This window comes from Lissotriton vulgaris, chromosome 5 (genome assembly GCF_964263255.1).
Source record: "Lissotriton vulgaris chromosome 5, aLisVul1.2, whole genome shotgun sequence".
NCBI classification, from domain to species: Eukaryota; Metazoa; Chordata; class Amphibia; order Caudata; family Salamandridae; genus Lissotriton; species Lissotriton vulgaris.
This window is the reverse complement of record NC_141693.1, coordinates 1,201,600,392-1,202,177,107: the sequence shown is the minus strand read 5'-3', so window position 1 is coordinate 1,202,177,107 and position 576,716 is coordinate 1,201,600,392. Positions and strand designations below refer to the sequence as shown.

The following is a 576,716-nucleotide window of genomic DNA, read 5'->3' as shown; positions in this document are numbered from 1 at the left end:
TTCCTTGAGACAAATGGATCCCTCGACCCGTCGCAGTACAGTTTCCGAACAAACCACAGGACCGAGACCGCCTTCATCGCAGCAACCGACGACATCAGGTCCATGCTCGACAACGGGAAACAACCGCCCTCATCCTCCTGGACCTCTCAGCAGCCTTCGACACAGTATCCCACTGCACCCTGATACAGTGCCTCAACAACACGGGAATCCAAGGAACGGCCCTGGAGTGGATCATCTCGTTCCTCGCCGGAAGGACCCAGAGAGTCCGCCTCCCACCGTTCCGATCTGCGGCCACCGAAGTCATCTGCGGCGTCCCGCAAGGATCCTCGCTCAGCCCCACCCTCTTTAACGTGTACATGAGCCCCTCGCCGCCATTGCACGCAAACACAACCTCAACATCATCACCTACGCCGACGACACCCAGCTGATCCTCTCCCTCACCAACGACCCCGCCACCGCCAGAGCCAGCCTCCACGAAGGAATGGAAGAAGTCGCAGAATGGATGAAGCTCAGCCGTCTGAAACTGAACTCGGACAAAACGGAAGTCCTAATCCTGGGACCATCCCCCTCTGCCTGGGATGACTCCTGGTGGCCCCCTGCACTGGGCACCGCATCCAAGCCTACGGATCACGCACGCAACCCGGGTTTCATCCTGGACCTCTCCCTCACGATGACAAAACAAGTCAAGACCGTCTCGTCATCCTGTTTCAACACCCTGCGCATGCTACGAAAGATCTTCCGGTGGATCTCCACTGACACCAGGAAGATGGTCACCCAGGCCCTCGTCACCAGCCGTCTGGACTACGGGAACGCCCTCTACGCTGGAACCACAGCCAAACTTCAGGGAAGAGTTCAGCGCATACAGAACGCCTCTGCAAGACTCATCCTGGACATCCCCCGTCACAGCCACATCTCTGTCCATCTGAGAGACCTGCACTGGCTCCCCGTCAGCAAGAGAATCACGTTCCGACTCCTCACCCACGCACACAAGGCTCTCCACGATGTGGGCCCGAAATACCTCAACAACCGCCTCACATTCTACACACCCACCCGCCAGCTTCGCTCCGCCGGCCTCGCCCTAGCCACTGTCCCGCGAATCCGCAGAACCATGGCCGGAGAAAGATCCTTCTCCTATCTGGCGGCCTAGACTTGGAACTCTTTCCCCACCCACCTACAGCTGACCCAGGACCATCTCTCCTTCAGGAAACAACTCAAGACCTGGCTGTTTGAGCAGTAGCGACCCCTCCCCCCCACCCCCAGCGCCTTGAGACCCTAACGGGTGAGTAGCGCGCTTCTTTACAAATTCTCCTGATTGATTGATTGAGTCTTTTAAAATAAGACACACGCAAAGGCCAATGGGGTAACACAATACAAAATACACACGCACGAGCGTTTTACAGTCAAAAGTGGCTCTGAAAACCCCATTTTCGATTACAAAATGCCTCGCACTGTGCAAACACTGCTACACAGTGCAACGCTAGGCGCGAGACCTAAAAAGGCAGCTTTTTACCGTGTATATTTTCGGTAGTTAAATTATTTCACAGTCCGCATTCAAACTGTGCAAATGTGGAGGCAATGTTGTTTTGAAGCTAAAACTGCAAATGCAAATGGGTCGGTGCTTTCTCTTAGTAAGGTGATCATTTGATTTTTTTGCCGGCATTTTACAAAGTCTCCCGGGTCTGGAGTCCTCGCTAAATTTATGAACCATTTAAAGATCACGGGAAATGCCTAATTGGCTGCGCGCACCTAGTACGGATGTGGGCAGAGGACACTGTGCACATTTTGAAAGCAGTGAACCTAAACACTGACTACATGTATAGCCACGAGTTTGTCTCTAACTCTTTGTTCTAGCTCAGTCCTTCTTTTTTTGATTTTTTATGACAGGGTTGAAGGCTTGAAAATGTGCAATAGAATGTTAGCAGAGATCCTATTAACAGCTTGGGCATGGTTCTGACTTCAGATTTATGCGTATGCATTAGTGCTGCAGTAGGTGCAGTGAGACCAAGACACAGGACAAAGGGGCCTGTCAAACAGTGGTAATTTGCATTTCAAGCATCAGCACAATGGATAGAGACGCATTAAATTGCTGCACTCCCTGTAACGTCTCATTAACAGATCCCTTTAGTGCTTAATTTGTAACACATTAATGCTAGGGCTTTTATTAAGTTGCAGGTTAACATAACATAGTTTATTTATGGTTAGCTTGCTTAACATTTAGCTTAGAAACTGTAGGAATGAGCAGGAGGTGTGCTTTAAAGGCTGAAACATAGCTATTTATTGAATAAATTAATATTGAATACTAGCTTTTTTACAGCTGTGTTTACTGTACTTAATTTGTTTTCTAGTGTTGCCGGGGATCTTATTAAATTGTTCCCTGTAATGTTAGCATAGATCCTATTAACAGCATGGGCATGGTTCACACTTTAGATTTAGGCGTATGCATTAGTGGTGCAGCAGGTGCAGTGACATCAAGACAGGGGGTCCTTCAAACAGCGCATATGTGCATTTTAAGCATCAGCACAACGCTGCAGTTTGCTACCTGTACTTGCATAGCAGTATTTCATGCACGTTTGTTGTGCTGCCACCGTTATCACCGTTATCGTGGCTACTGCCACCCAGCTTCAGTGTCCGCAACTGCTGTCTATCTTTATTTATTTTTAAAATAATGAATGCTGCAAAGTTGTCGAGGCTCCTATTAAAATGTGCACCTGAATGTTAGCATAGATCCTATTAACAGCATGGGCATGGTTCATACTTCATATTAAGACGTATGCATTAGTGGTGCAGCAGGTGTAGTGGCATCAGGACACAGAGATTAAATTTAGGCGTATGCATCAGTGTGCAGCAGGCGCAGAATGCGCAATGACACCAAGACATAGAGGACAGAGGGGCCAGTTAAGAGTGTTGTTCAACGCAAGTGGAGGACAATGGTGCCTATTTTAAAACACTGCTCATGTGTATAGTCTTGAGTCTTTTTGTAACGCTTTGTTTTAGCATAGTGCTTGTTTCTTTCTATTTGTTATGACGGGGTTGAAGCGTTAAAAATGTGCATTAGAATGTTAGCAGAGATCCTGTTAAAAGTATGGGCATGGTTCAGACTTCAGTGACACCAAGACACAGAGGACAGAGGGGCCGGCCAAACAGTGGTTAACTGCATTTTAAGCACCAGCACAACGGATTGAGACAAATTAAATTGCTGCACTCGCTGAAACGTCTCATTAACAAATCTTTTCCAAGTACTAAATTTGTAACACATCTGATACACTGATACACATCAGTGTGTGACATGTGTCACACACTGAAATCATTGATACACTGTTTTTTAAAATTGATTCTGAAAACTCACTGCGCTACATTTTGCCGTGATACCGGCTCGACTCACTTCCTGGTAGACACGCCATCTGAGCACCAATCAGAGAAGAGGGGGAGGAGCTGAGGCTGACTACAGCTACTAATGCCGGTAGCAGCGCGGGAGTGCAGCGGACGTGCCAGGCACGCGCCAATGGCAAGCCCGTCTGCGCCTGTCCATAGCCGACCGGAGCTAGGATAACCAGGAATGGGATAAGGGAAAAAAGATCCTCCTTTCCCGAATTTTGTCATCCTACACACCCTATAAAATTCACTGAACTCTAGGCTATAAACAAGGAAAATGCCCTATCGATTATCTATCTAAACACCTGCTCCATGATTAAACTCCAACTAGATATACACAAACTGTTGGTGACCGAGAAACCAGATATCTTACTGCTAACAGAATCCTGGCTAACACAGGATTCTCCCCTGATATCCTAGCAGCGCTACCTAGTGACTTCTACATCCTCCAAGCATACCACCCTAAGGAAAAATTTTGGGGTGTGTGGTAGCTATAATTCACCAAGATTTGAAATTCACAGCACTTACTTCCCTCAACTTACCACATGAAGACAACCTGGTGATTAAACTAGAATCTGACCTTGCCACTTTGGTCTGCGTTCTACTCTTTAGACCACCACAGAGCATGTCACAGTCTCTGAGTGAACAGATGACACATCTCATAAAAAATCATGTAAAAGTACTGCTGATTGGTGATTTCAATTACTGGGCCTACGACTCAGCAGGTGGACCTCACTCAGCCGAATTAACAAACTTACTGTCAGGCTTAACCTCAGTCAGCATATCACCACTGCCACACACATTAAAGGGCACACACTAGGCCAGGCATGGTCTACCAACCTGATTATGACTAATCCAGATGTCACTCCCTGTATATGGCCCGATCACTATCTCATCAAATTCTCCATAAACAATCTCACCAGACCTAAAACACCACTACCTGATCCTGGATCATTTAGGAGCTGGAACACTATTGACAAAAGCCAATTCTTAGAGACATTAACCAATACAACTCCCATTATGCAATCCTCCATCGATCAGAGTGAGAAAAACCTATCGGACTGGCTTCTGATAGCCAGCAATAAACTTGACCCACTTAAGAAAGTACACTGAGCACGTTGCCATGAAGCCCAGAGATGATTTTCCTCTGACTTAAAGAAAGTAAAACTTACTCTGCATCAAGCTGAAAGGAAGTGGAGAAGTAAATACGTGCTTGATGACGAAAGCACCTATCGAGCAGAATTTAGATCTTACAAAAAAACTATACTGGCTACAAAGGCCAAATATTTTTCATCTAAAATCATCACTTCCACAAATCGATCAAAAGACATCTTCTCAATAATTAACGAACTATCCTACCCTGACAGAGTAACATTAAATCCCACACCTTTGCAAGCCCTATGCGACTTCTTGAACAACTTCTTCATTGACAAAATCAAAACCATTAAAGCAAGTATCCCCATATGCTCGAGTCCTGCATGTCGAACAAAACCCAGGAACTCATGCAGATTAGAACAGATTCCAGTGATAAATCAAGAAACTTGGCCAAACTACTTGAATGCCATGTACCCAAAAGCCTATCTGCCTTTCCAGGGCAGTCCGATTATCTGGATGCACATCAAGCAGGTTTCTGCCCAGCTCACTCTTCAGAGTCAGTGATACTGTCAGTATTAGGTACCCTGCGAGAGAAGGCAGATAGAGGCTACTCGCAAGCCCTGGTGCTGCAGGATCTCTCCACTGCGTTTGACACTGTCGACCATAACATCCTGGTCGACCGTATCAAGGATGCCGGAATCCAAGCAATAGCCCTCGAATGGATCAGCTCCTTCTTAACAAACTGATCTCAGGCGGTCCGCCTTGGTCATTTCACGACCCCCCAAGATTAAAACTACATGTGGTCTTCCCCAGGGATCCTCACTTTCCCCTCATCTATTCAATCTATACCTTCTCCCTCTGATTCACGCCCTGAAAGAAAGGAAAGTTCAAACTTTCAACTACGCGGACGACTTCCAACAAGTGTTCCCTATCAATAACTCCCCTACCACCGTTCACGAGTTCCATATGACGATGCTGTTCATCTGTGACTGGATGAACAGCAACCATCTGAAGTTTAACCCAGACAAAATGGAAGGGATTCTTATGGGAGGCTCACTGAAGCCCTGGAGCTCCAGTTTCTGGCTTAAAGAGCTGGGAAAGCCTCCCACAACTTCCACCTCTGCCAAAACCATGGGAGTCATAATTAATAATTATCTTACCATGAAAACTCAAATAGGATCCATAATTTCAACATGCTTTTTTCAACTAAGAAAACAAAAACAGCAGGTTACTTTCACAGGAAGCAAAAATACAGGCAGTGCTTGCTATGGTGATATCCCACATTGATTTTGCCAACTCACTGTACTTTGGCATCCCGGCTTACCTCATCCATCATCTCCAACTGGTACAGAACCAGGCGCCCAGATTGATTCGTCAGGAAAACAGGTGCCAACATTTCTCTCCTCTTCTAAAGAAGCTACACCTGCTCCCTATAACCCAGAGATGCACCTTCAATGTGGGATGCATAATCTTTAAATGTCTGAATGGCAGAAACCCTAAATTCATCAACAGCTTGATCGACAGGTACACTCCGACCCACAACCTGCGATCTGCCCATATGCACCTCCTAACTATACCTGCCTATAAACTGAAATGCTTTGGTGGAACAAGGTTCTCCACACTAGGTCCCAGATATTCGAACTTCCTACCGCTGGAGATCAGATCCTGCACAGACCTCATGTCCTTTCGTAAACTCATTAAAACATGGGTATTTAGACAGGCATACGAGTAACATCTCAGTCCAACACCGTCAGAGTAGCACCAAGAAACCAATCTGGTGTATGTGTGCTCTACAATGTAAGTATAACATAACATAACATCTAATGCTAGGGTTTTTATTAAGTTGCAGGTTTACATAGCATACTTTATTTATGGTTAGCTTGCTTAACATTTAGCCCGAAAACTGTAGGAATCCGCATGAGTCTTGCTTTAAAGGCTAAAATACATCTATTTATTAAATCAATTAAAATGGAATACTTGCTTTCTTACGGTTGCGTGTACTGTACTTAATTTGTATCTTTAGTGTCGCCGGGGCTCTTATTAAATTGTTCCTGGTAATGTTAGCAGAGATCCTATTAACAGCATAGGCATGGTAATTCTGTGAAGAATGTCAGTGTTCCTCTGTTCTGTTTCCTCTCTGTGCCCCCAGGCAGGAGCCATCTCAGTGTTAAGCCACCCCTCTACTGCCACCAAGGCAGCTGCACCAATTCCCCTTTTTATAAATATTCTTTGACATTCTATCTTCACTTCCATGCTGCATTCACATAGATGCCGAAGTCATTCACCACTTCCTACTCAAACTACTTATTCCTCTCTACCTTGATTTCTAGCTATTCTATATAGCTCTCACCCCTATCTATCCACTACACAATTACTCTCCACACAATTGCACAACTAACATTTCCAATACAACCCTCATAGTTCCACTCCACACACATCCACTACAGTCCAGCCCAAACTCATAAATAAAAAAGACATTTTCATTTACAATGTCAATAGCTTTAACTCTCGCAAATGCGAGACCTAATACATTACAAATGCTTGTTCATTGGTGATAGTGGGTGGAAAAAGTATGTAGCATTGTCATGGCTGCCCTGTAGTAGATGGGCTGCCTGGTCATGGCTTTGCAACAGTGAAAGAAGCTGAGACTGTGCCCTTGGAAAGCAAACTTTCCTGCACCTATAAATGAGGATGGGGATCCACAGATTTACTGATGAAGGGGCACCACAGATTTTCTGCCTGGTTCCCGGGTTACCGAATCTAAATGATGCTCATAGGAGACTCTTGATTTTACACCAAAAGTGGTTGTTTTTTTTCATTCAAAGTAGCCTTCTCCGAGATCCACCTCAGTGAGGAGGACAGAGTCTCCCTATTTTTAAATTATCCTCTTTACTGTTCCAAATTTTGGCATGAAGAATTGCGAAGTTGTTCAAGGTTGAGATTCTGAAAAGAATACAGTGGGAGAGATGTAGATGAGAGTGAGAGTAAGATGGTCGCCTCTCACATCACATCCGCTGGTGGTGTAGCAGGTTGATGATTGTCTATTTTTCGGTCCTTGGGAGAGGACCAGGTGGACTATCATTTCCCATGTGAAACCATCATCTTATTATTCACTAAACTCAGGCCACGGAGGTTAGGCCTGTCCCCACAATGAAGGCACGCTTGTTGCCCCTTCCCAGGTCACTCCAGGATCTTCAATAGTCTGGGGCAGGTCTAGGCATCTATGCCATCCTACATTATTGTGACACTAGGGTCAAAATAAAAGTGAGGATACCTGATACACATGCAGTTTTTAGGTCTCTGCTTTTTTTTTAATAGTTTATTTCTCATTGCAGCGCTGCCCTCTACCTCCTTTGAATTTTTGAAGTAACTTAATTGCAGATGTGTGAAGGCTGTTTTAGTGTGTTCTGCATGACACTGAGCAATCGAGGTATTGAAAAAATCGGGTAGGTTGAATAAATGTGCTTGCCGTTAGACACCATGCTGTCTTATCTGTGGTGACTGAATGGTACAACAAGAAAACCAGCCAGGACTGTAACTCGGACAATTAATAGACGATATTCTATTGTATACTTTGGTTGCGAGTCTCGCACATAAACCTCTGCCAGAAATGCACAACAGTGTGAAATTTTTGCGTAACACACCGAGCTGATGCTTCTGTATGGGCTGATATTAGTGTCTGACATTCCTTTGCCAACAACATGCATACCTAGCTGTTGGATTTGGGGATCTCTAGTTGGCACAGGTAGGTACTTGTGACAAATAGGGACCCTTGCCTCTAGTCAGGGTAAGGGGTTACACTCCTAAATTAATCCCTGCTCACCCCCTTGGTGGCTTGGCACGAGCAGACAGGCTTATCTCAGAGGCAGTGTGTAAAGCATTTGTGAACACATACAGTAATCAAGTGACAACACTACAGAAGAACACCACACAAGTTGTATATTAAAAAATAGTTTTCTTTATATAGATTTAACACAAGACCACAAACGACAAAAATCCACAATACTGTACTTTACTGTAGCTTTAGCTTAGTTCTCTTTAGTTCTTAAAATGCAACACTTTGAGTCAATGTACCCTAAGATGCGACACGCAGGGCAACAAAAGTGTTGCAAGATGGAAATGCGGGAAAGATCCGGTGCAAAGAAATAAAGACGCCAAGTTCTTCCTGATGTGGCACGCTTCTCGGATGTTGCGAGAAGTCTTGGCTCGATGCGACAACTGCAGCAGCGACACCCTTGTTCAGTGATGCAATGGCAGCAGCTCCGACGGCGGCACGCTTCTCCGTGGATGTGAGGCGCTTCTTGTGATGCGGTGCAATGCGACAGCTACAGCGGCGACATCCTTACTCAGTGATGCGACGGCAGCGACTGCGATGGCAACACGCTTCTTCCTCGTTGCGAGACACTTCAGCTACATTGGCGACATCCACGATGCGATGGATGTCGCCTACTACGGCAACATGCTTCTTTCGGGTTGCGGGACGTTTCTTGATATGCAGTGCAATGCGTCAGCTACAGAGGCGACATCCACAATGCGACGGCAGTGGCTGCAATGGCAACACACTTCTCCCCCTTAGTTGCGCTTCAAGGTCCTTGCGACACGCAGTACCTCAGAAGGACCAAAACAGCAGCTGGTACTTCCAAAGAACTCTGGGGAGCAGGGGGTTGAAGTCTGTTGTCCCTGAGACTCCAGCAGGAGGCAAGCTCTTCTCTCGAGGCCTTGGAGACCCTTCACAAGTTGAAATAAAGCACTCAAAGTGCCTTTCTCCTTTCTTTGGCATTCAGGCAACCACTGCCCGCCAATCCCTCAAGCAGCACTTCAGCTTAGGGACAGTCTCTCCTCAGTTTCTTCGGGTTCCTCTCCTCAGCAAAGGTTTCTTCTTCTTGTCCAAAAGTTATCTAAATTCATGGGATCAGGGTCCCAGTACTTATACCCTAAAATCATTTGTCCTCTGAGGGCAGAGGGGCCTTTGCCCAGTTCAAGCCAGTTCTGGAGCACTCTGTTGACATGACTCCTCTCCTTTCTCAGTGCAGGGCAGAGACATCAGACGCCCCACTGGAGGTGGAGCCAGCATTGTGCAGGGAAGGCGCAGCCCTATTCGGGTCCCAGGTGCAACTCCTCCCTCCCATCTAGATGCATATCTCTCTATTCACCACTGGGCTGACTCACCCTGTCACCTGGAATCCCCCAGCTCTGTCACTCAAACTCCAGACAAGGAATACACAACCTAGCAGAGGCAGGCTTGTATAGTTAGACAAGAAAATATCCACTTTCTAAAAGTGGTATTTTCAAATACAGAATGTTAAAACCAACTTCACTAAAATATGTATTTAATCATTCTGAGTTCGGGCATACTAAACTCGAATTTCTACCATGTTCCCTGAGTCATTTAGGATTATAAAATGTAATAATCTAACTGCCCATTCTGGCCTTTAGAGAGCAGGTATTCTTGCAATAGTGAAAAACGAAAATGACTGTATTTCACTATTAAGACATGCCACACACACCAGGGCATGCCCTACCTTATACTTACAATGCACCCTGCCCTTGGGCCTACCATAGGAGTGTCTGATATGAAGAAAAGGGAAGGTTCAGGGATTAGCAAGTGAGTGCACTTGCCCAGTCTGCATGGCAGTAACAGACAAACCAGCCAATCATGGACTCACTGTAAATGTAAATGTACAGGAATTTATATAGTGCAAATCACCGAGCGGTTTCTAAGCGCTTGCTTAGGGAACCCGTCCTGGTATTCCCCTGTGAGATAACCCTGGCAGGGTATCCGCAAGGTGAAAGCCAGGCATCCCGCCGCGAGGGGTCGTTGTGGAGATTAAGCAAGCTATTGCCCAGAGTCGCAGAGTGTGAACCCGTGAATCGAGTAGGCATCGGAGCGAGAATTGTCGAGTCCATGGACATTTTAGGACTCAAGACCCCGCCGAGCCGGGAATTGAACCCTGGTCCCGGGCTGACCTCTGCTTCCAGGTCTGCCTCCTCTAACCAGTGAGCCACACTTCTCCACCTCACTAATCCATAAATCAATTTACAATAGGGAGAGCATATGCACTTTAGCACTGATCAGCAGTAGTAAAGTGCCCCGAGTCATAAAACAGCCAACAACAGGTCAGAAAAAATACAGGAGGAAGGCAAAAAGTTCAGGAATGACCCAGCCAAGTCCAACACTAGCATAGTTCTTTTTGGTATTTTGAGGACAAAAGGCTGGCTTGTTAAAGCATTTACTTGCACACCCAGATGGCCTTCAAAGGTCTCCCTGGAGAAGGGAAATGGACAGTTATGTTAACAATGCTTTCGGTTACGGCTTTGTGCAGAAATGTGGACAGGACAGATATGTCTTAGCAACACTTCGGCATACGTAATGAAAGCACTTAACATATTTTTCCTATATGTCGTCATTTGGGGGAACGCAGATTATGTTTTGTTCTGCCCATCCCCCTACTTTTAACATCAGCTTTAAAATTTCAAGTTTACCCAATATCATACCATTGTTATTTACTTTGCGCTCTAGATGCATACTTTTTTATAAGTTATGTTTAATGTACTGCATATGTCAGGTTTCCACTTCTTTTTTTGTATTGTTTTTTAAGGAGATTGTAGAGTTTTGCCCAAAGGAAAACCTTTTGCTTTCAAACAGCTTCCCACACTCATTTATGCTTTTTTTGCAGTGCTTGATGCACATTTCTTGTGCCCCCACCCTCATCACCCCTACTGCCACCCACCCTCGGTATCCCCGACTGCTACCCGCCCCTCCTCCTTGTTAATTCATGCTTCCTGCTTTAACCATTGCTTGTGTAACTTTCATTTTCTGTGCGCCGTGCGCGCTTTCAGTTTTCAGGTACAAGCAAGTAACGCTTGAATGTGGATGGATTTTTTGTTTACAGTGACTTTTTTGTTTACAGTGACTTTTCCTGCCTGCAAATTATTCCACGAAGATGCCACTGTGTTGAAAAAATCAGCAATTCTGCTCGCGGGCGGATTTTTCGGCAATTTTGCGAGTTTCGCGGATCGCGAAATTGCTGAAAATCCGCAAAATCCGCGAGCGGAACGGATTTTTCACCCACACTTAGCCAGAATCTGGGGAAAATAGGTTCGAGTCACTGAAGGGGCACTCACCATCCTGTGATTCTGGACAAATCACTTAGTCTCTCCGTGTTGAACAAAATGACGGTGTCCGCCTTTTTATAAATAAAACTGGTGCTCATCTATAGCTCTTTAATTCCTTAAGGGGGAGATTTTGTGCGGTAAAAAAAACGGTGCTCCCTGTTTTCATTATTACTTTTGAGATATTGTGGGGTTCTTTTTGCGGTAAGCATCTACACATACTCCATCTGGAACATTTCTAAATAAAAGCTTATTTGGACGACAATACCATGCCAAAAGCTGCACAGAGCTTCATGGAGTAGAAACTGCTGTGTAATACAGAGTCGCTCCCTTCCTTCTGTTTTTGTAGGTGACGTTAAGGGAGCCAGTTTGCGCTGTGGAATATGCTCCCGAAAAGCATGTTTAATGTTGGAAAGGACCAGCTGAATTGTGCTTAATATTGTATTACTAGTGGGTCCTAGACCCGGACGGACCTGCTGAACTTAGCCCAGGTTGGTTGCAGAGATTCTGGGTTTGGAATTCCGTTACTGATGCCTTCCCCATGATCTAGCAAATGGTACAATCTCAGGTTGACAAGGGGCTACTGAAAAATCGAAGTCTACTTGTTAAATGGCTACGATTGGCGCATGGTGCCTTCTCCTGATGCCTTTAGGATGCAGCGTTACATAAGTGCATTTGCTAATTGCCTCACAGTGTCAAACAACAGTAGAGGGGTGTGCTATGCTCCAAGTGGTCGAATGTGTTTTTTTAATGCCGTTTTATACAGCGCATACTCGACCCACAGGTATGAGAGCGCGTTACACGAGCACCCGTTTCATTACAGACTCATTTTAATTTTTTAGGCATGGGAGATTTGCCCTAAATCACAGGATACTTGCCTCCCGCCATTAGGCTACATACGAACGCTGGTCTCTTCATTCCTATTGCTCCCTCTTTCCTCTTACACTCCTAGGCCAGCCCAGTATGTCTCCCCTCCCAGGTCCCGACCTCCTCACTGGTTTCTCCTTCCCTCCTCCAGCCCACAGCACTGTAGATGAACTTTGACCCTTTCCCTCGTCATGCTTGAATTCCTGTCCTCCCTTTGCTGCTTCTTCTTTTTTCTTTGTGTACATTTACATTTGCTCGGGGTAACACCCCACTCACTGTTTAGGTCGAGTTAATATAACTCGAAACCTATTACTACTGAACGAAAATCTCTGAAACCAGCCGGATTTCGGGCAATGCATGTTGTGCACTCAACTATGAAGCTTCCCCAGGTGCGCGCTTGGCCTCGCACACCAGCATTTGTCTTCAAAGGCTTGAAAGCTGGAAGGCAATCTGCTTCCCCGCCCCCCTGGTGTTTATGGCTTTTCTCGCTCGCTAATGCGTTTTTTTCCCCTCCCACCCTTCCTTTGATGTCCGCGCATGGCCTCTGGCTGTCACCTCTTTGCCCTTCACAGCCCCTCTCTGTCGTGGAATCTCAAATTTGGGGACTACATGTTCAAAACAAGCCTGTTCATGTTGACACTTGCAATTAGAATCCTTTCTTTCTTTCCTTTCATCCTTTCTTTTCTTTCCTTCCTTTCCTTGCTTCCTTTCCATCCTTCCTTGCCTTCCTTTTCTTTATTCCATTCCTTCCTTCCTTTCCTCCCTCTCTTTCATTCCTTTCTTTCTTTCCTTCCTCCCTTCTTCCTTCTTTCTTTTGTTCTTTCTTTCTTTCTTCCCTTCCCTTCCACATTATCACTCAGCACCAACACAGCATCACTCAGCACCACTCAGCACCACCACAGCACCACTCAGCACCACCACAGCATCACCACAGCATCACTCAGCGCCACCCCAGAATAACTCAGCTCCACTCCAGCATCAGTCAGCACCACCACATCATCACTCAGCGCTACCCCATCATCACTCAGCACTACCCCAGCATCACTCAGCGCTACCCCAGCATCACTCAGCACCACCACAGCACCACTCAGAACTACCAGAGCACCACACAGCAGCACCACAGCATCACTCAGAGCCACCCCAGCTTCACTCAGCACTACCACAGCACCACTCAGCACCACCACAGAACCACTCTGCACCACCACAGCATCACTCAGCGCCACCCCAGCTTCACTCAGCACCACCACAGCACCACTCAGCACCACCAGAGCACCACTCAGCGCCACAACAGCACCACTACACCATCACTCAGCGCTACCCCAGCATCACTCAGCGCTACCCCAGCATCACTCAGCACCACCACAGCACCACTCAGCACCACCACAGCACCACACAGCACCACCACAGCATCACTCAGCACTACCACAACACCACTCAGCACCACCACAGCACCACTCTGCACGACCACAGCATCACTCAGCGCCACCCCAGCATCACTCAGCACCACTCAGAACCACTACAGCACCACTCAGTGCCACCACAGCACCACTAAGCACCACCACAGCACCACTACAGCATCACTCAGCGCTACCCCAGCATCACTCAGCGCTACCCCAGCATCACTCAGCGCTACCCCAGCATCACTCAGCACCACCACAGCACCACTCAGCCCCACCACAGCACCACACAGCACCACCACAGCATCACTCAGCACCACCACAGCACCACTCAGCACCACCACAGCACCACTCTTCACGACCACAGCATCACTCAGCGCCACCCCAGCATCACTCAGCACCACTCAGAACCACCACAGCACCACTCAGTGCCACCACAGCACCACTAAGCACCACCACAGCATCACTCAGCACCACCCAAGCATCACTAAGCACCACCACAGCACCACTCAGCACCACCACAGCACCACTCAGCACCACCACAGCATCCCTCAGTGCCACCCCAGCATTACTCAGCACTACCACAGCACCACTCAGCACCACCACAGCATCCCTCAGTGCCACCCCAGCATTACTCAGCACTACCACAGCACCACTCAGCGCCACCACAGCACCACTAAGGACCACCACAGCATCCCGCAGCCCCACCCCAGCATCACTCAGCACCACCACAGCACCACTCAGCACTACCACAGCACCACTCAGCACCACCACAGCATCACTCAGTGCCACCCCAACATTACTCAGCACCACCACAGCACCACTCAGCACCACCACAGCACCACTCAGCATCACCACAGCACCACTCAGCACCAACACAGCACCACTCAGCACCACCACATTATGACTCAGCACCACCACAGTACCAGTCAGCACCACCACAACACCACTCAGCGCCACCACAGCATCACTCAGCACCACCACTGCACCACTCAGCACCAACACAGCACCACTCAGCACCACCACATTATCACTCAGCACCACCACATTTTCACTCAGCACCACCACATTATCACTCAGCACCACCACAGCACCACTCAGCACCACCACAGCACCACTCAGAACCACCACCACAGCATCACTCAGCACCACCACAGCACCACTCAGCAGCACCACAGCACCACTCAAGCACCACCACAGCATCACTCAGCACCACCACAGCACCACTCAGCGCCACCCCAGCATCACTCAGCACCACTCAGCATCACCACATCATCACTCAGCGCTACCCCAGCATCACTCAGCACCACCACATTATCACTCAGCACCACCACATTATCACTCAGTGCCACCACAGCACCACTCAGCACCAACACAGCACCACTCAGCACCAGCACATTATCACTAAGCACCACCACATTATCACTCAGCAGCACCACAGCATCACTCAGCACCACCACAGCACCACTCAGCACCACCACAGCATCACTCAGCACCACCACAGCACCACTCAGCACTACCACAGCATCACTCAGCACCACCACAGCACCACTTAGCGCAACCCCAGCATCCCTCAGCACCACTCAGCACTAACACAGCACCACTCAGCACCACCACATTATCACTCAGCACCACCACATTATCACTCAGCACCACCACACCACCATTCAGCACCAGAGCATCACTCAGCACCGTCAAAGCACCACTCAGCACTACCACAGCACCACCACAGCATCACTCAGAACCACCACCGCACCACTCAGCATCACCACAGCACCACTCAGCACCAACACAGCATCACTCAGCGCCACCCCAGCATCACTCAGCAACACCACAGCACCACTCAGCACCAACACAGCACCACTCAGCACTACCACAGCACCACTCAGCACCAACACAGCACCACTCAGCACCACCACATTATCACTAAGCACCACCACATTATCACTCAGCAGCACCACAGCATCACTCAGCACCACCACAGCACCACTCAGCACCACCACAGCATCACTCAGCACCACCACAGCACCACTCAGCACTACCACAGCATCACTCAGCACCACCACAGCACCACTTAGCGCAACTCCAGCATCCCTCAGCACCACTCAGCACTAACACAGCACCACTCAGCACCACCACATTATCACTCAGCACCACCACATTATCACTCAGCACCACCACACCACCATTCAGCACCAGAGCATCACTCAGCACCGTCAAAGCACCACTCAGCACTACCACAGCACCACTCAGCATCACCACAGCATCACTCAGAACCACCACCGCACCACTCAGCATCACCACAGCACCACTCAGCACCAACACAGCATCACTCAGCGCCACCCCAGCATCACTCAGCAACACCACAGCACCACTCAGCACCAACACAGCACCACTCAGCACTACCACAGCACCACTCAGCACTACCACAGCATCACTCAGCACCACCACATTATCACTCAGCACCACCACAGCAACACTCAGCACCACCACAGCATCACTCAGCACCACCACAGCACCACTCAGCACCACCACAGCATCACTCAGCACCACCACAGCACCACTCAGCACCACTACAGCACCACTCAGCGCCACCACAGCACCACTCAGCATCACAACAGCACCACTCAGCACCACCACAGCATCACTCAGCACTACCACAGCACCACTCAGCACCACCACAGCACCACTCAGCGCCACCCCAGCATCACTCAGCGCCACCCCAGCATCACTCAGCGCCATCCCAGCATCACTCAGCACCACCCCAGCACCACTCAGCACCACCACAGCACCACTCAGCACCAGCACATTATCACTCAGCACCACCACATTATCACTGAACACCACCACAGCAACACTCAGCACCACAACAGCATCACTCAGCACCACCACAGCACCACTCAGCACTACCACAGCACCACTCAGCACCCCCACAGCACCACTCAGCACCCCACAGCATCACTCAGCACCACCACAGCTTAACTCAGCGCAACCCCAGGTTATAGGTGTCACATTTGCGAAAGTTATATCTATTGGCATTGTAAATGACAATGCTATTAATTTAACTATTTTCAAAACCAACACATAAATAACAAAATTGTCATTCACAAGACCAATAGCTCAAACTTTCCTTATGCGAGACCTATTGCATTGCAAATGCTTGTTTTTTTTTCAGTTATGTAGCGCAAACTTGACCGGCAGGTATAACAGTGCTTTACATTTTTTTTTTTAAATAGTGAGAACTAGACCCGAGACATCAGGTATCAGAGGGCTTTACACGACGAGCACCAGTTACTTTACATGAGGACACATTATTTTTTTTTTGTTAAGCATATGAGCACCCGTTGCATTACAGACACATTTGTTTCAGTTTCCAGGCACTCCCCTTGGGGCCCATATGCAGTAACTGGTTGCTGATTCACAGCTTTAGTATTTGAGACGCCATGTAGCGCCTATCCCCAAGACCTCAGTGTAGTGGCTACTTTCAGGGCATTTTATGAAAATCTCCAATCCATTACCAAGAAGGAATCGTCTTGCTAAATGGGTAGGATTGGCGCATGGTGCCTACTCCTGACACCTTTAGGATGCAGTGCTACATAAGTGCATTTGCTAATTGCAGTGCAGTGTCGAACAACAGTGTCTGGTGAGGAGGGGTGTGTTATGCCCCAAGTAGTACAATGCGCGTTTTGCTTGCAGTTTTATATAGGGCAAACTCGACCCACAGGTACGAGAGCACTTTACATGAGCACCCGTTGCCTTACAGACACACATTCATTTGGGTTTCCAGGCCCTCTCTAGAAGCAGTACCAGGTTGCTGACACACAGTTGTAGTATTTGAGACGACATGTAGTGCCTACCCTAAAGACCTCAGCGTAGGGGCTACCAGGCAAGCAACGCACATTGGCTTAACCGCGGATCCCCCTCTCATGTGTGTCAGCCCGGGCTGAGACAGCTTCCCGGGCACACACACACAGACAGTTTTTGAGCTGTCAGCCGCTCCCAAGTACTTCAAAGGTCTTTAAAAGACCATTCACTTGTTAACGAGCGTAATGACAACATGACATGCTTCAGTGCACAAATTAAATAAAGGCAGGATTTCGTTCTGTACACAGGGCATTTGAGAGCCTTGTTGTGACTCCTACTTAGCCCAAAACCAATGAGCTCGTTCTTGAAGAAAATGCTCAAGTCATATGTGTGGGTCACCTGTCAGTGCCATTTCCAATGTCTTCCTCTCACATGTAGCTGACTCCTTAGTTCGCTAAAGCAGTCTTGAAGATAAATAAAATAAATCTAGGACAGATTTCTAATAAGAACAAATCTTTCTGAGTTGCCCACTATAGTGGTTTGTTTTAGTGGTCTTGCACACACTAAAACTGCTTTTGGAGGCATAAAAAGGTACTACAAAATAATGAAAAACTTGTAACAATACTTTTCTTAATATGTTTTGGTTTTAAGAAGAAATTTAAATACCACATTTCTCACTGTCCACATAGGCAGGTTGTTATCTAGTGCGATGTTTAATATGTAAGTTTAGGAAAGCTGCCTTTTCTCCTTAGTCACCCCAGATTTTTAACCTTTTTATCAACTCTATTTTTGCAGCTTAATGCCTTTGCACAGTAGCACTGATCAGTGCCACTATCTATCTACCATGCCACATAATTCTTCTACACAATACACTAAACAACACACAATTCCACACCATGCAAAAGAGCGAACAATTCCAATACAACACTGTAAGAAATGGGGGTTACCCAAATCTCCAAGGGGGTAGCATGGCATCAAGCGGGCAGGCCAAACTTCGAGGACATGTGAAGCATTCACGCAGTACCCACAGTCAACACACCAGGCACACCACAAAAGAGGCAGGACACCAGTTTGAGTTGGAAAAAGATACGTCGTTTAGTAGGGTTTCCAACCTGCAAGGCAAAAGAATGCAAAACAGTAGTGTCACACAAGACGCCCAATGGCGCCAGAGCCAAGTGAATAAAGGGGGGGAAATTATGTACATAGGAAGTAGTCCATGCTGAAAGAGAAAAAGGATGGAATCAAAATGTCATTAGATCTGGAGCCCAATCTGGCGGGGCCAACTCAGACTCTCATCCTACAGGGAAGGCTGTAAATGCAAAAGTTCTACATTAGCATAGTTAACCATCATGCACATTAACACCAACCCAACCCCTGTTAGGGAAAGAAAACATTAGGGCATCACGGCATAACATGGACAGGAACACCTGCAATAAATCAGCCTGTCTGGCCCATCAATCTGGTACATAAACAAGGGCCTGGAATAACATCAGGCCAACCCATTGAACAACCTAGGCGGAACATACATTGCCCAGCATAGATATCAGGTAGGGGCCCTACTTCTGGACCAGGAGCACCTGTACGAAAACAGCAAGGCTTCCTCTACCATACACCCTGGAGAATCAACATCAGGGTGTACACAACAGCCCACCTTTATTAAGGAGAACAGGCAGATAGCAATCACCTAACCACTAGGCCCGTATTACCTTTAACCTAATGGGGCCAGCCTCTGGGCCTAAGATCCTCAACCTAGGGCAAACCCTCCTCGGGGCCTACATATATAGGTGGGACACTTCAGGGAAAATTAGGCAACAGGCAAAAAGGTGCATTTCAATGAACCCCTCGCTGGGCTAGGCATGTCAAACCTTTTCCTGGGGCCCACGACAACATTCTACCCCTCTCCCTGAGACTGTTAGGGTGCACAGGGGCTTCTGTAGGCAGTTCAGGTATCCCGGGACTCTGCAGCAACAGTCACCAGCAGCCTTTACTTGGCTTCTGGGCACTTAGGCTCCACCTAGTCAACAGAGGCAGGGGAGGGGCGAACACCGACCTTGTGTTCCGTTACCCTCTCCACCCCCACACTGTATATTGTTGCCCACACTCACCGGGCTGTCCAGGACCTCCTTTGCGGTGGGGGCAGGCACCGGCAATGTGCCTCGATGCCCCTGCTGTACAGTGCTCTCAATTGCAGGGCTTCCCTGACCAACCGGGAGCCCTGCGGGACCTGCAGCACCTTCTCGTGACTTCCGCCTCTCCCAGGCCCCTCTGATCTTGTGGGGACCCGGGCTGCAAGGCAGAGGGGGCAGGCACCGACAATGTGCCTCGAGGCCCCCTGGCGTAGCACACGCAAAGGGAACTTTTCTCCCCTCTGGGGGAGTCACCCGACTCCTCCTCCTCACCGGAGGTCTGGGCGGCTCAATCGGGGCTCCTCAGGTCCTCACGGGAGCCTCGCAGCTGCTCTCCTCCGGGCGCCTCAGGTCGGGAGGTGGGGCTGGCACCGACAGTGTGCCCCGGCCCCGCCTACCTCACCGGACCCTCTCCCTCGGGGCACAGACCGGCGGGGTGGCCTCCCGCTCCGGTCGCTTCACTCGGGGCTCCCTCGTTGGCACGGGGGCCCTGCAACGAAACTTCACCCGGGTCCCCCTCCTACCTCACGGGGACCCGGGGCTTCGAATCCCCTTCTCCTGGCCTTCCCGGCCGTCAGCCAATCCCTGCGCGGCCTTCGAAGGTCACGGCCGCGCAGGCCAATCAGTGCGCGGCGGGGGTGGGCCGATGACGCGGCTGGGCCCCCGTCATGTGATGGGGGAACCTGACGGCCTCAGGGCCTAGCGCGGCCCTCCCTGCACTTCGGCGGCCCTCTCCTGGCACCGGGGGCCGCCGCGACGCTTTCCACAGCGGTGGGGGTCCCTTGGCGGCGCCGTGACGATGGCAACAATAAGGGGTAGGCTCCCTTTAAATTACTCCTTAGGATAGCGGCAAAAGCGCGCTTCCACAAATGGCGCTATTTACAAGCTACCACAGTCTCCTCAGGAAATAGCGAAAATGGCGCTATTTCCAAGCTGCCACAGTCTCTTCAGGAAATAGCAAAAATGGCGCTATTTACAAGCTACCACAGTCTCCTTTCTCAGTCCTCTTAGTCCTCGGGGCCAACAGCACTTCGGGGGCCACACCAATCACAGGGCACAGTCCCTTCGGGGCACCATCCTCCCCAGGCAGCTCCACAGGCAGTAACAGTCGTTGGACTCCCAGCGCTTAGGGGGACAATACTGCAGTTTACGCCAGTCAGCTGTCCACAGTCTTTCATCATAGGCACCTCACCGCCCAGTGCTTCCACTTCCTTGGGGGCATCAACCTCCCCAAAACAGCGCTATCGCAGCACAGCACCTGGCAGCACACCTCACAGAGAGGGGTGAACAGTCCCACAGTCCTCCTCAGGGGCACACTCCTCACCTCCTGGGCGCTTCTTCACGCAGTGCTGGCGTGGTACCCGGTCCAAACAGCGCCAGTGACCTGGGTAGGGGCCCTTCCTTGTCAGGGGCCCATGGGGACAGTAGAGGGGGGGGTTTATAGGGGTGCAGGGCCCAGCTCACAGGCCCATGTGGCGGTAGCACCTCACAGCAGGTCCCCTCTCTTCCTTGTCCCAGCGCTGACTGACTCTCTGGTGACACTTCTCCCTATTTATACCCTCCTCCCAGGCAGTGCCAGGACCTTCTAGAATGTTGGCACATCTAGCCTAAACTGGTTCTAGGGGAGGGGGTGAGCACCCTGGGTGCCAGGCTTTCCCTCCAAAAGCTAGGGGTAGCTGGGTAATATTAACTAGACCGCCAACCTACGCAGTCAGGTGGCACTATCCAGGGCCATGGCATCCATTTTAAAATCACAGTACATTTTAGTCAGGTACATTTTCAAAATGGGGGATTTTACAAGTGCTCACATTATTACATGTAGTTACATTTTCAACAAGGTGTCTCACACCACTCATGGCCTATACAGGTTTAATCCCATGGGGGAGACATCCTAGATAAGGGGGTCAAAAGCGAAAAATTTTGGGGGGAAAAGGCCAAGTCCAACACGACTCCCCCCCAGCCAAAAGCCAGGGTAGACCGATCAATGCCTTGATGGGCTTCCCTGCTTGGGGCGGAAAAAGGGGGACGCAGGCCTGCAACTACAGGAGCACCTGCAGTCTCTCCTCCACTCTGGAACCCAATGGTTCTCTTTCGCAACCCTCCCTTCACCAACAGAACCACCCCACTGGTGTTCCCTAGTGGGATGTTTCTCCTTCCTAGAGTGGGAGGCTCTAGCCTCAGGCTTGGAATTCTCTTGAACCACTCTCCTCTCTCCAAATTTCCACTGGTCCACCCACCTGGGGTCTACACCCTCAGGCTGACCAGCCCTTAGGGGCGAGGCTCCCCTCCCCCTACTTCTCCTCCTTGGGTTCCTCCATCTCCTACGCCTGGGGACACCCTCACACAACCACTCTCTCCCCAACCTGGAGTCGAAACCCACAGGCTGAACCGGTGACAGGGGCGAGTCCTCCCTCTCCCTGCACCCCCTCCCAGAATTCTGCACCCTCCTACCCGGAGAAGTACCCCTGGGAGTCACTTCCGGGGGGACTCTGGTTACAGATGTCCCTCCCACCAGGGCAGGCAACTCCTGTCCCTGACCACCCAACCCGGGATCTGCGCCCTGTGGCTGAGCTGGTGACAGAGAAGAGACCTTCCTCCCTCTGCACCCCCTCCCAGAGTTCAGCACCCTCCCACTGGAAGTGGTACCCCTGGGAGTCAATTTGGTAGGGACCTGCCTTACAGGAACCCCACCCTCCAGGCCAGGCAACTCCTGAACCTGGAACCCCAGTCCAAGATCTAGACCCTGTGACTGGTCAGACCCCCGAACCACTGGAGCTCTGATTATCGATGCTCCAGGTTCTCCTGACATAAGGGGATCCCTCCCTCTGGATGACACATCGGGGCAGCCTAGCCTCCCACGCTGGGGTTCTCTTAAAGAACACTCCAGGCCTGGTGGCCGCAGCTGGGGCACCTTGGGACACCTCCCCGTCTCACTCCCTTCAGGATCACTCCCCTCTGCCTTCCCAGACACTCTGGCACTTACCCAGAGGTCTGCCTCCCGTGCAAGTTCCCTGGGGTCTGAGAACCCGCACTGCAACAGGTGGTGACGCAGTCTTGGGAAACAACTCCTCAGCATGTGCTCCCGGATAACGGCATGGCACAGCCCTTCCCAATCCTCCACTGCTCTCCTCACCACCCAATCCTCCAGTACAGTCCAACACTCCTCCTCAAACTCTCCCCAGGACTGATGGGACAGCTTTCCCCTGCCCCTCAACACTAACCCGTCCTCCTCCTCCGGGGAATCAGGCACAGTCTCCTGGGCTTCGGGAGTGGGACTCCTTGCACTGGACCTACACTCGCTGCCACCACTGGATCCCACCCACCTCGGTGAATCCAGACTCCTAAAACCACTCTCAGGGGACAAACTACCCACCTGAGCTGATCTCTCCCTGGCGAAGGCCCTCTCCGCCTCCGCCATCCTCTCCAGCGCTAGGACTTTTTCAGTCTCTAGTCGCTGCTCTTCTACCCTCAGCTGCGCTAAGCCCTCGGCATGCCTGAGCTTTGCCAGCGCCAGCTGATACTCCCTCTCTTCTCTCCTATCTACCCACTCTTCTGGGGACAGGGAAAGGGATGGGGCAGTGCCCCCAGGACTGGACCCAGTGCGAGACTCCCTATCTTCGGTGTCCTCCACAGCTACTGGCATCTCCGCCCTCTCAAATTCTTCCTCCTCCTCATCGGAATAACTACCTCCCAGGGTTCTGGATGGGGAGCCCTCTCTCTGGTCTCTAACCCACTGACCCTTTAAAGCCTCGGGGGGGTAGTCAGATAAGTCCCCACCAATCTCCAAGGGCTCTCCCCTCTTGAGGGCCTCATAGAGAAACAGGTTCCTCCTAATGTTCCCTACTGGGGGTATCCCTCTCTCCAGGAGGAAGTCTATCACCTCCTGTTCGGTGTACTCCATCAGTTCCGCTTCCTGGTAAATCAACCCCATCGTGGCGAGGTACACCCGGGACACACCCTCCCAGTGGAACAAGGGGACAATTCAGAATACTCTTTAGGAGGAAGCAATAAAAAAACACAATAATCCCCACAACAAGGCTCAGATTACATCCAAAGCTCTATTTGCAGTGTAACCCGTGGCCGCTGTGGTACTGCGCAAACACAAGTCCTATCCCACCGCTTGCCACCAATGTAAGAAATGGGGGTTACCCAAATCTCCAAGGGGGTAGCATGGCATCAAGCGGGCAGGCCAAACTTCGAGGACATGTGAAGCATTCACGCAGTACCCACAGTCAACACACCAGGCACACCACAAAAGAGGCAGGACACCAGTTTGAGTTGGAAAAAGATACGTCGTTTAGTAGGGTTTCCAACCTGCAAGGCAAAAGAATGCAAAACAGTAGTGTCACACAAGACGCCCAATGGCGCCAGTGCCAAGTGAATAAAGGGGGGGAAATTATGTACATAGGAAGTAGTTGTAATGGCTGCCTTTTTGCTAGCTCTTTGGAGAAGGAGAATGATGGAGAGTGACTCCAGCCTATCACCCCCATAGCATAGGGATTAGGCCGATAGACAGGGACCCTTTCTTATATATATATTAGGGCATTTTCGTACCATTTTCCTTAAAGTAAGGCTTATGAATTTAAGTTAGGGGATAGATATATAAGTATTAGTTATGATTTGCTCATTTACTAACATGCTGGGCTATTATCTATGGAGCTATGCATATTGTGGGCTCCGTAGGCCTTAAACGAGACAGACTCCATTTTGCTTTCTGCCCGGTAGCTCGAGAAGGCTTTCTAGGTGAAGTGTAATGTTTTAGTTTCAAGCTGTTGTTCGCTTGGAGAGAACCGGTTCAGGCTGACCCTTATCGAAGGAATGTATTTTTCTCCACTCCGAAGACACAACTTCAGGCCGGCCGGCTGGGAAAGTGTCCTTGGTACGGGGAGGTACAAGAATTTGGTGGGCGGCAGGTTACTGGCCGTGAATTTCCATGAAGGAACGGGCTTTGATATTAGCGAAGGTGTTAGTCAGTTTGTCAGTTAGTCCGTAGGCGGCATCTAGCCGTTAGCATCTCTGCCATTATTCATCTCATGGTGGACAAGTCGCCATCTTTGAAGTCGGAGAAAGATTTAAGACCGAAACTCTCTGAGAAAGACTGAACGAGAAGCAGCGCGGAGCGCACTGACAGAGAGAGAGAGAGAGACGGTAGCTAATAATCAGCAAGGTTCCGGTGTCCTGAAGGGAAGCAGACGAGGTTGAGCCTAGCGGTGCAGACGTGTACTTGTGACGGCTGGGGTGTGACTGCAAGGCGAGCCAGGATACAGAGACGAGAAGGGAACCTAGATGACTGCCGAGTCCAGACTTCCCACTAATAAGGTGACCTCTGTCTAAACTTTAATAGAATGTGCACTCTAATCTTCACCTTTTCTTTGCAGAATGTCTGTTGCATAGTAATGTGATCGGTGTCTATTGTTAATAAATATCCTAATTCTTATAGAATTATTGTGTACCTGGTGTTCATGTTCAATCCTAGTAAACTGCATTCCTAGATGAGAGTTGTTTATGTGAACGGATGAGAAATCCCGATCAGGTAAATGGTGATCAAATAAAGAGGGAGTGAGTGGACCTGTGATGTCAAGAGCAGGGAGTACACTATACGATTTGGAACTATATTCAAAGTTATTATTATTATAGTTTTACCCCGGGTAGGTAACTGAGACTTGGTCCCGATAACTGTTCATAGGAATGTGGTCGTCGTTGATATACGGCGTTAGTGAGAACACTGGGGAGGACTACCAGTGCCGATACCCACAGGATTGTGGCTTGAATAAGTGAGGGTGCTAGGGGGTCGAACTAGCGTGTAGATCGACAGGATTGTTGGTCGTTTGGAAACGGGAGCATTGGGTTCTGCAGGCCCATGTGTAGTCGCACCGGATTGTGCGCAATATCTGCCCTAGGGTAGACCGGTCTGGGTCGGGGTGGCCGCGAGACCAACTGATGTGAATAAGATATTGTAGAAAATTCCTATATATGTATATTATCATTCCCCATCCTTAGGTGCGACCTGTATATATATCTGTAAATCTATCCATTGTGAATACGATCTGAGGAGGGAAGGTGAGTACGTTTTGGCTGGGTCATAGGGGCCCCTGGGGGCTGATCCCATCTAAACAGAAAATCCAGCCATAACATCTGGCGTCACGAACTGTTTACGAAGCCTGTGTGCATTGTGTTGTTTTAATCTTGTTGGTTTGCGCTCGGCTTGTACGTATAAAATTTTGTTTATAATTGTGTATATAATTTTTTGTGTGTCATTATGTTTGCGAAAAAATCATCGTCGGTTTTCAAATTACCGATTCAGATTCCCGGCTGGGAATGTACCCCTTACGAGGCCTTGGCCCGTGAGTGGGCTGATTCTACTGGTTTGAGTGAAAATTGGTCTTCATGCTTGGAGCAGGCGGAGCCTGCCGATGTGGTATCGTGCTTGCAGAAAGCGCCAGTAGTGAAGGGTGATGAACTTCCTATTTTAGGACGCAGAGGGTGGATTGTTCTTAATGCGTACAGAATATTGCATGAGAAGTTTGTTCAGCTACAGAAGCGGTTTAAAGATATGGAAGGACAGTGTGTTGAATTACAAAATGCACATACTCTGTTGCGTTGTCAAAATAAATTGCTTGCCGACAAACTTGAGACATATCAGACCATTGCTGAAAGAGCTGCGGTCCGTATTGCACGATATAAGTATAAACATCGTCGTGGTCGTGTATCTACACGCAAAGTGCGTATGGTTGTAGCGAAAGCTGGAATGGATTGGAACCCCGATGAGTGGGACGGTAATATCTGGGATTCTCATACTTCTGACTCCTCGGCAGAGGAGGGTGACAAGCGCGAGTCTTCTAGCTCCGGACGTGATTGGTAATCTGCTTCGTGTACTGATATGGGTCCCGACACCGACCGTGCTCGTTCTTCCCGTTCGGATGACGTGGCCTGCACTGATTGTACTACTAAATCTAAGCTGCGGGCTTCCTCGGAAGCTCTTCCTGCAGTTTCTGCTCACCCGATTTTTCGACGAAAGTTACAACAGGCCCCTGGTAATCCGGGTGGTATTGCTCTTGATTGTATTGAAGACTTTACTCAACAGGAGGTTAGTGACATTTTGCAACGATTTCGCCAACGGCCTGGTGAGGCCTTGCTTACCTGGATGGTGCGTCTTTATGAACTTGGCGCTGCCGGTATTATGCTCGATGCTGTTGATTGCTTACGATTTTGCTCTTTGAGTTCTGATTCTACGATTCAGGATCATTTTCGGAATTATAATGGTGCTGGTCAAATTTCTTTGCTCCAGCTTGCGTCCGACGGCTGTAATCATAAATATCCAACAGAATCTGATTGGCCTACTGATGAGAAACCGTGGTACACTCTGCGCGATGCGTCGCAACGTTTAAAAGAGGAGGTCATGAAAACGGCTATCTTTCTTAGTACTGCTGATAAACTTTTGGATGGTCTTTTGACATCTTCTGTGCGTAATCGCATTATACGTTCTTCTCCTGTTGCTTACAAGCAGGTCATGATGACATTATTGATTAACCAAACTGGCAACCCTTTGTCTGTTGTGCTTGAATCTGTTCGTCAGCTTGGTGAGCTGGGTGAATGGTTTAAACCTGAAAGACAATCTCGGCCTGAGGGTCGTACTGGTGGTGACTACAAGTTCTCTAGACGTGACATGTTCCTTGCTCTCATTGCTGATGGTGTCAAAAAGGAAGACATTGATGGTGAACCTAATAATCGCTTATGGGACATGTTTCGTAAGCGTGGTCTGGATCGAAAGGAGGGTGCCCGTCGTGTGCGAAAGAATGAGTATGATCGTGGTTCGGATGACAGTGGTGATGAGAGACGACGTGTGAATTCTGATCGCCGTGATGATCGGCGCTATGAACGTGATGGATCCCCTCGTCGTAATGATGGAAGGGGGAGAGAGGATGATCGTGAAAGAGGAAGTGATGATCGTGTTTCCAACAGACGACGAGATGCAAGGAGTTATTCCCCTGACGTACGAAAGAGGGAGGATCGTAACAGACTCTCTGACCGTAATTCACATCTTTTTGAGCCTGACACTAATCCGTTTCGTACTGGACACGGATATGAACAAGACATTCTAATACCAAAGAAAACCGAGAGTATTTACCCTGATTTGTCTTGGTTGACAGAGCGCAGGAAAAATGACTAGGAAATAGGTCAAGCTCCGGTACGCAAGTGGGCCCACAGAGATTACAGACCCTATGTAGATATTGAGATTTTTTGGAAACATCGTAATATCCAAAGGGCCCGAGCGTTAGTTGATACTGGGGCGGAGGCCACTTTAATTCATGGTAAATCGAGAAAGTTTCATGGACAGTCCTTTACGATTACTGGTCTGGGTGGTAAAGAAACACCCGCGGTTCAGACTGCACTCGAAATTAAAATTGGTAGAATCCCTCGTAGAGAATACTCTGTGTTGGTTGTGCCACTTTTGGAATACATTATTGGAATTGACATTTTGAAAGGTATGACTTTGCATTTGGATGATGGATACTATCAATTTGGTACACGACAGTACATTTCGACCAGACCCGTACGGGTTGGCCGTTTACGCATGCCACCTATTAAAATACCTTTAGCAACGAAAGTGATTTCTCAAAAGCAATATCGCATCCCAGGTGGTCATGAAGAAATTACCGCTACGATTCAGGATTTGGTTGACGCAGGAGTCGTTACTCCGGTCACATCTGCTTGGAATAATCCCGTTTGGCCCGTGCGCAAAAGTGATAATTCTTGGCGCATGACTGTTGATTATCGAGAATTGAATAAAAATACACCTAAATTGACTGTGTCAGTGCCTGACATCGTCACACTGATTGAGAGAATTCAAAAGCATCCGGGAACGTGGTATGCTTCCATTGATATTGCTAATGCATTCTTTTCAATTCCGATTGCCCCCGAATGTCAAGAACAATTCAGTTTCACATGGAATGGACGTCAAATGACGTTCCGGAGTCTTCCTCAAGGCTATGTACATAGTCCTACGATCTGTCACCGGCTGGTGGCGGAACATTTGTCTGAAGTGCCCACGAATCCACAAGTTCAGGTTTGTCATTATATTGACGACATTTTGATTCAAGGTGAAACGCAAGACCAGGTGCAGTCCCATTTAAATCAAATCATTGACTGTTTGCGAGCAAAAGGCTGGGAAATCAATCCTGACAAATTACAAACCCCATCCCAAGCTGTGAAATTTTTGGGAATTAATTGGCATGAGGGTCACAGAGAGGTGATTCCACAGGTTAAACGAAAAATACTTGATTTTGCTGTTCCCAGAAACAGGAAAGAAGCTCAATGCTTTATTGGTTTGTTTGGATTTTGGCGTCAGCATATTCCCCATTTGAGTCAAATTTTAGCTCCACTGTATCGAGTCACTCGTAAGAAGAATGCGTTTGAATGGGGTGAACCTCAACAGACTGCTTTTAATTCGGCTAAAGAAGCTATTCAGTATGCTCTGGATTTGTGGCCTGTGAGTGAAGGTGATGTGGATTTGAATGTGTCTGTGGAAGGCCTGTATGCCAATTGGAGCTTGTGGCAAAAGCAGGGCAGACATAAAGTGCCATTGGGTTTTTGGACTAAAAAGTTACCTGAGGCTGGTGAGCGGTACTCACCTTTTGAGAAACAGTTGCTTGCTTGTTATTGGGCTCTGGTGGATACCGAGCAATTGACCTTAGGCCATGCTGTGATTTTAAGGCCCGAAATTCCCATTATGCAGTGGGTTTTGAGTTCACCTAAATCCCATCGAATTGGACATGCTCAGGAGGCTAGTGTGATTAAATGGAAATGGTACATTCAGGACAGGGCACGTGTGGGTCCGAAAGGTGTGGCGGTTTTACATGAGCGAGTGGCGCAGGCGCCCTCCAATGAGATTGAAAGTGAGTGTTCGGTTCCCGTAGTGCAGGAGTCTCCCGTGAAGTGGGGTAAATCATTTGATGATCTGTCCGCGGAGGATAGAAAACATGTGTGGTTTACGGACGGTTCTGCGAAATTCATTGGTGACAAAAGACATTGGAAAGCTGTCTCTTATAACCCGATCACACAGAAATTATTGAGCACAACTGGAGACGGTAAGAGTAGTCAATATGCAGAACTCTATGCAGTTTACCAAGTTTTGAAGCAGGAACTACCTGGTACATGTCATATTTTCACTGATTCCTGGTCCACTGCAAATGGACTAGCGGTGTGGTTGCCAACTTGGCATTCTCATAATTGGGAATTACATTCGAAGGAACTGTGGGGCAAGGAGCTGTGGCAAGAAATTTGGGAATTGCTCCCGCAGAGTACTGTAACAATCTTTCACGTGGATGCTCATACTCCAATTGACTCCCTTGACAAATTTTTCCATAATATTGCAGATGAGCAGTCTAAAATCTCTGAGGCAGTGGCTGACATGCAGGATTCTGATTTGGCGGGATTGGCGAAGTGGGCCCATCAGAAAGCAGGACATTTTGGAGAGAAAGCCACTAGCAGGTGGGCTGCCGATAGAGGGATTCATATCCCTTTTTCTTTAATAAAAGATGTCATTCTACATTGTCCCATTTGTCAGCATTCTAGGAAAAAAGAGGTGCCTCAGATTGTTCGAGGTCACTTACATCGAGGTAAATTGCCCGCCCAAATTTGGCAGATTGATTACATTGGTCCGCTCCCTATGAGCAGAAATTGTCAATATATTTGCACAGTGGTTGATACTTATAGTGGCCTTTTGGTCGCTTTCCCTTGCAAAAACGCTACCCAAGTGAATACAATTAAAACCCTGGAGCTAATTATTCTGTACTATGGTGTCCCATTCCAGATTCAATCAGATAACGCATCCCACTTTCGTGGAAGATTGGTACAAGAATTCTGTTCGGAAAATAATATCGATTGGGTGTTTCATATTCCATATTACCCACAAGCTTCAGGATTGAATGGCTTGTTGAAAGAACAGTTGCGCAAGTTGACTGATGACCGTTACAGCCAGTGGAGAGATGTCCTACTTCAAGCTTTGTTAATTTTAAATAATCGTCCTTTGTTGCATGCTGAATCTCCTTTAATGCGTTTGTTTCCTCCACATGTTGATGCGAAACCGAATTCTATATCAAATACTGTTATGTATTGGGAAATTACCCCCGGTGCTCTGGCTCCATGTAGAGCTACCCCTGGTTCTGCAGGCCTCGACCTGCATGCTTTAAATGATGCTAAATTCCCAGGAAAGGATCGAATCATTGTTGAAACTGGCATTGGTGTCTGTATACCTGCCGGTAGCTTTGGATTAATTGCCCCTAGATCTGGCCTGGCCCTGAAAGGTGTACAAGTGCTCGGAGGAGTAATTGACAGTGATTATCAGGGAGAGATTAAGGTTCTCCTGCTTAATAGCAGTGAGACGGATTTGTTCATCAAAAAGTCTGACCGTGTTGCTCAGTTACTGATTATGCCTGTCTTCAGTGGTGAGATCAAAAAAGGCTCTGCCCCAACGTTGCTAACTGTGCGAGGACAAAAAGGCTTCGGATCGTCTGATCTTCCTGGAGCTAAGATATGGGTGCAATCACCTAAAAATCCTCCTGAACAGGCTGATATTATTGCGACCGGTCATGACAACACCGTTTTGGTGATGAAGCCAGGGAAAGATGGCTGGGAAGCTGTCCCAGCTGATAAATGTTACTTACGAGAATGATTAAGGCCTGTGTTTGTATTCTTTCAGATCATTCTTTGGATTGCTGCTGCAGGATGTGTCGGCGCTGGACTCCTTTTGGCTTACTACGCCGGGAGAGGAGAGGATCCACCGACGCCGGTTGATGGGATAATAAGAGCCCCGCGGTCCGCGTGGGTACAGTCATCGAACTTTTGGATTACACTCGCAAGGCGGGTGACGAACTCTCCGCATTTCTGCCTTACCCCCATGAAGTCTGTCACTGATATTTTAGCGACCTGTTTGGTTGCTGTCCCTGCATCCACCGAAACTCTTCGCCATATTTTTAATATATCTAATGCCCGACCTGATGTTATTCTGGGTGACTTCGCGGCACATGAATTTTGTCCCTCATGTACTACTCTTCCAGACCTCGATGTCCCTATTCATTCCCGAATCACTACTTTTAATATTACCCCTGGAGACCTTTGCTTCATCATGACTTGTGACCCTAAAGCTATTACTGAGTGCTTGAGGCTGAAGCTCCAAGCCGCTACTTCCTTTTCAGCTCATCAACGTTTGTTATGTTCAAAGAGACTTCCGAATTCATGTTTTTCAGTTAAAAATAATATGACATGTAAACGATTATTAGTAGCCACTAGCCATTATCGTTCAATGCTATTGCCAGCTGGATGGCTCTTTTCCTGTGGGAATTCATCTTGGCCCTATATCCCTGCGAATATTTCTGGTGGCCCATGTGCCATCACTAGATTGAGTTTGTTAATGTTTTCCTCACATCCTACTTCACATTCCCGTATTGTACGTGATTCAATGTCATTGCATGAAGATTGTGATTCCTCTGTTCATCTCTATTCTAGATCAGAGTACCTTGGTTTAGCTTTTTCTATTATTGGAGTGCCTGCATTGGCCGTTTATAATGCCAAAACAATCGGCAAAATGGCCTGCTGGATGGTTAAGTCCATTAACCAAACGTCTACTGTTTTATCTGATCTCTTATTAGACGCCCAAGGTGAACGTCGAGCTATTTTGCAGAATAGGGCCGCTATTGATTATCTCTTGTTGAAACATGGACATGAATGTTCTGATTTTGAAGGTCTATGCTGTTTTAATTTGTCTGACCATTCTAAAGCTATCCAATCCCATATTGACAAACTCCATGACTTGACTGCAGAAATTAGACATCATATAGATCAGGGTTTCTTTGACTGGCTTTTTAATAGGCTCCCTGACATGCATTCCTTACGACAGATTTTAGGGGGGATTATTGTCGCTATTTGTGTCCTAATAGCTATTTGTTGCTTGATTCAGTGCATCCCTTCCCTGCTGCAATTCTTTAGGCTTAGTAAGGGTCGTAGATCAGTTAGTTTTGTTTCATATTATTCTTCTACCGATGTTAGTTCCATTTAGTTTGTGGTTAATAGACTGGAGTCAAGGGGTGTAATGTAATGGCTGCCTTTTTGCTAGCTCTTTGGAGAAGGAGAATGATGGAGAGTGACTCCAGCCTATCACCCCCATAGCATAGGGATTAGGCCGATAGACAGGGACCCTTTCTTATATATATATTAGGGCATTTTCGTACCATTTTCCTTAAAGTAAGGCTTATGAATTTAAGTTAGGGGATAGATATATAAGTATTAGTTATGATTTGCTCATTTACTAACATGCTGGGCTATTATCTATGGAGCTATGCATATTGTGGGCTCCGTAGGCCTTAAACGAGACAGACTCCATTTTGCTTTCTGCCCGGTAGCTCGAAAAGGCTTTCTAGGTGAAGTGTAATGTTTTAGTTTCAAGCTGTTGTTCGCTTGGAGAGAACCGGTTCAGGCTGACCCTTATCGAAGGAATGTATTTTTCTCCACTCCGAAGACACAACTTCAGGCCGGCCGGCTGGGAAAGTGTCCTTGGTACGGGGAGGTACAAGAATTTGGTGGGCGGCAGGTTACTGGCCGTGAATTTCCATGAAGGAACGGGCTTTGATATTAGCGAAGGTGTTAGTCAGTTTGTCAGTTAGTCCGTAGGCGGCATCTAGCCGTTAGCATCTCTGCCATTATTCATCTCATGGTGGACAAGTCGCCATCTTTGAAGTCGGAGAAAGATTTAAGACCGAAACTCTCTGAGAAAGACTGAACGAGAAGCAGCGCGGAGCGCACTGACAGAGAGAGAGAGAGAGACGGTAGCTAATAATCAGCAAGGTTCCGGTGTCCTGAAGGGAAGCAGACGAGGTTGAGCCTAGCGGTGCAGACGTGTACTTGTGACGGCTGGGGTGTGACTGCAAGGCGAGCCAGGATACAGAGACGAGAAGGGAACCTAGATGACTGCCGAGTCCAGACTTCCCACTAATAAGGTGACCTCTGTCTAAACTTTAATAGAATGTGCACTCTAATCTTTACCTTTTCTTTGCAGAATGTCTGTTGCATAGTAATGTGATCGGTGTCTATTGTTAATAAATATCCTAATTCTTATAGAATTATTGTGTACCTGGTGTTCATGTTCAATCCTAGTAAACTGCATTCCTAGATGAGAGTTGTTTATGTGAACGGATGAGAAATCCCGATCAGGTAAATGGTGATCAAATAAAGAGGGAGTGAGTGGACCTGTGATGTCAAGAGCAGGGAGTACACTATACGATTTGGAACTATATTCAAAGTTATTATTATTATAGTTTTACCCCGGGTAGGTAACTGAGACTTGGTCCCGATAACTGTTCATAGGAATGTGGTCGTCGTTGATATACGGCGTTAGTGAGAACACTGGGGAGGACTACCAGTGCCGATACCCACAGGATTGTGGCTTGAATAAGTGAGGGCGCTAGGGGGTCAAACTAGCGTGTAGATCGACAGGATTGTTGGTCGTTTGGAAACGGGAGCATTGGGTTCTGCAGGCCCATGTGTAGTCGCACCGGATTGTGCGCAATATCTGCCCTAGGGTAGACCGGTCTGGGTCGGGGTGGCCGCGAGACCAACTGATGTGAATAAGATATTGTAGAAAATTCCTATATATGTATATTATCATTCCCCATCCTTAGGTGCGACCTGTATATATATCTGTAAATCTATCCATTGTGAATACGATCTGAGGAGGGAAGGTGAGTACGTTTTGGCGGGGTCATAGGGGCCCCTGGGGGCTGATCCCATCTAAACAGAAAATCCAGCCATAACAGTAGTCCATGCTGAAAGAGAAAAAGGATGGAATCAAAATGTCATTAGATCTGGAGCCCAATCTGGCGGGGCCAACTCAGACTCTCATCCTACAGGGAAGGCTGTAAATGCAAAAGTTCTACATTAGCATAGTTAACCATCATGCACATTAACACCAACCCAACCCCTGTTAGGGAAAGAAAACATTAGGGCATCACGGCATAACATGGACAGGAACACCTGCAATAAATCAGCCTGTCTGGCCCATCAATCTGGTACATAAACAAGGGCCTGGAATAACATCAGGCCAACCCATTGAACAACCTAGGCGGAACATACATCGCCCAGCATAGATATCAGGTAGGGGCCCCTTACTTCTGGACCAGGAGCACCTGTACGAAAACAGCAAGGCTTCCTCTACCATAAACCCTGGAGAATCAACATCAGGGTGTACACAACAGCCCACCTTTATTAAGGAGAACAGGCAGATAGCAATCACCTAACCACTAGGCCCGTATTACCTTTAACCTAATGGGGCCAGCCTCTGGGCCTAAGATCCTCAACCTAGGGGAAACCCTCCTCGGGGCCTACATATATAGGTGGGACACTTCAGGGAAAATTAGGCAACAGGCAAAAAGGTGCATTTCAATGAACCCCTCGCTGGGCTAGGCATGTCAAACCTTTTCCTGGGGCCCACGACAACATTCTACCTCCCTCCCTGCGACTGTTAGGGTGCACAGGGGCTTCTGTAGGCAGTTCAGGTATCCCGGGACTCTGCAGCAACAGTCACCAGCAGCCTTTACTTGGCTTCTGGGCACTTAGGCTCCACCTAGTCAACAGAGGCAGGGGAGGGGCGAACACCGACCTTGTGTTCCGTTACCCTCTCCACCCCCACACTGTATATTGTTACCCACACTCACCGGGCTGTCCAGGACCTCCTTTGCGGTGGGGGCAGGCACCGACAATGTGCCTCGAGGCCCCCTGGCGTAGCACACGCAAAGGGAACTTTTCTCCCCTCTGGGGGAGTCACCCGACTCCTCCTCCTCACCGGAGGTCTGGGCGGCTCAATCGGGGCTCCTCAGGTCCTCACGGGAGCCTCGCAGCTGCTCTCCTCCGGGCGCCTCAGGTCGGGAGGTGGGGCTGGCACCGACAGTGTGCCCCGGCCCCGCCTACCTCACCGGACCCTCTCCCTCGGGGCACAGACCGGCGGGGTGGCTTCCCGCTCCGGTCGCTTCACTCGGGGCTCCCTCGTTGGCACGGGGGCCCTGCAACGAAACTTCACCCGGGTCCCCCTCCTACCTCACGGGGACCCGGGGCTTCGAATCCCCTTCTCCTGGCCTTCCCGGCCGTCAGCCAATCCCTGCGCGGCCTCTGAAGGTCACGGCCGCGCAGGCCAATCAGTGCGCGGCGGGGGCGGGCCGATGACGCGGCCGGGCCCCCGTCATGTGATGGGGGAACATGACGGCCTCAGGGCCTAGCGCGGCCCTCCCTGCACTTCAGCGGCCCTCTCCTGGCACCGGGGGCCGCCGCGACGCTGTCCACAGCGGTGGGGGTCCCTTGGCGGCGCCGTGACGATGGCAACAATAAGGGGTAGGCTCCCTTTAAATTACTCCTTACGATAGCGGCAAAAGCGCGCTTCCACAAATGGCGCTATTTACAAGCTACCACAGTCTCCTCAGGAAATAGCAAAAATGGCGCTATTTCCAAGCTGCCACAGTCTCTTCAGGAAATAGCGAAAATGGCGCTATTTACAAGCTACCACAGTCTCCTTTCTCAGTCCTCTCAGTCCTCGGGGCCAACAGCACTTCGGGGGCCACACCAATCACAGGGCACAGTCCCTTGGGGGCACCATGCTCCCCAGGCAGCTCCACAGGCAGTAACAGTCGTTGGACTCCCAGCGCTTAGGGGGGCAATACTGCAGTTTACGCCAGTCAGCTGTCCACAGTCTTTCATCATAGGCACCTCACCGCCCAGTGCTTCCACTTCCTTGGGGGCATCAACCTCCCCAAAACAGCGCTATCGCAGCACAGCACCTGGCAGCACACCTCACAGAGAGGGGTGAACAGTCCCACAGTCCTCCTCAGGGGCACACTCCTCACCTCCTGGGCGCTTCTTCACGCAGTGCTGGCGTGGTACCCGGTCCAAACAGCGCCAGTGACCTGGGTAGGGGCCCTTCCTTGTCAGGGGCCCATGGGGACAGTAGAGGGGGGGTTTATAGGGGTGCAGGGCCCAGCTCACAGGCCCATGTAGCGGTAGCACCTCACAGCAGGTCCCCTCTCTTCCTTGTCCCACCGCTGACTGACTCTCTGGTGACACTTCTCCCTATTTATACCCTCCTCCCAGGCAGTGTCAGGACCTTCTAGAATGTTGGCACATCTAGCCTAAACTGGTTCTAGGGGAGGGGGTGAGCACCCTGGGTGCCAGGCTTTCCCTCCAAAAGCTAGGGGTAGCTGGGTAATATTAACTAGACCGCCAACCTACGCAGTCAGGTGGCACTATCCAGGGCCATGGCATCCATTTTAAAATCACAGTACATTTTAGTCAGGTACATTTTCAAAATGGGGGATTTTACAAGTGCTCACATTATTACATGTAGTTACATTTTCAACAAGGTGTCTCACACCACTCATGGCCTATACAGGTTTAATCCCATGGGGGAGACATCCTAGATAAGGGGGTCAAAAGCGAAAAATTTTGGGGGGAAAAGGCCAAGTCCAACAAACACACACAAATCCACTACCCACCACATGCGTCCACTACACTACAAAACACGAGTAAAAAAAATGATAATTTACACCAATAACTCTTAACTCACAAATGCGAGACCTATTGCATTGCAAATGCTTGTTAAATTGAGAAACCTTTCTAAGAGTACCATTACAAACTGTGCCAGGCACAGTACCGGGAAAGTCATGTCACTTTCTCTATCGATAACCGTTTCAACATTTCAGAATTGTACACATACTTCGTTGCAATATTGAGGAAAGTCAGTACAGTGGCATAGTTGTACATTATTTATTTTCTATCAATCAATTAATCATTGATTGATTGATAGTTGCACATTATTTATTTCCTACAAAGGTAAATTATTTTCCTCATTGAGAAACTACCTTCTTTTCACCCACAGAAATGTTTGAGGGTCATCAGTTTCTCTTCCAATGGACAACGACTTACTTTTGTCCTTGATTGGTGTAAATCTTTTACCGTTTCTTGGTTTAAAAGTGTCAGAGGGGGTTTATTAACGTTCAAAACTCAGTTTTACTAAAAGTTGGACTGCTCATCACGGAATTGAAATTTGGAGCGCAAGGTTACTTGTTGCCTGTTACCTAAAGCATTGCATTATGGCAAGAAGACAAGCCACCAGTGTCCAGCATGACATTTTTATGTTTTTGGGCCACTTTTCAGTAAGGATTTCCATTTGAGGATAAGAGCACAAGCTTAGGCCGCATACGATATGTGATTACACATAGATCACATCATGTGTAGATATCTCACACGATAAACGGTACTCTCCTTGAAAGCCTTTGAATTCACTTGACACAAACATTTGACACAAAGCTATCTCAGGCAATTTAAATGATCTGGCTTTGTGCCAGATCCTATGAGGGTTGCCTAGTTTCACCTCCGTTGCGCCTTCTTTGAATGGCATAGAGGGAGCATTGGCCCTTAGTGGAACAAATGGCATGACTGCCAACTTTTAGTGCAACATTGATTTTGAGCACAAAAGTTGGTTAACATAGTAAATTGTGCTACCCAGGAATAGCAGATATGGGTCTATATAGGCATTTAAAAGCAGACAAGAGAAAGTTGATTTGTAAAGCGAATAAAGGGATCAAAATGCAGGGAAGCATATTATGCATTTTTATAATACCAATAGTTGAATGTTAAAATTATGATTAAAGGGGCATGTTGGGTGAGAAAGGGATACACAGCTCTATTCCCATATTTAAATACATGCAAATAGTTATAGTTTCTAAACTGAAATGAACAATTATTTGTTTAAAATGAAGTCTATTGTGCAGACCTCCTTCAGAAAGTTCAAGTGCTTCCTAAAATCAAATTACTCATGCTTTCAAGAATTTGGTAACAACTACTGACCTAAATATTTCATGAGACTCTGTGCTACATCCAGAAGTAACAGCTGGGAACCATGCCATTGATTTATTTATAAACATTTGCATGTCTAAGCTATCTGAAGCTAATTTCTAAGCAGTACCCATCTACACGGATTCAGCGCTGTGGCAAAGAGTGATAACATACATCACACAAAGTATGGCGGTCGTGATAATCAAAACAGTATCAAATATATTTATTTTGTGAATTTCAAAGAAAAGCACTTATATCAGTAGCGTATTTCTAAACATAAATTGCTGAATGGGTCAGCATTGCATTTTTGCGAAAAAAGCCATGATTCAGATGCACTTTCGGCAAAAATGACTGGTGCTTTCGGATTTTAACCCCTCCCACGCTGCTGACGGGTGGGCTGTGCTGATTTCGCACCTGCGCGGCGCGTTCAATTGAGCGGGCGGGGCCGTGACAGAACCGTTCCGTCACAAGCACAGCTAACCCGAGGGGCGTGACGGAGCGATTCCGTCACCAGCGTGTGAGCGCCGGGCGGCCCTCCCGCCCTTTAGCACTGTGGCGGAATAGCCGCCGCTGTGAAAGGGTTAAGAGCTAGGACTAACAGAATTGGAAGAGGTTCATTTAGAGAAACACGATGTGTATTACCCTGACACAATATCTGCCAAGCTGTTCTTAGTGAGAATGCTGGGGGCTTTCACTGTTCATCCCCCACAAGGAAACTTGATTTTCACTTTAGTCTACAAACCATCTGGTCATGATAATCAAACAGTGCGAATAGTCTAATTTTCAAAATAGGCTAGATATTTGCACTGCAGTGCAACCAGCCTATGTCTTTGCAGGGCGAGGAATGCTCAAAGAATTGTAAACAATTGGCTCGCGACTCCTAGTGAAAAGTTACCAATGCTGGGAGAGAGGCCAGTAGGAGTCCACAGCAACTAGGACAATTAGCAACATCAAGTACTCCAACGTGCACATTGGCTGAGCAGAACAGGTTCCCTTATACGAATGAATATCTCAGCCAGTGCTTAGTTTGTAAAAAATGAAATGACGTGCCCAGAGTATTTCTCAGGAGTCTGCTGCAGCTGGCACCACCCACAGCACCTTCCACTGCTGCCAAATGCCAGGAACAGCTGTACCGATGTGCTAGTTTTAACCGTTTTTAGGAAGTATATTAAATTGTTAAATGGTCCACTGATTTCTACTGAAACAGTAGACACAAAATGCCACCATGTTGTGGGTAAATGCATGCCAATATGTTGTGATGTATGACAAGTAGCCGGGGAGTATCTTTGAGGATTCTTTATTAGTCTTAGTTGCAGGATGGTATTCAAGTACAGAAGCCCACCAGAAGCAGCCTACCTGCTGCTTAGCCCATCTTCATCTGTCACACCTCACCACACAGGCACCTAAACTGAAGGAATCAAATTTTACAAGGCCGGACTATACTTACCAATAGCCCATATATAATCTAAAAGAATAATGAGGCAGTCAGCAATGAAGAAGGTCGAATCGTTTATTCAATCAAATACATGCCTGGCAGGGGAGCCTCGGTCTGCACGACCCATGGAGGTGCGCAGAGGAGACTGACTACGTACAAGTGATACAAAGCATATATACGTTTTCACACATTCAAGTTAACACCCTACAAGGAAAAATACAAGTTGTCAATGAGCCAGCAGGAAAACCCATATAAGGCACTATTGATTGCTGGTTGCTAGGCCGGAGCTATTCCGGGGGCAGGTCGGTGAGGTGCCCTCTTGTCTATCTGGAGCCCGGGGAGTACAGGAACGAGCTCTGCTAGAATGCACGCATCCCACAAGAGGGGCAGGTGTGACCTTGGGTTTCCCTGAGCTACACACTAAAGATCAGAGAAGGAGGCTAAGCCTGACAACATTGTTTCGTACCAAGAACTAACTCACGTGACTTCTGGGAAGCAGTACATGAACACGGGGAAAAGAAACAAGATGGCTAAATAGGCCTGCATGAATCAATTGTAAAGCATACATATATTACGTGATACTATATGGTTATTCATATGCATATACAGTTATATGGTACATAGTGAGCCAATCATGGGTACATATAATTTTATATCCCAACAAAACATTCCAATTATCTCCATCACACCAACATTCCACTCAGAACATTCACACTGGCTGAGCAGCTAGGAGCTCAGGTAACATAGGAGATGCATTAATACATATGCAGGATATATCACAATGTTTAGAAATAAGTACTGGCTCCAAGCACCGGCAACTGCCAGCACAAATTAAACACTGACAGCTAGGAAAACTTAATTGAGGAAAAGGGGCGATGAAATATAAATCCATACTTCATAGATCCCAAGACACAACAATTCCCATTCAGTAAGCAAGAGTCTAGGCACATAACACCCCCAAAGTAGTTCTCCTATAAAACAACTGAAGCAAACATGTCTTTAATTTAGGACATGCCTGTATTGTAGTCTGAGAAAGAACTGTTTGGCATACTCCTTAGCCAGAACATATTTTCCAAACTTTTACATGTCCTAGGTCATTTCCTCTTCCTTCACCCGCTTGGTATCTTCCTTCCCTCCTCTCCACAATTGGTCTTACCTTTTGGAATGTTCACATATCCTATCAGCTTCGTGACAGTTGTGTCATGGCCATCTCTCAAATAATATTTGTAAAACAAGAGGGATTAGGGGCACAATAGACATTTAACATCTGCTTGAAACAGTCACAACCTATTCTTTAGTGTTTTTGGTAAATCCATCCAAAGACAAGTGCAATAAAGGATGCCTGATTATGGGCCCTCTACGCCAGAATCAACCAAAAACTCCTCCGCAAACTCCAGAGCATCCAGAACACCGCAGCCAGATTCCTCCTCGACATCTCACAACATGATCACATCACTCAACACCTCCAAGGCTTCCACTAGCTCCCAGTCGAAAGAAAAATAACCTTCCAGCTGCTCACACATGCCTACAAAGCTCTCCATAACACCGGACCCCAATACCTTAATGAAGGAATCTTCTTCCACGCCCCCAAGAGAAACCTCCGCTCTGCCGACCTCGCCCTAGCCATGATCCCCCGCATCCACAGGACCAGAGCAGGTGGCAGATGCTTTTCCTACCTGGTGGCCAAGTCCTAGAAGGAACTCCCCCTCCGCATCCGACGAAGCTTGGCACTGCACCAATTCAGAAAAGACCTCACAACCTGGCTCTTCGAATGACCTACGGAGCTGCCTCCTGGTAAGGCTGAGTCAAACTGTAATTCCTAAGCCGGCAATGCTGGGTCTGAAGATAAAAGATCACACAATACCAATCTGCTTCCTTCTGCCTGGGACCTCAGATTGCTGTGGCACATTAGCTAGGTGGGCTGTTTCAAAGCCCCCAAGGAAGCAGGGCTGCAAGTCAAAATATCACATACAAAAATATACTCTTCAATAATACAGACTGAAAGGTATCTGCATGCTCAGTATTATCAAGGTAAGCATACACAGGAGATGGTTGGTAAAATAGAATTTCTATCCCACTTACCTTGATAATACTGGGCAAGTTGATGCCGTTGTAGGATGATATATACATTTCGATTGTATAGAACAGAAACAAGACTTGCTGGGAGGACCATTAAAAGAAATGGACACATTTCTAAGGAGTGAAAAAAGGAATTCTCAATTTCCATTCCAAATGGCGGATTTTATATGAAGATCTCAAGTTTACATGAAGACTGTTCACCAGTTGTGCTCCTGAAATGTCTGATCGCTTACATCCTAGTGTCAGTTTGTTTGTATATAGGTTCTGCGGTGGTGACACACATGGCACGTGTGTTCATATGTTGGCGCATGGACATCAGCCACACAGAGAATAATGCACAAAGCATCGGATTGGATCTTAAAAGGGGCAAAGGTTGGAAGGGTTCTTTCGGAGTGGTTATGATGTTCTAAGCAAGCCGGCTATATTATCACCCTCGTTACCCATTTTCACCTTCTGCGCTCTGTCTAGGTGTTAGTTCAGCAAGTCCAAAAGCGACATTGAAATGGCAAGACGTTAACAAGTACTAAATTCTTGCCTGAATTTAGAAAGAAATAATCTTTTTAGCGCCGTAACATGATTGGAGAATTAGCCGTACTACATGTCAGGACATTTTATAGATCTGTAGTGAATAAGAGCCCTGTGTCAGATCTCCCCTTTAAATTGACCCACGCTTCCCAAGCAGGGAACAGTTTTACAAAGAATATAACGATGTTCAGGGAGGCAGGGTCAAAGCGTGATGCAGAACAGCAGGTTTCAAAGATGCTCAGGCGCACTGCTTCAGTGCACATTGGCTCAAATCAAATCTTTTCCTATTAAATGCGCCCCATGACCATGCGGACTCTGTCTTCAGGGTTCAGCCGCCTGAGTCTCTACCAGGAGCACATACGACGCTAAAACTTCCTGAGTGCTACTGTACACTCCAGAGCACTGCTACCTGTGTTCAGCCTGCCCCAGGAACCCCTGCAAGATCCTCGGCCTGTCTCGGGAAGTCCAAGTCTGTTTTATCACTTGCTCTCTTCTGGCAAGAGTCCAACATTTCTTGAGACTTCATCTGAGAAAACTCTATGGGGCATATTACCAAGGTGGGCAATATGTGATTATCGCCACTTTAGCAACCGTTTTGGGCCGCTAAGCGGCGATAATCCTATTGCCCTATTAGCAAGCTGTTGCTAACAGCAGGTAGCGACAGCTTGTAGGTGATAGCGAGCGGTTTGGGGCCCGCTTTGCATGTCAGCGATATTTATCGCTACTGACATGCAAAGTGGGCGTACCCAACCTGTTAGCGAATGCCGCTAACGCCTATTAGCATGGCAGGCGTAGCGATGGAAATATTCGCGCTAAGCGTGAATATCTCCAAATACTAACGCCTGCTCAGACCAGTTCTTAGCTATTATGTCCAATGGGAGGTGGATATAATGGCTAAGACCCTGTTAGCGATAATGCGTGAATATCGCTGTATTCTCAGCGATATTCACGGATTTCACCGCTATCGCCGGAAATATTATCGCTTTTGAGATAAACGTTGCTAATAGCACGTTATCTCAGCGATAATATCCGGCGATGCGCAGCGATAAAAAAATTGCCACTAAGCCTACTTAGCGATAAATATCGCTAGTTGTTGGTAATATGCCCCTATGTCCTTTGGGAAAATTTCGTTTTTTCAAAGCCACTACTCCGCTGATTTACAAAAACAAATCCAAAATGTTTTTCTGTTTTAGAATTGACTGAAATGTAACATATATTAAGGGGCTGGATTTAATAACATAAAAACAAGCATTGGTCTGACTTTTAAATGAAAGTGTATGGTCAAACACTGATGAGGTTAGGCACCCCATACCTTGCCACTCAAACTTACGCTCATGCATCTATTCATCCACCCACTGACTCATTCTTGTATTCGCCCACTTACAGAATCACTCAAAGCAGAATACAAACTCACCAACTTGTGCAAAATAACTTAAAAGAATGAAGGTAGAAAAAAAATCACCTAAACACGCAAGTATATGCTTGCAATAACGGATAAAATAAACATAGCAGTGAATTGCCATCTTGCAATTGTAATGTAGATAGTGTATCATTGTTTAACGTTCTAGCAGTGCTTAATATGAGCCTGTGGTTTCAGGTGCTGGCACCGGCACTTAATTGTCAACAGAGACACATAATAGTCAACACCGGCACCAATGGCAGCCTACCACATTGCAACGCTGTCTCTCTAATTAAGAGATAAGCACACCCACAGTTATTCATCAATTCAAAATATGCTAAACATGACAATGCAATTACTTCTTTAGATTTTAAGCACTGCGTGCCAATAATGCAACCACCATGTTTTGAATTAACTTGGTCATATAGGAATGGCAAAACAATGACGATGCACTATGGCGTATACTATTCGTAATGGTCACCTGGTTGAGAGGCAGTGGCCTAGCAAGATGTGACGCACTGCAGAATAAATTAGTAGCAAGCAGTCAGTTAATACTATCTGGGGAATTGAAGTTTGCTCTAAAAATTGAAACTAGCAAGAAGGGAAGAAAAGAAATGAAAGGTGACCGATGAAAGGAGAAAATGGAAAACTAAAAGACTAACTAACCAGTCACATCAATGAAGTGCACTCATTTTCCATCAGTAGCGCGCGTGTAAACGGAAAAATGCCATCACTAACAGGGCAAAAGAGTCAAAGACTGAAGATGTTGCATGTTTTACACTTTTCAGTAGGAACTGTTCTTTTGGACAACATTAATGTTGGGATGGTGCCAGACTGGTTTTTAAGCACAACCTCAGGATATGTTGGCCTATAGTCCCTCTACCTCACATTGCCACCATATGCACCTAGTAAGATAACAAGTGGTTTGGCAACCTTTGAACATGACAACTCTGAACACCAAGGAATTGTGGTATCAGATCTAGAACCCTTTCGCTTATGCTCCTTCAGAGAAATATTCAAGAAGTGCACAGAGGGCCATTTTCAGTATTTATTGAACTGTCACGATTCTTGTATAAAATATAGGCCCTGCAATGATTAATAGACCAAAGTAGACTAATCTGATTAGCAATATAAGAATGATGAAAAGAATGACTGATTCAACCATCATGCTAAACAGTGTGTATATGCTGGCACATCAGTAGTATGTACAGTGCACTCCAACTTATGCATTCCCTACTTTGGATGCCTAGGGTGGGTATTCTACCAAGAATCCCCTATTGGATGATCTAAATCCCGATTACCTGAAGGCAAGGTATGCAAGTCCCCGTCTTGGTCACAGGTAGGACATCCATCCTTGCATAGGGTTAACAGGAATCAGCTGTGCTGAAACGCTTATGATATCGATGACCTACCAATGACAGCAGAGTGTTTCTCTAATTCGAGTATTGAAATGCATGTGTATTTCTAACAACACTATTCTTTCTTCTGTGTCAAGGTTTCAGCCGAGCTGACTTTGTTTCCTGTCTCTGTGATAGCACCATCGCCTTATGGACGAATAATAAACAACAACATTTGCACAATGAATGTTCAGGCCTTGTACCGAATGTTCAAGGTGTTGTGACAGTGTACTTACAAAGTGAAATTGTAAGCAATATTGATTCAGAGATACTAATCCTGCACTGTCACAGAAGCAAATGCACGTCAAAAGTCAGGGTGTTGAAAAAAAAGGCAACTTTAGAAACAGGTCCATGTAAAATGGCAGTTTTTCTTCCCAGGTCGAACCTAGCCACAAGACAAAGAGGGCCTTCCTTTTGCCCCATGCAGTATGTTGTCATTAGTTTTATTTAATAATAAATTAATAAGGCCTGTTACCTTTGTCGTAACTGTTCATAATATACAGATAACTTTTCCCAATGAACCAATAAGGCCTACAACTTTTACTATCAGCGTGTCACCATAACCATCACAAACCTACTGTATTAAACATAACCTTTCCCACAAGGCAATCATCAGATGTACAATAATACAATTACAAAAATATGGTTGTCAAAACAAAATAAAATCCCTCTTAAGAGGCCCTGTTAAGGATTATCATAGTCAACATCTTCTATCTCTACAGTTTGCTTGAGAAGGTCACCAAGACCAATATGTTACTACTATGACCATCTGTGAGATTCTATGTAGCAAAATGCCAGCCCAAAGGTTTTTGCACTGTGTAATTACAATCCCCTCTAAAAAGCCTGCTGCCTTAAACACATGCTTTTCACAAAGTGTAAGTTAGACCTGCAAGATTAGGCATAATTTTTCATAAAAAAACAGAGAAAGTCTGAGGAATCTGACATACTTTCCCAATGGACCAATAAGCCTTTACTTACCAGTGGCTTGACATCATAACCAACACAGGCATAGTGAAGTGCGCATAAGCTGGAAACCATCATCCATACTGTTATGAAATTAAATCAATTTATAAAATTACAGACGGCAAAACAATATACAACCCCTCTCAAAATAGCATACAAAGGATTTTCTTGAGGCAAATTGTTGCTTGCAAGGTTTGCTATAGGCAAAAACAAACGCTATAACCCCTGCAGACTATGGTAGTCTGTGAGATTTCATGGTAGAAAATGCTTTTTACAACTTGTAACACAGTGTTCTTACAATTAACAGTTAAAGGCCTATTTGCTTTATCAAGAGATTTTTACAATAAATAAGCCAGGTCTACTTCCTTTGTAATAACTTTGGTAATCAACAGTCTAGAACTATGGCATCAGATATAATTTTTCCCAGTGTACTAATCTGGCCTTTATTTTTGGCTTTTTGCTATAATCAACTCAGGTCTACATCTTGATCATAAGTTTCCTACTATGCAACCATCAGGCATGCAGTCATAAAATTATAATGGTATATAAAATACTATCTCTTAACACCTTGCGTGCTCATGATGAGCTCAGCTCATCATGAGGCACGGTGGCGCTGTGCTCATGACAGTCACGGTGCTCACACGCGGGGATAATTCCCCTGCTGTGCTGAACGTTCTGTGGAAACGGGCGTGGTCTTGACGAGCTCAGCTCAACGCAGCGCCACCGTGCAGCGTGACAAGCCAAGCTCGTCACAAGCACCATGGTGTTGCGCTTGGCCCCCCTCCCCCCAGGGCCGCGGGGGAATTAGCCCCACGGCGAAGGGGTTGAGAGGGCCTATCAAGGATTATCACAACGGGGCGTGGCCGAGCCAGTGACCAGGGTGGCTGCACGGCACTTATGCTCCACCAGCGATATGCCCCAACAGGCCATGATACCTTCGCGCGGGAGCCCATGTGGTGGCTTGTGTGCTGCATTAGAGCATTAGACGACGGGCGGCAGTGAACCCCCCGCTCGGCTGTACCAACTTGGTGCAGTGGGGCGGCCCATCAGTGGAGGTGATGCGCAAGGCCTGGCATGCATTGGAGGCCCATGGTGAAAGGGACTGTAGGCGAGCCTGAGCCTGGGAACGCCAGGTCACAGCTGGCCTCGCCACTACTCTGTCCCATGAGATCCTGAAGGTTTGACGGCTAAGCTCCGAGGCCCGCTACATTTGTTACTGTGGCTGTGTCTGGCTATGAGCGGTCGGCCGTACAGTGCAGTCCCAATCCAAGGGCCGGCTGGGCCTGTAGGTTGCCTGCATTGCAGGCGGTGCAGTCCGCCAGAGCTGTGCGGGGACCTGCGGCCATGCATTGAACCCTCATTGATGCCCCCAGTGGTGAGTTGCCCTGGGGCATCGGGGAGTGCCATGGCTCGTGCGACCGGAGCTAGTGGAGAAGTTGTGGATGGCTGGCGCGGTCTCCTCTCCCCACCCCAGGCACTGCTGCCTGCCAATGACTGGACCCGAGCCACAACACTTGAATTCCTAGGCCCTCGGCTGGGGCCCGACTGTGCAGGTGAACTGCCATGCCCTTGAAGTGCTGACATAGGAAGCGACACTGACAGTGATGGTGCGCACTGGACTTTTAGGCAGGCAGCTGTTGGCTTCGGTTGCAGCCTACGACTTGGAGACACTGGTTTCTCTCTTTCGGCCCGGCATGAGCCTCGGCATGGGTCACATGGACCCCAAACTGCAGAAGCTGCCCTTTAAATGGGCTGTGGAGCGCAAGGATGCGGCCACACCTGCCAGGATGGCAGGCGCGGCGGGAGAAATTCCAGAGCTGACGCAGCTGACCACGGTGGGGGCTCTCCAGGCTGAGATCCACATTGGCTTCCGGGCCATGGACATACGCATCGATGCCCTAGCGTGCAGACTGGATGGGGTGAATGAGCGCCTGGACCGAAATCAGACCAGATTTGAGGGGGCGGTAGAGCAAATTTCCAAGTTGTAGGATGGTGCTTCTGTCATGGTTGTGCGCATAGAAAAGCTGGAGTGACTGGTCCAGACTGTGGTGACAAAGAATGAAAACCTGGAGGTCAGGTCATGCTGCAACAACCTCTGTGTAGTCGGAGTTGCGGAATTCACAGCCACAAGAAAGATGGATCAATATGTGGAGACCCTAATGGTGGATCTATTTGGATGGAAGGCCTTCTCATCGGCATTCCTCGTTGGGCGTGCCCATCAGTCCTCGGGACCAAGGCCCCCTCCTGGGGCCCCCAACGAACGCCATTATCACCTACATGCTGAACTTCTGCAACAATGACACAGCGCTTCGTATTGTGCCTGAGCAGGGCATTGTCCAGAACTAAGGCAGTACCATCTCCGTCTAGCCGGACTTCACTCAGTTGTTTCAGGAGGCTCGTCGTAAGTTTGCGGGTGTGAGGGCATCTCTAAGAGAGATGGGCCTTCCGTACGGCATGTTGTACCAGCCTGCCTTCATGTTGACGTTTGGGGTGCAGAGGCCCAGGCGTTTTGTAAATCCTAAACTATGGAACACCGCAGCCCTCCGAACACTCTGCCTGTACGTTCTCCCTGTACATATCACAAATAGCTTAGAGCTATTTCCTGCAGACTGATGTTTTTGTGGTGGCGCTCTGGGACAGCTTTGCTCATTGTGCTCCTGCCCCGGGAAGCTGATGTGTGTATTGGACTTCTGTGGCCACTGTTCTTTGCCACGGTTGTTCCTTTTGACTGATTTGTGCCACCGTGGATGGGTGATCTGCACCCACCAGGTAATCCTGATATGTGCCCCCAGATGTGGTGGCTGACTGCATTGGGCAGGTCACTGTATTGCTATGTATCCTGATTTTCAATGGCTGCAAAAATGTATTATCGGGAGTTGCCGGCGAGGCGTTGCCTCCCTCCATGGTGAGTAGCATTGAGTCTCAATGTTTGTATATGATGTTCATTTTGTTAAGTGTCTGACGGGTCGCCCCTGTGTTCGGGATTTCCCAGGCTGAGTGGGGGAGGGGTTTGGGTATGGGTTGTTTTACGTGTTTCTATGCCCACACTGTGCAGATGACTACACTACCTCATTCTGCCACTCTGCCACATTGACAGTACGTAATGCCCCTGAAAAGTGGCCCATGCACTGTGGACTTGACAAAGAATATCAGAGGCTTCAACGATTCCTGGAAGGGTAAGCAGGTGCTGCAGTATTTAGTGCGCCATGGTATAAAAGTATCTTTCATACAGGAGACCAACCTGCCATTCCTCTCACCAACCTTCTTTGCTACACCCAGGAGTCTATTGCTGCACCTAGCCTGGGCAGGTCACATGCCACGGATCAGGTGGAGGGCGTCAACCCTCCTGTATACAAGAGGCGGCTTCAGTGTGCCAAATGTTCACCTCTATTACTTGCTGGCTCAGTGCTATTACGCCTACCACTGGTATCCCACTGACTGCCGGTTGCCCTATGTCCGTGTTGGCCTGGATCTAGCGAGGGACATACCTCCAAATGCTGTTCTGCCGGTGCGGGTCCTACTCAACTTCAAGGATATACAACCGTTGGCCACAACTTGTTGGGCATGGGGCCGACTGATGCTCCTGCTGGGCTGGGACGACTGTATTCCCCTGCCTGGCTCCCCCCATGACTGAAGCAGTAGTCAAAAGTTTGTTTTTAGGTCGAGCTGGCGTTGGAGCGCGAAGCGCTCCCGCCAGCGCGAGTTCTATAGTCATTGTGCTAACTGGCAAGGGAGATAGAGCTGTGAACGAGCGGCTACTGGCCTGTGCACGAGCCGATTCAGCTCTGTGAACGCCAACGTGCACGCTCACGGCGTCACGCTCCTGCCCTCCGGCGTCTCTTCCGAGGCGCGTTCCAGGCCGACTTGCTTTGCATGTACGTGCTCCAGCGTTTCTGTGTCCAAGGAGGTAGATGGCATGTGGTAAGTGAGGGCCGGGGATTTGTTTGCTTATTTATTGTGGCTTTGCAGCTTCGAAATTACGATTTCAATCTGCAGCTATCTTCCTTGTTTGTTTTTTCACTTCAGCGGGCCTTTGTAATTTTTAAGGCTGAAATTGTGCACGTTTTGATTGTCTACCTTCTCCATTGTCCTTTCTCCACTTGTTGTTTGAGTTACCAAACTGTAAAGCAACTTCTTAAGTGTATTTATTTTGCTGATTTTAAAATTATGGTTAACAAGCAGGAAAATACGGTGACTCAAACCAGAGTGAAACGCTTTTGAAAGTTTTCCTTTTCGTTTAGCCCTACATAATGGTCATCAAGGTGTCTGCAAGAGGTAGTCTGAATTGGTTTTAGTGTATATGAGGCATGCTTAAATGGCTCTGGGGTGTTCTCTACACTGGGTTAATTAGTGTTTATGTGCGTCATCGGGGCATGTGGTACATTAATGTTGTTGCATTAATCCGTCTCCCCATCCTGCTCAAGCGGCCATCAAACTGGCCTTTTTGTTACAGGAAACAGAACGCCTACATGGTAAATAATAATTTTACGGGGCTCTAGGAAAGCCCTTTGATGCTTTCTTTGCCTGAAGTGTTAGTGACGCAGATGTCTCCACAGCCGATGGTGGTGTCATTGTGTCGGAGTTGTATGGTGAATGTTGTCTTTACACCCAAGCACAGACGGAACAGATTTGTGACGGTCTCTGCGCCAGTCCAACTGGCTGTTCAGAGACACAGGCTTGACAAGAGTCAGACTCCGCCCCAGGCTCCCGTTGACAGCAAGAAAGGCTTTCCGGGAAAGGCGCCTTCCGGGACGCGGGCCAAAGGTTAGTCAAAGAACTGCGAGAGGAGGTAACCGATTCGATTAGCTCAACTTTTCCCAGGCACGGAGGCATGGCGACTCGAGGATGAAAGTTCGCCTGGCTACGTATTTTAAATTAAATGTAAGCAGTGAGGTCAGGGCCGATCTGAGCCCCAGCAGCAAACCCAAGAAGTAGCACTAGCACACCTTAGAAAGTTCATGTTTCTGCTGCAAAGATATGTATGTAATTAGCAGGTGAGAACGTCGGCTTCCAAAAGGACCAGCTCGTCATCATTTAGAGCTCCAAAAAAAGAAAGACAGTTGAGTAAGAGCAGCACCTGCTGGTAATGGACCAAGCCCATTTCTAGTTTTTTTTTTCTCCAGAAAAATCCGGCCCCATCGTAGTTTCCAGGGACACTTGAATTATGCGCGAGAGGTGGACCAAATTATGTGACAGAGTTGGCTAAATTATGCTTGAAGAAAATGAAAATTATGCAGCATAGTGCAGCACATTTTCGTGTTTTTATGTTTTTTAACACCTGGTTTGGGCAAACATTTTATCTCATTAATACCAGTTTAAAGACCAAATGTAGTAATATACAATTGAAAGATGGCCAGTCAACCTTTACAAAGGGATTCCGCTGTGCAGCAACACGTGTTGCCATATTTTAATAACTTTTGATCCGATTGAGCTCGAAACACATTTTTTTGTTAAAATCTGAAGATTGTGCAGCTGATGATGGATTAAGTGGGAAATGTGGCAAATCCTCAGAATCACATAATTCCAATGGCCTTGCATAATGCACATGGAAGTATGAAATATAATATTGACTCACATCTGTCAACAAAGCACCCCTCCTACATATAGGCGAGCTAGAGAAGCCCCGAGCCAAGCTTAGTCCAGATAGCTATTTCTGATTTAGTTGTCGGCCTTTTTCTACACCTTGTATTCGATCTTTGCTACCCAAGAACGGAGAGGCTGGACAAATGGTATTAGTTCACGTAGCAAAATCACTTAAATTAACCTAGAAATATGAACAAGCTAAAGTACAGATCACGTGGTCACTATCCCAAGTGCACAGGCATTAGTTAATACTTTTTGGTATAGATAAAAGATGTGTCCTGTTAATTAAACTGTTACATGTAAATCAAGAATGGCATGCAAAAGACACTTAAACACGCTCTCTCGCAGTGTTCACCCCTCCCCCCTGCTGCCTCGCTCCCCCCCTGTACTCACAGTGTTCCCCCTCTCCCCCCGCCGCGTCGCTCCACCCCCCTGTACTTACAGCGCAGGGCGCACACCATGGTCCGGAGCTCCCCCCCCGTCTCTCCCGGGAGCTGCTGGGGGCGGGCGGGCCTGCTCTGCCCCGTTCTCGATCCTGCTGTTCTCCCTCCTCCAAAGGGCCTGGAAGAAGCAGGCTGCCCCCGGTACAGCCCACCCCCGGCTCATGGCTCCTGGGCGCTAGGGCACCAGCCGGCTCTGAGAGAGGGGTGAGGCTGGCACTGGTGAGGCTGCAAGAGGGGGGGGGCAGAGCCTGAGGATGGAGGGGGGACGGCTCAATCCAACACCATGTGTATCCAAGGAGTAGCCTCCCACAGGCCTGTGCCGCTCCCCCTGTGTGTCCAGCCCCACCTACAATAAGTACTGGTACCCCCACTTTATGTGCGTTCGAGCACTGCCCCACAGTACTGGCCTATGCTCCCGCCCTTGTGTGTCCAGCCCCACCTACAATAAGTACCAGCGCCCACACTATATGTGGGTTCGAGAGTACAGCTCCCACAGGGTTGGCCTGTTCCTTCAATGATGTTCAAAGCCCCCTGCCGCAGTACTGGCCTGGACCCCCCAATTCGAGTGTGTTCCAGTTCCACTCTCACAGCACTGACCTGTGCTACATCTGTTGAAAGACTTCCCACACAGTACTTGTCTGTGCGCCATCCCATGGGCTTTCACCCACTCCCACCCACAGTACTGCCTTGTCTGTCCCACAGACCACCCACAAAGTACTGATCTGTTACCCTACTCGATGCGTGTCCGCCTCCTGGCACAGTAGTGACTTACGCCACATATCTGTACTAAGCCCCTCCCACAGTCCTGGCCTGTGCCACCACCCCAGGTGTATCAGCCCCACCCCCACAGCTTTGGCCTGAGCACTCCCCACCTGTGCGCCTGCCCCCTTGTGCTCCATTGGCTGTGGCCTCTTTCTGTCCAAAGACCCCTCTCAGTACTGGCCCGTACGCCCAGCCATATGGGGGATGGGAGTCTCACACCTCTCATGTACATCTGCACTGCTAAACCTCCAAACAATTACCTGGAAACCTGCTCTCTGCCGGGGGGTCCAGCTAATTGTGTGTCCCTCATGTGAAATCGGCTCCTCACTCGGTGACCGTGTGAAAGGAGTACATACCGTGTGTCACACGGTGGCACCGTATGAGTTGGCAGGTCTGCCCATTCCAAACCTCTGTGTAAAAACAATCCCAGGAGAGTAAGCTGTGCTGCACAGCACTGTATTTTCACATAAAGCTTAGACCACTCGTAGGTTACGCATTCGAAATCCCGCGTGCACCCTTGTTTGCATGCGCTTCACTTGCCATTTGAGTCTAGACTTACTAAGGCGTTGCACCGCTGCAAAGTCATGCAAACCCTCGCAAAGTCTGCAAAGGGTGTTTTACTTTCCAGTACAAAGGATTCCTGGGCAAAGGGCAACAAGCATTTGCAATGCAGTAGGTCTCGCATTAATAAAGTTTGAGCTATTGGCATTGTAAATGACAATGCCTTTTATTCATTTGCATTGGTGCGTAAACAAGCACTTTGTACTTATAGCCCATGCTTATGAGAAGCAAGGCTGGTAGTTTCTTTTACTGCCAGCCTTGCTCATCGTAAGCAAGGACTATAAGTTCAAAGTGCGTGTTTATGCACCGATTGCAGGTTTTAAAAACAAATGAATAAAAGGCATTGTCATTTACAATGTTAATAGCTCAAACATTAATAATGCGAGACCTATTGCATTGTAAATGCTTGTTTAATTAGTGTTATGCATCGTTAATGCTGAGACTTGCGGGAAGCAGAGCCCTGTACGACGCGTTTTCAATACGCATCGCATCCGGAAATGTGTTGGTTTGAGCCTCCGTATGACTGCTTCTCCGTGTTTCCTGAGCCTGTTAGGTACTGACATAGACCACGAATTGGACCCGACGATTCACTCGGAATTTGACTGGAATTCGCATCGTACTTGCACGTTAGGAGAAAAAAGCTCCGGATACGATTCGGTTGTCTAGTAAACCTCGGAATAGCATTAGGGAGGCATTCTGTCCTGAATTGGAATCGACCCCTGTGTATTGCAACTTATGTATCGTTTTTATTTTGTATGTTTAACTTATGTATAGTTTTTTAGATAACATTTTTTAAGCAAGTATTTTGAATATATTTGAAATTTGAATTTAATTGATTTTATGTTTATTTTGTGTTAATTTACCACTGTGTGTATAGATGCGAACTGTTACACTGTTATAGGCTTTGGCTCAACACATGATCCTGATAACCTTACCAGGGACTCGTTTGTTTCCAGATATGAACAGCTCTGAAGGTCCTTTACTGTATTTCTTATGCATATAGTCTGCTTAGCCGGTTACTGCATGGGGCTGTTTAATATGAGATTTTCTATATAGCTGTGGTCCTGAGCTGCCTTTGCGAGAGGGAGAGAGAAGTGTGGAGATCTGCTGGGATGAGCATTTTTACTATTATCCTATATCTGAGTGTGATTATGAGATGTAAAGAAGTGAGAAGAGTGTATAGATATTTGGGATCTGAATTGGTGAACTCAGGGCTGGCTTTAGTACTGGTGGCGCACTGTGCGACAATGTTTGTTAGCGCCCCTCCCCCATGATCACCTCATCACGGATTCCCTCACTACCACCCTTTGACAATGCCCCCAAATTCTCCATAACCACTGTCTTTTCGATTCATTTAGTTTTATAGCTCCACTCATACCAGTTTAAGGTGTCAGAACACATACATTGCATGGAGAAAATCATAGGTGTATAAATCAGTGGATAGGGAATGTTACATAAGACAGAGACCTACAAGGTGTAGGAGTAACATGCCATCCATAATGGTAGGCAGTATAGTTTAAGAGTCCTTGGTCTGGAAAAGCACACATTTAGAATTTAAAAATGTAACACCATTGTTAGGGGTTTTCTTTAATAATAAGAATTAATTTCGAACCAAATTAACCCTTTTTGCAATATTAGGATAAGGAAAGAATGGGCAAAGAAAATGTAGCTCTTTGATGACAGTTATTAACTCACTGCTCTTTCTGGGGATTTTTAGCTTTTAAAACTGAAAGTAACACAAGGATCTTTCTGGAAAGTGATAACCTATTGACTTATTTATTGTAAATGCACTTTGAGATCTGAATGTGACACGTTCTTTGCAGCAGGCATATTAACCCTCTGCGCTATGATGAGTCAAAACTTCCACTACCAGACAAAGCTGTGGTCTCTCTCCAGGAAGAACATTACTCAATTAAGATATCTTGAAATTTGTATTAATGCTTGAAAATTGCTGGGACAAGGTGTTTTTAAGACAGCAAACATGGCACCCCCACCCCAAGTCAGCGCCCATTGCGGTGGCACCGATCACACCGCCCTAGAGCTGGCCCTGGGTGAACTGCTCCAAATTATCCAGCAGAGTGTGACAGATCTCTTCAGTTATTCCATGCCTGTTCATTTGGTGATGTCTCTTTTTTGCTTATTTAGCACTGATGATGGACAACCTTCATAGCAGCTTTGTCTTATGTGTTATTTATGAAATTACACTGCTAAATAATGCCCCGGAGAACCATAGGTCATCCCTTCTTAGCTCACTTGCATATTGAAAGCAGTTTGCTGGTTGGGTTATTTCCAATCTGTGGATTGTAAGCTGAAGATTGAGCATGAGGGTGTGACTGTCTTTCTGGGTTCTGTTGCCATGATGTGGAGTGGTGTAGTTATCTTGGAAATAGCCATCTTTTCATCTGTCTTTGTAAGTGTATGGGATCTTAGATGTTTCTAATGCTGGCTGGTAGTGAGTTCTGGAACTTAGCAGCTTGTATGTCAAAAAATGAAGTGCAGGATTTGCTCTCCTGTCAAACGTTCTTTATTTGTGACTCCTGTGAGTTCTGTGGTGAGATTTGTTCTATTTGGCTTTCTTGGTGATGACTTGAGAGGCATTTGCGGTCCCACTGAGGTAGTGCTCTAGTCTAAACCAAGTTTTTCCAAAGAGCAGCGCGTGAGCTACTGTTAGCTCACCAGGTACTTGTAGCTCTCCTGTGTGCAGCCCAGTCTACTAAATTAGCAACTTCGGCTTTGTTTCATTGATATATGTACATCAAATTGAAAAGCATGTTTTCAAGAGGAAAATGTGTGTATTTTCAGAACCCATATCTAGAAAAATGCCTGAATTTCCTCAATATAAATGTAAAGTAACCCTCCGTTCACTGAGGTTTTGGAGTTTTCTGCACTCCCGCTCCACGGAGCTCGCGAAGTGCAGAAAACACCGCTCCACATAGCGGAGCAGAGTTTTTTTCCCCACTCGCGATCACCAATGGTAAGTTGGCGAGCTGCCACTTGGGTAGAATCTCTACCTGAGCGGCAGGAAGATCAGTGTGAACTGCAGTTAGTGTCGCGCTCTGCCACTTGCGAAACTCTGCAGAGCTTTTTTGTCACTCTGCCAAGGCCGAATGTAAAGCTCATATTTGAGTGAAATAATATGTTGAGTTGTAGAAACATTTTACTAATAATATTTTGGTGCCAGGGCATCGCTAATTAAAGGCTGGATTACCCATTTATAGGCTATCTTCGTTGACAATGCATATTTTGTATTATTGCTGACAGACATGCTTGATGAACAGAAGTGATCACTGCTCGGTTTTTACATATGTTGTCCACTAATGCAATCTTGTAGGTATTCCAACAGAACATAGATTATCTTCTCAATATTTCTGTTCTCAATATTTCTGTAACAATATGTTGGCCCCACAAATATTTTGTACTTGATATTCCGATTTTCAACCAATCTTGTGTGGCATGGTCACTATTAAACAAATAATATTAGTGGCTGAGTAGGATTTTCATTGACCTTATGTAGTTCTTTTTACAGTAACTGTTGGAGACCCCTGCTCTGGAACCTTTCTATTAGCATAGATGTGCCTTAGCAATACTGCCCATTGCTGGTTTCAGCAAAGCACATATATGAACATGAACTTACTTCAACAGAGAAATCTGTGTTCAACTATGCAGTACTTGCCTGAGTGGCTGCTTCTCTCAGGGAGTTGGTGGGAAGGCATAGCTTTTTTTGATCTGAGTTGGCTGACTCTCCGTTCGTCTAAGAAAGCCCATTCAACCAGAAATCCCCTGCTTCTTTTGGAACAGTCTGTTTGTCTGAAAAGGCAAATTTCTTGCAGCTACTTCCTATTTCTGGTATTGCAAAATTAGAGACTGTAGAATTGAGGGTGGCCATGGTAAAAGCTGCAGACCAAATATATACAGGTTTCAATGTAGCAACCAAATTGAGGCTTCCTTGGGCTTTAAATTGGCCCCTAATCTATTGTGGCACGATGGCTTTGGCTGCTATGTTGTGAACACACTGAAGACCCCAAGTATGGGTTAAAGAGTTCACTCACCATGGTGTCAAGAGCAAAACACATGGAGCGATAAGGACACTCGAGGCGTATTCGCTGAGAAGCCAACCTGTGGCAGGAACTACTGGCACCTGAAGTGCAACTGATATTACGGATCAGATCACTGAGCGCCACACCTGACTAGTGATAGAGCCACCACAGCAAGGGAGGATTACCAGAATTGTAGAAACAAAGGGAGAACAAGGTTCAGCCGGGACGGAAGTAGAACCGGCGGAGAGAACAGGACTAATATCGTCCATTTGATTGTCTGAAGAAATCGTGTGGGATATTTCCCACGATGAAACATGTGTCGGCTGGGCATTTCCGTATGAAATAAAGGAACAACAGAACACCCAATGACTAAATATTGGAAAAGAATTGATAACAATTGATCATAATGTTGTTTTGTGTTTTACAATAACATGATGAGGTCATAGGATATATATACAGATATTTATCTGGAGAACACCAGCGTGTGCGTAGGACAAGCATTGTAGTTTAATAGTGGGTCGTGCGAACGGTCGAGAGGGAGGGTTCAGATTGTGTATTTCCCTCACCTTTTGCACCGCACAGATTGAGAATAGTGAATTACGCATACTCGAGAGGCAGCAGTTCCAAACCTTTGAGTGTACACCATGGAGTTGTCAGCTTGATGAGATTTTCATCTGTGTTACCGATACAAATTGTATACCATTTAGACATCGAATGGCCCATATACTAAATGGTCTACAGCAGGTCCGCAGTCTCCTCTTTCGATTCCCTTATGAGCTGAGATTTGGAACTCTATAGTTAATGTATATTTGCTTGCCTCATGATGGTGAAAAGTGCAAAACAAAGGAAAGCCATTAAAAATAAAGAAACATGCCTGTGCAAGTTGAAGATGGAAACCATAGCAAATGTTTTACAGAATGCATCATTCTGTAGCTAAGTGAATTGGCATAGCCAGCAGGGGGAATATCCTAGTGAAGTAAGTCGCGATTAAAGAAAATACAGTTGTGGGAAACCCAAAACTCCCTGAGCTCTTGTAAGGCCGGGGACTTAGAGCTGGAGTGGCTAATGGCAAATGTAACTATAAACTTGAGGCTGGTCTTGTGGCTACATTATTAAACACCAAAAATGTTGTTCAAAATCTTTCCATGCCCAACACATGGAGTGTAAACATATTTTGAGGGCAACGGAAACAGTAATGAACTTCATCCAAAAGATTAATTATTCTAGGTTCAAGCTTTTGTATAATGTCCCCCCCTGTAGATGGAAAAGGAAATATTTTCCCTCCCTTGTATAGGCAGCAATAGTGAGCAGACTGAGGGTAACTGGATCGTCAAACCCTGCAGATTCGCCAGCATACTCTTCTGGATCAGTTTCATGATAAACAAGTACACATGTGCGCATACCTGGGCAGAGATGTGGTGAGGCTCCCTGCCGACAGGGGAAGGCCTCTGTGGCTGATGCCCGACTGAAAGAACTGGCCTTGATTGCACTGGCCAACAGCTCAGCTGCTGGCGGCAGAGGTGGGCTGACGTGAGCGAATCTTTCATGGCCCTGAAGATTCGTGTGGCCCTGCGACCGAGCAAATTTGACCCAAGGGATCAGACACAGGGTCATTGGAGGAAAGGTACTGGTCCCCGTAGCTGCCAGGTGGGGCACATGTTGCTTGGTGACTTTGTTCAACTGAGACCTCTCCGCTACATACACCTGGCCCGGTCCAATGCTGGCTTGACCGGGCGACTGCTGGCTACATGGGATCAAGTTGCTGGTCCTCTGGTAGTCCAACATGCTGCAAGCGGAAGGAATGGTCCTACAGTCCCATGACCCCAACAGATGCTAAGCAGATGGAACAGCCAGGAGTTGCGGTGTTGGCCTTGTGTTTTCCGGAGTGATGGGGGGGATTGATTGCCACTGGGAAGCTCTGGTGGGCCCTGGAATCATCCACCCCCAAGGAACAGTGGATCCAATCATGAAGTGTCCAGCGGATGGTGAGTAATGTATCTAGCTGTAGTGTTGGCAATTATTACCGACAGGACATGGCGAACACCCCCTATGCCCTCACTAAGCACAGTGAGCAACCCATAAATATTCAACAAGGGCGGACAACACACTTCTCAAGCCTACTAGTGACAAGTCATCTAAGAGAAGGGTAACGAGGGTTAGAAACATCCACACGCCGGAACTGAAAGTATATCATGGGCTGCAGTTAGCTCTGAAACTTCATACGATAGAGAAACCGCAGGTGGCAAGGCCCATGCTGCTCAATAGAATTGATAAATATGTCAAAGCATCAACAATGAAGCTCAGGGCCGGACTGGCTACCGGGGGTTTTTCGCATGCTGCAGAGCAGGGGATTGATGTCACTGCGGTGGGGGCTAATTTTGTTGAAGGTGACCCGCGTGTGCTTTGAAATAAACAAAGCAAAAGAAATTTCGTTCTGCACGTCCCCATCAATGAAATCAGCCCCCAGCTCAGCAGCATGCCAAAACACCTGGTAGCAGGTACAGCCCTGATGAAGCTAGAGGTGAATATGCTCCTGGTGATGGTGCAGAATCATATATCAGCCCAGAATAAATTCTTCAAAGCATATGTAATGTGCGCCACTATAAAAATGCAGATCGGGTTTGGAAATTGGACTGCTTCAGCCATAAAATGAAAAAGAGAGAGGCAAAGAAGCTGAAAATCGGGTCGCTAGTGTGGAAGACCCTAGACAGTCAATGTCTGCAGATGTAACCTGCTTAAAAGTAGCTCCCCTTGAGCACAAAGTAGAGGAAACGAAGGGAAGATCACAATGAAATAACCGATGCTTCATAGGAATCCCCAATGGAGCGGAAGGCTCTAGCCCAGAGGTCTTCCTGACTACCTGACTGCAATCCTGGTTTCCAGAGGAGGTGCTGTGCATGACGTTTGTGGTTGAAAGGGACCCCAGATCTTGTGCATGCATACAGGGACAACATACTAGGATAGGCCCAGTTTCACACCAATCTAACAATAGATTTGACATTTATTAGCATCTACCAGGACCCTACCACGCATGTACAGCATATGAGAAGATTCTATATACCAGTTAAACAAAAATTAAAAGTGATGCAGCTGACCTACTTGTTAATGTTCCTTGCAAAGTTAAAGGTTTTACATACTGGAGAGACAAACTTCTCCGAAACACTGCAAGCAGTCTGGAAATGGTTAGAAATATGAAAACCAGGGCAAGGGGCTCTGCATACGAGTTCACCTCCAAAGGAGTAGAGAGAGTATAGGAGGAGCCCATGCAGTAGATCGAAGGGCTCAAGACATTGTAGGTTGTGATCCCGGAATGCAAAGTGTGAGTAACAGTCCGACCAGTGACACAGCACCGATGCTGGGGAGAGTAGTAGCAAAAGACACTTGGTGGCTGATATGGACTCTCGGGGTGAACCCTCACTGACTTATGAGCATGGAGTTAAGTGACCTTTCAGCATCCTTTCATGATAGAGCATCTCAAGAACTATTATATGTTGGGCAAGGGGATGCGGTGGGTGCTATTACTGTAATTTCTTTGAAGAACGAACGCATAGTATAGGTTTTGTGTAGCGCACCCGCGTCAGCTATACAAAGATATACTTGAACTGACTTGCAGTGCTCAGAGTACCATTGGAGCCACTTACCTCCCAACATATGGTTAACTGGTTGAGGATGGGTGGCGGATGCTTCAATTTAGCTAGTTTTACATTATGTTTGCAACCCATGTAGCAAAACACGAGCACCCTTCTTGAAATGACAGCACATTCTAAACCCCCATGATGGATACTCAAGATACCTTTGTAATACTCTCTAGGAATGTGAATGGAATGTGGAGTGTCTTATGATGGCTGCAATAATATGTCAAGGGGCAAGGCATTCCTTCTGCACAAGCATTGTACGTTGCAGGTCACCAAACCATGCTGTGATGACCTAGGCAGGTTCATGTTGGTACAGGGGAAATTGGGAGACGCCTACTGGTGCATCAGTTTACACCCCTCCTACTCACACACAATACACACTTAAAACACAAAAGTATTACCACACTCTCCACCAGAACACACATTAGTTGGGAAAGGCTTTAACTCAGTTAGGTTTTCCGGAAATGCTGCGACTGCCCCTCTGACAGAAATTGTTATAATCAGCATCCCTGCAACACAATACAAAATATATGAAGTTGGAAATAAGGCAGGAAAGTAATTGTAGTAGCTGGCCAACGGATGTCAAGTGGCTAGTCCCCAATATTTTTTCTCGCACAGGACATACCCTCACAGACTCTAACTCAATTGCTCAAGATTTTGCAGCCTTCTATGTCTGTCTACATTCTAACCAACCAAAAACTGTAGATGCCTATGATCCCCTAATTGTAGAAGACCTGATAATATCCAGGATCTCTGACACAGATAGGCAGGGAGGAGCCACTGACTGAAGATAAAATTATGACAGCTATTAACTCGCTCCCTACAGCGAAAACCCTACGCCCTAATGGTTACCCTAAAAATCTTTATTAAATATGCTTCACACCGGGTCCCACCACTAGTAGAAATGTATACAGAAGCCCTGGAGACTGTAGAGCTCTCATGATTTGTGCAGAACTATAATATCTGGAATTCTGAAGCCACCGAAACCGCCAGACAAATGTGAGTCAAATAGTCCCATTTCCTTAATTCATCTTGAGTAAAAGATTCTTTGCAAAGGTGTTGGTGAATTGATTGCTGAGGATAATTACAACTGTTATGCACCCGAATTTGGCTTGAGGCCAGGGACGTACCACACATCACTGCCTTTGATGCCTTCAAAATTCAGCAATTGCAAAAGATTGGAGGGTCCTAGTATCACTAGATTTTGATACGATGGCTTTCATGTACCAGCATGCATTGCTCCATTCATTGTTCCCCTCTTTCACAAATGCATATCAATGCTCTACTCTAAGCCATGAGAGAGGGTCAGGGTAAATGGGGAGCGACCCTATGCCTTCACAATTGAAAGGGGTAAACAGCACGAATGCACCTTTTCAACTCTCCTTTTCGCCCTAGATTTGAAACCGTGAGTGGAATGGATCAGGCGGGGTTCCTAACTAAGCAGTTTTACGATAGTCTGAATATGTAAGAGAGGATATACTTATATGCTGACGATGTCCTGATTTATATCAATAACCTAGAAACATCATTAGACCCGGCTGATGATATATGCTGAGGCGTTCGGTTTAAAGTTTAACTGAAACACATACATATACATTCCTCTGAGTGGGACACACAATGATACAAAGGCTACTACCAATTTACTATTGGTACACTAACATTTTAAGTACTTGCGTATGTAATTAACAGGCGACAGGCACCAGGTGTGCGATTTGAACATTACACCCTTACTCTTCTGGCTATCCAGTGAAAAGTCCATGTGGGGTAGTCTCCCTCTAATCATAGTGTGCGGAGGGGTACTGTTTAAAATCATATCCCCACTATGACTGCTTTACACACTGCAATGATTCCCTTCTGACATATCAAAAGCATTTTTTCATTCTGCACAATCAGAAATAATCAAGTTTCTAGAGGCGGGATGCCAACCACTGATTGCGTTTTTTTGTAAATTTGCGGTGATCTTCTCCCTACGACCCAAGCTCAGTTATGGAATGGGTTTAAGGCACACAGAAAAACTGGAACGTTTCCGAATGTAGGATAATGTAGACATCTAAATAATGGGAGATGTGTGGGAGGGAGTTTCTATACGCAAATTTCAACATTTAACAGACGAGATGCATAAAGTGCAATTTTCTGATATCTGCAACTGTGCCACACACTCTATATGCACCAAGGCAGCCCAAAGTCGTTCCCAGACCGCGACCACTTAGAAGTGCAAATCGAAATATTTAGGATTGGTGGGAAAGGGATCTCAAAACTGTACCGCACTTTGGTGGAAATACTCCAGACCCGATGCTGACATTGAGGGAGTACTGGTAATGTGATGTGTGCACACGGGATGGTGCGAATTGGACAGAAGTTAAAATAGTCTCCATATCACTGGCAGTCTCCAGCTGACTGAGGTTGATACAGCTTAGATATCTAGAGAGGGTATATCACAGCCCCATTAAATTAAGGAAATTGAAGCATGGTGAGGATCTACACTGTTTACGATGTAGAACCTGTTGCCTCTCAAAATTGTGGACATTCTTCCACAAGATATGGGAGTGCCCAGTGATACAGAGATACTGGAACAAAATAGACAGCATTGTATCCCTGGTCGGTAGGTGAAAAATTGTGCCACAGCCTAAAATTGTATTGTTGGGATTAATGGACGAATGGGTACGCAAATGACACACCAGACTATTGGCAACAATGAGCTTTATCATCATCTAGAGAGGCATTACATGGTACTGGAGATCAAAAAAGGCCCCATCGGTGGCCGATTAGACTCACAGAATGGAATAATGTGCCAAGGCAGATCAGATTGTATATAAATCAAGAGTCCATAGAAACATTAAAATGTCTGGGTGACTGGATTAGCTACCCGATAAATGTTAACAAATGATACTTATGCAATAACTGTAAACTATAAATGTAATCCAAATAACAACTTCAAGACAATTGCTCGATGTTTTACTTATAATCCTCAGATTTTTTACACATATCATTGTGAATACATTAAGAAAACCAATAAAGAATTTTATAGAAACAATTTGATACAAACAATCCCAAAGCCATCTTGTCTGCACAGACTGACAGACTAAGATCTAATGAGAGAGCAAAATGGTCCCATTGAGCCCCTGCCCGGTCCTTCAAATGTTAGTTTTATGTCAAACATATCCCTTCACCGAGATTACTAAGGAGTGCCTATCACCTATTCTTATATCCCTTACCATCTTTGTGTTTTTTTATTATGCCAATAAGACTACTATAACTCAAGCTATCCTTGCATAAAGGATTAGATCAGCGAGAAAGTTCACCCCGGTCCTATGTTAACATGCATGTTACTATGTATTGGGGTTCATGAAGTGGTCTTAAATTGTTTAACGGTATCTGTAGGGTTGTCCAGACAGCACTAAAGAGGAGTGAAAGTGCCTGCCTCCTGCTACTGTGGCTTAGTATAATTAGTTCACACTGTACTTGACCCTTGTCCTGTCAAATGACCTGGTGGTCAAATATTGAAAGGCACTTTCTTTGCTTAGTAGGTCGGTGAGCACAAATAAAACTTTTTTGAAAGGAGAACCCCTTGCTGGCGAACCACCATGGGAGGATCCTCCGTTATAGTGGAGAAGCATCACCCCACAGCTGGAACCAGCAGGCGCATGTAAAAAAAATTAATAACAAATCAGTTAATAAACCTGCTTTGTCATTTTATCTTACTCCACAGTTTTGAGAGCACAGTTATTGCGCATGTAGGTTTGGCCGGCCATTTTAGAACAGCCAAACCGATATGCACGCTTGGATATCTCCAGTCTATTGCTTGGAGATTTCGGCAGGGCTCAGGCGCACAGACTCCCAGTCTCTGCTGGAGCATGGAACCTGCCCACTCTGCCCAATCCCTACGCTTCTCTCATGCTAGGTAATACTAACTTGGGAGTAGCATCTGGATTGGTGTAGGGGAATCTGGGAGCCTGTGTGAGCATCGTCTGAAGAGGCAGTGAGGCGGCGAATGTCAGGCTGCAAGTAAAAATAAAAGAATCATTCCCACCCCCTCCTTTGCGCTGCCCCACTGATTTCCTGAGCTAGCGGCCACCACTGCCAACCACAGAAATACCTAACATAAAATCCTTCCTGCTTTCCTGTTTCAGTGAGGCACAGCTGAGATTGGCGAGGATCCATTTTCTTCACCTTGTGTGATGAAGTGGCCTAGTCCAAGGAGGTGTGGGATTACCATGGCCTGCACCGAATTAGGTGGGACCTGGCTACTCAAGAACTTCCAGCTTTTGTGCTGCCTCCCTAATTCCATATCATGAGCCAGACACAAAATAACCTGCAGCATCCACATTTACAGACAGAGCACAATGGACTGGTACGAATCAGCATAGCCTGTGCTGCTCCTGTGCCGCTCCACACCTCAGAACAGTTGGAAGTTGTGTTTGGTGTGGTCAAACTGCTGACTAGGGTAGTGACAGCTACAGGAGACAAAATGACAGGCATGCAGTCCAACATGGATACACAACACATTCTGTGCCCTGGGATGGTGCAGCTCCTGACACCTTACAGAACAACTGTGTAGCACCATTAACTTGTCTCCCATATCTGGCTCTGACAGCAGGCCTTCAGTGGACCATCCTAGAACCATTGCCAGAAAAATAATCAACCCTTAACCCACATCCAGGAAACGTTGTACCTTTGCAAATCAGCGACCAAACTCGCTAGCAAGAGAACGACTAAAAGGTTTTGTTAAAATTTGTAACAATTTAAATGGCTTTAAGAAGCATTTTGCCCCACCTGAAACACTAATCCCTATCATGAACAACTTGATATGCCGGATAGACCAGATGTAAGAATTGTATTTCTAGAAAATGTTGTCTGTAGTGGAATATTTGTATGCTCGTGTGTTTTAAATATGGTTTCACTAGGTCCAGTGATTCATAAAGATTTCCTATGGCATTAACAGTTGCTTAGTAGTAGCAAGGTATGACCAGGCATTTGTGACACACTTCTGGTTACAAATGATCCAAGTGGCTTTGCTGTCACTGGTTTTAATAATTTTTGTCATAGGGACCGAAGTCAGTATCAGGCTGTGGCATAGGGAGCAGAACAGTTTGCCAACGTCCTCATCAGTCCTCCAAGACTGCAGAAACATTCATCACTGCTACATGAATGGGGGTAGCCTATCCATTTAAAGAGGTACAGGAGTTTAGCAGACGTTCTTTGGTGTGTCAGAAGAGTTATCCTAAAAAAAGACAATTACTGAACTGAACAGAACAGTTATCCTAAAAAATACAATTCCGGAGCTAAAGGGAGAGAGAGATGCAGGTAGAAGCCCGCAGGTTAGTTCTTATGTATTAAGCTCTGAGAAGCAATCACTCAGTGAGCGGCAGTGGACTGATAGCCTTTATTGAGCAAATCTTTTGACCCTGCTTGTGACACATGCAATCAATTTTGTAACAATGCTGTACTGGGCCAAGCAAGATAGATGATTTTTGTAAATTGTCCCAATGCATTGTGAACCTGAATACATTTTTAGAAATGCACTTAGATTTTTCCTGCTTAAAAGCTGAATGTGGAAAGAGAGACTCACAAATACTAGTAGTACTGCAAACGGAGGGAATTATTTACATTGTGACTGTTTTCAAATACACCTAGGGGCCCATTAGGATGTCGGACCGATTGCCCCCTCCAGGCTGGTGGTAGCCGCCCTCAGCCTGGTGGGGGCAATCCGCCCGACATCCATACTCGTTTTCATATTAGTATGGCGGGGGGGACCTCGGCGGACGGAAAGACCATCCGCCGCTTTTCCGCCCCGATCGCCTTGCGGCCAGGCGGAAAAGGAATAATATGGTGGCGGTGTCTATTAGACACTGCCAGCCATATTATCATGGTTGTTTACAGGTGCCTTTCTGCGGCAGCGATGCCGCCACGGAAAGGCATGCGGTCTTCACTCTGGATGCCTCCTGCGGGCCCCCAGAGTGAAGGAGAGGTGGGGGGTGCACACGGGGACTACCTGTGGTACCCCCCTTCATTTGCATTTACAAAGCCACAGGCACCGCGCGGTGCCTGCCGCTCTGTAAATGCAAATGCTGAAATGCATTTTTAGCATTGTGGCGGGCGGTGCAGAGAGCAATGCCCGCCACAATGCTAAAAATACAGGATGTGCCTGCCACTGTGGCAGGCACATCCTAATGCCCCCCCACAGGACCCCCGCCCTTATGGCGGGCGGTCCCGCATACCGAAAGGATGGCGGGCGGACAAAGTCCGCCCATCATCCTAATGACCCCCCTAGTATCGAAAGCTATACATTAACTAAGAAAGATACTGGAGTATAAAGTGTAAGAGAGACATCTTCCAATTGCAGAAACACATGGATAGCACAGAAGGTTATGGTGAAACTATTCCACATATTTTTTGTAGAATAGAGAGAACAATGGAGGTAACAATGTTTTGCTGCAAATGAAACTGAAAACTAATAGTTTAGACTGTTTTTATTGACTACATTAGACAGACTATTTATCAGTGTTGTATGAATATTTTAGAAATAAACAAAGTAATTGAATACATTAAATGGTGATATATTGATGCTCGTAAATGTGTGGTTACTATTCATATTTATTGCTACAATAATTGTTGTAAGAAATTAGGTTGCTATTTGAGAGGGGTGAGGACCCAATGCAAGTAATAATCACAATCCTTGTCAGGGAGACCCATTAAAGCCACTAAATAACTTGATCTCAACCCGCTGGTAGCTATAGTACATAGCAGATAATTATCAACTGGTGCTACACCTAAAAAGTGGAAAATGTATTTATTTATTTATTTGGGACTTGTAAGGCGCATGGCTGCCTTAGCAACGAGGCGTCCCAGTGCAACCAGAAATGAAAGACAAAAGCAGAGAGACCGCCAAACGCTTAGACATCAGATAATGGGAACAGCCAGGTCTTTATGGATTTGCGAAACATCAAAAGATTGGGAATACCTCTAATGTGCACAGGGAGAGAGTTCCAAGGTTTCGCCGCTAGAATGCCGACCGAACGACCCCCTGCCCTTGCTATCCAAACTCGAGGGCAACGGACAAGCGCACAGTCGGCAAATCTCAAAGCGCGCCTAGGCACATAGGGCATCAGGAGCCAAGATAGCCCAGCAGGGGCTTGGTGCCTCAAGATTTTATAAGAAATGCACAATAAGTTGAACTGAATGCGCTTTTCGATGGGCAACCAATGTAGCTTGGGAAGCACATGCGCCACCGAGCAAGATCTAGGAAGAGCCACTAAAAGACACGCAGCCGCATTCTGAACCCTCTGTAGGCGTTTAATGCTGGCTTTGTTTGGGCCTAAATATAGGGAATTGCCATAATCAAGCCTGGCAAGAATGGAAGCCTGCTCAATAGTCTGACTCACTCTGGGAGGAAAAAAAACAAGCAACAGTCTCAGCCCTTTCAAGAACCCAAAACAGACAGAGGCAACAGCTTTTGTCTGTTTCTCAAATGTTAATCTACTGTCGAGCCAAACCCCAAGGTTTTTAACAGCCTCCTTGGATGACGGGGCGAGTTTGAGATTGTCAGGCCACCACTGCTCAGACCAGAGTTCCTGATCCTTTCCAAACAATAAAATCTCAGATTTGCTGGTGTTTAACTGAAGACAGTTTGCCCTCATCCAATCAGAAATAACAGATGTTAGACCTGTCTGCCCTTTGGGTAGTCCCTCCTAATTATTTATTTATTTTGTCCCCTTTTTGCCCCTCAAACCCTTTTTTACCTTTTTGTGTCTACCGGATTTTTGTGGTGTTGACTAGGGGTTAGATGCTCTTTGGCCCTCATAGTCCTTTCCCTGAGGTCTAGGTGCCTTTCCTGACTAGAAAGTTGGGGATACACAAAATGGTGGACATAAACTGCCATAACTGTTTTCCTCAGAGAGTAGACCCATAGGACAACATAGGGACGCTCTAGAACCTTCCAGCTGTTTCTGGAAGCCTGGGGCTAGCCTATAAATTGGTCAACGCTAGGGCAGCCATTTTAGATGTGAGGAGAACCAGTGAGAGGCCAGCTAGGAGTCTAGACCACCGGTCAAGGAGGACAGTGCACTGAAGGCGGGTTGATGGTCCTTTGGGGCTGCTATCCCCTACTGTTGATACTTCCCCGCGTGTGGATCTGACCCTGCTTGGGTCCTCAATACCTGAAGGCTGCCCCGGGAACCTCAGCAGATAGGAGCTGCAAGACGCCCGATTCCCACCTCTCACCCTACCCCCCAGCGGTGTTAAAAGAACAGCGGGTGCTGCAGGTGGTTACCTCACTTATGCCGAGTGCACATCCCAGCCGTCGACTAGCCAACTGCCCAGAGAAGTGGTGAGGGGGCGCGAGGAAGTCTCCGAGCGGTGGTGTCGCTGGTTCCGCTGCTGCGCAGAAAGAGGAGAGCAGTGTTTCCCCTTCGTGCAGGCTCAGTGGCAGCGTGGTCGAGAGGAGTGTCCTGGAGGGGGAGTGGCCTGAAGCGACCGCCTAGTGGTGAGTGGGGGTGGCGTCGTCAATCTCCCGTGCAGGGCCGGAAGCGCGGCTCTTCACAGAAGCCCTTCGCGAGTGAGCAGTTTGAGGGGAGGCGCTGACAGAGGCGCGGCGGTGTCTCCTTTTCGCGCAGGTCTGGTGGGTGAGTCGGCCGGCGGGAGGAGCGAGCACCAGAAAGTGTGGGCAGAGATCTCCCCTTTCCTCGGGAGACAGCCCCTAGAAGCCTGTGCGTCCGGAAAGGGCAGTGCAGGGTGGAGACTGGATTCTCCGATCAGCGAAGCCCCGACCCGCTTGTTCCCCCAAGAAGAGTGAAGTAAGTGAGGAGGGGGAGGCTGGGCAATCGAGAAGAGCTTTCTGTCACTCAAGCTAGGTTGGGCCAAATCTGAAGAAGAGTCCCCGGAGGAAGAGTAACAATACTGTGAGCTGGCTCCAGCGAGTGGGGAAGGTGTAACTGCTCAGGAGTCATTTACTCTAGACTTGGGCCAAATTGAAGGTGGAAGTATAGAAGAGAACCTAAAGAAAGCATAGACTGTACTATTCTAGATAGGAGGCAAGGAATCTTGATGGAACAATGCCTGTTCCTTTAATTAGTGGGTAAACTTAAGAATCTGCCCTCCTAGAAGAAGAAGCCTTCCTAAAAGCTTAAAGCCAATTCATAGGGGATTCCTGAACTGTGGATTAAATGGAAACTGTGAACTGAATGTAAGGGAGGAGTTTGGGGGTTCATATTGTCTTGCAATTAACCTGCTGGCTATTAAACTTAATTCTTCATCAATATTTACAATACAGCTATTTGCTTCCTACTGAAAAATGTGATGAGTTTATGAAGAATTACCTGCCCTGATAATCTAAGAAGTGCCAGGGAAGAATTATTTTTGCATTGTGTGCCAATGCCTTCATAAATGTTTTTCAGATATATATATATGACAGAGAAACAATCCTGATGTTGATTTAAAGAATTATATGCAACTACAAAACTAATTCAAGAAAGGATAAAGCTTTTCTACTTTTATTAAAAAAAAGGTGTAGTGTCATTTTTGAGTGGATGGATGTTTTGTTACTGAAGGGTGTGACGCAAACTTAGCACCTGTTCCTTGGAGTTAGGCCTTTCCACTTAGTGCCAAGCTACCTTATGTGACTTGGGATTCCCTAGGTCTAACATAATTGGTGTCTAGCGGTGGGATCCGAACTGTGTTTGCGTCTACTCTGAAGTAACAAAGCATACCCTACAGGCCTACACCTGGAGTTTTCTCCTGGCGGACTTCCCAATTTCTACTTTTGCTTTTTCTAAATTCATTCCTGGTGGTGGGTGGAGGTAGCTTCAAATTGCCCCTTGTGAATCTATTCTTTTTGTGTGCTTGTCCCTACATTGCTCTTCATTAAAATGGAATTTGCTCTGGAAGAACTGGAAACGTATTCTGCAGCCCAGCTTAGGGACTTTTGTCAAAAGATGGGAGTGTTTTTTAAGCGTGGTGCCAAGAAGGGGGAACTCCAGACCAGTTTAAGGGCTTGGGTGGCAGCACATGGAGAAGGGAAAGAGGAGGAAGAGGGGACGGACCGGGACACAGTCATAGGGGTAGAGGGATTGTTCCATCCTGAGATGGGAAACCTACTTCCAGGACCGATGACCTACTCAAGGAGGGGTAGTAGTGTCTCCGGAGGAAGCTTGACCGAAGCTGAACTAACAGACAGGAGGGCGAAAAGGCAGCTGAAGTGGGAGTTAGCCAGGTTAGAACAGGAGAGGGAGGAACAGAGGATGGCTCATGAGCTTAAATTAAGAGAGCTAGAACTCAAGGCCCTACAATTAGGACCCTCCACTTCTCCGAATGGTGGCAGCGAAACCAGAAAACCAACCAGGGAATCCAGACCCTACCTACCCAAAGACATAGTTGCCAGCTATAGCCAAGGGGATGACATTGCCAAGTGGCTGGCTGCCTATGAGGTCTCTTTAAGAGCCCATGGGATCCAGGAGAAACACTGGGGGGGGGGTGGTTTATATAAGTATATGCCTCCCACTGGTCGGGACACATTATTGGCCCTAGAACAGGAGGAGCAGTCCCACTACCCCACCATGAAGGTAGCGTTAATCAAAAAGTTTGGGCTGTCCCCGGAAAAGTATTGCCAAAAGTTCAGGGGGAGCCACAAGTTAAGCACCCAAAACTGGGTGGATTTCCTGGACTATGCGAGGAAGGCATTGGAGGGCTGGGTACAGGGCAGCGAGGTGAAGGACTATGAGGGGTTATATGACCTTTTTCTTAAAGAGCATCTACTCTAGAAATGTTTTCCCGAGCTGCGCCAACACCTGGTGGACAGCAAGCTGACCAACCCCGGAAGCTTGCAGAGAGGCAGACATCTGGGCAAGTACCCGAGTGTCCTCAAAGGGGACTGGAGGGGATTCCCAAAGGGCCGGACAGGGCGTCCCTCAGAAGAAGGAGGGGGAGATAAAAAGCGGGAGTTCTCTAAAGGTCCCCAAAACAGTTTTCAGGGAAAGGGAACAGGTTTCACCCCTAAGGCTAACCCGCCCAGAAACCCTCATCCTGGCCAAAGCCAGCAGCCAAGGGTTGTCCACTGCTTTGAGTGTGGTGGTGTCGGACATTATATGGGAGATGTCAAATGCCCAAAGAGACCACCCCCACCCACCGGAGGAAAAGCCCCGGGAGTAGCTAGTGTAGTGCTCGGGGAGGAGTTGCCCTTAGATAAGGGGGGTGAGTGGGCGGGTGTCACCTTAGTGTCCCTGGGAGGTCGGGAGATGGTTCCTAAGATCCAGGTGCCCCCAAATACTACCAAGTATGGGCAATGGATCACCATCAATGGCCAGAGAGGGGAGGCTCTGAGAGATACAGGAGCCAGTATGACTATGGTAAGGAGTCAACTGGTGTCTCCAGAGCAGGTGATTCCCAATGTACTCCACCCTGCCGCGATGGCTGACGGCAGAATGGGCCACTACCCTGTGGCCGAAGTTCTCTTTGAGTGGGAAGGGGTTGCAGGTTCACTTCGAGTTGCCGTAAGCCCTGCCGTGCTAGTCGATTGCCTGCTGGGTAATGACATGGAGCACAATGCTTGGAGAGAGGTGGAATACCGGACCCATTCGGAGATGCTGGGTACACCTGACTGGGCCTTTGTAAGCACAAGGTCTGCGACTGCCCAGAGAGGGAGTTCGCCCGGGTTGGAGCCTGGAACAATGGCCCAGCCCGCTGCCAAAAAGGGACAGACCGGAAGACAGGAGAAGCCTGCTTCGGCTTCCACGCCCCATGTGACAGATCGGCCACCTGCGGTGGTGAGCCAGGAGTCCGTGGAGGGGGAAGTAGTCTCCCTGGAGGACCTACCCATCCCTGCTGAGTGGCATGTGGAGGGAGGGCCTACCAGGGAGGAGTTCTGTAAGGGCCAGAAGGAGTGCCCTACCCTTGAGGGACTGAGGCGACAGGCCGAAGCCCAGGCAGCAGGGAACGTTGCCGGACACTACCACATTTACTGGGAGGGCGGACTCCTCTACAGTGAACCCAAGGTACCTTTACCCGGTTCATCAAGGGCCTTGGTAGTCCCGCAATGATACCGAGCCTTTCTGTTAGAATTGGCTCATGAAATACCCTTGGCAGGACACTTAGGTCAGGACAAGACCTTTGCCCGGCTTGTCCCCCACTTTTACTGGCCTCAGATGAAAGTGGCGTCTGACACTTACTGTCGGACATGTGTATCCTGCCAAGCCAGTGGGAAAATAGGGGTGAAGCTGAAAGATCCCCTGGAACCACTACCTGTGGTTAGCACCCCCTTTGAAAGGGTGGGCATCGACATTGTCGGGCCATTGGATCCACCAACTACAGCTGGTCACAGGTTTATCCTGGTTCTGGTGGATCACGCCACGCGGTACCCAGAGGCAATTCCTCTGAGGACTGTCACTGCACCAGTAGTGGCTAGGGCCCTGATGGGGATCTTCACCCGAGTGGGTTTCCCCAAGGAAGTTGTGTCTGACAGGGGGACCGACTTCATGTCAGCGTATATGCGGGCAATGTGGAAGGAGTGTGGAGTGACCTACCGGTTCACCACACACTATCACCCCCAGTCAAATGGACTGGTAGAAAGGTTCAACAAGACCTTGAAGGGCATGATCAGAAGTCTGCCTGAGAGCCTGCGGAGGAAATGGGATGTCCTCCTACCCTGTTTGTTATTCTCCTACAGGGAAGTGCCACAGAAGGGAGTGGGCTTCAGCCCCTTTGAGCTTCTGTATGGGCACCCTGTACGCGGACCTCTCAGCCTGGTGAAGGATGGATGGGAAAAGTCTCCCAGGAAGCCCCCCCAGGATGTGGTGAGCAACATGCTGGCCTTCAGGAGCCAAATGGCAAAGTTGTGGAAGCAAGCTTCTGACAACTTGGAGGCCAGCCAAGCAGTAATGAAGGAGTGGTATGACCGCAACGCTCAACCGGTGGAGTTGGAGCCTGGCCAGAAAGTGTGGGTGATGGAGCCTGGAGAGCTAAGTGCCCTCCAGGATCGCTGGACAGGCCCCTTTGAGGTGTTAGAGAAGAAGGGTAAGGCCACATACCTGGTGGACCTTAAGACCCCTCGACAGCCCCTACGGGTGCTACATGCTAATCGCCTCAAACCCCACCATGAGAGGCCCACGGTCATCTTAATGATGGTGACTGATGGAGGAGAGGAAGCGGAAAGCGAACCTCTCCCGGACTTGTTTTCGTCTCAGGAAAAGGATGGGTCGGTGGAGGGAGTGATTCTCTCCCCATCCCTAACTCCTGAACAGCGGGAGGACTGCCGCCAGATACTGGAGCAGTACTCTACGTTGTTCTCCCTTGTCCCGGGAAGGACCCACCGGTGTACCCATGATGTGGACACAGGAGACAGCCCACCAGTGAAGTCAAAGACCTACCGGCTGTCAGACAAGGTGAAGGCCAGCATCCACGGTGAGGTTACCAAGATGCTGGAGCGAGGTGTTATTGAACCTTCCAGTAGCCCCTGGTCCAGTCCGGTGGTTCTAGTGCCAAAAGCAGCTCCACCAGGCACCACTCCAGAACTGAGGTTCTGTGTGGATTACCGGGGACTGAACTCAGTTACCAAAACTGATGCTCATCCGATCCCTAGGGCGGATTAATTGATTGACCGGCTGGGAGCTGCCCAATACTTGAGTACCTTTGACCTCACTTCAGGGTACTGGCAGATCTCCCTTACAGATGGAGCAAAAGAAAGGTCAGCTTTCTCCACACCTGAGGGACACTACCAGTTCTGTGTGATGCACTTTGGGCTCAAGAACGCCCCTGCTACTTTTCAGCGGCTGGTGAACCAGGTCCTCTCTGGAATGGAGGGTTTCTCCGCTGCTTACCTGGATGACATTGCCGTCTTCAGCAGCAGTTGGGAGGACCATTTGCAACATTTGCAAGCTGTTCTCCAGGCCCTGAAACAAGCTGGCTTGACAATCAAGGCCAGCAAATGTCAGATTGGGCAGGGGTCGGTTGTGTACCTAGGCCACTTGGTGGGTAGGGGAACAGTGCAGCCCCTCCAGGCAAAGATTGAGGCAATCATGGCCTGGGAACCCCCCAAGACCCAGACTGAGGTCCGAGCTTTCCTGGGCCTCACAGGTTACTACCGTCGCTTTGTGAAGGGGTATGGCACTATTGTAGCGCCCCTCACAGAGCTAACCTCAAAGAAACCACCTCGACGGGTAGTCTGGACAGAGGCTTGTCAGCAAGCCTTTGAGAGATTAAAGCAGGCGATGTGTGCAGCACCGGTCCTGAGGACCCCAGACTTCTCCAAGGAGTTCATTGTCCAGACAGACGCATCAGAGCATGGCATTGGGGCAGTGTTATCGCAACTCAATGAAGAGGGTCTGGATCAGCCTGTAGTCTTCCTATCCAGGAGACTACTTCCCCGGAAACAGAAGTGGAGTGCAATTGAGCTGGAAGCTTTTGCGGTGGTGTGTGCTCTGAAGAAGTTGCGGCCATACCTGTTTGGCTCGCACTTCCTGGTTCAGACTGACCACCGCCCCCTTCGTTGGCTGATGCAAATGAAGGGGGAAAATCCCAAGTTGTTGAGATGGTCCATCTCCCTACAGGGAATGGACTTCCGGGTGGAACATCGGCCTGGAGTGGACCACGCCAATGCAGACGGTCTGTCTAGGTATTTCCGCCTTAGTGATGAGGACTCCCAAGGGGTTGGGTAGCTCTCCCCACTTACAGCTGGGGGGGACGCGTGTTAGACCTGTCTGCCCTTTGGGTAGTCCCTCCTAATTATTTATTTCTTTTGTCCCCTTTTTGCCCCTCAAACCCTTTTTTATCTTTTTGTGTCTACCGGATTTTTGTGGTGTTGACTAGGGGTTAGATGCTCTTTGGCCCTCATAGGCCTTTCCCTGAGGCCTAGGGGCCTTTCCTGACTAGAAAGTTGGGGATACACAAAATGGTGGGCATAAACTGCCATAACTGTTTTCCTCAGAGAGTAGACCCATAGGACAACATAGGGACGCTCTAGAACCTTCCCGCTGGTTCTGGAAGCCTTGGGCTTGCCTATAAATGGGTCAACGCTAGGGCAGGCATTTTAGATGTGAGGAGAACCAGTGAGAGGCCAGCTAGGAGTCTAGACCACCGGTCAAGGAGGACAGTGCACTGAGGGCTGATTGATGGTCCTTTGGGGCTGCTATCCCCTGCTGTTGATACTTCCCCGCGTGTGGATCTGATCCTGCTTGGGTTCTCAATACCTGAAGGCTGCCCCGGGACCCTCAGCGGATAGGAGCTGCAAGACGCCTGATTCCCACCTCTCACCCTACCCCCCAGTGGTGTTAAAAGAACGGCGGGTGCTGCAGGTGGTTACCTCACTTATGCCGAGTGCACATCCCAGCCGTCGACTTGCCAACTGCCCAGAGAAGTGGTGAGGGGGCGCGAGGAAGTCTCCGAGTGGTGGTGTCGCTGGTTCCGCTGCTGCGCGGAAAGAGGAGACTCAGGAGAGCAGTGTTTCCCCTTCGCGCAGGCTCAGTGGCAGCGTGGTCGAGAGGAGTGTCCTGGAGGGGGAGCGGCCTGAAGCGACCGCCTAGTGGTGAGTGGCGGCGGCGGCGTCAATCTCCCGCGCAGGGCCGGAAGCGCGGCTCTTCACAGAAGCCCTTCGCGAGTGAGCAGTTTGAGGGGAGGCGCTGACGGAGGCGCGGCGGTGTCTCCTTTCCGCGCAGGTCTGGTGGGTGAGTCGGCCGGCGGGAGGAGCGAGCACCAGAAATTGTGGGCAGAGATCTCCCCTTTCCTCGGGAGACAGCCCCTAGAAGCCTGTGCGTCCGGAAAGGGCAGTGCAGGGTGGAGACTGGATTCTCCGATCAGTGAAGCCCCAACCCGCTTGTTCCCCCAAGAAAAGTGAAGTAAGTGAGGAGGGGGAGGCTGGGCAATTGACAAGAGCTTTCTGTCACTCAAGCTAGGTTGGGCCAAATCTGAAGAAGAGTCCCCGGAGGAAGAGTAACGGTACTGTGAGCTGGCTCCAGTGAGTGGGGAAGGTGTAGTCGGTCAGGTGTCATTTACTCTAGACTTGGGCCAAATTGAAGGTGGAAGTATAGAAGAGAACCTAAAGAAAGCATAGACTGTGCTATTCTAGATAGGAGGCAAGGAATCTTGATGGAACAATGCCTGTTCCTTTAATGAGTGGGTAAACTTAAGAATCTGCCCTCCTAGAAGAAGAAGCCTTCCTAAAAGCTAAAAGCCAATTCATAGGGGATTCCTGAACTGTGGATTAAACAGAAACTGTGAACTGAATGTAAGGGAGGAGTTTGGGGGTTCATATTGTCTTGCAATTAACCTGCTGGCTATTAACCTGAATTCTTCATCAATATTTACAATACAGCTATTTGCTTCCTACTGAAAAATGTGATGAGTTTATGAAGAATTACCTGCCCTGATAATCTAAGAAGTGCCAGGGAAGGATTATTTTTGTATTGTGTGCCAATGCCTTCATAAATGTTTTTCAGATATATATATGAAACAACCCTGATGTTGATTTAAAGAATTATATGCAACTACAAAACTAATTCAAGAAAGGATAAAGCTTTTCTACTTTTATTTTAAAAAAAAGGTGTAGTGTCATTTTTGAGAGGATGGATGTTTTGTTACTGAAGGGTGTGACGCAAACTTAGCACCTGTTCCTTGGAGTTAGGCCTTTCCACTTAGTGCCAAGCTACCTTATGTGACTTGGGATTCCCTAGGTCTAACAACAGACATATACTCCTTAAACTTCTCCAAGCTGGCACAGCAGTTTTTAGAAAAGGCAATTACCAACTGGGTGTTGATGGCATACGACACAAAGGAAAACCCCCTGCCTTGTGAGATCAGGACAAGTCAGGCAAGCACCCCTCTTCAAAAATCATGCCAACAAAAAAAGCCGCAAAAGAAATTAGCCACAACAGGGGTGCACTATGAACAGGATCAAAATTAATAGTAAGTCACTCCAGCCTAATAATTTCCCCACTGGAAACCTATCTCGGAAAATACTTTTTCTTCCTGAAGGACCCGGCAGCAGCAATTTTTTCTGAAACAGGAAATATAAAGGGAATGCTCAGTCCTCTAGCACCACAAGAAACAATGTCTTCAAAAACGCAAGAGGTGCAACAATTAACACCTTGCGCAACTAAACCAATTACAAAGTCTATGGACAGGGATAACTCCAGTACAAACAGATCAAATAACAATAGATCCAACAGATAGAGAAAATCAAGTGAAAATCCATCTGCCAAAAAGCAATAAAAAAATTACTGTTGAGGCAACAATACATTCCACGAACAATCACATAAACGATTCGGAATTCACCAAGCAATTAGTTACAGATCTGACTACAGAATTTAAGGGGGAAAAAAACAACACATGAGTTAGAGATGGCACTCAAGACCAAAACATTGGATCACCTCCACTCAACTCATAACAGAGATAAACTTGCTGAGCAGAATCAATGCCATGATTTTCCTTTAACCCTCTATGTTACCAAGGGTCTGGATTAAGATGATGTGCAAGCTTCATAGTTGCATACTACATTGATAACGGATAACGCAGAACTCGTAAAAGCCTTGGAGACAAAAACAATAAATCAGACAAACTTGGCAATCGTTCCTGCAAAATCACAAGCAGAAATGACAAATCAATCATACAAATCGAATCAAGTTTTTGCAACAAAATCAATTGACATAGCAAAAAATCAGGACCTTTTCTCAATTATAGAAATACTAAGCCACTCTTCATCCCAAATTCAAATGGATACAAAATATAACTAAATATATATAAGGCAGGATCGGTTTGAGATGCAATTAGGAAAAAGTCCAAGTATATCACTGTTACAGCTGGATAACTCAAAAAATAGGAGGATATGAATCCTATAAATCTAAAAAGTACATGTGAGAGGATGGGCCCCGATACCACGAGAACACTACAAAATCCAGAATCCTCCAGGACTGAGGCTCCACGTAAACGGGGTAGTCACCAATCATTTGGAAAACATGAGGAAATTCCACCCACCTCTCATCTTTCTTCACAGGGCCATAAGGAAGCCAGGGAGGGCGGAGCAAACCCCGGAAACAATAAACCGTCTTCCTTGAAAGACAGGATCCAGCAAGACGAGGGCGCGTTATCCTGCGGAAGTGGAACCCGTGAGGCGGAGCCAAACACGGAAGTGCCTGGCAAACCAGAAGACCAGGAACTCGAGGACGACGTCACAAGTGAAGACGGAGAAGACGACCACTGGACCGAGGATTGGTGGCGCCCACCGGAGGAGGCTGAGGAGCGGCCGCAACCCCGGAGAGTTGCGGCAGGGTCGGTGAGTCACACCGCATCACGGGCAATCGGGGAGGGTGGTGACGAGGGTGGAGGTAGGGTAGAGACTGTTGGGTAGAGGAGAGCGTGTTGTTTGTACATGCCTTTAGTAAATGGGAACCTTGACACACAACCCTCAAAACCCTGCACTTCCCCCCCTTTAATTCAACCCACAAATCCCACTCCTCAGCACCCTTGCCACTCCGTTCATTTATCCAGCAGTGTTTCAACCACCGGGTGTTGGTGACAGTAGCGTAAAACGTCTTAGTCCCTATACCACTGACGACCCCCATTTCTTCTTTCTCCTTGACGAGCCTCCGGGTCTGGACACCATCACGGAGAAGGAGAAGTCCCAAGCCACGGCCCCTGGCCCCGTACTTCGAGACGTCAAGACCCCTACATCAACACCAGAGTAGTCGGAAGAAGAGGGCACCTATTTTCCCACTTTATCCTCCCCTGCTGTACTTCCTGATAATAAACCAACCACTGCCAAACAATACATCAAGCCCCTGCGTCTATATATCCGACCTGTCCTCCCACAGTACATCAATCAAATTGATACAGACAACCTATCCTCCCTACATTTGTCATTACTAAGCATCCTACAAACATCGATTTCTGTATTAAACATGCAGTCAGATAAATTAGATCTTCAGATCAATCTCATGAATATTATGGCAACACATGTTTCCAGCATTAACACCAAAATAGATTTGCTTATTAACAGCTGGTGAAAACCCAAACACCTAAGTGCTCGGATCTACAAGGCAATTGCAAATCCGACCAAATGATAGATAAATTAAGTACTTTGCCGTCCATGTTATCAGATATATTGAAAGAAATAAGGCATAAGGAAGATCATAAACTTTCTCAAACCCAAATTCCAGAACAGATAAAACAGCAGACACATTTAATAGATAACACAATGAAAAAGGAAACACAGAAACAACTGTAAGGACAACAAAATGTGTCTTATTGTGCCAGCACAAATGGAGTTCAAAACAAGCCATCAACAATACATTTAACATCAAATGGCCCACAACCTTTGCCTACAGATACAGACACTTTATTTACCCAAGTGTTAACGAAAAGGCAAAAAAATGTAATAGAAAGGGTTGAACGGACACAAATGGTTTCATGCAAAAAAGATGTAGATGGCAAGCAATTCTATTCAGTGCTCAATGCCGCACAAAAAAAGAAACTTCTTCCAGAAATAAATTTCATAGAAGAAAAACTCACACTACTGGACAGATCATAGGACAGAACACTGTGGACTCCGATCAAAAAGGTAGAAAACTAAGTTAGTAATAACAGCGAAAAAAAGTGGAAGACAAGTCAGAAGGATAAAAATAAACAAACCCTGTCCAAACAAGTTCTATCCGCCAAGATAACAGATGCAAATAAAAAACAAAAAAAAGGGTGATCTGCCAGACATCTTGCAAATGGAGACATCAACTTCAGACGACCATGACGTTGAACACGATATATCAACAAGGAATATAAAAGGCCATGACCTATTTAGACAGCTCTAAAATATAAAGGTGCCATCTGGCAACTTTCCTGAGGAGAACCCTTTGGAAAGGACCATACCTACCAATAGTAGTCCAGTAGAGGCTTCTGCAATTACAACGATTTTCACTCACCATAACAAAAGTAATAAACACAAACAATAACTTCTAGGGCAAACAAAATAATTGTGATCACATGCCCCCTTTTAGAAAGTAATACAGAGAAGGAGCTTCACTGTGCAAGAAACATCGTTCTGCCCCCCCCCCCTGCCTTGATGACAAAAATATAAGAAACATTCCTGCCCATTGTGCAGGTCAAACAAATCACTGTCTGAACACATTTTAACATCAGAAGCAAAGGATACCAGTGACCGGTGGCAAATCACATTAATTCCTCTATATAATTCAAGAGGCAACCAAGATATATTAAATAGGGGAAATATTTTGAGGCTGCTCGTTGGGCTGAACATTTTATTAAGAAGTGAAACTTCCTTTCCTGCCTGCACGCTTTAACCTCCAGCAATAAAGTGTGCCGAATTTGAAACCTGTTTTGGGCCTCTTCTTGTTGGGCGAAAGTTTGGTGGATATGAAGCGGTCACGCCTGGGCCACGGAGAGAGCCCAGCTGCTGTTGCGGTCTGGCTGTGGCGCTTAAATTCGCTACGGCATTCTGAACGGGTGCTAGAGATGGGGGTTATCAAATGTGGTGTGAGGGATGAAGAGAGCAACACTTGCCCACTTGGGAAAAATAACTTTTAATTTTGCTTTGAACACGGCAACTCACAGGAGGTTCTAAGGCACTACAAATACCATGAGGCCACGGTGTGGCCAAGCCCAGTGGGGCGGGATTTGGGACATTATCAAAAGCCTGAAACTGCCGCAGTTCATTTGCAGAGAAAACTGTAGCCCATGAGGAAGTGCTGATATGCACGAAACCCGTCGGGCTGAACATTTTATTAAGAAGTGAAGCTTCTTTTCCTGCCTGCATGCTTTAACCTCCAGCAATAAAGAGTGGCGAATTTGAAACCCGTTTCGGGCCTCTTCATGTTATATATATATATATATATATATATATATATATATATATATTCAAGATTCTCGGTTGCTCCAAAGGGTTGCGGTCGGCCCCGTGGGAAGTGGCGTGAGCGCCGGCAGAGCACGCCGGTAACTTCAATTGCCAACACCTCGTCACACAATGTATCACGCTCTCAGACACTCAGTAAACGCCAGAGATCAGCAAGGTCCAAGGGTGTTTATTGACCCCTTACATATATATATAATTTTTTTCCTGTATTGTGGTAACATTAATCTATGCTCTTAAGAAAGCAGATTTTTTTTATATGATTTCTTTTATATGCACATCTTTGTATTGTGACGGTTTTTATTAACTAATAACAATAAACGTATTCATTCTACATACATTCATTCTACATAGCAGATAGGCTTAACATAGAGGCAATGTGTAAAGTATTTGTGCAATACTTAACAGTAATAAAGTAAAAATGCAAAACAATGAAGATCCCAAAATGAATTAGAAAAACTGAATAAATAGTAATAAACAAAATAACAGAAAAATGACAAAAATCCAATAAGGCAAATAGGAAATATGAGTGGAGGAGTCAAGTGGTCTGTATGGTGTGCTGGCCTAATGAAAGTCTGTTCTGCTACGAGTTTCAGAGGAACTACGCCCTGCAGAAAGGTGGTTCTTTGGCTAGACCTTGGGAGCTGTGCTATGTGAAGTAAGCTACCCAAAGGTGACCACCTCGATCAGGGTAAGCAGGTACACAAATCAACAGGTCAGCAGCCTTCTAGACTTCTGAACTGTAAAGAAAAATAATCTAAGATGCACTTGGAATCTCCATTTCCAACTACGTCTCGTTGTCATATGACAGCTTTGTGATTCAGTAGATCTCCATCACTAGGGCAGAGAAGTCCCTATTATAAAGTATAAGGAAAAGTAAAATAGTATATCACACTTTAAAATGTTACAGTAAAAATATATGAATGTTAAATATTAATGTAAAATAATTGTGTATATTTTTTCACCCTAGAAAAAATGAAAAAATACAGCACTATTAACTGTATTACAAATCAATGAATTAAATTATATTTCTTTAATGCAAAAATATATATCAAAAGGTTTCATTTCAAAAAAACATATCAACCAAAAATGCTTATTTTTATTTGATCTGTGAAATTGTTAAAAGTTCTGTATAGAATTATTTTTAAAGTTCTAATGTTTATTAAAACATTATAATAACATATTATGTCTTTTTAACAACCAATAATTGACATTAAATAGATTTTTTTTATTTTTAAAAGGCAAAATAAGATAATTTATTTCAGTATTATTAGCTATTGAGATTTCTTCTAAATTCCTGCCTCCATTATTGTCTACGGAAGGGTGTTGCAGTTACAGTAGCTGGCCATGTGAGGTGCTGGATTTCCTCCAGGTGTGACCTAAAGCATATTTACGACTCTTTTGGGACCATTTTGGCTGTAGCAACTATTGAGGTGCAGTTTGTGGATAGCAACGGGCTAACTCGTTCGTGGGTGGGTGTTTATTATTCCTTAAATCCCTCCTTACCATTCATGAAACACATGCCTTTATGTAGTAAATATTCCACATTTTCCTTCCATTCCCCTTCACTCCTACATTTGGTATAAAAACTAAAGTGTACAAGTGAGGACAGAGATCTCCACATTTAAAAGATAGGAGAGGCGATGGTTTCCACATACAGGTTTGTGAAAAGCATTTTGTAATATATGAGTGGTACTATTGTAGTACTACTAAACGTTCTACAAGGTGCATTTTGTGGATTGGTCCCTCTATGCTGAAAGTTAGTCAGAGAAGAGGTAAGGGAGAAACACATTCTTAGTCACATGCGCCCTGCCTAATGGGTCATGAGCACCAATGGGTAAATGCTTTGATGAAGCTGGACGATTGTAGAGGGGACTACAAGAGCCCCAGTGGGAATCTAATGAATTCAGTGACGCCATGCCCTCCCTGCTGGTCCTTCTGGGGAAACTGGCTTTACACCATCCTGAAACATCTGGGATATTTACACAACATCTGGGATATTTATACAACATCTGGGATATTTCCACACCAGGAAAACTGGCAGAAAGACCGCAGGAGAGGAGACATTCATCACAACAGCGTGTTTAGCGTTATATAAAACACAGAAATATACGAATTGTTATAAATTGGGGCTAGTATTGCATGATAATGCGCGTCTTTCATCCCGTGCCATAAATGCACTGATCAATGACTTAAGAAGAGATTGATAAATTATTCCAGACAGAAATTGTCACGGTCTGGAACAGAAGGATGCATTCATCTGGGTCACCTCTTGATCCTGCCTGGCAACAGCTGCTTTGAGCTAAGGTAAACAATCTATTCCCTGGGGGGAAGTGAGTCTGCATATGGGGGAATTGTGTGTTTTCATGTAATACGGTGATTAAATTACCCACAATAGCTATGACCCTCTGAGTTGCTCACTATTGTGCAGCTTAAAAGCTTGCTTCATTTTGATTCAATTTCAAGGTATGTTTTCAGTGTAAAAGAGCTCAGCGGAAGTGGCGTCACTATAAGCTATGCCTACCTCCTGTAGGATGCCCCCCTACTCTTTTGGCGGGAAGGAACAGTGACTATATTCATACTGGAGAAGGCTGGGATATCACAGGCGCTAGAGCTTGCCACTCATTGGTGGAGTGGTTTATCTGGAGATTTCCAGACACGCTGACGTCTGTGTGAGGTCAATCTAATAATGTACCAGAAAAACTCACCCAGAGGCCTGGCCTTCTGAAAAGGCAGTAAGTCTAAGCAGAGGCTGTCTTATCCCAGGCCGATGCCTACCAAAGTTCAGTAGGGTTGGAGAAGAGGCAATTATGTCAACCTGCCTTCTATATAAATTCAGAAAGGATTGCAGAGAAGCAATTAAATTGTTGCAAACGAGTCACTCCACTGTGGTGGTGACATTTTTCGTTCACTGCGCAGTTTTTAGTATAAAATATTGTTACCAGTGGCGGCCGCTATTTACTGGGGTTGCAAGACGGGGGAAGGAGGGGAGGGGGGGGTTGTAGCTGAAAAAAAAAGAACACTTACCTACAGGCAAGCAACCCGGCTGGCCGTCGCCTCTCAGTCTACTTGCTGCCGCTGCCGCTGCCACCTCTTGCTCCTGGAAGCAGGAACAGGAAGCACCCAGGATTCTGACTACCCTAGGCAATCACAGCGATGCAATGCAGTGCTGTGATTGGTCGGAGCACTGTGGATCGGCGCTCAGGAATGGGAGCCTACGGCATGTTCTGCACCCGGGCTATAATGCAGCATGGGTGCAGAACATGTAAAGTGCGCATGCCGGTTGGCCCGCCCGAGAGGACCGGTCAAAGTGTCATTGCGCACCTTGGAGTGGGCAAACCACTCCTCCCCTACCCTGCTGTGGCAGTCCAGCCCGCCCTGCCACGCACCAGGAAAGGAAAACTAAAATGGTAATACCGCTAGTTATTATCATTTTAGAACTCTTTATCTACTGCTCACAAAGCAGTGGAGCAACGCTCCTCTGCCTTAGCGGAAGAGTCGCCACTGGTCGTTATGGCTATAGCAAGGCAGCTTGTATGTTAGGAGACCTTCTGAAAGGTTGGCAGAGCTGCAAAGCTTGACTTACAAATGGCTGACTCCAACCCCGCCATACATTCATAGATTTTTGCCTGTTTTGGAAACCTCTTTTCACTATAAAGCGGTTTATCTCTGCGGGACTGGTTACTCTCCCGCTGTACAGTCAGGAAATGTCACCTTTACAAGGAGTTTTTTTTCCACTACGCAGCACTTTTACCACTTAGGTACGTACCACACAGCCCATTTAAAGATACTTTTGCAAAGTTGTATTATACCACACAGGTAAGATAATATATTTTTATGACATTATTGTAATTCACTGGAAAAACAAAAGTTAAATTGACTTTACAGTTAGGTCAGGGAATAATATCTTACTGTAACTTGCGCCCCGCCATGCACTGCTTATGATCTCACATATTACATCACTTATGACATATCCAATGACATAATTGATGACACCACTGATGGCATCTCAAACGGCATCATTGATGACTTCACTAATGACATCACTGATGACATCATTCAATGATTGTGAGAGTTTGCTATAGTCTTAAATGTATTTAGTAATGTAAATATATATAAATATAAATAAATATATATATATATATATATATATATATATATATATATATATATATATATATATATATATATATATATATATATTACCTACTGGCGGTCGCCAGTAGGTATATATAGTTAGTATTTTTTCTCTATGGAACTTTAGAAAATTCTATGTCTAATAACTTTGGCGTTTGTGGACGGAATCGGCTGAAATTTTCAGGAAAATGGCACATTTTGTTTCTGAGCAGCCCTGAAAATTTAGGGGGGTTTCGTCAAGGGGGGGCTGGGAAAAAAGGGGGGTCCCAAAACGCGATTTCCCATTCATTTTTCCATAGGGCATTTGGCCTCACTTTTAGCTCGAACGGCTGAATGGATTTGCACGAAACCTGGCAAAATTGTAGGGACTGTTAGCCCGATGTGCCTTTGCTGGGTCTCAATATATGTGCTCCAGTGGATTTTGAGAAATTAACGTTTAAAAAAACAGATATATCTGTGACAGCGTCCCGGATAGCGCTCCAGATCGCGTACTTTTCGCGTAACGGAGCTTTGCGAAGTGAAGCTGATTGGCTCTCCGGTGTCTGTCAACATTCTAAACAGTCCGGTGCGGCCGCCATCTTGTCTCTCGGTAGGATCGAGAGACAAGAGGAGGAGAAAAACAAAGGGGGAATTTAATGAAAGGGGGCAAGGTAGACTCCTCTTGACCCCCTAGGAATGATGTTGGGGTTATTAAAGGGTCCCGTGGGGCAAATAAAAAAAATTGATTTTTCGCGGTAGAAGCGCTTCTCGGTTCGCGAACCGGGTCGCAAACTGGTAGCGAAACGGGAATTTTGCCATTTTGTGTTACTATTTAATTAAATTACAAGATGGAGGAAAAGCAATGCGAGTATTGGGTATAAGGGGGTATGGGAGACGTATCCTGACCCCCTATGTTTTCTGAGGGTGGTTGAGGAGGCTCATATATGTTGATACTTGTCTTCCAGCGGTTGCGCGTGAGCGTTTTTTTTTTTGCGGCTTGACTTCTGTTCACGTTCGATTCGAAGGAAATCAGGAAGTGTTGACCGCCATTTTGACACTGCGAGTAAATATATTTTTAAAAATAATTGTTATAAATTAATTTGTATTGATAAACATTTTCTGCGCCATCTTGCTTTTTTCCAATGCCACACTTTTGTCGTGCACGGCAGCCATTTTAGATGCCTTGACCAGACCCACTCTCTGCACGCCGCCGATCCTCAGCATGGCTCCCCACCCTCGCAAGCATCTCCCCCACGCACTGGTCACCCCTGCTCTCTCTCTCATGCATGGGCCATAAACCTCCCCCATCTGCGCTGCTCTTCCAAGAGTATCACACCCTGTGCCCGCCCGACACCTCCCTTTCACCCTATTCACTACCACACCCTCTGACACTCCTCTTCCTCTGTGTCTGATTGTCCAGGCCGGTCCCAGGCTATCACCTAGCCCTGTGGATGTAGTTTATGGCCCCAACTGTAAAGAATCACCCCTGTTCAAAGGAGTTACAGTAGATCAAGGCCCCCACCTCATGAGATCCGTCACACCACACGCGTTCCTACTATCTGATAACGATCCTGTATTGTGATTGGGGAGGGGATTCTCACTGTAAGGGTGTGTGGGACCGAGCCTGAAGCGGAAGATTCCAGGGATGCCTTTTTGTACATCAAAGTCTTCACAATTATGTGTCACATTAAAAAAATATAGCACTCCAACAAAGTAGTAGGATTATAACACTTTAATAACTTATAAATATATACAACGCTCCAACAAAGTAAACACGTTAAAAAAAACTTTTTAAACAACTATTTACATGACATTACTTTAACCAGGATAGACAAAGAAATGACACAGTGATGTAAAAGTTTCTGAAAGAAATGCCAAGAACGTCCCATGTGAAAGTGAATTTTATCTGGCAATTTTTTTCTTTTCCTTCTCATGAAAAGAAAGTTAATGCCAGGTTCGTTACCTGCCTCATCTGCAAAAAAAAAACTCTTGAGAGGGAAGGAAAAAAAATATAGCTATGGTAATCATACCATGCATCGGCACATGGAGAGGTGGCACCCTCTTAATTATTCTAAAGCACAACTTCGAGATTTGGTGGATAACCCCCGACCGGCAAAAACATCCACCAATGACTTAGCAATAAGTGAGTCAGAGGCAAGGGAAACGGTCCCAAATCTGCAAAAGAACTTTGGGCAGATAAGGTTGACTTGTGTAGCATGTGGAATATTAATTTCATGCGGAGAGATGAGTATTACTTTAATAAATAGATCATATGAAAATCATCAATGTCCAAAACGTCCTAGAAAGTAATTTTTGTCATTTTTGAGGAAGAGAGATAGCCTACAGTGGTACGGGGTCGTTTTCGTTCGTACTAGGGGGACCAGGTGACATTCCTTCGGGGTGGCTTAGGGGTATTTAAAACAACTTCCCTGATACAGGTAGCATATAAAGTAGAGGCTTAATTCCAGGATCTGTATCGATTGCTTTATGCTGTACAAAAATGAAAAACACATACAACAAACCTGGACCATTCATATTTTCAATGTTTCTGCGTACTATACTTTTTAACCCTTAACTAATTGAGCTGCTTCATTTCACCTGCTTTTTTTTTGTTTTTTTTTTTAATCGGAAACAGTGGCCATTTATTCGAAACTTACCAATCTACGCGTTACAACTACGTTTGCTTTTTCAAAAACCTTTAATAAAAATGTTGGTGCCCAAGTACGGGCCTACAACCCCGTGGGCCGGCCACGGAGCAGGCTGGAACTGTAAATGGGGGGGTATTTATTTGTGGAAAACATAACAGAGTCAGTGGTCGTTGATTTCATAGTAAAAAGTGCGACAAGTGCAACAAAATCATATCGATAATTCATTGTGAGCAAGTACCAAAAGTGTCGACAATTCGAACCTTCAATAATCAATGATGCATTAGAACTTAATATCAATTCATTGTTCGAACGTGTAATCAGTACCCGTCCCATGTCAATTCATTGTTCGAAAGTATAATCAATACCCATCCCGGATCAATTCATTGTCCGAACATATAATCAGTCTTATCCCATATCAATTCATGTGCTAAAAACTGCATACATATCTCATGATATCAAGGCTGAGCAATCGGGGCACAGCAAGGAGTTGAGAGTTTCATTTGTACCCGCGCCATTTTGGGTGAGGTCAGGAAGGTCCAAGTATAGTCAAAATGTCTCCACCAACTCGTGGTTGGACCGGGACCTCTTTCGGCAGTCCAAAAGTTTTCGTTGAAGGGTAGCAGAGGGGACTGGCGACATGAACCATCAGTCAAAGTGGGGTGGGAGGCAACAATCTCTCCTACCGGGTCATACTGGTGTTCCACCGGAATTGATCAAGTTGGTAGTCTTGCAGGATTTTGATCATTTCAAGACTGAGGCCGGTGCCAGCATGAGCGCGTCGACGTCCCTCGGCTACGTCGTGGTCGTTCCGTGGGTGATCATAGCAGTCATTCCTCATCTGGGGTCGGGGGCCCCCGTGGCTCTTATAGAATCTTCAAAGTTGAGGAGAACGTTTCTGGACGCAGGACTCATTTTCTAGCTGAACTCAAAAGCGTCGTTGTACCGCAAAAGTAAACAAGACCCCCGCTGGGTGAGCGGAGCATCATTGCCTCGCAATAGTGGACGAGACCTTTTGTCGGGTCAGTGGAGCGCCGCTGCATCGCAAGAATGGAGGAACCCTTGTCGGGTGAGTGGAGCGTTGGGGGTGCACCTGAGGGGCCCCCACCTGGGGGGGTGGGAGAGGCTCGTTCGCGCCACCTCTCCCTCCCAGCGCACCCCACGCTGACACCTGGCGTTGATATTCGTGATGTCCGGACCAGGCGATAAGAGGGGGGGGTCGGAGGCAGAGGCAAGACATCCCCCCGTGGCCTGCAGGGCGCCGCTTCAGGACCGAACGGGGAGCTCATACCAAGCCGGGGCCAGACCAGGAGATACGAGGGGAGGGGGGGGGTCGGTGGCATGTGCAAGACATCCCCCCCCAGTGTTGTTGCAGCCATTATTGAAGAAAGAAGAAGATCCCGTCGGCCTCGGCTCCTCTCCTGGTGCACCTTACGCGACGACCCTTTTGTTGGGTGAGTGGAGCGTTGGGGGTGCAGCTGAGGGGCCCCCACCTGGGGGGGTGGGAGAGGCTCGTTCGCGCCGCCTCTCCCTCCCAGCGCACCCCAGGCCGACACCTGGCGTTGATATCCGTGATGTCCGGACCAGGCGATAGGAGGGGGGGGGTCAAAGGCAGAGGCAAGACATCCCCCCCGTGGCCTGCAGGGCGCCAGAAGAGATTGGGAGGACCAGTACATTCCGGGCTGACCATCCCACGACTTCTCCGGCTGATGGCGGCTAGTCGGGCCCCGCCCTGCACGTGTCGAGGCCTCGTCTTCCGGATGGGCGTAACCGTGTACCTGTTGTACTTCGGGAGTTTCCGGAATGGGGGTAGGTATCTGCTGATTTGTATCTATTTCATGTTACCGTTATTGGGCGTGGTGGGCGGTGGGACAGACATGCTTGGAGCAGTGGGGGGGTGGCGGAGGTTAGCTACCTCGTGGCTGCCGTAACGTCAAGCTTGGCTATCTCTCACCACTTTCATGTTTCTTATTTCTAGCGAAGTCAAAAACTCATCAGTGGCCTACTGATTTTGTTCGATTTCTTTCCCTTCCTTTTCAAGTGTGTTTCATGCTAAAGTTTCTGTTTAACAGGATACAGTGATTACTTCGTATTTTACATATGTCTTCTTTATTAGGGGTATTCTCCGGTTGAGACAGATGATGTACCTCTAATAAATGGTCCGGGTGGAACTAGTTTCTCAATCAGTGGGGAGTAGATGGGCATGACAGATTACAACGGGGGACAAAAGTCCGCATTACCTATCCTTCACTATCAGAAAACAGAAACAACAATGACAAGTAATAGTAGTGATATCCTGGGCGGGTGATGGAACTGGGATTGTTAATGGAAAAAGATCTACAGAGAAAGCTATTGGTGAATTATACTTCTCCGGAAATTTAAAACTCACAAATGTTTTATTTGTGTAATCGTTTCAGGTCAAACGGATTGTGTAAAAATGTTCAGAATGGAAGAGTCACCAAAAGGCAAAAAGTACACTCATGTATGAAAATCTTACTATTAATGCTTGACTGAGGCCAAGGAGATCAGAGTGCATGAGTCTCATGCTCGATCGATTGAGCTAGCCGGATCGGGCAACAAAAAGTATAAAATAGTTATGTAAATAGTTATTTAATAAAATGTTTTACCCTGTTACTTTGCTGGTGTGTTGTATATATTTATAATATTTGCATAGGGTTTGTCGTTATTTTGGGTGGGGTGGGTGGTGGAGCCGAGCTGTCTTGCAGCCATCATGGTGTGGAGCTCAGTTCATCTCACTAGTTTCGTATTTCTCACGAGGGGTTGTTCTTAATGTTTCTATTTTAGCGAGGTCAAAAAGAGATCCCATTAGTGGCCTACTGATTTTGCTCGATTCCTTTTGTTTTTTTAAACGATTTTTCACTATATGCAAAGACTAAACAGAGTATTGCGACTCTGTGCTTGTTTGTAAATAGAGAATGAACCAAAGAGAACCAATTCTAAAACAGTAAATGCTTGGATAACAATCAATCAAATAGAGAGAGAAGCAGGCACGACGGATTACAACGGGGGCAAAGACCTGCGTTAACTACCCTTCACTATCTGCAAAGAGAGAGTACTCCTAAGAGAAAAGAGGGGGGGGGCAGCGTTCAAAGCACATCAGCGTGCACAAACACAAAAATGTTTTTACCTATCACGTACTTAACATTTGACAGCTTTTGATATTTGCTATTAAAAAACCATTGAAATTCACTGAAAAAACCATAGGTTATAGACCATATATAGTTAGGAATTAGCATTTACAAAACCTTGAAAATTCACTGAAAAAACCATTGGTTATAGACCATATATAGTTAGGAATTAGCATTTACAAAACCTTAATTTACTCGCACAAAACCATAGAAATTCGCATATATAGTTAAATGCAATAACTATATATCGCGCACCCGCAATCCACTGCTGATGATGTCACATATTACATCATTCATGACATGGTCAGTGACATCACTGATGACATCACTGATGACAACTCAAATGACATCACTGATGACAACTCAAATGACATCACTGATGACATCAATGATGACATCTCAAATGACATCACTGATGACATCACTGATGACATCTCATTTGACATTACTGATCACATCACTGATTATATCATTCATGTGATAATACGATGAACATATTTAGACTCTAATATAACCTTAGATACACTCAGAGTAAACAGACACTCACAGACTGTCACTCATCCATGGAGTTACTCACACACCTAGTCAGTCATGCACTGAATCAATCACACCTCCATATCCTCAACTATACAGTTATACACACCTTACTTATTCAAACATATACTAACTCATATTTACTCTCTTATACAATCCCTGATACAAGTTTTCAATGATCCATTCAGCCACTCACACATTCACTGGCTCTTATACACAGTAATTTATATATGTGAACTCTCACATGTATTGTGTTTTACATATGTACTTACTTTGACATGTAGCACTGAGATATCCATTCACTCACCAATACACTCGTACACAGTCAACCACCCATACAGCTGTTTCTACATGCACTTTTGAACCCATACATCTAATGAATCAACTGCTCACACATCTATGCACAGAGTCATACACCTCCCAGCCACCCACACACACTCAGTCTCCCATACAAATACTTGGGCAACCAATCAATAACCCATATAGTTACTCATATAGCTACTGATCAACACATGCAGCAGTTCATAGAACAACAGATATAATGATGCACAAATTAAGACAGTTTAGTCACTAACCCATGCACTCAGTGAGACACATTTAATCACTCTCTCATACAGTCAGTCATGCACCTACTAAATCCTTCATCCAGACACTTATACATCCACTCATTCTTCAATATGTAAGACATATTTTAACTTTACAGAAACATACAGTCACTGGATGATGTCATCAGTGATGTCATCAGTGATGTCACTGACCATGTCATGAATGATGTAATATGTGACATCATCAGCAGTGGATTCGGGTGCGCGATATATAGTTATTGCATTTAACTATATATGCGAATTTCTATGGTTTTGTGCGAGTAAATTAAGGTTTTGTAAATGCTAATTCCTAACTATATATGGTCTATAAACAATGGTTTTTTCAGTGAATTTTCAAGGTTTTGTAAATGCTAATTCCTAACTATATATGGTCTATAACCTATGGTTTTTTCAGTGAATATATATATATATATATTCACAAAAAAACATAGGTTTCACAATCGTTATAGTTAGGAATCAGCATTTAAAAAACCTTTTAAATTGACTGAAAAAAGATAGGTTTCACACCAGTTATAGTTAGCTGAACATTTTACCCACACAAAACCATTGAAATTCCCACGTTATAGTTAGTTTGACTCACTATAACTCGCGCACCCGCAATCCACTGCTGATGATGTCACATATTACATCATTCATGACATGGTCAGTGACATCACTGATGACATCACTGATGACATTATTCATGTGATAATACGATGCATCTCCTCACACTCTAATCTAACCTTTGATACACCCAGTGTTAAATACAAACTACTATTCCTGAAATTAATGACACACCAATAGCAGTAACTAAATACGCATACTCACTGATTCCTAGGTCTACACACACATCCACTCATTCACCCATACAATCACTCATACATACAGACACTCATCAATACAACACTATCATATCCACTCATACACCTATACAGACACTTACATGCTGACACTCATCCACAAAGTTACTCAAACACCTAGTCAGTTATGCAAAGAATCAATCACACTCCCATGTCATTAACTACAACCTTATACACACTAAACCTTACTTATTCAAACATATACTAACACATACTTACTTTCTTTTACAATCACTAATATAAGTACACATTGATCCATACAGTCACTTACGCAATCACAGGCTCTGATGTTTAGTCATTTATATATGCCAACTCTCACATGCACTGTGTTTAATATATGTACTTACATGGACATGTAGCACTGATATATCCATTCACTCAGCAACACACCCATGCACACAGTCAACCGCCCATACAGCTGTTTCTACATTCACTCTTGAACCCATATACCTAGTGAATGAACTGGTCACACATCTATGCACAGAGTCACACACCTCACAGCCACCCACACACATACTCACCCTCACATTCAAATACTTAGACAACCAATCAATAACCCATATAGCCACTTATATAGCTATTGATCAACACATGCAGCAGCTTACACAACAACAGACATACCCATGCACACATTTAGACAGTTTAGTCACTAACCAATGCATTCAGTAAGACACATTTTATCACTCACTCATACAGTCAGTCACGCACCTACTAAGTCCATCATCCAGACACTCATACATACACTCATTCTTCAATATGTTAGACACATTTTAACTTTACAGGAACACACATTCACTGGATGATGTCATCAGTGATGTCATCAGTGATGTCACTGACCATGTCATGAATGATGTAATATGTGACATCATCAGCAGTGGATTGCGGGTGCGCGAGTCATAGTGAGTCCAACTAACTAAAACGTGGGAATTCCAATCGTTTTGTGTGAGTAAAATGTTCAGCTAACTATAACTGGTGTGAAACCTATGTTTTTTTCAGTGAATTTCAAACGTTTTTAAATGCTGATTCCTAACTATAACGATTGTGAAACCTATGGTTTTTTTAGTGAATTTCAAAGGTTTTTTAAAAGCTAATTCCTAACTATAACGATTGTGAAACCTATGGTTTTTTTAGTGAATTTCAAAGGTTTTTTAAAAACGAATTCCTAAATATAACGTTTGTGAAACCTATGGTTTTTTCACTGAATTTCAAAGGTTTTTTAAAAGCGAATTCCTTTCTATATCGAGTTTGTAACCTACGATTTTTTTTTTGTTGCTGTTTTGTGTAAGTATTAATTATTAATAAATTTGTTTTTATAATAAAATGATTTAAATGTTTTTTTGTTTTTTTTATCATTTTTTCCTGGGGCGCTCAGGGTGCGCGCACCGGTAAGCTCTCCGGAGGGCGCACTGAGAGCGCTATTTCTGCGTTCGTTAAAAAAAATATGTATGAAAAGTAAATAATAACGCAAGACAGTTTGGACCATACTTATAAAAGCAATATTTATAATTTACGAAATGAAAATGAATTTACATTTCCGCAAAGCTATCAAAACATCACTCTTGCGCGCCGCGTAAGCGTCCCCGGAAGCGCCTCCGTTCGCGCCGCGTAAGCGCCCCCGGAAGCGCCTACGTTCACGCCGCGTAAGCGCCCCCGGAAGCTCTTCGTGCGTGTTTTTTTTTACAACTAATGAAAACCCCACCCTTTTCCTTCACTTCTTCTTTCACTTTGGTGAGAGCAAGACCTCTTTTTTTCTTTGCTAAGAATTTGTGGAGAGAATGGCTGCCAGACCATCCACCAGCAGTGAGGAGTTAAATGATTTCATCGATGAAGAGCCTCCTCAGCCGAAGGTGAAAGAACATTTTATCTGGAAAAAAATTTCTATACCTGATGGGCATAAAAAAGTAAATGCACCAAAAGTTGAATGCAAAATCTGCCAAACTGTACTTTCCCATGGAGACCCCCGAAAGAAGTACAGTTTTGGTAATTCAACTATGATTCGCCACGTCGAAAGGAGGCACCCCCAGAACTATGCCCGGGAGAGTGTCAGGGCTCTGGCACAAGAGGCTTCCAGGGATGGGACCTCTACTTCAACTGGAGGATCAACAACATCGGTGAGGGGGCGATCTCAAGAGCTGATTCCAAACATTCAGCCTGCTTTTAATAAAGGCGTTCTTAAATGCAGAGACTGTGATCAGCTACTTTGCTATGGGAAACAAAGTGTTCTCCTTATGGTTTGAGCATTGGAGAACCATCGCTGCCGTTCCCAGCCCTAAATTTGTATTTTTTTGTTTTTGCTCCTGTTGAGCAGTTTCTCATTCCCCGTTTTTGTTTCTGTTCTAAAAAAGGAAAAAAGAAGAAAAAAAAAGTTATTTTCAGAACTAACTCCAATTCTCATCAAAGAGCTGTGTTCTTAAAAAAATGAAAAAGAGTAAGTGAAGTGGAGTGCATTGATAAAGGAGAGGAAAATGAGTAAGAAAGCACAGAAAGGGACGAGAGGAGATGGGAAGTTAAGTAGGGGGACTGAAAGAAGGTGAGTGTGGGGAAGGAGAGTGAGGAGAAGGAGAGTATACATGGGGTATGTGGATATGCGAAGAAAATGTAGTAAAGGAACGGGGGTGTGGAAGGGGAAGAAAAGAGCAGTGATATTTTGGAAATAGTGGAGATACAGACTGGATAAAGACAAGTAAGTGTGAGATCAGGTAAGTAAGGCAGTGAAGAAACAGAGAAAGTGAAAGAAAAAATAATAGTAGAAGACTGAAGGCCTCATTTTTGCACCTGCCTCACAGCAGGTGTAACACTGACGCAGGTCCTTTAACATGGGCCTGGCCCCATGTGAAAGGATGCATTGCTGGAGTTGTGTCACTTTTGTGACACACTCCAGCAATGTATCACTTTTGCGCTTACAGATACGTCAGAAATACTGACGTATCTGTAAGTACTTGCGACATAATGTGTCATAAATTAAATATGACGCATGAGTAGAAGACTGAAGGCCTCATTTATGAGGCCATGCTGCACTTTTACGCCACCGGTGCATCACTTTTTGTGACGCACCTGTGCTGTAAAAAATGCACCTTGTTCAGTCATATTTACAAAGTGACGCATCTAGGTGGATACGTCACTTTGTAAACCCCTGCGCCACATTATACCTACGTCAGGTGTAATGTATGCAAAAGGGGCGTATTGGTGCAAGAAAGGGTCATAGAGGTGACGCAGTGAAATCTATGAGATTTCACTGCGTCACTTTTAGGACCCCGTTGTGTCAAAATCTTGCGCCTGTCTCACAGCAGGCGTAAGACTGATGCAGGCCCTTTCACATGGGACTTGCCCCATGTGAAAGGATGCATTGCTGGAGTTGTGTCACTTTTGTGACACACTCCAGCAAAGCATCACTTTTGCGCTTACAGATACGTCAGAAATACTGACGTATCTGTAAGTACTTGCGACATAATGCGTCATATATTCAATATATCACATGAGTAGAAGACTGAAGGCCTCATTTATGAGGCCATGCGTCATTTTTACGCCATCGGTGCGCCACTTTTTGTGACGCACCAGTGCTGTAAAAAATGCACCTTTTTGAGTCATATTTACAAAGTGACGCATCTAGGTAGATGCGTCACTTTGTAAACCCCTGCGCCACATTATACCTATGTCAGCTGTAATGTATACAAAAGGGGTGTATTGACGCAAGAATGGGTTGTAGAGGTGACGCAGTGAAATCTGTGAGATTTCACTGCGTCACTTTTATGAAGCTGTTGCGTCCAAATCTTACGCCTGCTTAACAGCAGCCGTAAGACTGACGCAGGCCCTTTCACATGGGACTGGCCCCATGTGAAAGGATGCATTGCTGGAGTTGCGTCACTTTTGTGACACACTCCAGCAATGCATCACTTTCCTCTAAACACTCAACATTATTTTTTTACTCTATTTTTTTACACTGTTTTTCCCCGTGGTGCACTCAGGGTGCGCGTACCGGAGAGCGTACCGGGGAGCGCCGCCAGCGCTTACCTTGCGAAATTTTTTAGCCCTTTAAGGTCCTTCTAGGCCCCCCTCAGAAAACCTAGGGGGTCAGGGGGTGTCTACTCTGCCCCCTTTTAATTATATCCCCCTTTCTTTTTTCACCTCTTGTGTCTCGATTCTAACGAGACACAAGATGGCGGACTCGCCAGACTGTTTAGAATGTTGACAGACACCCGACAGCCAATCAGCTTTCCGCTCGCGCACACCCGTAGCGCGCCGGGTGCGCTCCCTGGTACACGCACCAGTGAGCGCTCGGAGCGCGCCTATAGATATATATGTGTTTTTGAAGTTAATTTTCATAAAAACCACTGAAGCAATTTTCACCAAACGTAGCAAAGGCACATCTGCGTACCAGTCCCTACAATTTTGCCAAGTTTGGCTTAATTCGGTTCAGCGGTTCGGCTGTAGACTTGTCAGACCGTCCTATGGAAATTAACTTGGAGAAAACACATTTTGGGACCCCCCTTTTTTCTCAGACCCCACTTCACGAATCCCCCCGAAACTTTCAGGGAAGGAGCGGAGCGGAGCGAGACCATTTTAAGGAAAATTACAGGGAGATTCCTCAATCAGCGCCAAAGTTATTCCCAATAGAATGTTCAGAATTTCCTATGGTAGCCAATCCTAACTATAACTACCCACCGACGACCGCCAGTAGGTATTATATATATATATATATATATATATATATATATATATATATATATATATATATATATATATATATATATATATATATATATATCACAGCAAAACAGTTTCAAGAAAGAAACACGCTGCACACTACTCCATAGGTTGAATGTTTGGATTTATTTTCTGTAGGATCCCCACCTACGCGTTTCGGACAACAATCTGTCCCTGGTCACGGTACAAACATTAGTCCATCATTGCTATTTTTTATACCTGTAGTCACCACTTGGCCATTAGGATGCATTGTGGGCACAGTAGTTTTATGGATTAGAGTAATTCCAAATCATGCAAAGTAAATACCGGATCCCTGCATTTTCACGACACAAATAGTGCTCATTTATTTATATTAATTGGTGAACACCATGGCGCTGAGTGCAGTCCTCAGACTATGTATGATGTGGCTAAATATGCTCACATTTTATTGCGCCAATTTCACCTATATTTTTGTTTTTTAAATACAGTAATGGACTGAGTGTCCAAATTGTCAATAAGGGTTAAGTGCCTATGAGTGTTCATTGAGTCGCTACATGCTGTAGATCAACAGTAATTACGATGCATGAATAATTAAAATCATTTTCATTTACTACTTGTCACATACATTGAATTCATGTTACTTGACTTCGTAAGAACAGCAACTGTTTTGTTATTCCAAAATGTCATTTTGTCATATCACAGGAGAATTTGTGGACCACAGCAATTATTAGTCATAAAGTTTTTGTACCAGCATTAAGTCTATAAATGTACATAAAGTTCCTCATCGGCGTTTAGACCCCAAGGGCTTCTTGTTTTGAATCTGATGATTAATTTAGACTCCAGCCTTCTCAAATTAGTTACTTTATCACCACCTCTCTCATTATCGCCAATCAACGCTATTCCTGAGTATTTCATGTCTTTCCAGGTTTTCCCTGGATATGAGTTCAGATGTTTCGCTGTCGCGTAGGTTTGGTCATTGTTCTGGATTGCTCTTGTGTGTTCGAGAATTCTCTTTTTTAAAGGGCAAATTGTCGAGCCGATATACCTTTTGCCGCAGAAACATTGAATTTGATATACAACAAATTGTGAATCACAGGTGATTTTGTTCCTGATGTCAAAAATCCTGCCCCTAGGATCAATGAGTGATTTCATGTTTTGGCCAATCTTACAAGCTTTGCAAGTCATGCATTTGCTAAAACCTAATTGTCTCTTTTCCAACCAGCTTTGAGTTCTTGCTTGTTTGAAATGGCTGTTGACCAGAGTGTCACGGATTGATGGAGCTTTGCGATATGTTACTAGTGGGTTATCGCCGATTAGACTACCTATGTCATTATCTTTCTTTAACACATTCCAGTATTTGCGCAGGACTTTTCTGATGTTGTAGCTTTCTTTGGAGTATGTTAATACTAATCGTGGTTGCTCATCTCCTTCATCACATTCAATTCTACTTGTTTTTGTTATCAGTGTTTCAGCTCTGGTTTTGGCTCTTGCTTTTTGTTCTCCTTTAATGATGTCAGCGTTTTTGTATCCACGCTTGGAGAATCGATCTTTTGTCTCTTTGAATTTGTCCTCCATTTCGGTTTCTTCCGAGCAGTTCCATTTCATTCTTATAAATTCCCCATAAGGGATGCTCTTCTTTAGTGAGGTGGGATGGAAGCTGCTTCCATGTAATACACTATTTGTTGAGGTCGCTTTTCTATATACAGTTGTTTCTAGTCTGTTGTTTTTGACATAGACTTTGGTATCAAGAAATTCTATTTCTTCTTTCTGTATATTTGACGTAAACTGTAGTCCAACTTCATTCTCATTGAGTATTGCAATGTATTCCACCAGTTTCTGTTTAGTTCCCTTCCAAAGGAGGAACAGATCATCTATGAATCTGAGCCATATAACCACGTCCGTGGTATATGGCTCATTCTCCTCTCTCCAAGCTATGTGTTTCTCCCACCATCCCATGGTAAGATTCGCATAGCTTGGAGAGAAAGAAACACCCATGGCACATCCGCAGGTTTGTCTATATACTTTTTTTTTTTTTTTTTTTTTTTTTATACTTTTTTGTCAAAGATGAAAACGTTATTATCTAGGCAGAAAGTCATCATATCAATCACCATGTTGGTATGCTGTAGTTCTGATATTGGTCTCTGACCCAGAAAGTACTTGGTTGCTGTCAGTCCAATGTCCCGCTGAATAGAGGTGTATAGCGAGACAACATCTATTGTTGCTAGCCAATAATCAGGTTGCCAGTTCACTCCCATGATGATTCTAAGGAAGTCCCCAGTGTCTTTAATGTAGGAACTTAAGGTTGGAACAAGGGGTGCCAGAAAATAGTCCACATATGAAGATAGATTTTCGCACAATGAGCCACAGCTTGATATTATTGGGCGGGCGGGTGGTTTCACTAAAGTCTTATGTATTTTCAGAAGAAAATATATCGTGGGCATTATTGGATGTGTAATTGTTAAAAACTTTTTTTCTTCCATGCTTAGGAGGCCATTTTCTTGCCAAGTTTGTATGCATGAATGCAGTTTGTACATCATAGTTGCCGTAGGATTCTTCCGCAAGACTTCATAGTTGTTTACATTGTTTAATTGGCGGTGGGCTTCTTCCACGTAGTCTCTTTTATTCTGTATCACAATATTTCCTCCCTTGTCCGCTGGCTTTATTTCTATCAAGACATTGGACTGGAGATTTTTTAGAGCTGTTCGTTCCTTTTTTGTAACGTTTTCCTTTTTGGTGTTGATAGTGTTATTCATGGTTTCTAGTTCGGCCACAACTAGATCGTGAAAGACATCTATGCGATTGCCTGGATGCAGTACAGGACAAAATTTAGATTTGCTCTTCAAAGTAGTTTTTGGACATATTCCAATTTCGTGACCCATTTGGGAGAGTATTTGAGTATTAGTCAGTTCAGTTGGATCCATTTGGTGCGCTAATTCATAGGCTGTTTGTAAGCTATTTGCATCTGCTACTACCATTACTTCAGACTCAGTGTTGTGAGTGCATTCGCTGGCTGTAGTTGATGATTCAGCACGCTTATTTTTTTAAAAGAATTTTTTAAGTTTCAATTTGCGCACATATTTGTATAGATCAATTCGGGTTTCAACTTGGTCCTGATGTTTGTCTGGACAGAAAGATAATCCTTTGCTCAATAACATCTCCTCCGGTTTCGTTAGGGTGTAGTCTGATAAATTAATTATCAGTTTAGGGTCCGATTTTGGTGTATCCTTTACTTTTTGGCTGTCCTGTTTCGAAGAGGATATCTTTGATTTTTTTCCTCTCCGGGTTTTCCTCCTTGGGTGGGGTTTGTCATTCGTCCCCTTCCACCTCCTCTTGCTAGTGTGTTGCCACGTCCCCTTCCTCTTGGCTTTGGGGTTTGTTGGTCTCTGTGGAGCATTTCTAGCTCCTCTCCAAAAGTAAGTCTTTTTGGCGGCACCCTATTTTGTTCTCCCTCGCTCACTTCAGACTCTGTTTCACTCACAGTGGTGTCATATTGTGTGTTTCTTGATACCGCATTTGGCTGTTTCAGTGCGTCGAAGCGTTTTGCGAAAGTGAATATCGTGCCATTGGCAAAGTCAGCCTCATCACGTTTAAATTTCCGCTGTTTGCGTTCTTGGATTTCGTTGTCATGCCTATCCAGATTTTGCGCCCCGCGTTTTGGGACCCCCCTTTTTTCTCGGCCCCCCCTTGATGAAACCCCCCAAATTTTCAAGGGCTGCTCAGAAATGAAATGTGCCATTTTCCTGAAAATTTCAGCCGATTCCGTCCACAAACGCCAAAGTTATTAGACATAGCATTTTCAAAAGTCCCATAGGAAAAAAATCCTAACTATATATACCTACTGGCGACCGCCAGTAGGTAATATATATATATATATATATATATATATATATATATATATATATATATATAAAACAAATGTTCTATCCCTTTTCTACTGCCAATGAGTGTAAGTTTTTACAGCATCCGTGGCCACAAAATGGGCTTGAGTGTCTGGAGGGGGTGAGGTCACTGTGAAGAGTGAATGTCTTGCATAGTAGAGGCTTGAGTATCTGGAGAGAGTGCGTATCTATGACGAGCTGTGTACAGGACAAAACACTATGCAAGTAAGGGTGTCATAATCTAATGGAGCTAGGGTATCTGGAGGGAGGTATGGGGTGTATGTAGTAAAGTCTCTTTGGGAAAAGCTATGCACATGGGAAAGGCTGTGCACAGTAGGAGTTTGGACACATAGAGGCTGATTCTGATGTTGTTCCGAAAGGCTCCGAATGGGATTAGGTTTTGCGGAATCCGATTTGGAACCCTTGTTTCCGAATGATTCGTACACATTTACCAACAACTAATTACGATGCCTGGAAACCATTCGAGCAGTCCAAATCGGTTCCGAAAGGCATTCGGACAGCAAAAGTCTTTCAGAGCCAATTCGTACAGCTCTATGGACACAGTTTATGAACGTGCGATTATGATGACTGATTTGGACAGCCGTTTTCCCCAACCACCCCTTTTTTCAATGGGAGCCTGTGTTCTCATTCAGAACACAGACCCCCATTGAAGTCAATGCAAGTCCAACCAAACGATGTTAGGTAGTATCTTAATTGGTCTTCCGGACTTGCAGGACTCTATTAGTTCGGAAATGAGCCCGAGATGGATTTGTTCAGAACATTTTCCTAACGACATTGGAATCAGTCCCATAATGGGGTGTGGGTCTCTGGAGGAAGTGGCGTCTTGATTTTGAGGTGTGCACAGGGCAAAGACTGTGTGTACTAGGGGTTTGGGCACCTAATTGGGCCTTGTTGTCTGGAGGGAGTGCAGGTTATCCATAAAGAGCTGTGCATATGGTGATGGCTGTGCATAGTACAGGCTTAGCCAGATAATTGAGTTTGGATGTCTGGAGGATTTGGGCTCTCCGTAAAGAGCTGTTCATAGGGTAAAAGATATAAGTAGTAGCAGGTTGGCCACCAAATGTGGCTTGGGTGTTTTAGGGAAGTGGCCTTGCCATGAAGAGCGCTACTGGTTTGTACAGAAAATTGAATAGCATTAGCATGGATGATAGCAGTGATGTCATTTGAAATGTCATCAGCGTGAAAAATGTAGATTATTAGTTGAAGTGGATGGTAGTCGTCAGTGTTGAAAAAGTGGATTATAATTTGAAATGGATGGTAGTCCTCTTCAAGCAACAATGGTACTGTTCCTGGCTAGATACAGTTAGGTCTCAATAACCTAAACTTGAGCTTGATCCTTGTTAGCTGTCGCACAGACCAGACAGTCTTAACTTAAGCTAATGTGCAAGCCACTTATCAGTATGAAAACAGTCAAATAATAGAAAACACAACACAATAAAAATCCCACTCTAATTTATGAGCATGGAGAGGATTTTAATAAGCAAACAGACACCAAAACAGCAGAAATCGCATGTGGGGAAAGGGAGATATGATTTTTCAAATGTTTTGGGTTAGTGCCAAAAATTGCAAACGGTCAACCACAGGTATCTGGTTGCACTAGACCGGGTGAAAGTCAAAGATAATGATGACCATGAAGGAGCGTGGGTCAGAGACAGGGACCAAGTTTGGTGAAGTGCAAAGCTTAACCCCTTCCCTGTGCCGCAAATTACGCCACGGTGCGGAGGTTAGGGGGTGGGCGTGGCGCTTCAGTGCTCATGACGGCTCCACGCCGTCATGAGTCACGGGTGGCATGTGCTCATGACGGCGTGGTGCCCTCTCTTTAATTCACCCGCACAGGAGGGGAATTAGTGCCGCGTGGGCAGAGCGGCAGCGGCATGACAGATCCAAAACCGTCATGAGCACACGCCTACCATGACTCATGTTGGCATGGAGCTGTCATGAGCATGCAAGGGGTTAACTTGCTGATTACAAAACTTGCGGTGGGGGTGCTTTGGAGGTCGAGGACTATCATACCAATGGTTCGACTGCTGTATTTAGAGTATGGAGGTCGGAGCGCCATGGCACCACCACAACCACCAGGGATCAGCGAACTCTGGCAGTGGCGTGGTGGTCTGGGGAAGCAATATGCATGGGGGTGCTGATGTGGCACCACCATGTGGCAATGCCATGCATATTACACATTTCGCCACCACCAGCCTGTTCTTGGAGGTGAGCGTGCCATGACAAAACTGGCAGTAGGAAAACAAAGGGGGCCCTACAGGGCCCCCTGTTGCACCTGTGCATGCAGTGGGGCACATGTTGTGTCCATACCATGCAAGAATGTGCATTGGCGGTCCTGTGGAGGTGCAGTTTTAAGGCTCACTTATGAGCCTTTAAAATGCACTGCCACTGGACCGCCAACGCTGCCCTCCTGCTAGACCACAAATTACCTCGTAATCTGTCAGGCGGTCGGGTTTGGCGGTGTGGAAGTGAGCGGTGGCGTGGCGGGCCGCTCCCACATCACTAAGAGTTGCATTCCTTTCCTGCCTTTCCCTTTTTCCCTTTCTGCAGCTGCCAAAGTTGCCTAACCTTAGGGAAAAAAGAGTGCAAGCAGTGCGACTTAACAGACTCCGCGACTGGCAGAACTTCGCAGCTGAGTTTTTCCGGCACTTAGCGGAGTTCTGCGTGAGTAAGACTCAGAGAACTCCGCCCAGGCCTAGTGCTGAAGCAGAAGCCATTGAGTTGGTTTTTCACTTAGACGGTGCTGGTGGGGAAGCGGGTACAAAAAAGTCAACAATGGGGCCACTGCTGTAGTCAATTGAAATTGCTGCGAAATTCCCTTGGGTTCCGGCTTTGAGTAAAGATGGTGGCTGCTATGCTGGCCACCAACAAGCCTTAGCAGCTATCAAGAAGGTATTTTGACATCCGGAGATCAGGGAGAAAACGGTAGCCACCTGAAACATGCTTTGGGGTCAGGACATTTCCCACAATGCACTCGACCATCTACAATTGGATGATCCCTCTGAGGGCCCAATGGCCAGTGCTTCATTGGTTCCAGTATGTGTTTTTTACCTGCGGATGACAGGGGAGTTGTGCTACTAGTCCAAAGGAGTCTGAAGAATGTTTTGGCTTTCAAAGGGGTCCCTCTGTCTGGGGGAACAGGTCTTTGGTTTGGGATGGGTTGCAGTTGTGCAGTTCCCAGAAGAATGCCACAGGTGCAGAGCATTGTGCTATGTCTTGTGCAGGCCCTGTTGTCAAAGATACACTTCTCCTCATCATCGTGACAAGCGTGTAGACCTGGCGGGAGATTTAACTCCAAATTTAAACTTTTAAGGATTTTGCCTTTGTATATATCGATCATGATGTATTTTGAGAATCCAATTGATTATTGCTGAGAAACTGAATTTAGCCTTGAGAAAGCCCTGGCGCAATTCGCCAAAGAGGGCGAAACACGTGTCGGCTGTCTTCGTTTAATTTTGCACCAATAACATTTTTTTATACTCTTTCTAAACCTTGGATCGACCTCATTTGTTGAATGAAAATTTGAATCAACTATTAAAGGATTCAACCTTAAGAATAGCACGCACAAAAACCTGGAACACATACTCTACCTTTTAAAAAACTGTTCTTTTCTAAAACTCTAAAAGGTCCAGAGTTTTTGAGTATGTTTCCTCCACAAAAACCTCTGTGAAAACAGATATAGTCCTGGAATCCTTGGACCGTCAATGCTCAGTCGTCCTTTGTTGCAAATTGAATCAGAACTGAGGTTCTGGTGCCAGGGGTCCTCTTAAATCCTAGATGCAGGTGTGTTTGGGGTGTGGGTGTAAGTAGCCAATGGGCTAATCTACCCATTAGGTGAATAAATTAACTAAACAAACTAGATTCCGGGAAGACATAGGTCATCCTCTTTGGTATTCACACCTCCTGTTGGTCACTATCCTGGTGGCCGGAAGAATTAGGAACCCTCCCTACTTCTGCAAGAAAGACTAGAAACTTAGGAGTTGTAATGGATAACAAAATCTCCTTTGGTGACCAGGTTAATGCAGTTATCTTGTCCTCTTTTTACAGTCCTCCCCTACATTCCTGCGGATGCACAAAAAATGGTTTTTAACAGCCCTGGTCCTTTCAAAGATAGACTGTTGTAATGGGTTGTATTTAAACATGCATTAACAACACCTGAATAAACTTCAAACCTTACAAAATGCTGCCGGCCACCTGCTTTCAGGAATCCCCAAATTTAAATTGGTTTCCTTGAGTTATTTATAACTTGCACTGGCTCCCAATCAGGCGAATCAGATTTAAGACTCTGTGTATTGCCTACAAAGCATTACACTATGCTGGTCCTGATGACGTGAAACAGAACTTCAAGTGGTATGAGCCAAGAGAAAATCTATGCTCCTCTGGAACCAAGAAACTTGTAGTCATTAGGTTTAAACATGCTAACTGGGGTGGAAAAAGCTTTGTGACATACACTGCCAAAGCATGGAAACTCCTACCCCCTCACATTAGCATTCTCCGATCCCATTTAGCAGAGCCAGCGCCAAAACATCTCTGGATAATTGAGTGCTTTAAAGGTTATTTTAATTTAACATAACAAAACCATATCCAGGGGGTTCACCACCTTTTCTACACAGAACCCCCTATTCTACCACTTTTTAGAATGGTAGAAACCATCATTAGCTGTACAGACCAGATAGCCCACCCTAGGGGTCTGGCTGGCCTTTTGTGGGTGTACACCTCCTGACTACATTATTTTCCCGCCTGCCCGAGTTTATATATGTGCCTGGGGGCACGGGAGTGCGTTTTCCTCCTTTGGAATGCAGCCTAGTTGCATATCAGAGCTTTGAAGCTCACTGCGTTGATGCGCCACTTCACTAGCCATCCTGTCAGGCAGGGAGGTGTAACTTCCTTCCTAGGCAGGCCTTTCCTTTCTGACTTCTGAGAGTCAAGTTCGCACTATATAAAAAACTGAGGGGGAAAAAAGAGTGTTTGAATCTCCTGGCATGGGGTCATATTCCTGTCTTATCGGCAGCTGCTGCAGACTGGCAGCTAGAGCACAAAAACTGCTGGGTCGACCAGGTGGACAGCCTCTAAGGTAGCCACACGGGTGCAAGTCACATCAACTCTGGCATGAGAATCATGTCAGGGGTGATGAGACAAGTTGTTTTATGCCAAATATTACATATTTCAGGGGGACCATAATGGAGTTTTCAACTTCAGGAGTGCTCGGGTGCCAGCCCATGTTATCCTATAGCCCCCTGTTGACATATAGTAGCCCTTATGGAAAGAGGCTACCATAGGGTCATATGAGTGAACCTATATTTCTAGAAAGATGTCCCTTCGGGTAAGAGGAGCACTCAATTCTTTTATAGACGATATCTTTCTTATTTGGACACAACCACAAGAAACCCTAGAGAAATTGATCACGGAGCTGAATGAGAGGAACCCAAGGATAAAATGTACACATTGCATCAGCCGAGATCAAGTCAACTATTTGGATGTTCTGATTAAAAAAAGGCAGGCTATATTGAGTACAGAAATTTTTACTGAATGAAGGGACAGAAACAGCACTCTGTTATACACAAGTTTTCATCCAAGAAGCCTCATTGAGAATCTCCCCTACTCACAGTTTACCCGCATTAAAAGAATATGTTCAGAGCCAACTGTAGCAGACAAGAAAATCATAGAATTTAAAGAGAGGTTCGAACAAAGAGGCTATCCAGCAGAGATACTACAGAAAAATATACAAAGAGTAAGATCGCTCTTGGACTACGTGGGAGGCTGCTGTAACAGGGGTCGGGACTGCGAGACCCAGGAAGCAGCGCAGGATCACCGGAGCGCACCTGGAGTCTCTTCCCGCCCCTGCTTCGCCCTGATTGGCCCTGATTGGCTGCCTGCCTCGCCCTGCCTCGACCTGATTGGCCCTGATTGGCTGCCTGCCTCGCCCTGCCTCGACCTGATTGGCTGCCTGCCTCGCCCTGCCTCGACCTGATTGGCTGCCTGCCTCGCCCTGCCTCGACCTGATTGGCTGCCTGCCTCGCTAACTGCTCGCGGCCCCCACTTCGCGGGTGCCGCTCGTAGCATTACCTGCATTCTGCACTTTGTGTTCTTTGCTGCCTTGCCTGCTGTCCCTTGAAGCGAGGGAGTAAGATCGCTCTTGGACTACGTGGGAGGCTGCTGTAACAGGGGCCGGGACTGTGAGACCCAGGAAGCAGCGCAGGATCACCGGAGCGCACCTGGAGTCTCTTCCCGCCCCTGCTTCGCCCTGATTGGCTGCCTGCCTCGCCCTGCCTCGACCTGATTGGCTGCCTGCCTCGCTAACTGCTCGCGGCCCCGCTTCGCGGGAGCCGCTCGTAGCATTACCTGCATTCTGCACTTTGTGTTCTTTGCTGCCTTGCCTGCTGTCCCTTGAAGCGAGGGAGTAAGATCGCTCTTGGACTACGTGGGAGGCTGCTGTAACAGGGGCCGGGACTGCGAGACCCAGGATGCAGCGCAGGATCACCGGAGCGCACCTGGAGTCTCTTCCCGCCCCTGCTTCGCCCTGATTGGCTGCCTGCCTCGCCCTGCCTCGACCTGAATTGGCTGCCTGCCTCGCTAACTGCTCGCGGCCCCCGCTTCGCGGGAGCCGCTCGTAGCATTACCTGCATTCTGCACTTTGTGTTCTTTGCTGCCTTGCCTGCTGTCCCTTGAAGCGAGGGAGTAAGATCGCTCTTGGACTACGTGGGAGGCTGCTGTAACAGGGGCCGGGACTGCGAGACCCAGGAAGCAGCGCAGGATCACCGGAGTGCACCTGGAGTCTCTTCCCGCCCCTGCTTCGCCCTGATTGGCTGCCTGCCTCGCCCTGCCTCGACCTGATTGGCTGCCTGCCTCGCTAACTGCTCGCGGCCCCCGCTTCGCGGGAGCCGCTCGTAGCATTACCTGCATTCTGCACTTTGTGTTCTTTGCTGCCTTGCCTGCTGTCCCTTGAAGCGAGGGAGTGAGATCGCTCTTGGACTACGTGGGAGGCTGCTGTAACAGGGGCCGGGACTGCGAGACCCAGGAAGCAGCGCAGGATCACCGGAGCGCACCTGAAGTCTCTTCCCGCCCCCTGCTCCGCCTATAATTATGCTCCCCTGACCCTTAGCGGGACGCGTGCGGGACGCCGGGCTAAGCCCGGGCAAAGGGCGGGCCGTCTGTGGCCGTCCGGGGACGACCGAGGACGGGACGGGCCACCCCACTAACACCTTAACTAGGAGTACAGGTCTATCTGACTACTTGGAATCTAAACTTCCTTATGATGGCATTAAAAAAACTTCGTTCGCGAACAATTTATATGAAGCGCATGGGTACTGACGCAGCTGTCAGAAAATCTGCTGATAAATCAATGAAACCAGGACAAATTTCCTGTACTCCGGCAATAACTAAATACTTCTCCACCCTCTCTGTGAAAAATCACTCATTTCTCCTTACATCAGAAGAAGAAAAAAAGCTAAATCTTTCAATTAATAAATCTGAACATCAGTTACTGTTACACTCTGAACTAAGCAACTATAACCAAGGATCAACAAACACAGAGAATAACCCGGCAAAGATCTCCCTCTCGGAAGAGTATCATAAATCAATCCTAGAGATGTCTCAATTGACACCCATAAAACACCAGGATAACGAACTAGCCTTGGAGGTCTCTGCAAGTAATATTACGAAGATGGAAGAACAAAAATCAGTAACTTCGCTAAGACTAAATCAGCCACTTACCAGTTCCCCAGAAAAATCACCCAAACTGTATATTAATCAAACCAATGTCACTGACCCCCACTTTTTTAATTTAACTCCGGTAGCTACTGTTTCACCCCTGTCAAAAGCACTTTTCTCCCTACAGGACATTTTGGAATCAGTTCTCACCCACCTTGGTCAAATTTTAACTAACTCCGATGACACCCTGGATGTCCAAATAGGTATTCTCAAGTTCTTGGTGGAAGAAAAAAAGAAAAAAGAACTTTCTAATGACACATCTGACAAACCTGTAACGGCCAACCTATTACAATCTGAAGATGGCTGCAAAAAAGGAACAAGGTCTCTAAAAACGCAAGACGCAAGTACACAAACATCAGATGTGATAATAATTGAGATTAAAATTAAGGAAATAAGAAAAAAGAAAAAAACTCCTATAACCTACTCTCTCAAGAAACTGTTCAGAGAAGAAAATGAAAACATCACCGAAAATAACATCAAACACTATCCCATTTTTTCCAACAAAGAAATCGATAAAGGTCCAGGTCTGATAGCTCTCGACAATAAAGTAGATTCAACGAAAGTTATCAAAGCACAGGAATCAAAACAGACGGGAAAGACCATAAATAACAAAGACCTGGAGGAAAAAATGGGAAAGAAAAAGAGAAGAAAACCTCTGAGAAGAATTCAAAAGAAAAAAGGGAATAAACTTAAATTTCAAAAACATTTTTTCACAAACTCAGTGAACTCTTCAGCGACTCAAATAACACCACTGGTGAAACCTCTGAACCCAAAAGCAGAAGAATACTGTCCGACCTCAGTAAAAAGACCAACAGGGCAAAAAACTAAGGATACAAAAGAACTACAAGAATACAAAACATGGCAGTGGGATGGAAATCAATCAAAACATTTAACAATAGAAGAACTTTTTCCCACTGACAATATGCCGCTCAATCGTGGAAGAATAATTAATCTGTTACAAGAAATACCATCCCTGAACTCTCTGACAAGTAAAGAAATTGACCTAGTACGCTTCCCGAAAAAAGAAAATGACAAATTAGTACAAGTGTCATTCTTTTCCCCAGTTCTCCCTGGAATAATTATAAGAGAGAAGGAAATTCTACACAAGAATGGCTATGATGTAATCTCAATACCAGAAATCAAAACCAATTTACAAAATAAAGCGGTAATTAGACAAGCTCATACTAATAATATCCTCAGTTCAGAATGGGGAGAATCTGCATTAAACAATATGAGAAAAGATATACTAAAAATACAAGTAATGCATGGCGAAAGGTCGGTTTGGTCCCGGGACACTAATCCAAATGATAAAGAGAACACCCTAAAATCTTGGGCGTGGTTATCAGAAGCCTTAAACAGTAAAAAAATGGATAAACCACAACAACATCAGGTTTAGCAAAGGTTTGAAGCTTTCGTCATGGAATCTGGCCGGGAAAACCACCAACAAAATGAAAGATGCAACTAAAGATCATCCAGATATTCTTGCCCTGCAGGAAACGTGGTCAACCACTCCCTTCACGCAAAAAGGATATTATGTCTATGAAACCTCAGCAAAAAAATCCAAAAGGGGTCATGCGAAAGGAGGTATGGCAATCCTGCTGAAAGAAGATTATTCTTGGTCACAAGAAATAATTGATACATATTCACATAACCTACAATGTATCAAAGTACAATTTAAATCACAACCATCAGATACCCACAAGAAAACACTACTTTTTAATATTTACGCTCCACCAAGTAAAAAATATGACCCTTTATTTGACCATCTATTAGAGACCATAACTAACATCCTTGAAGATCAACATCATCCGCCATACATTATTATGGGCGACTTAAAGGCTAAAATATCAAACAGTGAAATAAAGAAATGGTCTTTATTATTTAAGGAGGAATCACTGGAAATGTCACTCCCGCAATTTCCAAAAGGAGCAAAGTCGGATAAAAGAGGAAGCTCATTATTATCATTCCTCCCAAGTATAAATGGGATAATATTAAATGGAAACATCAATGGAGATAAGCCAGCTTCATATACCAGGAAGGGAAATGGAGTTCCCTCTATTCTTGATTACTTCATATGTGGGAATGAAGTAAAGGAACAAATTACTCAACTGTCCATTAAATTTAATGAGGAAAGTGATCATGCACTCCTACGTTTAACAACACTCTGGACGGCACAAACTACTTTCCAGAATGAGCCAATATTCTATAAACCCAAAATGGAAGTAAACACAGTCCAGCGTCGGATTTATTGGGGTGCGGAAAATTTGGACTACTTGAATGTACTAATAACACAAACTCAACTGTTAACTGCCATCTACTCTGATGACCCCATAAAGAACTATGAAATTATAATGAATGAACTTAAACACGCCATACAAAGTAAATTAAAACAGGACAGACCAACACAAAGAAAACGTGTCAGCAAGAACAAAAATTGCAATCAGCCAACTATAAAAAAAACTCAACAGGTTGATTCGAGCCCAGTACTTGACTTACTCGTCAGTAAATAAAGTTGAAATAAACAGACTAAAGAATCAAATTCGAAGACAAAGGGCTAAACAGGAAAAATTGAAGCAGGACCGTAATTGGATTGACATCCAACTAGCAGCCAAGCAATGCAATCAACGAAAATATTGGTCTTTGATAGCGAAGATGACAGGAACCAAAAAGAAGTTAGAAGCAATCCCTGTCTCAGAGGAAGACTGGGGAATATTCTTAAGTGATCTATACAAACCCAATCTGAACATAATGGTGGGAAAGGACATTGAACAAGATATGGTAACCAAAGACATTAAACTCACCAAGACCTCGGCATTGTCAATTGCCATGAACATCAAAAAGGCAAGAAGTACGGGTGCATCCGGCCCTGATCAGATTCCTATCAAGGTTTATCAAACTGAACAAAAAGCATGGGGCCAGATGCTCGCGCCATTATTTAATTACATATTTGACTCTGGGAACATTCCAAACTCCTGGAAAGGAAGCATAATAATTCCAATATATAAAAAAGGAAAAAGGAGTACAGCTGGAAACTATAGACAAATAGCTCTAATGGATGCTGGCGGTAAGATCTTTGCTGCAGAAATACTGGACCGGCTGAAATCTTGGGCATTTTCGCTGGGACTAATTCCCATGTTTCAGGCTGGGTTCCGACCGAACCATTCAGTTACGGACAATATAGCTACCCTTCAAACTTTACTAGACAAATACGTAACTGGAAAATCTCAACCAATATATGCAGCGTTTATAGATTACTCCACTGCCTTTGACAGGGTGGATAGACCGACCCTATGGATAAAATTGAGAAAGATGGGTATCCCTGAACCTCTATTACAACTAATTGTGAACCTGCATAGTAATACCTGGTGCCGAGTTCAAATGGGGAGTGATAGGGGCCTGTCAAAGATAATACGAACATCCAATGGCCTAAAGCAAGGGTGTCTTTTGGCCCCGATTCTATTCTCTCTATATCTGAGTGACCTACCATCGCATCTACAACAAGGGCTATGCACTCCACCGAAAATTGCCGCTCAGTGCATACATGCTTTACTGTATGCGGACGATATAGTCATGTTCGATCTAACACCTTTTGGACTTCAAAGTCTTCTAGATATCTTATACAACTACTCTAAAGATCATTTTTTAATTCCAAATATAAGTAAAACTAAAGTAGTTGCATTTTCAAAAAAGAAAAAAGATGTGAAGTACCAATGGAAACTGGGAGGAGAGACGTTGGAACAGACAAAGGAATATACCTATCTTGGTAGAATTTTTTCACATAACATGAGTAACAGCAAACAAATCAACCATTTAAAAAGGAAAAGTGATCTACATGCTGGGGCCATGTCACGCCTGTATACGACCACTGGAAGCAGGCATTTTTCAGCACTAATAAAAATCTATAGAGCTAAGATCCCCCCGGTTCTATCATATGCCTCTGAATATATTCCCCTAAAACAATGGAGTTATATGGACTTAAATGAAGGCAAAATACTAAAAAAGTTACTGAAAGTTTCCAATTCGACACCTGTACAGGCACTAAGATTGGAATGTACGATCACAAGCGCATATGCGACATCAGTAGCAAGCCTCATTAGGTGGGCCCATAACCTTCTACATTCCAAAGAGGGTACCCTACGACATTTGTTAAAAATCGAGACTTTTAGTAAGGACTCCATTAATTCTATATTCTCTAAACACATGGGAGAGGCTTTTCGTTTAGCAAAAATTAGTGCAGAAATGCTGTCATCATGGACACCTGTACAACTCAAACTATTTCTAAAAAACTTTTCTCCCAAATTGAGTTACGAGCTTGATCACTCCCACTGTACTAAACTATCTATGTATAAGACTTATGCTGACTCCCAAGAATATAAGCAAAAACAGCTGTATTTGGAATATACTCTCACCCATGGCGCAAGGCGCACGATCATGATGTTACGTTTGGGTATACTCCCCGTATTAGCTTTTACTTCTTCCTGGAGACAGAACAGTACCTCGCAATGTAACCTGTGTCAGGGGGGTAAACAGAATCTAGAACATCTGTTCTTTATATGTCCAAATATAAATGTTGTCACTGCTAGGTTATCATGCTTGGAGCCCATATATCGGTCTTGCAGGAATGTCAATGCAAAGGATTTTATTTCTGTATGCGTTAAGCCACCAAACGAATATGTTTGTTATAGAATTTTTAAATTTTTGAAAATTTCATTGAAACTGTATTCATTTGTATGTAAAAACAAATGTATTTTCTTTTAAATAATTTTGTGGTCCTCGAAAGAGTACCGAAACAAAATAAATTTTTTTGACTTTTTGACTACAAAGAATTGAAACCAAACAACGTGGAGAACTCTTTGTTAAAACACAGAGGAAGCAATCTAACTCTCCTACATTTGTGTCAAAAATTTCCAATCAGTCCATGCAAATTAAAAAGATCATCAAAAAAATATGGGACTTGTTGGTCAATGAACTGGACTTTAACGGGATATTCATTGAAGAACCGACTTTTGCATATACTAGATTTAAAAACTTGCAATCTACAATGAACCCAATAAAGAAAACAATATATAAAGGGACTACCAGATGTCACAACTGCATACATTGTAATAACATCATAATTGGAACAATTTTAACACACCCAGTGTCAGGAGCACATATCAAATTACGCCATACCTCTAACTGCAATACAGCTAACATCATTTATTGTTTGAAATGCCCGTGTGGGAAAGCTTATATCGGCAAGACAGAAGGGAAATTTAAATTGAGGCTATCAGAACACAAAAGCACAATTAGACTTATCAACATAACATCGAGTATAGCCACACATTGGGCAGAAGCAAAACACACCATTGCACAGTTAAGAGCACAGATAGTGGAAGTTGTCCCCTAATATGAAGGTATTGATAACAGCAGTAAGCTCCTACAGAGGGAGATATTTTGGATTGATTTCTTACTAACATTGCAACCTAAAGGTTTGAATGATAAAATCGAAATGACCTGTTTTTTGTAAGCAATGAGTATACTCTGGGGTTTATCCCACAATACCTTGTATGTATCTGTATATGTATTAATCAATGACCATGAATCAGGAATGCACAGCTTATTACATGAGATAGTGTCTCTGTTCGTAGACATTAGGAAGGTCTTTATGATTCAGACTTGAGACGTTTTACTAATCAGTTGTCCCATTATTAGTGATCAATATGTACTATGAGAGGAGATGTATATTGAATATTAGCAATGGTTACTGTTGTTCACAATAAGTGTAACTCCTGTATATTTATTAACAATATATGCATATTGGTATTGATTGTTATTTCACATCTACGGTCTGTACAAGTGACCTATTGTCAGTTGGTATATTTGATTAAAGGAAATATGCACGACTTTGGCCCTGTCAACGGTAGAAGAGAGGCATGTTAGAAGACAACTGTGTTATGTTTATTAGGTATTTTAGGAGGTAACAGCAATAGGATACATTGATGACATTGGTTCATTCTTCCAAAGTATTATATCATCAGAGCACTGATTAACATCCAATATCAGCATGAATGTATTTTTTCATTAATATATACGGTTGAATACACAACACATTCGGTGTTTACTCTCTCCATTAATATTCTTTTGCATGTTTGAGTTAATAAGACAATGATATGCAGGGGTTTTGAGCATACTGATACACTCTAAGTGCAGCACAGAGTGGATACACAAGGTGCATAACCCACTTTATATTATGGATGAAGCGAGTTTTCCGGTTCGCGTATATCACCCAGTTACAAAGCAATGGTTAGTTTCTTGGCTTAGGAATGAGTATAGGTAATTGTGAAGTCGTGCCCATAGAACCCTTATTTGAGAAAAATTCACAGGTGAACACATGGGTGAAGATCTTTTTCCGCAAATTGTGGCATGCTACTATATAGTATTACAATATATGATTGTCCAGACTAGCGAGTGTAGCCGCAGGAGTATTTGTGAATATACTACACGCCAAAGTGTCTTAAACAATTGCTTATGACAAATGAGAATTGAGGAATATAGCGGTAGTTTGAATCAGATGACACGATCCAATTAGTGAGAGGCACTCACATCATTAAATGACTACATTTCCCAGCGGTCTTCAGTACCTATTACAAGCTAAGAACAACATATACAATTGAATACTAAGCCTGTTTAGCGTATACAGGTCATCATTATAAGAGGAGGAACCATACAAATCTGAGAAGCGGTCATTTTGATTAAGATGTCCACAAATGTTATTTACAGTTAGTCGAGTAATAGTAGAACTACTGTTCCCAGCGTCCCCGCATCATGTGACCACGTACGATTGGCGGGTACATTTTTTAATTTTTTTTTAAATATATCCTTTATTCAGTTCACAGGGTAAAGCAAGCATGAGTCATACAGAGTATTGGTGCATTAGGGCTCAATAAATGAAGAAGTGTGAACATAGATCACGGAGCGAAACACAAAGTACATTGTAATTTTGCACAAATAAATTCAAGGCTGAAGCATTGCTCAATCATGCCGTTCCTGTTACCGCATCGTGTCGGGTAAGTAAGGATAATGAGAAAGTGGAGGAACGGGTGTCGAACTTGGGGTCGTATGGCGTGTGGTGAGACGGATGTTGGATCCTACAGTGGGGGGGGAAGGAGGGGGGAGCTCAGTGGCTGCGTCCCGATTGGCCCGCGTCGATGCCTGCAGGTCTAAAAATGGCAATGCGTGGGGCGGCGGTGATCGTAGCGTGCAGGTGGAGCGGGGGGGAGAGTGAGGGGGGGGAGGAGGAGGGGGAGGGGGAGGGAAGGGCGCGCAGGGGGGCAGCTCTCTTTTCCACTATGTGTCGGGTGCATGGACAGCCTGTCCAGTTTCTGCGGCTTCTGGGGTGGGGCATCTATCTCTGTGATCCCCGCCTGGGGAGGCCTGTCCCTCTGATGGCTCTGGTGTCTGTGGTCCGTTGTGGAAGGATCGTAGCATGTCGTCCCAGAGCGCCCCTATGGGGAATTTACGCAGCCCTGCTGTTTCCTCGTTATGGAGGGATATGCTTTCTACTTTTGCCCAGTTGTCCAGTGAGGCGTTCCAGTGCTCTACTGTGGGCGGTTCCGCCCGCTTCCAGTGCTTAGTGATGAGTTGTTTTGCCGTGATGAGGCCGAGGTCCCAGAAGCGGGAGGGCACCCTGTTATGTTTGGTCCTGTGGAAGAGTCCCAGCAGGCACGCTGTGCTACGCTCCAGCAGCGGTAGCACCGACTGCCAGTACGTTTGGATCTGGGGACACCGCCACAGCACGTGTAGGAGGTCCGCTCCCTCTGTGTTGCATCTTGGGCACTCAGCTGCCGCGCCCGGAAAGTATAAGTTTATCTTGTTCGGGGATAGGTATGCTCGGTGTAGGACATAAAACTGGATCTGTTTGAAGCGTGCGTTACGGGGAATGTTGCGGGGGCCCGCTAGTATCACCGCCCACTCCTTGTCTGTCCATATCCTCCCTCTGTCTGCCGCCCATTTATCTCGTAGAGGCTGTAGGGTGCATTGCGTGTGTGAGAGCAGTGCCTGGGTCAACCAGTGTACCACATGTGTCCCATTAGCCATGACGTGCATGCACTGAATCAGCTGGTGCACGGGTGGCTCGTCAGTGATGTTTCCCCATTGCTGCGTGAGTGCCCTGACTATGGAAGCATGTTGTAGAAACTGTCCTGCAGGCAGTCCCGTGTCGGCGGCTAAAGTCTCGAAGGGGAGCAGGGCGCCATCTGCATACAGGTCTGCCATCGTCTCTATTCCCGAGCGTGTCCACTGCTCCAGTGCCACCTCCGTTACAAACGATGTGGCTTTGGGAGTGCCCAGTAGCAGCAGCGCCGGGGCATATGGGGTAGTGGCTCTAGTGAGTCGCAGGCATCTAGCATAGCATTTCACGGCTACTGCTACGTGTAGTTGCGAGTGTTTCCTAGGGCTCGTCAGTGGGTGAAATAGGGAGTGTATCTGCAGTAGGGAGAGAGTGTCCGTGGCTGTGGCCGTGTCTTCACGGTTCCTGCCCGAGATCCAGGCCACCACCTAATGCATCTGCGCTGCCAAATAGTAGAGCTCTAGGTTTGGGACCGCCAAACCGCCCTCATTGACCGGAATATATAGTTTTGTTAATGCTACTCTCGGTCTGCCCGTATTCCAAATCAGGTCTCTAAGCATGGACTCCAACTCCCTGAAGATGCGGACAGGGACGTATAGAGGAATATTAGCAAAGTAGTACAGGAGCCTGGGAAGTACGATCGTTTTCGTTAAGGTCATCCTACTCGGCACATTGATGGGAAGAGTTTTCCAAAAGGCGATCTGTGTTCTGATGGACGTTATGGCTCGCGTCAGATTGCCATCTAAAATGTCTGGGGGGGTCCTGTAGATGTGGATACCCAGGTATTTGAACGTGGTTTGATACCATGGCAGCCTCTCACCATTGATGCTGAGCTCAGGGTCTGGGGCGTCAGGAGTAAACGAGTATGCCCCCGATTTGGCCCAGTTGACCTTTCGGCCCGACATTAATTCGAACGTGCGCAAGATGTCCGACAGTTCCGGTGATATGTTGTCGAGGTCTCTGACGTACAGAAGCAGATCGTCCGCGTACAATCACACAATGTGTGTGTCATCTGCCAGTGGAATACCCCATTGCGCTCCACAGCTACGTAGCCGCTCGGCCAAAGGCTCGATCGCCAGCGAGAACAGTAGTGGGGAGAGCGGGCAGCCTTGCCTGGTGCCTCGCCTAACTCTGATGGCCTCGGACATCAGTCTTCCCGTGCGTACTCTTACCTCGGGCTTCCCGTACAGCAATCCCACCAGCTCGATGAAGTCGTCTCCCAAGTCAAACTTTCGCAGCACTGCCAGTAGATAAGGCCATTCGACGGAGTCGAACTCCTTTTCTAGGTCCAGCACCAGGCAACCCGATCTTGGCCATGCCCGGACCGCATATTCTTGCATTCGGAATAGCCTCTGTATGTTCTGGGAGGTGCATCTCATCGGGACAAACCCGTTTTGATCCTTGTGCACTAGGGCGGGTACCAGGGCCGTCAGCCTGCGGGCCAGTGTCGATGCCAGGATCTTGTAGTCTGTGTTTAGCAGAGCCAGTGGTCTGTATGAACCGAGGAGCGTCCCGTTCCTGCCCGGTTTGAGGTACTGCTTCGTTCATGGACGCGGGTAAGGATGAGTCATCTAACGCTGCCGAGTATGTTCTGAGCAGTTCAGGGATGAGAATATCTGAGTAGGCTTTGTAATATTCGGCAGGCAGCCCGTCTGGGCCAGGGTTTTGCCATTGGAGAGGGCGAAGATGGCGTCGCGCAGCTCATCCGCCACCAACGGTGATCCAAGATCGTCTTGTTGGTTGTCAGTCGGAGTGGGGAGCATAATCTCCTCAAGGTATGCTTGGATGTCCGGCTGCGGATAGCTCAGTTGCGACCGGAACAGCGCCTCGTAATGTGTCACGAAGGCGACGTGTATGTCCGCCTGGGTATATACCATCATGCCGGCGGTGGGGCTTATGGCAGTCACCAGGGCAGAACGGTCTTCCCGTCATATCAGCCAGGCTAATAGTTTGCCTGGTTTGTCGCTGTAACGGTGTGTGCGTTCCGAGTGTGCAGTGAAGTTGACATGTTTTAGCCTGCCCACTAATCTGTCATGCTCCGCTCTCGCCTCCAGCAGCCCCGCATTATCACCTTCGGATGCCTCCCTTTCCGCTCGTAGCAGATCCGTTTCTAGCCGTTTTAAGTCAGCTTCCAGCTGACGCCTAGTGTGTGCCTGGGTGCCGAGGCACAACCCCCTGAGGACCACCTTGAACACGTCCCACTCTAGCTGGGGCGTGGAAGCTGTGCCATTGTTGTCCTCAAAGTACTGTGCCGATTGCGCTCCTATCGAGGTTCTGAATGCGCCATCTAGCAAGAGGTCAGGTTGTAACCTCCAGGTGGGAATTGGCGGTCTCGGCTGTTCCCAGGCCAGATTCATGAGGTGAGGGTTGTGGTCTGAGTGCGTGCGGCCCATGTATTGTGTGTCCCTGATCGCTGGCAGCAGGTCCCTAGAAACCATGTATCTATCAAGGCGTACATATAAGTCATGTGCCCCTGAGTGAAATGAGTAGGTCCTAGTGGCTGGGTTATGGCTGCGCCATGCGTCCTGTAGGTCCCATTGTGTAGACCAATCTTGGAGGGCTCGCGCCGCGTGGTTCGCTGGGGAATTGGGTAGGGGAGGACGAGAGCGGTCCAGGGTGGGGTCCAGGATGCGGTTATAGTCCCCGCCTAGTATCCACGGGATGCCATGCCAGGGTGCCAGCGTGTTGGACAGATGTGCTAAGAAATCTTGTAGCCCCGTGTTGGGTGCATAAATCGAGGCCAACACTATTGGGTTCCCATCTAACCTGCCTTTAATGGCTGCATACCTCCCCCCGGGGTCCACTATTGTTTCCGACGCGGCCCATGGGGTGCCCGGGCGTATCCATACCAGTGTCCCTCTAGCATAGGAAGAGTGGTGTGTGGCATACAGTTGACCTCTCCATCTACGACGTAGGGTGTTGACCTCTGTCTCACAGAGGTGTGTCTCCTGTAAGAGGGCAATCTGCACATGATGGCGTTTGAGGTACGAATATGTTTGATACCGTCTAGATGGTGTGTGCATCCCTCTCACATTCCAGGTACAAATTTTAATCACAGACATTGCAATTCGTTAACGGCCTCCCCAGTCCATCCCCCCCGCCACACCACCAGCCCACCCACTGTTTGTCAGGAGCACAGTCCGTCGCACACGCCATAGCAATACTGTAAAGGGGGAAGATGGCGATTAACATGGCTAATGAAACATTTAGCCAATTAACAAGGCAAACATGTGAAATACCAAAAGGTCGGAGGGCAAACGTGCTCCCGTCCATGCTCTCAAGGAGAGTAACAAAGTTTAGTTCAGTTCTGGGGGCTGCTATGCAGTGCTCGCAATAGCGACTGATTAAGTGTTTTCAGAGTCATCATATGAGGGTCGCCCCCCTTCCCGGGGGGTGTATGGAAGCCTAGGCCATACATAGTATATGGGGAGATGGGACAAATAAACATTGAACTCCATACATTACGTGTCTTGATCAGTCTGTGGTGGAACAGGCAACCGCAGGAGCCATGGGCTGATTGTTCAGTGGCCGCCGGAGTACCGCCGGGAAAATTCGCAGCACTCGGCAGTCTGAGGGTCCCGGTTAGCTAGTTCTGTTCAGTTCGGGTCCGCGACCTCCTCGCGGGTGGTGTTCTGAGCGTCCATGAGGGGCTTATGGTGGTCGTGTTCCAGGAGCCGATCAGCCAATATAATCCGAGGTTTGAGGGGTGACGGTCCAACCTCCGTCGCAGGAGAGTCCGGTACTCCCTATATAGCTTCATCGTCGCTGGGGGGGTCCCGCCCGCTGCTCTCAGCTGGTTCGCTCAGTGCCGGGGAGCGACTGAGCTCCATTACGAGTCGAAGGGCATCTTGCTTTTCTTGCTGCGCAACGTCTGCAGGGGGAGGTGTCCTATGCGTTCCGCTCGCGCCTGTCTGTGCCCGTTGCCGAGGGCGGCATCGCCTCCTGTTCCCGCCGGATTGGCGTCGCCAGTGCGATCTGTAGGCGTTCTGGGGGCTGAGTCCGTGCCATTATCTAGCCACGTCTCCACCTCGTCTGGGTCTGTTAAAAAAATGTGTTCTTTCACCGGCTATCACTCTCAGTTTTGCTGGGAATAACAAGGAGTATTGTAGGCCTTGTTGACGCAGACGTCTTTTCACTGCTAGGAAAGAGTGTCTCTTCCTCTGCACTTGTATGGTGTAGTCCGGGAAGAATATCACCTTTGTATTATCAATTCTTACTTCGTTGAGTTGCGTGCTTCTTGGAGTATTGAGTCTCTGTCCCTGTAGTTCAGTATGCGGAGAAGCATGGGTCTCGGGTTAGAGCCTGTCGCTAGGGGCTTGGTGGGGACTCTATGGGCGCGCTCCACCACGAAGTGAGGCGAGAGTGAACCCTCTGGCAAGATGGACGTCAGCCAATGTTCCATGTGTTCCTCCGGTTTCTTCCCTTCCCATTTCTCCGGAACACCAACCAGTCGCACGTTATTCCTCCGTGCCCTGCCTTCCGCATCCTCAGCCCTGTCCTCCAGGAACTCCACCCTGTTTAGCAAATCCTGTATGTGTTTGTGCGATTGGCTCGCTTGGGGTTGGAGCTCTTTCACAGTTCCTTCCAGAGACGTAGTGCGGTCTGCAAGCTTTTTGTGATCTGCCCGCAGGTGCGTGAGGTCTATGGCCACGCTGTCGATCTTGGTGGCCAGGGAGGTACGTGTGAGTTGGATAGACTCTTCCAGCCTTTCCATGGCTGCAAGCATGGTGTCGAGCTTTGCTGCTGTCTGGTCCTGGTTGGTGATCTTGCCAGATTTGTCCATCTTGCCCTTGTTTATTGCGGCCCCAGTGCCGGTCCGTGCCCTGGTCCCGTTAGACATCAGTGCTCAAATCAGTGCTCGGTGCCCCTGATGAGGCCCTCAGTGGGGAGGTGGCTGGTGGGTAGGCCGGGTATCAGGTCTGCAGGGGGGCCAGGAACCGGGGCCGGGCACTCCAAAAAAGGAGGGGGGGGCCCTCACAGTCGGCGAGCGGAGCGCGTGCTCAGTCACGTGGCGTCAGACATTGGGGACCGGGTCCGAATAGTCACTTCGGTGGGCCCGTTCCCATGTACCCTCTGTGGTCTGGCCGTTTCCGCTCTTCATCCGCGTGTACCACGGTGCGCCTCTCCTTTCAATGCCACTGGCAGAGGGGGTTCAGTGTGCCCCTCAGGCGCGGCCTTGGTCCGCCCAGTCTGGCCGTCGGTGAGGGTACGGCGGTGGGCCGTTGCAGTCAGGTGGCGGCTTGGCGGGCGCCTCCGATGAGCTCCGTTGTCTCCCGCCCGTGAGGTAGCTGTCCGGTGTCTGTCCTCTTCCGAGGTGCGGGTAGTGTAGCTCGTTACCCCTGGGGCAGTGTTGTGGGCGCTTCGGTATGGATCTTTCCGGCCCGGCCCCGTGTGCCTAGGTGTTGCTGCTTACATGGCGTGTGTCCTGGGTCTTGCCGTTAAGCTGAAAGCTGCACCGCAGTGAAGTGCCAGGGCTTGGTGCTTATTCTGTTTGTGTCTCTTAGGCGCTGCTGGTGGCAAGGGTTTCGCGTGTTGTGCGCCGTGGCCTTTGCGCCATGCGCCCACTGCTGTCCACTGGTGCTTGCCGTTTTGCACGCTCTGACCCCCGCTATTCGCAGGCCCCCAGGCGCCCAGGGCCTGGCTGCTCACCTCTTTGCTTCTCCGTGTGTTCAGGCTATGCAGCGCCTGTCGTGGGGAGGCTGCGTGCAGGTCCAATGGTTGCCGCCAATCTCGGGGTACATCCGCCGATCTCCTCCAATATGAGTGTGAGGTCACAGGTTGTGTCGTTGTAGTCGCCCCTCCGCGTCACCCCCTCACCGCGAGGACTGGACGGCCCCCGCTGCGTGTGCGTGCAGTCTGTGTGCGCTCAGTGTGGGCCGCGTTTTCGGGCCTTCCGCCGTCCTCCGATCCCCAACGTTTCCTGGGCTCGTGCCGGGTTTGGAGTCGGCGCTCGCGGCCGCAGGTGGTCAGCTCCCCTCGGTGCGGTGTGGCAGGTCCGATCGGCGCCAAAGTTGGACAGGTGCTGTATCGAAGCTTGCGGGCCACTCGCCAGTGGTTTTCGGCAGGCTCTACCGAGAATATCTCAGGATAAAAGCGCCGGGAAGGGGAGCTCGGCACGGAGCTCTACCCGCAGGCGTCCATTCGCGTCGCATGCTAAGCCACGCCCCCATTGGCCGGTACATTTATTACCTACGTTATGGTGGAAGCGGCGTTTGCTGATATAGTTGAGAAGGAGAGACACAGTGAAAGGTGGATACACGGTATGTGTGTTTTACATTGTGATATTGATGTCAGGATACTTATGGTCAGCAATGCAAGTAGCTTATTTAAACTCCAGTGTTTTGTTAACTTGTAGATATCGGGATTCTGCGTGCTACAGAGGTTGTTGGTGCACTTGGATAGGAGGACTCGTTTGTGAAAATAGTCACGATTGGTGAGTGCACTGGGGCGCTTTTGTTGAAGGTATTGCTTTTTGAAGGTATGCTGTTTGTAGGTGGAAAATACCGATGTTTGAAATATTTGTTGTTGCAGAGAACTCATCTTACCTTATGCTACATTGTGAAAGATACAGCTGCAGGGTTACCACAGTTTAGCTTCGAGTGGTGAGTGAATTTCATTCAGGTTAAATCGAGCAATTGATCCCTGCTAGTTAATTCAGAATGGTATAGGTTGTGATTGTGTATTTTCTGGACATCTACGCTCTGATAGTGGCATCAGAATTTGATTGGAGTTTGAACACAAGACATATTAGGTATCAGATTTCTTTATTTAACACACTGTAGGGTTTTGGTTATCGCACCACCATTTGACACAAGATACCCCTGATGGTATATAAGGTAACACAAGGGTGGCAAACATCACTTACACTCTAAATGAACATTTAAACAAGAATTTTCTCTGCCTTTTTCTAAGAATTATCAAGTGCATTTATTATACATCAGAGTAATGTTTAATTTTGTTCACAGAACACTGTCCCTGAAGAAGGAACCAATGTGTTCCGAAATGCATTGGGCCAGACTCGACATATTAAACTTTTGGGTGCTGATTGGAGTTTTGCAAGCGCTAAAGAAGTATCACACCCTCTATTCCAAGCACAACAATAAACTCTAAGGGTGCTTCAAAGTTTTAGGAGGAAAACACCCAACTCCTCGCTGCGTAATCAAATGATTAGGCACAATCTGATTTCACAAGGAATGAAGCACGCCACATGTAATAGCCTAAATTCAGCTCAGTCCATATAAAAAGACATCCAGAGAATCTCCCATGCAGATTATCTTCTTTTATTCTTTGAAATTCTGATCCAATCCCAACCAACGCGTTTCGCCGAGGTTATTTAATACCTCTCGGCTTCGTCAGGGCTGGAAACAATACAAAATAATATGCTCTTACCATATTATACATTTCTGTACATATTTTGAGAATAGATAGAGCCCCACATGGCCCAGTAGAAAACCCGTGTACATATTTACACACAAAGGGGTGATTACATGCTTGTTCTCAAAAAATATATCAACTCATTATTTAAAACAACACAAAAAACCAATTCATTAATTTCCAATGTGGAAACAAAAACTGCCAACACCGATTTGGTGAATTCGTTCATGCACAATGCAAGTGGAATAAACATCAAGTGAAATTGCTCCCCCAATTCTTAAAGTCTTTTTAAACACAACTCAAATACTCATGGTTTACCTTATCTTCAATTCAGAACTGCCTAGGAGGAGAAGCAGACCCTTACTCTCAAGTTGTGACAGGAAGACCTGCTTGATTATATTTAGATAGCAAATAATCTTTGTTTCATACCTTGAATTTCTTATTGGGGTGCTTGTACGCATTTATCTCTGCAATCTTTGCACTTTGGTTTAGCGGAGGGAACAGTATCCTTAAATTTGTGGGCTCTAAAAGGAAATATACAGCCATGTGTAAAGACTACTCACTCTACCTCTATTTGTGCTAAGTCTTAGCATTTCCTTGTGTTTAAAACATGTCAAAGCCTCACCTGCGCTTGTATCTATATGCACCAAAACCGAACACCACTCGTCTTGTTTCCAAATATCCAAACCTCCTTATCTGTAAATAAAAACCATCATCATATTCGCCCTGATCTTAGTCTGATCATATTGATTAATTTTAGCTCTCTATCATTGTAATTCTCCATACCTTTTACCTTCTTTCTCCACTGCTGAATATCAATCTGTTCACTCCGCTGCCCTCATTGATCCGCACCCCTCTTCTGTTAAGTCAAAGGCGCGTCGTTACAATTACGAAACCTCAAACACTCACTGTTTTTTATATATCTTAGTTTCTGTAGCGCCCTTACCTTGCTCGTCTCGGCGTCCCGTGTACAGGCAGCGCCATTGCCCTGTCTCACGCCCATTATGTGGCGTCCCTAAACTTAAAGAACGGACTTGCTCGGTAATGGACTGAGCGCCATTTTAGAGTGGGGAAAACTCACTTTACTCACATATTTCATTCTGTTAACGTATTTATACAGGTCCTTCAGTGCTATAAACATCATCCTGACCATATTATTTTAGGAAATATATTCCATATTACGATCCTCTCAATTGGATAAGTAATGTAGTTACTTGAAAATAAACATCTGTAAAATTTACATATTTAGATCGAATATTCTTACAAAACGAGGACATTAATTTTCAAATGGCAATCAAGCAGCATCAATATTAGTACAGTCCCACTCTAGTTTGGATGCACAGTATCTACTATATACTTTTATTAAGATTCTGAGTCATTTAAGATTTCTACTGGGCCATGTGGGGCTCTATCTATTCTCAAAATATGTACAGAAATGTATAATATGGTAAGAGCATATTATTTTGTATTGTTTCCAGCCCTGACGAAGCCGAGAGGTATTAAATAACCTCGGCGAAACGCGTTGGTTGGGATTGGATCAGAATTTCAAAGAATAAAAGAAGATAATCTGCATGGGAGATTCTCTGGATGTCTTTTTATATGGACTGAGCTGAATTTAGGCATGTGGCGTGCTTCATTCCTTGTGAAATCAGAATCGACATATGTTTCAAACTAAAAAATTGATTCATTTGAAAAATGTATTCATTAGAATCGTTTAACAATTTGATTTATTTACATTGAATGTATAATACATTAATATGTGAAGAGAGAACACATTAATGTTATATATGATAAAAAAAAAAAAATGTTCATATAAAAAATAAATTTTTTCAAAAAATCATATTGTTAGGTTTATTGTGGTTATAAATAATTTACATTTGGTTTTTGTATAACAAGATGATTGTGAACTTATGATAAACTGTACTGAACTTTAAGGTTCATAAGGCACAGTGCACACTACATTCAGGGTAACTCCTGTTCTGATACTGTTATTGAACTTATATTTCCACATCTTTAATATAAAGCACCATGCCTCCTGGGCTCAGGAGGCCTACCTCAGGGGTGACTGGCATATATTAAAATTAATGATTTGATCTTGTCTAACATGTTAAGGAGAAAGTTAAGTTTGAGCAGTTTGCACTGTTCCCATAGTCTGCATGGCAGGCCTACCATCATCTGTTTACTTGAGTCACTCAGGGGGGCACAATCAGTGATTCTGGCCATGGTGACCCCTGGGTGCAGTTGGTATCACTGACCAGGGACTCATAAGGGGCTCAAAGTCCTTGCCAATTGGGGTACCAATTCACATTCATCATATTTAAGGAGAGAGCACTGGCACTGGAGCCTGGTTAGCAGTCTTCAGAGCACTTTCAGAGTATTAGTCTAAGCTGCACAGTCTAAATATCGAGTTTGAAATATTGACCTATAAAAATATCGAGTTGGAAATATCTAAGGTACAGAATATCGAGGTCAAGAATATTGTTGGACAGAATATCGACCCTTAGGTAAGTAATATCGATTTTTTTTATATCTATGTAAGTAATATCGAAGTTACTAATATCGATATTTGTATTTTTGTTATGTATTTTATTATGTATGTGTAATATTTTTTTTGTTAAGTATTTTACTTGTTTTAAATTATATGTGTTTTATTTTTATATATTAATAATGCTATTTTTAAGTAAATTTTATGTTTTAGGACCGAAGCGGGTTGTGGGTTTATAGGGGAATAGGGTGGGAAGTAATTTAAATATACTAAATTAATTATTAATTTTTAGGAAATATAAATTAATTTTAATTAATTTTTGTGTTTATTTCTGTAGCGGGTTGTGGGTTTATATGGGTGGGAAGTAATTTAATTTTAATTAATTAATGATTTATTTCTATTTATTGGTATGGATAATTACTTTCTTTTTAATTGATTGTTAATTGGCAATTAATTATTTTAATTGATAATGCATTTTTTTAATTGGTAATTAATGTTTTTAATTGGCAAAGATTATTTTTAATTGGTAATTATTTTTAATTGGTAATTAATGTTTTTAATTGGCAAACATTTTTTTATTGGTAATTATTTATTTAATTGATAATACATTTTGTTAATTGGCAATTACTATACTTGATTGGTAATTAATTTGTATTAATTGAAAAATATTTTTAATTAATTGGTATTCAATGTTTCATAAAAAAGTATTATTTGATATGAAATTAACTTTATTGTATTTTTTAATTGTGAAGTAATTTTAAATAATTCATATTTTTTTGTAATGAAAAACATGTATTGTTCAATAGTTATTATTTGGTGACTAATATTTAATACTTAATATTAATTGGTATTTATTGTTAATTTATTGTTAAGTAATTATTCAATTTTAATTATGTTTTTAATACTTGCTAATGGGTATTTATATATGATGTAGAGTTATAAAAAAGTTACATTATTTATTATTTTAAATACAAAATTATTTATAAGTATGTTATATTTAAATTCGACGCTATTCAATGCTTTCCCTACTGTAGCACCTTCTGGAGTTGGAGTATTCATTTTTACCCCTAAGATATCTAACGCTTTCCCTACTGTTGCACCCTCTGGAGTTGGAATAGTAATTTTTACCACTACGCTATCCAACGCTTTCCCTACTGTTGCACCCTCTGGAGTTGGAATAGTAATTTTTACCCCTACGCTATCCAACGCTTTCCCTACTGTAGCACCCTCTGGAGTTGGAATAGTAATTTTTACCCCTACTCTATCCCACGCTTTCCCTACTGTTGCCCTCTCTGTAGTTGGAATAGTAATTTTAACCCCTACGCTATCCAACGCTTTCCCTACTGTTGCCCCCTCTGGAATTGGAATAGTAATTTTTACCCCTATGCTATCTAACGCTTTCCCTACTGTTGCCCCCTCTGGAGTTGGAATAGTAAATATTTTTAACTATGTTTATTTTGGTTTATAACTATTATTTACTTTATTTTACACTTTTTTTATTTAAAAAATATATATATATATTTTTAGTTACGATATTTTTAACATCTATATTTTGGTTTCGATATTTTTGTACTTACCATGTTTTAGATAGGCTGTCGATATTCTTGTCTACGATATTCCAACGTTGTTTTTTTTTTGTAGGTCGATATTTTTACCGTCGATATTGTGTCGGTGATCCGTTGTCCAAATGGGAGCAAAAAGTAGGGGGACACCTTCCAAAAACTTGTGTTTTACACAGACTTTTTTTTTTTTTAGCTTTTTCTAAAATATTTATTTTATTGATTTTATCAAAACAAGGTAGATACATATCATCTCGTCTTAGGCATTATTCATACTATTTCTCAAATTACAAAATAGAAAAGGAAACTTAAACGAACAACATAGACCAGTCAGGGCGACTCTACACACAATTAGATAATATGCATCATAGAAAGGCTACAGCTGTACAATAGAATCATTAAGCGATCATGGGTATGTCTAGGGCGCCATGTTGACACACATCATAATTTTGGAGCAATGTACATAACTCATCGGTTGACACAAGAGACAAGAACCTCCCCACCCTTTCTCTTTCGGGGGGTACTACTAGATCCACATAGCCAACTAATGTGCAACAGTAAGGGAACAGCTATAAGCATGGCATGGACAGTATAACGACTACGGAGTACAATTGATTTCTGTGTTAGTGTTAACTGCGGGGGAGCTCGCTCTGGCGCACGACCATTGCAAAAAGGGTTCCCATATGTTTTTGGGCCTTGAGGTTATTGGCATGAGTTCCCAATAAGTACCCAGCTGAGTGTGTCCGTAAGTTACATTGGCTAGCCACGCATTAAATTTGGGTGTCCGCCTCCTGCCCCAGGGGATAGCAATCTGTCTTACAACAACAGTAGGGCATGTAATTTACGTTTTTGGGGTACAGTGTCCTGAACTAGGCCTAGGAGACCCAGGAGCGGGGAGGGGGTATCAGTTCTCTTGACTATCTGGTTTACTGCCTCAAAGACGTCCCTCCAGATCTCTGTCAACTTAGGGCAATCCCAGGCCATGTGCAAAAAGGATGCGAGTTCAAAGCCACATCTCCAGCACCTCTCATCTTCTCCTAGGCGCATCCTATGGAGGCTGACAGGGGTTCTATAGAACCTATGTAAAAATTTAAAATGGATGAGGCGCAGTTTATAGTTAGGGGAAAGTTCCAGTAGCTGCCATCAGCAGAAGTCCCACTGTTCTTCTAGTAATGGGGGGTCTAACTCATCATTCCATAACTGCAAAGACTTTGGTTGTATGATCGGGGCTTGATCTTGCTTGGTGGTATAAAGACGAGTCACCAATTTACGTTGGGATGATCGCGCTAAAATGTTTTCTAAAGCATGTAGTGTTGGTGGCGCTTCCGGAAAACCCTCCCAAAGTGCATGGCATGCTGCTTTTAGTTTGTGATAAGCGCATCTCTCTGTGAATGGCACTTCCTGGTCATCCACACCAATGGGTGGGGGCCTGAAGCTACCTTCGGGGTACAGGTCGGCGAAGGTTAGTAACTGTATGCCCCCAATGTCAACCACACCCCCACTGTCTTCTAAACAAGGCAATAGCGGGCTATTTCGCAAAGGTACGGATGGTGCATAAAGTAGTGGGAGGTGAGCACGTTTCTGAAGCTCACGCCATGCCCATCTCAATGTGTCAGCAGTGTCAACATCCGCCCTCGGGCGCGGTGTCTTTTTATAGATCGCCACCTTCAGCGGGGTCGGTGCTACAGCCTCGATCTCAACTGCGACATGTGGCTGGTACGGCGACTGGTATACCCAAAAATGCAGAAATTGGGCCTGAGCACATAGCGCATAAAGTTGCAAATCCGGAGCCCCTAAACCTCCCTGTCTCCACGGCAGAGTCAGAAGAGCCCATGACATTCTGAGCTGGCCCCCCGCCCACACAAGAGATAGTAATTAGGAGCACAGGCACTTGAAAAAGTGCTGCATGAGGGGAATTGGCACATTCGTAAATAGATACAAAAATGTTGGCAAAATGACCATCTTGGCCAGTGCCACCCTCCCTGCGATAGACAAAGGCAGTTTAGACCCGATAACTACCTTACTTTCAAGCCACACCATCGCTCGCCCAAAATTCAAATTCCAGATGTCTTGCAAGCTACGGCAAAGCCAGATTCTTAAGTACTTAACTTCTTCTGCTTCCCACCTCAGCAGGAACGCAGACAACACTTCCGGAGTGCCATCTGTCAGTGGAAAGATGACAGATTTCGCCCAATTCATAGAGATGCCAGATAGGCCCCCGAATTTAATGAATTCGTGGAGCACTGGGTCTAGATTAACTGTGGGATTTAGGATGTATAGGGTCACATCATCAGTGTAAAGGGATATCAAGAGGCTTCTAGTGCTAAAGCCGATCCCTCTGGCAGTATGGTGCTGACGCAGCCTGGCTGCAGGAGGCTCCATGGCGATGGTAAACAAAAGAGGCGACAGCCGGCACACTTGTCTGGTGCCTCGAGTTACATCAAAAGATCTCGGATACCAGGCCGTTCACTCGCACCCGAGCTTGTGGCTTACTATATATCAACTGAATGTGACTAATAAACAGAGGACTGTATCCCATGCGCGCCAGAAACATAAACAGGTACGCCCACTTGAGTGAATTAAACGATTTCGTTGCGTCCAGAAATATGGCTGCCGCTTGGACACTGGGATGAAGGTAGTGTAAGACCGAGAACTGTGTTCTGAGGTTGTGTGACGTGGGGCGCCCGGGTATGAACCCCGACTGGTCTGGGAGTGCTACCATTGGGAGGAGCGGTTGCAGGCGGTTTGCCAGCAGTTTAGCGTAGATTTTGACGTCCACATTGATTAAGGACCGTGGTCGGTAGGAGTCTAATTCCGTTTCCTCTTTGTCAGGCTTTAGTAAAGTTATGATCAGTGCCTCTCGCATTGAAGCTGGAAAGGCTTCTGCCTCCAATGCTTCTTCATAAACCGCCAGCAGCTTAGAGCCAATTCTTCGCCATAAGTTTTGCAAAAGGCAGTTGTCAGACCATCGGGCCCTGGGGCTTTGTTAAGCGGTAAACTTTTTATCACTTGCTTGATATCGTCTGTTGTTATGGGGAGGTCCATGTATCGCCTATGCGTGTCATGGAACCATACAGAATCTAGGAACTCTTGTAGGCCTTCCGGGTGTGTTGACTGAGTGGACGTATATAAGGAATAATAAAAAGGCAGCAAATTCCCTTAAGACTTATGTCTGCCCCGTAATTGTATCTCCAACAGGGTTTTTAATCGCGTGAATGAATGTAGTGGATTTGGATTTGCGAATCATGCCCGCTAGTGTTCGACCTGGCCTATCCCCCTCTCCATACCGTCTAGCCTCAGCATATTTTCCTAGGAATTTAAGTTCCATCTGCGACTCTTCTGCATATTCCAAGAGCTTACCCTTTAGCTCCGACGCAGTGGCTGGAGCGGCATCAGAGCAGAATCGTTGTTCAAGGTCCCTGATCTGGCTTTCAATCGTGGCTATGGTACCCCTGAAGGCCTTTAGGATTCCAGCTTGCCTTGCTATACATTTCCCCCTTATGACCACCTTAAAGGCTTCCCACAAGGTCACTTCCGAAAAAACCAAGCCAGAATTCAGGTCAAAGTATTCTTCAATGTCAGTTCTTATCTCTTCTTTGAATGCTTCGTCTAGTAGGGCATGAGGGGGCAACTTCCAGCTAAAGGCATGTTTTGCAGAGTCTGGGAGTGTTAATGTAAGGAGACATGGGGCATGGTCCGACAGTGAGCGTGCAAGATGAGACACCTCAAGCGTCCAGGAGGCTATATCTGATGACACCAACCAATAATCTAACCTCGACCAGGCTGCATGTTGACTAGATATATATGTTCCCAGGGTGTCTAACTCTCCAAATGTCTACCAAGTCTCCCTCTGATATGAGGTCCTGCAGGGCCAAACTGGCATGTGGATGAAGAGGTCATGGCGCGCCCTGTCTACCCAGACCATCATGTAGCACTGCGTTTAAATCTCCCCCCCATAAGATTGTGTGGCAGTTTGTAGAGGCTATCCTTGACCAGACATCTCAAAAGAAATCAGGGGAATCTACATTCGGACCATAGACAGCCGCCAACACCACAGGCCTGCCCCGCAATCGGCCATGCAGAACTACACACCGTCCTTCGGGATCTGTATACACTGCGTCTTCCTTCCAGTCCAGCCCCCTTAGAGTGAGTATTGCCACTCCCCGTGCATAATTTGAGTAGACCGCAGAGTGTGTACCCGCCCACCTGCTGTGTCTCAATTTCGGTGATGGTTGTGCGTTAAGGTGTGTTTCCTGCAGAAAGCAAATGTCTATATTATGCCTCACCAGATAGGCGTGCATTAGCCTAGCTTTCCTGCCATCGTTGAGTCCTCTGATATTCCAAGTAAGGATATTAAATGTTATCGTGCTTGGACCCATAATAATCGTGTAATAAGTGCATGAGCGCCCAACACCCAAGGATAAGTAGCCTTCCATCTCAACCAAGTGTTGTGTATAGAATGTGCAGACAGGTAACTTCTTACCAAACAGAACTTCCCCTCCAACCCCCACCCACTCCAACCCCCCAATCAGGTTGCATTGAAACCCCCCCAAAACCACTTCAAAAGTGGATGAGAACAAACATAGGGAAAATTCCCGTGAGGGCGCGGTGACGCTGGCATACACCCCCGTGGACACAGGGTGTCTGGGAGTGATGCAAACACGTCTGTGGTTGTGCAACCCAAAACCTTAATGAGTAATATCCCACATCCGGGCAAATGAAGAGAGGGGTCAGCATTCTGCAGTATGACACATGCTAAGGGCAGCTATGTTAGTCCTAGAGCACACCAATTTACAAGTATTTCGGACTGACATAAAAGAAAGTGCACCTATAACATTTATAGCTACTCAAGTACTGAAGTTAGCAATACACATAAGGCACATCAAATTTTATCGCTTAGGCGATCGCTTCCCTGAGCTTCCTCAGTGTCAGCAGTTTTCGATTTTGATTTGGGCCCACACACATGCTTTGAAAATTTAAGGGCAGATTTGGCATCATTAAAGAAATGGGCTTAACCATCATGGGAAACTTTGAGCTTCGCTGGGTACAAAAGAGAGTAGGGAATTTTCGCCTGCATTAAAAGGTGTTTGGCTGGAATAAATTCCGAAGGGTGGGCATAAAATCCGTTTCGCGGGCGAATTTGCGGATTTTCCGTGATTTCGCGATCCCCGAATCTTGCGAAATCGCGGTAAAAATCCACGAATCAGCGGGGACGAACTTTCAGCCAAGCAAGGGTTACAGCAGCAGGTGCAAAAGTTGAACCTAATTTCTTTGTAACCTTTTACAAAAGGGTTACAAACAAATTAACTTCAACTTGGACACCTGCTGCTAATTGCTTCCTGGCGCCTCGTTGCCTACTTGCAACTATTCTCTGACCCTGCTCTGACCCTTGAAGCAGGGTCAGAGAATAGGCAACGAGGCACCTGTCCAAGGAATTAAACCTCATCAGAAAGCACTTACAGATATAAAAAACAGGAAGAAGGAAGAGGATGGCAAATACACCCATTTTGAGTTGTCAGGAGGGGTTAAACTAAAAGAGACCTTTACAGCACAATTTTCATATGCATTTTGCTAAAAATAAAAAGCTGTAAGTTCTGTAGGGGCAACTCAGGAATCTGGCCCTTCAGAGATCCGGCCTCTCTTTCTTTCTCTCGTTCTCTCTCTCCCTCTCTCTTTCTCTATCTATCTATCCATCTATCTATCTATCTATCTATCTATCTATCTATCTATCTATCTATCTATCTATCTATCTATCTATCTATCTATCTATCTATCTATCTATCTATCTATCTATCTATCTATCTATCTATCTATCTATCTATCCATCCATCTATCTATCTATCTATCTATCTATCTATCTATCTATCTATCTATCTATCTATCTATCTATCTCTCCCTCTCCCATAAATGACTGCATGGGTAACTTCGCTATGCAAGCGGCTCGCGAAGACGCAAAAAGCCCCGCAAACACGCAAAAAACCCCGTGAACACGCAAAAAAAACCCGCGAACACGCAAAAAAACTAAAATTCGCGAATTTTGCGGATCGTGAATTCGCAAATCCACAAATTCGCGGATTGCGAATTCGCAAAATTCGCCCATGCTTATAAATTCCCTCCATGCAGTCTCCACCGCCGGGGTGAAGTCTGGGTAAAAGGAGATGTTGTTTCCTTTATGAGTTATCTGTCCCCTCTCCAGTGCCAAGCGCAGAACGAGGTCTCTGTCCTGGTAGTTTAGCAATTACCCCAGGATGGGCCTCGGTGTGCCACCCACCGGTGTGTTCGGGCCGAGCGCCCTGTGTGCCCGTTCAACCACAAACACTGGAGACAGGTGCGGATCAAAGAGTTTGTGCAGTAGGTCCATAATAAACACCTCCATTTTTGATATAGCGGTTGTCTCCGGAATTCCAGTGACTCGCAAGTTATTCCTCCTAGAGCGCGCCTCTAGTCATCGTTCTTTGCCCTTATAACCGTCAACAATTTGTCCATATTTAAGAGCTGCTCCTTCGTTTCCATCCTGAACTCATGGAACTCAGTTTGCCAGTAAATCCTTTGTGCAACTGTAGATACAGTTGAGAAATATACTGGCTATTGTATCTGTGTGCTCAGGGGGTGGTAACAAAACTTACAATTAGAATGGTTTTTAAACTCTTATTAATTTGAGTCCCTGCATCATGGGTCTAGGTATTTCCAAACCAAAGTTATATATTATGAGATGCTGTAATGTTACAAAGAGCATTTCCATGGGAAAGTCAGCCTTGCTCGAGTGACAAACACCTTTGGAAATTTTTCAATGCCAGAACATGTAAAACTTAAGTACACATGTCCATCTTTTTAAATAACATGCACCTTGTCCAATAGGCATTTAGGGCCTATCGTAGGGGTGACTTGTAAGTATTGAAAACAAAGGTTTAGCGTTGTCTTAAGGTTTGTTGTGCCAGGTCAAATTTACATGCTTAGGCTTCAGGGGCAGTTCTGAAAAGCTTTGTACTGTCACTTTTTGTGGTGGTACAATAGGTGCTGCAGACCACTGGTGATATTTAACTTACAGGCCCTGGGTGCAAAGAGGAATTTATAGATAAGTTAAATATGCCAATCATTAATTAGACAGTTTAACACATGTTTAGGTGGTCAAAGAATACCAAACGCATTAGTACAAAAATTGGGGAAGAACATAAAAACATGACTTTCTTTACAACTGGCAATATCATTAATGATGTAACTGAACTTGTCAGATTGCAGGGTGGGGGCTCAAGTTCGCATTATCTCAGTAAACCATAACTAGTGAATTTCAGTGTTTTTTCAGTTTACATTGTTACTTTTCACCTAACTATAATGTCACCATTTTTTTCAGTGAAATGCAAAGGCTTTTTAATGTAAAGTATGACATTATTACCAGACCTTCTTATAATGTAATGTTAACCTTTGTTTTTTTCAGTACATTTATCAGTTAAGTTTTCAGTAAATCTTTTGAACAATAAACAAAATACTATTTCAATACCACACTACAACTCCACTTTTTACCTTTGTTTTTGGCAGTGAATTGCAAAATTTTGTTCAATGTAAATTAAGATAATACTACCACATCTAACTCTACTTAGTAGGGCCTTCTCTATGAAAGGAAAATTGAATTTATTGAAATAAAATCTTAGAAATGTACTGAAAAAATTAAGGGGACTTTATAGTTAGGTCTCATAATAATAAAAAAATAATCTTTAAACACCAACAAAACACTGACATTCACAAGTTATATTTTACTGAGGTAACTAACTTGTAACCCCACCATGTACTGCTTCTAACCTCACATATTGCATCACTTATGACATGTTCCATGGCACCACTGATGACATCAATGATGATCTCAAATGACATCATTTACAACCCCAATGCCCCAGGAGAAAAAGGTGGAGCAGGGGCATGAGTAAATGCCAGCAAATGCCAGCATTTGTAAAGCACACAGCTACCTCCAACGGAGGTGTCCCGGCGCTGTCCGTATACCGCTTAGGAACCCTTCCTGCTTTTTCCCTGTGAAATGTCCACTCCTGGTCACCCCAAGGTAAAGCCAGGCATCCCAGTGCTGCTTGGGGCGTTGTGGAGATTAAGCAAACTATTGCCTAGAGTTGCATAGTGGAACCTATGATTAGAATAGGCACTGAGGCGAGAATTATCAGGTCTGAGGAAATTGAGCCCAAGACTCGCCGAGGCAGGGTAATGAACCCTGGTCCCGGGCCAGACCTCTGCATCAGGGTCTGCCACTCTAACCATTGAGCCACACTTCTCCTCCTCTCTGGGCCAATTCTAGATCCGGGGGACCACATCAACCCTGGCCAATTGTTTTTTAAAAAAGAAATAGGACATGTAGCAATGTACAGTGTTGTTAACAATTATTTCATTTTTGCAGTTATATATATATATATATATATATATATATATATATATATTTTTTTAACCTTTATTAGTAGCACATGTAGTTACAGGTATGGGCCTACAACCATCCCGGCCGGCTGCTAAACATAGCTGGAGTAAAGGCCAGCACTATACGTGATCATAGCAGTTCGAAAACCGGGAAAGAAAATGCCAGTACGAAGCTTGCAATCATACACAACAGTTGAAATCAGGATTCAAGAGGTTAATTTTTCAAATAGGAAATTGAAAAAGTGTCGCACAATCATACTCAGTCCCCCAATAATGCGCAAAACAGGATATCTGCAAACAGTAGTGATATGAAGGAGTCATCGGGGGGCAAGATATATAAAGCAGGAGAAAGGTAAATACAGCCCCATCGGGTAACAAGTCTAACCCCCGCCCCTCAACACCAAACAAATCGCAAAGAGCATGAGTGACGACAACACTGAAAAGAAGGAAAGACTAAAGGGCTATAGAAACAAACATCGATCAAAACCCCATCCCACAACCCCCACCCTGCACACCCGCAGAAGGCCATGGCCTAACCCCCAGCCGCGTGCCTGTCGCCCTAATAGAGACCCGAAATATAGAAAGATAGAGAAAGAAAGCAAGGAAGTAAGCGGAGGAGGGCCCTCATCCTGCCGCCCAACCCCGCCCTTCACCCCTACACAACGGAAATCACAGGATGGAAATAATACTGTACTGGAGAATAACAAACCCTAAGCATAAGCACGATGAAATATCGATCGAACCGATCCACTGCGTCCTCTGCCAATAATATTACCAATTGACCCTCAACACGTCATCCCTGCCCTTGTCTGGCAGTGGCCCCGCCATAAATCCTCTCGGTAATCAATTTAAAGCATAATCGTGAGAATCCAAACAGTATGGGCGAGTCCGGCAGGGGTGCAGCCATGAAAGAGTATAACAATCCAAGTCCATCAAGGTATAAACAGCAAAGATCTGAAAATGTCAACGCCGGTCCCGGGAGCCTCCCGAAGCTCACGAACAGCCACGCCATCAAGGAGAGGAAAGTCACACAGTCCGGCCCCATCCGTACATCAGCCATCCGACTTGGACTCAGGTCGTAGTGGAGGGCACCAGCCGCCATCTTGATCCAGCAGGCCCCGTCCCTCTTCCACACTCAGGGACCAGGCCTCACCACGGGGGCACCACGGGATGCGTCTCCAGGACAAACAAACTGTGGGGCAGGCCCCAGAAAGGAAAGCCACCAAAAGGCTAAAGTCCCGGCCGGGCCCCGGGAGTCGCCGGCCAATATCTGGGGCAGACCTTGGTTATGTCCGGACAACAAAGTTTGGGGCAGGGGGGCCCGAAGTCAAGCGCCCCCTCCGACACAGTGCCACCCTGCCGCTCCTCAAGGTCGCCACAAGCGGACCGGGTCTTCGCCGCCAGAAGCGGTCTTTTACGTCGATGGCACCCACCGGCAGGCCCCTCCTCAACAGCAACGGCCGTTGATGCTCGCATCGCGGCCGGAGGCCCCGCCAAGGCAACGCCCCGGTCTCATCACCGCATAGGCCGCGGAGCAGACGGGGACAGTTCTCAGGATGCGCTGCACATCGGAACTCCGGGAGCAAACGGTAGGTGTTCGTTTTCCTTCTCCTAGCAAAGTATGCCTTCGCGGCTCAGGATAGACTTCAGGATAGACGCGTGGGGCGAAAGGGCTCACGGAGCCGAGCGACTATGCGGCCATTTCGAATGCCTGCTTGGCTCCTCTCCTGCAGTTATATTATTAATGATGCATAGAAAATGTCATGAGAGATGTAATACGGAAGGTAATTAGCAGTGCATGGTGAGGGCACGAGTTATAGTTACTTTAGGGCACAACCTATACTTATTTGAGACAACTATAATTGGTGTATTTTAGTGATTTTGTTAATTTTAAATGGTATGTTTTAACTGACATTTTCACCTAACTATAGCATCCCTTTAATCATTGTTTTTTCAGTATATAGTAGGTAGTTATAGCTAGGATGTATTTTCCATAGGAAGAGTGTTTTTAATTTGCCAATAACTATAACTTTTGCGTTGTTTGATGAATCTTCGCTAAATTTTAAAACTAGTTTGATGCTCACTTCAGCTGCTGTCTTGAAAATTATGGGGTGATCCGTCAACGGGGGCTGAGAAAAAGGGGGGTCCTAAATCGCCTTTTCTTCATGTTAATTTCCATGGGAAACTTTCGACACGGCTACAGCCCGAACTGCTGAATGAAATTACACCAAATTTAGCATAAATGTAGCTCTTGGTACAGAAAGTGACCTTTTTGTTGAATGGTGCAAATCCGATCAGTAGTTGCAGAGAAAATCAGAGAAATTCCCAGTTGTATATATAGGGACACGAAGGATCCGCAAACCCTTCAGATCTCATGACTGAGATCTGATTGGCTGCCAATACTTCAAACCAGGAAGTGTTGGCAGCCATCTTGTGATTCAGTTAAACCGAGTCACAAGAAAAAAGGTTAAAAATAAGAAAATGGGGCAGGGTAGAAACACCCTGATCTTCTGAGCCTCTTGGACATCACAAGGCCAGAAAAGCATTTTTAAAAAAAAGGTTTTTGAATGGAGTCGCATTCGATCCGCGATTCCCGCCCACATTTTTTACAGAAACACAAAGTGTGGTCTCCCATACTTCGTTAAATAAAGGCCTGGTGGGCCAGGTCCCGGGGGCAGTTTATATAGTAATGCAGGGGTGCCCAAGCGCACCCCCAAGCCCCAGAGACCGCAGCCTCCAAGGCAAACATAATGAACAAGATGTGGGGGCCCACACAGAGTCCATAGCTCCGGGACTGCCACCTCCCGGGGCTGCTTATTAAAGAAGTGTGGGAGAGGCCCTTTGGCACCACTGCCTGCTTTTACATTTTCATGTGGGGGAGGGCTCACAAACCCCACCACCTCCCTGGGGACCAAAGTGTATTATAAAGAAATGGGAAGGGGGCCAAGTGGCCACCCTCCTGGGCAGGCCAGATCCCTGGGACCGGGGACCACCCCACCTTCCCCTCGGCAGGCCCCAAGTGAAGGAAGAAAGGGGGCCTTGCGGCCCCATCCTGGAGCCGTATATTGGCCTGGGGACCACCATCCCCCAGGACTAGCTCCAGCAATGTCCCGGGGTGTCCACCCCCCAGACATTGAAGCTTGCTATGGAGCTCCCGCCAAGCCATAGCTTAGCAGTGCTCCGCTTTGAGCAAGCGAGAGCATTTTGCTCTCACTTGCTCAAAGAGGAGCACATTTAGTTTTTTACAAACAGGGAGCCGCATGTCAGCAGCGCCCTCTGCGTAAAATGAAATGCTGGCTCCCGCAGGAGGCGTGGAGTCAGATGGGACCACAGGGGCCTTCAAGCTCCCCCCACGGTCCCCAGCATGTAAAATGTGGGTACCCTGGGTGGGACCAGCGCACCCACACTACAGGCCAGGCCCATGGGAAGGGGTTCCCGGCACCAATATCAGCCCGATATTATAAAAAGGGGCAGGCCCAGGATAATGGCCACCTGGCCCCCTTCCCTTTAAATTTAAAAAATTAAAAAAATTTCACTGACCATGTCATGAGTGATGTAATATGTGACGTCATCAACAGTGCATTGCACGCGCAAGTTATAGTGAGTCCAACTAACTATAACGTGGGAATTTCAATGGTTTTATGCGAGTAAAACTTCCTGCTAACTATAACTGGTGTGAAACCTATGTTTTTTTTAGTAAATTTCATAGGTATTTTAAATGCTAATTCCTAACTATAACTGGTGTGAAACCTATGGTTTTTTAAGTGAATATATATATATTGTCGCTCCAAGGTTATCCACCTTTGAGTAACACACGAGCAGCAGCTTGATATATGTGTAGGTGAGGGCGGGGATCCGCTTGCAGATGCCGCTCCGTAATGGATCTGCCCAACGCGTTTCGAAGCTCCATATGCTTCTCTTCAGGGGCTTTAACGGAAGCGGTGTGCACAACCGCTAACCCACTTCTCCATTTTCCATATGACACACCCGCCAATAGGAGGCTCAAATGAGACTGTGTATTATGGGACGTGTGGTGCGGAAAGCACACAATCAAGTCCTCTATGGACCCCGCAAGTGGGCCCATCCTCGATCCCGTGCACGGCTGCTGTTTAACTTCCGTGACCCCCAAGGATGACGGGGTGGTGCATACTCCGCGGCTCGACGGTCGCGTATAAATTGTCGCTCCAAGGCTGTCCACCTTTGAGTAGCACACAAGCATCAGCTTGATGTATGTGTAGGTGAGGACGGGGATCCGCTTGCAGATGCCGCTCCATAATCGATCTGCCCGACGCATTTCAAAGCTCCATATGCTTTTCTTCAGGGGCTTTAACAAAAGCGGTGTGCGCAACCGCTAACCCACTTCTCCATTTTCCATATGACACACCCACCAATGGGAGGTTCAAATGAGACTGTGTATTACGGGTAGTGTGGTGCGGAAAGCACACAATCAAGTCCTGTATGGACCCCGCAAGTGGGCCCGTCCTCGATCCCGTGTACGGCTGCTGTTTCACTTCGGTGACCCCCAAGGATGACGGGGTGGTGCATACTCCGTGGCTGGACGGCCGCGTATAAATTGACGCTCCAAGGTTGTCCACCTTTGAGTAGCACACGAGCATCAGCTTGATGTATGTGTAGGTGAGGACGGGGATCCGCTTGCAGATGCCGCTCCGTAATCAATCTGCCCGACGCGTTTCGAAGCTCCACATGCTTCTCTTCAGGGTCTTTAACAAAGGCGGTATGCGCAACCGCTAGCCCATTTCCCCCTTTTCCATATGACACACCCACCAGTGGGAGGCTCAAATGAGATAGTGTATTATGGGAAGTGTGGTGCGAAAGCACACAATCAAGTCCTGTATGGACCCCGCAAGTGGCCCTTCCTCGATCCCGTGTACGGCTGCTGTTTCATTTCGGTGACCCCCAAGGATGACGGGGTGGTGCATACTTTGCAGCTGGACGGCCGCGTATAAATTGTCGCTCCAAGGTTGTCCACCTCTGAGTAGCACACGAGCAGCAGCTTGATTTATGTGTAGGTGAGGACCGGGATCCGCTAGCAGATGCCGCTCCGTAATGGATCTGCCCGACGCGTTTCGAAGCTCCATATGCTTCTCTTCAGGGGCTTTAACGGAAGCGGTGTGCGCAACCGCTAACCCACTTCTCCATTTTCCATATGACACACCCACCAATGGGAGGCTCAAATGAGACTGTGTATTCTGGGAAGTGTGGTGCGGAAAGCACACAATCAATTCCTGTATGCACCCCGCAAGTGGGCCGGTCCTCGATCCCGTGTACGGCTGCTGTTTCACTTCCGTGACCCCCAAGGATGACGGGGTGGTACATACTCCGCGGCTGGACGGCCGCATATAAATTGCCGCTCCAAGGTTGTCCACCTTTGAGTAGCACATGAGCAGCAGCTTGATTTATGTGTTGTGAGGACGAGGATCCGCTTGCAGATGCTGCTCCGTAATGGATCTGCCCGACGCGTTTCGAAGCTCCATATGCTTCTCTTCAGGGGCTTTAACGGAAGCGGTGTGCGCAACCGCTAGCCCACTTCTCCATTTTCCATATGACACACCCACCAATGGGTGGCTCAAATGAGACTGTGTATTATGGGAAGTGTGGTGCGGAAAACACACAATCAAGACCTGTATGGACCCTGCAAGTGGGCCCGTCCTCAATCCCGTGTACGGCTGCTGTTTCACTTCCGTGACCCCCAAGGATGACGGGGTGGTGCATACTCCGCGGCTGGACGGCAGCGTATAAATTGTCGCTCCAAGGTTGTCCACCTTTGAGTAGCACAGGAGCAGCAGCTTGATTTATGTATAGGTGAGGACGGAGATCCGCTTACAGATGCCGCTCTGTAATGGATCTGTCCGACGCGTTTCGAAGCTCCATATGCTTCTCTTCAGGGGCTTTAACGGAAGCGGTGTGCGCAACCGCTAACCCACTTCTCCATTTTCCAAATCGTGGGGTACGCGCACAGTACGCGTACCGTACGCGCACAGTACGCGTACCGTATGCGTACGGTGCGCGTACCCCGCAATTTTCTCTCGAATTTTTTATTTTTTTTTTGCCCTTGGGGTCCTTTTTGGGACCCCCTGAGAAGGGCTAGAGGGTTGGGGGGTCTCTACCCTGCCCCCTTTTCATGTTTTCCACTCTTGTTTAGGGCTCTCTTGTGCCTCAGTTCACCTGAAAAACTAGATGGTGGCCAACACTTCCTGGTTTGGACAGTTTGGAATGTTGACAGTCGACTGCCAGCCAATCATAAACTCGCTCGCGCACGTAAGGGTACACGCACGGTGCGCGTACGGTGAGCGCATATAGATATATAATTTGCTCAAATTCAATTTTCTCAACAACTACTGTAGGGATTTTCACCACATATAGAAAATGTACTACTGCATACCTGTCCCTACCATTTTGCCAAATTTGGTGTAATTCCGTTCAGCCGTTCGGGCTGTAGCCGTGTCTAAAGGTCCCATAGAAAATGCCATTTGAAAAATTTCAAATTCAATTTTCTCAAGAACTACTGGAGAGATTTTCACCAAACATAGCAAAGGCACATCTGCATACAAGGCCCTACCATTTTGCCAAGTTTGGTGTAATTCTATTCAGCCGTTCGGGCTGTAGCCGTGTCTAAAGGTCCCTATGGAAATTAAGATGGGGAAAACACGTTTTGGTACCCCCCTTTTTTTTCGGCTCCGCTTGACGAATCCCCCGGAAACTTTCAGGGAAGGAGCGGAGCGGAGTGAAGCAATGTTATGGAAAATTACACGCAGATTCCTCAATCGGCGCCAAAGTTATTCTCAATAGAATGTTGGGGATTTCCTATGGTAACAAGGTCCTAACTATATATACCTACTGGTAATATAAATATATATAGTGCCCTCCAGGAATATTCTGCTGGAGAATGTTTCGCATTACGTGGATCACTTTTTAGCAGACTATGTGAGGGACCTGACATCACATATCAAAGACACCAAGGATTATTTGCAGAAAATTGAGAATATAAATTGGGAAAGGCACTTTTGGTTGGTTTGTCTAGACATCGACAGACTTTATACCAATATTAGGCATATCAACAGACTCAGGGCATGTGCGTACTTTCTGAAGTCTAGAAGCGTATATCTTGGAGCCCATTCGCAGATGCTGTTACAAATGATTGAACTATGTCTTGTGGAAAATGTATTTATATTTAACGGGTGCTGTACAAACAAATCCAGGTTACCTCTATGGGCACCTGCTTTGCTCCCAGCTACGCCAATCATTTGGTAGGCTGGTGGGAGGAGCAAGTGCTCAGGAGTGATACCCTGGAGCACTGGACCACCAGGGTCAATATTTTGCTAAAGTACATTGACCACGTCTTCTTTGTCTGGGAGGGCAATGAGGGAGACCTTCTGGACTTTGTCCAAGCGCTCAACCAGAACACTCTAAACATTAAATTCACTATGCAATACAGTCAGAAGAGTGTTGACTTCCTGGATATTAAGGTCACAGTAAGTGATAATAAACTAGAGACAGAGGTGTTCAGGAAGAAAACTGCTAGCAACTCACTGCTTCATGCTTCCAGTTGCCACCCACCTAGTTTTAGGTGGGCTTTTCCCTTTAGTGAATTTCTTCGTGCTAAAAGGAATTGGAGCACAGAGTAGACTTTTAAAACTAACAAAACAGAAATGTACAAAAGATTCAAAGCTAGGGGGTATCACGCCAATATGCTGAAGAAAGGGGAAGAGAAAGTTGACACTATCATTAGGAAAGATGCACTCTACAAAGCATCTAAAACCTGCCCCAACAAATCTGACTCTACCATCAGACTCATCACCACCTACAACTCCCAATCTCCACAGTTCAGCCAAATAGTCAGGAAAAGATGGGACATACTGTTACAAGATAAAATCTTGAAAACCAAGCTAGGCCCACATCCAGCGATCGCTTACAGAAAAAGGAATTCTATAAAATAATCAAATCGTAAGAAGTCATTTGGAGACTAAGAAACAAACTTGGCTGACAATGAGGGGAGGTTTTCTACAAATGTGGGAAATATAAAGTGTGTAGTCACAATGGAAACATGAGGGAGGTGGTACTACAAAGAACAAACAGAAAGTGGTGCATTCACAAAAGCAATCAGTGCAACACAGAGTATGTGGTTTATGTTATCACTTGTCACCCTGACATGTGGCACATAGGCTCCACCACCTTACCTGTTAAAAAGCGAATACTAGAACATTGGCGAGCCATCACTAATACAGCACAGCTAGACACTTCAACAAACACCATGATAGTGATTGGACGCAAGCCAAATACTTTGCGCTTGATTCGATCCCAAAGAATCCCAGAGGGGGGAACAGAACCTTGGCCCTGCGCAGACCAGAATCCAGATTCATTTTACAAGCCCGTAGTGTCGTCCCTATAGGTATGAATATTGATGAATAAATGCATATACTTCTCTGATTACATTAATCTATGTGCCTCCTGCTACCTTATAGAAACTCCGGTTCCATACTGTTTTTCTAAAGTGTCTTTTAAAGTATTTTTTTAGTTGAACAATTTTGGTTGTCTTTGTGACTTACTCTTTTCTGATCCCTTACTCTTATTCAGCACTGACATTCCCCCAATAATGATAAACTGTTTCAGAAGTGTTTAAAATTGACCAGGGGTATCCACTCTCATGCTTGTAGCAACGGAAGTTCTTTTTGTATACTGTATAACTGCTCCATATTAACTTTTGTTATTTCTGTTTCCCTCCTCTTGGATTGACAATGTTGGAAGAAATGAATGTGTCACCAGCCACTGATAGAAGCTATGGGCACGGAGCTGGGTGTTTGTTTTTACAATCGCACTCTCCTTTACTTATATTTTGAATGATTCAAATTCATGTTTCTTCATTAATTTTCACAACTGTCTGAGAAGGTAACTAATTTTGAGCACTTACAAAGATTATGAGCTATACAATTTGTCTAAACATTATGGGTACTATACCCTTGAACGCACCTATTGATTGAACTCAAATTTGATTGATTGATTCTTGGAATTCCCTGCACTGTACATATTCAAGCACTAATAGTGATTTATTGATGACTCCTGCCCAAATGAATGTGTCTAGCTGTGTTCCAAGGGTAGCAAGCATATATATTTACCTAATTCTTTGGACATGAAGGGTACTGAACCCATTACTCTGCAAATGTTAGGAGCATTTTCTGCCATATTGAACATATCAAGTCGCATCTTTCTTCACAAAAGTAACCTCTGATAAGAGTAAGATACTTTTCTTATGTATGCATATTGAGCATTTCATTTTCAATTTATAAACTAATTTGCAACCTTCGTGCACCTTCGTGGTCTCTGGATGATGGTGTAATCCTGACATGACATGGTCAGTGACCATGTCATGAGTGATGTAATATGTGACGTCATCAGCAGTGCAAGTTATAGTGAGTCCAACTAACTATAACGTGGAATTTCAATGGTTTTATGTCAGTAAAATTTCCAGCTAACTATAACTGGTGTGAAACCTATGGTTTTTTTAGTGAATATATATATATATATATATATATATATATATATATATATATATATATATATATATATATATATATTTATATATATATATATATATATGTGAATATACCAATTGCCCAGAAGCTCAGAGGAGCACACTAGGTTCGCCTCCCCTCCATATAAATATATATATATATATATATATATATATATATTACAACACTTTCTCCCCCTTCAAGGAAACGATGAGCCGCACACGCAACACAGTGCTTTCAAAGCATTTATTCGAGCAATTCTGGGCAATCCTGACGTGTTTCATTCCATCTTGGAACTTCTTCTGAGGTGAGCCCTGGCAAAAAAGAAACTGATTGTGAGTCCCCACAAGTGCAGATCTTTAACCATTCTCGGCCCTCTAGTGGGCATCAACATGATAATATTTAACAGCGCATGATGGTATGTGTGGTTTTCACAATTCAGTCCAAACATTCCGAACCCTCAAGTGGGCTGTCTTTTTCAATTTTAATGTCTCGATGGAGATAGTCTCCAATTCCGTGTTGCTCCGCACTGCGGACCCACTTTCAAGACCCCTTCCTTGAAGGGGGAGAAAGTGTTGTAATGTGTAGCGACTTGGTCCTGCCGCAGAGCTACACACCACCAGTAAGTGCGCCGCCATTACCCAGCCCATGGACCACCTTTGTGACTCGTTTATATATATATATATATATATATATATATATATATATATATATATATATCTGTTTAGACATATCACCCTATTTTAGACTCACCACTTTTTTGTATGTTGCACTGTATTTTCACCACTCTTTACTGACCATCAAAATCAGACTAACAATTGGAAGTACACTGTGGACCGCATCCAGTACTTACGATGACTGTGTGGCATATGGTCTAGATGATCTAAGGACCCGCCAGGTCACAGTGTGGACGACCAAGTGATAGGACTGATCATTTGGTTTGTTTGATGGTTATCCACAAAATACACACGTACTGGATCTGGTTTGATCAGTTTTCCTATTCATCACTAGTTTTCTTCCCTATCTCTTTATACATTGTTACATGGTGACTGTAGCACCAACTTTGCCCTGTTCCCATCATGCACTGGGACAGGAACAGACTAATTTGCATACAGCCAGGTTCCGAAACTAGGATGGTGCAGTGAGCTAAAAAACGGTGTTGGATCTAGCCCTGATCTCTTGACTGGGTGAGAGCTTTCTGCTTAATTCAGAGACTCTGTCCCTCACCACCCCTTGTTGTAAATATGTAGCACCAACTTGGCATAGAGCTGGACCTGCCCGTTTTGCCAGCAATTTGCTTGGCTTATAGACCTCCTAGGATCTTGTGTGTTATTCACTTATTCCATGAATTGCTGCCGGCCAGTAGTATATTGTTTTGTAGGATTTTGTTTTGATATCGTTTCTTATCTGTGACAGGCCTGTGAAACGCTCTGATTCACAGTGCACTGCACTTAAGAGTGTGCGTTCAGTAGTGTGTGAACTTGAGTTTCCCTACTTTCTTTTTCCTTGCAATATTATATAGCGCAAACTCGACAACATGGCATGAGCACAATTTACATTACAGAAGAACACATTCATTTGTGGTAGGCACGGGAGACAAAGCGATTTGCCTGGAATCACAGGATGTTGAGCTGATGCCGAGATTCGAATGTAGCTTCCCAGCTCTAAAATTCGCAATTCTAGAACTTGTGGCGGGAGGTGTGTCTAAAAGTGTATGTCGGTGCTGGCCATCAATGAGAGAGACCTGTGCATTTTTCAAATGGATGGTGAAAAAATATGAGTATGTTGCTGGAGATATGGGCCGCCGTGCCACCAATGTACTTACCGGGGGAGGGTAAACACCCATTATTCCGCAACTTTCTTTCCGCATACCATCACTCCGCATACTTTCATTACGAATGTACCATGACTCCGCAATGCCATTATAACGCATGGCATTACATTTTATATGCTTTTACCACGCATACATTTACAACGAAATTCGTTGTAAATTTATGAAAGGTAAAAGCATGTTTTTTTAAAATGTTTGGATAAGGTTAGTATGTGTATAGGGGTATATGTTTTGGGGTACTGAGGTATATGTTTTGGGGTGTTTGGGTATTTTAAGGGTTCAGATATAGTTTTGGGTTATGGTGTACAGGGGTAGTTTTAGGGTTTAGGGATCGGTATGGGTTTTGGGGTACAGGGGTATTTTCTAGGGTTCAGGGCTAGGTTTGGATTTTGGCGTATAGGGGTATTTTTAGGGTTCAGGGGTATGTTTGGGTTTTGGGGTACAGGGGTATCTATAGGATTCAGGGCTAGGTTTGGGTTTTGGGGTACAGGGGTACAGGGATATTTTAGGGTTCAGGGGTAGGTTTGGGTTTTGGGGTACAGGGTTATTTTTAGGGTTCAGGGCTAGGTTTGGGTTTTGGGGTACAGGGGTATTTTAGGGATCAGGGGTAGGTTTGGGTTTTGAGGTACAGGGGTATTTATAGGATTCAGGGCTAGGTTTGGGTTTTGGGGTACAGGGTATTTTTAAGGGTTTAGGGATCGGTTTGGGTTTTGGGGTACAGAGTATATTTATAGGGTTAAGATGGGTTAGTGTTTAAGGGTGTTGGGGTATTTTAAGGAGTAAGGGTCGGTTATGATTATGGGGTGCAGGGGTATTTAAAGGGAGCAGGGTGGGATTAGCACACAATATGAGACATACTTTCATCCTTTCTCCGTAAGAGAAGAAACTGTTCAACGGATCAAGAAATGGAAAAGAAATTTAAGGATACAAAGGATCGGTTCTCAGAACGTGGATACAAACAAATTGACATTATTCAAGGGGAACAAAAGCAAGATTGAAAACAAGAATAGAAACATTGAGTAATGATATTCAGGATGACAGCACAAAAAACAATGAAAAACCAATGAAAAACAAGCAGGCAAAAGAAGAACAACCACGCATGATTATAACCTACACAAAAGAAAGTTATAAAATTCAAAAAATATTATCTAAGTACTGGCATGTACTCAAGAGAGACCCAGATATAGGAAGTGAAATTGGAATAGGACCACTAATTTCCTATCGAAGAGCGCCAAACCTCTCTGACCATTTGGTACGAAGTCACTTCTCCACAACAAAGAAATCTGCAGATTGGCTTCAAAAACGAAGTCATGGATTCACTAAATGCATGACATGCAAAGCATGTAAGATTGGACAAAATACAACTGTTTTGAAAGATCCCTCAGGCAAGGACTTTGTGATTAAGACAAAAATAACATGTGAAACAACATTTGTAGTCTATATGTTGAAGTTTTATTGCGGCAAAGAATATATAGGCAGTACAAAATGTCAGTTAAAAAAAGAGCATACTAGAACATATCCGGGCGATTCAAAATCTAGACAGTGCATACGCCATGGCCAAACATATAAAAACTCATGCTGGAAAAACTTGGCAAGACATTAAGTACTTAAGCCTTGCAACAATCCCCAAACAAGAACGATGGGGGACAGACTACTCAAACTGAGAAGACTGGAATCTAAATTGATAATCAAGTTTAAAACAAAATTTCCTTTGGGATTGAATGCAGATGAAGAAATGCATGTCCATTTGTAGAAAAGACAATGTAAATCTTATAAAATTGCTTGAAAGCAAGCAATCAACAAAGTTCTCTTGAAAGACTGGTTTACAGCTAAACCCGATCTAAATCCTAGGCACTACACCAGATTTAGAGTTAAATGTAGTTTAAATGCAATTTGCCTGATCCATTTGCAATGTATTGTGATAAGTTATGGCAATGCTTCTGATATAACTGAACAATAGCGCGGGGTTCCCCATTCCAAGATGGCGGTACCGTTTGTGTAAAGGACATGGCGCTGTAAAAATGTTGGTCACCTCTTCTATGTTTGTTGTTATGCATAACTAACCACACCGAGCAGGGTGGTTCACGTGTGAGCAAGACACATTGGTGTCGAAACGCGTAGCGTGTTAACCTGTGAATAAACCTTGGATGCTAAATATGGATTCCTGAGTGCGCATATGCTTTGTTGCCGTGAGGCGATCCTTGGATTATATGATATCGGCTCTCTGTGGTCCGCCGATTTCTTTGCGCCACCTGGCCCGGGAGAAGAATCCCAGCAGGACCCAGTGCTTCTTCTTTGGATTGAAACTGAGGGATTCAGTGCCGGCCCCACGATTACAGTCTGGCAAGGAGTGAACGTGACTTTGCTTGAAAACCGGATAGAAGACAACCGACCCGACCGGCAAGGTAAGCCCTCGATCTCCCACCGGTGGGGGTTAAGGGAAGAGCAGTTGCACGCCGCAACTGTCTGTTCTCTGAAGCCTTAACTGCACGGGATCGAGGCACGGGCTGGGACACGGGCGGTTGTAGCCTCGCAGACTATGTACATTTCAGTTTAAAACCGCAATACACTACGTGGTTTTTCGAGTCTGCCAGCAATATTATTAAATACCTATCCGGTACTCATAAGCGGCCCCAGGAACCACTTATAGAAGTGGGGGAATCCTTAGCATGACAACACCTGAAACGGTTGTATATACCGTTTGAAATTTTCAGGACATACCTACGAGTGCATTAGATCTGTGCACACATTCAACATTACTGCTACAGAACCGCTCTCTGGCCATGAATGAAGAAGGGGAGAGGAGACGTGAGGCAGCCACTCTATTTGCTCGTGCCCCGGGTAAAGGACATACTACCCCCATTCAAACGGAAAAAGTGGACACTAACTCTCTAAACACTAACCTGAGGAGATATGAAAAATTGATGAAACAAGAGAGCTCTCGGTGGTGGGAGGCCACATCTCTACAAGATTATGTAGACAAAGCAATGGTTCCTCGTGGATTACGCATCTACATAACACCGTCACATGAATCACCCAATCCGCAAATGCTGGAAGACTGGGCTAACAATTCCGCAACGAGCAGCAAGAATATGCTCACTATTCTCATCAAATACGCGTGGGAAGAACGCGAGGGCATCCTAAAGGAACTAAAGGACTTGGATGACGAGTTTGCAAAAAGCCCAGAGCAGGAAGCTATAAGCAAATTCAAAGAGGAATTAAAGAGTCGTTTAAAAAAGCACGAAGATGATATAAAGTACCGCAAGCAAAGAAAACTCCATAGAGACTGCGGCGACTATGAGAGTGGACGCATCCTAACTTATAGTCCTAAGTATGATTACCTATATAATCAGGAGGGCGCACAGGCTAAACCAGCAGCAAATAGCGCCCAAAGGGATGAACCACAAACATCAGGTGCCACAGAAGACTCTGATTCTGATATGTCCAGAAGAACAGCAAGCACTTCATCTGAATTTGAAGTTACAGCGAAACCGGCAAATTTTTTTCACGAGTTTCGGGTGCTGAGGACAAGACGGAAAAAAGCAGAGGACGAAACCCCAACTTTCAAGATGAACCCGACCCGGGGAAGACCAAAGGGACGAGGAAGAGGCAGGGGAGGTCAACAAAAAGACGACTCAAGCTCCAGCAAAGGAGAAGGAAATACCAAAAAACCTGTGGGAAACAAACGAGGTGGTTTCAAGAACAGAAAATAATCATGGATGAAAACACGGTAAACAAAACAATCATTAACCTATCTTCACGTAGCCTCACTCTTAACGAGAAACGTACTCTTTGCTTAGGCTTAAGCTTCTGTCCAACTGAGACTTTCGACTATGCCAACACTAGAGTCGATATTTTCAAATTCGTCAGAAAGGTGAAATTAAAGAAATGGCATTTCTTTAAACAAAATAGAAATCCAGACATTTCGGACGATGTTGAGAATATCTTTGAACTCATGAAAGAAAGCGATGTGACCATAGTAGATAACGATGTGATCCCCACAAGTATGGAAATTGAGGATGTGGGTAACCAAGAAAATAGTAGAACAGACAGGGCAGCAAATACCCACTTCAAACCCAAGTCGGTGTTTTTCCCAATAATGCCCCATGACGCGATAGATACATTTCATGAGGTGGTCACGAAAGAACTCATCAAACTGAAACACAAGAATAACGTTTGGAGTTCGAGAGATATGAATCTTACTAGTACACAAAGAAAATTCCTCTTTGAATTGGTGGAGGATAAAAACATTGTACTAAGACCATCTGACAAGGGCGGGAACATTGTTCTTTGGGGGAAAGATATGTATGTGAAAGAGGCCCTGAGACAACTGGACACCAGTAATTTCTATGTAAAATGTACCATGTCTAATTACAGTGATAGTGTATTAGAAACGTGGGAAAAATTGAACGAGTGGCGTTTGGAGGGTCTGTTGTCCTGGCAAGAATATTGCTTTCTAAAAAAAGACTATCCTAAATTGCCCATTTTTTACCTGTTGCCCAAAGTCCACAAAAATGACAAAAACCCTCCGGGAAGACCTATCATTTCATCCATAGGTAGTGTCAACGAAAATCTATCCCAATATGTTGATCATTTCTTAAGGGAATTCGTAGGCACATTACCTACATACATTAAGGATACGACTGACTTCCTGAATAAAATTGATACAGTGCAATGGGTGGAGGGCTCTCTGCTCATCACTATGGATGTCAGTGCCCTGTACACTATCATCGATCATGTACAAGGTATGGAAGCCTGCTTCCACTTTCTAAAAAATCGAGATAGAAGCTTCCTGGACCATACTTGCATGCTGATCGAAATGATGAAGATATGCCTTAGGAACAACATCTTCATGTTTGACCGCGTCATGTACAAACAAGTACGTGGCGCGGCCATGGGTTCAGCATTTGCGCCGAGCTTCGCGAATCTGTTCCTAGGGAAGTGGGAGGAAGAGATCAGGAATGATACTAGCCTTGTTAGCGAACTGGCACAGATAACCACGTGGGTTCGCTACATAGACGACCTCTTTCTCATCTGGCAGGGGACTAAGGAAGAGGCTATCCGCTTCATTGAAAAACTCAACAACAACCCATATAACATTCATCTGACATATAACATCAGCTCAGAAAGTGTAGAATTTCTAGACACAGAAATCAGGGTAGCAGAGGGTAAACTCACTTCCACACTCCATAGAAAGGATACGGCCGGCAACAGTTTGCTCCACGCTCTCAGTGCGCATCCATATCCTTTGAAGTGGAGTATTCCATATGGAGAGCCCCTGAGAGCGAGAAGAAACTGCAGCACCAATGAAGGATACAAAAAGGAGGAAGAGGTAATACTTAAAAGATTCAGAGAGAGAGGATACCCGGAGGGTGTTCTGTCCAAAGCTGTCTCTAAAGTCAAAGGAGTAGACAGGGCTGACACTCTGAAACCAAAAGACAAAGATAAAGACTCCATTAACGAAACTAGGGTCATCACCACCTACAATTGTAAGTCCAATAAGGTCAGAAAAATTCTAGCCGATAATTGGAATATCTTGAAATCAGACAATACAGTGGGTCCCCTCTTGAATGATAGACCTCTTATCACCTATAGAAGGGGTAGAAACCTCCGTGATATCCTGGTAAAAGGCGACATCACAGCTAAAAAACAACATATACAGGGCCTTAAGGGTTTTTACCCTTGTGGCCACTGTAAAGCCTGCAAATCTAGCGTAATGGTGAAAAATATTGAGATTCCAGGCAAAAAGGAAGCCAGACCTATTAAACAGTTTCTAACTTGTAACACCAATTTTGTGGTGTATGTCCTAGAATGCCCATGTAAACTCCGATATGTAGGAAGTACGACGTGCATGGCCAAGAAAAGGGTACAGGAACATCTTAGAGCAATAACACACGCTGATGTTAGATACCCTATTGCGCGCCATTTCCAAGAGTTCCACCAATCCAACAACTCCTTTCTCAGGTATTATGCCATTGAACAGGTCAATATGGGCAGAAGGGGTGGAAACAGGGAACTGGCTCTCAGGAAGGATGAGTCGAAATGGATCATGGAGCTCGAAACGAAATTTCCTGGGGGGCACAACCTCGATGAGGAGCTGGCCACACACCTCCATGAGGGATGAAAATTCCATCTACCCTCTAATTAAATCTAATTTAATCCTACCCCAGCCACAAATACATGAGATGCCAGTTGTATAGAAATAGGTTCTAATAATCAAAGCGGAATGTTTAGATTGATTTATGTGTGACATAACTGAAAATATGTTATAACTCTTGATAATCTTGATTTTATTTAGAGATTTTAACAGCTGTTTTTTGTGTGTTTCCTTTAGGAAAATGAGAATGAGAAGTCATTTCCACCACAGTCACCTCACGGTCCACCTGACCTTTTCCTTTTAACTGGATGAAAGACACCTTCACTTGTATGAAAGTCGGACTTTAATTCACCTAGATGTGCACTCTGTCCCTGCTGGTATGGCCTCGTTTTTGCATTATGATAGAAGGTTATGAGGAGTGAACTAGACGATCTGTATGATGTGAATACAGAGTCCTTAGGCACTAGACCGAATGGATTGCTTGCTTTCAACAAAGTTCTCTTGAAAGACTGGTTTACAGCTAAACCCGATCTAAATCCTAGGCACTACACCAGATTTAGAGTTAAATGTAGTTTAAATGCAATTTGCCTGATCCATTTGCAATGTATTGTGATAAGTTATGGCAATGCTTCTGATATAACTGAACAATAGCGCGGGGTTCCCCATTCCAAGATGGCGGTACCGTTTGTGTAAAGGACATGGCGCTGTAAAAATGTTGGTCACCTCTTCTATGTTTGTTGTTATGCATAACTAACCACACCGAGCAGGGTGGTTCACGTGTGAGCAAGACACATTGGTGTCGAAACGCGTAGCGTGTTAACCTGTGAATAAACCTTGGATGCTAAATATGGATTCCTGAGTGCGCATATGCTTTGTTGCCGTGAGGCGATCCTTGGATTATATGATATCGGCTCTCTTTGGTCCGCCGATTTCTTTGCGCCACCTGGCCCGGGAGAAGAATCCCAGCAGGACCCAGTGCTTCTTCTTTGGATATATATATATATATATATATATATATATATATATATATATATATATATATATATATATATATATATATATATATATATATATATATATATATATATATATATATATATATATATATATATATATCATAACATGTATATATACACACACACATATTTTATAAAAAATTAAATACTCTATGTCGTACTCTCTGATCTGTGTAATTTCCCTATCTTCCGATTTTTAGAATTTTAGTGACATGTTTTTAACCAGGCTAAACCAATATTGCCTCTTTGTTGTAGTAGTAAAAATGGTTAACAATGACGGCCATTGGACATGAATAGAAAAAACGGGTTAAACAGTCTAGTCTATTTTTTAAGAAACTAAGAAGGGACTTATGCACTAGTACACTTTAAATGGACAGTTTAGACCTCAGGACTCTATGGTCCAGTTGAAAGCATCCGCCGAAACGCGTTGACCGTCCTCTTATGTTGCACTAATGGTGTTGTAAATTAAATAAAAATACCTCAACTCTGAAGAAACGTCTGGATTCCGTCTGTGCTGTGGAGAATCTGGGCTGCCGACAGGAGCCTGGCTGAGTTCTTTTCTTGACAACACACACATATATATATATGTATGTATATATATATATATATATATATATATATATATATATATATATATATATATAAATTAACAAATGCCCTTTGCATTTAAGAAAGCACTCGACTTCGCTCCAAGCCTCCGGCATGAGTTGCAGCTCGCCACTTCCAAACTGTCTTTTAATATCGCCGACGCGTTTCAAGGCACAAGGCCCCTTCTTCATGGGCAGCTTTACAAATCACACTGAGGCACACAACAATTGTTTGTCGGTTTTTATCACCCACATGTCCCTGCAGCAATTACCTCCAGTCACATTCATTAACAGCTATTTTAATGCAGCACATTGCTTCAGAAGTAATTCATTCAGCAGCGCGCCGCAACAATTTCATTCCTACTAAGGATTAAAATAGCTGTTAATGAACAAATACGCACTGAATTTACTACAAGGAAATGACATTTACACACGACAACGGGACTACATGCCCCAACAAACACTGCAGCATCACGTGACTGGAGGTAGTTGCTGCAGGGACATGTGGGTGATAAAAACCGACAAACAATTGTTGTGTGCCTCAGTGTGATTTGTAAAGCTGCCCATGAAGAAGGGGCATGGTGCCTTGAAACGCGTCGGCGATATTAAAAGACAATTTGGAAGTGGCGAGCTGTAACTCATGCCGGAGGCTTGGAGCGAAGTCGAGTGCTTTCCTAAATGCAAAGGGCATTTGTTAATTCATTTACAACACGGCTGGTCCTTGCCGTGGAGGAGGCACCATCCCGAAGCAGGGGAGGCTGGGAGAGGAACTGGTCTTCTCCATGCAGCACATCGCTTCAGAAGTAATTCATTCAGCAGCGCGCCGCAACAATTCCATTCCTACTAAGGATTACAATAGCTGTTAATGAACAAATATGCACTGAACTTACTACAAGGAAACAACATTTACACACGACAACGGGACTACATGCCCCAACAAACACTGCAGCATCACGTGACTGGAGGTAGTTGCTGCAGGGACATGTGGGTGATAAAAACCGACAAACAATTGTTGTGTGCCTCAGTGTGATTTGTAAAGCTGCCCATGAAGAAGGGGCCTTGTGCCTTGAAACGCGTCAGCGATATTAAAAGACAATATGGAAGTGGCGAGCTGTAACTCATGCCGGAGGCTTGGAGCGAAGTCGAGTGCTTTCTTAAATGCAAAGGGCATTTGTTAATTCATTTACAACACGGCTGGTCCTTGCCGTGGAGGAGGCACCATCCCGAAGCAGGGGAGGCTGGGAGAGGAACTGGTCTTCTCCATGCAGCACATCGCTTCAGAAGTAATTCATTCAGCAGCGCGCCGCAACAATTCCATTCCTACTAAGGATTACAATAGCTGTTAATGAACAAATACGCACTGAACTTACTACAAGGAAACAACATTTACACACGACAACGGGACTACATGCCCCAACAAACACTGCAGCATCACGTGACTGGAGGTAGTTGCTGCAGGGACATGTGGGTGATAAAAACCGACAAACAATTGTTGTGTGCCTCAGTGTGATTTGTAAAGCTGCCCATGAAGAAGGGGCCTTGTGCCTTGAAACGCGTCGGCGATATTAAAAGACAATTTGGAAGTGGCGAGCTGTAACTCATGCCGGAGGCTTGGAGCGAAGTCGAGTGCTTTCTTAAATGCAAAGGGCATTTGTTAATTCATTTACAACACGGCTGGTCCTTGCCGTGGAGGAGGCACCATCCCGAAGCAGGGGAGGCTGGGAGAGGAACTGGTCTTCTCCATGCAGCACATTGCTTCAGAAGTAATTCATTCAGCAGCGCGCCACAACAATTCCATTCCTACTAAGGATTAAAATAGCTGTTAATGAACAAATACGCACTGAACTTACTACAAGGAAACAACATTTACACACGACATCGGGACTACATGCCCCAACAAACAGGGCAGCATCACGTGACTGGAGGTAGTTGCTGCCGTGACATGTGGGTGATAAAAACCGACAAACAATTGTTGTGTGCCTCAGTGTGATTTGTAAAGCTGCCCATGAAGAAGGGGCCTTGTGCCTTGAAACGCGTCGGCGATATTAAAAGACAATTTGGAAGTGGCGAGCTGTAACTCATGCCGGAGGCTTGGAGCGAAGTCGAGTGCTTTCTTAAATGCAAAGGGCATTTGTTAATCATTTACAACACAGCAGGTCCTTGCCGTGGAGGAGGCACCATCCCAAAGCAAGGGAGGCTGGGAGAGGAACTGGTCTTCTCCATGCAGCACATCGCTTCAGAAGTAATTCATTCAGCAGCGCGCCGCAACAATTCCATTCCTACTAAGGATTAAAATGGTATGCACCTGTTACAACGCATTCGTTACTCCGCACTACCATTACAACGCGACTTTTATAACGCATACCATTACAACGCATTGCGCTGGGGGGCGCTATAGGATAGGGAATAAGTATAATTTACTATCCAACACCTTCCCTAGGGTCCACGGGGACTGGAGTTAGAATAGTAAATTATACTTACCACTATCCAGCACCCCAAAGCGCTATGCGTTGTAATGGTATACGTTGTAATGGTCGCGTTGTAATGGTAGGTAGTTGTAACGGTATGCGGAGTAACGTCATACATCCATTAAAATAGCTGTTAATGAACAAATACGCACTGAACTTACTACAAGGAAACAACATTTACACACGACAATGGGACTACATGCCCCAACAAACACTGCAGCATCACGTGACTGGAGGTAGTTGCTGCAGGGACATGTGGGTGATAAAAACCGACAAACAATTGTTGTGTGCCTCAGGGTGATTTGTAAAGCTGCCCATGAGGAAAGGGCCTTGTGCCTTGAAACACGTCGGCGATATTAAAAGACAATTTGGAAGTGGCGAGCTGTAACTCATGCCGGAGGCTTGGAGCGAAGTCGAGTGCTTTCTTAAATGCAAAGGGCATTTGTTAATTCATATATATATATATATATATATATATATATATATATATATATATATATATATATATATATATATATATATATATATATATATATATATATATATATATATATATATATATATATATATATATATATGTGATCAAGAGCTGGATAGCTTGAAACGCGTCTTTTCGCCCTAAAATAAACACGCTTTGACAAACTTGGATCGACTTGGATCGGTGTGGCTCATTCTTAAGGATATCGTAAGCTTGTTGGTTGATATATATATATATATATATATATATAAATAAAACCAACTCCCGGGGCTGTGTACACGTTGAGAGGGGGGCCGCAAAACACACAAAACAAAATATACAGCATCACCAACTGGCGTGCAACAGGAAACCTCAAGCCCCAGCAGACATTTCAATAGCCCATTGAGGAAGCCCACTAGAGGGTGGAACTTTTGAATAAATTTGAAGGTTTGCGGAACCCGGTTACACGCAATGCCTCAGGCTCAATCCTTTGATAAAAGTCAATGCTGACTGAAACGCGTCAGAAATGCCTGTAAGAACAATAAAATGATTTTCCTCACTGCTGAGAGTGCGGCTCGTTTCCCTTTTCGAGGAGACGGGTGTTGTTATATATATATATATATATATATATATATATATATATATATATATATATATATATGTGTGATCAAGAGTTGGATAGCTTGAAACGTGTCTTTTCGCCCTAAAATAAACACGCTTTGACAAACTTGGATCGACTTGGATCGGTGTGGCTCGTTCTTAAGGATATCGTATATATATATATATAAATAAAACCAACTCCCGGGGCTGTGTACACGTTGAGTGGGGGGCCGCACGGCCCCCCTCTTGGAGCCGTTGATGGCCCTGGGGATCGTCACCCCCCAGGGCTGGCTCCTGCAGTGTCCCGGGGTGCACACCCCCGGGACACTGCTGTTTGCAATGACAGGAAGGGAGCTGTGCGGCTCCCACCCTGTCATTGTAAACTGCTTTGCTTCATTGAAGTGAGAGCAGGAAACCTGCTCTCACTTCAATGAAGCATAGCAGGATTGGTTTTCCATAAGGGGAGCTGCATATCAGCAGCTTCCCTTAAGGAAAAGCAATGCCGGCTCCCGCAGGAGGCGGGGAGCCGGCGGGACCATGAGGGAATTGGGGTCCCCCCATGGTCCCCAACAGATAGTACCTGCCCCGGGCGATGGGGTCCCTGGGGCCAGAAGTGGCCCGGGAGGGGGGCCACACAGACCCCCTCCCCTACAAAAAAAAGGCAGGCCGGCCCCGGGGGATGGGGTCCCAGGGGCCATAATTGGCCTGAGGAGGAGGGCCACGTGGCCCCACTCCAAAAATCACATTAAAAAGCAATGGCCAGGCCCCGGGGGATGGGGTCCCTGGGACCAGAAGTGGCCTGGGAGGGGGGCCACACGGCCCCCCTCCCAAAGAAGAAAGAAATAAAAAATAAAAACGGTGGGCCCCGGGTGATGGGGTCCCTGGGCCCAATAGAGGCCTCAGGAGGGGGGCCACGCAGCCCCCCTCCATAAAAAAATAAAATAATGTGGCCATGCCCCGGAGGATGGGGTCCCTTGGGCTGGATTGGCTACTGTAGGGGGGCCCACTCAGCCCCCTTCCTGTTCCGGTTTTTAAAAAAAAGGGGGTCAGGCCCTGGTGGATGGGATACCCAGGGCCCAAAAAAGGCAAAAAGAAGGGGGAATACACAGCCCCCTTCTAAAAAATAAAGATATACAAAAAAAAGACCAGCATCATGCCAGAAGCCCCGCCCCTTCCCAGCAACACTCTGCGAACACGCCCTGTGGTGCGTTTTAAGCTGGGCAATTAATTCCCCTTCAATACTGGGGGTCCCTGGGGGCCAACTAGCCCACCAGGTACCTCCAGTAAGTGCCACTGCGCTGAGTTGCAGAGAGGTGGTCCAGGCCACACCCCTTTTTACACCTCTCTGCATTACAGCTCTGTGGCGCTTACTGGAGGTACTTGGTGGGCTTGTTGGACCCCAGGGACCCTCAGGATTTAAGGGGACTTAATCCCCCAATTTACAACGCGCCAGGTGGCGTGTTTGCAGAGTGGTGGATAAAGTGGGCATGGCCTTTGTCTACCTCTCACCAATCCCACTGCGTAGGCTAGTTGTCCCCTAAATGAGCCCCAACAGTGAAGGGGACTTCAATCCCCATCCAAGAGCTTGTCAGGGAGCGCGTTTGTAGAGTGGTGGGCAAAGGGAGTGAGGCCTTACCAGTGCTGCTGTGTGGGACTGACTGGAAGTAACAATTTGGGAAGTTGGTCCCCAAGGATGTCCTTGGGGGTCAACTACCCCTTCAGTAAGTCGCACACAGTGGGATTGCTAAGACGTCTTCGGAAGGCCATGGCCCTCTTTCTCTACCACTCTTCAAACGTGCCTGGTGGCAGACTACGGGATGGGGGATGAAGTCCAATTTAATCCTGAGGGAGTTTGTGGGCCAAGAATCCCTCTAGTAAGTCCTACGCTGCAGAATTCATGAGCGTTGGTTGGACGTCCAGCATCCTTTCTCCACCACTCTGCAAACGCGACTACTAGTTAAAGTAGCATATTTCTGCACCTCTGACTTAAAGGTAGTTTTAATCCCCCTGCCCTATTATGTACTAGGCCTTACAGAGGAGGTCATGCTAATCACAGGGGTACCCCAACGCATAGAGTTCCCTAGTGTTTGTAGGTTTGTTCACTGTATTCTAAGTGCCTTTTAGCATAGCACTGGCTCTAGGCCTGGTTAGTCAGGGTCAGTTACCACCAGTACCCGTCTGAAAAAGTTGTGGGCACAGGATGAATTTGCAACAATGCCTCTTTCTGCTCCTCTGTTGGTTCTTTCCGCACATGTCTTGCTTCTTTCTGCACTTTTCTTCATCTTTGTGGACATCTGTTGCTTCTTTCTGCATTTCTTTTGCTTCTTTCTGTGCGTTTTTCTTCCTTTTTCACATGTCCCACCTCTGTAGGCATAGTTAGAAACTAGCATTTAAAAAACCTTTGCAATTCACTTCAAAAACCATGGGTTTCAGGCAAGTTATAGTTAGAAATTAGCATTTAAAAAACCTTTGAAATTCACTGAAAAAAACATAGGTTTCAGGGACGTTATAGTTAGAAATTAGCATTTAAAAAACCTTAGAAATTTACTGAACAAACCATAGGTTTTAGCGAAAGTTATAATTAGTTGAACATTTCACTCGTACAAAACCAGAGAAATTCCCCCGTCATAGTTAGTTCAGTTAACTATAACTCGCATCCCCGTAATGCCCTGCTGATGACGTCACATATTACATCACTCATGACATGGTCAGTGACATCACTGATGACATCATCCATTAACTGTGTGTTTCTGTAAAGTTTAAATATGTTTAATATATATATAGGGAAAGGGGAATTGAAGAATGAGTGGGTGGTGGGTGTATAGGTGTCTGAATGGATGATTTAGTAGGTGCGTGATTGACTCTATAAGTGAGTGATTAAATGTATCTTACTGAATGCATGGGTTAGTGACTAAACCACTACGTTTTCTTTCTTTTTACGTATGTTTTTGGGACTCAGCTGAAGATCTGCAGATCTTTTCGCAAATTTGTTGCGGACACAGATATCCAAATTTGGATTTCCTTTCATTTCTCACAAACTAGTGAATAGATTTACATCAAATAACTGAAAGTGTGATCTGCATAACCAAATCTACCTTTCTGCAAATTCAGTGTAATTCCGTTGAGCGGTACGGGCTGTAATAGTGTTCAAAACTCCTATGGGAATTAACATGGCAAAACCTTTTTGACCCCCCCTTTTTTCTCAGCCCCCACTTGATGGATCACCGCAAATATTTCCATGCACAACTAGAATCACCAGATCAGTTCTTTGGGAGACTTTTGTGAAGATTTGTCAAATGGCGACAAAGATATAGATAAGTCAACATAAGCTTTTCCTAAGGAAATATGGTCCTAACTATAAATATCTACTGGTGACCATATGCAGGATATATAGATATACACACATATATGTATATATATGTTATAGTTAGCTGGAAATTTTACTGACATAAAACCAATGAAATTCCACGTTATAGTTAGTTGGACTCACTATAACTTGCGCGTGCAATGCACTGCTGATGACGTCACATATTACATCACTCATGACATGGTCAGTGACATCACTCATGACATCACTGATGACACCATCCAGTGAATGTGTATCTTACTGAAAAATAAATATTAGTGAATAATGTTTAAATATTTAAATATATATATTAGTGTTTCACTTTGTGTATAAGTGGCTACATGTGTTGGTAAGTAGCTACATGCGTATGTATATGGGTTATTAGATGTTTCTCTTAGTATCAGTATGAGTGTCTATGTGGTTTGGTGGGGGTATTACTTAGCACATAGATGCATGAGTGACTGACTCTCTGTTTGTATGTGTTTTGAAGACAGCATATGTGCAGGAGTGTATGGGTGGATGAGTGTGTATATGTGTTTGTTAGTGAGTGAATGACTGTCTCACTAGTGTCTTTATCAGTAACGACATATGTTTTAATCTAGTATATGTGAATATTGATGTATATAAGTGACTATATGTGAGAGTAAGAGATTGAAAGAGTTCCTGTTTAAATAAGTATGTGTTTCTATAAGTGATTGTTTAAGAGAATAAATATGTGTAATTTTCAATAGAAGTAAGGTGGAAGTGTGTGTATAACTCTATATTCAAATAAATGGATGTTCAATAGTTTATTTCCACGTGTGAGTATGTGTGTGAGTAACTTTTCGATGATTGTCGGTGTGTAACAGGATGTATAGGTGTATCACTTCATATGATGAGTGAGTGGAATTACTGAATTACTTGTTGTAACTGATATGGGTATCTGCATTTTTTTTTATTTCAGTTTCTATTTTTGAATATGTGTTTCAAGGGTTACATTACAGTGATAGGAGGTCTGTCACTATGTCACAAGGATGGTGTCATCAGTGATGTCACTGACCATGTCATGAGTGATGTAATATGTGACGTCATCAGCAGTGCATTGCACGCGCAAGTTATAGTGAGTCCAACTAACTATAACGTGGACTTTCATTGTTTTTATGTCAGTAAAATTTCCAGCTAACTATAACATGTGTCAAACCTATGGTTTTTTCAGTGAATTTCATAGGTTTTTTAAATGCTACTTCCTAACTATAACGTGTGTAAAACCTATGGTTTTTTCTGTGAATTTCATTGGTTTTTAAAATGCTAATTCAGAAAAATGTCGTATATGCAACCTATACTTTTGGCAATAAAGTTCTGGCAATATTTTTTTCGAAAACAAGCCGTTTTCTTCACTGTTGAAGTTGCATAGAGACTCCTTGTAAAGCAATACAGAATTCGAAAGTCTGTACCTTGCCTTTTTTTAAACACATTAAAATTTGTCTGTAAATAAAAATAGCCTTACTAAACTTTTGTGCGCGACCCGGTGTGCGCACTCTCGGCAACAGTTGTCAATAAAATGGATATCGCATTTCCAGGCTTTCGTGCGCGACCGAGTGCTCGCACAGGCTTATATATTTCGTAAAAACCTTGCAATTTGAACTTATTGAATTTCTTCATACACCCCTCAAAGAACTTATAGTACGTCAAAGAGACTGTACCTAGACTTCTTTTTTATTCTTATGAAACTTTTCAGTAAATGGAGCCGAATGTCTTTTTAAACTTTCGTGCGTTACCGGATGTACACACCTTGGTATTTTTTTTAGAAATATAAAACGTTTCATACTTTAACAATTGTGTGCTTAAATCCAGCTCAGAAGATATACAAAATCATGATGGTAGTTGGTTCAACCCGGACCGTTTATTAGAGATAGATCGTCCAACTCCACCGGAAGACACCCCTAATTAAAAGGACATATATATAAAATGCGGACTAGCCGCTGTATCGTGCTAGCAAACTATAACATATAAATCGTTAGAAAAAACAAAAGGAATCGAGCAAAATCAGTAGGCCACTGATGCGATCTTTTTTTGACCTCGCTAAAATAGAAAAATTAGGAACAACCCCTCATGAGAAATATGAAACTAGTGAGAGAAACCGAGCTCGACGCCATGATGGCTGCAAGACAGCTCGGCTCCGCCGCCCACCCCACCCAAAATAACGACAAATATTATAAAGATACACAACACACCAGCAAAGTAACAGGGTAAAACGTTTTATTAAATAACTATTTACATGGCAGCCTACTGCAACATGAAAACAACACTTTCAATTGGTTCTTAATAGTTTCAATGCTGGAATTTACACGCAGCACTCCACCCACTTCCCTCACTATCTTTTCTACTCTCAAGAGACAACAAGGTCCTACATCTTTCGGAAGACTTTGGTGAAATGGCTACCGTATCTCATTCATCTTCCGAATCTGACCAAAATGATCGACTACCTTTAATAAGAAAAAATAAATCTTTCATCTGGCAATTTTTCACTTATCCTGAAGATCAAAAGAAAGTGAATGCACCAAAAGTAACCTGCACGATATGTGACTTGGTTCTCTCAAGAAGAAATCCAGCAAAAAAATATTCCTTTTCCATACATACCATGGTGCGGCATGTCAAACAAGTGCACCCTCTGCAATTTGCAGAGGCAACGACAAGAGCCCTGGCCACGCTATTACCATTAGAGGTGGCCAGCACATCTTCTGATCGACGACCTGTATCTCCATGGAGTGCAGAGATGGACTTCAGATATTTAACTATATATGGTCTATAACCTATGGTTTTTTCAGTGATTTTCTTTGGTTTTTTAATAGCAAATATCAAAAGCTTTTTTGTGGAAAATGACTAAAATTAGGTATACATAAGCGGCGTTCATTTATGTTCACCACAGCCATTTTTAAAAGTAAAGTGAAAGTCGCGAAACAGTGGCCACGCCATCTAGTCCCTTTTAGGCCCCATCATGCACGTAAGTAACAGCCATTTTCTGTGTCATGGCCTCTCTGCCCACTGCCAATAGCCTATGATTGTTCGAAATTGGTTCTCTTTGAGTCATTCTCTGTTCACAAATAAGCATAAAGTCGCAATACTCTATTTAGTTTTTGCAGATAGTGAAGGATAGGTAGTGCACACTTTTGTCCCCTTTGTAACCCGTCATGCCTATCTCTGCCCCGTTTGTTGGTAGTTGGTTCAACCCGGACCGTTTATTAGAGGTAGATCGTCCGACTCCACCGGAGGACCCCCCTAATAAAAAGGACATATATATATAAAATGCGGACTATCCGCTGTATCGTGCTAGCAAACTATAACATATAAATCGTTAGAAAAAACATGAAACTAGAGAGACGAACCGAGCTCGACGCCATGATGGCTGCAAGACAGCTCGGCTCCGCCACCCACCCCGCCCAAAATAACGACAAACACTATGCAAATATTATAAATATATACAACACACCAGCAAAGTAACAGGATAAAACGTTTTATTAAATAACTATTTACATGGCAGCCTACTGCAACATCAAAAAACAACACTTCTAATTGCTTCTTAGTAGTTTCAATTCTGAAATTGAACACCCAGTACATCCAGAGGTCATGTCCGACAAGTTGTGTGGGGGGATGCCTTGCTAATGCCGCCACCCCCACCACCTTCTGTAGGAAGGACTCTGGATATCCTTGGTCCCTGAGAAGCTTCGATGTCCCTGCCTTGCACAAATGTCGTAAGTTCTGGATGTTGAGAGCCATACTTCAGGGTCCGACAAGTTGTGTGGGGGGATGCCTTGCTAATGCCGCCACCCCCACCACCTTCTGTAGGAAGGACTCTGGATATACTTGGTCCCTGAGAGGCTTCGATGTCCCTGCCTTGCACAAATGTCATAAGTTCTGAATGTTGAGTGCCATACTTCAGGGTCCAAGAAACGCGGACTCGGAGGGGGCACTTGGCTCCTGCCCCCTCCCCAAGTCTTGTTCCCCTGGTATGGCCTGAGATCGCCCCCGACATAGGCGGCCGGCTCCTGGGGTCAGGCGGAACTTCTTGCCTTTTGATGCCTCTTCCATTCTGGACCTTGTCCCACAATCCGTTTGACCTGAAGAAACGTCCTGCAGTGCCCTGGTCCGACCATCACATTTACACCGTCTCACCCGCCATCCGGCTGAATTGCACCCACTCTTCCGATACAGCGACAGGCGGCTGCCACGGAGCTCAGGAAATGGCGGTCGGCTCCACAGACTTGGGCCTGGCCTGCAAGGATGGCTCTGGGCAACCCTGGAACTCGGACGCTTGACTGCTAGGGCATGAGCCCCATTCCCAAAAGCGTCCCCTCAGCCTTGAAGATTCTACAAGAGTCACCGAGGCCCCCGACTCCTGCAGACTTCCGGTGGGGAGCGACTGCCATGATTGCTCGCGGAATGGCCACGACGTAGCCACGGGGTGCTCTCATGCTGACGCCAGCTTCAGTCTGAAACATCCAGAAACACTGTAGACTACCAATTCGATCAGTTCCGGTGGAGCCCCAACGACGTATCGCGTTCTTGCATAATCCGTCATATGACGCGCCGCGTTAGCGCACCCGGAAGTGCTCCGGTGCGCGAGGCGCGAAGCGCAGCTTCCCGGAAGCAATGCGGAGCGCGTAACGTAAGCATTTATATTTCAGTTGGTTCTCCCTCACAATATTTTCAATGTCACATAAAAGTCACCCATCACCCACTGCCATCTCTGGCTGTTTCCATGGTAACACCTCATTCTGCACCTGGCTGAAGGCACAGGTCAAAAGTTCATATCTCAACGTTCTACAGCAAAGTAACAACACTGTTTTCCCTCCAGAAACACCTGCCAATCCACAGCTCTGTTACGTGTCTTTTTTTTCACACCCAATAGTACTTTTCGTTTAACATAAACATTAACATGCAACGTACTGTTCAATCTCCACTTCTTACAATCAACCAATCATTTTTATTTTTTAAACCACACCCAGCCTCTTCCTTTTTCTTTATTTAGAATTTCAACTTCTAACTACCATTCCACTTCCAGAACCGATCGGAGGACGACTACAAATCCCTTGAAAATGAAGGTCTGGCTAATAGGACACAGTTATATTCACTGGAGTGAAAAATATGCAGTAAGCAGACGAATTTGCAACCTCAGCTTACCAAATGTACACATAACATGGATTTCCAAAAGAGGATTGAAATGTCACCAATTGATTCCATTGGTGAAAACTTTTATGCATCTCCCAGAACCAGACCTTATAATTGTGCACTGTGGTGGGAACGATCTAGGCACAATCACTGGGGTAGGTCTGGAAATGCTTCTAAAAGACACCTTTCGACAATTGATGACACTTTTTCCTCGATCTGCCTTGGTATATTCCAATATATGCCAAAGACAGAAATGGAATTGGTCCAATCACCATTGTGCACAATTTGAGAAAGCAAGGAGACATGTAAATAAATCTGTTTCTGCGTTCCTCAGAGATTATAGCATGGGTTCTATTTACCACAACAACTTGCGATACCACATGCAAGACGTCTATAGGAGAGACGGTGTTCATTTCACGAATGAGGGAAACAGAATCTTCCTCTGCAACATCAGGCTCTGTATCGGTACTTACTTATAAATGCAGAAAACACTCAATTAACACAATGGCTCTTTTCAGAGCCACCTTATATCTAAGCACTCAAACTTCTGATTTATCTCCATTTTCACACTCTTGTAAAAAGGTGTGCGCGACCGAGTGCTCGCACCACGCAACTTTAAAAAAAAAAATATATATATATTTTCGCCTTTAAGGGCCTTACTGCACACCCTGAGAAAACCTACGCAGCAAAACAATCTCTACCTTCTCCCCTTTCCATGTTCCAACGCTTTGAAATCAACAATATATTTACTCGCAATGACAAAATGGCGGTCAACACTTCCTGATTTCCTTCGAATCGAACGTTAACAGACGTCACGCAGCAAAAGTCCGCTCGCGCGCGCGCAGCCGTTTGGGTGCGCGCACGTGTGCGCGCGTATAGATATATAATTGACTTTAACTTCAATTTCCTCAGCAACTACTGAACGGATTTACACCATTCCAAAAAAAGCGTAATCTGCGAGCCGGACTGTACAGTTTTGCCAAATTTCTTATAAATCCATTCACCCGTTCGACCTGTAGCCGAGTCTAAAGGTCCTATGGAAAATAACATGGAGAAAACACGTTTTGGGACCCCCCTTTTATCTCAGCCCCCACTTGACCAATCCCCCCCAAACTTTTAGGGAAGGAGCGCAGCGGACCGAGCCATCTTCTTTGAGAAATTCGCTAAGATTCTTCAACCAGGGCCAAAGTTATTCCAAATAGAATGTTGAGGATTTCCTATGGAAACTAGGTCCTAACTATAACTACCTACTGGCGACCGCCAGTAGGTAATATATATATATCTATATATATATATATATCATGTCATTTGAGATTTCATCAGTGATGTCACTGACCATGTCATGAATGATGTAATATGTGACATCATTACCAGTGGAGTGCGGGCGCAAGAGTTACAGTTAGTACAACTAGTAATTTCAATGGTTTTGTATGAGTGAAATGTCCAGCTAACTATAACATTCCTAAAACCTATGTTTTTTTCAGGGAATTTCTAAGGTTTTTTAAATGCTAATTCCTAACTATAACCAGCCTGAAACCTATGTTTTTTTCAGTGAATATATATATAATAATATATATATATATATATATATATATATATATATATATATATATACATATATATATATGAATATCAATTCAAAAGGAAAGCCCAATATGGAAGAGCCACACAGCAGGTAATTGAAGCTTTGATTTTTTTAATGGCGGCTTGTCGTATACAGGAAACAAATCTTGCTGCTTGTAATAAAATATCCATTCCATCCGACGCGTTTCATGCTAGTTGCAGCATTTCAGCAGGAACTCGGGATTCTGTGTATAGCTGATGGCTTTCTGTTTAAAACACCTGTTTGGAATTTAAGGTCCGCCTCAGTGGGCGTCGCCAGTCGCCACACCAGTGGTATCACGGTCCTTGTGGTGCTCTTTTCTTTCCTCAGTGGGCCAGGTGTCATCAACAATTCATTTTTGCATTGTATCACCCCAGTGGGCTGCGGCTAAAGTCACTTCCTTGTACCGGCATATTAAAACTTCCAAAAACCGCTCCTGCTCCCAGCGCGGTTCCGCAGTTCATACGTTGCCGCAGGTTTGTGTTTCAACAGCAGGGCTCCTCTGCGACCTAGGCATGGCCGCTAACATCAATTCAAAAGGAAAGCCCAATATGGAAGAGCCACACAGCAGGTAATTGAAGCTTTCATTTCTTTAAAGGCGGTTTGTCGTATACAGGAAACAAATCTTGCTACTTGTAATAAAATATCCATTCCATCCGACGCGTTTCATGCTAGTTGCAGCATTTCATCAGCAGCTACTAGCATGAAACGCGTCGGATGGTCCCAAGGCTACAGCTTGAACGGCTGAACGGAATTACACCAGATTTGGCAAAATGGTAGAGACTGGTATGCAGCAGTGCCTTTTATATGTTTGGTGTAAATCCCTCCAGTAGTTCTTGAGAACATTGAATTTGAAATTTTTTTAATGGAATTTTCTATCGGACCTTTAGACACGGCTACAGCCCGAACGGCTGAACGGAATTACACCAAACATGGCAAAATGGTAGGGACAGGTATGCAGTAGTGCCTTTTCTATATTTGGTGAAAATCCCTCCAGTAGTTGTTGAGAAAATTGATTTGAGCAAATTATATATCTATATGCGCTCAACATTCTATTGGGAATAACTTTGGCGCTGATTGAGGAATCTGTGCGTAATTTTCCAGAATTTTGGCCAGCTCCGCTCCGCTCCTTCTCTGAAAGTTTCGGGGGGATTCGTCAAGCGGGGGTTGATAGGGGGATTCCAAAACATGTTTTCCCCATGTTAATTTCCATAGGGACCTTTAGACACGGCTACAGCCCGAACCGCTGAATGGACCCTCTGGCCCTTCTCAGGGGGTCCCAAAAGGACCCCCAAGGGCAAAAAAAAAATTACATAAAAAAAAATCGTGTGGTACACGCACCCTACGCGTACTGTACGTGTACCGTGCGGGTACCCCGCGATTTAAAAAAAACAAAACATTTTTGCACTTGGTGGTCCTTCTGGGACCCCTGAGAAGAGCTAGGGGGCCAGGGGGTCTCAACCCTGCCCCCTTTTTGCGTTTTCCACTCTTGTTTTGTGCTCTCTTGTGCCTCACTTCTCCTGAGAAACAAGATGGCTGCTCAGGTGGTCCCAGAAGGATAATAACATATATAAACGTTATCCGCTAATAGAATTAGCATTTACAAAACCTTTGAAATTTATTGAAAACAAATATAGGTTTCACGCCTGATATAGTTAAATATTAGCATTTAAATCAGTGATGTAAAATGAGATGTCATCAGTGATGTCATCAGTGATGTCACTGACCATGTCATGAATGATGTAATATGTGACATCATCAGCAGTGGATTGCGGGTGTGCGAAATATAGCTGGTACAACTAACTATATAGGAGCAATTTCAAAGGTTTTTTAAATGGTAATTCATAACTATATAAGGCCTGAAACCTTTGGTTTTTTAAGTGAATATATATATATATATATATATATATATATATATATATATATATATATATATATATATATATATATATATATATATATATATATATATATATATATATATATATATATATATATATATATATATATATATATATACTAACTATATGGGAGCAATTTCAATTGTTTTTTGAATGCTAATTCCTAACTATATAAGGCCTGGTATATATATATATATTCACTGAAAAAACCTAGGTTTCAGGCTGGTTATAGTTAGGAATTAGCATTTAATATATATAATATGATCAAGACAGTGGATACTGTCGAAACGCGTAATGGCGGGCATGCTGAGCAAGATTGAGCTTGAATAAACACACACTTGTTTGGCACCATCTCTGGGTTCCTCTCTTCGTCTGTTCAGGACTGCGCAATATCTGGCAGTGTTGGAGGTTTGGGACGAGTCTTTCTCCTATATATATATATATATATATATATATATATATTACAACGAGTTGGTTCCAAAGCCTCCCGTTTATGGCGCTGCTCAGTGGGTGCGTGGCTTTCTGCGGTTGAACCGAACCTCTTTCTATTCCAACAACGATTTCCGAAGAAAACCAATAAAGCCGCCACTCCAGTCACTCGTAGTTGTGTAGACAAAATTAATTTATTCTTAAATCCATTTCAGCATCTAACACAGCACAACCAACGCGTTTCGGTAGCTCCTTCTACCTTGTTCACGGTTGCTAACCACTGTTTGCTGACTGTTGTTTAAAAAAGGAGGTCCCACCCACAATATTCACATGATTAACCTCATTCCTGTCACCATGATAGGAATTCTGGGATTTGTAGTTAATATTAAACATGAGCCCCACAGTAATTTTCGACATTCATTTCATGTACGATCAATGTGTAGCAAAAATTATAGTTGATTTACTGTTTGATTCACATATTCCCAATGATACATTTGAAAAGTGGGAGATGTTTAAATCAATGTCCGCACAAATCTCATGTCCTTACCGCCCTCCAGTGAGGCCTACGTAACCCTTTGTATCTTTTCCAAGGTTCATCTGTTTTGTTTAGTTAATTTTGATTATGTGGGGTATGGGATAAGTATTTGCGGAGTGAATTGAGAAGTCAGTCAGTTATTATATGTGTATGTAAAGTTCTTCCAACTGGTTCACTCCAAAAGGAGTCATTGTGCGAAAGTTCAAAATATGACACAATCCTTTTTGTCGCAACAGTTTTTCTCGATGGCCACCTCTTTCTGACAAAGACATTGTTTCCAATCCAAAGAATTTGCGAAGTTTCCAGGTGCCATTGTGGTGTGTCTCCATGTGTTTGGCCACCGCGCTTCCTTGTCTTTGTTTACTGTGGCCCGCACATGTTCCAATATGCATTTTTTTAATTCACAAATTGTGCTCCCTATGTAGCGGAGATGTCAAGGACATTCTATCATGTAGATGGTGTAGTGGCTCTTGCATGTTATTAGTTCTTTAATTTTCACACTTTTTTGTTTGCCATTGTTATTTCTTTGGTTGGTTTAGCAATCTCACACACTTTGCAGTTATAACATGTCATGAATCCTGTTGTTTGTAACCACGTAGTTTTTTTCTTTTTAGTGATAAAGTGGCTATGCACTAGTTGATCTTTTAAGTTTTTTGCACGTCTGTATGTTACCACAGGATGTTCCCCCATTTGTTGTCCTATTATAGGGTCTAGTTGTAGAATTCTCCAATTTTTTCTCAATATTTGTGTAATCTTGTTCGATTCCTGACTGTAATCTAGGATTAATCTGATTGGTTCATCTGAATTGTTCAGTTCCTCTTTGGGTTTCAAACACTCCGACCTTTGTTTCTGGTTAGCTGTCTCCCAGCATTTGTCAACCAGTTTTTTACCATATTTCCTTTTTTGGAAACGTTTGATTGTTGCTGCGCTGTGTTTTTCCCAATCCTCTTTCTCACTGCAAATACGTTTTATTCGGAGGAATTCTCCGTATGGGATGCTTGTTATTAAAGCAGGTTGGTAGAAGCTGGTAGCTTCCAAGGTGGCATTTGTTGATGTTGCCTTTCGGTGTAAAGTTGTTTCTACCCGATTCTCCTTCACATACACCTCTATGTCCAGGAAGGTTATTCTGTCTCTGCTTTTCACAAATGTGAATTGTAGGCCTGGAGTGCTTTTGTTTAAGACGTCAAAGTATTGTTGAAATTCTCTTTCAATCCCCTTCCAGACAATGAATAAATCGTCTATAAATCTTTTCCAGGTGACTATGTGTTGGGTGAAGATTGAATTTTCTCTGCTCCATGCCACCTCCTCCTTCCACCAGCCCATCGCTATGCAAGCATAGCTTGGGCTGAAGGAAAAGCCCATAGCAGCTCCATTTCGTTGGCGGTATATTTGATCACCCAAGAGGAAGATGTTGTTAGTCAATACTATGGAGGTCATTTCCATTATCATTTCATTGTGATCTTTGTGATCTTAAGTAACCGGGGCGGAGTTCGCGGAGTGGGGCTTCGCGGAGCTACGCGAAGTGGGCGAGAAACTACGCCCACCTCCGCACTCCGCGTAGCCCCACTCCGCAAACACCACTGGCCGCCAGCCCCGCCACCCGCCTCCCTCCCGCCCTCCCTAAATACTTTGAAATAAAAGAATCAAATAATTTAAAAAGCACTTACCTTGCCGCCGCTGTCCGCCGCGTCCCCGGGGCTCGCTATCTTCCGTCTTCCGTCTTCTATACTAATGCGCATGCGCGGGCGGCCGCGCATGCGCATTTTCTCGTGAAAATGCGCATGCGCGGCCGCCCGCGCATGCGCATTAGTAAAGCGGACGGAAGACGGAAGATAGTGAGCCCCGGGGACGCGGCGGGCAGCGGCGGCAAGGTAAGTGCTTTTTAAATTATTTCATTCCTTTATTTCAAAGTATTTAGGGAGGGCGGGAGGGAGGCGGGTGGCGGCCAGCTACGGTCCGTCTGCGGAGCGTGCGTAGTGCCGCCTGGCTCCGCCAGCTCCGCAAAATGCGGAGTAGGCGGCACTACGCACACTCCGCAGACGGAGCGTAGCTGGCCGCCCACCGTTAATCTTAAGTATATATATATATATATATATATACTTAAGAAACCATAGGTCCCCGGGACTGCGGGTGAGGGGGGCAGTGAGCCCCCCGCATATATTAACTTAGAGCCCCGGAGGGTGGCATTCCCCGAGGCAGTGCATGGGGGATTGGGACCCCCATACTATTTTTTTTAAATGCCCACGGAATGTGGCCTCCCCGAGGAAATCCGCGTATCCTACATGCATCCCACGATTTAAAAATATATATTTTTTTTTTTTTTGCCTTGATGTCCTTGTTCGACCCCCTGAGTAGGCCTGGGGGTCAGTGTCTACCCTGCCCCCTTTTCATGGTTTGCACACATATTTCACAGACTTCTTCACCCTCGCTTTTACCAAGGCGCCAAATGTCTGCCAACTGTTCCTGGTATTGAATGTTTACAACCGCTTGACAGCCAATTAGCATTGAGCGCATGATCGCCCCCACATATATTAACTCAGAGCCCCAGAGGGTGGCGGTCCCCACAGCACTGTGTGGGGGATTGGGACCCCCACACAATTTTTTTTAAATACCCCCGGAATTTGCCCCCCCCCCCGGGGACAAATAATCCCGCAGTGTTATTTTTTCGACTGCGAAATCCACGGATCCTACACACATCTCGCGATTTAAAAAAATATATATATATATATTTTTTTGCCCTAGATGTCCTTGTGCGACCCCCTGAGCAGGCCTATCGGGGAAGGGTGTGTCTACTCTGCCCCCTTTTCGCAGTTTGCACACATATTTCACAAACTTATTCACTCTCGCTTCTACCAATGAACAAAATGGCTGCCAACAGTTCCTGGTTTCGAATGTTTACAACCGCTCGACAGCCAATTAGCATTGAGCGTGTGACCCGGACGGTGCGCTTATGCTACGTGGCCAATCCTCGCACAATCCGCGGATCCACTGCGCCCATAGATATATAAATGACTTTAACCGTATTTTTCTCAGGAACTACTGAACAGATTGACACCATATAAGCAAAAGGCACAAGTCGGACCTGAGGACTACCTCTCTGCCAAATTTGGTGTAATTCCGTTCAGCCGTTCGGGCTGTAGCCAATGGCTAAAGGTCCTATGGGAAATTGCATGGGGAAAACACGTTGTGGGACTCCCCCTTTTTCTCAGCCCCCACTTGACCAATCACCCCCAAACTTTCAGGGAAGAAGATTATATATTCACAGAAAAACCATAGGTTTCAGGCAGGTTATAGTTAGGAATTATCATTTAAAAAATCTTAGAAATTCACTGAAAAAAACCATAGGTTTCACTGGTGTTATAGTTAGCTGGACATTTCACTCATACAAAACCATTGAAATTCCTCTGTTATAGTTAGTTGTACTAACTGTAACTCTCGTGCCCGCAATCCACTGGTGATAATGTCACATATTACATCATTCATGACATGGTCAGTGACATCACTGATGACATCACTGCTGACATCTCAAATGACATCACTGATGACATCATCCAGTAAATGTGGTTTGGTTTGTTATTTAAATATGTAGTATATATACACCAATCTGCATTGAAGAATCAGTGGATATATAAATATCTGGATGGAGGATTTAGTAGCAGTGTGATTGACTGTTTACTTGACTAATTTATAGTGTCTCACTAAATATATTAGATAGTGACTAAACTGTATGGATATCCATATTACTTGGTCAGTTGTTATGCAAACTACTGCACCAGTTGGTTACTAGCTATGTGAAAGACTATATTAGTTATTGTGAATGTGTGTGTGAATCGGTGGGGGATCTGTGACTGCCCAAAGATATGTGAATGGTTAATTTTATTTTATTTTTAAATATTTTTTTGTTATTGCAAGAAGATCATTGTCATCAAATTTACATAATACATCATAAAAGGAAAAGAAAAAAAAGCACTAATTTCCTTTTGAACTTACGACAGAGGACAGCAATATATACTTTCAAAGAATAATTTAACATATGCAAATTCGAACTGGTCTCATCAAATATCTGTAATCCATAATTCAAATATCAAATGAACAAACCCCACATTTTTTCCCTCTCTCTCAGAGCCTTAGGACCTCTTAGTTTTGCTAATGACAGTTCCATAGTAAAAACCTCATTGATCAAAATCCACGACTCCATAACACTTGGAGGCTTCTTAGATATCCATGATCTAGCTATGGCTAACCTAGCACATGCATATATTATAGATATCAAATCTTTGAGATGGAAATGAATATCTTGAATATCTAGTAGAACCAAATGCGCCGAGAGCGGCGGAGTTGCAATTTGCTTACTAATTAAAGCATCAATTATTCCCTTCCAAAATGAAGATAACTCCGGGCATGTGAAGAGCACATGTTCAATGCCAGCTGCTTCCAGATTACATTTCGGGTATTTGGTTCGCTTGTTTGTTTGGTTTCCTGATGACCAGTTAGTGATTCTTTGAGGAGTGTAGTATAGCTGGCTGATGGTTCTATAAAGCTGGAGCCTTAAGTTGGAGGATTGAACTACCTGATTAATTTGTCTAAGTGAAGCTGAGATCTGGTTGGAACGGATAATTATGCCTAATCTATTCGACCATTTGGTTGATATTTTCCCACAGTCATCTATCTTGCCTGAAATTAAATAACTGTAACTTTGACTAATGAGTGACTTTGTTTTATCAGAATACAAACATTTTAAAATATCTGACCAGGCTACTTCTTCAATTTTCATTTTTTGTACTAGAAAATACCGGATCTGAATATATTTGAAGTACATCCCATCACTTATTTTATATAAAAGTTTCAAAGTAGCAAAGCTTAAAAAACCATTTGATCCATAAAGATCCCCAATGTATTAATACCATATCCAGCCCATTGGGTCCCAGCCCCATCCGAGAAAATGTCAGGTAATCCTGGGTTCCCCCATAGTTGTAGTTCAGCATTATAAAAAGGAATCTTGTCCATAGTCATAATTTTATCCCAAATTTTCCTAATATGTCTGGCGGTCTTGAATTTTACTCTTTTAAAGAAATTTGGATCATGCGCTCGGAATAGAAATTGATTGCTCTCGGGTCCCAACATAAATTGGTGAAAGAATAACGAACTTCCATTTTTTAGGAGGCTACGTATACAGCTAAAAAAAAGTCACCAAAAAATATAACTTAAAATCAGGAAAAGTTAATCCCCCCTTTTCGATAGGTAGCTTCAAAAGTTCAATTGACCTACGGGCTTTTTTATAGCCTCATACAAGGCTGCTACAGATATCATCCAGTTTCCTAAAAAAAAGATTATTGAGTTGCAAAGGGATGGATCTGAACAAATATAATATTTTGGGCAAAATTTTCATTTTTATTAAATTAATACGCCCCACCAGACTGAGTGGGATCTTGTGCCAGTTTCTTAAGAAAGTAGTTATATTCTTCAGCATTGGTTCATAGTTCAGTGTTATTACCTTATCCACATCAGCTGTTATCTTAATTCCTTGATATATTGCATTTGGGCATAGGCCCACAATTGGTTCTGACGGTTTGTAATTGGCAATGACCTGGGTTTTATTAACGTTCAATTTATAACCTGACACTTCTCCAAAATTAGTAGCTTCTTTAATTATCTCAGGAATTGCTTTTATTAGATCAGTGGTAAATACCGTTAAATCATCCGCAAAAGCGGTTATTTTTAAGCTTTTCCCTCCATGTTCCACGGGGATGATATGATCTTGTGCTTCCGAAGAATTTAAAAACGGCTCCAGAGAGAGGGCGAAGAGCAGGGGTGACAGAGGGCAGCCTTGCCTTGTTCCCCTCTCTATCGTAAAGTGCGCTGACTCTGTTCTTAAATAGCTAATCTTAGCCGTTGGGTGATCGTACAATGAGCGAACCCATCCAAGATATTGCCCATGAATACCTTGCGTCTTCAACACCGCCCACAAGTACTCCCACCCCACTCAGTCAAATGCTTTTTCCGCATCTAACATAACCATGCCGAGTGGGGTGAGAGTAGTCGAGGCGACATCGAACGCTGTGATGGCTGTATTAATGTGTGTGGTAGTGTCTCTCCCCATCACAAACCCATGTTGTTGCATATTGACAAGTTACGGCATTATAGGTGTCAAGCGATGTGACCAAATTTTTGCGAAAATTGTAGGATCCGCATTAATCAGCGAAATTGGCCGGTATGAGCCACATTCATCAGGAGCTTTATTTTTTTAAAGAAAAAAGACGATCTAAGCTGTTTTCCATGATGTGGGGGCCTTTTCTGATTCCCCAATGGTTTCTATTACTAACTCTAAAAGCGGAAGTAGTTCTTGGGAGCATATTTTATAGAGTTCAATAGGTAGGCAATCCTCTCCGGCTGCCTTTCCCAAGGGTAGGGCTAAAATAGCAGTTTTTATTTCTGCAGCTGTTATTTTAGTATTAAGATGTTTTAAAGCTTCATTATCTCGTTGGGAAGGCATGTATTTATTAAGGTATTGGGAAATTCTATCTTTCGCGGGGGTTAATTCCAGTGTGTAAAGGTTCCGATAATATTTTGCAAATTGATCTAAAATCTGGTCTGATTGATTATAATTGCGTAGATCTGAACCTTTGATTGTTTTAATCGTTGTTCTAGCTTTTTTGTCTGCCACTTTGTATGCTAATACTTTGCCGATTCTATCCCCTCCTTCGTATTGTGCCAATTGATATTTGTGTATTTTGGCACTGTATCTCTCGCTTAGTTTCTTTTTGACTGATGTCTGTAATTTCAGTAAATTCATTCTTATCTCATTCACATTAGCTTTCCCCTGCTTAAGGGCCTCAACTAATTGTTGTTCCGCTAATAATATGTTAGAGGATGTTGCCTTTATATCTCTCTTAGTTTCCGCGTTCTTTCTGAATATATACTGTTGGACGAAGCCCCTTATGCTACATTTACAAGCATCCCACACTATATTAATAATTGAAGAATTAGTGTTCAGTTCAATGAATTCTCCGATATGTTTTTGCAGTTTCGGGACAAATTGAAGATCGGTAAATAAGTATCTGGGAAATGTAAAATGTCGAGCCATTCGCTTCTGATCCGTAATAACAAATTCTAATAATGTAGGATTGTGGTCTGATGTGACTCTCGGGCAAAGTTCTATTTTACATTTGTCCAAAATTCGGTCAGCTGCCCACACCATATCAATTCGGGAACACACTTTATGAAGTGCTAAATAGTACGTGTACCCAGCAGTGCTAGGATGTTTGAAACGCCAGACATCTCTCAAATTATGTAGCCTACCGAGTTCTATAATAGAAGCTCTAACTTTACGCATCCTAGTTGAGGTACCTTGCCTTGCAGAGTCTACCCTATATTCCATCACACAATTAAAATCCCCCATAACCATTAATTCCCCCTCCCAATCCAATAATTCTATATTTAGTTATTCATACAGGTTAGGTTCATCTGTGTTAGGCCCATACACCAGACAAAATACATATTTCTTGTGTCCAATTTGCCCCTGAGCGTTTGCCCACCTCCCCCGAGTATCAGATGCAGTTCTAATAATTTCCATCATGAATTGTTTATGTTTTAAAATAGCTAGCCCCCAAATAGATGCCCTTAGAGTTGAGCAAACAACTAACTCGTAACCCATCTGGGTCAAGAGCTTCTTATCTTGATACCCGATATGGGTTTCTGAAAGTAGTGCCAAGTGTGGTTTATATATGCTCAGTTCTTCCTGTACAAGTCTCCTTTTCTGTTTATTATTGAGACCAGCTACATTCCATATCATACATCTAATCAAAGACATATCTTATCATCACTAATTTAGCTCTCCTCTGTACAAAGCGTTTATTGAAAAAAATATCTTATTTAGTAGTGTACCATTATTTCTTCTTGCAATAAAGTTTATCCCTTTTTGAGCCCACCCCTACTCAAAACCCCCCCTTTTACCTACCCGGAAGCCTCCCTCTATTTTCTGCTGCCGCTGGAGGGGCAGCCATCCAGAGAGGATTCCCCAGGAACCCCAACCCTCCGTATCATACTCATACGCAAAGACCAGTAACCACAAAACGAAAAAAGGAGAAAGAAGACAAGAAAGTGCCCTAATATAATATAGAAAGCCTTATCAAATTAAACTTAATTTCTTAAGTTTCTGAACCCATTTTTGCAAGACATTGCTCAGCTTCTTTTAAATCATTAAAAAAATATGTATGCCCGGTTTTTATGACTTTGAGGCGAGCAGGTTCCTGAAGATAAGCAGTTGCCCCCAAAGACTTAAAGGGGTCAATCAATTTAGTAACCCCCATCTCTTATCCATGGTAACCTTAATCAGGTCAGAATTTACAAAAAAGGTTAGATTATCAATTGTCACAGGATTGTTCGGTCTAGCTTTAATTGAAACTGCTTGTCTTAGCAGATAGTTGCCAAAGTAAATCAGCAAAGGCCTTGGGTATTTATTCTCCTTATTTCTGGAGATCATGGGCAATCTGTATACTCGCTGGATTTGAGAGTCCTAGTCCCAGTAAAATAAGTCCTGGAATGCCCTTTGGAGTAGTTTGACCAAATAGGCCCTCCCATCTGAACCCTCTGAACCTTCGGGTATCCCAAAAAGTCTCAGGTTCTGCCGTCTCTGCCTATTTTCAAGGTCTTCCACTTTGTTCTGTAGGGCCCCGATGTCTTCGTTGTGCTGACCAGTTGAAACCATAGTGGTCGCCAAAGTTTCCTCTACTTCGACAACCCTCTGTTGTAGCTCTTCTATCTCCTTTGTTACGCCGTTCAGTTTATTTGTTACTTCATGCAAACAGCTATGCATTTTACTGTTATCCTCCTTTAACTGTAGAAAGTGTTCTTGAACCTCTTGACGGTGTACCATTAAGGTTCTTAAAATTATATCCAAGGTCGAATCGTTGGTAGAATCGTTGGTAGAAGCAGTGAGAGGGTTAAGGGTTGCAGTGGACACATCAAATACCACTGGTGCCATAGATATAGCCTCACCATGGGGGAAGGTAGGTAAATAATAAGAGCAGGGGGGGTAACAGGAGTGATAGCAATTGAGGACGCCGCCATCGAGTCTAATTCAGGGTCAAATAGCCCCCCGTTATTCAGCGATATATACTGGGGGTTCTGAAAGGTTTGAACATTTTTAGAGTGACCCCCCGTTAAGCTCAGCGGCAGATTCTTAACATCCCTTTTGACTTGAATCCACTTGCGCAGCAGACTCTGGTCTTTGATTTGTTTCCCTCCGGTGAGGGTTGGTATTAATGTTGTGAGTAAAACTGAAGGATTCATATTTTTCCCCCCTTTCTTTGCTTTACTTTTTGCCTTCCCTCTTTTTCTTGAGCCCGAGGATTTACTCCCCTTTGTTTGTAGAGCATTATGTTCTGTATCCTCTTCTGCATCCTCTGCATCTCCTCCCTCCACATACTCCTCATATTCGTCGTTGGAGTTATTCTCTTGTATAATCTCCGGTATCTCACTACAACTATCTATTCTCTCGTCGATCGCAGTCATATCTTGTACCTGTAAAGATTGAGGAGGAGCTACCGTAGCTGCGGGGGATGCTACCTTACTGACAGACTTGACAGTGTCTATTGTAAAAAGTCCCTCTAAGTTAAGTTCATCAGCCAGCACCAGATTCATAACCGTAGAATCTTCCACAAGCGGCACATTTAACTTCTCTTTACTCACATTAGCTGTGTTAGCTGCATTGCTCGCCAGAGAGTTATTAATATCCAGCTCCCCCCCCTGCCTTTACAGTGACGTCGATATTGCTGGCTCCCTGTACACCCGCCCTGTTAACGGCTTTATTGATATTAGAACTATTAGGTTTATCATCAAGCAAGTCTTCGTCAACATCTTTATTTTTGTCTTTATTTTTAGAGATTAACACAATGGATTTATCTTTTAGCATATTTGGGGGAGGGTGAGTTGCTTGCGGCTTACCAACTTGTTTATCCGTAATGCCAGTTTTCTCCAAGACATTCAAGTTGGAGCGCGGTATCCTTGCCACCACTGCTGGGGATATTGGTTTGAATGTAAATGCACCCCCTTCTTCGGCTCCTGCCCCAGCTCCTTCCTTCAGAGGAGTGCCTCTGGTCGTTCTGTTCTGTCTTGGCGCATTCTTAGGCGCCATTGCGCTGCTGCACTTCCTTCTTGCTTCGCGGCAGTGTTCCCTCTCGTGCTCCTAACGTATTTGCCGGAGCCAAAAGCCAAAAGCCTGAAACAGACCAGCCTCAGCCAGTCAATCACTGTCCGTACAGCCGCGTACACACCAAAACAAACGGCGTAACCGGCTAACAACCAATTCACTGCAGCTGCTGTTGTTGTCCTCTTTCCTCCAGCCCTCTGCGTCTCCTCTTCTCCACGCCTTTTCACAAGCCTCGAGCCTCGAGCCTCTAACCGGCTCCTGGCTACAGCACAACCTCCACACTGCAGGTGCATTCCGCTTTAAAATCTTGAGAACACCCACAGCGGTAAATGTAATAGCCACCTCTGTAACTTGAGGCACCTGTGTGTATCTTTGTGTTGCTTTGTGGCATCTTAAGAAATTTCTCCGTAAGATAGCAGGAGGCAGTCAATCACGCCGTCCGTGCTTTTAAACACCAAACAAACGCTTCACGGCTTCGCTTCCCTGCCGCTTCCTGCTGGCGCTTTTCCTGCCGACGTTACCGGCATTACCGGCTCCCAGCCAGCTCTCTGTAGCTGCCGCTGCCTTCCCACTTTCCTCCAATCACACTTTTTCCAAGCCTCAAGTATCAAACCAGCTCCAGCTCCGGCCCCAACGCAACACAGCCTCCAACACCGCAGGTACGTTCCGCTCAAAATCTCAAAAGCACCACGCCGGCAATTGTAACAGGCTGACTTTGTAGGCTGACTTTATAACTTGTAGCGCTTTTGTAGTACTTTGTGGCACCTTCTCCGCAAACCTTTCTCAGCAGAAAACCATCAAGCTGTAGTTACGATTATTGCAGTTACATTCTCGGCATTCAATCGCCAGTAACCTCTAGGTTCAGGAGTTCCTGCGGGAGTGTCCTCTCCGTGGCGTCTTCAATCCGCCATCTTGCTTCCGCCAGTGAATAGTTAATTAAGGTGGTATATGACGTTAAGACTACATGTTATAATATTTTTTGGGGTGAGTGAATATCTTTATGGGTGTGGTGATGTGCAAATATATTTCTTAATGGTACATGTCCAACGAAGTAGAAAAAATGAAAAGCAGTGTATGTGATAGCTGTATATAAATAAGTATACGTAAACACTCATTGATTGCATGAGTGACTATATAGATAACTGTATACTTGTAATAGTGATTTTATAACACACTAAGTATGAGTTACTATCTATATGAATAAATGAAGTGGTGTTTCTATAAGTGTGGAGCTGACTAACTGTAAGTATAAACCATTGTTTGCATAAGTGAGTAGGATGACTGCATACATTAATGGGATGTTTGCTGGTGTATAATGCTGATATAGCTGTATAAGTATATTTGATAGTGTTCTATTGATCATTGACAGCATGTATGAGTGAATCTATAGGAAAGTGATTAGATGTGCGTGTAGCTCTAGGAATCACTAAGTGGGTTTATAGAAAGTTGTATTGCTGTGTCATTGGATTCAAATATGGTACTCTGTGTTTTACAGTGAGTGATGAAAGGTTATACTAGTTTCCCGAATAGATGCCCCTAGAGTTAAGCAAACAACTAACTCGTAACCCATCTGGGTCAGGAGCTTCCTATCTTGATACCCGATATGGGTTTCTGAAAGTAGTACCAAGTGTGGTTTATACATGCTCAGTTCTTCTTGTACAAGTCTCTTCTTCTGTTTACTATTGAGACCAGCTACATTCCATATCATACATCTAATCAAAGACATATCTTATCATCACTAATTTAGCTCTCCTCTGTACAAAAAGTTTATTAAAAAAATATATCTTATTTTTGTTGTAGTGTACCATTATTTCTTCTTGCAATAAAGTTTTCCCCTTTTTAACCCCACCCCTATTCAAAACCCCCCATTTACCTACCCGGAAGCCTCCCTCTATTTTCTGCTGCCGCTGGAGGAGCAGCCATCCAGAGAGGATTCCCCAGGAACCCCAACCCTCCGTATTATACTCATACGCAAAGATCAGTAACCACAAAACGAAAAAAGGAGAAAGAAGACAAGAAAATGCCCTAATAGATTATAGAAAGCCCTATCAAATTAAACTTAATTTCTTAAGTTTTTGAACCCATTTTTGGAAGACATTGCTCAGCTTCTTTTAAATCATTAAAAAAATATGTATGCCCGGTTTTTATGACTTTGAGGCAAGCAGGTGCCTGAAGATAAGCAGTTGCCCCCAAAGACTTAAAGGGATCAATCAATTCACGTAACCCCCATCTCTTATCCATGGTAACCTTACTCAGGTCAGATTTGACAAAAAAGGTTAGATTATCAATTGTCACAGGATTGTTCGGTCTAGATTTATTTGAAACTGCTTGTCTTAGCATATAGTTGCCAAAGTAAATCAGCAAAGGCCTTGGGTATTTACTCTCCTTATTTCGGAAGATCATGGGCAATCTGTGTACTCGCTGGAGTTGAGAGTCCCAGTCCCAGTCAAATAAGTCCGGGAAGGCCCTTTGGAGTAGTTTGACCAAATAGGCCCTCGCATCTGAACCCTCTGAACCTTCTGGTATCCCAAAAAGTTTCAGGTTCTGCCGTCTTTGCCTATTTTCAAGGTCTTCCACTTTGTTCTGTAGGGCCCCGATGTCTTCGTTGTGCTGACCTGTTGAAACCATAGTGGTCGCCAAAGTTTCCTCTACTTCGACAACCGTTTGTTGTAGCTCTTCTATATCCTTTGTTACGCCGTTCAGTTTATTTGTTACTTCATTGAAACAGCTATGTATTTTACTGTTATCCTCTCTTAACTGTAGAAAGTGTTCTTGAACCTCTTGACGGTGTACCATTAAGGTTCTTAAAATTATATCCAAGGTCGAATCGTTGGTAGAATCGTTGGTAGAAGCAGTGAGATGGTTAAGGGGTGCAGTGGACACATCAAATACCACCGGTGCCATAAATATAGCCTCACCATGGGGGGAGGTAGGTAAAGAAGATTTCTTTTTCTGGCGAGGTGTGTTATCAGCAGTAGAAAATACAAGAGCAGGGGGGTAACAGGAGTGATAGCAATTGAGGACGCCGCCATCAAGTCTAATTCAGGGTCAAATAGCCCCCCGTTATTCAGCGTTATATTCTGAGGGTTCTGAAAGGTTTGAAATTTTTTTGCGTAATCCCCCGTTAAGCTCAGCTGCAGATTCTTAACATCCCTTTTGACTTGAATCCACTTGCGCAGCGGACTCTGGTCTTTGATTTGTTTCCCTCCGGTGAGGGTTGGTATTAATGTTGGGAGTAAAACTGAAGGATTCATATTTTTCCCCCCTTTCTTTGCTTTACTTTTTGCCTTCACCCTTTTTCTTGAGCCCGAGGATTTACTCCCCTTCGTTTGTAGAGCATTATGTTCTGTATCCTCCTCTGCATCCTCTGCATCTCCTCCCTCCACATACTCCTCATATTCGTTGTTGGAGTTGTTCTCCTGTATAATCTCAGGTATCTCGCTACACCTATCTATTCTCTTGTCAACCGCAGTCATATCATGTACCTGTAAAGCTTGAGGACGAGCTAGCGTAGCTGCGGGGGATGCTACATTACTGACAGACTTGACAGTGTCTATTGTAAAAAGTCCCTCTAAGTTAATTTCATCAGCCAGCACCAGATTCACAACCGTAGAATCTTCCAAAAGCGGCACATTTAACTTCTCTTTATTCACATTAGCTGCATTGCTCGCCAGAGAGTTATTAATATCCAGCACCCCCCCTGCCTTTACAGTGACGTCGATATTGCTGGCTCCCTGTACACCCGCCTTGTTAATGGCTTTATTAATATTAGAACTATTAAGCTTATCATCAGGCAAGTCTTCGTCAACATCTTTATCTTTGTCTTTATTTTTAGAGATTAACACATTGGATTTATATTTTAGCATATTTGGGGGAGGGTTAGTTGCTTGCGGCTTACCAACTTGTTTCTCCGTAATGCCAGTTTTCTCCAAGACATTCAAGTTGGAGTGCGATATCCTTGCCACCACTGCTGGGGATGTTGGTTTGAATGTCAGTACACCCCCTTCTTCGGCTCCTGCCCCAGCTCCTTCCTTCAAAGGAGTGCCTCTGGTCGTTCTGTTCTGTCTTGGCGCATTCTTAGGCACCATTGCGCTGCTGCACTTCCTTCTTGCTTCGCATCAGTGTTCCCTCTCGTGCTCCTAACGTATTTGCCGGAGCCGGAGCCAAAAGCCAAAAGCCTGAAACAGACCTGCCTCAGCCGGTCAATCACTGTCTTTACACCCGCTTACACACCAAAACAAACGGCTTTACCAGCTAACAACCAATTCACTGCAGCTGCTGTTGTCGTCCTCTTTCCTCCAGCCCTCTGCGTGTCCTCTTCTCCACGCCTTTTCACAAGCCTCGAGCCCCGGGCCTCTAACCGGCTCCTGGCTACAGCACAACCTCCACACTGCAGGTGCGTTCCGCTTTAAAATCTTGAGAACAACCACAGCGGTAAATGTAATAGCCACCTCTGTAACTTGAGGTACCTTTGTGTATCTTTGTGTAGCTTTGTGGCACCTTAAGAAATTTCTCCGCAAGATAGCAGGAGGCAGGCAATCACGCCGTCCGTGCTTTTGAACACCAAACAAAGGCTTCACGGCTTTGCTTCCCTGCCGCTTCCTGCCAGCGCTTTTCCTGCCGACGTTACCGGCATTACCGGCTCCCAGCCAGCTCTCCGTAGCTGCCGCCGCCTTCCCACTTTCCTCCAATCACACCTTTTCCAAGCCTCAAGTCTCAAACCAGCTCCAGCTCTGGCCCCAACGCAACACAACCTCCAACACCGCAGGTATGTTCCCCTCAAAATCTCAAAAGCACCACGGCGGCAATTGTAGCAGGCTGACTTTGTAGGCTGACTTTATAACTTGTAGCGCTTTTGTAGTACTTTGTGGCACCTTCTCTGCAAACCTTTCTCAGCAGAAATCCATCAAGCTGTAGTTACGATTATTGCTATTACATTCTCGGCATTCAATCGCCTGTAACCTCTAGGTTCAGGAGATCCTGCGGGAGCGTCCTCTCCGTGGCGTCTTCAAACCGCCTTCTTGCTTCCGCCAGTGAATAGTTAATTAAGGTGGTGTATGACGTTAAGACTACATGTTATAATAGTTTTTTGGGTGAGTAAATATCTTTATGGGTGTGGTGATGTGCAAATATATTTCTTAATGGTACATGTCCAACAAAGTAGAAAAAATGAAAAGCAGTGTATGTGATAGTTGTTGTATATAAATAAGTATACGTAAAACTCATTGATTGCATGAGTGACTATATAGATAACTGTATACTTGTAATAGTGATTTTATAACACACTAAGTATGAGTTACTATCTATATGAATAATTGAAGTGGTGTTTCTGTAAGTGTGTAGCTGACTAAATGTAAGTATAATCCATTGTTTACATAAGTGAGTAGGATGACTGCATACATTAATAGGATGTGTGCTGGTTTATAATGTTGATATAGGTGTTTAAGTATATTTGATAGTGTTCTATTGATCATTGACAACATGTGTGAGTGAATCTATAGGTAAGTGATTAGATGTGCGTGTAGCTCTAGGTATCACTAAGTGGGTTGTGTTTTACAGTGAGTGATGAAAGGTTTTTCTAGTGTATGATGAGGTGTATCTGATTGTCATGTGGATGATGTCATCAGTGATGTCATTTGAGATGTCAGCAGTGATGTCATCAGTGATGTCACTGATCATGTCATGAATGATGTAATATGTGACATCATCTAAGGTTTTTTAAATGATAATTCCTAACTATAACCTGCCTGAAACCTATGTTTTTTCCAGTGAATTTCAAAAGTTTTTTAAATGACAATTCCTAATTATATAATGTGACCACTTCCCCATATCTTCAACAGGAAACCAAATCTGCAATGCTACTTAAAAAAACAGGCAATAGTTCCACTTACCACTAACAAATCAACATAAACATTTAACTAGTGTAAGGACGTCGACTATGTACTGTGTGAATTACATCCATATTTAAAGTGCAATATGTGATAGAGGTACTAATTAAACACTTCCGACACCCAACCAAATCACAATACCCAGCACCACCACCACTACAACTACCCCTCCTGACCCCTCCCCCTCTACTACCTCAGAGGCAGCGCAAAACAGGACAATGGACCTTCCCAAAATAAGATCCCCTCAACAGCACACTAGCTCAATGTTCAGAGATGAGGCAACCAAGTATGTATAAGGGAAAGAACTCCCACATCAACAATAATGTACACTCCTAAGTCCTCAGACCAGGACTAAAACTATCTAGCCCTAGATCATCTACGTCCTTGGAGCGACATGTCTGTAGTAAACTACCCTGACCATTACAAACTAATAGAGAGCTCTCGACCGGGAGTTAGGGGGGAGGGGCTGGTGGAGGGAGGGAACAGGGGGAGTTTGGTTCAGTTCTGTTACGTGTATTCCCACACTGCTTTAATTCTGATGTGACTCAGGTTGCTAATAAGCTGCGTTGCTGTCACAAATGCTAATGGAGTACGGGTCCCAGGACTATTTACTCATACAGAATTCACTATGTAAACTTTGTTAGAGCCAATTGTATAGTAATGTATGGAAAGAAAAAAGAAAAGACCGTCTCTGATATATTCCATGTATGCAATATAATGTGCGGTGGTCACCAATAAAGTGTGTTTAAAAAAAAAATCAATGATGTACACAACGCCAAGACTACCAGTGAAATGCTATACACAATTCACGATACAAACCAAAAACGTTTCCGTGTGTAGATATACCATTGATACGTGTAGTGTACTGCATAGTGGACGCACCCATATTATCTCAGACACTGTGGAATATTTTGGTCATGTAGATGTGTTCCCCCACCCTTTGAAGCAGAAGCGGAGTGGGCTGGTCCAACGTACGTAACGTCAGCGTAAGACTATAAATAATTAGGCTACGCCTTGGGCGTGGTTCACTTCTGCAAAGAGAAGAGACTCCACCACAGCAAAGGTCCTCACGATGCCACATGGCTGCCACCATGAGCATGTGCCACCTCGATACAGGCCGATTGCGAACTCAGCACCACAGCATCACAGACTTTTGTCTGTATTGACTACTGCCTTCGATCTGCACTGCGGACAGCAGGGTTCACAACTTAAATTCAGCTTTGGATCTACACTACGGACAGCATTAAAGTTAGCCTTGATTTATGTACGGCAGAGACAATTGTACCCTATGTCCTCAGACTTTGTTAAAATAAGTGACAAAATTCTTCATCAATATCTCGGCCTTCAATCTATAGTGCGGACAGCAGGGTTCAGAACTTGAATTCAGCTTTGGATCTACACTACAGGCAACATTGAAGTGAGTCTTGATTTATGTAAGGCAAAGACAATTATACTCTATGCCCTCTGACTTTGTTAAAATAAGTGACAAAAATTCTTCGTCGATATCTGTGCTGACTACTGCCTTCGATCTATAGTGCATTCAGTAGAGTTCACAACTTGATACCAGTTGCGGATTTGCACTATAGACAACATTGAATTCAGTCTTGATTTATTTAAGGCAGAGACAATTGTACTATGTCATCAGATTTTGTTAAAGTATGTCTCCTCGATGTCTGTGTCAAATACTGCCTTCGATCTACACTGCAGACAGCAGGGTTCACACTTGAATTCAGCTTTCCATCTACACTATGGACACCATTCAAGTTAGCCTTGATTTATGTTAAGCAGAGACAATTTTGTTGAAGAATGCCACAAAAAACATTCAGCAATGTCTATACTGAGTACTACCTTCAAATGTACACTGCGATCAACAGAGTTCACCACTTGATACCAGAAGTGCTTAAGCAGTACAGGCAATATTACATTCATTCTAGGTTTATTTAAGGCAGAGACAATTGTACTGTGTCCTCAGATTTTGTTAAAGTATGTGACAAAAAAAGCATTCCTTGATGTCAGTGATGACTACTGCCTTTGATCTACATTGTGAGGGCTCACGATTTAGGTAGAATAGCGATTGTACATGACGCCTTCCAGTAGACAAGAGGCATTATACTACTGCGACCCCCCAAACCACGAACCATAGCAGAGTGCACACACGCTGAGCTCTTTCGGTACCACTAACTCACTGCACCACAAGTCATCTCCCCGTAGCCTTATTAAGACAGAATTCACTAGGCAAAAAACATTGCTCCTACCTGCCCTATGCATTATCGCAGGATACGTACAAGCTCAGTGCCAAAGATAGTACTTACTCAGTGCACCATAAATCATCGCAAAGAAGAGTGAACAGTTTTATGTCACGGTGAGACATACTGTCCCTTTTAAATGTCCCTGAAACATACATATTTTAATAATGTAAATGTAAATGTAAATGTATTGGCATTTATATAGCGCACTACTTACCCGTAGGGACCCAAGGCGCTTCGACTGCTGCGAAACCCTTCCTGGCTTCCCTGAGAGATGGTCCCTTAATGGGTATCTCCAGGGTGAGACCAGGCATCCCCGGCGGTCTGGTGGGGCCGTTAGTGAAGATGAGGCAAGCTAATGCCCAGAGTTGCCGAGTGTGATCGCTGATCAGAGTGGGCACTGAGGCGAGAGAATTATCGAGTCCGCTGACCCTGGTCCAGAAACCTGCCGCGCCGGGAATCGAACCCTGGTCCCGGGCCGTCCTCTGCTCTCGGGTCTGCCGCCTCTAACCAGTGAGCCACACTACTTGTTCTATCTTCCACTTCAATCATGATTACAGATGATGCACTCCACCCTAAGATCCACACTGCGGACAGCAGGGTTTACAACTTCAATACAGCTATACAAGTACACTATAGACAGTAGGGGATTCAGCCTTGATTTACTTAATGCAGAGACAATTATACTGTATGTATTTACATTTTGTTTAAATAAGTGAAAAAAAGCATTCTTCTATAACTGTGCTGACTAGTGGCTTCGCTCTACACTGGGGACAGTAGTATTCAAAACTTGAATTCAGCATTCTATCTATACTGCAGCCAGTAGGGAATTTAGCCTTCATTTATTTAAGGCACAGACAAAAGATACTCCTGTGGCACTGCTAGTATGCGCAAACACCTTTAATCCCAGCATCCTGTGAACTATGTTCAGAAAGAATGTAGAACACAGCGCCAAAAAGTAAGTGGGGTAGCAAAGGTCCAAGGGTTTCAAGGCTTGAACAACACTTGAATAAGTAGTATTGATTGGTGGGTGGAGACACACTCGAAGCTCTGGACCTCTTGGGCTTCAAATAAAGAAACAGTTTTGAAAAGGGGTAAGTGTGTTCTCCACAGAAATTCACATTAGTTTTTCAAGATTAATACCCATTCTTTCCAGATCGTGGTTTGAAGGACAGAGACATTATAATTGCAGTGAGGGTTCTTTATTTTGTTTTTATTCATAGAACAAGGACAGCCGACACGTGTTTCGCCCCCTCTTGGCGATTCGCGCTGGGGCTTTCTCAAGGCTAGTTTGACTTATTGACATAAATGTTTGTAGATCCCATATATTTACAGTGTTCCAAATGCAAAAATATAATTCTTCAAAGGTAAAACATTTTTTCCTAGGCTGATGCCCCTGCTCCTAAAAACCTTCCGGCATGGTGGTTCTTGGGTTGAATCCCTGCGCTGGAAAGAATGGATACTAATCTTGAAAAACGAATGTGAATTTCTGTGGAGAACACACTTACCCCTTTTCAAAACAGCGCCAAAAAGTACCTCCACCACCGGCAATACCAAGTACCTCTGGGGCATCACCTTCAACATCGCCACCAGACATACGTTCCCATTTTGAGAAAGTTAGAATGCACTGCGTGAAATACAATCATTTAATTTGTTATGGGAAGCAATCAGTTGACCTAGTTTGCAGAACAATTGATAACCATCGATGATAGTTTTTTTTTCCCCCTCAAAGTACATGCACTCCAGTATGCAACATTCAATGCTTTGAGTGCAGCCCGTTCAGACCACGTATCATCGCAGGGTGAGCACACGCTAAACACCAGACGTACCACTAACTCAGTACACCATAAATAATCGCCCGAGGCTTTATTAAGGCAAAATTCAGCAGTCAAAAAACATTACCCCCAGTGCGGACTGCCCGGACCGTGCATCATCGCAGGTTACGTACACGCTCAGTCCCAGAGGTCCTACTAACTCAGTGCACCATAATTCATCACCACGTGGCTGTATTCAGGCAGAATTCAACTGACTCTTCATTCATTATTTGCAGAGTGCAGTACCCATCTAAATAAAACGTCTATCAAACCCTATACAATATCCCTTTAGTAGCCTGCCTTTAAAAACTTTTTTTATATCAGTTCTAGGTTTAGTTGAAAAACAAAATTCACGCTGCAAGTGCAAAGGCACACTCAATGGCAGTCTACACTGCTGACAGCACAGGTCACAACTTGAACTATAATGTCCCTGAAACATACACATTTCGACAATGTATTCCATACATGTCTCATCTTTTATTTCAATCGTGATTACAGATTATGCAGTCCAGTAGACAACACGCTGACTACCAGACATACCACTAACTCAAAGCACCAAAAATAATCGCCACGTGGCCTTATTAAGGCAAAATTCAGTAGCCAAAAGACATTGTTAGCAGTGCGATCTGCCTGAATCACATATCATCGCAGGTTCCCCACAAACCGACCCTACCTTAGTGCACCACAACTCATGAACCCTTTATGATAGAATCTTCTGTGAATTATTTTACATGTAGTGCTCCTACCTTTGTACAGCTGAAGTCATAAACCATCTACGATTGAATATCTATGTATGATATCATGATTACTATTCTACTTGTTACTAACTGCAACGTAATAAAATGGAGTTGAGCACACGTGCCCGTGCACACTTCAACTATCTATTTGTGTCTGTGTATTTATTATGGTTGTAAAATGCTGCTCCTGCGCCCTACCACATTATATTATGATATAAATAGCGTATACAACCATCTTACCTCTGACAGTAAGTGTGGGCTATTCCTCCTTTTTTTGTGCATTTTTATATAGCGCAAAATCAACCCAAAACTATATCAGCAATTTACATGAGCACTGTATTTACAAAACATTTTCAGGCAGACGTAGATTATGTCATTACTCTACAATAACAGGATGTGGACACAACTTCGAGCCCCAAACACTGATTTCCAGCACCAAGTTCAACTGTATACCTGAATGACCACATACGTATATATATATTATCTGCCTTTCATGTGCCAAAAACTGCAACTTAAACCTTTAACAGCCCTGCATTACTATAGCTTCAACACTCCACTGAATGTACAACAAACATTCATAATCGCAGAAATGCGTCATGTCCACCATCTATGAATGAATATAGAGTCAGTGATACCCCGTACCTTCCATGTTGGTCATGTTGTGGAACCTTACAGATACGTGGGATATTTGTAAAGCGCACTGCTACTCTAACCTAGTGTCCTGGCGCTGCAGACCGCTGGGGAACCCGTCCTGGTTTTCCCTGTGAGATGGTCCCTTACTGGGTATCTCCAGGGTGAAACCAGGCATCCCTGGCATCTGTGGGGGGCCGTTGTAGAGATGAGGCAAGCTTAATGCCCAGAGTTACCGAGTGTGTTCCCAGGTTAGAGTAGGCACTGAGGCTAGAATTATCAAGTCCGTTGACCCCTGGTCCACGACCCTGCCGCGTCGGGAATTGAACCCTGGTCCCGGGCCGTTCTCTGCTTACAGGTCTGCCGCCTCTAACCAGTGAGCCACACCTCTCCACATCACAATGACACATTTGCATTTAAGACCCGGGTGACATCAGCACTACAAGACGGACACCCAATCACTTGATTTCTCATATAGCTCACGACGGAACCACGCTCATAGCTCCGGAATCATGGTTCAGAGCCTCGCTCAGCACTGGCATACGTCAGACCAGCCCACTCCGCTTACACTTCCAGGAAAAAACAAAAACGCAACATTGCCAAGATTTCCATTGTACTGATTTCTTAGTTCCAGATCTAGTTGTCAAAAAGGCACACACACACTCCCTCATAGCTGGTATACACCCACACCACACCCATCCAGCACATGTGTCACTACACACATGACCATACCAATAAAAAATACGGTGCGCAGGTGCTCTATGCCATTTTAGAGTTGCTCCCATCGCAAGTGCTGTGATGGTCCGTCCCAGTGCTTCGAACACCTCATGTAGGCCCGAACAACTGAATACAAGGGCCCACCACTACGTGCGAGGCCTCTTTGGTCACTGAGTTAGTGGTACCGGAAGGACTGAGGGGCTGAGGAACCTGCGATGATGATAGGAGCACAAGTATGTCGTTACCCATACCGATATCAAGACTCGGCACCATATGTCAGATTTCTTGGTGGCAGAGTGGGAATTCATGATGTAGAAGGTGTCCTGTCCACAAAAAAGGTGAGCAATGAGGCCTAGGTGCGCATCGGAGGGAGTCGATAGGTTGCAGCAGACTGGATACAAAAAAGCGACGCATCGATTTAGGCGTACGCTTTCCTATATACTGTATCTTATTGCATGTATATATATATATTTTTCCAATAGCAGGAAGGTTTTTATAATCGGTCAAACGTCCGGAATATAAACTATACAAATAGTTGTTTTTAAATGCAAAATGGAAGGTGTGTGAAAGGGCGATGTTATTCAACTCCACATTAAGATAGTATCTTTCTTTTAGTATCTTTTATATGTAGAGCTTCAGGGTGCATTATGTCCTGGCACGTGGTGAAAAACACACCGGTGACAGAAAGGTGAGCTCTGAATATTCTTTTTAGTCACTCTCTCACCTTTGATAAAGAAATGACACACAATGTTAACTTCCTTTTTATCTTACACGTTGTGTTTCACAAATTGGCATCATCCCCCCAAAACACCTACAAAGCTCTACGTTCGTGGATTCTGCGATGATGCGTAGCCATCGTAACAACGTCTGAGAAGGCTGCTTCGACACGTGGTGCACCCTCTTTGAATCACGCCAATGGCAAAAGGTGAGCAAATAAGCTTGTTTCCGAAACAACGACAAATCATCGGTGGACGGCGAGAGTGGGTAGTGTGCAGCAGCTTCTCTGCGTAGGAATGTACAATTACCTCCGAGCAGTGAGGTTAGGTTACAACAGTCTGAGAGGCAGATCTACAAGCCCCTTGCACTACTTTTGTGTCACTTTTAACATGGGAAAAGTGGTGCAAGGAGCTTGTAAATCTGCCTCTGACTTCCCTTGAAAAATACTCACCTCCGAACTCTGCCAGTCAATGGGGTGCAACAGTCTAGGTATGCAATATTGAAAACTCACAGCTATGCACACTTTGAAAGAAAAACAGGGCACAGACACCTCCTTACAGTGGAAGTTGATGTAATACTTTATCCTGAGTGTACAAATAAATAAAGCAAAAATATACGTCTGCAGTTGTATGTACTATGCTATTACTAACTCTATATACTATCTTTCAGATCACTAAACTGGAGGGTGCACTATGAACCAGCATGTGCTTGGACACACAACGGAGGCTAAAGGTGAGCTATGAGTATTTTCTCCAGTATTACCTGCTCCATCTATAACTTTCTCTCTCTCACAGTTTTAATGTAGCTTTTTCTCTCTTTCTATCTCTCAATCTCTCTCACATCGTTTCTCTTTCTCTTTTGAAGTTATGGACGCTGCTGTCCACTCTGCCATGTACAACCAAAGCTGAGTTCAAGTTGTGAACTCTGTTGGTCACAGTGTTTACTTAAGGTAAGCAGATATACAATGCCTCCGATTAAATACATTAGAAATAAAAGAGCTTATTTACAAGCCCTTGCGCCACTTTTGCGACACGTTTACCATGGGAAAAGTAACAAAAAAGTGGTGCAGGAGACTTGTAAATAAGCCCTAAAGAATATTGTCCTGCATAATGACTTGATCTCTCACCTAATTCTGTCTCATCTCTGAATAATTTTAAAGACCTGTTGGTCCATACTGTAAATCTGACGCAGTAGGCACTTCTGTACAGACATCTCGTGAACGCGGGCCTATGACAGAGGTGGAATATAACAGGCACACTGCAGACATGCAAATTAAAAATGATTGCCAAGTATTACCTTAACTTGTAATGTTTAACCTCTTTTAGTCACATCGATCTAATTTTGAACACTTATTTTCATTTTTGTATTGCAGAATAACTACCCTACTTCTATTGGAGTCCATATCACATTTTGTTTATTTGTTTTTTTAAAGTTATATTTCTAGTTATTTATTACATTGTTATCTTTAAGTAACGTTTCCAAGTTATTTATTGTTAATAAAAGTTCATTAAAAAAGTATATACATCTCCTTTTTCTGACAACATTTCACTATAATTTAGTGTGATAATAATATAGTTAGAAAACATTTAAACATAGAAATGATATTTATAACTTGAAGTATAATACTGAGGCTAACTCTTTACCAGCTCTTTACCAGAGTCTATAGCTACGACTAATGGCTCCTATGGAAAACTTTTAAAACTCCAGAACAGTAACTGTTTAGATTAGCAACATAGTGTGGTGAACTTCTAACCTCTGTGCTCACTTAAGTGTTCCATGAACTATTACTATGGTAACCGTCAGTATGCCGTTTGGGGGTAGGGTTGAAAGGTACTGGCTGTACAGAAACCGTTAGATTTACCCAGGATCCTCTACATGACAGAAAGGAAAGCAAAGTAAAACAGAACACTGTCTACCAGATTTACAACCCCCTTGCGCCACTTTTGTGCCACTTTTCCCATCTTAAAAGTAATGCAATAGTAACGCAATTAACTTGTAAATCTGCCCCAATGCACATTACGAGCAAAACAAGTACACAACTCATTCCATTCTTTATCAACCACAATTAGACAGTGTTGCATCACGATTCACAATGAACTTCAATAAATACTTTGTGGCTATTTAAATGCAAGACGAGATTGTCGACATTACAAAACTTAGTGGCATATTTACAAAGAAAGAGTTAAAATTGTCATTGCTTTAACGGCTGCAAACTACAACAAAAATGTTGAAAATGGACTTCAAAATCTTTTGTTATCTTACTGGAAGATTTTCCTAAAAATTGCTGTTTCCTATGCAAGAGTGAGAGTCACCCCCTGGGCTATAAAATAAATGGTTGGGGGGGCTCCAAGGCCCCCCCTGCAAAATTAGAAGTATGTGGGCATCAACGACCCCCCTCACGCCCCGGGAACCACCAACCCCCGGGGATTTGTGTATTGTGGGAGGCAGGCTGCGTGGCCCTCCGCAAGCAGCACTCATGAGTCCTGGGGACTGCCACACCCCAGGGCCGGCTCCTGCAGTGTCCCGGGGTGCCTACCCCCTAGGCACTGCAGTTTGCTATGAGAGGGTGGGAGTCTCGCGGCTCCCGCCCTCCCATAGCACAGTTGGTTTGGATTTTGAAAGAGAGAGCAGGAAAGTCTGTTCTCTCTTTCAAAATCCAAACTAGATTGCTTTTCCACATGCATGTTAGCATCTCCCCATGTGGAAAAGCAATGCCGACGGGACCATGAGGGCATTTTGGCTCCCCCCACGGTCCCCAACATTTTTTTTTATAAGACCTGGAGGATGGGGTCCCCAGGAATATTAGAAATTACTGATAGGTGTATTTTTTAACAGTAAAATTAGAAATCGCGCACCCAGGGCGGCGCTCAGTGCGGCCCCCTGTTGTGCACACGCTGGATGCACGACTACTAATCTGTACGGTGCACGACTCCAGCGCCTTTCTTGCACAACTTCTACGCGTTTTGGATCCAGCATTGCTTTTCCATATGGGGAGCTACCAACATGCAGCTCCTCATGTGGAAAAGCAACCTGGTTTAGATTTTGAAAGAGAGACAACAGATTTCCTTGCTATGGGAGGGCCGGATGGGCACCCCGGGACACTGCAGGAGCTGGCCCTCCCACAATACATCAAGCCCCATTGAGTAGTCAGCCCGGGGCTTTGGAGACCCTGCAGCCCCCCCAACCATTTTTTTTGTAGCCCCGGGGGATGACGGGGCCCTAGAGTGCTACAGGAGGGGGACCACACAGTCACCTTCCCACAATACATATTGCCCCGGGGGTGGTGGTTATTGGGGCTTTGGGGACCTTGGACCCCTCCTCCCACAATTATTTTGTAGTCCGGGGGGGGGTGATGATCCCCGGTGCTGGAAGGCCCCTCTGGGCCCCCATAAAATTTAATATTTTTGCCCTTGGTATTTAGCCCCCCCCCCGGGTGCTAAATATAAAATAAAGCTCTGTTTTATTTTATTTCATTTTTTTATGGCAGAGTCCACGCACCCTACACGCACCTGCCGAGTCTTTAAAAAAAAAACTTCTGGGACCCCCTAAGCAGGTCTAGAGGGTAAAAGTATTTCTACCCTGCCCCCTTTCTACGTTTTGCACACATATTCCACTGACTTCTTCAGCCTCGCTTCTACCGAGGCAGAAAACGGCTGCCAACACTTCCTGGTTTTGAATGTTGACAACCACTTGACAGCCAATTAGCATTCAGCGCGTGTTCGGAAGCGTGCGCTTATGGTGCGCTCAGGATGCGCGGATCCAAAGTGGCCATAGATATATAAATGCTCTTAACTGTAATTTTCGCAGTAACTACTAAACAGATTGACACCATTTAAGCTAAAGGCACGAGTCTGAACTGAGGCCTACCTCTTTGCCAAATTTGGCGTAATTCCGTTCAGCAGTTCGGGCTGTAGCTGTGGCTAAAGGTCCTATGGGAAATTGCATGGGGAAAACGTGTTTTGGGACCCCCTTTTTTCTTTGCCCCCGCTTGATGAATCACCGTGAAACTTTCAGGATAGGAGCGGACCAGAGCTGACCGTAATATATATATTATCATTTAAAAAACCTTTGAAATTCACTGAAAAAACCATTGGTTAGGAATTAGCATTTAAAAAACCTCAAAAATTCATTGAAATAAAACACAGGTTTCAGGGGTGTTATAGTTAGTTGGACATTTCACTCGTACCAAAACATTGCAATTCCCCTGTTATAGTTACTTGCACTAATTATAACTCATGCACCCGCAATCCACTGCTGATGATGTCACATATTACATCATTCATGACATGGCCAGTGACATCACTGATGACATCACTGATGAGATCATCCACGTGACAATCTGATACATTTTATCATTCACTAGTATAACTTTTTAACACTCATTACAAAATATGAAGTACCATACTTTAAAGCATTGACACACTAATAAAAGTTTCTAAAAACTCCTAATATGACTAGTCGACAAAGTTAAAAAGTAAAAGATATATGTACTTGAGGGGTTTTGGTGGCATATAATGTCCAATTCACACTTGTATGGATGGATCTGATACAGGGTGGATCTCTGTATAACTAATGGATGATTAGGTATTAGGATGGCATACAAAGCTCCCAACCTTTTTACTTTTTCTTTTAAAAGGTTCCAAATTGGGGACGAATATTAGGCTGTGCAGAAGAGGTTGACGGTGTTGCTCCACTGGTACTTGGGCCTTCTCGTGAAGCAGAAGGAGCCTCTCTCAATATGCTTAACTCTTCCCTTCCAAAGTTGACTGGATTCTTAGTCTGCAAGTCCTTCCGCATATTTGCAGTTCCACACCAGTACTCTTTATTGGGGTCTCCTCTTGAAAGCAGTCTTGCATATCCGGCATGTAACCAACCAAAGCGGAGGGTTAAAAGTTACTCGCTGTACAGAAACCGTTTATTTACCCTGGATCCTCTACATGACAAAACGGGAAGCAAAGTAAAACAAAACACTGTGTACCAGATTTACAACCCCCTTGCACCACTTTCGCATCCAATCCCCCCTATAAAATTACAAGTATGTGGGCCTCAACGACCTCCTCAAGCTCCGGGAATCACCACCCCCGGGAATTTGTGTATTACAGGAGGCAGACTGCGTGACCCTCCGCCTGGTGCCCTAGAGGGTAGGTAAAATGTTAGCAATCAGAGCAAGACAAAAGGTATCGCTTGGGGAGATAAAGGCAATAAAAGACAGTGCAGGAAATGTGGTAACAAGTGTTCAACAAATCAGAGAAGTTTTTAGGAAATTTTATATGAACTTATACCAAGAAAATGATGTAAAAGATCCTGAAAAGATAGTGGCCTATTTGAATGACTGCGAAGGGTCTGAGATGGATGAAACAGAGAGAAAAAGGCTAGATAATCTGTTAGATCAACAGGAGATAGGAAGTGCTCTGAAAAATCTTCCATCTGGCAAAGCAGCTGGGCCGGATAAGATTCCGCTTGAATTTTATAAGGTGTTCTGGGAAGAGTTAGGGAAGGATATGGTATGCATTATGCAACAGGCACAGAGGGGATTATCAGTACCAAACTCTTGGTCCGGGGCAGAAATAGTTGTCATCTTAAAGAAAGGAAAGCCACCTACAGATCCGGGATCGTACAGACCAATTACGCTAATGAACACTGATACAAAGATCTACTCCAAAGCATTGGCAATAAGATTCGCTAGCGTAATAACACCACTAGTTACTATTACTCAGCATGGATGTATACCTGGACGAGGAACTACGCATCATATACGGAAATTAATAACCCTTATTGATAAAATGGAAGTTAGTGGGGAACCATTTTCGGTCTTATTGTTAGATGCCGAGAAAGCATTTGACCGTGTATCCTGGGTGTATTTGTGGAGTGTTTTAGAAAGGGTGGGTTTTGGAAATGGCTTTCTTACGGCAATAAAGACCTTGTATAGAGATCCAGTGGCTACAATAAGAATAAATTCGGGAACAACAGAGCAAGTAAAAATCAATAGGGGTACTAGACAGGGGTGTCCGTGCTCCCCACTACTTTTTGCTATATATCTGGATCCCTTAATACGCAGAATGGAAACGAATGGAAATATACCTCCAGTTGCCACACCCAGGGGGGATTGTAAGATACTTGCTTATGCCGATGACGTGGCTGTTGTAACACCAGTACCCACAGAGGCTGTTAGATATTTGGAAATGGAGGCTAAAAAATTCGGGGAAGTGTCAGGATACACTTTAAATACTGGGAAAACACAGATTATAAAGAATAATAAGGTAGCGTGTCAAGATCCACGAGTGGTACAGACATGAACTTATTTGGGTGTGACGATCACTACAGAGTTAGGAAAGTTAGTAGAATTAAACATAGATCCTATTATAAGAAAGGTGGGGAAAGACCTAGATAGACTCAACAACTTACACCTCACAATAGTTGGTAGAGTAAACATCATAAAGATGTTAATTTTACCAAAGTTCTTATACATCTTCAGGACAATCCCGTTATGGTTTGATAACCTCTGGTTTAAAAAGATCGAAGGAATGATTAACAGATTCATCTGGTCTAAAGGCAAAACTAGGAGAGCAGCAAGATATATGGTACTCCCAAGAGAGAGAGGAGGATGGGCTCTACCGGATCTGAAATCTTACTACTGGGCTGCAGCTTTACAAAATATGATTGGATTGATAGGAGGAGCAGAAGCAGAAGGGGAAGAGGATCTAGGATCATTAGCAATATATGGTTTATTGATGGGGAAGAGGTTAAAAATATATTTTTGAAACATTTTGACACAGCTTACTTTAAAAGGACATGATTCAAGACCATTTTGGGAGCTTATAATAATTGGAAGGCCTTTACTAAGAAATATGGTCTGGGGAAGATTAATAGATACACAAGAGTAAGAGACAATACAGTATTCCCTGAGGATATATTTTCTGATTTAGTATATATGGAGTGGTACCGGAAGGGGATAATAAAAGTGGGGGACTTGATGGGCGCACAGGGGATGAAACAATTTGTGCAATTACAGGAGAAATATGATTTAGCAACAAGGCATTTTTTTAAATATCTCCAAGTAAGAAGCTTTCTGGAAAGCAAAAGGGGGGGCCCGAGAGGTTTTGAGAAAAATCCGATACTTGAGGCGATACATAGTGGAGTAGACTGCACTATTAAAAGGTTCAATGCAGAATTAATCGAATCAAAGCCAGACAATATGGTTAAGTGGGGGGAAAGCTGGTCGGTTAAACTGGATATAGAAGTGGAATGTTTTAACATGTCAGTAGAACTAGGAAACAATATTTTGTGCTCAGCATCATTGCAGGCCCAGCACTACAAAACTATATACCGGTTATAATATACACCAGCAAAACTCGCATGGGGGGCGATTACTGGGATAAACTGTCCTAGGTGTGGAAGTCTACAGGCAGATATAATTCATATTTTTGCAACATGTCCATGTCTATCAATAATATTGAATGAAATACAAATGTTTTTGCAAAGGGCATTGAAATTAACTGTCAACCTAACCCCCACGATTGTGTTATTGGGAGTAGATTCAGGCAATGTGCATGGAGAGGGTAGTTATTTTTGTCGCTATGGCTGTTTTTAGGTTATGTATTGCTTCAGCCTGGCTTGAGCAGTCAGCACCAGTATTTCAGCACTGGTTAGCTAAGGTTCTAAGTATATACAGTTTGGAAAAAGCAATATACTCTAGAAAAGGAAAGAATGGGAGGAAGTTAGGATTAAAAATATGGGAGCCGATAATAAAATGGAAGGAAGATGTATAATGTATATAATGTATATAAGGATGTAATGAATATTGGGGCAGGAGGGAGGGCCCATAAGTGTTTAGCAAGTAACAATGTGATGAATGATTTTTTGATTTTTTGGAAAGAAGAAGTGTAATGTATATATTGTATATGATGTATAGGTTCGTAAAAGTATATTAAGGGCAGGCGGGAGGAGTCACAGGTGTTTTTTAAGAAATAATGTGTTATATGATTTTTTTGGCAATTCTCAAGTACCCCATATGGTTGGATTGAATAATTTCTAAATCTAAGCCCCTCAGGATGTATATGTTTTTTTTTTATGCGCATTATAGCACAAGGTGTTCTTTCTTTTATTGTTTCTTCTTTCTCTTTATGGAAATATGATTGAATTGATATAGTAAACTGTTCCTCACCCCCGGTGCAGGGGGGGAAAATAATGTGTAAAAAGCTGTTAATAAAAAGAATTAAAAAAAAAAAAAAATTATAGAGCGCACTTATACCATGCGGTTTCTTGGTGCTAGTAGGAAGCTGAGATTTCCGGGGAGGGACATAGGATTTAGGATGGGAAGGCTTGGTGAAAGAGATGAGTTTTGAGGATCTTTCGGAACTCGATGTAGGAAGGGGCAGATCTAACAGACATGGGGAGTGCATTCCAAAAAGTGGGGGCAAGTACAGAAAATTTCAAGCCTCCTGACCTGCTTTTCTTAAAGCGCGGTACCGAGAGGAGAAGCTTGGTGGAGGAGCGTAACTCTCTGCTGGGACGATAGACAGTAAGGGCAGAGGAAATAAATGCAGGAGCAGAGCCGGCTAAGGCCTGGAATGTTGTACAGCCCAATTTGAAAAGAGACCGTTCTTTAATGGGTGCCTACCCCCGATATACTGCTGTTTGCTTTGACGGAGCTGGACTCTCACGAATCCCGCCTTCCCATAGCAAACATAGTTTGCATTTTGAAAGACAGAGCAGTGAAATCTGTTCTCACTTTCAAAATCCAAAGCAGATTGCCCTTCCATATACAAATTAGCATCTACCCATGCAAAAAAGCAATACTGGCTCCCGAAGAACGCAAAAGTTCATCACACAATGTTGCTAAAAAAAACAGCAAGTGTGCTTGACTTCTCAATATACTACCTTATCCTACGTAATGTTATTTTCAATCACGTTCTGATAACCAATAAGAATCATGCATTTAAAAAACAGAAACATGCACCCTAGTTTTCTGTATAGAATGTTGTCAAACAACCAATCATTTCTTTTCTGTTTTAATTTCACTTTCCCCCAAACTCCCTTTGTCTATTCTAACATATGCCAAAGGCAGAAATGGAACTACTTCCATCTATTTTGTCCACAGATTGAGAAAGCTAGGAAAAATGTGAATACATCTGTTTCTACTTTTCTCCGACACTATAGAATGGTGTCCATATACCACAACAATCTGCAATTCAATATGCATGGCATCTATAGGAGAGATGCTGTACATTTTACAGATGAAGGGTCTTCCTTATGAACTTTAGACTCTGCATGGGTACTTACTTGTAAGTACTAAAATCTCTCAATAAACACAAGGGCTCTTTTTAGAGCCACCCAAGATCTATACACATAAGCTTGATATATATCTCAAAAATACATGCTTTGTTTTCTTCAGCGGCAAAATACGCGGATCCTACGCGCATCCTGCGACTTTTTTTTTTGTAAAAATAAAATGTCCTTACTTGTTTTTCCCTACAGGTCCTTATGAGACCCCCCGAGCAGGCCTAGGGGTTCAGGGTGTTTCTACCCTGCCCCTGTTCACATTTTGCACACATATTTCACTGACTTCCGCTGCCTCGCTTCTACCGAGGCAAAAAATGGCTGCCAACAGTTCCTGGTTTCGAATGTTTACAACAGCTTGACAGCCAATTAGAATTGAACGCGTGATCGGGGCGGTGCGCTTATACTACGAAGCCAATCCTCGCACAATCCGCAGATCCACCGCGCCCATAGATATATAAATGACTTTAACCGTAATTTTCAAAGAAACTACTGAACAGATTGACACTAACCCTGGGCGTAGTTCGCGGAGTCGGACTCCGCGGAGCTCCGCGAAGACGTAGTTGCACTCCGCGAACTACGCGTAGCTCCGCAAGCATGCGGAGTTGCTTGCTGGGCCCGTTCGCGCGCCGTTTTTCGTCTTCGGGAGCGCGGTGCGCGTGTTCGGGGCATTGCCTGCATGCTCGGGATGGCTAGCGCGCTAAATTACCACAGAGGTTTGTCCCGCCTGCTTGCGTTCCCTTATTTCCTGTTCCGGGTCACAATTAACGTGGTCGCGTTGTGCAAGACATGTTCGGGAACTCATCTTCTCGTTCGCACTACAAAAGTGCGTGATCGCGCTAAATATCGCGCGAACCTACCCATGCGGTCGCGATGGGCGCAGCCATCTTGTGGATCACACACTCTGGCTATGGTTTTGGGCCTACTTTTGCATCCTGTTAAAATCTCTTTAATCCTTGTCTTTTTACCCACTTTTTCTAACTTTCTTTAGTTATTACCTATTTCTCTCTGTGCCTAGGTTTATATTTTTCATTTTATTTCTACTTTTACAACTTTTCTATTGCTTTTTACTTCCTTCTTGTTCTTTTACCTTGCTTCTTCTTTCCCCTACCTTTTTGTCTTGAACTTTTAGTTTTCTTCTACCCTCCACCCAGAACCATGGTCAAGGGCGCCAGCAGCAGCGGCGGCTCAAAGGGCAAGGCGCCAGTGCCCCAAAAAACTAGGCTGCCTTGCGGCAGAATGCGCCCCCAAGGGGTGAGGCCCCGCCAACTTTTTGGGGAGGAGGAGGTGGCTGCCCTTGTTTTTTTTATCCAGCGCCACCTCCCCTTGATGTTGGCAGCAGGTGGCAGGCCCGGCTCCGGCTACCAGCATATTGAGGAGCGTCTCCGGCGGTGGGTGAAGGTGCGCCGGGCAGTCTTCCGCTGCTCCGGTATCCGGCGTACCCACCACCAGCTGACCCACCGTTGGGCAGACATTTTGGACCGGGAGCAGGACCTGTTGGACCTGCTTGGCGTCGAGGTCGTGGGTCTTGGTGAGTGGCTACCCAAAAAAAAAGTGTGTGTACTATATCTCTATAGTAGTATAAGTATTGTTGTTGTATCTTTGTAAATCTTGGCTGAATAAGTAACGCAATGACTGGTGCTCCTAGTTACATTTCCGATGTATTCCGTTATTATATCTACTGTAATTGTATGACACTGGTCTATGCTGCGCTTCTTCATCTTCACTGACTCTTGCGTGTTCAATTTGGCGCTAGCTTTTGCTGTTTATTGGTGTGAGATTTTCTTTATTGTAGAGAACTGAAGTTAGTTAATGCTATTAATAGAGTCTTGTCCTTCCTTTGTCCGTCAGTGAAATAGCCGTTGATGGATAATTGTACGTGTTTGCAATGCATATTGTATCTTTTTTTCACGGCCTTCTCTTCTGCATGAATAATACTCCTCTGGCAATGAATGCAAAAGTTACTTTGTTCTTCTTACCTCAGCCAGGGCCGGATTTAGGCATGTTCAAGCTGTGCAACTGCACAGGGCCACCAAACGCCAGGGGCCACCCCACCAATATATATCCTTAATTTAATAATCCTCAGAGGATGGATACATATTTGCGTGGCGGCCCCTGGCAGGGATTTGGTGCCTCCGGCTCTGTTCCACTTCCAAACACCCTGACTCCCCCCTCTTCACTGGCCTCCGTGCTCCGCCCCGACCTCCTCTTCCGGGCCCCCCACCTACGCTCCCTGGCCAGGAGTCCAGGACCACCATGAGCCTATAGCTGCCCCTGCCTCAGCCCTCCATAGAACTGATGTAGTTTGTTTATTGAGTGGGTAGGGCAGCAGTAGCATTCAGTCAGTAGCAAAACAAAATATGATGCCATGAACGTACAATTTCGTGTTAGTTAGTATGCACAAAGTTAAGCTTGTCTCCTCCTTGCGATCTATGTATTTTGCTGGCAAAAAATGAAAAAGAAATGGCTACTTACATTCTTGAATCTGTGGTGTTGTTCAGGTCTTACTGCCTCTGTGTTACTTAGTAATCTGCAATCAGAATGTTTATGGAACATTTGATTTGTTTTCACCAAGTACACTAGTCAGTGAATCATGCAAGGCAGTAGTCATTTGGTAGACCAATGTTTGTTTCTTTTAATGTTGTAGCAGTGGTTTTTGAAATGCTTGCTGTCTATGTTTCACAGCACTCAATGTTTTCTCTTTCTTTATTATTTCTTACATGAACCACAGAACCCAGGGGCAAGCAGAAGGCTGGGACCGAGTCGGCGGGTGAACGTGATTGTGAACCACAGGCACAGAGCTCCTCTACTGAGGATCCTGCTGCTGTCCCTAGTAAGTCCAACAGTGTTTTCTTTTGGAACAATGATATTTCCCTAACTTTCTAACGGAGCTTTTTTTCCAACCAAATGACATTTCACCTAACTGTTTAGTTAAGGTATCAATCTTTTCAAAAAATCTGTGATCGAATAGCGGAAGGCACAGGGTCCACTCCTGTCTTATGCTTTTTCCTCTATAATGTCTCTTCTTTGGCAATTGACACCAACCAAGTATGCATGCAGATAATGGTCTACTATTTTGTAAGCGTTAGTAAGAAGAATACCACTACTACTCTTGCGGGTATTCTTCTATGCAGTGACATACATAACTATGTATGCACCCCAAAATTGGATGTTGTTGTTGTTGATAGGCAGGTTGGACCTTACTTACTTACAGTCTTACACCTCAGTCACAGAACTCAGAGGAACCCACAATTCAATGAACGACAACCTATATGGGCTCAGTCATTGGTCAATTATTCAATTACCCCTTTCCTGAACCCCAATATGAAGATGCCAAATGCTTTTTTTATTACACAATCCATAACCTAAGTAACCCCCTTTTTCTCACTCTCTCGTGTAAGTCTACAAGACAACAGACACTGAAAATATACTCCCGAGTCAATGTGGTACTTCAAAACCTTTATTTTGTTAGAAGTAACTAAGTAAGTAACATCAATGTTTTTAAGTTGTTCTGTCAAATACGTCAAGGGCAGGGCCACCAGAAGAAATCCAGAGTTAAAAAAGGCTCAATAAAAAGTATCCTACATTTGTACAGCTACCAGTGCACGATAGGGAAATGTGGGAAATGTCCGAGACCCCTCACCATTGAACGTATACTGGTTGCATATGCCTCTTGTTGGTAAGCTCTGCAAATCTTTGCTTCGTAGAAGTAAATCTTCTCATCTGCCGAAAGATAATGACAAAAGTGGTGCACGTTAGACAGTATGAAAACATTACATACATTTATTCAACTTTTTAGCTGTCATGCAAAAAAGAAGGTGTAACCTGAGGCTGTAAGGAAACTGGACTCCACAATCCACATTCAAAAAGTAAATACGGGCCTCTATTTTCCAAACTCTTCAGGTGTATGCTTTGAACTATCATGTGGCCTCAAAGGCGTCTCCTCGTACTGCGCAACAAGCTGTGAGGTAGCATGCGCCAAACTGTAGACATGTCATTGATGTACAAAGTAAACTGGTTAGGTTACATGGTTCAGTCTAACTTTCCAAGGACTAGAGTACCAGTATAGAATAGATGAGATGAGCTTGGGTACCATACCATACCAAATAAATGCTGATATGTGTAGTGTGTTACTTACTCTGCTGTACTAGGCAATGTGGACTACTAGTGATTACGTTGTACTTAACTGTTTTGCAGAACTCCGTTCTTGGTGAACAAGTACAATGGGGGCTGTGCATCCATCTAAAAAGGTGTACTTAATTACTTATTTTTATTTTTGCAGAACCGGTACCATCCACCAGTGCCGACGGGGGCAGCGGCGCTGCAACGCCGTCAGCAGAGGCGATCCCGGAGGGGAATGGAGGACCACCAGAGGCACCTACAGCAGCACCGGCAGCAGCGGGGGAGGAGACAACAACGGTGGGCGATGGTAAGTTACATTCAATAGTGATCCGCATTACTTGGTGGGTGGGGAAAACTTCCTCACTGTACTCTGATATTTATAGTGAACTTGAAGTTCTACTGGACAATATATGACGCCACTGTTCTCATTACCAAGCTTAGCAAAAGCATTACCACCGGCCAGAATTGATAAAATTAGTTATACATGCCTCTTCTATGTGACTACAACTCAGCTGTGAAAGGTTGGTGGCAGACTAAAAAAGTGTTATCCACAACATTACATGACCGCGATGGATTAACATGAGATTGATTTTAACTAAAGTATGATGAAAGTTGCAAGGAAAAAGCTCTAATCATATAATATAGAAGGATACTTTGGAATCAGCAATGCAGGTGTTTGAGAGCAGTTGGATGCGTGGGTTGTTGTGGAAGCATAGAAAGTGGAAAACACAGCTGCCTGCGTGGGTGGGAGACACATCCAATATTGGTGGTTAGTGGATAGTGGATACTAGTGTTGGCAGCGGTGTTTTGGTTAAACACAAAGGCAAGGGAAGGAGGGGACCACTGGATGCATTCTGGGTCGTTGCTGGCGAAACACAAACCACCTAACGTTTGTTGGCGATATAAAGAATGATAGTCTCTAGAGTAGACATTTATTAGTACTAGCTGGCCACTGTTAATTTAATGTTAGTTTGAGACTGTCACTTTTCCCGGAAGCACAGAGTATATGATATAAAAGAACGAGATATGAAAAAGACAGGTGTTCGTATGTGACCGTTCAAGTACACCCATACTATGTTACTAGGGCAGGCATAATGCCGTGCCAAAAAGGCAGACAAATGAAGTATATAAGGCGTAGAATAGAATGTTCAAGATAGATAAAACAACATTTTAGGTACTCAACTTGCTTGCTATTGCTACTGTACTGTGCCGCCCACTATGTGTTGGATCCATTTTGCGTTCTTTATTTGCTGGGATTTTTGATTACAACAATTCTGTCTCTTTCTTTATAGTTACTCCTTCTAAACCAACCAGGAAGGAGCTGGCAGTCCGGGCCCGTCAGCGGAAACTGCAGGCCATCATTGAGGCCTACCGCCGGCTGGTGGCTCAGGCCGAGGAGGAGGAGGAGGAGGCGGCGGCAGCAGCTGCTGCCTCTTCCAATGCCCCGGCCCCCAAGCCTGCAGGAGTACGTCGGCGTGCTCAGGCAGCCGCCCGCCGCCAGATTTTCCCTGCATCGTCCACCCCCCCACAACAACATGGCTGCCAATGTAGGTGCCGCCAGTTCCAGCGCAAAATTCTCCTCCGGGTAGCCAGGCTGGAGGCTCAAAGCAGTCAGACTAAAAAACAGATAGAGGAGCGTGTCAAGATCCTGGTGGATCAACACTTAAAAGCCCGCCGGCTATGAGATGGACCATGTTTGCCCCTTTTTCAATCCTTTTGTTGGTGGGTGGGAATTGGGTGTTGGGTTTTTACTATTTTTTTACATGACATTGAGCGTGGGAATTTGGTTGGGGTTAGGGGAGGCGGGTAGGGGGACAGCTTGGTGTAGGATTTATATATATTTTTGTATCATCTTTAGTTTTATATATATATTACATTATGTTAAAATAAACGAGACAAAGTTATTGTAAAAAGAAAACATTTGAAGTTCATTTGCGTTTCTTGTGGGGTTGGAGGGGGGAGTGTTTCACCAAATAATGTACGTTGTGCAACCTCGCAAGGTTTAATTTGGCCATGCAGGTCGGCGGACAGTACTTTTTAATAATAAAATATATTGCCCACATCTTTAACATGCAAACAGATAGATGCAGTAAACCCTCACCGAGTTATATTGGTAGTATTAGAAGAACGACCAGTCTGTCTTGCGTTATACCTCACTGCAAACTTATCTTACCTGTGATTGCTGATGAGATGATGATGATTTATCATGAAGTGTGGCACTGCAAGGGCTGCATTTGATTTCCAAGACAATGGCGAAGAATCTGTGGTTCAGAATCAGAACTTCTGTGATAGTAGACAGACCCTGCCAGTAGCGACAAAAAGAAAGAGACAGTCATTCGCGTGACAGACAATGTGGGGGTAGTATAAGTAAGTACAGTACATTGCATGGGTGACCCAATATTGCAACTGCTAAACTGAAACAAAACAATGGTTTTGGGGACTGGAAACAAAGTGCAAGAGAAGATAAGAAGTTCAACGTTACTTGTAGTACTCACGGCAACGTCAAACTCTTCTAAATCATAAATGCTTTACACTTTAAACCCAAAAAATAAATTACGCCAATTCATTAGATGCATTCGTTGTTTGATGTTAAATGGTAAATTATTTGGCGTTATACACAGAGCTTGAGTTGGGAAGCCGCAGAAGATCCTGGCCATGCCTTGTTGACATTTCACTATTGTTGCTTTGACCACATCTGCCCCATCAAGCGCGTGATCAAATTGTTGGTGTATATTTAATGTAAGAAACATCACACCTCAATGTAACCACGCAGCCCGGGGGAAGAGGGTTAGGGATTGTTTAATGGATGGGTACGGGGGTTTTGGGAAAGGTTTGAGAAAGAAAAACAGTACGCATGGAGATTGGAGACAACAAAAGCAAAACAATGAAGACGATGATTTATGATGTTGATCAGCTAGCTAATGATTGTAAGCAATGGACGTAAGAAAAGGACACGCTGAATATGATTCTTGGTTTCCCGCAATCCAATTGCTTGATGATGAGGATCTGTGGTAAGGATGAGAGTTGATGCTCATACTATAAAGCAGTGGGTGAACCGTGAAAGATGTCCAGCCTGAAAAAGAAAAGGCAAATACAAAAGAATGTGAATGACCTAAACAAATTGTAATACAGTGAAGATAAAAAAACAATACAAAACAAGAGGAGTAGTCGTATGAGAGGACTTTCAGACTGAGGCGGCTTGGATACAATTTGTATAAGTCTACTAGTTGCATATCATTTTTAATGTAGAAGTACAAAAAAAGACAGGAGCAAGCACACAACAACAGGCCCACGACGACACAGGTTTGGCCGTTATACAAACTGCATTTCCCTAAAAATTTCAGACCCACAGAAAGGTGAATGAAATTGAAAAAGCAACCTAGCATTTACAAAATTAATCAACAAAATCAATGCGTCATTCTCAGTCATCAATCATACCATTATTGTACTCTACCACAGCACTGTGCACAAACATGTAGTAGCCTGGGTCTACTGTGCTGTGACTCTTATTTGTATTTTATTTATTACCTTGTATTCCACTCCAAGAAACATCGTGCATCAATCAGCTCAGATCCAACCGCCGGACAGCAAAGATAAATTAAGTCCTGACTGCATCTGTAGTAGTAGGAACACAAGTGCGTAAATAATTTCTATTATTAGTAAATAACATGGAAGAATTGGCTATCACGTGAGTCTGAACAGAAGTTACTAATATACTTCAACTCCATGCACATTAGCTCAGAGTCAGCCAAAAAATACATCCCATGCAATGCATGGCATTCATTTTTATACCTGTTTTGCTATTCTTCTCTTTCACTGTCAGAAGATTGATCACAGATGCTGCCGAGCCTTTGTAATGCGAGTCATCATCACAACAAGTTGACTTCAGTTGTGGATGCCTGCTCAAGTTTCTTTTGACACAGAAGAGTCGTCTCTGAATGCCTGCAGACAGAGGTGGTAGCCTTAACAGTAAGACTCAGCAAGGCAGTTATTATGAGTTGCAGATTTCAAATGAAATAGAGGATGGCTGTAGTCATGTACGGTTCACTTATTATGGAGGGACTGTTAGAGGCTGCATTATTGTTATTGTACTATACTCCATCTACAACATCAAATGTATGGCTGCCAAGATGGAATTGTATTGACTTGAGTGGGAGTCAAGAAGATGCAGCAAGACTCTGAGGAGTGCAGTCAACATGGAACATAAATGCACAGGCGTGCAACTCCAGGAGGTAACTAAAAAAGATACAGCGAAAATAAAATGCACAGGTGTGCAACTCCAGTAGGTACATTAAAAGAATGAGTGGTGGGGATGGATTTGGTTGAGCTTTTTATTTTAAGATTAGCAGTTATGCACCAGAAAGTCATTTTTAATAAGAAAATAAATAACACAAATAAAAGAAGGGAAAAAGTCACAATTTAACAGCCTATTGGTCAGGGAAGAGGTGCTCGTCCTCAAACTCTGCGGGTCCGGACAGCAGTAGGTCATGTAACCCAGCAGTGATAAATTCTTCGGGCTCGCTTTCTTCATCCTGCTCTGATTCACGTACAGTATAGTCTGGTGGTATGAAGTGTTGATTCATTTTTATCATTGTCAGCCTCTCGACGCTTTTGGGGGAGAGACTGGTCCTTTTCGATGTCACAATGGCACCAGCAGCACTGAAAACCCGCTCAGAGGCGACACTGGCTACAGGACAAGCCAAATACTTTATCGCCAGCCTGCTCAGCACTGGCCACTGTCTCCTTCTTTCATACCAATAGACCAATGGGCTTTGCTCCATGAACACCTCTGTTGTGTCATCCAGATAGGCCTGAACCATCCGCTCAGTGTTCAATGGTGCTCGGCTTTGCTGCTCCTCTTTCCCCTTTGCAACAGCAACAGACTTACCCATTCCCTTCTGTAGAAAAAAAGCAGTTATGCTTTTGGTTGTGTCTGCTGAATCAGATCGTGCAGGTGCTGCTTTTGGTACTGTTGGTGCCTGCTGGGAAGCGGACGCACCGCTCTCATGCTGTGATGAACTTGCCAGAGTTGCCTCAGGAGGATGGCCTGGAGTACTTTGACTGTCCTGGGCTGGCACTGTCAGGCCTTTAAGTAACAGCCGTTCAGTTTCGAAATCATTAGCTTCCACAGCTATGGAACTTTTGTAATTGGCAACATCCCCATCTGAAAAAGGAATGACTGGGCTACTGCTGACAAACAATTTGTACCGTGGATCCAAGATTGTTGCAGTTATGTAATTTGGATCTGACACAATCATTTTAAGCCTTGCATTTACAGATAAGCGGTTGCGTAAGGCCTTGGCCAAGGTACATGCATCAACTTTTTCTTCGTCACCTTCGTATGCTTCACAGACCTCCTTCAGCTGTTGCTCGAGCATGTACAACAATGGGATGGCTTGGCCCATAGTACAGTCCTCCCTGCTAACTGCACGTGTGAACACCTCAAAAGGTTGTAGCATCTCTGTCAAGCATTTAATGATGTCCCACTGCCACATCTCAACGGTCAGGCTTTTAAGATTAACAGTAGGATCCACTAATCTTCTTGACATTACATAAGCATTCAGTGGTATGTACTGCTCAAAGAGACGCTCAAGCATGAAATAAGTCGAGTTCCAACGTGTTGGGACCTCCTGGATCAGTGCTTTGACTGGCAAATTATGCTCCCGCTGAATGACGCGTAGCAGCTTCCGCGCTTTGAAAGAATGGTTAAAATGCGTGCATATTCTTCTGCAGATGGTCAGTATGTTGCTGACTTGTTGTTCATGTTTCAGAAAGTCTTGCACGACTAAGTTAATGCAGTGTGCCAAACAGGGTACCCTGAAATACTGTCCATCTTTCATTGCCCTCACTACATTACTGCCATTGTCGGTGGCAACAAAACCAATCTTAAGGCCTCTTGGTTTCAGCCATTCAAAGACCTTGCTGTTAAAGTCAGACAAAATGTTGTCAGCAGTATGAGTTTTCTCCATACCAAACATGGCTACAGTTGCATGTTTGCGAGTGTCATTGAAAATCCCAGCAACATCAAGAAGGCCTGATGTTAACTTGTCTTTCACACCTGCAAAAGAGATCCAGTGTGCGGTGATGCACATGTAATCTGCTGTGGCTTCGCGACTGCTCCACATGTCGGTTGTCAGGTGGATACAATGGACAACACTCTGTTGTAAGGCTTTCCCAATCAATCCCAGCATGTCGTGGTGTAGTGCTGGAATAGCAACTCTTGCAAAATAGTAGCGACTGGGAACGTCCCATTTTGGGGCGAGTGTTGCCACTAATTGCCGAAATCCCACTGCCTCAACAAATGAAAATGGGAGAAGGTCCAGTGCCAACATTTTTGCAAGTTTCGCATTGTACAAACGTGCTGTTGGGTGGTTCCGCTCGTACTTTCCCTCCTGCCTAAACATGCCAGTAATGGTAAGCTGCTTGGTAATTCTGTCTGTTCTGCTAGACGGACCACCTTTCAACGCAGACTTTTCACTCCTTGCCCTTGGTGTCTCCGGCTGACTCTGGTGCCACTGAGAAGTTGCTGATGCTGAGGATTTGGACTGCACCACTCCAGTGCTGGCGACAGGGCTCATTGGTGTACCACTCCCAGATAGGTCATCGTCTCCCTCTTCTTCCATGAGTGGACCTTGTAGTACTGTATCCTCCCCACCAACACCAGTGCTTACATCTTTTTGTAAGCTTGCAAGGTGGTTCTCCCATACAATTGTGTGTGTTTTTTTCATATGGGTCGTTGGGCCTCCAGTACCATAGTTTGTACCAATCTTACCACGACTAACATTGGTGTGACAAATGGAGCATATAGCAATGTTCTCCTGATGTGGGTGAACCGTAAAAAAATCCCAGACTGGGGAGCTAAACTTTTGTCTCCTGCCATAGGAAGAGGAGGACCCACTTCCAATCCCGGATGAACTGGAGCCTTTTGGTTGCATTTCCCTATGTGACAGTTCAGTACTAGTACTGCCACTACCTCCTTCTGTTGAGGTGGCGCTTGCGCTGGATGTCGCACGCTGCCGGGCCTTCGCTGATGCAAAAATGGGAGCTGGTGTTACTTTGGGCGCTGAGTGTGTAGGAGTTACACGTGCTACCTGCTCATCACTAATCGCAGCCCTTCTAGATAGGGTGAAAATGCTGGTCTCTACATCCTCTGCACCAGGAATAACGCTTGTGATGATGACATTGTCAGTGTCAGACCCGTCTTTATCACCATCAGCATCCTGTTCACCTACATCGAACTCCGGAAGTTCAAGCCTTGACGGATCCTTCCTTTTTCCCAGCCTGGTCTTTTGATGCCTCTTCTTTGAATGCTCAGTTCTTCGTCGTGGATGATACTCCTCATCAAGGTCATCTGAAGGGATGCTATGCGAAGAACTCGATGCACTGCCACTAACCCTCCTTTCCTTTCGTAAATTTAAAGACAGTAGATCACCTCCAGAAGTGGCTTCCTCTTCTTCTTGCTCGGAATGAGGCTCTACTTCCTGAACTGCCCCGACATCGGGAGGAACAACTTCCACTATTGCGTGTGGAGACGGTGGTTGTTGTTCTTGAGGAAGTACTATAGCGTGCTGTGGTTCTTCAACAACTACTACTGTGGGATTTGGTTGTTGTTGTTGAACAACTATTGCGGGCGGTGGTTGTGGTTGCTGAACATCTACTGCTGGCGGCGGTTGGTCAGCACTTTCAGCTTGCATAGATTGTGTGCTACTTTGAGACAGCGATAAGTTAAGTTCAGGCTCAGTATCACTGCTTTGTAACACTATGTCGGCTACCTCTTCGACCCTCATGTGCTTGGCCCTGGGTTGGTGGCTTGCCCCCGCTAATGCCGATGTGCTGGCTCCAGCTTGCACCATGGACACCGCTGCTGCAGGCGTACGTTTTGGGGGCCCAAAAAAGGTTTGGGGGTCCATACCAGCCTTAAGTGACACTTCCTTTTTCTGTACCTTCTTCTCAGCAACTTTCTTGGTGGTGGAGGACCTGGTAACTGCTCTCTTAGGACCCATCTTCTTCTGATGTCAGCAGCACACAGCAGCACTCAGTAGCACAAATTGCAGAGATGTGTGGTCAGATGAGTCACACCCCACACGTGGCGTACAATTGAAGGACGTCCGTCTGGCAGTTGAACGGGCGATGGATGAAAACAGCCAGCACCTCCTCAGTCTTTTTCTGTGCACCTACAAGCAAAGAAGACAGAAAACGTCAGTCAAACAAGCAGTAAGCCAACAACACATGAACAATTGAAAGACACACAGGGCAATGTATAAAACACAAAAAAGAAGACTAATAGTACGAGCACCACAGCTCCCAGCTAGAAATAACCAATAATAAAGTCAAGCAGGCCTATCATATACCAACATGGACAGAAAAAGGAGGTTGCCTGCTACACATGAGTCATGACAGGTTAATGCAAGGAAAAACAAAATACACCATGGCTAAGAGTTTGTAAAACTTCACGGCAAAAACACATACAAGTCATAAAATTATTCCACACACAAAAAAGTTACCTACCCCCCTGCCCAGACAACCAACTTGGAAATGCAATGGCATACACACATGCCGCGTAATGATGGTAATTAAATAGACCAAATAGAAACAGCTACATAAAGCAGCCCCGTTCACTAGTAACTAACTACCACCTCTGGGAGTCTGTCCTACTATCAGATCAGACCAAAAGCAGGGAGGCCAATGATAAATGCACAAAGGAAGTACCTACAAAATGGCCGCCACCACATGGCCTGTCCAGGAAGACAAAGCTACAACCAAAGAAGTAAATAACACAAAAAATGAGGACTTTTTGGTAGCACAGGGGACACATTAAACATTTTCGAGGAACTTTTATGCAACTCGGGACATATTGTTCGCGAGAATGCAAAATCGGCGTGTTCGGCAACGCGAATCGAGTAAAAAGTCGTTATCGCGTTCCCGAGCCAGTACATTGAGCGCGCGAAAAAGACAAAAAAGGTAAGGTCGCGTTCCCACACGGCCCGACGTTACCAAAACTACCCGAGCTGTATTCCTAGGGTTACCTAATGGCAGGGAGTGCCATAATAGCTACACACAAGCAACCAAAAAACTAAAAGTACCACCATTACAAAAAAATGTGAAGCAATCCAAAGCCATACACGGTGTAATTAAAGTTACACCCCAAAAATAGTTGATTAACTTGAATGCACCTATGGCTTTGAGTGGTAGTACCTACAAAAGCCTTGGATGGCTATGGCAAAAGAAGAGGACCAGGGAAGGACACAGAAAATGGCCGCCTCCATAGGGCCAGGAGGACAGGGACACCCAAAGACAACATGGAAAGGGGATGCACCCAAAATGGCCTCCACCACATGGCAAAATCAGTCACAAAGGAAGCATACACAAAATGGCCGCCACCACATAGCCTGCCCGCCAACAACAACATCGCAGAATCATCACAAAGGAAGTACACACAAAATGGCCCTCACCACTACATGAAAAGAAAGAGAGGACAGACAATAAATGCCTATGCCAAAGGGACAATGCTTTGCTTCACAAAATGAACACACCAGACACCACCCCCCAAATTGGTCACCCCAACCATAAACAAGAAATCATTACATAGAGGACAGAAAGGAACTGGGAGTGGCCCATGCTCCAGGAAGACAAAGCTACAACCAAAGAAGTAAATAACACAAAAAATGAGGACTTTTTGGTAGCACAGGGGACACATTAAACATTTTCGAGGAACTTTTATGCAACTCGGGACATATTGTTCGCGAGAATGCAAAATCGGCGTGTTCGGCAACGCGAATCGAGTAAAAAGTCGTTATCGCGTTCCCGAGCCAGTACATTGAGCGCGCGAAAAAGACAAAAAAGGTAAGGTCGCGTTCCCACACGGCCCGACGTTACCAAAACTACCCGAGCTGTATTCCTAGGGTTACCTAATGGCAGGGAGTGCCATAATAGCTACACACAAGCAACCAAAAAACTAAAAGTACCACCATTACAAAAAAATGTGAAGCAATCCAAAGCCATACACGGTGTAATTAAAGTTACACCCCAAAAATAGTTGATTAACTTGAATGCACCTATGGCTTTGAGTGGTAGTACCTACAAAAGCCTTGGATGGCTATGGCAAAAGAAGAGGACCAGGGAAGGACACAGAAAATGGCCGCCTCCATAGGGCCAGGAGGACAGGGACACCCAAAGACAACATGGAAAGGGGATGCACCCAAAATGGCCTCCACCACATGGCAAAATCAGTCACAAAGGAAGCATACACAAAATGGCCGCCACCACATAGCCTGCCCGCCAACAACAACATCGCAGAATCATCACAAAGGAAGTACACACAAAATGGCCCTCACCACTACATGAAAAGAAAGAGAGGACAGACAATAAATGCCTATGCCAAAGGGACAATGCTTTGCTTCACAAAATGAACACACCAGACACCACCCCCCAAATTGGTCACCCCAACCATAAACAAGAAATCATTACATAGAGGACAGAAAGGAACTGGGAGTGGCCCATGCTCCAGGAAGACAAAGCTACAACCAAAGAAGTAAATAACACAAAAAATGAGGACTTTTTGGTAGCACAGGGGACACATTAAACATTTTCGAGGAACTTTTATGCAACTCGGGACATATTGTTCGCGAGAATGCAAAATCGGCGTGTTCGGCAACGCGAATCGAGTAAAAAGTCGTTATCGCGTTCCCGAGCCAGTACATTGAGCGCGCGAAAAAGACAAAAAAGGTAAGGTCGCGTTCCCACACGGCGCGACGTTACCAAAACTACCCGAGCTGTATTCCTAGGGTTACCTAATGGCAGGGAGTGCCATAATAGCTACACACAAGCAACCAAAAAACTAAAAGTACCACCATTACAAAAAAATGTGAAGCAATCCAAAGCCATACACGGTGTAATTAAAGTTACACCCCAAAAATAGTTGATTAACTTGAATGCACCTATGGCTTTGAGTGGTAGTACCTACAAAAGCCTTGGATGGCTATGGCAAAAGAAGAGGACCAGGGAAGGACACAGAAAATGGCCGCCTCCATAGGGCCAGGAGGACAGGGACACCCAAAGACAACATGGAAAGGGGATGCACCCAAAATGGCCTCCACCACATGGCAAAATCAGTCACAAAGGAAGCATACACAAAATGGCCGCCACCACATAGCCTGCCCACCAACAACAACATCGCAGAATCATCACAAAGGAAGTACACACAAAATGGCCCTCACCACTACATGAAAAGAAAGAGAGGACAGACAATAAATGCCTATGCCAAAGGGACAATGCTTTGCTTCACAAAATGAACACACCAGACACCACCCCCCAAATTGGTCACCCCAACCATAAACAAGAAATCATTACATAGAGGACAGAAAGGAACTGGGAGTGGCCCATGCTCCAGGAAGACAAAGCTACAACCAAAGAAGTAAATAACACAAAAAATGAGGACTTTTTGGTAGCACAGGGGACACATTAAACATTTTCGAGGAACTTTTATGCAACTCGGGACATATTGTTCGCGAGAATGCAAAATCGGCGTGTTCGGCAACGCGAATCGAGTAAAAAGTCGTTATCGCGTTCCCGAGCCAGTACATTGAGCGCGCGAAAAAGACAAAAAAGGTAAGGTCGCGTTCCCACACGGCCCGACGTTACCAAAACTACCCGAGCTGTATTCCTAGGGTTACCTAATGGCAGGGAGTGCCATAATAGCTACACACAAGCAACCAAAAAACTAAAAGTACCACCATTACAAAAAAATGTGAAGCAATCCAAAGCCATACACGGTGTAATTAAAGTTACACCCCAAAAATAGTTGATTAACTTGAATGCACCTATGGCTTTGAGTGGTAGTACCTACAAAAGCCTTGGATGGCTATGGCAAAAGAAGAGGACCAGGGAAGGACACAGAAAATGGCCGCCTCCATAGGGCCAGGAGGACAGGGACACCCAAAGACAACATGGAAAGGGGATGCACCCAAAATGGCCTCCACCACATGGCAAAATCAGTCACAAAGGAAGCATACACAAAATGGCCGCCACCACATAGCCTGCCCACCAACAACAACATCGCAGAATCATCACAAAGGAAGTACACACAAAATGGCCCTCACCACTACATGAAAAGAAAGAGAGGACAGACAATAAATGCCTATGCCAAAGGGACAATGCTTTGCTTCACAAAATGAACACACCAGACACCACCCCCCAAATTGGTCACCCCAACCATAAACAAGAAATCATTACATAGAGGACAGAAAGGAACTGGGAGTGGCCCATGCTCCAGGAAGACAAAGCTACAACCAAAGAAGTAAATAACACAAAAAATGAGGACTTTTTGGTAGCACAGGGGACACATTAAACATTTTCGAGGAACTTTTATGCAACTCGGGACATATTGTTCGCGAGAATGCAAAATCGGCGTGTTCGGCAACGCGAATCGAGTAAAAAGTCGTTATCGCGTTCCCGAGCCAGTACATTGAGCGCGCGAAAAAGACAAAAAAGGTAAGGTCGCGTTCCCACACGGCGCGACGTTACCAAAACTACCCGAGCTGTATTCCTAGGGTTACCTAATGGCAGAAATTGACAGACACCCGAAACCTGACATACCCCACACATAAACATAAGATTTTCTAAATCAATCCAGTCCATCCATGATTTCCTAATTAGAGGTACACCAGAAAAACAGTTGATTACCTTTCATGACCCTATGACTAGTACCTCTGGCCTACTGGAAGAGTAGGCCACAAGTTTGGAGGCCTATGGCAAGACCAAAGTGGCTGGGAAACATAAAATGGCCGCCAACAACACATGGCCAGGCCAACCACAGAAAGTTATTACAATGAACTCAAACATGCCTACACACTAACTACATGGAGTACTAGGGTCAGCTATTGGCTTAAAAAAATAAAAAAACTTTTTCATTACACAAACAGAAATTCCACAGCAGACATTGCTATTGCAGAATGATGACCATAATCCAATGCCAGCCATGATGTTTGTTTACAAACTTGAATAAAAATTTAAACACAGAATTATGATTTTACCCATGGGTACCTCTCTATGTAGCCTGGATGAAATTTAAAAAGAAATACAAGTTGGGACCTCATAAAAGTAGGCACCCATCAATAATTTAAATCAAGGAATGAATAATGTAGTTAAAACATTTTAAATCAAACAAACACAAGTCTACAACATCATACTCACTCATACATTACTGAACTTACTTGAAAAAGAGAATTCAAAATCCAAAAGTCCTCAGTAAGATTCAAAAAAAGCAGTAATGCAGCCAACACACACAGAAAGTGATCCTGCCAGCTCAAAATCCAAATGAAAGTGACCACCTCATGGACAAAGCACTGGGAGGAGCCTGGTGGACAGGAACAGGAAGTTGTAAACTCCAGAGCCCTTCCTCCTTAATATTCAAAAATACAGTAGAAACAGAAAGAGGACTCCTTCCCCCCAAAAAATACATCCAAAGGTACAACTTTGAGGGGTTTCTCACTTGTTTGCTAACCAAAATGGTAATTTATTATTAAGGTTTAACTTTTAACATGCTCGCGAGTTATTCTGTGCAAGATTGCAGGTTCTGCGTGTTCGGCAACTCGATCTTACCAACAAACATACTCGCGCGTCCTTATGGCTTTATCGCGCTTCCAATGACGTTATCGCGTTCGCACAGCTGCACGGAAGGGTTTACAAACATGGTGGCCGACGCGACCGGGAAAAAGCGAACGCAGAACCAAGGTAAGCCATTGCCGCGCACGCGATAATGTTATTTAGCGCGCGACAATGTTATTTAGCGCGCGACAACTACGCTCCGCACCGGATAGCGGAGTTATCGGCAGCTACGCGAACTCCGCGGAACGCGGAGTTGCCAAAACTCCGCAAACTCCGCAAACGGAGCGTAGTGCTTCTAAGCGTAAGGCACAAGTCAGAACTGAGGACTGCCTCTCTGCCAAATTTGGTGTAATTCCGTTCAGCTGTCGCGCTGTAGCCGTGGCTAAAGGTCCTACGGGAAATTGCATGGGGAAAACACATTTTGGGACCCCCTTTTTTCTCAGCCCCTGATTCACCAATCACCCCCAAACTTTCAGGGAAGGAGCGGAACTGAGCTGGCCAACAGTTTGAAACATTTCAAGACGATTCATCAATCAACACCAAAGTTATCCCAAATAGAATGTTGCCATTTTCCTATGGATAAAAGGGCCTAACTATAACTACCTACTGGCGGCCGCCAGTAGGTACTACATATATATATATATATATATATATATAGTATATAGTAAAGAGACGCATCGACTTTAAGGCTCTTTGCATTGCTTTCAAAGTGCTTTATGGTGCAGGTCCAAGCTTTTTCCAACTGTATGTTCCAGCTCGTCACTGAGGCCTTCCTTTTCTCACAACCTAGTGATTCCCAGGTTCAGGAAAGCTGGCTGGGGTGGCAGAAGTTTTCTGGTAGGCACCACCAGACTTTGGAACACCTTCTCCTTAGAAATAAAAAGGGAAATCCAACTGCTGTTAAGGGCTTGGAAATTAAGACGACGAGTCTCAACGAGGATGTGTCGGAGCTGCAGAAAGAGGTGCGAGACCTTAAGGCGGCCTGGACTCAATTCGATCGAAAGCTCAATGAATATGAAGGACGGGCGTGCCGCAATAATGCCCGTATCCTGGGAGTGCCGGAGAGGTCGGAGGGATTGACTCCGGACCTCTTTGTCGAGGAACTCGTCCTGCAACATCTCAAGCCTAAGGGCCTCAGTAACTTTTTTACGGTGGAGAGGGCCCATAGAGTTCCCGCTGGTCGCCCGAAGACGGGGGCATCTCCTCGCCCCATAATAGCCCGGGTCCTAAACTTTCGGGACCGAGACGCTATCCTGAAAACGGCAAGATCCACGGGCCCGCTGGCCTACGAGAACACTTCACTGTTGTTTTTCCCGGACTTCACTCAGATGGTGCAGAGACAGCAGCAGAAGTTTATGACCATCAAGCGCATCTGAGGGACCCAGAGATGAAGTACTCGATGATGTTTCCGGCCCGTCTTCGGATTGAACATGATGGGAAAACTTGGTTTTTCGATAATCCTGAGGTTGCCGTGGACTGGCTGGATCGGATTGAGAGCTTGGACTCAAGGGGTCAGGTCCGGACAGATAGTGAAGAACAGTGACTTGTCGCTGTGACTGTACTGCATTAACATTACTGGTGGCGTAGTGGAACTGGTTGGGGTTGTTCTTTATTTCCCCCCTGGACTATTTTTGCTGGGCCCTTTTTTTGTGTTTTGTCGTGCGGGGGGACAGTGGGTGGTTTGGGGTGGTGGGGGCAGGCGGCCTGTTGTAAGGTCCTCCTCCGGTTTCTACTTTTAGATACCTGTAGTTAGTCGGGGTGACAGGCACACTGCAAGTTGGGGATGTGCGTTTGCTACATGCAGGGGTGCAGGGAGGGGGGTTGGGGGACTGGTACTGGGGGGGTTTTGATTGTTGAGTTGTTTGTTTTGTGTGACCAGAGTCCGCTACGGGTGCCTATGGATATTCCATTCTTTTTCGGAGATAGGAAGGAATGGCCTCCGCTAGGTTGGGTTTGGGGTGTTCCGTCCTTAGATGGAACGTGAATGGTTTGGGTGATAAGATCAAGCGCACTATGTGAGTCAACTGATTAGAAGGCACTCGCCCGACGTGGCGCTGCTACAGGAAACTCATCTCATGGGTAAACGTTGTATGGCGCTTCATAGAGGAGGCTACAAACTAGTGGCTCATGGCGGCTTTACTTCTGGCTCTAGAGGAGTGGGGATTTTGGTGAAAAACTCCCTCCCCCTCACTATCCAGTCGACATGGTCTGACAACAGAGGTCGATATGTTGGAATATTGGGGTTATGGGAGGGTAGGACTGTCACGTTTCTGTCTATCTATGTCCCCCCAGCGTTACAGGTGGATACTTTCCATGATTTGGGCCAGGTGTTTCTGACTTTGCCCATCGGGACAATGGTGCTGGGCGGGGACTTCAATGCTGTACTGGATAGTGAACTAGACAGGCACCCCTCCCGTGTGCTTTTGCCTTTCCGTAGATGGATGGCGGATTTTACCGCCGCATCGGGTTTGGTGGATGGATGGCGCCTTCGGCACCCTAGTGATGTGAGCTATACACACGCCTCTGCGGCGCACCACTCACTTTCTAGGATAGACTATATTTTATTACCAGCGTCTCAGGCGGCCTTTATTCAGGAAGTGACTCATTTGGCGTGGGGAGTGTCTGATCATTCACCAATATGGCTTCTTTTGCGGATGGAACAGGGTGATGTGGGTAGGGAGGCACCGAATAATGCGTGGCGTCTGAAAGACCCTGCTGTCAGGAAGGAACTTGTACATGTCACGGATCGTTATTTTCAGGAGAATGAAGGGTCGGTTACATCGAAGTGTTCCCTGTGGGAAGCGTATAAAACTGTTGCATGGGTGGAGGTTCTCTCACTAGTATTTGTATTTGGATTTGGATTTATAGAGCGCCTTATCGCCGAGGGGTCTCGCAGGGCAGAAATAGATAGGGTAGAGGCGGAGCTATTGGTCTTGGAAGCTGCTGGGACTAGTACAGGACCCTGACACGTGACAGAGCAAAGACGCAACATGCTACCACGCAGAGTAGAATATATAAACATGGCGACAAGGCCGGGAAGTTGATAGCATGGTTGGAAAAGGGTGATTGGGGATCTCGGTTGGTACCGGAACTGTATGCCAACATGATCCGAGACATTCCGATGCTGGTTCTGTCTGCCGAACACAGGGAATTTCTGGACTCCGCCCTCACGAACGATGAGGTGGCGATGGCCATCAGGGGGGTTCATTCAGGCAAGGCTTCGGGCCCAAACGGTCTCCCCATTGAACTATTTAAGCTTCACGCCAACCGGTTGGCCCCGCACCTGAAAGATATGTATCTTGAGAGTAGAGACCGTGGCGAGTTGCCTTATGATCAACGCATCGCTAATATTGTGCTCATTTATAAGGATGGTAAGCCGCGTCTGGAGTGTTCATTGTACCGCCCGATCTCCCTGTTAAATGTAGAGCCTAAAGTGTTAGCCAAACTGCTCGCCGCCCAATTAGTGAAGGTCATCACGACGCTGGTGCATCCGGACCAGTCCGGTTTTATGCCTCGTCGGAACACCGCCCTTAATCTCAGACGGCTCCACGGAGTGGTGTCGGGTGCATCTCACATCCATGAACCGGCGGTGTTGTTGTCCCTGGATGCCACAATGGCCTTTGATCGAGTGGAGTGGCCATACCTCTTTGCGGTCCTGGAGAAGCTGGGGTTTGGCTGGTTTGGTTGGGTTCGCCTTCTCTACCCAGCCCCCTTGTCTCGTATGGTCATTAACAATCATAGATCCCGCGACTTTTCACTCGGGAGGGGCACTCGTCAGGGTTGCCCTCTCTCACCGCTCTTGTTCACCCTTGCACTAGAGCCGCTCGCGGCCTGGGTGCGTTCGGACCGCTCGATTAGAGGACTGCGTTGGACATCGGAGTGGGAGGATAAGATCTCGCTGTATGCTGACGACATCCTGTTGTATTTGACCTCCCCTCACAGTTCCCTGGTAGTTTTTATGGACATCCTTGCTATTTTCGGGAGGCATTCCGGCTTCTCTATTAATTGGGCGAAGTCGGTCCTCTTTGTGTTAAGTGGTGAACCACCCAGAGTGCCAGTGAACTGCCCGGTGAAGCTGGAATTGGTCAGTTTTCATTATCTGGGGATCCAGATATCGAAGGACCCCAAGGTACGTTTTAGCCTGAATCTATTACCCCCATTGGCCAGACTGCGAGGTGATGTCTTAAGGTGGAAAGTATTACCGATCTCCTTGTTGGGCCGCGCGGTCCTCTTCAAGATGCCTTTGTGGAGCTCAGAGATGTTGGATACTCTGTGGAAAATGAAAGGGTTTGACCGTTGGGATTCGATTGGAATTACTCAGGTGCGTGATGTGTGGGGTAAGGATAGGGTGTTGACGTTTGAGGAGTTGCAGGCCAAGTACCAGCTGCACGATACGGAAAGGTTTAGATACCTTCAGGTCAGTCATGCTCTACACGCTGTAATCCCCAGTGGAGAGACACCTCTGGTAGCCTCCCCGCTTTATGACAGACTGTTAGATGGTTATCTGTCCACCAAAGCAATATCGTTGACCTATAGAAAACTCATTAACCATACTGAGGATCCCCTGGTGCAGCTCAGGGAACAGTGGGTGGCAGATGGCTTAGTCCTGGATGACGAAGATTGGAGGGAGGCGGTGTCATCCCCTTGAATAGTGGCAGTCCCAATGAGACTTTGTTTGGTCCAGCTCAGGATTCTGTACCGTTCCTACACCACGGGTTCTGGACTGTTGAGAATGGGGTTGGCCGTATCTGGGGATTGTCGGCGAGGGTGTGGAAGGCCTGGTATGTTCCTTCATATCCTGTGAGAGTGTGAAAAGGTCCGTGATTTTCGGACGAGGATACATTTAAAGATGAGTGAAGTATGGGGGGTGCGGATCGAGTTGGAGGCGCGTCGATGTTTGTTAAATGTTTGGGAACCCTCCAACCTCTCGAGCCATGGCACACTCTGGGTCACTCTAGCTTGTGCGATGTTCAAACGCAATATTGCACAACTCTAGGGTGCTTCTCGGGCGCTTTGGGTTGGGAAGTGGATGGAGGACCTTGACTGGTGTATGTTCCGGGAGAGGTCTGTGTATGTGTCGAGGAGGCGACCCCGCAAGTGGGGCAAGATCTGGGGAGTTTGGAAACGCCTACGGGGCTGACATGTGTACACCACCTGATGTAGATCCCGCCAGTGTGGAACCGGAAGACGCCTAAGCCAGTTCTCTATATTCTGTTCATTTGTCTCTGATGGAGGTCTATGTTCTCACTGCTTATATTTGCAGTCACTCAGTGCTCTCTGGTCAGTTTTGAGTTGTGTAATGTCTTTCTTTTTGTTCAATAAAAAGATGTTTAAAAAAAAACTTGCCTGTTCATCTCTAATCCTGTAGGGTAGTTTTTCAACATTCGTCTGCTCCATGAGCCAGCACCTAGACACTTTTGAGTATTTGCCACACTCTATAAATACCGTTTTCATTTTATTTCATTTCATTTCTATACTAACCAAACTTAATCAACACAAAAATTAGAAATTCTAAAGTTACAGTTATACCTAAAATTCATCATTTATGCACTACTTTCACATTATGCTAAATATCACTCGTCCATACACACTGCTTTCAGCACACTAACCACATATTAACAAATATAAACTCCCCACTCTACCATACACTGCTTATACCCTTTGATATTACATCACTTATAAAATCTAAAATCATAGCATTTATAAAAACACTTATGACATCTCGAATCACTTTATTTCTGAACACACGATGCAAGGTATTGTGGCGAGTTATACTTTTTCTTGTGTGGTTAGCAAGCTGAAATCATTGTGTATGGAGGAGCACTAGTTATTCTAATGTGAAGGTGACCCTGATTTCTTCAAGATTCATGATTCATGTCACATGAACATAACCTTGTGACATCACAACTGACATCGCTGAAGTTCCAAAATATCTGCATGATTAAGTTAACAACATAACACAACACAGACAAATGTCAGTTTATGATAACACCTATATTATAGTGCTTACTATCTTTGAATGTTCTTGGCATAATACGTGTCTTGAATTGTAGTGAGCGAGCAAGGCCTCTTCTAAGGGGTTTTTCTCTCCTAGAAAATGTTGAAAAGAAATGGATCTAACAATGCATTTTAAAGCACAATTTTCACATAAAATTGCTAAAATGCAATAGGCTTTGAAAGAGCGTGCATTAATTATTCAACTTCTTTCATGGTCTGCCAAATTATTGAAACCTGATGTTCTCCGGGAGTTTACCCAATTTTTTCAAAATATGCTATGCGTGCCAGTATGTCAACATTTCCTCTATTATGCCAGAGCTTGCATTGTGGCATAGGTGTCACATATTCCAATAGTCCATCCAGTATGCCAGTTCCAAAATGTTGCCATTTATATTGTCAATATACCACTGGTGACTCTTATTTCAATAGTTACCCCTGTGTGCCTGGGTCAGAATTTTGTTATGGTTGCCTCCCTCCTACATGTCAGGTTGTCCTCCTTTATGCCAAGAATTACATCCAATGTGATAGTGCCAGAATTTTTTTATGGGTACCCCATGACAAGGATTTCCTCAGCATGTCAGAATTCTCCACAGGTGCCCCATATGCAATAATTACATCGGGCATGTCAGTTCCAGTATTTTACCATGGATATCCGTTCTACCAAGAATTTCTGCCATTGCTAATATTTTGTCTCAGGTGTCGGTCATTGTCTCAAGTACACCAGTGGCAATATTTTGGTAGCAGGTGTTTTTATAGGACAAAAATTATCTTCAGTATGCCAGGACTAACAACAGGTACACAAACATGACACCACATCCTCACTCACTCACATTCACTCACTCACACTCTCCAACACTCGATTACACTCGTTCGTATTATTTCTCACACATTCTCACTCACTACCTGTCACTGACTCAGTAACTTTCACTCTCACACATATACATGCTCACACAGACACACATACTCACACAAAGACGGACATGCTCACATCCACACACATGCATACACATATGCTCTTTTTCACACAATCTCACTCCCACCTGCAAGCACCTGGAAGCACGCACACAACATTCATTTAAAAGCAGTTTTTTACATACCTCAGCTGGCACCAAAGGTCCTGTTCCAGCTAATTGTGCTTTATTTTTTATCACACTAAAAGAATATTTTGTACTGTTAGTATTTAACAGAACACAAGGAGTGTGCACAGGCCCCTGTGCTTTTGGCACATATTTGTCCACCTCTGAGGGCAGGGGACGAACAGGTAGTGCCATGGGTTGCATGGGGCAAGCTAGGGGTCGAAGCTTTGACCCCTGTTGATCTCTAAATGACGTCCAAGAAGGAGCCATCTGATATTGATAGTCGGTGATGGCGAGGAGCTGGTGAAGAGGAGGTGACGCGTGGTCACTAAACCAATGCTGGACACTGCCAACAGTATGCATGCTCTCACCAGGTACCAACTTCATGTGGATAATACACCTGAAAGGATTTTGCCCAGCCCACATGAAAACCCTTTGGTCTGTCCCAGGTAGGATCCTTCAAAACTGGCCCTGGGCCAATACGGCAAAATTAAAACATGACTTGTCTTCCATAGATCAAAGTTTTGGTTCACCAGAAGAGATGTGTCAGAGGCAGCACCTGAGGAGCTGTCAGGACAGATCTCACTGATGAGTCAGTGAACCTGTCTCCGGCTATTCTGCCCTCACTGAACAATCAAAATAAATTCCATCACTCGGGTTTTGTGATACCGCCTGATGTGCAAACCTGTCCGCTGCAGTCTGGATGTCTACAGCTTCACCAGTGTCCATCCGACTGTGATGATGTAAATGTACCACCAGCCTGGAAACAGTGAGCGAGGACCAGCAGCGTGAGGAGGAAAGCCATCATATCATGAACCAATGACATGACTCCTACACCATCCTGCCTATCGCTGCTCACAAATGCAGAATGACTGCCCTGTGTGTGTAAAAGATGCAAGAATATATGCAATAAAGACAGCCAGACAAGGTCAACACACAATTTTTAAACAAAACTTTCACATGTTAACGCCCATACATTTAATGTAGTATTTAATAAATAAAAGTGATCTGCAATAAATACGCCTATCTCTGTGCCACCAAGGAGGTTAACCCTGGTGTCTCCCATAAAACATGTAAACAAATTCTCAAAAGGATGTAAACAATTTCCCATCTCGGTTGGTCCAGTGAAGAATAGGACATTATTTCTGCAGAATCTCATAGAACACTTGGCCAGTGATGTCCCCGCCATCTCCAGCCACCTGCAGGAGACTGAACAGCAATTCATCACCCTTCGAGGCTGCAGCATTCCTGGGTGGTTGAGCACCAGTCAAGAGGCGGTCTGAGGTTTCTGTTGTGCAGTGTGTTCACTCTTTTGGACTGCTGTGGCAAGCCACCGAGTCAGGTGGCCATGAGTTCATGCCTGCATTTGTGCATGCGTTAAGGCCTTCCGATACGGTTGCCTTGAGGTTTCCTGTAGTCCAATAGCAGGTTCGAGCTTGCTTGCATTTGCCCTCACTCAGTGGTTTGTACAACATTCCTTCTGTGCAGTTCTCCTGTGAGAGCTGAGGAGTTGATGGAGCTCCGTTTTAGGATCTTGTTGACCAAGTCCTTCCAGGTCTTCTTGTACTGGTTCCGCAGCAAGGAATACACAAAGGGATCGGACACTGCCTTGCTGTAGGCCATGCACCTGGAGATGATCCCCCAGTGAGGGTTGATGGGCGTGAGAGATGACAGCTCCACCAGTCTGCAGGGAGAGGAAACAACCAACGTAGATGTTAGGTGCGGTGAAACCAAAGCAGCTATGAAAGAATGTATCAGATTGACCTTTAATTCACAATAGTCAAATAGCTATGGAAAAAAACGACGTAAAACAATAAGTTGGTGACTCAACTGTGCGAACAGACCTTTTCACCCAAAATTCCCTTAAAAACATTTAAAAAAACATTAAGAATGTACATTTAAATCTCAAATAAGACCAACCATTACAGAAACGAAAAAGCCTCATCGCAAAACTATAGCAAAAACCTACTCCATCTACAAATGTCATTATTTCAACCGTCAAAACAAACAGAAATGCCCTTTCGAACATCAACACTATAAAACACCTATGACGTCACCCAACAACCTCTAATGCATATGATGCAAACAGATATCATGAAGAGCCTCACGCCATTATCGCTAGATAACCACGAACGCCCACGGCATGCTGTCTCACAGTCGCTTATTAACTTCACTTGTTGTAATATTCTGATGGAAAATCACGTATGATTCATGACATGGGCATACATGGGCATGCAATCCTATTACCTGTAGATAATCTGCTACCGCGAGTAGTTTGTTTTGCAAGTCATAAAGCAATAAGCATACCTTGGAGACTTTTACTAAGGCCAAAATTACAAAAAAAGTCAACATTTGTAGAAATAAATTCTCTTTTTTGGCTATCAATCACATATGTATACTGCTAGAAGGGGACCCAAAGTTATTAGGCACTAATGGATTAATTGGATTACAGAGGTAATCGGCATCTATTAAACACCAAATCAGTAAATAAGCACTCTGAATACTTGCCTCTTCTTGCTATACTTTGTTTCTCTAGCGAGAAGTAACCTGAAATTAGGCTCCTAGAGGGAAGGGACTGGAACAGAGCTAGGACAGGTGACCATCAGAAACTAACAAGAGAGACTTGGAAATGGTCACTGTTTAAGTATTATACAGGTGGTGGTGTCAAAAACCTGAATCAAGAGATTTACCCTTAAATATCTCATCCCAAACTCTGACCTCTTCTTACATTATTTTTTATTAATTTATAGATTTGTGATTTCATATAGAGTGAACCAGACCCTCAGGGTATAGGAGCACTTTACAGTTAGTAAAATACATTAGGTGTGTACTGCTGAGTGATAGAAACAGGCAAATGAAGCATGCAGATGAAAAGAAAGTAATGCATATATATAAAGGCTTCAGAGTTAATAAAATAACCTACGTGTGTGCAGTTGAAGGACAATAACAGGTCGGTGTGCATTATATACATAAAGTTCAGAGTGTCGTAAATTGACAGCAATGGGTTAGCATTAGCTGAAGCCATCTTGTATTTAGAAGTTATCTTATCCGCTTTGTGAAAGCCATTTTGTATTACTGGCAGCCATTTTGTTTGTCATGTGCTCTGTCCTACCTTTCTGTTAACTGCTCTTGTAGTCTGCCTAAAGACAAACTATATTCAGCATCTTCCACTTCGCACATGCCCAGAAGGGCCTAGCTAGTAGAATGTACCTGCTTCTCTAGTATAACTGTCAGGCTATTTTTGCTACTGTAAGGAGAAGTAACTCTCCTCCCACTTTGTTGAGCAAGTAGATCTTGTATGCCCAACTTAGTCATTTTGCATGCTTACATGAGCCAGGACTGCCCCTTGCATTTATGCTTACTATGTAACTCTAAAGCATATATAAAAGCCCCAGTTTTCTGTACTCCTTAGACTGCCCCATTCAGTTGCTCAGGCTTCTGTGTGGCGTAGTCTCAACTCATTTGAGTTTAATAAACTTGATCTTTTATATTTCAGCTTCTGTGCCAATTTCTTCTTTGTTGGTTTAAAAGGACTAAGTATCAGTGAGACCCCTGAGAAGAATTTTGATTACTTCAAGAGGGTATAAATGATGTAAAGCGGAAAAGGGTTTTGAGGTCTCATTTGAAAACAATATGGAAAGGATTAGTTCTGTTGGTGAGGGAATGGCATTCCAGATTTTAGGCCCGCTTCCAGGAAAGATTTTTTTAGAGTTTTGTATTCTTGGAGGTGGATTTTCTAGGTGGGTATCACTGCTTCAAAGTGGGTGGGATCCTCCTGAGATTTTAATTTCCTTGATAGCTAGTGTGGACATTCTGTATGAATAGCTTTGTAAACCATGCATGCCATACTGAAAATGCATCCTGCCTAATTGGGGAGCCGGTTGAGGTTCCCAAGGATTGGGGTGATGTCAGATTTTCAAGTGCCAGTGATTAGGTAGGCTGTGGGGTTGAGGGCAGCCCTCAAAGATGTAAAGTAAGATTTTGGAATGTCGCTAGAAGGGAGATTCCTTCGTCCAGTCTGGAAAGTACTGGGGCTTAGACCACTGTCTTGAATCCTTTGGGAGGGATGAAGAACTTTATTCCCCTAAGTAGGTTGATTTGGTATTGAGTATTTTTTGCAAGAGTGCTAATGTGGGCCTGAAGGTTCAGATTTTGGTCTAAGGGGAAGACCTAAGATATTGCATTGTCAACTATGATTGGTTTGGATTTAAGTGGGAGTGCTGTATCGAGCCAATCCTTGTCGTGAGTGGAACACATTGGGGAAGAAAGTAGGAGGAACTCACTCTTGATGGGATTACGTTCAGGTGGCGAAACTACTTTTATATTTGGAGAGTTTTTCATGTGCTTACTAGGTTGTTAATGTGCTCTAGGAAGGTTACTTTTATGTACAGTTGTGAGTCATCTGAGTATAGTTGGGATGATTAATTTAGAGTGTTTCAGCAAAGAACAGAGAGGCTCCTTGTGCAAAGTGAAAAGTGTCAGAGAGAGGATTGACCCTTGGAGGATGTCTTGAGTAAGAAGTGAGGTGATTGAGAGAATATTTTCCGGTTGTATTTGCTGTGAAAATATGATAAGATAGAAGTTAAACCCTTTTAGGACAGTGACTGTCTGTCCCATCAATAGTACAAGATAGTTCAACGATTTGTAAGAGGGGGTGAATGGTTGTATCTAAAAAACATAAACTATGTGAAGTATTGTAGATTCTGTGCTGCGTCAGGATCTCAAGCCTGAGTGTAAGTTGTCCACGAGTTTATTTTCCTTGATGTCGAGGTATAGTTGTTTAGCAACACATCTTCCTAGGGTCTTCACTAGAGATGGCTAGCTGGTTATTTGTTAAAAAATATTAAGGCCTTCTGGTTATGCTCCTTTTTTTGTGTTAGTAGAGGGCTAACCCTGCTAAGTTTCATGGGGTCAGGGACTTGACCCAAGAAGGAGTTGACCGTATGTTTCAGGAATGGGGAGATTTAGCTTGTTGATGTCTTTTAAAAATAGAGGCTGGTATTGGGTTCGAGAAGTGAGAGAATGGGTTATGATCTAAGGGGATCTTCTCTGCTTCCACCAACAAGAGCTCCTGGAAGGAAGACCTTGTCCGTGTTTAAGCAGTAAGGCATCCAACAACGTTTGAGATAGACCAGGGGGTAGGAAAAAGTCTAGTTTGTATTTTGTTAGCAGAATTTGCAAATGCACCCTAAAACTTCTTTGTGAATAGAATTGAAGGAGCAAAAGGGGGCTAGGTATGTTGTTTGATGACGGTGAAGAGTTTCTTAGGTCCGTTTTTCACTGAGGTATTTAGATTTTTATAGAAGCCACAATGTTCTTGACTGTAGAATGTGTGATTGAGTACAATCAAATGTATTTCTACTAGAACTGACACTGAAGAAACTATAGTTTTATGCACATTTAAATGACCTACTATTTGAGAATAATCATTAAATTATCATTAGCAGGGAAATGCTAATTTGTCAACAAATGCTTAACCTGGGAGCCTGAAACTATTATTTTGTGACTCATAGTCTATAATGGGCCGCTTATTGTGTCACTGTTGTCTTTTACATGACTCTGACTCATGCTGTGCATGGAATTGATGCTGCGCACTTTGACTTTTGAATAAAGGATGTGGTATTTGACCAATGGATTGCCTCAGTTTGGAGTGAATGGTCAAATCTGTTCCGTTAATTCGGGAGAGCCATCCAGGATGACAAGATCATCCGTTTTGATTGTTAAAAATTTGCCAATTATGTGATGTATTATGTGTAATATTTTTTTCCTTATGTGCACTTTGAATGTGTCATACAGGTTTCTATTTCTCTTTCTGGGTTGAGAATCTAGATGAAAGGGTCTCTACTGCGAACACTTTGAACCACCATCATGGTAGTCTTTGGGGCTGATGACAATGATTGGTTTAAAGTGCCAGAACGCAGAGCCAGATCAAGAAGATTTTTAATCAGAGATTTGATAAGTGGTTTAAATTCTGCATGAGATCACAATGGGATGAAGGGACAGTCAAGCTGGGGTGCATTCTACACGTTTTTACTTAATAAACAAATGTAAGTTGATGCTGGTGAGGACTGCTTCCATCATTTCCTCTGTCACCCTCTCTCCTCGGACACTCCGAGCTCCAAACTCTCTTACTTGCTCTCCTCTGGGGGCCTCAATCACCAGTGCTCCTCTGAGACCATTGGGGACCATCTCTTCTAAGGATCTCTTGGTCACAACCTCTGTGTTACTTCAAAACCTGCTCTCCTCCATGATCCTTTAACATCAAACATCTACTGGCACACACTCTTCTCTGGCACTCTTAAGGAGACAGGACCAGCTCCCCTCAAGAATCCCGAGACACCAACCAACTCTGGAGCTTCTGCTTCTAGCTCTAAACTATTTCCCGTTGTCATGAGCTCTTGTCTGTACTCTCAGTCAACGTATCACTACTATGATCCTCGGACAGCAGTGGTCCACGCACCCCTTGTCTCCAGTTATTCTCCATATAACCATATCACTCTGTAACAAGATCTTCCTTTAAGCCCTCAACCAACAGCCCTTCTCTAAAACCCAAGCCCCAGCTATTCTTCTTTCCTTTGGAACCTTTCATAACCAGATCTCATCTGATTCTAGATTTCAATGGACCATCAATCACCAGCTAACCTTTCCAATTCTTTTGCAGCACCGCAACACTGGACCCACTGGACACGTGGGTCATTCGGACCTTCAAACCCAAGTTATTCCTGGAACCTCAATCCTCAGCTCTACTCTCAGTGCCTCAGTCCCCAACTTCCATCTGACAGCCTTGCATACAACTCTCATTCAGAGATTCCCAATCTTTAGCTCCTTCAAGGCTCTCCAGGACCATTAAGTCCAATCACCCTGTAGTATGTTTTATTACTGTGTCATGTGTCAATGCTTTTCCTTATCGTTCTTTCCTCAGCCCATATTGTGCCTCACTTTTGTCTGTGTTAACGTACATCCATACGCACTGTTAGTCATTTTAGAATGTTGGTCTAATGTTCCATGACTGCTGGAACAGCAGTTGTCAATGCTCTTGTGAAGAGAACAAATCTGTTAAACCCTCACTGCATGTAATGTTTCTACTTTCTACATAAATCTATTGGAGATGATTAGAGGATAGATACCTGGTGATTCACATCTCTCTGAAGGTCGGTGTGTATTTGATGTCAGTCTTACTGAACAGTCTGGTGCTGAACCTTATGTACCTGTGGTCTATGCAGAAGGTGGGTGAGCGCAGCTTTGGTTGCCCTTGCACTGAGGTACTTGGCAGCCTCCACCTCATTTTCCTGACTCCCATATATTTCAATGAATCCATGTGTAATGTAGAAATGTTGTTTCCTCCCTGCTGACACGATGCCCTGCACCTTTGCCTCTCCCCTCATTGGCCTCTCAGGTTGCTCTCTCCTCCTCTAGCCAGCCTTAAGGATGCAACTTCCCATTGCTAAACAGGGGTGTGGTGTACTTGGCTGAATACCGCTGCTGAGGAAGTCAAAGAATTTGTTGTGCTTTAAGGACATGTCTTACATCAGTTAGGACATGATCTCATTTCTTCCCACTATATTTTTTTTCCTTTTTCTCCTGGCTGTCATCATTGAGGAGCACTGCAAGTGCAGCTAGTACAAGATACGTCCACCATAACTTTGAATTGTTCTACTTTCAGAACTTCATTAATAAATAATATGGATTGTGTTGGGTTCATTAGAGAAGACAATAATGGCTGGCATGATGAATGCTATGATGATACCTTGTACCTTCCTTGATATGCCAGGAGCGGCACCTGAAAAACATTTTCAGGCTGTTGATGGAACTGGTTTGAGCCCAGCAAGAAAACAAACATTGTTGTACAGTTGTCTGGATGTAAAAGGAAGAACATTGACGCCATAGCAGCTACTGAAAAGGTGAAGTTGAATTGGATGTCTTTACTAAAGAAAACAATTGAAATCTGATTTTGATACAACTATGAGGGTCATCATGAAATGATGCAATTTTACTTATCGCTGCAAAGGTCCAGGTGAGTATACCAAGGTGGTAACTAGCAACCCTAAGAAAGCTAGTCAGTACTAGCTCCTTCAAGGATATGGGTGAAATGATACATGAGCAAGTTACAATGTGCACAACTTGCTCAAAACCACATCAAAAACCTGAGTTTGGATAAGGTGGTATCCACCATTAAAAGTGTTCGAGATTTTCTAATGTCGTAAAGCTTCACAAAAGGCTGGACGTCAACATGCTGCACTGATCATGACCCGAAAGAATGGTGAATACAAACAGAATGGAAGAGAACAAGAAGGAGCTAAACGAAAACTGCTTGCTACAGACATGGTTCCACCTATCACTAGGGGCCATCCAAGTCATGCCCAGCTTTTGGTACACTATGCAAGGGTTTAGGTGTGCACAGTAAACGAAGAGGATGTCACACAGAGAGTTGACATGCAGTTAGAGAACCTAGTGTAGTTTGTGGCCTTGTAGTAAAAGATGAAGATGTATGTCAATACAAAATCAAAGTAATTGGAAGTGAATTAGCGGTTCTTGTGGACACTGGATTCAAAATCACTGTCAATTCTAAAGAAACATATGAGAGCCTCAAGGATAACAAACATACCTGGTGTCAATGGAGAGCACAAAATCAGACTAGAAGGAATGTTCTGAACCAAATTGTCTTCTGATGAGAAAAAATTGTAACAAAAGTTTACGTTGTGGACTACAGCTTGAGCATTTTGAGATGGGAGAAATAACAAAAATTGAAAATGCTGCTAAATCCCTGTAAACCCTTATAATGTTCAGCAGTCAAGCGATTGATATTACAATGATACTTGAGGAATATAAAGATTTGTTCCACCACAGTCTTGTTTGCTTGAGAAGCTTTAAACTCCAGATCTTCCTGTAGGACAACGTATAAGCAGTTAAGCAGAAAGTAAGAAATGTGCCATTATCAGCACTCACTGAAGTGAAGGAAATATTGGATGAGTAGTGTACTGATAGCCAAAAAGAAGAATGGCAAAATTACGCTCTGCATAGATTTGCTTCAACAACCCCATTGTGTGGTAGATGATTGCCAACCGTTATCACGGATTAATGAAATTGAAATCACCTTAGAATAGTAAAGATCTACACCACTTTGGTTTTCAGTTTGGCTTACAATCAGATTCTCCAACTTGCAAACTCTAAAAATTACAAGGCCTTCATAGCACCAAAAGGGGCACACCAATTTTGTAGTATGCCGATTGGTCTTAGCTCAGCCCCACAGTTTTCCAGTGTGTGATGATTAGAACTTTTCATGGGATGCATGGAGCAAGGGCATTCCAAGATGATGTACTAATTTATAGCAAGATACTAGATGGACAGATTGAAATTTTAAAAAGGGTATTATAAAGAGTTCAAGAAATGTAGTATATCGCAACCCATTCTTAATATCGGCTATATCCAAATCACCTACTACCAGAAATTCTTTGGGAATGTGTGAATTCCATTCAAATTTTTAAAAACAATGTTGAGAAGGAAGAACCAATGAGAAGAATGGTTAAAAATGTTTTGACTGCTCATGGAAGGATGGATGCAAGTTAAGTGTGAAAGAACAGAAAAAAGAGTTAGAAATGGCAACCATCTTTGAATCGTACATTGAGAAATATAAAACCTGTAGTGCATTGCGTCTGTAGTCAGAAGTCAGATTGGTCTTGGGGCAGTAATTAGTCAAAACTCAGTCAAGAAAAATCACACCATTGCCTTTGGTTCTCACAAACTAAGGGGAGCAGAAACAAGACACTTGATCACTGAACAAGAGTCTATGGCTTGCGTTTGAACTGTGGACAAATTCAAAAGCTTCTTGTGAGGCTAGGAGCTTTTAATACATGCAGATAATACACTGCTAATAAGCATTTTGGAGAGTGGAAGTTCATGTAAAGTTTCCCTGATGGTAGCTAATTTGGCTAGTAAGTTGTAAGATTATCCATACAAAACTGAACACATTTCTAGCCAACTCAATGTATTTGCTTATTATTTAACCTATGCATAGTGTGAGAAAGAGATGGATGAAAATGAATGGAGTGACAAAAAGGATTTGGTTGTCAGAGTGTGATGAAGCAATGGGAACTGTTACAGAAATTGGTGGCTGGATGTTTTGGAAAACGTATGATGTGCAAAGAAGAGTCAAATAACTCATTGTGGGAGAATGGTCTTGTTGAAAAGTGCCAGATGGAAGTTTGCAACCCTTTTGGAAAGTGAAGGAGGAGCTTACCATCAAGACAAGATCATTTTGCATGGTAATGTCTTTGTGGCACCTAGTTCTTGAAGGGTTGATTACCATAGCCCTCGAGAGTCATATGGGAATGACTGGAACTAAGAAAAAACTGAGATTTGCCAATATTGTGGCCATTAAAGGACAGGGATGTAAACATTTATGTTAGTAGGTATGCAAAGTTCAATAGTGCCGACAAAACCCTCAAGATAAGTAGGTGCCCTGTGGCGTTAGTTCAGTTACCAGGAGGTCCCCAGACAAAAGTAGGGATAGACTTTATTGGACCAATGAATATCATTGCCAGTCATGCATTTTGCCATTGCACTGTTATACTATTTTAGTAAATTGATAGACATGAAGTTTGAATCTAAACCAACACCAACAAAGTTGGTCAATTTTTCATACAATTTTTCTCCCAGTCACTGGGTCAATGATAATGGAGTCTGGTTTGTCTCCCAACAGATGGTAGGTTTCCTAAAAAACAATGACATTTAGTTCATCAAAGTCTCTCTATACCATCCCTTGAGCAATGGGCAAAAGATCTAATTGACCTTGGTTGTTCTCCCTCATGTGAAAACCCCAGGTCGTAATGGATTCCCATTGCAGGTTTTCAAACAATATGCATCCCAACAGACCCCCCCACACTTCCCAATATGTACGAGGTAGCCTACATGCTTGCGAAGTTTCCCTAGAACCTGAGAGTTACGATAATATCTGTAATACTCAAGCTAGGAGGGCCACCAGAAGAAGGGGGCTGATACTGACCAATGTCATTGATTAACCTAGAGGCTAAGATCTTGGCCAAGGTTACGGCCAACAGGTTCTTGATTGATAATTTGATACAATACATCCAAAACGGTTTCCTATCGGGATGTAGTATGAGACACTGCCTCTGAAAGTTGAGAAATGTACTGGTGCGGTTCATGGATTCAGACTGGCAGCTGCCTTGGTCTCCATTCATTTCAAAAAGGTCTTTGATTCTATACACTTGGCTTGCTTTTCTGCTTCCTCGAGCAGCTGAACTTTTGACCTGTATTTCCCAGCTATTTTGAAATACTAAACAATGCACCCTGGGAGCAAGTTATGGTCAATGGGGCATTGTCTCCACCCTTCAATGTAGAGCAGACCACAAGGCAGGCATGCTTGCTCTCGTCCCTCTTTTTTGTGCTGTCCGTGAAACCACTGGTGGGGTGGATCAATCAAGAAGCACAATTAAAAAGGTTCTATTTGGATACATTATGAGTAGACAGAATATTGTTATATGCAGATGATATCTAAATTTCTATATGCCATCCTTAGATATCTATGCCAAGGCAAATGCAGATACTGCAGGTATATGTGGAGGCCTTGAGCCTGACTGGCAATTGGACTAAATTCATATATGTACCATTGGATGGTGACCACACAGGCACTGGGAAGTCAATTAACTTCCGCTGGGCCTCAGATCATTTTAAATACTTTGGTATGAATATTATGACCGATGTGCATAGGGCATGAGACCTTGATATTACACCTCTGGGGGCCTATCTTAGATCGGAGCCTTAGCCTGGAGTTTATTATCCCTTAACATGGTAAGGCAGGGAGCACCATTTAATATAATATTGCTCCCACTTTTGATTTATACCTTTCAAAAGATCCCTTATGAAATATCACTGTCTTTTTTCAGACAATGCAGTCAGCAATGCTGAGATTTGTTTCTGTGGGAAAACAGGCCTGAATCTCATTTTGGAATTGTCTGTTATCCTCTTATGATGGAGGTATGGTACTTGCCGATAACAAATTAGTTAGATTACTAGGTGAGTCACATTTCCCCAATTAATGATTGTCTGTATTGCGGATCACGTTGACCTTACAGTCACTTCAGAGCTTGAAGGTTTAGAGTGGGATGGCATATTCCACTCATTATAGAGCTCACATTTACAATTAGATCATTCCCCTACCACGAAGATGACAGTAACCTGTTGGCACCATGCACTCAGATGGACCAGATGGAAAAAGGTTTTCCTGCTGAAACTCCCATACGGTATGGTCCCTGGATCAAACATATGTTTAAATTGAAGTGTTACTATTCCTGTACTCTCATATGAATTTTCTAGCTTGGGGATATCTGGGAGGAAGAACATATCTGACCCTTTCTATACTTGGTAAAAAAAAGTAGTGTGCGAGCTGGACCCAGCCCTCTCTGCAGAGCCACCCTCAAACTTTTAACCTTCAGTCCACCTGTTTTCTGAACCAGTTTTTGTTCGGTTTTAGGATTCTGTGCACTTTCCACAGTTAAACAGTGCTAAAGGGCTTGTGATCTCTCCTTTAAACATGGCAAATTTGGCTTAAACCAAATTGAGGTATTTACTCTACATGTAAGTCCCTAGTAAAGTCGTACTACATGTACCCAAGACCTGTAAATTAAATGCTGCTAGTGGACATATAAGTCACCCATAAGGGAAGGCTCTAAACAGCCCATACGTCAGGGTGCAGTATATTTAAAAATGTGGATATGCACTTTTAAGTTTTACAGGTCCTGGTAGTGAAACACTCTTAAAGCTGTTTCTTGCTACAGCCTACCTGTCCTGTAGGATAACATTGGGTTACCTTATTACATTTAATAAGTGCTAACTGTTGATTGGGAACAGGTGGGAAAGTCATCTTTACACTCAATGAATTGTAATATAAAAACCTCTTTAATGGTAAAGTTGGATTTTAGACTACAATTATGAAAATGCTACTTTTAGAAAGTTAGCATTTTCCCTTCCTAAACTTTCTGAGGCCTTCTAGGAGATTCCAGCTGACTGGTCCTGTTAATTGCACCCCCAGCAGAAATGCGTATTGGACCTGGACAATGAACAATAGGACCTGGGTGTAGCTGGGAGAGGGCCATCCTACCACGATGGGAGGGGCAGAACTGTTCCCTGACCCACATACATTCTCAAGGCTACCTCCAGCACACTCACAAAGAACTTGCTACCAATTTATTGGCACCCCAGACCCTTTGGAGCCTGGGAATGCAGGAAGGAAATTCCAGAAACAACCATAGGGGGGTCTAAAGGTTTCCTCCACTTCAAAACTGGCACCAGGTATAAAAATAGGATCCTGAAACCCACTCTTCAGTTCACTCCTGGGCCTGTGGAAGACCATCAGAAGGGCTGCATTGTACTTCAGAGGACTGTCCTGCTGCTAGATGCCTGTCTTGGTTCTCAGAATACTGCCCTGCTGTCTGAGGGCTGCCTTATTTCTCAGAGAACTACTCTGCTGCTACCAGAGGACTGTCCTGCTGCTTGCATTTTTTCTCAGAGGATTACACTGGTGCTTGAGGCCTGCCTTGCTATTTGAAGGAGAGAGGACCATCTACTTGACACCAGGAAGACCTATATGACCGCAAGGGTCAGTTGGCTGACCACCTGTTCTTAGCTACGGGGACATAAAAAACTCCAGAGGCCTCCTTGCAACTACCCAGCTGACCTGCTGCAACTGGGCCTGCCTGGAACTGAAATGGGCCTGGCCTGGACCTGCATCTGGACCTACCTGAGCCTTGCTGGTCTCTGCTGGAATGAGTCTCTGGTCCCCAAAGAGCTGCCTCCCCAGTCCCCGGACCCTTGGCTAGCATCAGTTGAGTTCCTCTTGTGAAATCCTGAAGTTTTAAACTATGCCAGCAGGACTTTTGGAAGGTATTGTTTTCAGCAGAACTGCCCTGGTACTGTATCAGGCCAGCACTCCCTCCCTGTCAGCCTGAACATGTGACTTTGGCCTCATCTAGCTGAACTAGATAACCAGAGCCAGCACTTAGTATTTTGTGTTAGATTCAGATATATCTATTGTTTCAGACAATTCAAAAGATGGAAAGAAGATTTTGTTGCAGTCTGCAAATGGTGACATTTGCAGATTAGGACTTTACCCAGGACGAAACCGCCTCACAGACCGCAACGAAATCTTCTTTCCTTCGTTTGAATTGTCTGAAACAATAGCTATATCTGAATCTAAAACTAAAAAATACTAAGAACATCCATTAACAATTTTGAAAGCCTTGTGGAAGCCCTGGTCGAGATGACCATGTAAGGGCGAAACACGGGTCGGCTGTTGAATGTTTCAAATTGAATCCTGTAACATTTTGAACAAATGATGAAAACTCAAAAAACGTGAATATAAGCAAAACAAAAAATCACCACTTGAAACCTTAAAGCATTCTTTAACTACTAACATTTAACAAGGAGGAGGACACACTCATATACTCCCAACTAGGTTACTTTAACACCTTTAAAAAGTAATACCTACAGTGTGGGACCAGATAGAGAATTTTGATTTCACTCAAATGGACTGCTATTTAGAATCCCCTTTAATAGTAAAGTCGGATTTTAACTACTATTCTGAAAATGTCAGTTTAAGAAAGTTGACATTTCTCTGCTTAAACCAAATGTACCTTTCTACCAGTATCCAGGGTCGCATGACTGTGAATGGCTCTTCTGTGATATTTTGAGTATTCTGTCCAGAAATGATGCTCACCTCCTGAGCAGGATGTCCAGGGTGATTGCACCCAGACTTCCTGAACTTTAAATGGTAGCCTTTGGGTGTTCCCTTCCCTTTCCTGACGTCTAAGATCTTCCAGCCTGGACACTGATAAATGTAGCTCACACCTAATCCTCAGTGGAGTAACGAAACTTGAGTGGGCCCCCTGCAAGTTACGGTAAGGGGTCCCCCTCCATACTCAGGAACTCTCAGGCCAGGGTATTGTGCTGAGGGGGCCCCCTGGAGCTCGGGCCCCCACATTGCATGGGCTGCAGGGGCCTTTGTTACGCTATTGCTAGGCTAGCCTGCCCTTGGTTACCCTAGACAGTTTGGAGCCAACCCTAGAAAAGTGTGATGATCATACAAAGGGGGCATACCCCACCCACAGACTGGCACTGGGGATAAAATTGGCATCTTCAGAATCTCTCATCAGGACACTGTAGAAGATTCAAAGAAGACTGCTATGGCTTCTGAAGAAGGAATATTGGACCTGCTTGCTTCGAACTAAAGCTCCCCAGAAGTGATTCCAAGGGTTAGTTGAGCTACTGGGACACATCAATCTTCCAGATGCCTCCCTGCAACTGCCCATGCCATGGCAGGGCAGTTCTGCTGTTGGAGGTGGGCATAACTCATGTAATTATGTGTGGAGTAATCCTGCATAATTACCCAAAACTCCTGCAAGATTAGGCATAATTACACAAGTAATTCTGCATGTAGTGCTATTCTTGGCGCAAAAATGCCATCCCACGTACGCAATGATACATTTTGGCAAAACAATAATTCTAAATGCAAAAAGAACATGAATAGTGATTGCAAGCAGCAGCTCCCTAAATGTGCTTCTGGGGCTTGGGTATGAATTCCCCCAGCCTACTCCCGGCATTTATCCCTATTTTCTTAGAGCAAAATGCACCCTTGTGTCCAAAATGGAGGCGAGGATGCATTTTGCGCTAAGAAAAAGCACTAAATGCAACAGAAAATGAATAGCAAGTGCTATAGACCCTCGTGCTTATAAAATGTGCTCTTGCTGTTGGATTTTCTCCCCCAAATTATTCTTAATTGAGCAAGCGGGCGTAATTGCTTTACTATTTAGGGGCGGCTCCTCCATTAGGGTGGAGGAGCGTTGCACCCCTGATTTCTTGCAGTGCGAGAAGAAGAAACATGAAATGGTATTTTAAATATAATTTTATGTTTCTGCTTCTCGTGCTACGAGAAAGGAGAATGGTATGCCTGGTTGGGACCGGCAGGTGGGCAGTTCGGGGAGGAGTGGCTTGCCCAATGCTGTGGGCCTTGACTGTTTGGTCAACCCTAGTGTCATGCACACTCTGTATTTTCTCTATATAGGCTGCTGGGCGCCATCTGCACCAATCACAACACTGCCATTGCAGTGTTGTGATTGGCTTAAGGGAGGGAGGATGCCTGCTTCCTGTTCCTGTCGGAGGCATGAGAGCAGGAAAGCAGCAGTAAAACACGGGCGTGGGACCCAGCCAGGAGCGGATGAGGCGTGGAACCCGATAAGGTACGTTTTTAAAAATAATTTTTTTAACGTACACGTGCAACCCCCACCCATGAGTCATGCAAGCCGCTCCTGTTACTATTAGTAATTCCCCACCAAAGAGTAATGCAGAATGACCTAAAATACTCTGATTACTCCGGAGTAATTGAAATTCCACCCATGCCTAGTCCTGATCCCCAAGTGGTGCCCCCCAGCTCTGGTACCCTTAGCTGACAACACAGTATACCCCCTGAACTCAATGGGAAGATACAGAAGTTTTGGTCTAGTCTTGCGTGCAAAGTGACCTCTTTGTGCGAAAAAACGACTACCCATGACAACTGCCAATACGAAGCTCAAGCAGAACCTGATCTTTGTGCCGACAGCGACAGTCTGTGATGACCACCAATGCAACATTTGAGCGAGACCTGATCATCAATGCAAAAGTGATAGGCCACGTCGACTCCCAATGCAAAGCTTCATCGGTGACCGGCTCTTCCCACTACAACAGTGACCTCCTTCCGGCCTCCGCAGATACGAATGGAAGCTCCTCGTGCAGAATTGAAAAGGTAACTCTTCAGTGTGATGAAACTGGTCCCTGTATCCAACCCGCACTTCATTTTGGTCAGCTTGAACTTGTGACTGTACCCCAGTCGAGTGCGACCAGATAACCTCGATTGGCACTTTGATATCTCTATACTGATTGTATTTTTGTCATTTTGGTGTAATTTTATGAATTAATTTTTCAAAATTGGCCTGGTATTTTATTGGATTTCATTAGTGATGTATCTTCACTCTATTACTATTTGAGCACTGCATACATAATTTTGACATTGCCTCTAAGTTAAGCCTGACTTATTTTTGTGCCAAGCTACCAGATTGTTAAACATAGATTTATTTAGTGACTTTGTGGCTCACCCTGACAGGGATTGTATGTATTACTTGAGTGTGGCTCTCACCCCCGCCCCATCACCCTCAACTGATAGCTCAATTTCTTTCAGAACAGCATCACTTTCTTCCAGCCCCTGCCACCTGTGTTCTGCTCCTGAGTCCTAACACACAGACAGGAGCTGCCTCTCACCCAGCAGTTCCTGTACTCAGCTCTGCCAGCCCCATCGGCTGCCCCTGCTTGGCCAGGTCTCTCGTACAGGGGATGTACTTCTGCTGGAAACACCAGGCAGCTTCTCCTTCCATTATTATATCCGTCCTTTCCATATTCTATTCTAAGCATCCTCTTCCACCCTCCTCCTCGCAGGGATGAACCAGATTCAGAGATGGGCATACATTACAGGAACTCTAAGATTAGATCTACCGCCCCTCCCCCTGCTTTCCTCTTTCTCCATATCGCTTCCTCTCCCCTATTCCCCTCCCCTCCTGTTTACTCCTCCGTCCTCTGCGCCTCTCATCAGTATCCATTAGTATCCCTCTGCCTTTCTCCGTGATAGCTCTGCGATCCTCAGCCGTCCCCCTCCCCCTTCCCCAGGGATGCTATGCACAGAAGGCATGAAAAAAAGGATGTGATGGGGCCTGGGGACGGGGGTGGACTGTTAGCTGCAGACAACACAAAACAAACTCTATTATTGGCATGATAACACAGTAAATACACAGAGTAGCGCACTCACATTACTACAGGTGAAAGCAGAAGGCAGAGCCCTGCGCCATGTTTCCCCTGAACAAATTCAATCACTGGCCCCACCCACCCAGCAGACCTAATAAGCTATTGGGCGGTATAGATCTGCAATTCCTTCATATGGCGTCACTACCCAGAGTGGGGCGATACAACTGTGCAGCCCCTTCAACTATAAGTCAAAAAAGCACTCTTGTACTTAGTCACTCGCCAAGTAATGCTTGGAAAGTGGGGAGAACTCTCCTTTTAAACAGACAGCCAGCCATTAATGGTAAAATGAAAACAAGGAACCACACAAACACGGCCTCCGGTGTAGGTTGACCAACTGTCATGGGTGCAAATTCAGGCGGTGAGTGTAAAAATTCAGGGCAAAGGGTCAAAATTCAGGACAAAAATTCCGGACAGGGGGTCCAAATTCAGGACAAATCTTCGGGACAAAAGGTAGGGTTTTCAGACACATCAAAGGAGGTCATGCAATAGTACATAAGTAATCCTATTTATTATCCAAACATATTCATCCATTTGCAAACCTATCCATTGGGTATCCTTCCAGCCATCATTTCACTCATCCATCCCTCCATCCACGCTTTCACTCATCCATCCATCCACCTTTTCACCCTATCCATCCGTACACTAATCCATCCACTATTCCATACAGCCATTTACCCTTTCACCCATCCAGCTATCCTTTCACTTACTCATCCATCCAGTCACTCATCCTTCCACCCATTCACCTTTTCAGTCATCCACCAATCCTTACTTTCTCTCTCCATTGACCCTTTCACTTAGCCATCCTTCCTTCCATCCATCCACCCATCCTTCAACTCATCTGCTCATGAATCCATCCTTTGACCCTATCACTCATCCATCGTTTCACTCCTCCATCCACCCATTCACTCACCGATCATCCTCCCTTTCACTCATCCATCTATCCTTTCGCGCATTATCCATCTATTCACCTTTTCAATCATCCATTCACCAATACATCCCTCCATCCCTTCACTTACTCACTCGCCAACCTTTTCATATTAATTATGAGCTGAGCCTTCATCTGCAGAGTTCCAGACAGAAGAGGCCCATCAAAAATGTCACCCTTTCTGTAGTTCCTAAAGCAAGGGGTGGGGTGGTGGAGGGTTCACTATGCCCCTGCACATAGGCAATCTGAAAAAGTGGAACTCATGAGTCATGCATGATGCACAGTGCTAGGGCGTGAGGCGACTGCGATATGGTATTGTTTCCAGGGCTTGAAGCCGGATGAAAAAAGGGGGGGGGGGCGTCTCTCAAATGGGGGTGTTATTGAGGGCGGGGCTTAAAACACCTAAGCTAAAAATCTGGGTTTAGCTTTAGCATAGTGTGCCACCGGACTGGTAGTTTGCCTCTTCTGTCATTGTATCCAGATAAATACCAAGTAACGTTACACCTACAACAAGCCACAAGCATTGGCTTTGTCAGTGGTTGTTAGATGCATAAATTAAAAATGCAGCAACCATGGCTTTGCTCATTATAATATTGAAACTGCACTTTTCCAAAATGATGAGACTGAAAGAACTCTAGCCCGGGCCCCTGCTTTTCAACTTGTTTCACCAGCTTCTTTGAATAAACTAGATTCTGTAGCAGCATTTGCGTGTTTGCACATCCCTTTCATCTAACAAAATGCGCTGCCCTAGACCAAGGCAGGAGAAGGCCCACCGCATGCAGTAACACTGCAGACTGCCCATTGTCATTCTGTATGTGGCAATCATCAACCCCATACAGGATGACAATAGGTGGGTGGGGCTGCTCTTGTGCCCGAGGAGAGCGCGAGGCGCCCCCTTCAAGGCGCTAAGGCTTCTCGCAGGGGAGCAGTGCTGCTCCCTGTGATGGCTAAAATAACAGACAAAAGGCGTCCGTAAAAAGGATCCTCACGGACAACGGACGTGAGGTCCAATTTACGGACTGTCCGTGAAATTTATGGACGGTTGGTCCCCCTACTCCGGTGTGACATGGTATATGATCATACTCCGGGGTCATGCTACGTTTTCATTAGTAATCTGAGGCCTCACCTGGCTTATCACTGCAACCCATATGGCGCATACTTTTTCGGATCATGCACCGGTTCAAATCAGCCTTCGTCTCCCTAACTCCCCAAAGCGAGCATTCACGTGGCGGCTCCCTCCGAACGCGCTACGCAACACAGTTTTTTGAGAAGAGATCCAAACAGCAATCACTAAATATTTCGATCTGAATGTGGGCTCCGTAGAATCTCCTTCCGTTCTTTGGAAAGGCTTCAAAGCAGTAATACGAGGCGAGTGCATTTCCAAACAGGCCGGTTACCTCCGTTCTATCCGTACCACTCTGGCAATGTTGGAAACTGAAATCAGGGCTCTGGATGCTGCCCAGGCTGCTCACCCAAGACCCTTGCGCTTTTATATTTAAATGTATTTTATTGAGTTTGAACGCAGAGATAGGTTTCACATTATAATGTAATTGTATCAGGCAAACCAAGCGAACGAGACAGACAGGCACGTGTTCTCTGTGATTTTCAAAAAAAGAAATGAAGTGGACATACTACCGTAACGTTTCGATACCAAAAATGCAAATGGTAGGCAATGTAGGCGAACAAAATTTGAAGAACAAAGCCCAGAAAACGCCCCACCCTCCCATCCCTTCCCTCTTCCCCCCTCCCCACCAGTGTGGCGTTTGCGGGAAACCCGTCCATCACTAGTCAGATAGGGAATAGTGCAATCAGTCCTGAGGCTCTTGAGTTTCAGTTGCAGTTTCAGTAAGGCGTAGTAATCGAAGGTATTTGGGGCAAGTTATTTCATTAAACTCCTTGGACAAAAGGGATACCAACGGCTGCCAGACTTTTTGGAATGTTTCAGTAGTGTGCGTAAGGGTGTCTTGTATGTCTTCCATCCCCAGGGTGAACCAGATTTTGTGTAGCCATCCCACATGTGTGGGCTTGTTGGTTGATCCCCAGAGTGATAAGATGTGTTGTGTAGCCGCTTGCATGGCAATGCCCATTTGGCGACCTCGGATAGATTTCAGGGGAAAAGTGAGTGCGTTGGGCAGGCCCAGGATAGTGTAGGCAGGAAAACTCGGGATGTCGGTGTTGAAGGTGGAGTCTATGTCATTCAGGATCATGTCCCAGTAACCCTGGACCTCGCAGCAGTCCCAAAGAATATGAGTTAGTGTGCCACGTTCCCCGCACCCTCTCCAACATAAGTCACTGCGGGTCGGGTTTCCTCTAAGGAGCCGGACCGGTGTAAGGTGCCAATATATTGCTAATTTCACGGCTGCTTCTCTACCCATTGTGTTGCGTGTGGTGTGTGAGGCCCTGTAATATATGTGGTTCCATTCTGTAGGTGTCAGCGTTCTACCCAGCTCAGTTTCCCAGCATTTCTGACCCGCTGTTTTGCCTAGCGCAGAAGGGGGTGTAAGCATTTTATATATGTCCGATATAAGATGCTGATCGGTCTCTTTTGTCAGCAGCCATTTCTCAAAAGTGGTTAGTAGAGGTCCCACCAGGGCAGTGATGGTCAGGTCGGTGAGCCAGTGTCGGAGTTGGAAATATTGAAAAAGGTGAGGGTCTGTAATCTCGTAGCCTAGTTTGATGTCTGAGAGAGTGAGAAAGCCTCGCGTGTCAAAGAGGTCTCCAGCGCATTTACATGCAGTGCCACGCCACTGCAAGAAGGCACGGGGTCGTTGCCTGGTGGAAAGTCTGGATTGTCCAAGATGGGAGTGAATGGGGAGGGAAAGGTAGTAAGGTTTCTCCTGACAGCTACCGCATCCCAGACCCTAATGACAGTGCGAGTGATAGGTGAATTAGTGATATATGTTGGGCGGTGTTTTCGGGGTAGGAAAGGAATTCTCCAGAGGGGCGTCTGCGCCATAGCCCTTTCCTGAAAGAGCCATCTCTTTTCTAATTCGGGCCTGTACCATTCCACTAAATATCGGAGTTGAACAGCTTGGAAGTATTGCATTAGATTTGGAACTCCGAGGCCTCCCCCATCCATGCTCCTGTGTACCATCTGCTTATGTAAGCGCGCCCGTTTCCCCTCCCAGATGAAATGATGGAGTGCTGTTTGTAATTCCGAGATGGTACCCGTCGGAGGCGCCACCGGGAGGGTCTGAAAGACATACAGAATTTTTGGTAGGTTCGATATCTTCACTTCAGCAACTCTCCCCAAGAGGGACAGGGGTTGTTTGGACCAACGTGCCAAGTCTGCACGAATCTGAGTGGTAAGGGACTTATAGTTGATAGCCACCGTCGACTCCGTCGAGGAAGTGAGGGTGATCCCCAAATATGGAAGCTGTGTGGCTATCTGAAGATCGCTCCCATATGTAGAAACAGGCTTATTGGGGTGGGCGTTCTCGCCCAAGGGTAATATCAGGGATTTCCCTCTGTTGATTCAGAAGCCTGAGACGGTCCTAAAGGAGTCCATCTCCCTCAAAAAGGCGGGCACCAAACTGTCTGGCCGGTCAAGAGCGACTATGATGTCGTCTGCGTAGAGGCTAATTGTGTGTGGTTCCCGGCCGAAAGTGATACCTCTGATGTCAGGGTTATCTCGGACCTTCTGTGCCAGAGGCTCTATATAGAGGGCAAACAAAAGGGGGGACAGGGGGCAACCCTGTCTCGTACCCCGCTGGATGTCGAATGGGTCCGAGCGCAGACCGCATATATGGACCCGAGCCTGGGGGCGATGGTAGCAGCTGGCGACCCAGGAACGGAAACGGTTGCACAATCCAAAGCGCATCAGGACACGTTGTAGGTATGTCCAATCGACACGATCGAACGCTTTCTCAGCGTCGATAGCCACCAGTGCAGCATTGGAATTCTGGAAGTTTGCCTTATCTATCAAGTGCAGCATCCTTTTGGTGTTGTCACTGCATTGGCGATTGGGCACAAAGCCCGATTGGTCAGGCTCCAAGATCCCGGGCAAGAGCGAGCCCAAGCGCGCTGCCAGGACCCCGGTAAAAAGTTTTAGATCTAGGTTCAACAATGAGATTGGTCGGAATGCCGAGCAACGTGTGAGTTTCTTGCCCGGCTTAGGCAGCACGATCACTTCAGCCTCTAACATATCGGGGGGGATGGAGCCTGGATCCTCAAAGGAATTAAAGAGCCGGGTAAGGACAGGAGCTAGCAGTTGGCCAAACGTTTTATAAAACCAGCTGAAAATCCATCAGGCCCAAGAGATTTAAGCGGGCGGAGGCGGGAGATAGCCTCCATCACCTCCTCCAAACGGATGGGAGCGTCTAAAGCGTACGCGCCAGCTCGGGATAGTTCTGTTATAGCCGCCGTGTTCACATAGGTGTCAGTGTCCCCGAGAAGTGTTGCTTCCGCACTGTATAGTGAGGCATAATATGTTCGAAATGCTTCCGCGATCTGGGTCTCCTCAATGGGGGTGTTCCCAGAATCGTCCGTAAGGCCAGAGATTTTCGTGCGTTGAGTTTTAGCTTTTAAGGCGCTGGCCGGTAAGCGGCCAGTTCTGTTACCCCCAACATAGTATGTGTGTCGAAGGCGGAGCGCAGCAAATTCTGCTCTGTCAGTGTCCAAGCTAGCCAGTTGAGCCCTGGCGGTTTTCAATTGTCTCCAGACCCGCGATGCTCCAGTGCGGCCGTGTACCCTCTGTAGTTCAGCAACTTGAGCCGTGAGATCATCCCTTTTCGTTCTCCGGTCTTTAGCCTCCGCAGCGGCGATTGCTATTAGTTCCCCTCGGACTACTGATTTCAGGGCCCCCCACAGGGCCGACAGCGATATCTCCGGCGTGTCGTTAATAGCCAAGTAGTCGACGATGCATTTGTGTAGCCATTTGCTGACTTCCGGCCGTTGTAGTAGGGTTTTGCGGAGGCGCCATGAGCCCCGAGGGCAGGAGGACGCAGGGATGACAAGCGTTAGCTCCGCTGCATCATGATCTGAGAGTGCTGCAGGTACTATGCTGACCTCGTCGAGGGTAGGGAGCAGTTCGGATGATCCTAATAAGTGATCTAGCCTGGCATAGGTACAGTGGATGTGGGAATAGAAGGTGAACTGTGTTGCGTTAGGATGTGTGGCCCTCCAAAGATCCACTAGGCCTCTCTCTCGCAACCACTCTACGCCCGTCGCTGTGATAGCGCCCGCGTCCCCATAACGATGCCCTGATCTGTCCTTATTTGTGTCCATGACTAAGTTAAGGTCCCCCCGATGAGTAGGAGCGTGTTAGATGGCTGAAGGGACTCTGAAATTGCGTTTTTCAGAAAAGTTTCTTGTCCTGTGTTTGGGGCATAGATGGAACCTATTGTGAGACTCATGTCTCCAATCTGGAAGGTGTATGCCAAAAGGCGGCCCCTGACCTCTCCCGCTCTATTCCTCACCTTTCCTCGGAAGTGTTTGGACACTAAGATGGCTACCCCGCCTTTTTTGTTGGAAGGGAAGAAAAGAATTGTTGGGGGAAGGCGCGCGAGCGCATTATGTGCCAGTCCTTGGGCAAAAGGTGGGCTTCCTGTAATAAACAGATGTCAGCCCCGGAGTTCTCTAAATAGGAAATGATTGCTCTCCTCTTGATAGGGTTGTTCAGCCCTTTCACATTGAGAGTCAGTACTTTCAAAGTGGGGTTAGCCATTATAAGAGGAGTGAGCTGGGCAGTGCAGAGTAGAGGAGTGTGCCCATGACAGACAAATGGGGGACAAACTAATCAGTGTAAGACGAGCCCTTGAAATCTCAGACTGCATGGAAAGTGTATAGGAAATACTTCGGGCGAATGTGTGCACATTCAGAAGCGCACAGAGGGCGAGGCAAAGCAGTGAAGAATAATTATAAGGCATAACAATTCCGCTGGCAACAATCCCCATTCGGCACACTGGTTCCCACCCACCATCCCACCCCAACCTCCCCCCCAGAACACCCCAACTGTCAAACTCTTCGTTCATGTTTGAACTCCATTGTCTCAAATCTACCTGAACACCCCCCCCCACCTCCCGGCACCCCAAACCCAAACCAATAGAAGGTATAGTCCCAGTCCTGTTGGTCCACACAGGGCTGTGGTAATGTTTCTTACACGGGTCATATCCAGTGGCGGCCACTTCGGCCCCCTACCCGACTCTCCCATCACACGGGTAAGATGTGAGCTTTAAGTGATCTCCCTAACAAGAATACCAATCATTCAGAGGAAGAGGTCTCTTTGGCCACCCCCGCCACCGCTGTTGCTCGTCCCTGTGTGATGACAGAGGCGTCTGGTTTCAAGCGGTGTGAAGGGGACCGCCTGCTGCCCACCGTCTGCCAGCCCCCCCAGGACGGCCCTCGCGATGCGCTCGGCGTGGGCTCATCATCTTCCTGGTCAAGTCCCAGGAGGGTGCAAGTGTCTTTAAGTGAATGCAATTGGTGTAACTTTCCGTTCCATTTAAATATTAGTCTGAATGGGTGGCCCCAGGAGTAGGGAGTTTCGTGCTGCCGCAGGAAGTCCGTTGCTTTCTTAAATTCCTTTCGCTTTTGCAGGAAATGGCTGACAGGTCTTGATATAAGGCTATGGGGTTACCCTGAAATTGAAGGGGCTGTGCTCGCCGGGCCTCCCAGAGAATCCGCTCCTTTAGCGGGAAATCAGGGAGGAAGGCCAAGATGTCCGGTGGTGGAGCAGAGGCGCGCCTAGGTAGCCCAACCCTATGTGCTCTGTCAATACGGATGTTAAAGTCTGCTGGCTCCCCCATAATGGTCCAGAATAGGGTTTGCAAGTACCCTGTGACGTCGGTCCCCTCCACTTTCTGAGGGACCCCCCGGACCCTTATGTTGTTACGACGAGAGCGGTTTTCAAGATCTTCTGCGTGGGCCTGAAGGTCCAGCTGCTGGTCTGTGAGTCGCAGGACCTCCTGTTGGAGCTGTACGATTTCGTCGCTTCTGGTCTGGTCCGCCTCTTCAATGGCCACCACCCGTTCCCCGAGGCTCTCCACGTCTCGTCGTAGCTCTCGGACCTTACCCGCTACATCCTGCTTTAAGGACATGAAGTCGTCTCTGAGGGAGTTAAACAACGTCTCCAGGAACGATCTGGTGATGGGTGTCTGGTCGTCCCCTGACGCTGGCGAAGTTTTCGTGGCCACTGGGGAGGGTGGGTCTTTACTGGGCTTGGGCTGAGTCTTGGCCAATAATTCAGGGAGTGTCTGGGGCCCTTTCTTTCCTCTTTGTCCCGCCATGTCGTGATCAGCCCCCCTGATGGGCGGTGAGCCTCAGCAGCCGGAGGTGAGTGCTGAAGTCCGGTGCGTTAAGATCAGGGGTGAGTTTTGCTATCCCGGGGTCGGCTCACCGCCCACTTCACCCGGGGTCGCAGCAGCGGACAAGGGCCGACCTCCGCCACGCAGCTGGCAAGTCACACCACGATTCTCCCGGCTTGCCGAAGTTAATGTCCACAGGGCGGGTACCGCTTAATGGTCAGCAGTGTGGTGGCAGGGTCAGCCGCACCGGGGCGGTCAAACAGTGGTCGGGCACCCAAAGAGGGCAGCAGCCGCAGCCAGACAGGTGTGTAGCGAGAACGGCCCCCTAGTCTAAGCGGCCACAAGTCTCCCCCGTAGAATCCCAGGCCAGCACAGATCGGCAAGGGCAAATGAGTTCAGGCTCCGGTACTTTCTACAGGAATGTGCGCAGTCCCGCTTCTCAGGCGTAAGTGTGTTCCAATCCGCAGGCCCCCGGCCAGCCCCCTCACCGGGAGCTCGATTTTGCCCCCCGAGCCCCTGCCGCAGCGCCCACCTACACTCTCCTCACCTTCCATATTTGGCTGGCTTGGGGGCGGCTCTCCGTTGCAGTCTCGGCCCCACGGCTCCGCTCAGCTCCCCCTCAGAATGCTCCTTGATCCCAGGGGGACCACAGGGTCACTGCAGTGCTGTTCTCTCAGTCGGCCTCAGGGTCTGGCCAGGTTGGTCTGGGGCACCCTCTCAGGTACGGTCCGCTGTGGAAGGGCGTCGCTGCGCTGTCTGCCATTGGCGGGGTCCGCTCCCGCGCTGTAGGGGCGCGCCGGCAGGTCCTCGCCAAAGGCCGCAAACGCTGGGGCAGAAGGCCCAAAGCCGGGGCCTCCATTTTTGCAACTCTCGGCCGGTCCGCACCTCACCACCGGCCGGGTCGCGGAAACAGGAATGCGCATCGATCCGGGCCTCAGCTCTGGTGATATCGGCGGGGGCTCCACTTGTCAAGCTCCTCAGTTGACCAACTTGTCTCGCTGCTGGGGGAGGCCGGGACAGCGAGTGCTCGGCCTATCACAGCTCCGAAGCGGCCACCATTACATGGCCGCGATCAGGTGTCCCTGGCACCTGGAACCTCCCACGCGGCATGCGGACCGGGCAGCCGGGTTCTGGGGTCGTGGCTGTGTTCCGTTATCGTCCTCAATGACTTCCCGTGCTTAAGGGAGATCAGGCAGTGCATATAAGTGCTTTTAGGCGGGATCGGGCAGGGAGACTCGGAGACCTGCGTCCGATCACGCCGCCATCTTGGACACGCCCCCCGACCCTCGCGCTTTTAAGACAAAAGAACATTGAATTTTCCGAAGAGGCTGATAGAGAACTTGCCTTTTTGGGCAGAGAGGCCCAAGCTCGTCGCTTCAGGGAGGGCGATTGGCCTGGAAAGACCTTAGCCAACCTCCTACGCCCTCCTTGTGCTCCGTCGTATATTACGGCTCTCAGCGATGGGGGCTTTGCCAGAACCACCTCTCCGGAAGAAATGAAGGCCCGTTTCATGGATTTTTACTCGCAGCTATATACAGCTTGCCCCCCTCCCTCGCGCAAGGCCTTCGAACAATATTTTAAAACTATCGCGCTGGTATGGCTGGAGGATTATCATCGGAAATTCCTGGATGAGCCCTTCACTAGGGAGGATATACTTGCTGCCATCAGCAGCTTGCCAGGTGACAGGGCCCCCAGTCTGGATGGCCTTCCTGCCTCTTTTTATAAAACGTATGCACCACTTCTAGAACCACATTTGGCTGCTATGTACAACAACTCCTTTGATAACGCCTCTTTCCTCAGTCCCTCCATGAGGCAATGATAATGCTGTTACTCAAGCCTGATAAACCAGCTGACAGTCGGGATTCCTATCGCCCCCTCTCTCTTATTAATATTGACAATAATATCTTTGCTAAATTAATTGCATCTCGCCTTCTTCTACTCATGCCCCTCATTGCCTTCCCTGACCAATCTGGTTTCATTCCTGGCAGGGCCACTTCGCACAACCTCCGGACCATTTTTTCAGTTCTTCATCAGATCTAAGGTGTTCGACACGCTTGAATGGCCCTTTTTATTTTTCCTCCTACCACGCATGGGCTGTAGCACTATGTTTATACGAAAGATATCCCTTCTATACACTCGCCCCACGGCTCGTCTTTGAATTAATGGGGAGGTATCGGAGCCCATCTGTATCGAACGCTGCACTCGGCAGGGATGTCCGCTATCACCTATGCTCTTTGCCATCACGATGGAGCCAACTGCTGCCACACTCCGGCAGCATCACACTCAGAGGAGTATAGGTTTCTCAACTCGTTCCCTCCTGGTCTCTATGTATGCAGACAACATCACTTTGTATGTTCGCCACCCCTAGACAATCTTAGCCCTCTTGTACGGGAGATAATACGCTTTGGTGGACTGTCTGGCATTCAGGTGAACTGGAGCAAGTCCATGTTATTCCCCATTACGGACGCCACCAGACCATTTACGCCAGACTTTTCCTTTACATGGGCCTTTGGCCCGACCCGCTACTTTGTTATCTGGCTGAATAGGGACCAAGACGACCTCTGGAGATCTAACTTCGGGCGCGCTGTGGATTGGATGGAATCCAAAATTCCGAACTCGAGTAGGCTCCCATTGTCTCTTACCGGCCGTATAGCCATTGCTAAGATGGTGGTTTTGCTGACATTTTTTTATCTATTTTTTGAACGTCCCTATCCTCCTCACTGCTCATTTCTTTCGCAAACTCCTTGATCATCTCTCTGGTTATGGCCGGCAAACAACCTAGAGTCGCGTATGATATCCTCACTCTCCCTATGTCGGTAGGGGGTATGGGTGCTCCTAATTTCAAGCTTTATGCCTTCTGTGCTCAGACCAGCTTTCTGCATTTTTGGATCCACCCTTCCCCTTATCAACCACACGTGGCTGTGGAGACTGATATTGCATCTCCCTGGCCACTGGCCTCAGCCCTATTTGCCCCGGTGTGTCGCCCGCGACCAGAGGTTGACACAGTTGAGACATTGCGTTGGACCTGGTCTGGTCTGCACCGAATCTCCAATCTCCCGATGCTGTCGGCAAATGCCATGCAGATTGTGTGCCATCCTGCTTTTCCCCCTCTCCAGCCTTCCGGCATGTCTAAGCATGCCTCGCGTCTGGGTCTGTCGACAGTAGCAGATTTATATCCCGGCAACACATTCTATTCTCTTTCCGCCTCTTCTGGTCCGCTGAGCACACTTTTATTTCATCAGTTACGCGCTATATGCCTGGAGATACATCCTACATTTCCCCAGCCTCCGCCTACGATACCAGCCCTCGATTTCATTTACACATCCACGACTCCACACAAAATTGTCACTATATTATACGCACTCACGCTGTGGTCCACTTCCATTTCTACCGATAGGGCACGTGTGGTGTGGGGCGTGGACCTGGGCATGGACATCACCCAGGCTGATTGGCTTTACTGCTGCAAACAGACGATGAAAGTGTCACCCAACTACCGGCTTCATCTTATTCATTTTAAGTATCTACATAGGCTGTACCGCACTCCTGTCCAGCTGCACAAATTAGGACTCATACCCAGCAATGGTTGCGAGCGTGGCACTGCCCCTGCCACGGGTTTTGCTCATCTAGCATGGTTATGCCCCAAGGTGTCGGATTTTTGGCAGGCGGTACGCTGCGCTATTTCCGAGATTAACTCTGCGATGATTCAGCCCGATCCTCCGCTGTGTCTGCTAGGTTTTGTAAAATTCTGCCCGGATGCTTCTCGTCGCTTGATCGCAATGCTGCTTGTGTTGGCTAGGCGTAGGGTGGCCATGTGCTGGGGTGGCAGACCGGTGCCTACATTCGCTCATTGGCTTGCGGACGCCTCGAGATGCCAGACCTTGGTATCAGAATTCTGGGACTTACTACCTGCGAGGTCTCGTCCAGTTGACATATGGGGACCTTTAGTGACATAGTGCCACTCCTGCACTCCTCCCAGCCGTGCTGCCTCTCCCCCGCTCCCCGCCGGCACCACCACGGCAGCGGCCACCGGTGCTGGTCAGTGACAGCCTCCCTCTATCCCTCTGCCGCCCCTGAGCGCTGCATTGGCCACCTTCAATACCGTGGTGCCCACATCTCCTCTTGGGAGGGGATAAATATGTTCATTTGGTTGGCGCAACAGTATCACTCGGTGTTTGTCTTTTGCACAGGGGGAATGTCTTAACATACATGATATTGAACTCGGAATTCACTGTGCATGTCGATCTGATCTGATTCAAACTATATTCTGATTGTTTTGAGCTTGTCAATAAAGGTTTTGAAAATTTAAAATAAATATCTATATAGGTGAGTTTGTGAATAAAGTTTCATGTGTAGTTTTCAATCAGTGGGAACTAAATATAACATTCCAAATATTCACGCGATCCTTCAGCTGAGTTCTCAATATGGTCTTAGATAAGGCAGAGCAGTAAAGGTATCAAAAGCCCATTCCGAAACAATACATGTCTATAATTGGTGGGAGTAAAGAAGGCTCCACAGACTGCCTACTTACAAGCAGAGCCTTCAGACAATGAGGTCTACTGGGTCAGAGACAGGAGGTTGGCCTCCAAACCTCCTAATGTCCCTTGGGTAGTTGTCTCAAGCAGTCAGGGCCAAGTTCATGGGAGGTATATTTAAGGTTGAGCTAAATAAAGAAGAACACAGGTGACAATCACACACAACAAGTTTTGATGTCCACACAGGGTTATTACCACTTTCACCTCTTCCGTGCTCATGACGGAACCACTCCGTCACGAGCCACGGACGCGCTGTTCTGGTGACGGAGTGGTTCCGTCACAGCGCGGCCGCCCCGCTGCAGGAATTCCGTGCCTGCGCGGGCATTCTATTGAACGGGCGGGGCTGTGACGGAACCACTCTGTCACAAGCACAGCGCGCTCGTGACGGAGTGGTTCCGTCATGAGCATGGCGGCGCTGCGCGAATCCCCCTCCCCCCCAGTGCCGCGGCCGAATTACCGCTGCAGCCAAGGGGTTAAAAAAGAATTATGCATTGATCAACAACTTGCACTAAAAGTAAGTATAAATAAGTAAGTTAGTAAGGAAAAGCATTGAGAAAACCGGAACTCTCCTGCTATACCTAGATAGAGCAAAACAAGGTTTTGGGTTAGTGTTGTATTCCGTGAACTGAAGACTTTTTCATGTTTATTCTGTTGTCCTTTCCCTCAAAGATTTCTCTTTGAGTATAATTGGTCTATGTTAACCTACGAAAATTCAACACTATTGAGAGCTATGAACCTGTCCTAAATGATCAAAATTTCATGGGTTTCATTGGATCCGGGGACAAAACCATTTTACATGTTCAGGTCTGAAGTTGACATCTTTTTTAAACAATGACTCTTGGGGCGTGGCCAAGATGGCGGGCTGAGAGGTCGCACTTGCCGAGAGCTCCCGGACCCCTGAATCCCTGCACCGCTTGTAACCGCTGATTCCCCCCCAGATCACGCGGCGACTGAGCCTGGTGCCCACGGTGGAGGTGTGGAGCGACTGCTGAGCCCGGTTTGCGCCGTCGGGGGTGAGATCCTGACCGGTGAAGCTCGGGTCGGGGCCCGCTGAATGGCCCGTGTGCGAGCTGGAAGCCGCGAGTCTCCCGACCCTCGGAGCGTGACGGAGCGCCCAGCCGCCTGTGTGTGAAGCCCGCAGCGGTGCATGGACTGTCGGAGTGGGAATCAGCGGCGGCTTCGCGAACGGCTCGGAGTTGTCCGACGGTGGTTGTGCGGAACGGAGCAGAGCGGAGGTGAAGAGCGAAGGCGGAGTCGACATCGCTTCACTACGCCAGCCCGTGGATTGAAGAGGCCCGCTGGGAGAGGCCGCTCCGGCCGGTTGTCTGAGCGGAGCAGCGGAACGGGGCTCCCGGGGCAGATCTCCCCCTGAGGCTACGGCCCCCGGCGACCATCGCACCGTGACTTTGCCCACTGGCCGGATTTTGGGTCCCGGATCAGAGACGGAGAGGGGTTCTCCATATTGGGCGTTGGCCCCTCGACATCACAGAGCGGCCATTTTGTGGTCTCCGGCCGGGCTGCTCGGCCTTCCTGGTGCTCTTTCTGTGGCGCTGCCCCCGGCTGGCATATAGCTGCTTTCTTTGCCCTCAACGTCCTCTACTCAGCTGCAATGTCGAACGCTAGAGGACAGCGACGGGGCGACCGAACCTTGCCGGACATGCTGGGACGCGGCGCCCTACGCAGCGGTGGAACCCAACCCGCCACGACCTCCCCGGCCCCGACCAGGGGTGCAGATGGCGGAGAACCCCCGGTGACGAGATCATTTCTCGAATCGCTCTTTAGCTCCCTTCGGGAGGACTTTCAAACGCTCAAGCGTGAGGTGGCCGGGGAGGTCCGCGAAGTAAGGAGAGAGATGGACTCCCTGGGGGAACGTGTGAACACAGTGGAGGAAGCGGGTCACTCCAGGGATGAAGAGATCACCCATCTGCAGCAGGAGGTCCTGCGACTGCGGGAGCAACAGATTGAGCTACAGGCCCACGCTGAGGACCTTGAAAATCGGTCCAGGCGGAACAACATACGGGTCCGCGGTGTGCCGTCCGGTGAGGAGGGTGAAGACGTGACTGCTTATCTGGTGGCCCTCTTTCGTGCGATCCTGGGAGAGTCGGAGGACTTTCGGATCCGCATAGACCGAGCACATCGGGTGGGCCGCCCCCGCAGAGCTACGGCGCCCGCCCCGGACATTCTGGCCTTCCTCCCGGACTTTCCCTTGAAGGAGCGAATCCTCCGAGAAGCACGAGGGCAGCAATCTTTCCGATTCCGGGACCACCCTGTGACCCTGTTTCAGGACTTATCTACAGTCACGCTGCAGAAGAGGAAATCATTCATGATCGCCACTGACTTCCTCCGGGAACAAGGGACACAGTACTCTTGGGGGCACCCCTTCCGTCTGATATTCCGATGGAACGGTGTTTTGCATCAGCTTCGGTCCCTCCAGGATGTCTGCGCGGTGTTGGGCCTCACAGCATCGGATACAGATACCCCGGCTCCGCGGCGGAGGCGGAGCACACGTGACGGATGGCAGCAAGCTGGAGGGGGGACCTCTCCTCTGTCGGAGCGTCCGGGCTCGCCCGTGATCAGGGCAGACATGGCGGCCGCCATCCAGGAGGCCTCCAGAGTGGCGGCGAACGGCGAAGTGGCCCTGACGGCCTGAACTCACTCCGGGGGGAGTCTACTTTAGCTTATTCCTCTTGCAGGTGCGGGGATCCAGGGGGTGGGCTGGGAGGAATGGCGAGTGCTGGAGGAGGTGGCTGGACGTCCACTAGACTGATTTACCACGGCCCTGCCCGTTACGGGCTGGACTGGGACAATGTCTTTTTTGAAAAGTTTGAGTAGCAGGGAACGGGGTTGGGACAGGCGGGCAGATGTTTTGATTCTGGGGACTAGAGGGGGGCCAGTTGTGGGGGGTGGTGTAGATTTGGTTGTGTGGGGACAAGGGGGGTTTTTCTAGTTGTGGGGTGTTGGGGTTCGGGGACTGTACTGTGCCGGTGGACGGTTCAAAGTTGCTCTGTTTTGAGGCCTCAAGTGGTGCCTTCTGTGTTTGCCTGCGGGGCGTTGCCTCTTGACATGTGCTCCATTGATCCCCCTCCTTGATGGCTCTTAAGGTGCTTACTCTCAATGTGAAAGGGCTGAATAATCCGGTTAAGAGGCGGGCAGTGTTATCCTTGTTAGAAAACTCACAAGCGGATATCTGTCTGTTGCAGGAGACCCATTTGCTGGCTAAGGACTGCTCGAGGATGCGTACCCCTAAGTTCCCCACGCAGCTGTTCTCCTCTAGCGCCTCCAAGACGGCAGGGGTGGCGATCTTGTTTTCTAGGGGGTTCAGGGGAGAGGTCATGTGCAAGGTAGCAGAACAGAAAGGGAGACTTCTAGTGTACAGGATCAAGATGGGGGGTTTAGCACTGACTGTTGGCACCATCTACTGCCCCAATGATCACCAGGACCAATTCTTACACAGGGCTTTGGAGGACGTAGCATCCACCTCTGATAGGCACATAGTGTTGGGGGGTGATTTGAACCTGGTTTTCGATGCGGCGATGGACAGGTCTGTGCAGCGGCGCCACCAGTTGGGTGAGCTTTCGGGCTCGATTCGAGCTCGACTTGAGGAGCTGGATCTGCATGACGTGTGGCGCCACCTCCACCCCACCACCCGCGCATACTCTTACTTCTCACATGCCCATAGATCTTATGCGCGATTAGATCATCTCCTTGTGTCGGGCCCAATGCTCCCTTTGGCTTCGAGTGTGGACATGGGGGTCCTCTCTCTTTCTGACCACGCCCCGGTGGAGGGCGCTTTCACTCTGCCCCCGGTGGTTCGGCCGAGAGGGGTCTGGCGGCTCCGGGACACGCTTTTGCACAGGCGGTCGGTGGTGGATCAGATCCGGGCGGCCATTTTGGATTTTCAGACCATAAATGATACTGGGGATACTTCTCGTGCGACACAGTGGGCAGCCCTGAAGGCGGTGCTCCGAGGCGAATTTATAGCGATTTCCTCGGCCGAGAATAGGGACCGACAGCTCAAGAGAGATGAGCTCACCCAGCAGGTGAGGGAGCTGGAGCAGGTTCATCACAGGACAGGGACCCCCAGGGTGTGGAGGCAGCTGAAGGCGGCACGGAAACTCCTGGCGGCCCTTGACACGGACCGGGCGGAGTATGCGATGCTTCGCCTGAAACACAAATATTATACAGGGGGCGATCGGTGTGGGCGGCTCCTGGCTAATAAACTTAGGGTGCAACACCAGCAGCACCGTGTGAAGGAACTGGTGGACCCGACCGGTGGTAGGGTCACGACTGATGAGCAAATAGCGGACGTCTTTCGCAGCTTTTATGCTGACCTCTACACCGGGGAGGCCCCCTCGGCCCGGGCTGAGATGGCCTATCTGGACTCGGTCCCGCTCCCGTCGTTGTCTCAGGAGCAGGCTCAGTATCTGGAGCGTGACATCCGTATCGAGGAGGTGATCACGGCGATATCCCGGCTTAAATTGGGCAAGGCCCCGGGTCCGGATGGCTTTATCCCGCTGTTCTATAAAACCTTCTGTCAGGAACTGGCGCCTCTACTGACCCACCTTTTTAACTCCTTCGCAGAACCGGGAGCCATCCCCTCCGAATTTCTCCAGGCCACGGTTTCCGTGATTCCGAAGCCGGGTAAGGACAGGACCGCCTGTGGGTCCTACCGTCCCATTTCGCTACTGAACACAGATTTGAAAGTGTTCACCAGTATATTAGCCGCACGCCTGGCGTTGCACCTCCCGGGCATGGTTGACTCGGACCAAGCGGGCTTCGTGCCCGGTAGGCAAACAGTAGATAACACAAAAAGGGTGACGCACATCCTCGAGAAGGCTTCCAGGATCCCTGGGGAGAGGATGCTCCTGTCCATAGACGCGGAGAAGGCTTTCGACAGGGTGCACTGGCCCTACCTAGAGAAGGTCCTGAGCAAATTCGGGATTGGGGAGAAGTTCCGTCATCTGATCTTCAATTGTTACCGGTTCCCCTCTGCGGTAGTCCGGGTGAACGGCGGCAGCTCTCGACCCTTCCCCATTGAGCGGGGTACGAGACAGGGGTGCCCTCTCTCCCCTCTGCTCTTTGCCCTGTACATGGAGCCCTTTGCTCAGAGGGTCAGGCAGAACCCCGACATTGTCGGTGTCAAGATGGATGAATTCCATCATGCGATCAGCCTGTACGCGGATGATGTCATTCTGACGCTGGATGACCCGCGGAGATCGCTGCCGGCCTGTGTAGAGGAATTGAACTTATTCGCCGACGTGGCGGGCTTCAAGGTGAACCTGGGGAAGTCGGCCGCCCTTGACATTTCGCTTACTACCGCCACTAGAGCGGAACTACAGAGGCTTTACCCTCTGAGCTGGTCCAGGGACCGGATCCCGTACTTGGGGATCCTATTGGCGCCCTCCCTCCCGGAGATGGTCACGGCCAATTACGCGGCGCTGGGCGCGAAAATCAGGGAGGAATTGGGCCGGTGGGATAAGGGCACGCTGTCGTTACTGGGTAGGGTGGCCGCGGTGAAGATGACTCTCCTGCCTCAGGTGCTTTACCTCTTCAGAGCGTTGCCGCTCCAGCCCCCCGCGGGGTGGCTTGCGGAGACACAGGCTGCCATCGCGCGGTTCGTGTGGCAGGGCCGCAGGCCGAGGATCAAGAGAAGCATCGCTATGCTGTCACCGGAATCCGGGGGGCTGGGGATACCGGACTTGCGGAAATATTTCCAGGCCGCTCAGCTCCGCTATCTATTGGAATGGAGCCGGTGGGAGTCTGATAAGCACTGGCTGTTCCAGGACCAGGCGGTGGCGGGAAGGACGCTGCAGGAAGTACCATTCTTGAAGCGGGCCCATCGACCCCCCAATCTCTATGCGTCTCTGGTAACGCGGGTCCCGCTCCGGACGTGGGACTCGGTGGCTGCCAGGTGCGAGCTTACCACCTTCCCCTCTCCCTTTACGCCGCTCATTGGCAACCCGGACTTCGGCCCCGGGATGGAGCAGGGCGCTTATGAGCGATGGCGGGTGGCCCGCTGCTGCACTCTGTATCACTTGTATTGCCCTGAGGGGGTTGTCCCCTTCCCGGACCTGAGGAGGGATTATGGCCTCCCGGAAACGGAGCGCATGCGATACATGCAGGCGCGCCACTGGGCATTACAACCCCAAGTGCGCGACGCGGCACACCGGGAAATCACAGCGTATGAGCGTTGGTTAATTACTCGCACGTCGGACGCTAAACTGATCTCAGACCTGTATAAAATGCTGCAGCCCCCCTCCTTTCATATTCACAACCCCGGTCGGGAACGTTGGGAGCGTGAGCTCGGGCGCGTGTTGAGCCATAAAGAATGGGAACACATCTCCTTCCGCGCACGTCACTCGGCCTACCACACGGGTCTTACGGAGACCTTCACTAAAATCTCGACCTACTGGTACCGTACTCCGGAGAAACTGCACGAGATGGACAGGGCAATACCAGGGACGTGCTGGCGCAACTGTGGCAATACTGGTACACTAACACACATACTATGGGAATGTCCCCTGCTGGCTCCTTACTGGGAAGAGGTTTTGGGCGAGGTAGACAAATGCTTTGGGATAGAACTGCCTAGATTCCCGGCCTATGTTCTGCTAGGGTTGCCGAATGGGCTGATGTATCCCCTTAGATCTAAGAGAGGTAGACAGATCGCAATTGCGCTGGGGTCAGCGGTGCAGAATATTCTCATACACTGGCGCACTACCACACTTCCCTCTGTAGTTGGTTGGCTGCACAGATTATGGCATGTCCTTGGAATGGAGAAGATGTCCTTAGTAGCCTTGGGGGATACTGATACTTTTGAGGAACTGTGGGAGCCCTTTCACAGCCTGTTATGTTCCGAGTTTCGGGAGATCACCTGCCCCAGATACCTTAGGTTGTTAAGGCTGACACCGCCACCGGACCCGCCTGCTTGATTGGGTGGGGTCGGTACTGTGTAGCGGGGATTTTCGGAGAGTTGCATGTAGCGGAGACTGTAGATATTGGCACAGTACAGGGGGTGGGTTAGGGTTCGGTAGTTGGGGGTTCTGTTTGGTTGGGTAGGTTCTTGGAGCGGGGTTGCTTCCCCTCCCTTCACCCCCCCCCTTTTTTCCCCTTCCCCTCTTCCCCTCCCCCTCCCCCCCTTTTTTTCTCTTTTCCTTTTTTTTTTTTTCTCCCGTTCTTTCTTGGTCCCCCCCCCTGATTTCTTTCCTCCCCCCCATCCCGTCCCTCCCTCCCTTTCTCCCCCCCCCCGCCCCCCCCTCGTTGTTTGTATGTGACCACAGTTGGGAAAGCTATGCTCCCGAGTCGGATGGGGCCTCTTACGAAATTGTAATTGCATTACTGTACTTGCTATACAATGCGCATTGCTGTGCGGTTCCTGTGGTTTCCTTGTTCCTTGCCCCTTTGTGTCCTACCCCACCCTGCTTCAATAAAATACTTTAAACCTAAACAATGACTCTTGACACACATTTTTGCTTGTGTGCACATATGGAGATAATATTCTCTGAAATGGCTTTTGCTTACATTTACACTTCTTCGTAGGCATTTTATCAGGACCTTGATCATTCGGTAACAGGACTAAGTTAGCTGTGCAAAATGTTTTTGTTTGTTGTCTGTTTGGCAACAGCTCTGCAAGGGGAGAATAAATAATGACTGCATGACTAGAGCTCCAGCATGATAACATGGGTGATGTTTATTATATAAGCTACATCACTTCTTTGATTAGCTAGAGGAACATTTTGATGGCACTGTTGAGGTGACACTGTGCCGGAATTCCAGCCCAGCTGAATCCTGTTACCTTTCTGAGAAGGACGAGGGCTTTCTCTGCACAAGAATTGCATCCCAGATTAAACATACCCACAGGTAACTGGAGAGTTAAACCACTCTACGGTATTCTGGCAGATCTGCACACCCTATGCACATTAGGATATGATGCACTAGGAATGAGTATTGATCTAATTATATGTAGTCATATAATCAAAATAACAGCTCAATGGTTGTATAATGTTTTTTTTACCATTCTAGTAATGCTGATTACTCAGTTTTGTCTCCTTCTTTTAATCATTGCAGCGCACGTATTTTACCCAAGAATATTATTGCTTCAATAAATGTTTGAAATGACAATTTGCGTATTTCTTGTGTTTCCCTTTGGACATGCCTGAGTTACGAAGGAAAGGGTTAGATTCGTTTCCGCGATTTCCTTGTAGAGTCAGGGTTGTCATATTCTAAGGTTGCACATGCCATCCGGTACTTGTTGGATTTATGATTCCAGATGGTGCAATGTGAGCTAGCCAGGACTAACGTCAATCTATCCTTTTGGTGTGCACGGACTCTGTCCTGCATAGTTTTGAAGTTTATGTTGTCCTAACTCAGAGTCTTATTGAACTAGTATGAACCGTACGAAAAAGGGCTTTATCATCGGAATCCATAGAGATACCTGGGGGGTATTGCAGGTCACTGCCAGAGGGAAGAAAATTATGATGGTACAATCAGGGTCTATTTTTATGCCCCCCACATCCCAGGAACAGCGTGAGGCACTAACCCCAAATGCTTTATAATATTTTTCTACTTTTTGACCAATATAAGCCAAAGCCCAGAGTTTCATTTAGAAAAGTGCAAAGCAACAATCGACTCTGGGGTGCATGAATGTCATTGCCCACACTGCACTTCACCGCCAGGCCAGCTGGAAGAGGTGGGCTATTTGTGACCAGTGCTATTAAGGGAGCTCTGGTTCCCTGCTGCGCAGTGAGTTTAGTGTTCATAACATATTGTCACTCTTCTACTGTGGCGGTTTCTCCCCTAGGCAAACCAGATTTACCCCAACTGCCTGACAAAAATAAGGGAATGTGTCTGAGATGAGAGCATGCCCATAAGACATGTTTGCTTATTAAGTTGATGTCACAATGTTTTTGTACTTTTTGGGTGAACTGTTTGGATGAGGAAGCAGAGGCAAAAGACATTGCCAGCTCCTAGGGCACCTTATGTGGATCTATTAGGGAGCTGCAGAATATTCTACCATGATGCCACATGTCGTAGTCCATTAGATAGTTCGACTCATTATTCCAAGGCATTTAAAACAGTACCTACAAACAAGGATGACGTGTGCCTCTATAGTATGCCGTACAATAGAGCTCTTGATCATAGACAGTAAGCTATTATAGAAGATGTGCATGAATCCATAGTAGTAGCTAGTGCTCAAAAAGACAACTGTGTGTTTTGACAAGTGGCAAATGTTCCCTACTTTAGGAATTCTACAAATTCTGGCCACAATTTCCATTTTCCGCTGATAAGCTGTGAGTCATTTTCCCAGGTTTATTCTAATCCATCGGTGAGTAGGGATTTCAATACTTTGACTGGGGATTTCAGTAAAAGACACTCTGTTAGCTTTCATTTAGAGCTCACAGAAGTGCAGTCATTAATTTCTACATGAATGAGTGCTGGTGCCCAAAGTTCTCCTCAAAAGCCAGCGCTGGCGTTTTTGAATGCCAATGTGAGAATTCCAAGACTGCTACTCTGAAATCCACCTCATGCCTTCTAAAGGTAATCCATACCCTTTTATCTAACTCCTGCCTTTGTGAAGTGCAGTGCTTCTTTTCTACATGAATGAGTGTTGGTGCCCAAAGTTTTCCTCAAAAGCCAGCGCTGGCACTATCAATGTCAGTGTGAGAATACCAAGACTGTTACTCTGAAATCGACCTCATGCCTATTACTAGCTAATCTATACCCTTTTATCTAACTCCTGCCTTTGTGACAGTTGTTCTTCCGTTGCCTTTACTCCTTCTTACCTGTCTGTCTGTTTTTCACTTTCATGTCCTCTAGAAATGTCCAATGAGGAAAAATAAGTGCCAGTTCTCAGAAAATAAGTGTAACTGGGCCCCACAGGCAAACACCAGCTCACATTAAGCACTGCAGAAGTGGTGGCTGCCATAAACATGTGCTCCAGGGGTAGAGCCATGGCTCCTATGTGGTTCCAGTGGATTTATTTAAGGATAACATTACTCCTTGGGTTGAAAAATGTAGTCAAGTGTGGCCCACACAATCCTGGTCTCACATCACTATTATGCCAATTCTTTAGACAGGCGATAAAGGTGATCATAAGTGCTACTGGTCCCTCTCATTAATGTTTATTGAAAATTCTAGAAATAATTAAACTAGATCACCTTGAAGTGTATGCCCTGGAGAATAAAATATTCTTTGACTTTTATTTTGGATAACACACAGGCCTCGGTACAACCGACCAATGCCTCAATGGTATCCAGCATTTTGACACTCAGCATTTCTCACCCATCTTTTCCCAACTATAAAAAAAATAATCACCTCATGTACTATCAACTCCATCTGCATTTAGTGTCCCCTCCTCACCCCAAATTAAAACAGGTGCCTTACCACCCACCCAAACCAACCTATCTTCAATCCTCATTCACACTTTCCAAATATGAAAAATATTACCAGATCTCCTCCTACCCAACCACACCACTCTCGCTTCTTTCCGTCCTTTTCCCGCCAGAAGCTTTCCTCTTTAATCTCTATCAGAACAGAGCGCCAGTGTTGTGCTGACAGGATGTCTTTGGCGCTCTGTCAGCTTGGATTTAAATTTCTTAATGACAGAGCACAAGTGGGAAACCATTTTGTTTTGCACTGCTGCTACATCATAGCAGTAAATAACTCAATTTCGATCCAATCATTCACACTGAAAGCTATCTGTGAGAGACATACATAAAATATTAAATATGTTATAATGCATTATTGTTTTACATAATAATGTTATCTAAGTCATGCACCCCATTGTGTTAGAGTATGTTAGTTAGTTGGTACATTACATGTTTTTCACATGAGAAATGAGCCGAAGCATGGGACATGAAACCAGAATCATTTCATACCTATGACTGCTGTTGACTAGGGGTGGGTGAAAATTCTGCTCTGCTGGCGGAGTTCTACTCCATCTGCCATGCAACAGAGTTTTTTCACACGTGCGGCTCGCCAACGTTAAGTTGGAGAGTGTGAGCGAAAGTTTGCATTTCCTAGCATGATTTTCGGGTGCTAGAACTCCTCCCAGTGAGATTTCTCAACACAGGCAGTCATGGCAGATCCCTCAACTCGAGTGGGAAAATTAAGCAGTGTTCTCTGGTGCGCCGTGTGGTGCTGTTCATGATAATTTTAAAGCGCAAAACAAGCTCCAGGTGCTCAAAATCAACATGAGCAGCGTGATGTGCCAAATTCGGCCTGCTTGCATAACTCAGCAGAATCTAGCAGAGTTTTTAAGTAAGTCCCTGGACTTCTGTGTTGTGAAACTCTGAGAGTTCGCCCACCCCTGCTGATGTCTTGGTGTAGGAATTGGAGGGGGGCTGATATTTTCCATAAGATTAACCTTTACCTTGTGACAATCCAGGAGCCAGAAATGAACAAGAGTAAGAACTGGTGAATATGTGATAGAGTCACCAGAAGCCCCAAGCCTTTGTACTTGGACAATCAATTAGTTGTGGAGCGAGAGGGGAAAGAGATTGGCTTTGCTGGAATTTGCTATATCTTGCGTGAGGGACAACTGATCAAATCTGAGTTCATATGAAAATACCTATATAAGCGATGGACCAATAACCTACATACCATCAAATCTGCTTTTACTGGGCACAGAGCACAGTCACTCTTTGTAATACTACCACCCAATCAGAGTTATGAAATTAAACAAAAACAGAGTCAAAGAGTTTGATTCAAAATTAATAAATTAACTATCCTCAGAATCTGCTCAATAAGATATTTTCCCAAAGGGATCAAATTAAAAAACTTCACTCATCTCAAATATGAACAGGATGTTCATGAGAATGGTAGAGATTTGCCACAGAGACTTCATAGTATGTGGCAACTCCAACATTTACTGTACTGGGAGCTGAGCATGTCACTATTGTTACAATTCAATGGCCCTCATCATTTTTGACCCAGATGTTACATACAACAGGGTCAGGGAAATGTTCTGTTCTCCAGGTCAGACCAAGAAATGAACATACAACCTGTGCATAGAGTTATTAAAGTTTAGGTGGCCCTTTTGTAATATTATAGGTAAAACACTTCCTACAAGGGCAACCGAAAGGTGAGTTTTATGGAGTACAGTTAGTCACTTCAAAACAAAAGGATCCACCTCAAAGAGGTTCCAAGGGAAGTGTGCCCAAGCTTGGTAGGGCATACATAGTGTTTGCTTAAATACCCCTCACACACCAAAAGGGCCCTTGGTGTCATGCTTCATCATAGGGGTCTTCCCGCCCTACTGCAGGACGGGGAGTGCTACGACTAGCGACTACGCTGGAACACTGTTATTGTAGTGTATATGTGGTGCATGTGTAGTGAGAGAAAGGGTCAGGGGTGGATAAGATGAGTGGCTTAAAAAATACCTGCCTTATAGACTAAAGGAACTTATTAGGTCATAGGCTGGTACTATTAAAATGGTAGTTTGGAGATATCACGCATTTTAATGTGCTGATACTCCTGGTCAAGCCAACATGCTTCGAAGCTACACAGCATCTTCATCAGGACTAAAGATGATCCCTTTAGTGCTCACTATGTTGCTAACAATTGGTTCAGAGATAAGTGCTATGTACAAAGAGTGACGTTAAAATACAGTACCCAGTCGGTATTTTTATCGTGTAAGCTCTGTCAGTATTTCTGAAAGTAAGCCTGAAAAGACGAGCACAGTTATTTTCACGTGCTCCTCCCAATGCACAGACACAGGTCATCTTATGGAGATAAAGGTGATAAATTGTGACTGTAGTGTCCTTTATATTTATAATTAAACACAAATGCTGTGAGCCTGTGACCTGTTCAGGAAAAAAAGGAAACAAACACAGGACACACATACACAATACAGAAAACACACTCTCTATGTTGTAGATTTCGCAATAGCTGTGGATCAAAAAAGGAAACCAATAAGTACATACTAGAAACGATAGGAGTCAGTGCTCCATGAACCTTCTTTTATGGGTGGGGAGAAAATAGTCACTGTAATCTGTTTGTAGGAAAAAATGCGGGAAGAAAAATGGCATTCATCCCTTGTGGCCATAAGTGTAGGAAACACAAGAATCTCTTGGCATTTTAGTGTTTGTCTGAAAACACTCTATGAATCTCAATGTTAATGTCTGGTTCCCCCTTCGGCTATGCCGTACTCACTCAGTGGTTGGGAGGTTGTAGTATGGAAGGGCAACGCGGAATCCGTTGGGAGATTTATGACAAGGTTCAACCAACAGGATGTGTTTTTGAAATTCACTTACACGTTCTCCAATGAAAACCTGGTATTCTTTGATCTAAACATCTACCCTGAAGGCGGCAGACTAAGACCACCACCCATTTTAAACTAACTGCAAAAAATTGCCTCCTTTTGTACAATAGCTTTCACCGCAGGCACCTTCAGGAAAATCTCCTTATGGACAGTTCCTTCGCCTTCGGAGGAACTGTTCAGACATCACAGAATTAAAAAAACAAGCATCCAGCTTGGAAGTAAAACTCCTGAAACAAAACTACCCACAGAAAATTGTACAAAAGGGCTTAATAAGGGCAAGGAACAAAAACAGGGATGTGCTATTAGAGAACCGCTCACCTAAGGAACCTGAGACACGCCCTATATGTGTTACAACCTATAATACCAATTTGAATCAGGTATCGAAAATAGGAAACAAGCACTTGAGAATCCTCAATTTCGGGGGTCTTGATTTTCCTAAACCAATTTTCGCAAACAAAAGAGGAAAGAACCTGAGGGATATTTTGGTCCACATCAGACCAAGAACAATACAAGAGCGGAATCCACAAATCAACAGCCTACAATGGAAACAGTGCCACTGCTCGTGTGGCTCCTGTAGCACATGTGAACTAAAATGGAGGAGAAAAAAATCACCTTCGCTAATGGCTCAGTATGGGACCAAAGGGCTTTCGAACTGCAATAGCAGAAACGTGATTTATATGATCCCCTGCCCCTGCAGACAAGAGTGCATTGGTATGAAAGGGGGGTGGGGTCGCACACTACTCACACACCGGCGGAAGTTGCCCCTATAAGGACTCTGGTCATTGTAGTAGAGTGTTCGTGATGCATCATCTTTCGATCTTGCTATCTTCGCTGTCTTCCCCATCCCTGGACACGTGTTTCGGGTTTTCAACCCTCGTCAGCAGGGATAGGCAGTGTTCTGGGGTCGCCGATGGCTGCCAATATCTGCCAGGTATAGTACCACTCCAGCGCGTAGGTGCGGGATCCCAGGCTCGTCAGCCCGCTGCACAAGGGAGCTTTAAGTTACAAAAGGGGGGTGGGGTGGCACACTACTCACACACCGGCGGAAGTTGCCCCTAAGGACTCTGGTCATTGTAGTAGAGTGTTCGCGATGCATCATCTTTCGATCTTGCTGTCTTCGCTGTCTTCGCCATCCCTGGACACGTGTTTCGGGTTTTCAACCCTCGTCAGCAGGGATAGGCAGTGTTCTGGGGTCGCCGATGGCTGCCAATATCTTCCAGGTATAGTACCACTCCAGCGCGTAGGTGCGGGATCCCAGGCTCGTCAGCCCGCTGCTCAAGGGAGCTTTAAGTTACAAAAGGGGGGGTGGGGTCGCACACTACTCACAAACCGGCGGAAGTTGCCCCTAAGGACTCTGGTCATTGTAGTAGAGTGTTCGCGATGCATCATCTTTCGATCTTGCTATCTTCGCTGTCTTCGCCATCCCTGGACACGTATTTCGGGTTTTCAACCCTCGTCAGCAGGGATAGGCAGTGTTCTGGGGTCGCCGATGGCTGCCAATATCTGCCAGGTATAGTACCACTCCAGCGCGTAGGTGCGGGATCCCAGGCTCGTCAGCCCGCTGCTCAAGGGAGCTTTAAGTTACAAAAGGGGGGTGGAGTCGCACACTACTCACACACCGGCGGAAGTTGCCCCTAAGGACTCTGGTCATTGTAGTAGAGTGTTCGCGATGCATCATCTTTTGATCTTGCTATCTTCGCTGTCTTCGCCATCCCTGGACACGTGCTTCGGGTTTTCAACCCTCGTCAGCAGGGATAGGCAGTGTTCTGGGGTCGCCGATGGCTGCCAATATCTGCCAGGTACAGTACCACTCCAGCGCGTAGGTGCGGGATCCCAGGCTCGTCAGCCCGCTGCTCAAGGGAGCTTTAAGTTACAAAAGGGGGGTGGGGTCGCACACTACTCACACACCGGCGGAAGTTGCCCCTAAGGACTCTGGTCATTGTAGTAGAGTGTTCGCAATGCATCATCTTTCGATCTTGCTATCTTCGCTGTCTTCGCCATCCCTGGACACGTGTTTCGGGTTTTCAACCCTCGTCAGCAGGGATAGGCAGTGTTCTGGGGTCGCCGATGGCTGCCAATATCTGCCAGGTATAGTACCACTCCAGCGCGTAGGTGCGGGATCCCAGGCTCGTCAGCCCGCTGCTCAAGGGAGCTTTAAGTTACAAAAGGGGGGTGGGGTCGCACACTACTCACACACCGGCGGAAGTTGCCCCTAAGGACTCTGGTCATTGTAGTAGAGTGTTCGCGATGCATCATCTTTCGATCTTGCTATCTTCGCTGTCTTCGCCATCCCTGGACACGTGTTTCGGGTTTTCAACCCTCGTCAGCTGGGATAGGCAGTGTTCTGGGGTCGCCGATGGCTGCCAATATCTGCCAGGTATAGTACCACTCCAGCGCGTAGGTGCGGGATCCCAGGCTCGTCAGCCCGCTGCTCAAGAGAGCTTTAAGTTACAAAAGGGGGGTGGGGTCGCACACTACTCACACACCGGCGGAAGTTGCCCCTAAGGACTCTGGTCATTGTAGTAGAGTGTTCGCGATGCATCATCTTTCGATCTTGCTATCTTCGCTGTCTTCGCCATCCCTGGACACGTGTTTCGGGTTTTCAACCCTCGTCAGCAGGGATAGGCAGTGTTCTGGGGTCGCCGATGGCTGCCAATATCTGCCAGGTATAGTACCACTCCAGCGCGTAGGTGCGGGATCCCAGGCTCGTCAGCCCGCTGCTCAAGGGAGCTTTAAGTTACAAAAGGGGGGTGGGGTCGCACACTACTCACACCGGCGGAAGTTGCCCCTAAGGACTCTGGTCATTGTAGTAGAGTGTTCGCGATGCATCATCTTTCGATCTTGCTATCTTTGCTGTCTTCGCCATCCCTGGACACGTGTTTCGGGTTTTCAACCCTCGTCAGCAGGGATAGGCAGTGTTCTGGGGTCGCCGATGGCTGCCAATATCTGCCAGGTATAGTACCACTCCAGCGCGTAGGTGCGGGATCCCAGGCTCGTCAGCCCGCTGCTCAAGGGAGCTTTAAGTTACAAAAGGGGGGTGGGGTCGCACACTACTCACACACCGGCGGAAGTTGCCCCTAAGGACTCTGGTCATTGTAGTAGAGTGTTCGCGATGCATCATCTTTCGATCTTGCTATCTTCGCTGTCTTCGCCATCCCTGGACACGTGTTTCGGGTTTTCAACCCTCGTCAGCAGGGATAGGCAGTGTTCTGGGGTCGCCGATGGCTGCCAATATCTGCCAGGTATAGTACCACTGCAGCGCGTAGGTGCAGGATCCCAGGCTCGTCAGCCCGCTGCTCAAGGGAGCTTTAAGTTACAAAAGGGGGGTGGGGTCGCACACTACTCACACACCGGCGGAAGTTGCCCCTAAGGACTCTGGTCATTGTCGTAGAGTGTTCGCGATGCATCATCTTTCGATCTTGCTATCTTCGCTGTCTTCGCCATCCCTGGACACGTGTTTCGGGTTTTCAACCCTCGTCAGCAGGGATTGGCAGTGTTCTGGGGTCGCCGATGGCTACCAATATCTGCCAGGTATAGTACCACTCCAGCGCGTAGGTGCGGGATCCCAGGCTCGTCAGCCCGCTGCTCAAGGGAGCTTTAAGTTACAAAAGGGGGGTGGGGTCGCACACTACTCACACACCGGCGGAAGTTGCCCCTAAGGACTCTGGTCATTGTAGTAGAGTGTTCGCAATGCATCATCTTTCGATCTTGCTATCTTCGCTGTCTTCGCCATCCCTGGACACGTGTTTCGGGTTTTCAACCCTCGTCAGCAGGGATAGGCAGTGTTCTGGGGTCGCCAATGGCTGTCAATATCTGCCAGGTATAGTACCACTCCAGTGCGTAGGTGCGGGATCCCAGGCTCGTCAGCCCGCTGCTCAAGGGAGCTTTAAGTTACAAAAGGGGGGTGGGGTCGCACACTACTCACTCACCGGCGGAAGTTGCCCCTAAGGACTCTGGCATTGGTATGACGTCGATACCAGTGAAGATACGAATTGGCGAGCACAAGAGTAATGTGCGGTGTAATAAAAGCACCACGAAGATGGCAGGCCATTATCTAACAAAGGGACACAGCGTAGGTGTTTTAAAATGGACTGTGATTGAGCAAATCCAGAATGGCAGAGGTCTACTGGAAAAGGAACAGTGTTGAGTGTTCCGCTTGGGCACCCACTTAACCGGGCTAAACGATGACATTCCTTGGGCACAACTGAACTGAAAGTATAAACAGATTGACTACTGACTCTCATTGAACAGCACCACCTATCGACTATATTATACCATGTGTGAAACCTCCTTAATAAGTAACCACTGGGGTGCCCACAGCATATAGGATGTATCCATCTTCATTGCCAATAGACTAATGAATATATTTGTCGCACCACAGGCACACCTTAATGTGCGGTTCGCAATGTGACAAAGCCATGTCTTTATGATTAATCAGCAACTCTCAGAGGATATTCTATCCCCATTATGACTTTACTGCATCAGAAACCAAGGGGTATCCCTCCTTGTTTTGAACCCCTTTTTTCAGACCGCAACACATCATTTATGCATCAAGCTCAAAATTTGCATTGACCTTTGCAGAAAAACGTGACGCTCTAGATCACGCCATAGGGCTCGCATCAGTAACAGGCACAATGAACTGCAGTTACTATGCCATTTACCCTTCTAGCCATAGGGTATTGCACCTAGCCAATGACAAACTTCCGCTTTCAATTCCGAAAACATCTGCGTCAGTCACTCATGCAGCAATATATCCGCGTTAGTCACACGTGCAGCAGGCAATCAGCAGGCAAACGGGAAGGAACCGGGAAATGGGAAGGAAGCATCCCTTGCATCTTCTGCTCAATTCTGCATTCACGCATTAGCACTGTAGAGCCTAGAATACTCAACCAGTGACCGCACTTCCGGCCCACACTAACAGGGGCGAGTATTTAGCAACCACATAACCAATTTACGGCTGCATAAATATTCCCTTGACAGTGCTCTCCTTCACATCACGGACCCGGGGGATGGGGCGAGTCGAGGCGAGGACTTCCTAACCACTGAGAGAGTGCGGCATAGCCGAATGGGGAAACAGACATTAAGATTGAGATTCATAGAGTTTTTTCAGACAAACACTAAAAGGCCAAGAGATTCTTGTGTTTCGTACACTTTTGGCCACAAGGGAGGAATGTAATTTTTTCCCCGCATTTTTTCCTACAAACAGATTACAGTGGCTATTTCCTCCCCACCCGTAAAAGAAGGCTCATGGAGCACTGACTCCTACCGTTTGTAGTATTTATTTATTGGTTTCCTTTTCTGATCCACAGCTATTGTGAAATCTAGAACGTAAAGAGTGTGTTTTCTGCTTTGTGTATGTATGTCTTATGTTTGTTTCCCTTTTTTCCTGAACAGGACACAGCACTTGTGTTTACTTATAAATATAAAGGACACTACAGTCACAATTTATCACCTTTATCTCCATTAGGTGATCTGTGTTTGCACATCGGGAGGCGCACGTAAAAATAACTGTGCTCTCTTTTTCAAGCTTACTTTCAGAAATACTGACAGAGCCTACAAGATAACAATACCGACTGGGTACTGTATTTTAACGTCACTCTTTGTACATAGCACTTATCTCTGCACAAATTGATAGCAATATAGTGAGCACTAAAGGGATCATCTTTAGTCCCGATGGAGAAGCTGTGTAGCTTCGAACACGTTGACTTGACAAGGAGTATCAGCGCATTAAAACGTGTGATATCTCCAAACTATCATTTTAATAGTACCAGTCTATGACCTAATAAATTCCTTTAGTCTATAAGGCCAGGTACTTTTTAACCAACTCATCTTATCCACCTCTGACCCTTTCTCTCACTACACATAAACCACACATAGCACTACAATAACAGTGCTCCAACGTAGTCGCTAGTCATAGCACGCCCCGTCCCGCAGCGGGACGGGAAGACCCCTAGGATGAAGCATGACACTAAGGGCCCTTTTGGTGTGTGAGGGGTATTTAAGCAAACACTGTGTATGCCCTACCAAGCTTGGGTACACTTCCCTTTGAACTTCTTTGAGGTGGATCCTTTTGTTTTGAATTATTCTCTCTGAGGACGCATCCACCCCAATTCCCGTGACGGGCATAACCTCTTCACTCCCTAATACTGTTATTTTGTAGTACAGTTAGTTACTCAAGTCTTACTAACTCAGAAAGTACCATCACCGATTAAAAAGTTGCAATAGGGTTAAAATAAATGACAAGTACAAAAAAACTCACAGAATTATTCTGATCTTAAGAATCCAGTTGCAATATGGCTGACACTCTTTTCCTTAAAGATAAACCAATGAATGCCTCACAAAGAGTGCAAAGAATCATCCCAGTTGCAACTCAGACATTGGGAATTGAATAGAGCAAACACACAGAACTACTCATGTCTCAGATGTCTGGAAGCATTACTACAATGAGAATAGTTCCTTTCTACTAAGAGGCGTGATAAATAGCAGCACAAGGATAACTCTGGTACAAGGAACTTATGTGTGATAATACAAACATAAAATCCTGAGAAAGTTGACCTAGGTGTGATGGTATGCTTCATAGGGCACCCCAAAATAGGCCAGATAATTCTCCTAACCCTTCACCTACATTTATCGTACCATTACATTACATACCAGGTTTTGGTATTGACCTTTTGCCTAGTTAAGCACTGCATAAAATGTTGTGTGGTTTTCCCCAAAAACTAGCCTCATTAATTATGCATGACGATTTTCAGAATCACAACAGGATTACCATCTTCTGAATAATACCTATGTATAGGGGTCATCCCTTCCGTCATCCTCGGCTGACATAACACAGCAAGGTAGAATTCCCTTAGGGTACCTTTTGGGTATATATGCACCTTATCTTTGCCAAGGCAAGCAGAGGAGAAAGACTTCCATGCTGATAAACTGATGTGAGACGCTGAGGTTTCTGCACGCAGACACTCCAGCACGCAGTGGTCTTACATCCCTCGCGGGGTGTCCATCTCGAGACAAAGACAGGGTCCCACAATCTCACACTTCAGTTAATGGGGTTGGCTTCATCCTAGGAAGATTCTTGAATCTATACCTACATACATGCTAGGTACACTTATGTACATATAGTTAGGGTTGCATCATAGGAGTACACATTATTTCTGTTATGTATTTTTATACCTGCCTGTATTCATTGTTTTAGCACTATTGTAGCAATCTGCCATCCAATTAATCTATTGGTGCTAATAATCATTTATATCTGTTTCTGTCTTATAGTTGCTTCAGCACAACTATTTTACACTAGAATGACGCGGGTTCAATACATTCTTTTTGAAAACGTCCCCATTTATCCTGTGTATTTATCTGAGACAAAGTGAGCACGATTGACTGAGTGAAAAGTACGCTACTGTTTCCACGATCCTTGATGGGACAGAGTTGTCATGTTCGATAGGGGTGGGGGGGTCTGGAATCAGTCTGGATACCAATTCCACAGTCTATGTTGTCTAAGTATGCAGACTCATTATAGGTTTATAGGAACTACACAATAGTGATGTACAAGGATTGCATGGATATCATCTAGTCACAAGAACTAGGATGCAATACCACTGCCACCATAATCATTGGTAGGGGTATGAGAAGGGTGAAGTCTTCCGGCTTTGACAGCAGCAAACCTTTGCATCACCTATTGTGTATTTCTTACGGCTGCACCACAGTTGCTTCCATGTAGCACCCAGCTGCATGGAAGAATTTTCAACACTGTCCTTACAAGCCTTGCAGTTCCCCCTCCTAGTCCTGGCATTGGAGACAGGAAACGTAATTGACTCATCAGAACACAGTAAGCCTGCCAGCAAAGACCTATTCCCACTACACAGGGTGCTACAGTAGGGAAAGTGTTGGATAGCAGAGGGGTAAAAGTTACTGTTCCCACTCCAGTGAGTGCAGCAGTAAGGAAAGTGCTGGATAGCGGGGGGTAAATATAACTATTCCCACTCCAATGAGTGCAACAGTAGGGAAAGTGTTAGATAGCGGAGGGGTAAAAATTACCATTCCCACTCCAGGTATTGCAACAGTAGTGAAAGTGCTGGATAGCGAAGGGGTAAAAATTACTATTCCCACTACACAGAGTGCTACAGTAGGGAAAGTGTAGGATAGCAGAGGGGTAAAAGTTACTGCTCCCACTCCAGTGAGTGCAGCAGTAAGGAAAGTGCTGGATAGTGGGGGGTAAAATTACTATCCCACTCCAGTGAGTGCAACAGTAGGGAAAGTGCTGGATAGTGGAGGGGAAAAAAGTACTATTCTCACTCCAGTGAGGGCAACAGTAGGGAAAGTACTGGATATCGGAGGGGTAAAAATTACTATTCCCACTCCAGTGAGTGCAACAGTAGGGAAAGTATTGGATAGCGGAGGGGTAAACATTATTATTCCCACTCTAGTGAGTGTAACAGGGAAAGTGTTGGATAGCAGAGAAACAAAAATTACTAATAACATTTAAACAATTGACAACAATTGAATAATCATAAAAACACATAAACAATATTTTTTAAATATACGATTAAATATATTAAACATATAAAAACACACAAATTATAATGTTAATTACATATAACGAAAAGGTACAAATATTATATATATCATAAATTATTAAATACATCGATAAACAATATTTATTTAAAAGGAGCAGATATTAACAAACAAATTATTTAAAATATAAATGTATTTATTTTATTTCCTACCCTCTAACACCACACCATTAAAAAAACGTCAACTTTTTAAAATGTATTTTCATAATTAACATAATTAATAAGGAATTAGAAAACATATTATTAGTAAAAAAGATAATGAACATTCATTGAGTACACATTCTTTAACAGTATTGTATCCATAACACACACCTAAAATTGATTACACAATTACCATGATTAATTACTAATTAATTAATTTAAATTAATAATTCATCAATAAAAATCAATTACTTCCCACCCTTCCCAACATTTACACCTTAAACACCACAACACACACCTAAAATTAATTACACAATTACCATAATTAATTACTAATTAATTGATATAAATGAATTACTAATTCATTAATAAAAAATACATTACTTCCCACCCTTCCCACTATTTACACCTATAAACACCACAAAACACACCTAAAATTAATTACACAATTACCATAATCAATTACTGATTAATATATTTAATTTCATTAACATCTAATTAATAACTCATCAATAAAATATAAATTACTTCCCACCCTTCCCACCATTTAAACCTATGAACACCAAAATACACACCTAAAATTAAATACATAATGTCCATCATTAATTACTCGTTTATTTAAATTAAATAACAACTAATTAATAATTCATCAAGAAAAAATAAATTTCTTCCCATCATTTACACATATAAACACCACATCACACACCTAAAATTAATTACACAATTGCCATAATGAATTACTAATTAATTAGGTTAAATCAATTAACAACTAATCAATAATTCATCAATAAAAATAAATGACTTCCCACCCTTCCCACCATTTTCACCTCTAAACACCACAAAACACCTAAAATTAATTAAACAATGACCTTCATTAATTACTAATTAATTATTTCAAATTAATTAACAACTAATCATTAAATAATTACTAATATATTAATTTACACATTTAACACTATAACATCACAATTAAACAAATATTAATAATTAAAAATTAGTCAATCAATTTTATATAAATAAACTATTTCCCACCCTATTCTCCTATAACCTCACAACCCGCTACGGAACTAAAAAACACAAAATTAAAATGAAAACAATTATTTTCTACTAAAATGTCAACACATATAATAAAAATACAAACAATTCTTATCTAAAATTTTCACCCAGATAATAAAAATACAAGCAGTTCTTATACAAAAAAACATACATCAAATACATATAAAATATATACTAAAATACATAACATTAATAAAATATAGATATTCTTGACCACAATAATTTGTCTGTCGATATTATTGACCCACAATATTTTTACCTCGATATTCTGTCCCTGCACCCATCTTTGACTATCCATATCAGGTTTTGATAAGGTAAAAGGCTTGTAGGTTTAGAGTTGTTACTTCACATAGGCCCACTATTGTCAGTAGGATTTATATACATTTCCGACATTTGGAAATGTGGTGCATTGCTGTCAAGTGCATGAGGGTACAAGACGTTGTCGATAGGTCACCGCTGGGAATGTAGTTCCAGCCGCTAAAGCTGGAGCTCTTAAGAGGTTGCATAGAGGGAGAGGTATTGTAGACAGAGAAGCCATGATCAGGTTAAACTTGGGAGCCGCCATAGGCAGTCAACCATAACATCAGCTGTCCTAAAACGGAAGAATTCAGTGAATGGTGAAAGTTACCTCAGAGACATTGGCACCACAAAATAATTGTAGGGAGGTCTTTCACATTTGCAAGGGATTCTGTCTGTACAGTAACACATTACATTTACACCTACTTACGGGGAAGGCCTACTGGGGCAACTGAAACCGAGGTGCTAAAGAATGGGCCTCTACTAATGCAGGGTTGGAAGGAAAGTTTTGTTTTAATGTAATATGGCTTTTGATAAGCCCACTTACACCAATAGTGGATTCATGGACCTGAGAGAGAGGCTTTTTAGATACTCTAACTTAATTAAAGCATGAAGATAACAGCTATGTTTTTATATGTTTTGTGAACCTGGTGCTTTACAGTGGCACATAAAGGAAATGTAATAAAATACTAAAAAACAGGGGCTAGAGCATAAAGTGTACAATCACTACAGTACTGCTTCTGATAGCAGGAGACCTCGAAGAGGGGAAGGCCAGGAGATGAGAGCGAAACAGACATCATACAAATCAAGGTAGGTTACTGTAGATGGCCCTATACCAGGTAATGCATTTTCAAGGACCTCCGATCAATGGAGTGGCGGGATAAATATATGGTGCTCTCACAAAATTATGGTCACATAATGGGATCAATCTATTACCCACATCCTCCCCTTTTCTTGCCACAAACTGTAGGCTGCTTACCTCTGAGACAAATAGCTTCTCCCTCCTTCCCTCAGACTATTCTCAGATAGAGGCCAGGGAGGAGGAGGAGAAAGGCAAAGAACAAGAGGCAGCATGCATGTCCAGCGGATAGAAGACCCACAAATGGTGAATAGGAGCAAGGGGAATGAACTAACACCAACCTAACCTGACCTAAGTGTGGGAATTTATCTGACCCACTCCTATTGTGGAAAGAAGGGGTATCGGTTTATCCCAACTCCAAACGATGACCCATTCAATCTTCAAACTTCCTTGCGAATTGTCTGATTTCTTCAGGAAGATTGCCCACGTGCCTTTTTTAAAGGCAAATCAAATGAACAGTGCGTAATAAAGATAGGATTACACAAAGCATCGACTTTCAATCCCCCTCTGCACACACATTGATGACCCCTATTGAGATACACATGTCTGAACAAGCCATACTGAAAGAAGTCAGCAACCTGAAAACAAACAGACACATTAAAGCATCTCTGATGAGGAACAAAAAGTCTTGCCATCCTTCTCCAGCAGCAGAACAATAATCATAAAGCCTGCAGATGAGGGAGGGACAGTGGTAATCTTGTCCACTGTAGAATACAAAAAGGAATGTCTATGTTACCTCCGGGACCAAAACAGTTACAAAATCACCTTGCACCCCACTAAGGATGTTGCACAACAGATAAAAATCGATGTTGCACGAAGCAGAAACATTGGGAAAGATCCTGACAAAAAGATGTCTTCCTGACAAAACCGAATCCAAAGATGTCCTACTTCTACATCTACCAATAATTCATAAGGGTAAGGATCTGACATCGGGTCGATCCATTATGTCAGGGCTTGTCTCTATTCTTGAACCATTATCGATATTTTGTGATTACTTTCTCAGCCCAATGGTGGAGAAGATGCCTTTATTCCTTAGGGACACAAAGGATGCGCTAAATTCGATCAACTCGATCAACTTATAAGGTGCAATGGATCTCCTAATTAAACTTGACGTTGAAGCCCTCTGCATTAGCATTCCTTAGGATGCTGCACTCTTTGTTTTATAGATACTAAATAATGAAGATGGCTGACTGGCATTTCATTACACTCATTAACATTGTGAAGTGATGTGCCGCTTTATTCTTGCAGCAGAATTTCTTCAGCCCCGAGAATACATTGTGGGCCAGATTTACAAGCAACTGGCACAACGCAGCAGAGCAAGCAAAGCTGCTGCACAGAGCTGCACCACCTGGAGAGGGCAGAAATGTGGAACATTAAAAGAAATTGCACAGTTCTGCTCTTTCTATGCGCTGGCCCACTTGGTGCTGCCTTGTCTCAGCCCAGGCACCCTTACAACATAGAGCAAGGGTGTCTGCGTTGTGATCGTATATATAGTTTTGGTGTAGGAAGGGGCATTATCCCAACTATCCTTTCAGGCTATTTCCTCTCCTTAAGTGTGCTGCAGCATGCAGTACACAGAGAAAGAAATAACGAAGAGAAACAAAGATACTTCACCTTGCTAGCCCAGCCTCAGGGATGAGCTGGATGGATGTTGAAGCCAGTCCATGTCTACAAGTCTCTTCAGATTTCGTTTTGCATCAAAATCCATGGATGGATGCAGGGAATACCCATGCACCACCCACGGAGCGCCTCCCTGGTGCAAAGTAACTAAAAACAGCTCAAAGCGCTTTGTTTCATTTTTTTTTTAAACACAACAACAAAAATTGAATTTGCTTTGCTTTGTAAATACCAACAAGGATTGTATGTTGGACCTGCATTAAAAAAGCAATGCAAACACAATGCGAAATGTTTGTAAATCTGGGCCTAGATCTACAAGCCCAGTAAACATCCACGAGGAGTATCTTCGCCCCAAGTCTGGCATGTTTGAGCAGAATTACATCTAATCAGACTCAAATCCATTCACGAATGAGATGACTCTACGGCGCAGAGATATCAACAATATTCTGGTCATCTGACGGGGAGAAAAAGAAACAGACATTTTCTTCCCTGGGTAAACGGCCCAGCTCATATCTAAAATTCTAACATTTTCTTTCACATATTCTGATTCACATATCTCTTTCTTGAATTTAATAATCAGCATCCAGGTTGAGAACCGAGGCATACCACAAACAGACCGCATCAACCTCCTGTACTTTTGTCAGCCATCACCCAAGAATACTCCGTATATAGACAATTCTTATCTTTTTTGCAGGCATTGTACCGAAATTGCCAAGTATGATGAACAAGCCCAGGACCTGTGAAACAAGTTAAAGGAAAAAACATGCCCAGAAACAGCCATACAAAGAGACAGAAAAAGGGCAGAGATGATAACTGAGAATGCCTTTTGAACACTAATCCTAAAACACACTCAGAATAATTATCCCACATCGCCACCTTCAAACCAGCTGCTAACGACATAAAGAACATCATTAACAAAAACTGGAAAATGTAAGTTGCATGGTATCCTCTCTTGTACTTTGGTGGACGGTACTGCATTTGTAACTGTTATGGCCACATGGTAGAACATCATTCTGTAAATCAGGGTTGCATAGTATTTGTATTGTACTGTAGATATGAAAAAACTGATAATAAACTTTGTTTAAAAATACAAATTAAAAAAACTGGAAAAATTGAAGCAGTTCCTTGATCCCTTTTCGCATTTGAATGATCAAAGAACTGGATGGATCAACTAGTACATACGAGGGGGGCAAAATAGAATCTATAACCACCAGCTGAGGGCGACTCAGAGTGACGGGGCACTTCCATGTGGCCACTGCAACATTTGTCATCTAACTTTGCAAGCCAAAATATTCAATCTAAGTAAACCCAAGAAATGGATACTTACAAATGACACCAACTGCAACACATCTAACTGCTTTTACAGTATCACCTGCCGATGCCAATTTCAATTTTAAGAGGGCACCAAAAAGCTCCAAGGTTGAGCTTAATGTAGACTGTGAAGGCCTGTTGATGAAGACCCGAGTGCAACAAAAGGGCAGTCAGTACCGGTACCAATGTCTACTTCAAGAAGAACCCAACCAGCCTGGCAAACACCTGGATCGCGGACACGAGTAGGCAAAGAGCAGGCACATCCTCATCTGGCACATAAGTGGTGGCCATCTCTGCACATATCACTTAGGAGGAAATGGGCTCATTTTCTTTAAATGATACTGAATATATACTCAAATGCATCTGTTACTTTTTAAGATAGCTGCAAAGGGTGTCTCATGCCCCTATAATCTAAGTGGCCCGACCAACTATATTGATGACAAGCTCACCCACGACTTACTAATGATCTTTTTTTGAGGAATCCACTACCACCACTGTGTGATGTGCGCTCTGACTAAGCCATTTAGACTCACTGAATGCATGTTTTATGTAAGGCTTAACAGCATAATGCCAAAGGGTTTATACTTCAATCAATCTACAATATGATGAACTATATGTGCAGCTATTTGCTTGTATTTTGGCTTGCCATTTCTTTGTCAGGTCTTTACATGAAAGGACATGTATGTTCCTGGTAGGGGACTACATAAAATAGATGCGATTCTAAATCTTTTTTCCAGGGGCACAGGTCACAATTTGTCTACCCTGAACGCCAGCCTATGTAAATTAGGGTTACATAGGTTCTGATGAATTGCTACGGAGCCCCTCCCGGGCAATATTGCGGAGAAACATAACTGAACCATGCAACCAATTGTGCTCTATGAGTTCAAGTCTCTGTTTTAATCTTGCATGTGTTACTTCCAGGAATCATAAATAACTAATACTTTGAAATCCATAGCCAATGTCAAACTCTTCCCAATCTACCATACACCATCCTGCTCCAGACAAGCAATGGCATGCTCTTAAGGCCCAACTAGACCACACACCCTTAGAAAAGATCTCCATCAAAGTACCCCATTACTGGGCCTGTTGGGTATGGCACTGCCCACTCAACATGGCGCCCAACCCGGTGATGAAGTATGATGCTTTGGCGGGTGAAGTTCAGTGCCTTCGAAAGCTTGCAGCTTCAGGGACTGGCCTGTAGAATCATGCTTAGGTGTAGCACTCATTTCTGCAGAAATGTACACTCTTTTGGTACATTCTAAAGGCCACTCTGTCCAGGATCAGGAGTCAATGAAGTTGACAGAGATATGAAATGCCATGACAGAATTTGGTGTGATTCATAATTAGTCTTGCTCCCAAGTCTTGCACTTTGAATTTTTATAGGCCTAAGCAAAAATAGTCTCTGTAGTCCAAAAGTGAGCAAGTAATGTTTGACATGGCTAGATCTCATCCTCAACCATTAGCAAGAGATAGTGGCAGGAACAGGTCATCTTGGAGGACACATTAAGATCACAATCGACTTTGACACCCAGACTCCTCATAACAGAGATCGAAGTGAGGCATTGGCCCAAAGCTACTGACCAAAGGGAATCCAGGATTTATGGGGCACTAAAGCATAGTTTGTGAATAGCATTTAGGTAACTGGGGCCCTATTACACATATGGTTCACTTTTCCAGCTTGCGCCATGGCGCACCCAAAATAGGTGTGCCGTGTGCAAATATGGAAAGTGAGTCCTATTACAGTGAATGTGCTGCCCCAGGGCAGCCGTGAACTGGTGACACTCTGGGATCAGGGCATTCAGTGAAATACGGTGCACAGACTGGGAGCTACTACCTGAATGAGTGCATTCTAGTGGATTAGCAACTCCAATCCTGACATCATTCAGGCAGGCGAGGCAGTGGGTGTGGCCCACTCACAGGATGCGGATGCAGCAGCAGCTGCAGCAGAGCAGAGAAATGCGACAGTCTGAGCCCGGGAAAGATGACTGTTTTAGACCCCCCCATCTTCAGTCAGCCACCCTTGAGACCTTTTCAGCTCAGAGCTCCCAATTACATCTGGGCCTGGCAGGGGACTTGGCTAACACCTACCCATTGGAGGTCCACTGCAGCTCTCTGGGGAGTGAGAGATGGGAGAAGCAGTGAAGAGCGGACAGGCTGGTCACAGTATTGTGAGTTTGTTGGGCAGGAGTCAGGGAATCTGAGCCTGCCCCAGGCCAGAGCAGGTGAGCTGTGGCTTAGATTACTCCTCAGCACTTTGATGAGCCTAGAATGAATAGCAGCATGTGGCCCTGTAAGGGGGCCCTCACCAGGGGAAGGCAAGCACCAGGACTCTGTGCAGCTTACAGCTCCCGCACCTCCCTTTAGACTCACCTCTTGCACACCTCTGCAAGCCTTAGACATTAAGGGCCAGATGTAGGTAGACCTTTACCGATCGGAATCGGCCGAAAATACCGATTTTCGGCCGTTTCCGATCGGTTAAGGGCTATGGAGATGTAGGGGCACATATTCGGTAATTTTACTGAATCGTTATTATTACCGAATCGGTAAATTTACCGATTCGGTAATATTTACCGATTCGGTAAAATTACCGAAAATGCAATATGGGTAGCTAATTTTCCATTGGCACATGGCTTTCAGAATTGGTATTTTACCATGGAATACAAATCCATGGTAAAATACCGATTCCTGTGTACATGCACATCTGTGCATGTACACATGTGCCATGTGACAGACAGACGTACCCTTAGGGCATGTCTGTGTGCCACATTGCACACATGCCCGTTTTGGGGGTGCTAGAGGGTGTCAAAGTGACACCCCCTGCACCCTTGACAAATTCGGTATTTACCAATTCGGTAAACACCGAATCGGTATTTGAATTGAATCCTATGGGCTTCAAGGCCCATAGGATTCAATAGCAAATACCGATTCGGTATTTACCGAATCGGTAAATACTGAATTTCAAGGTATCGGTAAAAAATCCAGATGTTGGTACCTACATCCCATTTACCGATTTTGAAATACCGAATCGGTAAAATTCGGTATTTCAAAATCGGTAAAAGGGATTTACCTACATCTGGCCCTAAGTCTCTACACTAAGCTCAACTAGTTTAACTAGCCCAGCGCACAGGACTTCTATCTCGAGGGTGTTGTCATGCCCTTTCAGGATACCAATGGCCTGCCTGCTGGCCAGTTCCTAATATTTTACACTATACAACCTACATTGCAGGTAGCTTGGGGTAGTAAGGGGACTACCCCGGCAGTGCTGCATGTGCTGTTGTTGTCCTCCGGTGCATGCTATCACCAACCTCTACACAGCACTACATGAGGCTCCTTTGGACCGGATGGGAGGGGGGGGGGTGCACAGCAGGGGCCGTATTACACAAGGTGTCCTGGGGGGCCAACAGCGGGTTGAAGCCTGCTTTGCGCGCCCGGGGCATTTTGGTATTACAGAAGGAGACGATCAAGAATTGTCATGTTGGAAAGTCTGCAACAACAAGTAATTGAATTGGCCCATGAAGGACATTGTGGAATTGTTGCCACTAAACAAGCTCTAAGAGATCAAGCTTGGTTTCCTTATCTTGATGAGAGTTGGAAGAGAGTTGAAGTCCGGTCATTTGTGCAATTGCTTATCTCCCAAACCCCTCAACATCCCTCAAATATGTCTGATTTGCCAAAGCATGTATGGGAGAGAGTCGCTGTGGATTTCGGTCCTCTTGACAATGGACATCACCTGATGGGGTTTATCCATGAATACTCCTGTTTTCCATTAGTAGAAGATCTCTCATCGACTACTCAAGAAAGAGTCATCAAGAAGGTAGATGGTATTTTTGCAACATGGAGTGTTCCTTCAATTCTAAAGTCTGACATTGCCCCACCATTTAACAGTTGAGAATTCTGAGACTTTCTTAATCATCGCAAGGTGAAGCATCAGAAAAGCACACCTCTTCGGCCACAAGCTAATGGTATTGTTGAACTCTTAGTGAGCACACTTAAAAAGAATGTCCAGCGTGCGACATTTGAGAAGCTTGAACTGAAGCCTGCTCTCCATGCTGCTCTTCAAGCTTACCGGTCGACCCCTCATTCAACAACAGGTGAAGGTCCTGCCACCTTGATGTCCGGCAGAGCCATAACGGCTAAGTTACCACAATGGACCAACAGACAATCTACAACAGATGGTGAACTTCATCAAACAGACTTGTGCCATAAGCAGGAGATAAAAGTCTGTGCCAACAAGCGTTTCAAGAACATTACTTTCAATAAAAATGATCTAGTATTGGCGCAACAACAGAGAAAACGCTAATCTGATACACCCTTTAGTGCTGAACCCTTCAAAGTTGTGACCAGTAAAGGACACAGGGTGACTGCTCATCATACTGGAAAGTCCATTACATGAGATTCTTCACACTTCAAGCATCTGCCTCATCATTCACCAGTACCTGGTGTCAGAGATGCAGGTTTGTTTCAAGCTGTAGAGAGTTCCTTGAATGCATCTGTCCCTACATCACCAGTACCAGTTATGGACACTTCTCTTCTCACTTCCTAGCATTCAGAGGACACGATATGGGTGTTTGGTCAGAGCTCCATGACGACTTATTGAGGAGCTGGAATGTATATATACATTTTTCAATTTTACAGAAATATATATGTCTAAAATGTTCTATTTTTGTGTAATAAGGAAGGAGATGTAGTGTCTTGTGAGTTAACAATGACCTTCCTGATGGAATCTGTAGAACTTTGGGGTAAAAGTTGGGGAGTAGTGAATAGAGTTTGTGTTTAGAACGCTGGGTTGGCAGTTACATGCTCAGGAATAAAGATGTGCAATACTAAGCTCTAGGATTGGTGTATTAATTTACGAGTACCCGGGCTGGGGAGGATGCTACAGTAATATAAGCATGGGCGAATTTTGCGAATCTCGCGTTCGCGAATTTTGCGGATTTGCGAACTCGCAATCCGCAAAATCCGCGAATTCCCGCGAATTTGCGGATTTTTTTTTTTTTGTGTTCGCGCGTGTTTCTGCCAGTTCGCGAGGGTTTTTACAATTTCGCAATTTGCGAACTTACCTGTCGGGTCGCAAGTTTTGCGAACTTGTTGTTTCTACGTGTCCAGCCTGTTTGGGACACTCTTCTTCATCACTGCCACTCTCTGTCACCACTGCCACTCTCTGACTACTCATGCCACCCTCTGGCCCACCCATGCCACCCTCTGTTTCATCACCACACCCTCTGGTTGTCCAGTGTACATTATTTTCGGCAAAGCAAAGCACACCTTCCCTGCCTCAAGTGACCTGAATTAATTTGGGGCTGATTAATGTGTCACAGAATATTTTTTTAGCTGGCACCTGCTTCCTTAGTGCTTCCTGATTAGTGATCTTTTGCACTTGCTAAGTGCTTTCATTGTTGCAAAATTAGTTACAACACCTGCCCTGCCCCAACTGACAATAATGAATTAGGGGCTGATTAATGGATTTTAACTTCCAGCCTGGCTCCTGCTTGTCTCCCTTAGCTGTAATTCAGGACCTTTGTGGCATATGTGTAACTATTCTGAGGTTCAGAGCAGGGTTTTGAAATCAAAGGAGAGAGCAAGGGATATTGTCACTAGGAAGTGACAAGAGATACCTCCTATTCCCCTGATAGGAATATTTATGCAAACAAAAAGAAGGAGTATCCCCAATGTCAGGTTTTTGAGGAAAAAACTTTCGGAGGGTGAGTTGTTTGGCAAAAAAAGGAAAAAAGTCAACCTTTTTGATAGGAAACCCCTCACTCACCACCTAGTGGTGACTTGCTTCATCATCGGGGTCCACCCTGGTGACCTAGCGTCACCAGGATGTGCTTCGACACCTGGGTTACAGTGGAGCAGGTTGTGACTGTCTGTGCAAAAAAAGGTGTTAAAAATTGTCCCGGTTTAACTTAAAATCAATCTTTATTATAAAGTAATCAGAACAATGTTAAAAATTATTAGCGAGATACTCCTTGGTGAGTTACGGCCAAGGTATCTCTATATGTGTCTGAGTGGTTTGGTCAACATGTTTCTACCATCAGGGCAGTAGCCCGGTATTCTTCAGGACCAAAAACAGGTGGATGGGAGGTGAGTGCCCCCTAAAAGGCACACCCTCTCCTGATCCCCTGTGAACCAACTGGAAAAATTACCAGTGGTGAATGTGCTCTTTTAAAATAAAGAGAGCTGGTTGCAAAAAAAGAGAAGAAAAAGAGACTTGTTATAAGCCTCTAGATTACTTCAACGGGCAGGGGGTAGGTTCTTCTAACCGCCAAACTTATTTAGTTTGCGGGAGATTTAAACGGCCTTTCACCTACTCCTATCCTCCTCTGCTCGACTAGCCGAGCAGAGGAGGATAGGAGTAGGTGAAAGGCCGTTTAAATCTCCCGCAAACTAAATAAGTTTGGCGGTTAGAAGAACCTACCCCCTGCCCGTTGAAGTAATCTAGAGGCTTATAACAAGTCTCTTTTTCTTCTCTTTTTTTGCAACCAGCTCTCTTTATTTTAAAAGAGCACATTCACCACTGGTAATTTTTCCAGTTGGTTCACAGGGGATCAGGAGAGGGTGTGCCTTTTAGGGGGCACTCACCTCCCATCCACCTGTTTTTGGTCCTGAAGAATACCGGGCTACTGCCCTGATGGTAGAAACATGTTGACCAAACCACTCAGACACATATAGAGATACCTTGGCCGTAACTCACCAAGGAGTATCTCGCTAATAATTTTTAACATTGTTCTGATTACTTTATAATAAAGATTGATTTTAAGTTAAACCGGGACAATTTTTAACACCTTTTTTTGCACAGACAGTCACAACCTGCTCCACTGTAACCCAGGTGTCGAAGCACATCCTGGTGACGCTAGGTCACCAGGGTGGACCCCGATGATGAAGCAAGTCACCACTAGGTGGTGAGTGAGGGGTTTCCTATCAAAAAGGTTGACTTTTTTCCTTTTTTTGCCAAACAACTCACCCTCCGAAAGTTTTTTCCTCAAAAACCTGACATTGGGGATACTCCTTCTTTTTGTTTGCATAAATGTTCAGAGCAGGGTCACATAATAGTTGCAACTGGCAACTGAACTCTGGAGGGGCCCCTCAGGAAGCACTACAGGAAATGGCTACTAATGATGAGCCTGAACTTTTGAACCTAGTAAGTAGTTTCAGTTTTGCTAAGATCGTATTTCTGCAATTTAGCACTTACTCGCGGGGTGCGAAGTTGTACTGGCAAGCCGCGAACTCACGCGAACAGTGCGAGCAAGCCATAAAATCCGCTGCTCGCGGATTTGCGGATTTTGCGGGAGATTCGCGGATCTCGCGGATTGCGAATTTACCGAAAATCCGCAAAATCCGCGAGCGAAACGGATTTTCCGCCCATGCTTACAGTAATATCACCACTATTTGGATTTTGCATGGCAACAAACTGTATCCCAGACTCTTGGAGAGGATCAATTATCCAGCCAATCTTCAAGAGGGGCCCCAAGGCTGACCCCAGCCCTTATTTATTCACAGTGCAAAGCGAGAATGATAGTAAACTATTTGCTAGCCTCTTGGTTGACAGCTTGAATTCCTGGACAAAGTGCAGATCATCCCCAGAAATCAGTGTGGTGTCATAGACAACTGTGGTACCACAACAAATGTGATGGTGCTGGCATTAATGTGTAATGTAAATGTAAATGTATAGGCATTTATATAGCGCACTACTTACCCGTAGGGTCCCAAGGCGCTTCGACCGCTGCGAAACCCTTCCTGGCTTCCCTGAGAGATGGTCCCTTAATGGGTATCTCCAGGGTGAGACCAGGCATCCCCGGCGGTCTGGTGGGGCCGTTAGTGAGGATGAGGCAAGCTAATGCCCAGAGTTGCCGAGTGTGATCGCTGATCAGAGTGGGCACCGAGGCGAGAGAATTATCGAGTCCGCTGACCCTGGTCCAGAAACCTGCCGCGCCGGGAATCGAACCCTGGTCCCGGGCCGTCCTCTGCTCTCGGGTCTGCCGCCTCTAACCAGTGAGCCACACTACCTCACTCTAACCAGTGAGCCACACTACCTCACTAATAAAGTCTACAGGAGGGGATCTGCACTCTACTCCTCCTTTATTGATTTTAAAGCTGCATTTGACAGTGTTCCCAGAGGCTCATTGTGGTGTAAACTGCAGGACTGGGGCCTCTTAGCGGATGGATCCATTGAGTGTGATTGTGCAACTGTATTCCAATACCTGGGTGCAGCTTGAACTGGGTGATGGCATGTGCTTTTCAAGAAAGATTGCCACAAACCTAGGGCTGAAACTAGGTTGTGCACTCACCCCTATTCTCTTTAAACTATAGATCGCTGACATGACAGAGACCTTAAATATAGTCAACTGTCATCCTCCCAATCTGGGAGGCCTCCGTATAACACACCTGCTTTAGGCGGATGATCTTATGCCGCTAAGTCAAACTAAAATTGGCATTCAACGTCAACTTTCCTGCTTGCACAATTCTACCATCAGGAACAGTATCAAAATAAACCACAAGAAGGCAATAACAATTAGTTTTCTGTAGGAAGGCGGCAGGTTGCAGCAGGTGCCACCTTAACTGGAAACAGCTTCTGCACAGCGTGAATACAATTACCCAGGCATCCTTCTGGACAGTCAAGGGTTGTTTGAAGCTCACCTTCTTGCACTGAAAAAGAAAGGCACCAGCTTCATGCTCACCCTTAAGACACTTGCACAGACTCTTGAGGGTCCGCGTCTTGATCCCTTCCTGGTGTGATGAAAGCAAAGGGCGCCCCGCACTGTCCCATGGTAGTGAAATCACACTGGGCATTGAGGCTGTACTGCTGGACACGATCGCCACCAAAATCTATAAGCTGCACTGCATTTGCTAAAGCCAGCATCACCAGCACAAGTAAGTAATAAAGCAATCCTGGGTGGAAAGCAGTGCCCTCTTCATTTTTTAAATAAAGCAATCCTGGGTGGGAAGCAGTGCCCTCTTCATTTTTTAAATAAAGCAATCCTGGGTGGGAAGCAGTGCCCTCTTCATTTTTTAAATAAAGCAATCCTGGGTGGGAAGCAGTGCCCTCTTCATTTTTTAAATAAAGCAATCCTGGGTGGGAAGCAGTGCCCTCTTCATTTTTTAAATAAAGCAATCCTGGGTGGGAAGCAGTGCCCTCTTCATTTTTAAAATAAAGCAATCCTGGGTGGGAAGCAGTGCCCTCTTCATTTTTTAAATAAAGCAATCCTGGGTGGGAAGCAGTGCCCTATTCATTTTTTACCACAGGCTCTGACTTGCCCCTCCAGATACCATGAACAGCTTACTTTGGCGAGACTTAGATAGATCAGGATCCTCACGTCAACACCTTCTTCAAGACAAGTTAAGAGACCTTCAGCTCACAGAAGCCCGGGATAAAATCTTACACTATCTGCGTTCAAAAAACTCACAGCGACCACAGTGAAAAGGCTTTAAATGCTGGATCGTTTGGCAGCGCTGGGAAAGTGCTCACATGCCTGGGCAGTGATGATCTCTTACGCCCCGTGGAACCAGCAGAAATATATCACTTGTACTTACCTGCTCTGGCTTCAACTCAGATTTATAGCTCTCAGACTGGGGGGAAGGAACGATCAGGGCTCCTGCCTGGCATGGCGGAACGCGATGATGCAAAACGTCACGTTGGCTTGAAGTCACGCGATGCTTGAAATCGCGCGATGACGTAGGATTGCGCAATTCCGAATGGAGTGCACGGACTCCAGCAGCAAGAATTCAAAGGATGCCAGTCGCACGATGACAGAACGTAGGATTGCGCAAATCCGAATGGAGTGCACGGACTCCTGCACAACAGTGAAAAAGTAAGGAAAATCGGACTTTTAAATTCTTTAACGAGTGATGGTCCTTCTGCTTCCCTCTAAAACGTAACAATCCAATGGTCCTTCCGCTTCCCTTTAAACAGCTATAATCCAACGCTGTTCTGGTAGCGCCGGTAATTTCCCAAAAAATCCGGAATAAGATAAAAAAAATAATAATCCAAGGGTCTTTAGGCGCAGGTGATGCAGCTCCCGCTCGTCGCCAGTGTAGGAAAGTCAAGGAAGAACACGAAAGAAGTTGTAATCAGGGACGGAGTTTATTTGGTGCTCACGTCTTAAGGTTCAGGTTAGGAATGCCAGCTCAACAGATCTGGTGCAACGATAACATTCTAGATATTCAAAGGATAACAAAGTGGTACAACAACACGAGCTTGTCACGAGCAGCCAGACATGCCTGAACGCTCGTGACAGCTCGAGTCAACAAGAATGCATTTCCAACAGGAACACCACGTGGAAACCATCCTTCACAGTCTTGCATCTGTCCCTCACTGCTTCAGCTGAGAAAAAACTTGCTCCATAGGGAATTTGGTCCTAATTTACATCTCAGCAGATGGGTTACTCTGTCACAGGGCTGAGGGATATCACGTCCGCTGAAATATAAATCCCATTATATCCTGTGGGATTTTTGTTTCAGAAAGATTCGTCATCTTTGTAACGGAGTAACCTGTCTGCCAAGCTCCAAATAAGGCCCTTTGTTTGCTTGGGAGTTTGAACAAAATTGGGGCCCGACTTTACCACCGGTGGCCTTGAGCCAGGGCCCTAAATCTGCCTTCAGCTTGATACAGCTGCCACTAAACATCTCAAGCCTTTTAGGGATACAGCACGGCTGTCGCTGCAATATGCATAGGTTGCAACCACCAGCTTGAGCCGAGTGCACATTCCCTCAAAAGTTCAAACCTAATGCAAGTGCTGGCCTGAGTCGGGCTCTTAAAACTCGCTCAAACCATCGCACCGCTTCTACTAAAAACTCGTGAAGCTTTTTTGGAATACTCTATTGTTTCCCCCAGCACTTTGCACGTTGCACTTTCCATTCACCAAGGATTAGGAATGATCACTATGAGCACCTTCACTCAATTCCTGAAGCACCGGAGGTCGTTCTGCTGCTGTTCCCACCCCTTCATTCCTTCCTATTCACTCTGGTGGCCAAAAAGAACATCTATAATACTATGACGTGCCTATTGGTATATTTTGGGATCAACATTTGCCCATCATGCACTTTGTACCTTTCCTATGTGTCCATGTTTTAAATAGTACCTGACCAACAATGAACATTTCCTGGTGCTGCTATCCATTTCACGAACATCGACATCCTGTGCTGTCCTCAAGGCTTCTAGTTACTCTCTGCAGGAGCGTAGCGGCCAGTTTCAATGGGCTGCCTACCATTCCCTATGCCATTTTTAAAACTGGTTTGGCTCATAGTGAGGATCCCTACTTTATTCTCTTTAGGCCCTAATTAATGTCCCTGGGGTTTCAGTGGCACATGGTATGCTTCTAGAATGTATTTTAAGGTCTATTTTAATCTGATTGTTCTAAATTGGTATTAACCAGATGTATTTTTGTAAAGGTTTTAAATAACTGTACAATAAACTGTTGTGCCCTGAAGGTGCTGTCTGTAATGTGGCCCCTGTTATGAGCAGCAGGGACATTGGACATATTGGTTCCATAAGGACCCAGGTATTAACCCTTCTTATGTATGAAAAGAAATTTTCTTTTACAGCGTTCAGAGGGTCCCTCTTCTGTTCTCGTTTCGAATCCTGGAAAGGTTTCACCTTAAGGCAGTTGCCTGTTGGGTTAGTTTGTAATCCCCCTAGCAGCGTCTCAAAATCCAAACGCGTTAGTCCGATCCAACTATCATAGTTGTTCTCTCTACACTTGAAAACTGTTGAAAAATAAAATTCCAAAGATACGGGTTTGTCGCAGTCAGACAACCCAACATAGAAAAAACACACACCTCTGGCGAGAAATTTGGACTGGAAACACTCTACGCCTTGATATTGACTGTGCCCTGAAGAAGTTCTGGTGACAGAACGAAACGCGTTGGCTAGTGTTTAAAAATTGGATTATTAAAAGCAGATTGAATTTCAATTATCACGAATCAGCGTTTTGCATAATGAGAATTGTTCAACGATTTACTAATCTCTTATGAACTGTAAAGACTTACTTTCGCAGCGGTGCTTTTTCATCTACTACAAAAATATAAACTTTCTTCCAAGTGTTTGGATATGCTCTTTGGACAGTGAGCATGTGAAAATTGCACGCTAGTTTATTCAAAAATCAAATATTTTTTGGTGATATTTGGATTGGTGCTTGAGAATAGAGTGGTCCACTATCCAAACCTTGTTGTATCAAAAATTCAACTCACCTTGTGATGACATATGGTGCAAAGCAGAGCAGGAAGGTCCCGATATAGGTGCTAATTTTTTTGGTCGCTCTTTGCCTTCTCCGCTTTTGTTCCTCCAAACAGCGCTGCCGCACACTGCAACATACAATCGAGAAAAGAGAAAAAGAAAGAGACTGATTACAGCAATTCAAGGGTTGTACAGCTCTACCACACACTAAAACATTAAATAGAGGCAGGCAGAAATTACATTACTGTATGTGTTGTACTGCACTGCCAGTAGACTGAGGTTAGTGCATGCCACCTGTGAGTGAGCACTGCCACACACAACAGCAACAAAAATGTATACCTACATGGGATGGGGGAGGGCGGTGGTTAATTTGAGCTGGTGGTTTCCGGTGCACCACAAAGCACTTAATTGACAGCACTAGCATCTATGGCAGTCTGCCACATGGTGGCACTGTTCTTCTTATATAGAGATGAGCATAACAACAGTTGTTTCTAAATTCATTAAACATTGACAATTACTAATACCCACCACCCAAACCATTCTAATAGCTTTGGAGGTCTAGAATAGTCTGAAGTCTCACACTTAAAGGACTGTGTGATGGTTTGTAGATGTGTTTGTAATGTCTTTAGGAGCACTGAGAGGGGAAATTGGTGGGGCAGCCTGAAGTGGCCCAGTGACCAGGGTCCAAGCACTTTTTTGATTTTTTACAAATTAATCACTGATGAGAGGGGCGATGTTACGTATGTACATGTGCGTATGTGTGTTTAAGTGTGTGTGATGTACACAGGACTAGTTCTAGAGGGTGGGCCAGGCCCTCCCAAGATAGCCCCATGGCCCACCCAAGGCCCAATCATAACCAGTAAACCATAATCTGTTCTCTTTCTGAATTAAATACAAAAATCACATGGTCCTGCATGCTCGCAATCAAAATCTAATTGTCAGATTTCATCTGTAACTCCAATGCCATGGGTACTTTAAGTTTCTGGGGACAGTGGACAGGTCACAGGGAATGCCTGCTGTTATCGTGCATGCTTAAACAGAAAGGGTACCAGAGACACCCCTGCTATATTGAGACTGCGAGCTCCAGTCACACAGTAATTAAGAGATGAAAGCAGTTTTATGGCAGAAACAGAGTGAAGGGTGTTGCCATTGAAAGAAAGGAAAGTGAAATCGGCATACAATCAGGATATGTATCCTAATAGTACATTGTTATATTTTCTTTCTGCTATAATGTTATACCTAACTTATGTCCTTGTCCACTGGAATTATGTGGCTGGGGAAAATCAAAATATATTGCGGAGTTAACTAAATTATGTGGCAAAAAACCCAACTTACTCAGCGGAATGTGGCGCATTTTATGATAGTTTTACTCTTTTTACACATTAATACTCCCCTTAAAAAGGTTACACCTCTTTGGTACCCCCTTTAATATGGAAAAATGACAGTGGGAAACTGAAAATTGACCAAGAACTCAGCAACATATGTTGCTGCATTAAATAAACTTTCAATCCATTTCAGCATGAAACAATATTTCGTTTTGGTAAAATGTGCACAGTATTCAGCAGATAATGTATTGTGTGACATATGTGACAAATCTAGTATGCGGAACATGATGCAGCCACAGAATCGCATAATTCCAGTGGCCCTGCTTATGAAAGTATATTAAGCAAAACAAACCACAGATAATTGCAAGGTTTTGACTCTTCTTAAATGAAAAAACTTGACAAGTTTCACTAATACAACACAGATACCGAATGGAAAGGAATAGTTCAAGTGCCTATATAAAAAAAGCAAAGGCATCAATTCCATGGCAGAACTGACAACATGTGCTGTTATTGTCCTGACTCCTGTCAATCTCCCGAGGTGCTCACAGAAGGAGAACCTTGCTTAAATAATTAGAAGGAACTTTAAGAACAGACACCTTACTTTGGGGTACTGATATCTGTGCATATATTCTTTCCCCAAAAATTCATTTTGGCACAAGAATAGACAGATATAGATTATATTTAGGGCCACTAGAATTATGTGATTCTGCAGAAGCAGCATTTTTATGCATAATTATTGACCTGAAGGCGGCCTTCGACAGCGTTGATCGCAAGCTATTATGGGCGAAGCTGAAAGCTTCGGCCATACCTGAGAAAATACTGATGGGGCTACCTCTATTCTACACCGACATTTGGACACAAATAAAGTTAGGGGACGGATCACACCTATCATGAAAAGTATACACATCGATCGGATTAAAACAGGGTTGTGTATTAGCACCCCAGCTTTTTAACTTATTCATTTCAGACCTCTCGGGAAATTTAAACACCTGCAATGCGCACGCACCGAAACTTGGTAATTTTCATCTCACCCATTTGGCTTACGCCGATGACATTGTGCTTCTGAGCCTAACTAAAGTGGGCCTGTCCAGACTACTGGCAGTAACGTCAGAATTTTTGACGATAAATAACCTTGCTCTGAATTTATCTAAGACAAAAACTATGTCAATAACCAACCTTCTTGGTGGGCGAGGTACCTTTAGCCACTTTTCGTTCCCTGGAACAGCACCATCTTGCTGCCCGCTCGAATTTCATCCACTTGAGCCTTGATATATCCGGCACAATCAGACGTCTCCATTCATTAAAGTAGAACATATATTTCAACTTAAGAAGCCCCATCTAAATATATAAGCCATGAAATATTGGCCACAACCAGACATTTATATCTACTGACGCAGTTTAGACCACATGAATTTAGAACGTCCATCTGAGCATATAAGTTCCTTTCTCTACGTTGATATCAGTGGCGCTATATAATAACAATAATTTTTTGAAGACTTACCTCGCAGCTTTACACGATCATCGTGAGTTGATCCAAACGTATTGTTACCTTTGACAAGAATACTACAGATTATATCAGGAATTAGCCTTTATCAAGTGGCTCTGACTATTGAATATAAGAAGATATCATCTACTTTCGATGTACTGCATAGAAATTCAGTATTGTCAATAGTTTCATCAGTGACTCCTGAGGAAGGCGTTTTTTCTGCTGAAACGCGCGTCGAGTTTTAATACATATTTCTTCAGCACCTTTCATGCTTATGACAACTTTGAATGAACTGTTTTAATTGTAACTTGTATGATTTATATGTTATGTACTTATTGTTGATATAACCTGTTGATGTTTCTTTATGAATCATATTTTTATCTTATCATATAGTTTGACTTTTGGTGAGTCTCTATTTGATTTTTATTTATGCTGATTAAATATATAATTTTAATATAAAATTCACATTCGATTGTTCTTTTCACCACTGGTTCTAGACAAATTGTTCACTTACTTTACTGATGGCCTAGGAATTTTTACTCGCATAGAATAACCAACCGTCGTACAGTGCAACTTAACAACTCACTTGAGGGAAAATCTTTTTTTTTTTTATTTAAATATTATTTTATTTTCACCTGGTACGAGACAACAATACATTCAAAATTATTTCACATCATACTGTGATTTGATTTGGATGAACTTAATTTTTACAAAAAGTTTGATTAAATACAGAAGAGAAAGGTAAAGTAAAAAAAAAATGCTATTAATAAGGTCAAATATATCACATACATACACAGGAATCTATAAATCAAATATCATATCATATTAGAGAGACTAAGATATACCAGCAGAGTCCACTTGTTAGTCAAAGTTAGTCTTTAAGTCATTCAGTTCAATCTAAGTCCCCCAACATTTTCTCAAATTTCTTTAGCGACCGAATGCCTCTTAATTCTGCTAGAGTACACTCCATTGTTTTGATTTCAATGACTAAATACCACCATTCCATGGCGTTGGGTAAATTAAGGCTAATCCAGGCCCTTGCTAGGATTAATTTAGCACATGAAATTAGTATTGATTCCAATGCAGGGCGTGGTTGATTAGTCAGATGTAGGCCAAATAATGCCATAGGCGCCTTTATAGGGGAGCTAAGTATGTTTTTAGCAACCAACATTTTTCCCACTTCTTCCCAATATTTCCCAAGCATTGGACAAGAAAACAGCATGTGCACCAAATCCGCTGCATATTCAGCGCATTTTGGGCATTTGGTTTTATCTCCCAAGGCATTGCTTGTGGGCCATTTCGAAAATTTTTCTGCCGTATAGTAAAGCATGTAGGTGGTTCTGTATTGTTGGAGTCTTAAACTAGATGACCGTACAGAGTTATGAATATTAGTATAAGATTGAGTAATATGTTTTCCTGTAAAATTTGTTCCAAGTTTGGAGTTCCATTTTTTAGCAAGTATATCACTGTCGTCAGGTCTGAGGCCTATGAGAAATTTGTAAGTCGAGCTGATGATTGATTTCTCTTTCCTAGAATTTAAGCAATCCCAGATACCACAGCTCGAAACGCTATTGATTTTATTTTTGCGCACTAAAAAATCATAGATTTGTAAATATTTAAACCTATGTATTTCAGACAGACCATATAGGTGTTTTAGAGTGGGAAAGTCTAGCATGCCTTGAGAGTTGTACAAATCACCCAAAACTGTTACGCCTTTCAGCTGCCATCTAGGGGATTCTCCATCGCTGAATATGCTCGGTAGGCCAGGATTGTTCCATAGAATCAGCTGAGAGTGATATATAGTGGTTTAGCAGTAATCAAGAATACCCTTCCATACTCTTAATATGTCACGTGCGGTCTTGAACTTGACCCGTTTGTAGTAGTTTGGGTCTTTTATGTGAAGTAAACATTGGTTAGAGTCACCTTTTAGCAATAAATGGTGGTAAAATAACGTATCCTCAGTATTTAATAATGACCGTATGCGTCTTACAAATGATGCCCAAAAGTATAATTTCAAATCAGGAAAATTAAGGCCGCCAGACCCAATCTGATTTTTCAATACCTTTAATGATCTCCTAGCCTTCTTGTACCCCCAGATGAAGTTACCAAAAATCCCATCTAATTGTTTAAAAAAAGCCTATTCAGTATCAAAGGGATTGATCTAAACAAATATAAATATTTGGGTATGATTTTCATTTTGATCAAATTTATTCTACCAATTAGACTTAGTGGAAGTCGATGCCATTTTTTCAGAGTCGAGATGGTAGTTTTCGTTAGATCGTTATAGTTAATAGCATTAAGTTCTTTAATGTTTGAGGTGATTTTAACTCCAAGATAGGTTGCGACCTTACAGATTTCTGGTACTGGTGTCGGGGGGTCAAAATTAGCTATTATTTGAGTTTCATGTTTATTTAGTTTATAACCTGAAACTGTGCCGAATTTAAGTGCTTCGAGATTAATAGTTCTTAGGGACTCGGTTACTTCAGACGAATAAATAGCAATGTCGTCTGCATATGCAGTAATTTTTAGGCTATGCATGCCAGTCTTGAATGGTGTTATTCCAGATTGGGTATCCAAGGCCTTTAAGAACGGTTCAAGTGAGAGGGCAAATAATAAAGGTGACAAAGGGCACCCTTGACGAGTGCCCCTCAAAATTGAAAAACACGGCAAAGTAAGCCCTCCATAACTAATGTGTGCCGTTGGTTTGTCGTAAAGTGCACAGATCCCATTTAAGAATTCCCCTTCAAAGCCCAAAGATCCCAGTGTGTGCCATAAGTAGTCCCATCCCACCCGGTCAAATGCCTTTTCGGCATCAAGCATTATCATAGCAAGAGGGGTGGCCTCTACCTCTGCTATGTCAAATGCTGTTATTGCTGTGTTGACATGGGCTGATGTGTCCCTCCCTGCTATAAACCCGTGCTGTTGTATATTTACAATTGTGGGGATTAGTGGTGCAAGTCTTTTGGCCAAACATTTCGCTAAAATTTTTGCGTCTGTGTTAATCAGGGATATGGGTCTATAAGAACCCATCTCCTCTTTAGGTTTGCCCTTTTTGTGGAAAAATATTATTTTAGCTTTATTCCAGGAGCTGGGGGCCAGTCCTGTCCTGCCAATATGTAATATCACTTCTAAAAGAAAAGGTATTAGTTCATCTAAGCATAGTTTATAGATTTCCAATGGAATGGTGTCTTCACCTGTGGCTTTCCCTATAGACAGTGATAGTATAGCCTCCTTTAGTTCTTTTCTCGTTATGCCTATGGCCAGAGTGTCTATTTCAGTCGCCGTTAGCTGGTTCGTTAGATTTTCTCTTAAGTAATCCTCAATTACAGAACCGTTAGGCGTACATTCCGGGGTGTACAAAGCTTCGTAATATTTAGCAAACTGTTGGGTGATATCATTTGGTTGACTATATTTCTTGTTGTCAAGTCCTGTTATTTGAGTAATCGTGGAATCCACTCTATCTTCTGCCACTTTAAAGGCTAAAATTTTGCCTATTTTGTCTCCACCCTCATAATTAGAAAATTTATATTTATGTATCTGAGCACTATTTTTTTTAGAAGTTTTTCTTTGGTCTTACATTTTAGCTGGCTAAGATTTGCGCAGATTTCCAGAGTAGGTAAGTTATCTTTTAAGCCTAGTGCTAACCGAATCTCTCCAGCAGCAATATCAGATGTCAAGGCTGCATCATTCTTATGTCTTTCAGAGTTCTGTTTCAGGACATAAGATTGCGTGAACCATCAGATGCTTGCCTTACAAGTGTCCCATTCTATTAACCCTTTCGATGCTGATGACGAGCTGGGCTCGTCATGGTGCACAGTGGTCGTGTGCTGATGACGAGCCCAGCTCGTCATGAGCCCCACCCTCGGGGGAAGCGCTGGCGCTCTCCCCAAGGGTCTGCGATTTTGAAATGTAGCAGGGGGATGGCAGCGGAAGAGTTCCCGCTGGCCCCCCCCGCCCCTCCCCATGGGAATCCCTGATGACGTCAGCGCGCACAGCGCGCGCTGACATCATCAGGGATTCCCTGCGCTCGGGAAGCCATTTGCTTCCTGAGCGCCGGTGGAGAAGGTAAGGTTTCTGGACTCCGGCGGGGGTTTGGGGCCGCAAAGAGGCATCAGGGGAGAGGAAAGAGATTTTCCTTTCCCCTGATGTCTCTTTGTAGGGCATTTCTGCCTCACGATCGCGCACAGCATCGCGATCGTGCGGCGAAAATGCCCCCACTAGCACCAGGGATTGAACATTTAGCTTTTCGGAAGCGACCCCTTGGGCAAGGGTCGCTTCCAGGTGGGCAGCCATTTTCTTTACGATTTTCTGCTCCCCCTGGGGGCAAATCGGCCCGTTATTTCAGCCGTTTTGCCCCCAGGGGGGGGGGCAGAAATAAACCACTGGCACCAGGGATTTTTTTGGTTTGGGCAATGTTTGTTTTGGGAAGCGACCCCTTGGGTAAGGGTCGCTTCCAGGGGGCCTTGATCTTGTCATTCATTTTCTGTCCCCCCTGGGGGCAAATCGGCCCATTTTTTTTGCCGTTTTGCCCCCCGGGGGGGGGGGGGGCAGAAAATGCCCACTAGCACCAGAGATCTTGAAATTAGCTTTTAGGAAGCGACCCCTTGGGCAAGGGTCGCTTCCAGGTGGGCAGCCATTTTATTTTCAATTTTCTGCTCCCCCTGGGGGCAAATCGGCCCGTTATTTTGGCCGTTATGCCCCCGGGGGGGGGGGCAGAAATAAACCACTGGCACCAGGGATTTTTTATTAGGGCAATGTTTGTTTTGGGAAGCGACCCCTTGGGTAAGGGTCGCTTCCAGGGGGCCTTGATTTTGTTGTTTATTTTCTTTCCCCCCCTTGGGGCAAATAGGGCCGTTTTTTTTGCCGTTTTGCCCCCGGGGGGGGGGCAGAAAATGCCCACTAGCACCAGGGATTTTGAAATTAGCTTTTAGGAAGTGACCCCTTGGGCAAGGTTCGCTTCCAGGTGGGCTGTGATAATCTTTTTGTTTTTCTGCCCCCCCCCGGGGGGGCAAATCGGCCCATTTTTTTAGTTGTTTTTCCCCCAGGTGGGGGCAGATATTCCCCACTGGCACCAGGGATCTGTTTTGGGCCAATGTATATGTTTTGGAAGCGACCCCTTGGGCAAGGGTCTCTTCCTGGTGGCAAGTAATTATGTTTTTGAATTTCTGCTCCCCCCTTGGGGCAAATCGGAGTGGTGTTTGCCTGGCGGTGTGTGTGTAGTGGTGCTTGGCTGGATGGTGTGCGTGGAGTGGTACTTGGCTGTCTGTGCATGGAGTGGTGCTTGGCTGGTGGTGTGTGTGGAGTGGTGTTTGACTGGTGGTGTGTGTGGAGTGGCACATGGCTGGATGGTGTGCGTGGAGTGGTACATGGCTGTCTGTGCACGGAGTGGTGCTTTGCTTGTGGTGTGCGTGGAGTGGCGCTTTGCTTGCGGTGTGGTGCTTGGCTGGTGGTGTGTGTGGAGTGGTGCTTGGCTTGCGGTGTGCGTGGAGTGGTGCTTGGCTGGTGGTGTGCGTGGAGTGGCGCTTGGCTGGTGGTGTGCGTGGAGTGGTACTTGGCTGTCTGTGCACGGAGTGCTGCTTGGCTGGCTGTCTGTGCACGGAGTGCTGCTTGTCTGGCGGTGTGTGTGGAGTGGTGCTTGGCTGGCGGTGTGCGTGGAGTGGTGCTTGGCTTGCTGTGTGGTGCTTGGCTGGCGGTGTGTGTGGAGTGGCGCATGGCTGGATGGTGTACGTGGAGTAGTACTTGGCTGTCTGTGCACGGAGTGGTGCTTGGCTGGCGGTGTGTGTGGAGTGGCGCTTGGCTGGATGGTGTGCGTGGAGTGGCGCTTGATTGCGGTGTGCGTGGAATGGTGCTTGGCTGACGGTGTGGGTGGAGTGGCGCTTGGCTGGATGGTGTGCGTGGAGTGGTACTTGGCTGTCTGTGCATGGAGTGGTGCTTGGCTGGTGGTGTGTGTGGAGTGGTGTTTGGCTGGCGGTGTGTGTGGAGTGGCGCTTGGCTGGATGGTGTGCGTGGAGTGGAACTTGGCTGTCTGTGCACGGAGTGCTGCTTAGCTGGCGGTGTGTGTGGAGTTGCGCATGGCTGGATGGTGTGTGTGGAGTGGTACTTGGCTGTCTGTGCACGGAGTGGTGCTTTGCTTGCGGTGTGCGTGGAGTGGCGCTTTGCTTGCGGTGTGCGTGGAGTGGTGCTTGGCTGGCGGTGTGCGTGGAGTGGCGCTTGGCTTGCGGTGTGCGTGGAGTGGTGCTTGGCTGGTGGTGTGCGTGGAGTGGCACTTGGCTGGTGGTGTGCGTGGAGTGGTACTTGGCTGTCTGTGCACGGAGTGGTGCTTGGCTGGCGGTGTGTGTGGAGTGGTGTTTGGGTGGATGGTGTGCGTGGAGTGGTTCTTGGCTGTCTGTGCACGGAGTGCTGCTTGGCTGGCTGTCTGTGCACGGAGTGCTGCTTGTCTGGCGGTGTGTGTGGAGTGGTGCTTGGCTGGCGGTGTGCGTGGAGTGGTGCTTGGCTTGCGGTGTGGTGCTTGGCTGGCGGTGTGTGTGGAGTGGCGCATGGCTGGATGGTGTGCATGGAGTGGTACTTGGCTGTCTGTGAATGGAGTACTGCTTGGCTGGCGGTGTGTGTGGAGTGGCGCATGGCTGGATGGTGTGCCTGGAGTAGTACTTGGCTGTCTGTGCACGGAGTGGTGCTTGGCTGGCGGTGTGTGTGGAGTGGCGCTTGGCTGGATGGTGTGCGTGGAGTGGTGCTTGGCTTGCGGTGTGCGTGGAGTGGCACTTGGCTTGTGGTGGGCGTGGAGTGGCACTTGGCTTGCGGTGTGCGTGGAGTGGCGCTTGGCTTGCTGTGTGCGTGGAGTACTGCTTGGCTGGCGGTGTGTGTGGAGTGGCGCATGGCTGGATGGTGTGCGTGGAGTAGTACTTGGCTGTCTGTGCACGGAGTGGTGCTTGTCTGGCGGTGTGTGTGGAGTGGTGCTTGGCTGGCGGTGTGCGTGGAGTGGTGCTTGGCTTGCGGTGTGGTGTTCGGCTGGCGGTGTGTGTGGAGTGGCGCATGTCTGGATGGTGTGCATGGAGTGGTCCTTGGCTGTCTGTGCATGGAGTACTGCTTGGCTGGCGGTGTGTGTGGAGTGGCGCATGGCTGGATGGTGTGCGTGGAGTAGTACTTGGCTGTCTGTGCACGGAGTGCTGCTTGGCTGGCGGTGTGTGTGGAGTGGCGCTTGGCTGGATGGTGTGCGTGGAGTGGTGCTTGGCTTGCGGTGTGCGTGGAGTGGTGCTTGGCTTGCGGTGTGCGTGGAGTGGTGCTTGGCTTGTGGTGTGTGTGGAGTGGCGCTTGGCTTGCGGTGTGCGTGGAGTACTGCTTGGCTGGCGGTGTGTGTGGAGTGGCGCTTGGCTGGATTGTGTGCGTGGAGTGGTGCTTGGCCTGCGGTGTGCGTGGAGTGGTGCTTGGCTTGCGCTGTGTTTGTGGAGTGGTGCTTGGCTGGCGGTGTGTGTGGAGTGGCGCTTGGCTGGATGGTGTGCGTGGAGTGGTGCTTGGCTGGCGGTGTGTGTGGAGTGGCGCTTGGCTGGATGGTGTGCGTGGAGTGGTTCTTGGCTGTCTGTGCACGGAGTGCTGCTTGGCTGGCTGTCTGTGCACGGAGTGCTGCTTGGCTGGATGGTGTGCGTGGGGTGGCGTTTGGCTGGATGGTGTGTGTGGAGTGGTACTTGGCTGGATGGTGTGCGTGGAGTGGTACTTTGCTGTCTGTGCACGGAGTCGTGCTTGGCTGGCGGTGTGTGTGGAGTGGTTCTTGGCTGTCGGTGTGCGCTGAGTGGTGTTTGGCTGGCGGTGTGCATTGTCTGTCGCTTGGATGGTGGTGTGGGTGGACTGGCGCTCGGCTGGCGGTGTGTGAGTACCTACTTTCTGTTGGTCACTACACACACTGCTAGTTGAGTGACACTCTACTCAGTCCATCATTTTGTGTAGTTGCTGTGGCAGATATTTGGGTGTGTGAAAGTGATGGGCCCTTGAATGGCGCTGTCTGCTGGTGTGAGTGTTGTAATGTGATGGGTCCGCGGCTGGTGGTGTGAATGTTTTGTATGTGTCACACGTACGAAAGGTGTATGAATGTCCTTACTGCCCCCGTGTGATGGGGGTACTGGTAGGAGTAAAAGACCGACTGGCACCAAAGGGGTTAGGCAGTAAAATAAATTCAAAAAATTAACCAGTGTCTTGATGTTAAACCTCATCTAATCCCAATTGGTCTTTGCCCTATTTGATGGCCCCTCTGTGCGAATGTAAATTTGGGGGGCAAATTTGTGTGTTTCTTTCAATTGTTATATTGTTTGTGAAATGTGGTAGTCATTTTTTTATCTTCTCTATTTTTGTCTTGTTCCAGGCTTTTGCTGTTTGGATTGTTGTATTTTGCGGGTCTGTTACTGTTGGTTTTGCAGCTTGTGTAGTTGTTTGTGCTTGGTAAGTGAATGTATTTTGTACTACTTTCCCTTGATGTTTGTCTTTTTGAAAAAGGTTGTACTTATAGCAGTTTGTGTGGCTCTGTGTTTTTTTTTCTTCAGCATTAGTGTTTGATGTGCACTTTGATTTCTAATCTGTTTTTTTTCTTTTCTTTCTAGTGGGATATCATTTCTTTTTGCTGTGTCTCAGCAGAGTAGGTGCTGGTGAGTGTAGCTGTATTTGGTAAGAGTGAAATTGTTTTGGATTGTATTGATCTTTGTGTGAAAGCCTTACCTTGTTTACTTCTTACTTTGCACAGTGTAGGTTGTTGTTCACTTGTGTGTGCTGTCTTCTTGCTTTGTAAGGATAATGGCTAGTCGCAGGATTACTGCTCAGCAGGTTCTTGGTTTGCTTTTTGAGTCTTCCTCTGACCATGGTTCAGAGACTGACTCCGATTCGGAGCTGGAGGTTGGTGGAGAAGATTCAGGCAGTGACTTTTCTCTTTGCCTGGATTCATCATCATCGGATGATGAATCTTCTTCTAGTGCTGATGAAGTGCCTATGGTAGCGGAGGACATTGGTGCGCCGGTAGTGGGCCAAGAAGCATCTGTGCTGCTTCCTAGGGCTGCAAGGTTTCCTTTCTTTTTACGTCGGCATGAGGCAGGTGGGCTGCAGCCTGCGCCCAAAAGGCTTCACATTGCTGTGGTGCGCCAAGAGGCATCTGGTGCTGTTAGGCCTCCTATTGTTGTAGAGCGGCAAGATGCATCAGGGCCTGATTTGTTTTCCGGTGGTGTAGTGCAGCAAGAAGCTTCTCAGGCTGCTGGGCTTCCCGTTGGTGAAGTGCTGCAAGAGGCATCTGGGGCTGTTAAGCTTCCCATTGTTGTAGAGCGGCAAGATGCATCTGGACCTGCTTTGTTTCCCGGAGGTGTAGTGCAGCAAGAGCCTTCTGGGGATGCTATGTTTTCTGTTGGTGATGTGCAGCCAGAAGTATCTGTGGCTGTTAGGCTTCCCGTACGTGTACAGCAACAAGTGGCTTCTGGTCTGCAGGCTGGGGTGGCTGCTCCCCCTGTTGATGGGGATGGCCTCTGGGTTCCCCCTGGCATGGTGCAGCCAGCATTGCCAGAGTTCACTGGTGTTCCTGGGTGTAGAGTGAATACTGAGAATTTTCAGCCAATACATTTTTTTCAGTTGTTTATGGACGATGTGTTTTTGCAAGAGATTGTTGAGCAAACTAATTTGTATGCAGAACAGTTTTTGAGGGACAACAGTGCCAGTCTTAAGCCCCATTCTAGAGCTACCCTGTGGACTCCCACAAATGTTGAAGAGATGAAGAAGTTTTTGGGATTAACTTTTTTGATGGGCTTGCTAAGGAAGCCATCAATGTCTTAATATTGGTCCACTAGTCCCTTGATGACAACAGCTATATTTCCAGCAGTCATAAGTCGTGATCGGTTTTTGCTTCTTCTTCGGATGTTGCATTTTGTTGATAATGGTTTAGCCTTGGCACGCGATCACCCTGATTGTGACCGTTTGTTTAAAATTCGGCCTGTCCTTGATCACTTTGTTGATCGTTTTTCTGAGATCTTTGCTCCTGGAAAAGAAATTGCAGTGGATGAGTCTTTGCTATTGTTCAAGGGCCGCTTGGTTTGTAGGCAGTACATTCCTAGTAAGAGGGCACGCTATGGAATCAAACTGTATATGTTGTGTGACAGTGAGACTGGATATGTCTACAATTTCAGGGTGTACACTGGTAAGGAGTCCAGCATTAACCCTCCTGGTTGTCCTTCCACTTTTGGAGTGACTGAGAAAATTGTGTGGAAACTAGGTAGAGGATTATTTAACAAAGGCCACCATTTGTATGTAGATAACTTCTACACTGGTGTGCGGTTGTTCAAGGAGTTGGCCAAAGTGGGCACTGTTGCTTGTGGCACAATGCGCAGTAACCGGAAAGGTTTCCCAAAGGAACTTGTTTGCAAAAGGCTTGTGCGGGGACAGTCTACTGCATTGCGATGTGGGGAGCTTCTGGCTGTGAAGTTTTCAGACAAGAGAAATGTGTACATGCTGACTACTATCCATGACGAAAGTACTGTACCTTTGCCTGTTTGGGGTCAGGTTGCTGAAGTGCGCAAACCTGTGTGCATTGTAGATTACAATAAGTACATGGGTGGTGTTGACAGAGTAGATCAGAGGTTGGAACCTTATGATGCTGTTCGAAAGGCTTACGTTTGGTACAAGAAGTTGGCTGTTCATCTTTTCCATTTGGCATCCTTCAATGCTTTTGTTGTGTTCAAGAAGTCTTGTCCTGAGTCGAAGATGCCTTTTGTTAAGTTTCAGGAGTCTGTAATAGGCAGCTTTGTACTAGTGGAGCAGGCAAGTGTTCCTAGATTTGGAGTGGTGGAGGATGTGGCGAGATTGAAAGATCGCCACTTTGCTGAATTCATTCCTCCCACTAGCGCAAAAAACTTTCCGACTAGAAGATGCAGAGTCTGTTGGCGCAGAGGCGTGCGGAAGGAGTCTCGTATGTACTGCCCTGACTGTCCTTCTAAGCCTGGATTGTGTCTGTCAGCTTGTTTTAAATCATACCACACGAAAAAGAAGTTTTGGGAGTTTTAATGAGCTGTAAAGTGAATTGCCTGGTCTGTATTCTGTAAAAATATTTGGTTTGTTTCAAAGGTTTGGCTTTAGTGCAATGTGTTTAGTTTTAGAATTTGTGTAAGCTGATTTGTAGGTATTTCCATTTGTTTAGTGTTTTTTTGAAAAGAATAATTCTAAATGTGATTGTGGTGTGTGCAGGAGGGTGCTTGGATGGCGGTGTGCGTGGACTGGCGCTTGGCTGGAGGTGTGTGTGGATTGGTGCCTCCCTGGCAGAGTGCATGGTTTGGTGTTTTGCGGGTGGTGTGTGTGGATTTTTGTTTGGCAGGCGGTGTGCATGGTTAGGTGCTTGGCTGGCAGTGTGAGTGGATGGTGCTTGGCTGGTGGAGTGCAAGGATTGGTGCTTGGCTGGTGGTGTGTGTGCACTGGTGGTTGGCTGGTGGGCTGCGTGGACTGATGCTTGGTTGGTGGTGTGTGTGCAGTGGTGCTTGGCTGGTGGTGTGTGTGCAGTGGTGCTTGGCTGGTGGTGTGTGTGCAGTGGTGCTTGGCTGGTGGTGTGTGTGGAGTGGTGCTTGGTTGGATGGTGAGCGTGGAGTGGTACTTGGCTGTCTGTGCACGGAGTGCTGCTTGGCTGGCGGTGTGTGTGGAGTGGTGCATGGCTGGATGGTGTGCGTGGAGCGATACATGGCTGTCTGTGCACGGAGTGGTGCTTGGCTGGCGGTGTGCGTGGAGTGGCACTTGGCTTGCGGTGTGCTTGGAGTGGTTCTTGGCTGGCGGTGTGCGTGGAGTGGTACTTGGCTGTCGGTGTGCGCTGAGTGATGTTTGGCTGGCGGTGTGCATGGTCTGGTGCTTGGATGGTGGTGTGGGTGGTCTGGCGCTCGGCTGGCGGTGTGTGAGTACTAACTTTCTGTTGGTCACTACATACACTGCTAGTTGAGTGACACTCTACGCAGTCCATCATTTTGTGTAGTTGCTGTGGCAGATATATGGGCGTGTGAAAGTGATGGGCCCTTGAATGGCGCTGTCTGCTGGTGTGAGTGTTGTAATGTGATGGGTCCGCAGCTGGCGGTGTGAATGTTTTGTATGTGTCACACGTACGAAAGGTGTATGAATGGCCTGTAAAGAGGTTGGTGCCTTGACGTGGCTTTACAGCTCATGAGCTGTGAGTCAGTGGTTCAGTTTATCATACTTTCAATTATACGCAGTGTATTTCATTTTTGTGAAATTACTTGCAAATAAAATTGTATGTACTGAATCATCACTCATCCTCGTGCCAAATCCAACCAGTATGTGTGTGTGTTTGCGGTTTAGATGGCTGTCCAGTAATATTTGTTTTTGTTTTCCCTTTTAGAAGTAGGGTGTACCTTGTCCCTTTTTGTGAATGTTGTAATGTGTTGCTTTTCCTTCCGGATGGTGTCAATGGTCTGGTGTGCAACAGGTATGAAAGGTGCGTGAATGGCCTATAAAACGGTTGGTGCCTTGTCGTGGCTTTACAGCTCATGAGTTGGGAGTCACTGGTTTGGTTTTTATGCATTTATTTATTGACAGAGCATTTCATTTTTTGAACTATCTTGTTAATAAAATTTTATGTACTGAACCATCACTCGCCCTCGTGCCAAATCCAACCTGTATGTGTGTGTCTTTGAGGAATAGTTAGCCGTGCTTGAATGTTTGACTTTTGAGTAACTCTGTTACGGTGTACATTATAGCTATAAATAACTTACTAAATTTAGATTTTATTGTTAAACTATGGAAGCATATGGTCATGTCTTTCTGGTGAATTTAATTGTTGATTTTTTTCCACAATCCCCTGCAAACTTGAAATTGTCTGTCACAATTTCCTTGAATCACACGCTCTCAAATTGAAAACTTATTTCGCCACTGTACAATTTGGACCGTTTCCTGTTGTAGCCACTATGCCTGCCCACGCTAGTGAGGTACCATTTTTATCGGGAGACCTGGGGGAACGCTGGGTGGGAGGAAATTTGTGTAAGCCCAGTGACGCCATGCTTTCTCACGCAAAAAAAGTGTGAAAAAACAGATTTTTTCTGCAAAAATTGTGGTTTGCAAGGGATTCTGGGTAAAGGAACGTTGGAGGATCCACGCAAGCCATACCTCCTTGGAAGCCCCCGGGTGTCTACTTTTCAGAAATGTGTGGGTTTGGTAGGTTTCCCTACATGGCCGTCTCGCACTGGGCCAAAAACCCAGGTAACCCCTCTTGCGCTGTTTCCTGTCGCAGGCACTATTCATACCCAGGCAAGTGAGGTAGCATTTTTTTCAGGAGACCCGGGGGAACGCTGGGTGGGTGGAAATTTGTTGATCCACACAGATTCCGGAACTTTCCACCACAGAAATGTGAGGAAAATGCGTTTTCTTTCCAATTTCTTAGCTTTGCAAGGGATTCTGGGTAAGAGAACCTGGGGGTAGGCAGTCAAGTCACCCCATCCTGAATTCCCCTGGGTGTCTACATTTCAAAAATATATAGGTTTGCTAGGTTTCCTTAGGTGCCGGCAGAGCTAGAGTTCAAAAACAAAAGGTAGTCTCTTTGCCCAAAAAGGGCACGATTTCACTGCAAAATTGAGTTGTGACCACGTTGCTTTTTGCACTGCTTCCTGTCGCAGGCACTGTTCAGACCCAGGCAAGTGAGGTAGCATTTCTTTCAGGAGACCCGGGGGAACGCTGGGTGGGTGGAAATTTGTTGATCCACGCAGATTCCAGAACTTTCCACCACAGAAATGTGAGGAAAATGCATTTTTTTCCAATTTCTTAGCTTTGCAAGGGATTCTGGGTAAGAGAACCTGGGGGTAGGCAGTCAAGTCACCCCATCCTGAATTCCCCTGGGTGTCTACTTTTCAAAAATATATAGGTTTGCTAGGTTTCCCTAGGTGCCGGCAGAGCTAGGGTTCAAAAACAAAAGGTAGTCTCTTTGCCCAAAAAGGGCACAATTTCACTGCAAAATTGAGGTGTGACCACGTTGCGTTTTGCGCTGCTTCCTGTCGCAGGCACTATTCAGACCCAGGCAAGTGAGGTAGCATTTTTTTCAGGAGACCCGGGGGGAACGCTGGGTGGGTGGAAATTTGTTGATCCACGCAGATTCCGGAACTTTCCACCACAGAAATGGGAGGAAAATGCGTTTTTTTTTCCAATTTCTTAGCTTTGCCAGGGATTCTGGGTAAGAGAACCTGGGGGTAGGCAGTCGAGTCACCCCATCCTGAAGTCCCCTGGGTGTCTACTTTTCATAAATATATAGGTTTGCTAGGTTTCCCTAGGTGCCGGCAGAGCTAGGGTTCAAAAACAAAAGGTAGTCTCTTTGCCCAATAAGGGCACGATTTCACTGCAAAATTGAGTTGTGACCATGTTGCGTTTTGCGCTGTTTCCTGTCGCAGGCACTAGGCAGACCTAGGCAAGTGAGGCAGCATTTTTTTTAGGAGACCTGGGGGAACGCTGGGTGGGTGGAAATTTGTTGATCCACACAGATTCCAGAACTTTCCACCACAGAAATGTGAGGAAAATGTGTTTTTTTTTTCAAATTTCTCAACTTTACAAGGGATTCTGGGTAACAGAACCTGGGGGTAGGCAGTCGAGTCACCCCATCCTGAATTTCCCTCGATGTCTAGTTTTCAAAAATGTATAGGTTTGATAGGTTTCCCTAGATGCCGGCAGAGCCAGGGTTCAAAAACAAAAGGTAGTCTCTTTGCCCAAAAAGGGCACAATTTCACTGAAAAATTGAGTTGAGTTGTGACCACGTTGCGTTTTGCGCTGTTTCCTGTCACAGCCACTATGCCTACCCACGCAAGTGAGATACCATTTTGCTCGGGAGACCTGGGGGACTGCTGGGTGGGTGGAAATTTGTTGATACACGCAGATTCCAGAACTTACCACCACAGAAATGTATAGGTTTGCTAGGTTTCCCTAGGTACTGGCAGAGCTAGGGCTCAAAAATAAAAGGTAGTCTCTTTGTCCAAAAAGCGCAAGATTTCACTGTGAAATTGAGGTGCAACCACGTTGCGTTTTGTGCTGTTTCATGTCGCAGCCACTATGCCTAACAACGCAAGTAAGGTACCATTTTTTTTCGGGGGACCAGGGGGAACGCTGGGTGGGTGGAAATTTGTTGATCCACGCAGATTCCAGAACTTTCCACCACATAAATGTGAGGAAAATGTGTTTTTTTGTCATATTTTTAGCTTTGCAAGGGATTCTGGGTAACAAAACCTGGGGGTAGGCAGACGAGTCACCCCATCCTGAATTTCCCTGGGTGTCTGTTTTTCAAATGTGTATAGGTTTGCTAGGTTTCCCTAGGTGCTGGCAGAGCTAGGGCTCAAAAACAAAAGGTAGTCTCTTTGTCCAAAAAGCGCAAGATTTCACTATGAAATTGAGGTGCGTCCACGTTGCGTTTTGCGCTGTTTCCTGTCGCAGCCACTATGCCTACCCCCGCAAGTGAGGTACCATTGTTTTTGAGAGACCTGGGGGAACGTTGGGTGGAAATTTGTTGATCCACGCAGATTCCAGAACTTTTCACCACAGAATTGTGAGGAAAATTTGGTTTTTTTGTCAAATTCTTTGCTTTGCAAGTGATTCTGGGTAACAAAACCTGGTGGTAGGCAGTCGAGTCACCCCATCCTGAATTCCCCTGGGTGTCTACTTTTCAAAAATGTATAGGTTTGCTAGGTTTCCCTAGGTACTGGCAGAGCTAGGGCTCAAAAACAAAAGGTAGTCTCTTTGTCCAAAAAGCGCAAGATTTCACTGTGAAATTGAGGTGCAACCACGTTGCGTTTTGTGCTGTTTCATGTCGCAGCCACTATGCCTAACAACGCAAGTAAGGTACCATTTTTTTCGGGGGACCAGGGGGAACGCTGGGTGGGTGGAAATTTGTTGATCCACGCAGATTCCAGAACTTTCCACCACAGAAATGTGAGGAAAATGTGGTTTTTTTGTCATATTTTTAGCTTTGCAAGGGATTCTGGGTAACAAAACCTGGGGGTAGGCAGACGAGTCACCCCATCCTTAATTCCCCTGGGAGTCTAGTTTTAAAAAATGTAAAGGTTTGCTAGGTTTCCTTAAGTGCTGGCAGAGCTAGGGCTCAAAAACAAAAGGTAGTCTCTTTGTCTAAAAAGCACAAGATTTCACTGGGAAATTGAGGTGCAACCACATTGCGTTTTGCGCGGTTTCGTGTCGCAGTCACTATACCTACCCACGCAAGTGAGGTACCATTTTTCTCGGGAGACCTCGGGGAACGCTGGGTGGGTGGTAATTTGTTGATCCACTCAGATTCCAGAACTTTCCACCACAGAAATGTGAGGAAAATGTGTTTTTTTTGTCAAATTCTAAATTTTGCAAGGGATTCTGGGTAATAAAACCTGGTTGTAGGCAGTCGAGTCACCCCATCCTGAATTCCCCTGGGTGTCTACTTTTCAAAAATGTATAGGTTTGCTAGGTTTCCCTAGGTGCCGGCAGAGCTAGGGTGCAAAAACTACAGGTAGGCACTTTGCCATAAAAGGGTCAATTTGTAACTGCAAAATTGAGGTGTGACCACGTTGCATTTTGCGCCGTTTCCTATCGCAGGCACAAGGCCGACCCACACAAGTGAGGTACCGTTTTTATCGGGAGACTTCAGGTAATTCAGATTTGTAAATTAACTGTTATTACCAATTGAGCTTTCTTGCATTTCTCCCTTTCAATGACAGACATAGTGTAAAAAAAAATGTTTTTGAAAAATGACCAATAATTCTCAAGCTAGTATGAGTATTCCCAATTTCGAAAATGTGCGATTATATACTGTTTCTGAACTCTATATTTTGTCCCCAATTCAGAAATACATAGGTGTCTTTCATACAGATTTTTCCATGTATACATTTTCCAAGACAAAGTGCTCTATACCCAGTAAAAGAAAAAAAACCATTGCAAGTTGCTGCTCAGTTTTTGGATCTGGGTTCGTCGGGTTCTTGGTGAAACTACAAGTCCTATATATCCCCACAACCAGGAAAGTCTAATGGATGTAACGGTATATTGCTTTCCAAGAGCTGTCAAGATTAAAAAAAGTTATAGGTGAAAACGTTGAGACAAAAGGCTGTTTTTTTTCAACAAATTTTCAATTGTTCCAAGATTTAACTGTTAGTTTCGATAAAGAATCCTTCATGGATTAAGACAAATGACCCCTTTCTGATTTCAGAATTTTGTTTACTTTTCGAAACTGTACAGCTTTCTAGGATCCATTATTGCTTTCAAACTCTTTTCTACCATTAACTGGAAGGAGGTGGAAAGCTCTAAAAATAGCAAAAATAGGCTATGTCCCAGAAAAATGCCAAAACTCTGTGAAAAATGTTGTTTCTCTGACAAAAGACTGTCATTCCCTGAAAGCTGAGAGAATGGAGATTTCAGCCCCATAAACTCTTTTTTGATACCATTTTCAGGGAAAAACCCAGAGGCTTTCATTTGCAGCCCGTTTTTCCCATTTTTCTGAAAAAAACTAAAAATTCACTATATTTTGGTTAATTTCTGGGACCCCTCCAAGGGAATCCACAAACCCTGGGCGCCTTTGGAATCCACATGATGTTGGAAGAAAAGGACGCAAATTTGGCGTGGATACCTTATGTGGTCAAAAAGTTACAGGGGCCTAAGCGCGCACTACCCCAAATTGCCAAAAAAGGGCTCAGCACAGGAGGGGAAAAGGCCTAGCAGCGAAGGGGTTAAACATGAAGCAGTGTTTCTGTTGATGTCTAAAAATTCTATTATATGATGTTTTAACTGCAAAATATAAGACGTATCTGATATTAAATTCCCAGGGAACGTAAAAGGTCTGGGAGGTTTGCGATTTGAAGAAATAGAAAATTCCACCATAATGGGGTTATGATCGGATGAAATGCGGGGGTAGATTACTATTGATGCAGAGTTCATCAAGAAATCTGAAACAAAGGCCATGTCTAATCGGGAGCATAACTTGTGAGGTGCTGAATAATATGTGTAGCCAGGAGAATTTGGATGTAAGTATCTCCATACATCTTTGACATTGTGCATCTTGCATAGATCTAGAATAGAAGCTTTAGTTTTGAATATTCGTTTGTGATTACCCGGCCGAGTAGTGTCTATTTGGCAATTCAAGATACAATTGAAATCTCCCATAACTATTAATTCTCCCTCCCAGTCTAGTAATGCTATATTTAGCTGATCAAATATTCTGGGTTCATCTTTGTTAGGACCATATACAACACAGGCTACAAACTTCGCATTGTTGATGCAGAGTTGAGTGATCGCCCACCTTCCCCTTTTGTCGTGTGTAGATTTAATTATTTCTGCTTTAAATCTTTTATCTTTCAAGATTGCTACCCCCCTTGTTGAGGAAACCACAGCTGAGCTTATTACCAGCTCCAGTTGATTCAGCAATTTCTTGTCTTTATCTGTGATATGTGTTTCCGACAAGACTACTAAGTGGGGGTTATAGAGTCTTAGCTCTTCAGCGACTAAACGCCTTTTACGTTTGTTATTCAGCCCTGAGACATTCCATGCCAAGCATTTAATTTTATGCATCACTGATATAGAGCAAAATTACAATAAACAGCATCCATTCCATCAGCTCTATTAAGTCATACAAATTGTTCTTCATGTACTGTTCAGAGACAAAAAAGTTTTTTACAAAATCAAATCTCACGTTGTGTCCCTCTACCAGGTTGAAAATATTTTTCATTTTTCCCCCTGCCCTCCCCCCCTACCCTCTCCTTCCACACCCTCCCCTGTCTGCGGAGACCCACCCCCCCTCACCATCTGCAGCCGTTGGTGCGGCAGAGAGTCCTAGTCTCCCTCCCCCCTCCCCCTGAAGTTACAGCTATTAATAATGCAGCATCAAACCATGATGCCATGATGATATATTTAACAGAATAAATTGTAAGTTCACCACTATCTGGTAATACCTAGTGATACCTAGTGATTAACAGTTCGGTCCCCCCCCTCATCCTTGAATTTCCCGTGTCCCTTCACATTCCCATTTCTATCTGTCTAACATACTTATATCATATGCGAAAAGTAGGGGTAAGCCCCCCCCCCCTTTTTTTTCCAGTCCTTGCTCCTATTGATGCTAGACAAAAATGCCTGTGCCTCGTGTACGTCACTAAAGAAGTTTGTACGCCCATTCATAATCACTTTAAGTCTGGCGGGTTCCTGCAAGTATGCTTGACCTCCCAATTTATTGACTGGATCGATTAGTTTTCGCATTTCCCATCTTTTGTCCATCGTGGTTTTACTAAGATCTGAGCGGGTAAAGATGGAGAGATTGCCAATACTTATTGGGGTGTTAGGTTTTGCCAAACGGCTTGTCGGAGCAGGAAATTGCCAAAGTATATTAAAAATGGGCGTGGAAATTTATTGTTCTGCCGTTTTAAACCGAGTGGAAGTCGGTGTGCTCTTTGTATTTGGGAGTCCCAATCCCAGTCAGAGAGTTCTGGAAAGGCTTGAGGTAACAGTTTCACCAGAAATGCCCTTGGGTCAGACCCCTCTAGCCCTTCCGGAATTCCATAAACTTTAAGGTTGGATCTCCTTTGCCGGTTTACCAAGTCCTCGACTTTCCCCTGTAGTTGGGCTAGCTGGGCATCATGACGCTCCGCAGTGAAACCTATCCGTGATGTCTCCTCTTCTACCGCGACTGTGCGTTGCTGAAGCTCTATTATCTCCTGTGTGACGCCCCTTGAGCTGGAGGTTAGATCTGATATGGAAGTTTGCAGTTTTACGTTGTCACTTTTCAGTTGTTGATAGTGTTCTTCCGATTCTCCCCTTTGGCAAATCAAACGTTTTAATATAGTATCCAGCTGGGAGTGGCCGGTCTTCCCCGTCCCAGTCCCCTCTGTTGGGTTCAGTGTCTCATCAGATGATTTATTTGGGTTTGTATTTATATTTACAACAACCGGCTGATTAGAGCTCACTTGAGGGAAAATCACTGGAAAAAGTAACAAACTATAAATACCTAGGTTACTACCTCGATGACATGCTCGCTCTAAACGCCCCCAAAAAATATATGAAGTAGAGAGCCGGAGCTTTAACATTCGCACTTAGCTCACTGGAAAAAATTTGGAAGGCCCCTCGCTGAAACCTCTACTAACAGTGATGGCAACCAAAGTACTTCCAACACTATCATATGCTAGTATAGCCATGCAGGCCAAGGATGATATCACCTTAAACAACCTTATCACAAACATCTACAAGAAGGTCTTACAACTCCCACGCTCAGCTTCACCTGCCCAGACGCGCTTAGAATTTGGTCTGATGAACGAGTCACTGGGTAGACTCTACACAAGTATTAGAGTATGGTATCGAATGAAAACAACTTCCATAAATAACACTTTGGACAGCTTGTTATGGCAGGAATTAGAAAACCAACACAATTCTGCAGCGAACAAATATCTGACTGGCGCTCTGGAGCAAACATGCCCTATATACTTGTGGGGAAAAAAACTGCCATTCACGTCTTTTAAACAGGTTTTAAACAAAGCGGCCAAATTCCACTCACTCATTATGGACAAAGCTATCTTTGCCGCCCGCTCCCATTCATGGACCGTGATTAACAGTTACAACAATCTCACCTCGGCTACCTACCTAGCATCAACATATTCTGTGTTTATAAAAAAAAGGCTGACGGCAGTGAGATTCGGCAAACTACCAACTTTGGCTGATGAACCTGTCTGGAAATGCTCAGATGCAGACGCCTGTCGACTATGTGGCACTACAAAAGAATATATAATCCATATTATATGCCACTGTAAAACATTGAACCGGGAGCGCACACTCTTTTTAAAGAACATTTTTAGGGCCAAAGGTCTACGCACCTGTAGACCGGCCATTATTGGTGCCCTAGACTCAATAGCCCCTATAATTGATTGCAAATTCATAAAGTTCTTGATAGCCTTTGAAAAGCGTCTGAAAGCTGTTGAAATTTTATAATAACATTTTCAGTATTATTACAATTTGATAAAGCTCCTACCAGCATCATTTTAAATTTTGCGCTTTAAACTGTACTATGAAGAATTCTATTGGCTTTGTTACGGTTTTAATTAACTAAACAATAAAGTTTATACTATTATACAGTGGCCCTGCTCATGGCAGTATATTAAGCAAAACAAACCACAGATAATTGCAAGGTTTTGACTCTTCTTAAATTAAAAAACTTGACAAGTTTCACTAATACAACACAGATACCGAATGGGAAGGAATAGTTCAAGTGCCTATATAAAAAAAGCATAGGCATCAATTCCATGGCAGAACTGACAACATGTGTTGTTATTGTCCTGACTCCTGTCAATCTCCCGAGGTGCTCACAGAAGGAGAACCTTGCTTAAATAATTAGAAGGAACTTTAAGAACAGACACCTTACTTTGGGGTACTGATATCTATGCATTTATTCTTTCCCCAAAAATTCATTTTGGCACAAGAATAGACAGATATAGATTATATTTAGGGCCACTAGAATTATGTGATTCTGCAGAAGCAGCATTTTATGCATAATTATGGATTTGTCACATCTGCCACATAATACAACATCTGCTGCATAATTTGCAGATTTTATCAAAAGCTGTCTTAAACAGATCAAAAGTTACTAAAGCGCAGTGACATTTTACTTCACAGTGGGAGGGCCTTCAGAGAGGTTTACTCACATCTGCTTATTTCTGTAGTTGTGTTTTCAACTGGTACTAATGAGATGAACCTTGTTTCCAGACAGTGTTAACATGTATAAATAAAATGGCAAAATAATAAAGCAATACCTCACCACATTTCGCTACATAATTTAGTCAAACCCTAGGGCATATTATCAAGACAGGCTTTAAAATTATCGCCGCTTTAGCGGCAAAAAACTGCTGCTAAAACGGCGATAATGGGCTTGATTATATGCTCTACGGAATTCCAATCGAAGCCCATGTTAGATGTCTTCACATATAACATGGGCTTCGAGTGGAATTCCATTGAGCATATTATCAAGCCCATTATCGCCGCTTTAGCGGCAGTTTTCTGCCGCTAAAGCAGCAATAATTTTATCGCCTGTCTTGATAATATGCCCCCCTGTTCCATAATTTGGTCCTCCCTGTTTTAGTTGTCCTTTTTTTAGTGCAAGTGTTACTCCTCAGTCATACACTGATAAGGTAATATACTGGGTTAATACACTTGCTGCAGATATGTTCCTAAAATCTGTGGCTTCACAAGTGCAAATCTTCCTACTCATCCTGCCTTTTCTGAAAAAAGAGTGACAAGGTGCAGGAAATCTGCCTTTTCGGCATAGTCACACAAAGATTTTGTTTCCTTTTTCTTGAAACTATTTTGCTGGCTTTTGAACTGTGCACGTCTTAACTCTTCTAAGCAGGAGTAAAGTGTCTGTGCATCACTTATAAACATGATTAAATTGCCTTCCTTACTCCTAATAGATACATTTAACTTGTCTACAAATTCTTACTATGTGGTCTAGAAAATGCACTTGAGACCTGGAAGTTCAATGTCACTTGTGGCCGGTAGAACCTATTGCACCTGCAAAACATGGCTTCAGGCCTACCATTGTAACCTGACTGCTGCAGTGTAAAACCTACAGTGCAACCTATTAAAATAACCTTTTTTGATAGACAAAGAGCTCTCTTTTAGATTTGAAAATATCACCCCTATTTATACCTTGGGTCTACAAGGTAGGGTGCATAGTATTTTGAAACCGTAACATAAAGAAAACTAATGACGCCATCTCCCTACAGGGACAAGGCCTTAAAAGTAATTTACACTGTGGCAGATCTGGCTGTCCTATACAGAAAACCATAGTGCAGATAGAAATATTAACATTGTTATATTGGGTTTGGCCCCAGCAAGGAAAATAATTAACCCACTTTTTTTTAATAATTATAAAAAATCCGATTTAATTGTGAAGTTGGATTTTTAATAAAAATTAAGGAAAAGTAACCTTTAGAAAGTTTAATTTGCCCTGCGTGAAGTTCCTAGAGGATAATTTGCATTAGGTCTCCAGCAGCTGCCCAGCAGGTACTTAGCCTTTATTAATGCAGTGTGAAATAACTTCCAGGAGCTACACAATATATTACTTTGATATTATAGAGTTCACCTTGAATGGGCAGTTATTACTGCTCTGAGAGCAGGGTGAGGGCTGCTGCTCCTTCTGTTGGCAGTACAAAAACCTGCCTGAAAGACCTGTCTGAGGCACATGTAAACATTTGAAAGGGATCAAAAAAGGATCAGATCACAATATTTATTTATCCTATGATTTGTGGTTTAGTAACTAACCATCAAATTATAACTTTAGTCATCAACCTTGGAAGATGTCCTCTTGGTACAGGGTAGAAAGAAGCCCACATTTGATGTCTGTTTGCTTTTGTTGCTCAGGTTGCCATCTTTATAGGAGGATAGTGAGGCGACAGAAAGAGGGTGAGTCTGTAACACAGGAGGGTGGTTGTACGACATTACAATGCATGCTTTTACTATGCATGCCTTTACATCGAATGTTTTACAACGCATGCTGTTACAACGCATAGTGTTGAGGGGTGCTGGATAGTTGGTTAATTTACTATTCCAACTCCAGTCCCCGTGGATAATAGGGAAGGTGTTGGATAGTAAATTAAATCTATTCCCTATCCTAGAGCGCCCCCCAGCGCAATGCGTTGTAACATCATGCGTTGTAAAACTTGCGATGTAAAGGCATGCGTTGTAAAAGTTGCGTTGAAAAGGATGTTCCCCCAGGAGGGTGAGCAAGAGTGAGTGGATAGCAAGGAACAGAGAAAAGTGTGAGGAAGAGAGAGAAGGACAAGAAAGAGAAAAATGTGAGGTGGTAAGAGAAGGGTGTGGTGGAAAAAAGAAGGATATAGTGGCGTGAGAGCAAGTTGACAGATAGTGAGGAGTTGGCAAGGACAGGAGATAGAGAAAGTAGGATAATGCAGAACAGGAGAAGGTTGAGGCGAGAGAAATATGAGAGTGACATGAAAAAAAAGAGGAGCACAGCAGGGAAACAGGTGGATAAGGTGGAGAGAGGAGGCTGAGATAGAGAGAGAGTAAGATGAGGTAAAGACAGTGTGGTGGGAAGATGTAGAGGGTGAAGTGAGCAGGACAGTAGGGTGAAGTGGAGAGAAAAGAGGATCAAGTTATGAAAGAGAAGGGGGAGACAGAGAGAAAGGAGGGTGAGGTGGAGAGAGCGGAAGAAATCAAGCCCATAGTTAAACCTCTAAAAATACACAATTACAACTAGTAGACAGAACACAGCAGTAGGTACTGAATGCAGCTCACATCCATACAACACCATCCAGCATGCCCATACCCAGCTCCCAGACACCTGAGAAACTCAAGACAAACTCACTCATCTTTATGGCCCACCCATGCTTCTTCATGGCCCTCTCAGATTTAAAATCCTGGAGCCGGGTCTGGTTGTACATAACACTGAACGACACCACAGCATCCAAGTGACAAAAATAGATGGTGATTACTTCACTACACGCCTTGTACAGCTCTGCCACGCACACTACATCAGTCAATGGAAAGAGAAAAGAGATATTACCTTGAACACCCCTACTGGACGTTACCTGCTTCTGTGTACATTGTTATGCCTCCATTTAGTGCATGCTATAAACAGGGGCCTAGGCAATTACACAACTTTTCCGAGTCTCACGGCTCAGGCACATCTTTTGACATATTACCAGTATTTTTAGAGCTTAAAATCGGCGTGTAAGGATAAAGATCCTGGCACTGTTGTCTCTGGCACCAAACCCTATGGTTTGTCTTTTAATTACTCAAACTCTGTTGCAGGTCTGCTTCTCTCCTTGTGAGATGTCCAAACAAAATTCATGATTGTTGTACCCCAAAGTAGATTTCCGAAAAACATCTCTTTATTCATATCTCATTATCCAAACAGTACAGTATATATACAGCCAACACGCGTTTTATTTATATTTAATTGTCCAACCCTCCGCCAAAGGCATCAGGATATTTGATGATCCACGAAAAAGCCTGGAGCACACCCAGGGCACAAGTCCTAAAAAGAGAAGCGGGGGACTAACCAAGTAAGACAGTATGCAAGTGACATCATGGTGTCTGACTGATACACATTGTAGCCCACGTTGTCTTATGTAACACATCCTGTACATTGATTCATACACTTGTATTATTTGTTGTCAATGTATAATTATGATGTAAAGTGATCTGACACCCTACATTGGGATGAATAGAGCTATAAAAGAAATGTTTTAAAAATAGTTTTTTTTAAATGTATTTTGTGTACATAATTGTATAGTCCAAAACATCTGACACTCTTCAGTGTTTGCATATTTTTTTATATAAAGGGATTTAACAAATTCAAAAGCTTGTCTCCAAGTGTACTTTCGCCTAAGTACTTGTCAAGGGTTGTATGATGGTACAACGCATTCCTGAACAAAGCATGCATGTACAACGCGGTCTAAGCCACAACCAAGTCTTGAGCACCCATGTCTCTACCACGCATGCCTTTTCCACTCAATTTCGTGGTAAAGACATGATGGGTAAAGTGGCATGCGGGTTAAGGATCATACTCCTGCCCTGTACACTGTCCCTATCCCCCTGCCCTGCCCCTTAAAAATTATGCCCACACCTCAAAAACTACCCAACCCCAGCGTCCCTTCCCTGAGCCGTAAACTATCCCCTATAGTTCGAAACTACCCCTGCCTTGCCCTGTAAACTGTTACTTCTCCCACAGCTTTGAGCCCTAAAAACTAATCCCACTCTCCAACAACTACCCCATCCCCAGCCCCCATGCCCTGAGCCGTAAAACGCTGTTCCCCACCTACGTGAAGTACCCCGACCCTGCACCCCACCAGCCCTGAGGCCTAAAACTATCCCCTGCCGGGAGTCCTAAAAACTATCCCCAACATCCCTAAACTACCTGACCCTGCCCTGTAAACTGTCCCTTATCCACTTTCCTGAGCCCAACAAATTAAGCCTACACCCCAAAAACTACCCCGATCTCAGCCCCGTGCCCTGAGCCCTAAAGACTATCCCCTGGATCCCTAAACTACCCAACTCTGCTCCTTGCCCTGTACACTGTCCCTTTTCCCCCTGCTCTTAGCCCTAAAAACTTCCCCCACCCTAAAAGCTACCCCAACACCCTCCTGAGTCCTAAAACCTACCCCCACCATAAAAAAATACCCTTTCCACCCCCAAGACCAAGCCACAGCCCCACGTACCTCACCACGTTCTTAGCCCTTAAAACGGTCCCCCACCCTAAAAACTATCCGGACCCCCTCCTGAGTCCTAAAACCTACCTCCACCCTGAAAAACTACTCTTGCACCCCCAAAACCAAGCCCCAGCCCACTTACCTCACGTGTCTTCTCCTGCTTCCCAATAGACCTTCCTCTTCCTGCCTTCCTCTTCCTGTCTTCCCCTTCCTGTGCCTCCACTCGGCAACTAGACAGCACATTGCCTTAACCACGCATATGCTTTGTTAAAGCACATGCTTGGGTAAGGCAATTATGGTACGGCTTGCGGGGAAACGGCCTGCATGGCTCAGCACGCGTTGTTAAGTCCGTTTTCCCTTGAGAAGTACATGCTGTGTGCCTTTGTTACAACTCTGTTGCATTGGCATTTAGGTGTGAGGCTCACACAGCAACCAGCCAAGACCATACTTGGAGAAAAGGAAGGATGATGACCCCTGTAATTTGGCCTTTGTCTTGGGCCCAGCTGGAGGTTAAAATAAAAAGCCCCATGAATGCCTGCTCGTTACTGCTCTAGATGAAAGCAGACAATGTGCAGGCCTGTTGAATGTTTTCCAGTGCCGGAAGATTACACCGGGATAAGCTCAGCATGTTTGTTTGGGGCCCAACGTTTTGGCAGGGGAAACAGCGTCCACCCTTTTAAAATAGTGGGTGGACGGCGTCTAACCGGGTGTATCCTCGACTTTTGTGCCCGGAGCACACCAAACAAAAGGTTGAAGTCTAAAGTAATGAAACCAGTTACTTATCAACAGTTCGCAATAGATACAGTAGGTCAAGCTTAATTTTTATTCATGTCCTTAAACAAGCATTTGCAATGCAATCGGTCTTGCCTTTGGGACCTTATATGTATTTAGCTATGCAGCACATTAGCCTGGGTGCTGAAACATCTCCTGTTCTTTAACATGGAGAGAGAGTAAGCACCAAACTGTGTGACACACCAGGTATGGGAACACATGGAGAGAAATATTGCCTTTCAGCAGGAAATGGTATAGTCCAAAGCTTTGTTGTTAATATAAAATCAAGGTCTTCTGTGATCATATCACTGAAAATACAAGATTTAATAAATATATTATTGTCTACGAGTGCTCTTGGAAGACAATTTCTATGGACTAGAATCTAGAGAATGCTAAAGTGATTATGATATTTTACTGACCTCTGCTAGTCGTTTCCTATCAAGAAAGTTAGATAGAGGCAGTTGCCAGAAAAGTAAAACAAATAAAGTCTCTCAGCAGAAAGCAATTCTGGTATTTTACTGACCTCTACTGGTCGTTTTCAATCAAGACAGTTAAATAGAGGCAGTTGAACAAGCAGAAGTAATTCTGGTATTTTACTGAACTCTACTGGTCGTTTTCTATCAAGACAGTTAAATAGAGGCAGTTGAACAGTAAAAAAAAGTCCGACACTATCTACCTTAAGTGCATCCTTCTCAACACCCGCTCGGTTCTTCAACACGCCATAGACCTTTGGAATCTACTTGACACCATCTCTCCGGACGTCGCATTCCTAACAGAAACTTGGATGAATGCCTCTTCAGCCCCAGACATCGCCATAGCCATCCCGGAAGGCTACAAAATCATCCGAAAAGACCGCACCAACCAAACAGGAGGAGGCATCGCCATCGTTCATAAGATTTCCATCCGCATCTCATCCACCTCAGACGCCAACTTCGCTATCGCCGAACACCTTCACGTCCAGATCCACACCGACCCCAAGACCACACTCAGAGGCACACTCCTCTACAGACCACCAGGTCCCCGAGCGCAATTCAATGAAGACATCACCGACTTTATCACCCCTCACGCCCTCCCCTCTGAGGACTACATTCTACTGGGAGACCTCAACTTCCACCTGGAAAAGAACAACGACAGCAACACCGCCACCCTCCTGGACAATCTCGCCAACCTCGGACTCGAACAACTAGTTAACACCCCCACCCACCACGCAGGACACACACTCGACCCTATCTTCACCTCTAGCAAACACGTCTCCTTCAGTCACACCACAGCTCTCCATTGGACAGATCACAGCTGTGTTCACTTTGACTACAAAAATACCACTACCCACAACCACCCTCAACCTACTCTAAGAAGAAACTGGAACAAAATCACCTTCGACCAGATCTCCACATCGCTTCTTCAAAACCCCCCTGCCTATTCATCGAACCCTAACCAAGCTGCCATTAACCTCACACAATGGTTAACCAACAGCGCCGACAACCTATCACCCTTGAAAACACGTCAAATCAAACTTGGCAGCAAAAACGCCCCCTGGTTCAATGATGATCTTAAGAAATCCAAGAAACTCTGTCGCTCCCTTGAAAAGGCCTGGAAAAAAGATCCTAACACTAGCACCAAGGACGCCTTCAAAAACGTCACCCGGATACACCACCAGCTGATCCGGACAGCCAAGAAAACAGCATTCAAAAACAGACTTGACAACAACGCCCACAACAGTAAGGAATTATTTAACATCGTCAAAGAATTCACCAACCCCACTGCCAACTCCAACGACATCACTCCCTCCCAAACTCTCTGCGACTCCTTAGCTTCTTTCTTCCATGACAAAATCGCAAACATCCACAACAGCTTCGACAACCAACCCGGAGACCAACCCACCCAACCTTCTGCCCAACCTTCACCCCCCCTCGAACATCCTTTATGACTGGAACCCTATCTCCACTGAGGTCACTATACGCCTGATGAACTCCATCCACTCAGGATCTCCCACAGATCCATGCCCTCATCACATCTTCAACAAAGCTGACTCCATCATAGCACCACACCTCCGTGACGTCATCAACTCCTCCCTCAGCTCCGCCACAATACCGGAAAGCTGGAAACACGCCGAACTCAGCGCCCTCCTGAAAAAACCCACAGCAGACCCCACCGACCTCAAAAACTACCGCCCCATCTCGCTCCTACCATTCCCGGCCAAAGTCATTGAAAAGGCCGTCAACAACCAGCTTGCCGCCTTCCTCGAAATCAACAAATCCCTCGACCCCTCATAGTCCGGCTTCCGAGCCAAACATACCACTGAGACCGCCCTTATCGCAGCAACAGATGACATCCGAACATTACTGGACAATGGAGACACAGTCGCCCTTATCCTTCTCGACCTCTCCGCAGCATTCGACACTGTCTGCCACAGCACCCTTATACAACGCCTCAACAACATCGGAATCCAAGGAAAAGCACTGGACTGGATCACCTCGTTCCTCGCCGGAAGAACTCAGCGAGTCCGCCTCCCTCGGTTCAAGTCAGCAGCCACCGAAGTCATTTGCGGCGTACCACAAGGATCCTCTCTTAGCCCCACCCTATTCAATGTATACATGAGTCCCCTCGCAACCATCGCACGCCAACACAACCTCAACATCATCTCCTACGCGGATGACACCCAACTAATCCTCTCACTCACCAAAGACCCTAACACCGCCAAAACCAACCTACATGAAGGAATGAAAGAAGTAGCAGAGTGGATGAAGCACAGCCGTCTTAAACTGAATTCAGACAAAACAGAAGTCCTCCCCCTCCACCTGGGACAACTCTTGGTGGCCAGCCGCCCTAGGAAAAGCACCTATCCCAACGGACCACGCACGGAACCTGGGCATCATCCTGGACTCCACACTCTCGATGACCAAACAAGTCAACGCCGTCTCCTCATCTTGCTTCAACATTCTTCGCATGCTCAAAAAAACATTTTGCTGGATCCCTACCGAAACCAGAAAAACGGTCACCCACGCACCGGTTACAATTCGCCTGGACTACAGAAACATCCTATACGCCGGCACCACCGCAAAATTACAGAAAAAACTCCAACGCATCCAAAACGCTTCAGCCAGACTCATACTAGACATCCCACGCAAAGACCACATTTCTGATCACCTGAAAGACCTCTTCTGGCTCCCCATCAACAAGAGAATAACCTTCCGCCTCCTCACCCACGCACACAAAGCACTTTACAAACTTGGTCCCGATTGCCTCAACACACGACTTTCATTCTACACCCCCACCCGCCAGCTACGCTCTTCCAACCAAGCCCTTGCTGCTGTTCCGCGCGTCAACAAAACCACCATGGGAGGAAGATCTTTCTCCTACCTGGCGGCCAAAACCTGGAACTCCCTTCCCATTCACCTCCGCCACACGCAAAACCACCTAGCCTTCAGAAAACAACTCAAAACCTGGATATTCGACAAGTAATTCCCCACCCTTCCTCAAGCGCCTTGAGACCCTATGGGTATGTAGAGCGCTTTATAAATTATTTGACTTGACTTGACTTGACTTGACTATAGAAAAGTGTATACAAGGGGTCTCAAATGCTCGACCTAAAAATTGTGTTTCAATGCATCCAGAGTACATTGTGGGTCTAGTGGCAAATATAACAGAGTTCATTTGTGGACAGAACCAGCCAAGTAGTGCTGCGACCAGATGTAGATGCAGTCAGAGAGTTCTTAAGAAACAGTTTGTAATTCTGTGACCAGATGTATATTGCGACTTCTTTAAAGGATAATACAACCGATGGAGGTTTTGTCTAAGAGACTCCGTCAAGGCGTCTGCATCACAAATGAGCTGACCAGAAGCATTAGTTGTAGAGCAGCCAATTACACATCGAGGCGCACCTCTAATGAGGTGCAGGGAAGAGAAGGTGGGTGTCGTATGCATTTCAAAGGAAAGGTTGCTGCTTATGGGTTCTCCCACACAGTTCTTGGAAGGGCCTGCGGTACAAGGTCACACGGTGCTGAGCTCAGTACACGACCTACTCTATTGACTCAGGTTACATGTGGTTGGGATTCAAAACGAAACATGCGTGGGCTGTCTATATGATGTGCTGTTTGGATACTGAAATATGAATATTACATTGTTTTTGGAAATCCACAGCGGAGAACAACACATTAATTTATTAGTTTTAGTAGGGACAACTCTATGTGAACAGAGAAATAGACCTCCATTACAGGGTCATTACCACGACTTTTCTGGAATATTGTTTTCTGATAGTAACAAATGTATGATGGCTTTGGGCTAGGGCTGATAAAAGAACCAGCATGAATACTTGCTTATGTTTACTGTCCACCATATCCCGAATTCGTACGTATAAACAGACATCTGGACATCTAAAAAAAAAAGAATTTAAGCAGGAAAAATAATTTTCGGTGAAGCAATGCTTTCGCCTCCACGGACGGGTTTCCTACCCTTTCTCAGACTGGGCCACTCACATACTCTTCTTGCTTGCCGAGTCATTTTCTGTATGCTCCCAGGATAGAACTGACATCAAAGGCCCTTTTGAGTACCCACATTATTACTTTGTGGGTGGTAATACGAATTATCCCCTCCCTCCGACCAACTCCACTACTCAACCCATCTCCCTTGTAACATCGCTCTTCTCCTGTTTTTCTTGACAGATAAGTCCATTTACGCCGAAGCTCTTTTCATTATAATTAAGTATGTCTGCATGCATAAAAATCCACAATTCACGATTCTTGAAATCAGGGTTTGTATTTTAAAAGCGCAGATTCCGTTTTCTTTACAACCAAGTGAAAATGAGGTACACAAAAACGTTTAGTGAATTGTCACAGGGAGCAAGAGAGATTTCACTGATACGTATAATACAACATCCCTAATCACTGCACTCTTCAAAGGAAGAAACAGAGGAAGTGGGAGACAGAATAACACAGTGCCTGTGAGGAAACACTGTCACTCACTGTGGCATCCAACAGAGAGCTAGAGAGAACCTTGGAGAAAGTACAGCTAAGTGTGTGGCTAACCTTTCTATAATTTTCAGTATTCGATGGAAAAAAGGACAGATTCACCAAAGTCCATGAAAAAGTAAAAACTACTACAGCAGGCTTGTGTTTTCGTCCTAGAAATTCTCAAAGAATTTCCACCATGCTCCTGTAAGTCTGTCAAAGATTCCTTGAAGGACTTTAATGATATAACGATGTCGGCAAATGAAAATGTGCCAGGTGTATTTGTAACCTATGTCTTTACTTTCCCTTCGTAGGGAAAGTATTTTTTCCCAGCTTAAAACTACCTCCCACAACAGTATATACATTTTGGGATTTCTATCACCACTTCCACCCCGACAACACATTTATTCTAGCCCTTGACAGGATTAAGTGTGTATGCATACTTTGGATGTGGAGGTACAGACTAAACGTTGGTGAATACTTACGTGTTTGCGAGTTTGTGTAGAAACACCATCTCTTGGCTGCGGATCAACGTACAAATCCATGCCTGGTAGTAGAAAACTTACATGTGCTAGTAAATGGATTGACACTAAAAATCTACCATTAAGGCCTCATTTCCATATGACGAAATCCTAGTTGCATCAGAAAATATCTCCAGCCATTGACCAGATATTGGCATTGCAATTAATAATTATTAATTGGCCCTCGGTATGCGAAACGCTGTAATGGTTTAAGATCATGTCCTAAGGGTGCAAGAGCAACATTACAGCATGTGGCATAAAATGCCGCCCCATGACACCAACTCGCTTCTTTTCTCTCCCTCTCTTTATTAAAATTTCTATGTTGGGCCACTGTTGGAAATTGGGTGACTGGTTGATGGGGGTGAAGCCCTACTCATGCAGCAACCACAATCTTGGTCAGGGGAAACTAAGCAAACCCCAAATTAATCTGCACGAAACCCTCTGGTAACTTGGTGCAAAAGCAGTCAGACTTACATAGAGGTAATATATAAAGTATTTATGCAGTGCATTAAGCAGTAATCCGGTGAAAACATAACACAAGAAACATCCCACACCAGTTTAGAAACACAGAGTAAAAATGAATACATTATTTGACACCAAAATGACATAAATCCAATTAGTAGAACCGGAGATATACAATTTTAAAGATTTAAGTAAAACCAGTGCCTAGAAGCACTGGGCCAGGACAAAGTCCCAAGTTCAGGGTGACCGGATGAAGCACAGGCTAGATACAGGGACCCAGTTAGGCCCACTGAAGAAGAGTACCGTAAATCCTAGTTGCGAGGTGTTGCGAGACCTGCTCAAAGGATGTGTTGTGCAGCAGAGGAGATGAGAGGCCCAGGTGCGTAGGAGATGTGTTGCGCAGCAACAGTGCTGGGAGGCTGGGATGCTGGGTCCTGCATTGATGTCGAGGATGCCATCAATGAGAGGCTCGTGATACAAAGTCCTGTGTCGAAGATGCTTCACTCCCTGGCTGGATCTGAAGAAGATGCAAAGCTTGTGATATGGAGCCCTGCGTCGTCGTCGAGGATGCCGTTGATGAGGGGCTTGCAATACCTGCCTGCCTTGAGGATGCGTAGTGCAGACGGGTCTGATCAGACTGAGAGCTGCGATGCAAAGTCCTGCGTTGGAGATGCAGGGGTTCTGATGCAGAGTTTTGTGAGGCTATGCATCGGTTATGCTGGGACCAATACTGGGCTGGCAGAGCACCTTCAGGCCCACTTCCAAGGATCTAGGACTGGGGTGAACCGACTTGGGAGGGTAGGACTCACAGCAGACAGAGTCCAGGTGCTGTTTGTTTTATAAGCAGTTTTCTATTGACTTTTGTTTTTCAATAACAACACTAACATGTCTGTTACACACCAATCAACACAATGAATAGCAACAGGTGATAAGTTTAAGTTGGTTGGAGCCTTCTGTCCCTGAGGTTCTGTCCAGGAGGCCAGCCAACTAGCCCTTGGAGTAATTCTGCTGGTCCTGGGTTTAAGATGCTGGTTCAGTCCTTCACTCAGGCAGCAGAGTACTTTGCCATTCCGCATATTCAATTTTAATGGAATTTTGGAAAAATACAAGGGAGGCTTCCATCCTCCAACAACATCACCCTTCTGTTTCATCAAAGTGTGAAAACGTTATATAGGGGTCTCAAAATAGGAATGGGAATGGACATTGCCATAGGTAACTTCAGCCGGCTAAAGAATAACTGAATTAATCTTTATTTAGACCTGAATTCACTAATATAGTAAATACAAGTCTAACATTGCCTGCATTATACCAATAGTATAATGTTGCATAGCACCCATCCTACAAATCATCACGAAGCAATGACGTCACCACACAAAAGCATAAGTGACACACTCAATATTGTGTTGCATCATAACACATATCCAGAAACGTCCCCAGAAACACGAATCTTTGAAGAAGTGTGCATGCATTGATAGAGCATCCCTAGGGATGCGATTGAGGACGAACAAACAAGGGACAATCTGAGAGCCTGAGAGACAGAAAGCAGAAGAGAGTGACTCTAGGAATAAGGAAATTGTCCTTCGTAGGTATGGGTGTGGAAATCCTTATTGCTAAGGTGAAGAAACACAAAAACGAACTATTTATGAGTCCTACAATTATGCCCGTAGAAAAGCTGCAATATGGAATGAAATCCTTGCAAAACCTAATACAGTTGCACCGTCAAAAATTAATGTTGAAGAAATGGAAAACAATATTTCAAGTCATGACGTTTTGCATAACAGAGGATCTGGCAAAAAACAGAAAGTCAGTGCAAGGAACAAGTGGTAAGCCAGTTAATTAAAGTAATTGAAAGCAGAGACAATAAGGACATAGAGGAGGAAACTCCATACACACACCTAGGCCTTACAAGCTTCATGATTCACGTCTTCAATTGCTTGTCCAATCAATGTCCAATTTCGCGTAGCCTGCCATTTGCAGGACTGCTCTGGTAAAGATATGAAGATTAAACAAGCACTGACGTTGCCAATAGGTCTTGCAGTAGGAAAGTTGGAGCTATTGGTTTTGTAAATGACAAAGCCCTTTATGTTTTTAAAATGAAAACAAAAGTAAAAGGCATTGTTATCTGCAATTGTAATAGCTCCAACTTTCCTACTCCCCCACCCAAAATGTGCTTATCACATGTGACGAGTAAAGCGCCAAGCACGATGTCTTTATGGCTGGTGAGTGTTATTCCTGTTTACTTGCCAAATGTACATTAGGGAAAGACATTTCTCTCCACCCCGCGTCTTAGGGGGTGTGGAGTGCACCAAGGCACAGCTGGGTGAGGCCACCGCTTGTTTTTTTCTTCTGGGCGCTAGTGGTGACGGGGTGCTTTTGTGTCATTCATTCCAGACCCTTTCTTTACTCATTGCTTTGGGAGCACGGATAAGAAGCACCCCCACTCCTTGTGGTTACCCCCCCTTTTTTCAGGATGAGGAGGGGCTGCTGAGAATCATCTCCCCTCACGTGCCACTCTCCCAGCTCTCTCTCTGTCCATCACATCCCACAAAAGGCACAGGTTGTGACCAGAGTCTGAGATGGAGCGAGAAGAGTGAAGGAGGGGGAGATAAGGAGGGGGGAGGGAGGATGTGACCAGGAAGGGAGAGAGCACGCGTGAGATGCAGGGAGAAGGTGCCAGATAAAGGGAGGGGAGCGGTATAGGAGGTGGACGAGAGACAAGGGGATTGGTGAAGGAAGGGGCAGGAATGAAGGGAAAGAAAGCAGAGGGCGGCCGGATGGAGGTAGAGAGTAAGAGAAAGCAAAAGGCAGAGAAAGGGAGACAAAGAGAACTAGTGGCATGAAGGTGGGGGAAGGGACAGCAGTGATAAGGACAGAGGCATTGGAAGGGCGAGAGGCACTAAGAGCGATGAGGCGCGAGAGTGAAACAAGGGGCACTAAAGGAAAAGAGACAGCGGAAGAGGCAGGGGTCGGTGCAGGGAGATGGCTGTGGCTGAGATGACAGTGTCAAGAAACAGAGACAGGTCCTCCCTGCGAGAGGCAGGTGCAGCCAAACATACACACAAAGACATACAACCAACATACCAGAACAGAGCTCACTGGACACACACATGCACACAGAAGGACATGCAGGCATCCCGAGACAGTCCCCATCACACACATTTACAAAAACACGTGTACTCTGCTCTGGAGCTCTCCGCCCAGGGCATGCAGCTAGTACTGCGCGCTCCTTGCACATAATATGACATCCATGCTATGTTTGTTTCCACATACGTGTATTTGCTGCACACATATGTATAATCTATCCCAGGCCTAGGTGGAGTCTGAATTATGCAACCCAGGTGTAGTCCATACAAGTCCTGCGGTGACGTGTGAGTCCCCCACACTCACGTGTGCGTCCCCCACACTCATGTGTGCACACATGCATGACATGAGAACACGGAGTGAGTTGGTCTTAAGAGTGGTTTGGCAGTGCATGCTTAGGAGAAGATTTAGTCTCACATATGTCTAATGCAGCCCGATTCGTTTGGGATTTGCATGCCACAGCACACATCTTCGTCCACACATACGTACACGTGTGATATTTACGCCCAAAACAACTGGGTTCTGGGGTTTGCAGCACGCGTTAGTATGCATATATGTGTGCAATTAGATCTTAGAGGGTTAGGGCCTGCTGTCCATGCATACTGTGATATCTCTGTTTCTGAATGTTTTCTTATGCTCTTGTGTACGCACTGCCTGGTATAATGCCAGGGATATGGTGGGTGTGGAAGGTTGATGAGGGGGGTCGCTGCTGGCAAGCCTCAGTCCAGTGCCAAGGAATGACTTGCATCCGATAGGGTGGGCGTTGCAGGGTGGTCTAGAGTTGGGGGTGGGGGCGGAGGTGACATTTTGCTGCCATGGAAGGTTGTGTGGGCAGAAAAGGGAGTCAAAGTGCGGAAGCCCTTTGTCAGAGCAGGGTGTAGTAGCTGGCCTGTTGCCAGTAACCACACCAGCTAGTGACAAAGGATGGCCCTACCTTCATACTAGGTGCCCCAAGAGAGATGCAAGCACCCGGGGGTCCTGGGGGGGGGGGAGTAAGAGACACATGCATAAAATAGTGGGGCAGAAACACATGCATTGAGAAGAGTCTCACGCTCTGTGTCTACGCTGGTCACTTCTTTCAAGACCTAAGCAAGGACATTTTTGGAAACTGGAGGAAAGAGTGAGAGCCCAGAGTCACAAGAGTAGCTCGCATTACGTTTAGCAAGCATAGAGTCAGCATACACAACCTCTGCATCAGTTAGTGCTGACTGGGATCAGTTATCATTGTCTCAACTGTTGCAACTGAGGGGTAAGCGGACAACAACTGTAGCAAATGCAAGTTTAGAGTGCGCACGCAGCAGCCAGCACACTAACTAGCTCATGTACAGAGTGCACAACAACCACATCATGGATAATTTTAAACACACAGCAAGTCCTGAGTAACAGACACATTGATACATGCAAGTAACGAACAAAAAGTACACTGGTCAATGAAAGTGACACGTACCCAATGTTCTGACTGCTGAAACAAACAAGACGGCAGAGAAGGGGAGGGGGGAGGAGAAATGCGACACGGTGTGAAGCAGCAGGGGCCTTTGAAGTGAAGCTAAGCTTCACTTCAAAGGTGTGGGAGGAGTGCTGCTACGGCCTGGGGGAAGCTGGCTGGGGCGGGGGAGGAGAAATGAAAGTAAAGGCTGTGTTTGCGGGGAGAGAGAGGGGAGGTGCTGGTGTGGGAGGAGTGCTGCTACGGCCTGGGGGAAGCTGGCTGGGGAGGGGGAGGAGAAATGAAAGTAAGGCTGTGTTTGCGGGGAGAGAGAGGGGAGGGGCTGTAGCTGGGGAACAGAGTTTACTTACTGGGGAAAGTGCACTTCACGGCTATAGTCCGTATACTAAGATTACTGGTTGGCATTTGAGAACGTGATGTGGTGAAGTGAAGTGTGCAGCGGTGGAAATTGGAGCAGTGAGTAGCGCACAACACCGCGAAGAAAAGGGTTTAGTGCACGTCACAGCGATGAAAAATTCTCACCTATAATTGATGGCGCAAGTGTGTAAGCGCTGAGAGGAATGTGAGTAGCGCTGAGGAGAAAATCGAAGCTGTGTGGGGCATCCGATTGCTAAAATTACCCCATTCTTGTGGCGCATACACATGGGAAGAGTTATGACGTCAGACGCCGGCGTAAGAAGAATTATGGTAGCAGTCTAGTCTTAAATTTAACCCTACGCACAGGAAGTGTGTGCGACGCCATTTTAGGTAAATCATATTAGCATTAATACTCCATTGAAACAACCGAATCTGAGACTAAAAAGGAAAATAACAACCAGCTACCCAAAAGATTCTTTGGAAAGACAAAAATGTGAAAGAAGTTTAATGGAAGCGTTTTAAATAAAATAGGTGGGGTGATGGGAAAAGGCAAAAGGAGGAGTGCTGCTACGGCCTGCGGGAAGCTGGCTGGGGAGGGGGAGGAGAAATGAAAGTAAAGGCTGTGTTTGCGGGGAGAGAGAGGGGAGGTGCTGGTGTGGGAGGAGTGCTGCTATGGCCTGGGGGAAGCTGGCTGGGGATGGGGAGGAGAAATGAAAGTAAAGGCTGTGTTCGCGGGGAGAGAGAGGGGAGGTGCTGGTGTGGGAGGAGTGCTGCTACGGCCTGGGGGAAGCTGGCTGGGGAGGGGGAGGAGAAATGAAAGTAAAGGCTGTGCTTGCGGGGAGAGAGAGGGGAGGTGCTGGTGTGGGAGGAGTGCTGCTATGGCCTGGGGGAAGCTGGCTGGGGAGGGGGAGGAGAAATGAAAGTAAAGGCTGTGTTTGCGGGGAGAGAGAGGGGAGGTGCTGGTGTGGTAGGAGTGCTGCTATGGCCTGGGGGAAGCTGGCTGGGGAGGGGGAGGAGAAATGAAAGTAAAGGCTGTGTTTGCGGGGAGAGAGAGGGGAGGTGCTTGTGTGGGAGGAGTGCTGCTATGGCCTGGGGGAAGCTGGCTGGGGAGGGGGAGGAGAAATTAAAGTAAGGCTGTGTTTGCGGGAGAGAGAGGGGAGGTCCTGGAGCTGGGGAACAGAGTTTATGGCCCAAAAGCGTGTGCCTGTGGCCACGTGAACTTAAAGAAAACCGCAGGAACGAAGCCCTTGGTTTGACGAGGATTTTCAGGACATGAATTCTCGCTCCGCTCAATGCGCTTGCGCGCATTGATAGGTCGCAAGACTTAAAAAAGGAGTTGCAGTGGCTGAACAGAAGTACACGGAAGAGGGCGCAGATAGTAGAGAGGCTATCCCAGTTAACGGTGAACCCACAGACCTGCACATACTTAACATGACAGGTACCATACAGGGAGAGTTGTAAATACCACTTCAAATGATGGCTCATATAATTGTGAGGAAAACATCAGTAATATGGTTGTATTTCGCTGGCAAATCGGATCTGAGTATTTTAATTACATGACGTATTATTGCACACTTTTAACACGATTGACGCATGCATTGGTAAGCCAATGCGCCCAGTCATGGGAAATGGCGCTGCGTCTGTGAGCACATTGTCCCTTGTAGTGCTTTATGAATCTTTGCCCCCTTTGATGCCGGTGCGTAATGTATTACGCTTTACAATACTACTCCCAGTATTCATGCCAAGCTAACCACGTTGCACTGATTTTCACACTATGTCCTGTATGACCTCATGTCTCTTCACCATTCCATCCAGTGAGCCTCTGTCATTGTTGTGGTCCGTGAGCATGTCAGCATCCTGCTGCTGCACAACACTGTCTGGTTGCTCACCACGGGACATTCCACCTTCCATTGCTAGATTGTGTAAAGAGTGACCACAAGCAACAAGCGGGAATCTTGCCAAGGGACTCACTGAAGGAGCGGACTAGATGCGCGCTCATGGTCTAAAGCCCAATGGGGAGAAAACTGAGATCTTAGTATTTGGGAGGGCTAATAGTATGTGGAATAACGGCCAGCCTTTTTGAGCCCTGCGCCGAAGCCTACAGAGGCAGCAAAGAGCTTCAACTTTTTGATTGATGAGTCACTTTTCAAGAAGGACCAGGTTAACACAGTGTGTGGGACTTGTTTTAGCACCGCGCTTTTACTTCGCAGAATTTTTAATTGGACCCTGGACCGTAAAACTATAATACAAGCACACATTATTAGGTGGCTGGAGGATGGTAATTTTTTTGTATGTAGAGATGGCCGACTATCACTTCACTCACCTGTAAAGAATTACAAATATGGCTGCGTGGATGATCTGTCATTTTCCTGCTATGCCCTCCATACAGCTAGTTTGGGTTCTCTTCCCTGGCTTCCTCTGAGCAAGAGAGCTATTTTCAAACAACTCTGCCACGTGCGTCAGGTGGTCTATTGCGATGTGCATCAAGTAGTCTGTTGCCATGTGCATCAGGTAGTCTATTGCGATGTGCATCAGGTAGTCTGTTGCCATTTGCATCAGGTAGTCTATTGCGATGTGCATCAGATAGTCTGTTGCCACTTGCATCAGGTAGTCTAGTGCCACGTGCATCAGGTAGACTATTGCGATGTGCATCAAGTAGTCTGTTGCCATGTGCATCAGGCAGTCTATTGCGATGTGCATCAGGTAGTCTGTTTCCACTTGCATCAGGTAGTCTATTGCCACGTGCATCAGGTAGTCTGTTACCACGTGCATCAGGTAGTCTATTACCATGTGCCTCATATAGTCTGTTGCCATGTGCATCTGGTAGTCTATTGCCACATGCATCAGCTAGTCTATTGCCACGTGCATCAGGTAGTCTGTTGCCACATGCATCAGGTAGTCTATTGCAATGTGCCTCATATAGTCTATTGCCATGTGCATCAGGTAGTCTATTGCCACATGCATCAGGTAGTCTGTTGCCACGTGCATCAGGTAGTCTATTGCCACGTGCATCAGGTAGTCTGTTACCACGTGCATCAGGTAGTCTATTGCCACGTGCATCAGGTGGTCTGTTGTCACCTGCATCAGGTTGTCTATTGCCACGTGCCTCATATAGTCTGTTGCCATGTGCATCCGGTAGACTATTGCCACGTGCATCAGGTAGTCTGTTCCCATGTGCATCAGGTAGTCTATTGTCACGTGCCTCATATAGTCTATTGCCACGTGCATCAGGTAGTCTGTTGCCACGTGCATCAGGTAGTCTATTGCCACGTGCCTCACATAGTCTGTTGCCATGTGCATCGGTAGTCTATTGCCACATGCATCAGGTAGTCTGTTGCCACGTGCATCAGGTAGCCTATTGCCACGTGCCTCATATAGTCTGTTGCCATGTGCATCCGGTAGTCTATTGCCACGTGCATCAGGTAGTCTGTTGCCACGTGCATCAGGTAGTCTATTGCCACATGCCTCATATAGTCTGTTGCCATGTGCATCCGGTAGTCTATTGCCACGTACATCAGGTAGTCTCTTGCCACGTGCATCAGGTAGTCTATTGCCACATGCCCATATAGTCTACTGCCATGTGCATCAAGTAGTCTGTTACCACATGCCTCAGGTAGTCTATTGTCACAAGCGCTCAGGTAGACTGTTGTCACGTACCTGAGGTAGTCTATTGTCACTTGCATCTGGTAGTCTGTTGCCACGTGCATCCGGTAATATATTGCCATGTGCCTCACATAGTTTATTGTCAAGTGCATCAGGCAGTCTATTACCACGTGCCCCAGGTAGTCTATTGCCACTAGCATCAGGTAGTCCATTGCCACGTGCATCAGCGAGTCTATTGCCACATGCCTGAGGTAGTCTGTTGCCACGTGTATCAGGTAGTCTGTTGTCACATGCTTCAGGTAGTCTATTGTCACGTGCATCAGGTAGTCAGTTGCCCTGTGCCAGATAGTCTTTGGCCACGTGCATCAGGTAGTCTGTTGCCACGTGCATCAAGTAGTCTACTGCCAAGTTCCTCAGGTAGTCTATTGTCACATGCCTCAGGTAGTCTATTGCTACGAGCATCAGGTAGTTTATTGCCACGAGCATCAGGTAGTTTATTGCTACGAGCATCAGGTAGTCTATTGTCACGTGCATCAGGTAGTTTATTGGCACGAGCATCAGGTAGTCTATTGCCACGTGCCTCATGTAGTATATTGGCACATGCATCAGGTAGTCTATTGCCACGTGCATCAGGTAGTCTGTTGCCACGTGCATCAAGTAGTCTACTGCCAAGTTCCTCAGGTAGTCTGTTCCCACGTGCATCAGGTAGTCTATTGTCACGTGCCTCATATAGTCTATTGCCACGTGCATCAGGTAGTCTGTTGCCACGTGCATCAGGTAGTCTATTGCCACGTGCCTCACATAGTCTGTTGCCATGTGCATCGGTAGTCTATTGCCACGTGCATCAGGTAGTCTATTACCATGTGCCTCATATAGTCTGTTGCCATGTGCATCTGGTAGTCTATTGACACATGCATCAGCTAGTCTATTGCCACGTGCATCAGGTAGTCTGTTGCCACATGCATCAGGTAGTCTATTGCAATGTGCCTCATATAGTCTATTGCCATGTGCATCAGGTAGTCTATTGCCACATGCATCAGGTAGTCTGTTGCCACGTGCATCAGGTAGTCTATTGCCACGTGCATCAGGTAGTCTGTTACCACGTGCATCAGGTAGTCTATTGCCACGTGCATCAGGTGGTCTGTTGTCACCTGCATCAGGTTGTCTATTGCCACGTGCCTCATATAGTCTGTTGCCATGTGCATCCGGTAGACTATTGCCACGTGCATCAGGTAGTCTGTTCCCACGTGCATCAGGTAGTCTATTGTCACGTGCCTCATATAGTCTATTGCCACGTGCATCAGGTAGTCTGTTGCCACGTGCATCAGGTAGTCTATTGCCACGTGCCTCACATAGTCTGTTGCCATGTGCATCGGTAGTCTATTGCCACGTGCATCAGGTAGTCTGTTGCCACGTGCATCAGGTAGCCTATTGCCACGTGCCTCATATAGTCTGTTGCCATGTGCATCCGGTAGTCTATTGCCACGTGCATCAGGTAGTCTGTTGCCACGTGCATCAGGTAGTCTATTGCCACATGCCTCATATAGTCTGTTGCCATGTGCATCCGGTAGTCTATTGCCACGTACATCAGGTAGTCTCTTGCCACGTGCATCAGGTAGTCTATTGCCACATGCCCATATAGTCTACTGCCATGTGCATCAAGTAGTCTGTTACCACATGCCTCAGGTAGTCTATTGTCACAAGCGCTCAGGTAGACTGTTGTCACGTACCTGAGGTAGTCTATTGTCACTTGCATCTGGTAGTCTGTTGCCACGTGCATCCGGTAATATATTGCCATGTGCCTCACATAGTTTATTGTCAAGTGCATCAGGCAGTCTATTACCACGTGCCCCAGGTAGTCTATTGCCACTAGCATCAGGTAGTCCATTGCCACGTGCATCAGCTAGTCTATTGCCACATGCCTGAGGTAGTCTGTTGCCACGTGTATCAGGTAGTCTGTTGTCACATGCTTCAGGTAGTCTATTGTCACGTGCATCAGGTAGTCAGTTGCCCTGTGCCAGATAGTCTTTGGCCACGTGCATCAGGTAGTCTGTTGCCATGTGCATCAAGTAGTCTACTGCCAAGTTCCTCAGGTAGTCTATTGTCACATGCCTCAGGTAGTCTATTGCTACGAGCATCAGGTAGTTTATTGCCACGAGCATCAGGTAGTTTATTGCTACGAGCATCAGGTAGTCTATTGTCACGTGCATCAGGTAGTTTATTGGCACGAGCATCAGGTAGTCTATTGCCACGTGCCTCATGTAGTATATTGGCACATGCATCAGGTAGTCTATTGCCACGTGCATCAGGTAGTCTGTTGCCACGTGCATCAAGTAGTCTACTGCCAAGTTCCTCAGGTAGTCTCTTGTCACGTGCATCAGGTAGTCTATTGCCACGAGCATCAGGTAGTTTATTGCCACGAGCATCAGGTAGTCTATTGTCATGTGCATCAGGTAGCTTATTGGCACCCGCATCAGGTAGTCTATTGTCACGTGCATCAGGTAGTCTATTACCAGCTGCATCATGTAGTCTATTGTCACGTGCATCAGGTAGTCTATTGCCACCTGCCTCATGTAGTCTATTGTCACATGCATCAGGTAGTCTATTGCCACCTGCCTCATGTAGTCTATTGTCACGTGCATCAGGTAGTCTATTGCCACATGCATCAGGTAGTCTTTTAAAGTGGGGCCCTGGCTTGCAGAAATAGCATCTCCTTCTATTAGCCTTCAATAGCACTTTGGTGAGCCCATCAGGCCATCTTTCTGCAGAGGGGCGGTACCAGGTTTCGCATGGGTGGATACTCTTTTAGTGTCGGTGGCTACCCACTGGAGTGTCTTCCCTCCCAAACACCTCACTACCAATGTATTTACAGTTCAGAAGCTATTGAACACTTGGCTGCTGCCTCTTCAGAAGCCGGTTTTCTTTGGTGCGATGGCTCTACCTGGGTCCTTTTTGCTTGGTCGGAATTCTGTCTGGTGCCGGGATATCTATTTGGGGATGAGTGGGTGCTCTTTATGTATTATAAATAAATAGATACATAAATCACAAACATGATAAAAAGTATTTTTAGTCCTGCATTGCACTGAGCTCCTAGACATGGTTTATGCATCTGAATCTTGGTTTCAAAATATCAAGACTCTTGTCTTTGATGCTGTGCGCCTTCACATGTGCAGTGCGGTTTACGTCATCAGGTTTAGTGAAGGGAAGCTGTGCGCCTTCGCATGTGCAGTGCGGTTTACTTCTTCAGGTATAGTGATGGGATGCTGCATGACTTCACATGTGCAGTGTGATTTACTTCTTCAGGTTTAGTGAAGGGAAGCTGTGCACCTTCACATTCGCAGTGCGGTTTACTTCTTCAGGGGTAGTGATGGGATGCTGTGTGCCTTCACATGTGCAGTGTGGTTTACTTCATCGGGTTTAGTGAAGGGATGCTATGCGCCTTCACATGTGCAGTGTAGTTTACTTCATCAGGTTTAGTGAAGGGGGAAGCTGTGCACCTTCACATGTGCAGTGCGGTTTACTTCTTCAGGTGTAGTGTAGTGATGGGATGCTGCATACCTCCACATGTGCAGTGTGGTTTACTTCTTCAGGTGTAGTGATGGGATGCTGTATACCTTCACTTGTGCAGTGCGGTTTACTTCTTCAGGTGTAGTGATGGGACTCTGTGCGCCTTCACATGTGCAGTGTGGGTTACTTCTTCAGGTGTAGTGATGGGATGCTGCATGCCTTCAAATGTGCGGTGCCATTTACTTCTTCAGGTGTAGTGATGGGATGCTGCGTGCCTTCACATGTGCAGTGAGGTTTACTTCTTCAGGTTAAGTGAAGGGAAGCTATGCGCTTTTTCATGCGCAGTGCGGTTTACTTCTTCAGGTGTAGTGATGGAATGCTGCGTGCCTTCACATGGGCAGTGTGGTTTACTTCATTGGGTTTAGTGAAGGGATGATGTGCGCCTTCACATGTGCAGTGTGGTTTACTTCATCGGGTTTAGTGAAGGGATGCTATGCGCCTTCACATGTGCAGTGTGGTTTACTTCATCAGGTTTAGTGAAGGGAAGCTGTGTGCCTTCACATGTGCAGTGCGGTTTACTTCTTCAGGTGTAGTGTAGTGATGGGATGCTGCGTACCTCCACATGTGCAGTGTGGTTTACTTCTTCAGGTGTAGTGATGGGATGCTGTGTACCTTCACTTGTGCAGTGCGGTTTACTTCTTCAGGTGTAGTGACGGGACTCTGTGCGCCTTCACATGTGCAGTGTGGATTACTTCTTCAGGTGTGGTGATGGGATGCTGCATGCCTTCAAATGTGCGGTGCTGTTTACTTCTTCAGGTGTAGTGATGGGATGCTGCGTGCCTTCACATGTGCAGTGAGGTTTACTTCTTCAGGTGTAGTCATGGGATTCTGTGTGCCTTCACATGCCCAGTGCGGTTAACTTCTTCAGGTGTAGTGATGGGATGCTGAGTACCTTCACATTTGCAGGGTGTTTTACTTCTTCAGGGGTAGTGATGGGATGCTGCGTGCCTTCACATGGGCAGTGTGGTTTACTTCATTGGGTTTAGTGAAGGGATGTGTGCGCCTTCACATGTGCAGTGTGGTGTACTTCTTCAGGTGCAGTGATGGGATGCTGCACGCCTACACATGCGCAGTGCGGTTTACTTGGGTTTAGTAATGTACAGTGTTGTTTACATCTGTGCTTAAAGATAATATATTCCCTTGTGTCTCATACATACCTACTAGAATGCCTGGCCCATACACAACAGTGTGAAATGTGAGAATCATGGGTCCTATCTAGGAATATGGCTCGCACGTCTGTGAGGCCATCACATTTTGCCAGCATAGCGATGCAGTGGGCGTTGTTTTTGCAGCGGCACAAATAATACATACATACAATTTATGTTACACATAACTAACATGAGGGATATTAGCTATTACATTGAAGTCGGCCTTTGCTTGTTGCATAATTTGCCCTGTTTTAAGGATGCTGGAATGATAAGATGCGATGCTTAATATCCACTTGGAATCTGTCTTGAAGGAAAAGGATGGGAAAATGAAATATTACACCGACCCCATTATCACACAATGTAGACAACCCCTCAGAGTAGGCAGATATTGAAGGTTCCGTAGAATTTTGTTACAAAAGACTTCTAGCCTCGGTCTTCAAATTGCGGTTAAATATAGTGCTAATAAATTCATAAACGGCTATAAATATAGAACTTGAAATGTCTCCAATGAATAATGTACTAACAGCCACAGCAGCGCGAAAGTGCACTCTGTTTGCAAGGACTGGAAGCCAATTTTTTTCCAAGTTGTGCTCCCAAAGCTGCATGAACTGCCGCTCAAATATCAGCTTGAAACATTTCAGAAATGCTTCTATTTTGTCTTGAAATATCATTTTGGCATTTTCAGAAAAGATACTAATGTTGTCCCTATCAAAGATTACTGCTTTTACGTAGTGCACTCATTGTCACTAAGTGGCAGTTTTCACTTTACAAAATAAATGTACATTGACTCCAAATTTGCTATGTTACTTTGCATTTGTATGGCACAATGCTATAGCTGTACGGCCCTGTAGCGCACCTGAGTATCTGGAAGAGTGATTTCACTGGATCTTTTTTGCATTCCAGTGTCTGCTTGGCCGAATGCAAAAACTGTGTCTTAAAATCTTCACATTTCTCTGTTTCTGTATCACCTCATGTCTCATAGCTGCCAACAGGGCCGGCTCTAGGGTCATGGTGGCCCTGGGCAGGGAGCGTAGGTAGGGGGCCCCGGAAGAGGGGGTCCGGGTGGGGCAGAGCGCGGAGGCCAGTAAAGAGGGGGGGGGGCGGTCAGGGTGTTTATTTGGATATTTGGATATTTGGAGGGGTATTTATAAAGCGCGGCGTTCGCTCCGGAAGGAGCATCATGGCGCTGAAAATCCTTGAGTCCAGGTCATAGAATTGTAGGGGGGAGACTAGATGGAGGCTTTGGTCCAATCATCGGAAAGATTGAAAATCCATGTTTTGAGCAGTTTTCTAAAAGGCTTCTCAAGTGTCTGAAGTCTTAGGTGTCTGGGCATACTGTTCCAGGCTTTAATAGCCAGGGTGCTGAGGGTTTTTCCACCTTTGGACATCAGGTTAAACTTGGTAGAATTCATGAAATTTTCTTGGGATGATTGGAGGGAACGACTCGGGTTATAGTGAGGGAAGCGTCTGGTGAGATAGATAGGACCTGTTTTGTTAAAGGCTCGGAAGGCAATGGTGAGGATCTTGAAGAGTATTCTTTTGTGCAGAGGAAGCCAATGTAAGGTTTTTAGTTCATGCGGAGATTGAGGATCTACAAGGTAGTTTTAGGACAAGGCGGGCGGCAGTGTGTAATACACTTTGAAGTTTGGAGAGGGTGGACTTCTTGGTACCTGCCAGGAGGCCATTGCAGTAGTCCACACGCGAGAGAATGAGGGCTACAGCTACCGTTTTTCTAGAGTCTAGGGGGAGAAAGTCAAAGAACTTTCTCAGAGATTTGATAATGCCGAAGCATTTACCGGCTACGGTTGTGGCATGATGGTCAAATGAAAGATCAGAGTCAAAAAGAACCCCGAGGTTTCTTGCAGTGGTGGCGGTCTGGGGGGGGCAGCAGAGTTGTCAGGCCACCAAAGGGCAGGACAGAAAGAGGCGTTCTTTCCGATGGGGAGGATCTCTGTTTTATTTGAGTTGCAACGGAGGTGGTTTGAGTCCATCCATTGGAATACAGCAGTTAGGCAGTGTTTGAGATTGAGCTCTGCCTTGTTGGACTTGTCATCTAGGGGGATGATCAACTGAGTATCATATTTAGAAGTGGAACTGAGCTGGAGGCCGCCAAATCCCTGCCAGGGGCCACCACACAAATATGTATCCATCCTCAGAGGATAAATATATTAAGGATATATATTGGTGTGGTGGCCCCTGGGGTTTGGTGGCCCTGTGTAGGTGCACAGCTTGCACATGCCTAAGGCCGGCCCTGCTGCCAACTTGAAGAACAATCTCACAGTGTGAGAAAGGGGTGGGGACTTATGCCGAGAAGTACCTAGGAGGCCCTTTTGAACCCCACCCCGCCCCCAAGTCCCTTCCTCCCCACAAAAAAAAGGTTACCGAGGCTGGGGCCGAATGTCCTGGGGTGTTTTCACACCCCTTAATTGATGTCGGCAGTTCAAAGTGTCTCAAAAACGAGCCGGAAAATCACTATTTACAGTGGTTCTTCAGCTCGTTTTCCCTGATATTCCATATATTGGTTTATCACAAGGTGACCATGTGATGGGAGCCGATATCGTGTGTCACACTGTGGCATCGTGTGAGATGGCAGGTATGATGTTTGTATCTATGATTGTCAGTGTTTCCATGTACTCCTCCGTATTAGTGCCACCCACAGATTCATTGTCTGTGTTACTGTCTCTTCCCATTTTTAAATCGAGCCTAGCGCTGCACTCATGCGCTGTTTACAAGGCATGTTGTATCTCCTCTCTGGGCATTATTTACACCTCTCTGCCCCCATTTGTTTGCGTGCTGGTGTAAATTCCTTTGCTTTCATTGGCCAATTGTTACATTTGTACATCCTTTCGGTGGCTGGTTCCTGTCCCTGGTGAATGGCCCAGTTACAAGTATTAACATTGCCCCTCTCCCTAAAGACTTGGTTAGAAACTTGGGTGTCAGGTGGGACAACCGCCTGTCTTTTGCTAATCAAGTACAAACAGTCTCTGCTGCCTGCTTTTGTAAAATCAAAATCATAAAAAAGTTTATAAACTATTTGCCCAGCAATACTCGCAAAACCATAGTCCATACGCTCATAACATTGCACTTAGACTATGCTAATGGACTTTATCAGGGCTGTCAGCAGGATTGTGTCACAGACTTCCAACGGTTCATAATGCCGCTGCCCGTCTGGTCGGTGGCATCTCACTAAGACAACACATTTACCCTTATTTGCAAAAATTGCACTGGCTCCCCATTTCAAAAAGAAGCGAGTTTAAAGCTATGACCCTGGGCTATCGGACTACCAAAGGCTTAGGACCAGCCTATCTCATTTCGAGACTTCGTCCATATAGTCACTCCAGAGCTCTCCGCTCCAACACCAAACTGCTTCTAGTTACTCCTAGATTTAAAAAAGCGCGATCTGGAGGTAAAACCTTTGAAGTGTGCGCCACCCGTCTCTGGAACAAACTCCCGCTTCACCTCCACATGACTCAGTCGAAACTTGAATTCCGCAGATCCCTTGAAAACTTTTCTGTTCTGCTAGTAAGCTCTCGCTTTGGCCATCTGCTGCCTGTTCAATCGCGCCGGGACACCCCTTTGGGGTAGCTGAGCGCTTTATTACACAAATAAATAAATACATTATATTGGTCCTTTGTTTATAGCAACAGTTTTTTTGCACTTCTATTTTTCTTTTGGGTTTCTGTTGGGCAAACCAGACGGTGGAAGTTAATTGAGATGTCTTTTTTCATGAGTTTTGTTTTTACTAAACCTTTGTTGCTTTATCAGCGGGGCACAGGGCTTTATTTTTTTGAGAAATGTGTACGACAATCGAATTGAATTGAATTGAAGAGGTTCTTGTATAGCGCATGGCTACTCGGAAGCATCCCAGCGCTTGATGTTGAACAGAAGGAAAAAACAAGGATCTGAGATGAGGGGGCTAGCTTATCTGTATCTTGGGAAACAGTGCTGTTTTAAGCTGTTTTCGAAATGCCAGCAGGCTGGGTTCTAGGCGAAGTGAAAGCGGGAGGGCATTCCACAGCCTTGCTGCGTTTCGAGAGAAGAGACGGTCCCCAGATCGGGCTCTGTTGGTCCTGGGTATTGTAAGGAGATTTTGCTGTTTAGAGCGAAGAGCCCTAGATGGAATGTATGGTCTGATCATATCGTTCAGAATGGGGGGGCCATTCCCATAGAGAGTTTTATGGACCAGACAGAGGGTTTTGAAATGGACCTGCTCTTTGATTGGGAGCCAATGCAGGGTCCTTAGTGAGGGTGCTGCTGAGGTACGATGGCTGGTACCAGTGAGTAGCCTTGCTGCGGAGTTTTGGGCCATCTGAAGTTGTCGGGTAACTGAAGTGGGGGCTCCTAGGTAAAGTGCATTCCCATAGTCCAGCCTGGATAAAATGAGGGACTGGACTATGGTTTTCTTGGCAGTTTTGGGTAGCTGGGGGAGGATTTTGCGGATGGTTTTCATTAAACCGAAGCAAGTAGCCACTGTCTTTCTTGCCTGGATTTTGAAGGACAGCTCCGTGTCGAGCCAGAACCCGAGGCTTTTTATCTCAGTTTTTGGGGTAGGCCCGGGTCCCATGCAAGGAGTCCACATAGAGAAGGTGTTAAAGGTGGCCTTCCTTCCGAGCAGCATCAGCTCGGTTTTTCCTCCGTTCAGTTTCAGATGGGATGCATCCATCCACTCTGCGACCGCACCCAGGCAGTTGCATAGATTGTTTGGGGGGGAGTCTGCCTGGTTAAGGGAAACTACTAGCTGGGTGTCATCAGCGTAGCTTACCAGTTGGATTCCGAAGGGGGCCACTATCTCTGCCAAAGGTGCCATGTACACATTAAACAGTGTGGGGCTAAGGGAGGAGCCCTGTTGTACCCCACACTGTAATGGCACTGGAAGGGAGCAGTTGGAGTCTGAGAAGACCTTAAAGAATCTATTACTAAGGAATGACTTAAGCCACTCAAGGGCCTTACCTGTGACTCCGATTCTCTCTAGACGGGCTAGGAGGACACAGTGGTTAACCGTGTCAAAGGCGGCGCTGAGGTCCAGGAGGATAATGGCCGCGCTGCCACCTGCGTCCAGAATCCTCCTGGATACCTCGACCACCCTCAACAAAGCTGTTTCGGTTCCCTGTCCCTTTTGGAAGCCTGTTTGGGTGGGGTGTAGCAGGTTATAGGACTCCAAATAGGATGCCAGTTGTTTATTCACCCACTTTTCAGCGAGCTTACTAATGCCAGGGAGAAGGGAGATGGGGCGGTAATTGGAAAAGTCATCAGGATTGAGATTTGGCTTTTTCAACAGGGCCTTTACCATGGCTAGCTTCCAGTCTTGAGGCACTGTGCCAGACTCCAGGGAAGTGTTGACAAGGTCAATGATATTTTTGCTAACATGGGGGAGGGCTAATTTCAGGATGGACATGGGGGCGGGATCGAGGGGAGTTGAAGAGGGAAGGGAAAAGATCGTCACTGAGCGGATGGAAGGATGCAAGGTGAGGTATGGTAGAATTAATGTCATCTTTCAGAGGAGGGTTGGATTCAGCTGCTCGGAGTGGAGGGCGAGAAAGAAGAATCTTTTCAATTTTCGTGGCAAAGAAGTTTGCTAGTTCGTTGCATCAGATTCTTCAGATGAAAGCTCGGATGAGGGGGGATCGGGGGCCCTTGTCAAGGTTTTTACTATTCTGAACATTTCTCTGGGAGCGTTAGTGGATTTTTCAATTTTTTCAGCATAAAAGGTGGATTTGGCTACATTAAGTGCAGTTTTATATTTCTTGATTGTAAGTTTGTATTTAATTTTCTTCTCCTCGTCGAAGTGTTTTCGCCATTGTCTTTCCTCTCGTTTGCATTCCTGTTTAAGGGACCTTAGGTCTGAGTTGAACCAAGGCTGTTTATTCGGACTTTTTTTCTTTGAGATACATTTTTTGGGGAGCACACTATCTAATGATTGTTCTATCTTTTGGTTGAAGTCAGTATTGGCCCTATTGATATTCTGGTTGGCCGTAGGTTCGTTCTGCTTCAGAGATTCTATCCAGTCGCTGGGTTCTAACTTTGTCCAGCGCCTACCTAAGGTTTTATGGGGAGTTGATTGGTACAAGGTCTGTTAATTTTCCATGAAAAGGGTATTACCATATGGTCTGACCAGGGGATAGAATATGGTACAGATGTAGACAGTTCAGCAACGTTGGAGAATATTGGATCTAGGAGATTCCCTTTAGAGTGAGTAGGGTGTTGAACAATCAAGTTAAGTTGGCATGCAGCTAGGTCTTTGGTTAATTCCGTGGCAATAGTGTCCAAAGGGTTGTTAAAATGGAGGTTCAGGTCACCTAGCACTATAAAATTAGAGACCATGGTGGCTGATTCCAGAATTGTTTCAGTTAGCTCTTCTATAAATTGACCAATCTGGCCAGGTGGACGGTAGATTAAGAGACCGGAGATTGAGAGTTCTGAGGAGTGGGTGATGGAGAATTGTGTACTCTCACAGTCTGGGATAGTGCTGTCGATCAGGCGACAAGCGAAGTGTTCCCTGTATAAAATGGCGATCCCTCCGCCAACTTTAAGTTCTCGGTCTCTGTGCTGGATCAAATATCCAGCAGGTAGGGCCCGGACGATGTCGGGGCCGGAGGGCGAGCCGAGCCACGTTTCTTTTAAAAACAGAATGTCCACGTTTAGATCTTCAATCAATAGTGCGATTTCCGTGGCGTGCTTTGGTAAAGAACGGCAGTTAACCAGTGCCATCTTTAAAGTGGTGTCTGCTGTCCTGTTTTTAGGGAGTGGTGTGGTTTTTCACGTTACGAATCCTCTTCTAAAATGGCTGCCCATCTCCCCCCGTTCCTTCTCTACTGGTATGTTGTGAAAAAGTCCCTTTTTAGCAGTTGCAGATACGTCCCCACCTGCCATCGGGGTTGGTGCACAAGGGTGGAGGTGAAAACAAGGCACAGCATTTGGTGCAGGAGCACTACTCTCCATGAGCAGCGAAACCCGGGCCGCCTTTCTATGTGTCCCTAGGTTTTTCCATTCTCCTTCCTTTTGCCTGTCCTCTCCCTACCCTGCCAAGCACTCTCCTTCTTTAAATTGCAATAGTAAAAAAATTGCTTTATTCACAGTTCTTGGCCTGGATGACTACTAATTAAAGGAAGTGTGCCTTGTCATTTACACAGTAATAAACTGTAAATGTAAACATTATGGTACTTTAAATTAATAATAATGTTTCCGCTGTAACAAGTGATCCATTTTTCATCTGTCCCCTTAGCCCCCACCTTCTGTGTTTTGTGGACCCGATGCGTGGCAGGGAGCGAAGCCTTGACATTTTCCCTTTCAGGCAGTCTGTGCTCGACTCAGAATTAATTTTCCTCTTCATATTTGCTTTGCTGTTTTTTTCTATAAATCGAACTTGCTCCAAAAGTATTGGTGTGCTTTAGATCTTTGGGACATTTGTTAATCTATGAGAATCAAATATAAGAAATATTCGGATTTAACCAATGATCTGGTACAGAATGGTGTTTGTTTGATGACACGATAAAACTGTCTAATTTATTCTCCAACTTTGTTGTAAGTCTAATGAGGTTTTATTGATTATGAAATAATTTTGTGTTTTGGAAATTTTGTGAATGTTTAATATGATGTATGTTTTTTAGGTTCCTTTTTAATTGTATCAAACAGATTGTTGTTTTTATTAATGACATTTTTGTACTGTGTCTTTTAAAGAATACATATTAAATTGTTTAAATTTATGTTTTGGTGACACTAATTGAACATTACTGTATACGTATGGAAGTTGAGTTATCGATTCTGCCAAAGGGGGGTTTATTTTTTGACCGTGTTTTCATGAGCACCAGTTACTTTGGCCCTGCGTGCTTGCCCTGCTGCTCCTAGTTTTTATATGGCCGAGATACCCGCCACCCCCTCTCAACACAATCCCCAAGAATTGGGAAACCGGAAACAGTTCTTGAGCTTTTGGAAGGCGGGAAGGGAGTCACCCTTCCCGGCCGTATTTATTAAAATATGAAACAAAAGAAAACATTAAAATAATAGTTTCATATAATGTACAATTTCATTCCACATTATGATGTTTGGCTAACCTTAACAGATCTCTAATACAAAGGTTCTCCTAGCCGAACTAACATCCTACAAAACATTTGACTTGAAATTGTACATCCTAACGTTAAGGGCCAACGGCAAGGTCGTAACCGGTGTCAGATCCCTAAACCAGAAATACCCCCCTCACTTGTGAGAGGAGCGACCGCACAGAGGCGTACCTCAAGTGCATCTACCAATTTCCCTTTGTACTTGACGGGGGCCCCAATAAACTCGACGCCATTTAACGGTCGTTCGAGGACTCGTGTGAGGTGTCTAAAAAGGTAGCGTAAACCCCCTCCCGCACCCCACACAACTTACCCATCTGCCGTCGCAGATGTCCTGGCCCCGGGAAATTCCCCAGGAGGGGCCGTAGCCCCTCCTATCCAGGAAGGGGCCTTGACCACCTTTCCTTTCCTTCCGGCGGCCTCTCCTTAGACAGGACCGCCTCCCCGTTGAGGGGCCAATTGGCCACCTCCCCCGCGCGCTCCCATCCATAATGGGTGACGCCCCCTCATAGGGATCTTCGAATTACTGCTCACCGATCATGACCTTACCGCCCGACCAAAATAAATACGACAGTTCTATCTAAGTTACTAAGATTTACAAAGCAAAACAACATTTATTATCAAGCGTAAATACTGGTCAATCCTTGTTCAAAATTACTTTTATTTGCAAAACATACTGAAAAATACCAATCTTTATTGCATCTTTAAGAAATTTTCACGACAATCATCACAACCTGTAAGAAAACAGAGAAAACAAAAAGATACTATATCAACTGTATTCACAACGAATCGCTGTCCTCAGGGGCTGGTGGGTGGGTCAAAATTGCTCTTCGTTCCGTCTCGAGCTCACGTGCAGCGGGGAGGTGCAGCTTCAGAGCACAGGAACAAGAGGATGCTTTCTTGGCTTCCGCTCCTTTTATCCGTCTTCAGGGTGGGCGTGAACCCGCCCCCGCCTGCCTCCGAGGGCGTGGCCGGCCGCGTTGGTGTCTAGGCCAGCCCACTCTAGGGCGGGAAAAAGGCGCGCCCCGGCTACGCCGCTTCGGGCATACCAGCCGAGACTCGCCTCCCGCCCAAGATGGCTTCCCGGGGGGATCGTGGTACTCCACCATACGTTCGGGGGGACCGATTGGTCGCCCCTTTCCATATGGCCGAGATACCCGCCACCCCCTCTCAACACAATCCCCAAGAATTGGGAAACCGGAAACAGTTCTTGAGCTTTTGGAAGGCGGGAAGGGAGTCACCCTTCCCGGCCGTATTTATTAAAATATGAAACAAAAGAAAACATTAAAATAATAGTTTCATATAATGTACAATTTCATTCCACATTACGATGTTTGGCTAACCTTAACAGATCTCTAATACAAAGGTTCTCCTAGCCGAACTAACATCCTACAAAACATTTGACTTGAAATTGTACATCCTAATGTTAAGGGCCAACGGCAAGGTCGTAACCGGTGTCAGATCCCTAAACCAGAAATACCCCCCTCACTTGTGAGAGGAGCGACCGCACAGAGGCGTACCTCAAGTGCATCTACCAATTTCCCTTTGTACTTGACGGGGGCCCCAATAAACTCGACGCCATTTAACGGTCGTTCGAGGACTCGTGTGAGGTGTCTAAAAAGGTAGCGTAAACCCCCTCCCGCACCCCACACAACTTACCCATCTGCCGTCGCAGATGTCCTGGCCCCGGGAAATTCCCCAGGAGGGGCCGTAGCCCCTCCTATCCAGGAAGGGGCCTTGACCACCTTTCCTTTCCTTCCGGCGGCCTCTCCTTAGACAGGACCGCCTCCCCGTTGAGGGGCCAATTGGCCACCTCCCCCGCGCGCTCCCATCCGTAATGGGTGACGCCCCCTCATAGGGATCTTCGAATTACTACTCACCGATCATGACCTTACCGCCACAGGCCGGATAGTTGACCGGCTATCCGGACCCCCCACAACACTCCTGCCTAAAGGTCATTTCATAAAGTCTTTAGCCAGGCTATCAGGTCTCCTATGAGTAACTCGTTCCCCATCCGGGACAAATGAACACCATCCCCCGAATACATACGGTCCCCTTTAATACAACCATGCGAAATAGAATGCAGTGTACTTGAACGGAACAGTCTACTCACTTTATTATTAATTTTCCTTACTGAATGATTCAGAGCAGAAACAGAAATAGCCCCCCGCCACACTTTCCGTGGGATCATATGGGACCATGCAATTGTGCACCCTGGAACTCTTCTCGCCAACCAACTTACCGTGGAAAGCATCGCCTCAAGAAGAAGTCGTCTACCAGTGGTCACCAAATCATTGCCCCCAAGATGTACTATGACTACAGACGGCGGTGACCTTGTCCGCCCTAACAAACCCTCGAAAAATGTCCGGAACTGGTCAATACAGAGCCCGCCCTTTCCGTAGAAGGACACACTGTACCCGTATTCCCCAGCCACGTGAATCATGTCACCTGCTTTGAATACGTCCGCGGCACGCCTCACGTATGAGTGGCCCACGACCCACACCTCCTTTTTCACAGCCGGAAATGTCTGACCGCTGGCCCCCCGGTGTCGGGTCGACTGGACAGTCCGCCCCGCCTCGTAGGCTTGCGCAACTGAAAACCAAACAAAACAAGAAGCGTGAGTACATCGTTACAGCTTCACAACATGTGCAACCGCACATACCTCTTATAACAGTTCGAGGACCAACGCCCCACACGTTTTACTTGTTCAACATTCAGACCCCTGGCTGTAGCTTCCGTAGCAGACCCTATCCGAAAGGAATGGGTCCCAAAGTCGCCGGGGTTCAAGCCCGCGGCAGAAATCGACATCGCAAGCACCCGCTGAAACTGAAACCTCGTCAGTGGGGTGGCGTCAGCGTGTCTTAACAAGGTCCCCCCCCATGCTGCCACCCTCTGCGCTAAATATGCCTCTACGCACCCAACAGGGCACATGGCAGACTCGGGGATCCTCTGGATGATTACGCAGTCCCCGATTGCATCCTGATCGGATTTGGACTTGACAAACGAGACCGTCATCGTCTCCTCCCTCACCTGAATGTGTTCCCGGCACAGTCCCCCCATCGTATCCTGCTTGTTCTTTGCCACCAATTCGCTTACCCGCATAGCCCCATGGAATGCTAATGCAAATGCGGCTCGGAACAACACTGCTTCGTACTGGGATGAACATGTTACCGGTAGCACGGATAATAACAGGGCCAACCTATCCAGACCTATCGGGTGCCTATCGTCTACTCTGCGACCCTCAAGGCGTTGCCACCCACGTAGCGCTTTCTGCACAATGAAAGACGCTGTCGGGTCCTGGATCCCATGAGCCCTTGCCATGAAGGAAATGGCGGCCCGATGCCTCTGGGCCGTAGCTACTGATTTGCCTGCGTGACGTAAAGAGAGCAGGAATCTTACTACACACTCTTCCAGACCCCAAAGCTCCCTCCCGGCAGTACCCAAAAAGGCCCAATAGGAACGGAACGCCCCTTCATATGCCTTCCTCGTCCTGGGTGCTAAACTCTCTCCCACGAGGTCTTGTAGTTCGGGGCACCGAGAGACCAGAGAGCTTCGGGAAAGGGTGCCGCCACCGGGTCCGCTGTGGGCAGAAAACCCCAGAAGGCCTGCATACGGAAACGAGAGAGCGCATCAGCCGCTTGGTTCATCACCCCCGGCACGTGTCGCGCCCTAAACAGTACATTTAGTTGCATGCACAACAACACAATTTCCTTGAGCAGTCTCAGAATCAATTTGCAACGTGCTGCCTGACTATTGATACACTCAACCACGGTCATGTTATCAGACCAGAACACCACAGAGTGACCCCTAAACCCTTCTGGCCATGTTTTCAAGGCCACCAGAATAGGGAACAGTTCGAGAAAAGCAATGTTACTCGTCAACCCGCACTCATGCCACCATGACGGCCATTTTTGAGCCGACCATTGTGTACCCAATATGGCGCCAAAACCCACACTCCCCGCCGAGTCTCTCCATAGCCCCAACTCCTCGGAAGACACTGCTGGTTCATTCCAGACAATTCGACCATTGAAATCCGCCAGGAATGCAATCCAAATGCGCATGTCCTGGCGAACCTCTGCCGAGAGTCTCGTACGATGATGTCCTTCCTTCAAGCCGACCATGGACTGTGCAATCGAGCGGGAAAAGGGGCGTGCCATCGGCATTACTCTTAGGGCAAAATTCAACTGACCAACCACCTGTTGCAATTGATGCAAGTTCACTTTCGTTGCACGAATACATGTCTCAAGGGACAACCTGAATTTTAACACTTTTTCTTTAGGTAAACGAAAACAACCTTCCACCGAGTCGAGCTCGATCCCCAGAAACTCGATCAAGGTCGAGGGACCCACCGTCTTACCTGGCGCCAATGGCACACCGAATTGATTCATTAGGACACAAAATTCATGTAAGGCCTGTCCACACTCACGATCCCCGGCTGCCCCCAGAAACAGAAAGTCATCGAGATAGTGCATAACATGTTGAAAACCTGTCTTCCTCGTGAATACCCACTGCAGAAAACAACTGAATTTCTCGAAATAGGCACATGAAATCGAGCATCCCATTGGCATACATTTATCCATGTAATAGCGACCCTGAAACTGAAAACCAAGGAGATGCTGATCGTCTTGGTGTACCGGGAGCAACCGGAACGCTGACTCGATGTCCGATTTGGCCATCAGCGTCCCGGGCCCCAGGCGATTCAACATGGCAACGGCCTCATCGAAAGATGCGTACCGCACCGAACATACTTCCGGGTCTATCGCGTCATTCACGGAAAGACCATGTGGGGCTGACAAATTGTGTATCAGCCGAAACTCACCCGGGTCCTTCTTGGGAGCCACCCCTAGAGGAGAACACACAAAATTAGCAACTGGTGGCACATCGAATGGACCGGCGACACGACCTCGAGTCACCTCTTTCCCAATCTTTACCTGCACCACCGCCGTGTGCTGTAAGACCGACATTTGATTCTTACAGTCCGGTACCCCCTGAAAATCCCCCACTGGGATGCGGAAACCATATGAAAACCTGTTCCGTAACACCCCAGCGGAAGCATGATCTGGGTATTCGCTGAGCCAAGGAATCATTGCCATGGTATCAATCGGGGTCGGTAAAGGCGCCCCTCGGACTATATTAGACCTGTTTGGCGCCTCCCTTACCACCTTTATCACCCGTTTTGGCTCTGCACATGGACTCAGGATGGGATGGCTGCCCGCACCCCCCACACTCATGTCTGAATTTGCATGACCCCTGGGGCCTGGTACATTTGCCCCTGTTAAAATTCCAACAGATCCCCCTTTTACCTGTGTTGCCACTCGGCTTCGTGTGGAACTCGTTACCTGTACCCGTCCGAAAGGGCGTCCCAGAGTTTTGGCGGGAGGCTTCCCCCCCGTTACTCCCTACTAATGGCACCTTCAACATCCCTGTACTCTCCATTTTTTTGGCCAAGACACAGAGTCGTAACAATCCCAAGACAACAACGGGTTGTGTTCTTTAGCTTTTCTAAACAGATTATCATAGCAGAACCACTGATTGCCCCCATATGCCACAGAATACTCCATAATACGTGACTGATAAATGGGTAACTCGGTCAACAACTCAGGTCTGCGCTCCCCCATGATGGAGGTAAAAATTCCCCACGCTCTGCCCCAAGTACCAATGGTCTCGTCGACCTTAAAGGCGGCCATTTTTGCGCGCCAAACACTCGGATGCATGAGCTCCTTCTGACTCTTTACATGCTCGATCTCGTAATGGTCGGTAAGCAATGAAAACATGTTTACATATTTATCCGCCCAAATCAATTCCTTGACTTCTATTGGGACGTGCTGGGCAATCTTCTCCTTTCGAGAAGGTGCAGACTCCCCCCCCGCAATCGGCAATGGCCGCTTACCTGAAGTAGACCCCACGCTTGTCGCCGAACTTGGGCCTGCTGTACTTCCAACCGCCGGGACCTGTGGGGGAACAGAAGATCGCGTCTTCGCAGCCTCCCTACATGTGGGCAGACATGCAGTGTGCCAACTCAGACTGCTTGCCCAGTCCAAATATTACTGTAGTAATCACTCCAAGCTGGTTGACATGATTCAGAAGTATTTATTGTAGATCAATAGTACAGGAGTAATACAGCACCACCAGGAGCAGCCAGCAAGGCGCTCAGCCCTTCACCAACTGTGGTTTTCATACACCAACATTCCATGTTAGATCATCAATAGAGGGTTCCACTGGTGGAGCAGTGGATGACATGAACAGCACCATAGCTAAGATACAACAATTACCAATGGGCACAAAATGACCTGAGGTGTACATAGCTTGCCAGGGAAAGGTCTGTTTGGCGATGGGGTTTAATGCCCTGTTTTTAGTAGAGTTTCCATTTCTCCTGGTTGTTGTGAAAGGTGCCAGCTCTCCATGCTGTCTGCCAGCTCAGCCTGAAGTCAAAGGAACCTCATTGTGCCTGTGATTGTAAGGCAATGCCAATCAGCGGTGCTCTGCAGTGAGTGTCTACGAATGAGGCTCTGTGTCATTGGCCAGCGCATGACAGGCTGGGGCAAGCGGGCACCAATGAAGCTGCCTGGTCTGCTTGGCCCACAAGGCTATCACATATGTGCCTGACATTCATATTCCTGGTGATGGGGCAAGTCCCACTGCCAAGTAGAAAATAATCTGGTTGCTGCTGTGACCCTTGGCATAATGTGGGAATCGGTGCTGTGATGATATGGTACTTACTTCCGGCATACCTCTGGCTGTGACCTTATGGTGATTATGTATACATCTTGACCTAAAGGTATCATCAGTGGCATGATGGTGCCCCATCTCAGCGTGATGTCGCTCTGGCACAGTGGAGGTATTATTTGGCATGCTGCGGGCAGACATTGCTTCATTATATCTGCTTCTGGGCCTGACATCATGAGGTCAATTTTCTGCATATTGACCGCATCCAAAGAAAAGTTGGTATCCTTCCCAATCCCACAGAAGTGGGCATTTTATGACGTTAGAACGCATTCTGTTGCAACGCATGCCTTTATAATGCGAATGTCATTACCACGTATAACCTTTACTACAATTATGCCTTTACCGTGCATACATTTACAATGAATTTCGTTGTAGAAACATGCACGTTAAGGGTGTATGGGGGTAACGTTTTTTTCCTCACCCTGCCCCAAGTCCTAAAACCTGTCCCTTGAGCTCTCCCCGTCCTTTAAAAAAAAATACCCCACCCCTGTGTGACCCCAGCACCAAACCCTTCTAACAAATACCCTTCCCCTGCCCTAACCCTAAAAATTGACCCCTGCATGACTCCCTCCCGACCCCTGGCCCTTCTTTAAACTACCCCTCCCCTTAGCACTAGAGGACCCCTACCCCCTGGCCCTCAGCCCTTCTACAAAGAACCCCTCCCTGAGCCCCAAAAGGGGACCCCTGCGCAACCCCCGCCTCTTTAAAATAAACTTTGAAACATTATTTATATTTTTATTAAAATAAATACATTAAAACATATTAATTTAAAATCCCCTTATCTTGCCACAATGTCACTTCTTCAGCTCTTCTGAGAAGCGACACACGTCATACAAAGGAAGGGGAAGGGTCTGTTTCCTCTAACGAAGCCGATAGACCACCCTTCCCACAGATATCATTTTCCATACATAGCTTTACAACGTAATTCGTTGTAAATGCATGTGTGGAAAGGTTGTGCGTGGTGATGGTGCATGCTTTGTAATGCATGCATGGTTAAGTATATGCAGGGAAACAGCAGCGTTGTAATGGCTGTTTCCCGCTCCTGCCATAATGGTGTCAATTCTTGGCATTATGTGAGCACCATTGGCAAGATTGTGCCACCAATGGCATAATGCTGGCCCGGGAATCCCATGCAGGAGTCAACCATTTTCTGGCACCTGCTAAGGGTGAGTTCCTGAGCAGCATGATGCCTGACATAAAGCAATATTTACCGCTTCGGGGGTAGTAGGTGCAATATAAATGCAATTACAATATACAATATATATAACACACTATACCATAACACTCAGTAGTTGGACAGTTGATTTCAGTTCATACAGACTGCTTAATGAATTCCTTACACTGCTTGGCACTCTCAGATAAGACAACACTGCTAAAGGCCTTGCCCATCACCCAGTACGGCACCAGTCCACAGCAATAAATCACCCATCACAAATTGAACAGACATGAAGTAACTGAACTTAAATGTTGTTCCCCATTGTGAGTCTCACGTAGTTACATAATATAACAGCCTTTTGACATCTCTGTATGTCATTATATATGGGATGATAGTAACAAAGTCCATCCCGCAGATCTCTGATCCATGTCTTACTCCAACAATTGCCTGCTGGCCACCATAAACGTCAAACCAAATATCTCAGAGTGAAAATCCACGTGAGGTAACCAGCTAAGTGGACCATGAAATAAGAAACACCATAATGGGATCTGCTGAGGTGCTCAAAGCTGCCAGCTTACTTAAAACCATAAATCTGTATCTCACATTTCTTCATCCATCACAAGGCTAAGCGCTGCATCCCATAACATGATAACAGCATCTCAGAGGTCCTCATGTACGACATGAAAACACTTCCCACACAGAATCAATCAAAGACAACCCCTTCCAACCATACGCCCTACACACTGTAGCATGCTAACCATGTAGGCAAGTGGCTCAGCAACCTACATATGGATAGTAAGCGCTATATAAATGTTATAATGAAATTAAATACAATACACCTTGCTGATGCTGGTGTCATTGTGTCCATTCAAACCCATTGTACCTATATATTAATATGCATTATCAACTACATGCAACGACGGCTAGGTAAAAAGACATGTCTCCACTTATCCACCATGCGCTCACTCCATTTTCCATTCATTTAACTATCTACCCATTAATTCACTTACCTATTCTTCCATCCATCAATGCACTCACTTTCATTCAGTCTACCATTCATCATTGGGTATCCTAAGACATGTGTGGAAAACAGAGCACTGCACCCAATTCCAGTGACAGGGCCTCATTTCTTAGCCATTTTCATGATGAAAATTCCAGGGAGAAAATCAGGAATGCACTAGTCCCACATAACTTGTAATTTCAGCCTAAATAGAATGAGAGAACGAGTTGTGAGAAAGGCCCAGTCCAGAAAACACACACAATCCTCACAAAACTTGTAGACCTAGGATGTAGATAAAATATATTAGTATTGTTATTCTTTACTCATAAACAACATACCACATACATGTAGGGCCTTGTATTGTGGTGTTAACCCTTTCGACGCTGATGACGGAACCGCTCCGTCATCAGCTGCGGTGGCGCTGTGCTGATGACGGAGCCGTTCCATCATGGCCCTGCCGCCGCGCCTGCGCGGCGCGTTCTATTGAGAGGGCGGGGCCATGACAGAACCGCTCCGACATGAGCACAGCCCAACCGCGGCTGATGACGGAGCGGTTCAGGCATTCAGCATGGGGCCGCCGAGCGGCCGCCCCGCCCACTTAGCGCTGCGGCGGAATAGCCGCCACAGCGATGTGGTTAATATTCAGCATAGTGTGAGCTTCCAAGGCATGATGGTTGCCTCCCATGGCACAGTGCTGCAACCAGCAATGTAAATTACAGACGTGCTGTGGGTCGCCAACAGAACTATGCCTAACTTAGAATCCGCTGCATGTTTGCACCATCTTCTGGCACGTTACTGGCCTTGTTGTCATTATGCCAATTCTTTGCCTATTGTGGCCATTCATTTGCATGAATTGACAGTTACATGCAAGTAAGTTTATGTAAACAGAACATGTCCCATTCATTGATCCACCATGCTTTTACTCTTCAATTTATTCATGGATACATTCATTCAAATCATCCACCCATGCACTCAGTCATACATCCATTCACCATTCTACACATTAAATCCTTCATTCATCCACTGATGTACTGTCATGCCGGTTACATTATGCAGATTTGCAGAGCACACTATCTCCTGGGAGCAGGTGTGAGGCTAGGCACACCTAAGGCCTAGTGGGACTACTTGAAAAGCCAGGTTAACAACTTCTTTCAGAATGCAAGAAGTGAGAAGGAGGCTCTTATGTGTAGCTCTTAAATGCCCCCTCTTTCCCATTCTTCCGACCATTGACACATTCTCTCATTCAACCATCCTCATACCCTTGCAAATGAATGAAGAAGCCCATCAAGCAGACAAGCTGGTTTCATTTATGCTTGTTTAATATTATATCTGTCTATTTTTCTCTGCTGCAAGTTAAATATAAATCTTCTCTTTAAACTGCCTTTGGTTTATTCATGACCAGAGATTTACAGTGGCAGATACTATGTAGGTTGAAGTTGTCTTTTTTTTGTAGAATTACCTTCTCCTTCCTGTCACTGATTTTTGGGGGAAATCCTAACAGAGGCCAAGGATGATGGTCTTGTGCCACTTTCGAGAGCTCCAGACTCCTAACAGTGATAGATTCTGGGGCCAGTTTCTGAATCTCTTCTAACATTGACTCCATGTGTTGAATACAAGTCAGCTGATCAATCTGCCAACTTTGCATCACGAGCGGGATCTGCCTGGAGATTGTGCAAATTGTTTCACTATTCTCTGCACCCGCAAAGCCAGCCTGCAGACACAAAGTGGCATGCCACTTAGGATACCTCTGAGTGTGCACGACCGAGGAGATCACTCCAAAGAACTGCTATGAAGAAACATGGATATTTGTGTCACCAACTCCACTGCTGCATCCCTTGCAATCATGATTAATGCTAGCATTGTCGATATTGATTTGTATTCCCAGTTTTCTTATTTTGTAAATCACGTATGGTCTAAATAGTTGTTATTTTGCAATTTCTTAGAACCTGTCCAGTTGTATTTTCATAATACATTCAGTCATTTTTAGGTCTGTGCTACAGACAGCTTTGGCCATCTGTTGGAGACCTATTGCTTTCCAATCCACTCCATATAATTAGAGTGGGCTTTGTGCCAACCCCTTGTTCATGATTGTATGGCTTTGATGTATTTCTCATTTCCCTGCACCTAATTTGATAGCTTTCCTGCCTGCTCTTGATTTGTCCTGCCCGGGAGCATTTCAGTCTCACAGTCGATTGACTGCATGGGTTATTCTTCCACAGCAGACATCAGATCTTGTGTTGAAATACAGATAAATGACTATTTTCTCTCTACACTTTCTCCTGTCTCTTGCTCTCTAGTCCCCCTCCTCCCCAGCCTTCATTCTTAAATACCCCTCTTTCCCACCTAGTGTCCTCTTACCCCTCCTCCATCCTCTGTCCGGTGCTCTCTGGGCCATTCACTGCACTTTCAGTGATCTTTTCAGGACCACACATATGTTGTGGGCATCTTCGCTTGGTAAATCCCATTCAAAGATGACCTCCACAGATGCAAGCACATTCAGTGCAGTCATTTATTAACAAGATGTACTCAAATGTACTAGAATGCTTTAAATAATGGCTGTGGCAAGTGCACAAGCACCATATTATTGAACGCAAGCTTTGAATGGGATTTTATAGAAATATCACAAACTGCATTCAGAGATGGCCACGGTGGATGCACATTCATCAATGCCATTAACAAAATGATAGCAGGAAAGCTTAAATTAATATGATCCACTGGCAATCGCTTGGCACTGCATTCCAGACCATCATGTTTTGCCCACCATGCCATTCTAGACACAGAACTACCATAAGCAAACCAGTCTTGTTCCGGCTCCAGTGGGAATAGTGCAGCCCGGACTGCTAGGCGAGGTTCCTCCTAGATGGGAACACAAGCAACCCACAGACCGGTTTCATCCTCAGAACTTGTCAGTGAGGTATAGCTTGAGTCCTTGGTACAGTGAGCAGGGTTCCTCTGTCTGGGCATACCCATCGAACCTGGGGCATCTACTGCAAAAGAACAATTTGACAGAATAAATGCTTGAATTAATCTCGTCCTTGTGTGAGGTGGCACTTTGGGCAAAGAAGGTATGTACTGGGAGGCGGCTGAGAAGATGCCAGTGGCTGAGATTCAATTGAGCATTCCACCCATCACTTTTTTGTATTTCTCAGTGCGATGCCCTAAGTGCAGTAGGTATGCCACGGCATGGGTCTCGTGTTCGGATCTATGACGTTACAACGCAGGCTATTACAACGCCTGCTGTTACAATGCGGTTTTTACATCGCATACCATTACAACGCAAAGTACTTTTAGGCGCTGGATAGTGAATTATTTAATTTACTATTCCAACTCCAGTCCCCCTGGATAGTAGGGAAGGTGTTGGATAGTAAATTAAATATATTCCCTATCCTAGAGCGCCCCCCAGCGCAATGCGTTGTAATGGTTTGCGTTGTAATGGTTGCGATGTAATGGTAGTGCGTTGTAATGCTTGCGTTGTAAGTGATGTTTCCCTCGTGTTCACTATGCCATAGTACTCTATTTACGAGGCCCAAATAGTCCGAAAACAATCCAGGGTTATTTGTGTTCCTATTCTGAGGGTACCCGGCATGGCAGCTCGGGCTTGACTGGTCCTATTGAAGCAGGACCAGTGGTAAAAAGAATCAGTGACAAAGCCAATAGGATGCATGGTTGAGACTTACTGGATTTGCCACTGGTTTTCTTTTGTGATTTTCCTCACAGCACATCTGAAAAAGAAACCTTTCACTCCATCACCTACCAAGAACCCCCACCACTGTTTATCTCTGCATTACCTGCGCAAGTCTGGATTGCCTTAGAGTTCCAGTGTGTCATCTTCTACCTAGCCGTCTCCTTCTTATTGTAGGCCTAAACAAATATACACAACATTAGGTAAACACGGGCAATGTGCCTCGAAGCCAGTTACTTACATTTTCTTTAGGTGCAGCCTGCCCTACTGTCTAACGCTATTTAAAAAAAAATAATAATAATAATAATGATTAGAAAGAAAAGATGCAGTAAGTATTGTAACCTTTGGATGTGACCTTTCCGTCCATTCACACAGATTTTCAAAAGACATTTCTCAAAGAGCCAGTTCTGGTGGGCGGCAAAAGCACAGTCATGCTCCCTGCAGGATTTATAACTCTAGCTGTGAAAAGTGCAGACACCTTGAGATATGAAGCTGCGAAGGAGGACATTTCAAAAACAGTATTACATTTGAATTGAACTTTCTTATGTTTGGAGAAACTATAAAATATTATAAAATAATTGGAATCAATGTTTTATGTAATCTCTTTCAGTTTTATAAATCAATCAGGCTCTATTACGAGCGACCCAGAAGGTACACAAAAGGGGGATACTGCACCAGGCCATTCTGAGAAGCAGTAGCGGCCCCTGTGATGCAGCGCGATGCAGCACAATGCAGCGCGATGCAGCGCACGCAACGAAATTCATTTCATTTATTTATTTGTTAACTTACCTCTAATCGACCGTAATCTGTAGTTTACTACCCCCCACCCTGCCCCTCTCCGCCCCACGTTAGCGCCCAGCAGCACTCCCACTTGGGGCTGCTATTGCTGAGAAGCCTGGTTTTGTATCTCTGACAGAATACTGATTACAACAATATTGAGAGACAAAAATATTAAGTGAAAAATTTCGATTATGAAAATATCATTTTCCTATACTTATAATGGTAGGTACAAAACTATTGAGAAAAATATATATAAATACACAATTATATATATATTCCAGCACAGTTCCAAATACCAGGGCACTCTCAGTAGGTAGTGAATAGTAGTTGTTATTTCGATGTCATCGAAATAAACAACTGCTATTCACTACCTACTGAGAGTGCGCTGTTATTTGGAACTGTGCTGGAATACTGATTTGCTTGCCGTGGCTCTGCCAGTGTTCGTGTGCCACCAGAGGAAGGGCGGTTCTACCAGGAGGAGCCGAAAACTTCATTATATATATATATATATATATATATATATATATATATATATATATATATATTTTTTTTTTTTTTGATGCAAATCGCGCTTTACACGGTGAAAAAACAAGCGCTACTGATAAAAAAGAAATGGCATTTCTCCAAACTGAATACATGTGAGACTGACTTTGTAGTATATGTTATCACTTGCCCTTGCCCTTGTGGTAAGTGGTACATAGGTTCTACCACCTTTGCAGTCCAGAAATGAATACTGGAACATTGGCGAGCAATTATCAATACAGACATGAGCTACAATACAGTAAGGCATTTTCGAGAGCATTATGATGAGGACTGGATGAAAACTAAGATTTTTGGCATTGATATTGTACCTAGACATCCCAGAGGGGGAAGTAGGATATCGACCTTACGCAGACTAGAATCCCAAAATATTAATCAAGCTGGCTGTCTGATTCCCCAATGGAATGAACAATGAAGAACTTTATAGACATTTATAGACACGATTGAGCAGTTCCCGTAGCCTACAAAGTTCCAGAAGAGTTTTTAACATTTTGGATAAAGATATTTTCTTTTTTCCACTTTTTCTCCTCTTAGACTTTGTCTGATGTAATATACGCAGTGTGTATTTTTTAGTCCTGTTACAACAAAATGAAATCTTGTTTTGCAGAATTATGGAAGGTTCGATAAGATTAACAACATTGGGAGAATGAAACTTAGGGAGTTAATCTGCAAAAAGGAGGCTCTCCTCATTGTGGAAGCCTTCTTCGTACTAGTGGGAGCATTAGAACACAGGACCACTTGGAAAATAAGGGGGTCATTATGATGGTGGAAGGCCCGCCACTGCCAGCCATGCGGTGGCGGGCCTTCCACCATCGCACCACGATTTTTCACCTGCCAAATTAGGATATCGGGAGAAATCCGACCGTGACTGTGGTGGGCGCAAAGACTGCCCAACACGGATCCACCACAGGGGAGTGGTCAGCATCCGTAAAATGGTGGAGGTGCCTAGCAGGTACCGTCTGCCAAATTACAATGCTGCATCCCCACCATCCGGTGTATGGCTGTGGGACCACCACACACAGGCTGGTGGAGATTGGTTATGGGGGCCCGTTGTTGGGCCCTTCTTGTGTTGGGGGAGGTGTGGGTGCACTCAGGGGTGTACCCATGGTACTCCCCTACTTTTCATTGCACTAAGTGGCATCCACAATGTGGTTCCTGCCACGTAGTGCAGTGAAATACACAACCTGCATTTTTAACATTGCAGCAGATGCTGCAGTCAGCAGGCGTCAGCAGGTCCCCCAGTGCAAATTCTGGCAATCCGTTGTGAAGCTCCGTGCTCCGGGTAAGGCGGTGGCTCGGCCTTTGCCTGTGTGCGTGCTTCATGTCACGGCCAGTCCTCGCGCAAGGCCGCTGCTCCGGATCTCAGGTCTCGGCCGCGGGCCCTCCTGTCTCTGCCGGGATTGGGGAGGTTCAGGGCTGTGTCGTTGCCTGGCAGGGTGGTATGTGCGAGGCCAACCGGGTCAGGGGATGAGTCCGCAAGGATTCAAGGCATCTCAGGCTCCGTGTGTGCAGGATGTATTCAGGATTTCGTCTGCAGCCGAAGGAGCACACTTAGGAAGCGGCCATCTTCCAGCACGGCTAGCTCCTCCCCAACATCAATATAAACATTATCAATTAATGGGGAAAACATTATACATAACAAATTAAACTATTAAAACAATTAATAACTAATTTAATAATTAGCAATTAAAACAAATGTACTATTATTTATTACTTAATTAACACCATACCCTCACACACCTAGTAGTCCACACTTAAAATATAGCTAAAATAAATAAATGGAACATCATTAATATATTACCTAATACAATGTTAAATAATACATTCATATTTAATCATCAATTAATTCATCAATTATTTTAATTAATAATCAATAAAAAATAATTATTCATTAATGTAATATCTAATTTCCCACCCTATACCTTTACAAACCCACCAGCCCACACCCAACAAATAACTTTAAAAATATAATTATTACAAGTTTTACATAATTAATCATCAAGTAAATAATACATTAATATTCAATTGGTAATTATTGATTAACCTCCCACCCTATGTTCCTACAATACAAGGAACCCATGCCTAATAATTAATGTAAATGTATATAATCATAAACAATGAAATAATCAATAATAAATTAATAATTCATTACTGATTTATTATACTTCCCACCTTAAATCCCTACAAACCTAGCAACCTGCTAGGACAATATAAATTGCTTTTAGAATTAAATTAAAAATGATATATCACTTAACCTTACAAACTATATTTACAAATATTATTATCAATTATACAAACAAAAATACCCCAAAAAATAACATGTAAACTAACACACATAAAGATAATTAAAAAACAATATTTTTACAACTACATTATTGAAAACAATAATAATTACCTAAAAAAAACAATATTCTTGCTAAAGATATTTCAGCATTACAATATTGTTGTGTCACATTATTTTTTTCCAATACTTCTTTATCCAGTATTTCTAACTCAAAATGTTGTCCAAACACCCTGGTACTCAATGCTCAGGAGTAGTCGGACAAATTTGGTGCCCTTCTATTTATCTTATCACTTCTCATGAGGTTGGGAGCAGTGTTGAGGATACTGAATGTTTAACCCAGGTTCTTAACATGGAGATTGTATTTTTTTCAAACAAATTGACGCATATTTGTCTTTACCTATAGAACCTAGAGATCTGGTAAAAAATCCACACTTAGCTAGAAAGGTTACAACCTGTCATATAATACAATATATAGCACATGTAATTGATTAAATGTCATTTTTTGGAAACAAACATTAATAGGCTATCAACTATCAACACTGATGCAAGAAATTGGATTGTTGGTTGACTAGGGTGGCAGCCCTGGTCAAGCAGCAACCATAATCCTTGTCAGGGTAAGGCACAAGCCAACCCTAAACTAAGGTGTGCTGAGCCCTCTGGTAGCTTGGCACAGAGCAGTTATGCTTAATTCTGAGACAATGTGTACAGTATTTTTGCAACACTTCTAACAGTAATAATGTGTAAAACACCACACAAAAAATGTTCCCTCACCCAGTTAGAAAAATAGAGTAAATAAAAAAAAAAAAATAAGGCCAAACGACAATAATCCGATCAGTATAACCAGAGATATACAATTTTAAAGATGTCAGTAAAAATAATGCCAAAAAGCATGAAGAGAAAATTTGCACCATAGCAGCACAAAGTCACAAGTTCAGACTGACAGTGACGGAGCATTGGTCAGCTACAGAAAACCACTTGAACCTACTGAACAAAGTACCTTAAATCCCGATTTGCACAGCATTGCAAGGGTCCGCGTCGATAAGGGCTTGTGATGCAAAGTCAGGCATCAAGAATGTATTGTGCAGTGGTGGCCTGGCAGGCTGCGATATGGCTCTTTGGGGTGGGTCCTATCCACTTAGCAGTGGCGATGCATCGGTTCTGGTTGGGCTTGCACCGTTTAGCAGAGGAGATGCATTGGTTCCCCTGGGTCCACAGATGTTGACAGAGCGCCTTAGGCACATTTCTAACAGTCCAGTACTGGCGTGGCACCCCTTGACAGGGTAGTGTTCACAGATGGCGGAGTCCAGGTGCTGGGTTCAAGGTTGTTGTAACCTACTGTCCCTGAGTCTATAGTCAAGATGCAAGCCAAATCGTCCTTTGAGTCACTTTGAGGTCCTGGGTTCAACAGATACAGGTCCAGTCCATCACACCCAGGCACGAGGGCAGCAGGCAGCAAGTCAGCAAAGTAGGGCAACAGTTTTTTCTGAACAGCAGCCCACCAGAGTGACAATTCTTTCATGAGCACAGCAATTTCTTCTTCCTGGGAAAGTATTCTTAGGGCCAGAAGTGTACGAATGAGTTGATGTCTGTGGTCCAATATTTATACCTGGGCCTTCCTTTGTAGTTGTAGAAGCTTCTAGAGGTTTCCCTTTGAAGTCCACAGATATCATTTCTTCACTATCCTGGCTCCAGACTAACTACAGGGGGTGTGTATCCCTTTGTGTGGAGGCAGGATACAGCCAATTCAAGTGTAAGTGAGGCTGTGACCAGCTACTCCCTCCCATCCTGAAAGTGATGGCCGATCAAGGCACACCTACGTTCCCTATTGTGTGTGGTTGTCTAGGGAGAATACACAAAGCCCAACTGTCAACTACACCCAATCATGTGACTCAGAGACAGACTGCAGGCACCAAATGGCTATGACAGGAAAATAACAATTTTCTAAAAGTGGCATAAATCCAACTTCACCATAAATTAGGATTTGTCATTACAATTCTAAAGACACCAAACATGAACTGGCCACCTGCTCCCATTAGGAAAGTGCAGCTTATTAAATGTAATGAAGTAATTCCAATGTTATCCTATTGGAGAGGTAGAACTTGTAGTAGTCATAAACTACCAGTACATCTAAAACTTAAACGTGCATGACCAACTTTTTAAGTACACTGCACCCTGTCCTCTGGGCTGTCCAGGCCCTACCCTAGGAGTGACTTGTATTTATTAAAAAATAAGGGTTGGGCCTGTCAAAAGGTTTATTTTGACAGTTTGAAATAGCAATTTAAAACTGTACTCACATCTTGCAATGGCAGGCCTGAGACATGTTGAAAGTGCTACTTAAGTTGATGGCACAATCAGTGCTGCAGGCTCACTAGTAGCATTTAATGTACCTTCCCTGGGCACAGGGGGTGCCACTTTACTAGGAACTTACAAGTAAATTAAATATTCTAATTGGATATGGGCCAATTCTACCATGTTTAAGGAGAGAGCACAAGCACTTTAGCAATGGTTAGCAGTGGGCCGTCTTGAGTATGCAAGGGGTTAAACGAATTGCTGCAGCAGAGAAATAATATCCCTCTACATGACCATGACGTTTTTCAAATATACTAAATTGAATTGTCAGACCTTTGACATTTGGAGAAAATGTTTTAAAAACCGTTTTTAAAAACTGCACAATAAAAAAGATTGTTCATCCCCATTGCTCAAAGGTTTCTTAGAGGGAATCTCCTCTTCACCCATTACAGCCTCTAAGTTTCTTTTTAAGGATAGTCGAGCTAGTTCTTTGTACTCACTTGAACCATGCAATATTAGCCTGATATTTAAACCCATATAGTTAATAGTTTATCCCCAAAACTTCTTGGCTAAAATACAAAAATGCATATGAGACTTGTTAATCAAAAATGTAACATTCAGGAATTATTAGTAGTAAACAAAAGAACAACTGTAGTACTTAAGAGTGTGCACCAATGAAGAGACTCTTTTTAACAACGAAGAGCATTCATCTGAGTAGTGAATACTTGTATGATAATTAATCTGTAACCTCTATTACACTGAGTCCCATTCTTTTTCTTGTTACATGGCCGTATAAGTGGAAAGTATTACCTCCTGCACTGAAGCCATGCAACTACACTTGCTGAGAAATTTGTACATCTATAAACCCTCATCCTGTCCACAAACTTGCCTCTCCAAATGACTTCAAAAGGTCTGCCACAAAATATTAGTCAGCAATTCCACACCACGAATTATGAATACCGCAAAGTATGACAATGCCAAGGTGCACATTTCCTGGCTCATTGTGAGTTTTCCTAGGTGTGGGTGACAAATTCCGCTCTGCAGGTGGAGTTTGCAGAGTTTTGCCCACTCCTAGCGGAAATCTGCAAAACTCTGTGAAGCAGTGTGGAGCGGTGTTTTCCCTCTTGTTGTGACTCGGAATGCGAGCGAGAAAAATCGAGCACTAGACCACCTCCTGGTGAGATTTCTCAACGTGGGCAGTCACGGCAGGTCACTACCGCTCGCTTTGAGAAACATGCTGTTCACATTGAGTAAGCTGCTATTCGAGTAGAACAGCCGAAAAGCATGTCTATCATATTTGAAGTTTTCCACTTCTCAATCAATGTTTACATGTTGCATATTTGACTGCTGCGTGCAGAACAATACCAAATGTTTTACTAAAGTCAAAGCAGACCTGATAAAGTTCACCCACTTTGTATACAAATGTAAATGTTTTTCATATATTGAAATCTAATTACATTCATTAGACAGTAAATCCACAGTCCTTTAGTGGGTGCTGGTAGCTTACCTGGTGTGTTTGCAGGGTGTCTATTTTATTTTTGCCGAACCTGTGGTGTGCAATGATGGTACAATGATTCTGGTCTTAATGTGCTACCACAAAGGAAATGTGAATTATATCTCATTAGGTCTGACTACAAACAACTTAAGTCATCAATTCTTTAACAAAGTATACTAAATTATAATATAGAACATGCATTTGCGATGCAATAGGTCTCACATTTATTAAAGTTTACACTATTGGCATTGTAAATGACAATGCCTTTTATTTATCTGCTTTTATAATTAACACATACATAAAAGGCATTGTCATTTACAATGGCAATAGCTCAAACTCTTGTAAATGCGAGACCTCGCTGCCATTGTTCCGGGCTGCTTGGAAAGTAAAAGCGCGCATGGCGCGCTAAAAGTTGCAGGAAAGTATGTCATGCATGCACTAAGAGAAACTTGTTAAAGAAAATAGTGCTTACAGACAAAATAATACATACTGTGTAACAAATTAAGTAAAAGGGTCAGTCCTCATGGGAGGTTACAAATGAAGTCAAGACAGTACTAAGGAGAGATGAACAAGCCTATTAACGAATTAGAAGCCAGCATTTACAAAGGACAATGGCACAAGCCAATGAAAAGTATGGGAGAGAATGGGCGGAGCTTCAAGTCCATACTCAAATACAGCATGCCTTGCAGAGCAGCACATGCGCTGCCCAGGCTCGACCTAAAAAGAGTGGGTGTTGGGTTAACCTATTCAGCCATTGGTTTGCAAATGTTTTTCATGCTTTGCCATTGGGTGAATGAGCTTGAGCTATCTGTCAAGGACGTGTAATTTTAACAGAGCATGAATTAGGTATTTTGTTAGACTGCAGATGAGACATGATTTGCAGTGGCTAGTTGGGAGTCACTACACCGTGCTAATCGCTTATCTCCCCTGCTCTGTAATGTATTCTGCTGTGCTGTCATGTTAACATCTTGTTAGGTTTACAGCTTAAGCACAGAGCGCTGTTACCTAAGCCAATTAAAGATGGCTCACAGTCATGCACCAGTGCCATTAATTCATTGGCTCTGATTCTAAGCAGAAAGCCGACAGTTGTGTTTCGGTGTCCTGGAGACACCGTAGGAAGCTAAATAAAAGGATATTCATAATAACAAGAATGGTGTAACGTGACACTGGAAAGAGAAATACGTCAGTTAAAAAATATTGACATACAGCATGTCTTATGACTAGACGTGCAAGCACACACCCCATCTGTGCACTAAGAACCAACAGCTTGTCAAGTTTTCAGTGCTACTGCCAGGGCGAGGTTTTGCTACTAAAAGCAAAACTGCAGCAAGGCACGTACAGTGGAATTGTAGAGCATGACACGCACAGAGACATTCATTTTGGGAAATGCAACAAAACGGAAATAGTGTCATGTTTCTCCGAACACAGATTTACCTATTCTAGCTAGTATACATACATTAATACTGCTGTCTGCCTGCCTCGAACACATGTTGCACAGATGTGATACAGTTCAACTAATCACAACTATGAAGAGTTTTTGTTTCTACTTATTGTTTTTTTTCTCTTTTGCCCATGTCACTCCATACCCGCATGTCCAGACCTCTCCCTATCGGTACCTTTACCTGCAGCTCTGCTCACACCTCTGCCATGCTGCACCAATCCCATGCCTGTCTCTCTCTGCACCTCTCGGCCCACAACCTTGGCAGGCTTGAACCTACTGCACCCCTACCTATGCCTGCACCCCTCCTTGGCTGCGCCTTTCTCAGTCACTATGCCAGCACCCTCCTACCCAATAGTTATCCACCACTACCATGTCCAACACCACCAGCACATCCAACACCACCACTTCCACCACCACCATGTCTACCACGTCCACCACCACCACGTCCACCACCACTACCATGTCCATCACCACCACGTCCACCACCACCACCATGTCCACCACCACCACATCCACCACATCCACCACTACCACATCAACCACCACCACCACGACCACCACCACATCCACCACCACCAGGTCCACCACCACCACGTCCACCACATCAACCACCACCACATCCATCACCACCACATCCACCATCACCACATCCACCACCACATCCACCACCATGTCCACCACCACCACCACCACATCCACAATGTCCACCACCATGTCCACAAGCACCATCACGTCCTCCACCACCACCACATTCACCACCACCTCATCCACCACCACCATGTTCACCACCACGACCACCACCACATCCATCACCACCACATCCACCATCACCACATCCACCACCACATCCACCACCATGTCCACCACCACCACCACCACATCCACAATGTCCACCACCATGTCCACAAGCACCATCACGTCCTCCACCACCACCACATTCACCACCACCTCATCCACCACCACCATGTTCACCACCACGTCCACCACCATGTCCACCACCACCACATCAACCGCCACGTCCACCACCACCACCATCACCATGTCCACCACCACATCCACCACCATCACCACGTCCACCACCACCATGTCCACCACAACTACTACATCTACCAGTACCACATCCATCAACACCACATCCACGACCACCACCAGGTCCACACCTCCAGGTCCAACACCACCGTGTCCACCACGTCCACCACCACAGCGTTCTCCACCACCACATCCACCACCCATCCACCACCACGTCCACCATCACCACATCCACCACCACCATGTCTACCAAGACCACGACCAACACCACATCCACCTCCACCACCATGTCCACCATAACCACCACCACATCCACCACATCCACCACCACGTCCACCACCACCATTTCCACCGTGTCCGCCACCATGTCCACCACCACCACCACATCCACCACCACCATGTCCACCACCACATCCACCACCTCCACGTCCACCATCACCACAGCTACATCCACAATGTCCAGCACCACCACCACCACCACCACGTCCACCACCACCATGTCCACCACATCCACCACATCCATCACCACGTCCACCACCACCACTACCAGCCCATCCACCACCACCACGTTCACCACCACCACATCCACCATCACCACATCCACCACCACCACATCCACCACCACCACATCTACCACCACGTCCACCACCACAATCATGTCCACCACCACATCCACCACCATGTCCACCACCATGTCCTCCACCACCATGTCCACCACCACCACCATGTCCACCACCACCACCATGTCCACCACACGATGTCCACCACCACGTCCACCACCACATCCATCACCACAACCCTCAAGTCCACCACCCTATCCACCAGTTCCACATCCAGCACCACGCCCCCCACCACCACCACCATGTCCACCACCACCATCTCCACCACCACCACCACATCCACCACCACCACGGCCACCACTACCACCAAGTCGACCATCACATCCACCACCACGTCCACCACCACATCCACCACCACTACCATCTCCGCCACATCCACCACCACCACCACAACCAACACCACCACCACATCCACCACCATGTCCACCACATCCACCACCACCACCATGTCCACCACCACCGCCGCCACCACCACCACCTTTGATGGGTAAAGTGTCACTGGGGGGCAGGGGTAACAGGAGTGTCAACCCCGGCTGTACATGGGACATTTAAGGATGCATTTGTTGCGAGAAGATGGGAATAGGGGCTAGAAGTATGACAAAACACCCAAGATACATTTTGAAGAGGCGCAATGTCATGGGGCTTCTGTAAAAGCACTTGCAGCATCTCTACCTCACAGTGGCATACCCGCACGAGCCACTCACTCAAAACAAGCATTGGCACAGCCATTAGGTCACAACTTTGGGACCTTGTAAGTGTTTAGCCATGCAACTCTTGATGTTGTTGCACTAAGGACATTGTGCGGATAACTAAAAACTTATAGGGTTCCAAATGCAAGACCTATTGGCTATGGCAATGCTTGTTTCACTTACCTTTCACCATACCTTGCTCATCAGGAGGTTTAGAATACCTCATTATCTCCCATAAACCATCCCTGGGCTCCTCCCGCTCAGTGAGGGTGTTGTAGTCCGCACTATGACCAGGTTCATAGTGCGAGGAGATGCCCTATGATGAAGCATGCCACCTAAGGGTGGGTGAGGGGAATTGTCCTAAGAGAAGGATATTCCTATGCTTCAATAACTAATTATACCCAGGGGCCTACTATTGTGAATTCTAATGGAAACAGTGGCCCATAAAGGAAGGAGTGACTGGGTTCCAGGGGGACAGGGGTACTCCGGTGCAGTAAAGGATGTGATATGGGACGCTGACATATACAGCAAGGGATGCATGAGCTTCAGGGAGAGCTCAGTCATAGACACAGGTGTGATGAGGCTGCTACTATCTCTACAAGGCCTCTTCATGGCCAAAGTTGGGTACTAGACCCAGGAGGGGCCAATTAATCCATGATTGAATTAATGGGTATCTCATGCCATGATACATTATATATGGGATTCTGTACCACCTTACTGTATTTTACAAGGATGTTGCAATCATTGAGGGGATACAGTGGGAATGTAGAAGCACAAGGTCATAGGCACATTGCCTTTAGGTCACAGAACTCTGACAATATAGACAGGAATACCCCCAAGTGTAGGGGATAGAATATTCATTATGATGTGGGTTTTTTCTTACCCTAGAGAGCGCTCGCACGTAGTACAAGGTCAGATGAGAATGGTCCTGTATTTGTGCCTGACATACAGTTTATTTGATTCTAGTAAAAATCCAGGCCCAGTAGCCAAGATGCTGTAGTCGGTCTACCGAGCACTCCACCCTTGGTTCTCTTGGCAGTCCACCTTAGCCCTCCGCCCTTGGTTCTTCTGGCAGTCCACTTGAGCCCTCCACCCTTGGTTCTCCTGGCAGTCCACATGAGCCCTCCGCCCTTGGTTCTCCTGGCAGTCTGCCTGAGCCCTCCACCCTTGGTTCTTCTGGCAGTGGGCCTGAGCCCTCCCCCTTGGTTCTTCTGGCAGTCCATCTGAGCCCTCCACCCTTGGTTCTTCTGGCAGCCCATCTGAACCCTCTGCCCTTGGTTCCTCTGGCAGCCCGCCTGAGCCCTCTGCCCTTGGTTCTCCTAGCAGTCTGCCTGAGCCCTCCGCCCTTGGTTCTTCTGGCAGTCCACCTGAACCCTCCACCCTTGGATCTCTTGGCAGTCCATCTGAGCCCTCCGCCCTTGATTCTCCTGGCAGTCCACCTGAGCCCTCTGCCTTGGTCCTCCTGGCAGTCCGCCTGAGCCTTCCACCCTTGGGTCTTCTGGCAGTCCGTCCGAGCCCTTCACCCTTGGGTCTTCTGGCAGTCCGCCTGAGCCCTCTGCCCTTGGTTCTTCTGGCAGTCCATCTAAGCCCTCTGCCCTTGGGTCTTTAGGCAGTCTGCCTGAGCCCTCCGCCTTTGGGTTTTCTGGCAGTCTGCCTGAGCCCTCTGCCCCAGGGTCTTCTGGCAGTCCGTCTGAGCCCTCCACCCTTGGGTCTTCTGAAAGTCTGCCTAAGCCCTCCACCCTTGGTTCTCCTGGTAGTCCGCCTGAGCCCTCTGCCCTTGGGTCGCCTGGCAGTCCGTCTTGAGGTTCCGTGAATTCTGAACCCACTTTATAAATGTCATGGTTTCGTTACGAATTTGATAGTAGCGAACCGTAACTAGTGAGTGCGGCAAGTACGAGTGATTTCGTCATGTTAGACCGATGGATTCTCTATGTATTTGGGGATTTCGTTCCGAACCATGGGTTCTAGTTTGTGCATGGCAGCCATTTTGTGGTTGCCCTCACATAGGCCAATGACTGCTGCCGAACGAGTCTTTAGTACACGTACACGTTAGCTGACTTTTGGATGAACCGAGTGAACTGACCTCGTGGCCTGAAGCTGACCTTGCTAAGCCAGTTCCTTGCCCGGTAGCTGATCAAGATTGAGGATCAGAGCACAGGACATTGTAAAGTTTATTACACACACACACACCATTTATCCTGCTCCTTATCTGTTTCTGTTTCTTCCTTTATGGCCTCTTTATGACATGGGTTGTGGTCTTTTTATTATGGTGAGGAAACAGAAATTTTATGTGGTCAGTGTGTCCCCCACTCGCACCCTATCCACGTACCCATGCTCCATGTATGTCCATGTTATCATATAATTCCCTTCCCGTGCCTGTCATAATAATGCCCCTGCATTTCCGTCTAACGTTAGCACGTCAGTTAGTAGGCCTTCCATGAATGAAACGTTAATTCTGCACTGAGGCCTACGTTGCCAATGCATTTACATGGTACACGTTTAAATATCGAGAAGCACACGTTTTTGTGGCCCAGCCGAGCCAGGCCCTGAATTCAGGCTCCGATCCTCTTCTGTCTCTGAAAGCTGCAGTTTAGGTATGCATCCCTGACCTCTCCCTTACTCCCTGCCCAGCCGAGAGGTGCCCGGCCTGGCCTGCCTGCCAAGACGGTATTTTGCCTACAGTTATCTGTTCAGCCTCCGCAAAAACACATTCCAGTCTAGTGAAATAGGTAAACATTTCCCGCCTGCAGAGCATAGGGCCTAGACTTTCTGTCTCCATGCAAGTGATTTACTGAACCCGCTGCCATAGTAGGCCCATGGCCCCACGCAATGCACAAAGAAATATATGCACACTCTAGCATTTAGTGATGTACAGCCTTTACTCGAGAGACCTTTACTTCAGACAATACATCCTCCAAACACAAGATATCAGATATGCCAAAAGTGCAGGTCGTTCTGACATCCCAGACTCCAGACTCCTCTACTAGTGCTAAAGTCAACCCCCGAGCTCTCCCCAGTTACACGTCAATTTCACGTCATGATCAGTTGCGCGCACATGCAGGGTAAAGGTTTCTGCTGACCCTGCAGACCTTCTCTATGCATCCACCCACCTATGACACTCCTATGACTCATCAAGTGAACACCCACGTGTACGCCTCCTTACACGCCTTCTTTTACGCCCATGTGTTCTTATCTCTCTCTCTTTTCACTTGCTCCGCCTGGAGTGTTCCGCCTACTGTATTCATTGCAATTATGTGGTTTTACTATATATAATGTGTGATGTTAATAAAACGTCAGATATCCCTTCCTGAACCTTAGTGGTGATGGAACCCGATTCTCATTGACTCGAGTCATTCGAATTAAAGCCCTTTTGACTCTGATACCACGGACTCTGCCTCTCATTTTATGAGCTATCCTTATTGTTATTAATGTATAGAAAAATGTCCGGGTAATTATATTTACCACATAATTCTGGCGCCCGAATAGGGATGAGTCCCCTTCCCCACGCGCCGGCGATGTAAGCGCAGCCCCCTGACCCCTTCTGCAGCCGCGACGGACCCATTCTGTGCACATTCACGGGTTTTCCTGCTAACTCCCTCAGGCCCACGGAGGAGACGGAGACTGCGACGAGGCATCCACACGAGGCGGTGAGGATTGCGGACCATCCCGACCAGAGCCCAAGCCGAGAGAGCAAGGTTCGAGATATCCAGAGGCCCACCTGTTCCGAGGCGCATGCGCAGCAAGAAGCCGTAACAGTCCAGTCCAGTATCGAGTTTCCGAGGCCTTCAGTTTTGCTTCCCGGTGAGTACCGTTGTTGGGAACGCATATAGACGGGTTCATTTATTTGAGCTCGGTCAAGACGGGTCCGGGTACACAGATCCGGTAAAGACGTGTCCATTTAGGTGGATGCGGTAATGACGTGTCTCTTTATGAGACCGGTATTACTGTACTGTTTTAGCAGTGCATCCAGTATAGTATTGTATTTTGGGATTATTAGAAATGTGTTACTCTATGTACTAGGTAGTATCTGTTTCTAATGTTTTAATGTCGTGGTATGAATGATTGTTTGCAGTCTATTATTGTGCTTATTGTGTTTTCGTTTAAGCTAGTTCAAACATGCCGCTGTTTTCGAAATTACGTCAGATAGGAACCAGGAAAGGGATACTCGAAGAGGCAGTCCCCGTCCCGCCTAGGGACACTCCTGGACATTTTATGTATCACAAGCATGGCCTAGATGCCATACTATACTTAGATTTATGGGTGGATTACACGAAGGATCTGGAAGAGAAATATAGATGGCCTGTCTCAGGGACATGGGATGCTGATTGCATCATGAGAGTAGAGGAAGCACTGCGGAAAAAGAAAGCCAGACAATCCCAGAAAGATGCCATAGAATTGTGGCGTAAAGAAGCGCATAGAAGAACAGAGAAAGAAATTCAGAAAGCAGAGAGAAATAGAGAAGCAGCAGAAAAAGAAAAAGAAAAAGAACTACTAGAAGAAGGTGAACGGGTTAAAGCAGAACAATTAGACAGACAAAGAAATGCCCTTCTTAAAGGCATGTATCCCCTCCTCGCCGAGGGCCTACCTAAAGTGACCCCGGAAGTACCCAGTAACTTGCCGCCACCACTGATCCCGACTAAACTCCGTAGTCATAAACAGACCGCAGCGGACATTTTCTTTTCCTCCTATTTAGACGACGCTGCTCCAGAATATGTAAATGTACCTCCTCCCAACCCCATCGTTCCTGTCAACCTAACTAATCCTCCTGCCAATGTCCTTACCAATCCTTTTCAAACGCAACCATCCGTAACACAAGATCGACCCGCATTATCAGCGGCTACGCTGGCAGTAAAAACCGACTCAAGCCAAGGCGACTAAAGTTTAGGAGCAGCGGGAGGAGGCCCCTCCACCCCACCACAAATAAAACGATAACTACGAGATTTAGCACTACAACACACGCCAAAACCAGCGACATACGCAACCCTTAGACAGTACCTTACTGATTGTATATATGATCCAGTACCAGGTGAGGGTTCAATGCTCATATACTCAATACGTTTAAGACGCGTTGCAGACTATTTGATTACTTTACCAGACATGAAAGACCACTTAGATAAAATATACCACTTCATTAGAACGGGGGAGGGACCAGAAAGTATTCACGAGGCCATGGCACTTAGAAAAGTGGAGCTACAACGTATGCTCTTACAGTTTTTGGTTAATTGTTTGATCAGGGAACGAGACCAGCCAGATAAAGGAGTAACTAAAGGTATGATAAACTGGAGTGACAATATAGCTGCTGGTAAACATGATGCACAGAAGTCAGTAGAAAGCATGTACAGGAAAATTCGTAAAGAAATTCTTGAGATACACAAGAAAGAACAAGCCGAGAAACAAGCCGAGAAAGAGGACGACGAAGTCTCAGAGAACGTTGATTTAGTAACTGAGGACACAAGCAAAATACATTACGTAGGAAGGGCAAGACCGTTTGATAGACCCATACGCCTAGAATACAATAAACGTTCTCTCTCTCCCATACCAGAACGATATTCCCTTGAACACATATTCCAAGCTACTGAACATGCACTGAAAAAACGTGTAGGGAGTAGCGAACTTAGTACTATGCATGAACAGGAACTAGCCCGGTCAGCAGTTCAATGGGCTGGGAATTCTAACATATATAAGGATGACATAGTAGCGCAAACATTTTTGAGTCTTCCCCCAGAAGAACAGCGTTTAGCTGGTATTTACATGATTCAATACCTCATCACACTGTACGAAGGTCAACATTCTGATCCAGGTCCCCTATATAAATTATTGGACGATTTACTCCTAGCAAGATGGAGAGGCCTAGGCACCGAATTAATTAATGTCATACTAGAACAACAACATAAGTACATGACTTTCCTGACCCCACACTTTGTTCCTGTTCCACACCGAGAAAGAAAGACCTTTTACATAGACAGACAGAATCCCTTACGAGAGGTTCATCCCGTTAGGACTACAGGGGGTGAGCTTCAACGAGTATACGTTTACACACCCTTGACGAAAATGGAATTATTGGAAATGAAAAAATGACTACCCTGTCACGATAAAGACCCAGCAGGGTTCCACCGTGAATTTAAAGACATGCTCCGCATGGGGGAGTATACATATGCTGATACGATTAAAATGTTGAAAGTCCTGTTACCAGCAGGCATTTACGAGAAACTTAAAGAAAAAGAGTGGGAGGTGGGAGAGAAAAAGATTAACTGGGCAGAATTAGAAGACGAAGATAATACACGAACCCCTGGTACTGGTCTTGGGGACAAAGCTAAAGAATTACCTGAGCTATTGATACAGGTTTTGCCGAGATTATTGACTACTAAAAAGGAAGATTGGGATGCTATTTCAGCCTGCAAACAGAAACAAGATGAAGACACTAGTGATTTTTATTCTAGATTCGAAAAATGTTTTCTTATTAATAGTGGCCTGAAGACAAGTATTGAATTATACCCACATCTTTTTGTGACCAAATTGGTAGAGAATTCTTTACCGCAGATCAAAAATAGAGTACTGAAGGTCGAGAGTACCTGGCAAGCTAATAGTCCTTCCCAAATGTTACAAATGTTACAGTACCACCAGTACCACCAGAACCGAATTAGAGAAGAACAGGAACACGAAAAGAGACGCATGAAAGACACGAAAATGAAAGTACTAGTTGCACAATCAGTTCCAGCCGCCGATGGCCAGAAAAAGGGCGCGGCACCTGTCAAAGGGAACTGCAACTATTGTAAACAGCCTGAAACACACTATAAACACAATATAGCTACAGGCAAGACGAAAGAAAGACCGCGTCCTCCTAGACAGGAACACATCCTGCAGAACACGCAAACTTCACAGAACGCGCAACAGACAGTAGCTGTACCCCAACCCATTGCTGCCACACAACATGTCACACAACAAATGTACCAGTATGCACAGTCAGACTACCCAGATTATCAACAGTACTCATGAAACAGCCTAGAGAGGGAGGTTGGCTTGCCCCTTATTGAGGTTCCTGTAGATTAAGAGGGTCCCTATGTACATAGTCATATATTGGGGAAAGACAAAAAATTTCTGATTGACACAGGGGCGAGCAGAACTACCATCAGTCATGACGAGGTTCCAGGGGCACCCCTCTCAGGCTCACAGAATATTTCCCTGGGATTTTCAGGAAAGCCTATTGTTAACGAAGTGTCAAAGCCAGTTTCCCTAGGAGTTGGTCCATTGTCCCGCACTACAGACTTGTTGCTTATGAAATCAAGTCCAGAGAACTTGCTTGGTATAAAAACGTTGAAAGAACTAGGAGCAGTGATTTGTTGTTCTCCGGAAGGAGTGAGATTGTTTTTACGCGATTTTTAAAGGACATTATGTATTGAGAGATTTTGACCCCAGACTTCAGAATGTACCACCGCATTTATGGGCGCAAGGTCCGACTGATGTAGGTTACATGCACATTACACCATACTGTGTCACACTCAAGCAAGGAGTTGTACTGCCACGAATCCGACAATACAAGTTACCACCTGAGGCTGTAGTTGCATTACTGAAAATTGTTGACGAACTCATTGCACAAGGAGTGGTTGTAGAAACTGATTCCAATGTATGTAATTCCCCTATCATTCCGATTCTTAAACGAACTGACCCGAGTGCACCACCGGTTTACAGATTAGTGATTGACCTCAGAGAATTGAACATATGTATAATACCCCAGTACCCAGTGGTCCCAGACATTTCTTCACTATTGACTGCAATTGATTCCGAAGCGGCGTTTTTTACTGTAATTGATCTCAAGAACGCCTTCTTTAGTGTCCCAATCCATCTAGAAAGCCAATACCTTTTCGGATTCTGTTTAAATGGCCGAAGCTTCAAATTTGCGAGAGCTCCCCAAGGGTTCACAGAAAGCCCTAGTATTTACAGTCAAGCATTGAAAAGACAACTAGACAGTATTCACATGCCTACTGACACTGCACTGATCCGATACGTTGATGATCTTTTGATCACAGCACGGACAGAACGAGACTGCGAACGTGCATCCCTGACAGTCTTATACTTCCTGGCAGAAAAAGGGCACAAGGTGTCCCCTTCAAAGCTGCAATTTTGTGCCCAGCAGGTTGTGTACCTTGGTCACTTGCTGTCCAAGAGGGGTAGACAGTTGACACCTGACCGCATTCAGTTAATTGCACATCTTCCACAGCCCAAGACACAAAAGGAAGTACGGGCCTTCATTGGCCTCACTTCTTACTGCAGACAATGGATTCCCCAGTATGCATATCTAGCCAAACCACTCACACAGTTGACAACACAGGAGGCAGCGACTTCGACTGTCCTCCATTGGACTCAGGAACATACACTTGCTTTTGATGAACTGAAGAAAGCTCTATGTCAAGCACCAGTTTTAGAGACACCATGTTACAGCAAACCTTTTACACTGTTTGTCACTGAACACAATGGCACAGCATTATCTGTCCTTACACAAGATCAAGCAGGAAAACACAAGCCTTGTGCTTACTTTTCTAGTACATTGGATCCAGTGGCCCGGGGGTCTGCCTGCGTGCCTCAAATCAGTTGCAGCAACAGCTCTAGCAATCAGACAAAGCGACTCCATAGTGTTAGGACATTCCCTGACAGTACAAGTTCCACATTCAGTGGAAGTTCTCTTGAACAGGACACAGACACAACACCTGACTATAGCGAGACTGACAGGATATGAACTGACGCTGTTCCAGCCACACATAGAGATCAGACGTTGCAATACTCTGAACCCTGCTACACTTTTGCCCTCGAGCACAGCAGACCCTGCACCGCATGACTGTGTGGAAGTCATTAACACAGTGACGAAGCCAAGACAAGACTTGACAGACATTGCATTGCCCGACCCAGACCTGACACTTTATGTGGATGGTTCATGTATGAGAACAAGCACAGGAGAGTTAGTGGCCGCATATGCAGTGACCACCGATACTGAAGTCATAGAAACACGACGAATTGACACTTTGTCTGCCCAAGCAGCAGAACTCATCGCTCTGACCCAAGCCTGTATACGAGCCAAGAACCTGAAAGTAAACATATACACGGATTCACAGTATGCCTTCGGAGTTGTTCACGACTTTGGAGTCCTTTGGCAAGAAAGAGGTTTTCTGACCTCCCATGGAGCCAAAATACAGCATGGTCCCCTCATACAAGTTCTGTTAGATGCAATACACCTGCCCACAGCACTAGCAATCATGAAGTGTAAAGCACATACTAAATTCACTGACACCATTTCCCAGGGTAACGACCTGGCAGACCGAACAGCTAAACTTACAGCTCAGACTCAAACGGACATTCCAGCTGACACGACAAAGACTGATGTACCATCACTGACAAATTGCATGACAGTCAGGGATCCCTCACAAGATGCACTCGACATACAGACACATGCCGCTCCAGACGAAATCAAGAAATGGACTGAACAAGGAGGGGTCCAGACAGATCAGGGATGGATGACAAAAGGCAAAGCCACATGGTTTCTCCCCGATGCCATGGTTCATGTTATCATAAATACAGCACATAGTCCAGCTCATTTAGGAGAAAAAGCCATGTTAGACAGTATACAGAACATCTGGTTCAACAAGCATTAACGTGCAGCAGCGAAACAGAAAGTGCGTACCTGCATGATCTGTTGTCAGTTCAATCCAGGTAAAGGCATTCCCGTGGAACAAGGTGGATTTCATCCTCCTGACCACCCTTTTGAAGTCCTCCAGATGGATTATATTCAGATGGATAGATGTTGAGGATTCAAGTATGTCCTCGTAGTTGTATGTGCCCTATCTAGATGGACAGAAGCGTACCCAGTCCCAGATTACTCTGCTGTGACCACTGCTAAGCAGTTAGTTCGTGAATTTTTCCCACGATACGGCTTGCCCCGTGTCGTGTACTCAGATAATGGACAGCCATTCTCTTCTGAATTGATGAAACAAGTATCTCTCCTGTTAGGGTACCAGTGGAAATTCCATTGCGTACGACATCCAGAGGCAGCTGGTCTCATCGAGAGACATAATCAGACTCTCAAGACCAAACTAGCGAAGGTCTGTGCAGAAAAAGGCGTGGACTGGATGGTAGCCTTGCCGGTTGCCCTCTTTTACATGCGTATGGTAGCTCATTCCAGAACCGGATTATCCCCGTATGAGGTGGTTTTTGGTAGACCGCCGAATATGTGGGGTACGCCTATGCCGCGCAAAATTACCGATGTTGACAGTAACATGCTGACAGATTACCTGGCTTCCTTGATGTCTGCACTACTTTCTTGTCATTCACAGGTTGCAGCTGCCTTCCCGGACCACACCCAGGTGAATAGCCACGCAATCGTTCCAGGAGACCTGGTGTGCGTCCGAAATTTTGACCGTTCAAGCCCTCTGGAGCCCCGCTGGCGTGAGCCGAAGTTGGTGTTGTTAGCAACGAGGACCGCCGTCAAGGTCGAAGGCCGCAAAGGATGGCTCCACGCCCATCATGTTAAACGATTCCATGGACTTGGCTCGGTAAAGGATTCTGAGAACTGTTCCGCGAAGGTTTCTGAGAACTGTTCCGACATTGACACTAAACTCCCTTTGCTAGAAAAGACTCCGCAACAGGAGTATAGACAGAAGTTACGGTCTAGTAAGTCAGACAGCGTTTAATTGTTTAAGTCCCCATCGGGTGAAGCGGTTAGACAGGTTCCTGACATGTATAAGATCGTAGACCCAAATAGTGAGAGAGATAGGCGAGACCAAATGAAAGACAAATACTGCAAAAACTTACGTAGTAGATGCATAGTCACTCTGATCATTATGTTTTTTCTAAGTATATCGATTATATGTATAAGCCTGACGCTACATGTTTTCTTTCCTCCTCTTGGTTCACATGTACATTCCTCTTTTAATGACACTGTAGAGCACACATTCAGTGACCTGCCACCTCACGGACTATCCTATCGACTAGCACTGCGCAACAATACTTTTATTCGTATGTTACACCATTCTCACCAGACCAGCAATGTAACAAATTGCTGGGTATGTGGTCGACTCCCACCTTATCAGAAAATGAAGGGAGCTCTGCCCCTCTTTCCTTATCCGTTCTCATACAATGATTCGTGCGGAGCATGGTTTGCTTTAATGTCATCACTAGACAGTAAGTCCACAGTTTCCCAGGGCGATTGGATATGGGGAGACCTGAATACAGTTATGAATAAGGCATGTTTCCCAGACGATGACGGTCTTCCCCAAAGGAAAGGGACCGATCTAGAAAATGAAGTGTACGAATTAGGAAATTTTTCTCTTAACCTCATGATTCTGAACGTCCAGTCCGAGACCAATACAGGTTCACCGTTTTTAACAGTCTTACCAGTAAAAGGTGAATTATGCGTTAGGAAAAATGGTTCAGTGCACCTAGGACACAGTGATTGTAATACTGTGGTAGAATTCAGTGATAAAGGAAAGTCTACTTTCAAAGCTTCCCGCCATTCCTATTTTATTTGTGGTCAGACAGCCTATGTACGTCTGCCCTTGGACTGGGGTGGAACGTGTTATATTGCGTTCCTACTGCCACCTGTTTTCCTAGCCCCATCCCATTATCATCGAGACTCCCGACTTGTGCATGTAAGACACAAGAGAGACCTTCCTCCAGTCATCGATTACTCTGAGTCAGGTTGGGACCAGTACAAGGATTACATTAAAGGATACTTCTGGTTCATAGGTCCCGTCCAAAATAGTAAAATAATACGCAGGTTAACAAGAACTCTTGAAGCAGTAGTGAACGAGACTACTTTTGCCTTAGGAAACTTAACCGAAGAGCAGTCTGCTATGAGACTTGTTGTTCTTCAAAACCGCCTTGTTCTTGACGTCATCCTGGCCGATAGGGGTGGAGCTTGTAGAGTGATCGGCTCCAGTTGTTGTGTGTTTATTCCTAATAACGCACCATCAGTGTATGCAGCAATAACAAGGCTCCATAAGATAGCCCGTGAAATGCATCAAGACTCGTGGTCTTGGTCTGGCTGGCTCTGGAGCGTAATAGCAGGATGGGGCTGGACCGTACTGTCATTTCTAGGGATAGTACTGCTCATAGTATTCAGTTGCTGTCTCTGTCTGCAATGTGGCCCAGCGATTTGCGGCTTGTGTGCCACTGCTTGTATTCCCCGTCCACGTTCACGTTCCTGTGCTCGAATGAAAAAAGACGAGCAAATGATGCTATATGAACAAATAGATGGTCTCATGAAAATAGATATATCGTAAAGGGTGCAGTAGAGGACAAGGAGGGAATGAGGAAACAGAAATTTTATGTGGTCAGTGTGTCCCCCCTCGCACCCTATCCACGTACCCATGCTCCATGTATGTCCATGTTATCATATAATTCCCTTCCCGTGCCTGTCATAATAATGCCCCTGCATTTCCGGCTAACATTAGCACGTCAGTTAGTAGGCCTTCCATGAATGAAACGTTAATTCTGCACTGAGGCCTACGTTGCCAATGCATTTACATGGTACACGTTTAAATATCGAGAAGCACACGTTTTGGTGGCCCAGCCGAGCCAGGCCCTGAATTCAGGCTCCGATCCTCTTCTGTCTCTGAAAGCTGCAGTTTAGGTATGCATCCCTGACCTCTCCCTTACTCCCTGCCCACCCGAGAGGTGCCCGGTCTGGCCTGCCTGCCAAGACGGTATTTTGCCTACAGTTATCTGTTCAGCCTCCGCAAAAACACATTCCAGTCTAGTGAAATAGGTAAACATTTCCCGCCTGCAGAGCATAGGGCCTAGCCTTCCTGTCTCCATGCAAGTGATTTACTGAACCCGCTGCCATAGTAGGCCCATGGCCCCACGCAATGCACAAAGAAATATATGCACACTCTAACATTTAGTGATGTACAGCCTTTACTCGAGAGACCTTTACTTCAGACAATACATCCTCCAAACACAAGATATCAGATATGCCAAAAGTGCAGGTCGTTCTGACATCCCAGACTCCAGACTCCTCTACTAGTGCTAAAGTCAACCCCCGAGCTCTCCCCAGTTACACGTCAATTTCACGTCATGATCAGTTGCGCGCACATGCAGGGTAAAGGTTTCTGCTGACCCTGCAGACCTCCTCTATGCATCCACCCACCTATGACACTCCTATGACTCATCAAGTGAACACCCACGTGTACGCCTCCTTACACGCCTTCTTTTACGCCCATGTGTTCTTATCTCTCTCTCTTTTCACTTGCTCCGCCTGGAGTGTTCCGCCTACTGTATTCATTGCAATTATGTGGTTTTACTATATATAATGTGTGATGTTAATAAAACGTCAGATATCCCTTCCTGAACCTTAGTGGTGATGGAACCCGATTCTCATTGACTCGAGTCATTCGAATTAAAGCCCTTTCGACTCTGATACCACGGACTCTGCCTCTCATTTTATGAGCTATCCTTATTGCTATTAATGTATAGAAAAATGTCCGGGTAATTATATTTACCACAGCGATAGTACCTGAACCCACTTTATAAATGTCATGGTTTCGTTTCGTTGGGTCTTCTGGCAGTCTGCCTGAACCCTCTGCCCCTGGGTCTTCTGGCAGTCCGTCTGAGCCCTCCACCCTTGGGTCTTCTGAAAGTCTGCCTAAGCCCTCCGCCCTTGGTTCTCCTGGTAGTCCGCCTGAGCTCTCCGCCCTTGGGTCGCCTGGCAGTCCGTCTTGAGGTTCCGTGAATTCTGAACCCACTTTATAAATGTCATAGTTTCGTTACGAATTTGATAGAAGCGAACCGTAACTAGTGAGTGCGGCAAGTACGAGTGATTTCGTCATGTTAGACCGATGGATTCTCTATGTATTTGGGGATTTCGTTCCGAACCATGGGTTCTAGTTTGTGCATGGCAGCCATTTTGTGGTTACCCTCACATAGGCCAATGACTGCGGCCGAACGAGTCTTTAGTACACGTACACGTTAGCTGACTTTTGGATGAACCGAGTGAACTGACCTCGTTGCCTGAAGCTGACCTTGCTAAGCCAGTTCCTTGCCCGGTAGCTGATCAAGATTGAGGATCAGAGCACAGGACATTGTAAAGTTTATTACACACACACACCATTTATCCTGCTCCTTCTCTGTTTCTGTTTCTTCCTTTATGGCCTCTTTATGACATGGGTTGTGGTCTTTTTATTATGGGTTTGTCAGGCTTGTGCAAAAAGGAATGTTGGGCTTTCCTGTATAATTAATGGTGGGCCGGACAACTGAAAAGTGGGTTTGTCATCATGCGATACCTTTTGTAATGATACCTATGATTGGACAAATTGTAAATAGTGGGTGTTTGTCCAGAATGTGATTTTTGGGATAAAAGAGGATGACTCGCCTTACGAATTTGAGCAGTCTCCTACGAATATACCTGTGTTGTACTTCGTGGACTTCTGTTTCTGGCTGCAGCCAATAAACTCGATCTTTGACGCCACCGAGAAGTATCCTGTGTCTCTGTATTCTAAGACAGGTGAACCCGAAGACTTTGGGCGTACCCCTGGCGCCGCTGGGTTCTAAAACCCGGTTCTTCAGTCTGAGCCCTCTGCTCTTGGGTCTTCAGGCAGTCTGCCTGAGCCCTTCGCCCTTGGGTCTTCTGGAAGTCTGACCAGGGGCGGCTCTAAGCTCATGACGGCCCTGGGCAGGGAGCGTAGGTAGGGGCCCCTGGAAGAGGGGGTCTGGGCAGGGCAGAGCGCAGAGGCAAGTGAAAAGGGGGGATCAGGGCGTTTGGAAGTGGAACAGAGCCGAAGGTCACCAAATCCATGCCGGGGCCGCCACGCAAATATGTATCCATCCTCAGAGGATTATTATATTAAGGATATATATTGGCGTGGTGGCCCCTGGGGTTTGGTGGCCCTGTGCAGGTGCACAGCTTACACATGCCTAAGGCCGCCCCTGGTCTGACTGAGCCCTCTGCACTTAGGATTCCTGGCAATCCGCCTGAGCCCTTCCCCCTTCCGCATGATCCCTCCCCCTTGGTTCTCCTGCAATCCGTCCCCCCCTCCCCCCCCCCCCCCCCCCGCCCCTTGGGTCTTCTAACAGCCCGTCTGAACCCTCCTACCTTGCTGTAGAGCTGCGAGGAGGGGGTGGGTGGCATTAAGCCACGCTCTTGAGTTGAGTGTAACTTAGAGGAGCATGGCTGACTGGCATTCCATAATGGCCGCTCTTATGCACTCTGTATGTGCCACTGGCAGATGCAGTCGAAGCTGTAGCCTGCACCTCACAGTGCGCGTGAAGGAAAAATACGGCAGGACCGAGGTTTCGTCTTCTGTAACCGAGATGACAGAGGGGCGGGAAGGAGAACCCTCAAATAGAAAGCAAAATTCATTGCAGGTAACTAGTGCTATAGCTTATTACAGTCTCGTTCTGAAGTCACAGCGCGCCAGCGGAGGAGAATGAGAGTTTAGACAATTCAGCTTCTTGTATTATAGCACGGTAAGACACCACGCGCTATGTATCTCAACTGATAAATAAGGATGCAGTGGGGTAGGCTATTGATCAGGTGCCATAGATAACGCCATGTTCCTTTTGGAGCCCTATTTCTTCCACCGTCGCTCTGCTTTTAGCGCGGTAATCCTGGCGACCCCGTCTTCCCGCGTCTTGTGCATTAACGCTGTGCACACAGACATTCTCTAAATCTGCAGTGACATGCCCTAGGCATCTCCTCACCGCTGCATGATCCACGTCGAGTCTGGTTGCTAGGAGACTACGGGGGGAAATTCTGAGCAATTCTGAACTCTAGCCACATCCGTACATAAATAGAAATTGTGATCATTAATGGCAAACTTTAGGAGTTGGATGTGATTTTTCAGGAATTACGCTCTCCTTGTGGGATTTCATGAAGTAACACAGAGAGCAATGAGCAGACACTGCTGAGCTCTGTACCTAAATGTGCACTACTTTTCTGCTTCTGGAATACATAAATTATGCTGGCATACATTGTCCTACTCCATATCACACAATGTTTTTTGCAACAAAGCAAAGTTTAGAAAATAGTAGGTAGAACTGTTTCTGAACAGGTGTAACATATTTTCTGATTATAAATCAATTTACATTTGTCTCAGACATTTAGCAAACTACCTATAGTCAAAAAACTATCCATTGTCAAAAAATATAGTAAAATGCGTTTGCACGATAGCTAAAAAAAAATGGAACTAACTGATTATGCCTTTTAGGTAGAAAAAACGTATTTTGTATGTTCCACTTTCTATACAACTTATCTAGATTTTGCTGTATAAACATGGCAAAAAAATCCTTGGTGCAAAAACTGTTTTCATCACTCCCTACGTCGCAAAAAGGTGCATATACATTGTCCTGCTTTTTATGCACCAGTGCAAAGTTACTGAAATATGCCCTTAAATCACAGATCTAAAACCCAGTGATGTATTAGCACAATTTCATCTTTCTGACACCGAAAAACGAGCGGCGCATATCACAACTACAATATCATACAGGCCAGAATCTGGTGTAGTATTTTACGTCAAGTACTTCTTTTTATTTGTCTAGGTTCTTCTGTTCCCATTTGGCCGTAAAAATGCAGTAGTTGGACTGAAGTAGACGTGCCCTATGGTTTATATGGCTAATTTATTGACACCATGATCAGCATTACTATAAGTGGGCAGCTAATAAAGCAAATACATCTGTCGAACCTTGTTTTATGCAGAATTGTTTGAAATACCAGTCAAGATTTAGTTTTCCATTATATAAGCTACTACTACTTTAACCATAATCTGCTAAAGCCCCAATGTAATGGTTAAATAGGGATTTACAAATCTGCAAAGTTTTTCTTCAACAAAACTTTATAACCATCGCAACTTTAGACCATAGCAAATATTGCAAAGTTTTTTAAGTAGTGAGAAAAATCTCCCTGGATTAGAATATGTTGGAAGAAAAAAAATCTTGCTAAAACTCTTGAGTGGGAGAAAAAATACAAAAAAAATCCGACTAAATTCTTCAGCAAAAAAGTTTGTTGCAAAACTTTTCACATGCAAAAATGATTTGTTAAAAATACACATTTTGTGAATCTTCTAAACTTTGCAAAACTTTCCAATTAAATTAAAATGTCTCCCATTCGTCCTTATTTTTCTGTCTTTTTATTTCATTATGTGTTAGGTCTAGAACTAAACTGTGTTTTAGGCGATACCAAAGGGAATGATGGACGGAGCGTTTGAGCAAATCAAACATTCATCCCCAGTCAACTGATCTGGGTTTAGTCCATCACCATTCTTTAGTTCACTCCACCACCCCAGTTCAGACATGGCCATATGCAAATCAGTCTGACCCTGTGCCTCATGGGAACAGTCCAGCCCAAACTGCCAAACCATGTCTTCCCTGGACCAGAAACAAGCAGTGGGACATTTTTGAGAATGTATAGAAATCGGGGTAGGATCATCATCGATATACCTTTTATTTTTAGGTCTCCGTGCACAATGCGGCTGTCTGAAAGAGGTACTTTAGCTAATTCTTCAAAATAAACTGATAGTGAACTTATGTTGTTGTCAGAGGAATATATAACTCTTTCACCTATTGTTATTGGCTATTTGGTGTGTCATTCCACCTACCAGGAAGTGCTTCCATTGAAAGGCATTAGGGACTATTTTAAATCTGAAAAGTACACTTAAGTTATACATGCTAAACTAATCACAGCACCCAGTTAACTCACACCCATAGTACACATTGTTTCACTTGCAATGAAGGCAGAATGCACATGGTGAGAAGGCAGAGAGACTATGGGCAACTGAGTTGCGATGGAACACTTACCCAGCTATTCGACATAACTAAACACAATCCCTCTTTCTTCGGGCAAGTGCATGATTAAGGCCATACTTTCAGAGTGGAGTTAAAAGATAAATTGTTATCCAGTGCTTAGGTGCTGAAACAAATGCCAGTGAACCCGAGGGCACTAGATGACAGTATTACATAGGAGGAGATGACAAAAGGCTTTGAGGATGTGTCACTGGGGAAAGCCCCTGGGAAGGTGGACGTACCACTGAATTATGCTAAATTAAAAACTTGATATTCATGTGCCGGGGTTTTAAGGACACTGAGAAAATAGGCTCTTTGAACTTGGACACTAACTTGCCATTGATATCTCCTGTGGCTAAGTCTGGGAAGAATCCCCTCCTTTGCTCTAATTACAGCTTGGCACCGCTCCTCAATGCAGACATCAAACCTCTAGCCACAATGTTAGCAGGGAGCCTCTGGACACTAATATTTCCCCTCAGTCACTCTTCACAGGTGGGTAAACTGCTCCTCTGGGAATAACATGAGAACGTGTTGTCAGAACAGCGAGCTGGTCTTGTTGCTGCATGCTGGTACTGGACAGGAGTCACCTGAGGTCTTGGGCCCGATCCCTGAGGTGGCTGGGGCGCATTTCTGGCTTCTGTGGCACAATAACTGGCATGCAATTTTCCAAGCAGATAATGACCTTACTGATGGAAAAGATGCCGGCCTGGTTGACTAGGGGATTCATGGGGGCAGAATAGTCCTGTCCTCGCTTCTCAAGGGTACAGTACAGCTTTTACAAGAGTCTACGTGATTGGCCCTGGTCTCCTGGCACCACTGGGCAGACCTCTCTCCTGACTCTCTGTGCGGGACATGCAGGTAACCTAACTGTGACATTATGCAAATTCTTTGGTCTTGTCCTACATTGACTCCTTATTGATAAACATTTTGATCACACATGAAAGAAGACGGGAGCTATGACGTTACCCTATCAGAGGCTATGGACATGCTGCATGATGTCTCAAGTACATCTGGTCTTATAAGAGGATGATGGACTACCTCGATGGCATTGACCAAACAAAGCAATCTATGGAAATGTCCTGACCTATAACAATTGTTTACAACTCTGTCTGACCATCCACTACAGGCTGAGTGATGATTATTTTTGGATAGTAAGCACGATTAGGAACCACTGTTTTCCACACCAATTAAATGAGACATTGGCTGACCATTTCCATGATTTTTTAGAGATTGGCATTGTATTCGATCAGGAGGCATTGTAATGGTCCATAATTTATCTGTTTAGAAACTTGGAGATTGCTACAGCCTCATCTTTATGTTCATGTCTGTCCAAAATTACAATTTAAATTCATATTAGAGTTTCAAGTTTCTCCATTTGCCATTCAGTGATGAACGAAGGCCACCACACTTTCTTTTCATTCTTTCACACTGTGGATGTTTACGATACCTCATGTTTTAAAGCTGTCAACCTGACTGCTGAAGTGCCTCTGTGGTGTGGATTAAACTGCCCTCCTTCTTTCTTTGTCCCCTACTAGATGGCACAGCCCCCACTACTTCTATGCGTAGTGCATTCCCTATTGCCCCATCTTCTCTAACCCCTGCTGTCTCCCTATCTTCAGCAAGACTACTCTCTTACCACTCTGTTCATTCCACTCCTTTACCCTATAGTATCCTGCTCACCCATATCTTAGCAGCTTGTACTTTGGAAACAGATGCTAATGCTCTTTCCTCTCAGGCAACTATAATTTGCTTTTTTCTGTTTCAACTAAGCATAATTTCTTCTTTTCTCAAATGTGATTAAACCACTACTACTCCCCATCCCTCTCACGAATACACAGTGAACAGGAACATACTAACTGTTAGAAAATTGGTTACTGGTGGTCTGGAGGTGTGAGCCTTGGTCAAGCAGCAACAACAATCCTAGTTAGGGCAAGGCACAAACAAACACACATGTGCTCAAGCCCTGGTAGCTTGGCATAGAGCAGTCAGACTTAACTTAGAGTCAATATGTAAAGTATTCGCACAACACTTCAAACAGTAAACACTGAAAACAACATCCTAAAAACATCACATGGCAGGTTAAATAAAATAGAGCTTAGTTTAATTAAAAAATCAAGACAAAAACAGCAGAAATCTAATAAGTAGAACTGGCGATATTGAGTTTGAAATTTTATAGGCAAAATAGTGCCAAGAAGCATGAAGTGCTATTAGCGATAGCTAGTTATACCGGACCCGGACAAAGTCACAAGTTCAGGTTGACTACGATGGAGTGTGGGGCAGCTACAGGGACTCAGTTACGTCAGCTGAACAAAGTACCTAAAATCCTGGTTGTGAAGCACTGCATAGATCCACGGTGAAGATGTGCCACGTAGCTGAAGCCATGAGTTGGTTCATAGATGCGGCGAAGCTGCGATGTGAGGCCCTGTTTCATTGTCATCGGGGGTCAAGTCAAAGGGGCTTGCAATGCAAAGTTTGGCATTGGGGATGCGGCACGCAGCTGACGATGGGTCGATTGCGAGGCTGCGATGCAGAGTCCAGCATCTTTGGCGAGGCTGACGTCGATGAGGGATATGCAGATCTGAGCTGGAGATGTGCCACGTTGTTGAGGAAATGCATCAGTTCCAAGGACTTTTCAAGGCTACGTTGTGAGTCCTTTGTGATGGGTCCAATCCATGCAGCAGTGGCGATGCACCAGTTCTGCTTGGGAATGTACCGCTCAGCCAAGGAGAAGCATCAGTTCTGCCTGGCGATGTGTAGCTCAGCAGAGAAGATGTGTTGGTTGCGCTGGCAAGCACTTTAGGCCTACTTCCAAGGATCCAGCAATGGTGTGACACCACTTGGCAGGGTAGACTCACAGATGGCAGAGTTCAGGTGTAGGAGGTTCGAAGCCTGTTATGTCCCTGAAATTTCAGATCAGAGGGCAGGCCAACTAGCCCTTGGAGTCCCTCTGGGATCAAGAGATGCAGGTCCAATCCTCACCCAGGCAAGCAGGCAACAGTTCAGCACAGCAAAGCGGGAGTCTAGTAGAGTGCAGTCCAGCAGATTGGCAGTCCTTCAGCAGCACAGCAGTCCATCTTCCTGACAGAGTATCCAGAGATCCAGAAGTGAAATAAAGTGATGGAGTCTGAGGACCTTCCTTTAAACACAGGTGTGCCTTTGAAATGGGGAGATGCTTCAAGAGTTATGCCTTTGAAGTCCACAGATGCCCTGCCTTCCCTCCCTGGCCCCAGACTAAAACAAAAGGTATGCAGCCCAGCTTCCATTCTTCTAGTGATGGCCCACGTAGCCACACCTAAGCTCCCATTGTGTGTGGCTGTCTAGGGAGGAATACACAAAGCCCAATTGCCAACTGCACCCAGCCATGTGATCAGAGATGGCTGTAGGCACCAAGTGGCTAAGTCAAGAAAACCACAACTTTATAAAAGTGGCATTTTCAGAATTGTATTTTTTAAATTCGACTGCACCATAAGTTAGTATTTAAAAAGATATGATTGCAGAGACACCAAACTTGAATCAGTATATCTTCCCATTTGGAAATTACACTAATGAATGCAATACGTGAATCCCAATGTTATCATAAGGAAGAAATAGGCTTTGCATTAGTGAAAAATTCATTTAAGAGTTTATCACTACCAGGACATGTAAAACTTAAAAGTACAAATCCTGAATTTTAAATACATTGCACCCTGCCCTTTGGGCTGTCCAGGTTTAGGCCAGGCAAAAAGTTTATTTTGCCAAGTCAAAATGGGCAGTCTAAACTGCACATACAGGGTCTGTCGTGGCAGAGACGAGTTCAAAGGGCTACTCCAGTGGGTGGCACAATCAGTGTTCCAGTCCCACTAGTAGCATATAGTTTACATGCCCTGAGCACACATAGTGCACATTACTGGGCCTTATAAGTAAATAAAATATGTCAATGGGGTATGACCCAAGGTTACCAGGTTTTAGGGAGCACTTTATCACTTCTTCGCAGTTTTAAAGTGCATGGAATCATTAGGCCAGCAAAAACAGGTGATGTGAAGGCAAACAATTAGGGGAAGCCACACGAAGGATGAAGCCAGGTTGAACACTAACTTTTGACTTTGTGGGTTCTTGCTTTTCCGTTCATGCCTCACAGAATGGTGGAAACTTTGAAGTCGTTGCAGGTGAGCACGTACTGTCTCTTTTCTTTGTCCCATCTGGCGAAGTTTATATACCAAAGAAAGGCTATGTATACATATATTTATATACAGCTTCTTTTTATGGCTTGGCAAGGTGTAGACTGCTTACCGTATTCTCTAAGAGAATTCTTTTAAATAGCCATTTGTTTGCGACTTAATATTATTATTTGCATTAGCTTATGGTAGACTTTTTTTATTGTTCTATATAGAATTGTTTAAAAACAAAAATGAGGACATTTAGGCTTTAAAGAATTACTAATGCTTTGCGTCGCTATTTATGGTCAGCAGCATTGATTTCTGAAGCACAGCTTAGAGAGAAATGTACACACCAACAATATAACGTAATATATATGGGTATACAGGGCTCTTACTTAATGTAAAGAGGTGCTTCGAATGAGTAGTGGAAAAGAAGGCAAGCCAGAAGTGAATTTGGCACATCTTTTATACGGGAGGTTTGTTTTCTGCTGAGTGCTATGTTGTGTATGTTTCAGACAACCTTTTCCATTCTGAGAAGAAGAAAGGTCAGTGTTAATAAAATGGTTTTCTTTTTCTTTCCTCCAAGGGAAAACCCTGGGCGACTTAAATATGTACATCTCTCTTTCTAAAGAAACATGTTTTAAGCATTAAAATCCCATTTGTAGTAAAGTGTTTTAATATGTCATAACAGCTGCTAGATAATAGCAATATAAAATTCATTGCATATTTTGCCTTGATTCACATAACGCACAGTAAACATTGCCATTCTTTACGGTATAAGTTCCTATCCTTACACAGAATGGAGTCAAGTTTGACACAAAATGAGGTACTACACTGAGAGAAAATTCCAGTTGAGCTGCTAATGGCAGTCCCTCATCACAGCATGATTAGTATAAGCTTTCATCGTGGAATGTGTGTACTTCTTTTTTGAGGGCTCCTGATGTGAACTCGGTTATACAAGCTGGCAGAAGTACCAGTCTAGAAGGGGGCAACCTTAAGGCACATTTACATATTTAAGCTTGGACTGCTGTGGTGAGTGTGCATTTTTACAACTGCAGTAGCATAAGTGTTGATTGCTATTGGTGCCAAATTCTGGCATATGGGGAACCCATCATTGACATACTCCTTCGAAGGGTAGGTGTAGGCAGGTTGAGTGATGCATCCATCACTTAACCTGCCTATATCTACCGCTCGAAGCAGGGAGCACAGTCAAAAGCATGGTCCATGGAACTGTGTTTCCAATCAGGCTGAGTGATAGATGGGAACAAAGGTAATGAAATGGTCCATGGAGCTGTAGGAAGAAGGAATAAAGAATGGGGATACATTAGAAACAGGCAGGGTGAGTGGTGAATGGGGAGCATTGCTAAAAACATAGTGATTAAACTAAAGCAAATGCTTGTCCAGTGATAAGACAAGCACTCCACGTGGAACTTTTCCAATATGATAGAATTTGCTGCAACATTCTCTAATGTTTGAGGTGGAGAACAGTAATAGTTCGTGAGTGTAAATGTGAGTTTTTTCTGTGACTCAGAGGCCATATGTTTCCTTGTTCCTATGCTGCCTGACTCCATATCTCCCTGTACCCGTGTTTAGCTGTTCCCATGTCATTATGCCTGCAAGTTTCACTGTCTCATATTTCTCTGTCTTTTATTGCCCTGCCCCCATGTTTCTTTGCCTTACGTTTCCCTGTACCCATGTCTTCGTGTCTCCATTATCTCCATGTAGGCCTAAGTAAAATTTCAGTTACATCGGTGAAAATAAAAAAACTTAAAAATGTCATGTTAGGTGACATTTGTGTTAAGAAGACAAGTTCACAAAGAAATAGTCTCGTCAAGCATAACATTTTAAAAAGAGTTATGCAATTGTGAAAAAATACCATGTTTTGCTCTGTAAGCAACATTTTGCCTAACTTTTTTCATTTTTCTTGCCATTTTGGGAACTTTTGAAAACAATAACACTATTTCACTCACCCAATCATACGATTAGCAAGAAAGCAGTGCCATAAATATATACTCATATTTTTTACAAATATGTCACTGAGATAAAGAAGTATCAACTTATCTTCATGGCTACTCGAAATGAACTTTGCGTACTTTTTGTGTTCACACTCCTCATAATTCGATTTTCAGGATAGCACCTTCACATGAGTTTTAGACACTCGCTTCAAAGAGTCCAAAGATTTACTATCACACCCAAAAGTCTGGAAAGGGGCGACCATTCGGTCCCCCCGAACGTATGGTGGAGTACCTCGATCCCCCCGGGAAGCCATCTTGGGCGGGAGGCGAGTCTCGGCTGGTATGCCCGAAGCGGCGTAGCCGGGGCGCGCCTTTTTCCCGCCCTAGAGTGGGCTGGCCTAGACACCAACGCGGCCGGCCACGCCCTCGGAGGCAGGCGGGGGCGGGTTCACGCCCACCCTGAAGACGGATAAAAGGAGCGGAAGCCAAGAAAGCATCCTCTTGTTCCTGTGCTCTGAAGCTGCACCTCCCTGCTGCACGTGAGCTCGAGACGGAACGAAGAGCCAATTTTGAGCGTTGTAATCTCTCTTTTGTCTTACAGATATCCCGTCTGAGAATGCCCAAGAAAGTCGGAAAGCGGGTCGGTACAGAGGAGATGCTCCGCATACTCATGAAGGAGATAGCCGATCTGAAGAAAAAGGTTGAGGCTAAGGACGGGGAGGGAGGACCGAAACGGCCTTTACAGGGAACAATCCCCGGTGGAAAAAGCAAGAGGCCCAGAAGGGGAGCACTTGGGGGAGAGACCCCGGTTCCCGAAACCCTACGAGAGGAGCCAACCCCGGTGCCGAAAGAGGGGAATCCAATCCCTGTGGTGGTCACCCCCGTGAACAGGGAGGATATGCCCCCCAAGTTAGCAGCACAATTGGCAGCGTGGTTGGGAAACGATAGCGAGGGCGCCGCGGCTGACGACGCCCGGGCAGTAATGAGGCAACTGCGGGAATCTAGGGAGGCTGCGAAGGCGCCATCTTCTGTTCCCCCACAGGTTCCGGCGGCTGGAAGTACAGCAGGCCCAAGTTCGGCGACAAGCGTGGGGTCTACTTCAGGTAAGCGGCCATTGCCGATTGCGGGGGAGGGGTCTGTACCTTCTCGAAAGGAGAAGATTGCCCAGCACGTCCCACAAGAAATCAAGGAATTGATTTGGGCGGATAAATATGTAAACATGTTTTCATTGCTTACCGACCATTACGAGATCGAGCATGTGAAGAGTCAAAAGGAGCTCATGCATCCGAGTGTTTGGCACGCAAAAATGGCCGCCTTTAAGGTCGACGAGACCATTGGTACTTGGGGCAGAGCGTGGGGCATTTTTACTTCCATCATGGGTGAGCGCAGGCCTGAGTTGTTGACCGAGTTACCCATTTATCAGTCGCGTATTATGGAGTATTCTGTGGCATATGGGGGCAATCAGTGGTTCTGCTATGATAATCTGTTTAGAAAAGCTAAAGAACACAACCCATTGTTGTCTTGGGATTGTTACGACTCCGTGTCTTGGCAAAAAATGGAGAGTACAGGGATGTTGAAGGTGCCATTGGTAGGGAGTAACGGGGGGGAATCCTCCAGCCAAAACTCTGGGACACCCTTTCGGACGGGTGCAGGTAACGAGTACCACTCGAAGCCGAGTGGCAACACAGGTAAAAGGGGGATCTGTTGGAATTTTAACAGAGGCAAATGTACCAGGCCCCAGGGGTCATGCAAATTCAGACATGAGTGTGGGGGGTGCGGGCAGCCATCCCATCCTGAGTCCATGTGCAGAGCCAAAACGGGTGATAACGGTGGTAAGGGAGGCGCCAAACAGGTCTAATATAGTCCGAGGGGCGCCTTTACCGACCCCGATTGATACCATGGCAATGATTCCTTGGCTCAGCGAATACCCGGATCATGCTTCCGCTGGGGTGTTACGGAACGGGTTTTCATATGGTTTCCGCATCCCAGTGGGGGATTTTCAGGGGGTACCAAACTGTAAGAATCAAATGTCGGTCTTACAGCACACGGCGGTGGTGCAGGTAAAGATTGGGAAAGAGGTGACTCGAGGTCGTGTCGCCGGTCCATTCGATTTGCCACCGGTTGCTAACTTTGTGTGTTCTCCTCTAGGGGTGGTCCCCAAGAAGGACCCGGGTGAGTTTCGGCTGATACATAATTTGTCAGCCCCACGTGGTCTTTCCGTGAATGACGCGATAGACCCGGAAGTATGTTCGGTACGGTACGCATCTTTCGATGAGGCCGTTGCCATGTTGAATCGCCTGGGGCCCGGGACGCTGATGGCCAAATCGGACATCGAGTCAGCGTTCCGGTTGCTCCCGGTACACCCAGACGATCAGCGTCTCCTTGGTTTTCAGTTTCAGGGTCGCTATTACATGGATAGATGTATGCCAATGGGATGCTCGATTTCATGTGCCTATTTCGAGAAGTTCAGTTGTTTTCTGCAGTGGGTATTCACGAGGAAGACAGGTTTTCAACATGTTATGCACTATCTCGATGACTTTCTGTTTTTGGGGGCAGCCGGGGATTCTGAGTGTGGACAGGCTTTACATGAATTTTGTGTCCTAATGAATCAATTCGGTGTGCCATTGGCGCCAGGTAAGACTGTGGGTCCCTCGACCTTGATCGAGTTTCTGGGGATCGAGCTCGACTCGGTGGAAGGTTGTTTTCGATTACCCAAGGAAAAAGTGTTAAAATTCAGGTTATCCCTTGGGTATTTCTGGTTTAGGGATCTGACACCGGTTACGACCTTGCCATTGGCCCTTAACGTTAGGATGTACAATTTCAAGTCAAATGTTTTGTAGGATGTTAGTTCGGCTAGGAGAACCTTTGTATTAGAGATCTGTTAAGGTTAGCCAAACATCGTAATGTGGAAATGAAATTGTACATAATATGAAACTGTTATTTTAATGTTTTAATTTTGTTTCATATTTTAAATAAATACGGCCGGGAAGGGTGACTCCCTTCCCGCCTTCCAAAAGTTCAAGAACGGTTTCCGGTTTCCCAATTCTTGGGGATTGTGTTGAGAGGGGGTGGCGGGTATCTCAGCCATATGGAAAGGGGCGACCATTCGGTCCCCCCGAACGTATGGTGGAGTACCTCGATCCCCCCGGGAAGCCATCTTGGGCGGGAGGCGAGTCTCGGCTGGTATGCCCGAAGCGGCGTAGCCAGGGCGCGCCTTTTTCCCGCCCTAGAGTGGGCTGGCCTAGACACCGACGCGGCCGGCCACGCCCTCGGAGGCAGGCGGGGGCGGGTTCACGCCCACCCTGAAGACGGATAAAAGGAGCGGAAGCCAAGAAAGCATCCTCTTGTTCCTGTGCTCTGAAGCTGCACCTCCCCGCTGCACGTGAGCTCGAGACGGAACGAAGAGCCAATTTTGACCCACCCACCAGCCCCTGAGGACAGCGATTCGTTGTGAATACAGTTGATATAGTATCTTTTGTTTTCTCTGTTTTCTTGCAGGTTGTCATGATATCGTGAAATTTCTTAAGATGCAATAAAGATTGGTTATTTTCAGTATATTTCGCAAATAAAGTTTTGGAACAAGGATTGAGCAGTATTCACGCTTGGTAATAAGTGATGTTTGCTTTGTAATCTTAAGTAACTTAGTTAGACTTGTCGTATTTATTTTGGTCGGGCGGTAAGGTCATGATCGGTGAGCAGTAATTCGAAGATCCCTATGAGGGGGCGTCACCCATTACGGATGGGAGCGCGCGGGGGAGGTGGCCAATTGGCCCCTCAACGGGGAGGCGGTCCTGTCTAAGGAGAGGCCGCCGGAAGGAAAGGAAAGGTGGTCAAGGCCCCTTCCTGGATAGGAGGGGCTACGGCCCCTCCTGGGGAATTTCCCGGGGCCAGGACATCTGCGACGGCAGATGGGTAAGTTGTGTGGGGTGCGGGAGGGGGTTTACGCTACCTTTTAGACACCTCACACGAGTCCTCGAACGACCGTTAAATGGCGTCGAGTTTATTGGGGCCCCCGTCAAGTACAAAGGGAAATTGGTAGATGCACTTGAGGTACGCCTCTGTGCGGTCACTCCTCTCACAAGTGAGGGGGGTATTTCTGGTTTAGGGATCTGACACCGGTTACGACCTTGCCGTTGGCCCTTAACGTTAGGATGTACAATTTCAAGTCAAATGTTTTGTAGGATGTTAGTTCGGCTAGGAGAACCTTTGTATTAGAGATCTGTTAAGGTTAGCCAAACATCGTAATGTGGAAATGAAATTGTACATAATATGAAACTGTTATTTTAATGTTTTAATTTTGTTTCATATTTTAAATAAATACGGCCGGGAAGGGTGACTCCCTTCCCGCCTTCCAAAAGTTCAAGAACGGTTTCCGGTTTCCCAATTCTTGGGGATTGTGTTGAGAGGGGGTGGCGGATATCTCAGCCATATAATACATGTAATTTATTCAAGCCCTTTTCCTGAAAGGGGGAGGGTAGGCCTTGCTATCATCCATAATTCCTTCTGTTCTAGGCAAGAACATAACACTCAACTCCGGAGCTGAGAAATGCCATTGCGCCCTCTCTGTATCTCAGACCACCATCTTCTATCTCATTTACAGTTCTCCTGGGCAAACCAAGGACTTCATTGATGAATTCTCAAATCTGCTTTCCCACTCATTCATCTGACAAATGCATACTGCTCTCTTGGTTGACTACAACCTACCAGATAACACAAGCTAAAAAAACACATCCCCAACCTCATCAACATACTAAACATGTCATGTTTGTCACACAACAAATACACTCTAAAGGCCACATCCTCCACCTTGTATTCTCAACTTCACCAATAATCCTATGCCAACTGCCTATTATCCCAGAGTGGACCGACCACATTAGCATTTCTGACTCCGTGCTCCACATCCTACCAACAAACTAAGGTCAACCCAAAAGAGAAGACCAAACCTTCAGATCCTTCAAATACTTCTCTTTAGGAAACTTAATGCTTCCACTAATCTATCACCCTATCAGCTCCATGTCCTTTGTCAACACGCTCTCAGTAAGATTTGGAGCAGTAATTCGACATACAAGTGAACAGTGAAACCTGTCACAGGACTGTTATGGTGCAATACATGGCTCCAAGGTTCCGTGAATAGAGGACCTTTACTCCAACATGCAAAACATTAACCATTTGGCCAACAAATATCAGACCAACTTGAGAGGAGAAAGAAGTTGGACTGAAACTTTCGCCCTTTCACTACACATTTCACGACATGTCCATGGCTCTCTCAACTGTATTTTCATAGTGCTCGTATACTTTGGAGTCAATGGATGAAATATACACAGAGATCTTTCTTTTGTGTGACAGTCACAAATAATCTCTTGACCTACCTTGTATTTCCCGCTTAGTTTTCCCTCAGAAAATGTGTGGCTGCTTTAAACCATAGATAACACAACTCTATAGATTTTCTCAAACTCTGGCTTTTAATCCCTTCCCACTGGCCAACCACCTACATTTCAGAGATTCATCTCTTCTTACCTTGTTCCTGAATAACCTGAAAAAAGCAAAGAAATAGGTGGGCACAGTAATCCTCTGTGGCACACCATTGATCATCGCCTTTCACCAAAGTAAAATTCATACCCAAGCAGCCTTTGACTACTGTCACTTGGCCACTTCTTAAAATGTAACCCACCTAGGGACCCACTCAAAGGCTCACTTACTTTCCTACCTCTGAGGGAAGTGTTTGCATCCTTGCTTGAATACACATAGACTACTTTCACGGATGTTGCACAATCAAACATCTGAATAATATAACTAAAGTGTTCTATCATAATGGTTTGACATTAATTTCACTTAATGAGCTATTTCTCTGTGGTTGTACGTCTGAATATTTATAACAAAAATATATTTTGACATTATTATTGTGGCTACATGAATATCACTCCATTGGGTGTAGATTTTGTTTTCTAAACTCCATTGGGCAGTAGTTTTGTAAAAAAGACACTATGACCTTTATGTATCAACACATTTCCCCATTGACAGAGAATGGGTAAAACCTTTTGATATATAAAATCTTATATTTTTGTCTGACGACATTCAGGCCACAATATACCAGTACCATACCTTTGCTAGTGGACAATGTAGTCTTGTGTCATTAACCCTTTCGATGCTGATGACGAGCTCAGCTCGTCATGATGCACAGTTGAGCTGTGCTGATGACGAGCTGAGCTCGTCATGAATACATACTAAGAGCAATTTCCAGCACAGGGGGGGAAAACACCTAGCAGCCAAGGTGTTAAAATACACTATTATTCTTTAATTCATATTTTACCACTGAGAGCACAATGTCTGGCTTGTCTGTTTCACCTCCAATCTTGAAACTGTACCTGCTCTTCATAGACGTTCAACCACTTTTCGGTCACAAATAAATTGCTATGGAATGGCAGTAGGGCTGTCGAATAGTTCCCTCAATTTCTTAATGGGATAGGGATCCTTTGTGACACATTACCTTAACAAACTTTATTTTATTTTAATGTCTTCTTTTTGATTCTTTTTTATATAAATTAGCACATGCTTTCGGCCATCAACTTTGGATGCATATTTATTGCTTGAGATTTACATTTGTTAGAACCAGTCATTAACTCAGCTTTTTCTCCACACACTTCTCCTTTATTGTTTTAGCAGCCTACATATCTCGTTCTTATCCCCCAGTAACCAATACATCTAAACAATAGTTTTGTAACAACACTTCCCTATCACCCTCTTGCACAGATTCCTATTAACTCTTACAAAAGCCAATAGCTTCCTCTGGCATATGACTGAGTGCCTCAATTCTTAATTTGCATAGCGTAAGGCTTTACTGTATGAACAATATCTCTTTCTCACTTTCTCTTTCCCACTCACACATAAACAGTTTCTCTAATGCCCACACATCTCTTTCTCACAAACACACTATTGCATTCAGAAATAATACTTTATTGGCATGACTCATTGGATTTCAAGCACAGCCAAAGTTATGCAGGTTAAGAGTTATTACAATGTTCTTTTACATAAATTTGTTTTGATATCCGATGGTCTGACATGATAACACATATTCACCCAACAGCTCTTATGTGGGGTATCCCCTAACGGAAGCTTATTAGAGCACGGAGGACTTGTAGTGCAGCAGAATAATTTGAACTTAGTATTGAATGTGTGCTTTTGGTTGGGAACAAATATACGGATCCAAAAAATGAATAAAAAGATAGAAAGACTTGGTGAATTGCATTTATAGAAAGACAACATCAGTTATCTTACTTGAATTGTTTTAATTTTTAGTTTTAAAATAAATAATGAGAATTAATTTATGAATAAAATGTATTTATATACTTGTGAAAATGTATACTAGTAAATTAAACTTATGGGTCAAATTATAGTACAATTTATATTGATAAAAACTGTGAAATTCACTAAAAACCAAAGGTTACAGGGGCGTTATAGTTAGGAAATAGAATTTTAAAAACATTACAAGTTCACTGAAATAAGCAAAGGTTGCAGGGATGTCATAATTAGGCTCAGATTCCACTGGAAATAAATCACTGAAATTCAGCAATTATAGTTACCTGAGCTAACTAAAACTTACGCCCGCAATGTACTGCTTATGATCTCACATATTACATCACTCATCACATGGTCAGTGACATCACTATTGACATCACTGATGACATCATCCACAGAACCACTCACATACCCACTTACACCCCCAAACATCTTCTCATACACCCACCCACAACCAGTGATGTTTGCCACAAATTCACCAATCCTCACAATTTTGTGGATTTTGTTTTTTAAAAAAATGACTTTTTGCCCCAATGTGGTCCCTGGGGGATCCCAGCACCAGGGCTAATAGGTCAGGATATTCTTACCCTGCCCCCTTTTCTTTATACAAATTTAGATTTTCTATAATATCTCCAAAACTACTGAATGGATTCACGCCAAATAACAAAAAGGGTGCTTTCTGAATCAAGAGCTACCTTTATGCCAAATTTGGTGTAATCCCATCCAGCTTTTCGGGTTGTAGTTGTGTTTAAAATCTCTATGGGAATTAACATGGGAAACACACTTTTTTTGACCTGCCCCCTCGTTTTCCCCCCTTTTTCTCAAAATCTGCCTGATGGATTACCCTGAAACTTTCCATGCACAATAGGATTCAACTGCACACTTTTTTGGGGGAAATTTCATGAAAAATTCACCAAACTGTACCAAAGATAAAGGCAAATCAAAAATCACTTTTCCTAACGAAACTAGGTCCTACCTATAACTATCTACTGGCAACCACAAGTAGGTAATTAATATAAGTATCTATATATATATATATATTTACACATATACATACACATATACATACATATATACACACATATATTTTACACATATAGATGTGCAGAATGTAGTATATTATTCATTACCATTGTTTGTTGTAGCAAGTAACCATAACTCAAAAGAGGTGAAGCCTCAAGTGGGTCATAATGCCCATTGCCCCCTCTAACAGTGGTAATAAATACAATACTACATTCTGATCCTCATCATAAATGGTTTATGGCATGGCATTTTGTCATGTGAATTTGTTGTAAAAAACACTCATCTAAGCAAATCAGGATGCAGGGGTTTGATTTTGTGCAGTAACATAAAATTTCGGCCTGGGTGAAATTGTTATGTGAAATTCCTGAAGTTATGCTATGACGCCAAGTCACCATTTGCATAAAAAATGTCTGGTAAATGTACTAGAACAACAGAACGAAAAGAAACTGTTGTTTGCAGTTCTTTTGTTTTTGTCATAAATTGATATGTGGAAGATGTTTGCACTCAAATATATTGCAAAATGACTGATTTGAATTTTGTTATTGCGTGCAATTGTTGTAATTTTGCTGAAGTTTCTTGTAAGTATACAAAAGCCATTTTTTAAAATCTTACACACCCCTAGTACCCTTACAGTTATAACACCTTCTTAGTCTTAGTAGAGTTATTTCCATGTGCAAAGCAGTAGTAACTTACAATTTGGAAGGCATTTAACAATGTTCTTTTAATATCAATGTCACACTAGTTTGGGCATGAACAGGACTTTGAAGTGTGTACTGTGGTAATAAATGTGTGAATGTGTGATTATTAGGATAGTTGCTCTAATTACATGATAACATTGTCTATTGGACACTTTAGAAAGTCTACAGGGTGTCCACAATATTTACCTAAAACATGTGTCCCAAGTAGTATTAGGGTTGCTTTATGTGGATAACCTATTTATAATTTGGAATGGTAGCCATGAAGAGCATGTTGATCTCCATGACAAATTAAATGAGAACAAGTATAACCTGAAGTTTACATTCAGGTATAGTAATATGAGTATTGCATACTCAAATTTGAAACTTGGGGTTAGAAATGATTACTTTGAAACAAAGAAAATCACCAGCAAGAACTAGCTTATTTAATGCAATAAGTATTCACTCAAACGGGAAACTTGTAGTACAACAGAATGTTTTAAAATGCCAAAATCTGAAATAATAAAGAGATTTAGAGCTAAAGGCCACCCTCAAAAAGTACTTCAGACAGCATGACAAAGGTACATGCGCTATGCAGAGATGCCCTATTGTTTAAAAATAAGGAAAGGATGTTTACCAATAATTCCACACAAAAAAGAACACAGTAAGACTGATAACCACCTATAGATTCCCAGTTAAACATAATCAAATAGTGACTAATGAAACACTGGGAAGTTCTCCAAAATGATGGTGGGATTTGTAAATATATTTGGAATAAGTCCAAAATAATATACAGAAAGAATACATCAATATGGAATATGGTAGTTAGATGCTATTTGAACACATTGAGCAGTGTTTGTCCACCCGACAGAAAGATGAGTTGCTTTGAAGACAGAAATTGTTAATCCTGTAACTTCAGAACACCAATTCCTTACAATAATTTGAGGTTCTTTCAAACACACAATAAGGTCGTATAAACAAAGCTAACCATAATTTCACTTTTATCTATTTTCTTCTGTGGATATCGGGTTTTTTCTTATATATCCCACATCTAATTGTTCCTTGTGCCTACAATCCTATTTACAGCTGACTCCCAATGCTAATGACCTTTGGGAATGTACAGCAGTGGCTGGTCGTGGGGCCTGGCCTACAGTCAGACACTAAACCCAAATCCTCATGTGTAGCTGTCCCCTGCTGCAGAAGGCATTTGGCAATTCACAGCATGGGTTGGATGCAGAGCCTGGCTCTTGCCCATGTCCGGCACCCAACTCGCCATGGGCCCTAAAACCCCCTGTTCATGTCCTTCACCCATGGATAGCAGTGATTGGCTGCAGGTCTTAGCCCATTGCCCGCTGTACACCCAACTTATCACAGGGGCCAGGGGCTAGTTATGTCACACTTTTCATAGGAAGGGTGTTTTTGTTTTGATGATAACTTTGGCGCCATTTGATCAATCCTCACAAAAAGTTATTTTAAAAAGTTCCTCCACCTCAGCTGTTTCTTGGAAATTTCCTAGGTGATCTGTAAATCAGGGACCAGAAAAAGGGGCGAGGGGCCCAAAACTCTTTTTCTGCATGCATTTTCCATAGGGAAAATTACACAGAAAAACAGCTGAACAGAAGTACACCATGTTTGCCAGATAGCTGGATTTTGACCCAGAAAGTGTGCTTTTTATGATTTGGTATGAATCTGTTCAGCCATTTTTGAGAGATTAAGGTTCAAAAGTTATAGATATTTGTTGCCATGCAGTTATGTGGAAAACCTTGAAAATTAGTGCTCTCTTTAGTTAGTCTATTGGGTAGGACCTTGCGATGTGATTCGCAGCCCCAACATGAAAAAAAAATTGTGGCTGCCATTACAAGACTAAAGAAACTGGCCCCTGAGTCCTAATGATTTTTTTAAATGACTTAAGAGGAAAGGGTAGGCAAACCATGAGTCCCTAATCCTTGAAATGGGGTCCAAGAGGGACCACCTCTGGGGCGAAAATGTAACAAAATATTTGTATTCAATGTTGTCATGCTCAAGCAGGACTTTAACGTGATCCACAATGGGCACCCTGGGACATGCAAAGCTCTTTAGAGAGAGTGGACGCCCAGAACACTTGGAATCTAATTACACGGGCAAGCCGCTACTATGCACGTCTGCAATTAGTATGCAGGCTGAGTGTAGAGCCCACACACTCCAGAGACCAAAGCCCCATTCGGCGGGCAAGCTACTACAAACAGTCTGCACTCAGTGATCAGATTGTGCAATGAGCCCACTCCCTTCAGAGACCTCAGCCTCATTAGGTGAGCAAGCCCCTCCTTTGCAAAGGGTGAAATCAGTGTTTAGACTGTGCATAGAGCTCACTCCCTCCAAACACCTCCTGGGCAGAAATTTAACAAAGTCCCGCAGAACTTCTGTGGGTCCCAACGTGGCCCTCCTGTATGATTCTGTGAGAATCCAACGGGACCGGGAGACCCCCAAAACATGAAAGCACAGCCATCAGGCTGTGCAAACCTCTTTACAGAGATTGCACTCCCAGTACACCATAAAGCACCATTACCTGAGCAAGATCCTACTATGGACAGTGTGCTCAGTGCGCAGACTGAGCATAGAGCCCATACCTTCCAGAGACTTAATCCACATTAGGCGAGCAAGGTCTTTCTATGCACAGTTTACACAGTGTGCATACTGTGCGTAGACCTCTCTCTTTATAGAGACCTAAGCCTCACTAGGTGGGCAAGCTTCTACTACACACAGTCTGCTGAGAGTGTGTGTAGAGGTCACTCCCTGCAGAGACCAAAGCCCCATCATTTGTCCAAACACTTTTATGCAAAGTCTGGGCTCAGTCCACCGACTGCATGAAGTCAACTCCCTCCTGACATGTAAGTCCTATTAGGTGGGCTAGCCCATACTACACACAGTCAATGCTCAGTACCCACACTGTGCACAGAGCCCAAACCCTCCAGAGACCCAAGCCCCATTAGGTATGCAAGCTCCTACTATGCACAGTCTGTGCTCAACGCACCCACTAGAGCTCACTCCCTCCATGTACCCAAGCCCCCAGAGGGGGGCAAGCTCCTACTATGCACAGCCTCTGCTCCCTGTGCTGCTCTTCATGGAGAGCCTATTCACTCCATAAAGCCAAGTCCAATTAGGTGGGAGAGCCACTAGTACAGAGAGGTTGCATTCTCTATGTAGCTCTTCACAAAGAATGCACTCCCTCCATATACTTAAGTCTCCTTGCATACTGAAGGGCCTACTACATGCAGTTAGGTATGCTAGTAATATGTTTCTTTACTTTTAAAAAAACAGTAGAAATTTAATAAACAATTTTAAAGTGCCTTTATAGTTAGGGGTGATAATAGTTTGCTACTTTATGTTAAAATAAATTCTAGAAATTCACTGGAAAAAAATCCAAGGTTAAAGTGAAGTTATAGTTAGGTCTGGTGTTAATATCTTACTTTACAATAAGAAAAATGTATGGAATTCACTCAAAAAAACAATGATGATCAAAGCGAGGCATTAGTTAGGTGAAGAGTTAGGTAAAAATGCCAGTTAAAAATACAATTTTAAATAGAAAAGAAAGTGAAATTCACAAATCACCAGGTAGAGTTTATTAAGCTAACTATAACTTGTGCATCCACCATGCACTGTTCATGACATGTTCAATGACATCATTGATTAAATCGCTGAAGACATTATCCAGTGACTGTGAAGCTTCTGTCACTGAGAGGCATTTAGGGCCCGATGTAGGTAAATATGAAATACCAATTCCTAAATACCGAATTTTACCGATTCGGTATTTGGGAATCGGTATTTCATATGTAATCGGTAAAATCCGTTATTACGGAATCGGTAATACCGATTCGGTAATAAGGAATCACCTTCTCATTCATTCCTATGGGCCTGGGGGCCCATAGGAATGAATGGGAAGCCATTTACTATTACCGATTCGGTAAATACCGAATCAGTAATAGGGGGTGCATATTCAAGGGTGGCAGGGTGTCACATTGACACCCTGTGGCACCCCTGATTTGTGCATGTGTGGTGCACATACATGCCCTAAGGGTATGTGAGTCTGCCACATGGCACTGAGAAAAAAGCAAAAAATTGCTTCATTTAAGGTATTGGGTATTTACCACCAACTTGTAGTTGGTGGTAAATAACGAATCCTGATAGCAAAAATGCACTCAATTGAGTGCCACCTACATAGCTTTTAAGGATTCGCTTATTTACAGATTCCTTAAAATAAGGAATCAGTAAATTACCGAATCCTTAAAACCTGCCTCCTACATTAGAAAAGGCTAAATACCGGTCGATAAAGGGATAATTACTGATTTTCGGCGGTTACCGACCGGTATTTACCTACCTACATATGACCCTAAGGGCCATATGTAGGTATTCTCAATTTAACAAATCTAAAATACCGAATTTTACCAATTCGGTATTTCAGAATCGGTAAATAGTATGTAGGTAATAATTTGGTAAAGTTTTCCCATTCGGTAATATTCGGTATTACTGAATCAGTATTTACTGATTCGGTAATTCCCATTCATTCCTATGGGCCTGGAGGCCCATAGGAATGAATTGGAAGCCATTCACTATTACAGATTCAGTAAATACCGAATCAGTAATAGGGTGAACATATTCAAGGGTGGAAGGGTGTCACATTGACACCCTGTTGCACACCTGAATCGTGCAGGTGTGTACATGTTGTACACATACATGCCCTATGGGCATGTATGTGTGCCACATGGCACTGAGGAAAAAGCAAAAAATTGCTTTTTCAAAGGTATTCGGTATTTACCACCAACTTATAGTTGGTGGTAAATAACGAATCCTTAAGGCTAAAATGCATCCACTTGAGTGCTACCTACATAGGCTTTAGGAATCAGCATTTTACCGATTCCTTAAAATAACGAATCGGTAAATTACCGATTCTTTATTTGCAGCTTCCTACATCTCAAATCCCTAAATACCAGTCGGTAACTGAAATGTACCGAATTTTACTGTTACCGACCGGTATTACCCCACCTACATATGGCCCTTAGTGAGCTACATTTAGAGCAACTTTTCAATAGCTTTTGTACTGCTAATAAGTGTAACCTTTTGCACAATGTTTGACCTCCGAAGAGGGCTTGATCATCATTCTATTTGTGAAAGCTGCACATTCTAACTGTAATTAAAGTTTTTTGCAAGTTCTGCCTTATTGCCAGCAGCTTGAACATTCTCTGAACATCATCACTGCCTCTTGCTCACTCAACAGTCTGTTCATGAAAGCTGAGCATTCTTGTTGCAATCAGACCACATTATTTGATCTACCTTGCTAACAGAGCTCTATAACCATAATGTGTTTTAAAAAAAAGCAAATTCTGTTACATCAGAAAACCTATTTTATTAACTGCATAAATAAATGTTTTTCTCTTCTTTGAACTGCAGACAGTGCTTAATTTGTAAAACAATTAAGTGACAGGGCTCTCGTCATTAGGCTACTGCAGCCTGTACCACAGATTGCTCCTGCCAGTGCTGCCAATGGTGTTAACAACACAACTGCTAACCATAAAACTCCTACAAGTGTGACAATTTGGAGTATTTCAGGCCCCCAAAGCTATAAGAATGACTTGGGCGGCAAGGTAATAATAATTTTGATGTATATCGAATTAATATTTAACTGTTGTTGCGGTCATCTCAAAATTGGCCAGACAGTGTCACCTTGTGGCAGACTGTCATAAGCACCCGACTGACAATTAACTGCTGGTGCCGAGCACCGGAAAACACCAGCTCAAATTAAACACTGACTACAGGTAATCAAACATGATATTCCTGAATTTCACTTATTATGTTCAATACATTTATCCATTTGAAGAAGTAAATTGCTTTCAGAATAATTGCACCCAAATAAAAACTTCATAATGGGTACATTTTGTGATATGTTTCAATATTGGCATCTTATATGTTTGTGCTATTCACTAACTACTCAGCCTTGTGGTTTATGATGTCAGCAGAACATCTCAATGCCAATATCATACCATATTACACAGTTACTCGTTATGTATCCTCCCTGCCTCACTCTACAAACACGGAGGCACCTGTATGTAGGTATGATGTAAGTTTGAGCTTTCTTTATGAAATAAAATTAATAAAATAGATTTTGAAATGACAAGCTGGTCTTGATCGTTTCTTTGCGTTACCATCAGTTAATCCATTGCCGTTATATATGGCTTAATTAATGAATGTGTTAGATATAAATAATTAGGTCATATGATTCAGCAGGTCATAATTCCGAAATCAGCTAAGAAATGGGTCTAGGTATTAGTTTATAAATAATGGTGAGTTTCCTGGTGTAGAGATTTATATGTGAGACTAAATTTCCTCAGACCCGCTGGATCATAGGTATGTTTACATGCCCTGAAAACAATATACTTAAAGGTTAGAGCCCTGAATTTCACCAGTTATGGTATTCTCACACCAAACCTTAGATTGTTGTTTTACTTTCCATCAGCATAGTGATGATCTAAGCATAGTTGGCAGCATAAATTCAGTTGTGGTGTGAGTGCCAGGATTCATAATGAGCCCATAAGAATAGCCTGGGATATTGCAACAGACAAGTAAATAGACAAATATGTGGAGCCTGTAGCCCTTATCTTTTTAAAGTGTGTCTTTCCATATTTTAATAATTGCATATTTCTTTACACAGTACATCAAAGAGCAGTTTTAGTGTCTGTATATGCTAAAAATAACTGGTGTTAGTATGCTCCTATTTAATGTTCCAAACGTTGCAAACACTAGAAGGATAAAATAATGAACAGTGCTTGTAGGGAACTTAAACTAAGGCCTGTTGGTCACATAAGATGCCTCCAGCAAGCACTTAACTCCCTGAACCATCTTGCAGACTATACTTGTCTAATTTGTTAACACGGTGTTACAGCAAAAACGTATGGCGAGATTTGGTGGAGAAGATGTGGTAACATATATTGTTGTTAGGCACAAATATATATGGCATAGCTATTGTCTCCGAAGTAGTGCTTATAAAAATATCTCAGCTGGAGTTAATAATAGAAAAGTAACACTCAATGTGACAATATGTTTTGCAAATATATAGAACAAAATATTCATATCAGGCTATATTTCTGTATGTGATATTCTTATGTACAACATTAAATTGGTGGTGTTCCAGCACACGGGCCTATTTAACATGTCCATAGATTTATATCTGTTTTCAATATCTATTTACCTAGGTTTCCCCGTACAACATGGAATCATAGTGTGAGAGAAATGCAGACAGCGAGATTACATAAATTCTATGTGTTGCAGAAGGCAGGAAAACAGGCTGGTCAAACAAAACCTTACACCAGCTAGACACTAAACACATTATAGCTTTGCACTGAAAAGGGTCATCCTTATTGGCCTTTTCAATCCTCATTGTCTGACGTATTATTGGTTTTGTAGGTGCTTTGAGATGATACGCCCTTGAAGTAAATGTGTTTTGAACACAGTTGATACCATTTATTCCAATAATTAGATATAAAGTGAAAAAAGAGTATGTGTGAAGGAACAGGTGGAGATTTGTGTGAAAGACACAATGGCAATACTTCACCAGTGCATGAAAGAGAAGCAACACCACATGCTTCATACAGGAAACGTATAATATAAAAAAACTTGTATTCATTTATTTCCCCTCAATTAAAAATGTAAGGCATTGCTGTGCTTGATTTCAGTGGAATGGCACACTGGACTTGCCCTTTTCTTAACATGATGCGCACAATGTGCAAAATGCAACCCCGGCAATACCATGTAATGGATCATTACGAGTCAAAAGAAAATTGCATTACGTTTGCATTCCTAATAGCTAAATGGATCTATTTTGTCACTTTAGATTTGGAAGTGCTGTCTTTAATGGGAAACTTTACAAGTATTGGGAAAAGCCAACAGATGAACTTTGGGAAACCTGTAATGTTTTTTATTTATTAATAATTGCTTTGTAAGCATATGATTTAGTCATTACAGCTTTGAAAGTAATGACAAGTAAAAATATTATAGTCTTAAGGTGGCATTATATGCTTGCAAAAAAAGTTAAATAAATGACAATTTAGAAAAATACTTTAAAGAAAACATGATATGGGGGTGTGGCTTCTAAGTCAAGCAAGATGGCGGTGAACCTGTGAGCTTCGGTGCGACACAGAGTTTCATCATCTAAATTGCCACATTCTGGACGGCGCACTTCTCTGTGGAACATGGCTACTTCTTTTGCATGTGTTCTGTAATGAAATGACTGTGGTAATTGCCTCATAGCGAGCCTCCTTCCTGAATGGTGCTCCGGTAGTGAGTTCCCATTTTTATGTCTGCCATTTTGTTGGGGTGCCACCCGATGTCGTTCCACCTCACCTTTCCACACGCAGTGCTCATTTTTTTTCACCTCATCATTATGTACTTTTAGGCTGCTCTGGTAATATATAACTCCTCAATCGTATATTGATACATGCAGAACTGCCTTTAATCTCCTGCTGATGTGGTGCTGTCTTCTTCGTTAATTGAGAACATGCAGACATTTTATGTGCTTTCGCGAGCTGCTCCAACCTCATGACACTTTCAAGAATTCCTTTAAAAGAATTGTTCACTGAACATGGAAAATGTCTTAATAACAACTCTCTCACACACATAAAGGTTGGCTCACAAGCTACAGACCATTATTGAAGAAAAATGTGGTGAACCTTCACGGCCTTATTCCTGATGGTATATTTGAAGCATTCTTTTAATGGTTGACCTTCACTAGTAATATCTGCCAACGCTGCATGTTTTCTCCTTATCCTTGCTCAATCTGCTTATTTGCCTTTTATTTCATAAGCTATTATATTCTACAACTGTTCTATATATTTTTGCTCACATAGTAGTTTCCTGGATTGCTGGCTCTTGTACACTCTTTGACTCTCCCTTTAACTTCATTGGAAGGACCAACTCACCCAAGAAAACTATACCTCATATACTACATGGTACCAATATGGCGTGTGATCTTCATGCTTCTGCTAGAATAACCTCTTCTATTACTAAACCTAAGAGGGGAAAAATGATCCTCCGTCTCCCATCTTATCTTCTCATAACCCTGTTATGGACACTATTTTGAATGAAGTGAGAGGTCTAAATACTTGTGTGTGTGCCACCGGTAGAGTAAAATGATTGAAATGGAGCGGCATGCCAGTAATCTGCAGCACATGGCAACAAAAATTCCAATTTTTGAGCAGGAAATCCTCACACTCAAACCTCACACTGAAGACCTTGAAATTAGAAATAGAAGGAATTACCAGAGGTCATTGAGGGTCCTGACTTGCTTGGCTATTAAAAGAAATTTCTTCTGGGTCTTCTTGGCATTCCAAATACGCCTCCTCTCAACTTGCAATGAGCACACCTTCTTGTTCGTCCTAATTCGCATGCTGCCAAACCACAAGAAATCGGTCTGTTGTTCCTGGAATTCACAGACCGGTTACATGTCTTGAAAGCTGCAAAGGAAAAGCACTGTCTCATCTGGTCTGGCCACAACATCTTGATTTCTCAAGATCTCTCTAACGCGACTAATGCAAGAAGAAAAGAGTTTCTAGCCCTCTGACCTCAGATGCATTTATGAAATATCGGTTAAGGTATACTTCAACCTTGCTTGTGCAAAAATTTATCATGAGGACAGCCCAATATTGTTTGAGGATCCTGCAAAACTGAAAACATTTCTTCAGACTCTTTCTCCTAATGCTGTGGGCATTATTGGTCAACTTACTCTCTACTTTTCTTTCTTTTCAAGTTTTTGAAATGCATGGCTTTTGTATCGTAAATTATTTTTTATCTCTCTGTCGTATTCTTTCTCTGGCCTGGACTTCTCCCATTATGTGTCTTCATGCTATTCTCCTCAGATCTGGGATTCTTTCCTTGATCTGTTACTTCCTTCGGACTCTTCTGTTTCTTTTTTCTTTCTCTCCTCTATTTCCTTTTTTTTTCCTATATATGAGTGATTATTGGTTATTTGATATCATTGCATGTATATTTTATATCCATTTTGATGTTGGTAATCATTGGTGTCATTTTGTCTCCTTTTTTGTTTTCGCAGCTTGTCATCCATGGCCCTAATCCCCTATATTTGTTCTCTCATGTTTAACATTGTCTTGTGGAACGTTTGTGGTCTGGAACATCCAGTTAAGAGACAAGAGGTTGTATCTCATTTGTCTAAACGTAATCAACACATTGCCTTTTTACAGGAAACACACTGCACTGATATTGAATCACTTAAATTGAAACGCCAATGGGTTGGTCAGGTATTGTTTTCCCCAACTATCAACTGCAAGAGTGGTGTTGCCATCCTCTGTCATAAATCATTCAAATACAAATTGTATCTACTGAATGTGAGAATGATGGACGATGGGTATTGGTTACTACTACATTCATAATAAACATATATCTTTATTTAATATTTATGTTCCAGTTAAACCTGAACCAGACTTTTGGCATAGTATTAATGCTCCTCCAATAAGCTCATTTTGGCCCTAAGTGGGGGCTCCCTGGGGCCTCCATATGCATGGGGAGAGGGCTGCAGACCTAACTATAACTAAAAAAGTGGAGACCGCCACTAGGTTTTATATATATAGGAGAATGCTCTATACAGGAGCTGCACTCCACCTAAAATTAGGACCTACCCAGAGTTTTCTGCTTCTTTTTTACATAATATATGGGGAACTCTAACCCGGAAAATGTATTGTTTTGATATATATTGTGTGCTCCCTAGTGTCTGGACAAAGCTAAGCTTCTCTGAAGAGATGAGCCATAATGATAGCAAAACACTTGTCAGGGGTTGCGTTTATACATTCCAGGTTGGCTTGGATGGTACTTTACCAATCCAAAGATATAATACTGTGCTGGAGTGGTAAAAGACTTTTGGCAGTTTACAGCTCTGCTAGGATGGCACTGTGCTAAACCTATGCTTAAAGCCTTTGCTGTAGAAATGGCAAAATACGTTGTCCCTTTTCGGCTCGGCATGGATAGCACTGTGCTAATCTCGTACTCAAATCGTTGCTAGAAAAACAGACATTTAAGGTGAGAAAATTCAGTGTTGCTGGTATTGTAGGGTGCTCTATACAGGAGTTGCTCTCCAACTAAACATAGGGACTACCGAGAGGTCTCTACTTCTTTTCTTTTTTTGCACACACATAGATAGATAGATAGATAGATAGATAGATAGATAGATAGATAGATAGATAGATAGATAGATAGATAGATAGATAGATAGATAGATAGATAGATAGATAGATAGATAGATAGATAGATAGATAGATAGATAGATAGATAGATAGGGGATGACGGATGGACAAACAGGACAGACGGACACAAGAGAGACTACTTCATAAATAGATGCTGAAGGCAGATACAGCCATCCAGACTCACTTAATCTGACTTTCTTCCTGCCCGTTGCCGCAACTTATAGTCTACTTAGTCTCAAGTTTTAAATGTGTTTATTCTTTAAGCTTAGCCTGCAGGCCTACTTTTGTTGTTGCATGAAAAACATATAATATATATGAATAGAGAGAGCTGCAAAGATAAATAAGGAGTAGACCAATGCTTTACGCTATAAAAGTCACACTGATTGTCTCTAAGAATGTGTTCCATTGGCTTCCGTGGAAAGGTTCCCTGCATAACAGAATCTGTTACTGCAATGATGTCACCTAACATTAGTAATGCATGTCGTGGTGCGTGAAGAATTTGCTGCCAGAGGTTGTGGAATACAATGTCACCGTCTTTGTGAATTTATCATTTCATGTTTGACATGTATGTTGCAAGCTTTAAATGACAGTACAAATTATGCTAACTTTGACATCTGTGGTGCAATTCAGTGTGACTCTTGCATGTATGTTTTAGAGCACACAGCCTTTAGAATATTTAAACATGGTCGTTCATGCTTCACTAAAAATAATATGAAGAATCAAATGTAGAGTTTGATTAACAAAGCGATAGCATCACTTATTTCTTCCATTTGAGAGTTGTCCATTTAAATATGCAGTGTTTTCACTCAAAGAGTGTAAGTAGAAAGGCTTCTTGTGATTGCATGCATGGGCTAATTCTTCCCTGGCTAGCAGGATGCTGTTTAAATCATCCATCAGGTTGTATCCTCATGTGGATTTATTTGCGGTTTTGAAGGGTAAGAGGCTGTCACGAGGACTGCTCAATGCTGGAGGTATGAGAATCTCACTGACACAGGGCGAAATAATGAAATAAAAAAAAAAAATGAGGTTGAGGTGGGGTGTAGTGAGACTGAAGTGAGGTTACGGTATAGTTGAAGCTAAGTGAGGTTGAGGTTAAAATGAGGTTAAGGTGATATATAGAGGAATCAGATGGTTGAGATGGCAGCGAATCTGAAGTGGGCAGATGTGAGGTAGGAATAAGACTTGTAGTGTAGTTCCTATATTCCCAATAGGCTCTGCGCATTGGAATAATATATCCTATAGATTTGACGTAGGACTTAAGTCAATAGGTCTCCATCGAATATACTAAACTTAATAGTGAGTGCCAGCTAGCCCAGAGGTCACTAGCAACTTTCTTGAACACACAAGAGGGATTAGTTTCTGACAACCGCATAAACATGACAACTTTGTTTCCCCAAGAATAAGAATATATCTCTCAGAGTCCTGGAAACAATAGATAACTAGTTCACTCAGTCAATCGTGCATGCTTCGTTTCTACAGAGTTGCAGAGAAATAGTGAGATGGACCTTTTCAATAAAAGGTTTATTGAACAGTCTTCTTTCTCATGCAAGAGAGGCGAACTGCTACAATCGTTAGACAGAATGCAAAGTATAATGCGTACAGCGAGAATAGTATTATGAAATAATACATACATAAATAACATAGACTAAAATACTCAACTGGTGCTTCAAAAATACGCCTACGCCAATGTACCTAGCCTAGGTCTAATACGAGGGAAGAAGTAAGTATTGTTTAGCATAGATTTTAGTTCTTGTCAAGAATCTACCAAAAGTTTCTGTAGGTTCTAATCAGCTCCATACCTTAGAATGAAGGAGGTCTGGTATCTCTGTCTCAAAGACTCAATTTTCCAACACCCCGCAAGAGGAGTCAGAAACACTGGAGCTGCATTTCTCAGCAGAGGAGGGCAGCTTCCTGATCAGTGCGTCAACTGGAGAGTCGTCTTCCTTCAGCTGCGTCGGGCAAGTAGGTCGTCGAACTGCTCCGTACCACCGTGCTTTGCCATAGCAAGTGAAGGTATATTTATACTTTGAAGGTGTTTAGGAATGCCATGTTTGACGTAAAGTCGGGCATATGAACGTAATGAATGAACCCCTACGGAATAGATGTTCATTGTAAAACTAACTGAGTTCTTGGAAAAATCAATATTCAAACAAGGGGAAGTCCCTAACGGCTTAAGCTGGTTTTCTAAGAAATCATTGTGACGTTTGGTGAACGGATGGAAGTAGCCATGCCTGTATTTGGATAGCAAGGGCTTGATTTCCTATGCCTATAGAAGGGCAACGTGTATTGTACCTATATAAGGACATGAATCGGGAAAATCCATTTGGAATCTAAAACGCAATACATTACCCACTCCACTTTCTTATGTACGATTTCCACTAAGTTTTAAACACGTTAAACATATCTAAACATGATGTGTTAAAACCCACCCAAAAAACATAAAAATGCAGTGGTACTGGTTGTACACGAAAAAGCATTTGTGCTGTACACATTAAAAGCAATGTTTCATTCTAAGCTTATAGTTGACATTTGAAAATGCTGTCTGAATGAATCATGAAAATATACATTTATGAAATGGCTCGTAAATACAGAAGAAAAAGTGCCAAAACCATTTCACAACAGAATACATAAAACTGTTTGTTATGTGGACAAGGTCAAATATTGTCTCTGGAAGTTTTTTCAAAGAATTCTAGTTCTCTATGAATAGTTCTACTTTAAGCAGATTATCTTGTGCCAAAAAATGAATAATACAAATTTGGAAAAAGAAAATGTTAATCATAGAAAAAAAGAGTCCCAAAGCTAGAACTTTGTTTTGAAAAATGAAGGTCGAATCAGAGTCTCTCAGAACACTGCGTGCCAAATCAAAAGTCAGTGTTATTGCTTGGAGAAAACCTCAAATCTTCTAAGTCTGTAAAGAATTTGTCTATAATTGTAGGTGAGAGTTGGATTACCTTGTTAAGAAGATCAACCGCACATAGATATGAAGAATCACCGCCAGCATTGGTCGCATTAGCAATGTTCGTAATGGATGATACCTCTGTGCCTGTTTCCTCTCGTACCTCACCATCAGCATTTTGCACCTGTGAGATCTCAGTGAATGCCGTCATCAGAATTGGTAGCCGCTGGGGACAACACAGTGCATGGGCCGTTAAAGTTTTTGACTCGGTTCAAGCAAAGTATCAACATCCATTGGCATGAATGATGGGAGTGTAAGACAGATGCCTAACACGCATTCTTCTCCGCATAGCAGGCAGCGAAGAACAGGTAAGATGCAATCTTGCCAAATTGGTGTGAATGATAGAAACCATGTGGTATTTAATTATCTCAAAGCAGTTATTTCTAAAATTTGGACAATGCGCTCATGACACTTCATCGCCAGTAGAATTGTCTCCACGGTGAACTGGGTGTCGCTTATGGATTGGCTTGCCATATTGAAGCAGTAGGAGCAAAAATAGTATCCCTGCAGGGAGTCTTAAAATGAGAGTCAGTCCGCCAAACACAGAGTGCACGAAGTTTGGAAATATTCCTAGGACTGCCTCAAAGAGTGCTAACAGTCCCGAAAAAACTGTCTTAAATACATGTACAATACCACTCGTATCAGACATGTTTAAGATACGACTTAACATTTCTGAGAATTGTATAGGGCGATTTGTAGTTAAGAGGGCATGTATCTTTGCAGAAGTCCTTGTGACTTGAGGATCATAGGTCTCTTTGGCCGAGATCAGTGGCACAGTTTTCTGTAAAATAATGGCTTTCATTCTGCTTAAAGTATCAATTCGTATAGAAGAGATGTTCAGTGAAGGCCATAAAGGCGACTCCCGGTCTGTCTTGGTTTTTGAAAACAATACTTGCATACAGCAAGTGACCCTGGCTAACACAGTTACGAGATAGGGTAAACCTGGCAACATGCCACAGCAGCTGTCATCGTTCAACATATTGTAACTTCCATTTGAAAGTTGTCCGAAAAGTGGATCAATCACTGCAGCCGGAGAACCTTACAGGTGGCAGGATACGTTGGTAGAGGAACCATCACAGGCCCCGTGCAAATTAATACCCTGACAAAGGAGAGAACCGCTTAGTGCATTTTTGCAATTTTTACCACTAAGAAATATCTCCCTTCCCCCACTCCAACATTTGTGTGTGTATGGCAATTCCCAGGATTTCTTGATGTATTCTTTACATAACCTTTCATATGTACCTGCTGGTATATGTTGTAGGCAATACTGAAAATGGAAAATTGTAACAGGAAGAGTCATTGTTCCGTGTATAACCCATTCAGTGACTGGCTTTTCAGTGACTGTAAATGGCAATCATTCCAGTTTTTCAATGCTCAGCACCGTATAGTCTGCTCCCCTCTGTGCCAGTTTGATCTGTTTATCAGTGAGATTGAATTCTGAAAACAGTGACGTAGTATTGATTAGACGTCAAGGCACATAGCCTGAACAAAGGTTTTGTAACCTCCAGCCTAATGATAGAACGTAATTGCGACTGACCATGTTGCAACATGATCAAGTCCTGTTCCATGATGTCTATGGCAGAGGATACTATGCTATCCAAAGAATATAATCTGGACCACAGAGTCATTAACCCATTGTCAACTACAGAGAGAGTTTTCTATAAATTAATATGATCAATTTCTCGTATTCTCTCTGCAGTCTCTGCTTGCGTAATCTTCCATGCTTCATTATAAGCAGCATCGATACCAGCATATATAAAACGTCTATGACGCGGTTTAGTAGGTCCTTGCAAGAAGTCCCTTAGATTAGCGCCATCTTTAAGTAAAGATAAGTGTTGTTTAACACCCTTGAGTGTAGATCTATGTAACCATTCAAGGCACAGTTTCCCTACACTGTATGTTGTTACTATTCCTGGATGCTGTCTCTGAACATATCTTGGATCTGGCCTAGTAAATGTGAAACCCTGTGTTTTGTTCAGGAATCTATCTTGACAGTTGTGTGTGTCTATGGACCAGATTAACCATTGTTTCTAATCTGGATCTGTTCTGTTCTGATGCAAAATAGTATGCATGTCGACCTCCCCCTCTGAAGTGTTACTGTTATCAGGTGTAGGTGTAGGTATGGACAGATTGTTTAGGTCTTTTATCTTGCCTAACCCAAGACAAGATGTCTGTTGGACAGTGTCATTCAAAAACATAATTTGCTCAGTGATGATGCAGGCTCTGAATAAGGCTTCTAATCTCTGCACTTGCCAGTCTTTTGTGCCCCAGACAGTTTTTGTCTCAATGTTGTCTTTCCAAAAGGCAAAACCTAGTGAAGACAGTTGAGCATAAAAGGCTGCAGAATAAATTTGCTTGGTATTTGTCAACATATTTTTCATTCCTGTCTTATTAACATTTTTAAAGTATAATGATTTTAGATTTGAAACATTAAAACCTGAAAAGTATGGACATTTTCCCAAAAATGTTTTTGAGCTACTCTTTGGTGGCATAGGACAATCTTCCCTTTGGTTATACATCATTACTTTTCTAGAATTTGCAGATTTGTGCAAGAAATGATGATCATAGTGATTATAACAATACATTTGTTCATAGTCTGACGAACCTTCTAAATATTCATGATTTGTAAACTTTGCAGACATTTCTAAGTCTGACATCATATTATTAACAGTCTCGAAGTCCCAATCATCAGAAAAGGTACTAGATGAAACAAAGTCATTCAAGGAAATCTTGAACTGGTGTGGAATCTTCAACAGCTCCGATGGGCCAAAAATGTCATAGTCAGTTCTGTCCCAAGCTATACCACCGGGTATAGTAACGGCTGTGATGTTCACTAATGACAAGTCTCTTTGTTCATGATGAGATGATTTGTGTGGCTTGAGTAGGAAGTTGATGTTCTTACTTGCTGTGTCCTTTTTAACATATCTTCCATTTACCAGCATTCCCAAAGTTATTACCAGAGTCAACCAAAGTAGAAGAAAAAGCACACCCAACACAATCCAAAGTTCAATCCATGGGGAAACTAGATAAGTCTGTTCCAGGTGATGAAAAAGGTCTGTTGCTTGTTCTTTGAAAGTTCTTTTAGCTTGCGTCGTTTCAGATTCGCTGGGATCCTCAGAAAACATATCAAATTTAATGAAATGGCCAGAGGCAGTTCTGTCAATGGTGGGGATTGCATCAGGATTTGTTGAAATCGCTGGAACCACTTGATCACTTGTTAGTTCATTGTAAACAGGTGTTTCATGACGAACTGTTATTTGGGTCTCAAGAGGTAGAAGGTCCATTGCTTTATTGCATAGTTCTACTTTTCACACTGCAGATTCTTCAAAGGTGATGAGTCTCTCAGTTTGAACCTCTTGGATAGTAGCCAGATTAGGGCGTCTGCTACATTGGTGGAGTCCACCTGGTCTACTGCTTATGATCGGCCACATGATGTGGTTTGACCAGGTCGATTGACACAAACCTGTTCACCTTTTTACGAGCAAGGGGTGAAAGGAGACTGTTCTTGATCCCTGGATTGCTAGGACAGGTACTGGTTGTCTGTAAGAACGCCCACATTTCTTCTTATCCACAATCTTCTCTATGACTAGATCCCCAAGCTTAGGAATACCATTGAAGTCTGACAATCGAGGTCCGATACTAACATTCTGGTCCCAAAAAGGACTTCATATGGAGTGATACCCCCTAGAGAACTTCTTGGCAGATTGTTAAGACTAAGCTGGACACTTATTAGATGTTTGAAACACCAGTCACCCGAGCCTAATACCCTAGCTGTTATAGATTGCTTAACCCCTTCCATGCTCATGACAAGGTCAACTCGTCATGGGTGTTACCTGCGCTGTGCTTATGACGAGTTGACCTTGTCATGAAACTATAGTATTCAAACAACATCAACACAGGAGGGGAAAACCCCCTAGCAGCCAAGGTGTTAATGTCCCATTTTTTTCTCTCTACTACCGAATATCCGTCAGGATGTAATGGACTAGAATACCGCAATGCCCAATTTGGCCATGGCCTCCTTGTAAGCTCGAGAGCTAAATGCAGGACCCTGGTCAGAATGTAGCGTGCCATCTGCGTATGTGCCGACAAAGACTCGCAAATCTTTTATAACATTACAAGCGTCAGCCAAGCGCTGAGGCCACATCCAAATGAACCTTGAACACGAATCCAATGGGACCTTAATATATTTATAGTTACCATCACTCTGTAGGGGACCGCAGTGATCCAGGTAAACCCAAGCTAATATTTTATCTGAAATGAACAGGGCCTCTGCGCAGGACGTTTTCACTGTAGAGACTTTCATCTTTGAACAGATTTCACATTCCAAAACATAGTTTCTGGTCTGTTTCCTCATGCGCGGCTACCAGTATCTCTGTTTCAATAATAAAACTGTGGCAAAAACACCTGCATGTGCAGAGGTAAGCCCTTCATGTGCTGCTAAGGTTAGTCCTTATCAATGTTCCATGTTTGGAATTATTCTATCCCCCACTCCAGGGATTCAAGAAAACGGAACATTGTTCGCATCAGTTTTATACGAGTATTTGAGTGGAAAGCCTTTCAGGTAATATTTTACCACTGTCTTTGCTTGAAGCATTGACAGCTTGCATTATTTCACTGTCTGTTTCCGTTTTTGAACAAGCAATTGCAGCTACGGAAGTCGTTTGCACAGCTGCCTTCGCGGCTTCATCAGCCAATGAATTCCCTGCATCCTGAATGCCATCACGTTGATGACTCAGCGTATGTATCACATGAGTGTTTTGTAGTCCTTGTCGTAACAGAACTACTTGTTCCCAAAGTAATTTTTGCTTGATTGTGCCACCTTTTGCATCTTTGTAACCGTTTTGAGTCCAGTTCTGCAAGTATTCATTATAAGATTGAACACAACAATACGAATCGCACACTATGACTGTGGGGAATTCAAGCGCCATATTGAATGCTTTTAGTTCAGCTCGCTGAGCTGTACATTCTCCTAGAGATTGTGTTTTAGTGGCCATTGGTCAGAATTTGCCATCGCGCCAACAACCTTTAACAATTGCGCACGCCACATTATAGGCTTGTTTACCCCTCTTACCGGGTTGAGCTGATTCATCAGTATAAATTATACATTCATACTGCTCTAGAGGCAGAAGTTAAGTAGGCAGAGGACATTCTTGTTCATATTGTAGAAATGCTTGTGTTTTCAAATATGGGTAAAAAACGTATTCAACGTCTGTTGCAGCAAGAGAATTTAACCATTGTATCCATCTCAGATGCAAAGCTTTAGCATTCGGAATGCTCGCTTTTGTCACTGCCTCTAAGGCAGGTACAGGTGTAAATACCATAATGCGCTTACCCTGTGCAAGGGCTCTCTCTTTTGCTACTGTAGTTTGAACCGCTGTCAGAATTTTTTCTGCTGAAGTAAATTTCATTTCAGCTTGTGTGTACAAGTGTGATTTGTATGCTATTGGTACTTTTTCACCTTCGTTAAAAGTTAAGTACGTGAATTCGCATTGTCCTGGAATAATTCGGATCACTAAGTTGCGTACGTTTACGCGTGTTTGCAAATGTTTAGTTGCTAACATATCTGTTTGGAGTGAATGTCCAATTAACTGTTTTGAAATCAGGTTTGATTAATTCATACAGAAGTTTAACCCTTTTTGTGTAGTTTAGAATGTATGTTCTTCCGAAATTTAGGAAACCTAGAATCAACTTCAAGTTTTTTTGTGTTTTTGGAGGTTGGAGCAGCGCATATTTCTCTAGAAAGTTTGCTGCCAGGCTTTTGCCTTCACTTGAAAGTTCATATCCTAGGAACAGGACTTTAAATGGGCAATTCTCGATTTCTTACAATTGAATGTATACCCTTCTGAGGCGTAGCCAAGTATGATGGTGTTGACCCTGTTCAAGTGCCTGTCCAAGTCATTGTCTGTTAGATAGATGTCATCTATGTATGATAATGCTTCTTCATCATATGTTTGTAGTAACTCTGTTACTCTTGCTGAAAATATCCAGGACTATTCTTGAATCCCTGTGGGAGATGACAGAAGTGACGCTGTGTCCCCATAATTGAGAAAGCGGTCAAATGCCTACTTTCTGGTGCAATGTTTTGACAGAAGAAACCGTTAGAAATATCTAATGTGGTTTTATACTTTTTACGCACAATATTATTCATTAATGCTGCACTGTGTGCATTTTGTACTGCAAATGTTTTGCAACAAGACTTTAGACGTCTGTAATCCAATACTAGACAATATGTATTGTCTGGTTTGGAGACAGGAAACAATGGGTTATTCATTGACGAGGTGCATGTTTCAATCACCCCTTGGTATTCAAGTTGATCTAATATCTCTCTGACCTGTTTTTTAGCTTCTTGCTTAACTGGATACTGCCTTTGTGCAGTTGGTTGATTTTTCAGCTGGATTTTATGGTGAGGAGAATCCTCATCCCATCCTACATGATTTTTATATAACGCAGGAGCCTGGGCTACTGCCCATTTCCTGGCATAGGTATATTTTAAATTAATTGGAATGTGGTTAGAGAAGGCTGGCATAATGATGTCTTCGCCATTTGGGCACTCCCTAACAAATTGAGGTCGCCAGTCTTGTTCTGCGAGAAGAATGTCATAACCATTAGAAAGTCGCTCCCAAAAGAGTGCTCTCACTTTTCTTGGCATGTCCCCCTCCATCCAGAGCATTATTTCATATAACTTATGTGGACAACTAACCCTGGTCTCTGCAGTTTCAACTTGAATGAACTCATTCAAGTTCAGTGTTTCCAGATGATCCTTCAAGTTCTTGTGAGCTATGGTGACTTCTGCTGCGCTGTCCAACATTGTCTGAGCCCATTCCTCGTTCTTGAGTTGTGTCCTCAAGATCCTCGGCACGTCTGATTTTTAGACCTGCTACCTTCTTTCTGGTGAATTGAGGTTTCTTGTTTTTCTGAACGTATTGATCGTCTTTGGACTTCACACGCTCTTCCTTGTTTTCTGACCGTCCTCTTCTTTCGGATTTCTGTGATGAAGTCTGAAAGGTACGAGAGGAACGTGTATCAGAATCTTGATATCATCAGGTTTTCTCAAATTATCCCTATTCCTGAGGTTATACCTCCTTTCAGAGGGCTCCTTTTGAGGAGACCTACCTCGGGATTGTGAACGCTTCTTTTTAGAAGTTTGTTTGCTATTTTCCCACTTCTTTTTAGGAGGAGTAGGAGTGTTTTTATTAAAGACCTTTTCAGGGCTTTTTGACAGTTGGAGTTTAACAGGTTTCCCACCCAGACTGTCTCTGCCTAATTCTTGATAGGATTTTTCAATTATTCTTGCCAGTTCTCGTGGTTGCTCAGTAACATCAAATTCCCTTAACTTCTGGCGGATCACCACGGATGCTGCTTCACCTTTAATATTAGCTAATAATATTGTTGAGACTAGTTTGAAATCTTTCAGTAATTTCATACCTAGATTTGAAGCAGGCTCTGCTCCGTATTTATTTTGAATCTGTTTCAGGACATCTGGTACTACCGCCATAAATGGAACACCTGGTGTTTTAGTGTAAATTGCAGCAAAGACTGTACCCCAAGTGTCACAGTCCTCCAGATGTGGTGCGATCCCCGTTGGTAAACAGATTAATAAAATTCTGTGTTTCTCACGACGGGTAGTATTAGGAAATACTGACTCGATTTGAGTAATTTTTTGAGCTATCCAGAGTAGAATTTGTTCCCGTTTTGCGAGTAATTTACCAACGACTGAATGTAGAGTCTGTGGAGTAATTTTATTTGTGTTCCCCTGGTGGGGGGGATGCTGTGTAATCATTATTGCTGGTTGGACTGTAAGAGTCCACATGACATATTGAACCAATTGTCTATAGATTTTGATTAGCTCTTTGAGTTGAGCTCGTAGTTCCACATCTGTCATTTCTTCAATGCCAGGATGTGGTGTATAGCTGGCTAAGACCGGCCATGTTGCTCCTGGTCTACCTAGTGGACCGAGACTAGTAATGTGATTTATATGTTTTAGGGCGCCTTTATACCAGAGAGCATGCTCCTGGTAAGTTAGTGGAATTTCTATATCCTCGAAAGGAATGTATTCCGTTGGTGGATCATCTTCTTTGTAGAAGTAAAACACATGTGTTACTGGATTTGCTTCAGGGAAGATTATCCATGAATAGAATACCTCTGTCTGATGATATTCATGTGCCTCTATCACAAAAACTATCCTACCACCTCTCGGTATTAGGCCATTTCTTATTAGTTTTATAGTGATGGCTTTCCTTAAAGTTATAGGAATGCTTATAGCATCCTCGTCAGTTTCATTAAAATGTGAATAGTTTAGAGCTGCTTCGGCTTGATCAGCCGCAGCATCACTGGCCCTGGGAAGTTCTTCGTCGGCCATTTTGTTGACTGAAAGTTTGCATAACAAGTTTCAGGGAAACAAAAATAGGGTGCACAATATTTTGGAACACCCTATCCTTCAACAAACCAAAAAGCTTATACATAGGATTTTCGTCCTACTCAGCTATGGCGGATATTAACCCTTTATCCACTCCAGACGTCTATTGGAGCCTCTGGGGAAAGCGTGACTGAGTTACTTTAGTATCTAGCATTAAATTAGTGCCTTACCAAACATTGGGCGCCATGTAGTATAGTTCCTATATTCCCAACAGGCTCTGCACATTGGAATAATATATCCTAGAGATTTGACGTAGGACTTAAGTCAACAGGTCTCTATCGAATATACTAAACTTAATAGTGAGTGCCAGCTAGCTCAGAGACCACTAGAAACGTTCTTGAATACACAAGAAGGGATTCATTTCTGACAACCGCATAAACATGACAACTTTGTTTCCAAAAGAATAAGAATATATCTCTCAGAGTCGTGGAAACAATAGATAGCTAGTTCACTCAGTCAATCGTGCATGCTTCGTTTCTACAGAGTTGCAGAGAAATAGTGAGACAGGCGTTTTCAATAAAAGGTTTATTGAACAGTCTTCTTTCTCATGCAAGAGATGTGAAAAGCTACAACCAATAGACAGGATGCAAAGTATAATGTGTACAGCGAAAATAGTATTATGAAATAATACTTTTATAGCATTGTATCGTTTCTAAGCCATATAATAATACATACATAAATAACATAGACTAAAATACTTAACTGGTGCTTCTAAAATACGCCTACCCCAATGTACCTAACCTAGGTCTAGTACAAGGGAAGAAGTGTTGTTTAGCACAGCTTAGCAAAAACAGAGCTCATGCTCCTAGGCCCAGCCTCGCCAGTACCTTTCACTTCCTTGTGGCCCTGCGGTCTGGTCGCTCCCCCCACCCCCAAGGAAATTGTCAAGAGCCTGGGAGTATGGTTGGACAAAAAGCTCTCCTTCTCCACCCAGGCCACCAAGTTGTCCGCCACCTGTTTTGGCCTACTCAGAAACTTGAAGAAGGTCCTCCCACTTCTGCCTCTAGAGGCCAAAAAGGTGGCAGTACAAGGCCTCATCCAGTCCCGCCTGGACTCAAACAATGCTCTATACGTAGGGGCCCCTGAGATGACTCTCCGGAAGCTGCAGGTGGTACAAAATTGCGCTGCACGTACCTTACTCCAGATTCCGCGAACCCAGTCAGCCAGACCTGGACTGAAAAGTCTGCACTGGCTGCCAGTGAGGCAAAGAGTGGCATTTAAGGCGCTGTGTATTGCGCATCGGGCCTTTTGGAACACAGGATCAGCAATCAATAACAACCTTGTCATCCCCTACCACCCAAACAGGAACCTTCGGTCCACGGAGGCTTTCCTGGCAGTTGTTCCTAGAGTGAAGAGAGCCAGGACCGGGGGTAGGATGTTCTCGCTGAACACCGCCAAGCTCTGGAATGCTCTCCCCCTCTCACTTCGGTCCAACCTTGACCTGCTCTCATTCCGGAAAAAGTTGAAAACACTACTGTTCGCCAAACCCTCCTAGTCCTAATCTCCCCTGTTCCGTCACATCTCTGCTTCAACTCAGCGCTTGGACGCCCGTGGGCAGCAACCGCGCTTAACAAATTTATTTTCATTTCATTTCATTTTCATAGGTTTTAGTTCTTGCCAAGAATCTACCAAAGGTTTCTCTAGGTTCTAATCAGCTCCATACCTTAGAATGAAGGAGGTCTGGTATCTCTGTCTCGGAGACTCGATTTCCCAACACCCCACAAGGGGAGCCCGAAACACTGCCCTCCTCTGCTGAATTTCTCAGCAGAGGAGGGCAGCTTCCTGATCAGTGCATCAACTGGAGAGTCTGCTTCCTCCGGCACTTGCTGTAGCAAGCTGCGTCGGGCAAGTAGGTCATCGAACCGCTCCGAACTACCGTGCATTGCCATAGCAAGTGAAGGTATATTCATACCTTGAAGGTGCTTTGGAATGCCATGTTTGACGTAAAGTCGGGCATATGTACGTCACGAATGAACCCCTAAGGAATAGATGTTCATTCTAAAACTGAGTTCTTTGAGAAATCAATATTCAAGCAAGGGGAAGTCCCTAACGACTTAAGCTGGTTTTCCAAGAAATCGTTGTGACATTTGTTGAACGGATGGAAGTAGCCATGCCTGTATTTGGATAGCATTGGCTATGCCAAAAAAAGGGCTTGATTTCTTATGCCTATATAAGGGCAACGTGAATTGTACCTATATAAGGACAAGAATTGGGGAAAATCCATTTGGAATATAAAACGCCATACAACAGACTGAGGTGATGTGATGTAAGAGTGAGGTTGAGGCTGATGCCACATTAAGTTGAAGGTGAACTGAGATTAAGATGAGGCTGATGTAAGGATGCAGTAACTGTGATGTTTAGTTTCAGGTAAAGAATAGGGTGAGGTCAAAGTGAAGCTGATGTGAGGTTGAGGTGATAATAAAATTAAGCTTAAGTTTAGATGAGGTGGAGGAGAGGTGATATTTTGGAGAGACTGATGTGGGGTTGAGGTGAGGTTGAGTGTTTCAGATGAGTCCGAAGTTGTGGTTGAGCTGAAGTCAAGTGAGGTTGCGTTTGATGTTAAAGTGAGGGTCAGTGAGTTAGAGGGATCTAAAGTCAGAGTGAGGCAGACAGGTTAAGTGGTAAGGTAGTGAAACAAGTATAAGGAGATGCAAGGTGTAGAGTGATGAGGTAGACAGAGTAGTAAAATGAGAAGTGAGATATAGAAAGACAGGTCAGGTAAATAGATTAGTGAAGCAGAAAGAGCGGCAGAGCGAGAGGGGAAAAGGGTAGAAAGAGAAATGAGTTAAAGAGGTGGAGAAAGAGGGTGAGATACAGAGAGCGCCAGTTCTGGGATACAGAAAAGAGGTAGTAAAAATAGAGAGGTGGGCAGAGAGAGATTGATAGAGAGGTGGTGTAGAGTGTGTCAGTTGAAATAGAGATGGGGTGCAGAGAGATGAGCGTGAGAAGAGTTAGTGATAGAAAAAGAGCTGAAGGTAGAGAAAGAGATGTATCAAGAAAGGTGTAAAGTTATGAGAGATGTGAGCTAGAGGGCAGAGAGGTAGAAATGGGAATGGGAGAATTGAGGTAGCAAATTAGTGTGAGTCAAAATTGAGAGTTTAGAAAGAAATGAGTAAGTGAGTGAGATGTGTACTGGAGAGAGATGCAGGGTGTTTAATGGAAACAGAGCAATGAGGTGTAGAGAGTGGAGTGAATTAGAGAGAAATGAAATGGGATAGAGAAATAAAGATATAGAGGCAGGTGATAAGTGGTTAAGAGAGAAGTGAGGTCACGAAAGACAGGCAAAGAGGTGGGGTAGAGATATGTGTGTTAGAGATAAATAATTGAGGTAGGCAGATGTAAGGTACAGAAAGTTGAGATAGAGGGATTGGGTACGTACATAGAGCTATAGTGGTAGACAGAGAGAGTGGCTACGAGAGAGGGGGGTGGAATAAAGTAACAAGAGATACAGGAGACAGAAAGAGAGTTGTGGCAGAGAAAGAGGTAAAGAGTGATAGAGAGAGGTGATATAAGTAGTAAGAGAGAGTGATGGATGGAGAAGTGAGGTAGTCAGAAGAGTGTGAATTGAGTGATTAGTAAGATTGAGAAAGATGAGGTACAACAAGTTAGAGTGATAGAGAGAAGTGAAGCAGAAAAAGATGAGGTGGGGTGAAGAGTTAGGAGTGGTAGCGGAAGAGCCAAGGTAGACACAGGGTGGTAAGTTGAAGTGAAGAGTTACAGAAATTTAGCAATTGTATCCACCCAGAATGTGAAATGGTGATGTTAGCCTAGGCATGGTAGAGGGATAGGTAACAAGAATGGAGTCAGGAAGGGAAATAGAAGACAGAGCAAGATATATGTGAGGAGAATAAGATCTATAAATAGAAATTTAGAGAATGGTGGGGTCAGGATTGATAGAGAGAGGGCCAGAGGTAGAGATGAATAGAGAGAGTGAGAGAAGAGGAGAAGAGAAAGAGCCAGAAGTGAGAAAGAGATAACTTTACTGGGGGGCCTTGGAAAATGGCCCCTTTGCTTGTGCCCTAAAACAGCTCTGTTCTTTAGTGCATCGATTACAAGTGTTTCAAGTGAGGGTGGCAGTAAAACCAAAAGAGTGCAGGATACTATTTCAATCTATCTGTCAGCTAATCCATCTGCTCAAGTATTCATATTGGCTACAGCTATATCCTCCACCTCATGATGACTCAGTGAAAGATGGCGAATCCACAACTGGAGGGCTGGTGCTTACTTTATGCTATCCGACAAAAGGGCCATATTAATTGGAGTGAAGTGAATACTATGACTGCATTTGCCAATCCTTTGCAAAATGACAAAGCATCCTTAGGGACGAGAAGGCAGGCTGAGTCGTGAGAGGACATCATCTCTGTCTTACAGAAAGAGTGATAAATAACTTGTTTTGTTTATTTTGGAAGACTATCCTCTTTGGATTCAATTGGACTAAATAATGTATTACTTTATTTATTTTGTGTCTTCTGCTGTCTACTAAAAGCATACATCAACACTAGGCTGCAAAAATGGGAGCATAATAGGCAAAACACAGCCACGTTTTAAGAAGTACAAATGTATAAATGTTGGCAAAGCAACAGTAGCTATACAACAACCCACTTCTCCAAAATAAACAGGCATCATTTCTTGTTTCAGGGTTAATAGAACCAAAAGAAAACATTTTGTCTCTGATAGAGACCATTACCAAAGTGCTTGCCCAGCCTTCAGGTCATTAAAATACTTTTAAGTAGATTAGGGAGAGACACTTCTTCATGGAAAGGATGCTAGGGGCACATAGAAACCAGGCTTCAGCCTCCTTTTGCAGGGCATGATTGGAGCAGTGTAATGTTAGCTCCATCCTTACATGTCACAGATATGCAATATTTACATGCACTTAGAACTACATACTCTGTGTACCATAACTTTATTATTATGATGTGAAGTGTTTTCACTGTCCAATGTTACAGATTCATAAATGTGTGCATATTAATTATTTAAACTAACCATGATGAAATGTATTTATCATACATATTGAGACTTGTGATTCAAGTTATACAGCATTTGTTTGAAAGTCCATTACAGATTGCACATGATTCATTTACTTAGGCATATGTATATTGCTATGCTGTTGTAATTTCGAAGATAAGTGTGCACATATGTTACCAAAGTACACAATTTAGGGGCCGATTACGATGTCGGGCGGGAAGCCTCCTCCTGACAGTCGGATTCTCCTAGACCGTGTTGGAGCCCTTTCAACCAACTTTGTCAGTTTACGATGTTCGCGGTAGGAAGGTAAACCACGCGGTCATTCAGAATCGGTCCAGACCGGCTCTGAGAGGAATCATGTCAGTCGGAACCTCATCGTACACCCCTATGGACAGTGTTTCCGACCTCAGGATTACGATATCGATTTCGAACAGCCTTTCTGCGTCGGCCTGTCCGAAACAAAAAGGTTGTCAGAAAGTGACTTTGCGGGACCCTGGCAGGGCCCCCTTCATCATGCGGCCTCGGGTTGGGGGTCGGGGGGGAACTTAAGGGACCACCCTGTAAAACCCAGCACTATGTGGCAGGCACCAGACGCCCCATTTGCTCATAGGAACCTATGTTACAGCTGGTTGTTGGGCGGAACACAAGTTCCCATAGGAAACAATGGGAATACGACCAAACAGTGTTTGGTAGCATCGTAATTAGGCAGGCGGAACCGCGTGTCGATAAGTCCAGATTCAGTGTCGGGCTGAAAGTTTCTGCCCCCCTTAGTGTTTAAGGAAGTTAATTCAACTAGGCACGAATTTCATAATGTATTTTTCTGCTTGACTTGCATGTTCCTTCCTCTCCAGGTATTGTTTCAAAGCTTCATTAGTTAGAGAAAGAAGAAATGTATATTAACGAGTGATAGGCCTGAGAAGAAAATCTTGGCAGAGATGTAGAAAGCTAACGGAGAGAAGATTCATCCTACTCCTCATGTATCAACAACTGTGTGATACTCAAGTTTGTGTGAATATACAGGTTTTGTGGGATGAGAAATGTTATGTTATGTTATGTTAGTGCTATTTGTATTGCGCACGGCTGCTCCAGCGAAGGAGCGTCCCGGCGCACCGACAAGGTGGCGAACACAACACAACAAGGGAACAGAAATTATTATTAAGAAATTGGGGAGTGAAGGATTTAACAAAGCTCAGAAAATAAATGGGTTTTAGCGGCCTTGCGGAAGGAAAGCAGGTCACCAAGGGTCCGGAGTTTCAAAGGGAGAGCGTTCCAGAGTGCGGCAAATATGGGTAATGTTTCAACTGTGCACATGAAGTGCAATGCCATTAGTGCTTGGAGGGACGGTGTGAGTTCTGTGGGAAGGATGAAGATTTTATGAGTTTTAATGAATTTTCAGTAGTCTTCGGTTAGGAGTTGTAGAAGGAGAGATCTAACATATTTGAGGACCTGCTTAAATACAGTCTGGACATAGCCTAAGATTTCGGGATAGTATTAAAAAGTGAAGTAGACATTGTAATTGTCTGCTAAGTTTTGTGGTGCTTGTGGTGAGACATCATCAACAGCACAATTGAGATAGGGACATTTATCTTTGTGTGAGAGCAAAGAGTAGCTGAACAAACCTGAGTGATTCCCCCTGGTCGAGGTTTCATTCGAGTGTGCATCTGAGTAGGTCAGAAGGTGTCACTCCGAACAATTTCTTCTGTGATTGAATACTTTGATTTCTTTAGTGGAGCAAATAAAGTTATTTGTTGAAATCGCTTTGCATTTTGTTTTCCGTGCTTGGTGTTGAGAAGAGTGTGTTAGTAAATACTGCATAGGAGGGTGAGCCGCTGCAAGGAGTGAAACTTAGGTCACAGCTAGCCGCAAAGGGATTGATCGGTTGGTGTTGAGCTGCGCTGGAATTGGTTGACTACATCATGAAGTGCTGTGCAGTTATTCGTTGTTGATTCTGAATGAGAACTGTGGGTAGAGAAATTATTTCTTGGTTTGAGACAAAAAGGTTTACCACAATTGTTGATTATATTGTTAAAAATGAAATTCTTTAAGGTAATTCAAAATCTAGTATGGGGAGATGTGATTCAAGAGGCAGAAGAGGCACCGCCCGAAGGGGCACCAGGAAAACCAATGGCATAAGATTACTGAAAAAGAAGGTCAATTTCTGCTTTCACGTTGAGGCACATTTAATTTGAAAATCATTGAAAATTTGAGAAGGGTGCTGTTCAAAATGAAGCTACCGCCTAGACCTGCACAGTACAAAGCACTTAATGGTAGGTAACAAGCAGCTCAGGCTAAACACAAGGAAAAGTATCAATGAAGAGCTAGAAAGGTAGTCAGTACTTATGCGGATGCTAGGTGAAATGCAGAACAAAAGAATAGGAGAACTTACATGATAGAGGGAGCTTTATTGTGCCCTGCATTGATAGGTGAAGAGACAGAGAAATGAAAGGAAGAGAAGGAAGAGAAGAAGAAGAAAAAGGGGGACAAGATAAAGAATGCAGAGATTGAAGGTGAAACTAATGACAGTGATATTAATGATGATGTCCTGGATGTGTTGTTGTTGTTAGTGGGTCCACCTGAATACAATGAGCCCCAGCTGGAAGGAATGCGCGGTGTAGGAGCCAGTGGAAGCTCGGCAGTAGCTACCACACCGGGTAACACAAATTCTAACCCGATAGAAGGAAATACACGGATTAATGCCACTGTTAACCCGACTGTTTTTATTGCCTCTGATGCACTTCCTTTTTTGGTAACTATTGGCCTCGTATTTCCTTTGTATAAGCATGGAGCAACAGGAAACACAACACATAATTTGGCAGTTGCTAACTGAATGGGTGCTTCAGGTAACACTACTTTGGTTTTGACAATGGAAGGATGTCCTCAAGCCCGTTTAGTTCTGATTCAGATGAATACCCCTTGTGCTAAATGTGCGGATCCAAAGCTGAATCAAAAAGGATTTTCTCAGACAGGTGGGTATTCCCAAGGATAACCACATTCTGACATGCCTAATGGGAATTAATTTTCGAGTATTAATCATAGTACTCCAAGAGAAGGGATAGTGTCTAATGCCCCTAATACGCAGACAGGCCTTTGTGTTAAGGAATTTGATGACTGGCTTAGACACATAGTGGAACCCCGGAGAGATGGTACAGGATTAGGATTTAGTAAAGAGGTGGTTTTATCCCCAGTAAGGGAGAATGCAGTGGAAGTGGTAAGATTGCAGTTAGAATTAGATGAGATGACACTACAAAACCTTGAAATTTCTCGACTAGATGGTTACCAAGAAAAGGAACTAGTGTTTATGTGTAAAAATGTTACCAAACGAGCAGGACAAACACATGAACATCTGTCTGAATTAGCTCAGAAGTTTGAGATCGATTTGAAAAGATCCAAGTCCCGACAGAAAAGTTACTGTGTGTGTTTAGATGACAATTACATAACTAGCATGAGAACATCGGGAATGAAGTTATGGATTAAACAATTGATCAGTAACATTTGAAAATGGAGTGAGCTAGTTAAGTGGGAAGGCAGATGGGCAAAGGAGAAAAAGGAGAGGTAACCTAGAAAGGAGTCAACCCCATCCACATTGAAGGGAGAGGGTGCTATAACCTATCCATTGAGGAAACTGCCTGGTGGAGTTTATGTCTATGTATCTTGGAGTAGAAGTGATCTTGCATCATTCACTAATGATTTCCTGAAATTGAGAGAGAAACCAATGGAATGGTGTACACAAGTTGAGCAGTTTGTTAAGATTTCAAAGGCCTTATGGGTGGACCTGAATACCTTGTTTGACATTGTGGTCTGAGTGATTTGTGGGCAGAATGCAAAATAGCCAGTGTGGCCCGAGAAAGAACATCCTAGAAACCAGGTAACAAATGCCCCATCACCATTAATGATGAAAAGGTTAAAGGAATTATGACATTTTTTTTAAATGAAGGTATCACTTAAAGACCTTGATTGGCTTAAGATTGACAGAGGAACCCAAGAACACAAAGAGACATATGCGCCTCTTAAGATTACTGCAGGTGTTTAAACAGTACAGTGGAAAGGAAACTCTTGAGCCAAAGGAAGCGAGACACTTTGTGTCTAAGTTTGGGATGGGATTGAGACCTGAAATAAGCATGATGATCCAGCAGCGTTTGATTTGTTGCGGGAACAAGTTGATTGATGCGATATTGAGGTATGTGAAGTATTGTATCAATGAATTGGAGATGAAGCATAAGAGATTGAAAGAGAAATTGATGGTGGTACAGATGAGAGTCAAACAGAAAGGTAATTTAAATCAGCCTTTTGTAGGGAATTTTGGGTCTACAAGGAGTATTACAACAAGCAGTTCCGGTAATGCAAATTTGGAATGGATACCCACAACAATGTAGATGACTTGGTGTTCTGATTGACCAGAGTACTGGGATTGATGTGGCAACTTCGAAGAGAACTAATCCTTGTCATTTTTGCAGCAATAAGTTGGGACATTGGAAGTGGGAGTGCCGTCTAAATTCTTATAATCAGGTTCAGAATTCAAGGTTTGCACAACCCCAGAGTCATAACCTCATACAGTTACAGAATGTACTGAGACCAAGAATGTAGAAGTTTAATGTGCCTAAAGTTTCAGGGATGCAGGTCCCACAATTCCCGATGCCACATCAAAATGCAAATGGTCCTAGGTTTAATTCAAACCAAGTCCCCTTTGTAATTTAGAATTCTTTTCAATATCAGGCTGTGCTTCAACAGTTTCCTGTGTTTGAAGCGTATGAGAATTATGGATCTGACTTGGAGCAGTCTTAGAGGTAGACCATAGGGGTTTAATCATAGAAGGTGAAGTGATTTGCCACCCTGTGTCATTTATGATTGCTAATGGTGCTACCCACTCTACTGTGAGAACAGTGGAATTTCCAAACCTACCATTTCAGGAAAAATAATCCAAGTTGTAGGAGTTTCAAACGAGCAGATGACAAGTCCAGTGACAGAAGAATAACCCATTAAAAGAGGGTCCTTTGAGGAGAATCACTGATTTGCGGTGTGTGATTCGAGCCCGGTGAATCTCTTAGGTCAAGATCTGTTGTGCAAACTGGATTGCATAATTTACTGTGGAGTTCCAGATGCAAGATGAAGATGTTGCCTTCAAAGTGGCAAGACATGGTCCAGACACTGGACATTCCATTTGCTAACAAATGACCATTTGCCCCCAGATTTAAAAGACACAGTGAAACTAGAAGACTGGGACTTTTCAAGAAAAAACATAGACCTCATCAGAGGAATCAAGCCTGTCTGTATAGAAAGAAAGCCCAATGTTGAGTAGCCACGAACCCTACAATATAATTTGTCTCCAAATTCAATTGCTTGATTTGCCCAAGTGATTGAGTCAATGATACAGGAAGGCCTCTTGAAAGATATAATGGGGAGTCTGTGTAACTCATACATTATGGGCTTACAGAAGCCTAGCAGTACTGTAATGTTCAAGATTTAAGAAAGATCAATACCATTGTAGTTCGGTGCTCTCCCGTGGTAGCCAATCCAGCTGGGATTTTTATGGTTTAGTTAAAATCCAATGTGAGACTTTGTGGTTCACTGTTATTGATTTATGCCAACCATTCTTTTCCATCCTGTTGCACATGGGAAGCTAGTTCCTCTTTGCATTTTGGTTCTAGAGCCATGTTTTGGAATGGTCCCAAGTGGCACAAGGGTATACAGAAAGTCTGTCTATCTTAAATCAGATTCTCAAAAAGAATCTTGAGTCCTTAATCATGCCCTGTAATTCCGCCTTAGTGAAGTATATCAATGACCTGCTGGTTGCTTCACACAGGAGGCCTGCAAACAAGACACTATTTCTCTGTTGAACCATCTGGCTGAGAATAGACAGACAGTATCCCGAGTAAGTTGTAGTACTGTCAAAAAGAAGTTCTATCTCTCGGACATCACATTGAGAAGGGAGCAAGAAAGGTGTCACTAGAAAGAATCATGGCGAGTCTGACGATGAATCCACCAACTACTCAAAAGGAAGTCAGGATGTTCCTGGGAATTGTGGACTACTGTTCCCAACCTTTCCCTAGTGGCCAAGCCTTTACAGAGGCTGACACACAAGGATGTGTCTGATCTGCTACCTTGGGATGACAGTTGTTTGTTTATCTTGCTAGAGCTGAGAAAAAGTCTCTTTTGTGCCCCAGCACGAGGAATGCCTGATTACAATAAAGAGTTTTTGCTCTTTTGTAGTGAGAGGATGGGCTGCACTCTTTCAGTGCGTACACAGTTACATGGCAATAGTTAAAGGCCTGTAGCCTATTTTTCAGCTACCCTTAATCCCGTAGCTGAAAAGCCTTAAGGCCTTGGCAGTGACACGTGTCAACATTGAGCAGTGTGAGAGTAGTGTGATAGGACATCCTGTTACAGTGTCTGTGCCTCACTCTAAAGAGATATTATTTACACGTACCCCCTCACAACATCTGGCAATGAGCAGGTCATACTGGCAGCGTATAACGTGACAATAAAGTGTTGTTCTTCTTTAAATCCTGCTACCTTATTGCCCTTGCCTGAGAATGGAAATGATGATAGAAATGTAGAGCATGACTGTCTTGATGTTACTGAACTATGCACCATGCCAAGGCCAGATATTCAAGATGAGGCACTGCCTGAGTCTGATTTTGCGCTGTTTGTTCATGGATCTAGTCTAAAAAACAACGAAGGAAACTTGAGAGCTGGCTATGCAGTATGCACAGTCTCAGGCGTCATTTAAGCCTCCTGGCTTCAAGGAGTGTTTGTTGCACAAATGGTTGAATTGATCACTCTTACTAGGGCTGTGTTTCTGCACAGTTTAAAGTAAAAAATTTCAAGGATAGTCAGTATGGCTTTGATGTTAGCCTTGATTTCGGACATTTATGGTCACGTAGAAGTTTCATGTTGTCTTTAGCAGCAGATATGCCAATGAGGTCGCACAATACTGCGAACAGGGAATTTGTACATTTAATGTTGAATACAGTAATGAAGGGAAAGATAAGACCAATCACAATCTTTTGTTAACAAAAGCAGACACATGGGAGGAGGTCAAGAGGCTAAAAGAAGAGGTGTCAGAGGCAGATCAGTAAAGATGGGTCAGAGCAGGATGTTTTCACGAGAGGTGATAACACTTGGATTTCAGGAGATGGAAGACCTGTGTTGCCAGATAGTGCCAATGGTGAGACAATATCATGGTCCAGCTCACATAGGTAGGGACGCAATGATCAGAGATTTTAGGCAAACTTGGTTTAACCCCAGATTTAGGTTGTGTCACAGATGTGTTTTGGGTCAACAAATAAACGTAGGGAAAAGAATTGCAGTGACACTGAGCCACATAGGAAGATCAGGTGGTCCCTTGAATAGGACTCAACTGAACTGTATCAAAATGCCTTTGTGCACTGGTCTCAGATACGTCCTAGTAATTTGTGCATCTTCTCGCATTGGGTTGAAACTTACCCCATCCAAAGAAATGACAGTCTCACAGTAGCTAGATTGCTGTTGAGGGAGCTCATACCCAGATTCGGTTTCCTGACCTCTCCGAAGTCAGACAGTGGAACTCATTTCAATAATGAGGTCCTGAAGATCTTATGAGCAGCATTTCAAGTGAAACAGAGTCTACATTGCAGTTATCAACCTGAGGCTTCAGGTATCATGGAGTAGGTGAATGGGACGCTGAAATGCAGACTGGTTAAAGTGTGTGCCTCCATGTCTTTAAAGTGGCATGATGCTTTGCCTCCTGTGCTGCTGAGTCTTCACAGTGTTCCTGATAGGAGGACAAAATTGTCCCCCCATGAGATCATCATGGTCAGAGCAATGAGACTGCCAGTTGTGTCTGCAAATGCGCTTTTGAACTTAACAGATGATATGGTTCTTGATCACTTTAAAGGATTGGCTGATGTGGTGCATTTTGTGTCTCAGCAGGTTGGAGCCGCCACAGCCCCGCCACATCAGGAGCAGTGCCATGACCTCAGTACAGGTGACTGAGTTTTAGTGAAAAATCAAAGATGGAAGATGTGTTTGGAGTCTCACTGGCATGTTCCTTTGCAAGTGATTTTGGTGACGACAACTGCTGTAAAGTGCAGCGGTTTTCCCAACTGGGTGCATGCCACTCATACTCACAGGATGTGACATCATATGACATGTGCCACTCTTAGCATCATAGTAAGTAACATCACTTGACCTCATAACAATTATTTAGTGATGGTTTCCTATATACATGCACATTCAAGGGACATGGATCAGGTTGCAGCATGCACATCTGCTTCATGCCCAAGACAACCCCTGTACCCTGGAAAGCCCCTTGTGATGCTGCCTCATACTTTACCTGTTCCTGCCTTCAAGATCACATAGCACTTCTCTGTCACTAATTGTGCTGTCCTTACTGAAAACTGCCTCCCAATGCAAGACCCGACCCATGGGTATGGTATCCTATCCATCCAGCGCCAACTTAAAGCAGGTTGTAATTTTGCTCTTAATTGCCAACACTTTTTAGTGGTATTTTTGTGTTAAAGAAAAAAGGGTGTGTTGCAGTTACCATCATTAGTATGGATTACAAAAGTTTAAAATGGTGTGGAGTGCTGAACACCACTATGGGATTTATCACTTGATCAGGGGCGTACACGGCGCTTCTACAGTGGCAGTGGATTCCGACTGCTATGCATCACATGAACACTATATTCCCTGATTGAAAGTTGTGCTGCTGTACAATGCTCTTTGTGTCAAAAACGCAAGCCATTCCCATTAAAATATACTGAGATTGACTCGCCTCTGGCGCTAGAGGCTTGAAATGCACTCGAAATAAGAAACGAGAAAGATGCCCCCGTTCTCCTAATATTCAGGGAAGATAATGAACGTAATTATGCAGCATATTATGCTAAGAAAAATGTTTATTGCAGGGAATATATTATAGCAATTCATGCTTATAGCATATTATTTCAAAAACTCCCATAGAAATTAATTATGGAATGCTCAAGACGCCCCTCTAGTCTGATAAAATCAATATTCTTTTTATGTTGCACTTTGATTTACTTTAAAAATATGTGATTCATGCGGTGACATAAGTGAACCTATGAATACAGTCCCATATATCCAAGTAAAATCCTTTAACCTTTTTAAATGAACACACAACTCTAGGAGCATTTTCAGGTCATGAAAATTGAGTAAAAGGCAATTATTTATTAAACAGTTTGCAAGCCATATAGCGTGTGCTACGAGCAGGCGTTGTCCGGCCTGATAGATGGACTTACGACACAGCCAGGGAAACGACAGTAGTGCCTAAGCAAGGGCAAATGAAGGTACTAAGCAAAGTGTGTGAGCGAAGTACAGGCCGGACATGCGCACAATGAAAACGAGTACCGGGGCCTTGTACAGTCTGCAACTAAAGTTAGGACGGCCGTGGGCTGACCTGCTGGACCGAGGATAAACCCAAGGATCGTGGAGGTTCCTGGGAAATTTGAACAAGGACAACAACACGGCTGGTCGTCTAGCAGGGGCAGGGCCATAACGCAGCCCCTGTGACGCAGGTGTAGACTCGGGCTCTTTAGAACCCTTACTCTGCCTCCGGTATACCGGGTGGTCATAGCCTCAGCCAGAGGCAGGGGGATTTAAGGGAGGGGTTTCGCAAAAGGAAGTTAGTTACTCGCAGCACCAAGGAGGTACAGCATGTTGCTGCCCTATGCCGGTGCCTAGTAAAGAAGATGGCAAACACCTCTCCTTGTGTCGCGTGCCGTTATTTCTAGCCAACACAACTGGCGATGAGGATGGAGGGGCTCCTCAAATATTCGGGGTGGGGTCCCATTCAGCCCGAACCAATGAACATCTGTGAGATATGGGAACAATATTTTAGGGCAAAATGCATCATCATGTACAGTTTAGATGCAAGGATGGATTTCCGACTTAAAAATAGTGCAAGTAAACACAAGTGCCACGAACAACAGCCCCTCACATTCAGCCTATTTGCATTATTCCTATGCTTCTGTGATAGGATTTTTGTGCAAAAGGCCTTTAAGTACACAACCTGGCGTAATGGTGTACTTTGAGGAATTTCTGCTAACAAGGGGTAACTTCACCTTGGCCTGATGATGGGCTTATCTGAAAGACTTCCTGAAGCAGAGGCCAGGCAGGTTTCAAGCTCAGAGGCGTACTCACTGCTCAAGCCATTGGGACAGCAGTCCGTGAAGTGGTCGTGTCTCTGCTTTAGATCAGCTGCTGCCCCCATGACTGTCACGCCCTGCACTGGTACTGAATGATAGGTAAATGCCCTTGATACTTGAGGTCACCTTCATCTCAGAGCTCCATGTTTCATCAAATAAGTTTGGGACAATTATGTCTATACTTGTCAGTGATGAATAACATTTTCTTTACAGGTTTATGGTATTTCTACACACAATGGGTCCAATTCAGAAAGTTGTTACTATGAATAGATGTCACTTCGTTTATAGTACTCCTGGCCTACTCCTGAATGCCAGAAGTATGCCTTGTGCACGCTTGGCTTACTCCTCGAATTCAGGAATAAGTCAAGCTTACCAGAAAATGAAGTCACAGCAACATTTTTGTGACTCGGGTCCATTTTCTCTTGCTGCTTCATGAGTAGGACAATCAGGTTTTTTAGCAGACACAAAGCTAGGTGGGCCAGGGCAAACCCAGAAACGTGGCCGGCTGTCTCTGGGGAGGTGAACTGGAGATGTTGCATGCATGCACCCTCAGATCTTCCACTGCTTTGTGTATTTTACACAGGTTAGTGCGGTTCTTCTGGGGCTTAGGGCAATAGAAGCCCAATTACTCCCATGTGAGGGGATACAAAGTGACAGATAATTCCAGCTCTTACCTGTTTTTATGTGAGGAAGAATGGCCTCCAAGCCAAATTCTTATAATTTAATTTGAAAGTACAGGAGAAGGCAGAGCAAGCACTCTACCTGACATAGATTCCGTAATGGTCTCTCTCCCACAGCACTTAGGGCCCGATGTAGGTAGCCCTTTACCGATCCGAATCGGCCGAAAATACAGATTTTCGGCCGTTTCCGATCGGTAAAGGGCTACCGAGATGTAGGGGCACATTTTCGGTAATTTTACCGAATCGGTATCATTACCGAATATGCAATGTAGGTAGGCAATGTACCTTCTGCACATGGGTTACAGAATCGGTATTTTACCATGGAATACAAATCCATGGTAAAATACCGATTCCGGTGTGCATGCACATGTGTGCATGCACACCTATGTCATGTGACAGGCAGAACTCCCCCTTAGGGCAGGTATGCCTGCCACATGGCACCTGTGCCTGTTTTGGGGGTGCCAGAGGGTGTCAAAGTGACACCCCCTGCACCCTTGTGAATTCTTTAATTACCGATTCGGTAAATACCGAATCGGTAATGCCTAATCATTCCTATGGGCTTCAAAGCCCATAGGAATGAATGGGCATTACCGATTCGGTATTTACCGAATCGGTAATTAAAGAATTGTTAAGGATTCGGTAACGAATCTAGATGTTGGGACCTACATACCATTTACCGATTTTGAAATACCGAATCGGTAGGATTCGGTATTTTAAAATCGGTAAATGGCATTTACCTACATCGGGCCCATAGTGTTTTATAACACATGCATAAGCTTGTGTAAAATTCTAGCAGCACAGTTTTGAACAATTTGGAAAATCCAGAGTGTTAATTTTTAGAAAACCTGTGGCGACTGATTTCGTGTTCATACTACATAAGGTTACCCTTCCGGGTTGGAATTATCACCGGAAATGGGCCTATGGATTTACATCTCAGCAATTAAGCCCTGAGGAGTTGTAGTTTCTGTTTATGTACAGGCCTACAACGAAACATGTGTTGGCTGGCTGTATTTAAACTATCCTATCTGCTGATCAAATAAAAGGAGAGACACACGAACCTCCAATGGAAACGACGCTGGACAAGACTTTTTCTTTTGTGCTTATTTAAATTTACTCATACATTGATGTTGTGATTACCTTTGAGTGCGCAGGATTCTGTACTTAATTTGGAAAATCCTGTTGGGGTAGCCATGCGCTCTGTAAAACTGAATTGAACGTGCAAGATATTTGGGAAGCCCAAGATATAGGCAATTGCAATATTCACGTTTTTAAACAACAATTGCTTGTATAACAGAAAAATATGAATCCTTTGGCAAGTAAGGCAAACACTTTCAAATATTGTTTACAACAAAAAAATAGTGGAATGTAATTCTTGACATGACACATAGGTTACTCTCAAACGCTCTTTGGGTAATGAATTGACTCTCTGTGTTCCTATAAACAGCTGACAGTGTGAACCTCAGGAACATTAAACCCACAAATACAAACATCTTTCCTTGAAACTGAGTTATGCTTGATATTCCTCCTGTATGACACCTGTCTGAACCTTCTAAATACTTCCATTCTTACAATGGATACCACTAGTTCTTTCATACAATTGAGTAATTTTCTACTTTCTTCTGTGTTGCACCTGGATCACACCACAAAAATAATGGATATAACAAATACAAATATTGTGTTAAAGGGACTGGGTAACCGTGCACTCCGTATGTAAGGCATTGTTGGTGAACTTTACAAACAACACAGAGGAAACTGTGAAAGTGTTCATGTGACTTATAAATCTCATCAGAGTAAACTTCGGAGGCCTAGAAGTATATCAACTTATTCAAGATTTCATCTTATCTAAATGAACTGCCATCTGATGTATAGATGTATGATTGTAAGGCTTGCATTGCTTTCACTTTATGACTTTTCCCACACCCACAAAACAACTTCCAACTAAATGTCACAAAATAAATTTCACAATCATCCAACACTGCACAAATATACCTTCTTGTCAGTTATAATACTCTCAACAACACCTAACACCATGAGAAACAACTGCCATACAAACCCCCAGAGGAAGAGTAGAGGCAAGTATAGATCTTACAGCCAACACAGTTCAAATATGCCAACCACAATTATCATCTAGCATTGCATTTTATCCAGCCCCATCCACACATAATGGTACTTCACCATGCACCGTAAGAACTTATAAAACACATCCTGTTTTCATGATCATGCTCAAAACACAACACCAAAGCCATTTAGTTGCCAAACATTGCTTATCCACAAGCACATCCAAATCCACTCTCTTAACAAATGTAAATTTCCAAAACATAGCCACCCTTCGCCGTAAACCAACAGAACATATTAGACTCTGTGGTATCATCTTGCTCACAATTTGGTACAAACACAACCTCATTAGCTATGGGTGGCTACCACAAAATCACACGATGTCCCCTCACAGACCTACCTATCAAGTAAGAAGAATTTGCACTTACACTTTACTGAAACTAGAGCACACAAATATATGACTCAAGCACAGTTATGAAGTCAACCCAGCATCAAAGACACACAGTTTTCTAAGTATTCTGTATAAAGAACACATCCATATCCTCTCACTATCTTTGATGTTATGTTATGTGTATTTGTAAAGTGCACAATCACGTGAGAGAGTATCTGGCACTGAGCAGGTGTGTGTGCCTAGCCCATCATATGGTAGGATGGTTAATTGAAAAGTCAGGTCTTCAGCTTCTTGCGGAATTCAAGAAGAGAGGAGGAGGCTCTGATGTGGAGTGTGAGGCCGTTCCATGCTTTAGAAGCAATGTAAGAGAACGTCAATCATCCTTATGTGGTATGTGTATGTGTAGGATTTGTACAAGTAGGAGTCCTCTGGAGCGAAGGTGCATGGGAGGTTGGTGGAAAGAAATGCAACTGTTCAGGTGGGTGGGACCTAAGCAGAACAGTGTCTTGAATGTGCATGTAAGGAGTTTGAAATGAGCACATTTGTCTATTGGGAGCCAGTGGAGCTCCCTGAGGTGTAGTGAGATGTGAGTTCTCTGTGGGAGAATGAGGATGAGTCTGGCTGCCGAGTTCTGAATGGTTTGTAGTCTTCTAGTGCAGTGCTTGGTGATCCCGGCATAGAGGATGTTCCAGGAGTCCAACTGGCTTGTGACTACGGTGTGAATGACAATTTTCCTAGTGTTGACTGAGAAACTTTTGAAGTTCTCCCTCAGCATCGTCATAGTCTGGAAACAGGATGTAGAGGAAGCGCTGACTGGTGCCTTCATTTCCAGATTGCATTAAATGTTATTTTAAGGTTTCATGCTTGGGTGCTGGGCGTGGTTGTGGGCCCCAGTTCAGCCAGCCACCAGTTGGAGTCTCATGGTGAGGTATTCTTGCCAAATATCACTACTTCTGCCTTGTGGGTGTCGAGCCTGAGAGTTGGCTTTCATCCAGGTATTCACTTCATTTATGCAGGTGATGAACTTATTTCTTCTGTTTGGGGTCTTTTCCAAGAGGGAGAGTATGAGTTGCATACCCTCGGTACAGAAGAGAATGTTGATGTCTTGTGATTGTATGGAATAGGCCAGAAGGGTCATGTATACATTGAAGAGGGTGGGGCTGGGTGAAGAACTTTGAGGCACTCCACAGATGAGTTTGCAGACTTCCAAGAAGTAAGGTGCTAGACTGACAGCTTGTGTAGCATCCATTAAGAAAAAGCAGATCCAGCAGAGAGTGGGTTCTGGATGCCAATGTCAAGCTGATGCCTGATGCAGATAGGGTCAAATGCTGCAGAGAGGTTCAGAGAAACGAGGGCTGACGTGTCTCCACTGTCAATGATCATGCAGATGTCATCTGTGTGACAGATGAGTGCTGTTTCTGTACTGTGGTTGGGCCTGAATCTGGACTATGTGGTGTAGAGGAGATGGAGGTTGCTGGGCTGCTTGCTGAGGAGTCAGTTGATTAGATACTCTAAGACCTTTGCTGAGTATGGTAGGAGGGATATGGGTCGGTAGTTGGAAAGCGTGGCTGGGTCATCAGAGCGCTTCTTAAGCAGGGGCATGATGGTTGCATGTTTCCAGGTGTCTGGGAACATGGCTAAGCAATGGTGACATTGACGATGAATGTTAGTGCTTCGCTAATCAGTAGGAGTCCTTTGATGAAGCCGTGGTGGGGACAAAGGTCAGATGGGGCTTTCAAGTGGTTGGTCTTCATGGTAGGAGCGATTTCAATGCTAGTGACAGTTTGGTGACACATTCTGAACAAGTTTGCCTAAACAACCACGCCCACATGTACACAACATTGGATAAGAGCAATATAATCAGATTAAGATGCCTCACATGAAAAAGCCCCCTGAAGCCATGCCATAGACAACTGGCACTCCAGCAGAACAAAACAAATGATAAAGTACTTTAGTACATACATCCATGTGCAAAATGCACTACAAAATTCCCTGAGTGCACTCCAACATCCTGTTTGTCCCTTTATACAAAATGAACCATTACTAAACAATTCACTGTAAGACAAATCTTCTCCAAACACATTGACAGCAGGCCACCTTCAAGCTTGTCAACAATTATGACGCCGGCCTGGAAAAGGTTCAACATGCAGAAAGTATTGCAAGCCAACGCTTTCCATGTCCATTGTAATAGCAGCACTAAGGTGGCTATGCAGATGTGAGAAAAGAGGAGGAAGGTAATGGGCAGACTGAAAGAGGATTTAGGTCTATATGTCTAATCAAATTACCTGTTTGTTTATGAAAACAATAATGTAAAAAATCTAGACAAGAATCAGAAAAATATATAAGATTGAGGGTTATGGTGCATGTGCAAGGATAACACGAACAGACAGAGGAGAAAGCAAACATGTTGGGAAAGTAAGGAATGCCAAGCCTGTACAACCAGGTAATTTCATTGACTGCTGCTTAACATCTTATTCTTTACAAATCTAATGTCATTCTTAAAAAATATGATTACCTGCTTGGCTCCTGCAGCACAACAAGAGATTGGACTTGATGATACAAAAGGTCCTGTATCACAACAGTGTATTTGCCATGGTCGTCAGTTCCAGAGAGCCCCCCATGACAGCATAGAAGTAGACATTATGATTTGAGCAGCCATCTATGCAGTTGGGGTTAGATTTGAAAATCTCTACAACAGCATGGCTGGTGGACTCCATAGTAATGGAGTCTAATACCACTGTAAGGGGTTGGACTTATTGGTCAATAATCCTACCCTAAGAGTGTCTACTGCATTGTTTCATCGGATCCTGTAACTATGTAGGGAGTTGCACTCAGTGTTCAACAAGGTCCAGTGCCAGAGGCTGGGATGGCAAGCAGTGCTCCATGCGGCCGAGTTACAAAGCAGGGGGCTGATTTCCTTGATATTCCTTGTGGTCTTTCCAAAATCTTCATTTCCATGTCTCTATGTTTTTATTGCTACTTGTTATCTTTATGTGAGAATGATTGTGTCATTGGCCAATATCCGATGTTTTTACTCTTATCTGGTGTTTTATTTATTCTGTAATTTCTGTTTTATTTACTGGTAAACCTTTGTATTTACCCAATTATTTTTTGAATATCACACAATACAATGGAATATGATGGCTACACTCTTCCATAACCACCAGTAGGTGCTAAAACTGTAGACCCGGCAGTGCTCGGGCTGTCTGGGAGGATGCTGTTGTCAAAAGTGGGAGGAAGGGTAGAGGAAGGACCTAAGGAAGATGATAGACAAATTATTGGGCTAATCCAGAATCTGATTGGACAGGATGTCTTTTTCTGTTTGGAAGTCCCAGGGTATACAGCAGAAGATGGGTTGGGTGGTTACCAAGCAGTGACACGCCCAACATCACACTAAGCATATCTATTTGTAGTTTTTAATAAATGTACATTTGTGAGCTGTATGCAGTTATGTAACTTTAGACATCCCTAGTCTTCAGTCATGCTCCCTGTTTAGGACCATTCTTGCCAAGAATGTACCATTTCTGAATATTGGTATGGTAATTAGTTTGTCGCTTGGAGACCAGAGGGCTTGTAATGGGTCGCTGTTGTGAAACTTTATGAACAGGCAGGGGATCTGTTGCTGTGGAACCCATAGTGAACTATGCAGAGCGACCTGAATTCCTTTCGGCAGTCACAGGCTAACAGTGCAAATTGGCCAGAAGGAATAATGTATTAATTTTATCTGGATTTGGTTGCTGGTCAGAAGGCATTGTTTTGAAATTAAAATGTAAACTGCTTTTACTGACAACAGGAAGCTCCCTAAATTTTAGTTTGTTTGCAAGAGCTTAAGCCATTTGTGTTTATTCCAGAAGCCCTTCATGAAGATGAATGATGGATTACTCATGGTGGCAACATGGTCCCAATTACTGGCCACGTTTACATATAGTCAAAGCAAGAAATGTGCATCATCGGAGTAAGTGTAGAAGACAAAGTTGAATTGACAATTATCAAGACCAGTGGCTGGATGAACAGACTGAATAGTTTAAATGCAGATTTTTGCACTGTGGGATGTTGCCTGTTAAGAGGTGATCTGGAGAATTAAGGTGCTGGAACAACAATCTGTGTCCAGTTGGTCTCTGGACACAGGAGGTTGTGTCCAGTGACCAACTAAGTCACTGGTGAGAGGTTATAGTGAAGCCAGCATTTTCAGGGCAGTTAAATGGGGTGTTATATTCAACTGTGTTGAATGCCACAAAAGGGTGGAGGAGAATGACACTCTGGAGAAATGTTTTGCTACTGGCTTTGTTGAATGTAAAGTAACATTGGTTATGCCGGGTTCAAAATTGCTTTAACACACAATGGCAAAAGACATTCAATTACTCCAACATTTAATCAATGAAGAATTCATTAAAGAAAAGAAGAACACACCAATTATGAATAAATTATATAAGGTGTATTGAAGGCTTAATCACGTTTTGTTCTTTTTTATATTCTTTGTGGTGTAGAAATGACAAAATAAGGCTGTCACAAGCAATCAACAAAGATTTTTGTAAATCAGTGTAAGGGTGATTAAGCGATAAAAGTACAACAAAGTGCTGGACTTGAGTGAAATATATACAGTGCTGTACAAATTGTTTATAAAAATGCTTATTCAAAAGACATTCATCCATAAGTACATGAATATCCAGGCCGACTCAGACTTAATTTGCCTTCCACGTGGACTAGAGAGAATAGGATATGGATTTGGACAAGCACGTTGACATTTCAAATTTTCTACCCAGAAGTGTGCGTGAGTGGAACTGTAGTCACTGCGAGTCTTCCTCAGGACAAGGGGGGTAGGGACAGCTAGCAAGAAGGTAATGGATACCAAAAGAAGTCTTCAAGAATTGATCCACTATAGGTTGGGTTTGGGTAAGTGATTGGAATAAATCACATATGGGGACGCTGAAGGCACTGTTCGGTTTCTCTCTCGGTGCAGCTCACAGAATGAAAGGCCCTGGCTTTGTTGAGTCAGAATATGAAGAGCTAAAAGAGGTCTTTGACATAAGGCAACAACACTTTATAGCAATTCAATGAGTTCCAGGTCAGGATGCTTGAGCTGTGAAGCTATGTGCTCAGAGTAAACTTGTTTGAAGGTTTTGTAGTGAAGTCTCCCATCATTATCAGATGGTTCAGAGAGAGAGCCACTGTGTATCAGTATTTGAACACGGTCCCATTTTAAAGGACACAACTGAGGGAGTAAAGGTGCTTGTAAAAGAATATATATTTCACTGAAAAAAATCAAAGGTTAAAGTGACGTTATAGTTAGGTGCAAATGTCTAAAATTCACCAGTTATAAATAACTGAAGTAACTATAACTCGTGTGCTTTGCCATGCACAGTGACATCATCAATTATGTCATTTCAGATTTCATCACTAATGTTATCAATAATGTCAGAAGGTCAGGGTACCCTCTTCTGCCCCCTTATATCTCATTTTCTTTCCCTTTCAGGATATGAGGACCTTGCCATGAAGTAACTATAACTTGCACTCCTGTCACGCACAGTGTTGTCATTAATGATGTCATTTTAAATGTTGCAGTCAATCAATCAATGATGTCATCGAATATGCCATGAATGATGTAATATGTGAGGTCATAGGAAGTGCATGGTGAGGACATAAGCTATAGTAATTTTAGGGCACAAGGTAAAGTTACTTGATATAACTATAACTGGTGAATTTCATTGGTTTCGTTCATTTAAAACTGCATGTTTTAATTGACATTTTTATCATAACATCCATATAACCTTTGTTTTTTTCCGTCAACTTCTAGGTTTATCTTTAATGTAAAGTAAGATATAATTACAATTCCTAACTATAACATCACTTTAACCTTTGTTTTTTTCAATGAATTTCTAGTTTTTTTTTTACTTATGTAAAGTATGGAAAGGGGCGACCATTCGGTCCCCCCGAACGTATGGCTGAGTACCACGAGCCCCCCGGGAAGCCATTTTTGGGCGGGAGGCGAGCCTCGGCTGGTATGCCCGAAGCGGCGTAGCCGGGGCGCGTTTTTTCCCGCCCTAGAGTGGGCTGGCCTAGACACTGACGCGGCCGGCCACGCCCTAGGGGCAGGCAGGGGCGGGTTTACGCCCGCCCTGAAGACGGATAAAAGGAGCAACAAGCCAAGAACGCATCCTCTTGTTCCTGTGCTCTGAAGCTGCACCCCCTCGCTGCACGTGAGCTCGAGACGGAACGAAGAGCCAATTTTGAGTGTGGTAATCTTTCTTGTTTGTCTTACAGATACTCTGTTGGGGAATGCCTAAGAAAGTTGGAAAGCGAATGACTACCGACCAGATGCTGCGTGTTCTTATGAAAGAGGTGACCGACCTAAAGAAGCGAATGGCGGAAAAAGACGGGGAAGAGGGACCGAAACGTCCGTTGGCTGGAGCAGCTCCGGGAGGAAAAGGCAAGAGGCCCAGAAGGGGAGCAGCTGGAGGGGACATCCCGGTTCCCTGTACCCCACTCGAAGAGCCAACTCCGGTGCCGGCGGAGGGGAATCCGATTCCCGTGGTGGTCACCCCCGTGTCCGGGGAGGATATGCCGCCCGAGCTGGCAGCACAATTAGCAGCGTGGTTGGGTAAAAATAACGAGGGCGCCACGGCTGACGACGCACGGGTTTTGATGAGGCAACTGCGTGAAACAAGGGAGGCGGCGAAGGCAGCATCGCCAGTTATCACGCCGGCTGCGGCAGGAGGAAAGCCACCTGGGATAGGCTCAGCCGCAGATACAGCTTCCGGTTCAGGTAAGCGGCCATTGCCGATTGCGAGGGATGAGTCTGCCCCGTCACGAAGGGAAAAGTTGGGTCAACATGTCCCTCTAGCTATTAAGGAGAAGATATGGGCAGATGAGTATGTAAACATCTTCTCGTTGCTTACCGATCATTATGAGATGGAGCATGTTAAGAGCCAAAAGGAGCTCATGCATCCGAGTGTTTGGCGCGCAAAGATGGCCGCCTTCAAGGTAAATGAAAACATTGGCAATTGGGGCAAGGCGTGGGGGATTTTTACATCCATCGTGGGCGAACGTATGCCCGAATTGCTGTCTGAATTGCCGATTTATCAGTCACGGATCATGGGGTATTCTGTGTCATATGGATCAGTGGTTCTGTTACGATAATATTTTCAGAAAAGCGAAAGAACATGATAAAAACTTAACTTGGGATTGTTACGATTCTGTGTCATGGTCAAAAATGGAGGATACTGGTATGTTGAATTTGCTATTGGTAGGGAGTAGTGTGGGGGAGTCCTCCCTCCAATATGCTGGGGCGCCCTTTCGATCAGGTGCGAGTAACGACTACCACTCCAGGCCGAACGGCACCACAGGTAAAAGGGGGATTTGTTGGAACTTTAACAGGGGTAAATGTACGAGGCCCCAGGGGTCATGCAAATTCAGGCACGAATGTAGTGGGTGTGGGCAAGCGTCCCATCCTGAGTCCATGTGCAGAGCCAAAACGGGTGATAACGGGGGTAGAGGAGGCGCCAAACAGGTCTGAAATAGTCCGAGGGGCGCCTTTACCTACTCCGATTGATACCATGGCAATGATTCCTTGGCTCAGCGAATACCCGGATCACGCTTCCGCTGGGGTGTTGCGGAACGGGTTTTCATATGGTTTCCGCATCCCAGTGGGGGAGTTTCAGGGTTTAGCGAAATGTAAAAACCAAATATCAGTCTTGCAGCACACAACCGTGGTACAAGAGAAGATTGGGAAAGAGGTGGCTCGAGGTCAAGTCGCCGGTCCGTTTAACGTGCCACCGGTTGCTAACTTTGTTTGTTCCCCTTTAGGGGTGGTCCCGAAGAAGGACCCGGGTGAGTTTCGGCTGATACATAATTTGTCAGCCCCACGTGGTCTTTCCGTAAACGATGCGATAGACCCGGAAGTGTGTTCAGTGCGGTATGCATCTTTCGATGAGGCCGTAGCCATATTGAATCGCCTAGGGCCCGGTGCGCTGATGGCGAAATCTGATATCGAGTCAGCGTTCCGGTTGCTCCCGGTACATCCAGACGATCAGCGTCTTCTTGGTTTCATGTTTCAGGGACACTATTACATGGATAGATGTATGCCAATGGGGTGCTCTATATCTTGTACCTATTTTGAGCAGTTCAGTTGTTTCCTGCAATGGGTCTTCACAAGGAAGACGGGGTTTCAACAGGTTATGCATTATCTCGATGACTTTTTGTTTCTAGGGGCAGCCGGGGATCCGGAATGTGGTCAGGCTTTGAATGAATTTTGTGTCTTAATGAATCATTTTGGTGTGCCATTGGCACCAGGTAAGACTGTGGGTCCTTCGACTTGCCTCGAGTTTCTGGGGATCGAGCTCGACTCGGAGGAGGGTTGTTTTCGTTTACCAAGAGACAAAGTGCTAAGGTTCAGGGCATCCCTGGAAACGTGTATTAGTCAGTCTAAGGTTAAGCTGCAGCAATTACAACAATTGGTGGGACAGCTGAATTTTGCCCTGAGAGTAATACCGATGGCCCGCCCCTTTTCCCGCTCGATCGCTCAGGCCATGGTCGGCCTGAAGGAGGGTCACCATCGCACGAGGCTCTCGGCCGAGGTTCGCCAGGACATGCGCATTTGGTTGGCATTTCTGGCGGATTTCAATGGTCGAGTTGTCTGGAACAAACCGGCGGTGTCCTCCGAGGAGCTGGGGCTGTGGACAGATTCGGCAGGGAGCATTGGTTTTGGTGCCATATTTGGCACACAATGGTCGGCTCAAAAATGGCCTTCATGGTGGCATGAGGGTGGGCTGACGAGTAACATTGCTTTTCTTGAACTGTTCCCCATTCTGGTGGCCCTGAAAACTTGGCCTGAGGGGTTTAGAGATCACTCTGTGGTATTCTGGTCTGATAACATGACCGTGGTTGAGTGTATCAATAGCCAGGCGGCACGATGCAAATGGATCCTGAGGCTGCTCAAAGAAATTGTCTTGTTGTGTATGCAATTGAATGTCCTATTTAAGGCAAGACATGTGCCGGGGGTGATGAACCAAGCGGCTGATGCGCTTTCTCGTTTCCGTATGCAGGCCTTCTGGGGTTTTCTGCCCACAGCGGACCCGGTGGCGGCACCCTTTCCCGAAGCTCTCTGGTCTCTCGGTGCCCCGAACTACGAAACCTCGTGGGAGAGAGTTTAGCACCCAGGACAAGGAAGGCATATGAAGGGGCGTTCCGTTCCTATTTGGCCTTTTTGGGGACTGCTGGAGGGGAGCTTTGGGGCCAGGAGGAGTGGGTAGTAAATTTCCTGCTGTCTTTACATCAGGCAGGCAAATCTGTGGCTACGGCCCAGAGGCATCGGGCAGCCATTTCCTTTGTGGCGAGGGCTTATGGGATCCAGGACCCGACAGCGTCTTTCGTTGTACAAAAAGCGCTACGTGGGTGGCAACGCCTTGAGGGTCGCAGAGTAGATGAAAGGCGCCCGATAGGTCTGGATAGGCTGGCCCTGTTATTATCTGTACTCCCTTCAACGTGTTCATCCCAGTATGAAACAGTGTTATTCCGAGCCGCTTTTGCGCTGGCATTCCATGGGGCTATGCGGGTAAGCGACCTAGTGGCGAGGAACAAGCGGGATGTGACGGGGGGACTGTGCCGAGAGCACGTTCAGGTCAGAGGGGAGACAATGTCCATCTCGTTTGTCAGGTCCAAGACCGACCAGGGTGCGATGGGGGACTGCATAATCATACAAAGGATTCCCGGGTCCTCCATGTGCCCGGTAAGTTGCGTAGAGGAATATTTAGCGCAAAGGGTGGCATCATGGGGGGGGGACCTTGTTGAGACACGCTGACACCACCCCACTGACGAGGTTTCAGTTTCAGCGGGTGCTTGCGATGTCAATTTCCGCTGCGGGCTTGAACCCCGGCGAGTTTGGGACCCATTCCTTTCGGATAGGGGCTGCTACAGAGGCTACAGCCAGGGGTCTGAATGTCGAACAAGTTAAACGTGTGGGGCGTTGGTCCTCGAACTGTTATAAAAGGTATGTGCGGTTGCACATGTTGTGAAGCTGTAATGATGTACTCACGCTTCTTGTTTTTGTTTGGTTTTCAGTTGCGCAAGCCTACGAGGCGGGGCGGACTGTGCAGTCGACCCAACACCGGGTCAGCGGTCAGACATCACCGGCTGTGAAAAAGGAGGTGTGGGTCGTGGGCCACTCATACGTGAGGCGGGCCGTGGACGTATTCAAAGCAGGTGACATGATTCACGTGGCTGGGGAATACGGGTACAGTGTGTCCTTCTACGGAAAGGGCGGGCTCTGTATTGACCAGTTTCAATCATTTTTTGAGGGTTTGTTAGGGCGGACGAGGTCACCGCCGGCTATAGTCATAGTACATCTTGGGGGCAACGATTTGGTGTCCACTGGTAGACGACTACTTCTTGAGGCAATGCTTTCCACTGTAAGTTGGTTAGCGAGAAGAGTTCCAGGGTGCACAATCGCATGGTCCCATATGATCCCGCGAAAAGTGTGGCGGGGGGCTCTTTCAGTTTCTGCTCTGAATCATTCAGTAAGGAAGATTAATAATAAAGTGAGTCGATTGTTCCGTTCAAGTACACTGCATTCTATTTTGCATGGTTGTATTAAAGGGGACGGTATGTATTTGGGTGATGGTGTTCATTTGTCCCGGGTGGGGAACGAGTTACTCATAGGAGACCTGATAGCTTGGCTGGGGACTTTAAGACAGACTTTAGGTAGGAGTGTGTGGGGGGTCCGGATAGCCGGTCAACTATCCGGCCTGTGGCGGTAAGGTCATGATCGGTGAGCACTAATTGGTAGATCCCTATGAGTGGGCGTCACCCATTACGGATGGGAGCGCTCGAGGGAGGTGGCCATTGGCCCCTCAACGGGTAGGCGGTCCCTTCTAAGGATGGGACGCCGAAAGGAAAGGAAAGGCGGTCAAGGCCCCTTCCTGGGTAGGAGGGGCTACAGCCCCCTCCTGGGGAATTTCCCGGGGCCAGGATATCTGCGACGGCAGATGTGGTAAGTTGTGTGGGGTTTGGGAGGGGGTCTACGCTACCTTCTAGATACCTCACACGAGTCCTCGGACGACCTTTAAGTGGCGTCGAGTTTATTGGGGCCCCCGTCAAGTCAAGGGAAATTGGTAGTTGCACTTGAGGTACACCTCTGTGCGGTCGCCCCTCACAAGTGAGGGGGATATTTCTGGTTTAGGGATCTTGACACCGGTTACGACCTTGCCGTTGGCCCTTAAACGTTAGGATGTACAATTTCAAAATTTCAAGTTAATGTTTTGTAGGATGTTAGTTCGGCTAGGAGAACCTTTGTATTAGAGAATATGTTAAGGTTAGCCAAACATCGCAATGTGGTAATGAAATTGTACATAATATGAAACTGTTATTTTAATGTTTTAATTTTGTTTCATATTTTAATAAATACGGCCGGGAGGGTCACTCCCTCCCGTCTTCCAAAAGTTCAGAACTGTTTCCGGTTTCCCATCCTTGGGGAGTGTGTTGAGAGGGGGTGGCGGGTATCTCGGCCATATGGAAAGGGGCGACCATTCGGTCCCCCCGAACGTATGGCTGAGTACCACGAGCCCCCCGGGAAGCCATTTTTGGGCGGGAGGCGAGCCTCGGCTGGTATGCCCGAAGCGGCGTAGCCGGGGCGCGTTTTTTCCCGCCCTAGAGTGGGCTGGCCTAGACACTGACGCGGCCGGCCACGCCCTAGGGGCAGGCAGGGGCGGGTTTACGCCCGCCCTGAAGACGGATAAAAGGAGCAACAAGCCAAGAACGCATCCTCTTGTTCCTGTGCTCTGAAGCTGCACCCCCTCGCTGCACGTGAGCTCGAGACGGAACGAAGAGCCAATTTTGACCCACCCACCAGCCCCTGAGGACAGCCAGTTGTTTTGAATAAAGTTTTGATGTGGTAATTCTATTTCTTGCAGGTTGTGGTGGTTGTCGTGTTATTTTGAGTATGCAATAAAGAATGGTCAGCTACAGTATGTTTTTCAAATAAAGTCATTCTGCACTAGTATTGATCAGTAATCATACGTGAAATGGTTTATGGTTGTTTTGTAATTGAGTGCTTTTAGTTAAATTGTCGTATTTATTTTTGGTCGGGCGGTAAGGTCATGATCGGTGAGCACTAATTGGTAGATCCCTATGAGTGGGCGTCACCCATTACGGATGGGAGCGCTCGAGGGAGGTGGCCATTGGCCCCTCAACGGGTAGGCGGTCCCTTCTAAGGATGGGACGCCGAAAGGAAAGGAAAGGCGGTCAAGGCCCCTTCCTGGGTAGGAGGGGCTACAGCCCCCTTCCTGGGGAATTTCCCGGGGCCAGGATATCTGCGACGGCAGATGTGGTAAGTTGTGTGGGGTTTGGGAGGGGGTCTACGCTACCTTCTAGATACCTCACACGAGTCCTCGGACGACCTTTAAGTGGCGTCGAGTTTATTGGGGCCCCCGTCAAGTCAAGGGAAATTGGTAGTTGCACTTGAGGTACACCTCTGTGCGGTCGCCCCTCACAAGTGAGGGGGATATTTCTGGTTTAGGGATCTTGACACCGGTTACGACCTTGCCGTTGGCCCTTAAACGTTAGGATGTACAATTTCAAAATTTCAAGTTAATGTTTTGTAGGATGTTAGTTCGGCTAGGAGAACCTTTGTATTAGAGAATATGTTAAGGTTAGCCAAACATCGCAATGTGGTAATGAAATTGTACATAATATGAAACTGTTATTTTAATGTTTTAATTTTGTTTCATATTTTAATAAATACGGCCGGGAGGGTCACTCCCTCCCGTCTTCCAAAAGTTCAGAACTGTTTCCGGTTTCCCATCCTTGGGGAGTGTGTTGAGAGGGGGTGGCGGGTATCTCGGCCATAATATTTTATTACCATACATAATGTGGACAAGCACAGCTTGCAGTTGATCAGATCATGGCTTTAATAACCCGTGAGACTTACTGTTTTTTCAAATGTTGTTGGGAGCTGCTGCATGCCCTGTAGCCCACCACAACATTAAGAAAATGCTTGGTAACTCCTGCGCCCCTTCCAGGGCACCACAAGGCTCAAAGAAATCTGTAAAAAGCACATGCAAGGCATTATGAGGCACTCATTGCTTAGAGCAGTGAATTGTAAATAAGTGGCTCCTGCTGCTTATTTATTATTCTTTATTTCTTCCTTTTTATTATTTAAATTTGGGTGTCCCTGTGCCCACCCAGTGCCCCCGCAGCCTGCAAGCAACCACATGGGCCGTCCATAAGTCAGCAACATGTTTCTTCTTTTTTTAAAAAATTGATAAATTAATAAACCGGGGCACCCCACAAAAGCTTTTCATTTTTTTAGTGGGAGTCATAGGGACCCCTGTGGCCTTGCTGGCTTCCTGCAAGCACCGGAATAGGAATCTTTATTAATATTTTTTGGTGGCACCCCCACAGCATTTTCAATGTTGGGGACTTCGGGACACTGCCCTGCCGGCACCCCTGCTAGCACCCATCCCAGTACAGCAGGAGCCAGCATTGCTCCAAACCAGCAGAGGCACCTTTTCTTTGACTCCTGCCATTCGGGAGCAATTCTGTCTTTCTCTGCCTATGAAAGAGCGCGAAGGGAGAAACATGTGTGCTCCCATCCAGACAGAGCAGATTTCTATTTCCCGGGTGGGAGCACAAAGGAGGTCCCTGCCCGCGCTTTCACAGAGATGGAAAGTATGGTGTCCAGGGGCTTGGAATCCCTGGAAAACCACAATGGAGTCAGCACCATGGAATGAGGTCCCCGGGTCCATACAATGGAACCGAGATGAGAGCCTTGCACCCCGCTCCCCGGTAAGTTCAAACATTTTTCAGAGGATGCTGTCCCTGGGCCTCAAGGAGGCTTGGGAGGGGGCATCATGCCACCTCCCCTTTATGTAACATATTGGCCCTAGGGATGGGGTCCATTAGGCCTCAAGCATGCTCGGAGGGCCACACACCTCCTCTCCTATAAAATACATTGCGCTACCCCTCTGTGTCCTGGTCCAACTAGAGTTTTTTTACAGAGCGGGAGCCTGAGTTTTTTTCTTGATTTTACTGCAGATCTGTAGATCCACCACAAATTTGCAGAAACGTTTCATTTCATTTTGGCCCCGGTGGAGCAGGCTTAGGGGGTATCACTACCCTGCCCCCTTATATGTTTTCATATTTTTTTCAAGCCAGGGAACCAAGCCCTGAGTCCTAAAATGACTGCCATAACATTTATGTTGCTATGGTTGCCGCATATCAGAATTTATCTCTAGATCTGTTGGCTCTGTGGATCCTTCCCAGAGTAAAATATGCAAAGTTTTTTAACCTTAATTTTTCAAAAACTACTGAATTAAATTGCTCCAAATCACAAAAAGCATGCTTTCTGGACCAAAATCTACCTTTCTGAAAAATTTGGTGTACTTTTTGGTGAAGCTGTGTCTAATTTTCTGATGGAAAAATTAATAAGTAAAAAGCATTTTGAGACCCTCTCTTTTTCTTAAACCTCCATGTGAGAGTTCACCCTGAAGCCTTCTAGATAGGAGCTGATGAAAGAAAATTTTTTTGGAAAGTTTCCAGACGATTCACTAAATCGCCCCAAAATTATAAGCAAACCAAACAGTTCTTACTATACACATATTACATGACTCATGACATGTTCTATAACATCATTGATAAAATCATTGAAACATCTGAAACAACATTATTCATTACAACACTGTGCATGGCGGAACGCTAATTATAGTTACTGTAGGGCATGAGGTATAGATACTTGAAATAACCATAACTTATGAATATCAGTGGTTTTGTTCATTTAAAATAGTATTTTTAACTGCCCTTTTCACCTAAATATAACATGATATATATATATATATATATATATATATATATCTATATATATATATATATATATATATATATCTATATATATATATATATATATATATATATATATATATATATATATATATATATATATATATATATATATATATATATATATATATAGATATAAATATATATATTACCTACTGGCTGTCGCCAGTAGGTAGTTATAGTTAGGATTTTTTTCAATGCAAAATCTCAAAATTCTATTGTGAATAACTTTGTCGCCGGTTGACAAATCTGCCTGAAAATTTCTTCAAATTTGCCTTGCGGAGCTCTGGTCCTTCCTAGAAAGTTTGGGGGTAATTTGTCAAGCGGGAGCCGAAATAAAAGGGGTGTCCCAAAACGTGTTTTCCCCATGTTCATTTCCATAGGGCGGTCGATCTCACTTTTAGCCCGAACGGCTGAATGGAGTTCCACCAAACTTGGCAAAATTGTAGGGACTGGTAGCCCGATGTGCCTTTGCTATGTCTCAAGATATGTGCTCCAGTGGTTTTTGAGTAATTTAGGTTCAAAAAAATATATTTATCTATGGCAGCGCCCCGGTACGCGCTCCGGGGAGCGCTCTGGGCGCGCCACGCGAGATGGGCACGGAAAGCTGATTGGCTCTCGGGTGTCTGTAAACATTCGAAACATTCCGGAGCGGCCGCCATCTTGTGTCTCGGTAGGATCGAGACACAAGAGGTGGGAAAAACAAAGGGGGAAATGACCATAAGGGGGCAGAGTAGACCCCCCTTGACCCCCTAGGTTTGATGTGGGGGCTATAAAAGGGCTCCGCCGGTGAAAAATTATTATTTTTTTTGATTTGCGCAGGGGGAGGGCCCGTTACGCGCACCGGGGTGCGGACCGGGGAGCGTGCCATGGGGAAAAATGAATGATAGAGTTTTAAAAAAATTTAGCCTTTTTTTTAAATTGGAGGGAGTTCTAAAAAGAACTGTTTTTTTTCTTCTTTTTGTTGTTTTATATATTTTTTATCTTTTTTGAACATTTTGTACTTTTTTTGGCTTTTATGAACTATTTTGTATTTTTTTTTGGTTATTTTGATGGGGAGAAACAAAAAACAGGGAATTGAAAATGGCTCAACAGGAGCAAAAAAAAATCAGGAAAGAATTAGGGTTTTTGGGAGCAATTGTGGTTGTCACCAGCAAAGAGGATGAGCTTTAGGCTCTGCTCACCATAGGAGATGGTCTTACCACAAAAAATACAGGTGACCCTAAATTCTCCAAATCGTGGTTCAATGCAAGGGATTGTCTCCCTTGTCTCTGGTCCCGATGGAGTGGGTTGTTTTCGTTTGGAGGTGCTGGGTGTAGATTGGGGAGGGTTGCTGGCCAGTTCTTTCATTTCTGCGGCAGCATAGTTGTTAGGGTGCTTGCGCTATATGTGCCTTATCATTGTATTGTTCCCAAATGAATATTTTTTATTTGGGTTACCTCTTGAGAGTTCCGTGTCACAGATAAGGCAAGTCACCTTTGCCGCATTCACTTTCTTTTTCCCTCAGGGATGGAAAAAAAACTCCCATACAATGTGTGGCTTGGGTTGGTATGGGGTATTGTGTTCTTCCAGCCACCTCCTCCTCGTCCCCTCCTCCTCTTCCTTCTCCTCCTCTTCTTCTTGACCACCAATGTGATGTTGTGGTGGTCCTCTTGGTGGTGGTGGTGGTGGTGGTGGTGGAGATGCTCCAGCTGATGCTGCAACTGTAGCCATTTCAAAGTACAAAATATACCTCAAAGATTTGAAAACAGGTCTTCCTCAGTCAAAGGACAAAGTCAGAATAAGGAAAAAAGGTGGGGTCTTTCATCATTTGGAAAAAAAAATGTCCTGAACCAATGAGAAGTGTTATTTTCAGGTCACAAGACTAGGGATTTCATCATTATGAAATCAAAACTGTTCTGCACCAATTAAAAGTGTTATTTTCAGGTCACATGGCCCGACGCGCTTACGCGACGCACCCCAGGGCGCGCCCGTAGGCGCGCCCCGGGTCGCGTTGCGTAAGCGCGTCGGATGTTTATGTTGCGCGATCGGATTCGCTCGAGTGCTTCCGGATGCGCTTACGCTGTGCGTATCACGTGGACGCGGCTACGCGATACGTCATGATGTTGTTTTCGTTCGCGGCAATAGCGCTAATGGGACGCTCTCCGGAGCGCGCCCTGGGGCGCTTCAAAAAACTACGCTTTCCGGGGCGCGCCCCGGGAGCGCTCCAGGACAAAAAAAAATATGCATAAAAAATTTATTTTAAATACAAATATAATATAGGATTCATTCATTTTCAAAAATATTACATTTCATAGCTATAGACATTTGCTATTAACAAAATTTTGAAATTCACTGAAAAAAACATAGGTTTGGGGCCTTATATATAGTTAGGAATTAGCATTTAAAAAACCTATGAAATTCACTGACAAAACCATAAGTTTCACACCAGTTATAGTTAGGAATTAGCATTTAAAAAACCTATTAAATTCACTGAAAAAACCATAGGTTTCACACCAGTTATAGTTAGCTGGAAATTTTACTGACATAAAACCATTGAAATTCCCACGTTATAGTTAGTTGGACTCACTATAACTTGTGCGCCTGCAATGCACTGCTGATGACGTCACATATTACATCACTCATGACATGGTCAGTGACATCACTCATGACACCATCCAGTGAATGTGTGTCTTTCTGAAATATCAATATGTTTTATATATGTATTTGTGAAGGTCGATGGATGAATAAATGTTTAAATAAGTGTGTAAATGGATGTTTATTTTTAATAAAATATTGATTGGTTAACTGGCTTATAAAGTGTATCTTAGTGAATACATATATTAGCGATTCATTTTTAAATATTTTAAATATATGTATCAGTGTTTCACAATGCAGAAGAGGAACGCTACCTCTCATTGGCACGGCAGGTAGAAGAATTGAACATGCAGTTCTCCATCCTGGAGCACACTGGAGGGCTACAAACATATCCTGAACTGGCTTACAGGAAACAAACACATCGGAGGGTATGAAATGCTACAAAGGACTACATTTCCCAGCAGACAATGTTTTGAAATTGAGGCACAGCTGGGGCCAATCGTAATTGTTACAAATCACGAGGGAAATGTGGCCGCAATGAATTGGTTTCCTGTTATGCGGCCTCTGATGAGAAGCAGGAATGCTTCGAAACGCGTAAGGCCAAAGGATGAAATACAGGGCTGGTGAGCTGCATGTTTCTCAATAAAAGGTTTTGGAGACCAACCTGCGAGTGGTGTGCGGCCTCATATTCCGAGTACCTTTTGATAATATATATATATATATATATATATATATACACACACACACACACATATATATAATATATGTATACATTCACTGGAAAAAACAAAGTTAAGGTAACGTTATAGTTAAGTCTTGTAATATTATATAAATTAGTGTTTAAAAAAGTAAAAGATTATGAAATTCACCAGTTATATAGTTTGCAAAGCTAACTATAACTTGCACCCCATCATACACTGCTTATGACCTTCCATATTTCATCACTCGTCATGTTAAATGACATCATTGATGACATCTCGATTAACATCATTGATGACATCACTGGCCACATTCCTGATTACATCATCTAATGAATATGACAGTTTTCTGTAAGCTTTTCACACTGAAAGGTATTCAGCTAGGTACACATATCATAAGACATAACTATAGTATCACTTTAACCTTTGTGTTTTTTTGGTAAGTTCTAGGGTGTTTTTAAGGTAAACTAAAATCTTAGTAGCTTAGCTAACTATAACTTCACTTTAACCTTTGCCTTTTTAAATAATTTTTTTTAACATAAAGTAAGATCATATTACCATACCTAACTTTAATACCATATATATTACACAGTGGCGGTGTCAGATCGTGCTCTTCTCAATGCACAAGAGCAGAATGTCGTAAGTTCTCAATGCCTCACCAAGATTTTCCAGCAACACTCAGATATAGCGTGTATGCTAATGAAACCTCAGAGGGGAAAGGGGATGGGACAGAGAAGAGACCGCCACACCTCGTCTGATTCTTTCTTCAGCTTCTGAACTTCTTCTTTTTGGCGCTTAGCATATATACTGTGAAGATAAATACACTCATTAATTGATTGACCTTCTGTTAACCCTGTGTATTTATCCTTTCCTCAAGTCTACCTACCCTGCCAATGTGTGGCTTATGCTCCTCTTCTGTATTGTAGTATTTTGAAGCTGTAAACTGTAACTGAATGTATAATAAAGGGTTAGGTTTCCTTTTGTGTGAATCTTGTTAAAGAAACTTTGTCTCTCTTTTTTCCTTGACAGGTTCCTACCTTTTCTGTGTACAGCTGAATGTATTTACTGGATTCTATTGTAGGTAAATATGTTTTGAGACATATTCTTGCTTTACCTTATTGAGCTATTGTATATTTATCTTCTAATTTTCTAAACGCTACTTTTACTAAATGAAACTTATGTCTCTACTTATGTACCTTTTCTTATTACCATAAGTGTATTCAATGACTTAAAGCTTTTGACTTCAAAAACAAATGCCCCGTTACACTTTCACGAGACTAAAAACTAAATTGCAAGCCTCGTTATAATATTCACGGGACTTGTGCTGAATCTAGTTGCTTCTATTAGAGCCGGTTTTGCCACCCACAGAGCATGCTCTGAAAACGTCTACCACTACTGCGCATGAATAACAATAAACAGTATATTCGGTACAGTCTTACTTTATCCTGGGTCCTAGGCTCAACTCCGCTGGATACGAAATGTAAATGTAAATGTAAATGTACAGGAATTTATATAGTGCAAATCACCACTGGTTTCTAAGCGCTTGCTTAGGGAACCCGTCCTGGTATTCCCCTGTGAGATAACCCCGGCAGGGTATCCGCAAGGTGAAAGCCAGGCATCCCGCCGCGAGGGGCCGTTGTGGAGATTAAGCAAGCTATTGCTCAGAGTCGCAGAGTGTGAACCCATGAATGGAGTAGGCACCGGAGCGAGAATTGTCGAGTCCATGGACATTTTAGGACTCAAGACCCACCGAGCCGGGAATTGAACCCTGGTCCCGGGCTGACATCTGCTTCCAGGTCTGCCTGCTCTAACCAGTGAGCCACACTTCTCCACATGCACTGTAAGCCCGATGAAAATTCCCTAACTAACTTCTCCCGACGCGGTTGCCAGGAACGCCCTACTCTCCTCGATGCTCAGGTGAAGTGCGCCACAGCTCGCGCTCGACACCTGCACCTGTTGCCAACTTCTAGAATGCTAACCTGCTGCTCATTACATCCACTCACGTTGGCCATTTTAGTACCTGCACTCGTCGGGAGTATTTTCTGCCTGCACACTGTCCTTCTTTTGAAGCGGGATCCAAGGGCTATGACACTTACTTAATGTCTCCTCTTATTTCTAAGTTTGACAGTTGTGACAGGCGGTCACCACTATGTGGTTATATGTTAGGTCAGAGTTTCCATTTAAAAAACGTTTTTGTTTCACTAATAATTTTTCCGCATTTGATGAATCTGCACAAAACTTTCCAATAATTTTCATCTAGCTCAACTCCTTCATCAAAAGTTTTGCAGTGATCTGGTGGGGTCATATGAGATATTAACAGTGATATCATCAATTATGTCATTTTACATACCATGTCATGCGTGATGTAATATGTGAGGTCGTAAGCAGTGCATGGCGGGGTACAAGTTTTTGTTAGCTCACTAAACTACAACTGGTGAATTCAAGTGTTTTTTGGTTTTCAAACGTTTGTTTTCCTCTCATTTCAACACCAACATATATTGTCACTCTAAATGGCTCTCACAGAGTGGTCTGCAACAATGCATGTATTGAAGGCTCCCAAGTGAACAGATGTGTTTACTTTGGAGCCTTTAATAAATACATTATTTCAGACTGCTCTGTGAGTGCCTGTACTTCTAGCAAGGAAGGGCGAGTGGTTGAAACAATAGTAAACAGAGGTGGTTTATTCACCTAACATATCCAACATTTTCTGATCATAGTCCAGTTGACTGATGGAGCTTAGAGAGGATGTGTTTTTGACGTTTCTGTCTCAAATAGCAAACCAATCAGCGAGAGCATCATCATGACTTAGTGATGTAAACAAAGGAAATGTGGGATATGTTAGGCGGATACACCGTTCTCCATTGATCGTTCTGAGTACTGTACTAAAATTGCTTTTTCTATGATCAAAGTGGGTCGGTTTTGGCTTCTACAATATTTACTGTGGACCTTGATTGAATATTGCTGTAATAGAGTGTGTATAATATATGGTCATTTGTTGTTATATTCATAACTTCTTAAAAAAGATTTTGGTATGCATTACTTTTAATCTAACTTTTGTTTAATTCAGTATTTTAAGCAGACACAAATGCAGCGGTGGGTGGCCTTTAGGAAGAGAGGCGGGGCAAATTTGTATGCGAGCAAGGTGGGTGTAAATTTTTTTTTAAAACACTTATTGTGCTAGCTGCATGACTCTGACTTCCTCCTTGTGCCGTGTTCTGCTCTGTCTCCTCAATTCCCCAAACCAACCCTGGCGCTGCACTCATGCTGGTAACCAGCATTACAGCAGTGCCAGGACTGGATGAAAGGGGGGTGGTGGCTGTATGCTCCTTCAGGCTCTGGAGGCCTGTGCATGGTCTCGACCCAGCTTTCTATGACAGCTGAGTGAAAAGCTTCGAAGTGTGCATGTCACTTTGGCTGGTGCAAGACAGCTTGCCAAAGGGACATGCACAATTCGCAGCAACTAGCTAGCCACTGTTTCTGTCCTCTCCTGTCAATCTGCAGCAGAGGCCACCACCCGCATGTATCTGGGCTTGGGGCGGGCTGGTTCCTGCAGCGCGCACAGCACAAAAAGATAAAATAGCAATGAAATCTTTTCATTGCCATTTTTTTTCCTGCGCGACTCTCAGTGGGTGGGGGGTTCTTCCTGTTCCAAACAACTGTGCCTCCTGCTAGTGGCCTGGGTCACATGACTGTCAATGGCTCTGCTGTTGTGTATTGTTTCCAGACAGTGAGACAAAAAGGGCTTAGGAGTCCACAGAATGAACCATCCTGGCAGAATGACTGGAGAGGGGCTGTTCCCCAGCCTCACTTACACATCAAAGGGATTTGCCTACGGCACACACAAAGGAACCTGATACCAGGCCTGCCTTGCCTTAGCCACCCTGACAGTTTGGAATCTTGACCAGGGAAAGGGAAAAAAATCCAGACACAGTTGAGGGGGGTAGGACAGGGAGTACCCCAGACCCAGGCTGTAACTAGATATAAATATTGGACCTCCAGAGTCACTGCTCAGAACACTACTGGACCTGTGGAAGATTCAAAAGATGGACTGCCCTGCGGCCAGAGGAACTGCATTGCTGACTGAGAAGGAAGGTTGGGCCTGCTTGCCTATATCTTAAGTCACCCAGATACACCAAAGGTCAGTTGGCTGACCTGCTGTGAGAGCTAGAGGGGCAAAACAAGCCTTGGGAGCCTCCCTCCAACTGCCCAGCTGAACTTCTGCAACTGGACTTGCCTAGACCTGCAACTGTGCCAGCCAGAGCACTGCTGCTGGCCTCTGCTGGAGTGAGTCCTGATCCCCAAGAGGTACCCCGAAATTATCTTGCAAGAAAAGGTGAAAATCCTTATGTTTGGGCTCTTTATCATCACATATGGGCCTGTTTGGGGCAAGACTCTTCCATCTGCAACGACTGCCAATGTGAGACCAGTGAAACCTGCTCTTTGCACCGACATTGACTGTCCGCAGCAAGCGGCAACGCAAGACCAGCACTTCACTCTATAGTAATGCCAGTCCGAGATGACAATAATGTGCAGCTACAGTAATGAATGTCCGCGACGCTGACAGACTTTTCATGCTACAGAAACCACCATTCCCAACGCCTGACCTGCTGTTCATGCTACAGCGCAGACTCCTTCTTGCAGACTCCTCGAACGAGTACAGAGCTGTTCTCACCAGACTTGAAAAGGTAACTTTTCAGCAGTAGTAACCTGGTCCCAGTATCCAACTCGCACTCGAGCACCATCGTCCTGAACTAGTGACTTTCCGCCAGTCTAGCCTGACCAGATAAATGCAAGTGGTGCTTTGTGCTTTTAGGCCCTATTTTCACTAAAACCTTTAAATTGTAATATCTCCTTTCTATTGATCTCATTTTTGTCCTGTTGGTATCATCTTATTCATTAAAATGATCTCTATTTTTATAAATTGGTTTGTGATTTTACTTGCGCTAAATTTTCACTGAATTACTGTTTGTGTGCTGCATAAACACTTTACACATTGCCTCTAAGTTAAACCTGACTGCTTTTGTGCCAAGCTACCAGAAGGTTAAGCATATGTTAATTTAGTGACTTTTGTGGTAGAGCTAAAGAAGCATTGTGTTTATTGCCTGAGTGTGGCTTTCATCCCTCTCAACTAACAACCCAATGTCTTACAATTACGGATTATGTTAACCATGGTTTCACAATTTTATTAAGTTACATACTTTGGGCCTCATCTAGAAGAAAATGACTCAGCATGGTGCTGCAAGCCATTTAGCTGCAAAAGGGCTGCGTCATTTTCAAAGCAAAGGGATGCATTGCAATAACAACCATACCACACTTCCCTATGCTTCCCCCTGTGCTCCCCCCTGCGTTGGCGCACAATTGGCCAACATGTGCCAGAGCAGGCACCCTTGTTTAATTTTGCAAGGGTACCTGCACTGCGGGGACGCCTTCCTGCACAAAAACAAACATTAACAGCATTTTCCTCTTTCTATGCCTGCACGCATACAAAGAGGAAAAAAGGAGGAGAAATAAAAGTATTTCGTCTCGTTGTACCATTCCTATGCCCCCTTTTGCCGTGCATATGTGGTATGTTTGTGTTATGGCCAATAAGGCACGTGGTCTAAAAAGAACGTTAGTTTCAAAAAGTTGTTGGGGCAAATCTATTCTTCACACCTGCTTTCCATATATGTGATCCTCGCTGCTACCCTGCGAATCTCTGGACAGAGACCTGCTTAACAAGAGGGCGATGTATGGCAATGTGGAAACTAAAGGTGCCTACCCTTTCAACAGAGTGCTTGTGGCTCATCGTGTTCAGTTAACCGCAGCCAGGCCAGAAGCCAAAACGCCAGACAACCGATCCGCATACAAAGTTGTGCATTTACACATGTACATGTACCCCTTTGAGCAACTGTAAGTGCTCAACTTTTGAGAATTAAAAAACAGACTAAGTAGTCTTCTTGAAAGCGGTGCCAGCTTCTCAGGGATACTACTGGACCACAATGAGGCATCGGCCATACCCCAATATGAAGATGAATGTAGGGTACACAACTGCATTGGGAAAAGGCAGCCCATTGTGCTACTGTGCTTTTTAGTTTTTCCTTTTTGCACTGGGAAACATTTTTCCCCATGGAGAGACTCGTTCCCCAGCACTCCCATTTAGTTGGGGTGGGGGGGGGGGTCTTTTTCAATTACCACTAAGGAAGGGGAGTTACTCCAGTCCTTTGGAGGAGTAAATCTCCAACCACCTCCAGGGTAGGGAAGGGTCGGAGAGGATGTTGTGCGTGCATACTAACTACTGCGTAATGATCCACAGTTGCTGTATGTTAATATACAGAAGTAGTAAAATAATTGAAGCTTCCTATGTGTTCTTTTGTGAATACCTGGCAGTCATAAATGGAGCCATTTTCAACCTTAAAGGCATAAATGTGTTTATGAATCACGCCCAAGATGTTCACAGTAAAATAAAGGGAGACCATGGCCAACAGCTATATTTTCTCAAAAGACATATATAATCGAGGAATGAAATATTCATTTTTGTATTTCTCTGAATAAAAACTTAACAAGTGGGTTGGAGTCCAAAATGATATTAGGAGAAAAACAGACATGCAATGCATTTTCACCATATGAGCTTTCTCTGCAGGCATTAGCAAAGAAAATAAGTAACTGACTAGCCTTATGAATGTATGCGGATATACCTGCACAGCATAGTTCAGAATAAAAAAAGATGTTACAGGAGACATTGCACTCTGTTCTACTCTAGTCTACAATACACCAAGTATGTAAGGACATTAGAGACAAACGTGATATAAAGGATTCATTCCAGTTCTCTAAATTTAACTGCATCACAAGGTTTTACTCTGGCCTCCCAAAACCGTCAACAGACAGGCCATAGCGCTGCACAAGGATTCAAATTGACTGCAGGGGGGGTACCCAGAAAAAAATTCCCACTTTGACTCACGTTCAGAATAGCTGTGAGCGAGTGAGCCCACTTCTCTCTTTAAGGGATATCCTTAAATCTCTCCTATCTTTCCTCTTTTCTCCCGGCCCTACTACCTCTCTCTAATCTCCCTTGGTGCTCTTCCTTGTAAGAGCCAAGATTAGAGTGGAAATGACGTGGCAGTGCTTTCTATGTTCTGCCAAATGCATTTCTGATCAACAAAAAGAAGTAATGGACCTAGTTTTGCCATACTAAAAGTCTGGTAGGTTAAGCAGTTGCACTTTTAACTCTTAGAAAAAACTGAAATCTTGTTACCACAAAGGAAATGTAGGTTTGAATCATCCACGCCAGCCTTGTCACATGGATAAAACACCCCATCAGATGCACATGATGAAAAGAGCGGGAGAAAGGAAGTTACTGATTGGCCCTCCTGTTACACACAGTTTCCATCCGCCAATGCAAGCTTGAACTGGGTTATAGTCAGTGCTGTAGCAAGGGGGGGAAGAAGGGGGAGTTCTGCCCTGGGCAGCATGAATTTGGGGACCAGTGGCCTCCTCCTGCTCTTACCATCCCCGTTCTTCAATGCGGCCTCCGCAGGGCGGCAAACGCAGGGACAGCCACAGGCGGCAATAGGGCTAGCTACTCCACTGAATAAAGTGTAATACGCTGCGTCTTGCTACCTCTAGATTAAGCCCTTGGAACCCCTTTATGGGGATGTAGTTCTCAGCAGGCAAGTCACTTTAGAGAGGAACTGCCTGTGGTCTAAATATAAGCTCAGTCACTGCAACAAGCAAACCGAGCTGGAGCTGCCTGTATTACTGACAGGCTCCACGCCACAGCTAGATTATACCTCAACCCAAAGAAATGATAATTTATTTATTTATTTATTTTGACATTTAAAAAGCGCGAAACGAAGGCCCGTGGGCATCTCGGCGCTAAGTAACTGCAATGTTTAACCAGCAAGGGGACTAGGAAGTTATTGATTAAAAAGCCAGGTTTTGAGGTTTTTTCGGAAAGACCATAGAGACGTGCTGGTCTTGATCGAATAAGGCAGTGTGTTCCAAAGTTTTAGAGCAGCCACAAGGAATCTTCTGTCACCCCAGTTGACAGATTTAGTTCGGGGGATCACCAGGTCCAGGGAGCTGGAGGAGCGCAGTGCTCTAGATGGACAGTAAGGGGTAAGGTTCTGAGTGAAGAACGCTGGAGCAGCGTTATGTATAGCCTTATATACCATACATAAGGTCTTGAACTTAATCCTCTTCCTCACCGGAAGCCAATGCAGTTGTCTTATAGTGGGTGAGACCGGATGGAATTTGGGGATTCGCCCTAGGAGCCTAGCGGCTGCGTTCTGTATAGACTGCATTTTTGTTAACACTCTCTCCTGGGCCCCTAGAAACAAAGCGTTACAGTAGTCTAGGGTGGAGAGCACCAGGGAGCTTACCAGTGTTTTCGCCATGTTTTCAGGTAAGAAGGGCAGAATTTTTTTGATGAGCCTGAGTTTATGAAAGGCTGAAGAGGATATCTGGTTGGCGTGTGGAAGAAAGTTCAGGCGGTTGTCGAACATAACTCCCAAGTTCCTCACTTTGTCAACCGGGACTGAGGGCTGGCTCATGGATGACGGCCACCAAAGAGGGGACCACTCCGGAGAAAGATTGCCGAAAATTACAACCTCCGATTTATCGGAGTTTAGCTTCAGGCAATTGTGTGACATCCAGTTCCCGATGGCCGACATGCCCTGGTTGAACATGTTGGCTTTCTGAAGTCCGTCATTTTTGACGGCAAGGACCAGTTGAGTGTCATCAGCGTATGAAGTAAGGCTCATCCCGTGTGCCCTGATGACGTTGGCAATGTCCGACACATAGATGTTAAAAAGTGTCGGACTAAGGAATGAGCCTTGGGGAACTCCACACGGTAGTGACAGGGGGGAGGATTCAAAAGGTCCCACAGTGACGACCTGGGTCCAGTTGGCCAGGAAAGAGGCCAGAAGACATCACAACAGCTTTGAAAGCACTTCACTGGCTCCAGTCTCAACCAATGTTCTAGTTAAATATTCTCTGGGCCATTTATAAGGTCTCATAAACGATGAACCACATTCTGCTGAAGTGCACTACAGAACGAGTTGTCCTGAAACTTTTGACCAACCAAAAAACATAAAATCTGCCAACAAACGTGGTTTTAGATCACTTTCAGCTCAAGCCACTAAGGTCTGGAATACTCTCTCTTGGAGAAAGAGTGGAATCAAAATATGTGGTGCCCTTATGAGAAGAAGCCTTCCATTAAGAACAACCATTTTGGAACAATTGACTAGAGCATTTCTGCAAGCATCCTCACAACATCAAAGCATGTTATTTTCCATCGAGGCATCAGACACACAGCCCTCTATAACAAGTGCCTCCCTCACCAGACCATAGTGGAATTGTCATCATTCTTGTAAAATCTCTTTCAATGCTGGTAGAGTGTCACAGATGGTCACAGAAAACCAATGAACCCAAGTGGACGTCCTTCCAAGAACCACAATCAGGCTCTAACTGCCAAAACCCTGCAAAACATGTTCAAACTCTACAACTGCTCTACTAATTGTCAACCTACTTCCATCCTAAACTCTATCCACACAGAATTAAGACCTTATCAGGTCCACATTTATTTAACCACCATAACAATTTCCATTACAATGTTTCCACTGGACCCTAACTGTGCTATATGCATTTGTGGCTTTGATTTGTTTTTCTACACGGATGACACACAAATTGTATTAAAAGTCGAAGGTGTTGTCAAGTCTGCTGCCGTACAACTACATAGCTGCTTGTCCAAAATTGAGAAATGTATGAGCTAAAACCATCTGAAAGCGAACAGTGTCAAAACAGACATTCCCAGCCATATTTGGCCTTTCCGTTACCGGGACATACCACTCTGGCCTTTGTCCCATGGCCCAAAGACTACTTCATCATGCATAAAAACTAGGGGTGTGAAATTTGCATATTTTGCTTTCGCATAGTTATGCAAAATGTTGCATAATTACGTGAAATGCATATCTGTCATTTAGTTCTATATTTTTGCACGAAATGCTTTGTCACATCAATTGTTGACACAAAGATGCATTTTGCAATAAAAAAAATAGTGTGAATAACTCATGTACAGCGAACTTCTGCTGCTCATATTCTGGCCATTTGCGGTATTCCTGTGCACCCACAGTAACATTTGTATGCGAATTGCGTGTAATTACAAGATATTATGTAATTTTGGGAATTTTGAGTAGCAAGCATAACGCAAAATTCCTGGAATCACGCGAATTAAGCAAGTGTAATTTAAATTTTGCCTGAGCCTAATAAAAACCTGGGCCTAAAGGTAAACTCAGCTCTAACTATGATGGCCCACATCAATGCACTAGTCAAGTCTTTTCCATTTTCATTCTCTGAATTATGTGCTCCACTTTTTCTATATTTTCTTATAAGGTCCAACTTGTCTGTACGTGTCTTGACCAGTGCATTGTGCTATACCTTCACCACTCACTTACCTCGTTTAAAAGCTTCAAAGAGTGCAACACGTTGGTGCTCCGTCAAAGCGTACAGATCATATCTCTTCCGCACTAGTTTCATTACATTGGCTTAAAGTGAAAAAAAAACAGATTGTTTTCAAATCACTGTGGTTCACACACATAAGACTGTGCTCAGGCCCCAGCTCTCCACTCAGTTCCCGTTTCCGTCCTTACAAGCCGTCCTGTGCATTCAGATCGAAGGATAAACAGTTGCTGGCATTTTCATGGTTCCGCCTTACAACCTTTGGCAGTTTTGCTTTCTCGTCACTGCCTTTCCTTATTACCTAATTTGAACCAGGCACCCCATCTGCTTACTTGAATCAAAATGTTAAAAGCAAGGTGTTTTTACAAATGGGTTACATTGTTCCTGGCATGTTGTATTAAGTAGTTCTGGGCAGAATTTCAATTACATTGGAGTAATCGGAGTAGTTTTGGTAATTCTGCATTAGTCTTTGCCATGGAATTACTGATAATTATGCACTTACTCCTGCTTGCATAATTAGGAGTAATTTGGAATAAAACAATACTACAGCCACATTTAGCAAACACATGCGCCCACTTGCTATTCGTATTCTGCTGTATTTAGCGTTGTTCTTAGAACAAAGTTTGTCTTAAACAAGAGGGTGCATTATGCACTAAGAAAATAGTGCTAAATACGGGTAGTAAAATCTTACTACAAGAGCATATTTAGTGTGCACGAGCAGCTGTTCATGCTTTATAATCATGTACTGTTTTCATTTAGTGCTATTTTTTAGTGCAAAGGCATGCTCGAATACACTTTGGTCTCGAGAGGGCGTTTTTGCGCTAAAATATAGCGCTAAACACAGACTTGCTCTTCTCATGTAATCTTGCAACATTCTTTAGTAATTCTGCGTGATTACACTATACGGAATTGCATCAGTTATGCCCACCCCCAGTATTAACTGTTGCTTGTTTTCCAGCACCAAGACACACCCTTCTGGGCAGTAGTCACACTTCATAGAACAACGCAGGGCATGAGTCGGGGTACCACGCGGTCCCCATTTATTTTACCGAGTGTACGCCGTCCCCTCTGCCCAAAAGCTGGACTTTCAATGATGGCGTTACTTGCCCGCACAGCCTCCCCGTCGATCTCCCAAGTACAGGGCTGGCTGTCAATCTCGTGTAGCGCACGAATGCGCTACCTATCAAAATTCTGCTTTGCCCTTTGAACCTGCCCCCATCGCCTTGTAACCTTGCCGGGCGCCAACCCGGTTAAGTGCCAGCAGGGCTTTAAGTGGTATGAAAAAACTGGGGGGGTCTCTCAAAGGGGCGTGGCCAGTGTAAAAAGGGGCGTGACATTAAAACATTTACGTCAAAATTCTGTGTTTAGCATAGTGTGCTGCCCTACTTGTATTTTGCTGTTTCTGTCATTGCATCTAGATATGTGATACAACAAGTAACATCAAACTTACAACAAGTAAAGACTATTGGCTTTATCAATGGTTATTAGTTGCATAAGATAAATAAGCTGCAAATATGGCTTGTTACATATAATATTGAAAAAGCTTCCAATTAAAGCCCTGGTGACCCAGCACAATGTTGTTGCTCTTGCGTTTCAGAAAGAGAAGGAAAATCCTGAAAGAAATTGACTCTTTAAAGGATTTCCCTTCCCCCACAACTCACCTGGCATGAAGTCATGCCATAACTTCTCCACTAGTGAGAAGTGAGCAGTGTGAGCAGCGCACATCGATGTGCCTGCTGTCTCGAATCGAGTCTCTATCAGGTTGTTTTACGCCCTGGCCCTTTTTTTTTTCCGGACTGCAGTGAACGCAAACTGCTGTCACTGCAGTCTGAAGAAAAAAACAGACCCCATGTGCCAGGACTCAAAACAGAGCCAGATAGAGACCCGTTTCGAGGTCCCCTGAAAAAAACTGCCGGTGCTCAGACCCCTTGAGACCCGGCCCACTTAAAGCCCTGAGTGCCAGAAACCACCCACTTGTACGAGTAAAGGAGCCAGGGTTTAAGTTACACCCAAGTTGTAATTAACCAACACCTACTCAAAGTGAAAAGCAGTGTGAACTGGGCCGAGGCAGGTCCTATCTATCGGCAAAGAGTGTCATCACTTCTTTTGTAAACTGAGTAAACCTGTGGGATAACGTTGCCCCCCAAGTGAAGCAGGACTTCCTGTAATGAGAGGGGACTACAATTCGTGACATCACTTCCTGTCGTGACGTCACTTCCTGTGACACCACCTGATTTGGAGAGTCCCTCCACTTCATTTTTAAGGACTTTGGAGCAATGAACATAAAGGTGTGAGAGAGGAGCTGCGGGAGACCTGCACCGAGAGTTGCATTGGTTGTGCCACGCCCACCATTGTCGTGAATGCCTGAATTCCCATAATGCATTTATCAAATGCGCTATAATCAGCGCTACGAGTTTTAAAACGTAGCATTATTGTTAGTTAACACTTTGTAGTGCATTTCAAATAGGCGCATTACACTAATAATCACAACTTTAAAACTTGAATCCATTAGATACACCATCAGTAACTGTCCCACCATGGATGCACGCGCAGATCTCTCGTGATAGGCATCTAATCTGGCCAGCAGCAGGCAGAGTTGACACTTTCCGGACTCCCATAGTGCACCTCTCTCCTTCGCTGCAGAACGCGCTCGCGCGTCACTAATAACTGATTTATGGCACGCGCTGGGCTCTCACTACTTAAGCACGAGCAACACTCAGAATATTTCGTTTGACGTCATACACTTCAGGAGGCAGTTAACGAGCGGCCCTCGTTCTGGTAAAAAAAAAAGCCCAGGGGGTAACACGCCTGCTGCAGAGCTCTGCTTCACCTGCAGGGCCATCGTTTAAAGTCTCATCTGACCAGAGCATCTCAAGGGCAGGGTGCATGGCATAGGACCATACTATCTGCAAGGTCTGGGGGTAAACACAACGTGACGTGGAGGGTGGGGCGAAAACTTGGTGTAGTCGCTACAGCGCTATATAACACATATTGCAGTCTTATTTTTTATTGCAAATATGTGTTACATTACACACGTTTGGAGATACGGAGTCCCCGATTATAAAACTTTTGGCCACATGCAAAAACGGGGAGTAAATCTCAGACATGCCGGTGCCGAGGCCAAGAACAGGGTAATCGTAAGAGTGCTCTCTCGAACTGGGAGGTGGGCGCGAGCCTGTGGGTAGCAGCAGACTGCCTGTTCCCATGCTCCAGGGTCCAGAAATAGCAAAATGTGCCTTCCAACATTGGACTGGATGGACTTTGGAGAGAAAAATCAACAACTTACATTTACCAAATATAGTGCTATACGTCAGGGTTGTCTTGATAAGGAGGGAAATGTGGACAGATCTGGGAAGCTGCGTGGAGCTTTCTAGAGACCTGCCCTGCTTCCCACGGTAGTAATATTCAAGGACGGATATCATGTATTTTTGATCACCAGAACCTGTCCATGTTGCCCTGCTCTTAAAAACGGTTTTCAATGGGAATAATTGCTTAGTTCAGGGACATCTTAAGGATTTTGGGGGCCTTTTGACAAACGCATTTTGGGGGCATCTATTCGGAACAGCTTTGAATTTATGATCCGGTATTAGCTCTTTCATGCCCTCTTTGGCCAGGTCAAAGTCAGTGCACAGGCAAACTCTACATGTCAGTGCACTCGTCCAAACTCGACATGTCAGTGCACTCGTCCAAACGCGACATGTCAGTGCACTCGTCCAAACTCCACATGTCAGTGCACTCGTCCAAACTCCACATGTCAGTGCACTCTTCCAAACTCCACATGTCAGTGCACCCTTCCAAACTCCACATGTCAGTGCACTCGTCCAAACTCCACATGTCAGTGCACTCGTCCAAACTCGACATGTCAGTGCACTCGTCCAAACGCGACATGTCAGTGCACTCGTCCAAACTCCACATGTCAGTGCACTCGTCCAAACTCCACATTTCAGTGCACTCGTCCAAACTCGACATGTCAGTGCACTTGTCCAAACGCCACATGTCAGTGCACTCGTCCAAACGCCACATGTCAGTGCACTCGTCCAAACTCCACATGTCAGTGCACTCGTCCAAGCTCGACATGTCAGTGCACTCGTCCAAACTCCACATGTCAGTGCACTCGTCCAAGCTCGACATGTCAGTGCACTCGTCCAAACTCCAAATTTCAGTGCACTCGTCCAAACGCCACATGTCAGTGCACTCGTCCAAACTCCACATGTCAGTGCACTCGTCCAAGCTCGACATGTCAGTGCACTCGTCCAAACTCCACATGTCAGTGCACTCGTCCAAACTCCACATGTCAGTGCACTCGTCCAAACTCCACATGTCAGTGCACTCGTCCAAACTCGACATGCCAGTGCACTCGTCCAAACGCGACATGTCAGTGCACTCGTCCAAACTCCACATGTCAGTGCACTCGTCCAAACTCCACATTTCAGTGCACTCGTCCAAACGCCACATGTCAGTGCACTCGTCCAAACTCCACATTTCAGTGCACTCGTCCAAACGCCACATGTCAGTGCACTCGTCCAAACTCGACATGTCAGTGCACTCGTCCAAACGCGACATGTCAGTGCACTCGTCCAAACTCGACATGTCAGTGCACTCGTCCAAACGCCACATGTCAGTGCACTCGTCCAAACGCCACATGTCAGTGCACTCGTCCAAACTCCACATGTCAGTGCACTCGTCCAAGCTCGACATGTCAGTGCACTCGTCCAAACTCCACATGTCAGTGCACTCGTCCAAGCTCGACATGTCAGTGCACTCGTCCAAACTACACATTTCAGTGCACTCGTCCAAACGCCACATGTCAGTGCACTCGTCCAAACTCCACATGTCAGTGCACTCGTCCAAGCTCGACATGTCAGTGCACTCGTCCAAACTCCACATGTCAGTGCACTCGTCCAAACTCCACATGTCAGTGCACTCGTCCAAACTCCACATGTCAGTGCACTCGTCCAAACGCGACATGTCAGTGCACTCGTCCAAACTCCACATGTCAGTGCACTCGTCCAAACTCCACATGTCAGTGCACTCGTCCAAACGCGACATGTCAGTGCACTCGTCCAAACTCCACATGTCAGTGCACTCGTCCAAACTCCACATTTCAGTGCACTCGTCCAAACGCCACATGTCAGTGCACTCGTCCAAACTCGACATGTCAGTGCACTCGTCCAAACGCGACATGTCAGTGCACTCGTCCAAACTCGACATGTCAGTGCACTCGTCCAAACGCCACATGTCAGTGCACTGGTCCAAACGTCACATGTCAGTGCACTCGTCCAAACTCCACATGTCAGTGCACTCGTCCAAGCTCGACATGTCAGTGCACTCGTCCAAACTCCACATGTCAGTGCACTCGTCCAAGCTCGACATGTCAGTGCACTCGTCCAAACTCGACATGTCAGTGCACTCGTCCAAACGCCACATGTCAGTGCACTCGTCCAAACTCCACATGTCAGTGCACTCGTCCAAGCTCGACATGTCAGTGCACTCGTCCAAACTCTACATGTCAGTGCACTCGTCCAAACTCGACATGTGCTTTACATCTAATATTCAAGGATAGTGGCTTGTGTTTTCAAAATTGTGACGCAGCAGCTCACTGATATTACTGCAAGTAATCTCCGTGACACCCTTTCATTTCTCATGTCTCAGGTGCTGTTTTGATCTAACAGAAACTTGTTATAGCTGTTGCATGGAGCACAAACATACACTTTCTCTGAAAATTTTGTAATAGACAATCACACATCAGCCACATAAAAAAATCTATTAAAGGGAAACGATATTTTAAAAAAAATCTATTTAAGGATTATTCATGGTCATCAGGCCAAGGCACTCTGCAGAACAGAGCTGGCTCTATCAGGGGGGCCTCCTGAAAGTCTGGGGCCCTGGGCCAGAGCCCACTTTGCCCAGGCCTTAAAACGTCTCTGGCTCAGTTGGAACCTATTCCTGGGCATTATCAAGCAAGGTCTTAGTACGTGTTGAACGCCCCTTTCTTTAAACCACTCTGTTTATGAGCAAAGTGGGGAGGCCAGAGTGAGCAGGTCAAAGATTCAGGGAAAGACAGGTCTAGCCTTGAGTGCCACTGCGGTCTGTGGATTTCCACGCACAGGCACCCGCAGGGGAGCCCCTGGACCCGACACCCAGAGGGCGGGTGTCCCGAGGACATGCCCTGGTACTACAAGATGGGATGGCAAACTCCGAGGTGGAAAGCAGGGGTGGCTGTCTTATGTTTCAGCGTCAGGTAAATACGGCGGGGTTCAGATGCAGAAGCACGGAAAGCAGGTCCCTCAACTCTAATGGAGAGGGAGAACGACCATTAGGGGGCCCCCTAGTCAGACGCAGGCGAATGCATATCAGTAACTTGTAGGAAACGCGGGGGGTGGGAGGGCTATCACATACTGCAGGGGGGGGGCTGTCATTTTGACTTACGCAATGCAGATGACGTGTGTCAGGTGTGACCGGCGTGGGGGCACAGGTGGGCATAGCCTGGCACTGGGCATTGCTTCCGGTTGTCTCCGGTCCCTTGGGTTTCTGTTTAGGATTACAGTGTGTGAGGCAATCGGGTCGCCACCCCTATTTCGAATGGACTCAGCCGGCAGGAGACTGTAAATGAATGGCATCCATCCTGCCTGCTCCGTTACTTTAGAGAGCGCGGATCGGCACAGACCAGCCCATGCATGGACCTCCCTATCCCAGTGACGAGAAACGAGTCCAGAAAGCTCGCATGTCTTGAACAGTTTCAGAAAGACGTCCGGCGAATTACGACATGGGAATGAGTTTCACCCGGCCGTGCAAGCTCATGTTCCCGCCCACGTTACAAGCCCATTAAAGGTGTTTTCATTTTCTGTGGGAAATTGTTGTCCCTTTTGTGGCTCCAAAAGCTGGACAAATTCCAAGTAATATAGAGGGCAGCATAGCGCATAGCAATAACTCTCCAAAATGAGATAGGCCTGGGAGCTCGAGCCCAAAGCCACGCTAAGGGCGCGTGGACTCACTGTGCTGAAGACATAGCGCGGAGGTGTAAACTAGGCGGAGGCCAAGACTGGAAAGTGTGAGGGGTGCTGGCAGCCGTAGGTGAGGGCAGAAGGGGGAGGGGGCGCGAGAGGAACGGAAAGTGAACGAGAGAGGGCAGAGCGAATGGCACAAGGGTCGAAGGTAAGGATGTGACCTCTGTGGAAGGGGCGCAGGCAGCAGTGGAAGAGAGAAGGGCACAGACAGTGGGCGAAGGGACACAGGGAAGTTAGCTGGACAGGGTGGTACAGGGAGGACGGGGGAAAGGAGAGAGGCTCAGTGGTACCGTGGGGGCCGAGAGAGGAAAGTAAGGAAAGACGGAAGCCTCAGGGGCAAAGGCACACGGGCAAGCAGAATGGCACAGGGGATAGGAACATGATTGGAGGAAAGGGGTGAGGCAAAGAGAGGGGCACGAAGAGAGGGCAGAGGGGAGGCCGCGGAACAGGGAAGGCGAGGGCAAGGAGGGGGTTCTCGGGAGGGAGAAAGGAAGAATGAAAGGAGTGAGTTACGTGGCTGGGGTGCGAAGGGGGAGAAGGTACATGGATACAGGGTGAGCTGGGGCAGAGAGAGGCTCGGTCACGGGGGGCATGTAGTAAAGACAGAGACGGGTCACGTGAGAGCCAGGGAAAGGAGAGGGGCTCGGGTCAGTCAGACGGAAAGGCACGCGCGCGAGGGAGCAGTCCAGATTAAAGGAAGGGACAGGAGGGGGTGCGAGACGGGGGCACGAAGAAGGGTCCCGAGTAGGAGCAAAGAGCGGCGCCTTGGAGCTGCCAGGGAGAAGGCAACTCAAGAAAGGGTCACGGAGAGGAGAGCGGGCGAAGGGGCAGGAACTAAGAGGACCAGCGGGACGAGTGGCACCCGGGCAGAGGGTGGTGGCATCGGAATTCTAAAGCTGATGACCCTTTAAAAAGCTGTGGTGGAGGGGGAAGTGATGGGAACTGAACACTCACGGACCCGCGCTGGAAGAGGATGGTTACAGTGTGCTGGAGAGCTTCCGTTCTCTGCCGGGGTGGGGCAGGGGCTACGGGGCTTGGGGCACGGCGGGACATTCTTTGCACTCCCTCCCAGGGCCCGGCTTCTGACGGCCGCTCTAGGCTCTCTATCAAAGGAGAAGTAAGCCTTGAGTGTTGTCTTAGACACTGTGCACTCTCGCGTCAGGCTGGACCGGATGCCAGGCGCACTCCAGTCACCATTCCAGGCAAGACCAGGGTGCCCGTCTGAGGGGGCTGCCTCGGCTGCCAAGATGAAGGCATGGGTCTGGACTCTGAGAAACTCTGCAACATCGTCTGAAGACTAGAGAACAAGAGATGCAGGAAAGATGCCAGCCAGGCATTCTCCCACCGTGCTCCATCGGACCGGAGTGCCCTCCCAAAGGACAGATGTCGGACCCCCTTCCTCCTCTTCGGGAAGGAATAAAGCGCCCACCAGCAGCTCGCGGCGCTCTCTCTGCTCACTGCCTCTTTGCTGCATTCTCTGCAGGCGGCGGCGGCATGCTTGCCCTACTCCGTCCTCACGTCCTAAGCACTGGAATGACTCCTCTCTATAGTACAGCCCTCTGTAGCTATGCAGGTGCTACGTAGGCAAGGGTGAAATGTGCATAATGTCTTGCGCGAAATGGCCCCAAATGTATGCAAAACTAGGCATGATTAGGCGGCTCTGCCATGCCGTATACTTTTTTTAGTGCAAAAGAGTTCCCACATTCATTTTTGTTGTAAAGAGGTACTTTATTGTTAAAAATAGTGCAACATGTGCATGAAGCGAACAAAAAAGCCACTCCTATCCGGTTCATTTACGTTCTTCCTGTGGTCCCACAACAGTATTTTTGCTCGAATGAAGTCTCAGTTATGCAACAAAGCCTAAGGGTCTAACATAACTACCGTAACCTGAAGCCGAAAATTACATGAGATTACAACCGGTGTAATTTAAATTTCACACGTGCCATGCTGTAAGTCTTTACACATATGCGTAGGAGCATTAACAACCTGTGAGTTAAGCAGAGATACATCAAGCGAGTCTGTGCTTATAGATATTTTCTTGTCATTTTAATAAAATCAGATACAAGAAAACTGGCAACACCGAGGGGAAGCCAACACGTGTCACCTGTGGGACTTTATCAAGGCTGCAATATAACCATATTATAACATCCAGTGCTATAAATCAAAACATAATAACAAGGGGGGCACCCGAGCACACGCACATTTTGCCAAGAACATATGGCAGATATTTAAGAAAGTAAATAGAAGAAAAGACAGGGTCAAACGTCTGCTTTTTTTTATATCCACGAACAGCCCATTGCAGGACAGGGTATAGTAACACGAAATCAAGAGTGCCAAGTGTTGTGATAATGTAACGACATCTAATGTGCCAAGAATTGTAGTACAATCGTTGACACACTTTGTAAGCATCACTCCAATGTCGCCTAGGCCCATTTCCTACCCAATGGCAGCTTTGGTCCAGTGGATTCTGGTTCATGTGATGAACCTGTGGTTTTACTGTTCCAGGGTTGATGTGGGTCAGTTGAGGGTGATCCCCACTTATCTCTCGGTTGATGCAGTCTCGGGAGCTGTTGCCCCTCTTTTGTACTTGCCTCTTAGCCAGAGCGGCCAAAGACACAGGGAGGGTAGTACAACTCTTCAATTTTGTAATCTAGGGTGGATAAGGCCTATCTTCTTGGGGGTGGTGTGTTGGGATTCTGGACTCCCTAGCTCTGGGTGGATAGATCCCACATGTACTACACGCTCTGTCTCCACTAGAGGGAAGTCAAAGTCGCAGGATCTGTGGTACAAAGCTGCCCTCTCTTTTCCCGGATACATATGAGCCCTCGAGTTGTAGGAATTATTTACAGCCCTTGTATACTTACCCCAGTTGCTTTGTGTGTGGCCTCTTCCTGTCCTGTCCAAGGACACCTCAGGGCCCATGTGGTTTGGCTGTGGATCCCTTCCTGCCCTGGTGAAGGTCCCGCCCTTCAGCCAGGCACACACAAGCACTTACCTGGGGTGTATGTCTACCAGGAGCACCAGGGTCTGCATGGTGATGACGTCGATCCTCTTGCAGTGGAAGCGCGCAACCTTCAGAACCTTCAGGTAAGTGAAGCAGAGGACCAGGAAGGACAGCAGGAAGCTGAGGGAGTGGAAGACCACGGTGAAGACCACGAAGGGGGTCCGCTCCCCCTGGCTGTGCAGGGTGCAAGAGGCGTAGAGCTGGTGGAACCCAACCCAGGAGAGGCAGAGGGCCACCACGGGGAAGGTCACCGAGTGCACCCAGGTGTAGGCCAGGATGGCCGCGGCGTCCTTGTAGCGCATCTTGGACTGGTAGCTCAGAGGAAAGACCACCGCGATCCATCGGTCTATGCTGAGGGCCGCCATGCTGAGCATGGAGTTGGTGGTCAGGAAGGTCTCCAGGAAGCCCACCATGAGGCACAGGCCCTCGCCCCCCGGGGCATGCCCGTAGATGATGCCCGCTAGGGTCAGGGGCATGTTGAACACTGTCATGAGCAGGTTGCAGAAGGTCAGGTTGAGGATGAACAGGCCGGGCACCTGCTTGCGGATGTCGGCGCTGGCCAGGAAGCAGATCAGCACCAAGAGGTTGGACAGCAGCGCCGCGATGATCATCACCACGACCAGGAAGGAGGTGAGCGCTCCCCACAGGTCCATGGCGGGGGCTGTCACAGCATGTCCGCTACGGAGGCTCCAGGGCAGAGGGGTCTCGGGCCGTCACCCCTCCAGCCCCGGAGACACCGCTCCTGGCCTCCCGAGGTGGCAGACGCGGCCAGGGGTCTTTCCATTGGGGCCGAAGGAGAGAGACAGGGTACCAGGGACAAGTTATCAGCTCCGGAGAGGCAGTCTGGTGAGAGGCGCCCTGAGCCCAGGAAACTCCAGGGGATGAGGCAGGTCCCCTTCAGGAATCCACCCAAGGAGCAGAGGCCGGACCCAAACGCATGAGAGACCCGCTCCACTTACAGGCGCTAGGAGCAGAGACTGCGAGCCGGGGAGAAGCGTTCGGCTGTGGGGCACCAGGGAACAGAGACTGTGCGCCACGCGAGGAGGGACCCCCTAACTCAGTGAAACAACGAGCCGAGACCGCATGCCAGGCCGACGAGACACCCCCCAACTTAGGGGCACCAGGAGCAGAGAGCATCTTCCAGAGATAATCATTCTTGTGTAGGATATCGGGAGCAGAGACTGCAGAAGAGACCCCCCTCGGGCACTAGCATCAAAGTTGTCCTTCCAGGCGGGGAGGGAGTCACTTGACTCAGGTGCTTAAAGAGTGGGACAGGATTCCAGGAAAACTCAGAACCACAATGAGAGCAGGGTGTATGCGAGTCTGGGCAGAGAGCCCCTCGGCTCACGTGCTCACAGCAGGTACCCCCCAGGAGGCAGGCGTGTCAGCTCCATCGCAGATACATATCCTCAGCACCCCGTTTCCACTGCAGTCCGCTGCATCAGGAGTCAGTCAGGTGCCCTCAGACCAGCGGGCTCCAGTTCAGGTACCCCTCTCTCAAGACTCCAGTGTTTACACCTTGGCGTCCCACGCTTGACTTCTCCACAGGTGCCACGTGCTTAGCTCCACGGCACGCGCCTCTCCAGAGGAGCGCGGCACTCGCAGGTCGGCACGCGCAGGTCAGTACTCTGCACCGAAGGAACCTCTCCCGGGGTCGGAGGTAATCGTCCCAGGGGCTGAAGGGCTGGTATTCCTCCGCAGGAGCCTCAGTGTCGCCGATGTCTTCAGCTCAGTGGCTCTCGCGATGTACCTCTCCCGGAGACGCCCGGTGCGTCTCAGCCCCTCCCCAGCAGTGGGCGGAGTGGGCCGGCTGCACTCGCTGCCTCCTCTCTGTATTGGATGCAGCGATCTGATATCAGTGCACAGAGCAAGGGGGCGTCTGAGCCCACCGTCTTCGGAAAGTAGGGCAGCGCTGAAGGCGCAGGCATCACTAGCCCGCCCCCGCGCACGCGAGGAAGAGGGAGAATGGTCCTCACCTGATGCCACCCTCCCCCTCCCAGTCCGCGCCTCCCGCGGGGCGACTCCCGGCTCGCCCTGGAGGCTGAGGGGGCCTAGATAGCTTCTGCCTCTCCGCTGTCGGACTTGGGGTGCTCGGCAGAGCAGCTGTAGCAGACGAGGGGCACTTTCTTCAGCTCTGATATTAGCGTTCAGGGCAGAGCGCTGCAGCCGGAGCCCGCTCAGCACCCGGGGCATGGTTAGGAGCAGAGGCTGTGGCACTCGGGCGAGGATCAATCAGTGCACCAGCTGCGCGCCAGAATCACCCACTGCGCTGCCAGAGGCTTGTGGCAAGAATGGCTTGGGTCAAGGCCAGGGCACAGGCTCGCCCTCTGTAATAGGCCCGCGGTGGCAGCAGGCTCACCCCCTGCAACATGCGTAGGGACGGGTTCAACCACCGCCATGGGCTGGGGCCAGACTCACTCCCCCGGTACCTGCTAGCGATGGATTGGCCATTGTACTATAAGTAGGTCTCGTTTCGTGATCCATTGGGGGACCCTTATCCAGGGGACACGTTTATTATTACTTTTCGAGAGGCCCAGGAGGCACTCGGGATGGGACCAGGGTAGGTCCTGCCAAAATAGCGAAACGGCAAGGGAAATCTGGACAGGGTTTCCACCCACTCCTGTCCCGACACATTCCTTGCAAGATATCCTACAACTGGGACCAACCCGGCACACTGTCACTCATCAGTATAGGGAAATCAGTTCAATCATCGCATAAGGGCAAGGGGGCGTGGGTAGGGATCTTGGGGGTTGTTCACTGAAAGGTTATGGATACAGCCTGCGCACAGACCAGGGAGGTCGCCTGTTATGCTCGGTTCAAATTAATCAAATTAAGCTTCCTTCATAGAATGCAAGATATATATCCCGATAGAGCTGCTCCCTGCCCCAGCAGTCAGGTGCTGGTAGCCATCTTTATGCACTTAGCCTGTGATTGCCCACATTACACCAACACTGGGCGCAAGTCTTTACTACATTAGTGGTAGCCACGGCAACTTTTTGGATCCTGGCCCCGTACAGGGCCTATTGGGGGTAGTTTCCAAAGCAAAGGGTAAAACGATGCACCATAAGCATATCAGATTGACGTTGATCCTCGCGAAAAGGAGCGTGGCATTGGGATGCATGCGTACCCCTATCAGCCAGCTACCCTAGATGTGCAGAGATGCGTTGACATGGGAGAGGGAGGAGGAAAAGCAAATCAACGTGACTAGAAGGGATGAAAAAGTGTAGGATGACCTGCAAACATGGGGGAGTTGGTGGATAGCTTCGTAGTGGGGGAAGATTCAGAGGCAGACATGGACACTACTCCCTAGGGCACTCGAGAATTGGTATTCTTGCACTGCATCATCATTTAGGGTGCAATGGGGGTTGAATTGGAGGGGAGATGGGCAGATGATTTGGGCTTACACAGTTTGTGACACTATTGAGGAAAAGGCACCCCATAGGAGTATTTTTAGGTCTAAGAGAAAGGGGGAAAACAATAAAACTTGAAAAACTCCCACACGACCTATATTTCTTCTATATAGGCCTGCTGGGGTCCATGGGCTGACGAATACTGAAATCAAAAAATCATAAACATGTGCATACTGTTATTTGTCTTTTTATTTGATTATAAAAATGTATTTATGTTTTTCCAAATGTAATTTATTTTTCCATTTGATCATGCAAAATTACATAATTAGAAACAGATTATGGAATCGCATATACACCAAAGACAACATTTCCACGTAATGATACATTAAGTGATGACTTTCCGTTGTGGTGGTGTGTGCTTTTTCCGAACCCACAACGGAAATTCTTTTGATGTATTTTCCCTGTTAAAACCAGCAGTGTATGTGAATGGTTGGGTATACCATGTATGGCGGCTGGTGACATTTGAAAGTAGTGGGGCGTAAAAGTTCAGGATGAGCGTCACCAATTTTCTATTGTGTCCACGGTTTGAACTGACCACTCTATTGTCCTCTGTATTGGTTGGTAATGCCTAGTCAATAGCAGCCACCCCTAATCCTGCATACTAGCCATGGGAGGCCAAGCACCCACTTAAATTGTTCTCACTAGATACTAGTGTCAGACAAAGCAACTCATGAAAGCAACTCACATGAGTCCTCATATGTACCCACTTCCTAATACACGTCCGATATCACGAATAACAATGTGCAAGGCAATATGGAACAAATCCAAGAACGGCTGGTTAAACAGAAGCAAGAAACTATTTGGAGCACCAAACAAGCCCTTGCAGTCAACGCCTAGTCCTACCACAGTCCGGTGGCGTGCAGAGACAGTCTCATGTGGATGCCCGGTTCAGTAAATTCCACCAAAGCACAGAATGCACAGCAGCCAATCCGTAAGCAGTGGCACCAAATGTTGAACTTGCAATGTAAAATAAACAAATAGAAGGCGCACACTTATATCACAGAAACCCTTCTCTATCAATAAGCTGGTGCAGCTTTACGCTTGCCCGACATCCATGGGCACTTAGACACCCACCTGACTCGCACACACAAAACTCATTATGTTGTTACAAGAATGACTTTAGCCCAAATCCCTTAATTATCACCCATGTGGACACCAGAAACAGACTGGAGTGGCAGGAATGCGGGTTTACGCAGGGAAGCACACACAGTGTGATGCCATACAGCGAGGTCTTAGGCTAGCTAAAGCGCTTGCTTTAATCCCAAACTTCATAGCACTCACCCACTCTGCCCAATCAGTAACAAAGACATGTATAAAAGTGCGTTCTCTACTTTACAGTAACTACAAAGATGCCCCCTACCTTTCTGCTTGTCTGAAAGCTTCATTGTCAGGCATATCTGCCTTTTGTGCGAGTGTTGCTCGTCGGTGCCGCATTAACCCTTTGAACGAGGCAGTCAGATGTGGTTAATCAGTGCTGGCTTCTTTATCCAGAATGGCTTTTTTTCAGACGTCTGCATACACATCAGGCACGTCTGTACAAACGGTATCAAACTTTATTCTCGCAGATTGTGTGAGCAGGAGCACACCATGGGTCATGTAGGGAGAGGAAGGTGCCAATGTGGCAGCTGAAGGCAGGGCCCAGTAAAAGGATACATTAAGAAATACAAACTGAAGTACAACTCGAGCCTCTGCAGTGCCAAGAAGGACAGCCAAAGTACCCTGCAATGTAATTTAAATTAAGGTGCTGAAACAACGGAATACCACAAATTATATTTCAGTGATTCATGTTATTAAAATGCGACGATCTAAGATTGCTATGGCTATGCTGTTGTGTGTTATTACGCACTCACAATTCAGTACAGATAGAACAACCAACTAGCATGTGTGAATTCTGTTTTTAAAAAAAAAAAAATTATTGATTTTCACAAAGTCGGAGTCTTAACAAGGTTACCAAAGAAAGATAATTCATGACCCCCCCCCCCACACCCCACCCGCCTCCCACCTTCCATCTTCATTACAAACCAGTGGCACAGATACTTATAAACAAAGATGAAAAAAATAGGATAAAGCTGGAAAAATGTGACAAGAGAATATGTCTGAAAAAGAAAGAAAAACAAAAAAAAGAAGGAAAGAAGAGAAAAAGAAGTAAAAGGAAACAAGGTTTTGTGGATTTCTGGTGGCCCTTCTATATCTCTAGATCCACCTGCCCTTGTTGATCAATCCATTTGGAGAATGCCCCCCAAACTTCAATACCCATCTTCCTTTTCCTTCGTCCTTTCTTAGCATATACAGATTTTTCAAGATGGTATGTGGCAACTAATCTAGCCAACCATTGTGCATAGGAGGGGGACTCTGAGTCTAACCATCCGGAAGAAATGCATATCCTCCATACTGCCATTGCAACAAATATCAGCCCTTCTTCTTTTACTCTCAAGGAGTCAGATTGTGTTCCCAAAAGAATAGTAGTAGGGTTCCGAAGGATTGATTGATTTGTTATTTTACTCAGTAAGTTCTGTATTCTGAGTAGGGTGGAATTAATAATTGGGCATGTTGCAAATATATGTATAGAGTCGGCCCCTATCTCAGAACAGCGTGGGCATAATGTTCCTCTCACAGATCCCCATTTAATGATTTTGCTAGGTGTCATATACAAAAAATATATAGTTTTAAAATGTTGTGCTTGTAGTTTGGCCGAAATAAGGATTTGCTGTGATAAACACAGGGAGTTGAAAAATATGCTTTGAGGGGAATCAAGTTTAGTGTGCCATTTGGAAGCAATAGTTTCTAGATCATCAGGGGTTTCCTTGTTTATTAATTGGTATATACTTCCAATGCGAGTAGAGGTGATATTCCGGAGAGTGTTCATAAGCTCAACCTCGGCAAATCCGTTGGCTCCTCCCACTTTCCTGGCAAGGTAATCGTAAATAGCCGTATATTTAAATAGGTCTTGACTTTTTAATAAAAATCTAGTCTGCAAAGTTGAGAAGGTCTCAATTCCCCTAGTTGTTATAAGGTCCCCTAATTTTGTAACCCCTGCTCTATGCCATTCGGATAGATAATATGAACTAAATATAGCAGGTAGGTTGTTGTTATTGATTATAGGGGAATAATAGTTATATCTACCCATTCCAAACGTTTTCCGGACATGGCGAAAAACTTTATGAGAATTCATTAGCGTCTTAAATTTAATGCAATTGTAATATCCATAGGCTGTTTCTCGGATTAAACAGCCCCATTGTTGTTCCCCTAGCAAGGACCGGAAGGGTGAGGGCAGAGACGGATCAGCTCCACAGGAGGATTCTCTTAATAAAACTGAGCTGTATTGAAGGACTGCCGCCCAGTAATATAGGATGATGTTGGGAAAAGCCCATCCCCCTCTGTCTTTCGGTAACGTAAGATGTTTTAATGCACGTCTAGGTTGAGCGTATGACCAAATGAACTGGGTAAAAATTTGTTGAAATTTAAGTAGATCTTTTTTTGCTAAACTCAAGAGGGATACAGCGAAAAAAATAAAGTAATTTAGGAAAATAGGTCATTTTAATGACATTGCACCTACCAACCAGCGTTAGATGTAGATTATCTATTTGTTTTAGTGCCTTCTTAGTCTGAACAGCAAGGGGAGCCAGATTAGCTGCAACTATTTCCTCCAGTCTAGGAGATACTAGTACACCCAGGTATTTGGCCTTTAGTACCACTCTAGCATCAGCCCAGATGATTTTGTTATTTACTAATATCTGTGTTTTGCTTTTATTTAAGGCATACCCAGATAATATCCCAAATTTGTGGGCCTCCCTTTCTAGTGCCTGTATAGAATTGGCAGGGTCTGGAGTAGTGATGGCGAGATCGTCAGCATAGGCCAGGATTTTACAGCTGTTTTGAAAATATGTTACTGGAGAAATGTTGTGATTCTTCTCTATTTGTTTAATGAGAGGGTCTAGGTAGAGCGCAAACAGTAACGGGGAGCAGGGGCAGCCCTGCCTGGTACCTCGTGAGATTTTAAAGGGCTGCGTCAGATGTCCATTTATGACGACGCTAGCAGTTGGGTTGTGATAGAGTGCCTGCGCCGCCTGCATGAACCTACCCCCGAATCCTATGCTGTCCATTACTCTCCAAAGAAATTGCCAAGAGACCCGGTCGAAGGCCTTTTCGGCGTCGAGTAGTATTAATGACATCGGATCTCCAGCGACTTGAGCAGCGTCAAACAGAGTAATAACTCTCCAGACATGTTCAGTGGTCCCTTTCTTAGATATAAAGCCATGTTGCCATTTTGAAACAAGGGGTTCCACTACTCAAGATATTCTGGAGGCTAATACCTTGGAGAAAATTTTAGAGTCGCAGTTGATGAGGGTTATTGGTCTGTAGGAGCTCATATTTAATGGAGATTTGTCCTTTTTTGGAAAGAGAGATATTCTGGCACTAGACCAAGAGATTGGAGGTAAAGTGCCGCTGAAGATGGAGGTAATTACCTCTGAGAATATAACTTTGATTTGGCTGGCAAAGATTTTAAAAAATTCGACAGGAATGTCGTCAGGGCCAGAAGCTTTTCCGTCAGGGAGACTTTTGAGGGCATCCAGGATTTCTTCCCATGTAGGGGTGAGGTCTAATAGTTCACTTTCTTCTAAGCTAAGCTTGTTTAATTCGATCTCGCTAAGATATTCAAGGATCTTTCTATCTAGAACATCGGTCATGCAGCAGTTTTCTTCCTTATATAGCTTAGCATAAAACTCCTGGAACTCATGCCGGATGCAGCTAGGATCGGAGACCTCGGTGCCTGAAGACAATCTAATTTTGTGTATTTCATTAGAGGTAGTTTGTTGTCTCGTCTTAACAGCTAAGTGATGTCCAATACTGTCACTGCACTCATATGTCTTCTCTCTTGCTGCTGCCCACTTAGCTGCTATTTTACCCATAAACACGCCCCTATTTCCGCCCTAGCCAGGATCGCTTCTTGCTGGACTGGCTGGCAATCTAACCCTGCATGGATTGTTTGAGTTAACTTCATTTCTATTTTTCTTAATTTTTCTTGGAGATCTTTGACCTGGGCTTTTTCTGCTCTATTTTTTTGAACTGGGAACCTAAGGGTCTCACCTCTAATCCCTGCCTTTAAAGTGTCCCATACTATCATCTGGGAGGCGGAGCCAATATTAATCCCCAGGAACTCTGGGATCCATCCTCGCATATGATTGATGTAACTTGGATCATATAGTAACGCTTTCTCAAAGCTCCATCTAGAAGCCTCTCTAGGTTGCCCAAACTCCCTTATAGTAAGAATGATGGGATTATGATCGGACATAAATCGGGGTGCTATATCTATAGTAAAACTGGTAGCTAATGATGCGGAAACAAAAAAATAGTCCAGCCTAACCAGTACTTGGTGCGGAGCCGAGTAAAAGGTGTATCCAGGTAGTGAAGGATTTTTGCTCGCCCAACTATCTATCAGTCCATGGGTTTGTAAAAGGTTGTTTAGGGCTTGGAAGACTTGGGGTTTCCTTCCTTTGTATTTCCAGGTTGTGTTGACATCCCAATTACCTGGTAGGTGTATGTTAAAATCCCCGCATAACACTATCGGGGTGGGCCAGTGTGCTAATTCGTTTGAGACCTGATTAATAACCCCGGGATCATCAGCATTGCTCCCGTATAGTGAGCAAAGAGTAAAAGAGATATTATTAGGGAGTTGAATATGGGTGATAGCCCACCTTCCTGATGGATCTGATTTAGTTCGTGGATTGCTAATAGCAAATTTTCTATTGGTTAAGATTCCAACCCCCTTTGTTTTAGCTCCTTGTGTGGTGGCGCCCACTACATTGAACCCTAATGTGTTTAGCAGGTGTTTTTGGGATTGTTCTACATGGGTTTCCTGTAAACATATTATATTTCCCCCAAGTGTTCGCAAACCCATAGCCACCTTTTGTCTCTTTGATGTATCGTTCAGGCCACAAACATTGACTGAGACAATTCGTAGTGAATCTAACCTAGCCATCTAGAGGGTGTTGGAGTGGCCATCTGGATTCCATAAAAAAAAAGGTTATAAAGAAAGAGACAACAGCTAATCAATAAATTTGGTGTGTGTATGTGTGTGTACAGTGAGTATCTCTGTGTGCCTGCTGTAACCCTACCCTCCCCTCCCACCCCACCCCCCAGGGAACCCCCTCCACCCACCCACCCTCCCCCTTATGTGAGCAATCAGGCTGAGCCTGAATGATGGAGGTCAGTCATAAGCCATGGCCGCCAGCCACGCCAATCATCTGCGAAAAAGTGGCCAATGCTAGACAATATACTCAAGTGATCCATCATTTAAAGTTACAGTCATCCCCAGTTCCTTTCGCCCCCTTCTTCCCGCCCTTTCCCCATCAAAGGAGGAGTCAGGTTCTAGGAAAAGATATGGGGTACGAGAGAAAAAAAAAAGGAAAAAAAATAGACTAATCTAAGGGGAGAGAAAAAAAATAGTAATGTTATACACATAGAGTATATGCTTACGCAGTCCAAAATGTATGTCAATATTTTTCTTTTCTATTCTATCCCTCTATAGAATGGGAGATAGCATCAGATTAACATCAAGTAGCCAATTAGGTCGTTTGTTAGTTTGCCCCTTTTTGTCCTTTATTTCGTTTGATCTCTTCCAGATACTCTTTGGCTATGATCTCTGATGTAAAGACCTTGGTAGTACCATACAGGATAACTTTCAGTCTTGCTGGGTTCATAAGGTATACCTCTGCACCTAATTGTTGTAAGGGAGAGATCAGCTGTCGCAGGTGCCATCTACGCTCAACAGTCTGATGGCAGAAATCCGGTTTAGAAAAAAAGGTAATCCCATGAGCTCCTTTTTTTGAGTTGGGTCGAGCCTTGTCGTATACCAATTGTCTCAAGAGAAAGTTGCCAAAGTATACAAGGAGGACCTGGGGCTGACCTTCAGTCACATTACCATTCTTATATTGCTTCTTCAAAAAAAAGGGAAACCTATGTGCTCGCTGCACTTCACGTTCCCAGTCCCATTCTGAGTGTTCTGGGAACGAATCTTGCAGCAGTTTGACAATGAACTGTCTGGGGTCTTCCCCCTCCTTTCCTTCAGGAATCCCCAGCAGGCGCAGGTTGTTCCGGCGTTGCCTATTTTCATTTTCTTCCATTTTCACCATTAGATCTGTAAGACAAGCAGAGTTGGAATCAGTGACTTGTTTGGTTGCCACTGCTTCTGTCTCCAAGTGTTCAGTCCTAGCCTCGACCATGCCCACTCTCTCGCTGATGTCTATGCAGGTCTTGTTCAGCTGTCTGAGACCACCCTGTAATTTCTTCGCTGCTTTTTTGGCTGCCCGATTTAAACCTCTCACCTCTTCCTGGAAATCTTTGATAGAGGTAAGTATGGCGGCGAGTGAGGGTTCCAGTACCTCATTTGTTTTAGCTTGTAGTCTTCTCGGGCTACGCCCCTGTAATAGTGAGTGTGATGTGGTCGGCTCATCTTCTTCTAGGTGATAAGACATCTGTGAGTCCGAGTAATCCCATTTGAGCTGACTCCTTCGTTTAATCTTATTCCTTGGTTTTTTGGGACGGACGATTGTACCAGTATTATCACGGGAGGCCTCGCTTTCCTCTTCACTGGTACTGTTAATATTACATTCGTTTTCTTCTTCTGTCTCGCTTTCCCCTGAAGAGCTCGGAGTGCTGTCTGATACTGAATAAAAGGGCTCCTGACCAATTTCTGGGGTCCATTGGGCAGCAGAGCCAGGAGGAACTTCCAAGCTTCGAATAACAGTTTCCGTCTTTGTGGGGTGATCCTTGGTGTTCAGTTTCTCAAAGGGAGTACAAAGGGAGTTAGCATTATTTCCTTCGTCTAGCTCTGGATGTTCACCTTCCGTTGGAAGTGGGGTTAAGAGGGGATCAGGCGGATTAAGGGGACCAAGTGTATGATCATGTTCTTCAGTTGAGGTTTGCAGTGATAGAGAGGGTTGCTGATTGTCAGTTAGATTGGGGAGGACTTCTAGGTTTGAAGAGGCGTTGTTGGAGTCCAAACTGACAGCAGGTGTTTGATCAATGTCACCATTAGCACTGTTCTGCTGAGAGGAGTCATCAATTCTGATGAGGCATTGCGTATTTTTTATGTTACTTTTAGTCGTGATAGCCTGGTTTTTAGCCACTAGAAATATTTTAGCTGGGGGAGGAGAAGGATGCGCCAAACTAGCATCTTTATTGTCTCTGAAGTCTCTGCTAGTAGCCCCAGCCCCAGCCCCTACCCCTGCCTGGCCAGCATTCTTTTTTGTTCCAATAACCCCACTGACCTGTTTGGACTTATTCTTGCCAGTGTCGTCTCCTGCTAAAGACTCCTTCCCTGCAATAGGTGTCTTTGCCTTTAAGCTTTTTTTGCTCCCACGAGAGTTCATCTTTCTGGCTTTGTTGTCGAAATCTGCTCCCTCCGATGCTCTGATCTGCCCCCAAGATCCAAACAGAGCAGATAGTACTGTGTAGCCCAGCACCAGGAAAGACACTTCCCACCATCCAAAGCAGCGCTTGTTAGTTCGTTTCACCGAGCGCACAGCAGGCGTCTGTGTCCTGAACCAGCGGCTGCTGCATGTAGAGGCTACGCCTGCCGAAGAAATTTTACACGCGGTGGAGAACACCAGCAAATCCGCGCGGCAAGTCGCTTCACTGCAGCGCTTCCCCGCCGCTCCAATGATCTCCTCAAGTGGTCCCGCGGCTCCGGGCGAGTCCCGAAGCAATCTCCGTCGTCTGCAAGCTCGATGCGTCTGAGCCTGGGAACCCAGCATCACGGATCCGCAGGTCAGGTAGCCGATCACCTGAGAGTTCGGTGACTAGCGTGGCGTGGCGGCCGCGCACACAAGCTTACGCTGCCTCCATCTTGCTCGCATGTGTGCATTCTGAATGCGTGCACGCCGGTGGAACGTGCAAAAGCACTGCTGCAACAACTGCTCCTTGTTGTGTGCTGCTCCCATGTTGGCCCTAAACTCACCAATTTGACAAATTCCTCTAAATAGGCACTTCAAACAGCAATTTAAGACAGGCAGCAAATACGCAACCCCAATCCATGTCAATAAGATGATGAAGCAAGCAAGATATCTGCTTCCACCACAAAGTACATGGAGTCCAGCGAAGTGCGAGTAGTGGAAGGAGTGAGGGGTTCCTATATCTTGTGAAGACAGCTCACAGACAGCTTGTAGTACAAATGCTCCATAAAATGAAGCCAAGTTGAAATCCCTTTTATTTAGTTCAATAGTGGAAATAGGCTCAAACACACATTCCCCGACATGCCGAGAGGTTGTCATAATTTAGTGGGCCAGAGACGACTATATTTTACTATTCAGAGCAAAATCGAACGGAACAAACCCAGACAGATTTTTGTTTCTAGGCTGAAACTTCCAAACCTAATAAGCGCATTATAAAACGAATACTAAACACCCCCGTACATTTGCGTGCTTTATCATGAGGAACATATTTTTGGACATGTAGCTTCCGAAAGAACGACTAAACAACACCCATAAATGACTCCGAAAAACATCTAGTAGACGTAGACGGGTAACATTTTGAACGGCAATGACATGCAAGGCAAACTTATTTTTGCAACAGATTTAGAAAGAGGGGTGATGCTAGCTGCATCACTAGATCAGAGGTGAAGCTAGTCGCGGCCGGGCCGGCATTAAGGGCGGGTGGGGGGGTTGAAATGGGGTTATCACGGCGGAGGGGATGGGGGGCAGTGCGATAAATAATGAAATATTAAAACTTACCTTGGCTTCCCACTTTTCTTAAGTCCCGAGACTGCAGACTCCCGACTCCCGCCGTCCTGGATTTTGAATTTGTCTAGGCTCGTCGTCAACAGGAAGGCTGCAGGCAGCCTCCCTCCCCTCCACCACAGCGCAGCACTGTGATTGGTGCGGCCCGTTGCCCGACCAGTGTCATTTTCTCTCTGTATGCTGCAGCAGAAGCATACAGAGAGAACAGGGAGAGTGGGCAGTGTTACTTGAGGGCAGGGGGGAGTGGCTTGCCCACTGTTGTTAATACTGTCTGTTTGGGCGGCCTCGGGCTGCCCAAACAGACAGTATTAACAACAGTGGGCAAGCCACTCCTCCCAGCCCTCGAGTAACACCGCCCACTCTCAACCAGGAACTACTTCTTTCTCCGCCATGCGAGAAGGCAGAAACAAATGGTAGTTATTATGGTAATAACTACCATTTGTTTCTGCCTTCTCGCACGGCGATAAAGCAGGGGGCGGCGCCCAAACGCCCCCATAGAACTGCCGCCACTGGACATCAGTGTATGGCAGTGTGTTGGTGTGCTCGAGGTGAGAATGGTCAGGTGAGGTTGACTTCAGGGGGTAAACTTTTTGTAATAACAGACACATGTTTTCTTATATTTGTATTTTTGTCCATTTTGTTTTGTCTGTACATGATCATCACTTAATGTATCATTACGTGGAAAGATTGAATTTGGTGTATCGGCGGTTTCATAATATGTTTTTAATTATGTAATTTTCTATGATCAAATGGAACAACATATAAATACATTTTCAAAATTAAATAAAAATACAAATAACAGTATGCACATGTTTAGGCTTTTTCAATTCCAGTATTGGTCAGTCCATGGAGCCCTAGCAGGCCTATATAGAAGAAATAGAGGTTGTGTTGGAGTTTTCCTAATTTTCCTTACAACGTTTGTGTTCAGTAATGGTGGATTGATGATCATGATACATACTTATTCTAACACTTTACTGTCAGCTATTGCACAACAATGATATCTTAGGGTTGTGTTTGTGTATTGAATAACTAAAACGTTAGTAAAGAAATGCCTTTAAAGATGTGTAGAGCCCATTTTATGCACTGTCACAGCCTGACAACAGTGCCAGATTCACCCTGATAACGAGCTGGGACCAGTTTATTCTACTGCCACACGCGGGGGTCTTGAGGCGGGCGCACCCATTGTAACAGGCTCACAGCAGGCACAGTGTGAAGCACAGGTCTGAGCTGCACAGTGTCGCTGTCAAAAGTAATCCCGTTACTTCTCGGTCTAGGTGCTCTTGACAGCTAAAGGCAGCTCCAGGAAACTTCTGACAATTTAAACTCAGCGATGTGAAATTATAAATTGCATCTCCCTGCAGTGCGAGCACCCAGGGATTGTGCAGGTTTCTTCAGTTGACAGCGACAATGTAATTCCTAAGCATTCTTTAAGGGGGCTCGTATTTTAAACCTATCACCCTGGAACCCTCCTCTCCATGCAGATATTCAAGGCTGACCCATAACTACAGGGAGAGCTTCCTTTGCCATGAAGAATGGACGCTTTAGCTGTCTCGCCAGCCTCATCTTTTCCAAAAATGTGTAATAAAATATTTGTATATGCATACATAAATGGGCTTTGGGTCAGCCCCCGTCTCCCATTGAATTGCTCAAGTGTCCCTCAAATTTTGCTTCTGCCCACCTCAGCATTTATCATAAAGCAATGGGTCAGCCCACTGCAACCATTGGCTCCATTGGACAACGGGCAACAACATTCTGTCTGATTATGCCTGCACAGCCACCTGACAAGGAGTGCACTTCAGTGCATTGATGGTGTGCCTGAGTTGCTAGTCCACCACTTTATTGTTAGATGTTTTTAATAAGCTTGCCACAAGATTTTGCGTATTTTTGAAAATATATAAATAAATAAAAACATTGCACACGTGAAAAGGCCAGACCTGTTGGCTTTGTCAATGCTTGCTCAAAAGATGGCAGTAGTCCTACCAAACAACAGAGGTTTGCTCTTAGGTCATCAGAGGGCCACAATATTGTGACACCACACAGTGTGAGAGTCCTGCTTCTTTTAATAAACCACTTTGGGTCACTGCGAGTTTCTTAATCCACATTGAGATCCACAATGTCTTATGATCTCAGTAAAGATATGAAAACCCCAGTTCTAAATCTCCACTCCAAGTGCACTGAAAGATCCAAGAGAGAGAGTCTTTCCAGGAAAACTACTTTGTTTTCACTGATAAATTCTTGTCTGCCTGGGCTGATCGCTAGAAGAGGATCCATTTCTTCTCCCAGGGATCCACCCGTCTAACAGGTTGCATTGATCCCAGCTCCTTCGACATCCATGGGCTTTGTGGTGTCCAGAGCTTACAGGATTACTTAGTGGTTGGGAGGTTTGCCTTGAACATAGGAAAATGCCACAGGAAGAGCCATGGGCCTAACCTTGATCAGATGAAGTAACAATAAGAGGAATGCCCGCTTCAGAGCACTATTTGCCCTATCATCTGCCGTATCGTAAAGCGGGGACCACTGGTGTGTCTTGAAGCTCCAAAGTGCCACTTGGGGCTACCTTTGTGCACCCCCTGGTGCACGCTGCCTCTTGTGGGTGTATGAGCTATGAGAAACTGTAAAGCTGTCACCATTTCCTGCCTGAAATATCGCAGCACACAGCATCCTAAAGAACCTTCCACAGCTTCACAAAATACCTCATTTCCGCTCAATTGACAGCGATTAGAGTATAGGAATGGTAGGCCTACAGGAAGCTTCGATGTGAATTTGCTTACTGCATGCTAGGTTTTGTTGCTTCCTCAAAGAGTTACCGAATTTTAATGGAACACTTCTGTACGGTCACTCTTGGTTTTTTACCATTTCACTGTTGTCTCGTGATGTACCACACTCTAGCACAAGCCCCTCTTGGACTGCTGAGCCTTGTAACTGCACCTTGCAATTGCTCCACTGATAGAGCAGGTGCTCCAATAAGGCAAATGGGTCATTTTAGGTCGGTTCTACCAGACAGCACAGGAACATAGAGGGGCCTTCAGTATGCTTATTCCTCACAATTGGTTGGCTTTACTGCTCTGATTACCTGCATTTTTTTTTTTGGGGGGGGGGCTGTTTTATATAGCGCAAACTCGCCCCAATGCTTTTACATGAGCACCGGTTGCGTTACAGATGGACACATTAATTTTGTTAGGCACAGGGAGATTAAGGGGATTAAGGGGCAAATTAACCCCATTGCTGTGGGGCTAATTCCCCTGTGACGCGGGGGGTAAGGGGGGCCGTGCGAGGGGCTGCGGTGCTGATGACGAGCTCAGCTCGTCATGCAGCACGGTGGTGCTGTGCTGATGATGAGCTGAGCTCGTCATGGCCACGCCCGCTCAATGGAACGCCCAGCACAGCGGGGTAATTATCCTCACGTGGGCATTCCGCAGAGGTCATTATAAGCTCAGCTCGTCCTCAGCACAGCACCACCATGCTGAATGACGAGCTGAGCTCGTCATCAGCACGCAAGAGGTTAAGAGGCAGCCTGTAAAGGCTCCGACCTGCGGTCCGGGCCTTCAGGAGGGCATAGTAATGGGCTGCTCGGTTTTCTTTCCCACCGACTCGTTATGACGGAGGTGCTCAGAAAGTAAACTGGTCTGTCATTTTGAGTGGCTTCCAACGGGCTCAGAGAGACAGTTGGCCAGTCAGAAACCAGCCAGTAATCTCAAGGGTTGTCCTTTCCGCCCTTGAGATTACAATGCACAGTTTCTGATATGGTTTCTATGCTCGCCTGTTGGACATGGAAACCATGCTGGAAAGCGTGTTTGAGGGCCCCCATCTGGGCCCCTTTTGGTGCATGGCCTCCGTTTGGAGGCCAAGGTGGCACCTATGGTGCCTCCCTGTTGATAACTGCAACTTGTGGCAGGCACCTGGAGGTGTCTGCCAAGGAGTGCAAGGATGAACTGCACCTCCCTTTTCTCAACGGGAGCTTGTGTTACGGCTAGTTTATGCCCGTAACACGAGCTCCCATTGTGAAAAGGGAACATGCGACCAAACAGTGTTTGGTTGCATGGTAATAGGCTGGTCAGGACAGCCGACCAGGTGTCGGTTGGTCCCAGGATCGAGTCGGTGTCGGCTGGAAGCAATTCTGCCTGACATCGAAATCAGCCCCAAAGTGATTTGCCAGAATCACAGGATGTTGAACATCCCTGCCGAGACTGGAACCTGGTTCCCCATCTTTGAGGTCGACAGCTCTAGCCATTAGCTCACATCCTCTCTCCTTCTTATTCAATAACTTGTCTTGGCCAACTTGCATCTGTCCCACCCCTGGAGCTTTTCCAATGTACTTGCCATCTGCTCATTTTTAGGGAACTACGTTTTTCATTTTTCTTAAGCATATGTATTTTCCAGCTGTCTCCCATATTGCTCTTGCTCATTCATATGCTTCTCCCTCACCACTACCGCAATGCACTTGCCCTTCTCTCTTGTGTGCTTCTCCCCACAGATTCACACTGCTCTCTCTCTCTTTTGCCTGTTTGTTTTGCTCCGCCCCCGCCTGCACCCTCAATGTTCCTTCCCCTGCCGCACAACCCTTTGTTCATTCTCCCCACCTGCACCCACTGTGTTGCTTTTGCCCCCACCCCTAGATGCTGCTTTCGTACCCCTGCATTGCTTCCACTGGCCATGTTACTCTCTCCATCCGATTTAAAAAATGCCTTCCATGTTTTTTCTTTTTATTTACCAATCCACTTAGGATCAGTAAGTAAACAGAAAATGAAAGCACCTGTATCATTTTGTAGGTTCACACATGCATGGTGTGGCCACATCATAGACTTTTATTTATTCTTCTTTAGCTATGCTGCACAGCACTGGGGATGCTGTACAGCATCGGTTAAAACAAACCATTGGCAAACCCAACTGGTCCCAAATGAAGGGCCTATTGGCTAAACCTAGGCTTGTTTTATTTCAAAGGGATTAGCTGTGTGTGCTGGGTTACTAGGGTCCCCAGGCAGTGCCAGAACTGGCCATGCTGGCTTGGACAGTGCCAGAACTGGCCAAGCTGTCCCCAGCTACTATGGATTAGTAGAATCCTGACTGTGTCAACAGATGGTGGTGTTTCTGTGCAAGATCTCAATAAACACACTCTCCCACACAATATTAACTCAAGAAAACGATTGGCACCATCATGAAAAACACATTGCCGCACACCATTAACACAAGTTAACTACTGCCAACATAATTAAAATATTGCCATATAATATTGACACAAGTAAACTCTTGTAACCATAATGAAAACACACTGTCATACAATACTAACCGATGTAAACTATTGGCAGCATCGGTAAACACTCACTGTCATTCAATATTAACCAAAGTAAACTGCTGACAGCATAATGAAAAACACACACTGACATACAATATCGACCCAAGTAAACTGTTATCAGTTTAATGAAACACACACTGCCACACAATATTAAACATGGGCCTGATTTAGATCTTGGTAAACAGTTACTCCTTCATAACAGTGCTGGATATCCCATCCGCCGAAATATAAATCCCATAGGTTATAATGGGATTTATATTTGAAGCCAGAATTTTAAAAGCTGGAAATCAATCAAAAGAGATCTTCAAAATAGTGAAGTCAGTTACATTCCCAGAAGCCAGTACTGACCAACAGCTACAGATCATGGAATGGTGTGAATAACTGCCCTGCTACTTTCGGACAAAATCGCGACTATTCAAGCCAATCTCCCCTCCCCAGGCTAGAGTGAGGAGAGTTTTGGCATTAGTGGGGAGAGGAAAATCCCAACAATAGTGAGGGAGAGGAAAATCTCGGTGCTAGTCAGCAAGATACCCATACCCATGACATTACCACTTTTTTAGAGACTTTGCGCCAATATCCCTTGAAGAATCACTATTTGCTTTAGGGAATCTTAAATCAGGGTCGCCTTCTGATCCTTGCCCGACTAACCTTCTTTCTCAGGGTGCATAGCCCATCAATTCTATGGCGATTCATCTTCTCAATAAATCACTCTTGTCAGCTACTGTCCCCACGCATGGAAGCAGGCTAAAATTGTGCCACTACAAAAAAAACCTTAGGCTAATCCCATGGACCTAGCTAATTATAGGCCCATCTCTTTACTCCTGGCCCTCTCAAAAGTTCTTGGAAAAATACGTTAATCAGCAGCTATCCCTATACTTGGAAGCAATGACCTGCTGCACATAAGCCAATCTGGGTTCCATCCCAGTTATAGTACTGAAACAGAGCTGGTGGAGGTGGTACATTTGATCAGACTTAGTATCAATGTGGAATGCAAGGCGTTGCTGGTTATGTTGGACCTGTCAGAGGCATTTGATGTGATCCATCATCACACCCTTTTGGCGCATCTCCAATCTGTGGGATTCGAGGATGGGTGTGGAAATGGTTGGCCTCTTTCCTCAAAGATAGAGGTCAAGAGGTATGGTGTCTGCCTTTCTCGGCTGAAGGTAGGAGTGCTGCAGGGCTCCGCTCTAAGACCTACACTATTTAATATATATATCTGGCACCCCTGGCAGGCTAAGCAGAGGCTTTGGGTGCTTAAATAGTTTTGTATGCTTATGAAACCCAACTGCTTTTTTCATGGGGAAAAATAAAACATTTCCGTGTGAGAAAATAAGATATTACCTGACCACAGTTTTCCAATTGCTCTCTTTCCAGCAACTGAAATGTAATGCCGGGAAAAATGTACTACTATTTTTTTGTCCTGAGAGCAGAGGAACCATGGCAGACCTTTTGGCCAAAGGATGCTCCTTCACCACCAACCCACACCAAATCGGTCAAAAGTTAGGTATCAAGTTGATGGACAATTTAGTTTATCTTACAAGTCAATGCAGTGGTGGACACCTGTTTTGTCATTTTACATATGCTGAGAAAGTTCCATCACTTCCTGTCCTTGGCATCTAGACAACAGGTGGTCCAGGCTCTGATTACATCAAGAATGGACTATGGCAATTCACTGTATTTAGGCCGGCCTGATCATCTGATTAATAGTCTGCAGATAGTCCAGAACGCAGCCGCTCATATGACATTTTGCCTTCCTCCGAGAACTAATGGGCTTCTTCTTCTGAGGCCTGCATTGGCTTCCTGTTGGGAAGAGGATCACCTATAAGATCCTACTGCTTATCCACAATGCCCTGCATGGGACAGTCCTAGGGTACTTACGAAGGAGAATCGGGTTCTACACTCCCCTCATAGACACCCGGATTAGTCATAATATGGTGAAACCTCATTGGAGGGGAGTGCTGGGGAGGCAATTAGATGCACTGTTGCGGATCCACTTGATAACAGTAGGTGTATACTATGGCTTAGAAGTAGGATGCATATCAGACATCAACCATACTGAGTCAGGATTGGTGGTGGCTCTGACCCAGCTGTACTCAACAATTCTCATGGACCCTCTCATCACCAGTTTATACCAGTCCACTGTGGACTGCTGCGATGACCCAAACAATATATGGTATGCCAGAGTCCTGAAAGAACACTCAACACCCCCTTAATTCCACCATGTATGGCCATCCTCAAAATCTTGAGGCAGAGGTATCAGTGGAAGATGCACCACTTCTGATTGCTGCATCTTGTATTGTGATGGCGGCCGCATGGCCATTAATTGAGTTGTACTGGAGCAGCACACAGTAACTTCTCCTGAAAGCCAGTCCCAACTTACAGTGTCAGCAGAGTTTGACATGAGGGCTCTTACATTAAAGTACTTGGATGCTCTCCCCCTTGCCCTGAGCGGCAGGACCAGTCTCCTCAGCTCACATTCTTTCCTCCTATGTAACAGTTTGTCTTGGCTGCACTTGACTATGAGACTCCTGTACCTCCTCTGTTTTCTCTAGTCCTGGAGAACTCGGTCTTTGGTAACTCGGTTGCACCAGTCTTTTAGCCCACATTTTCTGGAGAGAATTAGATCAGCTGCCTGGTTTTCATAAAATACTGCGTCCACGCTGGTAGCCCCTACAGTTGGCTCAGACATTCTGATCGTTGTTGGCTCGCCTCCTGCGATTAGGCTCCTCTGTGAACAAGCACTGTTGGTCCTTCGAGAGGGTGACTGAAACATCAGAGACCCACTGCAAACTCAAAGCTGGCTCCTGGGCCTGTGAGCGCCTCCAGTCAGAGCTGTGAGTCCGGCCACAAGACGTGTAGTCGCTTTAGTCATGTCAGAGCTGAGCAGCGCTGTGAGGAGCCGCATTGTAAGGAGCAGGGGGGAAATACATACAGCATATTGCAGCAAACTTACAGTGGCAATTGGCCGAAATCCCCTGAGGGCTGACCACGATGCGACATCACCGAGCCACCACACTGGCCACACCGTGAAGTTCCCGGCTCAGTAAAGGTGAATGGTTGAGGAGAGCCGGTGGAGCAGAGCTGGAGTTGAGGTAAGGCCAGAGATGAGAGACAGCCCAGGCCTGTCGTGGAAGCGGCCCAGCCAGGTCTGAAAGCGGCTTGCAGTTGGCCTGGTGAGTTGTCCCGGCTTGCCTGCCTCCTCTCTCATACCTAGAGAGACCTAATCCTTTAGCTCACTGGTCAAGGAGACAGTGGGAATGGCAGGGGTAGGAGAAGCAGCGCTTGGAAGAGGAACAGAGGAACTGGGGACTAACGCTACACACTAAGGAAAATAAAAGTGTTAAGCAAAAGTCGAGTTGAGCTCAATTCGGGCAAGTGGACCAAGACACACATGAGAAGTGAGCCTGAGAAATTAGGAACTAAGAATTAAAAACTATACACCCAGCTTAACAAACCTTGTCTGCACTACATTTGCCTGACATTACATGCTTGCTACCCTCTACCCTCCTCACATAGCTCGAGCAGCTTGGTTGGTTGACTTATTAGAACAAGTGAAACCACCGTTGTAGATGTGATCAGTCTCCCGGCATCCATTACTCTTGGTTACAGAGCAGAGTAGTGCATGCTCTGTAAAAGAGTCCCCGCTACGAAACATGACCTATATTGGTTGCATAAGTAAGTTTGCGCCTTTTCTGCCGGAGAAGCGGACGGCTTCTGGTCTGTGCGGTTTGCCCCAGCAGTGGGTCTGTTACCTTACTTTTTCTCTTTACTCCCAGCTCTGACTTCCAGGACCAGGGGTGATCATAATAATCCTTAACTAAATACTGATCATCAAATGAAGAGCTGAGCGTGAATTTCGAGAACAAGTGCTCAAACCTAGTTAACAGAACAATTAACCCTCGTCTCTGGTAACAGAGTATTATCAGTTGGTTGAACTGGGTATCCGGTGTTTCAATTGACGAGGAAACTGAAGAAACGGTGCCTGGTTGGGTCCAAGGCTAGCAACAGAGGGCACCTGAGAGTGGAGGCCTGACTGTAAAAAAGCTGCACACAAGGAAATTGGTCTTCACAAGAGCTTGCAAAAAAAACCAAAGCCATCAGACTAAGAAATAAGTCAACAAAGATAAATACCCTAATAGGTTTTAATGCTATTTCCACCTTGTTCTCCAAAAGAGAGTCAGGGTTAAACAAAGTAGCTGCTATGGAGAAAGAGTCCAAACCGCCCCTTGGAAAAGTTGAGGTCGAAATAGAAAAGTCTTTTGGGCCAAAGCATATCTTTTACCTACCTGAAATTAGAGTGATCCGGAAGAAGTTGAAACAAGCTCTGAAACCAGAGAGGAAGGCCCTATTCTCCCTCTGGCCCTTCCATCAAGATGCAGCTCTTTAGTAGTAAACCCAGTGGAATTTCTTTAACAAATTCAAAGGCGTCAGTCACCCCTGATTTGTCTCTGAGGCTCCATCTTCTAAGTAGCCCACCAGGCAATAAAGCTCCGTTGTCCGAATCATTGCATTGTCTGGAAAACGTCCTGTCCTCCATATTGGCTTTAATGGAGAAATCTGTAATTAACTCCAACTACATCCTGGATTCTCTTTTGTCCCTGACTAAATTTGTTATCTCAGACCAAAGATCCCTAAATGGTAAAGTTACCTCTCCTTCTCCTAATTCCTCCAATAAGACTGCTCCTTCCAAAGGGGAGTGCCCTCCACTATACTACTATAGCAGCTCTAATCCAACTAAATCCTCCCAAGTGTTTGCTGCTCCACACCATTGCTGCAGGGACTTTAGTCCTCAAGCAGGTGCACCCTTTAGTAGTAGAAAAAATATGGGCAAGGAAAATGCAGACCTATGCGAAAACAACCCTTCTCATTACAGCAGTTTTTTAGGCCCCTTTACCATCACCATCGATTTCTCCATGTCCAGATGAGGCAAAAGTGAACATGGAACAGAATGTCTTCCCTATTTAAAAAAAAAAGAAAGGATGCAAAAGCCAGACAATCTGCAATAGACGATAGGAATATGGTAAGTGAAAAAAATGCACCCGCATACAGAAGAAGGTAAAAACGGAAAAGCTCCATAGAATAAATAAAAAAAGAGCAAAGAGACTGCGCTTTAATCCAAATTTGCTCTTGAATCCTATCCCGACTGCATCAAAGAGGGAAGAAGGACAAGTTGAAACCGCCACCAGAGGTTCTTTGTCATCGCCAAGGAACCTAAACGATCTAACTTCATTTTCACAAGGAGTTAACTCACCAGCCCAACAATGGTGGCACTGAACAATTTGAACCCCAATGCTGCATTATTTTCTTCCTCAATAGGGGATAATGTTATTTACAATCGTATTGGGAATATGGCAAGTGAGGATAGCCTGTCCAGTCACCCATTCCAGTATCCCTCTCTTTAGAAATGTCTTTCATTTTTGATCATGAGTTGTTTATAAGTAGGTCATTTCTAGTGGGTTGTTTCTCAGACATCCCCAGGCTTCAAATGGTACGAGTAGTGACCTTGCTTTGTCCATGTGTTAAAACTAACTTTGAGTCGGCTAGAGTGACCTTCTGCTCTAAGATGATTTCTAACCTAATAATCTTGAACAGTGATAAATTGTGATGTTGTGGTATCGATGTTCTTGTTCCTTGGAAGGAGAGAGCTTTTAAAAAAGTTACACATAATTTGAATATTATCAACTTCCAGTCCAGCGGCCATTCCGATCTGTCACCATTAGATGTTCCTCACTTGGAGAGAGAAAGTACAATGTGGATTTCCCTCAAAAAAGGTGCTAGGAGAGTTTCCTTGCTTATTGAGAGAGAGAATAATCAAATATTGTCTATAGATGAGGAAGATAGGAAATTGGGCTGGGTAGCCGGGGCTCTCAAAACTAACAGCTCTTCAGGGCTAATGCGGTACAAAAGGGGGGGATGATGGACGTAGCATCTAAATCAATCAAACACTCATACCTTTTGTACCGCTTATGGCTGCCATAAGTGTGGCAGGGTATGCTCAGACGTGAGTCCCTTGCTCACTTTGCCACTGGATTCAAGCAAGCCGGGCTGAAGACGGCTGGAATGCCAGATACCGGTCCTCGGAAGCTTGTTTCCGGTCCAGGGAAGACATGGCTTGGCAGTTCGGGCTGGACTGTTCCCATGAGGCACAGGGTCAGACTGATTTGCATATAGCCATGTCTAAACTGGGGTGGCAGAGTGGGCTAAAGAACGGCGATGGATTAAACCCAGATCTTTTGACTTGGTGTGAGTGTTTGATTTAGATTCTCCGTCCATCACCACCCCCTTTTGTACCGCTTCAGGGCTAATGGGAAGGAAGAATTCCCAGTAAGCATCTCAAGCTAATCTCTTGGAACGCAGAAGGCTTACTCACTGATAAAAATAAACTGTTATTTCTGAAAGAACAGAAAGCTGATATAATATGCATACAAGGATCTTGGATTACAAAGAACTGGTCTATCGAGGAACATATTGTGTTAAACCATCATGCACTCTCAGTGAATAGAGTACACGTGAAAGGAGGCATGGCCACATTGCTTAGAATTAACTTTAGGTGGGTGTATGAAGATATTCCACATGTTTCTAACGTAAATTAGGCGGTCAAGATAGATTTTAGGGAGAAGCACGAGAGTATGGGCACATTGCTAATTGTAAATGCTTATATCCTCCCCAATTCCTCTCATACTTACCTAATAAAGGACCTATTTGTTTTTCTTTCCACTACTATGCCAAGAGAAAATGATATACATTTTGTATTGGTTGGCGATGTGAACACCAAAGACTATACCCATAGTATAATGCTCTTCGCTAATGCCCCAAAAGAGGAAGCTCTAAAAGTTCCACCTGCTTTGTTTTCAAATAATAGTCGGGTATATAAAAGAGGCATGATTATACTAGAAGGCTTGAGAAGTATAGATCAAATAATTGCCAATGGGAGATTAGACATTTATATTCCAGCAAATGTTACACATAAATCGTCCTTTGGTGGGTCTATTACTGACTATTTAATTGTTTCAACTGATACTTTCAATAGGACATCATATGGAAGTTCTGGAAAATTCTTATTGCAACCATATGGTGATCTCCTGTAAATTCGAGGGGATCCCAACAGAAGTAGGCTTGTGAAATTTTAAGGCTAAATCTGTTGGTTTATAAAATCAAATGGTAGAATATATTTGAACATCAAAGCAACCTCAAAATTAAAAGAGACACTAACAATTCTAATAGGAGATCAGCAGTATACAATAATAGGAGACCTGCAACCTTCCCGGCCAGACCCACTAGTATCTTTTAGTTGCAGTATAGATATCTTGGTTACCGCATGTAAAGCCAATTGTTTGCCATCCCGGCAGAGGCCACTCCCAAACCCTGAATTATGTATAAATAGGGAAATAAATAATCTAGTGAGGGCCCAATTCCTGAACTTCTTCCTTCCTCGAAGTACATTAATTGACTTACTATAGAGGAAAATATTTAGGAAAAAAGATCCCTAAGACAAGAAAAGGAAGACTATAATTGCGTCCTGTTAAAAGAGGTGGCCTCAAAGAACGATGGCAAACGCTATTGGGTAATAAACTCCGATTGTTGTGGCTCAAGGGTAAAATCCCTCCTGAGGCCCATAAAAGAAGAAGAATGAAACTTTATCTTGTAGATCTTTATTCTGCTAACCGTAATTCAGTTTGGTCTTCTGCCCTATAACTAAGTCATCTAATCTGTCTGAATCTAGGTATGCCTCTTCAAGGAGCAAAGTTGTAGGACTCATCAAAAGAAAGAGAGCTTCAGGAGCAATGAGTCCTGAGGAAATTCCTATGTCAATAATTTGAAAAGAGCCTTTGCTCTGGGCCACATATCTTACACCTCTCTTTAAATACTGTCATCTGCAAGGGAAGACTCCATCCTCCTGGTGCGCTAGTATTTTACTTCCACTCTTTAAAAGGGCACACAGATACCTTCCAGGAAAAAATTACAAAAAAGTGGACTGACTGCCCCCATTTTATCCCTAATCATAGCTTTGCACTCTCACGAGTTGTGCCAGGTGCTATTAGGGGGAGACCAAGTTCTAGTGAAGGTAATACCCACAAAAAATGGCCTGAAGTAAGGCTGTCTGTGAGCCCCAATGCTTTTCACTTTGTAAGTAGCAGATCTACCCAAATGCTATTCTCCTCCGGAGGGTGATGCGGCGAAGATAGGTGGCCACCCTTTCTTTTGTCAGATGTATGCAGATGATATTGTGATAGGGATTTGATTCCCATCAGGTTGAATAAGAAATTGACGTCGTTGCAGAAATATACGATGGACAGTATTTAAAGAAAAACGTCTCTAAAAGTAAAATTTTGATTTTCAAAGGTAGAAGTAACGGCAAGTTTCACAATTTTGTTTTGGAGAATTGGTTCTGGAAGCTCGAGACTGTAGATTCCTATCTTTATTTGGAGACATTATTAGCGGGTAATACAAAGAACAAATGCCACATTAAATACAGCACTTGCAAAGCTTTTTTCACATGCAAATGGTCTACGTGTATTTTATAAAGTAATGGGTCGAAGGCATTTTCTGCACATGATATCTGATTTTAAATGTAAAGTCCCCCAACACTATTATATGTCATCGAGTCTATCGTAGTTGAAGAGTGCAGCTTTCTTGATAAGATAGAAGGCTAGATTACACGCAAATGATGTAATTTTAATACATTGGTCCTGACACCTGCTATTCGGCTGGAATTTGGTCTGATAAGCTAATTTTCCCAAGGCTTAGCTAGAGTGATTTGGTCGGGATATCAACTGAAGAATAGTGAATCGAATACAATAAGGGGTTTCTGGTGTTAGGAACATTTTGGTACAAAAGCAGATAAATATTCATTCTTGTGTGACTTCACTTTGGCATTGAACCATTTCGACACACTGGAGGAGCTTGTGATCTCCCACCCGCTCTTAGAATTCAAAACCTTTTTAAAAAGCACTAATTGTATCACCAGTTTTCAGAGAGATCTCAAATATTGTAGGTTGAAGAAAAGATTTGAGAAAATACCCACAACACACAATCCGAGAATGGCGCAGAAATATTTAATCTGGAATTTAGATCATGGTATTCGATGTCTGCTGATTTGATTTTGCATGAATTTACTACTGTTAAATGATTTAACAGTAACTTCGTCTTCTGCTATGAAAACAGGGAAATACTGTAATATGTGTAATTTGGGCATTCAAAAACCTCAGCTATATTTTGTTTGTTTGCGCAGTCCGTTACCATACCGTTTTAGCTGCTTCGACCAATGTTTTTACAGAATAACATCAAAACAGTAGGGACAGCTCTCTAGTTTCTCTTTTAATCAAAGAATGAATTAGTATGTACAATAATAGAAAAAATGTTAAGGACTTTTTTAAACCTGTTTTAGCCTTTAATATACCACTACTAAAAAGAAAGGAAATTAAAGCTCCTTTCCCCAGCAGTCAATACTATTTACAATTTACACAAAACTCTTGCTGCTATGTGGTTGGATTTTTGCACATAATTGTAAATTTTATAAAAGTGCACCTATATGGAAGTTTAATAATAACAAATTGCTTATGTACTTAATTCAATGCATTTGTTGCGATAAAGGATTTAAATATGTAATTGCAATTTGACTATTCTGTTATAATGATTAGTGACCTTTTATATATCCTGTTCCATTCAATGTATCTATATCTCTCTCGCATATCTTTGCACACAACTTTTACAGCTAAGAGGAAATGAAGTTTCTGCCATAAATGTTATTGATCACTCTCTCCTTAGAATAATGTGCACATAAACCTCTGCTGCTATGTGGCTTTGATTCTTGCACAAAAACGTAACTTTTCTGAATCGCTCCTATATGGAAGTTTTAAAAATAAAAATCGCCTATGTATTCAACTCAATTTATTTATTGTGGTAAAGGATTTAAATATGTAACGTAATTTGACTATTCTGTTATATTTGTGACCATCTTTTATATATTCTGTTTCATTCTAATGTGGACCACATCAGAGATATCAATAAATGAAATTAATTGAATTGAGTCGGCCACTGACACACGTCTACAGAAAGAGTATAGCGCCCTGACACTAGGGATGAGGGTCCACCAATTAGTACCCGGAGTGGATGTGTAATTCTGAGCATTGGCGATGAATGCCCACTACGGGTCACTTAGCAGAGGATTCCTCTGCTAAGCACTCGGAAGGGGTGTCCCTTACACAGCGCCACACATGAGTGTTCTGGAATGAATACACTAAATGAGTGTCAGTTACAGGGCACAATGAAAAGGTGTTGATTACTAAATACATATTGGGGCATATTACCAAGCAATAGCGATGATTATCGCTATTGCTTGGTTAGAGACAAAAATTTACCGCTGAGCTGCGGCGATTTTTATCGCAGATAAACCTTGGTATTACCAAGGTTTATCGCAAATGCGATAAAAATCGGCCGCAATGCATGAATATCGCTGAAAAGTCAGCGATATTCATGTATTACCGAGCTAATGCTCTTAGCCATGTTATCCACCTCCCATTGGATAACATGGCTAAGAGCTGCTCAGGGCAGGTGTTAGCTTTTGGAGATATTTGTGCTTAGCGCGAATATCTCCAAAAGTTGGTAATAGGAGATAGCGATGTTAGCGACTGTTTCCAGTCGCTAACATCTTGGCACGCCCACTTTGCATGTCATTAGTGATAAATATCACTGACATGCAAAGTGGGGCCCAAGGTGGTCGCTATCTCCTACTAGCTGTCGCTAACTGGTGTTAGCGACAGCTAGGTAATAGGGAGATAATTTTATCTCCGCTTTCTTGTCTTTTAAGGCCAAAAAAGCGGAGATAAACCCCCTTGATAATATGCCCCTTAGTGTATTACAAAGTGATTGGAGTAGTTGTTTATCACTGAATACATTGAGTGCACCACAAGGCACTTGCAATAGGTGTCCATTACTGGGAAACTTTAGCGCACTACAAGGCACTTGGAATGAGTATCCATTATTGCACACACTTAAGTGCTACAAGCTAATTGGAATGGGTGATCCTCACTGAATACATACAGGGCCTTATTACAAGTACATAGGTCCTTGGACTGCCATGTAGTGGCAGTCCCCTGCAGAGATAGCCCTGCACAGTATCCAGAAAGAGAGCCCTGCACTGTATCCAGAAAGAGAGCCCTGCACTGTATCCAGAAAGAGAGTCCTGCACTGTATCCCGGACCTGCAGCTTTGAACAGATTCTCTTATTTCCCCGCCTAGTGGCTGCAGACTGCAGTCAACAAAGTGCCCAGTGACCTGCACACAACGCCATCTTCAGCAATACGCCGACTGTCCCGGTCTAGTCCCAAAGACGTGCACTAGTGTCCCACACCACACCTCTGTGCCAGCGCCCTGCCCTTACGTGTTTCAAGAGTCGTGCATAGAGCACAGTGGCATTCAGCAACGCAACACTGCACCTGTGTCTCGTTTCCACAAAAAGCGTGATTGAGACCTGCTCGGAGCCATAACGTTTACACTGTACAACAGCTCTGAACAGAATCTCGTTTTCCCAGAGTAGGCCACGGTGTCCTGCCTCGTGCGCCGTCCACCCCTACACTGTGCATCCCCTCGTGCACAGTTTATGCAGCTCTTCGCAGGATGCGATGCAACACCTCACAAGGCCCCTCATATGTGGACAGAGCGTCACGCAGGCCTGCATCGAGTATATGAAGACTTGCTCTGCCCTTACCTATGCACAGGATGCCTTCCAGCCCTGCACTTGGTCAACAAAGCTCGGCGGAGAGTGTCCATCACGACTGCACAGGCCACAGAGCCTCATGCAGGCCTGCAGGGAGTGACAACCAGCCCGCAGAGAGTCCAGGAAGCGCGGCATAGCAGTCAACTACTCTATAAATGTGAGCACGAAGTCCAGAACTACGAGCCTTCCCCGAGCAGACCCAGGCAGTCTGCACGGCTGCTACCGAGCTCCATTATATATCGATCCGCGCGGGCTGACCACTCCTCGCTGCCCTCCGCTGGCTCCCCAGGGCTCGCGGCCGGCCGGCCCGCCCAGGCGTTCTTCCCTTGGCCGCGTGCCCTGTTTCTTGCGAGGCTCGTGTAACAGATAATATCCGAGAGGAAGGGAAGCTGAGGTAGGCTGCACCACAGCAGACACCCCTGTCGCTGCCTGGAGAGGAAGCAATCACCGTGATGTGAGGGGGCAGGAAGAGATGTGTGAGTGTGGGCCACACGTCTCCTCACTCAACTCCAGCCGTCTTCAAACTTATTAACGTCCTCCCACTACCCCACCAACAACAAAAAAAATGCCTCCCCCAATTTTTTTTTTACAATTATTCTATTTCACTGGCAATGTTTGAATGTGCCTAGACCTATTTAAACATTTTAGTAAAGTTCTGTACGGTTTCAAAAATGCAATCAAGTGTATGATTCCCAAACATACTATTCTGGCCAGGCAGTTCTTACTAACTGTAAAAGTATCCATAGTGTGATTATTGGAAATGGGGTGGGGGGGTTGAAGAATATTTGGAACTCCTTCCCTTTTGACATCTTCTCCCAATTAGGAAATAAATGACAAAAGATGTTAGTGATGGCCCAGTGCAGTGGGGATTACTGTCGCTCATTAACCGCCTCCCCTCCCCCTTGAAAACAAAGTGCTGTTATCAGCATAGTGCTTCTTTTGGCCAGAGCCTGGCGCCCCCTGGGATCACCAGGGGTCCTCGTGCAAGTCAGAAACATGCCCCACCCCCTGGTTGGGTGGTAAGAGACACCTGTATATTGGAGTGAAGATGCAGTAGCAGCCCGTGGTGGGAGTGCTGCTGGGCGGTGATGTGGGGTAGGGCAGGGGCAGGGTAGGGGGTAGTATACTACGGATTACGGCCGATTAGAGGTAAGTAAACATATAAATAAATAAAACGAATTTCGTTGCGCGTGCTTCATCGCCAAATGCCATATTAGGATACAGGCGGAGATCAGCCTTTGCATGGCGGTTTTGCCGCCATGAAAAGGCATGCGGTCTGTGGCATTGGGGGCCCGTTGCAGGCCCCTAGGGTGTTGGGGGGTTGCACATGTGGGGTACCTATGCTATCCCCTTACATTTGCATGCACTACGTGGCAGGCACCGCAAAGTGCCTGCAATGTTGTGCATGCAAATGCACAAGGTGCATCTACAGCATTGTGGAGGGCATTGCTTTGAGCACCGCCCGCCACAATGCTGGGAATAGGGGATGCCACCGCCACAGTGGCAGTGGTATCCTAATTGCCGGTGCGGGACCACCGCACTACTGGCGGCCGATCCCAGCACCGCTAAGGTGGCAGGTGGACGTGAGTTCGCCCGCCATCCTAATAGGCCCCTTAGTGTGATAGTAAGGATTTTGAGGGCCCCGGTCAAGACATATTTTGTTAGCCCCTGTTTGAAACAACGATCAGATTTATAACTCATTTTCGGCTACTTCAAGCCAGAATGGTGCCAAACAATACTGATTTACAGTTAAACTGTCAGAAACATTGTAAACCACAAACAGTTAAAATGTGACTTGCCCCATGGTCATAAATCCTTAGGATGAAACAAAGTAGATAAAGATGGAGTCAGATGTAGAGGTATGCAAGGAAGAAGAAGAGAAGGTGATAAACAGAAATCGACAGAGGTGAAATGGAGTTAAAGTTTGCCTTCTCAAGGGGCCCCCTTGAAGGGGGGGGGCGGGGCAAGGGCAGTTGTTCACTTTATCCATGCCTTAAAATGTCTCAGAACAGACTCTACTCTAGGATATACAGTTCAGCAATCCCTTTCTCCAGCAGGCTGGTCTTCCTTTCTACTGGCTCTGTACGACTCTCTTTGCAGGAATCTCACCATGGTCCACTCTCTATTTGAGAAGCAGGCAATCAAGGATCTTGGATCTGGAACTGAAGCAATTTCCACCCACACTGCAGAGTTGTTCCATGCACAGGCACTGAGTCTGGGTTCCTACCTTGTATTTATCTTAGTCTTGCAGAGACCATAGTGAATTCCAGGGATTCACCTCTGGACCTGGTTCCAGTGAATTCCTAGAACTTTGTTTGTTAGGCCTAGAATGGTCAAGCAGCTAAAGCCTTTGCCACTCAAATATCAGGGGAAAGAGGGGGTGGAGCAGGAATTTTCCTATCAGGGAAACTCAAAACAAAGAAATGAAGGAGAGAGCTTCTTGCTCAGCTACTACACAATACAGTCTGTAGTACCACATCTGGGGAAGAGTGAAGTAGGAAGAGGAAGTGGACTGTCCCAACCCTTCCAAGATGCTCTTGTTTCCCTCTTTCCTTTCACGGGAGCCTGACCCAGATCTAAAGACCCCGGAAATGTCCCTGCAGCCAAATCCCTGTTTGTAAGGCTCTCCCCAAACTCTGTTTTGTGACCGCTCACAAGCAGGACTTTCAAAATGTAGTCCTGTCTTGATACAGCTCAGCACAACAGACAAGACATGCACTGCGCTCACCTTAATCCATACACGCACATGGACAGTGCACATGAAGTCTCTACACGTGTCCTTGGCAACCTATACATCGACCCTGCAATGGTACCACTGAATATCAGCCGCCAGAGTACCGCAATACATGAATATCGAGGACAGGATATCGAGGGACAAAATAATGGAAGGTATGTGCATACAGCGAGGTACAGTTTTATTATTCTTAACTTGGCATGTAGGTACCATGAAGCTATGTTTACCACCTAGTTATATATATGTGAAGTTAGGTATAGAAAATCTAGATTCGCGTACCTGTCTATATTTTTGCCCCCTCACTAATCTGGTGTTGATCATCAGTGTGCACACCCCCATGCCATAGCAGTCAGTCAGTCAATTAGTCTTTATTTCGAATAAAAAAAATTCATAAAAGACAACAGATAAAAACATTGCCAGTAAACAACATTATACAAAAAGACCCCCATTACATTAAATATAGTATATAACATTAAAAATTGATAAAACAGTTTACAGATTCTTTACACGGATAAGCCACATCCAACCCAAAAATTTTGCTACACAAATCACAGATTTGGCAGTGCGTAGATCTCTTAGTTTAAGAAGGGCTGTGTGGCTACCCCCACAATTTAAAGTTTTACAAATTGGTCTCAACCATTTTAGTCTGGGCTGTCGATAGGCAGGACATGCAAAAAATACATGGCCCAGACTTTCTACGTGATCAGGGCAAAAGGGGCATTTATCGCTAGAATTCGATGCCCACTTTGCAGTAAAGGACTTGATCGGTAAGGTTCCCACTCGGAACTGATGGTACAGCTTACGATCAAGCGTCTTACAAATCAAGTCCCAGTATGGTTCCAGAAAAGGGGTTAATTTGTGCATAAGAAATTGTCCTGTTAGGTTGTTAGCAGCTGAGAGGGAGACCAGAGCGGATTTTTTTGCAGCCCAGAAAAGCTCTTTAAATTCCGCTTTTGATGGGAAGTTTGAGCATTCTGGATGTAGCCATAGCTCTGGGAGGCCCATCAGATACAATATCTGCTTTACCTCCCTAAGCCAAGGAATTTTCTGAGCACCCCACAATGCTCTGACCTCACCAAGTTCTTGGGCAAATAAGCTAAGTTCTTCGGTCGTCCAAAGGCGACGCCAAAGAGCGACAAGACGGTACTGGGCCATCTCACCCAGCGGTTTGCAACCTAAGTCTAAAAGCAAAGGAGTAATGGGGGAAGATTGAGGGAGACCCACTAACATCCTGAGGAACTTGTTCTGAGCGTTGGTAAGGGCAGACAAACCTATATACCCCCAGATATCCGCACCATACAGTGTAGCCGCATTCACTTTGGCATCGTATATTTTTAAAGCAGGTGTAATACGCTTCGTCAGTGATTTTTTCTGTTCCTTTAACAGGCACCCTGAAAGGCGAATAAACTTAAGGGCTAACACTTCCAGCTGGGGTTTCCAAGTGAGTTGGTGGTCCAAGGTTACGCCCAAATAGGACATCACTTTAACTTGTTCTATCGGAACACCCTCTAAAGAAAATGAGCTGGTGATGGGCTTGTTTTTGTTAAAAATCATAAATTTGGTTTTGTCTGTATTAATTTGGAGGTCATTTTGTGTACAAAACTCAGAAAATCTGTTTAAGGCCGCCTGCAGGCCACTACGGGTCCTTGAGAGGAGCAGGGTGTCATCAGCAAATATTAGCAAAGGATATTTTGAGTTCCCCAGGGTGGGTGCGTCTGTGTGGATTTCATTGAAGAAAGCAACCACCCGGTTGATAAACAAGAGGAACAGGGTAGGGGCTAGCACGCAGCCCTGCCGGACTCCTCGTTCTACAGGGAAGCTAGCAGTCACCTGTCCCTGGTTGCCCCATCTCACGCGCGCAAAGTTGTCCTCATGAAGGCGTCTGACCAGGTCTAATAGGTCTGGGGGAAATTCCATACTTTTTAGGGCATCCCAAAGTTTGGCCCTGGGGACCATATCAAATGCCGACCGAAGGTCGACAAAGGCCGCATATATGACCCCCCCGCCCAAAAAGACCACCATCCAGTATAACATGGTTAGCCGAAACACCTGGTCTAGGGTGCTGGTGCCTGATCTAAACCCTGCCTGCAGGGGGGAGAGTATGTTGTTTTGCTCAATCCACCCCTGTATTCTAGCTAGGGCCATTCGTGCTACCACTTTTTGGATGGTGTCGATCAGGCTAATTGGGCGGTAATTTTTTGGTAAAGATCGATCCCCCTTTTTAAAAACCGGTATTATTTCAGCCCCTTTCCATGACTGCGGTATTCTTTCCCCGGCTGCTATCGAGTTGGCTAAGATAGTAATATAAGGGACCCACAGATCTAGGTTTAATTTGAAAAGGTCGGCTGGTACAGCGTCAATACCTGGGGCTTTCCCGGACTGGATGGATCCTAGAGCATGTTTGGTGTCAGAGCAGCTAAAGATAAGTCTATTCTCGTGTGAGGCTGGTTGGGTCCCTAGTGGGTGCACTTCGGCCGACTGGGGAACATTCTGAATGGTAAATTGAGCAGAAAAAAATTCCACCCAATCTCCCGCTGAAACATGATTTTCAGGGGATAATGTATCCGAACCCCTTCCCCGCCTGACTATCTCCCAGAATCTGATTTGGTTGGAAGACTCACATGCATGAAGAAGGTCATGCCAATATGAGTCATCCCAGTCCCTTTTTGCATCCCAGATGGCACGTTTATAAATCTGTCTCGCTGTTCTAATGGCCGGGGAGTTTCTAGATTTGACTGCAGCAATGAGTGTGCCGTGGGCTTCTCTACAGTTTTTGTTGTACCAGCCTTTACCTTGCTTAACCTTCAATTTCCGGCATGGTCTGGTAAGAAGATCTTTAATTGCCACAAAGCATGCCTCGTGAAGGTCAACGTTGATAGTCGTGGGCAGGTCGCTAGGAGAAGGTGCCAACATCTTTTCCTTGGTGATAAGGGCCAATTCTTCTATCTGACTGACAAGCTCAGGGTCTGCTATCACCTTGGACCATTTGACCCGTCTTCTGTTATCACACAAGACGAGGTCAGATGTGATACAGTCTGGTTCCTCCTGAGGTGGCGCTAACCCTGGGACCTTAAGTACTAGAGAGAGGGGGTTGTGATCACTCTCCGGCCTGCTATCTATAATCATGTCAGACATGGATGCCCAAGATTCGATGTTAATGAGTATGTAATCAATGCGACTCGCGCAAGACCCATTGTCGAATGTTGGCTTCCCCTCCTTATCAGATGATCTGCGGCCATTTACGGCTCGGAACCCCCATTCCAGACACAGCCCAAGCCAATGGAAAGCAGCCTCCGTTCCCCTGACAGCCTTGGTGATTGTTAACGGGGGGATGTTCCATGCAGAGTCCTCGTCTAAGCCAACATCTTCGGCAAGGTTCAGAATGGGCTCAAATGAGCAGTTCAAGTCCCCAGCCACTATGGCGAGTTGGTCACTTTTGTGCTCATTCAAGAGGGCTTCCAGATCATTAAGGATCGGTTGCTTCTTTCCGCCCTGGCAACCTCTAGCATAAATATTAATAAGGAGTATATCTTTGCAGTTCACCTTACTTAGGGATATGCAAAGCAGGTCGGGATTTGTCCCTGCTATTTCTCTAATGTTGAAACCCAAGCTAATTTTTATCCAGATGGAGAGACCACCCGAGGCCCTGCCCTTCATGCCCTGAGTTGCCGGTTTATAGAAGTTAAGATAACCTTGTCTGAAGAGTGGGGCTACTGACCAGGTTTCTTGGAACAAGATGACATTGTGGGAGGAAATGTAATCAGCCCAGTCATCATTGTCCAAGCGACCCCTAAGACCCGCAATGTTCCAGGATATTATTTTAAGTTGGCTATCTAGGCTGTTAGTACAAGGGGTAACAAGGTGGGCCGGGGTTCCTGTATCAGCCTGGAAAGAATGGTGGTCAGTGGGAACACATGTTAGTTCGGATGAAGGCGACATTTGGCAGCCTGTGCTATCATCTCTTATGATGTTCGTACTAGGGACTGTCAGCTCCCCTTTAATGTTTGCCCCCCGAGTCAGTCAACCTCCTCCAGGCAGCCAAACATATTAGACGTTGGAGCTCCCTGCCACCAACTACTCTGGCTAGGTCCCTCATACCTATAAGCCCTATTTCTAGACTTTCGGATTGTTGACCAAGTCCCACCTGTCCTGTCCAAATTTCTAGGTGGATAGAAAAAGGTGAGGGGTCTAACGACAACTGACTGGTCATTTGTACAAGGGGCTCATGAGCAGAGGTGGTGTGCAGTATTAGGATCAGCAAACGTCACCACTATACAATCGCCCAAGATGGATTTATGGCTCGGTCCAATCCACGGTACTCTTCGGACCATTAGAACCCGGCTTCTTTGGTGGCTAGGGAGCTGTCTGTTTGTATTTAGCCAGTGTATGACCTTGTTTTTGAGGGACCAATGGTCCTCTTTTGTTAGTGGGTCGAGGGTCGGTACACCGGCTAAAACGACGACATATGGACTAGCTTCCGGTGGTAAATCTATGTAGCCCCCACGGAAGTTTGGTCTACTGGGTTCAAGGGGTGACTGAGCATTGAAGGCTGGCTGGATAGTTTGCCGATCGGCTGATGGTTTGGGTTTTGGTCGTGCAGTGTGTAATTCAGCCCCTGCTCGAGGGACACTGGGCTTGGATTTGGGTGGTACTGGGGGCACGTTAGAGGGGCCTGCTCTTGCAATTGGGATGGTGGGGATACTATTTCCTATTATTGTACGTGGTTTGGGTACAGGTTTGGGTCGCTCGATAGGAGCAGCTGATGCATCTACTTCTGTGCATTGTGAAGATAAGCCCCCCCCCTGTGAAAGTCTAGCTTCCATTTGCTTGAGACTAAGGCTGGCCAGTGTAACTATTGTCTTATCCATCTCAAGCAGATGGTTTTCTATTCTAGTAAGTTTGAGTTCCAAGGGGGTGAGTAATTTCTTAAGAGTGACCCAAACAGTGTGTACAAATTCCTCATCACCCCTATTGTCCCTCTCCACCCCACCCAAACTTCCCTCCCTTGACCCCTCTACACACGAGCCAGGAGATGCTACCACCTGGGTGACATTCGAAGCTCCCTCCGGAGCATAGGTGGTGGCACAAGCGATGCTGTCAGTGTGGGTATTATCGTTTGGTTCACCATGTGCTGAGGCAATCAATGGGCGTCGGCAATTAAAGAACTGGGCTCTCGCAATTTTTGCCTTCTTGCGAGCAAAGGCAGATCTGGCCATGCTCTTTTTTTGCTGAAGCGCCTTTTTATTCGCAATGGTGTTAGCCCTTGTTGCAACCCTAGGTGATTTGCTCTTCGCCTTTGAGCTTGTACTGACTACAGGTTTAACTGGCGCTACCTCCTCCGCCGGGTTAGATGGAGGTTCCCTATCCAGGTCACTTAGGGGCTGAGAGGGGCAATGATGTATATCCGCTAAAGTGAGCAAGGGGCGAGGACCTGTTGTCCGCTCAGGGGTAAGTGCTAGGGCAAGGCTACCAAGTGACGATTTTTTCGAGGAGGCAATATTAAGAGACAATTTACGGGCAGCATCAAGTTCAAGAGAGACTCTGTGTTGCATTTTGTTAATTTCGTGGTCAATCGCCAAATTAGTCTTAAATAAAAAGTCATCCAAGGTCCCGCTAGGTCCACCAAGTCCCCTTGCAGTTTTACTTCGCGTGGTTCGTGTGCACATGATGGTCAGTGGGGGGCTTGCCGCAGAATAATGGAAACAGACTCACGTGCAATAACTAGCCGTGGGGCCAAATAACGTGGCCCAGCCCAGGCCTCTTAGGCCTCGAACGGCCTAAAACGGTCCCGCCCTTGTCCCGGGCTTCTCCCGGCGCGCTCCCGCGTAGCGGGGACACTGGGAAACCAAATACACAAGCCTGCTTGTTCGTTGGCTGATAGGCAGGGGGGCGTGGCCAGTGGGGAGAGCAGCCCAGGTGTTGCTGGTTGGGCGCGCAGGGGCTCCTGGTCACTGGAGTCCCCTGCCTTGCTCGCAGCCCCGCTGGATCACTTGCCTGACCCCGCGCTCCTCCCTTGACTCCTTGGTGCAGCCTTCTGGCGAACGACGCGCTGCGGGACCCGCGGAGCGGGTCCGGCGAGTCGTGGGCTTGGTGCAAAGAAGCGTCCGCTGGGCAGAAGGGCAGCCGCGTTCCACAAAACGTCCTGGTGCAGGTAATAGAAACTCCGTGAAGGGTGTCCCACAGGCACTGGAGCTAAGCTGGCTTTTAGCTCCGTCGGCGGGGGGGCGTGGCCAGCGGGGAGAGCAGCCCAGGTGTTGCTGGTTGGGCGCGCAGGGGCTCCTGGTCACTGGAGTCCCCTGCCTTGCTCGCAGCCCCGCTGGATCACTTGCCTGACCCCGCGCTCCTCCCTTGACTCCTTGGTGCAGCCTTCTGGCGAGCGACGCACTGCGGGACCCGCGGAGCGGGTCCGGCGAGTCGTGGGCTTGGTGCAAAGAAGCGTCCGCTGGGCAGAAGGGCAGCCGCGTTCCACAAAACGTCCTGGTGCAGGTAATAGAAACTCCGTGAAGGGTGTCCCACAGGCACTGGAGCTAAGCTGGCTTTTAGCTCCGTCGGCGGGGGGGCGTGGCCAGCGGGGAGAGCAGCCCAGGTGTTGCCGGTTGGGTGCGCAGGGGCTCCTGGTCACTGGAGTCCCCTGCCTTGCTCGCAGCCCCGCTGGATCACTTGCCTGACCCCGCGCTCCTCCCTTGACTCCTTGGTGCAGCCTTCTGGCGAACGACGCGCTGCGGGACCCGCGGAGCGGGTCCGGCGAGTCGTGGGCTTGGTGCAAAGAAGCGTCCGCTGGGCAGAAGGGCAGCCGCGTTCCACAAAACGTCCTGGTGCAGGTAATAGAAACTCCGTGAAGGGTGTCCCACAGGCACTGGAGCTAAGCTGGCTTTTAGCTCCGTCGGCGGGGGGGCGTGGCCAGCGGGGAGAGCAGCCCAGGTGTTGCTGGTTGGGCGCGCAGGGGCTCCTGGTCACTGGAGTCCCCTGCCTTGCTCGCAGCCCCGCTGGATCACTTGCCTGACCCCGCGCTCCTCCCTTGACTCCTTGGTGCAGCCTTCTGGCGAACGACGCGCTGCGGGACCCGCGGAGCGGGTCCGGCGAGTCGTGGGCTTGGTGCAAAGAAGCGTCCGCTGGGCAGAAGGGCAGCCGCGTTCCACAAAACGTCCTGGTGCAGGTAATAGAAACTCCGTGAAGGGTGTCCCACAGGCACTGGAGCTAAGCTGGCTTTTAGCTCCGTCGGCGGGGGGGCGTGGCCAGCGGGGAGAGCAGCCCAGGTGTTGCTGGTTGGGCGCGCAGGGGCTCCTGGTCACTGGAGTCCCCTGCCTTGCTCGCAGCCCCGCTGGATCACTTGCCTGACCCCGCGCTCCTCCCTTGACTCCTTGGTGCAGCCTTCTGGCGAACGACGCGCTGCGGGACCCGCGGAGCGGGTCCGGCGAGTCGTGGGCTTGGTGCAAAGAAGCGTCCGCTGGGCAGAAGGGCAGCCGCGTTCCACAAAACGTCCTGGTGCAGGTAATAGAAACTCCGTGAAGGGTGTCCCACAGGCACTGGAGCTAAGCTGGCTTTTAGCTCCGTCGGCGGGGGGGCGTGGCCAGCGGGGAGAGCAGCCCAGGTGTTGCTGGTTGGGCGCGCAGGGGCTCCTGGTCACTGGAGTCCCCTGCCTTGCTCGCAGCCCCGCTGGATCACTTGCCTGACCCCGCGCTCCTCCCTTGACTCCTTGGTGCAGCCTTCTGGCGAATGACGCGCTGCGGGACCCGCGGAGCGGGTCCGGCGAGTCGTGGGCTTGGTGCAAAGAAGCGTCCGCTGGGCAGAAGGGCAGCCGCGTTCCACAAAACGTCCTGGTGCAGGTAATAGAAACTCCGTGAAGGGTGTCCAAAGGCATTTGGTCTTATTTTAAAAGTGAGCAAAGCAGGACGCAAATATTAGTTTATTTTGAAAAGAGCTAATAGTGGGTGAGATTCTAGGTTCACACTAGAGCTGAAAATGTTACAGGTCAAAAGCCAAAAAGGAAGTTTAGATTGGTTCGAACCCATTTCCGTAACACCCATTGTCTGCTACCCTCTATCAGCACGTCCCTCTCTTCCAACACGATCACCCTTGCAGTGCAGGGTGCACAGAGATGCAAGACCCTATCAGCAGCACCCCACAGCAGGAAGGATCAGGTTGTCAGAAAAGGGAATATGAGGGTGAAGGTTCCAAAACTTCTGATCACCACATTTACTCCAGCCACAGTCTTCCAGGAATGCTGGCATGTCAGTTGCTTTACTACAGCTGCACTCCAGTTTAACTGAGTTATTCTAGGGGGTATGACTAGAACTCACACTAAGTTTCCATTCTGTCTTGGGAACCCCAATAAAAACTTTGTCACACCCCAGAAGTAAAGACTTCCTTAGAAATATCTGGAACAGATGCAACCCACTGATGGTAGCGAAAGGAACACATACCCTTAACGTTTTAATAAATCAATAGGGCCGGATAGTATAAGGATGAAGAATTATAATCAATACACCAAATTTGTCAGCTTGTTTTTTTACATGACTTTGTCAGCCGCCAATTCAGTAGTGCATCATGTAGCTAGCTTTGGAGGCCATTGAGGATGAAATCTATTTAGAGGTGGAATTGTATCAAAAGCTGAAAAATCCAAATTTTAAATGTATCCAATCTAGGAGATATGTCAGACTTTAAAGAGCATTTAATAGCATTCAGTTCCATGGCATAATAGGAACAGGTGATTTTAGACTGCATGGGTGGTGAATGAAGGGTCCATGACTGCTGAGGGGAGTGCCCGTAGTCATCTGCGTAAGCACAATTACCTAACAGGCCTCAAGATAGTCAGCAGCCTCTGAGTGGTCAATAACTATGGCCCACAAATTACAGTCCACCAGGAGAAGAAGGCTGTAGGTTTGTAATCCAACGGAAGCGGCATGTTCCCAAAAGGGGTCCCTAAAAAATGTTGCTGTTCAGAGCAATGATATATGAGGTAGAAGGTAATGGTTAATGTAGAAGAGATAGCTAAGTTTCTGCTAACTTAAAAGTTGGTCAATTGAGGGAAGACATTTTTAATTTGCCATTCACTTTGAAGGCCATGCCGCTGCCCTAGGAAATGGAGCAGTTGACTTTGGCAAAAGCCTACATAGAGGCAGGGTTGTTATTCCCATAGATAGGCTAACGCACTCAAACAGCGAAGTATCTGTGCCAAAGAAAAAGGCGAAGGACTTGATTACGAGAGCCTCTCAATTGCAATCAAATTGCAATTGCAAATAATATAATCTTTATCACATCCGGTAACTACAGACTGCGATATAGACTGCAACTTTGAATATTTCCCACTATAAATATACTGCCACATACATCAAGGTAGGCTTTTGCAATTCCTTAATTGCGATTATTAAGGAATCGCAATTAAGGAATCGCAAAAGCCTATGCACGTAGGAATCGCTATACAAATAGTGATTCCTAAACATTCCTTAATTGGGACTCGCAAATTGCGAGTCGCAATTAAGGAATGCCTTGCCATTCATTTCTATGGGTCTACAGGCCCATATGAATGAATGGGAGAAGGCATGCGCAATTTGCGCGTACCAGTAGGTACTTGCAAATTACTGATGCAATTTCAAGGGTGCAAGGGTGTCAAACTGACACCCAGTTGCTCCCCTGAAATTGATCTGTGCACAAATGTTGCGCACACACATGTTCAAAGGACGTGTGTGTGTAACCTACGACTATGAAAAACAGACTTTAGTGCATTTTTCAAAGTTTTTGCAAATTACCATGAAGTTCAACTTCATGCTAATTTGCGCCCTCTAGTACCAAAATCGCTACTTCAAAGTGGTTCTTGCATTGCATTTGAGGAATGGAAAAATTTGAGAACTCACAATTAGTTGCGAATTCTCAAATTGCGAGTGCCTTGACCCTTCAGCCATCACAAATGCCCTTTTTGCGGGCGTAAATGGCCGATTTATGCGAATGGCACCGTTAGCGTTAGCAAAAATGGTTGATGCATTAACATGTTAGTTAGTTACACCTGATTCAATTTAGTAGGTTGAAAGGCGTAATAAAAACTGCAACATCAAATTGATATGCTTTGAATCAGAATTTCTAAATACCTGTTCTTCCTCACAGCACATTGAAATGAAACCAACCAAATGTGGGTTCTAAGACTAGTGATTCAGTCTGAATAAATCATTGTTTTATTATTTTCACTTTAAATACATCTGTGAATTACTTGATGCAACTTTAAACAATTTCTTCGATCCCTCTAATCAAAAAAACATTATATACAATGAACAATAAATACAAATGTACACATTCCAAAACATTTACAACACATTCATTGTTTCCCAGTCAGTCCATGCATTCCACATTCACTCAGTCACTCTAGCAAAAATAGGAAAAGATTGTCTATTTACATAAAGCATACAAAACACCATAAACAATACTTTTTTTGAAATGTTGTGTTTTCAACAGAAATATAAAACATTTGAGATCTATTGGCGTATAAACTGGCGGTCTACGCGTTTCGAACTCCTAATAGGTTGGGAGTTCTCATCAGGACCTCATAACTCCTAGTGAAGAGGAGTCCGACGAAGAACAATATATCCCAGGTCGTGTGGGTCAAAAAAGCAGTTGATTGATATCACGTGTGGGGACTGTCAATGGAGCTTTAAACGAGGGATCTCTAAGGGAAGGCGCCGTGGATGTAGAGCGGTTGGATAGATCACGCTCTCAGTGTTGCCTTTGGCGTGTAAATCTCAGCGTATAGAAATCACTATGGGAACCGCTGTTGAGTTACCAGCTGGTAACTCGACAGCGGTTCCCACGGATTGATTTTTGAGACTCCTCTTCACTCGGAGTTATGAGGTCCTGATGTGAACTCCCAACCTATTAGGAGTTCGAAACGCGTAGACCGCCAGTTTATACGCCAATAGATCTCAAATGTTTTATATTTCTATTGAAAACCCAAAATTTCAAAAAAGTATTGTTTATGGTGTTTTGTATGCTTTATGTAAATAGACAATCTTTTCCTATGTTTGCTAGAGTGACTGAGTGAATGTGGAATGCATGGACTGACTGGGAAACAATGAATGTGTTGTAAATGTTTTGGAATGTGTACATTTGTATTTATTGTTCATTGTATATGATGTTTTTTTTATTAGAGGGATCGAAGAAATTGTTTAAAGTTGCATCAAGTAATTCACAGATGTATTTAAAGTGAAAATAATAAAACAATTATTTATTCAGACTGAATCACTAGTCTTAGAACCCACATTTGGTTTCAATGCAATGTGCTGTGAGGAATAACAGGTATTTAGGATAACAGTATTGGCATTTGTTCTGTTTTTTTTCAGGTCAGTGGCTTGGCCTTACTGTTGGGAGCCCACACCCAGTAGTGCTTTTTGAACCAGAATTTGTCATTCAGATGGGTACTGATCATGAGTACTCACAAACTTTCTCTCGGGCCAAATTTACAGTTTGGTTTGTGTCCGAGGGCCGCACTGGTTGGGGCGGGGTCAGTGGGGGAGGGGGCAGGACAAGAGCAACAAAATAAACTGTGACTATGAGGTTGCACTGCACTGCTGAACACAGGTCCCTGCAGCAGACGCCTTCGTCCACTGATCTACCAGACCCGGAATACACACCTCTCTCTCTCTCTCTCTCTCTCTCTCTTTCTCTCTCTCTCTCTCTCTCTCTCCCTCTCTCTCTCTCTCTCTCTCTCTCTCTCCCTCTATCTCTCTCTCTGTCTCCGTCCCTTCATCCCTCTATCTCCCTCTCTCCCTCCTCGGTCTCCCTCTGTCTCACTCACTCTGAATGTCTCACTCCCTCTCTCTCCCTCATTCTGACTGTCTCACTACCTCTCCCTCTCTCCTTCCCTCTCCCTCCCTCCCCTTCCCTCTCCCTCCCTCCCCTTCCCTCTCCCTTCTCTCCTTCCTTCTCCCTCCCTCTTCCTCCCTCTCCCTTCCCTCTCCTTTCCTCTCCTTCCATCCCTCCCTCACCCTCACTCCCCTTCCCTTCCCTTCCCCTCACTCCCCTTCCCCCTATTCTCCCTCTCCCTCCGTCACTCCCCTTCCCTCACCCTCTCTCCCTCCCTTACTCCCCTTCCCTCTCTCCCTCTCTTACTCCTCTTCCCTCTCTCCCTCCCTCACTCCCATTCCCTCCCTCCCTCACTCCCCTTCCCTCACTCCCCTTCCCTCACTCACCTTCCCTCACTCCACCCCTCCCCTTCCCTCACCCCCTCACTCCCCTTCCCTCACCCCCGCACTCCACGTGCCTCACTCCCCTTCCCTCTCTCCCTTCCTCCCTCAGTCCCCTTCCCTCACTCCCCTTCCCTCTCTCCCCTTCCCTCACTCCCTCCCTCGCTCCCCTTCCCTCACTCCCTACCTCACTCCCCTTCCCTCACCCCTCACTCCCCTTCCCTCACTCCCATTCCCTCACTCCCTTTCCTTACTCCCTCCCACACTCCCCTCTCTCCCTCTCTCCCCTTCCCTCACTCCCCTTCCCTCACTCCCTCACTCTCCTTCCCTCACCCCCTCCCTCGCACCCTCTCTCACTCCCTCCCTCCCTCACTCCCTTCCATCACTCACTCCCTCCCTCACTCCCTCCCCTTCCCTCGCTCCCCTTCCCTCACTCCCTCTCTCCCCTTCCCTCACCCCTCCCTCCCTCCCTCCCCATCCCTCCCTCCCTCCCCTTCCCTCACTCCCTTCCCTCACTCCCCTTCCCTCACCCTCACTCCCTCCCCTTCCCTCACTCCCTGCCTCATTCCCTTTCCCTCACTCCCTTTCTCACTCCCCTTCCCTCACCCCTCCCTTACCCCCTCTCTCACTCCCTCCCTCACTCTCTTCCCTCACTTCCTCCCTCACTCCCTTCCCTCACTCCCTCCCTCCCTCCCTTCCCTCACTCCCCTTCCCTCACTCCCCTTACTCCCTCCCTCACTTCCTCCCCTTCCCTCACCCCCTCCCTCACTCCCTCCCCTTCCCTCACTCTCTTCCCTCACTCCCTTCCCTCACTCCCCTTCCCTCACTCACCTTCCCTCACTCCGCCCCTCCCCTTCCCTCACCCCTCACTCCCCTTCCCTCGCCCCCTCACTCCCCGTCCCTCGCTCCCCTTCCCTCTCTCCCTCACTCCCTCACTCCCCTTCCCTCCCTCCCCTTCCCTCACTCCCTTCCCTCTCTCCCCTTCCCTCACTCCCCTTCCCTCACTCACCTTCCCTCACTCTGCCCCTCCCCTTCCCTCACCCCCTCATTCCCCTTCCCTCATCCCCTCACTCCCCGTCCCTCACTCCCCTTCCCTCACTCCCTCCCTCACTCCCCTTCCCTCACTCCTCACTCCCCTTCCCCCACTCCCTCCCTCACTCTCCTTCCCTCGCCCCCTCACTCCCTTTCCCCCACCCCCTCAACCCCCTTCCCTCACTCCCCTTCCCTCACTCCCTTCCCTTACTCCCTCCCTCACTCCCCTCTCTCACTCTCTCCCCTTCCCTCACTTCCCTTCCCTCACTCCCTCACTCTCCTTCCCTCACCCCCTCCCTTGCCCCCTCTCTCACTCCCTCCCTCCCTTCCTCACCCCCTTCCTCACTCCCTCCCTCCCTCCCTCCCCTTCCCTCACTCCCTCTCTTCCCTTCCCTCGCCAATTCCCTCCCTCCCTCCCCTTCCCTCACTCCCTTCCCTCATTCCCCTTCCCTCACCCTCACTCCCTCCCCTTCCCTCACTCCTCACTCCCCTTCCCTCACTCCCTCCCTCACTCTCCTTCCCTCACCCCCTCACTCCCTTTCCCCCACCCCCTCAACCCCCTTCCCTCACTCCCCTTCCCTCACTCCCTTCCCTTACTCCCTCCCTCACTCCCCTCTCTCACTCTCTCCCCTTCCCTCACTTCCCTTCCCTCACTCCCTCACTCTCCTTCCCTCACCCCCTCCCTTGCCCCCTCTCTCACTCCCTCCCTCCCTTCCTCACTCCCTTCCTCACTCCCTCCCTCCCTCCCTCACTCCCTCCCCTTCCCTCACTCCCTCTCTTCCCTTCCCTCGCCAATTCCCTCCCTCCCTCCCGTTCCCTCACTCCCTGCCTCATTCCCCTTCCCTTACTCCCTCACTCACTCCCCTTCCCTCACCCCCCTTACCCCCTCTCTCACTCCCTCCCTCACTCCCTTCCCTCACTCCCTCCCTCACTCCCTTCCCTCACCCCCTCCCTCACTCCCTCCCCTTCCCTCACTCCCTTCCCTCACTCCCTTCCCTCACCCCCCCTTCCCTCACTGGCCTCACTCTCCTTCCCCCTATTCCCCCTCTCCCTCCCTCACTCCCCTTCCCTCACCCTCACTCCCTCCCCTTCCCTCACTCCCTCCCTCACTCCCCTTCCCTCACTCCTCACTCCCCTTCCCTCACTCCCTCCCTCACTCTCCTTCCCTCACCCCCTCACTCCTTTTCCCTCACCCCCTCAATCCCCTTCCCTCACTCCCCTTCCCTCACTCCCTTCCCTTACTCCCTCCCTCACTCCCCTCTCTCATTCTCTCCCCTTCCCTCACTTCCCTTCCCTCACTCCCTCACTCCCTCACTCTCCTTCCCTCACCCCCTCCCTCGCCCACTCTCTCACTCCCTCCCTCCCTCCCTCACTCCCTTCCTCACTCCCTCCCCCTCTCACTCCCTCCCCTCCCCTTCCCTCACTCCCTCTCTTCCCTTCCCTCACCCCTCCCTCCCTCCCCTTCCCTCACTCCCTTCCCTCACTCCCCTTACCTCACCCTCACTCCCTGCCCTTCCCTCACCCTCACTCCCTCCCCTTCCCTCCCTCCCCTTTCCTCACTCCCTGCCTCATTCCCCTTCCCTCACTCCCTTGCTCACTCCCCTTCCCTCAGCCCCCCTTACCCCCTCTCTCACTCCCTCCCTCACTCCCTTCCCTCACTCCCTCCCTCACTTCCTTCCCTCACTCCCTCTCTCACTCCCTTCCCTCACTCCCTCCCTCTCTCCCTTCCCTCACTCCCCTTCCCTCACTCCCTCTCTCACTTCCTCCCCTTCCCTCACCCCCTCCCTGACCCCCTCCCCTTCCCTCACTCCCTTCCCTCACCCCCCTTCCCTCACTGGCCTCACTCTCCTTCCCCCTATTCCCCCTCTCCCTCCCTCACTCCCCTTCCCTCACCCTCACTCCCTACCCTTCCCTCACTCCCCTTCCCTCACTCCCTGCCTCATTCCCCTTCCCTCACTGCCCTACGCTCACCCCCTCCCTACCCCCTCCCTGCCCCTCCCCTTCCCTCACTCCCCCTCCCTCACTCCCTCACTCCCTTCCCTCACTCCCTTCCCTCACTCCCTCCCTCATTCCCCTTCCCTCACTCCCTCCCTCACTCCCTTCCCTCACTCCCTTCCCTCACTCACTCCCCTTCTCTCACCCCCTCCCTCCCTCACCCCCTTCCTCACTTTCTTCCCTCACTCCCTTCCCTCACTCCGTCTCCCTCACTCTGTCTCCCTCACTCTGTCACCCTCTGTCACCCTCCACCCTCTGTCGCCTTCCTCCCTCTGTCGCCTACCTCCCTCTGTCTGTCTCTCTTTCTTTGTCTCCATTTCTCTGTCTCCCTTTCCCTCCCTCTCCCTCTGTCTCTGTCTTCCCTCTCTTTTCCTCCCTCCCTCTGTCTCTGTTCCTCTACCTCCCTCTGTCGCCCTCTGTCATCTCACCCTGCATGTGTGTCACCGGGCTGAGACAGCTTCCCCAGCCAGCTTCCCCAGCACGCACAGACACACAGCCCCCACCCGAGCCCATTACAGGTCTTTAAAAAGACAATTTGCATGTGAATGGGGCTTTGCTGTATTTCACCTCCTCTTAGCGCCCCTGCAGCTCCACTCTGGCCATGCTGGAATGAATCGCCCGGCCCCCACAGAGCAGCAGCGTGTTTGCAGACACTCTTTGAAAACACGGGTACGGTCTCATGGTCCGCGGGCCGCCACAGAAGGCTTTCGGGGCCGCTGCCGGCCCGCGGGCCGTACTCTGAGTACCGTGGTATTGATCAAGTAGGATAAAAATGATCTACTCTTCTGGGGCATTCGTAATAGAGGTCCCATATTTCACAGGCTTGTGTTTGGCAAGTGAGTGAGTGTTGACTATTCAAGCGCTTAATAGTACACAGGCCTTGGGATTGGAATTCAGGAATATGATGCGTGGTGACCTTGTAAGTCAATAGGAAGGTGGGGGAAGGTGGTACTATGACCTATTGAAGTATCATGATAAGGTTTCAGACTAAGCAGGGAATCAGAGCTGCCAATAATGCACATTGAGGGCCTGATTACAATGTAAATCGGAAAGCCTCCAACCACAGGTCTGAGGCTTGCGGACTTACATTGTTGGTTTCAAATCCGACATCCTTATTATGATGTAGGCTGTCAGATTTGAAACCGACCGGTCGGACCCACTGGCTTCCCAGGCTCAAGCAACCCGCAGTCAGTCAGAGGACACTCATAATCCCCTATGTAGGGCCTTTACGCTGTGGGGATTATAATGTCGGTTTCCGACAGCCTTTTCATGCCGGGCTTTCCAACATGAAAAGCCTGTCGGAAAGCAACTTTGGAGGTTGGAGGCCTGGGGGAACATATATTGCCCACCTGTTAATCCCTGCACTGCGTGGCAGGCACCATCAGGTCCTTGTCACGCTGATGTAAATAATTAATTTACTCTCTTAATTTCTATGCAGGTAAGTACTTAATCAATAATAACTCAATCGAAATGAAGGAAAACAGAGTCCGTGGTGTAAGAGTTTCTAAGGGTTTTATTCCTCATAAAGGAATCAGGATATCATGTTCTGACCACCACACAGGGTGTCAGAAGGGATAGATGAGCGCGCTGTCGTTTATTGACAATACATAGCTTATATACTTGATTTACATCATAATGTTCAATGTAAGAGGCGTAACAGCTGAGAGAAGACAAGATAACAGTATACACGTGGTGCTAGTACATCATCAAGAGGCGTAAACTAGGCGTGAACTAGGGCGTGTGCTAGAAACGTCACTGATAGGTGACGCAAGTGGGTGGCACCAAGGGGTGGTGCTAACAGAATGTTGCAATGTCAGCAGAAATCGGAAGCTTGGATGCGCGCGCAGCTGCATGACGTGTGATAGACGGGGTGCAGGGGACTTGACATTTACACTGACGGAAAGAGACAGAAGTCTGGCATGTCAGATCAACTTGTGCTTCTATCATATCTGATATCTGATGTTTTAGGAACTAAGCTATCTGGGCAGAAAGGTCTCTAGAGCAGAAGCTATTCTATACTTGCTGTGAGTGCGTGTATAAGCGCCTGAGTGTCTGTATGAGAAGCGTGGGGGCATGGGGCCTTCCGTGGAAGCATGGCAACAGAGGCTATGAATTACTAGCATAAAGACAGGTCGGCCCTTTAGCCCTGTAGCTGAGGAAGGATGTTTACTGAAGCTAGCAGGCTGGAATGTATCTTCGGGGAGGAAAACAGATAACTCGAAGGTTATAGTCAATCTTGGCAGGCAGCAGGCTGAGCTGAGCACGGAGGGCCGCGCTAGAAGTAAGTCAGAGTTCACGGGTACGGGGGCTGCTTGGGCAGAGGCCCTCGCAGTCAGAAGCCAGAGAAGAGGCTCGGTGGCAGAGATTCAGGGCCTATTTTCAGCCAGGCTGAAAAACGTAGGAGTACACTTCAAAAAGACGTTGGCATAGCATACTTAGGAGCGGACCATCAAACCCATTCATGGTGGGTCTGAAAGAGGACAAGTTAACGTTGGACGCAAATGTATTTGCGTCTTCATAGCTGGTACAGGAGGGAAGTTACATGCACTTTTAACTCGTACATGGAGTCGGTGGGGTACTCGCTAGGGAACACAACATGACCATAAAATTTATATTACCTCATTCCCTCCTTGTTCCCTACGGACCCTTCATGATATATCGATCCTCATAAATCGATCGGTTTGTTCTTGTAACATTATATGTTCGTCTTTCTTTCTTTGACTATTTGAGAGGCAACTGGAATGCTCAATGCAGGATGTGGCACACAGTCCACATATCGCTGGCCCACACTGCAGGCACAGGCAACAACTGAATACTATAACAAGGCCAATGCCTAGGAAGGATAAGATCTTCCATCCCCAAGCTGTTAACGTAGTCCAGAACCAACCGGACCAAGTCCAGGTGCCTGGATTCTGATGTATCTGATTTGCAATTTTATGTAAACGGGTGATAGCTTGATAGACAGATGGTGCGTTTTGTGGAATGAAAACACAGCAGCTTGACCCGATGACCTTACAAGCTCCACCTCTATCTGCCAAGATGACGTCAATCACAAGACGATTTTGAAGGACAACAGTCCGTATAGCAGACTGCTCCTCTGTTAAGTTACCTAGAGCGGAGGCAGTTTCGTTCACTACTGCTTCGAGTGTTCTCGTTAATCTGCGTATTAATTTACTGTTTTGGACAGGCCCTAGGAAGAAAAAGAATCCTTTATTGAAATCAGTGTACTGTTCCCATGCCGTTTCTGTGTAGTCGACAAGGGGAATATCTCTTTTGGGTCTATTCGGTGCTAGATTCGTGTTTCTATGGTAATCAGGGGGAGCTAGAAAAACAGGTGGCAGAAGGAAGGCAATGTAACAGGTACCATCCCAATCTGGAGGCAAACGTATGTATGCGGTATGACCACAAACAAAGTAGGAATGACTGGTAGCTTTAAAGGACTATTTACCATGGTCACTGAACTCGACCACAGTAGTGCATTTACTATGACCTACGTGTACTGAACCTTTCTTGCTAACACATAATTCACCCGTGACTGGTAGTACTAACATATGGGGCAGAACTGGAGCAGTTTCAGATTCAACAGTGAGGATCATAAGGCTGATTGTGTAATTACCTAATCCATATACTTCATTTTCTAGATCAGTTCCTATTCGAGTGGGAAGTCCCTCTTTATCAGGATAACAGACGTTGAGCAGGACTAAGTTCAAGTTTCCCCAAACCCAGCCCCCATCGAAAACAGCAATATCAGGATCTAAAGAATTAATTATTTTAAACCATGCTCCACAGGAGCCATTGTGAGTGAATGGGTACGGAAAGAGAGGCAGAGCTCCCTTGTAATTCTGGTAGGGAGGGAGTCGGCCACATATCCAACAGTCTGTAGCATTATTTGTCTGATGGGAATGGTGTAACATACTAATGAATGTATTGTTGCGCAGCGCAAGTCTGTAAGATAGTTCATGTGCGGGAAGTTCACTAAAAGTGTGTTCAGCAGAGACATTGTAAGCAGATTGTTCACGCCTGAAAATAGGCCAGTACATAGGAAGCAGAATGCTGGCAATAATAATTAGAATACTCAGAATAAACATAATTATTAGTGTCACTATGCAGTGACTACGAAGTGATTTGCAATATGTTCTTCTCTTTTCCTCTCTCTCTCTAACTCGATCTAGGGGATACATGTCAGAAACTATTTAACCGATTCACCTAGGGGAGGACTTAAACAATTAAACTGTCTGACTTGCTAGATCGAAGCTTCATACGGTAAAGTTCTTGAGGAGTCTTTTCTCTTTTAGGCACAGTAACGTCTTGTGCTTCAACACAGTCTTTGGTGGGGGTGGACGAGTCAGAGTCCTGTTTCAGTCCGTTTTTTAGTTCATTGCATAGTTTGATGTGACTCGTGTGGACCCACCCCTTTCTCCCCTCGATTTTCACGGCGGTCCTGGTGGTAAGCAGAACGGTCTTTGGAGACTTCCAGCGGGGCTCCAGCGGACTTTTCCGGTCGAAATTCCGGACGACTACCAGGTCCCCTGGACGGACCTCATGCGCCTTTACATCGGTGTTGTCAGGGAAGGCTGCGGCAACCTGTGAACGACATGATTGGAGTGCAGACATCAAGGAGGCAAGGTAATCTGTCAACATGTTACAATCAATATCAGTGATCTTTTTCGGAACGGGCGTCCCCCACATATTCGGCGGTCTGCCAAAGACCACTTCGTACGGGGATAGCCCTGATCTTGAGTGGGCGACCATTCTCATGTAGAATAGTGCCACGGGCAGGGCGACTATCCAGTCGACCCCTTTTTCCTGACAGATCTTGGCAAGACGGATTTTTAGTGTCTGATTATGCCTTTCTACAAGGCCAGCTGCTTCGGGATGTCGGACACAGTGGAACCTCCACTGATATCCTAGCAAGAGGGAAACTTGTTTCATCAGCTCGGACGAGAACGGCTGTCCGTTATCTGAATACACGACACGGGGCAAACCGTACCGTGGGAAGAATTCACGAACCAACTGTCTGGCAGTGGTCGGGGCAGTGTAGTCTGGGACTGGGTATGCTTCGGTCCAGCGGGACAGAGCACAAACAATTACAAGGACATACTTAAATCCTCTACAGCTATTCATCTGGATATAATCCATCTGGAGGACTTCAAAAGGGTGATCGGGAGGATGGAATCCACCTTGCTCAACAGGGACACTTTTACCTGGATTGAACTGACAACAGATCATGCAAGTACGCACTTTCTGTTTTGCTGCTGCTCGTAAGTGTTTGTTGTACCAGAGATTCTGTAAACTGTCTAACATGGCTTTCTCTCCAAGATGGGCAGGACTATGTGCTGTATTTATCATGACTTGAACCATTGAGTCGGGGAGAAACCATATAGATTTTCCCTTCGTCACCCAACCTTGATCTGTCTGAATCCCTCCTAGTTCAGTCCATTTCTTTATCTCCTCTGGAGTAGCATGTGTCTGGATATCAATTACATCTAGGGCGGGATCTCTAACTGCCATACACTGGGTCTGGACTATTGTCTTTGTCACATCAGTAGTCTGGGTGTGAGTCAGTGCTGTATGCTTTGCTGTCTGGTCTGCCAGGTCGTTACCCTGGGAAACAGAATCTGTGACTTTAGTATGTGCCTTACACTTCATGACTGATATGCCCGAGGGCAAATGTATTGCTTCTAACAGTGCTTGAATGAGGGGGCCATGTTGGATCTTGGCCCCATGGGAAGTCAGAAAACCTCTTTCTTGCCAGAGGACTCCGAAGTCGTGCACAACTCCGAAGGCATAGCGGGAATCTGTGTATATGTTAACATTTCTGTTCTTGGCTAGAATACAGGCTCGAGTCAGAGCGATGAGCTCTGCTGCTTGAGCTGTCCAGACAGTGTGTCAATACGATGTGTTTCTTTAATTTCAGTTTCAGTGGTCACGGCGTACGCGGCCACTAATTCTCCTGTACTTGTTCTCATACATGAACCATCCACATAAAGTGTCAGGTCTGGATTTGTCAATGGGACATCTGTTAAGTCTCGTCTAGGCTTAGTTACTGCATTAATTATTTCTATACAATCATGCGGAGCTGGATCCGTCATAACTGTAGGTAACAGTGTTGCTGGGTTCAGGATGCTGCAACGTCTGATTTCTATGTGTGGCTGGAATAGTGTTAATTCATAACCTGTCAGTCGTGCTATAGTTAAGTGTTGAGTCTGGGTTCTGTTTAACAAAACCTCTACAGAATGTGGTACTTGAACTGTTAACTGATGACCTAAAACAATTGAATCACTTTGTCTTATTGCTAACGCTGTTGCTGCTACTGACTTTAAGCACGCAGGGAGTGCTTGAGCTACTGAATCCAATGTACTAGAAAAATAAGCACAAGGCTTATGTGAACCTGCTTGGTCTTGAGTGAGGACAGACAACGCTGTGCCATCACGTTCTGTAACAAAAAGTGTAAACGGTTTGCTGTAACATGGTGTCGCTAAAACTGGTGCTTGGCATAAAACTTTCTTTAATTCTTCAAAAGCTTGTGTGTGTTCCTGAGTCCAAGGGAGGACAGTCGAAGTCGCTGCCTCCTGTGTCGTTAACTGGATGAGTGGTTTAGCTAGAAATGCATACTGGGGAATCCATTGTCTGCAGTACGAGGTGAGGCCTATGAAGGCCCGCACTTCCTTTTGTGTCTTGGGTTGCGGCATGTTCACAATTAACTGAATGCGATCGGGAGTGAGCTGTCTCCCCACTTTGGACAGTAAGTGACCCAAGTACACAACTTGCTGAACACAGAATTGTAGCTTCGAAGGAGACACCTTGTGTCCCTTGTCGGCCAGGAAATGTAAAACTGTCAGTGATGCTTTTTCACATTCGGGCTCACTTCGTGCGGTGATCAGTAGATCATCGACGTATTGTAGTAAAGCGGTGTTAACTGGCATTTGAATACAATCTAGTTGTCTTTTCAGTGCTTGACTATAGATGCTGGGGCTTTCTGTGAATCCTTGAGGTGCGCGCGAAAATTTGAAACTGCGTCCATTTAAACAGAATCCGAAGAGATATTGGCTCTCGGGATCAATAGGCACGCTGAAGAAGGCGTTCTTGAGATCAATTACAGTAAAGAACGTTGCTTCTGAATCAATAGCAGTCAATAGAGATGATATATCGGGGACCACAGGATACTGTGGGATAATGCATTTATTCAATTCTCGAAGATCAATCACCAGCCGATATACTGGCGGTGCATTGGGATCAGTACGTTTAAGAATCGGAATGATGGGTGAATTACAGATATTGGAGTCGGTTTCGACGACCACTCCTTGGGCAATGAGCTCTTCAATGATTTTCAGTAAAGCCACTACAGCATCGGGTGGTAACTTGTATTGTCTGATTCTGGGTAATACAACACCTGCCTTGAGGGTAACGCGGTATGGTGTAATGTGCATACATCCTACATCAGTTGGGCCTTTTGCCCACAAGTAATCAGGTACATTTTTCAATCTGACGTCAAACTCACGAAGAACGTAATGACCCTTGAAATCCCGCAGAAACAGTCTAACCCCCTCCGGGGAGCAGCATATTATAGCTCCTAGAGCCTTCAGTGTTTTAATTCCTAACAGATTTTCCGGACATGATTTTGTTAGTAACAGGTCTGTAACGCGTGATAATGGACCCACAGCCAGGGGAACTGGTTCTGATACTTCATTTACAATAGGTTGTCCTGAAAAACCAAGGGAAACATTTTGTGAGCCTGAGAGGGGTGCCCCTGGAACTTCGTCATGACTTATTGTAGTGCGACTTGCCCCTGTGTCAATTAAAAACTTTCTATCTTTCCCCAATACTTGACTGTGTACATAAGGACCTTCTTGATCTACAGGAATCTCGATAAGAGGCAAGCCACCTTCCCTCTCTAGGCTGTTTCATGTATATCGGGAATATTCGGGGTAAGCAGACTGGGCATACTGGTACATCTGTTGTGAGACTTGCTGAGTTGCAGCAATGGGCTGTGGCTGCGGTACTGCTACGGTCTGTGCTGTCTGTGCAGATGCATGCATGGGCTGTGTATTCTGTGTAGACTGATGCTGGTTATGGTCTTGTCTAGGCGGATGCGGTCTTTCTTTAGTTTTACCTGTCGCTATGTTATGTTTCAGGGCTGCACATTCGTGTACGTAGTGACCTGGCTGCTTGCAATAATTGCATGTCCCTTTAACAGGAGCTGCAGCGTGACTTGTCTGGGTCGTACCTTTCCTGTGACTGTCGGATGGGACCGTCTGGGCTACTAACATTTTCATTTTCGTGTCTTTCATGCGCTTCTGTTCCTGATCTTGTTCTTCCCTAATTCTATTCTGGTGATATTGTAACATTTGTAACATCTGGGATGGCGTATTCGCTTGCCATGTACTCTCGACTTTATACACTCTATTTTTAACTAACGGTAGGGAATTCTCGACTAACTTTGATACAAAAAGATGTGGGTACGACTCGCTACTTGGCTGGAGGCCACTATTGATAATAAAACATTTCTCGAATCTTGAATAAAAGTCGCTAGTATCTTCATCATGTTTCTGTTTACAGGACGAGATTGCATCCCAATCCTCCTTTCTAGTTGTCAATAATCTGGGCAGGACCTGTACTATCAAACCTGGTAATGCTTTAGTTTTGTCCCCAAGGCCTAACCCTGGAACCCGTTTTTTCTCTTCGTCTTCGATTTCTGCCCAGGCAATCTTTGTGTCTCCCACCTCCCATTCCTTTTCCTTTAATTTCTCGAATATACCCGTAGGCAATAATACTTTCAACATTTTCATGATATCATCATATGTGTAGTCCCCCATTAATAACATGTCTTTAAGCTCTCTATGGAAACCCGCAGGGTCTTTATCATGGCATGGTACTAATTTCTTCATTTCTAACAGTTCTAATTTAGTCAGAGGCGTGTGCACATACACGCGTTTCAAAACTTTATCCTCACCCATAACAGGGTGCACTTCTCGCAAGGGGTTCTGACTTTCTATACCACTCCCGCACTGCATATGGTACATTTTCCTTTCTGGAGGTGGGGCGGGGACATATTCAGGACTTACAAAGGTATCATATCTGCGTCGTTGTTCTAGAATTATTTGAACTAATTTAGTGCTTAGGCCTCTCCATCTATCCATCAGTAGTGCTTCTAGTGTCTCATGTAAGGGACCTGGATCGGAATAGTGTTTTCTGTACTTAATGAGAAGGTGCTGAATCATATATACCCCTGCTAATTTCTGTTCGTCGGGGGAGAGGTTCAGAAATGTCTGTGCTACGGTGTCATCATTATATATGTCTGCATTTTCGGCCCATGATACCGCTGATCGGGCTAATTCTTGTTCATCCATAGAATTGAGTACATGGTACCCAACTCGATCTCGAAGCCGTTTATCAGTTTCCTGGAACTGATGCTCAGCAGAATTCGGATTCGTTAAGGCAGAGAAGAAAACTCTCTTGCTTTCTGGACGGATACCTTTCCTAAGGTAGTTTCCCCTACCTACATATGCTATAGTACTTGTAGTTGGTTCTGGTTCTTCAGATTCTTCTTCCTCCTCGGAGGGAGCCTTTTCTTTCTCTTTCTCGTGTACTGCTATCACCGCTTTCTTAATCTTTTTATACATGGCCTCTATGCAATTTTGTCTGTTATGTTTTCCATCAGCTATATTTTGACCCCACTTGCTCAATGCATCTAATTCACTCTGATCTGTTCCGGGCCTGTCTCGTTCTCTTATTAGACAATTTATGAAAAATCGTAGTATCAGTGCTTGCATGTTAACTTTCTGTTTCTCCAGGGCATCCTTAATACTGTCGGGGTCCTTTCCCGTTTGAACGAACTCATATATTCTATCTAGGCGCTCCTTCATTCCTGCATAACATAACAAACTATCAGTAGCAGATCTTAACCGTAAAGACGCTAATACCATTAAGTCGTCCTGTCCAGGTTCTGGATCATATCTACAAACTGACATATTTTCTTTTAGTGCATCAAGACGGGATGAATTAGAAGAACGGGGGGATCTGTGCGTAAGAGGACTCTGCAGACCTCTGAGATTTAATCTGTGAGTCGGTGGCGGGGTCTGGAGACCCGCGGTCGCACCTCCTGAAGCGGAAGCTTGGGCATTATCTCTGTGTGTAGTCAGTATCTGAATTTGTCTTTTAGTGGGATCTGATTGAAGTGGTTTCGGTAAATCAGTTTTAGGTGAGGGAAGTGGCGGAGCTGGCGGAACGGAACTAGTCTTTTTCGGTGTCGGCTGAGAGTGATCTTGGGGGGCAGTACCACCCCCGGCCCTGTCAGTAGGCAGGGCACGAACAGGCAGATTGGTGTAAGCCGGCGCTACATCTTCGAGATATGAATTTAGGAATATGTCTTTAGTAGTCTTATGCATTACTTTAGTTGGAACTAATGGTGACGGCAAATTTTCCGGTATTTCTGAAATGGCGTCAGGGGTACCATCGGCCAAAAGATACATGTTGTTCACTTTGCCATTTTGGATACGATCTATTTGTTCTACTTTTACTCGAATTCCCTCAGTAACTAATTCGTTTTCTTGGGCCTTTTCTGATTCTTTAAGCCTGTCTTCTCTACGGAGTGCTCTATCAGCACGCTTACGTGATTCCTTACGCCAAAATTCTATGGCGTCTTTCTGAGATTGTCTAGCTTTCTTTTTCCGTAATATTTCTTCTACCTTTAGGATGCACTCGGCATCCCATGTTCCGTTAACTGGCCATCGGTATCTTTCCTCTAAGTGCTTGGTATAATCGGTCCATAACTCTAGATACAGGATGGCATCTATGCCATGTTTATTGTACATAAAATTACCTGGAGTGTCCCTAGGGGGGATTGGAATCTCTTCCTCTAACATCCCTTTCCTAGTTCCTATCTGCTTTAATTTGTTGAAAAACGGCATTGTGCCTACTTGATACTGCAATTCTTGATCCTTGATACTTAATGTCAACTGTAACTATTTATACAAAAAGACACAATAATGCACTAAAACAATCACATTCATACCACGACATTAATCACATGAAACATTTAAAGACATAGCTAACTTCCCCTTACTCTGAATGTACCGCTCAACGATACAGATACACTGCTGTAACAGTGCAGAAATTCGGAATACTTTATATACTGCTAAACAGTACAGATACACTGCCTAAAAACAGTGCAGACCGGACTTGCGTACCCAAACCCGTCTAGATACGACCCAGCAATGGTACTCACCGGGAAGCACGGAAAACAGAAGGCCTCGGAAAACTCGACTGGACTCGACTCGGAACTTCGGAAAACTTCGGAAAACTTCGGAAAACTGGTGGGCCTCTTCACACCTCGGACCTTGCTTCCTTCGGCTGGGCTCTGGTCGGGATCCTCCGCACTCCTCACCGCCTCGTCTGGGCACTGATCGCAGTCCTCGTCACCTCCGTGTGTCAGAGGGGGATGCAGGAAATCCTGCCAGTACACGTGTTGTCCGTCTAACTGATGGCAGGGGACACGGATTGCAACGCACCTTCCGGCGCGTGAGGTGGGGGAGGGGTCCCTATTCGGGCGCCAAAATGATGTAAATAATTAATTTACTCTCTTAATTTCTATGCAGGTAAGTACTTAATCAATAATAACTCAATCGAAATGAAGGAAAACAGAGTCCGTGGTGTAAGAGTTTCTAAGGGTTTTATTCCTCATAAAGGAATCAGGATATCATGTTCTGACCACCACACAGGGTGTCAGAAGGGATAGATGAGCGCGCTGTCGTTTATTGACAATACATAGCTTATATACTTGATTTACATCATAATGTTCAATGTAAGAGGCGTAACAGCTGAGAGAAGACAAGATAACAGTATACACGTGGTGCTAGTACATCATCAAGAGGCGTAAACTAGGCGTGAACTAGGGCGTGTGCTAGAAACGTCACTGATAGGTGACGCAAGTGGGTGGCACCAAGGGGTGGTGCTAACAGAATGTTGCAATGTCAGCAGAAATCGGAAGCTTGGATGCGCGCGCAGCTGCATGACGTGTGATAGACGGGGTGCAGGGGACTTGACATTTACACTGACGGAAAGAGACAGAAGTCTGGCATGTCAGATCAACTTGTGCTTCTATCATATCTGATATCTGATGTTTTAGGAACTAAGCTATCTGGGCAGAAAGGTCTCTAGAGCAGAAGCTATTCTATACTTGCTGTGAGTGCGTGTATAAGCGCCTGAGTGTCTGTATGAGAAGCGTGGGGGCATGGGGCCTTCCGTGGAAGCATGGCAACAGAGGCTATGAATTACTAGCATAAAGACAGGTCGGCCCTTTAGCCCTGTAGCTGAGGAAGGATGTTTACTGAAGCTAGCAGGCTGGAATGTATCTTCGGGGAGGAAAACAGATAACTCGAAGGTTATAGTCAATCTTGGCAGGCAGCAGGCTGAGCTGAGCACGGAGGGCCGCGCTAGAAGTAAGTCAGAGTTCACGGGTACGGGGGCTGCTTGGGCAGAGGCCCTCGCAGTCAGAAGCCAGAGAAGAGGCTCGGTGGCAGAGATTCAGGGCCTATTTTCAGCCAGGCTGAAAAACGTAGGAGTACACTTCAAAAAGACGTTGGCATAGCATACTTAGGAGCGGACCATCAAACCCATTCATGGTGGGTCTGAAAGAGGACAAGTTAACGTTGGACGCAAATGTATTTGCGTCTTCATAGCTGGTACAGGAGGGAAGTTACATGCACTTTTAACTCGTACATGGAGTCGGTGGGGTACTCGCTAGGGAACACAACATGACCATAAAATTTATATTACCTCACGCGATGCAGGGATTAACAAAAACACCCATTTCTCTATAGGATTTTGTGCTACGTCCGGTTTAGGGCTGTAGCACAAGCTCCCATAGAGAAATGGGAGTGTGAGACAGCACCATGTGTGGTGGGATGTATGACATTACAACGCATGCTTTTACCACGCATGCCTTTACAACGTGGTTTTTACAACGCATGCCTTTACAACGCATAGTGCTTTGGGGCGCTGGATAGTGAATAGTTTAATTTACTATTCTAACTCCAGTCCCCGTGGATAGTAGGGAAGGTGTTGGATAGTGAATTAAACCTATCCCCTATCCTAGAGCGCCCCCCAGCGCAATGCGTTGTAATGGTTTGCGTTGTAAAAGTTGCGTCGTAAAGGCACTGCATGGCAAAATTTGCGTTGTAAAGGATGTTTCCCTGTGTGGTGGCATCCTAATAAAGTGGTCAGGACCGTCGACCGGGTGTTGGTCAGTCCTGATTCCGCAACAGTGTCAACATCGTAATGAGGGCCTTTGTGTTAAAGTTAGAACCAGGACAATGAAAGAAACAGAGAAGCTAAGAAAATCCTGCAGTACCGCTAAACAAAAAGGTAGATGAAACAAAAAAGGGTCAGTTAACTCAATGATAACATTTCAAACTATAACAACAAAACGCCTCTGTACAAAACTAAAACAAAAATATTAAAATAAAGCACGGTGCTCAGACCAATTACAATGCTGTTGTGATTGGCTAAGGGATTCTGGGAGACTGTGTGCTTCCTGCTGCGGAGAAGAGGACGGAGGAGAGGAGGCGGCGAGCGGTATTTATATTTAGGTAAGTGATTTTATTTTATTTTTTATCCCCCCCCCCCCCTCCCCCCCAGGGCTCTTGCCTCTCAAGGCACTGCAAACGTGCAGTCAATGATCACCCCTTATGTTCCAAATAGGAATCTAAGATTGGTCAGTGCAAAATAGGCACTTATCCCCAAATGAAAAATAGTCAGAGCTGGAGGCTTTGCCTTCAGTCGTTGTGCACCAATAATCTGGAACTCTATTATGATCGGAATTCAGATAGCCCCCTTTGAAACACTTTTCAGGAAGAAACTGAAGACCTGGCTTTTCAGATCTGGTTAACTCCTCTTCTGCTGTTAGGGCCTCTAGTTTCATTCTCTGGAGTCAGTTTCCCAGCACTGGGACTCTTCGCATGAAGCAGCCATGCACTCTACAAATTGCAAACAAATAAAATAAAAAAATGCTCCATGTTTCGCAGTGCAGACAGCAACCCGACTGCATTTTCAAGAGGGATTAGGGATCCGCATGCAGGCAGGTGCAGTGAGTGACTGCACCCGCCTGCAAGGGGATGTCTGGTGGGTCAATGTTGGAACCCCATTTCTCCACTCAAAAGGGCTGTCTTTTGGAGACGCACTTTCGGTGCCTCTGTGCCCACATCCATAATATGGTGCTGGCACAGGGTCAAAGTGATTCCCTCATTTGCATGGGGCCACGCCCCCATGCAACCGAAGGAACTCCATCTACGGATAGCGCTGGCGCTAAATGTGCGCCAGCGCTATCAGTGTCACAGAAGGGGTCGCACAAGCGTCTGCGGCACCTTCTGTAATAACAAAGGGCCCCGAGCGCACAAAGCAGGTGCACATGCCCGTTGTGCCCATGGGGCACTTTCTGTAATACAGCTCTAGGACGCAGAGGAGAAGGTACATTGATGCCTCGTGTGGGAGTTTTCAACAGCAACGTCTGTGGAAAGGACAACCCAAAGGCCATCGCAAGTTATTTCCTTTACCCTCATTTGGTGTTGTGTCACAATGAATGGTACCTGATCCTCATGGTTTGTTTTTACTTTACACTGTCTTTTGAATCACGGAAGTGATGCAGAGAAAACCATTACCTTCATGCAGTACACCAGTGCCTTTGGTCGCCAGCAATGCCTTCACTCACTTGGAGGTTGTTTACCACCTTGAAAGTGCTTCAAGGTCAGGGCAGTTTAAAGACAGAGCACCCCTTTTTGGAGATGGTCTGCAAGCTGTTTGAATGAGCGGAGTGTGCTAATTTCTTTTAAGACCGAAGGAACGTTGACTGATTTGGACGAACCTGCATTGTATTTCATGTATAATTCACCACTTATATCCATTTTTCTGGCCCCACCCTACCAGTCACTCTTGTCACTCCTGCACTCTCTCTGGAGGAAAAACCAATGCGCCTGAATGAAGCGTTTCTTGATCTCCTCTCCCCATCAACAGTGTGTAGTAATAAACCTCTCTTATATGTGTTAATCAAAGCAAAACTTACCACAGTAGAAAATACAGGAGCCATTATTAGACATTGTCCAACCCTGGTCTCCCCCTATACTCTTTATGCAACTGTTTAAGTATATCATTTCACAATTCAAATGCATCAGATATAAAAAGGGAGAAGAAGCAATGCATTGTGGCCAGGTAAAAGAGTTTAACAAGGCTGAATATAGCAATATACATTTACAGTAGGCATTCAGCAACAGACGCTGCAAAATGAAAAGGCCATAAACATATGGTTGCAAAATACACTGAAGTGACTGTTTGGTCGGGAGCTGGGTTACCAGCAGTCTCTCCTTGTCAGTGGAATGTGGATCTTAGAATCACCTTGCAATTGTTTTTGTACATTTTGTGTCAGTTGATTGCCGAGCTCTGGTCCTGGGGGTTGTAGGCGAAGTCTGCTAATAAATCATTGATTTCGGGCCACGACCCATTTGTGACTATTTTGAGGAAATTGGCTACTATGTTCAAACCAACAATATTACCATGGCAAGAGAACAGAGCAGTATATTTCACCGTGTAAAAGTCACAGGAGCGCACAATAATGAAATATTTTCCTGCTTGATTCAGTTACAAAAGGGCACCATTAAGTGATGTGACTCAGAGTCTGAGAGAAAACGACAGTCCCTTCAAGTACAATGGCATCGCCCACATCCCACAGGACATCCGTAAATTCTACAAACAGCACGTGGAGAAAACACACTATGGAAATTCATTTTTTTTAATTTCTGGATTCAGAATGGAGGTTAAATACCCCTGCTGCCTTGATGGTGCAAATGAATTTGGAGAATTAGGTTCCCTTTCCCTTTTAGGCAGGGGCAGCTCTACCGGTAGGGCGGAGGGTCGTTGCCCCACTACTTTCTCGCAGTGCGAGAAGCAGAAACATAAAATGGTAAAACTACAATTTTATGTTTCTGCTTCTCGCACTGCGAGAAAGCAGAAGTGTCAGGTTGCGTGCGGGTCTCCTGGAAAGCAGGAGAGTAGTGGCTAGTCCACTGTTGTGGGCCCTGACTGTTTGGTCGGCTCTCTGGGACCAACCAAAGCAGTCATGCGTACTCTCCCTTTTCTCTATGAAGGCTGCATGCAGCCTACATAGAGAAAATGGCCACCCATTAGCGGCCCGGCTGGGCACTGTCTGCACCAATGACAACGCTGCCATTGCAGCATTGTGATTGGCGGAGGAGAGGGGAGGCAGTCTGCTTGTGAGTGGCTGCTTCCTGAGGAGAGCTGCGGCCGCAGGAACCCACGGAACCCGGGGGAAGATACTTTTTTTTTTTTATTTAATACCTTCCGCAACCCCCACCTACCCGCGTGACCCTCTCACCACCCGCACGTGCTCCGACGGAACCGCGACGAGGACACAGAGGAAAAACGGTGCTGATAGTGGCTCTTTAAAGGTCCACAGACCGGCGGCAGTTACCACTGCTACCACCGTTACGCTATGGTAAGGCCTCGTATGGGCTGGGTTACCGCCGCGCAATCACTACACTCCACGCTGTTATTTGAAGCGTAAAAGCCCATTTTATTTGGACAAGGTTGCAATCATTTAGACTTATTAACAGTACATCAATGCAAGAAATATACATTCCCATCCCCATACCCAGGCATTCTCCATTCTGCCTTCTCAAAACCATCTCACCTGTTTGACTCTTCCCCATTCACTCGATAACCTCCTTCCTTTCCCCATTCTCACCTTCACTTGCCCTCCAAGCATCCTCTGTTGACTTTGCCTTCATTGCGCATTGCCTCCCGTGCCCCGCTATCAGTCACCAGTGTACCGTTCTCCCCCCACCCGAGGGGTGGATCTGCCCGTATGTGACTCCCCACCCCTCCAAAGTACCACCAACCAGGAAACCCCGTAGGGCGGTTACCTGACCCCCCCACTGTCCTGGGCACCTTTCGCCTCTTGCCCGCCGACCCTGCAGCCTCCTAGTGAGCGACCATCCACCACCTCACCCTGTGTCCTGCAGCAAAGTACCATTCATGGTACACACGGGAATCGCGAAACGTGCCCATCCAAACGGGCCCACGTGCCCTTCAGTCCTGTGCGCCTAAAGGCTGCCCCACTCTGCAGCACCCGGTGAACGACAATCCACCTAAACATGCGTCCCCTGCAAGTCAGGAACGTTCCCAGGACAAAAAAAACCCACCAAGAAAAGATGCTCTCAACGCGGTGATCGTCCATCCCCCCAGCTGTACCTGCGTACAGGGTAAGCAAATAACATCCCATGGGGCCACTCCCTGCCGTAACCGGCGCCCCCAACGCAGTGAACGACCATCCACCACCAATACCAATGCCCGTATAAACCAGCAACATGTCTGGGCCCAATCATTTGACCACAAAAAGTTGCCCCCTCCGTGGATAACGGCCATCCACCACCTGGCCTGCATCCCGTGAAACCGGTAATCTTGCAGGGCCAAAACCCTGTCCGCAGAAAGACACCCCCTCGCCGTGAACAACCAGTCACCACCTGGACCTGTGTCCCATGTACATGCAAACTTTAGTCAGGCCCAATCCTCGACCCAGAAACAATTGCCCCCCCCATCACGGCGCACGACCGTCTACCACATGTACCTGTGCCCCAGCAAAACAAGCAAACCTCTCCAGACCAATCTATTGGCCACCCAAGGCGCCCCCCCCTCTCCGAGGTGAATGACCATCCACCCCTTGTACATTCGTCCTTTGCATCTCTAGATAAACAATGCAGGTTTGTGACCACTCCTGGTCCAGAAAGGTGCCCCCCCAACTCCGTGCAGCATGCCAGTTCTGTTCCCCTTCCATATGCAATGGCATCACCTCTGTTAGGAATGATTAGTCTTAGAAGTTCCTGATGACCAGGAAGCATTCTAGAGCGGGACGTGGTCCGCAGGTGATCATTAAGGGTGGGCGTAGTTCACGAAGTAGCGCTACGCGAACTGCACTTCGCACTACGCAAACTTCACGTAGCACTACGCGAGCTGCGTAGTAGCATGTTCGCACTGTGCAAGAAGTGTTTTCAATGATTGCACAGTGCGGACAAGCATCCGGCACTGTGCAATCATTGAAAACGGCATCTTGCACAGTGCGAGCTGTAGTTTTCTGCTGCTCAAGTAGATTATTACTCGAGCTGCAGCTTTCTCAACGCGAACTGGTAGTTTCTCATTGAGAGTGGCCGCGAGCATGCGCAACCACTCACAATGAGAAAACTTACCTCCCCACGTTGAGAATCTCGCCGGGATGTCATTTTGCTTGCTCGCGGTCGCAAACATGACGTTCAGGACCGCGAACAAGCAAAAAATGAGCTCTGCACTACGCTACGCTGCACTACGCGTGTTCGCACTGTGCTACGTGCAGCTCGCGTAGTGCGAAGTTGCGCAAACTTCGCAAACTCCGCGAGCGTAGCGTAGTGCTTCGCCCAGGCCTAGTGATCATAGGACTCCAATCTGAACAAACTTTGGTCTTAATTAAGCATCAAACTCCTGCATGTACATCCTTACTTCATCTTTTACATTATCGTGCATTGTATAATTCCACCCCAATCACGGCAAACAACCGTTCACCACTTGTACTGTTGCTCAGCAAAAAAAAGCAAACCGTCCCGGACCAATTTATTGGTCCTCCAAGATGCCCCCCCACATTCGAGGTGAACGACCATCCACCCCTTGTACATCCGTCCTCTGCATCCCCTGATAAACAATAGGATGTTAGCCCGCTCCTGATCCATAAACCAGTGCCCCCCCAGCGCTGTGTAGCGTGTAAGTCTGTTCGCCTTCTATATGTGATTGCACGTACATTTAAGGAATATATCTAACCGTAGAATTCCTGATAACAAAGAAGCACTCCAAAGCATGATGTTCTCTTCAGATGAACATATGATCTCACTGTGAACAATTCTTGGTCTTTGATAAGAAGCCAGACGCCTGCATACTCATCCCCACCTCGTCTCTCACAACCCCGAGCGTCAGATGTTTCACAGTGGATCACACTACACGCAGTGAACGACTATTCACCACCCGGGCATGTATTCCGTACACAGAACAATTGTCGGGCCAAACTCCTGCCAGGCGAGGTGCCCCCGTGGGCGGCCATCCACTATCTGCACCTCTGTCCTAGTGTAAGTGAATAACCATCCCGACCATCCATGGACTGGGACAGGTGCCTCCCATTGAAAAAAGGGAGCCCCACCTTCAATCTCCCCCAAACAGGCCCATCACCAGAGCGCCATGTCCCGGACCTCCAAATCCTCAACCAGCCAGACCGTCATCCCCCAAGCACCAACCATGCGCTTGACCAGGATACCCCCTGCTCCAGTCACCGTTAACACATCCCCGCCAGCATCCCCGGGATAACGCCAGTCCTGACATATCCCAGTAAAAGTTCTCATCCTCCTGTATCTTCAAATCAGGGCAACCATATTTCTTGTGACCCAACGGCCTTCGTACTGGCACAAACAACCCCACCACAATTTCATTTGACTGGGTCCCGTCATCTCACAGCCCACGATTGCGGTCCCTGACCCAGGGACGCCTACACACCCGCTAGTGCCTCTTGTGCCATCCAAATGCCGTGAGAAAACCCCCCGATCCAGGAGACTGCCCTGGTTCCCACTCAACTTCCAGATCCTAATAATAGAAACGGAAAATGAGTCCCGCAAGACATGCATCGTGGTCCCCATCCCTCGTACAGCAGTCGTCCTAACACCTCTGCAAAAAACCCATGCCCCAAGTAGCTTTCTCGCCACAGACCCATACTGCACTCCCGGTACCCCGAGTCAGCAGACCCCCCCCAGGACCCCAAGAAACCATACACCTCCGCATGATAACCCTGCCACAAACACAGCCTGCCAACACCCAAGGCCAATAAAATCAGGAGAAACACCTCTCCCCTTCTGAAGGAAAACCACAACCCCCCCCATGTCCTCCACTCTCAATGCGTTATGTTTGACACACACCCCAGTGCCCCCCAATCACACCAACACTAATAATGCCGCTACCCGGGCCCCACTGCCCCAACGTCCGGGCACACCTCTGTCACAACTGTAACGTACTGCCGCTCTCTGCTTGAAATGCCTGCGCCCCAAATGGGCACCGCCCAGCGCAACCCCAGCTACCCCCTACAGCCCCCATATTATCCACAGCTCCCTCTGAATTATAAACTCCCACCTCCAGAGTGTGCAGTACCAAGCGCCCAGCGAAAGGGCAAAAAACTCATAAACAGTATAACACAGCAGCCAATGTGACAAATCCAGGAAACTAAGACCTGTAACCATCTGTTATAACCCCTCACAACCGGCCACCACCCTGGTGTGGCTAGCCCAATCCACAAGCCCCCCGTGCATCCTATGAGCCACGATGTGAAGCATGCCGCCACCTAAAACGCACAACCAAAATCAGGCTGCTTCCCAGGAAGCCTTCATCGCCACGACCCCCTGACCCCTGGTTAGCCAGGAGAGGACCCTCCCCACCCGCAAAGCTTTCTGCTTCTCCCAGCCGCAGCTGGAACCGCGTACCTGAGGATTAAAACAGTACACCTTCCGCTCGTTCATAGCTGCCGTGCCCACTGTGGCCATAACCGCAGGTCATTCCGTGGCCACACTTGACCCCCGCAACAACAAGGAAACAATCCAGTTACCATCCGTAACCCCCCGCAGCAAACCCACTCAGCCCCAGCCCTCCTCACACAACTGCCATTCCACACGCAATCCCCCTCACACACCGTCCCAGAGCCCCACTGGTCCCCACACAACCACGCCAGCACATTGCCTTCAACCTCCATGACCTCACTCTTGCATTTTATTCGTAACATTATTTGTGACATTGTCCCAGTAAGAAAGCTGTTTTGGTCACTGCGCGATCCCCCGACGGAGGGCAGGCCGCCGAGGACCCCCCTACTGCTTCTGGCCAGCGTTTGGAGGCCGTTATGCGCCCCGCTGGCATCGCACCTACTGCCGGGCTCGACCACCAGCCTTGTTTCGCCCCCCAACTGGGTCATCATAACCAGGTGGGTCCAAGCATCACCGGGCCTCGTGTCTTGCTGGCAGTCCCTCACCCCTGACCCCTATACCCCACACCGCGCCACTTGCAAAAACTCCGACAGAAAAATCTGACGCCTGACCCCCCCATACCACCCATGCCCCGAACCCCAAGCTATCTCCAGTGCCCCTGACCAACTGACTAGCGCAGGTTACAAAACAGGATGGGCCCATACCTCCACCTCGCTGCTAGAAAAGGAGAGTCCCTGATGGAACCAGTACCAGCCCCCCAGCATCGTCGTTAGCAGATGCCCCACAGCCCTCCACCTGACCACACCTGAAAAAGCCCGCCACACAATTGAGGTGCCTTTGCCTGTAGAAAGGGATGGGCTGCCACTGCAAAAACGGGAAACAGCTGCCATCAAAATTCAATCCCGGGGCCAGAGGGCCCCAAAACGCCCCCCCCCACTAGGGGAACCCCAGCCCCACCCCCAAACCAGAAAGTGAGCCCCCCCACCACCGCTCCTAAGCCCCCAGTCCCCACACCAGCTACCTAAACCACCTCCTTCTCTCAGGTCATACTTTAAAATAATGGAGCAGGTTGCAGGCTCTCAATTGTCTGTGGGAGAGAACAAGAGCTTACTAAAACCAGCGGAGAAAACAATATCCCCCGTATCACAGGGCATCCCATTGAGGCTTGAGAATCGTTTCTCTCCGCTCGGAGAGGCTCAGGAAATTCCAGTTGAGTTATCCCAGAATGGTATAAGGCCTGAAAACAACGCAACTGGATTAACTTTGAAAGACGCTGCGAGTCCCGCATCAGCGCATGCTTTTCAGGATGAAGTTCCCTCAGGGGTCTCAGGCTGGTTGGTAGACCTGTTAAATAGCTTGAGACAAGAAATGTCAGCTAAATTTGAGACTTCAGAAAGTAACCAAAAGGATATTCAAGATAGAGGGGAGATTCTTGAGCAGAAGATTGATGGATTAGCTAAACGAACAGAGAATCTGGAAGAGGAGGTGAAGGTCTTGGGTGAGGCCACTGCTACCAATCTCAGAGAAATCGAGAGGCTCAAAAAGGGAATAAGGCACTACAGCAGTATATGGAAAGACTTGAGCTTCAGGCAAGGCGAAATAACATCCGCCTTCTGGGAATCAATGAAAATGCAGAAGGGGCGGATATAAAAGGTTTTGTCTGTAGGTTGCTGGGGGAGCTATTTCCAGATTGAACGGATATAGATTGGGGGATAGAGCTCCAGAGAGTGCATATAGACTGGGATGAAAGCCCAAAGAACATATTAGTTTATTTTCTCACCTATTCAATCAAGGAGCTTGTCTTAGCCTGGGCATTCAAAGAACGGTCATTGGCGTATAGGTACTCTACCTATCTAATACGATCTGATATGGGCAAAAGCACATAGAAGCGGCAGTGGCTTTTAGGCTAAAAAATGAACAAACTCTGGTCCAGGGGTGCGCAAGTTTTCTCTCCAAACAAACCCACTTATAGCTTGACATAACTTATCAACCCGGCTTTTTAGCACGAAGCGATCCAACTCAAAGTCTTCTCTTTACCGTGCCCACACGTGACCCACCATGTGACCTCTGAAGCTTTGAATATTATCAACGCGGGAAGCCCTTGTCTTCACCGGCGTTTCGAGGAGACGAGTACCGGACAGAATGCTTCACCCGTAACAATCCAGGTCAGTTTCAGCGCAAACAAAGCTATATATTGGAGCGCACAGGCACACTTTTTTCGTGCATTAGTATTGACGGAATTTTTTCACGTTTATTTACCTTTTTCTAGATTTCGTTCTACCGTTCAACTACAGGCATGTAAGTGAACCTCTGAACCCTGCACTTTTAACCCCCAGCATAACTTTCCCCACACTATCACTTACTTTTTAAGCTGCATGAAACACACGGATTGTTATGCAAACCAACAAACAAATGTCCCCGATGTTGTTTTTCGAACAGACAATGATGAAAAGTACACGATCTGCTCATATTAATGTTCACTCATGTTATTGTTTCTAGTGTCAATTCCCTGATGAAGGGCATGCTTCTAAATGCCCGAAATGCATTGGACACGCTATGATATTGCCTGATTTTGCATGTTGACAACAACTATGAAGAAATTTGAAACGCATTGATATAAATCATTACCAAATTCATGAAATAAATGATGAAAAACGAACATTGAATGGAAGTGGTTTTCTTATACCAAGGAAACGCAAACACAGTGTGTGCCAATTAGGGATGATACCAGAGCTTCTCTGGCCTCACGTATCAAACAGAATAAAATGTATAACATTCGAGAGTCGGAGGAAGTAGATGCCCTTTTAAAGCAGATGGGAGGATCAGAATAGAGCTTGGATCTACATCAGTTTAGGCCAAAGATATATAACTTGTAAATAATCTGTAAATAGCATGATATGGAGGCTGGTAGTAATAAGGAGTCTTAGAGGAATAGGGGAACTTATTCAGTTTAGCATAAATGGTGATAGACTTCTTACACTCTATATCAGGATACATGTTACATGTTGTATGAATTTCTTATGCTACGATAGCACAACACCACAACAGCACTATCTATGGTTGGGGTACAGGGGTTATGTAGAGTCAAGGTAGGGTTTTTGGCACCTGGACTCGTCTCGTTAGCATAGGGGTATCTCGAAGGCGCTAGCGCCCTAAGAGATTGACTGGGGGGTTCCCCAGGGAGAGTGACGGGGGTCACAGGGTGTTGGGAGCATGTGGGAGAAAAAGAAAAAATTAGTGTCCTTAATCTGCCGTATATTATCTTTATTTTTTTGACAAAATATTTGTTTTTCTTGGCCTTCCGTGTCAAAATGGAGTCAATGGTTTTGTCATCTGTTACATTAGGAGGGAGGTTTTTTGTTACTTAATAAATGAGTAAGAATTTGGTGCATCTCACCTCATGAAATGTGAATTGGGTGAGATCTATGAGAAAACTGGCCCGTACCATGGAGTCCAAGGCTTATGTTATTCTCTTACAGGAGATCCACTTAGAAAAAAGCAATTATTTGACCACGTTTAAAAATGGCCTTGGGTTCAGGATGTTGTTTGTTCCAATCAGAGGGGTAGTACAAGAGGAGTAGCTATAATTATAAGATCAAATAGTGGTATTAAACTGGAAAGTCACCATACATATATGTCTGGGAGATGGATACTGGCTAATATTAAGATTCAGAATAGGGCGTTAGTGTGTGTCAGTTATTGTGGTCCGAAGCAGAATAACCCAGATGCGTTAATTAAATTGGATGCCGCCCTTTTGCCAACTAACAGCCCAGTGATTATTGGAGGTGATTTTAACTTAGTTCAAAGACCTGGCTTGGATAGAACATTTAAAGTAAAATATGCCACCCCCTTACATTCAATGGCGATACTTAAAACCATGATTCAGGAGCTAAACTTAGTCAATGTTTGGAGAATTAAGATGGGGGATAAATGTAAATGTAAATGTAAATGTAGTTGACTTTATATAGCGCACAGCTACCCGCAGTGGGTTTCCCGGTGCTTGCTTAGGGAACCCGTCTTGGTATTCCCCTGTGAGATAACCCCGGCAGGGTATCCACAAGGTGAAAGCCAGGCATCCCGCCGCGAGGGGCCGTTGTGGAGATTAAGCAAGCTATTGCCCAGAGTCGCAGAGTGTGAACCCGTGAGTCGAGAAGGCACCGGAGCGAGAATTATCGAGTCCGTGAATAAGAAGGCTTACACCTTTTTTAGAATTAAAAATTTCCACCACTCCCGCATTGACTATTTTTTAATAAATAAACTTTTACTTGAGGGAGTTGAAAAGGTCAAACATCTCCCTGCTACCCTCTCCGATCAATCTGCAGTATGCCTTTCTTTGAGATTTCAGGAAGAGAGGGCTCTAACAAGATGAACCCTGGATTGGACAATTTTACTAGATGAGGCTGTCCAATTCAAAATGCGAGAAGAGGTTGTGACTTTTTTCAAAGATAACAATGGGTCAGCAAAAATCCAGGTAATATGGGACGCGTTTAAGGCATTTCTGAGAGCCTTGGGTACATCTATTATGATGGGGAAAAAACGCAGTTCTAGGGAGCGAGAGCACGACCTCTTGAAAAACATCCAAATCAAGGAGCCAGAGCTGCAAAAGGCTTCCTTAGTATCCTTTAGTAAGGTGTTCCTTCTCACCAAGGAGTTAGAGTACCTCCAACAAGAATATCAGGGTGCTTTGGATAAGATCTTATTAAATAGATGGAAGGCCAGTAAACTTCAGAATTTTTCATATGGTGAGAATATTGGCCGGCTTTTGGCTTGGAAAGCTAAAACCGATAAAGCTCAAAACCATATAAGTAGCCTAAAAGAGCGTTCAACTGGTCATATAGTAGATACCAATACAAAAATAGGGGCTGAAGTGCGTGGTTATATGGCCAAGTTATATAAAGAGGATATTATGCCAGGGTTGGAAAATATTGAGGAATTTCTGGGTAATGTTGAACTCTCCTCCCTGAATGAATACCAAAAAGAGTCTCTTGCCTCTGAGATAAGCGAAGAAGAGATTCGAGCACGGATGACAAGGATGGCAATGGCCGCTGAGCCTGACGCTTTTCAACATGTATATGGTCCCTATGGCATCAATTGTAGCCCCTTTTGGGATCCATATGGTTACCTACGCCGATGACACCCAACTGGTCGTAGCCTTAAACCAATCCACACCATACTCCACGATCCTGAAAGCTTGTCTCATGGAAGTGGCTAATTGGATGGGGTCCTCCTACCGGAAACTAAATAGAGGAAAAACAGAGGTCATGACCCTGGGCAACTTTGACAACATGGCACTCAGAACCAACTGGTAAGCATGCATGGGTCCAGTTCCAACCTCTGAGCCTGAAATACAGAGCCTGGGCATCTAGCTAGATCATAAACTGACTTTCAAAGTGCAAGCCAGTAAGACAGTGACAACCTGCTTTGGCCTGATCAGATTGGCAAGGAAAGTACCCCCCCCTGCTCCCCCCAAGCCAAGAAAACCATGGTCCAGTCTATTCTGCTCTCCAGACTGAACTATGGCAATGCGCTCTATCTGGGTGCCACTACCTCGGTAATCAACAGACTGCAGGTCATCCAGAACTATGCAGCCAGACTGTTGACGGGAACTTCCAAATTGCTTTCAGCAAAACCCGCCCTCCGCCTCCTTCACTGGCTCCCAGTGAAAGAGCGAATCAGTTTTAGATCACTCTGCATTGTTCATAAATCCCTTCAGGGGATAGGCCCGCCCCTGATTTCAGCCACAATTCAGCCATTCAAAGCGAGGATACAGCTTCGCTCGGATGACCTTCATCTCATCGCAACCCCCAGAATAAAAATGATCTAGAAGTGGCGGCAGACTTTTTTCCTTGAACGCAGACTTTGCACTGCTCTGCCTCTTCATCTCCGAAATGAACCTAGTCACTGCTCCTTCAGGAAACAGCTTAAAACCTTTTTATTCCCTTAAATCAATCATCCCACTCTATCCACTAGCTCAGTAGTTCGGCCTAGTGCTGGGAGGCCCCCGGGTAGCCACACGCTTTATAAATGTCCTTTTCTTTCTTTCTTTCTTCTCTCCTTCCAATAGAAATATACCTGTTTCTTAAGGATAGCATGGTATCTGTGTTTAATGAGAGATGGGAAGGACCCCCCACCATCTTCGGCTGAGGCAATGATAGTTTTAATTTTAAAACCAAATAAGTACCCGTTGCTACTAGAGACCTATAGGCCTATATCCCTGTTGAACACGGATTATAAAGTGTTCACCGGGATATTGGTAGCAAGGGTAGTCTATAGAGATCAGAGGGGTTTTATTCCTGGAAGGCAGCTCAATTAACTAACTTTCACAATGCTTGGCGTAGTGGATCTGGCAGAATTCTTTAACCACTTGACTGCTAAGGCAATTCCCCCTCTGTGCTGGAGAAGCTTGAAATACTTTATTTCATGACGAGCTCAGCTCGTCATAAGCACACGACCAGTGTACTGCATGACGAGCTGAGCTCGTCATGAGCAGCAAAGGGGTTAACCTTCCAGTAACACTGGTGGTGGTTGACGCTGCTAAGGCGTTCAATCAGGTCCACTGGCCGTATCTCTGGGAGACCCTAAGAACTCTTGGATTCCTTAAGAACCTAATAAAAGCGGTCCAGTCACTATATAGCGCACCTAGAGCTAGAGTTTTAGTTAACGGGGATGTAGCATGTTTCCTCCAATAAAAGAAAGGTCCTGAGTCTTCAAGTTGAAAAGAAGAATTTAATCCTGAGGAAATGGACCCACGACAGATCCCTTGATAACACTGGCTTGTACTGACGACAGATTAGATGAGAATTCTAGAATTTAGAAAATCTAGAATCTCTAGTACATCATAAATAATTATATAATTACCAGTACAGAGGAGTACATAGAATATAGCTTACCACCCCCCTTCCTATAACAATAAAAACGAGAAATTAATAATAAACAAAATTTGAGAACGAAATGGAGAAGTTCTAATACGAGAACTAGTTCTAAGTTGAATGTTCTCACCAGAACCATTACGAATATTACTAGAAGCAACATTCTTGTCAACATTAGAAGAAATAGTAGTAGGATTATCTCCACCATCCCACATATGAGAAAAAGTAACAATATCATTTCTAAGATCATTACAATCAAAAGTTAACTCACCTAAATGAAACCAGTCATTTTCAGGTTGAGTTTCAAATTTGTCTAGAATAATTTTTGCTTGTTCATTGGGCAATTTAATCAAAGCATTGCGGTTCCACCAACCACGATTTTCTAACATAACAGCCATACGAGCACCCTTAACAATTTTAGCTGGTTAGCTAAACTTTGAATGACCTTTAGTTACCTTAATGGCTTCTTTATAAGAACCCAATCACCAGGAGACAAAGTTACATTTTTAACATGTTTTCTAAGATCAACATTTCTTTTATAACACTCTTGTTTGTGTTCAACGTGTTTTCTAACTTTGTTTAAGTCCAAACTGGAAGTGTGATCAACTTTATCAACTAACCATGAAGGATTGAGTGAAGAAATAGGTTTCCTCCCACGAAGCAACACATATGGCAAAACATCAGTGGTGGAATGAGGAGTGGTGTTGTAACTCCAAACCTTTTGATTAATGTAATTAGAAACATCCAGGTTGCTTGCAATTGCAGTTTGCACCCCTTCTTTCAACATTTTATTTGCAAGCTCAACTAAACCATTGAATGCGGGACTATATAAGGGAGCAAGTGTGGGAGAAATGCCATTCTTATCAAGAAAATCCTCAAATTCATTTGACACAAAATGTGTACCATTGTCTGTGACAATTTCCTTTGGTAAACCTTAAATCAAAAACACACGTTGCAAAAAATGAACCACAGAGCTATAATAAGAATTTTTTTACAAATGCAAAGTACAACCACTCAGAAAAGTAATCAATGAGAACAACCAAAAATCTTTTGTTACGTTCCAACAAATTGAATGGTCCTGAAAAATCTAACCCTAGTTTTTGCCAAGAACCTTTAGGCCAATCCATAGGACATAAGGGTGAAGTAGAAGAACACCAATGCTTATCTGAACACAAACATTGTGGACATTTATCAAATAAACAATTTAACTTGTCCATCAATGCCTGGCCACCAATAGGTTTCTTTAATCTTGCGAACAGTACATGATATACCTAAATGACCACGATGAGCAATATTAATAATTTTCTCTCCAAAACAATTAGGAGGAATACACTTGTCTTGTCTGACAATAAAATCATTAACAATAGAGAGTTCATGAGCAACTTGAGAAAAGCACCTGTCTTGCATAGACATATTACGGTCACTGGGCCATTTGTTAACCAAGATTTTTTTTATACGTTTAAGACACAAATCTTCATCATAACCTTTAATCCATTCTTCTTCAGAAAGCTTCAATTCCTGTGTAACATCAGTCACAGAAAAAACACAATCAAAATCATTACTTTCAAAATATTCACCATTATATTCACTACTGTCAATAGGTAAACGTGACAGACAGCCTGCACAAACGTTTTTACCACCAGGATTATACCTGATTTCAAAATTAAACTCTTGTAGCCTAGCCAAAAGCATAACTAATCTAGAAGATGCTTTGTTAGACAAGCTATCACTTAACATATACACAAGGGGTTTGTGGTCAGTAAATAGAATACATTTGTAACCCCAAATATACATTCTGAATTTTTCAACCGTCCATGAACATGCAAGGGCTTCACGTTCTATGGTGCTATAATTCAGTTCTGCTCCACTTAAAGATCTTGAAGCAAATGCAACAGTAAACTCATGCCCATCCACTAACTGACTAAGGACAGCACCAAGACCTTTGGAACTTGCATCCACTGTAATCATACTCAAACAACCATGTGTAAAAGAGCTGATAGCTGGAGCTTCGAGAATTAATATTTTAACAGAATCAAAAGAGGATTGCCTTTCATCTGTCCAAATATATTTGGTATTTTTCTTTAGTAGATTTCTCAAAGGTGTACCACAATAGCGTACCCTTGCACAAAACGTGCGTAATACTCACTTAATCCCAAAAAGGCTCTTAAGGAATCCTTATCTAAAGGTTTAGGAGCATCTTTGATGGCTGTGAGTAGGGAAGATTTGGGTTTTATGCCATGCCATGATATATTATGACCTAAATAGTCAACTTGTTGAGTTAAAAATATACACTTATTCTTGTTGACTGTCATGCCCTGTAGCTCTAACTTCTTAAGTACTTGTTACAAAAGAACATAATGTTCATCTAAAGTTTTAGAATTAATCAAAATATCATCCCGGAATGCTTGAATTCCAATACAATTAGTAAACATTTGATCCATCAAACGTTGGAACACGCTTGTCGCGGATGCCAATCCGAACGGCAAACGTTTGTACTTGTAAACTCCAAAAGGAGTCACAAAAGTGGTGAGATGCTGTGATTCTTCAGGTAATGGGATCCGGTGATATGCTGAACGCAAGTCAATAGTTGTGAAAAATGTAAAGTACTTCCACCCAAAGAAGCTAGCATTTCTTGGAGGTAGTAGATGGCAGTCAACTATTATGTTACGATTCAGCATTCTTAGATCGGCACACAGACGAATATCGCATGAACGTTTGCGTGTAACTACAGCCGCAGAAACCCATTCAGATGACTCTATTGGTGTAATAATATCTTGTGAGCACATTTGTAGAAGACGTTTTTGTAAATCTTCACGAGCAGATAATGGTCTACACTTCTGAATCACAGGAACAGCATTTTCCTTAAGCCTAACTTTGTGTTTAAAACCCTTACACAATCCGACTTTATCTGAAAACACATTTAAATATTTATCACAAAGATTTATTAACTTAGAATCTGTTTGATACACAGATTCAATTGAATCACAGGATTCTTGTACAGTAGATACCATAGGAAGATCTCCTAAAATCACAGGTTCAGAATGACCAGGTCTCAAAATCATACCAAACTTGGCTTGATCTTGCCAACCAAGTATATCTCTGCCATTAAGAGCTACATAAACTTTGTGTGAATGGAGCAGTCTTTAAACGTTATGGAATCACAAAAGTAACCGCACATATCAATGTCAAATTCTCCGAATGCTTTGGGATTCACATCCGTAGGTATGAGAATAGTTCTACACCAAAACTTGTCAAACGTCTAGACCAAAACTTGTCAAATGTTTTTTCATCTAATATCGTTATGGGAGATCCAGAGTCAGCCATAATGTTAATTTCAGTATTACCAATTGAAACACAACATATGGGACCTTTACACTTTTTAGCATCACTATTTAATACATTAATTTCAATGGAAGATAAAAGATTACTCATATCGTGACAAGAAGCATCTTCATTTACATTGAGTAAATTGATCTTGCTTTTTGCTTTGACATTTTTACAAACAGTATAAAAATGTCCTACTTTCTTGCAAGTATTGCACCTTTTACTTTGTGCTGGACAATTCACGTAGTAACCCTAATGAAACTTGGATCCACAACGGTAACATGTACCTTTCCTTTCAAAAGGACAATTTACTTTGGATTTATTTGCAATGGAATTCACTTCAGAATTAACAGAAGTAAAAGCTACCACTTTGGAATCCTCACTGACTTTTTGAGAGTCTTAAGAATTTTTGAAGATACAACAGATCTCTCAATACTGCGTGCAAAATCCATTACTTCATCTAATGAAGGATTTTTACATGTAAGAATTCTTTCCTAGATCTTCTTGTTTTAACAATTAAAGACAAGTTGATCCCTCAAAGCAGTATTTAAATAATCACCAAATTGACATTTAGCTGCGAAAACTCTTAAAACAGCTAAGTAATCCTCAATAGATTCGTCCTGGTTTTGTTTTCGTTTAAAGAATACATGACGTTCAACCATAACTGATGGTTCGTCAAAGTATTGTTTACCTATTCTGGCAAGGGCTTCGGAAAACACATCACAATTTTCAACTCCAGCTGGAGCAGGGACAGGAGGTAAGTTATCAAAAACTTCTTGTCCATCATCTCCTAAATGATTAAACAAAAGAGCTTGTTTCCTTGATGCAGAGTATTTTAAAGTATCAATAGCTTCTAGATAATTGTCAAAGTTACGATACCATTTACCTCTATTTAAAGAGAGGGACCCACAAACCAAAGGGGTGGGGTACCAAAAGACTGTTAGTCAAAGCAAAAAATTCCCTTTGGATAAACTTACACTAGCATCCTTTGCTTATGAACACAACCTCAAAGCATAGATGTTTACCAACACAACATTCAATTTAAATCAGAAAGTGGAGCAGAGAGTGAACATATAGAGATAATAACAATGAGAAATTCATTAAAAAAGTATACAATTTATTTCAGTAAAAAACATTATACATTGTTAAAAAGACTTGATACAATAATCATCATTAATGAATTAAAAACGTACAGTGGGAAACAAAGATAATAAGGAAAATAGTTCCTATGGCTTAGAGAAAACTACACTAGTCCAAAACACAATCACACTGCACAATTTGTATAATGTCGTAGTTGGAGTGGTTGTTTCAGAGACTTAATGTAGTATGACTCAAGAATTGCATTGACGCGTTTTCAGTGGGCTTGAAAATAGAGAGCCAACACCTTCTTCAGGATTAACCCCTTCGATGCTTATGACGGAACGGTTCCGTCATGAGCATCGGTTGAGCTGTGCTCATGACGGAACCGTTCCGTCATGACCACGCCCGTTTCCATTAGGGCTTAGCACCCGGCGGTAAATCGTACCGCCCGGATGTGGTAAAATATAGGAATCCCACACAAAGATAAAGTATCTCATAGAGTTCGCCGAATGGTACTTCAAACTCCCCAATATTAAAACATGATACCATAAAAATGGTTATCTTTTACAGGCTTGTTATTCGTATGCACTGTTCAAGGCAGTCCCAAAATCACGACAGTATATTCAGTAGGTTGTCGGTATCTGATAATGCCGATATTTGGGGAGCATCAATAAGCCCAGAATGCCACAAGTGGTTTCTTGTTTAAAAATTATACTACTGGCACGGGAAAGTGTATAACTCCCAAGTCTCTCCGGCAGCCAAAACCGCCCGCAATCTGACGATGCAGATGCTTAGGGAGCGATAATAGGCTCCAAATGCCACAAATAGTTTTATTGTATAAAAATTGAAATGATGGCACGGGTAGTGTGTATATCCCCAATCTCTTTATCAGCACGACCGCCCGCAGTCTGCTATTGTCGCAAAACGACAGATATCCGGGACAGACGTCTTCATTTATGCCAAGGAGTGTTCGGTTTACCTGGTTTATCTAAAAATGGAGGAGTTTGCATAACATTATTAGTGGATGAGGACATTATGCAACAGTAAATATTAATAAAGCTATAACAGTAGGACAACATTATTATGTAAAATATACTCAGAACTACAGTAGAGCAATGATAATAACAACAATATTGTTTAAAATATACTCATCACTGTAGTAGAGCAAAGATAATAATTACCCTAATAAAATAAATAAACCAAAATAAAAAGATACAAATAAATTGTAAATAAATGTGCAGTACATTAAAAGTGTGATAAAAGCACAATAAGGAAAACCTTGAAGCCAGGCAGCGCTGAAAAGTAATATGTAATAAAGAGCGTTGAATGGAGTATCCGAAACGAAAATAAGCAGCCGGAATAAAAACGACTGAAGAAGCGTTGCTATAACAACTGACAAAAAAATGGAGTCCGACGTGCAGAGTGTGACGAAATCACGTTAAAATCCGACATGAAGGCAGTGACGAACAACGTTCACGTCGTGCGTAGCAGAAGAGTAGAGTAAATTCCAAATGGCGAACGGTGGATTTCAAGAACGCGAAGACAACAGAATGTCTTTTGTAAGAGTACAGTTCAAGGATAAACAACATGGCAACGGCTGACAGCAAGGTAACGATCTATACGTTTCCGAATAGATGCCGAAATTACGCCAAAGGTCGAAATATCCAACTGCTGAATAATCCTTTGACTCTTACGTATCGACGAAGTGCAGCCACAAACAAATCCACACAGTTTTCAGTTGTGTTTAGATCACGACGTGCAGGCACAAACAAATCCACACAGTTTCCAGTTGTGTTGAGTTCACAATCCTTTGTGATATGTTATGAAAAATATTTAATAATTAAATTCCACGTGTTAATGCCATGTCATTCAAATTAAAAATTTCCAAAATATCTACAAGGTTAGTAGACGAGGTATGAATAAAAGTAAAGTATTCAGATTTCGAGGTCAGTGGGTCAAGACAACATCGTCGCCAAAATATGTAGCATGTTTCCTCCAATAAAAGAAAGGTCTTGAGTCTTCAAGTTGAAAAGAAGAATTTACTCCTGAGGAAATGGACCCACAACAGATCCCTTGATAACACAGGCTTGTACTGACCACAGATTAGATAAGAATTCTAGAATCTAGAAAATCTAGAATCCCTAGTACATCATAAATAATTATATAATTACCAGTACAGAGGACTACATAGAATACAGCTTACCACAGGGGAGTTAACCGATTGGTTTAGCATTATGTGGGGAACAAGACATGGATGCCCGTTGTCACCCTGTTATTTAACATTTATATTGAACCCTTTGCAGATTTAATCAGAAAATGTTCCTCCATCCTACCATTCAGGTATAAAGACTTCGAGGTCAAATTAGCTTTATATGTGGACGATCTTATTCTGTATATGCTTAATCCCAAGGAGGCTATTCCTATGTTGATGGCCAAAGCAGAACTGTTTGGGAAGATATCGGGGGTACAGTGTAAATAGAGACAAAACAGAAGTCATGGAGTGGAACCAATCGTCTCAGACCTCTGGGGTAAAATATCAGATGCGCTATCTTGATGTCCCTATGGTTAATTGGAGGAAGATCAGTCAGGAGGTAGGGAGATTATTGACTAGCTGGGCAAATCTCCCTCTTAACCTATATGGCAGGGTCAACTTGATTAAGATGATCGTACTGCCTAAAGTCACTTTTCTTTTTAACACTATACCCCTCCCAGTCGATAAAAACAAGGTAGCAAAATTACAGGGCAAGATAGGCAGTTTTGTTTGGGCCTCAAAGGGTCCCCGTATACCCTGGAAAAGGTTGAGGAGAAAGATCGAGAAGGAGGGACTCGCTCTTCCAGACTTATGGGTATATGGACATGTTTTTCATTTTAAGAACTTTTGGATGCTGCTAAATAAACCAGATAAGTCTGTATTAGGTATCCTCTATGGGGCAATGCTTAGTGATCCGGGGGATCAACAAGAGCAGTTCCTTTTTAAATTTGGGGACCTCATTTTTTTTTTAAAGTTAGATTGAAGATTTTATTCCAGGCAGTGAAGAATTGGGTTTATATATGGAAAATACTGGGAAAACCCTACTATTCGGATTATGCACCAATTTGGGGTTCCCCAGGCACTCCAGCATGTTTAGACGACTTGCTCAGTCTACCACTGAAGCAAGCAGGTATCTCACACT

The 576,716-nt window shown here is 45.3% G+C and overlaps 1 protein-coding gene across 1 annotated transcript; it reads right to left on the bottom strand.

The window, feature by feature from the left end:
* Positions 1 to 231,972: 231,972 nt before the first annotated feature.
* GPR26 (G protein-coupled receptor 26) lies at positions 231,973 to 495,348 on the bottom strand. The gene is made up of 3 exons (XM_086920306.1): positions 493,629 to 495,348; positions 300,786 to 300,899; positions 231,973 to 232,629 (listed from the first exon to the last, which is right to left on the bottom strand). The coding sequence occupies exons 1-3, from the start codon at positions 494,288 to 494,290 to the stop codon at positions 232,398 to 232,400; spliced, it is 1,008 nt and encodes a 335-aa protein (XP_086776432.1). The 5' UTR covers positions 494,291 to 495,348; the 3' UTR covers positions 231,973 to 232,397.
* Positions 495,349 to 576,716: the final 81,368 nt, after the last annotated feature.

Coding starts and splice junctions, on each gene's coding strand:
- GPR26 (XM_086920306.1), bottom strand. CDS start 494,290: ATGGACCTGTGGGGAGCGCTCACCTCCTTCCTGGTCGTGGTGATGATC. Junction 300,900..493,628: donor CTGGTAGACATACACCCCAG/GTAAGTGCTTGT, acceptor TGTATGTTGCAG/TGTGCGGCAGCGCTGTTTGG. Junction 232,630..300,785: donor GCACCATATGTCATCACAAG/GTGAGTTGAATT, acceptor CTCTCCCTGCAG/ACTGGTGGAGCTGTCATCTC.